A 487,587-nucleotide genomic window follows, 5' to 3' on the forward strand; every position below is an offset into this window, starting at 1 on the left:
TTGAAACAGCTTAGAAGTACTGAGAAGCAGTATATTTAGTGTTTTGAACAATTCCAGTGTTGATCTCAGGAAAGAAGTAAAAAATAAGACTAAGACGAAAAAGCTTTCTCTCAGTGAAATAAGTCAAAAATGCACCACTGTGAAATTTTCTGCAAATTCATGAAAGTTCAGCTTCATAATCTTTGAAACAGCTTAGAAGTACTGAGAAGCAGTATATTTTAGTGTTTTGAACAATTCCAGTGTTGATCTCAGTGAAAGAAGTCAAAAATAAGACTAAGACGAAAAAAGCTTTCTCTCAGTGAAATAAGTCAAAAATGCACCACTATGTAATTTTCTGCAAATTCATGAAAGTTCAGCTTCATAATCTTTGAAACAGCTTAGAAGTACTGAGAAGCAGTAATATTTTAGTGTTTTGAACAATTCCAATGTTGATCTCAGTGAAAGAAGTCAAAAATAAGACTAAGACGAAAAAAGCTTTCTCTCAGTGAAATAATCAAAAATGCACCACTGTGTAATTTTGTGCAAATTTATGAAAGTTCAGCTTCATAATCTTTGAACAGCTTAGAAGTACTGAGAAGCAGTATATTTTAGTGTTTTGAACAATTCCAATGTTGATCTCAGTGAAAGAAGTCAAAATAAGACTAAGACGAAAAAAGTTTTCTCTCAGTGAATAAGTCAAAAATGCACCACTGTGTAATTTCTGAAAATTCATGAAAGTTCAGCTTCATAATCTTTGAAACAACTAGAAGTACTTAGAAGCAGTATATTTTAGTGTTTTGAACAATTCCAGTGTTGATCTCAGTGAAAGAAGTCGAAAATAAGACTAAGACGAAAAAAGATTTCTCTCAGTGAAATAAGTCAAAAATGCACCACTGTGTAATTTTGCAAATTATGAAAGTTCAGCTTCATAATCTTTGAAAACAGCTTAGAAGTACTGAGAAGCAGTATATTTTAGTGTTTTGAACAATTCCAGTGTGATCTCAGTGAAAGAAGTCAAAAATAAGACTAAGACGAAAAAAGCTTTCTCTCAGTGAAATAAGTCAAAAATGCACCACTGTGTAATTTTGTGCAAATTCATGAAAGTTCAGCTTCATAATCTTTGAAACAGCTTAGAAGTACTGAGAAGCAGTATATTTTAGTGTTTTGAACAATTCCAGTGTTGATCTCAGTGAAAGAAGTCAAAAAGTAAGACTAAGACGAAAAAAGCTTTCTCTCAGTGAAATAAGTCAAAAATGCACCACTGTGAAATTTTCTGCAAATTCATGAAAGTTCAGCTTCATAATCTTTTGAAACAGCTTAGAAGTACTGAGAAGCAGTATATTTTTAGTGTTTTGAACAATTCCAGTGTTGATCTCAGTGAAAGAAGTAAAAAATAAGACTAAGACGAAAAAAGCTTTCTCTCAGTGAAATAAGTCAAAAATGCACCACTGTGAAATTTTCTGCAAATTCATGAAAGTTCAGCTTCATAATCTTTGAAACAGCTTAGAAGTACTGAGAAGCAGTATATTTTAGTGTTTTGAACAATTCCAGTGTTGATCTCAGTGAAAGAAGTAAAAATAAGACTAAGACGAAAAAATCTTTCTCTCAGTGAAATAAGTCAAAAATGCACCACTGTGAAATTTTCTGCAAATTCATGAAAGTTCAGCTTCATAATCTTTGAAACAGCTTAGAAGTACTGAGAAGCAGTATATTTTAGTGTTTTGAACAATTCCAGTGTTGATCTCAGTGAAAGAAGTCAAAAATAAGACTAAGACGAAAAAAGCTTTCTCTCAGTGAAATAAGTCAAAAATGCACCACTGTGTAATTTCTGCAAATTCATGAAAGTTCAGCTTCATAATCTTTGAAACAGCTTAGAAGTACTGAGAAGCAGTATATTTTAGTGTTTTGAACAATGCAAGTGTTGATCTCAGTGAAAGAAGTCAAAAATAAGACTAAGACGAAAAAAGCTTTCTCTCAGTGAAATAAGTCAAAAATGCACCACTGTGAAATTTTCTGCAAATTCATGAAAGTTCAGCTTCATAATCTTTGAAACAGCTTAGAAGTACTGAGAAGCAGTATATTTTAGTGTTTTGAACAATTCCAGTGTTGATCTCAGTGAAAGAAGTCAAAAAGTAAGACTAAGACGAAAAAAGCTTTCTCTCAGTGAAATAAGTCAAAATGCACCACTGTGTAATTTTCTGCAAATCATGAAAGTTCAGCTTCATAATCTTTGAAACAGCTTAGAAGTACTGAGAAGCAGTATATTTTAGTGTTTTGAACAATGCAAGTGTTGATCTCAGTGAAAGAAGTCAAAAATAAGACTAAGACGAAAAAAGCTTTCTCTCAGTGAAATAAGTCAAAAATGCACCACTGTGAAATTTTCTGCAAATTCATGAAAGTTCAGCTTCATAATCTTTGAAAACAGCTTAGAAGTACTGAGAAGCAGTATATTTTAGTGTTTTGAACAATTCCAGTGTTGATCTCAGTGAAAGAAGGTCAAAAATAAGACTAAGACGAAAAAAGCTTTCTCTCAGTGAAATAAGTCAAAAATGCACCACTGTGTAATTTTCTGCAAATTCATGAAAGTTCAGCTTCATAATCTTTGAAACAGCTTAGAAGTACTGAGAAGCAGTATATTTTAGTGTTTTGAACAATTCCAGTGTTGATCTCAGTGAAAGAAGTCAAAAATAAGACTAAGACGAAAAAAGCTTTCTCTCAGTGAAATAAGTCAAAAATGCACACTGTGTAATTTTCTGCAAATTTATGAAAGTTCAGCTTCATAATCTTTGAAACAGCTTAGAAGTACTGAGAAGCAGTATATTTAGTGTTTTGAACAATTCCAGTGTTGATCTCAGTGAAAAAAAAGTCAAAAAGTAAGACTAAGACGAAAAAAAGCTTTCTCTCAGTGAAATAAGTCAAAAATGCACCACTGTGAAATTTTCTGCAAATTCATGAAAGTTCAGCTTCATAATCTTTGAAACAGCTTAGAAGTACTGAGAAGCAGTATATTTTAGTGTTTTGAACAATTCCAGTGTTGATCTCAGTGAAAAAAGTCAAAAATAAGACTAAGACGAAAAAAGCTTCTCTCAGTGAAATAAGTCAAAAATGCACCACTGTGAAATTTTCTGCAAATTCATGAAAGTTCAGCTTCATAATCTTTGAAACAGCTTAGAAGTACTGAGAAGCAGTATATTTTAGTGTTTGAACAATTCCAGTGTTGATCTCAGTGAAAGAGGTCAAAAATAAGACTAAGACGAAAAAAGCTTTCTCTCAGTGAAATAAGTCAAAAATGCACACACAGTGTAATTTTCTGCAAATTCATGAAAGTTCAGCTTCATAATCTTTGAAACAGCTTAGAAGTACTGAGAAGCAGTATATTTTAGTGTTTTGAACAATTCCAGTGTTGATCTCAGTGAAAGAAGTCAAAAATAAGACTAAGACGAAAAAAGCTTTCTCTCAGTGAAATAAGTCAAAAATGCACCACTGTGAAATTTTCTGCAAATTCATGAAAGTTCAGCTTCATAATCTTTGAAACAGCTTAGAAGTACTGAGAAGCAGTATATTTTAGTGTTTTGAACAATTCCAGTGTTGATCTCAATGAAAAAAGTCAAAAAGTAAGACTAAGACGAAAAAAGCTTCTCTCAGTGAAATAAGTCAAAAATGCACCACTGTTAATTTTCTGCAAATCATGAAAGTTCAGCTTCATAATCTTTGAAACAGCTTAGAAGTACTGAGAAGCAGTATATTTTAGTGTTTTGAACAATTCCAGTGTTGATCTCAGTGAAAGAAGTCAAAAATAAGACTAAGACGAAAAAAGCTTTCTCTCAGTGAAATAAGTCAAAAATGCACCACTGTGTAATTTTCTGCAAATTCATGAAAGTTCAGCTTCATAATCTTTGAAACAGCTTAGAAGTACTGAGAAGCAGTATATTTTAGTGTTTTGAACAATTCCAGTGTTGATCTCAGTGAAAGAAGTCAAAAATAAGACTAAGACGAAAAAAGCTTTCTCTCAGTGAAATAAGTCAAAAATGCACCACTGTGAAATTTTCTGCAAATTCATGAAAGTTCAGCTTCATAATCTTTGAAACAGCTTAGAAGTACTGAGAAGCAGTATATTTTAGTGTTTTGAACAATTCCAGTGTTGATCTCAGTGAAAAAAAGTCAAAAAGTAAGACTAAGACGAAAAAAGCTTTCTCTCAGTGAAATAAGTCAAAAATGCACCACTGTGTAATTTTCTGCAAATTCATGAAAGTTCAGCTTCATAATCTTTGAAACAGCTTAGAAGTACTGAGAAGCAGTATATTTTAGTGTTTTGAACAATTCCAGTGTTGATCTCAGTGAAAGAAGTCAAAAATAAGACTAAGACGAAAAAAGCTTTCTCTCAGTGAAATAAGTCAAAAATGCACCACTGTGTAATTTTCTGCAAATTCATGAAAGTTCAGCTTCATAATCTTTGAAACAGCTTAGAAGTACTGAGAAGCAGTATATTTTAGTGTTTTGAACAATTCCAGTGTTGATCTCAGTGAAAGAAGTCAAAAATAAGACTAAGACGAAAAAAGCTTTCTCTCAGTGAAATAAGTCAAAAATGCACCACTGTGTAATTTTCTGCAAATTCATGAAAGTTCAGCTTCATAATCTTTGAAACAGCTTAGAAGTACTGAGAAGCAGTATATTTTAGTGTTTTGAACAATTCCAGTGTTGATCTCAGTGAAAGAAGTCAAAAATAAGACTAAGACGAAAAAAGCTTTCTCTCAGTGAAATAAGTCAAAAATGCACCACTGTGTAATTTTCTGCAAATTCATGAAAGTTCAGCTTCATAATCTTTGAAACAGCTTAGAAGTACTGAGAAGCAGTATATTTTAGTGTTTTGAACAATTCCAGTGTTGATCTCAGTGAAAGAGTCAAAAATAAGACTAAGACGAAAAAAGCTTTCTCTCAGTGAAATAAGTCAAAAATGCACCACTGTGTAATTTTCTGCAAATTCATGAAAGTTCAGCTTCATAATCTTTGAAACAGCTTAGAAGTACTGAGAAGCAGTATATTTTAGTGTTTTGAACAATTCCAGTGTTGATCTCAGTGAAAGAAGTCAAAAATAAGACTAAGACGAAAAAAGCTTTCTCTCAGTGAAATAAGTCAAAAATGCACCACTGTGAAATTTTCTGCAAATTCATGAAAGTTCAGCTTCATAATCTTTGAAACAGCTTAGAAGTACTGAGAAGCAGTATATTTTAGTGTTTTGAACAATTCCAGTGTTGATCTCAGTGAAAGAAGTCAAAAATAAGACTAAGACGAAAAAAGCTTTCTCTCAGTGAAATAAGTCAAAATGCACCACTGTGAAATTTTCTGCAAATTCATGAAAGTTCAGCTTCATAATCTTTGAAACAGCTTAGAAGTACTGAGAAGCAGTAAATTTTAGTGTTTTGAATAATTCCAATGTTGATCTCAGTGAAAGAAGTCAAAAATAAGACTAAGACGAAAAAGCTTTTCTCAGTGAAATAAGTCAAAAATGCACCACTGTGTAATTTTCTGCAAATTCATGAAAGTTCAGCTTCATAATCTTTGAAACAACTTAGAAGTACTGAGAAGCAGTATATTTTAGTGTTTTGAACAATTCCAGTGTTGATCTCAGTGAAAGAAGTCAAAAATAAGACTAAGACGAAAAAAGCTTTTCTCAGTGAAATAAGTCAAAAATGCACCACTGTGTAATTTTCTGAAATTCATGAAAGTTCAGATTCATAATCTTTGAAACAGCTTAGAAGTACTGAGAAGCAGTATATTTTAGTGTTTTGAACAATTCCAGTGTTGATCTCAGTGAAAGAAGTCAAAATAAGAGTAAGACGAAAAAAGCTTTCTTGCAGTGAAATAAGTCAAAAATGCACCACAGTGTAATTTTCTGCAAATTCATGAAAGTTCAGCTTCATAATCTTTGAAACAGCTTAGAAGTACTGAGAAGCAGTATATTTTAGTGTTTTGAACAATTCCAGTGTTGATCTCAGTGAAAGAAGTCAAAAATAAGACTAAGACGAAAAAAGCTTCTCTCAGTGAAATAAGTCAAAATGCACCACTGTGTAATTTTCTGCAAATTCATGAAAGTTCAGCTTCATAATCTTTGAAACAGCTTAGAAGTACTGAGAAGCAGTATATTTTAGTGTTTTGAACAATGCAAGTGTTGATCTCAGTGAAAGAAGTCAAAATAAGACTAAGACGAAAAAAGCTTTCTCTCAGTGAAATAAGTCAAAATGCACCACTGTGAAATTTTCTGCAAATTCATGAAAGTTCAGCTTCATAATCTTTGAAACAGCTTAGAAGTACTGAGAAGCAGTATATTTTAGTGTTTTGAACAATTCCAGTGTTGATCTCAGTGAAAGAAGTCAAAAAGTAAGACTAAGACGAAAAAAGCTTTCTCTCAGTGAAATAAGTCAAAAATGCACCACTGTGTAATTTTCTGCAAATTCATGAAAGTTCAGCTTCATAATCTTTGAAACAGCTTAGAAGTACTGAGAAGCAGTATATTTTAGTGTTTTGAACAATGCAGTGTTGATCTCAGTGAAAGAAGTCAAAAATAAGACTAAGACGAAAAAAGCTTTCTCTCAGTGAAATAAGTCAAAAATGCACCACTGTGAAATTTTCTGCAAATTCATGAAAGTTCAGCTTCATAATCTTTGAAACAGCTTAGAAGTACTGAGAAGCAGTATATTTTAGTGTTTTGAACAATTCCAGTGTTGATCTCAGTGAAAGAGTCAAAAATAAGACTAAGACGAAAAAAGCTTTCTCAGTGAAATAAGTCAAAAATGCACCACAGTGTAATTTTCTGCAAATTCATGAAAGTTCAGCTTCATAATCTTTGAAACAGCTTAGAAGTACTGAGAAGCAGTATATTTTAGTGTTTTGAACAATTCCAGTGTTGATCTCAGTGAAAGAAGTCAAAAATAAGACTAAGACGAAAAAAGCTTTCTCTCAGTGAAATAAGTCAAAAATGCACCACTGTGAAATTTTCTGCAAATTCATGAAAGTTCAGCTTCATAATCTTTGAAACAGCTTAGAAGTACTGAGAAGCAGTATATTTTAGTGTTTTGAACAATTCCAGTGTTGATCTCAGTGAAAAAAGTCAAAAGTAAGACTAAGACGAAAAAGCTTTCTCTCAGTGAAATAAGTCAAAAATGCACCACTGTGAAATTTTCTGCAAATCATGAAAGTTCAGCTTCATAATCTTTGAAACAGCTTAGAAGTACTGAGAAGCAGTATATTTTAGTGTTTTGAACAATTCCAGTGTTGATCTCAGTGAAAGAGTCAAAAATAAGACTAAGACGAAAAAAGCTTTCTCTCAGTGAAATAAGTCAAAAATGCACCACAGTGTAATTTTCTGCAAATTCATGAAAGTTCAGCTTCATAATCTTTGAAACAGCTTAGAAGTACTGAGAAGCAGTATATTTTAGTGTTTTGAACAATTCCAGTGTTGATCTCAGTGAAAGAAGTCAAAAATAAGACTAAGACGAAAAAAGCTTTCTCTCAGTGAAATAAGTCAAAAATGCACCACTGTGAAATTTTCTGCAAATTCATGAAAGTTCAGCTTCATAATCTTTGAAACAGCTTAGAAGTATGAGAAGCAGTATATTTTAGTGTTTTGAACAATTCCAGTGTTGATCTCATGAAAAAGTCAAAAAGTAAGACTAAGACGAAAAAAGCTTTCTCTCAGTGAAATAAGTCAAAAATGCACCACTGTTAATTTTCTGCAAATTCATGAAAGTTCAGCTTCATAATCTTGAAACAGCTTAGAAGTACTGAGAAGCAGTATATTTTAGTGTTTTGAACAATTCCAGTGTTGATCTCAGTGAAAGAAGTCAAAATAAGACTAAGACGAAAAAAGCTTTCTCTCAGTGAAATAAGTCAAAAATGCACCACTGTGTAATTTTCTGCAAATTCATGAAAGTTCAGCTTCATAATCTTTGAAACAGCTTAGAAGTACTGAGAAGCAGTATATTTTAGTGTTTGAACAATTCCAGTGTTGATCTCAGTGAAAGAAGTCAAAAATAAGACTAAGACGAAAAAAGCTTTCTCTCAGTGAAATAAGTCAAAAATGCACCACTGTGAAATTTTCTGCAAATTCATGAAAGTTCAGCTTCATAATCTTTGAAACAGCTTAGAAGTACTGAGAAGCAGTATATTTTAGTGTTTTGAACAATTCCAGTGTTGATCTCAGTGAAAGAAGTCAAAAAGTAAGACTAAGACGAAAAAAGCTTTCTCTCAGTGAAATAAGTCAAAAATGCACCACTGTGTAATTTTCTGCAAATTCATGAAAGTTCAGCTTCATAATCTTTGAAACAGCTTAGAAGTACTGAGAAGCAGTATATTTTAGTGTTTTGAACAATTCCAGTGTTGATCTCAGTGAAAGAGGTCAAAAATAAGACTAAGACGAAAAAAGCTTTCTCTCAGTGAAATAAGTCAAAAATGCACCACTGTGTAATTTTCTGCAAATTCATGAAAGTTCAGCTTCATAATCTTTGAAACAGCTTAGAAGTACTGAGAAGCAGTATATTTTAGTGTTTGAACAATTCCAGTGTTGATCTCAGTGAAGAAGTCAAAAAGTAAGACTAAGACGAAAAAAGCTTTCTCTCAGTGAAATAAGTCAAAAATGCACCACTGTGTAATTTTCTGCAAATTCATGAAAGTTCAGCTTCATAATCTTTGAAACAGCTTAGAAGTACTGAGAAGCAGTATATTTTAGTGTTTTGAACAATGCAAGTGTTGATCTCAGTGAAAGAAGTCAAAAATAAGACTAAGACGAAAAAAGCTTTCTCTCAGTGAAATAAGTCAAAAATGCACCACTGTAATTTTCTGCAAATTCATGAAAGTTCAGCTTCATAATCTTTGAAACAGCTTAGAAGTACTGAGAAGCAGTATATTTTAGTGTTTTGAACAATTCCAGTGTTGATCTCAGTGAAAGAGGTCAAAAATAAGACTAAGACGAAAAAAGCTTTCTCTCAGTGAAATAAGTCAAAAATGCACCACTGTGTAATTTTCTGCAAATTCATGAAAGTTCAGCTTCATAATCTTTGAAACAGCTTAGAAGTACTGAGAAGCAGTATATTTTAGTGTTTTGAACAATTCCAGTGTTGATCTCAGTGAAAGAAGTCAAAAATAAGACTAAGACGAAAAAAGCTTTCTCTCAGTGAAATAAGTCAAAAATGCACCACTGTGAAATTTTCTGCAAATTCATGAAAGTTCAGCTTCATAATCTTTGAAACAGCTTAGAAGTACTGAGAAGCAGTATATTTTAGTGTTTTGAACAATTCCAGTGTTGATCTCAGTGAAAGAAGTCAAAAATAAGACTAAGACGAAAAAAGCTTTCTCTCAGTGAAATAAGTCAAAAATGCACCACTGTGAAATTTTCTGCAAATTCATGAAAGTTCAGCTTCATAATCTTTGAAACAGCTTAGAAGTACTGAGAAGCAGTAAATTTTAGTGTTTTGAATAATTCCAATGTTGATCTCAGTGAAAGAAGTCAAAAATAAGACTAAGACGAAAAAAGCTTTTCTCAGTGAAATAAGTCAAAATGCACCACTGTGTAATTTTCTGCAAATTCATGAAAGTTCAGCTTCATAATCTTTGAAACAACTTAGAAGTACTGAGAAGCAGTATATTTTAGTGTTTTGAACAATTCCAGTGTTGATCTCAGTGAAAGAAGTCAAAAATAAGACTAAGACGAAAAAAGCTTTTCTCAGTGAAATAAGTCAAAAATGCACCACTGTGTAATTTTCTGCAAATTCATGAAAGTTCAGCTTCATAATCTTTGAAACAGCTTAGAAGTACTGAGAAGCAGTATATTTTAGTGTTTTGAACAATTCCAGTGTTGATCTCAGTGAAAGAAGTCAAAAATAAGAGTAAGACGAAAAAAGCTTTCTGCAGTGAAATAAGTCAAAAATGCACCACAGTGTAATTTTCTGCAAATTCATGAAAGTTCAGCTTCATAATCTTTGAAACAGCTTAGAAGTACTGAGAAGCAGTATATTTTAGTGTTTTGAACAATTCCAGTGTTGATCTCAGTGAAAGAAGTCAAAAATAAGACTAAGACGAAAAAAGCTTTCTCTCAGTGAAATAAGTCAAAAATGCACCACTGGTAATTTCTGCAAATTCATGAAAGTTCAGCTTCATAATCTTTGAAACAGCTTAGAAGTACTGAGAAGCAGTATATTTAAGTGTTTTGAACAATTCCAGTGTTGATCTCAGTGAAAGAAGTCAAAAAGTAAGACTAAGACGAAAAAAGCTTTCTCTCAGTGAAATAAGTCAAAAATGCACCACTGTGAAATTTTCTGCAAATTCATGAAAGTTCAGCTTCATAATCTTTGAAACAGCTTAGAAGTACTGAGAAGCAGTATATTTTAGTGTTTTGAACAATTCCAGTGTTCATCTCAGTGAAAGAAGTCAAAAATAAGACTAAGACGAAAAAAGCTTTCTCTCAGTGAAATAAGTCAAAAATGCACCACTGTGTAATTTTCTGCAAATTATGAAAGTTCAGCTTCATAATCTTTGAAACAGCTTAGAAGTACTGAGAAGCAGTATATTTTAGTGTTTTGAACAATTCCAGTGTTGATCTCAGTGAAAGAAGTCAAAAATAAGACTAAGACGAAAAAACTTTCTCTCAGTGAAATAAGTCAAAATGCACCACTGTGTAATTTTCTGCAAATTCATGAAAGTTCAGCTTCATAATCTTTGAAACAGCTTAGAAGTACTGAGAAGCAGTATATTTTAGTGTTTTGAACAATTCCAGTGTTGATCTCAGTGAAAGAAGTCAAAAATAAGACTAAGAAGAAAAAAGCTTTCTCTCAGTGAAATAAGTCAAAAATGAACCACTGTGTAATTTTCTGCAAATTTATGAAAGTTCAGCTTCATAATCTTTGAAACAGCTTAGAAGTACTGAGAAGCAGTATATTTTAGTGTTTTGAACAATTCCAGTGTTGATATCAGTGAAAGAAGTCAAAAAGTAAGACTAAGACGAAAAAAGCTTTCTCTCAGTGAAATAAGTCAAAAATGCACCACTGTGAAATTTTCTGCAAATTCATGAAAGTTCAGCTTCATAATCTTTGAAACAGCTTGAAGTACTGAGAAGCAGTATATTTAGTGTTTTGAACAATTCCAGTGTTGATCTCAGTGAAAGAAGTCAAAAAGTAAGACTAAGACGAAAAAGCTTTCTCTCAGTGAAATAAGTCAAAAATGCACCACTGTGAAATTTTCTGCAAATTCATGAAAGTTCAGCTTCATAATCTTTGAAACAGCTTAGAAGTACTGAGAAGCAGTATATTTTAGTGTTTTGAACAATTCCAGTGTTGATCTCAGTGAAAGAAGTCAAAAATAAGACTAAGACGAAAAAAGCTTTCTCTCAGTGAAATAAGTCAAAAATGCACCACTGTGTAATTTTCTGCAAATTCATGAAAGTTCAGCTTCATAATCTTTGAAACAACTTAGAAGTACTGAGAAGCAGTATATTTTAGTGTTTTGAACAATTCCAGTGTTGATCTCAGTGAAAGAAGTCAAAAATAAGACTAAGACGAAAAAGCTTTCTCTCAGTGAAATAAGTCAAAAATGCACCACTGTGTAATTTTCTGCAAATTCATGAGTTCAGCTTCATAATCTTTGAAACAGCTTAGAAGTACTGAGAAGCAGTATATTTTAGTGTTTTGAACAATTCCAGTGTTGATCTCAGTGAAAGAAGTCAAAAAGTAAGACTAAGACGAAAAAAGCTTTCTCTCAGTGAAATAAGTCAAAAATGCACCACTGTGAAATTTTCTGCAAATTCATGAAAGTTCAGCTTCATAATCTTTGAAACAGCTTAGAAGTACTGAGAAGCAGTATTTTAGTGTTTTGAACAATTCCAGTGTTGATCTCAGTGAAAGAAGTCAAAAATAAGACTAAGACGAAAAAACCTTTCTCTCAGTGAAATAAGTCAAAAATGCACCACTGTGTAAATTTTCTGCAAATTCATGAAAGTTCAGCTTCATAATCTTTGAAACAGCTTTGAAGTACTGAGAAGCAGTATATTTAGTGTTTTGAACAATTCCAGTGTTGATCTCAGTGAAAGAAGTCAAAAAGTAAGACTAAGACGAAAAAAGCTTTCTCTCAGTGAAATAAGTCAAAAATGCACCACTGTGAATTTTGTGCAAATTTATGAAAGTTCAGCTTCATAATCTTTGAAACAGCTTAGAAGTACTGAGAAGCAGTATATTTTAGTGTTTTGAACAATTCCATGTTGATCTCAGTGAAAGAAGTCAAAATAAGACTAAGACGAAAAAAACCTTTCTCTCAGTGAAATAAGTCAAAAATGCACCACTGTGTAATTTTCTGCAAATTCATGAAAGTTCAGCTTCATAATCTTTGAAACAGCTTTGAAGTACTGAGAAGCAGTATATTTGAGTGTTTTGAACAATTCCAGTGATCTCAGTGAAAGAAGTCAAAAAGTAAGACTAAGACGAAAAAAGCTTTCTCTCAGTGAAATAAGTCAAAAATGCACCACTGTGTAATTTTGTGCAAATTTATGAAAGTTCAGCTTCATAATCTTTGAAACAGCTTAGAAGTACTGAGAAGCAGTATATTTTAGTGTTTTGAACATTCCAATGTTGATCTCAGTGAAAGAAGTCAAAAATAAGACTAAGACGAAAAAAGCTTTCTCTCAGTGAAATAAGTCAAAAATGCACCACTGTGTAATTTTCTGAAAATTCATGAAAGTTCAGCTTCATAATCTTTGAAACAACTTAGAAGTACTGAGAAGCAGTATATTTAGTGTTTTGAACAATTCCAGTGTTGATCTCAGTGAAAGAAGTCAAAAATAAGACTAAGACGAAAAAAGCTTTCTCTCAGTGAAATAAGTCAAAATGCACCACTGTGTAATTTTCTGCAAATTCATGAAAGTTCAGCTTCATAATCTTTGAAACAGCTTAGAAGTACTGAGAAGCAGTATATTTAGTGTTTTGAAAAATTCCAGTGTTGATCTCAGTGAAAGAAGTCAAAAAGTAAGACTAAGACGAAAAAAGCTTTCTCTCAGTGAAATAAGTCAAAAATGCACCACTGTGTAATTTTGTGCAAATTTATGAAAGTTCAGCTTCATAATCTTTGAAAACAGCTTAGAAGTACTGAGAAGCAGTATATTTTAGTGTTTTGAACAATTCCAATGTTGATCTCAGTGAAAGAAGTCAAAAATAAGACTAAGACGAAAAAAGCTTTCTCAGTGAAATAAGTCAAAAATGCACCACTGTGTAATTTTGTGCAAATTTATGAAAGTTCAGCTTCATAATCTTTGAAACAGCTTAGAAGTACTGAGAAGCAGTATATTTTAGTGTTTTGAACAATTCCAATGTTGATCTCAGTGAAAGAAGTCAAAAATAAGACTAAGACGAAAAAAGCTTTCTCTCAGTGAAATAAGTCAAAAATGCACCACTGTGTAATTTTCTGCAAATTCATGAAAGTTCAGCTTCATAATCTTTGAAACAACTTAGAAGTACTGAGAAGCAGTATATTTTAGTGTTTTGAACAATTCCAGTGTTGATCTCAGTGAAAGAAGTCAAAAAGTAAGACTAAGACGAAAAAAGCTTTCTCTCAGTGAAATAAGTCAAAAATGCACCACTGTGTAATTTTCTGCAAATTTATGAAAGTTCAGCTTCATAATCTTTGAAACAGCTTAGAAGTACTGAGAAGCAGTATATTTTAGTGTTTTGAACAATTCCAATGTTGATCTCAGTGAAAGAAGTCAAAAATAAGACTAAGACGAAAAAAGCTTTCTCTCAGTGAAATAAGTCAAAAATGCACCACTGTGTAATTTTCTGCAAATTCATGAAAGTTCAGCTTCATAATCTTTGAAACACTTAGAAGTACTGAGAAGCAGTATATTTTAGTGTTTTGAACAATTCCAGTGTTGATCTCAGTGAAAGAAGTCAAAAATAAGACTAAGACGAAAAAAGCTTTCTCTCAGTGAAATAAGTCAAAAATGCACCACTGTGTAATTTTCTGCAAATTCATGACAGTTCAGCTTCATAATCTTTGAAACAGCTTAGAAGTACTGAGAAGCAGTATATTTTAGTGTTTTGAACAATTCCAGTGTTGATCTCAGTGAAAGAAGTCAAAAAGTAAGACTAAGACGAAAAAAGCTTTCTCTCAGTGAAATAAGTCAAAAATGCACCACTGTGTAATTTTCTGCAAATTCATGAAAGTTCAGCTTCATAATCTTTGAAACAGCTTAGAAGTACTGAGAAGCAGTATATTTTAGTGTTTTGAACAATTCCAGTGTTGATCTCAGTGAAAGAAGTCAAAATAAGACTAAGACGAAAAAAGCTTTCTCTCAGTGAAATAAGTCAAAAATGCACCACTGTGTAATTTTCTGCAAATTCATGAAAGTTCAGCTTCATAATCTTTGAAACAGCTTAGAAGTACTGAGAAGCAGTATATATTTAGTGTTTTGAACAATTCCAGTGTTGATCTCAGTGAAAGAAGTCAAAAATAAGACTAAGACGAAAAAACCTTTCTCTCAGTGAAATAAGTCAAAAATGCACCACTGTGTAATTTTCTGCAAATTCATGAAAGTTCAGCTTCATAATCTTTGAAACAGCTTTGAAGTACTGAGAAGCAGTATATTTTAGTTTTGAACAATTCCAGTGTTGATCTCAGTGAAAGAAGTCAAAAATAAGACTAAGACGAAAAAAGCTTTCTCTCAGTGAAATAAGTCAAAAATGCACCACTGTGTAATTTTGTGCAAATTTATGAAAGTTCAGCTTCATAATCTTTGAAACAGCTTAGAAGTACTGAGAAGCAGTATATTTTAGTGTTTTGAACAATTCCAATGTTGATCTCAGTGAAAGAAGTCAAAAATAAGACTAAGACGAAAAAACCTTTCTCTCAGTGAAATAAGTCAAAAATGCACCACTGTGTAATTTTCTGCAAATTCATGAAAGTTCAGCTTCATAATCTTTGAAACAGCTTTGAAGTACTGAGAAGCAGTATATTTGAGTGTTTTGAACAATTCCAGTGTTGATCTCAGTGAAAGAAGTCAAAAATAAGACTAAGACGAAAAAAGCTTTCTCTCAGTGAAATAAGTCAAAAATGCACCACTGTGTAATTTTGTGCAAATTTATGAAAGTTCAGCTTCATAATCTTTGAAACAGCTTAGAAGTACTGAGAAGCAGATATTTTAGTGTTTTGAACAATTCCAATGTTGATCTCAGTGAAAGAAGTCAAAAATAAGACTAAGACGAAAAAAGCTTTCTCTCAGTGAAATAAGTCAAAAATGCACCACTGTGTAATTTTCTGAAATTCATGAAAGTTCAGCTTCATAATCTTTGAAACAACTTAGAAGTACTGAGAAGCAGTATATTTAGTGTTTTGAACAATTCCAGTGTTGATCTCAGTGAAAGAAGTCAAAAATAAGACTAAGACGAAAAAAACCTTTCTCTCAGTGAAATAAGTCAAAAATGCACCACTGTGTAATTTTCTGCAAATTCATGAAAGTTCAGCTTCATAATCTTTGAAACAGCTTAGAAGTACTGAGAAGCAGTATATTTAGTGTTTTGAAAAATTCCAGTGTTGATCTCAGTGAAAGAAGTCAAAAAGTAAGACTAAGACGAAAAAAGCTTTCTCTCAGTGAAATAAGTCAAAAATGCACCACTGTGTAATTTTGTGCAAATTTATGAAAGTTCAGCTTCATAATCTTTGAAACAGCTTAGAAGTACTGAGAAGCAGTATATTTTAGTGTTTTGAACAATTCCAATGTTGATCTCAGTGAAAGAAGTCAAAAATAAGACTAAGACGAAAAAGCTTTCTCTCAGTGAAATAAGTCAAAAATGCACCACTGTGTAATTTTGTGCAAATTTATGAAAGTTCAGCTTCATAATCTTTGAAACAGCTTAGAAGTACTGAGAAGCAGTATATTTAGTGTTTTGAACAATTCCAATGTTGATCTCAGTGAAAGAAGTCAAAATAAGACTAAGACGAAAAAAGCTTTTCTCAGTGAAATAAGTCAAAAATGCACCACTGTGAAATTTTCTGAAAATTCATGAAAGTTCAGCTTCATAATCTTTGAAACAACTTAGAAGTACTGAGAAGCAGTATATTTTAGTGTTTTGAACAATTCCAGTGTTGATCTCAGTGAAAGAAGTCAAAAAGTAAGACTAAGACGAAAAAAGCTTTCTCTCAGTGAAATAAGTCAAAAATGCACCACTGTGTAATTTTGTGCAAATTTATGAAAGTTCAGCTTCATAATCTTTGAAACAGCTTAGAAGTACTGAGAAGCAGTATATTTTAGTGTTTTGAACAATTCCAATGTTGATCTCAGTGAAAGAAGTCAAAATAAGACTAAGACGAAAAAAGCTTTCTCTCAGTGAAATAAGTCAAAAATGCACCCACTGTGTAATTTTCTGAAAATTCATGAAAGTTCAGCTTCATAATCTTTGAAAAACTTAGAAGTACTGAGAAGCAGTATATTTTAGTGTTTTGAACAATTCCAGTATTGATCTCAGTGAAAGAAGTCGAAAATATGACTAAGACGAAAAAAGCTTTCTCTCAGTGAAATAAGTCAAAAATGCACCACTGTGTAATTTTCTGCAAATTCATGAAAGTTCAGCTTCATAATCTTTGAAACAGCTTAGAAGTACTTAGAAGCAGTATTTTTAGTGTTTGAACAATTCCAGTGTTGATCTCAGTGAAAGAAGTAAAAAATAAGACTAAGACGAAAAAAGCTTTCTCTCAGTGAAATAAGTCAAAATGCACCACTGTGAAATTTCTGCAAATTCATGAAAGTTCAGCTTCATAATCTTTGAAACAGCTTAGAAGTACTGAGAAGCAGTATATTTTAGTGTTTTGAACAATTCCAGTGTTGATCTCAGTGAAAGAAGTCAAAAATAAGACTAAGACGAAAAAAGCTTTCTCTCAGTGAAATAAGTCAAAAATGCACCACAGTGTAATTTTCTGCAAATTCATGAAAGTTCAGCTTCATAATCTTTGAAACAGCTTAGAAGTACTGAGAAGCAGTATATTTTAGTGTTTTGAACAATTCCAGTGTTGATCTCAGTGAAAGAAGTCAAAAATAAGACTAAGACGAAAAAAGCTTTCTCTCAGTGAAATAAGTCAAAATGCACCACTGTGTAATTTTCTGCAAATTCATGAAAGTTCAGCTTCATAATCTTTGAAACAGCTTAGAAGTACTGAGAAGCAGTATATTTTAGTGTTTTTGAACAATTCCAGTGTTGATCTCAGTGAAAGAAGTCAAAAAGTAAGACTAAGACGAAAAAAGCTTTCTCTCAGTGAAATAAGTCAAAAATGCACCACTGTGAAATTTTCTGCAAATTCATGAAAGTTCAGCTTCATAATCTTTGAAACAGCTTAGAAGTACTGAGAAGCAGTATATTTTAGTGTTTTGAACAATTCCAGTGTTCATCTCAGTGAAAGAAGTCAAAAATAAGACTAAGACGAAAAAGCTTTCTCTCAGTGAAATAAGTCAAAAATGCACCACTGTGTAATTTTCTGCAAATTTATGAAAGTTCAGCTTCATAATCTTTGAAACAGCTTAGAAGTACTGAGAAGCAGTATATTTTAGTGTTTTGAACAATTCCAGTGTTGATCTCATTGAAAGAAGTCAAAAAATAAGACTAGACGAAAAAAACTTTCTCTCAGTGAAATAAGTCAAAAATGCACCACTGTGTAATTTTCTGCAAATTCATGAAAGTTCAGCTTCATAATCTTTGAAACAGCTTTGAAGTACTGAGAAGCAGTATATTTGAGTGTTTTGAACAATTCCAGTGTTGATCTCAGTGAAAGAAGTCAAAAATAAGACTAAGACGAAAAAAGCTTTCTCTCAGTGAAATAAGTCAAAAATGCACCACTGTGTAATTTTCTGCAAATTCATGAAAGTTCAGCTTCATAATCTTTGAAACAGCTTAGAAGTACTGAGAAGCAGTATATTTTAGTGTTTTTGAACAATTCCAGTGTTGATCTCAGTGAAAGAAGTCAAAAAGTAAGACTAAGACGAAAAAAGCTTTCTCTCAGTGAAATAAGTCAAAAATGCACCACTGTGAAATTTTCTGCAAATTCATGAAAGTTCAGCTTCATAATCTTTGAAACAGCTTAGAAGTACTGAGAAGCAGTATATTTTAGTGTTTTGAACAATTCCAGTGTTCATCTCAGTGAAAGAAGTCAAAAATAAGACTAAGACGAAAAAAGCTTTCTCTCAGTGAAATAAGTCAAAAATGCACCACTGTGTAATTTTCTGCAAATTTATGAAAGTTCAGCTTCATAATCTTTGAAACAGCTTAGAAGTACTGAGAAGCAGTATATTTTAGTGTTTTGAACAATTCCAGTGTTGATCTCATTGAAAGAAGTCAAAAAATAAGACTAAGACGAAAAAAACTTTCTCTCAGTGAAATAAGTCAAAAATGCACCACTGTGTAATTTTGTGCAAATTTATGAAAGTTCAGCTTCATAATCTTTGAAACAGCTTAGAAGTACTGAGAAGCAGTATATTTGAGTGTTTTGAACAATTCCAGTGTTGATCTCAGTGAAAGAAGTCAAAAAGTAAGACTAAGACGAAAAAAGCTTTCTCTCAGTGAAATAAGTCAAAAATGCACCACTGTGTAATTTGTGCAAATTTATGAAAGTTCAGCTTCATAATCTTTGGAAACAGCTTAGAAGTTCTGAGAACAGTATATTTTAGTGTTTTGAACAATTCCAGTGTTGATCTCAGTGAAAGAAGTCAAAAATAAGACTAAGACGAAAAAGCTTTTCTCAGTGAAATAAGTCAAAAATGCACCACTGTGTAATTTTCTGAAAATTCATGAAAGTTCAGCTTCATAATCTTTGAAACAGCTTAGAAGTACTGAGAAGCAGTATATTTTAGTGTTTTGAACAATTCCAGTGTTGATCTCAGTGAAAGAAGTCAAAAATAAGACTAAGACGAAAAAAGCTTTCTCTCAGTGAAATAAGTCAAAATGCACACTGTGAAATTTCTGCAAATTCATGAAAGTTCAGCTTCATAATCTTTGAAACAGCTTTGAAGTACTGAGAAGCAGTATATTTTAGTGTTTTGAACAATTCCAGTGTTGATCTCAGTGAAAGAAGTCAAAAGTAAGACTAAGACGAAAAAAGCTTTCTCTCACTGAAATAAGTCAAAAATGCACCACTGTGTAATTTTCTGAAAATTTATGAAAGTTCAGTTCTAATCTTTGAAACAGCTTAGAAGTACTGAGAAGCAGTATATTTTAGTGTTTTGAACAATTCCAGTGTTGATCTCAGTGAAAGAAGTCGAAAATAAGACTAAGACGATAAAAGCTTTCTCTCAGTGAAATAAGTCAAAAATGCACCACTGTGTAATTTTCTGCAAATTCATGAAAGTTCAGCTTCATAATCTTTGAAACAGCTTAGAAGTACTGAGAAGCAGTATATTTGAGTGTTTTGAACAATTCCAGTGTTGATCTCAGTGAAAGAAGTCAAAAAGTAAGACTAAGACGAAAAAGCTTTCTCTCAGTGAAATAAGTCAAAAATGCACCACTGTGTAATTTTGTGCAAATTTATGAAAGTTCAGCTTCATAATCTTTGAAACAGCTTAGAAGTTCTGAGAAGCAGTAAATTTTAGTGTTTTGAACAATTCCAATGTTGATCTCAGTGAAAGAAGTCAAAAATAAGACTAAGACGAAAAAAGCTTTTCTCAGTGAAATAAGTCAAAAATGCACCACTGTAATTTTCTGAAAAATTCATGAAAGTTCAGCTTCATAATCTTTGAAACAGCTTAGAAGTACTGAGAAGCAGTATATTTTAGTGTTTTTGAACAATTCCAGTGTTGATCTCAGTGAAAGAAGTCAAAAATAAGACTAAGACGAAAAAAGCTTTTCTCAGTGAAATAAGTCAAAATGCACCACTGTGAAATTTTCTGAAAATTCATGAAAGTTCAGCTTCATAATCTTTGAACAGCTTAGAAGTACTGAGAAGCAGTATATTTTAGTGTTTTGAACAATTCCAGTGTTGATCTCAGTGAAAGAAGTCAAAAATAAGAGTAAGACGAAAAAAGCTTTCTCTCAGTGAAATAAGTCAAAATGCACCACAGTGTAATTTTCTGCAAATTCATGAAAGTTCAGCTTCATAATCTTTTGAAACAGCTTAGAAGTACTGAGAAGCAGTATATTTAGTGTTTTGAACAATTCCAGTGTTGATCTCAGTGAAAGAAGTCAAAAATAAGACTAAGACGAAAAAAGCTTTCTCTCAGTGAAATAAGTCAAAAATGCACCACTGTGTAATTTTCTGCAAATTCATGAAAGTTCAGCTTCATAATCTTTGAAACAGCTTAGAAGTATTTAGAAGCAGTATATTTTAGTGTTTTTGAACAATTCCAGTGTTGATCTCAGTGAAAGAAGTCAAAAAGTAAGACTAAGACGAAAAAAGCTTTCTCTCAGTGAAATAAGTCAAAAATGCACCACTGTGAAATTTTCTGCAAATTCATGAAAGTTCAGCTTCATAATCTTTGAAACAGCTTAGAAGTACTGAGAAGCAGTATATTTTAGTGTTTTGAACAATTCCAGTGTTCATCTCAGTGAAAGAAGTCAAAAATAAGACTAAGACGAAAAAAGCTTCTCTCAGTGAAAATAAGTCAAAAATGCACCACTGTGTAATTTTTCTGCAAATTTATGAAAGTTCAGCTTCATAATCTTTGAAACAGCTTAGAAGTACTGAGAGCAGTATATTTTAGTGTTTTGAACAATTCCAGTGTTGATCTCAGTGAAAGAAGTCAAAAATAAGACTAAGACGAAAAAAGCTTTTCTCAGTGAAATAAGTCAAAAATGCACCACTGTGTAATTTTCTGAAAATTCATGAAAGTTCAGCTTCATAATCTTTGAAACAGCTTAGAAGTACTGGAAGCAGTATATTTTAGTGTTTTGAACAATTCCAGTGTTGATCTCAGTGAAAGAAGTCAAAAATAAGAGTAAGACGAAAAAAGCTTTCTCAGTGAAATAAGTCAAAAATGCACCACGTGTAATTTTCTGCAAATTCATGAAAGTTCAGCTTCATAATCTTTGAAACAGCTTAGAAGTACTGAGAAGCAGTATATTTTAGTGTTTTGAACAATTCCAGTGTTGATCTCAGTGAAAGAAGTCAAAAATAAGACTAAGACGAAAAAAGCTTTCTCTCAGTGAATAAGTCAAAAATGCACCACTGTGTAATTTTCTGCAAATTCATGAAAGTTCAGCTTCATAATCTTTGAAACAGCTTAGAAGTATTTAGAAGCAGTATATTTTAGTGTTTTTGAACAATTCCAGTGTTGATCTCAGTGAAAGAAGTCAAAAAGTAAGACTAAGACGAAAAAAGCTTTCTCTCAGTGAAATAAGTCAAAATGCACACTGTGAAATTTTCTGCAAATTCATGAAAGTTCAGCTTCATAATCTTTGAAACAGCTTAGAAGTACTGAGAAGCAGTATATTTTAGTGTTTTGAACAATTCCAGTGTTCATCTCAGTGAAAGAAGTCAAAAATAAGACTAAGACGAAAAAGCTTTCTCTCAGTGAAATAAGTCAAAATGCACCACTGTGTAATTTTCTGCAAATTTATGAAAGTTCAGCTTCATAATCTTTGAAACAGCTTAGAAGTACTGAGAAGCAGTATATTTTAGTGTTTTTGAACAATTCCAGTGTTGATCTCATTGAAAGAAGTCAAAAATAAGACTAAGACGAAAAAAACTTTCTCTCAGTGAAATAAGTCAAAAATGCACCACTGTGTAATTTTCTGCAAATTCATGAAAGTTCAGCTTCATAATCTTTGAAACAGCTTGAAGTACTGAGAAGCAGTATATTTTAGTGTTTTGAACAATTCCAGTGTTGATCTCAGTGAAAGAAGTCAAAAATAAGACTAAGAAGAAAAAAAGCTTTCTCTCAGTGAAATAAGTCAAAAATGCACCACTGTGTAATTTTCTGCAAATTCATGAAAGTTCAGCTTCATAATCTTTGAAACAGCTTAGAAGTACTGAGAAGCAGTATATTTTAGTGTTTTGAACAATTCCAGTGTTGATATCAGTGAAAGAAGTCAAAAAGTAAGACTAAGACGAAAAAAGCTTTCTCTCAGTGAAAATAAGTCAAAAATGCACCACTGTGAATTTTCTGCAAATTCATGAAAGTTCAGCTTCATAATCTTTGAAACAGCTTTGAAGTACTGAGAAGCAGTATATTTTAGTGTTTTGAACAATTCCAGTGTTGATCTCAGTGAAAGAAGTCAAAAGTAAGACTAAGACGAAAAAAAAGCTTCTCTCAGTGAAATAAGTCAAAAATGCCACCACTGTGAAATTTTCTGCAAATTCATGAAAGTTCAGCTTCATAATCTTTGAAACAGCTTAGAAGTACTGAGAAGCAGTATATTTTAGTGTTTTGAACAATTCCAGTGTTGATCTCAGTGAAAGAAGTCAAAAATAAGACTAAGACGAAAAAAGCTTTCTCTCAGTGAAATAAGTCAAAAATGCACCACTGTGAATTTTCTGCAAATTCATGAAAGTTCAGCTTCATAATTTTGAAACAGCTTTGAAGTACTGAGAAGCAGTATATTTTAGTGTTTTGAACAATTCCAGTGTTGATCTCAGTGAAAGAAGTCAAAAAGTAAGACTAAGACGAAAAAAGCTTTCTCTCACTGAAATAAGTCAAAAATGCACCACTGTGTAATTTTCTGAAAATTTATGAAAGTTCGCAGCTTCATAATCTTTGAAACAGCTTAGAAGTACTGAGAAGCAGTATATTTTAGTGTTTTGAACAATTCCAGTGTTGATCTCAGTGAAAGAAGTCGAAAATAAGACTAAGACGAAAAAGCTTCTCTCAGTGAAATAAGTCAAAATGCACCACTGTGTAATTTTCTGCAAATTCATGAAAGTTCAGCTTCATAATCTTTGAAACAGCTTAGAAGTACTGAGAAGCAGTATATTTGAGTGTTTTGAACAATTCCAGTGTTGATCTCAGTGAAAGAAGTCAAAAAGTAAGACTAAGACGAAAAAAGCTTTCTCTCAGTGAAATAAGTCAAAAAATGCACCACTGTGTAATTTTGTGCAAATTTATGAAAGTTCAGCTTCATAATCTTTGAAACAGCTTAGAAGTTCTGAGAAGCAGTAAATTTTAGTGTTTTGAACAATTCCAATGTTGATCTCAGTGAAAGAAGTCAAAAATAAGACTAAGACGAAAAAAGCTTTTCTCAGTGAAATAAGTCAAAAATGCACCACTGTGTAATTTTCTGAAAATTCATGAAAGTTCAGCTTCATAATCTTTGAAACAGCTTAGAAGTACTGAGAAGCAGTATATTTTAGTGTTTTGAACAATTCCAGTGTTGATCTCAGTGAAAGAAGTCAAAAATAAGACTAAGACGAAAAAAGCTTTTCTCAGTGAAATAAGTCAAAAATGCACCACTGTGTAATTTTCTGAAAATTCATGAAAGTTCAGCTTCATAATCTTTGAAACAGCTTAGAAGTACTGAGAAGCAGTATATTTTAGTGTTTTGAACAATTCCAGTGTTGATCTCAGTGAAAGAAGTCAAAAATAAGAGTAAGACGAAAAAAGCTTTCTCTCAGTGAAATAAGTCAAAAATGCACCACAGTGTAATTTTCTGCAAATTCATGAAAGTTCAGCTTCATAATCTTTGAAACAGCTTAGAAGTACTGAGAAGCAGTATATTTTAGTGTTTTGAACAATTCCAGTGTTGATCTCAGTGAAAGAAGTCAAAAATAAGACTAAGACGAAAAAAGCTTTCTCTCAGTGAAATAAGTCAAAAATGCACCACTGTGTAATTTTCTGCAAATTCATGAAAGTTCAGCTTCATAATCTTTGAAACAGCTTAGAAGTACTGAGAAGCAGTATATTTTAGTGTTTTTGAACAATTCCAGTGTTGATCTCAGTGAAAGAAGTCAAAAAGTAAGACTAAGACGAAAAAAGCTTTCTCTCAGTGAAATAAGTCAAAAATGCACCACTGTGAAATTTTCTGCAAATTCATGAAAGTTCAGCTTCATAATCTTTGAAACAGCTTAGAAGTACTGAGAAGCAGTATATTTTAGTGTTTTGAACAATTCCAGTGTTCATCTCAGTGAAAGAAGTCAAAAATAAGACTAAGACGAAAAAAGCTTTCTCGCAGTGAAATAAGTCAAAAATGCACCACTGTGTGTTTTCTGCAAATTTATGAAAGTTCAGCTTCATAATCTTTGAAACAGCTTAGAGTACTGAGAAGCAGTATATTTTAGTGTTTTGAACAATTCCAGTGTTGATCTCATTGAAAGAAGTCAAAAAATAAGACTAAGACGAAAAAAACTTTCTCTCAGTGAAATAAGTCAAAAATGCACCACTGTGTAATTTTCTGCAAATTCATGAAAGTTCAGCTTCATAATCTTTGAAACAGCTTAGAAGTACTGAGAAGCAGTATATTTTAGTGTTTTGAACAATTCCAGTGTTGATCTCAGTGAAAGAAGTCAAAAATAAGACTAAGAAGAAAAAAGCTTTCTCTCAGTGAAATAAGTCAAAAATGCACCACTGTGTAATTTTCTGCAAATTCATGAAAGTTCAGCTTCATAATCTTTGAAACAGCTTAGAAGTACTGAGAAGCAGTATATTTTAGTGTTTTGAACAATTCCAGTGTTGATATCAGTGAAAGAAGTCAAAAAGTAAGACTAAGACGAAAAAAGCTTTCTCTCAGTGAAATAAGTCAAAAATGCACCACTGTGAAATTTTCTGCAAATTCATGAAAGTTCAGCTTCATAATCTTTGAAACAGCTTTGAAGTACTGAGAAGCAGTATATTTGAGTGTTTTGAACAATTCCAGTGTTGATCTCAGTGAAAGAAGTCAAAAAGTAAGACTAAGACGAAAAAAGCTTTCTCTCAGTGAAATAAGTCAAAAATGCACCACTGTGTAATTTTGTGCAAATTTATGAAAGTTCAGCTTCATAATCTTTGAAACAGCTTAGAAGTACTGAGAAGCAGTATATTTTAGTGTTTTGAACAATTCCAATGTTGATCTCAGTGAAAGAAGTCAAAATAAGACTAAGACGAAAAAAAGCTTTCTCTCAGTGAAATAAGTCAAAAATGCACCACTGTGTAATTTTCTGAAATTCATGAAAGTTCAGCTTCATAATCTTTGAAACAACTTAGAAGTACTGAGAAGCAGTATATTTTAGTGTTTTGAACAATTCCAGTGTTGATCTCAGTGAAAGAAGTCAAAAATAAGACTAAGACGAAAAAAGCTTTCTCTCAGTGAAATAAGTCAAAAATGCACCACTGTGTAATTTTCTGCAAATTCATGAAGTTCAGCTTCATAATCTTTGAAACAGCTTTGAAGTACTGAGAAGCAGTATATTTGAGTGTTTTGAACAATTCCAGTGTTGATCTCAGTGAAAGAAGTCAAAAAGTAAGACTAAGACGAAAAAAGCTTTCTCTCAATGAAATAAGTCAAAAATGCACCACTGTGTAATTTGTGCAAATTTATTAAAGTTCAGCTTCATAATCTTTGAAACAGCTTAGAAGTGAGAAGCAGTATATTTTAGTGTTTTTGAACAATTCCAATGTTGATCTCAGTGAAAGAAGTCAAAAATAAGACTAAGACGAAAAAAGCTTTCTCTCAGTGAAATAAGTCAAAAATGCACCACTGTGTAATTTTGTGCAAATTTATGAAAGTTCAGCTTCATAATCTTTGAAACAGCTTAGAAGTACTGAGAAGCAGTATATTTTAGTGTTTTGAACAATTCCAATGTTGATCTCAGTGAAAGAAGTCAAAAATAAGACTAAGACGAAAAAAGCTTTTCTCAGTGAAATAAGTCAAAAATGCACCACTGTGTAATTTTCTGAAAATTCATGAAAGTTCAGCTTCATAATCTTTGAAACAACTTAGAAGTACTGAGAAGCAGTATATTTTAGTGTTTTGAACAATTCCAGTGTTGATCTCAGTGAAAGAAGTCGAAAATAAGACTAAGACGAAAAAGCTTTCTCTCAGTGAAATAAGTCAAAAATGCACCACTGTGTAATTTTGTGCAAATTTATGAAAGTTCAGCTTCATAATCTTTGAAACAGCTTAGAAGTACTGAGAAGCAGTATATTTGAGTGTTTTGAACAATTCCAGTGTTGATCTCAGTGAAAGAAGTCAAAAAGTAAGACTAAGACGAAAAAAGCTTTTCTCAGTGAAATAAGTCAAAAATGCATCACTGTGTAATTTTGTGCAAATTTATGAAAGTTCAGCTTTATAATCTTTGAAACAGCTTAGAAGTACTGAGAAGCAGTATATTTTAGTGTTTTGAACAATTCCAATGTTGATCTCAGTGAAAGAAGTCAAAAATAAGACTAAGACGAAAAAAGCTTTCTCTCAGTGAAATAAGTCAAAAATGCACCACTGTGTAATTTTCTGCAAATTCATGAAAGTTCAGCTTCATAATCTTTGAAACAGCTTGAAGTACTGAGAAGCAGTATATTTTAGTGTTTGAACAATTCCAGTGTTGATCTCAGTGAAAGAAGTAAAAAATAAGACTAAGACGAAAAAAGCTTTCTCTCAGTGAAATAAGTCAAAAATGCACCACTGTGAAATTTTCTGCAAATTCATGAAAGTTCAGCTTCATAATCTTTGAAACAACTTAGAAGTACTGAGAAGCAGTATATTTTAGTGTTTTGAACAATTCCAGTGTTGATCTCAGTGAAAGAAGTCAAAAATAAGACTAAGACGAAAAAAGCTTTCTCTCAGTGAAATAAGTCAAAAATGCACCACTGTGTAATTTTGTGCAAATTCATGAAAGTTCAGCTTCATAATCTTTGAAACAGCTTAGAAGTACTGAGAAGCAGTATATTTTAGTGTTTTGAACAATTCCAGTGTTGATCTCAGTGAAAGAAGTCAAAAAGTAAGACTAAGACGAAAAAAGCTTTCTCTCAGTGAAAAAGTCAAAAATGCACCACTGTGAAATTTTCTGCAAATTCATGAAAGTTCAGCTTCATAATCTTTGAAACAGCTTAGAAGTACTGAGAAGCAGTATATTTTAGTGTTTTGAACAATTCCAGTGTTGATCTCAGTGAAAGAAGTCAAAAATAAGAGTAAGACGAAAAAGCTTTCTCTCAGTGAAATAAGTCAAAAATGCACCACAGTGTAATTTTCTGCAAATTCATGAAAGTTCAGCTTCATAATCTTTGAAACAGCTTAGAAGTACTGAGAAGCAGTATATTTTAGTGTTTTGAACAATTCCAGTGTTGATCTCAGTGAAAGAAGTCAAAAAGTAAGACTAAGACGAAAAAAGCTTTCTCTCGGTGAAATAAGTCAAAAATGCACCACTGTGAAATTTTCTGCAAATTCATGAAAGTTCAGCTTCATAATCTTTGAAACAGCTTAGAAGTACTGAGAAGCAGTATATTTTAGTGTTTTGAACAATTCCAGTGTTCATCTCAGTGAAAGAAGTCAAAAATAAGAGTAAGACGAAAAAAGCTTTCTCTCAGTGAAATAAGTCAAAAATGCACCACAGTGTAATTTTCTGCAAATTCATGAAAGTTCAGCTTCATAATCTTTGAAACAGCTTAGAAGTACTGAGAAGCAGTATATTTTAGTGTTTTGAACAATTCCAGTGTTGATCTCAGTGAAAGAAGTCAAAAAGTAAGACTAAGACGAAAAAAACTTTCTCTCAGTGAAATAAGTCAAAAATGCACCACTGTGAAATTTTCTGCAAATTCATGAAAGTTCAGCTTCATCTTTGAAACAGCTTAGAAGTACTGAGAAGCAGTATATTTAGTGTTTAGAACAATTCCAGTGTTGATCTCAGTGAAAGAAGTCAAAAATAAGACTAAGACGAAAAAAGCTTTCTCTCAGTGAAATAAGTCAAAAATGCACCACTGTGTAATTTTCTGCAAATTCATGAAAGTTCAGCTTCATAATCTTTGAAACAGCTTAGAAGTACTGAGAAGCAGTATATTTTAGTGTTTTGAACAATTCCAGTTGTTCAGTGAAAGAAGTCAAAAAAGTAAGGAGACGAAAAAAGCTTCTCTCAGTGAAATAAGTCAAAATGCACCACTGTGAAATTTTCTGCAAATTCATGAAAGTTCAGCTTCATAATCTTTGAAACAGCTTAGAAGTACTGAGAAGCAGTATATTTTAGTGTTTTGAACAATTCCAGTGTTGATCTCAGTGAAAGAAGTCAAAAATAAGACTAAGACGAAAAAAGCTTTCTCGCAGTGAAATAAGTCAAAAATGCACCACTGTGTAATTTTCTGCAAATTCATGAAAGTTCAGCTTCATAATCTTTGAAACAGCTTAGAAGTACTGAGAAGCAGTATATTTTAGTGTTTTGAACAATTCCAGTGTTGATCTCAGTGAAAGAAGTCAAAAATAAGACTAAGACGAAAAAAGCTTTCTCAGTGAAATGAGTCAAAAATGCACCAATGTGTAATTTTCTGCAAATTCATGAAAGTTCAGCTTCATAATCTTTGAAACAGCTTAGAAGTACTGAGAAGCAGTATATTTTAGTGTTTTGAACTATTCCAGTGTTGATATCAGTGAAAGAAGTCAAAAAGTAAGACTAAGACGAAAAAGCTTTCTCTCAGTGAAATAAGTCAAAAATGCACCACAGTGTAATTTTCTGGAAATTCATGAAAGTTCAGCTTCATAATCTTTGAAACAGCTTAGAAGTACTGAGAAGCAGTATATTTTAGTGTTTTGAACAATTCCAGTGTTGATCTCAGTGAAAGAAGTCAAAAAGTAAGACTAAGACGAAAAAAGCTTTCTCTCAGTGAAATAAGTCAAAAATGCACCACTGTGTAATTTTCTGCAAATTCATGAAAATTCAGCTTCATAATCTTTTAAACAGCTTAGAAGTACTGAGAAGCAGTATATTTTAGTGTTTTGAACAATTCCAGTGTTGATCTCAGTGAAAGAAGTCAAAAAGTAAGACTAAGACGAAAAAAGCTTTCTCTCAGTGAAAATCAGTCAAAAATGCACCACTGTGTAATTTTCTGCAAATTCATGAAAGTTCAGCTTCATAATCTTTGAAACAGCTTAGAAGTACTGAGAAGCAGTATATTTTAGTGTTTTGAACAATTCCAATGTTGATCTCAGTGAAAGAAGTCAAAAATAAGACTAAGACGAAAAAAGCTTTCTCTCAGTGAAATAAGTCAAAAATGCACCACTGTGAAATTTTCTGCAAATTCATGAAAGTTCAGCTTCATAATCTTTGAAACAGCTTTGAAGTACTGAGAAGCAGTATATTTGAGTGTTTTGAACAATTCCAGTGTTGATCTCAGTGAAAGAAGTCAAAAGTAAGACTAAGACGAAAAAGCTTTCTCTCAGTGAAATAAGTCAAAAATGCGCCACTGTGTAATTTTCTGAAAATTCATGACAGTTCAGCTTCATAATCTTTGAAACAGCTTAGAAGTACTGAGAAGCAGTATATTTTAGTGTTTTGAACAATTCCAGTGTTGATCTCAGTGAAAGAAGTCAAAAAGTAAGACTAAGACGAAAAAAGCTTTTCTCAGTGAAATAAGTCAAAAATGCACCACTGTGTAATTTTCTGCAAATTCATGAAAGTTCAGCTTCATAATCTTTGAAACAGCTTAGAAGTACTGAGAAGCAGTATATTTAGTGTTTTGAACAATTCCAGTGTTGATCTCAGTGAAAGAAGTCAAAAAGTAAGACTAAGACGAAAAAAAAGCTTTCTCTCAGTGAAATAAGTCAAAATAGCACCACTGTGAAATTTTCTGCAAATTCAGGAAAGTTCAGCTTCATAATCTTTGAAACAGCTTAGAAGTACTGAGAAGCAGTATATTTTAGTGTTTTGAACAATGCAAGTGTTGATCTCAGTGAAAGAAGTCAAAAAGTAAGACTAAGACGAAAAAAGCTTTCTCTCAGTGAAATAAGTCAAAAATGCACCACTGTGTAATTTTGTGCAAATTATTAAAGTTCAGCTTCATAATCTTTGAAACAGCTTAGAAGTACTGAGAAGCAGTATATTTAGTGTTTTGAACAATTCCAATGTTGATCTCAGTGAAAGAAGTCAAAATAAGACTAAGACGAAAAAAGCTTCTCTCAGTGAAATAAGTCAAAAATGCACCACTGTGTAATTTTGTGCAAATTTATGAAAGTTCAGCTTCATAATCTTTGAAACAGCTTAGAAGTACTGAGAAGCAGTATATTTTAGTGTTTTGAACAATTCCAATGTTGATCTCAGTGAAAGAAGTCAAAAATAACTAAGACGAAAAAAGCTTTTCTCAGTGAAATAAGTCAAAAATGCACCACTGTGTAATTTTCTGAAAATTCATGAAAGTTCAGCTTCATAATCTTTGAAACAACTTAGAAGTACTGAGAAGCAGTATATTTTAGTGTTTTGAACAATTCCAGTGTTGATCTCAGTGAAAGAAGTCGAAAATAAGACTAAGACGAAAAAAGCTTTCTCTCAGTGAAATAAGTCAAAAATGCACCACTGTGTAATTTTGTGCAAATTTATGAAAGTTCAGCTTCATAATCTTTGAAACAGCTTAGAAGTACTGAGAAGCAGTATATTAGTGTTTTGAACATTCCAGTGTTGATCTCAGTGAAAGAAGTCAAAAAGTAAGACTAAGACGAAAAAAGCTTTCTCTCAGTGAAATAAGTCAAAAATGCACACTGTGTAATTTGTGCAAATTTATGAAAGTTCAGCTTTATAATCTTTGAAACAGCTTAGAAGTACTGAGAAGCAGTATATTTTAGTGTTTTGAACAATTCCAATGTTGATCTCAGTGAAAGAAGTCAAAAATAAGACTAAGACGAAAAAAGCTTTCTCTCAGTGAAATAAGTCAAAAATGCCCACTGTGTAATTTTCTGCAAATTCATGAAAGTTCAGCTTCATAATCTTTGAAACAGCTTTGAAGTACTGAGAAGCAGTATATTTAGTGTTGAACAATTCCAGTGTTGATCTCAGTGAAAGAAGTAAAAAATAAGACTAAGACGAAAAAAGCTTTCTCTCAGTGAAATAAGTCAAAAATGCACCACTGTGAAATTTTCTGCAAATTCATGAAAGTTCAGCTTCATAATCTTTGAAACAACTTAGAAGTACTGAGAAGCAGTATATTTTAGTGTTTTGAACAATTCCAGTGTTGATCTCAGTGAAAGAAGTCAAAAATAAGACTAAGACGAAAAAAGCTTTCTCTCAGTGAAATAAGTCAAAAATGCACCACTGTGTAATTTTGTGCAAATTCATGAAAGTTCAGCTTCATAATCTTTGAAACAGCTTAGAAGTACTGAGAAGCAGTATATTTTAGTGTTTTGAACAATTCCAGTGTTGATCTCAGTGAAGAAGTCAAAAAGTAAGACTAAGACGAAAAAAGCTTTCTCTCAGTGAAATAAGTCAAAAATGCACCACTGTGAAATTTTCTGCAAATTCATGAAAGTTCAGCTTCATAATCTTTGAAACAGCTTAGAAGTACTGAGAAGCAGTATATTTTAGTGTTTTGAACAATTCCAGTGTTGATCTCAGTGAAAGAAGTCAAAAATAAGAGTAAGACGAAAAAAGCTTTCTCTCAGTGAAATAAGTCAAAATGCACCACAGTGTAATTTTCTGCAAATTCATGAAAGTTCAGCTTCATAATCTTTGAAACAGCTTAGAAGTACTGAGAAGCAGTATATTTTAGTGTTTTGAACAATTCCAGTGTTGATCTCAGTGAAAGAAGTCAAAAAGTAAGACTAAGACGAAAAAAGCTTTCTCTCAGTGAAATAAGTCAAAAATGCACCACTGTGTAATTTTCTGCAAATTCATGAAAGTTCAGCTTCATAATCTTTGAAACAGCTTAGAAGTACTGAGAAGCAGTATATTTTAGTGTTTTGAACAATTCCAATGTTGATCTCAGTGAAAGAAGTCAAAAATAAGACTAAGACGAAAAAAAGCTTCTCTCAGTGAAATAAGTCAAAAATGCACCACTGTGAAATTTTCTGCAAATTCATGAAAGTTCAGCTTCATAATCTTTGAAACAGCTTAGAAGTACTGAGAAGCAGTATATTTTGAGTGTTTTGAACAATTCCAGTGTTGATCTCAGTGAAAGAAGTCAAAAAGTAAGACTAAGACGAAAAAAGCTTTCTCTCAGTGAAATAAGTCAAAATGCACCACTGTGTAATTTTCTGCAAATTCATGACAGTTCAGCTTCATAATCTTTGAAACAACTTAGAAGTACTGAGAAGCAGTATATTTTAGTGTTTTGAACAATTCCAGTATTGATCTCAGTGAAAGAAGTCAAAATAAGACTAAGACGAAAAAAGCTTTCTCTCAGTGAAATAAGTCAAAAATGCACCACTGTGTAATTTTCTGCAAATTCATGAAAGTCCAGCTTTATAATCTTTGAAACAGCATAGAAGTACTGACAAGGTTTATTTATGTGAAATAAGTCAAAAATGCACCACTGTGTAATTTTCAGCAAAATCTTGAAAGTTCAGCTTTATAATCTTCGAAACAGCATAAAAATACTGAGAAGCAGTATATTTTGTTGGATTGAAAATTTCCTGCGTTTCATGAACATAAAACGAAAAAAGCTTTATCTCATTAAAATAAATCAAAATGCACCAATGTGCAATTTTCAGCAAAATATTCAAATTCATTGCAAATTAAACAGACAAATTTTCTGTTTATTTCTTTGAAAAAGTACTCATCTTCCCACCGTGCTTGAAATCTCCTACACTGACTTGCTGTTTTGCGTTTCCTTGGTGTTGCCGTTCCTGGTGACTCACGGTATAAGTTTTACTTCGCTTTATTTCATTTCTGTGGCTGGCTCCATCTCGTTTCGAAACTTATAAGTGGAACAGCGTCTAGCTGAAGCTTTTTGTGCGGGCCATATTCAATAAAATTTTCAGAATTTGCTGTGGGGCAATAAAAACTGGTAGTTTGGAGACCCCTGCACTGTCTAAAGTTCTTGACGATTTTGGGCTAAAAAACAAATATGACGTAGGTCTAATTAAATAAATAATTAAATTAATTAAATTGGTTTGCTTTTGGATTTGAAGAAAAATTATGGTGACAGCTCCATTATCTATAATGCTCTAACTAATGCTGACTTGATGCTGTTTGTTTATGGCTCTGCATCATGTGATCCTGTTATCATGTTGCATGCTTAATCCTGCCAAATATCTCAAGGTTAAATCATCAAAAATGTCTCCTGTTAAATCCTCCCAAATGTCTCATGTTTAATCCTCCCAAATGTCCAATAATAAATCCTCCCAAATGTCTTATGTTAAATACTCCTCGCCGATCCTTTGGGGACATTTTGATTCATTTAATTGTATGATGTTTGGCTTTATGCTGCAGTTCTAATTATTGGTTCAGTATTTTCTCTGATGTTTATTTCGTGACCCCCAATGCTCTGGACCAAATCTTCCTTTAACACTTGAGGTAACTTCTATTTACAGCCATTCACATCCAGCCCAGATCCCATCAGTAGCGGCTTTTACCCACCTGGTAGTAACATTAAGGAGAAGCAGAGCCAACAGTACAAGATGGCAGCGGGTAGTACCAGGTGGTACCGGAGCTTTGAGTTGTGTTGCGACTCGTGGTGACAGTTGGTATCTTTAATCTTTATTAAGGACAGTGCACATTAATGAACAATCAACACTACTGTATAGACTGCAAATGAGCCAGATTATAGCATAATTGCTAATTTCCATCTGTAGTCCTAGACAAGGAGACCCAAACAACAAAAAGACATTCTAAACATACAATCAAGAATTTAACAAACATTAACAAACATTCACAAAAAAACACAGTAAAAATTTAGTTAAAATGATGACATGTCTGGGAAGTTTTAATAAACAGTTTCAGGTGTTTTTTAAAAACGCTATAGGTGGAACACTCTCTGATCCTAGCCGGCACACTGTTCCAGAAGTGACTCCCTCTGACTGACAGAACCGTTTGCCCAAATGTTGTTTTTCTGTAAGGGATCTCCAGGTCTCCTCTGGAAGACCTGGAGACCTCGCTCAGCTCTCTGCTTAAAATATATAGCAAGCGGAGGTGGAGTGAGTCCATGAAGAACTTTGTAGCTAAGGCAACTGTTTTTAAAATTAATAAAGTTTTCAAAGTTAAGCATATTATATTTTTCCAAAATATGACACTGATGATAAGACAGAGGCTTTAGATCAAGAATTTTTATTGATTTTTTGAATAACATTTCTATAGGTTTTAATGATGTATCTCCAGTGAGTGACCAAGTTGTGATGCAGTAATCTATGTGTGAAAATGCCATTGAGTGCAGGAACATTTTTGCGGAGTTAATTGTCATTGATGGTTTGATTTGTTTAAAGTTATTCAGATTAAATTTTATTTTATTTACTGTGAGTTTAATGTGTTTTTTAAAGGACAGTGTTGGATCCAGTGTGACCCCGAGGTACTTGAACTCCTGCACAAGGTTTGAACCCTGCACAAGAGGTTTCTCTGTTCCCCCCAGGAACAAACTGGACCGCTCCAGTTTTATGGGGTTTTTTGTGAACATCATTGAAACAGTTTTCTTTTTGTTCAATAATAAAGATGACTGTAAAAGCCTATGTGTATATTCTCCAAAGTTGATGTCAAAGTTGATGAAGCTTCCTGGGTGCTTTTAGTAGATGTAAAGATAACTGCATCATCAGCATACATTTGGAAATGGACACTAGGTATCATCACTGACCCAGGTGAAGCTTTCCACTCCAAGATGCATGGTTCTAAAACAGTCCACAAGTTTAAAACTCTAACTATTCACTGTAATAAAAGTGATGTCTTGTCTACCTTAAAATCCTGTCTGGTTCTTTTCCTGTCTTTTCTGGTTAAAATACAGTTAAAATCCCCCACAATTATCAATGTTTTTCCAGCATGTGGGCCTGCAGTTCCTCTAAAAAGTCATACTTGTGAAACACGTGCTTGTCGCTAAAACCATAAATATTTAAGAGGTTAAAATCCTGTCCGTTAAAATTCAGATTTGCTAAAAGTGCTCGTTCCTCTCTCACCATTGTGCTGCCCTTCACCAAGATGTGAGGATTGTTTATTTACTAAAAAAGTCAAAGTGTTGTGTTTCAGAAGTTCCAGTTCTCAGCGAGAGAAGTGAAAATGGGCCATAGATAAATTTATAGCACTATATTCATTTTTCAGCGTTGAAACAGCATAGAAATGTTGAGAAGCAGTAATTCTTGTAGTTTGAAACTGGAACACAGTCAAAGTCTTGTGATTCAGAAGTTCCAAGAATGGGTGTTAAAAAAGCTTTATCTCAGTGAAAAATTTACACTATGTAAATTTTTAGCACTATATTCATATTTCAGCCTTATTATTTTTCAAACAGCATAGAAATGCTGACAAGCAGTAGTTCCGGTTGTCAAAATCTCGTGTTTCAGAAGTTTTCAGCAGTCGGCGACCTTCTTATCCTTAAGTTCTGTGCACTCTGGCGTAGAATCTATTAAACTAACATGTGAAGTGTTCTTCATAGTAGCAGTATAGGGATTCGAGCCATGATAAAGAGAAATCTTCACTGTCTGCTGGAAAGAGGTCACGGAACAGTATGCAGTTCATCGCTGCTCTTTCCCAAAATGTGGTGTTTTCCCCATTTATGGGTGTATCTTGTATCAAATCATCACATTCTTTTAAGGTCATCTTAAGAGAGTTGTAATTCTCCAGTTTTAAACTGAAGTTATTCTTAGCATATTGCATATACTCAAAGTCTACTGTTGCCTCAAACGTGTTCAATTTTTACTCAATTCTTCTTCGTTCTCCATTTCCAGGGAATAAAAATAACAAAATGAATGAAAAATTTTTTGAGCAAAGGCAGTTACGATATATCTGCAATTAAGACACATACAAACCGAATAATTTTTATGACCTTAAAGTACTATGCTTTTCAAAAGTATGTATCAGTTACACAAAACTACTTTATTAATATTATAATTTACATAAGAGGGTCTTTACTTGTTCCATGGGGAGGTTTTTACTTGATATAGAGGCGATTGTTTGTCAAACCAAACATCCAATAAAAAGTTCCATCAGCCACTATAAGGCACTGGGGTCAAGATTCTTCACGCAGGCAAAAGAAGTTTAATGTCCAAATTTGTTGACTGTCTTGGTTGCTTTTATTTTCCTTTTCAACAAGCAATTACAGCATTCAAACTTTCCTTTGTTCTCCTGCCACCTCTCTTGCATAAAAACCATAGGCCCCAAACCCAAATGCCAGCTGCTCCTTTACTAGGCCCCTACATTTATAGAAAGTGGACTGATCCACATTACTTCCTGTCTGACTCAAAAAGAATAAATACAAAAAATAAATAAATAAATAAAAACGCTTTATCTCAGTGAGATAAATGAAAAATACACAAATGGTAATTTTTCAGCAAAATATTCAACTTTCAGCTTTATAATCTTTGAAACGGCAATAGTTTCTGTAATTTGAAGCACTAACAAAGTCTGTTTCCTTTGTTTTATTAAAAGAAAAAAGACTGTCAGACCAAAAACGCTTTATCTACGTGAGAAAAGTGAAAAATGCACAAATGTGATCGTTTTGGAGCAAAATATTCAATGTTGAGAAATGTTGAGAAGCAGTAGTTTTTTGTGATTTGAAGCATGAACAAAGTCTAATTCCTGTGTTTTGTAAAAAATGACTGTCAGACCAAAGACCCTTTATGTCAGTGAGTAGTGGCGTATCTACGCCTGTATTAGGGGTGCTTAGAACCCCTAAAGCTGTACCTCAGCACCCTTCAATAGAATTACCATCCCTCCGTAAAAATAATTGTCCGATAGACACGCCTACCACACATAGCAACACTAAATGTAACAATAATGACCAAAATAAAACAGGAACTACTAAGGTCCAGCTAAATTGTCGTGGCTGGAGCTAATGGACCCCAAAACGCTCCAGACCGACGCTGCGTCACGGTTGCCTGGAGACTAACACTGAGGAGCCCCGCGAGCTTCTGTCAACCCACATCTTTTTAAATTACCAGCCGATTCTCCACCGTCCTGTGAAGTACACAATTCAGTTACTGAGGTCCTGTAGAAGGCCACGGGAAAAACAGCATGTTCCCAACTAACTGTCTGGGGAAGTTCAGCAACCCTGGGAAACTTACTTCAGTAGACACATCTTGTTTCATTAGTTTGTACACCTTTTCCAGCTGCACAGAAAAATACCTTGACTGTGATACAAAAAACATTACATTTATATGACACATAAAGGAACATAATTTAATATGAATAAAACCTCTTCACAGTCCTTAGAAGCAAAAACTGGCAAAAATCCAGACATGAGGAGGAAGACGCACATTCCAGGCTGAACAATGTCATGTTTTATTACTTAATGCACCGTGTTCTGTCCGGGTCGTTACTTGCATTGAGCAAGGGAGGATCCTGGGAGGATTTTATTGATTGACAATAATGTCCGGGTTTTTGTCATTTTTTGGGAGACCAATGTGCATCCTTAAAATGACGGGAGCGATGCTTGGAGTACGGACGCTTTTCTCCTCCAGGAGCCAGTGGTTCAGAGCATGAACCAGAAAACAAATTTCATATCTTCCCCGGTCACCACTAATGCAAGGCGTTACATACCTGGTAGACGTTTCTGTGTGTGATGAACGAAGATGTTAAATCCCGACGCTATTATTGCTGAACACAAAGATATCAATATCTGGGCAAGGTCAGAGTTCATCTGACTGTAGATAGACCAAAAGCTGGAGTATAGACATTTTTTATAAGCATATTTGTGAAGATGCCTCTTTATTATTAACTTTAATATAATTTCAGATTTTTGTCCAACTTTTCTTCAGGTTAACTTAAAAAGTGAGCTATTATTGTTACAGGTTAATTTTCTTAACTACAGAAATGTCACTGCTAGAAAAACTCAAATTTAAAAAATTGGACTGATATTGATACGCTGTTATGTTAGATTTACCGATGTTTGTTTTATCCGATCACGCAAATAATTGTAAGAATAATCAATAATTACTCGATTACTAAAATGTTTGTTTACAACAGCCCTAGAAAGAATCACTTTTCTCATCTGGTAGGTCAGGAATCTGCAACCTGAATCTCTGGAGACACAAGTGGCTCTTTCACTGACTTAATATATGTATATATCATCATATATTGCTATGCTGTTGGTGTATTTCATTTTTAAGTGTTCCCTGTAGAACACACTGACTGCAGTATCCCCTGTGGTAAATCTAGTCTACAACCAGCGTCTAAAGAAAACAGTAAAGACCATTATATAGATTATTTTAACCAGCTATAAGGGCCAGACTTGTATCATCAGCACCTTTATTCAGATGTCAACTTGTAATGCACAATATTATGCTTAGCGATTTTTTGCAATGGGCAATGCAGTAGTTAATTTAGAATTATGTTTATAATATTTATGAATAGAAATTGTATACAGCATTGGCTTTATTTATTTGAATATTATTTTGTTGTTCAGTAAAAAATGTTGCAAGTGTGTAAAATATTTGGATAAATAATGGGTTAGTCTGATCCTGGTCCTTAGCCTTAATTACTCTTGTTGCTCTGTTTTCAAGTTTGATTAGTGACTGTTGTGTTGTTTTGTAATTACTTTTCCAAACCTCTCTGTAGCCACTAAAGAACAGTACAGAATGTTAGGGTCAGGCTGTTTCTTTGCGAAGAAATAGGTGTATTGTACTGAAACTCTGACAAACCTACTTCCTGAACTGTGAACTGAAATAGTAAAACCCCGACTCATAATGTTTACTTTTCCATAGATGGACAAACATTCTTGTTTAAAGAAAAGACCAACAGCTGCATAATGTTTAGACACAAATAATGTTAATGCAAATTCTAAGCATAATTTTCAAATAAAGTTCAGTTAACTAGTCCTTAACCTGACCTTCTTCTACCTTTATATTAAACTGGTTTGGGGTTTATTAATCCTATGAATTTAATAAAATGTTCTTCAAATAAAATGCATAGTTTTGAGCAGATTTTTGTCCAACTAATAAGTTGGACGAAACTATTTAATTTCTTATGTGAGTGTATGTAAATAAGCAGTGAGAAGCAGTAGTTTTTGTGGTTTTAAACATGAACAAAGTCTAATTCCTGTGTTTTATGAAAAAATGACTGTCAGAGACCAAAAACGCTTTATGTCAGTGAGAGAAGTGAAAAATGCACAAATATGAATTTTTCAGCAATACGTCTTTCTAATCTTAAAGTCCTTGTAACAATCAGCATTCTACTAATACATTATTTCTTGTCGAATCCCTCATCTAAAATAACCAAATCATCCTTACACAGTGGAAATATTTCAAAGGAGTTATTAAATTTATACTTATCTTGTTATTGTTCCTATCTTCAGTTATTAACCTGTTGGATACAAGGAGCCTTGTTCCTGTATGAGTCTCTCAGAAACTAACCATTCTACTTACACTGTTTTTGTCCAAGTAGTAAGAATCAATTCCATCTTTTCTCTCTTTAATATTTGTGCAGCTCTCATACATTTTATGTTTAAGGACGACTTGTATTAATACAAGAATGTACGTTTACTGTTTGATCTGGTTCTGGTCTGCTTTGCATCCCCAGAACCAGAACCAAGAGAGGAGAAGCAGTTTTCAGCATCTATGCACCAAAAATTTGGAACAAACTTTCAGAAAACTGTAAAACAGCAGAAACCCTGATTTCCTTTAAATCTCAACTAAAAACACACCTGTTTAGAATTGTACTTGAAATGTGATATGTAACAATGTATTGTTTATTCTATGTTGCATGACTTTGTGTTTTTGTGTTTATGATGTAAAGCACTTTGAAATGCCTTGCTGCTGAAATGTGCTATATAAATAAAATTTGATTGGTTGATTGAAAAGAAAGTCAACACTTCACCTGAGGTACCTTCACACTCCTGGACAAAGGTTTAGTTTTCAGCGAGCTTATTTCAATATAATGGTTGTTTAAAACACCTTGTATTATTTCTCTAAACTTTTCTTTTTCTTGCAGCCTGTAATACAAGCAAGCACCATGAACATCAAACATGATCCAACTCCATGTCAAATGATGTGAGGCAAACTATTTGACAAGAGTTAATGTTAAGACAGGTGGGAAGAAACCAGTCATATGACCACTAATATTTACCTGAAAAAAAAAATCTGACTACAAACACTTTGATGGGCTTGATTACATTATCATCTGTTTCCTCTGTCTTTCATACTTCTACTTCATACGGCTTGAGTGAATGTGTAGCAATGTGTCCATGCATGTGCACTTGTGTTCCTATAATACAAACGTGACCTCACATGAACACCCAACGTGTTGTGATAAGGCATTATGTGGCAAAAAGAACATCAAACAACAGAAAACTGTTTTAAGGCCAAACAACAGAACAGAATATCTCAGCAGAACTCAAACTGAGGTTCTGAAAAGAAGGAAGATTCCAAAACTTCTCATGGAAAGTTTCCATTGTTTTTCAGCCTTAACTTCACAATCAGGGCCGGCCCAAGCCTCATGGGGCCATGAGCAAAATTTGGTTTTGGGGCCCACTATTTCTACAATGTGGGTCAGCTGGAAGCAGCAGTTAGAATATTAGATCATTCGCACACCTGCTATAAACTTACTGCATCTCCGATGGTGCTGTTTACATTATATTCTATGCATGTATAATATAGGATACATTTATCGGCCAGTCAATTTCTTGGTGCTGATTTTCTTGTTTTGGGGGGATAAGTGATCGGCTGATAGTTATACGTGAAGCCCATCTTATCCGCTGATCTTATTTTCTTCGGCAAAGGTTTAAAAATCTGCTCTACAATGAGAGGTTTGACTGACAGACAGGTCTGAACATTCACAGTGAACAGTATTCACCGCACTGTTGCCAACTCAGCGACTTTCTTGCTATATTTAGACGCATTTCAGACAAAAAGATTGATATCGACCAAAATCAAAATTGGCTGGTCAGGATTTTTAAAGATTGGTAAGTGGGAATCGCCCAGAAAACAGCAATCGGAGCAGCCGTATACGCATATTCATGACATTCTATGATTAAATTAATTTCTCTTCAGCATAACTGACCTGGTGTAAAAATTTTATTTACACCATGTGAGTTTTTCTCTCGAGGATGTGGACCGGTACTAGTACTGGATTGATTCTGAGCCTTCAAATGACTTTAACAGAAGTTTAACATAACTTAGAAGTTGATGTAAAAATATTGTTTGTTTTAGCCACATAAATGATTAGCAGCAAACATATCACCAACTACATCTTAGAGCTGTAGTTGCAGCTACATTAATGCAGTTGCCATGTAAGCCTGATGTAAAACATCTTGCTAGACAATGTCAAACATTGAGAAGTTTTAGTTGTTGCTATTAAATGTTATCAAACCCTGTTTTGAAGCCAAAAAACCCCAGAAATATAGAGTTAGACTAACTTTATTGTCATTGTTCTAAGAAGCATAAGTAAAATTGGAAATAAAATATCATTGCTTGGTCACCGGAGCACACAGAAACACAAGTGTGCCTATAATTACAAAATAAACAATTAGTAATGTATTGCTAAATATATATAACTTAATATTTTCAAGCAGTCTTGGATAGTTTTAGGGATGGGATTGTTGAGCAGTCTGATGGCCAGTGGAAGACAACTATTTCTCAGTCTGGCCGTTTTGCTGCCAGATGCCAAACGGATGAACATACCATAGAAGGGATGAGTGAGAGCTTTTCGTATGAGCCAAGCAGGAGAATAAACTAATTTCAGGTTAAAACTCAGCTTCACTAAGATGCTAGCAAAAATGTTTGGCTGTTGAACTGAACCGTTCAAGGTCACTATCAAGTTAATTTTCTCTTAAAGATCTTTTTTTTTATAAACAATACATAACAAAGACATATTAAAACATACCTTAATCTTGGCTTTTTTCAATTCTTCCTCTGTCCTCCCTTCCTGAATGATAAGTCCTTTTTTGAGACATTGTTTTGCTAACTGTTAAGAATTAAAGAGAGGAGATCTTGATTTTGCTCGTTAATTCTCCTCTGATCCCGGACTCTTGAGCCTCAATATAAGCAGGGAGAAAGAGCAATCATACGACATCAGACTTCAGATATCTAGAGCTTTATCCAGAGAAAATCAATGCATGGAGAATGTTACAATAAGCCTCTCACCCAGATTATCAAAAAGTCCAAGACGTGACAAAACAGAAATAACTGCACGAGTTGAAAGAAAGAAAGCACCGAAAATGCATTTTCCGGGAATCGCGGACTCGGGCAGAAAGCAATTCGAATTCTCTGTTGCAAACGAAAACTTTTATAAGACTGTGCCTTTCTCTGAATTTAAATATATGCATTAGGAGGTGTGTTTTTCCTTTGTGGGGGCTGTGTTAATGTTAATTTTATTATCTCGCGCTAAAGAGCCCCAAAGGCAGATATATGGATTGTCAAACTGGGTCTTTGGCGTACCAGGTGTCTCCTGCAAACCCTCCCTCGGCGAAAATTTACGACCTGTGCCTGTTTTGGTTTTCTGCCTCAGTGATTGAACTAGAACGTCTTTGTGTTTTACTGAAACAAAATCTAATGCTAAAAACTAACTATAAGTTTGGATCTAAAACTAACTAATTCAAAACATGCTGTTTAATGCCCAAAGAAATATATTAGTACGTTTGATTATATTTTGTAATGGACTTCTATATATTTTTTTATGTTTGCCTGAACTCCTGAACTCTGAGTAAAGAATTTATTATCCTGATAGCTAATACGCTCCCTGTCTGGAAAACCCTCCTTAAGGAGTATAAGATTTGTCTTCTGATTAGAAATTTATGTATGTTTCAGAGAATCACCAGCTGCCCCAGCCTGGATCTTTATCTAAGTTTGTCTTAACGTAAAGGTTAGCCTGTGTACGATTGTGCTAATTTAAATTTGTATTTCAACATAACTTATCTTACGTATTTTTTTCTGCCACCCCATTTTTAGCTCCCTTTTGTTACTATTACAATTCAAATTTAAAAGGAAAAAAAAAAACACGGCTTAGCACGTTCTTGAAGGGACGTTTCCCAAGCTATCTGTATGGGAGGGGAGAGCAGTTAATCAGTGCTGTTCCTGTTATTGATCATTTCATAGACAAACAACTGTTAAGGACATAAAATGCTAACTGAAAAAAACAATTTCCCACATTGTTTCTGCGCCCCTGTGCGTTGCATACAATGCCCACCCACTTTTTACGCCACTGCCCACCGCGGTCACGAGAGGGTCCCCCAAGAGAATTACATTTTTCTTTTTGTCCATAAATTATTTCTACACACATCATCAACCATATATTGTGAAAAAAATCACTTCATGATGAAATTATGTTTTTTGTTAATATAATGACATTGAAATCGTTACGATAAAAAAAGAAAATCAGCTCCACTGAGAGGCTCTGTTCACAATCCTTTCTGCTCATTTGAAAATCGGAAATAGTAAAGTTTATAAAGTTTATGAATTTTTGGTGAATGTTTATAAAGCACTGAAAGTAGGATGCAAGGATGAAACAAAAGAAGAGTGAAAGAGGAGCACAAAGAATGGGATGAACGAAGAACAGTCATAAAGGAGTAAGAAATGGAAGAACAGACAAAAATCAGATGTCAGAACAAATGACTGTTCATTTGTATGAGCTTAGACAAATATTTTTTCCATATTCTCTTTTGCCATACGTCTGGAAAATGGTAAACTAAAATTTCAGACTGTGCTGGAACCCTGGGTTAATGTCACAACTGAGCGCTTATGGCAAACCAAATGGTTCTGAGCTAGTGAATGGACATTCTACATTTACAGCTGGAGTTTTACAGAGCGACTACTCTGTAGACATAAAGGCTCTCAGCTCGACTTCTATATTTCTTCTTTAAGCAAAGACAGCTGCATAGCGAGCTGGGTTGATACTTTGGAAAGAACACATTCAAAAATACATTTATGAAGACTTCATGAATGAAAGAAAACCATGAATTTCAACACACAAACATCAACAAACAGTGTGGGGGAGCTGGAGGTGTGGTAGAGATGAACATGGGCGTGTATTCTTTTTCCCCCTTCTTATTCTGCATGTTTACAGGTATTCTGTTTACACAGACAAAGGAAAGCCATCTCTGAACAATCAACAACAGCAGATTGTTGACTTGACATGACTAGTCAAGTCATGTCAAGGTAGGGCAGGTAGACTTAAACCCAAACAACTAGTATTGTTTGGGTTTAGCAGCAAACAATACTGATGCATCAGAATTGTGCGATAGCAAATGTGACGTAGTAGTATGTCTCGTGGTTGGTGGAAGCACTGATGGTTTTTTTGTCCTCCAGTAAATGGACTGTGACATGGGAAGCTGGCAGTTCCACTTGACTGTACTGTACTGTTGTACATGGTGGGGTAATGGGATGCTTTTATAATGAAAACAGACATCAAACTGATCCATACTGCTCAGTGGAGATGAGGTAATATAGGCGGAACGATCTGATCTCAATGATTTAAACAGAATACCTGTAAACAATAGATCATTCAACTGTTTATCTAAGTGTTGTATGAACAGCTTATGAATAGCTAGTATGAACATGCCATTTCTGAGACTTGACATGTTTAACATAACAGCACTGCACTTTGATGCGAGTCCTGCTCTAACTTGATATTAGCACACAGTGACAGTCAGAACATCTTATATCTTACCCAAACTCTGGTGAAGTGCTGGTAGAAGGTAGTGAGCCATAACTATCTTATGTGCATTAGATAACTCTCTTGCTGTTTTCATTTATTATCAATCCAGGTTACTTGGTTCTGATAGCAGGATTTCTACTGTCTTCACACATCATAGAAATGAGCACTATGAAACTTATATTTGTATCAGTCTATTATTTACAATGAACATGTTGATTATTTACACAGGGTACTGAGGTGGGAAGAAGCACACCACCTCTTCCAGGGTGAAAAGAACATGTAAATCAATACCAGTCCAATTAACTAGTAAAAAAGCAAAGTTAAAAACCACCTGGCAGGTTTGGTGTACTCTATATTATTGATATTTAGGCTATTACTCTGACGTTTTAAAAGTGTGCAATGAATTCTCAATCTAATAAACGATATTTTTGAGACTAACTGTTACCTTTAGTTTCAGATACCAATTCATTAAGTTAGTACTGTAGCATTATAAAAGCTACAGTACGTAACTTTTAGAAATGTCTTATAAACACTTGTTAAAAGTTTCACAATGTGTGAGACAGATAATCTGTGAAAAAAGGTCAGAACTCCTCTGCCTGTTCCCTGTGGTCCTAGTGTCATCTATAAATAAACAGTTTGGTCTGAAAGAACCAATCAGAGCCAGGAGGAGGGTCTTAGTGCTGAGAATCAGTCTTTTATGTACGTACATAATGTAGGAGCAGTGAAGTGTCAGAGGAGACCAATTATTTTTAACAGATTATCCGTCTTCATTAGCGTTTTATATATATATTTATATATAGTTTATAAAAGTTATATACTGCAGCTTTGAGGAGCTACTGTAGAGAAGATGTTACCTGCTCATAATTCATAATCTCTCCACAGAACACGATTCAAACGATCCCTTTAAGGTCTTGACTCTGTCACCTAATCAGTGACAGAAACCTGCTTTAGCCACCCATAGTGCTTTAAAAAACTGATCAGTGTGATAATGACTATTATGCTGCGCTGGTGTCTGCTCTGACACAGTTCCCTGAGAACCCTGAACTCACTCTATGATCACAGCTAAGGCAAAAATGCGGGGACAATAATTTGTCATACTGAAGGATAAAAAATATAAACAAATCAAACCAAAATACACATTTTACATATATCATTATACATATGGTGCAGCATTACAAGGAGATGATCTTAAAAAGCCAATATTTACAAATAGTTAAGATGATCTTGGCAAAGCTTGGAAGCTAAATGTCAGGCTTATTCTCCAATACCTGCCTGTGTACTTGACTCTACAAAAAACAGTGTGCTGGTGATTAAAAGGAAAAGTGTTTCTCTATGTACACTATGTCCAGTGACAGACATGTTTGGTTGTACTGGCAGATTCTTCTGCAAATACGAAACATGATCCACAGTGAATTCTTCCAGCTGCTTCACATGGACATGCTTATATAGTACATTTACTTCAAAAGTACACATTGCACTAACAAAACATCTACCTTTTACTGACCTGAAGCTAGTTCTTTTTTTAAATATACATACACACATTCTAAATTATCAGTTTACTTATTTTGGCTTTAAGCAATAAACCACTCCAACGTGCAGAGCTTAATTTCCAGAGTGGGTCTTTCATTCCCCAGACAAACTCCGATCATTAACGGTTTTCTTCTGTTTCTACTTTTTCTTCCAAGTCCTTTTTCTGGGCCCACATCATACACATATATATTTAACATAATAAAAAATAAGTTACTGTGCCTCCAAAAAAAGTGCATTGTACCCTTGAAAAATATTAATCTTTTTAAGATATTCTCATTTTTCTTTACGTTTTCTGCCAAGTGGATGGATTCCCGTTGATGGATTTGAGATGGCGGTAAGTTTCCACGTTATTCAGATGCTCTGATGTACAGTCACCACTGATGGGGAGCGCCGGGAGCTCAGGGAGGGGAAGCGGGTACAAGAGGAGCAGGAAGAGTGGGCGGAGGGGGTAGTAAGCGAGATGTACTGCTATGCAATAACCATGGGAACATCATCGGAGAAACCACTGATCATTGGAGCATCTTCATCATCATCACCTAAGCAAAAGAAAAGAGAATACTTCAGATATAATTTATGTATCCACTCATGGTGGCCTCATGTTGGCCACCATGTTATGTCAGTTCTGGTTTGTTCTTTTTGCAGACTTAAGTTCACCATTTCTTTTTTGTTTTTTTTTCCTTTTTTCTTTTTTTACAACAGAGCAGATCATTGGCATAACCAAAGTTCAAATAATCTATGAACTATGACCCCAAATCCTAAATGTTTTGAAATATGGAGTGAAAACAGCCTCAAAACGCATGTGTGTGTGTCATAAAGTGTGATGTGGAGTGGTGAGGCAGACACTGGAGACCCATGTAGAATGAATTAAATTATTTAATTGTGACAAAACCAGAACAGTCCAAAACCGAGGCAGCACTGCTGAACAGAATCCAGGACTCGCACAGGTAGCTCAAGGAACACGAATGGACAAAGAGGTGCGTAGACACAACGACCAACGACATAAGACCCGACGTGGAACAAAGGAAACAGAAGGGATTAAATACACAGAGGGTAATCACGAAGACGAGACACACCTGGGAGTAATTAAGGGGAAGACAGGACAATGAGGAGACTCAGGGACACAAAAAACTCAAAAGAAACACAGAAAAACAAAGAACATGACAATGTGTGTGTAATATTGGATTTATAATCCATGCAAGCATCTTTGTGTGTAACTTTGGATAGTTGTATGTGTGACATATGATTTGTAAACCATAAAAAGTAACTTTGTGTGTAACTCCGTATACTTGTAAATATGTGGTCAAGTGAATACATAAATGTTCAAAAAAATTACAAATACAAAATAAAAGTACACACACAAACAATTACAATTTCCACAAACAAATTTTTAAACTTCAATCTCACAAATCTGACAAAAACGTTCTCCTAGGCCTACAAATGTGTAACACAAGTTGCCTGTTAAACACAGACAAAACTGCATTTACGCACAGATCAAGTTAGAAGTGCACAAGAATTTTTGAGACTTATTTTCTGCTTCCAACAGCCTCAGATTTGTGCATAGTGCCATTTTACAGCACAATCAATTTACTATGTTACCTTCAGTTACAAAAAAAATGCTATATTTATCAAATATTACCGAACAGAAATTTATCTTCCTAAATTAACTTCTTAAAATTGGAGTTAAAATTTTAAGAAAGTTTAACAAAATTCCAAAGACCCAGAAGATTTTAAACTTTTCTTCCTCTATAAAAACTTTTTTTAAGAGGAGAGACTCCTTTTTAATCAGTGTATGAACGATCACACAACTTTCACACTAAAAATTGGTAGAGACAAATTTTGAAAAGTGCAGCACACAGAAAAAAGTGTCATGTACACATTTCTTTTATAGACCTTAATATGAAGGTCTATAAAAGGTCCTTTTTTGTAGTAAAATCAGTATTTATAATAATAACATATATATTTTTTAAAAGTTGTTTTCAGGTCAAAAGACACCTCAGAAAAAAGAAAAACAACAAATTTTACAGAAAAATATAAATAGAAAAAAAGGAATTATGAAATACAGTTAAATTCAATTCAAAAGCAAATAGAAATGCTTGTTTTAGCAGCAGAGAATTCAGCTGGGACTTAAAGACAGACAGTCACTACATTTATTAGGCTGCCTGTCTAATAAATGTGCAACTATACATACAAGTTTCACATTTACAGAATGGAGATGCTTTCTATTCACAAAGCCTGCATGGCTCAGCTGAAGGATGTTTTACTGACCCATCAGTAGCTCCAGCTGCACCAGTGCCATTAATGCACAGCTCCTTCTTTGAGGCAGTAATTAACCACCAACATGTGCCAACTGACCCATATGATCTCTGAACACATGCTCCCTATACAAATCCTTCTATTGGCAATTTTCTCCATCAAAGCCAAAGCATTCCACAATTACATAAGCACGCTTTGGCGCAAAGCGTGCCTTGAGAGCACAGGCCAACGCATTACATCGTTATCTGACAAAAACTGAGAAAATATACTATTTGCATTTGAGTGAGGTTTTCTCAACCTTTTATTTTGTGTGTGTGTTATGTTATTGACGATGATAAATGTGATTCAGTTTTATTGTTTAGGTTTAAACAGTAAAAAAATTTAAATTTAAAAACAGATTTTTATGCTTCTTGGTCTAAATAATATGAAACGTAGTCAGATTTCAGTGACTTAGGTGAGTTCAGTGCTTTGTAGTTTGTTATTGTCCACAAACATTTTCACTAAAAAGTGAAAATGAAATTGTCATTTAATTTCTGAAATGACAATACATAATGTATTGCCATACAATACAATATTTGTATTTGTTATGTATTTGCCGTGGACCGGTAACGGTCCGTGGACCAATCGGTACCAGGTGTTTGTTAATTGCTGCTGGCTAGTATGAAGCAGTTGAGCTGGAGCAGAGAGAGGGATGCTCTGTGAGGCAGAAGCTCGGAAACTAAATTTCAGAGGAGGAGCTTCGTCCTTCAAGGGGGAACTAGGACCACCCACAAGCTTTGCACAGCTGAATGTTTCAATTCAGTTAAATTCAATTCAAAAATTATTAATCCCAAAGAGAAATTAAATGTTGTAGTAGCTCATCCAGATTCTTTAAAGAGCCATTGAAAATGCCGATGGGTGTCGGCAGGGAAAATCTCCTAAATTGGTCTGTACCACAACGAACCTAAAGAAGCCTCTGACTTGAAGATGAGCTGCCTGCCCAAGATATTCTCGTAAAGAGGATGGTCAAGGTTGTCCATAATTTTCTTGATTTCATGAAGAATCCTTCTTTGCATTATCATCTCCAGAGGTCTTATAGTTGTTCCCTGAACAGAACCAGTCTTCTTCATCAGGCTGTTGCACCATTTTAAGTCCCTGGCTCTGATGCTGCTGCCTCAGCAGATGACGGATGAAGAGATGACGCTCTCAACGGCAGACTTATAAAAGATCTGCAGCATCTTGGTGCAAACCTTGAAGGATCTTAGCTTCCTCAGTAAGTACAGTCTGTTCTGTCCCTTCTGAAATCTACAATCATCTCTGTTATTTTGTGCACATTTAAGAGGAGATGATTGTTCCTACAGCATGACACAAACCACCAGATCTCTGTACTCAGATTCTTATTCATCTCTGATACAGAATCATCTGAGTATTTCTGTAGATCACAGAAGTCAGACTTGTGCTGGAAGTCTGAAGTGTACTTAGTGAAAAGGAATGGAGATAGAACAGTGGCCTGTGGTCCTTCTGTGTTGCTGATGCGATGAGGCCAAAGTCTCTTGTTCTCATCTAGAAGAATGTAATTTGATAATGTGAAATTTGGAGCTCGTATGCGTAGATGCACTGAGAAATCAAAGAACATGATTCTCACAGTGCTGCCTGCTTTCTCCAGATGACAGTGGGTTTGTTAAAGGAAGTGTATGACAGAATTATCAACTCCAACTCCACAGCAATAAGCGAACTGGAGGGGGTCTTGATACATCCTTATTCAGGTGGGCCAACAGGAGTCTGTCCAGGACCATCATGACATTGGATGTCTGGGCAACAGGTCTATAAATGACAAATGGGTGAGTTTTCCTCTGTACCAGAAACACAACAGTGTTTTCCACTGCTGTGTCTTGTTGAAGAAATGTTACTGAATCCTAGAGCTTTCAGGACTCTGGGTCTGACACCATCCAGACCTACAGCCTTATTCCAGTATAGTCTCCCCAACTTCACCTGACTTCTCTATTCATTTATTTTTTTCCCCAAAGACTTTTTGCGGCGCTTGTGGCTTGTATTTTTGACATTAAGAGGGCGAGGAAAGGGGGGAAGACATGCGGCAAAGGTTACCGGGACCGGGAGTCAAACCCGCGATGTCCGCATCGAGGACTAAGGCCTCCAAATGTGGGGCGTACTAACCCCTTCTAAATACAGCAAAGTGAGAGGCAGAGGTAAAAAGAGCGACAGCATCACCTGATTTGATTGAAGTCAAGAGTCCATGACTGAGCTGGAAGATAGGACATATGAGATTTGACAGGAGAGCTGAGGGTCAGTGGAAGGTGGGACGTTTGTGTGGCTGGAGACAGGAGATTATGATGATGAGGTTGTTCCTGAGCTGAATCTGTTGAATCTGTTGAGCTCATTTGCTCTGTCCAGACTTCCATTGATCTGATCCTCCTTTTGCTTGAAGCATGTAATCTTCTTCATCCCTGACCACACATCTGTGATATTGTTCCTCTGAAGTTTGTTCTCCAGCTTCTTCCTGTACTTCTCCTTGCTGTCTCTAATCTTGACTTTTAACTGCATCTGTATACTTCCCAATAACTCCTTCTTTTGCTTGTTTAAAGGCTCTTTGTTCTTGTTTAAAATTCCCATCAGGCCCTGGTTATCCAGGGTTGCCATGGATATTAAAAGGATTTCTCAAACAAACATGAAAGAATCAACGCAACACTGCAGGTATGTTTTTTTTTATGAAGGAATAACATCATCCAATGATAGAAAGCTCAAAAAAGTTGTTTATTCATCATTATACCCTTTAGAAACCACCTTTTTCTTCCACTCTACATTTGGTGCTATTATGTTAGACTTAGACTCGTACTTTATTGATCCCTTGGGAAGACTCCATCAGGAAATTGAAGATTTACCACATAAACATAAATGTTGATTTACCACATAAACTTCCCCCAAAATGTACCAAACTTGATTTAACTTGCTATGTGTAAAAGTCTTTACAGTTACCTAATTCATCCCCAGAAGAAAAGATGGCAGAACCCAGGCGGGAGTTGTAGTGGGAGTTGGCAAAGGCAGTGAAGTGGTGCTGCAGCCGGCGGTGTCGTATGTAGAGTGCCACTAGGCCGCTGCCCACAACCACCACGAGCAGAAAGAGGACGGGAACAACCACTGATGCCATATCTCTGGAATGGTTCTCACTGTAGGATTCATCACTGTTCCCTGAACAGGTGGGAAAAACAACATCAAGAGAAGAAAATTATGATTTCTCTTTCTAATGCATGGGATGTTTGACATTATTAAAAGTAGCATACAAATTGAATATTTATCACATGGCTTGCGCTCCTCATTAAACCAAGCGTCATCAATCTGTGCTAAACATCACAGATCCAGAACCTCCCTGGAGGTTCTGGAGGATCATCAGTACCTGTCTGTTGGTTGTAAAGGAGGAGTGCAGGTTCTCCACACAGCTGGCCACCCAGCAGGCACCTGGCCTGCACAGAGAATGTGTAGTTGTGCCCCACCAGAAGACTGTTGATGCGGAAGTAAGTCTCTGTGGTGTTTCCCAGATAAACTGTCTGGTTGGTCACACTGTCAAACACATGGACCTCATATCCCTGTGGACAACAGCAGTAGAATCTGTCAGTAAATAAATCACACTGACTTACAAACTTCTAGTGGTAGAACTTCTGTTTTTTTTTTCTTTAAGATTTTATTGGCTTGTGTGGTCTTTATTTCATAGTGGTCAGACAGAAAGGTAGGTAATGAGAGAGGGAAAGGTCATGTGGCAAAGGTTGTGAGATGCGAGACTCGAAGCTGTGACAGCCGTGTGGGGGACTAAGGCCTCTGTATGTGGTTTGTGTGCTACCCGTGTGCCACCGCAGAAGGTCTGAACCTGTCTTCTGTCTTATCCCTTCTGTCCTAGTTCACATACACAGATTTTTATGCCAGTTTTTGTACTGATCTTCCCCTTCCAACAATTTTGAGAACATTGAGATTATTGAGGTGCTTCCTATCATATTGTTAAGAGATCTTCTTCCTGCCGTGTGCGGAATATTAACACATCTCGTCTGCTAAAGAATGCTCACATTTAAAATCAGGGATATTCAACATGTTGGATCATCTTGTCCCAATATTACAGCGTGTGTGGTGTTCCCCGAAGACAAACGGCAACTCAGCCTGTTGAATGTGATGTTTAGTCATTCAGAAAGGAAAGTGAAGGAAACACAACGAGGACAAAATATCTGGCATGGCAACCAGAAGGTTTACATTGGATACATGTTTGTATTGGGTTTTTTCTCTGTTAAATATAGTTCAAGAGCTATCACTTGTTGGCCATGTTTATGTACTCTTAACTCACGTTTGGCAAGTTATCCAAGATTTTGAAAATAGAAAGTGTTCACACTACTGACTGGATTATGTTTCCCAACTGAAAGACTGGGGCTTACTGAACAACTGGATCTCCTGATTGATCACAGACTATAGGATTTATAAAGCATCTTACTAATGTGAAGGAACATACACACAAGTAAGTGGCAGTAATAAAAGATGGTCTCAATTCTAAAGGGTTATATATTTGTGCCACTCCCAAATACTATATAACGAAAAATATAGTTTGGATAGCGGTGACTATATTGCTTGTCATACTCTTGTTGAGAGAATAGAGCATTTATTTAACATACAGAGGTTGTTTGTATGGTTCATACAACTTTAAATGGCAGCTGTAAACCTATCTTAATAGACAACAATATAATGTTACAGTTGGATCACGCAAATAAGCCTGAGCATATTTTGGTTTAGGAAGTGGTGAGGTGGCGGTAGCCCTTATGAAGCAATGCAGCAGTCAGTAATTTCTCACCCTGCTCTCATTGAAGCCCTTCTCTCGGACTGCAAGGCTCTTCCAGAAGAGGAACACATGGTCATTTTCTGTCAGAATTTTAAAGGCTTCTGGAGCAGGCAAAGGAACTGAAAAGGAGGGAAATAATAAATCAAATCACTTTGGTGCTCTTTGAGCAAAACTACAGTTAAAATCATATAAAGTCATCATAGACTTGAATGACACTGACTACCAACCTTCTGGTTCATTCTGGTGCAAACTTTTCTTTTTCTTTCAATTTTTTAATTAAGGAACAGCATGAAGAATGTACACCTCCAGGTCTTGCAGCCCATTATACATTTTGGATGTTAATAACAGAGGTTGATTGATATGATTTTTGAAAGATATTTAAGATACCAACAAATTAGTTTTTTCTAAATAGTGCCAGATTTGTAGCTGGCACTATTTGGCATACTGGCATTTTGCTGTGTAGGAGGAGTCACACATCTCTAACAATGGATATATTTGTGCTGGCTTGTGTTCACTCATGTGTGGGAAAAAAAGCTAGAGGAAACTCTGAGCACTTTTTTTTGGAAGAAAGTGCAGTTGATTAAACTCCATCCCTTAAGGAGTGGCTTTGACAGACCTGTGTTGAGGGTGAAGCTGGCCTCCTTGGTCATGTTACGAAGGCGGACGGAGACGCTGTACCTTCCTCCCGATTCCAGGCCTCTTAGCAGGTACTCCACCGTGTTGTTCTGGGTGGTCAGCTTGTAGTCCCTCTCCCCTTTCCGGATTACATCTTTCACGTGAATCACGTATGTCTTAGAGGATGGACACACAAACAGAGCAGGTGAGCACACCGGCTAGATCACAAGTATTCAGACTAAACAGGGTATTCTTACACAGCTGGGTGGTTGCCATGGTAATGATTTTTTTTTTCAAACATGGATGAAAGAATCAAAGCAATACTCCAGGTTATGTTTTTGATGAGGGGTTAACATTATAATGTGATGTATAGCTCAAACAATGGATTTTACATGACACTGCCCCTTTAAAGCACAGCCTCCTACCAGGGGGGCATCTGGCGTGTCGTATGGTGGCTGCCATTTCAGCGTGGCCTGTGTCTTGTCCACACGCACACAATGGAGGTTCCGTGGAGGCAGCCTCTCGTCAGGGATCATTTTCACCACAGCATAGTCAGAGGGAGGACCCAGGAAGGGAGCGACAACCCGAGCCTGAATCAATATCATATCAATATCAATCATTGGTGTAAGATCATGTCTGAACTGAAACTACACACCATATTGTCTGCTTTATCAGTAAGGATACTAAAATATTCTGCTGCCCTTGCATCACCACCATGTGTGGAAAGAACTTTTCACTCTGGAACTACAGCAGAAACTTATACAACAGAACAGAGGTCTTTAACATGAGGGACGCAGAAGGAACTGTAGAGAATGTTGTGAAATTTCTGACTTTTTCTTTTAACTTCAGTGTTAGTTCCTTAAATACACATTAGCATGAAACAATGTGTTATAGACTGATAAATCCAAGAAATTGGCTAACATTATGGTGGTGGCAGAATTATGCTATGGGGATTATTTATTTCTTCAGATGAAAGTATGGTTGTTTGTCAAGGTGGACAAAATCAAGATCTTGTTCAAATGCAAAATATTCCAATTCCTTCAATGGTGGAAGAGAACTGACATTGAGGAGGAATTGGATTTTCAGAGTCCCAGAGTAAAATGAAAGTTACCACTGTAGCTATGGTCCCATTAACTCCACTTGAGGCAGTGCTTTGAGCACTGAATAATCATTAATCACAGCAAAGTCACCTGACCTGCCGGTGATCAATGTGACTCTATACAGTCACATGACACCCAGCACTCAATTCCTAAACCTTCTCGTGAGATTCAAGGACATGCCCCTTGTAGAATAGCACCTCACACCTGCTGTCAGTGGACAAACCTGCAAGGCATGAGCCCTTGCGATAAATCTATAACCCAGTGTGCAGGCTACGGCTCAGAAAGGGCCTGAAGTTTCCGTGAGCCCGCGTAGCAAACAAAAAGGCCATTTGTCTTTTGGAAACACAGTGGAATTCATATATAAACACGCCTTAAGAGCACGAACAGGGCACAGATGTTCAGAGGTGCCCCTGGTGTCAAACCGGGCTGGTGGCTGGGTACACCCTGCCACCAGTGACACTTTAGGAATAACTGCCATGTCAAGCCACAATGTAACACCAGAGCCCTCAGGGTTCCACCCGCAGCAGGACTCGAGTATCAACAGAGCCTGCAATTCGCCTACATGCTTTGGAGAATTCATTGACAAAAGGAACGCCGACTTCAGCCTTTTGACATCAGCCTTTTGAGGTCTGAAGATGCAAAAACCTCGAACATGTGGGACCGAAGAGTCTAAAGCACCAGAGAAAGATCCCACACCACAGAGCAGTCGGGTGGGTATGCCAAGTACCTCTTAAGAACAGCACAATGTCCTTATTTTGCCAGCCAAGCAACCATTCAATCAAACATGCCAATTGGAAATATAATCCTCATATACTTCCAAGGAGGATGGAGACTGTCACTGATCCATTAATGCCTGTGGGAAGGTCAGTATGCCAGAAACTGAACACTGCACTGGATTCTGCCCTTTATCATGTCACCAGGTTGCAAAGACCGCCCATTTTTTAGCATAAACAGTTTGTGCATAGATGATGCCCATCACTGCAAAAACTGAAATCTTAGTAAGATTAAATATCTTAAATTAAGGAGATATATGCTTGTTTTCTTTCTGACAAGATCATTTTTTACCAAGAGGTTTTCATGTTAGAATATTTTCTTATTTTAAGTGTTTTTGTACTTATGTCAGTAAGATATAAAAGCTTGACATTAAAAAAATACTACCTATTATGAGTAAATATATACTAGAAACTAGAATATTAATATTGTTGGGAGTATAAGTTTGGTCATATTAATTTTAGAAACAGTTAACCTTTGTGCATATGAAATATTAGATGTAACATGAATATTTTGAGTTATTTTGAGTTAGGTAGACTTAGATAAAGATCCAAACTAAAACAACTGCTGAATCATTAAGGAGGGCCTTCAGACAGGGGGTCTGCAGGCAGAGGGGGTCTGCCTACATCAAATTCTTTGGTGTTTGTTTAGGAGTTCAGTAAAACACTAAAACCTTTAGAAAACAATTCTTCTAGAAGTATAATCAAATGTATTAAGATATTTCTTTTAAGTATTAACAGCATGTTCTGAACTAGTTAGTGTCTAACCATACTAATTTGCATGCATCTTAGATCACTAAAATAGAACAGGATTAGAAAACTAAAAGTTTTAGAAGTAAAATATTTCAGGTATTCTAAGAGTTTTTTCTAAAAGAAGATAATCCTGCAATTTTTAGATCCAAACTCATAGCTATTATCTGACACCAGATTTCTGTGTCAGTGTGTTTATAACAGGAATCAGTTTCGTGATGAATCGCTGAGGCAGAAAACCACCAGGTCTCTAGCTGACGCATAAATTTTGGTCTGGAATGTTTAAAGGAGGAGACTGGTACGGGAAGACCCTGTTTGAGAACGACCTTTGTTCTCTCTGTATATTTGCTTTTGGGTTTGAACAGGTCTCAAAGAAAGTAATAAAATTAACTTTGAACAGCCCTACAAGGGGAGGACACACCTTCAAATGCATATATTTAAATTAAGGGAATACACCTCCTTATATAATGTCTGTTTTACAGCAGAAGAATTGAATTGCTTTGTTTGCAGCAGTGAGAGTAATTCCCAAGAATGCATTCTTGTGTCTCTCCAATTGTTTTCCTTTCCAACTCGTTGCAGGTAATTGTATGTTTTGTTATGTGTTTGGACTTCTTGATAATCTGGGTGTAATGCGGATGTGACATTCTGTATGCATTAAATTCTCTGGATAAAACTCTGAAGTTTGATGTTGAATGGTTGTTCTCTGTGATTTCCGCTGTGCGTGGGGAGTCCCTAGATCCGGGAGACTAGAGGAAAATTAACGAGCCAAGTAAATTTATTCCTCTAAGTTCAACAATATTTACAAAGAAAATTTCAAGTCTACCTCCGACCCTGCCAGGTCACACCCCAGCCCATGGGGTGTGACAAACTTCTGTCGATATGGGAGGGAACCAAGCAGAACCCCTGTCAAAAACAATCTCGTCCTCCACTGGGACAAAGACCAAAGACATTGAGGGTCAACCCAAAGTCTCCTGAGACAATAAGCATTCTGTGTGGGGTCCAGATCTAAGCATTTCAACCTCATGAGAAGGGGGTTGAAATGCTTAGATCTGGCACAAAGGCACTAAGCTGGCATACTCATTTTTTTCCTTACTTAAAGGAGTACCCTCTTCAGGGAAATGACTGGCCCTCTTCCTGACCTGTCTGTGCTTTGATTGGCAGAGGCCTCCAGCGATTTGGATCCTGTGGGGAAGCTGCTGGTGAAAGCCATGGTGATGAGTGTGAAGAAGCTGCTTGTAAATTCTGAAATTGGATTTGTGCAAAAAAGGAAGTGTACTGTCCCATCAGCAACCCAAACTCTTAACCCAATGTATAGCATTACATCACCATGCTCCGCCTTCTCATTCTCTTACACTTTGTACTCATCATCTGTCACTAACAGAGTGTGTCTGGGTTTGTACTGAAGAGGAACAGTTTCATTTGCAGAGTTTGTTGTTGTCCTTTGACACACAGAATTGAGACATCAACACGAGACCAGAGCTATATTGACGAGTGGCACATGCTGCGACAATCAAGAATAACCTCTTCCAAGATAAAGGAAAATGTTAATGTGAGAGGTCACAGTAATGCTCAATCTCTTGTGGAGTGAATAATCAGGGATACCAAAGAAACTGCCGAAATGCGGAAAGGTTCTGACATGGAGTTTCAGACAGCAAAAAATACGTCCACTGTTATTTTGTGAATTATTCACCTTGTGGGCTAGTACTTCACCCCACGGTTAGTTAGATGCCTCTTCTGATGGCTTTGTTTACAACCCCAGGGAAACATCATCATTTGGCTAGCTTGAAATAAAATGCCCAAAGGTAAAAAATTATGTTGACTGCAAGTACTTGCGGATATCAGATGGCGTTTTCAAATGAAAGAAAACTCATGCTTACTATTGGCAAGTACAAGGCCAGCTTCTTGTTACTGGTCTTATGTAGTGTGACTTCTTTGTTTGGGCACAGGAGGAATTCAAAGGTTACTGCACAATATGGAGTCATTCCGACCACATCCTTCATTGTGCAGTGACATTTGTATTTGGAGAACATCTCACTTTGGAGGAGAGGAGAAGCAGCAGTTTGGCATTTGAGCTATTACTTGAATATCAAGAAAACCTTTGAAGTCATCAGGGAGCTGAGTTTGGATGTCCTCTGTATCAATTCAGATACACAGGAAACCCAAAAGAGGGTACAAATAATTGGTCCATGAACAAATAATGCAGATTACAGTAGAAGTTGTATTCTACTGTAAGCTGCATTACAGAACAGTGAATATTAAACTGGTTTTGTCCAGGGACATCTGGATTAGGAACAACTCATCAGTGGGTTGGAAGGAATGCCTCTGATAAAAGAAAAACCAAACCCAGACATATATTTAAAGTATATCAAAGATCCATATTCATTAAAAACAAAAGAAAAGTAAACAGTAGAAAAAGAGAAAACATGTGAACACATAACCAAGAACAGAATAATTAGCTTACCACTATTTTCCTTTTGTTAAATTCTTCCTACTCATTTTCACTTATTTCACCCTAATCCATATTTCAGTTTAATGAAATATATTACGGGCGCAATTGGTAGCACTGTTGCCTTGCAGCAAGAAGGTTGTGGGTTCAATTCCCGACCTAAAGGCTGAAGAAGTTGATCCGGAGTGAAGTGAAGGCTGCAAACTTTGCTGTGCGGCATTAACTTGAATTTGAACATTTACAAGGCATCGTCCCATCCATAACCCATTAATGGGTTATGGATGGGAATAGTGTTCATGGTATTACTTGCTTTTCAAATATGATTTTGTCTTTCCTTGCTGTCTTGGTCACTCAAAGCGGAAGCATTCATTTATGCGGATGTGTCATGCATCTGCATTTAAGAACTGTGACCTGTGCTGTAGTAAATAAAAGAGAGAAATTCAAATACCTGCTGGGAGTGGATATACTTCCTGAAGGTGAAGATGTCACAGATTTCAAAAGAAACTAAAAACGGGAGACTGCAGATAATATAGGAAATAGTGCCCCCTTCCTTAACGAAGTGCCATGGTCCTATTTGCAAATATAGTGTTAGTCTCCTAAGTGGTCTGTCTCCACCCCTTTCTATTTGCTGCAGCGTTGTGTACTTGGACTCTGGCAGTCAGTCAGGCTTAAATAGAGCTAAATAGAGAATGGCGCAGCCAAAACCTAGAATTAAAATTCTACATAAAATCAGAGCCAAATTAGATTGTGTATGAAAGACCTCATCACAAACGAATAGATTTGAGAACATTGGCATGGCAGAACCAAGAATCTTGAATTAAATGTTTGAAAAACCTTTTAGTTTAAAGATGACCACATTTCTGCTACAGCTCCATTGCACATTTGTTATGTTCCTAGCAGATTTGTTCCTTTTTTAGATGGTCTAAAATTTTTAAAAATAATTTTGACTCATCTTTACATGTTACTCACTTTAACAGTGTTGATACTTGTGAACCAAGTAGACAAAAAAAGTAAAAAAAAAATAAAAAATCGGGAAAGGCATTTCTGTAATTAATGGTCGATCCTGGTTGGATCAATTAGAGGAAACAGTTATAGAATCAATAATTATTTATGGAAAACATTCAGAAATCAAATTACAAAATAATTATTGCCTTGCTCCATCTGCTCTGGCTTTCTTAACAGCTTGAATTATATGAGGCACAGATTTTACAAATGAAAAAAAAATCTTCATCAAATGAAAGAACTCTTCATGTTGTTATGCAACATTCTTGTATAGCAGCTTAAAGATCAGCCTTTGTTTTAATTTGCAGCATGAATGTCTAGTTTGATTCAGATGATCTACTGGTCATGTGGCTGGGTCCGTCTCTTTCCTGAAGTAAAACTACAAGCCTCTGTCGAGGGGATAAATGCGTTATCATCCAAGAAGATAACTTCTTCATCAGCAACCCTATGTCACAAACATTAACTAGCTAATATGGCTGGACAATAAATCAATAACAACCACGACAATATCACAATAGACACGTGATTAGTATCAATCGATAATCTGTTTTATAGAATATTTACTGTACTCCAATCCAGAACCGCACAGAAACCTAAACAAGAAGGCAGGGGAAAGACTTTAGCTGCTCAACCTCTCATAGTGAGCTAAGCCAGGTTAAATGGCACCAACTCACTCACTCTGTAATTATCTTGCAAGGACCTATTGAATAACTTAAGCAGCAGCAGTTTAAAGTTTAGCCACTGTGCCTACGGTAATTGCTTAAAAATAAAAAAGAACAGCACTGAGTGAAAACTGGCAAAGACAGAAAAGGCCATGACACAAGTTTGGCAGAATTTTAGATATTTAAAACTAATTAATAATTATCAATATCCACTGATATGACATGTTTTATATCAGTGGATATCGATAATTATTGATTAGTTGTTTGTTTTAAATATCTGAAATGAATGAGATTTGCCATATCAACCAGCTCTACTAACATTTCTTGGATTTTCTTTGTTGATCTACTATCTTGTAGAAGTTTTCCCAATCCTTTCAATTGCTTCAGCTAACAGCTCTCTAGTTGGAACTATATTTATTGTCAATTACAATCAGCTCACTAAGTCATCTGAACACTTCCTTTGCAGAACTTTACATGTGCAGGTATATATTTTAGAACAAAAATGACAGATTTTTCTCTATTTAGTATTTAAAAAATCTCAGTACTTCACTCTAGCTGGTAAATGAATAAAGGTAAAATAAAAGGATAAAAAAACTAGTGAACACTAGATTCTCACCAGGATTGTTAAACAAAGTTTAAATTAATCCTTCAGTCTGACACTCCTGGCCACCTAGCCTCAACCACCACCTTGCAGCACTATGTGACAGTGATTCCATTTGTTTCTGAATTAGGGAGGCTCAACACAGAATAAACAACATATGTGCTCGATTTCCTTTTGGATGAGCCTTCCATTATCTAACATATGTCACAGACCTTTCAGGAAAAACAAATTTGATTATGCAGCAAGTGTGAAAACTGGGTATCGACTAAAATATGTAATTTACTCCAGACTTCAGAGAGTCAATACATCTGGATATGTTTTATGACATGACTGTTAATATCTTTTATCAGTAGGGCTTAATATTGTGGATTACCCATAATTCAAAATGTAATACAAATTGAAAGAAAAACAAGGGGTTCAGCAATCCTGAATACTTTTTTTATCAAGTAAGATTCGAGAAGGATTTTTATAAAGAGTTTCCAGGACCGACTCACCAGGAAGAGATACTGCTCATCACTATCAACAGTCACTGAGAGGGTGATGGATGTGCTTTGGACCTGATGAGGACTGCGGTACAGATCCAGGAAAGAGGTTGCATAAAACACACCATAAACCTGCACACACAAAGAAATAAGACATAGTTGTTCCTTCATGTTACTGAGGTGATCTAATAGTACTAGTTTGGATCAAAAACATTTCCAACTATAGTTTCCAAGTATGTTTTTAAAAATGAAATTGTGATAAACCAAGTATTCTCTTTAGGATAGTGACTCAATGTGGGATAGAAATGCATACTTGTCAGTTTTTTTCTTCTTCTTACCTGCATGACCTGAGTATTGAATTATAGACTGTGGCTTCAGGCTTAAGATGTAGTAATGAACACTTTGGATTTACTACAGTTGGTTTGGTTAAAGAAGGACAGGGAGAAAGACAGAAAAAGAAAGATTGATAGTCAGAGTGAGATATATAGTGAGATAGGAATAGAGACAGAGATAAATATAGAGTGATAGAGATAGACAGTGAAAGAAGTTGTCAGAGAAATAGATGAGTGAGAGACAGAAAAAGAGACAGACACACAGTGTACCAGTAGAGCAGAGTCAATGCTGATGCTGCATTCCACCGCTGTCTGGTTAAGAGCCTTGGCTTTGAGGAGAGGGCGCTCTGGCTGGGTGCCACGGGTCTGGTAGTGTGACAAAGCGGTGGGGCTGTCTCCTATACTGGTGTGAGCCCACACAGCCACCTCATACACCGTCCCCGCTGTCAGGTTTGTGGCTGCCAGCACAACAGACTGTTTCAGACATACTGTACTGGCAACATTTATTGACACTCCTGCTAAAAATGTTTGATATTTATTTGTTATTGGAGTAGTATCACATCACACCATAAACTGGAGTTGAATCACAACAGTTCTGTGTAAGAAATGTAAGAAATGGGACAGCTCTTTTCCTGTAATATTCCATAAGGTTGGAGAATATAGACTGAGACATCTTTGACCAAATGGTTTATTCATTTTGCTATGGGGACTGACACAGCCATGGAAGATGGTTAATTTTTGTCAGGAAAACTTCTCTAAATTAGCCACATTTTTAACAAAGTCGAAGGACATCTAGAGGAGAAACCAGCCCCAGAGAAACATGGATACACCGCTGTACTTGACAGTAGGCAGTGTTTCTCCATTCACTTTTTGTTTCATATCAACCCACTTCACATGTTTTGTGCAATAAAGTCTCTCTTTATTGATCCAACACTCCCGATGAAGTCCCTGTCAAGTTCAGCAAAGTCCACCTGCTTATGTTCGTGGTGTTATTAGGCCAAGTCCTGGGATGCTAACCAAACCATTGGTTGGATTCTAATGGTTGCTATGGAGACCTGATGACTGCAGGACGCCACTCTTTGCTGCATTTCAAAAACAGTTTGATTTTGAAACTTTTTCCTTTACACCCGGTGAGTTTACCTAAGAGGGAGATATCACCCATCAGGCAAGCGGTTCAGGAATATACGGACTACAACAAACAGACTGAGAAACAGTTTTTTCTCCACAGCCGTCAGAGCCATTACTCCCTGCCGCCTCCTCCCACACATATCATAACCTCACATATACCCCCACCCCCACACAGCCATATTGTTCAGCACTTTGCACTGTCACATCATCTACACTTTACCATAATTGGACCTGCTGCTTCTTCTTTGGTGTGGTTGAGTGCCTTTAGTTAATTTTAGTTATATATATTATTATTATTGTGTGTTTGTTTATTTTATATTGTATATATTTGACTTTTTGCACGGGAGTTGCAATAGAAATTTCGTTGAATCCTGTTCAATGACAATAAATACTATCTATTTATCTATTAAATGTGGCTCCAACCTCAAGTTGTCATGATTCTAAAAATGATGCTGATATATAGAAAAATATGTGACACTAATTTTGATATTGTGGCAACATTTTTAAAAACCAGACTATTCTTTATAGTAGTTAAAAGCATACAAAATTAATAATTGTTTGCATTTATAATGTGTCATATCATAAATCTTATGATATGACAATATTTTAAGGAGTTTTACTGACCTTTGTAAGTTGCTCTGAAACATCAGTGTAGTATTATTATTGTAACGTTAGCACAGCTAGTGTATGGCCTTTTTTGACATTCCCTCTTTTCCTGTCCATCTGCCTTACAGGGAAAGTAACTCTGAACAACGCTGTTTAGCTGTAAAGAGCATAGATCACTCTATGCCAGTAGTGGGCAGTTACCTACCTCCAATTTTTAACTCTTGGTTTCAGTAGAGCATTCTTAAATTTACATTTTAAAATATTCTTGAATACAATGATTGAGGCCTACTCACTTTAACTAAAGTAGCTAATGTTATAATGCATATGTGTTATAATAACAGCAGTATTGACAGTGTGCAACAGAAGTATCTACTGCTGGTCTTCTAGCAGTGGCACTACAATAGCAGCTGCTGGAAGTTTCAAAGTACATCTACAAAAACTAATACTTTTAAAATCAATCATTGTATTTGCAGATAAATGTATTTAATTATTCATTAAATAAATGTATTGGCAAATATAATGATTTATTTTAAGCATATGTCTTTGCAATAAAAATTTTACTTATCTGAAGGCTGTTTTGTACCAGACATGTTAATTTTCTTCACCACAAAAAAGAAAGACAGCACAGAGGAAGATTACCTTTAAACTCTCGCTGGGTAATGTTGTACATGTGGCTCTCTTTCACATGAGAGTCAAACTGCCAGTACAGGATTACAATGTAGTATTTGGTCTGGAAAAGAAAAACACACAAGGTTCATAAAACAATGTACCCAGAACTCAGTTCGTTTGTTCAAAACCTGAAGGTGATAAAGAGAAGTGCTTACTTCAGACTGGGAGCTGAGGCTGAATGACATGGAGTCAGAAGAGATATTGGTAGCTTTAACTACAGGAGGAGGCAGAGCTGCAGCAGACAAAGCATGCATCAGATATGCTCCACTATCAGTCAGATTCTGCTGATGTGTGAGTTAGCATTGGGTTGTGGTCTACACACAGACCTGAGAAGGATTATATGGAGTCATAAATGGGACAAGGAGGCAGCTTTTATTGGAACTAAATACACCACAATCAGAATATTACATCACAAACTGTACTTCTGTTGATTTTTATTTAACTTTGAAAACGAAGGACAACAACAATATTACCAAGCAGCTTTGAATGAGCACAGCTGTAGGTACAATGCTGTGAGAAAGTATTTGCTCCCACAGAGTTTGCTTATTTTATTGGCATCTGGCAAAACAAAATCCTGAGTAAATACAAAAAGCAGTTTTTGAATGAAAATTAACCTGATCTTATGTAAAAACATATTAACACCCATTGTTTAATCTAGAATTAGCTAGTAGTAACCATATTGCTTTGTTCAGTTTTTTATTACTAAAAGATCCACAAACGCACTAATTGCAGAGGTCATTTTTGCTTAGCGCTTTTGTTCTGTGGGCTGCCACCTTGTCGTGGTGAAGGGGTTTGAGGGTGATCCTATGAGCTATGTTGTGAGGGGTATTATGCCCCTGGTAGGGTCAACCAAGGCAGACAGATCTTAGGTGAGGAATGAGGAGCACAAAGACCCCCTGTGACCAGCAATTGACAATTTAGTGTTCCTTCGCCCAAATGTGGGTCAACAGGGTCCCTTCCTGGAGCCAGACTTGGAAATGGGGCATGTAGGCGAGCACCTGTTGGCCAGCCTTTTACCCATGGAGCCCAGCCTGAAGAGCAGACACCAATCTTAAAAAGATTGGTCTTCTGTACTGCTCCACCAAGCAGTACAGAACCAACACTGTTTATAGTGTATAGTGGGGATGGTGTGCTGCTGACCTCGACTTGGGACGTTGTGAGCTGGTGTGTTTCGAAGACTTCCTCAATCGGCAATAACATGCCGTGCAGTATGGAAGCTGAGCCTATTGCAGTTTTCTGCCCAATCACCAATCTTTTAAAAAGCCTAACGTATCAATTCAGATATGTTGGGAATTGGTGACTTAACAGTTTTTTGGAAAAAATGGCTTTTCTCCATAGGGTGTCTGGGTTCTCCCTTAGAGATAGCATATAAGCTCAATAATCCAGGAGGGACTCAGAACAGAGCCGCTGCTCCTTCATTTGAGGTGGCTCGGGCATCTAGTTAGGGCACCTTCCTGGTGAGGTGCTCCAGGCACGTCCCAACACGAGGAAGCACCAGCTCCCCAGAGGAGCTGGAACAAATGGCTGGGGAGAGGGAAGCCTCCCGAGCTGTCTTAGGCTGCTAGCCCTGCAAGCCGACCTCACATAAGTGGGAGAAGATGGATGGATTGCTTTTGCGAAAGTTAAAAACAGATCAATTCTAAATCGCTGGACTGTTTTGTACTCTTTCAGCTGAATGAGATCTGTGTTGAAGTTTTGGTTACTGACTGTTAAAAAGTCTTTAAGTAGTTAAATATTTATTTAACTACTTAAAGTTAAATTAATCTTTAACTTTTGGTATCCAAGCAAATGGGGGTTGCTTGGATACCACCCCCCATTTCACGTCTCATCTTAATATGTAAGATAGTGAATTTGTGCAGAACTCAATGAGAAAAGACTGTCTTCATTTTAATCTGATTGCATTTAAAACATCTGGATTAGATATCCGGTCGTTGAATGGTGCAACAATCAGAATCCAGTAAAAGTTTAATGAAACCAAAAGCTCCAGTGTACCTGGTAAAATGTTTGTAACATCTGGGCCAGTAGATGGCAGTGTTACACAACTCTAAGAACTGAGTTTGCCTGATCCTGTCAGAGAATATCAGCATACCTTTCTGGGGAGTGATGGATTTAATCTCAGTCCAGTTTCCAACACCTCGATTGGTCACTGCAGCCACCTGGAAACATTTGGAAATTCATAAACAATGAAAGAATAATGTCAACGCTATTGCATAGCCAAATCAGTTGCTCACCCTGAATCTGTACAGTATGTCAGGCTGCAGCTCTTTCACCTCAGTGATGTTCTTGGTGGATTTTTGTGATGTCCAATCAAGTCCCTTGTCGTCATTGTAATCAACCTGTCAACATGGAGGTGCACATTTAGGGCTCTTGGATTGCACCCACACATAGGCGTAATCTTGTAATTTTCCTGTTTTGGAAAGATTTGGAAGATTGGTGGTGGAAGGGGAATTCCTAACAACTAATTTTCCAAAATACATTTTTTGCCTCTAATGTTTATAGTGCTTAGAATAAAAAATGATCACTAATTTCAGTAGAATGGAATTTTGTGTCTTGCACTGTGAAAATACAATGCTGGTGTTTGGATGCGACTCCAACAAAAACGATGGCTGTTGAGGACCTTGCTTTTCTCTGTGGCACTCCATTTATTTTGAAACTCAAAACTTGGATCTTATAATAATATCAAAATCATCCAGTGGACCTTGATCATTTCTGTCCAAGCATCTCAACATTTTGAACATTCAAACATTACAAGTTTAGATTTGTGGCTAATTTCTGGATATGAGTCCAACCAATTGTGTAGAAAAAATAATCAAACTTTTAAAGTCAGATTTCCTAAGACTTTTAAGAATCTGAATTGAAAATTTAGATTTCGAAGGACAAATAACTTGTAAAATATTTAGACTTAAACCAGTAACTTGTCTCATAAGAAATAAATGAATAATTAGTTCATACAAATTGTAAAACTTACTTAATCCATTAATTATATTTAGAATCCATTGAAATGCATTTTTTGAACTAACGGGAAGTTTTATTCTAAACAGGAAATTGAACTGAGATGTTTTGTTTTAAATTGGTTGGCTCAGCAGCTTTTTCTGTTTAATTCCGTTGTTGTTTTTTTTCTCTGAATGGTCCTCTGCGGTGTCTGAAAAATAAGCTGCTTAATTTTTGAAGCTTCTGTCTCTACATAACCTGTCTCTTTCAAGAAAGAAACTGATGGTAGAACTCATGCATTAAAAAAATACCAAAATCCATAGCCAACAGGACTATCAAAACTCTGAGTCTGAAGATGAAGCCCAAAAACTATTTTGTGCTTAGTTTCCTTGTTTAGTTCTGCTATACCGGCTTCATTTAATAAAGTAACTGGGACTTACTAAAAGGGTCTTTTGAGACAAAGCTGAGGTTGATTTCTGATTGCAGCTTCCAATTCAGAAAATGGCTAAAGGACAACTCCACCAAATTTTTCACTATCTCCGACAACTTTAATCTACTCTAGTTAAAAAAAAATACCACACATAGACTGGACTGGATTACTCTCAACTAACAACAGAAAATTTTAAACCATTTTTGTGAATTGTGAAACTTTTATCTCACGTGTGCAACTTCAATAAAGGGAGGAACTGCTCCAATTGCAAAACTAAAACAACTAGACTCTAATCCTGGACTAGATTATTCTCAACTACTAGCATAAAAAAAAACAAATTTGGGATTCATGAAACCTTGAAATAAAAACTTGAAAAGTGAGATTTTGGCCATTCACATTATTATTCACATTCATTCTATGCAGTTATTTTATGAGAAAACCCAACAAGTAGCATGCAGACATTGGCATGCTCCATTCAGTCTTTTGTTATGAATGGATTCATAGTGAACATAATTTGAATTTTTCTGTCAAAGCCTTATAGAAAGCAAGCATGGAGCGACAACAGAAACCAAACACTTCCTTTAACTGGACTACTTTCTGTGTAAAAGAAAGTAAAACGGTAATACCAGAGTGAAGAAAACATTAGGGTTTTGGAAGCAATATCCCAGTTGATACCACCTGCATGAACATATCTATTCTACTCTCCTGGTGTGTTTATTAACACAATTTAGCAGTAAGCCTAATTCCAATAGAATGAATGCTTGAGTCAGGATGCAGGTTCTTTACTTTCGCTTTATTCTGGTGTCCCAAGTACCTGTACAACATGGAGTAAACTGTAACATAAACAGCTGCTTTCATTATGAGTGGAAGATAGTTAAAACAAAGATCACATTCTTAACAACTAAGATATTGAATAAAATCTACTCTTGAATAATAAATGAAAACTTTTTGGCGGTTCCATCCTTGATGACTTTGACCTCAAGCCTGCGGACCTTGCCATTGTTGCCTGGGAAAGTGTCAGTCACGAGAGCCATGGGCCAATCATTGCGACATGTACAATCATCCTTCAGCAAAACAACGTCACCCTTTTAACGTTGGGACTTGACTCTTCCCATTTGTCTTTCAGTTATGTAACCTGTGTTATGGACCTTTCCCAAACACACCACCCATTAACACCCATCTGAGGTCAAGCTTTTGTGCAGAAGGAGCATTGCCTGGACTATTGATCTGCTGTCTCACTTTGTGAACCCAGAAAATGTCCCTACCAAGCAGGTGAATAATCTGCGCATCGTTGTCCAATGGCGGAATTTCACTGACTCCTTAGGTGCAGATGATTGAAAGCAGCCTCTGGCATTGGTATTTCATCACGATTGACCGGAAAATTATCACATTCGATCAGTCTTGGGAATGGAAAACTAGTTCTGTCATTCCCTGCCTCACTTTGGAAGCCTTTTGTTCTCCTGTCAGACGTTGACACTAAGTCAGCACACATCTTCAGTGTGTAGGGATATGAGTCTGCTTTAATTTTAAATAAGTTGAAAAACTGACCTGGTCAGAGATTTGTTGCTCTGGTCATAAATCATAGCATATATGTTGATAGCTTTTTGTGGTTGCTCTACTGAGTAAACCTTCACTAGACAGATTTTTTAACAGGATTTTGAAGTGAAGGGGTCGCCACAAACTTCAGTGCACATAGGATTTACGACTGGTGCTGGCCTAGTGTCCTCTTTTTCAGGCTCCCCATCATCATCTATCACAAGACTTGCAGTCTTGCTGGACCAGTGGGTTGGACCAGTGGGGAGGACCAGGGTGAAGACTCTCGATAATGTCACATTCATCACATGTTAGTGTGACTGCAGTCAAGAGTGAGATGAAAACAGATTTGTTGATCCTTCATGTAAGCCTTGTATTCTTCTATGGTTTTTAGCCTGAAGCCAGGACACTTCTTTAACTTGTGAGATTTTTTATGGATGGGGCAATATTTGGCCACATCACCTTTTAGTGGTACTTTGTCTTGTATAACTCAAGACCTGTGCACTGAAACTGGGGTTCTGAAATTAATGTGACGTGAGATTGGATTTTCTGTCACAGAACTGCTTCCAGAAAGGGCAAAGCTGGGATCGTTTCTTGTTTTGGCTTGGTAGTAGGCTTTTCCAACTACAGTGTTCATTGTTCTCTAAATCTGCTGCTTACAAAACTTCAGCTTGGGCAATAGCAGCTGCAGCTTTCTTTTCAAGATTAAAAGCTTCAAGGTTGGCTTCTAGTCTAACTTTGTCAGCTTTAATGCTGATCATTTTTGTGGGCGAATGAAACACGTGCACAAGCTGCTGTGGCTTTGGCACGTGATGCTGCAGCACTGACCAGTGACGTACTTGAGTGTCAGTGAGGTACTTGAGTATTTTGAACTGGAACCAGCACTTTTACTGCTTCTAATCAACACTCCATCTTGAAAACGCTTCATGTCTTTTGATCGAGCTCCTTCGAAGTGTGCTTCCTCCATATCTGTTAATATAACTGCTTTAATGCTGTTCAGCAAACTGCACACCATCTTTTGCTATTCTGAGTTCCTTGTGGGTTAGGGCGCCTCATTGTATATGAACACAATTTAGCAATAAGCCTAACTCCTATAGAATGAGCGCTTGAGTCAGGATGCAGGTTCTTTACTTCCATTTTATTCTGGTGACCCAAGTACTCATATGACAGAGCAAACTGTCACATAAATAAAATAGCTGCATTTATTATGAGTATAAAAGAATTAAAACAAAGAACACATTCTTATTGAATAAAATCTACTCTTGAATATTAAATGCAAACTTACAGATGGTGACGTCAATGGCATTAACAAAAGGCTGACTGTGACAGATTCACCTGCTCAAGTGTGAGTGAGTGAAAAAAAAAACTAACAAAATGGCTAACTTCCTGTCCCACACCTACCTTGATCTTCATAATAAAAGCTTTATTACTCTAACACAAAAATTAAAACTACAAACCTATTTTACAATAAATTAAAGGGCAGAACAGTATCAGAGATAAAAAGAACGCAATTCTAAATCTTCCTACACTGAAGATAAAAAGAGAAAGTAAAACTAACAGTCAATGGCTATAAGATCAAAATAACATATGTTTCAGAGAAATTCAGTTCTCATGTGGACCAGATGCATAAAAAATGGTAAAGCGCTCATTATTGTAGTTTCACAAATCCCACACATGGTTTAAATACTCTATAAGGTGAGAATAATCCTGCCCAGGTTTGAAAAGTCTATAGCAGGGGTGCTCAAACTTTTTGAGACCAAGATCTACTTTTTCTCTCACCAGCCGGCTGAGATCTATCTCATGACATGAAGACATACAAATTATAAATGCAACATTATTGACTAATTTTCTAAGCAAATATAAATCAGTTATGTCAGAAACGATAAAGTGATAGAAAACCTAATGCAGTTTCTTCCTCAGTGAGATTCTGACACTGGGAGCAGGTTACTGGTTTCTCAGTCAGAAGCTGGTTGCAAACCTGAGACCAGCAGGTGTCAGTCAGTTATGGTATATCTGAAATTTGGTTTGATGACGTCAATATGCGAAACTACAGACTGATAGGAGGAACCAAAGAGCTTTGCAAAGGTAAAGGCAAATCTTCTGAGTTTGGGATATAATTTATAATTAATGTAATTTGACACAATTATTGTGGTAGAAGCCATTTGTTTGTTAAAACTTAATCAAATAGCTATATTTGTCCTATTTGATGTTGGTTGTGACGTTTACTGCAAACGAACGAGGTAATTAGTCCAAGTTTGTCGTTTATTGAACGTTCAGAAACTCCAGCGGCTGTGATGAACCACAGCGAAGGAAAACAAAGTAAAATTACCCGAACAACTCAGAACCACTCGCACCGTTTCACTCTCTCTCTCTTTATTGTTAAGCACACCCGTTGCTGTGGCAACCGCCTGTGCCCCGCAAGCCGAGCAAAGATTACGTTAAAAACGTTCAGTCCGTTACGATATCAGGTTTCAGGCTTTATTATTTTTTAATGAAGCTACAAACGTTTTGGATCTTAGTGAATATTTTGAAAAGTCTGTCAGAAGAGGAAGTGCTGCTCTCAGCGTCCTGCAGAGATCGACTCAAAACCTGCCCGCGATCGACCGGTAGATCGCGATCAACGTTTTGGGCACCCCTGGTCTATAGGAAGTGAAAAATTAGGTGTAATGTCATTTAGCTGCAAAGGAAAACCAATTTCAGCTTTGTTCTTTTGACACATAACACATAAAATGATTTTTATATAAAAAGAATAACTTAACTGTGCATAAAATGCTATTGATTATCATCTTCAATAATTTCAAAATTAAAAAAAAAAAAGAAGAAGAAAACTGGACAAATCAAAACAGTGTGATTGAGAACCACTTACAATGTACTCTCTGATAAGACCGTGCCTGTTGTCAGGGGGGCTCCAGGAAACCTTTACTGTACCATCCTCATTACTGTCACAAGTTAGCTGGAGATTTCTGGGCGGGTCAGGAACTGCCCCACATTAACACACAAACACACATACAGCCATTGGTAGACAAAAAAGTGTTGGACATTCACAGTGAAATTGGCAGGTGACTGGAATTGACACATTTTTAAGTTAAATGATGGACTGGCTAGTCAGAAACGTAATTTCCTAATCACTGAATACATAACAAGATGCCACCAGGTTCTACCACTCTTTGGTAGAACTGCTGTTAGTGACAGAGACTCAAAGTCAGCTACTTTAAGTGAAATTATTATGCAAGATAATACTAAGATGAAAATTTCAAACTCTTCCAATGATTTCTAAGTGGGAGAACTTGCAAAGTTGCAAGGTGTTCAAATACTTATTTTCCTCACTGTATTCTGCAGGTGCCTCATTGTATATGAACTCTGTTTTCATCACGTATGTCAGGGTGTATATGAATATTTGTACCACTTGCTAGAAAAGTTACCCCTTTGAAGCCCATTTTTTGGCACAATATGTGTTGTTTTGGACAACGTTTGACATATTGATATGTGACTTAACCATTAAGCATATGATATAATGATGACAAAAGCTTCATACAAACGTGTTTTAATACTGTCAATCACTGTATTCAGCTGTTTGTGAGGCTGGCAGCCCTACTCTTATTTATCCATCTTTTACATTTTTTCAGACTCCAGTTTGGAAAAGCGAAAAAATCTATGTTCTGCCCTCCAAATGCTCTGGGTAAAGCGTGCCTTGTGCATGTTCCTCATTGATAACTCTTAACCATTTTTTAAAAATTATTTCCCACCAAATCACTATGACCCCAGCATATTTAATAGCAAGCAGTCAGCAAATCAGTAGCTAGAGTGCAGCTCATGACAGATCCAAAAACTTTGTTCCCCAGGTAAGGGGCATTTATGTCGGAACAGGTGCTATCACATCATTTGAACATGTATGTGCACCTGACATTCGAAGTGCAAAAAAGAGGTGAAGAAATACCCCAATGGCCCCTCCACTTAAAAATGATTCTGCTGCCGTTGCCTGTGGCCCTTAGTGAATTGACTAAAATTGTTAAAAAGTTTAAATCTTCTTCATGCCATATGGACACCATGCCCAGTGATTTCTTTATAAATATCTTTGACTGTATTAGTCCATGTATTGTTAAAATTGTAAATGCTTCTGTAACGTTTTCCTACTACTCTGAAACAGCTATAGTCCATTCGTTCACTGAAAAGAGTAACCTGGATTCAAACGTGTTCTCTAACTTCAGACCTATTTCTAAATTACCATTTATGGCTGAAGTTTTGAGAAAGTTGCTTAAGTCCAACTGCAGACTTATCCTGACCTTGTCAAAACTGGTGAAAAATTTCAGTCTGATTTAAAATTGTAGTACAGCATTGAAACTGCCCTTTTAAAAGTTTTCAATGATTTTTAAATTGGTTCCCGTACTTTTCCACTGACAAAACTTACAGCATGTGTTCCAGGCGGTGATCCTGATTAAATTCATAACTGATTTTCCGTACTGAGCAGCTCTCTGAAAGCAGACGGCATGTCAGTGGGCCACAACTTAACCTTAATGTTTGCAGTTTTCAGTGAAGTATATCACAAGCCAAACACTGAATGCGGTTAGCTGTCAAATAGTTTCTGTGCCATACTTGGCTCAGTTCTGCTAGTTCCACTCCTAAAGTAGGTACCAAAAACAGTCAACCAAAGTTGCACTACATTTGTCAATGGAAAACAAATCTCGCCATGGCAGACTAGGACCAAATCAGTTAGAGGCAGTGTAGAGGAAAAGCACAGATACAGGAGTTTTTGCAACTCTAGGACAGTATTCCTCCTCGGTTTGGCGCACCCTTCATTGGCTCCCTGTCGTCTTTTGGATAAAGTTTAAGGTTTTATTGATTGTTGTTCAGTGTCTAAACTCTATGGATTCTTCTTAATTAAGAAGCCCTATTCTTATCCTTCACTCCACCCAGAGCGAAGGATAAATAAAACTGACTATTACTTAGTGTCTCTCCCTAAAGCCAGGCCAAAAACTAGAGGGGACAGAGCCTTCTCTGTGGAGCAGTCTACTTCCCTGTTAATATATAACTGACCTCTCAGTCAATAGGTCAGTTTAAGTCCAGACTGATAACATATCTATTCTCTCTGGCCTTCAACACCAGTTAGAGAGAAAATATATGCAGTTGAAATTAAGTATTGTTTTGGTTTTTATTCATGTTATTAGTTTTGCGTTTGTTCTGAACAATGATAGCTCAAAATCCTAAGGAGGAGTTTATCAAAATTTGATATAAGTTGAAATGGCCAAAATTTACGCTTTGACCCAAAATGCCGACCTCCCTGTACTTTTTAGGTGTACCTTCAAGAGACATTTTTTCTTGATTTGGGGAGCTCTATCTAAGTACCAAATTTAAGATTTCTATGACCTACAGTTATCCTATCTCAGGCATTAATAAACCTAACTAAAACATGTCAGTTTAAGTCACAACAAAAATTTTGTTGTGACTTTACATTTGGCTCCAGAGAAGTCTGGGGTCCACTGGAGAGCAGTTTTTTCTCGCCCACTTGCGATTCCACTAAAATTGAAACCTTTTTTTTGGGGAACTAACTAAAAATGTTTTTCAGTTAGTATTTGTGAAGTTTCACTCAAAACGTCATTTTGAGTGAAGTTTGGTGAGTTTTTGAATATGTCGAAGCCTCGAAAAAGCTGTATTTTTTTGTGGAAAAATAATAATAAGAAGAAACCCTGCAGTTACAACAGGCCTTTGCGGCGCTTCGCTGCTCAGGCCTAATTACAAAAGAAATTAGTAATGCACAGTGATTTGGATAAGTAACTTTAATCTGATTATTGGATTTGAAATAGTAATGCACTACATTACTCGTTACTGAAAAAAGTGGTTTGATTAACACGTTACTAATATCACTGTTTGTGAAGCACTTTGGTCAGCTGAGGCTGCTGTAAATATGCTACGTAAATAAACTTTGACTTGACTTAAAATTAAGGCAGGTCATGAAAAACTCACATCCCTCCGGTGTCCTGATGGTGATGGCCTCATTGGTCTTGTGCAGCTTGTTTAAGCACTGAGTGAGAACCTTCACCTGGTAGGTGGTGTCTGGTTTCAGCACAGTCAGTTTATAGCTGGTTTTATTGCTGTGGGTGTCCATATTGGTCCACTCCTGCGTTCCCACCAGCCTGAACACAAAATTAGACATCTGATTGGGGCTAAGCTCAATAGCACAGACGTCAGATGGTAACGGTCCACCAAGCTCACCTGTAGTGTACAAGGAAGTAGCAGGAGTTTGAGGGGAGGTTCTTGGGACGGGACCAGATCAGAGTGATGGCTCCAGAGAAGTCTGGGGTCCACTGGAGATTCTGAACTTTGTAGACAAGTGTGTCCACTGGGATATCAAAGGAAGAAACTGGAATTGTGTAATCCACAAATGCAACCAGAAGGAGGCAGCACTAGACTATTTAAGGCATTTAAAATCACCCCCATTCCTACCAAATTCTCCAGAATAGCCGGCTTATGATAGCTTTGGATTTTTTATTACCGTATATCTTTTTTAAAATTTTGTTGTGACTTTACATTTGTCTAATGCAGTTAGTTGTAATTATTTCTTAGAATGTGTTGGAAAGTTTTTATTAGTTATTATTTGTGAAATATTTTTTCAAATTAGTTTTGGTTAATTTTTAAGTGCAGAATTCAAAAGGTGAAAGCATTGCATTGTTATCATGTATACATCAATCAGAATAATCAACAGAAGAAACCATTTTCAAAAAAATGTATTTAATTTTTATTGAACGAGTGACTCTGGTGTTTTCTCCCAACCTTTGCTGTTATTTTACGGACTTACTCCTGCCAGCAGGAGTATGGCGTACTCTGCTAGTGTCTGGAATAAAATGTCAAATAAAAGATTCATTTGACACCAGTTCAAAAGGCTAATAAATAGATTCATGAACACAAAAATGGACATTATACATAACTTCAGCATGTTTTAGTTAGGTTTATTAATACACAATATACTTCTAGCTGGTTATTTGTGTCAGCCAACAAAACTGTTTTCTCTATTTCAGTTTTTGTTATTTTGTTAGTTCCAGGGAACAATAAGAACCTTGCAGGATAAAAAAAACTGAAAACCTACTGGTGCAGTTTTCTTCGTCGCTGTGGTCCGAACAGTCCAGGTAGCCGTCACAGCGCTCGCTATCCAACACGCAAAGCTCACCGTCAGAACAGCGAGTCCCGTTGGTGCAGAGCAGAGACTGCCATGTGGCTAAACACAAACAGAGCTTCCACATTAGACTCTTGTTGGTACACTACCTGCCTCTGATAATTCAAACAAATGGTAAATGGTATATGAACTGAACTTATGATGCGCTTTTTCAATCATTTGGACCACTCAACGCTCTTTACAAAAGAGCCACATTCAGTATTCTCATTCACAAACACAACAACATGTTTCATAACAGAAGGGATTTGTGGGGCAAAATCTTGTCTCAGGTGTGGTGTTAAAGGGATGCTGAAGACCACATAATAATAAAAAACAACATACATCTTTAAATATCTAGATGAGTGAAGAAGTAAGATGAGTCATTATGGCATGAGGAATCTCCAGCTGAATAAAATCAGAGCTGACAATATGAAACTCAGTGTTTTTACAGCTGAGCTTAACAAGGATAAAGAAGACAGAAAAACAGGAACTTTTAATTATGCAACTGTTATACTAACAATAGAGTTCCTTCACGTTTTTCATTTCAAAATATCACACCTTTCAGAATCAAATGCCTAAATTCTTTCTGCAATTTTTATAACAGTGTGGACATTTGAGGAACAAATACTCACCTTGAGCGACTTCAATAGTTATCACTATTCCAATGTGATTCTTGTAAGAAAAAAGCTCTGTATATAGTTGTTTGGAAAAAGGAAATAAATTGTTTCATTTTGTGCCCTATAGATAAAAACAGATTTATGAAAAGAGTATGCAAGTTTTGTGCATGTGTGCTGTGCTGTTTTCAAACTATGCACCTATTTACAGATAAAACGAAAAACATATACATTAATAACACTTTAATAGAGCAAGTAAACTGCTGCATTCTTAAATATAACTTTGACCTGCCAAATGAATATGAGTATAGTTTTCGTGAACAAAATTTCCTTAATAGAATGTAGATTTAAAGTGTCAGATTCTGGAGCACAAAATATCCTCATCTTATTCCAGATGTTAGTAGTGGAGCTGCGCCGACTGCCGAGTCTCTCCTGTTATGCTAGTCTCTCTACCGTTCACATAGGCGTAGGCACAAACGTAAGCAATAGTCCATCTTTTCTCATTGCCTCCATCACTGGCTGAAATGCCTTCAAAGATATGTTGTTTTTCACAGCTTTCCATATGCTATACCTATATGTTCAGGAAGAAAACTGAAGGATGATTCCTCTTGGACTGTTTTCAATCTCTTTAATGGGCTGTTTGAGGACTTTAAAAGTGACCCCTCTGAAAAATATACAGTGGAGGGAAGTCTTCATCATTTAGGTCATCGTCCATCTCGGTGTAGTCGAATTCAGAAATTGTGAAGTTATTGAAGATGGTAGCCGGCGGGTTTCCGCTGGTTTTAGAAAATCTTTTTTTGTCTTGAAAAAACATTTTTGCTATCATAAAGGATTTTCTCCCTGTTTAAAAGAATATTGAAACTTGTGTAGAATTCTGAGGGTTGAAAAGAAGTATCTGGTCAAGCCACCTTCTTGGTTGTATTTTTGATAGAAGCCGTGACAGAATTCAGGGTCTGCATCCTTCGAAGCACCCATTCTACATAGGACGGCTCCCTCGAAGGCTGTGAATAAAAGACTGCACCTTAGTGTAACACATGTTGCTTAGCAACTGTGGTGGCGAAGAAAAAAAAACCCAAGCCCACAGTTTGTTTTTGTATTACTCCTGATTTATGTATATGTATAAATCATACATATGATTTATGTATGATCTTCTGTATTGCCGATTCCAATACAGATTATCCATGAGGCTGATCTCTGCCGATCACCGATATTTGCCTATCGCCTGGAATGCCTGTTAATTTTTCAGTTTAGGTATAAATGATACTATGCTACCTGGCAAAATGGAAAAATTATACCACAGGGTTTGATGTTGCACACTTGCGCAGTGTGAAGAAAAGAGCAGATCAGCTGCACATGCAGGCTGCAAAGTGAGATGAAACATGATTGGTTTTGATGATTGGCAATAAGAGACAGTGATTGGCAATCATCGATCATACACGTTTTCACAGAAATCGGCCGACTATGACCGGTGGCTGATTGATAGGCACATCTCCAATAAAATTTTTCTATTTTGTTTCTAACATGTTCAATGAATAGTGCAGTTTTACAAAGAATAAATATAAGCAAATGATTGATTTACAAATGTAATACTCTCACCGAGGATTTAAATAAAGCTACTATGTTTGAACTATAATAAGTCAAACCAATTTGTTCAGTAATAAATTAAATGCCTTAGTTAACCGAACATTTTACAACCAAATATTATCTGACTGATTGATGTTTAATGCAGTGGGAGCAGACATCTCCAAAAATGTTGGAGTAATATTACGATTAGGTTATGTACTGATGAACCATGAGATATCCAAGGCTTACAATGCTACATTCTTGCCTAAAACCTATGTAGAAAATCATATTTTGTCGATTAAAGTGTAATATAGTAAAATAATTTGCCGCTTTTCACTGCCACTGCCTGAATGCCTGGTTTGCCTGCACCAGACTCATCCTTCAAATCTGGGGAGGATGCATTTGTCGCCTCATCATGATGTAACTGGCCAACAAATTTGACCTTTGAAGGATACTGCCTCTGAATTTGGACACGGCTAAAAAATATCGACTGACAATAAAAGCAAAATTGTACACAGATAAACACTAGGTGGTGCTAGAGTACCTGCCCCCTTTTTCCATCTGTAATGTTTTAATTTATATTTTTCTTAACTGTGAATAGAGTGATGCAAAGGTAGCATTTCTGGATTCATTCAAATGTACTGTGTATTATGGATATCTCTTATTACACCTGATTATTTTATGTACGTTGATTTATCATTGCTATACTTTGTTCTGTTGTTGCCAATTTAATTTTTGCCCTTCAAACTGAAGCTGGCAAAAAAGTCGAAAATCAAACATTCCGTTTTCTTTCTTTTCTACTTTTTCAGATCTGGAAAGTGGTCAAAGAAAATTCCTGCATATCTCAGAATACATAGCAACCCTGTGACAAACCGTAAAATGTCTATAGAAGTATTTCCGTGCCTGCATGTGGTTCACAGGAACTTACGGCAGTTGGCTTCGTCGGAGCTGTCCTCACAATGTGGGTGTCCGTCACAGCGCAGCCACTCATGGATGCAGTGGGGAGGACGGTGACATTGGAACTGATGCTGAGTGCAACGTCCAGGGGATAACGGAAGGGCCGGGGCCATGGAGCTATTAGTTGCTGTCAGAGGAATAAGAAGCAGATAATGTTCCACATTACATGTTTGTATACAAAGGGAGCACAACCAGGACTCAACCACATAATTCAGGGGCCCCAGTCGCTTGGCAACACTTTAACAATCTATGAAGCTTCTTTGACATAAATGTGTCGCTAATTAAAACACACACACACACACACAAAAAACACTATTTGTTTTTGCTTCCTGTTTGGCTGTCTTCTCCCATGCTTTCAAGGCAAAAAAGAAAAGTTAAATGGGGACAGATTTCTTGTTGCTCAGGAACCGAGAAGTCAGAGTTTAAGCAGAAGTTTGCTTTTTAGAATAAGCTCACTTTTTTCTAACATCAACCATCTGTCCAACATTTGTACCTTTACTGCGCTTTAACCGAAAGTTTAAACCTTTACAAACACTTTGGTAACAGACTCCAACAGTCCAGCAGAGCCTAATGTTTTCTCCAGCAAGTTTCTTTTCATTGGAATTTTACTGTCCAAATCAGCTTACATAATACTGGTGAGATATTGTGTGGCACTTATTAAAAAGTGGAAGAGCTGCTAAAGCCACATGAATTAAATTTCTCATTTGTCTTTCTATATACAATAGAAACGAGGGCAGTGCAGTGGATTTCACTCATTATGTCGGGCCAGTCTAAAGTTTGTATGAAGCCTTGAGTAGAATTGGATGTATGGGCCCTCTTGCTGCTATGAACATCAGCACTACTATCAGTGTTTCACCATGGATTTAGAGAATAATGGGGGAGGGTAAGTAGTTTCATTGGAAAATCTAAAAATAAATCAGGAATAATTGTAGTTTACTGAGATATGTTTGTGAACATAACTCAAACTCACAGCATCAGACTGTATAGTAACAAAACAATCTAACTATTGCCCAGTTCACACTACAGTACACAATTTTAGAATTGTTGGCCGATCGTTGGCTGATTCTCAAAACGTGAGAGACCACACATTAGCCGATTAAAAATTGTAGTCACAACGGGTTCCATCGTAGAGTGTGAGGTTTCGTTCAAGGACATTCCAATTCCAGGTATGAAATCCCTTAAAATTCTGTGCAACCACACCTGAAAAAAACACGGAAGACGTAACCTTAGTTTGTGGACTTATTTTAACCCAAAAAAGACGTAACCAAAAATCAAAGCTTTAATTAATGTTTTAACTTTTTGATACGCAAAGGATTTATGTAGACAGACAGTATGGAGATGAGTTTTATTTTTTTTGGTTTTGTTGTTTAATTAACCGTTACCATTTACTTATAAGTTTATATTTCTTTGCTGTGTTGATGTTGTAGAATATATGCATATACTGGGCAATGTTTCAGGAAACTGGATGATTGAAACATCAGAGTAGCTTAAACTAGAAGAAAGCATTTCCTGCATATTTATTTTTTAGAAAACCAGATGACAAGTGTCCTTTTTTTTTCTGATCGTGAAAGGTTAACATATTCCAGCTCTTTTAATTGAAACCCACAAGGGAAGTTAATTGTAATTTTTTGCAGCACTCTGTGCTTGTCAGTTTTCTACACTTATATCTTTTTTCTGTATTTGCTCCTGTATTTAGACTACAAATAAATTAACACAGCATAACATTTTTTTGTATTTTTCCTCTGTTTTGTTATTACTACAGAATTAAATCAAATGCGCCATTTCAACCAAAAGTTAGAATGCGCTTCTAAACCAGATGTACTCTGCGCAATAATTTTATAATTTTTCTATTGTTTATGTTTTTAAAAACTATCCAATAGCATGCCCATCCGAACAAGGTTTACTTAGGGTTTTATGCAATCTAATTACCGCTAAAGCACATTTCATTCATTGTAGCATTGAAATTCAGAAGTCACCACCGTAAAGTAAGCTTTTGACTCTTCGGAGGACCTGCCAGTACAAAATAATGTTTCAACATCTTGCATTGATTGGCTACCTGTCACATTCAACATGCTGCCTTCTCACTCCCAGTCAGGGAAACACCACAAACACTGCAATAAATGAGCCAAGACGATCAAACATTTTGAATATCCCCAATTTTAGATCAAAATCGGGCTACCGACCTGACCCGATCAGTCGTAACACACTACACACTACATGATGATCGGTTACCATTGTCGCAAGCGACAATCTTAGAATCAGAATGTTCTAAGACTGTTGTAAGGGCAAAATTGAGGCAAAAAATCGTGTAGTGTGAACTGGGCTTATGAAGATTGTTCTTTCAACTTTTACAAAGTAAACTTACCAGCTCTTTAACAGAACTGCTATTCTGAATGAATAAAAGTTAAATTTCAACATCTGTGGTTTGTGTTATTTGTTAGCATTTATGGAGTTCTGAAGGCCTGATGGCTAGCAGCTGGCTTGGTATCAGAGGTGCAAGTAATTGATATTTATTTTAATTGTACTTTTGTTTATTTGTTGTTTTTAAGACTATGATTGTGGTTTTAAATAGCATCTCACTGACAATGTCTTCCTGCAACATTTACAATAACCCAGTAATATTTTTAAATTTCATATCAACATCTTTTTATAAACAATCATGGTGGACCTCTGGTGGGCTGCCTTGGTGCCCCGACCACGGGACTTGGCAAATTTTCTGGGGGAAACCCTGGTGACAGATCGAACAAATATGTAAAAAACATATCAGTTTTATTAGTAAAGTTACAAACTAGAACTGAAAATATTTTAACTTATATTTCTAACTTTGAGAAATACTTAGCAATAAAAGTTTTTGTGTACACCTTTGAAAATCACATAGGAGGTTTTATAATTTTTTAATTTTATAATAATGGCTGAAAATTAGATTAGATTTTAGGGTAAAGGAGTTATGACTAAAATGTGTACTAGATTTTTTATTTTTTTTTCTAATGGCTATTCCAGCTTTCCGAGGTCCTGTTAATGCCCTTCGGTGATCCCACTCTGATCTAAAAGACGTCCTGAACTGAAACAGACCTGTGGGACATCCAAGCTCATCACTGCCATCAGGACAGTCGGCGTAGCCATCGCAGACCCAGGTGTTGATGATGCAGGCTCCGGAGCCACACTGAAAGAGGTTAGGCGCACATGTGACGGGACCAAATGTGACAGCATGAGGAGGAATGCCTCCTGATGGTGAGAAATCAAAGAAAATCAGTGAATAAGCAATGGAAAACTCATAGGTATTCAAGTTTTACACTCTTCTTTAGCTGGTTGTACCTGTACATTGTGGCTCATCTGACCCATCTCCACAGTCATTCTCGCCATCACATTTCCACCAGGTAGGGATGCAGCGCCCGTTTTCGCATTCAAACTGGAAGTATCTGGAGCAGCCTGGCACCTCAGGAGTGTGAGCTAGAACGTTGAGAGTTAGTGTAGGTGCTGGTTTGGTGCGGGCCGATTATTTTAAAATCTGGATCTGACTGGATCGAAAGTGATCTGCAGTGCAGTGATCTTCTCACCACAGTTGGCTTCATCAGAATAATCCCCACAGTCATCCATGCCATCACATTTCCATTCGAGGCTCACACACACTCCGTTGGCGCACTGGAACGTGTAGGCATCACACACTTTGCCAAACTCAGATGGTGTAGCTGCTAAAATACAACACATGTGCAAATGTTATGAAATCTGTAAGGAAGGAAACAGAAATATTATATTTTTCTCATCTTTTGTTGAGGAGGCAAAAAACAAAAGAATTAAGAAAGAGGTGCAACTACTAAGACAGAATCAGCAGGTTTCACCAACTTAAATTTAAGATGTTCAAAGATAATTTTAACATGATTATGAATAAAATGTAAGACGACTATAAAAAAATAAAAATTCCCTTCTCACCCACCGCGGGTGGTTCTTATCCTCAGAGCTAGGGTGTTCTACCAGAGGCCTGGGAGCTTGAGGGTCCTGCAGTATCTTGGCTGTGCCAAAGACTGCACATTTCTGGACTGAGATGTCTGATGTTGTTCCTGGGATCTGTTGTAGCCATTGATCCAGTTTGGGGGTGACTGCCCCGAGGGCCCCGATGACCACAGACACCACTGTGGTCTTCACCATCCAGGCCCTCTCCAGTTCCTCCCTGAGGCCCTGGTATTTCTCCAGTTTCTTGTGCTCCTTTTTCCTGATGTTGCAATCACTTGGTATTGCTACATCTACCACAACGGCTTTCCTCTGTTGTTTATCCACTACGACAATGTCTGGTTGGTTCGCCCTTACCATTCTGTCTGTCTGGATCTGGAAGTCCCACAGGATCTTAGCTCTGGCGCTCTCCACCACCTTTGGGGGTGTTTCCCACTTTGATCTCGGGGTTTCCAGTCCATATTCTGCACAGATGTTTCTGTACACTATGCCTGCCACTTGGTTATGTCGTTCCATGTACGCTTTCCCTGCCAGTATCTTGCACCCTGCTGTTATGTGCTGGACTGTCTCAGGGGTCTCCTTGCACAACCTACACCTTGGGTCTTGTCTGGTGTGGTAGATCTGGGCCTCTATTGCTCTGGTGTTTAGGGCCTGTTCCTGGGCAGCCAGGATGAGGGCCTCTGTGCTGTCCTTGAGTCCAGCTTTTTCCAGCCATTGGTAGGATTTACTGATATCAGCCACTTGGGTTATTTGCTGGTGGTACATCCCATGTAGGGGCTTGTCCTCCCATGATTGTATCTCTGGCACCTCAACCTCCGTTCCCTGTTGTCTGAGACATTCACTGAGCACATTGTCTGTTGAGGCTTTTGTTGTTTCATCCTGGACAGTGGTTCTCACACTCACTAGTCCTCTGCCTCCTTCCTTGCGGCTTGTGTACAGTCTCAGGGTGCTGGATTTGGGATGGAACCCTCCATGCATTGTTAGTAGTTTTCTGGTCTTAATATCTGTGGCTTTGTCGACTGGATAGTTCAATAGATAATGTAAAGTAAACTTACAAGTTCTTTAACAGAACTGCTATTCTGAATGAATAAATGTTAAATTTCAACATCTGTGGTTTGTGTTATTTGTTAGCATTTATGGAGTTCTGAAGGCCTGATGGCTTTAAGTAGCAGCTGGCTTGGTATCAGAGGTGCAAGTAATTGATATTTATTTTAATTGTACTTTTGTTTATTTGTTGTTTTTAAGACTATGATTGTGGTTTTAAATAGCATCTCACTGACAATGTCTTCCTGCAACATTTACAATAACCCAGTAATATTTTTAAATTTCATATCAACATCTTTTTATAAACAATCATGGTGGACCTGGTGAACACCGCCGCGAGAGGGCGAGGTTTGAATCCAGTCTGGGTCCTTAGGCAAGACCCTTCAAGCTACTGCCAACCTCATACCATGAGAGATACTAAGATGTGTAACATGCCGGCTCGGGCGTCGCCCGGCCAAACAAGGTCTGCGTCAGGTGTTGGGGAACCAGAGCGCCTTGATGACAAATGGGTTACTGGAACAAGACGGAAATGGGCGAGAGGTGAAAACGTGGACCTGTTGGAATGCTACTACTCAAGTAACCCTAATCAGAGAGGTTACATGCAAAGACTGGGGAAGGAATGGTTACTTCGACATCCCCAGTCAACACTAAGCGCTAAACAACTAGTAGCTCAGTGTTCCAATATCCGCAAACGGCAACTGCTATCACAACTTGAGATTGACGAGATACAACACAAATGCTACGGCAAAAAGGAGGAACCTGGATGTCAGAACTGTGGGGACTTTACTACAAGTTCCCACCCAGTGAGGGGATACACGGCCCCAATGACAACCAGACCTCCTTGGCGCCAATTACAACGGCTGAGTGAAATGTGAATGCAGCATTGAGAACGATCCCTATATATATATACGTATCTTAGTATCTCTCATGGTATGAGGTAGGCAGTAGCTTGAAGGGTCTTGCCTAAAGACCCAGACTGGATTCGAACTCCGCCCTGAAAGACTGATGACTTATGTATTGAGCTATTCAGTCAGCTGGACTCAAGGACAGCACAGAGGCCCTCATATACCACACCAGACAAGACCCAAGATGTAGGTTGTGCAAGGAGGCCCCTGAGACAGTCCAGTACATAACAGCAGGGTGCAAGATACTAGCAGGGAAAGCGTACATGGAACGACATAACCAAGTGACAGGCATAGTGTACAGAAACATCTGTGCAGAATATGGACTGGAAACCCTGAGATCAAAATGGGGAACACCTACAAAGGTGGTGGAGAATCTTGTGGGACTTCCAGATCCAGACAGACAAAACGGTAAGGCCGAACAAACCAGACATTGTTGTAGTGGATAAACAACAGAGGAAAGTACAGTCAATGTTCTAGCTGTTTTCTATAAATTCCATTAAAGCTTTGTGAAGTCTGAAGCGTAAATGAAATTGGCATGATACCTAAAGTGAAGAAAAATGCTCTCAGAGGACAACCCTGACCCTGGATAAAGAGAAGGGACTGGTCTTTCCTATCTTGGTGGAAAAATAGCATGGCTATCTCTGGAATAATTGATGTTTCTCCATAGCATCTCACGTAATGTTCTGTATTTTTGTTGCCATCACATGAAAGGTCAGCTTGCTTTGCATTTCCACAGTCACAAACCCGGTAGTGTTCCTGTCTTTTAGACTTTTTGACAGGTGAACGGTCTGAACATGAATCACTAACAACACATTTACAGTCTGTTCCTCACCACATCCAGCATATGCATCCTCCTCATCAGAGCCGTCCTCACAGTGTTTAATACCGTCACACACCAGAGACTGAAACAGGCACTGGGCACGGTTCTTGCAAACAAACTCCATGTACCGAGTACAAAGGGGATCTGTGGGGGAAATACATGGAACATTTAGGTCTGTAGGGATGAGCTTCCATCTTACTCCATGGTTCTTTCCTAAGTGATCAAGTATCTATTTATTAACCGTTTACATTAGCCTAATTTGTGTAAAGCTGTTTGGTTAGTGAAAGTGGGCAGGAACAGCTATCTGTCACATTGTTTCTGTCATACGTCAGACTATGACAGAAATACTCACCACAGTTGAGCTCATCAGCACCGTCGGGGCAGTCATGGTTCCCGTTGCAGTGAGCTTTGGCTGGCAGGCAGGTGTCATTGGAGCACAAGAAACCTTTACACTGGGTTCCCTCTAATGACAACACAATTGAAATGTATTACTCATTATTTCAAAAACAGAACACTCTCCTTTGAAGACAGTTGGGAAAACATATCAATCACTGAACAGAGTGAAAGTTGACTTCACAGCCACATTTGCAGCCTGAATGACCCTCATCTTTTAAGAGTCATAAACAGCATACTTTGGAGCATGTCTGATATAGGGGAGCATTGTGTGAAATTTGAGCGGTCGTGTGCGTCAGACGGGATCATTCCAAGTCTTGCTGACTTTTGATCTACTGGAAAAATGTTCCCTGATTTCAAAACTTCGAGTGAAGTGGCATCTTTAAAACCAGTTTCCAGTGTGGCAGCAGATCCACATCAAAACACTGGGACATTTGATTATACACAAACATGTGCACAATTCAAGTCCATAAGGAACAGGAGGAAGGATGAGTACAGGGTTTCCCCCAGTGTATCATAAGCCTGGTGACCCGCTATGCTTTACTAGCCCCCGGCTAGGCCAAGTGTTGCTTTTTTTTGTCATTAAAAATTTTTTTAATTAATAATTATTTTAAGTTAAAGCCAGATTGCAAGCGTCTCTGTATCTCTGAGCGTTTCATTGGAGGAGCAAATTTATTCCTAGAGTATAAGGAAAAAATTTGCAAGTGGGGTATAAGTTTATTCACCACTCAACAGCGCAGCGGCTTTGCCTTCGGAATTCACAGCAAATACTGCGTGTCAACATAAGTCTTGTACACACTAGTTGTTTTTTTTTTTTTTTGTTAACAGATACAATATTATTGTAGTGTGTTGATAAGCAGTTGTTTACAAAATAAGCCTGCAGCCTTCTCTGCAGTATGTGAATCTGTTCGCTACAACCCATAGATACCGTGGGTTGTAACTGCAACTATAAGTTGCATTTTTTTTTTTCATAGTTTGGCCGGGGGTACAACTTATACTTATACTTAATCCAGACTGTAGTTGCTGTATGCTATCTAGTTGCATTTTATTCAAGCTGCAGTAAAATAACTTTTATAAAAAATATGTTTTCTCCACATCTGTTAAAGCTGTCACCATGTTGTGCCAGTTTGTTATGATGCAGATAGTGTGTAAAAACAATTAATCTTCTCCACCTCCTCACTGAACTACTATTAGTAGCTAAAGTAATACAACATTCCGGCCAAAACAACCAATTAGAAAAAAAAAACACAGAAATATAAAGTTGTTATACCAAACAGGTGATGAGAGTACAGTGTTTATCAGGAAGGTAGGTCAAACCAAGGGCAAAGGACCCAAACAGTTTCCATAGGCAACAGGCATCAGCTTTACTCCTTGGAGTACATGTGCTGGATCAGGTCACACACACGGCTGCTGTAGCCAAGCTCATTGTCATACCATATCATTGTCATACCATGAAACAATGATATGCCACATGAGATTGTGCTTGAGAGTAGTGAAATTCTCCTGTCACTGATTGGTTGTTTCCAGATAGCACTGGGAGAAGGCAGAGGAAATAGATTTTTCACATATTGTCTCTCATGCTGTATTGTCACAATATAATGGCAGTTTTAACAAATATGTAAAAAGTTTTTTTTGAAAAGTTACATAGTGTAGGCTTAATTTCAATTAGAAATGACTTGTTAGAGATGCTGGTGACTAACTCATCAGTTGTTAACTGGTAAAAGGTACAGGGACAAGTTAAATATATGAAAAACTTGGTATTTTTTTCTTCATTAATTAAATGCTAGTGAAATAGAGGCAAACAATAGTCTTTAGCTTAGCTAACTATGATGAGATAAAGACTCAGCATAGTTAGCTGAGTGGTTGACAATCTCACAGTCTACCCACCTCTCAAGAGAAAAACTGGGTTACAAATTGACACTCTTGTATAATTTTCTAAAATTTTTTTGGGTAGCAAAATAACCACCACAGTCGTTCTTGTCTTCCACTGACTGCAGCTGGACACCGTGAAGTCACCGTGAAGCTGCTAAACAGGAATGAACCATTTCATGTCGATCCAGACGAGGGTTCAATGTAAATATGGATGTGTGCTTTTTGGTCTGGGAGTAGTAGCAGTTACTTTTTACTGATAAAAACAATTTTAGAAAACACAATATGATTAATTTTATAATTGACAGGGCCCCATTTTATTTAATTTCTATGACAAAAACATTGTGAAGGGCCCCGTGTTGGACAGGGGCCCTTGGAACTGTACTAACTTTCCCCCCTGTTACGACTGGCGTCGTAATTATGCAAATTTGAGTGTGCAGGTGCCCGTCTCCGACTGGTTCCCGGAAGACGACGGAGGCGCCCTATTGGTGGCTACCCGGAGGTGATGGATATAAAGGCTGAAGGCGTGCACTTCCTGGCATCCATCCTCAGCTCATCTCGACCGGCCGCACTCTCTGTTTGCTTGCTTGTTTGTAAAATCATGTAAAGTGCTGGAGTTCGTAGGAGTGAGCTGCCGTTTATGTTTACATTAGTTTTCTCCTGTTTTATTAGTTAGGGAGGTAAGTTTTTGTTGTTTGGTTTCTTTATTTTTCGATTAGGTAAGCTGGTCAACATTTAGATAGTTCCTTTTGTTTGTTGTTTTTGGCATTTAGCTCACTCTGAAGACATATGCTCCTCTAGCTGTAATATTTCAGTCTACAAAAACATACATCTTTTTACAATAAAAAAACGTTATAAAATGTTTAACTTTGTGTGTTATGACCTGGACCCCTAGACCGGTCGTAATACCCCATATATGGCACCCCTGCTGAAGAGATGCAATGAAAAGTGGCTATTGGCCTCCCCACAGAGCAGTCTCAACTCACCACAATGCTGAGGATCTTCATCCGAGTTGTCCTGACAGTCATCATCTCCATCACACTTCCAACGCAGTGGTATACAGTGACCTGTGTGACACTGGAAGCTGCTCGGTTCACACGTATGGTGACCCACTAGGAACAAACAAAAAAATAGAAGCAAATGCAGAAAGAAGTAAGTTAAACAAATTTGTCACAGGTGATATCCTGAAAGGGAAGACTCCTCTGTTAGACACAGGATGGATTATGGTTTCATGTCTATGAAATTTGCTAAATACAACTTTATAAACATTCTACATTTTGAATTACTTGTACAGTAGTTACTGTATATTCCATTAGTTTGTTCTCATTTGCCAACCTGTGCAGTTGGCTTCATCTGACCAGTCTCTGCAGTCATTGTCCCCGTCGCAGCGCCATACCTCACGGATGCAAACGCCTTGCGCACATCTGAACTCTCCAGGGCCGCACTGGTGAGACTCTGAAGAGTTGATTAAAAATTAGTGCATGAATGAGGAAAGTGAGCCTTTCTTATGCTACATAGCATAAGTGTTCATTTGATTTCCCTCAAAGCTAAAAAGTTGTAAGCCCCTCCATCATACCTTTTTAGACAGTTTGTGTTAACATTAGTGAAGGCTCAGTTCACTGTTCACTTTAACTCTTCTGCCACGGAGTTAAAGATACACTTGTGTGAAGACGTGATGACACACCCTGCTTGGCCATCACTTGCTGCAGTGGTTCACGTGACATTGCTTGGCCAATCAGCGCTGCTGGGAATTTAGTGAGTACAGTAATCAACGGCTGTCGTAGTTGTATGTCATGTGGTTTATTTCTCAATATTTTTTTACATGTCGAGCAAAAAAAGACGAATATGTACAATAGGGGTGCTCAATACGTCGATCGGGATCGACCAGCCAATCGTGGGAAGGTTTTGAGTCAATCTCAGCAGTAGGTGCAAACTGAACGCCGCAACGTTTGTAGCTTCATTAAAGAATCAACAAAACGTGTTAAAATTAATGATAAGTAATTATTGTTTCAGATTCATTAACAAATAGAGGGACTCAAAGACAGACTGACTAGCAGAGCAGGAGTTTAAATTAGCTAATCAACCACCGCTGTGTTCATGAGAGGCTTATTAATAATCGATAAATAAAGATCAAGCCTGGAAACCTGATATTGTAAAGGACTGAACATTATGTCTTAATGTAATCTTTGCTCAGCTTGCGGCATAAAGGCAGTTGCCATGGCAATGGGTGTGATTAAACGATAAAGAGAGACGGAGAATAAAAACGTGCGAGTGGTTTTGAGTTGATCACCTGTTCGGGTTGTTTCATCTTTGTTGAACTTTGCTGTGGTTCATCACAGCCATTGTAGTTTCTCAACATTCAATAAATGACAAACTTGGACTAATTACCTCGTTCGTTTGCAGTCATAACAAACATCAAATAGGACAAATATATTTTATTAAGTTTTAACAAACAAATGGCTTCTACCAAGATAATTATGTGACATTAAATTAATTATATCTCAGATTCAGAAGATTTGCCTTTACCTTTACAGAGCTCTTTGGTTCCTCCTATCAGTCTGTAGTGTCTCATATTGACGTCATCACACCAAATTTCAGATCTACCATAACTGACTGACAGCTGCTGGCCTCAGGTTTGCAACCAGCTTCTGACTGAAAAACTAGTAACCTCCTGCCAGTGTCAGAATCTCACTGAAGAAGAAACCGCAATAGCTTTTCTATCACTTTATCATTTCTGATACAACTGATGTATATTTGTATAGAAAATGAGTCAATAGGGTTTAATTTGCAATTTTTATGTCTTCATGTCATGAGGTAGATCTCAGCGGGCTGGTGAGAGAAAAAGTAGATCTTGGTCTCAAAAAGTTTGAGAACCCCTGATGTACAACATGGATTCACATGTATCACGGAACGGGATGGGAGTCAGCGTCCCATCTGCATGATATGCAATACCAAGTTGAACAACTCAAGTCTCGCACCGGCAAAACTAAGAGAACACTTCTTGAAGCTGCATGGAGATGGGGAAAAGTAAAAAAGTATGTTGTGGATTCAAAACGACAAAAACCAAATAAAATTTCAAATAAAACAAAAAAAAAAAATTATTTAAAACTGTTAAATTCTTTAAAAATTCTAAATGTATTTTTAATTAGTAAAATTGCAAAAAATATATATATATAAATATTTTTGGAGGCTGAAATTCTTTTATGGGGCCAAAATATTTTTTGGGGGGGCAGAATAAAGTAATACCATAATTTGTTGTGAGTTCATGCATGACTCATTTTGTGCATCAGTAAGAAAAGCATATGTCTATGTCTTGAATTTGGGAAAAAAAATAATTTTATTTATTACTAAAGAAGGGTTCAGTGAATGCGCATATGAAACTGGTGGGTTCGGTACCTCAAAAAAAGTTAAGAACCACTGATTTAGACCTAATATTATTTTGCAGTTTTATGATCTGCTACAGATGATAGAGAAAAGGTTCTTGTAATGACTAATGTATTTTCAAAGTTTACAAGCATGAAAATTAGTGTGCTCGTACTGTTGCAGAGGCACAGTACGAGCACATACTGCACTATGTTTACTTGGCGCATCCGGAATCTAACATTTGGAAACATTGCGGGATCATTCTGAAAAATGTCTGACCAACCATTTCTATGCAGCTTGCATGTTTTAACATGAGATTTTATGCTTCTTAAGAGAGATCAAAGCCTTTGAATTTAAACACCGTATAAATATGGTGAGAGGAAACTTATCTGTGTTAATGCCTGATTTTGCGACAGAATAATGTGCTGTGTCCATGATGAAATGTAAACTGGCAGTAGTTACTAGAATGACTACTGCCAGTTTGAGTTGACTTTGGGGGCTCAACATTTTGGGCCCCCAAGTCAAATTTATTCAGATTTTTGAGTATTTTGAGAGTAATTTGGCTAATCATTTCTGTAGATGTTGAGAATTATGAAGTTTATATTGCTGAAGTTGTAACTTCTGATGTTCAACCTCTTTCTGGCCAAGAATTTACACAGAAAATTGACACAACCAGCACTCCGGAATCTAGGAGGTCAGCTCAAAAAACTGCAGGACAGCATTCCACCCCTTATTGGCTGGCCTGTTCTTTGCAGAAGAAATAATGGCCTGTTCTTGGATAACAGTTTATTTAGGTACATCGTTGGGTTGCCGATGCATAATGATGGGGAAGAATGTAACAGGTGGCACCACAAAGTGTCATCTACCCTCTTTATAGCCCGAGCTTCAATAAAAGGGAAGGTGGAAGGGTGGTGGCAACAGTATCAATTTCCTGGGTGTGTGACCAGGTGTTTGTTGTGCCCACGTGTTCCATTGTTTGCTGGCTGTGGTAGTTTTGGAGAAAAACTGTTTTAAATCAATCCTTTTGATAATGCATTATGTGTTGAGGTGATGTTTTTATACAGGGCCACACTGTTAGTGATGTTCCGGTGGTAGCATTACCTGACTGTGTGGTTATGTAATGCTGCAGATAGGCTTTATACATTTGTCTTTTTAATCAGATTGAATTGTATGTTTTTGTTTTTACAGTGTTGATTTGTACTTGGTAGGTCTACACCAGATCCTTCAAGTTTGACTTACAGTGCTGGTTTATGCGATGCAGGTATGCAGTGTTTTTAATTTGTTTCAGATTGATGTGATTAAAGTGATTTCATAAGCATTTAGTAATTTTTGCATTTTTGTTTATACAGTTCTATCCTTGCTTCCTGCTGTCCTTTAGAGTTTGATTTTCTTTTTGTTAGGCCGGCCAGCCTTATGGATTGTTTGTATTCCCTTAGTATTTGAGGGTGGGCTAACAACTTTCCATTTATCTTGTGTTTGTATGTCTTGATTCTCATCTTTGGGTCACTACCCTGAATACACACATTACATGTCGCTGTTCATCCTAAATATCTGAGCCATGATCCTGTTTGAGACCTGTGACCTTCTGTTTGGATCATATGTAATCATTCTTCAGTGAATCAAGTGCATCATAAGTTTGCAGTGAATAATTGTAGTGTTTTATGCGGGCTTGTCCGCCTCAAGTGGTGTTTGAATTTGGGTCAAATGTTTTCGGACTGGCAACGAATGGATGAAGTTAATGGGAAATCTCCTGAACATTAGTGATTCCTGAGGCTTACCAATTTCTCTTTGTAATCCAGAGGTTGTGATTGAGTCTTTGTTCATGAGGTTTTATGCTAAGGATTTTAGCTCATTTCTGTAGGTGTTCAGGAGCACCATCCTTCAAAGATAACATTCGAAGGCTGACTCTGTGACAGCAATGTAATAAGGATATTTAAATTCAAAGGCTCTATCAAGAATGGCTGACAAATGTGTCCTTCTTTTTCCCGTGTATCCTTCACAGTTCACCCAATTTCAAGACTTTCACACACTCAGGTGTACGTGGACTTTGCATACACTGTCCAAAGATTGTTGGGATTTCATTGTGAGAGCCTACATTTCTCATAGTAAATTCCTTCATTCCCCACAACCCAAATGGACACGAGCACGTTTGATAAGCTAGTTTGGTGCTTAGCCCTTTTTCTTATCCACCAGGGAAGCCACTGCCCATATGTTAGGGTAGCACAGACTGCCACTCTCTGTGGCATAGACCACAACAACTTGATTGTTATAGGCTAATGCATGTCCTTGCACTGACTCTCAAACTTATCAACTCGGTGTCACATATAAAACTGATGTGAACAACATTTCCCATCAAGCAGTTTACTGTGCAGCACAGTACACAAACGCAGTTGTAAAAATGTACCTTTGTACGAACATGTATACGCAGTTTGTTTCATGTATACGCAGACCTCCATGGAGTCAAGTATGTGGGAACCTTTAAGAATCATTGTAGGTTGAACAAAATAATTTTGTTATGATAAGGGAGGACAAAGAGAGAGAGAGTGGAAAAAAAGTTTTATATATATATGTATATTAAAATATTGCGGTACATAAACTAAAAGCAGTTGAGTCGTTAGGTTTATAACATAATTTTTGCTAAAAAATGACATATAATCAGGAGTGCAGGTGTTTAAGTTAGCTAATCAACCACTGCTAGTGTTCAGGGAATCACTCTGTTATTATCGCAAAACGAAAATTCAAAAACATAAATCTGCAACAGACAAAATGCTCTGGAGTTTTTACATACTTTTTTGTGTGGGAAATGTTTTTGTGCATTTTTTAGTGTTAATTAATGTAATGTAATCTTTGCTCTGCGCTGTTGTATATTGGTTACCATAGCAACGAGGCTGCACGTGACTTTTAACTGAGAAACATATACATTTCTCTCCTGGGAAAATTGCATAATTTGTTAGCAGAACGATTCAATAATAAGACCAATCATCAAATAGAATTAAATATTTCATAAAGCTTAAAGAACCAAAGTTTGTTAAATTACAATTAAGTAAAATTGTATTATTGGTCAATATGAAAGAGAAATTTGCTTTGTTCTCTCTTGTATCTTTACAGAACTGACAGAAACCAAACTATTCATAGATTTATATGCAGAGAGAATATATATTTTCACATCTAAACATCAGCATCTCAGCTATAAGCCACATTTTATAGAATCCAGTCATATCGATGGTCACTTTTCTCACAAACTGCCCCAACTAGACCCAAAAAGTTTTTGCGTCTTTAATATTAACTATATTTAAGACACATCTCATCTGCTATGTGTAAGTCAGCACGGCAAAGCTTTTGCCAACCAACTGACGGAAAGGTGTAGAGTCAGAATCACGTAATTGAAAAATATAAAGTTTGCACTGACAAAGATTCATTACGTTTACACACAAGTTACTTATTTGCTTTTGAAATGTTTAATGACAATTTGATTGTTATAGAATATCATGTTGATGTTTTTACCACTTGATAAAATCAGACAATAAAAGGCAACTATGTGATAATTCATCACAAAAAATATTACTGAATTGTGAAACTGTTTAACTGTTGGCAAGCATTCAACAAATACAGGTTGATTCCATAAATTAGAATATGACTGAAAAGTTCCTTTGTCAGCAGTTCCATCATCAAGTGAAAGACATTATATAGATTAATTAGATTACATATATTTTAACATATTTATATTTCATACTATATTGTAAATCTGCTAAATGTTTATTTTCAAAGGTATTATTAATCTGATAAGCCTGATCAAGATGTACATCCTAATTTATTGACTAAGATTGTATGGCATTCACATGTAAGTTTTGGCCTTAGCACTAGAAAAAAAAGTGTTTTTTCCAGTAATTGTTGGAGCATCTGTGTCCACCTCCCGCTCCTCCTCATCCCCACCCACTTGCAACACAAAGTTACCCCCTTTTACCACAGTGGTCCTCATCACTGTTGTCACCACAATCGTCTTCGTGGTCACACTTAAAGGCCAGTGGGATGCACGAGCCCGAGGCTATGCAGCGAAACTGGTTGGATGGATCACAAGTTGTAGTGGCTGCAAGCAGAGATGAGTATGGGAGAAAAGTGAAATTCTTTCCTAATCTGGCTTCTTTTCTTGTTTTCTTTTTTCTTGTTAAGCAGGTGGAAACTCACGACACTCCTCCTCATCGCTCATGTCTCCGCAGTCATTGTCGCTGTCACATTTCCAGATACTGCTGATGCAGCGTCCGTTAGCACAGCGGTACTGATTGGGCAAGCAGCTGTGCTCTGATGGGAGGACAGGAAGAATGACAAGCAAGTTGCAAATTACTCTCTAAGTAATTTAGAGAGTAATTTGAACTCTCTCCAGGACAGAGAAGATTATGACCTGGTAATGCTCACCGGTTTTGGTACAGGTGTTGTTTTGGAGCTGGTAACCAGGGGGACACTGGCATTGCAGCTCTCCATTGGGTATGGTCAGGGTCGGTGCACCCTCCGGACAAACACAAGTGTGTTTGTGGCTAGGCTGTGGGAGACACAGCAAACTGCATGGCTGGTAGGTACAGGCATTGTGCCCTGATAAGGAAGAGAGAACAACCAGATGATCATAATAAGTCCAGATTCATAACCAGAACAGGGAACTCAGCTCCATAATAATGGTTATGAATGCTCCTCACCCCTGTTCTTCCCCTTATAGAAAATCTTGAGGTCCATGACTCCAGTTAATCTGCCAACAATCAGCTCGTTTTTCTGAGATCCAACTTTTGGAGCTTTGAAGATTCCCATTCTTGACCAGTCGTCCCAGTACAGATCATTCTGAAATTACCATTCAATGTAAACACTGAAGCATTCAGATTTAGCACAAGTAAATGACCAAAACAAAGATGAAAGGTAACTTGTTTGAAGGTAGTAAATACCAGAGGTGGAGACTTAAGTCTGTGACATAGACCTTCCTTGTAAAGGCAAATACTTCAATTCACAGATGCCCCGTTTCCAATCAGTAGTACACCATGAGTCGATGCATTGTTTTATGGTCCAGTGTTTTCAAGAGAATGTTTTCACCAGGCTACTGCCTAACATTGCGTCATCGTACTAGTGCGATGGCAAACGTGACACACTGCTATGTCTCATGCTTGTTGCGAGCAGCAATGATTTTCTGTAGACTGTGTTGTGACACCAATAGCTCCACCCTAACTGTATTGTACCATTGTCTTATGGAAATACAATTGAAGGGGTCCAGGAATGGTGAGGTACTAGTTGGTTATATGAGACACTTTTACAATGGAAACAGACAAAATGGCATCATGGCAAACTAAGCAACACCATAAAGCTTAGTGGAAAAAAGGCATTATACTGGGTCTTGAAAAACTCCTTACTCAACTGAGAGTTGAGGGAAGAGACATAAATCTCATAAAAAATCTTTACCTCATGCCAGTAAGGGTGAAACTAAGCTAGTTCAACTAAACACATGGTTCTACAGTGGCATAAGTTCAACTGGTGGCACTATTAGTGATACTTCATGAAAATGTTGGAATGGATTATGTACAATGTAAATATGAAGAAGTTTAAATTGTGTACAGTTGAGAAGTTCCAACTGGCAAAAAGAGGAGTTTTTAAAGCACATTCAATTCAGCTTTATCAAAATCTTCTTCAAAATAGAGAAAACTCTAATTATGAAGTGAATAGAAGAGTGAATCAGGAACAAGGTATGGTGGCTGCTTAAACTGGATTCCATTTACACAAGATTTGAAAGTTAGATCTGGAGGATTTGTAACTTAGCCATTACAGCACTCCAAAATGGAAACCTAACAGAATTTCCTAATTATCTAGTTATTTGCTATTAGCAATATAAGCCAAGAGCAAAGTATTTCTGAGCAATTTGTACAATCAATCACACTGAAATGTTCACTTATCATAAACAGGTGTTTGTCTCCTCATGAATACATAAACATTTACATTGTAGTGGAGTAATTATAGCTTATTAATATAAAAAATAAATAAAGTTAAAGTTTTTTTAAAGATCAAAATGTGTGTCATGTATTAGTTTAGACATAGCCAATAGCCATTTTGTGTTACACAGACCAGGCATGTGATGTGTGAAAGTGGATTTCTGTCAGAAACTTGAGACTTGACTTGAACTTGTCAGTTTAAAGCTTAAGACCTGAACGGGGAACCATACTTTACCTTGAAGACAGCAATGGCGTACGGATGGGGCAGTCCTTCCATCAGAATGCTCCTCTGTCTCCCGGTGAAGTCTGCCCTTTCGATGCGGTCGCTGAATGCCTCGGTCCAGTACAACCACCGATCGTCTGCGGTGATCCCATTGGGCCAGCGGACTCCTTCTGCCACAATGCAGGACACATTGCTTCCATCCATGTAGCCCCGGTAGACGCCGGCTGCTCGGTCTCCCCAGTCGGTCCAGAACATCATACTGGTGAAGATTCAAATAAGTTCTGGTATTTCGCCATATGAGGCGAAGACTTAGTTATCGTATTTTCCAGACAATAAGTTGCATGGTGCAGCAATGATGTGTTTAACCATTTATGAGTTTCCTGATACTTTTACCTGTAATGCTCTGTATTCCAGGCAATGCTACTGTCGAGCAGTACTGACCCTCATCAGCACTACTCCAAACCTAATTACATTATGTATCTTTACCTTTCTGCAGGCAGCAGGACCAGAGCTCGCGGGTGTTCCAGGACGGAGGAGTTAAGCAAAGTGTGACGCAGGTCTCCGTCAGGATTAGAAACCTTCAGAAACAAGGAGGAACTTTTCACTGGAGCTCTGTTTGTTTTGAAGGATTAAGTTTAAACATTTAAACAAATACTGTTAATGAGAGTATAGATTTTGTCAAAAATTAAGGTTAAAGTAAAACTCTGTAGAAACAATCATAGCGCAAAATACTGGGAGGTCATAACCCTAAGATTTCAACTCATGTTTTGTGCTTTGCAGCCAAGTGTCTTCATGTTTTTTTTGTTTGAAAAGCATAAAATTAACATAACAAGCATAGAATTGATCCCAGTTTACTGGCTTCTATTTGTCCACCTGCTTCTAGGTTTGGATCCTAAGAGTGTCCGGACCAAAGGCCCAGATTGTGTTCAGATCTATGATGTACACAGTTTTGGCTTTTAAGTTTTTAGACACCACGTGTTTGGATATAACAGACAGACAATGTTAAAATTGCTGATGATACAAAAGACATGGAAGAGTGGAATTTAACTCTGTAGACCAAAGAACCTCCAACAGACGCAGAAATATTCATGACAGAATGTTTTAGCTCAGCAATAATAAGACACTGCTTGCACTAGGACAGTTTGTAGACAAGATTTCCTGGACAACGACAGTACTGTGTTACAAAAGAAAAGTATGAAAACTATAAAAGAGATAAGGTAAAGTTACCTGCTAAAGTTGACAAGACAAAGTGTAATATAGAAACTTAAGTAGTACCTGCTAACATCCCACTGCTACTGAGTAAAACCTCATTAAAAAGGACAAGGACCGTTTTGGACATGCAAAGGGACAGTGCAGTGATGATCAACCAGCCAGTCAAATTGGACTTTACTAGTTCAGGTCATTACTGTGTGAACATTGTGGGAAGTGAAAATAGAAATTTTACTCATTCTGATAAGCTATTAGAAGCAACTGAGGAAGAAATACTGACTACAACAGACAAAATGAACACAAGTGAAAAGATGTTCTGGAGAAACTTCATAAGCAGTTTGAACACACATCTGCTGACAAAATACAGAGACTTTTAATTAATTCTGTCAACAAGCACACAGTTTGAAGGCTTAATTGCCTCATCAACGATTTGTAGAATGCCTGAGTTTATCCTAAGTGTATCTGGGATTCTTTCTGATGTCTGGCCCTATAATGGCTCAGCACTGAAGAGGTGGATTTATTTAAATAAGACAGTTCTGTCAAACATATGCAACACTTAACCTACAGAACATAATATGAACGAAAACTAAGCATGAATTTCAGTTGAATTTGGGTTCAGATAGATCAAGTAGAAATTGAAAAGAACCGGATGAAACAACAATGAAGTGATAAGACCTTATTTTCTGATGTAAGATCAAAGTGGTCCCAAATACAAAACCTTTCGTTTGCCTGGAGGATTGTTATGCCGAGAAATGCATGCCTGCCGAGAATTGCATCCCCTGTCGCGGGAGCGCGCATCCCCTGTCGCGGGAGCGCGCATCGCTCTAAACTCTCGCATATTGATGAGTAAACGGGCTGAAATACCGACCGAAGAGGAAACTTTTAAAGAAATTCGTAACATTATCACGTTTATTAATCATCTAAGCGCTAAAATTGTGGGCTTTATTTTGCAAATTAATTGAAATAAACACTGATTTTATTTCACGTTTGAGCCATATTTGTCGAACGTTCTTCAGTGTCCGATGAACAAGTTCTCCGCAGCTGCTTTGAAATTCCAAGATTTTTCTTTTAACACCATAATAGCTTAAAACTTTACAAAACCGAGGCCCAATTACGTAGAACATTTTATATCACGCTTAGCTGTCTAGTGTATTAATGTAGGGGAGATGCATTTTAATTTCTGAGCCTGCTAATATTTGCATCCCCTGTCTATTGTCCTGTTCATATGAAACTTATAGTGGTAACTCAGGGAACAAGTGTCATTATGTAGAAAAAATATAATTTCCAAGTTAGCAGGGGATGCAATTTTTGGCAACATGAATTTCTAGCTTGCCAAAATTTGCATCCCCCCTGTTTTCATCAAATATTGTTGAAATGACATTAAATTAATACCAGTAGTTCATGGAACTACTCTGGTCATGTAGAAAAACGTATTTCAGTCTTAACTCTTTTTTTCTCCAAATTAGCAGGGGATGCAATTTTTGGCAACATGGATTTCTAGCATGCCAAAATTTGCATCCCCCCTGTTTTCATCAAATATGATCCAATTGAGGTGAAACTCATACCAGCAGTTCTTACAACTACTCTGGTCATATAGGACAAGTTATTTCACTCTTAACTCTTTATTTCTCAGAGTTAGCAGGGGTGCAACTTTTGGCAATATGGATTTCTAGCTTGCCAAAATTTGCATCCCCCCTGTTTTCATGAAATATTTTCGAAATGATATTAAATTAATACCAGTAGTTCATAGAACTACTCTGGTGATGTAGAAAAAGTTATGCTGGAAATATATATATATATATATATATATATATATATATATATATATATATATATATATATATAGAAAAGACGGAAAAGACGGTTAGAGGCTAAAATCAAGGTAACAAGGAGGGAAGTGAGCCAACTGTCAGAGCTCCACAAGGGTGCAATGAAAAGACCAGTACCCAGAAAGTACAGGCAGATGCCCATACCTGAAGCACTCGAGACTGCCAAACAGAGGCTCCAAGCCTTGTCCAGCCGCCTAAAGAGATACACAAGGGAGAATGAATCCAGAAGGATTAACCGGCTCTTCTCCACTCAACCAGCTAAGGTGTACTCTCAATGGCAGGGTAACAATAACAACAGAGCAGACCCACCAAGGCTGGAGACGGAACAATACTGGAAAGGCATATGGGAAAGGGAGGCGTCCCACAACAGCAATGCACAGTGGCTGATCTCTCTACGAGAGGACCACAGCAACCTCCCTGAGCAAGCCCCGGTAACCATCACTGTGACAGATGTCCAAGAAAGAGTCTCAGGTATGAAAAACTGGACAGCACCAGGGCCTGACATGATCCATGCCTACTGGCTAAAGAAACTCACTGCTCTCCATGAGCGAATGGCAGCCCAAATGAACCAGCTGCTACAAAGTGGGACTCACCCTGAATGGTTAACTGAAGGGCGGACAATCCTAATCCAGAAGGATCCATCAAAGGGTCCAGTCCCACCCAACTACCGACCAATAACCTGCCTCTCCACAACCTGGAAGCTCATGTCAGGCATCATAGCGGCCAAGATAAGCAAAACATGGATAAAACACATGAGCACGGCACAGAAGGGTATCGGTGTAAATAGCAGAGGAGCCAAACACCAACTCCTCGTAGACCGCACAGTTGCCCGAGACTGCAAAACCGACACACCAACCTGTGCATGGCTTGGATCGATTACAAGAAAGCCTATGACTCAATGCCGCATACTTGGATCATTGAATGCTTAGAGATGTATAACATCAACAGGACTCTGAGAGCCTTCATTGCTCGATGAGGCTGTGGAAAACCACCCTTGAAGCCAACTGCAAACCACTTGCACAAGTGTCCATCAAATGTGGCATATACCAAGGAGATGCTCTGTCCCCGCTACTGTTCTGCATAGGTCTGAACCCCTCAGCCAAGTTATCAACAAGACTGGCTACGGATACAGACTCAAAAATGGGGCCAATATCAGTCACCTACTCTACATGGATGACATCAAGCTGTACGCCAAGTGAGCGAGACATCGACTCACTGATCCACACCACCAGGATCTACAGCACTGACATTGGGATGTCATTCGGACTAGAGAAATGTGGTCGGCTGGTCAAAGAGGGGGAAGGTCATCCACACAGAAGGGGTCTCACTCCCAGAAGGAACAATAGCAGACATAGAGGACAGTTACAAGTACCTAGGTATACCACAAGCAAATGGCAACCTCGATGAGGTCACAAGGAAAGGAGCCACAGCTAAATACCTCCAACGAAAGGCAAGTCCTGAGAAGCCAGCTCAATGGCAAGAACAAAATCCGTGCGATAAACAGCTATGCCTTGCCAGTAATCAGATACCCTGCTGGAATAATTAGCTGGCCAAAGGAGGAGATAAAAGCCACAGATATTAAGACCAGAAAGCTACTAACAATGCATGGAGGGTTCCATCCCAAATCCAGCACCCTGAGACTGTACACGAGCCGCAAGGAAGGAGGCAGAGGACTAGTGAGTGTGAGAACCACTGTCCAGGACGAAACAACTAAGATCCATAAATACATCAGGGACAAAGCCTCAACAGACAATGTGCTCAGTGAATGTCTCAGACAACAGGGAACGGAGGTTGAGGTGCCAGAGATACCATCATGGGAGGACAAGCCCCTACATGGGATGTACCACCAGCAAATAACCCAAGTGGCTGATATCAGTAAATCCTACCAATGGCTGGAAAAAGCTGGACTCAAGGACAGCACAGAGGCCCTCATCCTGGCAGCCCAGGAACAGGCCCTAAACACCAGAGCAATAGAGGCCCAGATCTACCACACCAGACAAGACCCAAGGTGTAGGTTGTGCAAGGAGGCCCCTGAGACAGTCCAGCACATCACAGCAGGGTGCAAGATACTGGCAGGGAAAGCGTACATGGAGCGACATAACCAAGTGGCAGGCATAGTGTACAGAAACATCTGTGCAGAATATGGACTGGAAACCCCAAGATCAAAGTGGGAAACACCCCCAAAGGTGGTGGAGAACGCCAGAGCTAAGATCCTGTGGACTTCCAGATCCAGACAGACAAAATGGTAATTGCGAACCAACCAGACATTGTCGTAGTGGATAAACATCAGAGGAAAGCCGTTGTGGTAGATGTAGCAATACCAAGTGATTGCAACATCAGGAAAAAGGAGCACGAGAAACTAGAGAAATACCAGGGCCTCAGGGAGGAACTGGAGAGGGCCTGGAAGGTGAAGACCACAGTGGTGCCTGTGGTCATCGGGGCCCTCGGGGCAGTAACCCCCAAACTGGAGCAGTGGCTACAACAGATCCCAGGAACAACATCAGACATCTCAGTCCAGAAAATGTGCAGTCCTTGGCACAGCCAAGATACTGCGCAGAACCCTCAAGCTCCCAGGCCTCTGGTAGAGGACCCGAGCTCAGAGGATAAGAACCACCCGCGGTGGGTGAGAAGGGAATTTTTTTATTTTTTTTTTTATATATATATATTTATATATATATATAATATATATATATAATATATATATATATATATATATTTTTTTTTTTTTTCTTTTCTGAATGTTAAGGAGTCAGGGATGTATTTTCTATTAAACTTTAATTTCTCCTTTATACTTGGCTCTTGCCTGTGTCTCATCAGGAGTCACTGGACTGTTCCCTGCCTTTGCCCTGTGATGGCAGCATAATCTAAATAACTTTTTTTCTTGTACTTTATATGTATTTTTAAGTAAAATATCTCAATCTCAAGTATTAAAACAATTTAGCCTATTAGATTTTTTTTTACACAATGTCTATGCTATCTATAGCAGAGTTGACATAATATTTTTTTCCTGAAAAAAATATAAAAGTATGTGGCTAAAGTTTCACAATTATGGCTTGCAATAAAAATATCAAAAAATTAAAAGGATATTTAATTCCAAATGCACATTAAATTATGAAATTGTAAATATGTTTATAAATATACCCCTGTAAAGGAATCTTTATGGGGATATATTGATTTATACCATCAATGTCGATATAAAAAGAATTTGTCAGAGTAAATTGTATCAATTATAAACATTGTGCATTTTATTCAGAAAACCCCTAAAACACTAAATCACATCAAAAAGTTAGAAACCTTGTCTTTGGTGCTTTCTTTGATTCCCAGATATAGTGTGTGTAAAAGAACGTGTCAATAACAGGAATTAACATAAAATACTTTGTCGAAAGGCACTTTGTGAAGTTAGGTCCATTCACTTGTATTTGCTTACTGGCAGAAAGGCCACATTCAATATGGCGGACGCCGTGGCATATCAGAGCAACGGGCCAACCCTCTCAACAATACGTCTATGTATTCATCTCTGAGATGGCAGCATAATCTCCCATCGTAGAGGGTTAGATGTTGTTCTCATCTAACCCACTGCCACTGTTAATCAAACTATGCATTGGAGACATCATTCCTTCCTAGAAGAAGCTAGCAAGATCTTGTTGAACGCTACAGAACATCATGCAGTCTTCATATTTGCAGGTCAATCTCTTCCATCAGTGCTTTTCTTCCATGTGAGATTTTTCTTAGAACAGACCTACAGCTAACTGACTGTCAGATACATCAACATACTGCTGATTAGATTTATAGAAGCTTTTGTCTTGATCATGAGAACGGACTAAAAATCAAGTAAAATTATCATTTAGTGCCAGGATAAAAATATTGTTGTATACAGCTGTCAACCCTGTATATTGAATCTTTCATATTTCATCACTACGTAAAATAATATGAAAAAGAACAGTCATTGGTAATTATGAGAAAATTAAGCTGCTGCCCACGACTAAATCTTAGGACACTCAGGTGCTAAAAATATTTTCTATTAAGAAGGAAATGATATTTGAGCTGAATGTATTTAAATTTGTCTCTGATACCTCAATCTTCTGGGCTCCTGCATCAACCCAGTACAGGAGCCTGCTGATGGGGTCAAAGGTCACAGCCTCCACATTCTGCAGATCTTTCCTCACAATGACCTCCTGACCTGTGCTGCCATTCAAACACAGACGCTGCAGAAGAAGCAGAATGTTGAAACCGTAAAGGCCGAGCTGATGCAGTTATTTCAGGAAAGAGTAAAATGAATTAACTTTTCCAGAGCAACTTAGATAAAAGACGCATAAGGTCCAGCTCATACCTGGATGGTGTCCAGCGAAATGTCTGCCCAGTACAGGCAGTTCCTGTCATAGTCAAAGTCCAGTGCCACGGCTTCCCTAAGGCCAACCAGAGGCAGGGGCTGGTCGGCGCCAGTGGCCAGGTCATAGCGGTGGATGGAGTTCCTCACGGCATACAGGATGAACTCATTACTCTCTGTGAAACACAGCACACACTGATTCAGGTTCGGGCATTCCTTACATAAAGGCAACCAAAGACTTGTTGCAATAACCTCCAACAGGACAGGGCAGCATCTCTCCATCCAGCCTGGCCTCAACGTCTCCCCCACTGCAGCTGTCTCCCGGTACCTTCCTGTAGCTGCAGCAGAAATACAACTGTTTCTGCTCAGCAGGAGGGCAGATGATCCTCCCACTAACACACCAGTAGGAATCAGTGAAAAGATTACCCATGTTCTTCTGATGATGAGCACAAAAATAGTAATTCAGAACTTAAATTAAACTGGAGCAGTGTTAGAGCAGAAATACTTCCTACGAGTTGTTTTTGAGGGAAAAGATTTCTGGCGCCAGAAAGGTCGATCTGACCTGACTTTTATCTGGAAAGTACAAAATGTTGGAACAAAACTCAGGTTGGAAAGTAAGCTGTTTAGATAGATAAGAACAAAAATTATTATTAATTGACTTGTTTTGCAGTTCTGAGATGGAGCAGATGTTCAGATGAGAGGTCAGTAAGAAATTCGTGAAAACCCCAACACACACTCAATCAATGGGCAGCCAGAATCTTGACGCAAACCTGACGTCATTGGAAGCTATAAAAATGTCTGTAGGCAAAGAACGGTTGAGATTTTTTGGAGATTTTGGGCACTTTTGATTTTGAGACTTTGAGATTTGAGAAACAATGTTTTGTAATGATGCATCCGTGGTAGAAGAATAAATAAATCTCCCGACCCGTCGTGGCTGGCAGTAAGAACTCGTCTCTGTGGTTTGTTATGTTTATCTATATATTTGAGAGTTTTGCGCCTCACAATTCTCCAATAGCAGTACTGCTGAAATCAACAAAGTCTTTTAAATCCTTTCAGTTTACATTTTGTCACAATATAACCACAGACTTCAAGGCTTCACATTAGAATTTCATGTGAGAACCAGACATAGTGAATAGTTGAAAAGCAAAAAAAAGCTGATATCAGGATCTCATTAACTTTGACTAGGCCATTCTAACACAAGAATAGACTCTGATCTAAACTATTGTGTTATAGCTCTGGTTGGATGTTCAGGGTGGTCATCCATTCTCCCATCAACTCTGACCAACTTCCATGTTCCTGATGAAGAAAAACATTCCCACAGTATGATGCTGCCACCACCATGTGTTCAGAGTGATATTGTATTATGTTTCCAACCAAACAAGTTTGTGTATGAAGGCTAAAAAATTTTCAATTTCAGTTGCACTTGACCACCTACCTCCACACGTTTGCTGCACTGCTGATGGCTTCTGCAGATAGAGCTTTAAAAGACTGCTTGTTCTCTAACAAACTTCCATGGCACAGAATAGCTGCATGTAGACTAACCTACACAAGATATTAATCAGAACTTCTGAAAGGAATAGGGCTGAAACGCTTCCTCAAATGACTCGAGTACCTCGATTATTAAAATTCCTTGAGGAAAATTTACCTTTTTCGAAGCTTCGTTAATTTATTTTTTATTTATGAGTTGTTGATGAAAGCTAAGGGTTAGCAGCATAATGTCCAATTTTCAAGTTAGGCCCACGGAGATTTTACTGATGGATGATAATGCCTGGGTTTTGATCGTTTTTGGGGAACAATAAGCATCCTTAAAATGATTGTCACGATGCCTGGAGTACGGCAGCCTTTCTTCTCCAGGAGCTGCTGTTAAGAGCGAATGGCGGGAAGAGCGCTGCAGGGGTATTTATACAGGTGGGCGGAAAGACAAATTAGCTAAGTAGTTGATGGTTATAGTGTAAGTGTAGCTTTACCAGCAAACGGACACAAAAAATTTCATATATCCCGGTCTGAACAAACAGGTGGCGGAAATCACTGTGGCAGTACCAGGGACGATTCAAGAATTTGACCTTTAGTAGTGCTTAGCCCCCAGGAGGGCTAAGACATTTGAGAAGATATTCGCTTGTGCGTTTTCCAAATCTAACTGCTTATTTCCATACATTTACAAACAAAATTAAGAGACATGTCAGTAACTCAGAATAAAAGAACAATGTTCATTTTACGCAAACTTATAATTGTAAAATCAGACAACCTTAATTTTTTCCAGAGGTGTATGTACTCAGTTTGAAACAGAATCTCAAGACTACGTAATACCTGCCAACATCTCCTAACATTAATGAAAGATATGCAGCTGTGAAGTGACACAGTCCTTATTTGAACGTTATATGGCTGTTGGCATTTTTCTTTGTCTACTTGTCCATCTATGGAAGAGTAGACATTATGAGTCAGGGTTTTTCAATTTCAGTTCACAGTTCATGACATGGGTCTATCATTGTTCTATCATTGTTTCAGCTTTTTCCAGCCATTGGTAGAATTTACTGATATCAGCCACTTCGGTTATTTGCTGGTGGTACATCCCATGTAGGGGCTTGTCCTCTCATGATGGTATCTCTGGCACCTCAACCTGTGGTGGGGCAGGGGGTTAGCACGCCCCACATTTGGAGGCCTTAGTCCTCGACACAGACTGCGGTTGAAATGTGGTTAAAGCATGACAAAATGTGGAAAAGAAGGTTGGAATAATTTTGTAGCTGTTACTTCTGTTTTCCAATTTTAAAATCTGACATGAACACTTCATGAGAACATGCATGGGGCTAAAGTCTTATAGCAATTTATTACTACAAATTAAAACAAGACAAGATGCAGAGTTTACCCTTTGCTGTGGTGGTAGCTGGTACCAATGGGACAAGGAACTGGAGGAGCATAGAGGTCTCCTAGGAACTCCGGGTCAGGTACACACACTTGAAGAGACAAGTCATCACTCAGCTTAAAGCCATAGTCACTGGAAGGAGAGAGGGTGGAGAGAAGCACACTTAGATTAACTTCTGCACTCTACAAGTAGTGCTGTTAGAAAGCAGTAGTGCTGCAAAAGCAGCTGGAACACAATCTAATCATCTGTATTACCAGAGAGCAGAACAGGCTTCTCAGAAGAAGAAGCAGATTTTCTTTTATTGTCATTGTGCAAGAAAGCACAGCATTTAAAAAACAGAAACTTTTGAAGGGAGTGACAATAAATAAATAAGTATATTTACTTCTACTTAAATATACTTATTATATATCTAAGTATAAATATATAAAAAGTATATATTATTATATAATATATATATTAGAAACATATATATATGTTTCTAATAAGTAAATAAAAGAATGATGTTCAGGGTTTGGGATTAATTTGTTATGTTCAGGGCAATACCTTTTTGGTAGAAACAGCTTTTCACTCTGTTCATTCTTGTCTATATTGCCCTGAAGTCACTGCCTCAGAGTAATAGTTGGAAGAGATGGTGACCAAGGTGTGAAGGTCCCTCACCATTCATAGTCCTGGCGGGTGCAGGAACAGTTGGAGATGGTAACAGGCCTGTCAAAGTCTTCCCCATTGAAGCACGTGGCATGAGGCGCTCTTCTCTTGAAGGTCACCTCCCTGCCCAGCAGACACTCGTTACCATGCTCGTCTGATGGAGACCAGTGCTTGTAATCGGCCTCAGAACACGGAACACCTGGACAACAGAGGAGTACTTTGACTCCTGACTTCACATCATTAATGCTATCCGCATATAGAAATTTTGAAGCAAATAGAGCAAGATGGAAATAAAATCTTTCTTCAGCTTTGTTCCCTTGTTTTAAAAAAAATCTTTTGCTCTCATCCACAGAGTTATTATCACACCTTTTGATTTTTTAAAGTAAGAAATAAAAAAGGAAGACAGGCATTCATATTCAAGTTTTACATTTCATCAGCTTAAACTTAAGACCTCTTCAGACATATATAAATTGGTATTTCCAAAAGTATTCGCTCACCTGCCCTGACTAACATATGAATTTAAGTGACATCCCATCCATCAAGTTCAATATGACACTGGTACACCCTTTGCAGCTATAACACCTTCTGGGAAGCTGTCCACAAGGTTTAGGAATATTTATGGGGATTTTTGACCATTCTTCCAGAAGCACATTTGTTAGGTCACATCCTGATGTTGGACAAAACCTGGCTCAGTCTCCACTCTAATTCATCCCGAAGACATTTTTTCAGGTTGATGTCAGGACTTGTGCAGGCCAGTCAAGTTCATTCACACCAGACTCTGCCATTCATGTCTTTATGAACCTTCCTTTGAGCACTAGTCATGTTGGAAGACTGTGTGTTCCTACACATCTCCAAATTAGAGCCATGTACCCCTCTTTCCCATGTACCCCCTCTTTGTATGGATGTCTTCTCATGAGCGATATGCATCGTAGCTTAGTGCTTCTTAGTATGTCTCTCTAAAGCATCTGAATCTTATAGCACAGAAACCAAGTAGCACCTTATGGGTTGGCGACAGAAATGACAAAAGCAACTGGAAGTAAATTTTCACTTACCCATGAAAGATGCAAAGAAACCAGCCAGACAGAGCATATTAGCAGCGAATTAGCTGAATAATCTGAAGAAACCACTGACTGTAGACTGCTGCTGTATGACTGTCATCACATGCTCAATATTAAGCAGCAGTCAATATTCCACAGTAACATGCCCTGGATGATATCATCAGTGGTTAGCAGTTCTGCTAATTCCCCTATTTTTGCTGCTCCTTTTTAACTCTTTTCCAGAGAAAAGAGTTAAAAAGAGTTTTTAACTCTTTTCTCTGGAAAAGATGCTTTGAATGTCCGCCTCCTCTCTCTGCTCCGTTGAGATGCTGCCTTGTTTCCATGGTTATGCATTGTTACAACTCTTTGAAACTAAAAAAGTAAGATAAAAAATTCTGTGCTGAGGGAATAATTATCCAGAAATTTAACTCCTCCCCCAAAAATATGAACAAAAGTCAATAAAATGAATGAATCACATTTAACAGAGATACTCCAACATGCTGCCAGCATGAGTGGAAAAGTTATGGACATGTAGACAATTCAGAAGAAAGAAAAACAGTAAATTCCTCATGTAAAAAATCCTTATGCAGCTCATACTCCTGCTATATGGATGTTTTACAACTGCAACAAAACTGAAAACTGTGGCCAGATTTGATGTGAAAACTTAGGCCAGTGGTGCTCAAGCTCAGTCCTCGATAGCTACCATCCTGCAACTTTTAGCTTCATCTGTACTTCATCTGTACTTCAAAAGACCGGGGTCAGATGGCTGAATCCCTCACCAGCAGTCTTCAAATAAGACAAAATTGGTGTCAAACATTTGTGCTTGTTTGTGCAGCAAAATTTTTTGTTTGTGCCACTATCATTTTCAAGATATAAAGAAATGTTTTTAGAGGTCATCAAAGGTCAACCAGACCCCCCACCTTCTTCGAATCAGACGAAATAGGTGTCAATCAACTCAGCCGTGTTTGTGCTGGTTTGTGCAGCAAGAATTTTCATTTGTGCTGCTTTTTCTTTGAATATATTCATTATAGTTTAAACTTTTTGCTAGTTTTGCTTTGAACATATTACTGAAACCTTAAAGCAGAGAAGCTTCACTTATTCAGTCATAACCAACTCATGATCACAATTGTTTCCAAATGGCTTTTATTTATGTTGATTATCTGCCTTAACAATTCATAGCACAGAAAGGCTGACAGAAAGCATATGTTCTGTTCTTATTTTTTTGTATTTCAAAAGTACAGTTTGTCTAATAGCAAATGAGATGCTAAGATACAGGTCACCGAGATTGTTTTGGGAGGTGATGTACCAACCTATTCATTTTAGATGAGACGTAATTTGAATTGAATTTCGTCCATGTTAAAATTAAATTATTTCTGTTCATTTGTTAGCAACTTATATGGCAATTTAAATGAAATTGAGAGTTTCAGCATGAACAGCTGTTCATTGACCTTTGATTACCTCTTGACACTTTTCTTTTAATATCTTTAAAATGATAGCTGCACAAACGAACAATTTTGCTGCAAAAACCAGCACAAACGCAGCCGAGTTGATTGACACCTATTTTATCTGATTCGAAGAAGGTGGGGGGGCTGGTTGACCTTTGATGACCTCTAAAAACATTTCTTTATATCTTTCAAATGATAGCAGCACAAATGAAAATTTTTGCTGCACAAACCAGGACAAACGCAGCACAAACATTTGACACCATTTTTGTCTGTTTTGAAGAAGGTGGGCTTGACCTGCCTTCACTCAGGTCAAGGCAACCAGTCATTCATTTGATTCAGGTGTTTTGGACCAGGGACGCATCTGAAAGTTGCAGGATGGTACCTCTCATGGACTGGACTTGAATACCACTGCCTTAAGCTGTCACAGTTTTCATCTGAGACTCAGAAAATCCATGTTTCCAGAACATGTTTTCCTTCTCACTCTCCAACCTACCCAGGACATTGGAGGTGTTGACCTGCAGGATGAGCCAGCTGTGCTTCTGCTCAGCATACGAGCCAAAGATGGTGAAGATGGTGCTTTTCTCCCCTGGTTCTGTCAGCAGCTGGTACACATATACCTCCTTGTCTGAGAACTTAAATTCAATCCACGTCTCACCTTCGTTGGTGCTGAACCTGCAAGCACATTACATCTGAATAGATTCTCTCCACTGTGAGAGGGTAGAAGATGTCAAAATGAAATGTTAAATAAAAGAATCAATTATTTATAGACAAACTGAATTGTAGCTAGCTAGCAAACTAGTAAGGGTATGTTAGCAGTGAGTTATTGATAGTTTGGAATGGTTCACAAATGAAACCTTCCAAGCTTTCCAAGTCGCTATTTGCATTGTTTCCCACTTCTCAGTCTAACTTACTTCAGATGTTTGGTGGGGCCTCCCTGTATGATGGCCATCAGGATACCACCATGGTCCCCCCAAGTGTAAAAGTGAGGGCCTGCCAGAGCCTGAAAGGAATGAAAAGTGACCTATGTATAAATATACACATTATATGCACAGCTCATTGTGCTGGGCAGCACAATGACCCCAGATTGTATGGGATAGAAGAAGAGTGTGGTTGGCATTTACTCTAAATTTCAGGAGTTCGTGCTGGTAATAATTTTTGCTTTGCAGAGTCCAAGAATCTTGAACAAAGTGAATACAACCCCAGATTTGGGCTGAAACAATTAATCGAATTGTGATGAATTGATTATTAACCCTCATGCGGTCTTAATGCAACAGAAAGGTACGTAAGAAGAAAGACATACTTCTTTAGAACAAATCTACAAAATATAAAATTGCATCTTCCTGTGTCTTACATCTGAACATGTAGTGACTGGCAGCAGTCACTACATGACTGCTGCCAGTCACTACATGTTGGCATTTTGGATCATTTCAGCATATTTGGCATATTTATTGCCAGATATGCTACCTGTGTCTCAGCTGTGTTGTTCCTGATATTATTATTCCTCATATTATTTTGTACTGACCTCTTTCCACCGGGCTCCAGCACTGCTTGATATGTACACATTGGGCTTGTTGGCTAGATTCCTGCCAATAGATCCTGCAGCCAGACAACAAAAAAGGTTTCACACAGTGACAAACCCACACAGAGTCATAGGCACAGTCTCTGGGAATTTCCCCCCAAACATTTCGGGTTCTTCATTACTTCTGGTTTCAATTTGGCAGATGGGAAATCATATGTTGTACTTTTAGCAGATTGAAAAAGAAAAATGATTAATCAATGAAGCAATAATTAACAGAAGACAAAAAGTAATAAAAGTAGGGATCCACAATAAATCAGTACTGATCAGAATCAGAATATATTAATCCTCTCTTAACATATCAGCATCGGTTTGATGAATAAAACTGAACCAATATTTAAACCAAATATTTATTTTCATCTTGTGCAGGAGTGAGGAGGGGATGTGTGGGTGGGGCTGGGGATTTGGGGGGCTAAGTCATGTGACAGCGGTAGTGAGCAAAGGACTGTGGGGAGTTTCACTGGAACAGAGAAACAGTGGTGAAGTCAGTGTAGTTTGGAAGTTTTTTCAAGGTGTCAAAAGAATGAATTATATAATATACTTCAATGACAATTACCGATATATAAATAGGTGAATTTCAGTTATCTGCCATAACAGCAATATTTATATCGGTAATTGAAATTTGCCCATGTTTCCACATTAGTTCATCCCCAGTGCTTTTTCCTGGACCTATTACACCTGGACCTATTACACCTGAGATATTACCTATTACAATCTCAGATATTGAATGGATGAACTAAAAAAAGGTTAGTTAAGGTATTCAGTTTGATTTCCAATTTACCCCAAACTGCTCTTGGTCTTAATGGCCACTAATGCCAGTCGATGAATATTCCACTGTCCTGTCCAACACGACATAAGTCCTGTTGAAATATTTTTTCTAGAAGGTGCTAAATGGGGGGAATGTATTCCTAATTTGTCATTTTGCTCAGCTGAATGGTTGCCAGGGGAGATTAAAGGATTTCTTATGTTTCTGATGAGGGATTAACATGATGTAAAGCTAAAACAAAGTCAATTTTACATATTACTGCCCCTTTAATTATTACGTTTCTTCATATGAAAATGTGGGCCAACTTCTGCTGTGGTGTTCCTGTAAGTCTCCATTTATTGGCTGACTTATTGGCACCGACTTTCATAACTTTGGGGGATTGGTGATCGACAGATACCTTCATTTGAAGACAATCTTATCCCGTGATCCCATCTAGTTCAGCAGAGGTTTAAAAATTAGCCACTGTCCTGCTCTGTGTAGTGAGAGAGGGATGACATACAAACCTGCCCCTCAGGTCAGAATGTATTTTATAAAGTGAAAGATTTCCTAAGTACATAGAAAAGGTGTTTTATGTATCTGAACCCCCAGCAAAGGTAGTCTTGGAAACTCTGGAGAGATCCACAGATCAAGTGTGCTCTGTAAATCTGGCTTTTATGGATGAGGCTATATAAATCATAGTTGAAAAAAAAAAAAACGGATTATCAAACTTGATGTTTGCAAAAAGCCATGTAGGAGACAGAAAACATGTGGAAGAAGCAGCCTGGGTGATTGGGAGTGTAGCAGGATTTTCTAATGTCTGTAATGCTCTGGCACTCCCACCTGTGGCCATGATAAGACCTGGAGCCGACTCTTTGGATAGAATGGACATCCTCCTCAACTGGATGTTAAACAGCTGGCTCCAGCGCTGGGCCAAGTGGAGAGAGCAACCTTTACTGAGCTGAGGGAGGAGAAACTGAGGGAAGTCAGACAGAATGAGGAAACAGGAGGACTCTATGCAGAAAGTAGGTGTTTTTCTATATTCTTTTCGGAGGAGAATATAGAACAACAACTGCAATACTGCAAGACAGACTAATGCAGTATTTTCAGATTTTACTGCTTGCTTTTTTAGCTTTTAAGGCAGGGGCCTGTGTTCTGCAACTTTTAGATGTCTCCTTGGTCCAACACACCTGAATCCAACAGCTGAATCACTTCCTAAATGCAGTCAAGTTCTCCAGAGTTCTGCTAATGAACTCATTATTTGACTCCTGTGTTGAAGTAGAGATACATCTGAAAGTTGCAGGTGACCAGCCCTCGAGGACCAAGAGTGTCCACCCCTGTTTTAAGGGAACACATAGAAAATCCAGTATTTTTTAATGAATATTTTTGCATACTTTGAGTGCTTATGAGTTAAATAAATGTAAATATATTTTCTCTCTGTGCTCTATAAATATCTTTATATTCTTTTTGGGTTATATTTTTCAGTCGGTTCATTTTTCTCGATTTGCTAAAATGTTTTTTGTTTTTTTCTAAGACGTCACCAAATTTGCTATTGAACTGCTAGACAAGGTTATTACTTCTGGGTAATCATTTTTGTCAATTTGCCACGTGTTTCTTTGCACCAATTTTGTAGTAAAACTTCAGCTGTCCCAAATTTGGAAGTAATGATGTCAAAATGTTCTTTTGGTACGTGTATTAACACACACAGGTCCTTACGTTGCCTCCAGCCTCTTTGAGGTGTCTGGATAAATTACTTTTATTTATCCAGACAATGTATGTAGCTAAGCGGAAAAAGTCAGTCTGCACTGAGTACTCAAGGATGAGTGCTTCAGCAACCTCTGTCAGTATCAAAGTGGATTTTTCCAGACTTTGTGTGATTGAGGGTCAGTTCCTTTTCCTTTCTAACACCAGGTACACTGCAGTCGTAAGCTGCTAAAAACACTAAAATGACAGCAAAGCTTATTTTAGACATACATTTTTTGTGTTGATAATAATGTTGTGGCCATTGATTCATGTAACAAGGTGCCCTTTTGCTGCTTAATTTTACAGTGAGGATGAAAAGTTGAGGCAGAGTCAGGTGGAAACACCAGTGGTTTATTCTTCTCACAGCATCAAGAACAATTTCACAGGTGAAACTGAGCCTTAAATAGTCCCAGTTGTGATGGACCAAACCAACTTTAATTCACAGGGCAATCTCAATTCACCAATCTCTACTTAAATAAATTACCTTTAACTAAATACAAACATTTCCACTTAATTTTAATAAATGTTTTATGTTTTATCATTACACCATAATGAAACACCACAAACCCATAAATAATCCGCCCTCCCCCACTTCCACCACCACTTTTCAATATCCTCTCCTAGAGTCTATAAATGGTGTCTGGACTCCCAGGAAGTATTTGTCCAAATACCCTGGAGAGGACACAGAAAAGATAGGTGAGTCACTTCATATTAGCACTCCACACTTACCCACCAGTAGCTACTTGCTCTGAGTAAGAATCATCCTCCCTTCACAGGCAACCACCTCACTTCTCAATGACTTTAACGAGGACGTGTTATGTATTTTTAGGAACATGTAATTTTATAGCAGTCTTGTAACCATATTTAGTTATGAAAATTCTGTATATGACCTAAAACATTTTAGTTTTTAATGTAATACCTTGAAATTGGGTTTTTCTGCTCTTTCTGAAACTCCACCTTCAAGTAGTCTTCACAACAAGGCTCCTCTATTAACGTTTTTACCGGCATTGCTCTGAAAAGTAGGTCTTATAAGGACCACAGCAGATGTGCAGTTCTACCAGGTGTTTGCTAATTGCTTCTGGCTCGTCTGCCTGTGTTGTTTCTCAAACAACACAGGTATGTTATTGATGAGCGAACATTGTGACATGATATAAAAATTTAAGTCAATTGTACATAATACTGCCACTTAAAATAATTAGGAAACTGTTCTTAATAATAATAATGTGGAGTTTTTTTTTTTTTTCAAGGGACAAAAAACAAGCTCCAGGTGCTTCCCATACCTGGCAGTCCACTGTTCCTCCCAGGCTGTCGGCAGCAGGTGCCTGCAGCAGCTCCCACGTCCCCCCCTTGTCAAATGTGATGACCGAGCGCATGTTGTCCTCACTGACCGAGCCGTTGATGAGCGTGGCAATGAAAACGCCCCGGAGTCCCTCCACCCGATGCAGGTCTGCAAACGGTTCGTTGGCAAAGTACCTGAAAGTCAGCCGAGCAACAGGAAGCTAGCTTAAAGAAATGGTCAATCAGAGGCATTGTTAAATTAACATGCATAAATTCAGCTGACAAATATCTGAAATGGCCTGCTCCAACAACACAGTACATATAGCACTGATTTGGTTAGCAGAGGAAAGGCTGTCAGAGACATTAAATGAATCATCAGGAAGGATCACACCTGAACCAACGCTGGCTATTCCTCTCAATGAAGTTAAGAGAAGACAGCAAATCATCAATAAATGTGAGCAGGCTGAGACTTCACATCAAATAACAGTTTTAGTGTTTCTATTGGATAAGGAAGCACATGCTCTCCGTGTTTGGACGGCCTTTGTTTTGTCACCGTTACCAAGCATCTGCTTGCAGAGTTGGAGGCTGTCCTCAGAGTCCCACAGGTTACTATAGTAACGACATTACTACTGGTACAATACGGTTGCTGTTGGATAGCACAGCAAGGTCACAATGGGTTCTGTTTAATGTTACTATATAAAATACTAGCAATGTATGTGTTTCACTGTTATCCAATGACACAAATGATTTCATCAAGTTTTACCCACTTTGTTGTAAATGACAACCTTTGACCAACAGCTGCACAAATGGAATGACTTTTTTTTTTCAGGCTTTTTTCTGCAACTGTAGCCACATAAGTTTAATGTTTTATGTCATGAGAAATATGGCACGTAACATGAAAATAGGTTTTCTGGAAAATTTAATTTGAGCTTTCCAGTACCAAATTGAGAAACACTACCCCACAAAGTATTCATACCCCTTAGGGAATCAGGAAATAGAACTTGATTCTGAAATAGAAGAAAAAAATTGGGCAACACTTTTTTTGATGGGTTGTGAATAAGACTGTCATGACTCTGTCATAACCATGACATAACACCTGTCATGAATATTAGTAAGTTTTTATGAATATTTATGACTGTTGTCATAAAGTGTCATTAGGTAAATCATGACACTTTAAATACAAAGTTGAGATTATTCAAAATGTCTTTGTTATGACAACTAGACATTAACCAAGAAATCATGGACATAAATTTGTTCTAAAAGTCAAATGTAATGACCGAGCACATGTTGTTCTCACTGACCGAGCTGTTGATGAGCATGGCGATGAAAACGCTGATTAAAATTTAGTTTTAATAACATAAAGCTACATAATTTTTAAAGTTTAACTATTTTCACATATCTGACTGAATGCAAAGACTGAGTTGGGAGGGCATGGCCAGCAGCAGGTCTTTGCATAATCCTGACATTGTGCTAAAATAGCGGATTCCTAAATGAACTCAAAACAGGAAGAGCTGACCTGATGAAATCTCAAAATCTGAGAATAATTTTCTGTATTAAGAGTAATGAATATGTTTTGTATAGGCCACTGACCTATTCCAGGTTGAATCTATCCAGGCATAATCTTGGATTTAAAATGCTAAAAACAGTTATCATCAAGCAATCCTATTTACAGACTACTTTAAGTTGAAAGTGTATTATCAATGTGAAATTCTGAAAATGTTTAATCAAATCAGACAAATTTTACTTAATAAACAATTTGAGTCACCTGTCAATAAAGGTGACTAAATCTGAGAGTGTGTGTGCATGCGTGCGTGGGCGAGTGTGTTTGTGTGTTTGCAGTACCGAATAAGTGTGTTGCTGCCTGAGCCCCCAGGACTGTAGTAGAGCACATTCTCAAGTGACAGAGAGAAGGACAGCCCCTGTGTGTCTGAGATGTACAGGTGTGTGGCATTGTTTGTGTGGTTCACACAAACAAACACCTGGTCCTCCGATGCATCCGCAATGTAGTACTCCTGTTAGATTGGCGAGGGAAGCAGCAGATCACTTAGAGTTTATAGAGTCACGTCTCACACACATGCATGGCCTAAAGCACAGTGAACATCACTGACTAGCACACCAACACAGTGATGTTTAAACTGAACTTGATCTATACCTGCAACAATTGTCCCACAGTTGCATCTCTGTCTGATTTTTTAGAAATAGGAACGACCCTGTTTATTTTAAAACTCACTGTGATTGGATGCCGGGTCATGAACTGGGCAGCTTTCATCGGCTGGCGGTTGTAGGAGACCCAGAGCTGAACAGATGATGGGTTATGACTGCCCAGCAATCTCTGGGAAGGTCAAAGAGAAAGGAGATGGAAACGTTCATTGAACTTCTCCTCCATATAGGGTCCTATATCAGGAACTTTCAACTAAATCACCCAACACAAATTCAAAACTCTTCCTTACAATAAAAAAAAGAGAGTACAACATCTAAAACCAAGTCATCTACTGATATTTTAGAAACTGCATTTTGTCTATAAAAATCTGATATATGGTGGTGTTATGGCAAAAGAAACGTAAATTTTTGTAAGTACCATGACTTATTTATTAAGTCATGGTACTTAGTAAATAAGTACCATTTACTAATCTGCTGGATTTTGGCTTCCATTTTCAAACCACCAAGTATGCTCCAATATGAAAATTTTGGGCTGGAATTTCGTTCCACAACCAGAAAAAGGAGCCTTATTTAATGACGGTACAGACATATCCTCATGCATGACATAGTAAATTTCAAGTTGGCAATGAATTATGTTTTATTCCATTCTTTATTGGCAACAACATCTATATTGTTATGTGGCTGCCATCCTTAACAAACACATTACAAATGAGAATGTTTTTCAAGAGAAGTGTTTGTATTTCTGGCATTACCATTGCCGTGTCATGCAGTGAGAGGAAGAAAGTTACCTTAACAATATATGACACAGGAATAAATCATTCTTATCATCACTTTTAGCGTTATCACAACAGTGCCATGAAATATTGGAATAAATCTTTAAGTTCATATCACCCATTCCCAGTATTGGCAGATGTCTTGTCAGTTTGGTATCGATCTGATAATTAAAAATGTGCAAATGATAATAGCACATTTTGGGAATGTGACAGGGATAGCGATGCAGCAAAGGTTTATGGGAATATTAACTGAAGCAGAGAGGCATTGTCAGTGGCGTAATAGGTATATATAAAATATATATATATATATATATATATATATATATATATATATATATATATATATATATATATATATATATATATATATATATACACATTTATGTTTTTTTCTCAGAAAGCAACATATCAGGTTCTGCTCTAAAATAATTTAAGAGCAGCTGAGAAAACTGACATATACATGCTTATTCCACTGAAAGCCATTTCACAGACTTTCAGCAGAAACGTGAAAGAAAATACCTTATTACAGGACTCTACATTTTTTGTGGCTAAAATACATGAGATACACATGACAGTGTTTCAGATAATATGGAAATACCAAAGTTGTCCAAGCTAAAGCCATGTAGAAGTGAATCTCCTGTCTACAGTAAGCATGACAAAAACAATCAGTATCTCTCACAGCTCCTGAAACACAGCTGACAGTAGTATTTGGTAAGATTAAAACATTGGATGTTCTCCACATATTATTTTCTCAAGATCACCAGATGCTTGTGTATGTTTGTTATACTGGATTCCATCTAAAAAGGCATGTATCTGAAGGACAACTTATCTCAAGAAAATCACGGGGAAAAACAATATGCGGAAAATGTCCACTCTCGGTCCACTCTCGGTTTTTATATTTCTCAATTTTAGCACTTGGAATTTTTTTTCTAGCAGTTTTTCTGACAGTCTTTGATGTAAAAGACCTTTTTAAATGACTTCTCAGATTGCCTGACGGTTAATGGAAACATGATGGAGGCCTGTCAGAGTTTTGTGGATGGGACACTAGGCTCCTCCCACTTACCCGTGTGGTTGTAGCAAACATGTACTTGTCTCTCAGCTGGAAGCTGTCCACCTGCTCCAGGATCACTTTCCGGTTCTCTTCGCTCTGGAAGAAATCGGTGCTGCTTAGTACAGTGGAAACACCTTGTGGCTCGTGTCTCTGGACCAGTACCATGGTGGAGGGGTCGTAGGGCTCCACACCCCTGAGACGGGGAGGAGAACACGGAGGATTGAGAGAGACAAGGGACAGAACAGGGGGAGGAAGGAGATAAGAAAATAATTCAAATCAGCTTTTCTGTTCTCCAAACTAAACTTTTCTGAAATGTTTTTTTCTTTTGAAAGCCTGAAATTTTTATTGATTTATTTATTTCTGTTGAGCAAAGGTTTGAATATTTCTCATTTCCTTTCCCCTTCATAATAACTGAGGGGGATCTTACCAGTGTTATGATTACGATGGAAATCTCAGCAACATATATACACAAAATTAAATCTGACAGACTGGACTGCACATAAAAAACATTATTATGTCGCATTTAGAATAGAATAGAATTTATTGTTTGCACAGATACTTCATAGAGAGATTTTCAGTCGACGTCATGTTGCCTCATCATCTACTCTGAAGTGCATGTTGGATTCAGAACGCAGCCAAGAGTACATGATTCTAACTATCCATCCATCCATCCATCCATTTTCTAATCACCCTTCTCCCTAACGGGGTCGGGAGTTGCTGGTGCCTATCTCCAGCTGCATTCCGGGCAAGAGGCGGGGTACACCCCGGACAGGTCGCCAGTCTGTCGCAGGGCATTATTCTAACTATTTAAACTATTTATATTCAGGCTAATAAAACAATTTACAACTCACCAGAAACGCAGGTCACCTCTTTTCACCCCTCGCCACCCTCACAAGCAGCTCTGCGGTGTCCACAGTAGTCAGAGGTTTGATTTATAGCACATCGTCTTTGCATTTTTAATTTCTGAAGGCTCAGTTTTAACACCAGCCTTGATGGATGCAACTACATCCACATTTTCCCTCTAATTGTGACCACAGTACGCAGAAATTACTGTATTTTATTTGCCCTATTACGTTGCTCTTATTGCTCAACATGTATGTTTTGTCTTATGTAGAGGGACTTGGCATATCTCATTGAGAGCTGATAACTTTACTATAAACAAATTGCTTTAATATTGCTAGTAACCAATGTCTGAGACGATTGGGCCATGTTTTTCATTTATAGACTCATCTGCATTTAATACTTAAGGGCCATTAAAACGCATCTCATTCAATAATGTCAATTTGGTAGAATAACTTATTTTATCACTGTGATAAACAGTTGTAGTATGCTGACAAGTCAAGTTGCATGTGTATCTGCAACTTGATTTGTTGTATATAAAAGCCAAGTTGCAACAAATAATCCAAAATAATAATCCCTCTTAGAACAAGCACTTTGGAATTCTTGAGTGTTTCTCCAATTCAAGAACAACAAAAGTTTAAAAGTAGAGTAGACATAGCTTAAATTTCACTATAGAAATAGTCATTAATATTGCACTTTAAAACTATCTATTTGCAGTTGAAGTACTGAACACATTTTAGGTAGTAGCAATATTTATTGATTCAGTCCAAATGTATTTCATTCCAAAAGGTAAATTAAATGTCATAATTTATAACTTCAGAGTTATAGATGGTGATGCCTGACCTGGAAGAATTTCCTCCAGCAGTTAAGTCTTACAACCAATCTGAAGAGACCTCTGACCCACACAACTGTCCCATATTTACTGGAAGCTGTTTTTGTTGTTGTTGTTGTTTTTTTCTTTTTTACCTCAGTGGCCAACTTTCTGTTTCCATCTAGCTAAGAGAGTGAGTCGAGTAATGCTGTTGTTTAATGCATGTAAACTGAGCAAAATGATGACTAATACCAATATATCACGTTACGTTCATTAACAAGGACAAGCTACTAGTATTGTTATCTACAGTAAGTGCAAAAGTGGGTAGTACTGGTTACATTTACTTGAGTATCATTTTTTTTCAGGGGGATGGTACTTATAAGAGCAGTTTTACTGCACTGTACTTTTTTTTTTACTAAAGGAATATTATTATTGCTACTCTTGAGTAGATTGATTTTACATTTTAAAAACTAGACTTCAGAAATAGGAAACAACAGATTCTTAGATTTCTGCAACATATGAGCTAATGTTTATGCAAATTTGGGTATAATTACTGAACTTTTTATACATGTCACTGTTTACATGCTTATTGTTTATTTTGTACTAATAAACGATTATTTTATTTGAAATGTTACATAAAGGTTTGTTTATGTATTTATATTCAAGTAAAAGCTAGTTTAATCCTAAAACCTAGCCCCCCTTCTAAAATAAACCAATATGCTCACTGCTACATTCCTCCAGAATCAAGTTTGTTCCACAGCAACATGTCCTGAATGACATGTTATTGTCATTCAGGGTTAGGGTTAGGGTTAAAATTGTTGTTAGCAGCTTATAACAGCTGCTGCTGTTGTTAGCAGCTCAGCTAAGCCACCTCATTTGCTTTTGCTGCCCCTCTATAAACCTCTCTATTACAAAGTCAGAGATATGATTGTTGTCCAATTTAAATAATGGATGAGATACTTTCATTGTCCTCATTCTCTCTGCATCCATGAAACCTTTTCACCACCTTTGAATTTTGGGGTTCAGGTATAATGTGAGCTTTTGAGATACTCATCAGTTACTCCTAGTCAGGCCTATCACAATAATAAATTTTGATAGACAACAAACTGTCCCAAAATTATTTCCATTAAAACAAAAATATTGTTTTAAGGCCATTTTCAAGTAAAATATAGATAATGGCATAATAGTGTAAGTTCACTCTCTAAAAGACTAATAAACATAAATTTAGATAAGAAGACTAACCACAGTAACTGGAAGATACTTTAAATAAAATTACCCTTCAAAACATGTTAATCATCGGAATTATTGAGCTCATTCTAATTTGCCTTGTGATTATTTGATTAATTAATTAGTGCAACAGGATTATTCCCAATTGTAAAAAAATAATATATATATATATTTTTTTTTTTTTGCCATGTTTACTCGTCATTAATAAAGTAAGGAGAAAGATTATTCCAGCGGCACTTCATCAAAAGCCAGAAGGAATAATTGTTCAAACATGCAACATCTTTTCATTTTCAGAATTAATCAGGTAAAAGAAAATCAGATTCTAGTGATTGACCTGGTAGACCCATCCCCATCTTCTCATGCCTTTCTTTCATATCAAAACACAGCAGCAAGACAGAATCTGCACAAAATTGTCAGCAAAGACAGAATAATAGGTTTGAGCAGATTGGCTGGAGCACAAATTATCCTGTATACCACCACATCCAAGCCCTTGTTTCTGGAAGGTGGTTCCAGATTCTTGTTTCATTTTAATTTTGTGTCATCTCCAATTTTAAGAGTGTACAAGGTCAGAATCTGGTCCTGCTCCTGTGAGGCTGCTCTGTTTCTCTGATGTTGTTCTGGACTGAAGTGGTCACACTGTCAGACACAAATTAAGCAATGTTGATATCCTTGTGGCTAGGAGCTCCCAGCTGCTGGTTTAAAACGGTGGCAGCCATGCCTAAATATTCCTTTATTTGCTATGCTTGTTTTGTTTTCTTTTCCAAACAGTTAGGATGCTTTAATATTTCAGATGTGTTAAATTAGAAACTAAATTCTGTCCTATAACACTGCTAAACCACACCAAGAGTCTGGACCTCAAATTCTTTTTTTGTATATTTGTTGACATTTACAGTCTAGAAAATTTTCTGAAGAAAAAAGTTAATTTGCCATTTTCTAACCAGGAACACAAGGCTGTATGTGGAGTTTTTTGTAGCCACCAGCATGCTACAGCCGCTCGGCTCGCATGAATGAAGGTGGTTTGTTGCATCCTATCAGCAGCTTTCCAAAGCAGGCTGTTTTCCTCTGCAGCTTGGAGAGATGAACAGAAGGACCAGTGTGTCGCCTGGGCTCTGCCTCTCTGGCCTCCTTTCAAAGCTCCCATTTCAACTTGCTGACGATGTCTGGACTCTATCTGCTCCTTCCTCTGGACTAATCCCTGGGTGAACACTCAGAATGTCCTCCCCTCTTTTGGTTGTTTTTATGTTCACCTGAGTCAACTGCATTTTAATGGCTTCCTGGCAGATTTTCGAGAATCCCAAAGCAATATTTTTAGAAGGCATCAGCAAAAAGAAATTTTATTAAAGTCACACTGAACAGCAATTACATGACGTTGATCGACAACGCCAAGACTCTTCTGGCTCTGATTTTGGCGCATTTCTTCAGATAACCGTAATATCTCACGGAGGAGATAGAGGAGATTGATCTTTTCATAGATTATCTGTCTCTTAACAAACTGCCATGACATCATGATAGTTTGAATAAATATGCAAAAAAACATATTTATACTGAAACTGGGTCTCCAGTAAAATGGAGTACACCATAAAAGTATTGTGACTGCGTTGAGAACAACACTCTTTGTTGTGGACAACACTACAGAGGAAAACGAACAAAAGTTTGCTATTAAGCAGAAGAACAACTTTTGAAAAGTTATTCATATTTTCTATGATATGCCAAAACATTCAAGGTTTTTGAAAAACTCAGATGATGCACATTTTCAAGAAAGGTATAACATGAGAACTAATTTTTTTTATTATTATTATTGCTGGATGCATCAAACTGAACATTTGGGCCAATATTGATAGCCGATATAAATATTGGATGTTAAAATTGGTCCATCTTTATATATCAGACCAATATCAATGTTACTGTAGATAAACCTTGCATCCCTATCTGCTCCCCATGCTAACCATGTTAGCAGCAAATTAAACTGAACTCCTTTGTTGTCATTGTACAGTAAAGAGTTCCAACTCCCTATATTAAAACTGATATGGAAAAGAAACAGAAGAAACATTTAAGAAAAATTTAAGCCTTTCATCATCTACGTCAGCAACATGGTCCCCACGGGCACTCGGTCGCACGAGAAGACCTTGTCAGTTGCTCACGGAGCAACTGAAAATAGTCATTGTCATTAGGGCGTAAAATTCGTCTTGATTAAAGCAGAACTCACAAATACACTCAAGGGGAATCTTGTCACAGGAAATTCGATAAAATGTGTTACATAATTTAATTTGATAAACATAAATATCCAACCTCTCAATAATTTATAGATTTTTAGCAACAACGATTTATTTACAAAATCACAAAATTAAGAATTAATCAGTTATCCTGATATATAGATGAGTAACCAAAAAAACCCTCAAAAATAATTATAGGTCAGATTTAAATCACTCGGTTTGAGTCAGCAACCAAATTTAAATAATTCATTGTTCAAATATTTCTGTTCCTTTTTTAATGACAATTTTTTGGTAAAACAGTCCCATATCCTTGATAATCAAAACATCTTGGAAGCGTCTCTCCTTTTAATCCAAAGTTTCAATCCAAAATTAAAAAATTCAAAACGTTAAACCCCCCCAAAAAAAGATGAGAAAAAAGAGTGGTACCACCGAAAAAACCCTCAAAGAAAAGCAAAGTCTAGATCTCACTGTGAGCGTCTTTCTTTCCCCTGGGCGTCGTCCTCCTCGCACTGGTGGCGTCTTCTTGGACCGGGCAGTGTTTCCTGGGTGCAAACTCCAACCCAATCGTAGTGCAACATCTGCGGCGCTGGGGCGATCTTTGATCGTAGTTTTAAGTCTTTTCTTAGAATTTTTACTTGTTTTAAACTTCAATCGAATCAAAAAACCCGCTGCACAGATCTGATGCGCGACTTCCTTGCTGATTGCACCGCTGCACACCGACGCACATGCCCCTTTTCAGTCAATAAATTTTACACCCACCTGAATCGAACATGTTTATTTACCCAAATCAGTTTTTAACAGTGGAAATTTCAAATAATTTTAACAATAAAATCACAACTGTTCTACAAGACAGTTTGCTACTTTTACTATTTAAAATATGTATTCAAAAAAAACAAACATAGTGGTTAGTTTACTGCTAAAGAAAATCCATCTCTCTTTGGGCTGTCACCTTATCATAGTGGAGGGGTTTGAGTGTCCCAATGATTGTAGGAGGTATACTGTCTGGAGCTTTTCTGTCCCCGATAGGGTCACTCAAGGCATACAGGTCCTAGGTGAGGGACCAGACAAAGCGCAGCTTGAAGACCCCTCTGATGGATGAAAACTTTCGATTTGGTGCTCCCTCACCCAGACATGGGTCACCGGGACCCCACCCTGGAGCCAGGCTTGGAGGGGGGCATGATGGCAAGCGCCTGGTGGCTGGGCTTTTACCCATGGAGCCTGGCTGGGCTTATCCCGAAGAGGAGACATGGGGCGCCCCTCCAATGGGCCCTCCATCTGTGAGAGGGGCCAAAAGGCCCCACCCTGACAGTTTATGTTGGTTGTTTTTTGTTCATGAACTTTTTTTGGGGGGTGTCTTGAAGCCGCCCTTGAGGGGGGGTTATTGTGAGGATTTGAGTTTTCTTTGTTTTTATTTTAGGTTTCTGTGTCTATTGAGTCTCCGTGTTGTCCTGTCTACCCCTTGATAGTTTCCAGCCACGTCTCATTCCCTGATTACCCTCTGTGTGTTTAATTCCACCCGTGTTCCTCATCGGGTCCTTGTCTAATCTATTGTGTCAAGCTGTTGTCGTGAAAAAACAAACTATTTCCAAGCACTATTCAGATAAAATCACTCAGTCAGGTTTATTCATGAACTGTGCACAACTTAGAGAGCTCATAAGACAATCAGTAATGAAGTAAGTCTGGATGCAAAGCTCTGCCAGGCAGAGACTACACATAAGTTATATACAAAGTTAAATGATCCAAAGCATGGGAAACAGTCGTGGTTCCCATGCAGCTCTGCGAAACAACTTCCAACCTTGTACATGTAACCCAAATAACATTATTGTGGTGGGACCATACAAGAACTAATACAAAACATTATTAGTTCTTATAATAACTAATAATAAGGTAACAACTAGCAGATCTGACCTTATTAAATTTTTTCCACCACACTGTCCTGCTGTCTGTCGCAGCAGATGTTTGTCCTGTTACCAGTTGCTACCAGCATTGAGCATTAGCCTTCCGCTCATTCTGTACTGCCTGGATTTTGGATTTGTATTCATATCATCATTAAAAACATCATTCTTTCACTCCAACCTGGGTCCTCAGCATCATCCTCACCACCTTTTCACTGCACTTCATGACAAAATTGGCAGATTTCCATTGAGAAAATGTATTTTCAAAAAGTAAAATTTCACGAGTATACAGTCAATGGTAATGCAGCTACTGTCACATGACCAAACTAATAACACATGACCAACCCTTTCTCCTCTGCCTCCAAAAGCAAATGGCGACAAGATGGAAATAAATATTTGTTGTTAATATTAGCCCATTTTGATTTATGGGGACGAATTACAATGTTGTACCAATATGTCAATATCAATTTATAAAGCACATAAAAACAACCACTGTTGACCCAAGTGCTGTACAATTCAATGAAATAAATCAAGAAAACAAAAATAGGAACATGACAAATACATATAAAATTAAGGTTAAAAGAAAATACAAATATAATCCTTAACTGTAATAAAAGAAACTAAATCCATGTTTAAATCAAAACAGCTTTAAAACAACGTCACAGGGCAAAGATTTAAAGTCTCAACAGTCTTGGCAGTACGTACAATTTGTGTTCCTAAAGTTTAGGAGCACAAATTGCAAAAGTCTAACCACCTCTTAATTTCAACCTACAGTAAATCTCAGAACATCTAAGAGAAACTGGCTATTTGACTCAAACACTCTTTCTGCAGAGTATATGTTTAGATCACAGAGATATGATGAGCCAATCCTTTTGGGATTTAAAAATTAAGCAATGAACTAAATCCTACAAATAAACAGGCTTTTTACCTGGCAAAAGACAGTTGTGCATCCCCGATAAATTTAGTGGATTACATGATAAAATTCACATAATTGGTGGTGAAACTGAAAATACAAAGACGTGAGCTTGATTGTAATGCACAATCAACCCCGTCATCTGAATAATCAGGAGCAGAATGGCAACTTGGTGTCATCTTTTACATTGTTCAACGTAGCAAACTAATTGTCCTCATTTATCCCTCTTCAACTCTTTCAGCCATGAGAGCATGACATATAATGCTGGTACTGACATAACTATCAAGATGTTGTTACATTCCATTGATATTTTCTGGGTGAAAGAATCTCCTCTCTCTTGTTTTCACTGTAAATCCAGAGAACATACCACAGAGCCCAGAAAACTCCTCCCATTCACATTATGTTCACCCTCCTCAACATGAACAGAGACAGCTGTTGTCTTACCAAAAGTAGGTCTTCACGTGTTCCTGGATCAACACCCACGTCTCCCCAAAGTCGTCTGACTTCCACAGCTATGGAGGTGAAGGTGGGTGAGTGAGGCAGGGAAGGAGTAGAAGCAGAAAGAGGGGGATGGTGAATTAAAAAAATGTAGGTCAGACTCATGGCTATGCTCCAGCTCACACATATGACAAGGAGAACACTGGAAATGCTTGTGGTGTGCATAAGACTGACAAGATACTGTCATAAACAAGACATAACACTTGTCATGAACATGATTAAGTCTTCATGAATATTTATGACTATTGTCATAAAGGGTCATTGGGAAATTATGGCACATTTAATGCAAAATTATTCAAAATGTTTTTGTTGTGACAATTTCACATTAATCAAAAAAATTAAGAACTGTCATTAATTTAATATACAAATTTGTTGTAAAACTAATCGATTAAAAAAAATTATCTGACTTCATGTGGTAATATTATATTGGTCTGCCATTATGTTTAGTCTTAAATTTCTTAATTTAATTGATCCTAAAGTTTTACAACAAGATGTCTACAAAGCACTTATGAACTTGGCTCTGAACGAGACAACTCTGACGGGTTCGGAACAAACAAAATTGGTGTCAAAGGTTTGGGCAGCGAAAATGTTCCATTTGTGCACAGTTGTGAAGAAATTAATAAAAACGTCTCCAGAGGTCAATAAAAATTAATGTTGGAACTGTCACTTAAAAATACTAAGCGCTGAACTATGAACATAGATTCATTTTTATAGTTGAATGTATTCAACTATGAATATCAAATGTTTGCATTTCAAACATTATTTAAGACTGTTTTAAGTTGTACAAAATAGATTTTCTCCCTCCAATTTTAATCTAGCAGATTAAACGCTAATATGTTAGTCAAAGTTATCTTTTATGTGCATTATTTATGAACTTGGCTGACATAATATGGTGCTTTCATTCTTTGCTTTGCCAATTTTACCCACATCAAGACCCATTTTAATGAAGACATGCTACAAGTGTAGAGGATGCTAATGAGGACCAGTCACCCAAAAAAAGTCCCTGTTTGACCAAAGAGAAAGAAGCAGATGAAATATTCCCCAAGAAAATTAGGTAAGTCACTTTGTGCTACTATTTTCTCCAGGTGAAGGGAGGTGGGAGGAGACAGGTAAGTGGAGAAGGGGAAGCGAGAATCAGCTTCCATCAGCTGAATTAACAAGTTACGTTTTAGACAACTAATTGTTGTCAAATGTAAAACTGGTGTTGAATCTATTTATTTATTAATAAACTTCTTGCAAACATCCATAAGCAGCAGTGTAAAGCCCTGACTGAATGAATAGCCTTATCATTATAAGAGTTGCATGCGGTCAAGGGAGGCATCATGGAAAAATAATACATAATGATAAAATAATTTCTATTTCTATAATTGCTATTTTCACCCTGTGGTTTTTACTATGCAGTGGTCACCAAACCCCGGGCCCACAGTTCAAGCCCACTCTGCATGACATGCAGCCACCGGCTCGCAATGGGGGAATGAAACTTTCAAACTGCTTCTCCACTTAGAGACTGTGAGCACCCTGTGCATATGCAACACACCTCGGGTGTTATTGTCTAATCACTCCCAGATGGGACCATCTTGTTGCAGAAAACATGCTCAGAGCTACTATTAATTTGCTGTTGTCGAGAGTTACATTTTTCATAAAAATAAAATGTTTGTTTTGTGCCGCATCACTTAATTGATGCGGCACAATTGTTTTGAAGACGTAAACGTTACGATAGCGATGAGAAAGCATTAGGGCAGTGGTCGAGACGAGTCGAGAGGAATACTGGCTTGTGAGTTTAAGTCTTCTTCCCCCTGTAAATTAGCCAGACTGAGCAGCCGACAGCCAACTAGTTTGACAGGGCACATCTGTTATCGGTCGCTCCTTCTCTTTATTACTACTTGCATCTGTTATCGAACCAGGTTGGTTTTCGTAATTCGGGCGAGTCCCAAGGATGTTGTTTTATATTTGGGCTAAAGCAACCTATAAAACATTTTCTACTTTTTCTTCCCCAGAATCAAACATCATAGCTATTTTACTACCATCAAAGAACTTTGAGGCGACTCATTTATTGAATGTCCACAACATCTTTTAGATTTTCTATCTGTTAAGTTTGTCATTAGTAAAGCAATTTTGCAAGGGTCAGTACAGTTTAATTCAGTAGCAAAAATAATCAAATAAGTAAAATCAATTATCTAGCCTATCTTTCCCGAACGCTGATACTAAGAACTAAAATGGGAACCTTTGAGAGAGACTGACAAAGTATGGTGTTTTTAACCCCAGAACTGGCTTGATGATGAGGAAGGTGTTGCACCAGGAGAAGGAGGTTGATTGACGAAGGCAGGGATCTCTGTTGGTCTGATGAGTTTCATCTCTGCATGAATGGTGAGGTCCCACAGGACTTGGGTCTTTATCGTTACCTTAGTCTTTGTCTTTATCTTCATCTTTGCCTTGGTCTTTGCCTTTACCTTCATCTTTGTCTTTGATGTCTGAACCCAGCTGATGAGAGAAGTGCGATTTGAAGCCACATGTTACGGGGCTGACGTTTTGGTCCCCATGTGCAGGACAGTCTTCAGCTCTGTGGCCCCGGCTCTTCTTCAGCTACAGAGTTCTTCGTCCATCTCGATCTTGGCTCGAAGCTGCTTGGAGGATCCAACCAAAGATTCCTCTTTTGCACTCACCTTTTATAGGTTTATCCACCCTTTTGGTGCATTTGCATTGGCTAACACTGTTGCTTTACTTGTTTCAATGGCTGACTGCTTGGACAGATGATCTCATATTCATCACTGTCTTAGAGACATTATGTCCTAATGTCTGTGCTAATATCTCAAGATTGCTCAATTTTCCTCCCATGTCTTTTCTTTGAAACGTCTAAGTTGTTCAATAATCGATCTCCAAATAAGGCATTGGTCATCTCTGCTCTCCCGTTACTTCCCCTTTTATCCCTAAATTTTCACTTACTATTGTTACGGCCCAAGGCTATTCCTTTGGGGTTTAGCACCCTTGCTCCAGATATCCTCATTGGTGCTGATTGGAAGTGGAGGCAGCTGGCCAGTGTCTCCATGAATGACATCAGATCAGCATAAAATGCACCACCTTTTTCTCATCAGCCCAGCCCTTTTCTTTCTGTCTGTCCACTTCTCCTCTTTTTTCCCTTTCCTCTCCAACCAGCTATAATTTTTGTTAAATAAATCCTATTTTAAGTTATCCCATGCGTTGCTTCCTTTAATTTGTTATGGTATTAGAGCCAGACCATAACAAATTGGAGGCTCATCCAAATTTATGTTATAGTTTGGCATGACAGTTTTCTTTTTTGTTAGTAAGTTTTGTTTATTAATTTAATTGGGAAGTTAGTGTGGGAATCTTGTGTTTAGTCTGAGAGAAATCTTTTTTTTCTCTTCTTTTTCTGGTTTGGGGTAAGTGGTTTGCTTTCATTTCATCTGACGACTAATGGTAAGTGTGATTGTTGACTGGTTTGTGCAATTAGGTATGACTGATCTGAACTGATTCTCCTTTAGGCCTCAGCGTGTCTCCCCTTTGGGAGTCATGTGCTCAAAAAACAGTAGTGTGAGATCATATGGTTAGAGCAATTGTCTTGGGGGCACAGCCGTAGTGTTGAGAAAGTTGCCAGCTTTCTGGTCGCTTTTTTCACTCTACTGGTATTTAGTGCATAAGTACCCACCGTCCCTGATCTCTGAAGACTAGGGTTGAGCTAGTTAGTGTCTGATAGGCAGTTAGAGGGGAGGTTCAGGTTGGTTGTTTTGTGTTGCACAGATTGTCAGCAATTTACTTTAAATTTTGAAAAACTGTTTTCTGATTAAGAACTTAATTATGTCTGTTGAAGATTTTAATAAAAATCCATCAGCAGGATTTCTGGATTTGTGTTCAAGAGAACAATTAGTAAAAATTGCTGAGCACTATAAAATAAGTGTTGGTGATAAACGGTTGAAAGAGAATGTTAAAGCAATTTTAAGGGAAAACTTAATTGAAATGGGTGTTTTGTCTTTTTCTTCAATGCCTGAAGATTTGGATTCAGAGGTTGTAAAGCCTAAACTTTTGGATTTTGAACAACAAAAAGAGATGTTAAGATTAAGAATGCAACTGGAGAAGGAAAAGGAGTTGGCTTTGGAGAATTTACGACAGCAAGCAGATTTGGATAAGGTTCTTGCTTTGGAAAAACTAAGACAGGAAACTGAATTGGCAAAAATAAATTTGGAAAGTGAGAAATTACATCTGATGAAAGAAGGCAAATTGTCTGTGGAATCTTGTGTTATGGACTCAAAATGTAAGGCCTCTGACATTTTAAGTGAGTTGCGTTTGGTGCCTAGGTTTAGTGAAAAAGATGTTGAAACCTTTTTCACTTGTTTGAAAGAGTTGCAGAGACAAGAGACTGGTCTGATTCAGACCGCATAGTTTTGCTTCAGTGTGTTTTGGTTGGTCGTGCTCAGGAAGCTTTTGCTATGTTGAGCTTAAATGATGGCCAGAATTATGCCAAGGTTAAAGCTGCAATACTGAAAGCGTATGAATTGGTCCCTGAAGCATACAGGCAGAAGTTTAGAAACTGGAAAAAAGGTGACAAAACTTATGGAGAGTTTGCAAGGGATCTGGAGATTCATTTCAATCGTTGGTGCACTTCCTCTGAGGTTAAAACACTTGGTGACCTCTGTAATTTAATGGTTCTTGAACAATTTAAGAACTCTGTTTCTCAAGGCATTGCAATGTACATTAATCAACAGAGGGTAAAAACTGTATCAGAAGCTGCAGTGTTGGCAGATGATTTTGTCTTGACACATAAAGATACTGGTGGAGAACACACAGATGGGATGAGTGCTCCAAACTGGCGTTCAACACGTTCTGGAGGGTTTTTTTCAGACCGCAGTATCCGTGAGCCGGACAAAATTTGTAATTATTGTCACAGAAAGGGTCATTGGAAGAAAGACTGTGCTTTGTTGAAATCTAGAAATAAAAATGGAAATCAGGTTAAACCAGCAGCACTTGCTGCATCAGTTTTAAATGTTTCTAACAAAATGACTGAAGTGCCATTTGCCGGAAAACCTGATTTGAGTTCTTATAAACCATTTCTTATGGAAGAAGAAGTTTCTTTAATTGGAAGTGACGTCAGGGTACCAGTTACCATTTTAAGAGATACTGGTGCATATGATTCATTCATTCTGGCATCAGTGTTGTCTTTTTCAGATGAGTCTGACACTGGATTATCAATACCTGTGTTGGGTATGGGCATGTCTGTGTTTTGTGTTCCAGTACATAAGCTTATGCTTCATTCGAAGTTGTTTGAAGGAGAAGTAAGGATGGGTGTCAGACCTGCGCTACCTGTGGTTGGTGTCACAGTTATATTGGGGAACCATATAGCTGGAGGGAAAGTCTGGCCTGATAAACCAGAATCTCCAGTTATTGTTTCAGTACCTTTGGTCAGCAGTGGTCCTGACGAAAATGAAAAATCACACCCAGAAGTTTTCCAAGCATGTGCTGTGACACGAGCAATGAAAGCATCCAGTGATGATCATCAGGATGAAAACTTTGGAAAAGATACACAGACATCCTCTTTTTGTTGGTCTAATATTCCTTTGTCTATTTCACAGAGTGATTTGGGACAGGAGCAAAGATCTGACCCCACAATACAGCATTTGTTTCAGTCTGCATTACCTGCTGAGGAGATGCAGAACCATGCTCATGGCTACTTTGTTGAGAACGAGGTACTGTTAAGGAAGTGGATGCCATGTGGTGACGATGTTATTGGGCAGCCAGTTTATCAGGTTGTGGTGCCTTTGAAATTGCGTGACTTGGTTTTGCAGGTATCCCATGATAAGTCCGGACACATGGGAGTTAGAAAAACCTATGACCGCATTTTGAGAAGTTTTTTTTGGCCGCGGCTGAAAAAAGATATTGCTTCATATATTAAAACTTGTCACACCTGTCAGTTGACTGGTAAACCCAATCAAGTCATAAACCGGGCACCACTGTATCCTATTCCGACTATTGGTAAACCATTTGAGCACTTAATAATTGATTGTGTGGGTCCTCTTCCACCTTCATGTTTGGGTGCTAAGTATCTTTTGACAGTTATGTGCCAAAGTACCAGGTATCCAGCAGCCTATCCATTGCACACACTTACTGCAAAGTCTGTGGTGCGAGCGCTTGGGCAATTTATTGGTATTTTTGGAATACCTAAAGTCATTCAGAGTGACCAAGGATCTAATTTCTCCTCTCATTTGTTTGCACAGGTTTTGAAGCAGCTACACATTCAGCATAATCAATCTACAGCATATCACGCACAGAGCCAAGGAGCACTGGAGCGCTTTCATCAGACATTAAAATCTTTACTCCGTGCTTACTGTGTTCAGATGAAGGCTGATTGGGAGGATGGTCTGCCTTGGTTATTACTTGCAGCAAGAGAAGTAACGCAAGAAAGTACGGGCTTTAGCCCTAATGAATTAGTATTTGGTCATACTGTGCGTGGTCCATTAACAGTTTTGCGAGATGAGTGGAAAGATGCTGAACCACCACAAAACTTGTTGCATTATGTTAATGGGTTTAAGCAGAGACTCTTTACTGCAACGCAGATGGCAAATAAGAACCTATCATCTGCACAGGAAAAAATGAAGTGCTTGTATGATAAGAAAGCTGAACATCGTGTTTTTCTTTCAGGTGATCAAGTTCTGGCTTTACTTCCTGTTGTGACTTCACCATTTCAGGCCAAGTTTTCTGGCCCACACACAGTTTTGAAACAGCTTTCCGACCAAAACTATCTCATTGCAACTCCAGAAAGACGGAAGAAACAGCAGACGGTTCATGTAAACCTCTTAAAACCATACCATGTTCGTGGTAAGACTGTATTGGTGGATGATATTCACCCTGTGTGCATCAGTGAAACGCTGACATCTGCTGGAGGTGAATGGAATGGCGATGGGTTGCCTGTTCCAGATTCAGCCATGCTAACTGGTCGACTTATAAATTCTGAAGTACTGAAGAACTTGGACACGATGCTGAATTATTTACCAGAGACTCAATGCTTTGAGTTGATTCGGTTGATAAAATCTTACTCTGATTTATTTGCAGATATTCCATCCTGCACACATCTGATTGAACATGATATTGAGGTGGGTGATGCACAACCTATAAAACAGTGGTTTTACAGGGTTAGCCCTGAGAAACGCAAATATCTTGATGCTGAGATTGACTACATGTTAAAAAACGGGATCGCTCAAGCATCATGTTCAAGCTGGTCTTCACCTTGCTTGCTAGTTCCAAAATCAGACAAAGCATACAGGTTTGTTCTGATTTCAGAAAAGTCAATAGCATAACCAAAAACTGATTCATACCCGCTACCTCGTATGGATGACTGTATTGACCAGATTGGTAATGCTAAGTTCATTACTAAAATAGACCTGTTAAAAGGTTATTGGCAAGTCCCTTTAACAAAAAGGGCACAGGAAATCGCTGCCTTTATTACACCTACTGGTTTGTACTCGTACAATGTTATGCCTTGTTTGAAGAATGCGCCGGCAACTTTTCAGCGCTTGATGAATAAAGTTGTTGGAGGTTTAGAAGGTTGTTCTGTGTATTTGGATGACATTGTTGTCTATTCTCATAGTTGGTCTTCTCACCTGGAACAACTCACAACTTTGTTTGACCGTTTGGTGGAGGCACGTCTCACAGTGAATCTAGCCAAATGTGAGTTTGCTCGAGCAACTGTCATTTATCTTGGTCATCAAGTGGGTCAAGGTAAAGTATGTCCAGTTAAAGCAAAAGTAGAAGCGATTGAAAACTATCCACCACCAACTACTAAAAAGGAACTCATGAAATTCCTGGGTTTAGTTGGGTATTATAGAGCCTTCTGCAGAAACTTTTCAAAGGTGGTTGCACCTCTGACAGATCTTTTGAAAATTAATGTGAAATACAGCTGGTCCTCTGTCTGTCAGCAGGCTTTTGAAGATGTGAAGAGGATGCTATGTGATTCTCCTGTTTTGTTGGCTCCAGATAATAATAAGCCTTTTAAACTACAGGTTGATGCCAGTCATGTTGGTGCAGGGGGAGTCCTTTTGCAAATGGATGACTTTTTGATTGAGAGACCTGTGAGTTTCTTCTCTAGGAAGTTTAATAGACATCAACTGAATTATTCAGTCATAGAAAAAGAGACCCTTGCTCTTATTTGGTCATTACAACATTTTGAGGTTTATGTGGGCTCAGGTCCTTTAACTGTCTTTACAGATCACAATCCTCTGACCTTTTTGAACTCTTTTCGATGCCCAAATCAGAGACTTGTGAGATGGTCGTTGTTTCTGCAGTCATTTTCTTTAGATATTCGTCATATCAAGGGAAAGGATAATGTCATCGCAGATGCTTTGTCAAGAGCGCAAAGTCAGTAACTTTTTTTTCCCCTTTTACCTGTCTGAGTCACTTCATGGTACCAGTTGTCGACTTGGACATGGGATATAAAAGGATCTGGATTTTGTTTTCTGTTTCATCTCAGATTGTCTGAGATATCGTGAGTGTATTTAAACTTGTTTTTCTATTTTTTTTCAGATGTTGATACATAGGTTGCCCAGGGTTCTGGTGGGGACCCTGTTTTGAAGAGGGGGGGTGTTACGGCCCAAGGCTATTCCTTTGGGGTTTAGCACCCTTGCTCCAGATATCCTCATTGGTGCTGATTGGAAGTGGAGGCAGCTGGCCAGTGTCTCCATGAATGACATCAGATCAGCATAAAATGCACCACCTTTTTCTCATCAGCCCAGCCCTTTTCTTTCTGTCTGTCCACTTCTCCTCTTTTTTCCCTTTCCTCTCCAACCAGCTATAATTTTTGTTAAATAAATCCTATTTTAAGTTATCCCATGCGTTGCTTCCTTTAATTTGTTATGGTATTAGAGCCAGACCATAACACTATCTACCTCCAACACATCATCTGTGATCTTTAATTGCAGTTCCACGTTTTACACCATTTCAAGTTCAACGTCAAAATCACATTCATATATATATATATATATATATATATATATATATATATATATATATATATATAAAATATATATAAAAAAATAATGTACACAGGACAGCATTTACACAGAAAGTCAATTCAGAAATCAGCCCACACCTGAAGAGCAAGAAGAGGCTCTACCTGTTTTTTGGGATGGGAGCCATCGTATCCCAGTAGCAGGTTGGAGAGTCTTGGATGAAGCAGCAGGTCAGTGGGTCTGAATGGGACGGAGAAGCCTTGCACCGTCTTACAGAAGTCAAATGTGCTCCACAAGTAGTTGTTGGTGGAGTCCACAAACAGATACTAAGGAGGAGTGAGGACAGAGCATTATATTTTAATCTGCAATATAGTTTACAATGACAAAAGTCCCCAAAAAACCTGGGTGAGAGGGAGAACCATCATATACTAACAGTTCAAATGATCACACAGAACCACTGTACAAGCATAAAGTAGAAATTCTGTTAAATTCAACAATGCTTTCTTTACGCCAAAAGGAAATGAAATGTCATTAGTCATGTCATTCAAGCATCTTCAAAGAGTCATTATGGATAATCTCCAAAGGAAGTCAGTTTTGCAACTGATCTTAAGAAGAAGAATGTTGCTGTATGACAATCATAGCTATCATCACATGCTAACAGCTCAATATCCAGGCACCAGAAATGATATTCTACAGTAACATGTCCTGGATGACACACACAGTGATCCAGGACACTGTGTCCTAGCAGCACTGCTCATCCACCTAATTTTTTGTTTTTGCTGTTCCTCTTTAAATCTCTGGCTGTCCTGGTAGAAAGTCAGACTGTGTGATGACGTTGATGTGTTCCATTTGGATAGAGTCAGTTTCCTGGTACATACTGTCGTGAAACAGGTTCACGCAGAAAACAGATCATAAAAGGCCTGAGAGACTGGTGTAATTGTGTATGTTGATTTACTGTTCATTATAAATATATGTATTATATTGATGTATTAATGATCATAAAGTGAGTAAGTTCTGAAACTTGATTATTTATCAATCAATCAATCAATCAAATTTTATTTGTATAGCACATTTCAGCAAGGCATTTCAAAGTGCTTTACATCATAAACACAAGAACACAAAGTCATGCAACATATAATAGACAATACATTGTTACATATTACATTTCAAAAACAATTCTAAACAGGTGTGTTTTTAATTGCGATTTAAAAGAGGTTAGGGTTTCCGCTGTTTTACAGTTGTCTGGAAGTTTGTTCCAAAGTTTTGGTGCATAGATGCTGAAAGCTGTTTCTCCTCTCTTGGTTCTGGTTCTGGGGATGCAAAGCAGACCAGAAGCAGAAGACCTGAGAGGTCTGGAAGGTTGATACAACAACAGCAGATCTTTGATGTATTGTGGTGCTAAACCGTTCATTGATTTATAAACTAACAACAGTATTTTAAAATCTATTCTTTGAGCTACAGGGAGCCAGTGGAGGGACTTTAAAACTGCTGTTATGTCTCTATCTTCCTGGTTCTAGTGAGAACGCGAGCAGCAGCATTCTGGATCAGTTGCAGCTGTTTGATTGATTTGTTGGACAGACCTGTGAAGACGCTGTTACAATAATCAGTGCGATTAAAGATAAACGCATGGATGAGTTTCTCTAGATCTGGCTGAGACATTAGTCCTCTAATCCTGGAGATGTTCTTCAGGTGATAGAAGGTTGACTTTGTAATCGTCTTTATGTGGCTCGCAAGGCTCAAGTCCGAGTCCATCACTACTCCCAGGTTTCGGGCCTGATCACTAGTTTTTAGTTGTAATAACTGAAGCTGAGCATTGACTCTAGATCGTTCCTCTTTAGGTCCAAAAATAATGACTTCAGTTTTGTTTTTGTTCAGTTGGAGAAAGTTTTGGCACATCCACACATTTATCTGTTCTAAACATTTATTCAGTGATTGGATGGTTCAGAGTCACCTGGTGACATCATAATGTAGAGCTGTGTGTCATCCGCATAGTTGTGGTAGCTAATATTATTTCCTGTTATGACCTGAGCTAGTGGGAGAATATAAACATTGAATAAGAGGGGTCCTAGGATTGAACCTTGGGGTGCCCCACATGTGACCTTTGACCTCTTTGATAAGAAGTTTTCAATTGAAACAAAGAAATCCCTGTTCTTTATGTGAGATTCAAACCAGTCGAGAACCGAACCGGAGAGTCCGACCCAACTTTCAAGTCGATTCAATAATATGTCGTGATCGACAGTGTCAAAAGCTGCACTGAGGTCCAACAGAACCAGCACTGTGGTTCTGCTACAGTCCGTATTTATATGGATATTGTTGAATACTTTTACGAGGGCAGTCTCCGTGCTGTGGTGAGCACGAAAACCAGACTGGAAAGTGTCAAAGCAGTTGGTCATCATGAGGAAACTATTTAATTGTTTACACACAGTTTTTTCAATAACTTTGCTGATGAATGGGAGGTTTGAGATTGGCCTGTAATTCTGCAATAGTGATTTGTCCAGGTTGTTCTTTTTTAACAGTGGTTTGATGACTGCTGTTTTCAAGGCCTGGGGGAAAACACCTGATGTAAGCGATGAGTTTACGATTTGGATCAGATCAGTAGCAATAACAGGCAGGACTTTCTTAAAGAAATGTGTGGGAAGGACGTCCAGACAGCAGGAGCTTGAACTTAATTGACTTATAATTTCTTCTAGAGTTTTATAATCAAGTAGTTGAAAGTGGGTCATTTTTTTCTGTATTTGTTTTGTTTTGGTACAGCAATGGTTCTGGCTTTGAAGTTGATATGCAGATTAATCCTCTGATTTTTTGAATTTTCTCTGAAAAGAAGCTGGAAAACTTGTTACAGGCAGCATTAGATTGGAGTTCAGGTGGTAACGTCACAGGAGGGTTTGTGAGTCTGTCAACTGTTGCAAATAAAGTTCGAGCATTGTTGATGTTTTTGTTTATGACATCTGCAAAGAAAGCCTCCCTTGCATGTTTTAGTGTTAAGTGATAGTTACGTAGACTTTCTTTATAGATGTCATTATGAACGTGAAGTTGAGTTTTACGCCATTTTCGTTCTGCTCTGCGACAGAGTTGTCTTGCAGATCGAACTATTTGTGCTTTTCTCCATGGAGATTTTTTCGTATCAGACACAACCTTTACTTTAATTGGAGCAATGGAATCAATGATATATAAAACTATAGACTGAAAATCATCTACCAACTGATCTACATCATTACAGCTTAAGGGTGAGGAAGAAGAGTAGTTCTATAACTTTTGACAACTATTGTCATCTTGTTTAATTTTGTCAACTTATAATATGGAATGTATATAGCTGTAAGAACAAGAAAAATGCAATGATGAAAAACTGTCACGATTTATTGTTAAAACTAAATAAAAACTAAGTAAAAAAAAAAAAACAGAAAAGCAAGAAATCCCATTTACATAAATATTAACTGCCGTGGTCATGAAGGGAAAAAAAATCATAATCTTTGAGATGTTTCTATAACTAAAATGGAGTTCAGTTGTGTCCACAGTTCAATCAGTTGATTGGGCTTGATTTGAGAAGGTACACACCTGTTTCTATGATGTCCCACAGCTGACAGCAGGTCAGAGGTCAAACACCAAAAATGAGATCGAAGAAAAGGTCTGTAGATAGGATTATATTAAGTCAGAAATCTGTGGAAGGATCCAAAATTACCAGGTGGAGATCCAGGAAGGGCTGAGCCAGATTCCAGACTTGAACCTAATTGATCTACTCTGGAGAGATCTATATATGACTCACAGATGTCTCCGTCCAACCTAATGGAGAAGAACTGCAGAGAAGAGTGGCCATAACTCCCTAAAGACAGATGAGCTAAACTAGAGACTATAACTGTTACCATTGGTCGATCAACAAAGTATTAGGGTAACAAGGTAAATACTTAAATAAATGTGATTTCTTAGTTTTCTATTTGAAACAAGAACATTTCCACAAAGTGATACTGGAGAATCCTAATTTTGAAAAACATTTTGAGGAAAGAGGATAATTTTATACAATTTCAAATAAGGAATGAATATAAAATGGAGGGAGAGAGTGAATACTTCCCAGATGCACTTGTATTTGAGCTTTTGAAATACTAATCAGTTTCCCCTAGTTCTAACACAATACCTTGTTACCAGAGTCATTCATCATAGCAGCTGTTAGAAAGTAGAAAATTAGGAGCACAGCAGCCAGAACCAAAGGGATCACTGACCAAACATCTAATGCCTCATCGAAATGCTTAGAATGTATCAATACAATTCAGAAGTTCCCCCTCAGGAAGAGCAAAATCAATCAATATTCAATCTAAACTAATGGATAGCAAACTGTGCATGACTAAGCCAAAAGTAAACAGATTAATGCAAGTTGCTTTTAGTTTTTCAGTTTTTTTCTATTAATACAGTTGGTCTTTCAAGGTTGCACATTAAGTCATATGAAGTTAGATTTTTGTAGATTTTTAAATTCTTAAAAAAAAAAAAGATGGATGAGTTATTTTATTCATGGTTCCTAAAGTACCATGAATGTTATACAAGATAACTGGCCATACTGATGACACATAATGCACTTTGAACTGCTTTGTTGCTGAAAAAGTGCAGAAAAAACACAGCAAGAAAACTTTTTCACACACAGACACACATGTGCACCCATGGCAACTCTTATGCACATGAAATGCTGGATGACATGCAGCAGTGACGCAGCTGCTTCCAAGTTTGTTGTGAATATATCAGCCACAGCAGAAGATTAGCGACTCACCCTGCGGTTGTCTGCAGGGCTGTGGTAGAACTGAGAGATGACCTGCTTACTGCCGTTCTTGGCCTTCACTTCGGAGAGCTGGAAGTTGGCCGACACAGGTATGAAAGTTGTCCCATAGTTGTACGAAACGTAGACCTGAAGAGGAACACGGGGATCAGGATTTTAAGGCCCATTCCAAAGCCTCACTGTGTGCAACTTTAGAACAATGATTCTCTTTTTCTGCAGTTACTGCTAGTGTTGTACAGCAGGTTTGGCTAATGACCATTTTATCTATTGTTCCTTTAACACTGGCTTACGTTAGCAGCTCCGGTCTACTCGACCCAGCCTGGCTCAGCTCTACTTTTAAGTAATCCCGTTTTCACAGACCTGGTATTCTATCGGCGATACCCATCAACGCCTGCAAGAGTGGGGAGTGGCTGTCTGCTGTATAGAATCAGTGGGTGCACTCACTACTACACCCGTAGTGCAGCTGGGAGTGCACCCACTGATCAGATGTGACCGATTGGTTTTTCTAGCTAGTCCATGGGCCAGACCATTTTTTTGTCCATTTCAGATTGGCAAAGTCTATCGATATAGTTAATATTTTAGTATGATAGCAATTCTGCTCAATTTCCACAACAAATCACAGCTTGAGAACACAGCTATGACCAGAGATTTTATCTACGTTGCACTTGCGCATTTATCTCCAAAACACAGTGGTTGCCAAGGGGATTAATGCGTTCGACCTAATGAACTGGGTCATTTGCAAAGGTGGTGCACCGATATTAAAAGTCTCCGCTTGCATTGAGACAGGATGAACAATAAATCACTTACCCTGTGCAGACCTGTAAATAAAAACTGCAAAAACAACTAAATTGTAAAAAAATTTCAAACAAAATCAAAACTTGACCAGCATGCAGAGAAAAATAACATCTTTATTCAAAAGAAAAGACTGGGAATTCTGAGATCGAAAGATACCCCACAAAGTTAAAAAAACCCGCTGATGAATATTTTGATCAATCCAAGAGTCAGGGTGAGGAGGCGCCATGTCAGGAAGATGATGGAAGCTAAAGGTTCTTGAGAGCAAACAGGTCATGATGCTAAGCCAAGTGATTTTCCCTCTATCTGTACAAAGGTTCAATACAGGGTGGGCCATAAGTTTCCATAAATAGGAGAATGTAAAATGTATATTTCTTTTCTATTTCAGATACCCAAGAAGATATGTTTGACAAAAGAGCAGAGATTTCAAATTATACTGATGGCTGGATCGGGAAGCAGTCGCATGGTTGCACAGAACTTTAACAGAAAACATGGAGCAAACATCACACATGACACTGTGGCAAAACTTATTTACTGACTTTCAGAGTTTTATTGAGCTGCAGCAAGCTAATTCTGTTCATTTAGGTGGTGTTTTGAACAGTAAAACAGTCTACGTTGATATAATTGACCATGTGTCTTCACAGGTGGAAAAGGAACTCCTGAGTAAGATCATAGAAAATCACGGTGTTAGCTGATGAGTCTACCAGTGTAGGGCACAAATCGACATTGATTGTATTTTTCAAAAACAGCATTGATGGAAAGATTGAACCCATTGCTTTGGATTTGATTGAGCTACAGAGCCTGTCTGCAGTTTATATCAAATAACAAATTATGAAATGGTTGTTCCAGAATAACTTCACCACTGAATTGCTGCAGGAAGTTTTCATTGGATTTTGCACTGATTGGGCAAGTGAGATGGTGGGTGTTGAGAAGTTGCTCCAAGATGATTTTCCACAAATTGTTCTATGGCACAATCTTAATAACAGGTTGGAGCTTGCTGTGGACCAAGCATTAGAAGCAACAGGGAGAACAATGAACAGTATAAAGCACGACTTTAGATTTCCAGACCTTCATGACAGCCTGTACTCATTGTATAGCCCAGGGATGGGCACTCCTGGTCCTCGAGGGCCGGTGTCCTGCAACTCTTGGATATCTTCCTGATGAAACACACCTGAATCCAAAAGTTGAATCACCTCCTAAATGCAGTCAAGCTCTGCAGAGTCCTGCTAATGACCTCATTATTTGACTCAGGTGTATTGAAGTAGAGATGCATCTAAAAGTTGCAGGAGACTGGAACTTATGTGGGAACTAAGTGAATGTGGGACCTAAGTGAATGTGCTCACAGTTTGCGCATGACACTCAGAAGTATAGGAAGAGTTGTCAGTGTCTGCTGGGTTGCTTCTTCATACAGTGTGGGATTTTATCCAGCATTGGCACATTTCCGTGAGCCATCAAAGGATAAGACAAGGTACAGCAGAGAGAGGGCTAATTTCCAAGGTCTGCTGCCTAAGCTGTGTGCTGTAAATTTTCTAAAAAGTCTTCCTCTGATGACAGGTGTCCTGACTGATCTAAAGAACTTGTCAGAGCTTCTTCAGAACAGGAAGACCACTCCCAAAGGCCCATGAGATCATGACAATGTATGTCAAACGCATTGAAAGTTTTAGTTCATACCCAGGACAACATGTAGTTGAAGTAATCCAGGCAAAGGAAGAGATTAAATTCAAAGGAGTACAGTTGAAAGATGGCAGGTCTCCCATCATTGACTCTGCACAGTTTGTTCAAATTCAGGTATGATACCTTTTCTTTTCATTAGATCTTTTATCACTTAAAATGAGTCCACAAACTATCACAATTGTCCCTACATCGTCATCTGTGTTTCATTAGTCTAAATTCACATCTGATATGTTGAGGGTTTTACGGGATTTTCTTTTGGAACAGGGATGTTCATGAGTGAAATCGGTATGTGGTGTGTTGCTCTTCCTGTGTGGCTGGACACACAAAACGATCGAACCTGTTGTACTTTTATCGGCTAGTGTGTGGTCACAAAGGTTTGGAAAATCGGCCGACATGCCGTGTGATTCACATGGCACAATTGAATCACTTAGGACTCACAAGCTCTGCTCCTCTTGTCTCGACCATTGCCTTAACGCTCTCTGACTCTGGTCGCTATCATAACGTTTACATCTTCAAAATAAGCTACAGATGCGACACAAAAACAAACATTTTATTTTTATGAAAATTTTAACTCTCGACAACGACAAATTAATGGGAGCCCTGAGCATGTTTCTCTGTAACGAGACGGTCCCATCTCTGAGTGATGAGACAACTAACACCCGAGGTGTGTGCTTATGCACAGTGTGCTCATGGTCTCTAAGTGGAGAAGCAGTTTGAAGGTTTCTTTCCCTCATTAGTGAGCTGGTCGCCGCAAATTGAGCAGAGCGGGCTTGAAATGTGGGAATCACCTACCCGGATGAATCCATTCTTATGTCTCTTCTCTGGGCCTTTTGCCCTTTACAAACAAACTTTCCAAAGACATTTGATCTGTTTCTTACTCATTTTGCTGCTTATGGGATCAATGTTGGCACGCAAGACGTGACCAAGAGAATCCGGTTAAAGGATTTTTAAAATAAAACAGAAATATTTAATTATTTCTTGTGCAGCCCAGTACCAGTCCGTGCCGGGGGGACAACTGCTGTAGATCAGTGGTCACCAACCCTGGTCCACAAGGCCCAGTGCCCTACATATTTTAGGTGTTCCCCTGCTGCTCCCCTGCTGTTAAAATAACAGGTGATTAAGTAACTTCTGTAGCAATTACAGGAATGCAAAGGAAGTAATGGAATCATATGAATCTGGACTCACCAAAAACATCTAGGACAGCGGTCCCTGAGGACCAGGGTTGGGGACCACTGCTGTAGATGATGCTGAGCTTAAGTGTAACTTTACAGCAAGAACTGGAAAAATACATTTACCACTATTACAATAAATTGGTGGCGGAGCACATTGTGGCAGAGCAGCTGTCATTTGTGTTTTATATATGACAAAGGAGTCTAACTGGGGGGTATACTTGTTGCCTCCCATTTAGGTACCTGTACTTTGGGATTCACCTCGGTGAACGAGAGGGTAGCCTTACTCTGCCTAAGGGTGGAGAACAGGTTCTGACTGTTAACAACAGTTCAGGTTATCCACCTTTTTGGAGTTCTTGAAGGGGGTGCTGGAGAGTGCCCATCCTAGGGATTCTCTTGTTATGCTGGGGGACTTAAACGCTCACGTGGGCAATGTCAGTGATACCTGGAGGGATGTGGTCGGGAGGGATTCCCCCCAGATCTAAACCCGAGTGATGTTCTATTCTTGGACTTCTGTGCTTCTCATATCAAATAACAAATTATGAAATGGTTGTTCCAGAATAACTTCACCACTGAATTGCTGCAGGAAGTTTTCATTGGATTTTGCACTGATTGGGCAAGTGAGATGGTGTTCATTATCCATAATGAACACCATGTTCATAAGGGTCCATATGTGCACTTAGCACCAGAACTAGGCCACAGTTCTATGATCAACTTTGTTGTAATTTCACCGGATCTGTGGTTACATATCTTGAAAAGAGGTGTGTAACTGTCCAATCACCAATATATGGTGGTGAGATGGCTCTATTAATTGGGAAGGATGCTGGTCAATTGCTGGATGTGGAGAATGACTGATCCTATCCTGACCATATTCCATGTCTCCATTGTTGAGGCGACTTATTGGAGCTGTAGTCGCAAGGTCCGTGCCTGTCATGCAACCCTTAAACCCAATGGACACCTTCGGTAAGGGACCCTGTCAGGCTGAAACAGTACAGCACCAACACTCTTTATAGTGGGGATGGTGTGCTATTGACCTCAACTAAGGATGTTTTGTGCTGGTGGGCAGAATACTTTGAAGACCTCTTCAATCATACCAACATGCCTTCCACTGAGGAAGCAGAGCATGGTGACTCTGGGTTGGGCTCTCCAATTTTAAGGTTGCCGAGGTGGTTGAGAAGCTCCTCAGTGGCAAGGCCCCTGGGGGTGGATGAGATTGACATGACGTGACACTGCAATATTGTGTGAACATTGGGGGCAGTTCCCCTGGATTGGTAAACCAGGGTGGTCTTTCTATTCAAAAAGGAGACTGCAGAGTGTGCTCAACTAATGAGGGGTCTTAAGCTCTTCCCTGGCAAGGTCTATTCAGGGGTTCTGGAGAAGAGGGTCCATCAGAGAGTCAAACCTCAGATTTAGGAAAAGTAGTATGGTTTTCATTCTGGTTGTGGAACACTTACTCCACAGCCTCATCAGGGTCCCAAAGGGAGCGTGGGAGTTCAACCATGTCTGTCCAAAGCCACATTGAGATTAATTGTCCCCACGACTGTATTTTTTAAAATCAGGGGTGCCCAAAACATTGATCGCGATCTACCGGTCGATCGCGGGCAGGTTTTGAGTCGATCTCTGCAGGACGCTGAGAGCAACACTTCCTCTTCTGACAGACTTTTGAAAATATTCACTAAGATCCAAAACGTTTGTAGCTTCATTAAAAATAATAAAGCCTGAAACCTAATATCGTAACGGACTGAACGTTTTTAACGTAATCTTTGCTCGGCTTGCGGGGCGCAGGCGGTTGCCACGGTAACGGGTGTGCTTAACGATAAAGAGAGAGAGAGAGTGAAACGGTGCGAGTGGTTCTGAGTTGTTCGGGTAATTCTACCTTTGTTTATCTTCGCTGTGGTTCATCACAGCTACTGGAGTTTCTGAACGTTCAATAAACGACAAACTTGGACTAATTACCTCGTTCGTTTGCAGTAAACATCACAACCAACATCAAATAGGACACATATATTTGATTAACAAACATATATTTAACAAACAAATGACTTCTACCACAATAATTGTGTCAAATTACATTAATTATATCCCAAATTCAGAAGATTTGCCTGTACCTTTGCAGAGCTCTTTGGTTCCTCCTATCAGTCTGCAGTTTCGCATATTGACGTCATCAAACCAAATTTCGGATATACCATAACTGACTGACACCTGCTGGCCTCAAGTTTGCAACCAGCTTCTGACTGAGAAACCAGTAACCTGCTCCCAGTGTCAGAATCTCACTGAGGAAGAAACTGCATTAGGTTTTTCCTCACTTTATCATTTCTGATATAACTGATGTATATTTGCATAGAAAATTAGTCAATAGGGTTTCATTTATAATTTGTATGTCTTCATGTCATGAGGTAGATCTCAGCCGGCTGGTGAGAGAAAAAGTAGATCTTGGTCTCAAAAAGTTTGAGCACCCCTGTTTTAAATGAAAGATCTTGGTCTGTTAAGTAGATTTTTTTAGGGGTAAGCAAAAATGAAGTCAGAAAATGCCATCCAGCAGAGGTTGAATGCATGGAAGCTGAAATAGTACTGTGCTGTATGAGTACTTACAGAACTGGTTTTGGGCCCAGTGGCTGCAGTGCTATCTCGGGCTAGGGCTACAATGACGTTGCTTTTTTCACCAGCCCAGTGTACCACCATCTGATTATGAGAGTCATTCAAGTTGGCCTGCAAGACACAAATAAGAAATAAAAACAAGAATCAGATATGAATTTAAGAAACTCTAATATATTTAAATTTGTGTGTTACTGTATGAACTAAAAACAATTTTACTGATGTAAATCATGATGTGTGGACCATTAAAAGGGGGTCCTAATTACCTAAGCCAGAGGTAACCCAAAATGTTGAAAGAGCCATATTGGACCAAAAGAACAAAAAAGAATCTGTCTGGAGCCGCAAAAAAGCCTTATGTTTATATTAGCCTATTATCAAAATGACTAAGTGTATACATAAAGTGTCATTCTAAATTTATACTGCCAAAAATCACTAATTGATTTATAAAAACAACCACTTTCTTACTAAATATATGTAACAAAGTGCATCCTTCAAGGAATGACGCACCATGTGACTATTCTGTTGTACGATGTGTTCTTACATGTTTAATGTGACTTCTGTTTGCGGACATCACTGGATATCTTCTCAACATTGAGCATGTAAGATGTAACTTTAATCTTGACGCAACAGCTAATGTAGCATGCCTTCCCTGGAAATGTCTTTCCACATTACCATGGTTTTCAGACTACAAGCCGTTACTTTTTCCCCTGCTCTTTAGAGGGGAATATATAAACAAAATTTTATTACTTCACTGTTCTACTTAGTGGTGCTTTTCTGACTTTTACACATTGTTTTCACACATCAGCGTCATAGCATTAACACAGTTGGTATCTGATATTTTTTGGCATATAATGTTTTTCTGTCCATCTGGATATCAGCAAAGTACTTCTGAACAATATGTTTGTGTTTACCTTGTACACGACCCTAAGGACCGTTGTATACACTTTTTTCTGAATTTACTCGCCACCATATCAGAGCTTAATATTGCCAGTTCTGATAGATTCTCCAGAATCTATTCAGGAATTCTGGAGAAGAGGCAGCAGTTTAATATATGTTTCAGGAGGGGTTTGGGCAGTTATAATGGGGGGGCATTATAACTTTATTATAACTTCCCCCCAACTGCCTCTTGCAAAGACAATAGATCAGTGGAGTAGTTAATACTGGATATGAAGATTGGCCCAAATTTTTAAAATTGGTGGAGTCCTAGTTATTTATTTTTGTGAACAAAAAAAAAACAGTACTAAAATATAACAGGTGGAAGTAGAAAGTTTGAACTTTTTTTGTGTTTGTAATTTCATACTACAGCAGGCTGACTTGCAACAAACCCAGCTCACTTAAAAAGGAAAACTGATCTGTCGTTTTCCATGTCATGAACATCTGAGAGGCGTACGTCTAATTTTCCCTGCATGTCTGTTTCCATGTAAATAGGAAGTACTGCAATGACAAGCCATAACACCAACCCCTCCTGTATGCACCTTCCATCAGGCAGATGGGTCTGAAATTAAGAAACTCAGACAAGAAATACAAATACTCATACAAACAAATGGGCTATTTCATCCTTCTTGTCTCTGCTTGGCTATCTCATCAGAATTATCTTTTATTAATATTTTATTGATGACTCCAAGAGGGGGCAGATCCCTAAAAGAACTTCAGTTTTCTTCCAATGCCTTTCTGCCACTCCAGAAATAACACACAGCTTTTTTGCCACAGGTTTTTTGTTGCCTGATGCGACCCGCTTTCCACCTTCTTCTGAAATAATTCTATTGTTACAAAGGAAGCCACAGCTTCTTATTTGCGGATCTAACACCAGTGATCCTGCCATGATCTTACAGAGAGAAAAAATAAATCTAATAAAGGCAAATACGCTAATATCTTTTTCTGCAGCAGCCTGAAAAAAAATCTATAAATCCAATGCAGTAACTAGAAATATCAATTTCTTGTCCACGGAATGGGTGGACAACAAAGAGGCATGGTAAGTAAATGATAATTTATCAATGTGGTTTTGCCCTTTTGTGATGCTCTAGTCACAGCAATGCAAACATTCTGGGGACCAAACCGTTACCTGCACACAAAGGCCCCACTCCACTGACACACACTGCCTCATTAGAATGCCTGGGTAAAAGCCAGGGCCGTCTCTCAAGCCAAGGTCCTGCAGCAATAAATTTCTGCATTTTATATCGGGTGGACTGGGAGAGGGAGGCAGTCTCTGCAGCCTGGCACGACTGAACTGGAATCAGACTGGCTGTGAAGACAAAAGGCTTTTTCACAAGTTGCAGCAAACTATTGGGAGCAAACTATTAGGGTCAATTAACCGATGATCAGAGAGCTCTGGTGGTAGAGCAAAAACTCTGGAGGGTGTTACAGTTGAATATGGGGTAGGATGATAACGAGAAGCTATTTTATATAATTGTAGCCTACAGTTAGTTTATTATGCAACACAGCATCTTGATTTCATGGGTAAGAAGCTGCTGCACAGCCTTTGTGGATCAGCTAGCGAGCCTTCTCCAAACTCGGCTGACTTGTACCTGACCCTTCCTCATGCGATCATCAGCGGATTACAGGAATGATTTTGGGCAATTCCTGCTCTGGGTTTGAGAACCACACATTAGAGCCAGCAGCCGGGCTGTTCTTCAGATTCTGAGCCAATAGACCTCCACTTTACAACATTCCTGTGGCCAGTTTGAAACCCAGATGCGTACTGCACCATGTTTTGCAGATTCCTCCAACACTTACAGCAGCACACAAGTTCACCAAGAGCTGAGAATGTGTCTGTTGTGGACAGCCTCTGAAGCAGGATGCTAGGCACTTTAAGCTTTACTCTAGAACGCAGCCAGGTTCAGCCAGAGGTTTAATGACTGAAGAATAGGGCTGCCATGATTCCTTGAATGATTAGAGTACTTCAATTACTAAAATTCCTAGAAATGAATTACCTGCCTTGAAACTTTGTTAAATTATGTTTTATTATTTAGCACACAATGTTTCATCCTGGTGATTATTTGTGTTGCATAACGCTCTCACTTGTACCTATGAGTTGTTGAGACATGCTATGAGCAAGCAGCATAACATCCAATTTTCAAGTTCAGTCCGGGTGAACTTCATTGAAGATGATCATGTCTGGGTTTTTTGGGAGACCAATAGGCATCCTTAAATGACTGGTGCGATGGATGGGTTATAACAACCTTTCTCCTCCAGGAGCTACTGCCTTGTGGCTTGTTCAGAGCAAATACAGTGGATGTATTTACCCACCCTTAAAAAAAAATCCCACAAAAACAACACGTGGTTCACAGAACTTTTTCATGTGAATGATGTTTAAAGAATGTGAATCACATGTGAAAGCACATGTATTTGTCATTTTGGAACGTTTTATGGTAAAATCACATGTGATTCATTCATTTACACATGTGAATCACGTGATTCATTCATTTATACATGTGAATCGCATGTGATTCATTCATTTATACATGTGAATCGCATGTGATTCATTCATTTATACATGTAAATTGCATGTGATTCATTCATTTATACATGTGAATCACGTGATTCATTCATTTATACATGTGAATCACATGTGAATGTAACGCTGTGAAAGTGTTACATTATTATCAAATATTTCTATTAACACACATATAAGTGTATACTTATATCACATGTGATCCCATGAAAATCACAGGATTTTCATGGATTTTTTTGTAAGGGCAGGTGAGCAGATAGACTGAACAGATAGACTGTGATGCTACGCTACTGGAAAATAAAATTTCATACCATCCCGGTCACAAAAAATATGTGGCACAGCACATCGTAGAAGTACATAGCTGGCAGAAGTGTTTCTGTTTGTGATGAAGAAGCAAAATTTTGTCGTTAACATGGGCATAAAAGATATAAATGGCTGGGCAAAGTGCACTGTAAAAAAGAAAACTACAAACTGTTATAAAATTCTTGTTCAAACATAAAATTTAAAAAAGAATACAATAAATTTAAGTCAATATATAACAATTTTGGCTGAACCAAATGCAGCTTCTCCACATAGATAAGTATATATATATATATATATATATATATATATATATGAATATAAAAATATAAAACTTGTTGTTCATATATTTATTTATTTTTATTGAATTATTGATCTATTTTTTTTTGTGTTGAAATTTTTTTAATCTGGGACCTGAGTACAAATTTTATAACACAAACCCAAGCAGGCATGACAATAAAAAATCCCTGAATCATTATCAATGAGAAAATATATATATTGAACCAATGGGCTCTTTGAACGTCTACTTCCATGTTCCGGAATAAGCAGCTTGGTCGCTTTCGGTTTATTGAAATTGCATTTTACGCTAGGTGCTTGCAGGGCTTGCCTAAGGTAACAATCAGTGATGTACATCAATCAGAACCTCCAACAAGTAAGCTGGAGAAAGGTTTTCAGGTTCCATTTGTTACAGAAAGACATTGCCAGTGAAATGCTATCTAAACTCAAAACTAGCCTTAAAAACAACAAATATACTATTAAAATGAATATTAATTATTTGCTCTTCTGTTTAATCCAAATTAAGTCACTCACATATAAATTAAATTATAAATTATTATTATATTATTATTATTAATTATTATTATTATTATACATTATAAATTAATCAGGCCCCTATAACTTCAGGAACCCCAAAATGTTAATATTTTAACACAGACCACATTTATATAAATGTAACACTTATTTATTGAGATTATGAATTCTACTAAATTTGATTTAATGGCTTCAGCAATCATAAATTTAAATATTTTTAATTGTTTCACATTTAAATTTAAGATTATAAGGAGCTGGCAAGTTTACTTTGTAAAAGTCCAAAGAACAATATGAGTTAGATTGCTCTGTTACAACATCTACACTCGATGCCATGAGTTTAATCTTTGACTTTGAGATGTGTTTGTTCACAAATACAAATCAGTAAACTGTAATTATAATTTATTGCTTTTTAGATTGGCCAATTAAACTACTCCCCCTCTCTGAGACTTCACTAAATCTAACACAGAAGCTGTTAAAGATGCTGATGTTTTTAGGAGCAAGACTGGCCCTTAAGTCAATATCTACTCAAGGCCTCATAAAATCTTGGATTGACCCTGCATTATGAGTTAAATCTGCTGCACTGCTTGCAGAAATGTGCAACAAACGGGAGTTTTAATTCAATGCTGCTAATGTGGCTTTAGTCACTCTTCATGGAGTTTTTAAATTCACAGAAACTGTCGTGGTTGCCCCACTTTAAGGGACAAGTTTATCAGATATTCACGCCGCACACATTAACTCTGGCTACTTAAGTATAAAAAGCATTTGATATGGTTAAATGCATTGTGTAACTGTAAATACTAAAAATAATAGTAAAATAATATAAAAGCAAGCGTGATGCATGACTAAGAGGATAGCATCACGCTTGCAACCGGGCTGCACCTGCATGATGAGTGATTAGCGCTTCTACTAAATGCTTCATTGTTAAATTAAACAGCTGAAAGTAGAGATCTGTAGTTCCACAACTAGATGAAGGGAAATTTTAGAGAATGAGACAGGTAACTTTTTCCATATTCTAATGCATATATTGCCTCTGAATTCTCTTGTACTCCAGAACTTGCAGGGACCCTCCAAATGGCAGCACCACCCTGAATCAGTTTAGCTGAGTTTTCTAAAACACAGCCCTCTTTCTCCAAGTCTTCCTGAACTTGCATGCTGCTGTGGTACTGCACTCGTTCCCTTAAAGTGTTTTCTTGCTCAACAGCTGTGTAATTCTGGAAGATGAAGAGCGTTCACCAGTCACACCCAGGATGTCAGACTAATGGATGGCTTTTATTGAATGACAAAGAAAAGCTAGCACCTCTGAGGACTTGCGCCATTCCTAATCAGTGATGCAAACTCACAGCGGACCCCTTCAGCAAACAGAGGCCTCCTTTACTCTGACCAAGGCAGGATGAGATCACTTCCTCATTCTGATTCAGCTCTTATTGAAGTATCAATTATTCCAAGCTCTTGTTTAATGCATACCTGTACAGCATTCTGCAAAGTCATTTTCCTTCCAGTATTTTCGGTGCTGGATGACAGTAAAATCCTTGCAGTGCTGTATTTTCTTGAGCACCCAGGAAAACAAACCAACAGTTAGTTAGCCAAGAGTCCATACCTGTAAACACCACAATAGTCTCTTTATTGTGGAAACACCATGCTTCCCTCTCCAGCTAATAACAGGAACATGCAGACAGACACATTGATGTTTGCAAATTTGTAAGTGGGTTCTAGAAAGATCTGAATTTACTTTCTTACTCTGAACAGGCTGCCATTTGCAGGCTGCTGGTTTGTCTATGTTCATTGAACTGTGCAACATTGTAAACACCTCCTCAGCACTACCCTGAGCAAGATTAAACAGCACAAAAACAAATTTATCACATTTAAGTTGGACTAATGCGAGCTTATGGTGAAGACTGGTGAGAAATGTCCATGTCTGTTAGCTAAGCAGAAACGCCAAGAAGAAACCCTGCAGGTTTTCAAAACAAATTAAATTTATACCTCAATCTGAATTAATACTGAAAATCGTCCTCAGGCTGAATTCCCTGGACTGTCCTGGAGTATTTTTATTCGACAAACTACACAGGACTTTAGTGGTTATGTCACTTGGCTTTGGATGTTTTTTTTTTTTGTTTGTTTGTTTGTTGTTTTTTTTTTTTGTTTTTTTTTTTTGTTTTTTGTCATATGCTTTTGGTTTTGTGAAATCTTATTTGTGTCGACAAATATTGAGATGATCCATGGAGCTCAAATTACCCCAGCCTCACCGGATTGCATCGTGGGTTGCTTTACCTGGCCGTAAACCTTTGGCATGGCCGACTTGCCAGCGCTCCGTCGGCTCCGATGCTCCCCCTGGGCGTCTGAATCGGACGCAACTTGAGCAGTCAGAGGCAGCGCTGGAACCGCGGTGCTTCTTCCATCTCGCGCGAATAAACCCAGATTCGCTTCAACGGTGAAAAAGCCTCTGTTCTGCGGAAGGGTGTAGTGTCGCTCCTGGTGAAGATGGAGGGCCGGCGGGGTTCCCTCGGAAAGTGCCAGGATCGAGAAGCATATGGAATACCAGAGAGAAGACAGCATCTTGTCCGCCTGCGTTTTCGCCATGTTTATGTATGTTTGACTCCTGTATAAGGGGAGATCGAAAGAGCTCCTTCTACTGGCAAGTGATGCCAATGATGCTGCGTTCAAGGGCTGTGGGAATTATGAACATCTACAACTCACGTTCACAAAGGCTGTTATTAAGAGCCTGCGTTTCCATGAAACGAAACTAATCGAACGAATGTGAAATAAACAAATAATTCACACAAAATCACAGTGTCCACAAACACCAGTCCAACGGTAATGTTGGAGTGCTCAGACTGCTCCACTTTAAAAAGTACATTTGAAGTCTCTAAATGGGAAAAAATACACAGTAGTTAACCTCCTGCCCCCAAATGCCAAGAGTTAAGTCCAGCTTTTTAAACTGCCTGGAAATTCCTTTTATAAGTGAGGTAGAAACAAAACTTTATAGATATGAAAAGGTATTCATACCTATTGGATCTTTCATATTTTACCCGTACAAATTATAGATGTATTATTTTTGTATGAAAAAACTTAAACAATGCACAGTGTTCTGTTCCAAAGTAGTATTTCATTATCTAGTAATATCTAGTAATTACATAAAATGATCATTTCTACAAATTTCTAATACAGCATTTTACTGGCGATGTCTTCCCACAACATATAATTTACATCTTCTGTCAACTTAACATCTTTTAGGCTTAGCAATTTTCGGGGGGAAAACCTTGATCATAACACATAATTTGACTTGTAGCTCACCTGTACCTATGCTATGAGACAGTACACTGCCAAAATAGATACCCAGATATCATTACATCAGGTGTGAGAGACCAGAAATCCCTATATTTAACTATTTTAAATGACATGCTTAAAAGACAACTATTCTGATTTTAATCTCAGAATTCAGAGATTAAAGTCAGAATTCTTTTTTTTTCAGTGCCACTAATCATCTTCCGTATTTATAAGCATCTTTTTTTCTCAAAAAGTTACTTAAGTAAACTTGACCTGCTGTAAGGTGCCCTTTGTTTTCTTTTGCGGGAAACAAAGGGCACAGATACGGGAAGTGCGGGAACCTGTACTGTATCAAATCGATATCGGAAAAATAGAAAGTTGGTCACTCTGAGGTAAAAAAAAAAAAGAGAACGATTGACTCTGTGGGCGAGCAATGCCCCCCAATGCCCGCCCATACAGTTGCATATGAATTCAGGCATTAATGGGTTAAATTTCAAAAGCCACAGAAAAGTTGCGCAGTTATTTGGCCCGATGTTTTCGTGAATCCACCACGGTTAACGCACGCTATTGTTTTGTGGACCTCTAAAATTAATTAGAAAATAACGTCCAGTTCGGCTGTGTTTGAAAACGCAATAATATATGAATATATTTAATTATTCAACAGATCCTTTGCACTTGTAAGTGAGCTTGTGAGTAGTCACCTGTAAACAATCATTGTTACATTTTTTTATGCAGTTTATTAGCAACAGGCTGGCGACTAGCTTGTTTTGCTAATATTTATTTTTCCTCCTCAGGATAATGTTAGCTTGTATTTAGCAATAAAGGTCGAGAAATAGAAATTAGAATTGCTGATAAATTACAAGCAAGTGTGAGAATAAAGTTGTTTAATACAAATCAACTTTATAACTTTTGACATGTGTAATAAGCAGCTTCTGGTTGTCCTCATACAGATAATTTATTAACACATGCAGTAGTATTTGTGGAGGTATAATGATTGTCACAAATTTATGCTGTAAAAGTGAATGCAAATAATATTTTATATTTATCTTTAAACATTGATAATGGACAAGCTACCAGCAAAACCACTAATATTCCACAACTAGTTGAATATTCCAACAATATAAACTGATAGATACATTTATTTAGCACTTTTTATACTGAACCTTACAATGTTTGTGTTTAGCTGAATTGAACTCATGCTAACGTGACCTTATACTTGTAATAATAGCCACTGACTTGCTAAATGTCTTGTTTACAGTGTAATGAAAGACATGGCAACAATGGCAGGAAAACTGATGCCACCAGCAGTAGCCAAGCAGACGCTGAGCAGCAACAAAGGGACAAACCAAACAACTTCCCAAGAGGTTAGAACATCAGAAATTACTTCATGCACACATTCAACTGTTTACTCAGCTGCAGGAATCTTCTCACAGCCATGTACTCATTGTATCAAATAAGAAGCAATTTTCCATGTTACTGATCTTGAGAAGACATTATGGCCATAAAAAAATGTTTATTTTTTCTTTTATGAAATGCTTTTTATATTAATATTATGGCTACATAGTGGCGCAGTTGGTAGCACTGTTGCCTTGCAGCAAGAAGGTCCTGAGTTCGATTGCCGGCCCAGGGTCTTTCTGCACGGAATGTGCATGTGTGGGTTCTCTCCGGGTACTTCAGCTTCCTCCCTGAGTCCAAAAACATGACTGTCAGGTTAATTGGTCTTTCCAAATTCTCCCTAGGTGTGTGTGTGTGCATGGTTGTTGCCCTGCGACAGGCTGGCGACCTTTACAGGATGTAACCTGCCTCTCTCCCGGAACGCAGCTGGAGATAGGTACCAGAAACTCCCGACCCCATTAGGGACAAGGGCGAACAGATTATGGATGGATGGATATTAATATTATTTAATATTTTCCTAAACTAGTTTGTGACAGTGTTACACAACATTGCATTCCACAGATTTGTCACGCTTTCAGTGTTAATGTTAAAAAACTTTACACAATAAGAAATGTATGTGAAAAATAGAAATGAAACAATCAGATTGTTATTAAATGATTAATTAAATCATCATCAACTAATTTAGTAATCAATTAACTGGAGACTCAACAAAATACCATTTACTGAACAAAGATCACACCCACAGTAGTAATTAAGCATAAACTACAAAAATTAAATACACTTGACCTTTAAGATAAAAACCTTCTTTGTTTACAAATCTGTTGTATCCAGAACTCTTCCATTGGCATAATTTTAGCTTCACCCCATTAAAATTACTCAAAATAAATGTTCATATTTTTCTATCCAGTTATTAATTGGTTAATACAAAAAATAGTCAGCACTTAGCTCTACACTGTGTTTGATCCTAAGTCAAGCAGAAAGGGTTGAGCTTTCTCATGTTGATGTTAGAAATATTTATCCGCTGGTGCATCCTTTGCAAGTGTTCAGTAAAGCATTCCATTTAAGACAATAAAATGTATTCTTTCTTATTTAAAATGAATTGAATTTTTAGATTAATATAATTTTTTTAAATATAATTCTAATATTCTAGTAAATTGACATATTTTTTGGAATGATAAATATTATTGAAGTGTTTTTTAATATATTTTTTTATTTGGAGGAAAGGGGACATTACAACAGGAATTCAAACTACTTATGTCACAAAATTACTATTTATTATTACATATTACACAACCTTTCCATCACAGACAGAAAAGGAGATACAAATACAAAAGAAATAATGAGTGAACAGCTGGAAAGGCATATAATTCACGTCCTAAGTTGTTTTTGTTTGTTTGTTTGTTTGAGCTTTTTTACATAACTGAACAGGACAAAATATGTACAGACCAAGTATAAAGATAATAAAATAAAATAAAAGAGAAAAAAGGGGGGAGGGGTAATAAAAGAAGTGTATGGGAGGAAGGGTGGGAGGCATCACTCAATTTAACAACTTATTTAAGTGGTTCAGTTGAAGAATTCCAATTTCTTTGTCTGAATAAAGGGTTTACTCATCGTTAATAATCGATAGAATAATCAATTCCTAAAATTGATTAGGAATTAATAGGGCTCCAACTTAATAGTTGGAGCCCTATTAAGTTGTCTTTCATGACAGAGAGTTTCTCATGAAAGAGTACATTTCATACAGGGACAAGCAGGTATGGATAAAATAAGCATATTTATGCAACTTTTTACATCTTTGCAATTTTGTTACATCTATAAAGTTCATTGACCTTTACGTGACAAACCAGCAGAAATAACTTTTTGAAATGATAGGAAAAGGATACAAGGTTTTCAAAAGTTGTTACAAATAAAAATTGTGTCTTAAAAAATATGTGGCAGGGTCACATATTTAGGTCCCATATTTATATTTAGGTCCCTTGAATCAGCTCTGTGATAAACACTGTACCTTGCAAGGGTGTATTTTCAGTGGATGCCGATTGGATAGCATACCCAAAGAGGTGCGGCTTGCAATTTACCAGCATTCACTTGAGTGTTATGCAATATCTGAATGCCTTTGAGCAGGGGTCCTTAATATGTCGGTCACGATAGACCGGTCGATCTCTGGAAGGTTTTTATTTGATTTTTTGCAGTAAGAGACAAAGTGAACACTGCCAGGAGGCTTATGAAGCGCTTATCAAAATATTCACTAAGATCCGAAACATTTGGAACTTTATTAAAGGTAAGAAGAAGAACTCTACAAAACATGTTCAAATTAATAATCCAACAAAAATAATAATCACAGTAATTATTATTCCAACATGGTGTTGCACAATATTGTGCGTTTTGGTTCCATTAAAAACAGGTGACCTACAGACCGAATCTCTGACATCACTAGCAGAGGAGGAGTTTAAAATATCTACTCAACCACTGCTGTGTTGAGGAGAGTGCTAACAGCTAATCGCAAAATAAACATCAACTCTGAAAACAAAATATTGTAGCGAACTGAATATTATGTTTTTAACGTAATCTCCAAGTACAGACTAAGGAAGAAAAAAAATTGTGGTTTTGAGTTGCTCACTTGTTCAAGTTATTTTACGTTTGTTTACCGTTGCTATGGGACATTATAGCATTATGTTCAATAAATGACAAAATTGGACTAATTACCTTGTTTGCGAATGTCATTCACAAAAAATGTCAAATAGGACATTTAATGTAGTATTTAGCAAACAAATGGCTCCTATCACAACAATTATGTGAAATTAAATTTTTTGTCGTACATAAAAATTTTGCCTTGAATCCAGAGTTTGAGAGGAGCTTTATTGACTACGTATGAGACTTCCTCCAAAATGAGAAGCTTTTACAACTTGCATAGCTTGTTGCTGCTGACAATGAGGAACTAACATTCATAATTGACACTGAAATAAAATCCAGTCCAAAATCTAGCTTGAAGTGACACCTCTTTTACCTGTTGGAAAAAAAATATCCCAACTTCAGAAGATGGGCTTTTATCTTTACAGTTTTCTATGGTTCCTCCTATTCATCTGCTGTCTCACATTTAAATCATAAAACTAAATTTCAGATGTACCATAACTTATTGATGCCTGCTATCCTAAAGTTTGCAACAAGTTTCTGCGGTAAGAAACTAGCCATCTCCTTCTAGTATCAGAAAACTATGAGGAAGAAACTGCATTAGATTTTATACCACTTCAGTATGTGTATTGTATATTTGGGTATAAAATAAGTCAATAGAGTTTCATTTACAATTTTGATAACTTTGTGTCTTGTGGTAGCTCGCTGCTGGCTGGTGAAAGAAAAAGTAGATCTTGGTCTCAAAATGTTTGGGTACCCCTGTCTTAGGGGTTACATGCATAGGCGACATACTCTGGTGTCACTCGGTTTAAACAAGGCATGTAACGAGGTAGAAAATGGTGTGCGGTGGTGACGGGGGGAGAGAGAATTTTATTTTGAGGTATTCGATTAAAAAGGTCTGTTGTATGTGAATACAATGCATACATTTACTATTTTTTGTAATACATTTTCAAAACCATGTATCACTTTACCTTGGATATCCCATTTTGAGAAATCTGTTTTTAACATGTGTTCATGTTTGACAGATGATACAGTGATACAGTAGATTAAGAGGAACAAAACTGCCATGACAAGCTTTAAGTATTCTTTTTTTTTTTCCTTGCTGCAGATGGATTGTCCACATTTATATCGGGACAAATCTCCACCAAAGAAGAAAAAAGCTCATTCTGAAGCATCTACTCTGAAGTCAGCCGGTTCATTTGATGCCACAGCTGCAGGTATGTCTTTCTCACAAGTAGTAGAAAGCTGCTGTGTAAAACAAACAGGATGTCCAGGACTAACCTTAGATCATTTACAGCTGGTGAAAAACATATATAAAAGATATAATAGTTCCTTTTTACTACTAGAAGGGAAAGATTACTATTATCTGACATTTTGTTTCTTGCTCCAGGTGCAGGACGAGAGATCAGCATGCTGCTTACAAACTTTACTGACCTTTTACGGTAATCCTGAAGTTATTCCAGTTTTTAATTATGTTACTCTGACTTGGAGCTTGAGGGTTGTGATAGCTTGTTTTGGATGTCTGGTGATTAGCCTATGACCACATAGGTGTTACAGAGTGTTACAGTTAACCACCCCAATGAAATTGTTTACATCACACTTTCTCAACACAGTTTTTGACCACAAGCACTGCTACAGTTTTAACTGTCAGATACAATTCTGCAAAAAATATCAATACCAGTGAAGAAATTGCAAATATTCAAACTGCATTCTGGAGATCATAACCAGTGAGCTTCAAATGCAGAAGGAAAAAAACTAGAAAAGACAGTGCAAATAGAATAGTAGGCAAATGACTGAAAACCGCATTTTAACTGAGATTGTTCATCTGCTTAGAGGTGTGCTACATCATCTTGCTTACAATAACACTGGTGGACTTTTTGACACTGGTGAAAAAAAATAATATAGCAATATCATATGAAAGAAGAAAAAACTGAGCCTGACCTGCTTCTATAGTTGTTTGCCAGCTGCAATTATAACAAATAAGAAGCTGGTAAAGCTGGTCCACACTCTAAACTGGACCGAATCTCATAGAATTAGCTGATATCGGCAATAAGAGAAAGATGTAGTGTTTTGGCCACTGCAGCTCTCATACCCGCCATTACTTGATTACTTGGAGCTCAGCTCTGCTTCTGCTCATCTCTCCTATTCACATAGAAAGAACAAACCGGTCAGTCACCTATGGCAAAAAGACTTTCTGAAATACCAAAGTCTTCCTAAAAAGTAAATAACTCAAAGTTCCGGGTATATGAAGAAACATTTTCTGTCCATTTTGCCATTTTTGGATGGCAGGTACAAGTTTACGATGATTACTCCAGAACATAGAAGAAGCTAGCTAGATGGAGAATATCAGTTTCCTAAATCAAGAACAAATCAGTAGAACCAAGAGTGCTTATTGCTCTGTGTCCCGAATCAGATATTATTTTAGGGAAAAAATTAACCAAACTTTCCTCACTGTTGGTAAAGCAAAGCAAGCAGTGCAGTGGTAGGAAGTGCAGGAGAAATGGATCTTGGGGTGGAGGTGGTTGTCAACTGCAATTATGCGGGAATATGAAAGCTAAAACTTTAATTATTAATTAATTGAATTAATAACTTCAATCCAATTGAAATTATTACTTCAATGGAGATGTCTGTGGCAGATGGAAGAAATAAAAATAAGAACCAGATCATTAGGATGTGAGCACAAGCTTTTACTGTGTGCAGGATTTTTTTTATTTTATATAACATGTATTTTGGTGTTGAGCATTTTTAGAAGTAAGATTATTTTTCATATTGAAATAAGATTCTTACCTTTGTACATAATGTAGGTGTTCTATAAAAAACATAAGGGGAAATACTTTTTAACATCTTCTAAAACTCATGTTCAGTTGAACTGCAAGTTTGTTTTATTTGGGTATTTTTTTAGTTACACTTGGTAACTGATTTCAAACTGCTTTGTGTTGGCCATGATTAGTTAACATTTATACTTGCTCTATTTTATATTTTCTTTGATGCACTAAACATATTATATGATTTTATTTACAAAAATATTTCTTATTCTAATGTTAGTTTATAAGTTGAACTCAAAAAAGCAACTGTTTTGAAATTCCATATTTGTTTGGCCAAATTATAAAAACAAATGAAAAAGCTGAAAATGTGAAATATTGTCTCTGAGGTTGTCATGGAAGCTTAAGAAAAATATATTGTGATATTTTTTTGAAATATTGATCATCCCTACATCAGCTGATTAAAAGTTTAAGAGTGACTCATAACCTTAAAAAACCTGGATCTGCTTATAAATCTAGACTGCATGAAATTTTTTTAGCCATTCATTCACTCATGTCCCTGTCATGACAAAGACAAAAGGCTTTCTTTACCAGCTGGGTAGCTGGTAAGGGGCTACCCGTACCAGCAAGACCTCTTGCAGCGCTCCTTTGCTACAGTTGAAAGCACTAACCTTTTCCTTAGGGTTTGGGATAAAAAAAAACAAAACATTTTGCCTGTGCTGAGGTAGATTATTCATCTGGCTGTCAGTGAAGATCGTGACAGATCTTCATCTCAAATGCTTTACTGATGCAGTCCAATAACAATAAAACTGGATGTGCTCTACATGATTTTACTCCTCAATGACAGTCTGCATCTGTTTCTGGTTGTGGTTAATCTGCCAGGTGAGTCGGCACCAAATGAGATGGAGTGAAGAGTGTGAGTGTGTGAGGGAAATCGACCCAATCTCTATCACAGTCAAACACCTGCAGTCATGTAGTCTAAACTGATCATCAGCCTAGCTTCTCAATAGAGGCTGGGACCTGGCAACGCCTATATTGCAACTTTAAAATGAAAACTCTTTGTGTCTGCATAACAAACGCATGACTGCACTGGATTTCGTGCTATGAAAAAAAAGAGATTACATGTTTAAAGTCAACATTGAGTCATTCCTAACCCCATCAAACAATGTCATATACAGTCAGCATAATCTAAGTTTACAGTCTAATATATTCTATTACCTGCACTCATTGGTGTGTATTCCTTCAAGCTGTTGCCCTTAAAACTGTTTGAGTTTGATGCTCTTTGTCAGCTTTCATTGTTCTGAAAGGATCCAGTAGTCTGTAATGCTTCAGCAGATCCAGGTTTTTAGTGTGTAATCGCCAGTCGTTCAGGTTTCTTTAAACTGATTGTTTAAATAAACCTTATAAAACATCAGGATGTGTAACTTTTTCCCTGATTTAAGAGGATGATCATATTTTTACAGTCAGTCTGGTTTGTTCCAGTGAGAGAGCAGCAGCAGACACGACACAGATGAAGGAGCTGGAGGGCATTCTGACAGAAGCGCGAAACCTGGAGTCATACCTGAAAGAGAAGAAGTGCAACCTGAGGCAAACTTTGGCTCTAATTTCTAATAAACTGCAGAGTTAAATCTGGTGTTTTCAGCTGGTGATTACCAGTTAAGTATAATATAAGGCAGGTGTGTTTGTTTTATTTCGCCGGTCACCCTGCTTGTGGTCTAAATGTGACATGTCTGCAGTTCAATAGGAAATGTGTTAAAAGACCTACGTTTTAATTAAATCTAGACTTAGAATATAAAAATATAGAAACATATTTTTCTTCTTTGTGAAAAAAAAATGACAGAGAATTCTTTTACAAAATTATTTTATCTTTCTGCTGAAATAAAATGTTAAATGAATTCAAAATTTCTCCACTTATTTCAGCTCCGGTTACACTACAAAGAGTCACAGCATTTATTTAAGTATACTTTTCATTACACATGCCCTGTTGTACAATAGCATACACACACTCTCACACTATCAGGGTGCATCGTGCTTAAAGCTTTCATAGTATCAACATTCGTAAACTTTTTTTTGTCATATAAGCAAAACATTAGCATTCAACACATGAACAGAAATCCTTGAAGGGTTTCAGTCTATCATTAAATGTTTAGTGAAGGTATTTGTAATGTATGATTAGACAAGAACATTAAAGAAGGCAGGTAGACTGCCTTCTTTAATGGCAGTCTACCTGCCATTAAAGAGGTAGGTAGACTGCCTCTTTAATGTTCCATGGACATTTTAATGAATGTCCATGGAACATTCAGTAGAATGTTCCATGGAAGCCATATGGGATGTTGACTGGCAGCACAGCCCTTCCCAGCTCCTTGAATGTCTTTGCATCCAAAACCAGAAGGAAAGTACTCTTGTCCTGAAAATAGGTAAATGCAAAACAATTATGATCCATCTAAATGGACAGTAGTATGTGTTTTCCAGCTTCCATAATTTTATATTAAATAAAAAAAATTCCCTTCTCACCCATTGCGGGTGGTTCTTATCATCTGAGCTCGGGTCCTCTACCAGATGCATGGGAGATTGAGGGTCCTGTGCAGTATCTTGGCTGTGCCAAGGTCTGCACATTTCTCCAACCAGACATTGTCGTAGTGGATAAACAACAGAGGAAAGCCGTTGTGGTAGATGTAGCAATACCAAGTGATTGCAACATCAGGAAAAAGGAGCACGAGAAACTGGAGAAATACCAGGGCCTCCGGGAGGAACTGGAGAGGGCCTGGAAAGTGAAGACCACAGTGGTGGTCATTGGGGCCCTCGGGGCAGTCACCCCCAAACTGGAGCAGTGGCTACAACAGATCCCAGGAACAACATCAGACATCTCAGTCCAGAAATGTGCAGTCCTTGGCACAGCCAAGATACTGCAGACCCTCAAGCTCCCAGGCCTCTGGTAGAGGACCCGAGCTCAGAGGATAAGAACCACCCGCGGTGGGTGAGAAGGGAATTTTTTATATATGTGTGTGGGTGTGTTTGTGTTGTGTGTGTGTGAATAACATAACTCAAAAAGGTCAATTTCACATTTAACATTTCTCCTCATATCATGAAATACTGTGAGGAACTTCACAGTTAAAATATACCTGACCTTGTTTGCAGTGATGATTACAGACTGGATGATACCGTCATCCTCCTCTGAAGGCAGCACAAATCATCAAGTAAAGACTTTACAGAGGTGTAGAAATAGGCTTCTATGAGTCTCAGTAAGCAGAAACATTTTCAGCTGAGCACACACATAAGCTAACTGGCAAAAATGTAAAATAAGCTGTGAGAAAACCAGTCACATGGTAACATTAAAAGGCATATTTTAAATGCTGCAAATTCTAGCATACCAAAAATAAAAGTAAAAGGTAAGAAAAAAGTAGTTTTTTGGTAGAATGATGAATGTAGTAGAGTAGTTAAAGGTTTATTTATGAATTGGGATTATTTCCAGATAAGATTTTTAGTTCAGAAAAAACATTATTTTTCTATAATATTTAAAATATTAAAATTTAACTACCAAAAATCTTACTGAATATAAAAGGAAAAGAGCAATAACTAAGGATTCCTGTTCATTTAGGTATATAGGAGGAAATTAAGAAAAATGAGCAAAAATAAGTCTTGAAATCAGATATTATTAACTTAAGTATTCCTTTAGGCAAAAGTGAGGGGAAATCTATCATATATATATATAAGTGCGTATGGATGTAAGTGCGTGTGGATGTAAATTTGCAAATTCATGCATACCATTGAGGTATATATTATTAAATTCCCTCTGAGATCATTGATGACCACACTCCAGTCTGGTAGGTGGCGGTAAATGCACCTTAAGTTGGTTGCCATCGGCAATAAAAAACAAAATGAGAAGGAGTACTTTCAGGGAGACCATGAAGAATCTGGATATCTGCTGACGGCAGTCGTTCAGAACACAGTAAGCTCGGTCCTGTTCGTAGTGAGTACGTAATCGTAAATTCTTAATTGTTCTGTGTAGAGACTGCTCCCTGCGCTATAACCGCATATTGAATTGCTCTCAACATGCAAAAACGTAGAATGCAGAACAGACAGTAGACGAAGTGAAGTTATGTGAAACATACTGTATAGGTAAAGCATTTCCTTTAGTCCAGAACAGTTTTCTTTTCTGATCAAAGGTTTCAGAAGATGTGAATATTTCAGTCCAGCTGTCTTGCAGACAGAATTTAATTATTTCTGTAAATTCCAGACGGGATTAGAACTAACAGTTTGGGAAATATGTGTAAACAAGGTATTGTTTACACATTTGAAGTATGGGCACTCATCCCGGAGGAGATGAAAAGACTTCATGGTGATAGTTGGTGATTTCAGTTCTAATTTGAGGTACAAAAGCTAAAAAAAAATTAAACACATTTCTTTAACTGTTTATAATATGAAGGCTACAGGTTATTTTTCTCTTTGTTCAGAATAATTATTATGTTTTCATCACCCTGATCCAAACTAATGAGTAGTTTACCTTATCTGTAGCAGTCTCCTGTTAAGGCAGAAGAAATGGCGCCTTTAGCTGGGACAGAGCTGATCCACACACCCGTGCAGCTCTATCGACACCTGCTGCGATGCTGCAGGCAGTTACCATCGGCAGCCATGCAGCAGCATTACCGGCACGCCATACGACAGGTAAGCCTTTCATATGTTCTGATTGGCTGGAGGATCATGTTGTCTTAAGCAAGTTGTCCCTTTGATAAAGCATCACTAGCTGTGTCATCAAACATAAAATTGCAGAAGTTGAAATTAAGAAAACTCAATAGAAACATGCAAATTAAAAAAGAAAAAAAAACTCAAGTTTTTGTAATACAAACGTTTTGGGCTGGAATGGGGTTGTTTTTTGCACAGTATCAAATGGAAGCCATCAAAGTGAGACACAGAAGTCTCCTTTGATGGTTAATTATTATGAATGTGTCTGATGTTCAAGTATTTGAAACACTCCTCCAAGTTACAAAGTGGGAGTGACAGAATCCTTCCCATCCATCTTCTGTACAACCTTGTGTACAGAAGATGGATGGGACAAGGAACACCACTGGTCCCTTGTCTCCTGGGTGCTTTTGCCTATCTCCCACGAGACATTTCAACAGACAGGTTGCCAGTCTGTTGCAGGGCAACACAGAGACAGACAGGACAAACAACCACACACACACACACACACACACACACACACACACACACACACACACACACACACACACACACACACACACACACACACACACACACTCGCCTAAGGAGAATTTAGAGACCAATTAACCTGACATATTTTTGGACTGTGGACAGGACAGGGTAACACATGCACAGGGAGAACATGTACACACCATGCAGAAACACTCTGGGTCGGGAATCGAACCCAGGATCTTCTTGCTGCAAGGCAACAGTGCTACCAACCCGCCATTGTGCAGCCCCTGACAGAATCTAAAACAGCAATTAAGAAGCCCTCCTGTTTTCCGTTCATTACCTGTATTTGCAGTACACCTGACTGAGAACTCAATCAGACAAACTTCACAATGGTCAAAACCAGAGAGCTGTAAAAAGACATCAGGATGAAGCAGCAGATCTGCACAAGGCTGGGATGGGCTACTGGAGAATAGACAAACAGCTCAATGTTTTGCATGTGTTTTTTGCACAGTATCAAATGGAAGCCATCAAAGTGAGATTTGCAACTACTGGTGCAATTCTAAGAAAATGGAAGAAGTTAAATATGGCGGTTATTCTCCCTCAATCTGGGCTTCCTTGCAGTTCCTTGTGGGGAATTAATGACCACGAGGAAAGTGAGACATCAGCTCAGAATACACAGCAACAGTATCAGGTGGTCTTTGCCAACATCCTCCTTCCCTCAGTGAAGGTGTTGAAGATGGGTCATGGCTGAGTCTTCCAGCATGAGAACAACCTGAAGCACACAGCCAGGATAACCAATGAGTGAGTATAGACAGTAAGAAGCATTTCAAGATCTTGTAGTGGCCTTGCCTGTCTCCAGGCCTGAACTCTATAGAAAATCCATGGAGAGAACTGAAGACCACTGTTGCCCAGCGACAGCCTCAAAACCTGAAAGATGTGGGGAAGATCTGTATGGAAGAGTGGTCCAAAATCCCTGCTACAGTGTGTGCAAACCTCATCAAGAACTACAGGAAAATTCTGATATTTGTAATTACAAGCAAAGGTTTATGTTGTTTGAGGGTTTTTTTTGTTTGTTTTTAGATATATCAAATACATGCAATAAAATGCACATTAATTACTTAAAAATCATAAAATATGATTTTCTGGATTTTTGTTTTAGATTCTATCACTCACATTTGAACAGTACCTATGATTAAAATGATACTTTAACATGCTTTGCAAGTGGGAGAACTTGTATCAAATACTAGTTTCCTCCACTGAAACGGTTTACATCCATCCCTACCATGTTTTTAAAGATGCAATGCATGCACAAGCTTATTCACATGTGATCTTCATTTCATCTATTTAATAGAAACATCACAATTGTAAAATTGTCAACATTACCTCAGTATAGACAAAGATTTTTGTATATGTGTAATGGAAACACAATTAATGAGATGCTCCATATTATTCATTTATACTAACCGATTTGCTCACCTTAGTTTAAGAACTTTAAGCAATCCTCTCAAGCAGCAATGTTTCATGTTAAAATCAACATTTATCATCTACATAAAACCCAAGAAGTTGGGGATTAAATCTTTCTCTAGATTTATAAACAGTGTCTTTCAAACCAACACAAATATAATCCTCTGCTGCTTATTTCTAGGGCTACAACAGCCACTCAGACGAAGACGATCCAAAGAGGATACAACTGATCATCCAGAGGGCCATCCAGGATGCAGAATGGATTTTAGATAAAGTGAGAGTGGCAAGCTGAAAATTCAGTTTTTATTACATCCATGGTCATCATTTTAAATTCATATTTATTTACAGTATACCAAGAAGAAGTAGCCTCCATCAGCCACAAGGACATCATGTGCTGTAAAGAATTTTTTTCCAATAAATTATTTCAATTCAAGAAGTTTACTGTTCATTATTTCAAAGCTAAATGCTGCTGTGCGGCTTTTGGTGTTCCAGGTCTTCTGGTTTCAACATGAACAATTTTCTTCTTAGACACATGTGACATGACAACCAGAAACTTCAATGGACTGAATGTAACTGGCCAATACAAAACAGCACAGTTCTGTAGTGGAATTGAAGGTTTGGTGGCTGCCAATTAACTAGTGAGAGCAGTCAGCTGCACCAGATTAAAGGGACCCCAGATCTACCACATTGCATATTTTAATTTGTGAAAGATTTTAGAATGTTGTATAATACTATCTCACTATAATTCATTAAAGTTTGTAGTAGTAACATGATGCAATATAGTGGAGATGTGTATGCAGATGTGTACATGACATTTAAAACTGATGTTACTATAGAAACACAGCAGAAAAAAACAGACTTCTTCCTTTCTGACTGAATTCAATTTGACCAATTCACAAGAAATCTCCAAGAACTTTACAGAAGAAACAATTTATACACAAACATGGTATTTCAGTCATAGATAAACATTCACTTAAAGTCCAATTCCATCCTAGGTTTTACACAAAATATTCCAAGTTTAGTTTATTATTCCAACTGAAGTCTACCATCTAAGGAAGCCTCGTGCTTCATGATCCTGACTGCAGCAATCGTTCCTGGACACGCTTGTAATAACAGTGGATGGGAAATCTGTAACAGGAAGAAACCTTCAGCAGAACCAGAGCAGCCATCTGCAAAAACTGACAGGGGCTTTGACAAGACAAAGCATGCACACAATTACAGAAAAACTGATCCAGGAGTGCCTTCAACGACATTCCCAATGCTTCCTGTACAGTGAAAATGCCACCTGGTTTATATGAAAAACAACATGGTCAACTGTAGGAGTTTCAAAATTCTTTATTTATGTATTCTGAATATGATATGGGATGGATATAAAACATTACAGACTCATCTGCAACATTTTAGCAGAAAACAACATTTCAAGTAAAACCGTCAGGATGGTTGATGAAGATTGCAACTATGACACAGACATGACTGGCTGTTTCACTAGAATGATGGAATGAATCCTGATCTGCTTGTATTAAATTCAATTTATTTACAAATGCATACAAATACAACACAGTCGATAGAAAAGGTAATAAAACTAGATGTACATAGCAATCTTTCAGTATAAATAATGTTCATTATAAATATTTTTTTTGCATATAAATAGCTCCATCTTCCTTAAAGTGATCATGGATGCCAATCCAGTTGGTGTGAACTAAATGTTCCGAAGGCATTCTAGGACTCCACTTATGGAAATTCTAGGTTTGCTGCAGATGTTTCAGTCAGCTGCTGTCTGTCTCACACACAGCCATATCTGAGATAAGTGTTGTTAACCGGTGACGTGTGTGTGTGTGTGTGCGTTTCTTTTTAAAGCTGGAGTTCATTGGCAGTTTCTGAAAAGAGGTTGCAGCAGAAGGAAACTGGACTGCTACAGGCACTCTGGAAACAGGCTGCGGTGTTGCTGAGTCATGTCATCACTTCTGCAGAATAAACTGGTCAATGAACTCGTTCTGCTCAGATTCTACTTTGGACAGGGCTTCATACTCAATACGGTACCTGAAATAAGAACATGACTCACTCACAAAAAAAACAAAACAGAATGAAATCGAACAGCATCAGCCTGTTCTTAGTTTAGTCAATGCTATTTTTCATAATACTTTATTTTTGCTTTCTTGTCTCATAAATGCTTAGATCATTAAACTATTATACAAGTACAATCTAATAACGTTAGACAAAAATAACCTAATTCAATGTAGAAAGCAGTTTTATATGATTATCCTTGTTAAATTATGAAGAACAGTTTTTAAGAATCCTAGCTCCAATATTTCTTGCCACACACAAACCTGATTACTGCTCTACTTGAAGAAACATAAAATCTCCTTAAAAAGAAGCTTATAAAGTTTACGACTGTTAGACTTGAGCAGTCCACAGTGAGAAATATCCACAAATGTAGAAAACGTGGAATGTGGAACTGGAGCTTTTGGAGAAAGGGTTGGTTAACCAAGAATACTTCAGAAAGATATGAGAAACTCATCCAAGAGCTCACAAAAGAAGGCAGAGCTACATCTACAGAAGAACAGCACTCATTGACCGCAGTTCAGGTCAGAGTTCATGATTCAACAGCATGAAGTAGACCAGACAAATGCAACTCCCATAAATCTGGCATTTATGGGAGACTTTGAGGACTAAAACAAAACAAAACAAAACATGAATATGTGGCTCACATTTCCGAAAAATATCCGTATTGGAGTTCAGGGGAAATAACTTTTTCATAGAGGTGAAGCTTTGAAAAAGTTCACCTGTATGAACAACACAGTCGATAGAAAAGATAATAGGCTGCTGTATTAAAAATCTGTATTTTCTATTTACTCTACTTACCTTTGCTTAACATTAAAAGTTGTTTTATTCATGTGTAATAAGAAAGCAAAACCAGAATAACGTCTTTTTAAAAACAAAGCCTTTTCCACAATAGTGGAAATTGCCTTAAAACCATCCTTAGGACTGAGAAACCGTATTTAAGTTTCACTTTGAACATTGTCTTGAAACGCCCATCACTTCTTCCTCTTACCTTTCCAGCTGCATTTTCTTTTCTGCTATTAGAGCCTGAAGCTGCTGCTGCTGTGCCTCTCGTTGCTTTGCCACAGATTTCAACAGGTTTCTGGCTCCAATTGCCTGAAAAATAGAAAATTAGGATAAAAAATTATATTTTATCTAAATTCTCATCGTCAAATCGAAACATTCAGTCAATTATACCTGATATAGTTCCTTACAAAAGTATTCACTCCTTTTGAAGTATTTCACAGTTTGTCTCATTGAAACAATTTCTGAGTTTTGCATGGTTGGGTGAAGCCATTTATTGTCTTACAGTGTTTACTCTTTTTAAATCATAATGACAACAAAAAATACTTGTGTGCATGTTCTGAGGTCAAAATCACCAAGTAAACTTTTATGAACTGATGAGATGAAACTGAAAACTCTTGACAGGCCAGACAGATGGGCTTGTGGCTGGATCATTAAAGGGCACAGAGCTCCACTTCACATTAGATGCCAGCAAGGTGGATGCAGAGTACTAGTTTGGGCTAACAATTTTAAATATGAGCTAGTTGGACCTTTACTAGTTGAAGATGGACTCAAAATCAACTCCCAAAGCTTCTGCTAGTTTTTAGAAGACACTTTCTTCAAGCAGTGAAAAGGGAAAAAGTCTGCATCTTTCAAGAAGACCATAATTTTTATACAGGACAATGCTCCAACAAACATCAAAGTACTCCATTTATGTGGCTAGCCAGTAAAGGCCTTAATGATGAAAGAATAATGCAGTGGTCCCCTTTCTCATCAGACCTAAACCCCATTGAGAACTTGTGGGCCCTTTTTAAACGGGAGATTTAGATTAAGGAAAACAGTTCACATCTCAAAATAGTGCCTGGGAGGCTGTAATCATCAACAGATCAAGAAACTGGCAGACTTCATAAATGTTATTGAACTGTTATTGAAAAGAAGGAGGCTACATTGGTCACCGATTTATTTATTTTTTTTTTAATTTTCACTATAGCGGATGATAAACAAGTGAGATGGGAAAGTTTCAAGTTTTATTTCAGTTGCATGATAATTCTGTACACTAATAGTTGCACAATAATTGTGCACACATAGATGTGTTCCTAAAAAAGTCAAAATCTCACTTTTATTTTTTTAAATATTCAGGTTTGAGACACTATTAACATTTTGGATTGATGGGGAATACTGTAGAATAAAATTAATCCTCAAAACTACTTGCATAATAATTGTGCACACTGTATATGTACTCTGGAGGATTTCTTTGGCCAATTTTTAGAGAATATGAAAGATAAAAACAATTTTCTCTCAAGATTAGTGGTTGAGTGAAACTATTTATTGTCAAACATCTATGTTTACTCTTTTTAAATTACACAACAAAAACTACCCAAATGGCACTAATCAAAAGTAGAGGTGTGCCAATGAATCGGCACACCGATCATAATCGGCCGATTTCTGTGAAAAGGTATATGATTGGTGATCGCCAATCACTGTCTCTTGTTGCCAATTACCAAAACCGATCACATTTATCTCACTTTGCAACCTGTCTGTGCTGCTATCTCCTCTTTCATACTGCGCAAGCGCACAGAAACAAATCCTGTCCTGTGGAACTACAACGCTCTGAGAATGAATGGGGACGTTTGTGTGTTGCAGTGGAAAATTACCTTGGGGTGAACTATGTCAAAATGCATCTTTCTATGTCTGCCTCACCCTCATTTTTTCCGTTTCTGCTTCTTTTGCCAGTTCATCGACCATCTCAATTAGACCACCGACAATCTTCTGAAACTGTCCAATTTCTGCACAGACACATGTTTGGACACCCATTATGTGTCACATAATGTCCTTTATGTTGGAAAGAGAGAAACATGAATGGAATCAACACAGACTTTAAATCTGAGAAAAAAAGGATCACATGCTTACTGTCCACAAACTCTTTGCACTCCTCCTTTAACTCCGAAGTCTTCTGGCTGACATCAGGCTCAAGCACTCGCAGCTTGTTGAGCTCATCAAAATAGAAGCCAGCCTCGGCTAAGGGGTCCTTTGCCATGGCTGCAGAACCTGCCGCAAGACAAAACCTGAATGAGGAATGAACTGTTTGAATAGAGAATAAACAGAAATTCTCTATTCTCTATAAAACAGAAATGGCATTGCTTTTTAGCCTTTACATCGTTTTAGATGGGGTCTTGTGTAGTAACTACACCCTGAATTGGCTACTGGAGAAATTAAAACCGCACTGCTTTATTTTCAAACACAAATTAAACATTTCTCCCAGATAAGGTGGTTCACAATTGTCCCAGCCAGGGAATGCTCAATTTACATCAATGACTCTCCTAATAATGTTTAACTAATTTCAAATTGCATTCGTGTGCCACCATTCGCTTAAACTGATACAGAAATATTTTCATATTTGGAACCAAATGCTTCCAATCAAGCCTTCACAGTTCTCCATTCCCTCTTTGCTAGAACTTCTTAGCTAGTACGCGAGCTAGCTAGATTAAGCTAACCGTGTCCAGTTGGGACAGAACTCGAAGCAAATTACTTTACTTATTAAACCAGATTTTAGTTCATTCGGTAGTTAAACTAAATTAGTTTCTAGCTACCAGCATATTGGACGTAATTCTACGTATTTTAGCTGTTGTACCTTTATTGCTTCGGGCGACTGGTTTTCCTATGTTGTGATGTGGCAAGACAACTAGTCCAGAAGATAAGCTCCTCCTCCTGCCGCTGCCCAGGAAACCAAACACTTGGCAGTAGTGAAAGCCAATAATAACTAGCTGAAGCTAGGATACTTAAGTCCCACCCCTTCTCATCATGGCTGCAGCGAGATCCTTTTTTTTTTAGAACCTTAAAAAGTTTAAATGAAAGGACGTTTTTCTTTAAAATGTGCCCCTTTAAATACATTTCTTTAATTTAAGATGTATTTTCTTGTACCAATGCTGCCACTCTATACAATAAAAGCTTTAAGTAAGCGCTCCTTTAACATCTGTCTTACAGCTTGTGTTGTTTTTTTTGTTTTTTTAATTAATATTATTAAGGCATCAGTATACAAAGACTCGCAGAGGTACAAGGAACATTGCAATATAGGTAAAGAAGAAACAAAACAAGGGGCTAAAACTAAAGACAAAAAAAAAACAAACAGTAAGGCAAATTATTAGAAACAGAGCAAGATTTAAAACAAAACAAAAGTAGAGATACTGTCAGTTACTTTTTTTGCATACACAGATTTCGAATGTTTCAGGGAGATGTAATACAGTTGAAACTGATTAAGAAAAAAAATACAGCAATGTATATGATATCTAACAAGCCAGAAAACAATATTTACCAAGGTCATCAACATAGTACAATATGTGGGTGATGTTTATCTCAGGGATAGCTTCAATTTTAAGGCACAACCAGTTTTTAATGTCTCTCCATAGTTTAAAAGAAAAAGGACAGGATAAATAGAGATTATTCAGGAATTATTCACAAAAGGCTCAACATATTAAATCAAATTTAAATCGTTTGTGCAAAAATTCAACCATTGGGTAAATATTGTGAGAGATTTTGAAATGAGTTTCTTTCACCTTGGGTGAAACCGGCCATTTAACATACTTGGAAAACCTCTTCTCAGTTAAAGACAAATTAGTTGTTACCAAGATATTATTGTTGTAATCATTAAATAATTTAGATTTGAAGGCAGTCACAAGCATACCATTATTACACTTTTTATCAGTCACAATATATTCTCCAATTTTCAATTTAGGTAAAGATGAAGTAACACTTGAAAATCTTCAGGTGTTTTGGATGAGATGGATCAAAGCTACAAGAATAGCTTTGCATACTTTTACATATTCATTACAAGAACAGTTCAGATTAAATTTGTGGGTAAAATCTCTATGATTTAACAAAACACCATTACGTAATCCATTAAGTCAGTTACAAATAGAATACCTTTCTCATACCGATCAGTTTTAAAAATAGATTTTCTATTTATCGCAGCGAGATCCTTCTCGGTGAAATGGGCAGAAGTAAATGTACTTCCTGTTACTTCACAAAGTTAAGGACAATAAACTGATTAAGAAAAAAATCAAACTAATTAGGCTGCTGTTCTGGAAGACAGATAGTACATATTCTGGCAGCTGTGCTACCACGCCATGTGTCATGTTTTGTCCAGGTATAAATAGATTTACTTTAATATTTCTGATAAGAAGTCTGGCTTCCAAGCCAAACAAAGGTGGGTCATAAGAAGTGATTCTTTAATATTTTGGTGGAGATTTTCATAAAAGTTGTTCCTTTACAGTGTCACCACCTGTTGGTTCAGTTCATTAGTTTTATACATTTTATCCATCCATCCATCCATCCATCCATCCATCCATCCATCCATCCATCCATCCATCCATCCATCCATCCATCCATCCATCCATCCATCCATCCATCCATCCATCCATCCATCCATCCATCCATCCATCCATCCATCCATCCATCCATCCATCCATCCATCCATCCATCCATCCATCCATCCATTTTCTGTTCACCTTTGTCCCTAATGGGGTCAGGAGGTGCTGGTGCCTATCTCCAGCTATCTTTCAAGGGGGGCACACCCTGGACAGGTCGCCAGTCTGTCGCATTATTTATTTTATTAGTTTATTGAGCTTTCACTGTTCTGCAAAGCACCAAATTCCTCCAGACGTAATATGTTTCACATACTGTTTCAGCTACACAGTAAATGGTTTATTATTATGATTATGATAATGATGATGATTATAATATATAGCAAATATCATATTATTATATAAATGTATTTGGATTCATGGACATGTAAATACAGCATAAACATATTTGAATAGTTAGCTGAATGACCACGGAGAACCAACACAAGACAGAGAACTCTCATTTTGCAAAGCAGAAGTCAAGAACATGAGAAGAATGTATGAATAATGGAACATTATTAAAGCACAGCATGAATTTCCAGTTTTCTTCTGAAACGTTTTGCTGTTCCTGAAAACAACCAAAACAACACAGAAACAGCCAAAGAGAGTAACCTTGAGTATTTTAGGTTGACCAGCTCATGTTTAACCTAAAATGTTAAACATGAGCTGTTTAACATGACAGCTCATGTTAAACTGTCATGAGCAGTTTAACAATTGCATACTTAAAAATGATACGTTTATAAAACAACTTTGCTGTTCTATTTAATAGGATTCCCAAAACTCCAGTCCAGTAGGTGGACTTTTTTTCTTTGTTTAATTTAAGACCCACGCTTTTCCGAACCACTGTGTTAATGGAAACACGCTCTCCACTGCTAAAAGATCGTTAAGAAAAATATTAAAATCCTCCATGTATAAAAGACATTGAAGTTCTTCTACCCTGGAACTTCAATGTCCATAATAATAACAGAAGAAGTCGGCATTGCAGATTAACAAGTTAAAGATTGGGCATACTAGTTTAAATAGTGGTTTAAAAATAAATAGGGAAACATCCATTAGGTGAATGTTGTTATTGCAAGGAAACAGAAGGAGCAGAACATGTGTTGATTTATTGTAGAAAATATATAAAAGAGAAGAAAGAATTGGAAAGGGTAATGAGTTCAGTAAATATAGCTTATTGGGGAAGCAGCAATCATGATAAATTCAAGCACTTATTAAATATTTAAAAGATACAAAATTAGCAGAGAGTATTTAGTTTGTATGTGTGAGTGAGTGTATAAATATGCACATAATAAAGTAATTTTAAGATTTGAACATAAGAAAAATTAATTTCTGAATTGCATCTCCGTCCAGTTGATGGCGGTAATACACAAAGTTTGTAAACTGCCAGAAAACGCTATAGAAGAAGAAGTTGGCATTACATTTCCAGAATCTTTGCCTATTTAAACCTGAAAACAGTAAAAACAATCCAAAGTGGACGGAAAGTACCAGAAGACTGTATGTTTAAGGTAAGTTGTTATTCGCTGCTGAACGGGCTGGCGACTCACCACGTTTTCCTTTAAGAAATTATTTGAGTAATTTCTTAACTTTTGTTCATAAAAAAAAGTATATGCGGAACATAGGAGAACCATGGTTGTTCTTATTGTAGCTTCTGTCTTTTCGGGGTGTGTGCTCAGTACCAACATTTCCAGGAATTTATTTTATTCCTATTGCGGGGATGTGAGTTTTGGTGCAATTGTAGTTTAGCTAGCCTTCAACATAAGAAGCTAAAGGTAGCAAAACGCTGAGAGAAGTACGGGCAGAAAGGAGGGGCAAAACATTTAGTTCCAGTGAATTCATTACAGTGACACAACTGGCAGCAGTTTTAGACAAAGGAATTGCAGTTCCGGTGTTGTGGATTAACTTGTTGAGTCAAACCTATGCATCGCAGATGTTTCTAAATTGTAGGTGGCTGCGACCATGCCTGTTGAAAAACGCTACCTGTGTAATGAAACCATTCGCAAAACATTGGTACAAATGTAATTTGACTTGTTTATGTTTAATGTTACACATGTCAAGATTATATTTCAGAGAACTCTCATTGTCTACATTCAGTGCCCTTCGAAAACGGTGCATTTGAGCATAACCAGATCAACAGCAGGACTGAGCTCAAATAGTGGTACTTGTCTCCAGATTAATGAGCACAATCCCATTCTTATTCAAGTTCACCAGAATAAATTAATTTCAACTCATGAATAGCTGCACTGTAAACCTAAGTGGGAAGTTTCTGCTTTTTGTAACAGCACTGATCAGGAAAAAAAAACTTAGAATTTGTTCCCAAGTACAAGTAATGAGAGCTGCTTTTCATAACACTTGTCGCCTATGGTTTGTTTTCGGCTAAGATCCTGTAATACAACTACTCTGTTTCTGTACCCTTTTTTAGCGACACTGTACAAAACATGTACTGGTTAGTGTCATCATACTTAAGAAAATAAAATCACATAACTGGTAGTGTTGTGGTGTTTTCGTGTCCTAATAGAGGGGAACAAAAAGTAATGTCCGTAAGTTGTACCTCAATGAAATTTCATTTAAATTATATAAAGTTAACAACCAATACTGTAGTTGGTGGTGCTATCTGGTGATGAACTATAACAAACTGAAATGTCCCAATGGGTATTTATAATGGATAAATCAGGAATCCCTTAGCTTAGCAGTCAAAATTTGTACTATCACCCAGCATTTTTACAGTAATGAGGATTATTGTATGTCTTTCAATATTATGTTGACTGACATGTTTTACAAACTTGTCAATAAATGTAAACAGTTCTTATATCCAAGTTAATTCCTTGCTGATCTAGTGGGAGACACATTATTTCGCTTGCACCTTAGGAAGACCTCTAGCACCTTCAAACTAACTATTATCTCGGGGCTGCAGATGCAAAGCTGTGCAACTTTGTAATTTGACTATATTCTTAAAGTTAAAATTTGCCTGGCAAAATTGTTAACAATATTACCTCCAAAATGTTGGCAGCAAGAGAATATAAGTTTTTTTCAGACAATAAAAAACAAAACTGGTCCAAAAAGTGAGTTAGACGAAAATGCTAACTGAACTCATACCAGCGTTCGCTGAGTTCTGAATTACAAGAGTGCCGTTTTACCCACCAGATAAAATCTCCAGATAGAAGTCTGATATTCTTAGCTGTCATTGATTCTCATTTAACTGACACCTCGAGCTTTCAGAAGCAGACTGAGATTAACTGGGGATGTTTTCAGAGTCTCAGTTTGAGTGAAGATTTTAACCCATTTCTGATGTAAAAGTATATGAGAATTGTTTTTTCAGCTCTCTTATGTTTGAGTATTAGGGTCACTTGATGAAAAGAATAGACATTTAGTGAAATCACGAGAGAAAATATTCATCCACATTAAGAAAGAATGACACCGTCACATAGATCTGTGGTAGCCATGTCTTTTGTAAATGGGATAGAAAATAAACTATAACATATCACAAAAACAGTATTTAAAAAATATTTTTCACTGTTACGTCAGCGAATATCTAATTGAAATATTATACAGTATGAGGGAGGAATGAAAAATAACATAACCATTATTATCTTTTGATACGTTTTGTTTTAAATCCCATGGCTCTTCAGCATTTATGTCCGCTTTCAGGGATTAATCTTTGCTTTGAGATCTGTTTAGACATCCTGAGATCTATTTCGATCTTCCTTTGACGAGCTTCAGCTTCTGAAACAACACATAAAGTCAGCAAGAGTGCTGTGTGATTTACAAACTTTGGTGGTTTTGCAGATTATTCAAACCAAGGATGTCCTCAAGGGCCACTGTCTTGCAGTTTTTAGATGTGCCACAGGTACAAAATACTCGAATGAAATGGCTTAATTACCTATTTCTTTTGTAGATAAGTTCCCCCGAGACTTGCAAATGATAAAATTATTCTATTTAGGTGAGGTGCAGCAGAGGCACATCTAAAAGTTTCAGTTCAGTGACCCTCCAGGACTGGAACTTAACACCTGTGATCTAAATGGTAATACAGCGAACCCTCTCGATAACGCGGTTCACCTTTTTTTTGTGTGTTCTGCATCTTGATAGGCTAAACAGTCTCTGCGCTTCTTCTCTAAACACCATCACTTGTCAATAACGTTACGGTATTTAAATATACGTAATACAGCTTGGCAAATTTTGGAAAATATTTTTGCCCAGAAGAAAAAAAGAGCAACAACTACCGATAACCATGTTCTTCTCTCGAAAAAACATACCTCTACCACAGGCTTCAGAAGAAAAAGACTGCAGAGCGGAGTCAGGCTGCAGCGTCACAGTGAAATATGTAAGTCACAATTTGTCCTACTTTCCTTTGTATTTATGATTTGAAATGATTATTTTACTGTAGTTATTTGTAAGAAAGCGTTATATTCGTTAAAAAATAATGCTTGTGTCTGAAAACAAGTTTTCTTCTTTGGTTTGAATGTAGAGTATTTATAATAATTATGTATAATAATTATGAAAACTAAAGGTAACTACTTCATGGATTTCACCGATTACGGGTTCCTTTTGGAACACAACCCCCGTGAAAAACAAGGGTTCACTGCATACAATATTTGACCAACAAAAATCTTTGTAATTAGTTATTCTTGGGATCTTAATGGTTGTCTTATGGAATTGGATAGTATTTTGCGGAGATTTGTAGTTCTCTAAGTTTATTGCAATATTTATTTCCTGGTTTGGTAAAGGGGTCATAAAAATCTACTCCCACAGAAACATCTGCCTCTGCCAGCTGCCACCTCAAGTTAAGTTAGCCACCACCAACCAGTCAATCCTCAACACCAGCCCATTCGGTCATGTCTATGCATTTGCAGTTAATAGTAGTCACTCCAGTGTTATCAGCTTAGCAACGTTCTTGCTTCATTCAGCAACATTTCAGACATTTTATAGATCAGCAATAGGTGTACCCTTACTTAAGTTATTATATATTGTAATCTTCTTGAAGAGGGCAGGCAGTCTCGTTGGTCCTGATCCCCACGTCCCCCCGGATAATGGTGCAGGCACAGTGAGTGTAGGCGACAGGTGGAAGTGGGTAATACCTGGGCTCGTTTTGCTGGATGATTAATTGTTCCAGGAACCACTGCGATAAATGGTAATATTGTTGCTTTGGTTTTGTTTCCAGGTGATATTTTTGAGAATGGAATATCTATGCAAGTTTGCTCTCTCAGATACCAATAAAAGTTAATTTTGTAAAGAATTTAACACTGGAACTGGAAGATATTTTAAGTATACAAAATAAAGCACAACTAAAAACTAATAAAACAAAAAAAACTACACAAAAAAAGATTGCTTGCAACCAAAACTATGAATAAAATGGATTACTTGGTCTCTGAACAACATTGCCCTTAAAAACATTAATCAGAATGGAAATTATGGAGCGCATTTTAATTTGACATGCAATTAATTAATTGCTTATTGCAACAGGCTTAGCGATAACACTGAATGCTGTTCTTCAAAACACCTGAACGAAAAGCACATACTCTCCCATATCTTGCCACCAACTGGCAGGAAAAAAACATCCCAAAAAAGTCACCATAAAATCTAAGTATAACCTCACTGTGTCTAAACAGTATGATCACAAAAACAAACAGGACACTCAAAAACTGTCAGTGTCCCAGGATAAATATTGAACAACAGTCCTCCCCATAGAGATTTGGTAAAGAAAATGTAAACAAAATATAATAATATTGGTAGCAAAACATAATAAAATTGATCTATGAATAAGCGCATAAAAATCCAACATAAGTAAAGCATGCAGGTGATTAAATAGAATGAATAAGTGTAATAAAATAGCTGAAGACAATCTGAGTAAAATTGCCCCCACCTCCTTCAAATCAGACAAAATTGGTGTCAAACGTTTATGCTACATTTGTGCAGCAAAAATTTTCATTTGTGCTGCTATCATTTTAAAGATATAAAATGTTCCTATATGTCATCAAAGGTGCTAGTCCGGTCAGCCATTTCCATCTCAGTTTCATGATAGACAGTCATCATCAACACTTACTTTCACTAGTTCAAATCAGTGCACAAACTAGCATTGATTTGCTAATTTGTGCATAGTTTGGGCACCAACATATTCTATTTACACGTGAAGGCCATTTATCTCGGCCAAAATCTGCTCCTTAGTGACTTGGTTAGCTGGTGTTAGCTATGATGGGCTAGCAACAGTCACCTCAGCTTCGTTAAAGGCATGTGTGTGCTGGCTGGATCTTTTTTTGCCCGTCAATAGGGAAGAAAATAGAGAATTACTTGTCACGCTTCGATTTTAGCATCTCTGACAGTTGACAGACAAATTGTAGGTATCAAACGTTGAAAGTCGTAAAATTAATTCAGGACGTGGAGCAGAGAAAAATCCTGAGCGTCCAAATTAGGACGCCAAAAGGACCGCAAGGTGACCACCGTCCTTGCGGGTGGAATAAATGAGGCTGGGCATGCTTTCTGCCTGCAGCAGAAACATACATTTCTGAATGAAGCACAACTCAGTATTGTCAATAAGTTGGGATTTCCATCGTCACTGTGCTCTTATTTTTGTTAGGAATGGTCTGAAGCCATGAGAGGTTGAGACAGCCTCGTCAAAAGCTGTCACCACGGCGGGGGACCTACGAATCTCCGTGTGCAAGGTGGTCATCTACCTCCAGAGGAACATGTCCGGGGAACGCTGCCTACCGCAGAATCATAGCCAGGATGATCCCTCCTCTCCACATCCCCTTGTGTTTTGTCCCAAGACCAAAACCTGTAGTTACCGAGGAGCAGTGACTCTGGGCAACAAGTATGTCCGACTCAATGTTGGAGGGATACTCTTTTTCACCCCGCTGCAGGTCCTCACCAGCCAGAACTCACTGCTGGGAGCCATGTTCGGTGGAAAGACGGAAGTCTTCACTGATAAGGAAGGTAAGAGACCGGATGGTTGACCTACCGCAGCACATTGAGAAACCGTTTTGTTAGCAGAATCTGTTGTTTTTGTTCAGGTTGGGTCCTGATTGACCGGAGTGGAAAACACTTCAACAGTATTCTGAATTATCTGCGTGACGGTACCGTCACCTTACCCAAAGGTCGTCAGGCTGTTCAGGAGCTCCTGGCTGAGGCAAAGTACTACCTCATCCAGGGCCTTGTAGAGCTCTGTCAAAATACTCTGCAGGTCAGTTCAGATTTTTCATGATCTTTGACTGTCTGCTCAATTTAACCTACTGTCAGCAAATCAATCAACAACATTGGTAAGGAACAAGTCTTCATCATCTGCATGTCTATTATCATATAACTATTATCATATAACTGTACACGTTGGCATTAGAAAAATAAATACACCAATTTTGAAAAAGGAAAAAAAAACTAAAATTTTTGAATAAAATTTTTACGCTGGGATGAGATGGTTTTTGGGCAGTGGAGGAGAAAGCACTCAAACATTGTACTTAAGTAAAAGTACAAATACACAGGCAAAAATGTACTCTAGTAAAAGTAAAAGTATCACATAAATATTTTTACTTGAGTAAAAGTCAAAGATGGAAAAATTCCGATATTGCGACCCCTGGTTAGAAGTAAGATATAATCTCACCATTAAATGGTTAGTTAGCTGTTCAAAGATGCCAATGGGATTAACTCCCATAAATCCAATGTTTTTGAACATTTACTTGTGGAATATTTGCAATAAAGAAGTCGGCATTACATTTCCAGAATTTTTACAAATTTAAACCTGAAAACCGTAAAAATAATCCAAAGTGGACAGAAAGTACCAGAAGACTGTATGTTTAAGGTAAACTGTTATTCACTGCTGAACGGGCTGGCGACTCACCACGTTTTTCTTTAAGAAATTATTCTAGTAATTTCTTAACTTTTGTTCATATAAAACTATATGGGGAACACAGCAGAACCATGGTTGGTCCTATTGTAGCTTCTGTAGCAAAACGGACGGAAAGGAGGGGCACACAACTGGCAGCAGTTTTAGACAAAGGCATTGCAGTTCCGGTGTTGTGGATTAACTGGTGGCTAAATTAACTAGTTGAAACCTATGCACCGCAGATGTTTCTAAATTGTAGGTGACTGCGACCATGCCTGTTGAAAAATGCTACCTGTGTAATGAAACCGTTCGCAATACATTGGTACAAATGTCATTTGACTTGTATATGTTTAATGTTACACACATAAAGATTATATTTCAAAACAATTGTCTACATTCAGTGCCCTTTTTTAGCGACACTCTACATTGCAGTACAGTGTCGCTGTACAGGTTAGTGTCATCATACTTAAGAAAATAAAAATCACATAACAGGTAGTGTTGCTTGTGGTGTTTTCGTGTCCAAATAGAGGGGAACAATAAGTTGCTAGTTAATTCCTTTCTCATCTAGTGGTAGCCACATCATTTCACTTGCACCTTAGGAAGACCTCTAGCACCTTCAAACTAACTATTATCTGGAGATGCAAAGCTGTGCAACTTTGTAATTTGACTATATTCTTAAAGTTAAAATTTGCCTGGCAAACTTGTTAACAATATTACCTCCAAAATGTTGGCAACAAGAGAATATAATTTTTTTAGAAAATAAAAAACTGGTCCAAAAAGTGAGTTAGATGAAAATACTAACTGAACTCATACCAGCGTTCGCTGAGTTCTGAATTACAAGAGTGCTGTTTTACCCACCAGATGAAATCCCCAGATAGAAGTCTGATATTCTTAGCTGTCATTGATTCTCATTTAACTGACACCTCGAGCTTTCAGAAGCAGACTGAGATTAACTGGGGATGTTTTCAGAGTCTCAGTTTGAGTGAAGATTTTAACTCATTTCTGATGTAAAAGTATATGAGAATTGTTTTTTCAGCTCTCTTATGTTTGAGTATTAGGGTCACTTGATGAAAAGAATAGACGTTTTGTGAAATCAAGAGAAAAAATAGACATCAACAATAAGAGAATGACACCGTCACATAGATCTGTGGTAGCCATGTCTTTTGTTAAAGGGATAGAAAATAAACTGTAACATATCACAAAAACAGTATTTAAAAAAGATTTTTCACTGTTGCATCAGCAAATATCTAATTGAAAAATCTTTGGAATATTTGTAATAAACTCACAGTCAAGCATTAGGGCATTAATCTTCACCGTGGAATTGTGAAACACTGGAAGGACTGATAAGTATAATTGGGTCTTGGCGATTGTCTTGATCATCTTTGAAATGATAGGCCTGTCGCCATAAATCAATTGATTGCAAGGATAAATTAAAACTATCCACCTCATTTTAATTATCGGCTTTATTGTTTCTCCTGGCCTTTTTCTCTTTCTGTTGATTGCACTGAATAAAAAAAAGGCTCAACTCCGGTGCTCTCCACTGACCCTCCCCTCCTCATTTCCTTAGTGTAATTTCCAGTACACACCACACAATCAGTTGTTGGCCGATTGTCAGCCCATTTTCAAAATTTGAGAGACCACACATTAGCCGACAGAAATCCTGGGTGTAACGGTTCGATCAGTTTCGATCCTGTTGTGTGGTGTCTAACAATGGGCACAAAATAATGGCTACAAATCCAGTTAACTAATTTTAAACCAGACATTAATCAATGCTTTACTACAATCTATCTGCAATGCATGTGGCTAGTGTCAGCGTAAAGTATTGGCTGAATGAAAATTAGTATAACCTATTTACTGTATGTCACGATAGCAAAGAACAGGTATAAAGCTCCTCCCCTTGTCTATATTTTTATATTTCTATATTTTTTGCACAAAATGTTGAATAAACATCAATGTTGTTTCCACATATCATCTCCAATGTCCGCTGGATTTAGGGTTGCCCTGTGTCAGTTGTTTTGAATTCCCCTCTGTGATTCCCCCTCAGAAAGCCTGAAGGGAATCTGCACTTTCTGATTGGCTACCTGTCACATTCAACAGGCTGCGTTAAGGCTCCCAGTCAGGAAAAACCCCTGATTTAGATCAGAGGGGCCACAACAATCTACCAATACACCACACATTAAAGGATGATCGTTATGAAATTGCAAGCAACCTCCAACGTTCTAAGATTGTCGGAAAATTGGGGTAAAAAAAATTGTGTTTTGTGAACTATTACATCAAGAAGTGGGATGTGCCTGTCTTCTCTATTTAAAGCTAATGATTAATGAAGGGCGATATAGTGTACAGACTTCATAATCTGCACTCTTTTGGTTGAATGCAATATTTATTTTCACTTTGGCTTTATGTTGTTTAGATTTTATTCAAGTACATTTTTTGTTCATGGAGACTGAGAATCCATTTCATTTTTATTTTTTGGATGTTTTGTTTATTTAATTGTCAGTTCCAGCATTGAGTGTTCTTTTGAAAATAAACTATATCTATCTTTGGCAGAAAATCGCATGCATTATTACATCATTTCCATTAAATTAGTGTAAAAAGGTCTTGAAACAATATTGTCATTTATCACAATAATTTTTGAGACAATTTTCAGCAAATTTCAGCAAAATTTGTTATCGCGACAGGCCTAAGTTCACATCTCAATGCACCTCAAATAAATTTCATTAATGACGATGATATGAACAGTTCCAAATAGCAGCCAGCTTGACCAAGAGCCTTCAGGTGGATACATGTACATTAACCACGGTGATTTAGGATTTTATTTGTATGCGTCAGTTGAGTTTGAGCAAACACGGAGATTGAAAAAAAAAGGCTTCTGCAGAAGAGAATTACAGTTTTACTGATAATTACTATCATGAGCAGTATGTATATGTCGTTATGATCCTTGTCTGGTGAGAATGAGCTGTGGCTCATCAATAAAATCGGTTTCCAAAAAACAGGAGCTGTCTATTTCTGTTTGACAGGGTAATAAAGAGCAACCTATGTGTATCATACCTGTGATTACTTCCTGTAAAGAAGAGGAAGAGCTCGTCCAGTCATCCTCAAAGGTAAGCACTTGGCCATGATCAACTTTTTCTGATTGAAATTAAGTTAACATTTGAAGGAAATGTTCTTCTGTCTTAAACCAGTAAATGGCCCAAAATAATTCAAGATTCACTGATCTGATGTTAATATCTGTATTATTCCCAAATTTTGAAAAATATTCTAGATCAGGTATCTGTAACAATGTTCCTGATCCAAAAGGACAGATTTTCTCAGTCTAATTACAGGCTTTGTGGTCTGAGCAACATCATGGTTTATGTTCTACTCCTTATTGCTCTGACCGAATTAATTAAAGTTATGTTGTTTTTCCATGTTAGACCATGGATAAACATGGTCAAACATGTGAAGCTATTGTCTTAAAATGTGCTGTAATAGTGGAGAATTATAAAATAAATTTGTACATTTGTTTGTATTTTTTAAAAAAACATTTCAAGTCACTTCAGCATTGTTTTTTTTTTGTATCTGATTGTATTGAACGATATTAACCTCAGATATCTATAATGAAAGCGAAAAAAGGAAAACTGTATATTCTAAAAATAATATTTATATGTATATATTTATTTACATTATCATTTCCAGTTAATCATGCTTACTTGATTATAAAACATTTAAGAATGTACATTCAGATGATGTTGGTTTAAGATGACCTTGAAGTTGAGAGATTGAGAAATTGAAGCAGAAATAATAACCCATGGCTTTTCCTGCCTCTGTTAGCCTATAGTGAAGCTGTTGTACAACAGAAGCAACAACAAATACTCCTATACCAGGTGAGAACACTTTCTGACATAGATGAGTTCTTGTAGAACAGCCAGTATACTCACCATTAATATGGGTTTGCTTCTATCTCCTTAGCAACTCGGATGATAACCTGCTGAAGAACATCGAGCTGTTTGACAGGCTGTCCCTCAGCTTCAACAGCCGTGTCCTCTTCTTTAAAGACGTGATCGGACATGAGATCTGCTGCTGGTCCTTCTATGGTCAGGGTCGCAAGCTGGCGGAGGTCTGCTGCACCTCCATTGTCTATGCCACAGAGAAGAAGCAGACCAAGGTGAATGTTAAGGATAGCTGGGAATTGGGGGTCTTAAGAGTTTACACTTTATCTTATATGTTGAAAATAGGATATTTCAGTAGAAGAAAACAATGGGTTTTTTTTCTTTTTTTTTAAGGGATACCTGGCAATGATAAGCAGCAGCGTAAAACAAAACAGTTACAAACATTACATATAAATGACATCCACAAAAACTACCCATGCACTAAACCTAAAAAAATTTTTTAACACTTCAGACAAGTAGTTCTTAACCTGGGTTTGATGGAACCCCAGGGGTTCAATGAGTCGATCTCAGGGGTTCGGCAGAGCCTCTGTCGCGGAGGTAAAAACAACTTGTGTAAAGTTGTGATGACACGCCCCGCTAGGCCATCACTTGCTTCAGTGGATCACGTGACATTGCTTGGCCAATCAGTGCTGCGGGGAATTTAGTGCGCGCAGCATGCAACGGCTGTTGTAGTTGTACGTAGTGTGGTTTCTTTCTCAATATTTTAATCCATATTAAACATGTTGAGTGAAAATAGAAAGTGATCGGACGAATATGTACAACATGGATTCACTTGTATCGTTGAACGGGATGGGAGTCAGCGTCCCATCTGCATAATATGCAATGCTAAGATGAGCAACTCTAGTCTCGCACTGGCAAAACTAAGGGAACACTTCTTGAAGCTGCATGGAGATGGGGAAAAGTAAAAAAGCATTTTGTGGATTCAAAATGACAACAAACAAATTAAATTTCAAATAAAAAAAAAAAATATTAAAAAATGTAGAATTCTTTTAAAAATCCAAATTTATGTTTAATTAGTAAAATAGCAAAAAATATATTTTCGGGGGCTGAAATTTTTTTATGGGGCCAAAATATTTTTTGGGGCGCAGAATAAAGTAATACTGTAATTTTTTGTGAGTTTATGGACTGTGTTGGTTTTGTTCTTTGAGCCAGGTGATGTTTCTGCATGACTCATTTTGTGCACCAATTAAAAAAAAGCATGTCTTGAATTTGGGAAAAAAAAAATTATTAATTACTAAAGAAGGGTTTAGTGAGTGCACATATGAAACTGGTGGGTTCAGTACCTCAAAAAACGTTAAGAACCACTGCTTTAGACTCAGTTAGTCTGTAATTAATTTTTTTCTGTTTCCATTTTAAGTTTTATACCAAAAACATATTATGATATATATTATCTCCACCCATCACAATAGATTTTGTGATATGAATTTTATGCCATATAAAATTTGGAAATATAAACAGGTCTTATCACAGAAAGTAAGCATTAACATAAGATTTTATCATATCAGCTAACTGCTCTAGTCTCCAGGAGTAACACATGAGGTTATTAAAGACTAGAGCTGTATGTGTCGAGATGGAAACAAAAGCTAAAGTTATACAGGGGCTTTTCTAATTGAGACATCCTGTCTGCCAGGTACAAAGTCCAGCAGGGATTGAGAAATTGAAGCGGTGTCAATTTTTCTTGACATTTAGTGTCAAGAAAAAGTACATCAGCTGTCATGTCATTTTGGGTCAAGTGTGACAGTGTAAATACTGACAGAACAAGTTTGATGTTATCTTATCACTGTTAGTTATTGATTAAGATTTGGGACAAAAACATCTAGGTTGGGAGCTTCCTAGTTGTATTTTAAATCATGCTGGGTAAACAGTTGTAAAAATGTACAATTAAAGTTCTACGGGGTGTTGAGTAAGTTCTACATTGTCTGTGAAAGGTGGAGTTCCCTGAAGCTCGCATCTATGAGGAGACTCTGAACACTTTACTTTATGAGACCTTGCCACTGCCAGACAACTCCCTGCTGGAGGCCACCCGGCGAAGCTACAATAACTGTGGTTCTCTAAGCGAGGAAGAGGACGGGCATGGGGGGACGGAACTACGCGAGCGCGTCCGCAGAATCCACATTAAGCGATACAGCACGTATGATGACCGCCCACTGGGACACTGAGACTCAAAACCACTGTGCTGCTACTTTTATTCAAGCAGGTTGTGAGCTGCATGTAACCTCATGTCAACTTCTGCACTTTGTCCTTCATTATCAAAAACTACATAAATTACTCATAATTCCTGACTATGTCTTTTATTTCATTTAAAGGATGAAAAATCTCAATATTTTGTATTATTGCACCCATTCCATTACATCAGCAGGAAATATCTTTTAAATGTATTTTTTTTTTAAACACAGTAACGAAATCAGTTGCGGTTTCTGGTATGAGCAACATACAGGCCACTGCTCTGAGGACCTGAAAGTCAAAGCCCCCATTTCCCTCCCCACCCATCAGCAACTTAATTGAAGGGGGAACACAAAAAGGCAGTTTGAAAACAGACTACGACCGCCTCTGAACATAAACATGTCCCAGTTGATCTAGAACTGGTCCTGTGCCTTTAATACACTGTAATGCTGCTCAAGATACTGCCTTATACTAGTTATAAATATTAAAACGCTTTCATCTCACAAAGTGTCTCATTTCTCTACATTTACCACTAAAAAGTCCTTATTCAACTTTATAAGGACCTGGGGTCTCATGCATGTGAGGCATGCCCACATGCGTCTTACGCACAAGACGGCATGTATAAAAATTAACGTCAAAAATACGCACACTTTTTTTGAATTGTTAAGCACTTGAAAGCTTTCCCTGAAACAAAAACATTTGCTGCTTTCCCTGACATGGAACATTGAAAAGGAATATTATAAATACTTACACTGCTACAAACAAGGACGTTGCCATGGTTATTGCTTCACAAGGAGGCAGACTTCCGGGTATTTATACTAATTTACCTATGTATGGAGGCGACAGGGCGGAACAACAGCTGTGCTCTATTTCCTGCATATTTGGATGTATAAACGAAAGTTGCGCAGCCATGTACATGCGCACGACTTTATACATCCAGATTTTTTCTAAATTTTTCCGTACGCCAAGTTTTAGTGTGAAAACTGTGCACTCTTTTATACATGACGCCCAAGAAATGTAATCCTGTATGATATGTAGCTTCTGGTGAAGAATTAAAATGGTGAATTGTTGTGTGAGCTCCCAGAAGTCATAGCCTTCTGTTGGATTGATGAAGTACTAAAATATTTCATTGATTAATTCTGCAGCTTCCACCATAGATATCTTAGTGATTGAGCTGAGTGTTTACATACTTCCTTATTCTGCTTATTTATTACCTTTTTGGCTATTCTCACCATTTTGAAGACAGATGGGCCTTATATGTCTCTTACAAATATAAAAATTAAGATCTAAGCCATTTTTATGCCAAAGTTGTTCTCAGGTGATATCAGGTTTTTGTGGATCCTTCCCAGTCATCCATGATTTTATTGACCTTATCTTGTTTGCTTATATGCAGCAAACAAGAAGTAAGGCATCCAGAAAGTCCCCACAAAGTTGGAGTATCAAATTATCCAAATTGTTGTGGTATGTTGAAGCATGAAACTCCTTTCACCCCGAAGTGCTTAAGTGGAAGGCAACTGAACTTGTGTTGCTTTTTGAAGAGTTGTCCCACTGTCTTTAAATCTAACAACGCTGGTGTCAAATGTTTGTGCGCAAAATATTTGTTTGTGCCATTTTCATTTTAAAGATATTGTTTGCAGAAGTCATAAAAGGTCAAACCGCTCACCCCCCAATCAGACAAAATTTGTGTCACTTTTATGGCTATGGTTGTACACCAAAGGTTTTTGGTTTCCTACTTTTGCTTTGAAGATATTTAATGGAAGATTAACGGTCAAACCCCCAGCCCTCATATTGTCCAAATCGAACAAAATTGGTGTTAAACATTGGTGCTGAGTTGTACAGCAAAGATTTTTGTTGGTACCACTGTTATTTTAAAGATGAAAATATTTCCATAGGTTATCAGAGGCCATTTACATTTTAGTAACATTTTCTAAACAAAAGCAGCACAAATGTAGTAGAGTTGATTTACACTATTTTTTTTTTATAAATATTGAGGGCTGGTTGAAACTCTTAACAACCCCTGGACACTTTATTAATACAGTGAGTACAGAAAGTATTCAGAGCCCTTTAAATTGTTCACTTTTTGTTCCTTTGCAGCCATTTAATACAACAAAAAAGTTCATTTTATTTCTTCTGTATGAACTCAACATTCCATCTTGACAGAAAAATAACAGAATTATTTGCAAAGTTATTAAAAAAACCCCTGAAATATCAAAGTCATACATATTCAGACCTTTTGCTCAGTATTGAATAAAGTAATGTACAAAAACTTTTGATCGAGTACAGCCATGAATATTCCTGAGAATGATGCAACAACTTTTTCACACCTGGATTTGGCAATACTCTGTCATTCTTTGTAGATCTGTCAGGTTGGATGGTGGTGGAGCCATTTTCAGGTCTCTCCAGAGATGTTCAATTGTGTTTAGGTCAGGGCTCTGGCTGGGCCAGTGAGGAATGGTTTCATAGTTGTTCTTTGTTAATTTAGCTGTGTACTTCAGGTCATTGACTTGTGGGAAGGTGAATCTTTGGCCCATTTGAGGTCCTGAGCTCTCTGGAGGAGGTTTTCTTCCAGGATCTCTCTGCACTCATCTTTGCTTCAATTGCAACCAGTTGTCCTATCCCTGCAGGTGAAAAGCACCAACATAGCATGATGCTGCCACCACCGTATTTCACTGCTGGGATTGTAGTGGGCAGGTGATGAGCACTACATTGGTGGTTTTCTCCATTCATTAACACCAAAAAGTTCAGTCTTCATCTCATCAGACCAGATAATCTTATTTGTCTGATGAATTAACCTCTCTTGTCAGATCTATGTTTTTTCTTTAAATTGACTAATAGGTTGCACGTGCAAAATCAACCCACACGGAGGCAGCAGCTGCAGGTTTGGTGACTCAGAGGAGATTTTTCTCCATCACGCATATGTGATGTCACTTATTTTGCAGCAGGCCATCTTCAGTGCAGACCCCAGATCAGTTCAACGTTTTGCTGGACAACAATGCTATGCTATTAAAGCATTTTAATTGGCTCCATTTTCTTGTATTTTGCATGTCACTGCGTGAAAAACTCTATTATTCCCCCCAGCTTTTTTTTTTATCTGTTTACAGCAGCGCAGTAAACAAACAACCTTATTGTTTAACTGAAACAAACGTAACATTTCAACGCCTTTCACGGCAGACGCCGATGAGGAAGAAGTGACGGAGGAAAGGAAGGAGGAAGAAGCAGCTAAAAATAACTCGGAGGTTCTACAGGTTGCTGCGTTGGATGCTTAGTGGCTGCGGGATAGAGATTGGGGCGGAGCGAAACGCTGGGAGGTTATCTCATTTTCCCCCTTTCTCTTCCTCCATTGATCAGTTTGGCGAAGAAGGTGGATCCTCTGACGTCAAAGTCAAGCAGCTCGGATGAGTCAGAGTCCAGCTGAGCGAGGAAAGAAGGAAACGGGTAATAAAAAAGGAATAAGGTTCTGGACGGGCAGGGCAAAGCGAACCAGAGGGGAGAGTCGGGTTGACTGAGCTGTTGAACGCACCGCTGACTGACGGAGATGGAGGGTTGTGCGGAGGAAGAACACAAGGAGAAATTATTATGGAACGTCAAACGGGAGGTAGGCGCTGCTTTACGGCCTTAAAACACATTCTGACATTCATAATCTATATTATTATTCGCTTTACTAACGCCTTAATTAATCCGAAATCTTAGAGTTGGTGCATCAATTCTTAATTTATTTCTTAAATACTCAGCATTTTCATGTAGTTTTCTACATGAAGACTACTCATAATGTTTAAGTTATTAAACCTAAGAAAATCGAGCATAGCTGTAAGCAGTCCATTTTGTTTGGATTTATTGAATATTTCATAATATCCTCAAAATATTTTAGGGAAATGTAAATAAAACCCTCACTTTTATTATACTGCATCTAAATAACATGGACTTACGACAGCAAAGAGATGAATGTCGACAATGCAAGTTTTCTAAAACAGGTGGATTTAGTTAAATTTTTACTCACCTGCATCGCTCTCGTTTTTGAGACAAAATCTTCCTAAATTCCTATTCTAACCATTTTTTTTCAAGATTGTCCTAAAATTATCTTGCAGCTTTCTTCATGTTTAAAGAAAGATATGACAGATATGTTCATTTCCTATCTCACATTGTCACCTAACAAATCATATTTTTGCTTCCTGGCCTGCTGGTGTTTATTACTTCTTGCAATAAACCTAAATGTGCCAACAAATAATGAGGGGTTGATCCAACATTACACTCAAATTCACCACAATAGGTAGTAATAAACCTGTAAGCGGTACTGTGAGATAGCAATATAATATAAAGCGGCAGTCCAAACGTGGGCTCAGAGAAGACCCACCACATCATCTTCCTGCAGACATTTGGTATCTAAAATACATTGATCAAACAAATCAGATTAAAAATTTACAATAATCTTTCCTGTATGAAAAGTAATAAGGACAATTCAGACAACCTGCTTAATGACCTCTTCAAAAAGTTCAGCCTAACATATAGTAAATGTCCAGCATATTGATCTGGTGAATGCTGTAGGCTGTAAACCACACCCCCTTGGTTCTGCGACTCCAGCTGCATGTCTAGAAAGCACATAGAGCCCTTCATATTCATGGATAAACTAATATGATACAAAAGGACAAAGTGATTCATAATGGGCCATGCAAGTTTATTGTGAAACTATAATCTAAAAAAAGAATTTCTGTTGCGCTGAGAAAATAACTCTAGAGGGTAATCAACCTCGTTCTTCTACCTTGATTTACCTTCACCCACCATTGGCTGCTCTGAAACTTCAAAATTCTCATCCTCAAACATCACTTTGTCACTCGGAGAACAACACTGGTGTAGAAGCTGTTTCTGAGTAATGACAACTTAATGGATGCTGTTGTAAGTATTGGTAACAGCTGTAGCTGGGGAAAAAGGGCCCATAGCATGCTGCTTCATTCAGCTTTAGAAAAAGAGAGATTGAGAGAGAAACTATCTGGTTGGGATTTTTTTGTCCTCAATAACAATCCAAGTTATCTAATAGACCTGACCTGTATGAATACTTACAAACCCCCACACATGAGGAATTCTGTTTCTTTGGAGAACATCACATTAAGGTTGTGATTTAGAACTCACCTCATTAGTTCCTGTTGCGCAGCTCTATGTGAACTGCAGAAATAACTTGTGGTTGCGCTTTAAGAGGTGCCTGTTGAGGGAGTGGTGGGAATGATTTATCTTTGGGAACAAATAATTATGTGTGGTGATTACGTCTCAAAACGTTGTCCAGAGAGTGGCTCTGGTTGGCCAGTGTGTTAGTGGTTAACCAGTCAGCGCTAGCTGACCTCTCATCATCCAGGTTCAGTCCGGTGAGGACCTTTGCACTCTCCTCGTAGTTACGCATCTACTTGTTTTATATTATTTTATTATTATTTTTAGTATTATTTTATCCTTGGGGGGCCTTCTGGAGCATCTGACTTAATTTGGATTAAACAATGCAAATAATTGATATTCTTTTTAATTGTATTTTTTTATTTCTTGCTTTTAAGACTAGTTGTAGGTTTTAATACAATTTCACTGGAGATGTCTTTCCATATCATATAATTCCCCAGTAATATTTTTACATTTTCTGACTACTTAACATCTTTTAATACAAAAATACGGTGGACCGCCTCAAAGCCTGGACCACTGGGCTTAGCAAGTTTTCTGGGGGAAATCCTGTCTAGCTCATTTTAATTTATTGTGTGATTCATTGATTTATTTTTTTAGCACGACAGGCCGAGTGGGTGCACCAGGTGAGAAAGGATCTTGGATGGAACAGGTGTGACTCGGTTTTAATTGAAAGTTTGTTTGGCTTTCTCACAAGCATCCTTCACACACACAGCTTTCCTTTTGGGCTGTTTAGGTTGAAAGTTACTCTCTAATGTTGGGAGTGTTGTTCTGATCTTACTCCCCCTGAGAAGTTCTGCTGGACTGACTCCTGTTATGGAACATGGAGTTGATCTGAAAGCTAATAGACTACAAAAAAATTTATAATTTTTTGTTTTCACCCCTCTAGTTTAGTTTCTCTTTATCAAGGTGTTTTAGATGTAGTATTTTATTTCAGTCACTGGGTGGCTTCACATTCATATTTGGTACAACTTGTTTATAGATCTGAGCATTGAGTGGTGCAGCTTTGGTTTATTACTCCTTTCTCCTGTGTACGTCCATTGAATGTAAGTTGTAATGAATGTAATGTTGTTGGTTTATTTCAGTTTTATAAATGCCTAAGATAAATGCCTTTGTCGTTATGGTCGTTTGGTGTAGTTAACCTGTATTATTGAGAGCTAAAGTTAGCCGTTTAGTATTAAACTCGATTAATTAGATGCAGATGTTACCATTGCAGTCAAAAGGCCTTATTTCTCTTGTATGTTTTATCGTGTGATGCTTATCGTGTGAGGCTATATTAGCAGGGTTGATTATTATTTATGTGTAATTATTATTGACATTCTCATAGATATTAACCAGTTGCTAGTTTATAGTAATCTTCAACCACGTTCATTCACTTTGTGGACAAGTTTCTACTGGCAAGTTCTCATAATTTGTATTTGTTTTTTCAGAGAACCACACATACACGCGCACACACACACACACACACACACACGTGCCTTTTTATGTATGGAGGAACATAAAAAAGAAATCAAGTCAAGCTCAATTCTGGAGCCGGATATCCTCTAATTTCCACAAGTCACCTTAACATATATATCAACTGTCCTAACCCGGACTGATTGTTTATCCATAACCAGTCGAACCAGCTTCAGTCTTCATTACATAGATGGTCTTTATTTCGAAGGATCCTCTTCGAAGTCTGCACTGCTCTCTCCGCAAGACCATTTCCTTGTGGATGGTGAGAGCTGAATGCGATGTGTTTAAAATCAATCTCACTTGCCAGCAGCTGAAATTTTGCACTGGAAAACTGGGGTCCATTTCATCTGGAATGGACCCCAGATGGCAGGTGTAAAACCCCAGAAATCGTGAGTAAGAATTCAATATGATGAGATAGCTGTTCTTATGTTCACAGATGTCAACACCAATTCTTTTCAATGCTCAATCAGACAAATGAGTGAAAATCTCTGGTTCCCTGTTGTATTCATCTTTGTTCAGACATTGCATCACAGCTTTATTGAGAAACCAGGCTACCAACCAGATGAATTTGCTCTCCCTCTACATTTAATAGAGAGATCCTGCACCCTCTTATGACCAAGCCATCAGCTTCTGAAAGTACATTTTTCACTTTCATGTGTGCTCTGATCTTCAACAGCACCTCTCCACTGTATTCTGGCCACCCATTTCTGAAATGTCTGGTGACAGTCTGAAGCTCTCCATCAGCTGCTGTGGCCATTTTAAGACTGTCCATTATGCATGGTGATGCACAAATGCCTTGGGTTACGACAGCCACATTAAGTAATTTCTGTGATCTCTTGTTTTATTCAGCCCATTCTCCACCTCCACTCTCCTGGCTCTCCAGGCACCCATCCTTCACTGACCTCTACCACCACTGTCAGGGCCCGGGGGATGACATTCCTAATCAGTATCGGGAAGGCTCATCTGAGCTTATTGCAATTTACAGCTCGATGTCTTCAGCCGGGGCCCAAGCACCAAAGAACATGAATGCATGTCAATAAACCCTTTTAATCACTGTCTCTCCATCTGAATCTCTCCAGATTGAATTACCAGCACTTCATCTGGGAGGGGTCTGAATGCACAGTGCCTCACAAATTCCTCCTGGTTCACATCTGCAGATAAATCTGCGCTAGTTCATCAGTCAGTTGGATCCGTCTGATCCAAGCCGATCAATTGAACTCTGCAAGTTTTTTTTACCCTGTGTGCTTCTACAAGGATCTTTTTGCGCGGTTTCACTTCCATAAAAACGGACAGATGCTACATCTGTCATGCTCCTGAGCGCTCTCCTAATGGGCACGGGAATGTAATGTCTAGTAGGTCCATTTGTTAAAACCACAGGATGCTTTAAGTTTAATTTTTAGCAGTGGCGGAGCTGCATCCGCGTTAGTTCCGCAGCACACTACACATTTTACAGTCTAATTAACTTTCTGCATCCTTATTTATTTCCTTAAAATAAACTTCAGATTCCTGTGTTTAGACTCTAAATGGACTAGCTCAACATTGCATTCTCTTTAGTTTTCTTTGAGCTTCCCAACCAGACACTCCAAAGCGTATTGTCAATAAATCTTCAACACTGTCAGCTCCCGGTCAGAAAGACGCATTTTGTTCAGTGTCCATGAAATGATATTCAGAAAGGATTTTTTTTATTGATTGATTTTAGTTGCCTCTACGATTAAATTTTTGTGTAAAGTCTGTAATGTCTGCCCATGTACACCAGTCAAGGGTGTTAATTTTAACCTGTTAAATGACAGATTGGCTTCAATTTTTCTGTATTTTAAAAAAAATAACCATTTAAAATGCAGAAAATATTCTGTTAACTCTGTCACAGCTGCATGGTACTAATAATTGATAAATAAAGATCAAGCCTGGAAACCTGATATTGTAACGGACTGAATGTTTTTAATGTAATCTTTGCTCGGCGCAGGCAGTTGCCACGACAACGGATGTGCTTAATGATAAAGAGAGACAGAGTAAAAAGGTGCGAATGGTTGTGAGTTGATCACCTGATCAGGTTGTTTCCCCTTGGTTGCCCTTTGCTGTGGTTCATCACAGCCACTGTAGTTTCTGAACGTTCAATAAACAACAAACTTGGACTAATTACCTTGTTTGTTTGCAGTCATAACAAATATCAAATAGGACAAATATATTTAAGTTTTAACAAGCAATTGGCTTCTAGCATGATAATTATGTGAAATTAAATTAATTATATCCCAGATTCAGAAAATTTGCCTTTACCTTTGCAGAGCTCTTTGGTTCTTCCTATCAGTCTGTAGTTTCTCATATTGACCTCATCAAACCAAATTTCAGATCTATCATAACTGACTGACATCTGCTGGTCTCAGGTTTGCAACCAGCTTCTGACTGAGAAACCAGTAACCTCCTGCCAGTGTCAGAATCTCACTGAGGAAGAAACTGCATCAGTCTCTAACCCCAAGTTTGATTAGACACTTTATCATTTCTGATATAACTTATTGAAAATAAGTCAATAGGTTTAATTTACCATTTTATGTCTTCGTGTAGATGAAGTAGATCTCAGCCGGCTGGTGAAAGGAAAAAGTAGATCTTGGTCTCAAAACGTTTGAGCACCCCTGATCTAAACTGTTTCTTTGTGTCACCAAACTTTCTGTTGAGCTCTGTACATACACTTTGGCAATGACCAGAAATACAAAACTTAGTGCAATTTCTGTGAGGTTTCAGATCAAAACATAAAAGCTTGCTTGTTTTAGATCAGTCACAAAAAAGAGAAGCTTTGAAATATAGTCCAAAAGCTCCAAATCGAGTTGTAGAAACATCGCAAGGACAATCAGAGGAAACGGCTTAAGGTTTGATCTTCATTATAAAGGCTGTGAATAGTTATGTAAACCTGATTTCGTAGCTTTCTGTTTTCAATAAATTTGTAAAAAATCCAAAAACATTTTGTCCACAGGATGCTTTTACACCATTGTCACAATGGTGTATTTCTGTTTAAAATTTGGAGAAAAAGGATTCATTTAATGCAGTTTGGAATATGACTTACATAATAAACTGTGGATGAAGAGATATACTGTAAATATTTTTCAGACTTAATTTCCATTAAGTCAGAGAAATTATTTTCCTCAGTGATATTGTTACATACTCCTAGCTTCGTGACTTTCAGGCCAGGTCAGTATGTTAAACTACATTGAAGTGAAAGCCAAATACTTTTGGGCTCTCAGGTTAAACGTTCTTCTACCTTAGTCGTTTTTTTTTTTTCACACAGGATTTGACACTTTTCAAGTGATGTCAGTAAATATATGAATATCTATTTTTCCAGGTTTTAAAAGTTGCTGCAGGTCAAAAAGCTAACTTTATCTGCAGTCACTGCAACTTTAAAACATCCCTTTTCCTGTAATAAAATACAACTTTTTTATCTCTGGAATGATTTGAGAAAATAATGGTTGCTAGCTTTAATGCAGTTCCTGAGATGATTAAAAACAAGGTGCAACTTGACACATATTAACAAAGATATTAAAAACATTACTATGTTTTAACAAAACATTGATTTTTAGCAACTAAAACAGCTTTTAAAGACAAACTTCATCTCAAGATGACACTTTAAAAAATACAGATGTGAGTGAAAAGACGCGGATTATCAGCTGAACAATTTCCGTGAGGATGGATTCTGTGCACATCGATCGACAAAAACAGTGTGTCTGTGGTGGCACAGTTTGTTGGTGTGTAATAGACAGAATGGATCAGGAGAGGAACTGCAGACTCGTCAGAACCTAAAGAAACAGAAATCAGCGTCTCTTCATCCTCAATCGTCTCCTGAGGCTGATATGGTACAGAACATTTTGCTATGATTGATTCAGTTTCAATTTTAGTTTATTTAAGTTTGATTATTATTATTATTGCTGAGGATGTTGCGTTTGGATATTTAATAAATTATAGCATTAACCAAAATAAGTGGCCAGCTAAAGAACAAATCATACTAATAGATTAACACTAAATACATACATACTTTCTACATTACATTACTTTCCGTGTGTTTTATTCACCAATGTTAATATATTTTATGTATAGTTGTTCGGTGTTGATTTAATGTATTACTTCATTAATATTGTTTTATGCTGTTTACCAGTTTAGATAACCTGACTTCCTATCAATGAAGAAAAAAAAACCCATACGAAGCAAAAATGCATCAGACCCAGACTAGCAGGCCTGGGGCGGTTCTAGATGAAGGCCAAGAGGGGTTCTGAAGAAATTACACTCAATAAATGTCTTTTTAAAATATTTAGTGGTTGATATTTTTTAAAATATTGACAATTTTTTAAATATCAACCTTCACAATTATATTTCAACAATAAATAAAAAATTATAGTGCTGCACTTTTAGCTGCTGTATTGTGATAGGATCACACTTTCCATATGCTAGATCAGGGCTCTGCAACCTGAATCTCTGGAGACACAAGTGGCTCTTTGGCTCACATATTAAATGATGAAATATTGTTCTGTTTGTGTTTAATTCTTTTTTTATCCAACCTTCCATCCATTATCTGTTCAACCTTGTTCTTATTGGGGTTAGGAGTTGCTGGTGCCTATCTCCAGCTGCGTTCCGGGCGAGAGGCGGGGTACACCCTGGACAGGTTGCCAGTCTGTTGCAGATTCTTTTTTTTAGTGTCTCCATAAAAAGCACTGACAGTTAAAATGGTATTTAACTGTCGTATTGTAGATTTCGATGGTGGACCCAAATGCAAAGAGGCAGAGATGGCGAGTGCATTTTATTATTTAATGGAAAAAATTATGAAAAAAATAAAATTAAGAAAACATGGGAAACATAGAGAGCCAGAGCGAACAAAAACAGGAACAAAAAGATAGCAAAGTTTTGATGGAAGATTTTTGAAGTTTTGATTGTTTATAGTACTGTATCATGCTGTCAGTTTACTTTCATATATAGAATTAAATATTTTAGGTTAAGCCATTTTTAATACTGGAATAGTCACATGTCATATATTATATTATATTATATTATATTATATTATATTATATTATATTATATATGCATGAGAATGGCAGTACAATAATGATGCTGAAGAAAAGTGAAGAAGCTCTGTTGAGGTCTTCATTTAGTTTATTGAAATATGTATTAACCAATTTTATTTTCAAATAAACTAAACTAATTTATTATGAGAAAAGCAGGCTAGGGAAGACAAAGGAGAGCCAGGTGGAGTTTCAGGATGTGAAGGTTTAAATATTATATTCATTCTAATAGAACCAGAAAGGAGAACAGGTGAGGACTGATGTCAGGTTGATTTCTTTCAACATTTCAATATTTTTTTCATTATTTCAGACTACAATGGTATAATGTTAGGAGACTTGAAAAGAAAAAAATAAACCTCAGGGTTTATTTAAAAGTAAACCTGCTCAAGGTTTACTTTTAAATCTTGAGGAGAGGTTTAAAAATAAGAGTGAACATTTTTGGTATCAGAAACAGGTTACACAGTAAGTAGAACTGAGATGTTTAATATATTGTACATTTGAAAATGAAGTTGTTTACATTCTCATTGTGTATGATAAAAACATACTTTTTTATATTTAGTTAATTCACAATCTGATACTGTACATTATTGTAGTGTCTGTTGTAAATACATAATGTCCTTGCATCCTGGTGCAAGGACACCAAGATGCAGGGAGTCAGAGTGAGGCAGAGATAATAACACATATCAGTAGATATTTTAGTTAAATGTTTGTGGCTGAAAAGGACAGGATAAAAAAACATTTAGGCTATTTGCCTCAGTGTTTTTAATGGCTCATGTTTGGTAAGTTGCTTAATGCAGGGCTTGCTAGTTATGAGGTAAATGATAAAGTGAGTGGTCAGTCCTGGAATGACAGTCCTTATGCTATGTGGATAGATAGCTTCAATCTGATTATTGGATTGTAAATAGTAACATGTTAGAATACTTGTTACTGAAACAAAGGTCGAGATTAGAGTAACACGTTACTGATGTGTTGATGGCACAATTGTTTTTTACATTCCTGCTCAAGCTATTTACTGATCTGTTAAGAGTTTTGATATGCATCTCCCCCAATGACACTCGTTCCTATGCCCTTGCTAAAGGATAACAAGACCTAATAAACATAAATAAACTAGAGTAATAGGAAATAACTAGAGACAAGAAATCAATTAGAATCACATAGAAGAACTGAACTAAAATAAAACAGAAACACGCCTGACCTAAGCAAAGAAAGGAATAATTTAGGATCCTAACATCATCCACTTATTCCCCTTTTCCACTGGCTCTACTTCAGCAGCCCAGTGTTCTATCAGTGCTACCTCTTCAGATTTTCCTATCGTAGCACGAATACATAGCTAAGTCTATTTGTCAGTGCTACGTGTCCAAAACTGCTACCATCATGTTTACAAACAGAAAACTATAGCAAGTTATGATAATGTTAAATATCATCTTATAACATTATTTGAGTGACGAAACTGAAGTGGAAACTGAGGAGTTATGCTCTGCATAGAATTAGTACAATTTATATACATGTACATAAATATACATGGTTAATGTCATAATCCAAAACCACAAAAAGATCACTTCCTTCATCTGACTATCCTACCCGATTAAAATGAAAAGCTCTAGATGTATGCATTAATCCTTTTATTAGAATATCCTGCCTATTTTAAATGCAGAGGTGTTTGTGAGAATAAAACCGCATCAGATAGGAGAAACAATTTTTTATTGGAATTAAATTAAACACAGACAAATACAGATCACCACAAGTCTTTTTTGCATATTAATACATTGTATGCACTTGATAGGATACGTTTAATATACACTAATATTACACTACTATTACACAGCTTCAATCTCACATAGTATCGCTACCAAGATACTTTATTTAGCACGGTTTAATAAAGACAGAGTACAATTAAACTAAAATTTTAAAACGCATGGGAACAAAATAGCTCAGAAAATGTCTTTTGTCCTGATTAACCGCCAGACAATGACTTGTTTAAAGTAGTAATGACACTGCAGACAGCAAACTAAAGCCATTTATAAATGCTGCCCATCATGTAAACTAAAAACATGAAGTAGTAACGCAGCTTAATGAAAACCAGGTATAAAATAATTTAAACAAACCTACCTTAATCTTTGATGAAATAAAACACATGAAAAGAAACTTCCACAGGAAGGATGTATTTATAAGAAATCTGCTAAGTAAGCGGTATGTGAAAGCATTAGTGTGTGCATGCGCATTACCACAAGGTAGGATGGATTCATGGGTAGCAAAGATAAACAGAATACCGGTTGTTCTGCTACAATGCATTCTGTGCTAAAATGTTTATCTGTGCTACCCATAAATAATCTGATAGTCAGACTTTTTTGATCCCCTTTTCAGTTCTTAGCCATTTCCTCACCTGCTTCTTTTCCCAGTCGCATCCACTCACCTGTCATTTGTCTGGTTCCTTTGATGTTTCCACCTTTCCTCAGTATATTTAAAGTCTTTGGTTCTCATTGTTCTCCAGTGATTGAAAATAATATCAGCAATTTATAAAATTGTAAAAATTATGTTTATGAGGAACATATCTAATTATGCAGTTTTTTTAACACAGTGCACCACCACAATTTTAATTTTCTTTCCTGAGCGAATACAGTTTTGTTTTACAGAGTTTGACACTTCTGTGAGCATTGAACTTCAATCCAGTAGTTGCCACCATTAGCATGTGTGAATGGGTAAATGACTGAATGTAGTATGTAATGCGCTTTGGGGTCCCTTGACTTGATAAAGTGCTATACAACTTATACAGGCCATCATTATTCAGCATTTTGCCTTCAGGTGATTGCTAGTTACAAAAATATTTGTAGATTCTCAGAGTTTATGCTGGTGCAGCATTCTGTGTAGCCTCCAATAACGAAAACAAGCTTGTTAAAAAATACTGTCAAGCATCATACCTCTTATGGATACGCATAATCCAGATAGTTAGGGTAGCTGTGGTTTCTATAGATGGAGAATGAAGTCTTTTGAGATGGTTTCTTAACAAGAAAGTGCTGACAGCACAGAAACACTAACACTGAGAAGGTTATTTCGATGTCAACTTTGGGTTTTTTCATTAAAATTCTTCTTTCAGATATTAATTCATCAGATGCAATTATTGAAAATGACTAATTTACAACTAATATTGTAAATAACTGTTGCAGTCCGACCAGTAAGACACAAGGACAAATGCACATATAAAAAAAATATATTTTCTATTTATGTTTCCCAAAAAATCTTAACAAAAGGCTTTCAACAACAAATCTAAAAAATATAGCAAAAATGAGCCCAAAAGAAATCAACTAAGGCATACCTAACTCAGTCTAACAAACCAAAATTGACCTCACAAAATGAACACACAATAAATTTATACAAAAAGGCTTGCCTACACAAACGACGAGGGGTGGAGAAGAGACAAAGGCAAATAATGCATAACCAGAAATAACAAATTCAAACTAAAACATTTTGACTTTAACACAACTATAAAAACAAAATAACCTAACACCAAAATGTTTTAGCAATTGTTCCATTAGTGGAGAGAGGAAGAATCTTCAACATCAAGTTCCCTGCTTCCAGCAGCCTGATGGGTTTGTTCCACTTTCTGGTTTGCCTTACAACCAATCATCTTCTCCCAGCCAGTCCTTCAAACTCAGCAAAACAAAGCAGTTAATGATCTGAATAGACATAAGGTTTGCACCCAAATGAGTAAATAACCTAATGCAATAATCATCACCAAAGAAAAAGTAAAATTATAAATATATTGTGTGGAGACATTTAAATAAATACTAACATTGTGGAAAGATGGAGGAACCTCCACAATATGACAGTTTGACATGTCATACCTTTCACTTTGACCTTTCGGTCTGTATCAAACTAATTTATTAGTGTCTTTATACTAGTGTCATTTACTTCTTTCACTACCTTCTGCTTTGGTCACTTTTTTCCTTTTGGAAATATATTCAGATTATCTTGATCCTGAAAATGGTTAATGTTTCTAATAGTAAGCAATACTTCCTACCTGTTTTGAGGTGACCAGCTCTGTTTTCTTTGTGCAGGTGAAACAAATAATGGAAGAGGCTGTAACTAAGAAATTTGTGCATGAAGACAGCAGCCACATCATCGCTCTGTGCAGTAAGTACACACCTATATTTAACTGTGGTCTGTTTCTCTCTCTCTCTGTCTCTGTCACACACACACACACACGCACGCACGCACGCACGCACGCACACACACACACATACACTTGTTGAACTCTTCTGCAGGTGACTTGGCACCGCTTCTCTCCATCAAGGACGTGGCTTTACGTCACTGAGACTGTGCCGTTGCATCAATGGAAACTTAGTAATGACAGAAGATCTAATGGAAACTGATGTCAGAGACAAACCAGGCTTAGAGTATGTATGTGTGTGTGCATGAGTGTATTTGTATGTAGAGATTCTCTCTTGACCAGATGGTGGAGCTTGCAGTAGCATGTGGATAAAATTAATCAGGTGAACGTTACACAGCAGAAGTGTTTTGAGCTCAAGTTATTATTCTCCTGGAATGTCTAATAAATACTTATAAATGGTTAAAAATAAATATGAATTATCTTGTATTAATTTTGTTTCTGAGTCACCTTGTTGTTCTACAGCCTGAGAACATAGTGCAATCTGTTCTGAATATATTTCAGTTTGGAGCAAATAGCATACAGTATGCTTGTTGTCTTTCAGGAGTCTGTCTTGAAAGATATAGTTACAGTTGATGCATTGAATAGTTGATGGGTTCAACAGAGCACAAAAGCCTGGGGCATGCACCAATCACATGCCAAGGTACCTATGCACCTTGGCCCCCTTCAGAGATGCAGCAGAGACGCTTTAGTAAGGTAAGAGTCAAGTTTAAAAGCCACAATGCTTGCTTTTCTTGTGTAAGCTCAATGTGGTATATAACCTATTGTCGTGCTTTTAGAGGTACGTGTTGATCATGCAGTGAGAATGACATATCTATCTGAACAAAGCATTATGTATATTTCAAAACAGATAGATTTTTTTTTCTGGCAAATTATAGAACCCCAGGGGTCTCTGCTGCTCTTCTCTGGGAATAACTCAAAGCTTTTATCAAGGGAGAAATAATCTCCTATGTTCATTATGAGAAAAAATAAAGGAATGTGAAATTGCTTAGACTTAGGCAGCACATCTCACAGCTTGATAGTATGTATGCAACCTTTGGTTCCGTGTATATTTATAAAGAACACTTATTATTGCAGTCTGAATTTGATAAACTCATGACTCACCATTCTATGAAAAACCAAACTCTGAGTGATCCTGCGTGGTGTCAATATCTTTTTAAGGCAGGGGTTTGATCATCTGAATGTTTTCTTTTTCTTTTTGGTTGTGTCAGTTCCATGTTGAGTAATGGATGTATTTAAAGAGTTACACATAGGTTTAATTTGGAAACAGTCCCTCAGGATGTCGTCTCTGAGTAATGAGGTTTGCATGTCACTGAAAGACAAACTACAAACAGTTTTATGCCTTCCTGAGTGAAATGAGAAGTCGTTTAACTATGGGTTGACCATGCGCCAAATGTCAACCATATGTCTGTATCTGGGCCCACTGTCGGAGCGCTTCAGAAGAAAGACGTTGATCCCTACTCTCACTGCCATCCGTTCTGTTCATACAGCTGTCCAAAACTGCATCGAAATCTGCTCCTAGCACCAAATGAAAACTACAAGATCAAACATAGATTTAGTTACATAGTAAAAGTCAACATCATAAGTGTTTGGGGAATAAGCGAATATGAATGCTAGGTTTTGTCCCATCCATGCGAATCTTAGCAGTAGCTATCTGGCCAGCATCATCTGGCAAAAAGCCAATAGAACAAAATTTTAGTTTGCGTTTACATAAAAGCATTTCCTCTTTATATTCTTGTTGCTGCAGAAGAAGTTGCAATGATAAATTTTATTGGTTAATTGACCCGTATCTTTGTGCACTAAAAGTAATTCCTGAATCATAGCAACATCCATATCTCTCTTGCAGAGAAACTCTAATACAATGGTTCTTCCGCGAGGCATGTTAAGACCCCTGGCATTGGTTGAGATCAGATTAAGACCGTCATGTTTTGAAAAATATGATTTAAAAAAAAATTCATTAACCCAGCAGTAAGAAAGAAAAAAAACTAAGAAAAAAATCCAAAAACAAAGGGAACAAAGGAATGTGAAGAGGTGAAGAACTGTCAAACCTTCCTGAAGAATCCACATCTGGATAAGTAACTCAAGAAACTGAAAGCCTATAGGAGCCTAGGTGCAGCAACAGCACCACCAACTGCAAAACTACATAAATCAAAACCCAACATAGCCATATTCTTGAATATTTAGACATCTGAACTACAATCCAATTAAATACCTTCAGCAGTTAGAATTATAAGACAATGTATGCATCTAACATCAGTTAAACATATTCAAAATGATAGTTGTGGACATGAACTGTGACATAAAATGGCAAAGTTCATGCCACTCAGAGTGAGAAATCCCATGAACATTCAGCTAATTGTTTGTCAAAAAGGGGAGATGGACAATAGACATAAAATCATCTTGTCTCACTCACGTCAGTACTTAACATGAAGCAGTCAGAGGTTTTTGATGCATTTCAAAGCCTTGTATGGATCTTCAAATTGGCGTTGTAAATGAGAGTACAGCAGGACAACCAATGTTAAACAGGATCCCAGTCAAGTGAAGCAGCCACTCCAGAAATGAGTGTCACTGTTCCTGTGTAACCCTTGAAAGATCTTGGCAGAAACTTATCATGTGGCTCTGCCAGCAAACATCCCCCAACTCTCTCGCCAGCCTTCTGACGTGTTCTTTCTGCTGCAACCTCAGAAAGCAATGAAAGGCCTTGGCGGAGTTCTTGGTTTAGTTAGGAGCAGTAATCAATGAGTGTGACCGTTGTATTTGTTATGTGGTGATCGGACGAACCACAAGACATCAAGTCTGGGTTTGGAGGTGGTCTCCGTTTATTTAACCTGACAATCGAGAGATATTAGCGTAAGCACATAACATGTGCTTCAGTTCTCCAGCCTGATCTATACAAAATAATGTTAGTATGCTGTGCACATCATGCTCATAACAAAACCTAGCATTTAGTATCATCAAATGTTATAAATGCGTAATAACAACTCAAGTGAAACTATTCAAACACTGGGTGCTATTAAGTGTGGTGGAAGGTGATGAGGCAGACATGGTAGACCCAGGTAAATGAGAAAATTATGACGGTTTAATAACAAAAAATCCAAAACTCAATCCAAAATAGTTCAACAGCCAGGCAACACGGCTGAGCGGAAGCTGGTAACAACTGGTGATACCAACGAACAAATGATACTGACAAATGACTCTGAATAGACAAGTACCCGACGAGGAGCAAAGAACACAGGTGGGGTTAAATACACAGAGGCTAATCACAGAACGAGAAACACCTGGGAACAGTCAAGGGGAGACAGGACAACAAGGAGACTCAGACACAAAAAATACTCAAAATAAACATACAGAAAACTCAAATCACGACACGGGGCAACGTTTCCCCCAGTGTATTATAAGCCTTGCGGCCCACCAGGCTTTACTATGCCCTGAGCCAGGCTAAGCATTTCTTGTTTTTAATTTTAGGAAAATTATTAAATGGGGGGGGGGGGGGGGGGGGGGGGGGGGGGGTTGGAATCTGTTTTTCTCAGAATTTCACTTGCTGAGCAGATTTATTTCTAAAAGATAGGTTTAGAATTTATGCATTTAAAGCCAAAAGAGCGGACCAATCACATATCTGGACCCTCTGCGCGTTGCCTCTCGCACTGCCCATGCTTTAATTCTTAAGCTTTCACTCAAACTGTACACAAGTTAACCTGTATGGATATTTACAATTATGTCAAAAAGGAATTATGTTTCTTTGGAGAACTCTATATGAAGGAAAGAGATTACAGTGAACCACGTTATTCAGGTGTAATACTTCTTCAGTATATTGCCTATTTAAGAAAGATTCAAGTTTATGTTTTTTAGTGAAACAAGATGAATGAGAAACCAGAATAACACAACCATAAGAAAACTGATTATATTGGATTTTTCAGCTAGTGAGTACACCCATGATCCCGTAAAATGAACAGTGACTCAGAAAATGTAATCTAAATGTTAAATACAGTTTAATATCCAAACAATTTTGATATTTCATGCATTTGTCTCCAGAATAGACAATAACTTATTCATCTCTGTCAAAGCAGTACAGGTGCCCCATACACTGACCTGGACAGATGTTGGGATGAGAATTTAAAACGTCAGAGACAATTTTAAAACTAATATTTCATTGTTTTATCCTGACACCAGGTCTCTTACCTCTCAGGGTGAGAGCCTACAGCTGAATTGTGGACATGAACTGTGACATAAAATGGCAAAGTCCATGCCACTCATTCCACCAAATGCACAGTTCCAAGATGATTGACCTCTGTTTATCCCCAATAGTGCCCAGAATTAAATTAATATGTTTGTATTCCAGAAAATAACAATTTACTGGAATAAATTACTACCATCATGATATTATGACGGTAGTAATGAGTATGTGTTCAACTAAATGTTTCTGTGTCTTAGAACTCAGAAATTAAGGTTCATAAAGTTGATTTAAGAATAAACGAGTGCTTGTTTTGTTTTGCTTGTATTGTTTTAAGTTCTGATTGCTCATTGATCTTTAATCGTGAGTTTTAACGTAACACTGCAATTTAAAACAAATAATTATTTCATTACATGACCTCACCTAGTTAAAGAGTACACTTTCTCTTAAATTAATTGAAAATGTGTGCTAGAATTTTTTTATTAAGTAATAAAATAATTGAATTATTTCATTTAGTTAAATTTAAATTTTTGTTTCAAATTGCATGAACTAAATTTCTGATGTGGTAATGAAGTTTATTAAACATCACAATAAATTCTGCTCAAAAACTTTTAGTGTGTTCAGGACATTATCCTCAAGCTTTCCAGGCTGTCAATTGTATTAAAATGGACATTTGCTTAAATAACGCATGTGAGTCATATCAATGTAACACACTTTCATTTCACTCACAGTGTAACAGAATCCAAAAACATGCTGCTAAGCACACTAGGAAATAGTTCCCACTCCTGTCTTTTTCTTCAAAGAAAACACAATAGTCAGTCTCACATTTGAAAAAATTACTCAGATGTCTCCAAAGATCTAGGTGTGTTTTATGTAATCTAACAGATAGCAGACCTCTAGTTTAACATTCTGATGTCGGGCCCAGTTGGGAGCAGTAACCAATGATTGTGACCAGTGGACCATCAGAACATGGACGACATGCCATACTTGATGGAACCATGAATTTGGCTTTCTACCAGAAAACTGGGAATGAAAATATTGGCCATCATTTCGGGACCTTCACCCCAAATGTGCTAATCACCAAGAAAACGATTTGAAGCACCCCAGTGCAGGTATTCATGGCTGAAAAACCCACATGGTTTTAGAGTGGCCTAGTCAAAAGTTCAGATCCTATGTACATGCTGTGACATAACCTTAAACATTCTACCAAACCTGTCCACTATGGTAGAATGAAAAAAATGCTCGTCTATCAATCAATCAAATCAATCAAATTTTATTTGTATAGCACATTTCAGCAGCAAGGCATTTCAAAGTGCTTTACATCATAAACACAAAAACACAAAGTCATGCAACATATAACAGACAATACATTGTTACATATTACATTTCAAATACAATTCTAAACAGGTGTGTTTTTAGTTGAGATTTAAAGGAAGTCAGGGTTTCCGCTGTTTTACAGTTTTCTGAAAGTTTGTTCCAAATTTTTGGTGCATAGATGCTGAAAGCTGTTTCTCCTCTCTTAGTTCTGGTTCTGGGGATGCAAAGCAGAACTCGAACCAGAAGACCTGAGAGGTCTGGAAGGTTGATACAACAGCAGATCTTCAATGTATTGTGGTGCTAAACCGTTCAGTGATTTGTAAACTAACAACAGTATTTTAAAATCTATTCTTTGAGCTACAGGGAGCCAGTGGAGGGACTTTAAAACTGCTGTTATGTCTCTATCTTCCTGGTTTTAGTGAGAACAGGAGCAGCAGCGTTCTGGATAAGCTGCAGCTGTTTGATTGATTTGTTGAACAGGCCTGTGAAGACGCTGTTACAATAATCAGTGCGATTAAAGATAAACGCATGGATGAGTTTCTCTCAATCTGGCTGAGACATTAGTCCTCTAATCCTGGAGATGTCCTTTAGGCGATAGAAGGCCGACTTTGTAATCGTCTTTATGTGGCTGGCCTGATCGCTAGTTTTTAGTTGTAATAACTGAAGCTGAGCATTGACTCTAGATCGTTCCTCTTTAGGTCCAAAAATAATGATTTCAGCTTTGTTTCTGTTCAGCTGGAGAAAGTTTTGGCACATCCACACATGCATCTGTTCTAAGCATTTATTCAGTGATTGGATGGGCTCAGAGTCACCTAGTGACATTGTAAGGCAGTTAGAACAAGCAGGTTTGGATCACCCTTTTTCCTCCATAAATGCAGAAACTGGGTTTGCGTATTTGCTTAGAATAACTTTGCGTTATATAAGAATTATTTTGATGATCTCAAAGATTTAAATGTATCAAAAAGCAGCCATGATAGAAACTTGTTTTGCGGTAAATACTTTTCCACAGCACTTTAGTCCTGCTGTAAAACCTCACAAACCAGCTCTCCTGTGGCTCTACTAGTGTAATACAGGCAAATGAATAGCCTTTAGAGCCTCAAGGCTTTACAGAAAGATGAAAAGGTAAAAGGTCATTTGATAATAATAAGCAGTGACGTCAGAGCAGAAATGAGTCATTTGATCTCATCTCTACTCAGTGTCAAATGCCAGCAAATTTAATCCATTTTTTCACTGGTTAAATCTAGTGATATTTTAAGATGATGAGAAGATTTTAATTTTCTTGTATGGGCTTTTATTTCAGGTATGTATAGAGTTTTTTGTTGTCTTATTTTTTGAGGGTAGAGCAAACTTTGCAGACAGAAGACTTTCAGGAAGAAGAAATTTCAAAGGATTTGTATTAAAGAGCCCTGAAAAAACAGAGCTGATCTGAGACATGAATTGCAAAAACAAGCTACAAAGCAGTAGTGATCGTAATCCACCATCACTCTGTCTGAAATTAAGGTCTGACATTTTCAGCATCCGATTACAACATAAGATGACCTTATTTATATTGGCAGTTTTCAGACTAAATGAGCTTCTCTTTACTTTAACTAAAATTTGTTTGCATTAAACTGCATCTAAAAAAAAATTATAACTTGAAGACATTAAGTCCTTCTATTACTCTTTCCATAAATTAAAAGTGAATAATGGCTCTTTGAGGAAGTAAAAGCTGAGTCAAAAAGTTGAATAGTTCAGGAACTTTGGGCAGTATTAACCTTGACCCACCCCCAGTAAAAACTGAAGCAGACAACATTAAACGTAGTACTGATTCATATTTGTGCTGTCTTTTATTTACAACTGCGATTTTCCCATTTTTGTGCTCAGTGACATGACTGTAGTGATATAAACTGCATTTTATGTATTCTAAATTTCCCAATCATGTTTATGAACGATAAAGATAGAAATGCTGGAACAATTTTAATATTTTAAGCACTTTACAAACATGTTGAACTTTTTTTCAGGATTTGTGAGAAAATCTTTTAAAAAAAAGGGAAAAAAATAGATGAATGGAGAGAAATAGAAGAAAAGGTACAGATTTTGAAGAGAAGAAAGAAAGTCTGCTGTTTCTCCCTAGATAGACAGACAGACAGATCGATAGAGTCAATCAGCTACAAAATGATGTACTCCATGCCACGCTGCATTGCTGCAGTAATCTTGGCAAAAGAAGCCCCAACTAAATACTGAATGCTGTACAATGCTCATACTTTTCATGTTCATATTTGGCCAACATTTCTAAAAATAATTTTTCTTTGTATTGGTCTTAAAATTCTAATGAATGTAACATACAAGTTTCACTTTTTGAATGGAATTACTGATTTAAATAAATTTTTTGATCAGCGAATATATGAATACTGGTATTCATATATATTATGCCACTCAGCAGCACAGAATTGTGGGACTGTGTGTTGCAACACGTTGAAGTAGCTTTCATTGAAGTGTTTTTTTTTTCAAACGTTAATTTCTGCTTTTTTATTTGGAGGAAAATAGCTTTGTTTGAACAGTTGTACTTTCTTGTTTTGGATTCTGTGTGGTCGGACTGATTTTTGCTATATATTTTGTATTCCTGCAACTTTGTTATGACGCTTAACCATAGCAGTAGGGTGGTTTACAACAGGGAGCAGCTGATCAACATTGGAAAAGCTGAAATAATACCACAGTTGAAAATTCTGCAGGAGTTGAAAGTGAGGCACTGTGGATGCAAAGTAGGAGCAAAAAGGAGCGAGAAAAGGAGGGAATTCAAGCCATATGGCACGTTAACAAGATGGAAGAATTTCGAGCCCAAAAAGGACTCAGCAGGAGTGTAAGGAATGCAGCTGTATATGCACTATAAATGTAGGCTGATTAATATGCCAAACTGCAAACAAAATGTAATTTGGAAACATTTTTAGAAAATAGAATAAGTTGTACCTGAAAATATGGTGGTAGATTTAAAGGATTTTTGATTTGGTTGTTTTACAGTATTTTCAGAACATTTTCTGGGTTTGTGGTGCATGAGGCTGAATGCTGCTTTTGTTTGGTTCTAGGGAAGAAGAGCTGATCAGAACCAGAAGACCAAATGGACCAGAAGGATGATATAATACAGATGTTTAATGGGTTGAGGTGCTAGACTGTTCAGAGATTCATAAATTAACATAGCGTTTTAGGTCTGTTCTCTAAACTATGATGAGAGGACTTTCAAACTGTGGTGATATGCTGCATCTCCCTGGTTTTCAGTAAGACACTACTGCAGATATCAGTATGACTAAAGATAAATGCCTGGATAAGTTTCTCGAGATCCTGAAGTGTTTTATACTGAGGGCAATGAGACAAAGTTTGGATCACTCTCAGGTCATCTGAATGGCATGGGATAGAGGACGCCCATGAAGTTCGGATTGCTGTGCAGATGCAAAAGCTGACTGTCAAGAGGGCAGAGGTTGACACGGGAGACTGGGAAATATGCGGACAAGGGACAGTCTGCTGGCTGCGATGAGGCCATGGAATTAAAGAGCCAGCAAGCGGCTTCAGACAATGATCAGAACCACTGGTCAGCCCCAGAACACCGGCGCGTTGACGGGAGTGCCCTGTGCCTTCTGAGAAAGTGTGGGGATGAGGGGGCAGATGACTTCATCTTGGGGAGGGCGCTGCTTAGGTGTGTGTCTTTTTTTTTTTTATCCCTCGACATGTCGGCTGCCTCAGTGGCTTGTATTTCTGATCTGCTCATCTGAGACCATCAGAGCCATCTTATAATCAGTGACTGGTATTGTGGTTGGTCTTGAGTGCTGCATCTGCCATATGTTTCTGGGACGTTGTTGCTCTGCTAGCATTATGGCTGCAGCTGAAGGTTGTTGAGGCGTGCGGCTTCCCCTGGTTCTCACCTGCTGATCTGCTCTATCCCTGGATAGGCTACATGTCTCCTGGGTATTGTTGCGAGTATAAGTTTGGTTATATTAATTTTAGAAACAGTTAACCTTTGTGCATATGAAATATTAGATGTATCATGAATATTTTGAGTAGATTTTAAGTTTGACAGATTTTGATAAAGATTCAAACTAAAACAACTGCTGAACTTACATAAATTACTAAGAGGGCCATCAGAAAAGGAGAGTGTTGTACTAGCGGATACGTCAGAGGTCGAAGGGGGTCAACCTGTCACAAAATGGGTAAAATTCTTTAATGTTTGTTTAGGAGTTCAGTAAAACACTAAAACCTTTAGAAAACAATTCTTGTAGAAGTATAGCCAAATGAATTAAGATATTTCTTTTAAGTATTAACAGCATGTTCTGAACTAGTTAGTGTCTAACCATACTAATTTGCATGCATCTTAGATTACTAAAATAGAACAGGATTAGAAAACTAAAAGTTTTATAAGTAAAATATTTCAGGTATTCTAAGAGTTTTTTCTAAAAGAAGATAATCCTGCAATTTTTAGATCCAAACTCACAGTTATCATCTGACACCAGATTTCTGTGTCAGTGTGTTTATAACAGGAATCAGTTTCGTGATGAATCGCTGAGGCAGAAAACCACCAGGTCTCTAGCTGATGCATACATTTTGGTCTGGAATGTTTAAAGGAGAAAACTGGTACGGGAAGACCCTGTTTGAGAATGACCGTTGGGCTGCTTGACTGGATCTGTTGCAAATTGGGCAGGTTGTTGAGTGGGCAAGGCATGCCTTCTGTGACCCTGATAAAAGGAATGTGAAACTGGACAAGGACAGTTGATTTTTTTTTCTGTAGAACTATTTTAAAGGAAATTGTTAATGAAATATTGCATATAATTCAGTTTGTGTTCAGTTTCATTTCATACATAACTTTTCACAGAATCCCCTACTGGTCACATAACGTTTAAAAGAAAAACTGCCAGATAGACTTGTGTGGTAGCTAATGTGTTCTTGTTTGTGCTGGCACACAACTTTGAAACTGTTGAATTAGGCATGAGCTAATGAAATTAGTCCAATTAAAATGATGAGAGCTCAGTTTTATGTTCCAACATTAAGGACACTTATTCCAGTAAAAGTCAACACAAACTTTTCTCTTTTTGTCTCAGTTCCAAAGGAAATAATTAAGATACTACAGCACACAGATTTATAGTTAATTTTATTACCAAAAAACATTTCTCTCTTTGTTGTGAGTTTTACCCCAAGTAATGTGCTAATTTGTGGGATATTAAATTTAAATTTAATGGGTAAAAGGTTTTTAAGTATCCAAGGATCTAATTGAAATAAATCTGATTAAAATCAAATTCCAAAATTTGATGCAACAGTAAGTCAATATACTATAATTATAAGATAAAGTATACTGTTTGGTCTATCAAGCTGCAGGATAAAACAATTTACCAGGTTTTATCCTGGTAAATGGTGAATAATCTCCCACCACCTGACTAATATTGTGCAATGTATGAACATTTAAGACAAAATAATAAAAAAACTTTTGCAAAATTATGTTCATATTTGGCCAATATTTCTAAAAATCATTTTTCTTTGTATTTGTCTTAAAAAATTATATAGTGTTAACCTCTTTGAGCTTAAATCAGTAAATCAGTCTCCAGCCAAGTTGTTCTAGAGGTTAAATAGATATTATTAGACAGATAATATCTGTCTTAGTATGTTACATTCCAATGAATGTAACATAAAGTTTCACTTTTTGAATGGAATTACTGATTTAAATAATTTTTTTTGTGATATTTAAATTTTTTGACCAGCGAATATATGAATACTGGTATTCATATATATTATGCCACTCAGCAGCACAGAATTGCTCAAATGAGCAGAAGTTCTCTGCTCATTTGAGGCATATCAAACCAAGAACACAGGTTTGATATGCTTCATATTCTGAGGCATATGATGTTGACATCATATGCTTCAGCATCTGTGGGAGGAAGTATTGTATTGTGAAATGTCTTAGAAAGCCAGAATGTTCACATTGTTTCCCTTTTTGTCTACGAAATGAAACAACTCAATAAATAATGCCTGTTTTTCTCCGAGAGTTGGAAATAGATTCATTCATTTGACATTGTTTTTGAAGTATTTATGAAGTACTCATAAAATGAATGTATTTGTTTGTACTTCTAGAAAATCCGGAAAGCTGACATTATGATGTATAGTTAGCACAGAGCTTAATCCATGAATAGCAGTATTACATCCTGATCCATTTGCAGCCTCTGGCATCATATCTCTAACATCATGAACACCGCAGTGTGGCAGCAGTTCCAGCTGGATAAGAAGCATCCTGATCAGAATGCTGATGTTTTATGTGCTTCATCTTTCTTGTAAAGTTGCATTCCCTGCTGTGCACACTGGAACATCAGCCACATGGGGTTCAAGAGCTTAATCATCTCCAGATCTCTTTGACACTCACCATGATTAGTTCCCCTCTCCATCCATTATGAGCACATCTGTCTTCTCATGCAGAAGCCATTGATTCTCTGTAATGTGACAGTGATATATGATGGGGGTTAAGAGCTGTAACTTTCTGCTGTCGTAGCACCTCTGGAAACCAGTGGCTCTTCACGTTGAATGAAGCTGTATTTGACAGATGTTGAAGCATTGAGGCAAATTTTAAACCTCTTCACTTCATTCAGTTTAACTTGCAGCACTCAAACACAGCCATGGCTTAAAGTTGAATTAAGCTCCAGTTTGTGTTCCTGACCAGCAGGAGAGCTGTCTGATCTCATTATTCACAACTTGAGTGCTAACAGGCTTGAGTTCAATAAAGGCAAAAAAAAAAAAAAAAAAAAGCTCGGCTAAAGAAAGGATTCTTTTTCTTTCTAATAGGCAGCATTGCAGGGCTCAAAATTGAAAAAGCACACGTACAACACTGCACAACAAAATAGCAATAATCTATATTAATAAAAAAATTAATAGGATCCTACTATAACATTGCCATCATGTGGGGACAATGCTAAGTAAATGTAGTATATTTTTCTCAACAGGTATCCTGTTTCTGTTTCTGCTGCTGACAGTTCTGGAGGGCTATGTTGATCTGAGACTGTGTTAAACATACCATAAGCGAGAAGGTTATGAAGTAAGAAAATAATCAAATTTGCTGCCATTTTACTAAGACAGATATTATCTGTCTAATAATATCTATTTAACCTCTAGAACAACTTGGCTGCACTGATTTACTGATTTAAGCTCAAAGAGGTTAACGCTATATAATTTTTTGATGTTAGCACCTCTGAGATTTAGAATTGTAAGATTGGGACATCAAGGCAAAGAAAATTCAGTAGCTGCTGGTAAGGGCCTCCAGACATTCAGGGAAACCCTAGAAAAGGTTTAATTGTAACACAGACCATAGATCTAACCCTGTGTCATCATTTATAGAGATAAACAATGTTATTCAATTTTATTTAATGCATTCAGCTGAGAAAAAAAATTACATTTAGGATTTATTTAGGAAATTTACTTTGTAAAAGTTTAAAGAATCAGCTTGATAGTTTCATTGTTGTGTTACCATGGCTACAATATGGGGTAATCTTTGTGTTTGAATTGGATTTGTTCATCGCAGCAAATAACCAATAATCAGTGATTGATTTTAATCTCGACCAATAAACCTGGTCTCCCTCTCACTAACTTCACTTTATCTATTTTTAAACATGTTAGTGATGCTGAGGTTCTTAGTAGGAATGGTTTTAGGGGGCAGGGGGCTAGGTGTTGTAGTTTTTTAGCTATAGTAAGTTAACCAACTTCAGCTTTGTCCAAGCAGCAGGGCCTAACATACAGTTCTCTTAAAGTATGACAAATCTATGGTCGGCATAAAATTAAATAATCGCAAATATATAATTTAATAAAAACATCTCCTAAATGATGGAGGAATTGGCTGTAGGAGTTTGCCCTGCAATCTGTGGTTCGCCAGTTCAATCCCTGGTCTAACTTTGAGATTTCATTTTGATGTATAAAAGGTATTATTAAAAAATAAAAGAAACCAAAATATCACACTCGCATTCTATTCTTTGCGAAAATTCCTTTTGCAGTGTGGTTTTACAGTTTTACATTATAAAAATCAGCTAAATTAGTACAGTTAAGATAATTAGCTGCTGGCAATATAACAATATTTTTATATGAATTTCACAATTACTTAGATTTTTACAATAGATTTCTGTGTTTTCTACATGTCATGTCATCAAAATCACTTGAAATATATGTTTATTTAATTATAGTTATTAGATGTATTTTCTACGGTGATAAAGTGCTTTTTATATTACCGTCAGTAACTGTAGGTATATAAAAATAATTTACAGCAAATTTACAGAATTTCTTTTCATTATTGACTTACGGTAATTCCATGTATTTTCTACGGTAATATAATGTTTTGGATATTTCAGTCAATAACTGTTGGTATTTTACCAGTTTTTTTTTTTTTTTTTTTTTACATTGTTGAGTCATTGCAAAAACACTGCAACACAAAAGGCTAAAAAGTTTCTCTGTGGATGCAGAAAAATGTACCAAACTCTATGAACACAGGGCGTGGTGTGTTCATAGAGCCTGGTGGGCCTGGTGGGCCTGTGTTCAGGGCCTGGTGGTTCAGAATAGAGACATTTTTTTTATTCACCAATTAATGGAGCTAAGGCGTAAATTCAAGCTGGGAGACAGAACACAGCTGATCTACAAACAAGCTGATCCACTTCAATCACGTCACACCCCGCTGCGGCCAATCAGGATCGGCGCCCTTGCGCGTTCCAGCCAATCAACGTCAAGCCGGTTCATTCAAGAAGTCGAGCCTCCGGGGATCTGCCTGCTCATCAGCTGTGCTTCGCCCACCTCCTCCCCATCTCCACCTTCAGCCCGATGACCATTCTTCAGGCGCCCTACGCGCTCCTCCATCCAAGGCTCCGCTCCATCACCAGTTTTCGGACCGGGGGGTAAGACTAGTGAGCTTCGCCGGACTCAGCATCTTCCCCCGGCGATCTACGCTCGTCTTCCGCCGGTTCGAGCGCCAAAGATTTGTTCATTAAAATCTCCTAACTGCTTATTTTTCTCTGTGTGAGTTGATCCAGATTGAAATGTATGTACAACAAATATTGCAGACTAACAAAATGTAAAATGGGTTATTGATCTAAAAAATAAATATCTAGAGAATAGAACAAATGACAGCAACACAAATAAAATAACCAAACAAGGAGGAATATAATAAAATAGATACATTCAAAACAAAGACAAAACACGTAATTGGGGTCACAACAAAAATAATAATTTTTTTTAACATGTGGATTAGAATATATTTCTTTCTGTTAATTATGGCAATTTTCTAATCTGAATTTTTTTTTTCTGTTCTGTGACATTGTTTGATTAACCTCGAATCAGATATTTTGGGAAGAAGTGGAAAAGGGAGGGAGGAAAAGAAAGAACGTAAACAAACAAACTACAATAAATAGATAGTAACTTCATAAATGTGATTTTATTTGGCTCTACCATTTCCCCTGTCCTCCCCTGGTCTTTGCTTCTGCGGTGGGACTAATTCATCGACAAGGAAATGGCATCTAGAAATACGGAGTATGTTTTATTCAAATATTCAAATTGATTTCTATGTATTGCTGATTGTTGTTCAGCAATAGGTAGATAGATATCTGTTGTGTGAGAAGATCATTGTGAGGTTGTAATTTTTTAAAGTTAAGCAGTATTGTTTTCTTGGTGATAGTCAAGCTGGATTGGGTTTGTTTGGAGTTTATGTTCATTTCGTTTGGAGTTTATGTTCAGTTCAACTAGATTACCCAGTAAGCAAAGGGGATACTTCGATGTTGTGGCCAGAGAGACCTTGGGTTTGTAACTGTAGCTTGACAGTTTAACCTTTAGTGGTGAAGGATTCAGTCAATTCTTCAATCTGTATTACTACTCTCAAATTTCCTGCAGCCTGGCGTCTGTCAGTAAAGAAACAGTTACAATTAATAAACATGATTTTAAAAAACTGAGAAGAGGAGGAACACAGAGAGAGGGGGTGATGAACAGATGAAGAGAGAAACACTGTGCGAGAGTGTGGAGGATGAGGTAGAAAGACTAGGTGTGAATCACGAGGTGATAATGTTTGAATATAACACATAATAGAGAGATATTAAAGAGATATATTTATTTCCCCTATGAAAACAAAAAATACTTGTTAGAAATGGATTAATATACACTGATAAAAAATATTCTGCCCTGTCTACTTAAATAGATGCCTTGTTTATTTATTTCTATCTAGAAAGACTGTTGTTTGTTTATAATGCTTACTTATTTTGTTACATGAAAAAGAAAATTCAAGTAAAGCAAACTTAATTTTCTCAAGTAGATTAAGCAAACAGTAACTTTACTACTAATGTGGTAAATGAAATTTGCAAGCACACAGTAAAATCTAATTGTTTACAGGGCTCTCAGAACCATGAGCTAGCACCTGCTAGTTAGCAGCTTTAGCTAGTGCACAAGGACTGTTAAAACTGTGGTGAGTTCAGGACACCACAGTTTCCTGAGCCACCCTCAACTACAGGATCAGAGTTAAAAAAAAATCTTGCTGCAGATGCAGGAACAAGCAGAAATGCAACCCTGCTGTTTAACACAATAACAAAATGAAACCCTCTCTAGATTATTCTCAACTAACTAAAAACATAATATTTAACTCCAAGTGTGTGATTTGTGAAATTTCAATAAAAGTTAATTTCACCATTTTTATGGTTTGGATAAGACTAGAACTGCTTTTTATTGAAGTTTCACAAATTAGGTGAAGGTTTCACATGTGGTTTTAAATATTCTGGTATTAGTTGAGAGTAATCTAGTCCAGGTTTGAAGTGTCTAGGTGTTACTGTTCTGAAACACCAAATGAAACACAGTAAAGATAACAATATTGTTTTTTGTTGTGTGGATGAACTTAAAAAGACAGGCTCTTTAGTAGTAATAAAATTACTACTTAAATGTTATCTTTGATTTTACATATCCAGTTATATTAAATTCATTTCAGCACAGAATAATTTTTATCAATGTGTAATGTATTTTATATGTGTATTTTATATTTTATATTTTGTTATTTTCTATAAATGAGTGTTGCAGAAGTTGAATAAATGTTGTGTAAGTGTTGCACGGCTGCATTCTGGTCAACTGGCCTCCAATCACTTGCTCTCTGCTCCCAAAACCCTTATTTCCACTCTAACTCATCCCTGTCATTATTTCATTTCACTACATAGATAGTTGGAAAAAGTAAGGCTTTAAAAGCAGTGCTTGCATTATATAAAGAATTGTCGAATGTTTCTATGCACACTTCTTACATGAATCTTAAAGGAGCAGTTTTAGGTTGTATCAAATTTTGCACTTTAACGTTCAAATATCCCAGGCTGAACAGAACATATTTGTATTAAAGGTTGATTTAATACAACAACATGGTTCATAGAGTTCCAACATGGACGCATGTTGGAACCAACCAGTTCCAACATGCGTCCATTGTAGCATGAGCCTGCATCTGAGGTCTTAGTCACAGAAGAAACAGCATCTTTCACTGTGAAAAGCTTTCATGATTCTCCTTAAGGAGCCAAGGTTGCAACTCGTAAGATGTAGAAGAGCCAGGCCGAACCAGTTCTATTATGGTGGAAGTGCTGCACAGACACTCTGCAGCATATTCAATGGCAAAAAAAAAAAAAAAAAAAAAACACATGCAGAGAGTGGTTGCTATGCCAACCCACCTCACCATGATCATCTCTGCTTGCTCCCTTCGTCCATCCACTTCTCTGGGATGGAGGATTTGATTCCCTTTCATTCCACACAGAAGCAGAAAGAAGGATAAGAAGTGAAAAATGCTAGAGTCATTTCCTGTTTCTACTCATCCTGTGCTTTTTCATCCCATAGCCAATCCACGCCTGTTTGAAGCAGTGCTTGTCCTTCTCTGTAATCATTCATGTTTTCTGTTCTTTCTTGCTTTCACTGATGTCAGGTGGCAAAAATCAGATATTTTAAGCCAGCACCACCCAGGCTTTCATAGTTCGATGTGCATTTTCATTCATTTCTTGGCTTCCTATGTAGAAAATAAATGACACTCCAGCTTCCCACCTTCTTTGCTGTCATCTTACTTGATAAATTGCAGATAGTTGTGGATGGAAGTTGCTACTAATCATTTTCCCAGAGATATATTTTATGAGTCAGGGAAGATAGCAGCAGCAAAAATAAATTACAGCAGCACAAGGTGTGAATGGGGGGAGTTGCTAAATTTCAGCAAATTATCTAAATTTGTTGAAAGATCTTCATTGAGCTGTGACAGACTGGTGACCTGTCCAGGGTGTACCCCGCCTCACCTCCCGACCCCGTTAGGGAGAAGGGTGCTCAGAAAATGGATGGGTGGATGGATGGATCTTCATTCAGATATACTGGCACAGTTAGAGGAATGACAAAAAAAAAAAATCTTACATTTATATGAAAGTAGCCTGGAGCAGCTCTTATTTGTTTATCATTGATCAATGATAAATAAACTGTTTGTCTTCCTTAAAATGGAAATAGTTTGGGATCTGCATCGCTGATGAATGCTGTGCTTGCCAAGCCTCTGAGGTGGTCAGGAATGTTAGTTGCTTATAATAAACTGAACAAACCTCTGTAAGATGTTTCTTGACGGCTGGTGGCTGGTGTTTGCAAAGCAGAAAATCCAGGAGCATTTGATTTCCTTGTGTGCTCCAGGATGCCTGGAAATAAGTATCACTATGGGTGTTATCTTCTGCAGTAGTGTTAAGACAATTTCCACATAGCATATTAAAGCATAATGCTCTATGTATAATTTTTCTTAAATTTCCATTAATACTCTGTAGATGTGTTTGTACTTCGAAGACCTCCTCAATTCCACCAACATGCCTACTATCGAGGAAGCTGAGCCTGGGTCGGGCTCTCCAATCTCTGGGGACGAGGTCATCGAGGTGGTTCTTTGGGAGTATGGGATACCAGTCCCTATGATATGGGCTGTCAGGTCCCTGTATGACCGGTGTCAGAGTCTAGTCCGCATTGCCAGCAGTAAGTCGGGCTTGTTTCTGGTGAGAATTCAACTCCAGCAGGGCTGCCCTTTGTCACCAATTCTGGTCATTACATTTATGGACAGCCAAAGTGTTGAGGAGATCTGTTTTGATGGCCTTTGGTGGCAACTCTTCTTTGTGCGGATAATGTGGTCCTGTTGGCTTCATCAGCCCGGGATGAGAATCAGTGCCTCCAAATTCAAGGCCATGGTCTTGAGACGGAAAAAGTAGAGTGCCTTTTCTGGGTCGGGGGTTGCGGTGGGGGTGTCCTGCCCCAAGTGGAGGAGTTTAAGTATGTCAGGAACTTGTTTGCGAATAGGGTAAGAAGGGAGCGTTAGATAAATAGGCAGATTGGCACAGTGTCTGCAGTGAAGCGGGTGCTGTACCAGTCTGTTGTGGTGAAGAGAGAGCTGAGTCAAAAAGTGAAGCATTCAATTTACCAGTCGACCTAAATCGACTGGTAAATTGTACCAGTCCCACCCTCATCTATGGTCATAAGCTTTGGGTCATGACTGAAAGAACGAGATCGCGCATACAAGGCCGGAATGGGTTTTCTCAGCAGGGTGTCTGGGCTCTCTCTTAGAGATTGGGTGAGAAGATTGGTCATCTGGGAGGGACTCAGAGTAGAGCTACTGCTTCTTCACATCAAGAGGAGCCAGTTGAGGTGGCTTGGGCATCTGGTCAGGATGCCTCCTGGACTCCTCCCTAGTGAGGTGTTCTGAGCACTTCCCACCGGGAGGAGGCCCCGGGGAAAACCCATGTCATGCTGGAGAGGCTATGTTTCTCGGCTGGCCTGGGAACGCCTTGGAATAACCCTGGAAAAGCTGGTAAAAGTGGCTGGAGAGATGGACGTCTGGGCCTCCATTCTGAAGTTGCTAACGCCACGACCCGACCCTGGATTACCGGAAGAAGATGAATGGATGGATGTCTTTCACGTTAATGATCAAGTGATGAAGTATTGTAATCTTGAATGACATTATATTTTTTCTTTACTTTTATTGAAGGGTTTGTACTTACAAGGGTTTGTACATTGGGCTATTGCCCCTTGCTGCACAGTTCTTATAATTTTTTTCTTATTTGTATTTAGTACTGCAAAATAAACTGAAGAAACTAAACTAAAAGTTATATTTGAGGTTTGAACCCTTAAAAAAGGTAAAATCATTTTTGGAAGAACTGAAATATTTATGAATTTCAGCTCTTTACCTTACAATGAGCCAGTGAACAAGTTTACACAAAATCAATAGGCTGACACCTCTAGTCGATGGCAGCATACTGCTGAAGATTTCAATCAGTTGCTGTCAATTCACAAACTCTTATTGTGTGATAACAGTCTTTTACATGCCATGTGATTACCATAATTCAACACAATCATCTTATAATACAATCATCTTATAATACATTTCTTCAAGCATAACTCCTTTTAATACTCATTAGTTTTAAGGATCATTACAGAATCATATTATAATACTTTCAATCTATGATTCATCATTCAGCTGTTTTATGTAATCATCCATATTCAAAATAAAGTCATCAATTATCAAAATCAGAATTTACTCACTTTATAATCATTAACACATCAACCATAATACGCATCTTTTATAATCATCAATGAATTAATTTATTAATTATTTCAAAATTATTTCAGTCTCTCTGGCTTTTAGGATGTGTTTTCTGCGTGAACCTGGAAAGATCTCACCTCCTCGTACCAGTTTTCACGACAACTCATAAAGCCAGATATGTATAAAGCTCCTTGTCAGGTTTAACACCTATTAGACAAATTAAAGAAACACAGGAAAGACAAGAGAGTTAGATTCTTTCTTACTCACGAGGAGAACAGACAGAGATGTGCTTTCAGTTACAATCTCATACTGCTCTGAAACCACATTTGCCTGCTCCTCTCTTTTTTATTGTTTTTAGGATCCCTAGTCACAAAGAATGCTGTAATTCTAAAGGGAGGGGAAAACACTTCATCACATAGCTACAGCGCCAATGACAATCAATAACTAAAATACAAGGTATCTTGCACTAGATAATCTCGTTCCAGACACAGGGTTAAACAGAGCAAGTTGTACATCTTCATGGTGATGTTTTTATAGCAATCTATTGTCACTGCTTTTCTTCAATGAGGCCTTCTGAGGAAGGAGTCAGAGTAATTCAACAATACAGAAATATTCTTAATTCTAAAATTAAATTAAACAATAAAAGCATATAAGAAAAGATACATTATCAAGATATATTAGAGTAACAAATATTTGATTAATAACATCACAATTTATCCAACTCTATTCAATCTATTCAAGCATCTTTTGCCTGTTGTGAAGGTTTATCTGAATGTCCCCTAAAGATAGAATTATATCTTTCCAAAGTAACTAGAAAACAGGAATGCACAATGATTTTGACTAATCTCAGTTTAAGATGATAATGTTTTAAATTTTGAAAGAAAATTGCACAGTCAAAATTTTTAAAAGCATTATCTGTCCTCATTCAGCTGCTCTAAGCCTAAATCAACTGGTTACATGAGTCAGAGATTGGACCCTTTATTAGGCAAAATCAGAGCTGTTATTACTTTCAGACAAGTCTTTAAGTAACATACACTGGGTCAAATAAGTATCTTGTGCACCCCAGATGGTTTTTTCAAGCTTCCTCTTTTTCAAAGAATCAAGATGTCTGTAATATTTTTTACACTGCAAATGTGAGAAACAGAACCTAAAATTAAAATGCAGAAAATTGCATAGTTTGATTTTGAAATAATTAGACAATTTGTGTTGAATACGTACATTTATTTTTCACATCAGAAAAGACCCTTATTATGAGTGAGGATATGAAATTGAAGAAAACGAGGACTTTACCGTTATACTTTCATGTATCATTGGGTCCGATTAAAGCAAAATTCCAAAGAATTTTTTTGTTGACTCCCTAACATTTGAACACTCTATAGAACAAGAACTCAGCTGATGCTGCTGTTGCCTATTCCCAGGAAGGTGTTTCCCCACTGGCCAAGGTTTTTGTCCTCCACTGTTTCATCTGCAATAGTTAAGATTCCAGAGTTGTGGCAGTACAATCTGGAGCTATAATTCTTGCATACAGAGGCCCAGTTCCATCTCTGTGGAACAACATCAAGTATTTTCATGTTGTAGCATCTTTGGATTCATTTTCCACTGATAATGGGAGTACTGTGCTAACAGTCCTTGCTGGTTGGTAGCTGATGCAATACCTATTTAGTGCAAAAAATAGTAGTCACTTTTTTTTATTTATACAGTGAAATTTTCTGGACTTTTTTAGTTTTTCACACTTTGATAGGGGTTTATGGTAGAAATTTCAGAGCTCTCTTTGTTGTTAGAGGGGAAAATGTGAAAAACTAGTTGTGAACTGCATACCTTTTTTGCCCACTGTTTGTTCTTTTTTCATAGATTTACATATTTCACTGATGCACAAGAATTTGTAGTAAGATTCTTCACCAAAAGACAAAGATAATGCAGCAAGCTGTTTTTTTTGTACATGTTGATGGATGTAAGGAACATTTCACCTTTAGGGTGTCGACCAACGAAACATCCACCATTAGATTATCCACCACCAGATACTGCTGCTGTCAACATAGTGATAAATGGTTTTACATGTAAATGCTTACATAGCTACACAACTCAACAAATTCAGATTACATACACTCTGTAGAGACACAGACATTCCTCTGGCTGTCAGCTGTCAATGCCCACAGTTGCAACATTATTACAGTCATCAATCACAGCTCAAACATTGATTTACATGGAGAATATTATGATGTTGCCGTAACTGTCATGTTTTTTCAGTAAGAATAGATTATGTATCACTCTCTTACTGTACAAACAGATTCATGTGTCATCTGTCTAGAAACAGCAGCTTTAACCTGCAAAGGTTTTGGATAATGACATTGTTTTGTTTATGTTTTGGTTTTAGACACAATAGTACAATCATCCTGCACCAGCATTGTTGTGTTATGGTGGCATTAACCAACAAATAAATACACAACATACAAGGCTCTTTAAGATTTTTTTTTTAAATCAACTTGTAAAAAGTACTTGATACACATTTGTTGCAAATGTGTATCAACAAGCAGCTCACCCTGGAACTCTCTGGGATTTAAGATGAAACAAAAGTCACACACTTTGGATCTGACTTTATTATCAAACAGCCTTAAGTCAGAACTGACTGTTAAAGCTCAACAGTGGCCAGCTTTAAGCTGAAATACCCATTGACTTTACGTCCAAGGATTTAGCAACACGCCCAAGCCATGACACATTCTGTGGAAATTCCACTAAAAAACACTTCAGCAGAAACTTAGACTGCAAAACAGGAACTTACACTGCAGAACTTACATTAATTTGAAAGTAAATAGATTTATTAAATTTAATTTCAAATTAAATAGAATTTTAATTTGAAATTAAACCACCTTCACAGCTGTCTTGAAGATGCAAGTTGGGAAGTGCCTATCTTCAGTGGTCAAAGGGCGAGAGGTGGGGTCGCCCTGAACAGGTCTGAAATACAGAATAAATCACTAAATTTCAACTACACAAACTTAAAGGAAATTATATATCAATTAAGCTTCTCTGTGTATTGATATCCTACCCACATTTTCCCTTAAGAAAGTTCTGTATCTAATCTGATTCGAATAGTAAGCTTATCCCTCTCATCAAGTCTTTTTGTCAGTTATCAAACCACTGATAAAACACAACAAATCAGTACTACGAAATTACAGGCTGATCTCCAATCTTCCATTCACCAGCAAAATCATTGTAAAAGCGTTGAAACAGTTAAATATCCTGAGACTACTCTTTCCTTCATTTCTTCTGGTCCAGGTTTGTGTCCAGGTCTTTTTTTAAAAAAATAATTTTATTGATGTATGTTTGAAAAGCAATGTCTGACTTTCATTTGTTCATTTTCATAGCATTTTTATACATCCATCCATCCATCTTCTGCCGCTTATCCGAGGTCGGGGGTAGCAGCCTAAGAAGGGAGGTCCAGACTTCCCTCTCCCCAGCCACTTCCTCCAGCTCCTCCGGGGGAATCCCGAGGCATTCCCAGGTCAGCAGAGAGACGTAGTCCCTCCAGCATGTCCTGGGTGGAGGCAGTTCAGTGCCATTCCCTTCTGCTTCACTGTCTTCCTCCCCAGAGTCTGACTCTGAATCTGTATCACCCTCATCTCTCTCTGGAACTTAATTGGAAATGCATAAACAGACACAATAAAAAAATGCAAAAAGCATCATGCTAACCTTTAGAATTAGGCTTATTGGATTTTAATACTTAATAACTCTCTGTCACAGCCTCTAACCCGCTGGTGATACACTTGGGCCTGGAGTCTCCTGGCTGGATTCTCCAGGTTGGTCACTGCTGCAGGGTTCTGTCTGGTCCTGGTCACTGCTGCAGGGTTCTGTCTGGTCCTGGTCTCTGCTGCAGGGTTCTGTCTGGTCCTGGTCACTGCTGCAGGGTTCTGTCTGGTCCTGGTCACTGCTGCAGGGTTCTGTCTGGTCCTGGTCACTGCTGCAGGGTTCTGTCTGGTCCTGGTCACTGCTGCAGGGTTCTGTCTGGTCCTGGTCACTGCTGCAGGGTTCTGTCTGGTCCTGGTCACTGCTGCAGGGTTCTGTCTGGTCCTGGTCACTGCTGTTTGGTTCTGTCTGGTCCTGGTCTCTGCTGCAGGGTTCTGTCTGGTCCTGGTCACTGCTGCAGGGTTCTGTCTGGTCCTGATCTGGCCCTGGTTTTTGCCTCTTTAAGAAGAACTGGGAGATCTTCCCTTCTCTCTTCATTTGGGCTCTACACAAAATAAGACAGCCTGGTATTTAGACTCCATGACTGTTTGGCAGAGACAACATTATTTTAACTATTATTTAAACTATAGTTTTTAGTTTTCTGTAGCTAGCTAAAATACTAAATTAAAAATACATTAATTAATATAACTAGTTAGGTTATAATTCAAAGCTTTCATATGACATAGCCTACTTACATTTCAGTCATTATAAAACTTAATGGTTTTCTTACCACACACATTTCAAGCAAGAGCTGGGAGATATAAAACATTACAGGGCAGCATGTCACTAAAACATATGTTAAAAGAATCTGTCTAAAACACGATCTATCAGCACTAGCATGGCTAATGTAATAAACGAGGCACTACGCAGCGGTACACAACCATTTTTTTTCTTTTTAGAAATGTATGACAAGTGCCGCCTCTCATTAGGAAGGTAACAGCGGTTACTGCTGAGCGGTAAAATGTCGTAAATACCTGCAAAACTCCTCCACAGTGTAACTCTAAAAGCGCGGATGTGTTTTGGATCAAGCAGGACCCACATGTCAGTTTAACCCAGTGCTTCTCAAATAGTGGGGCGGGCCCCCTTCGGGGGGCGCGGTGCGATACCTGGGGGGGGCGTGTGATCCTGGGGAACAGGCTTTTTTTTTGGCCGAACTAGTATAAAGTGTAATTGCGCACAGTAGGCGGCAGTGGCGCTCTCATTGTTACTTCTGTCACGTTTGCGACAGTGCAACATTTTACGACTTACAAGACAACAGGTTTGCCTTGGTTAGCAGTGTTAAGTCAACAAAAAGCTCCGACTGCGTTCTGTCTATGGCCTCCGTTATTCAACAACCCCCAACATGAAAAAGTTTTTAACAGGGATGAAAAGAAAAGCGGAGAGAGACAAAGATAATGAGACAACAGAAAGTCAACCGAAAGCTAAGAAGAGGAAATACGACGAAGCGTATTTAGCGCTTGGCTTCACTGTGACTACAGTTGGAGAAGAGGAAAGACCGGTGTGTTTGCTGTGTCTAAAAATGCTCGCAGCGGACAGCATGAAGCCAAATAAATTAGCGCGTCACTTAAATACGTTACATCCCAATCACGCCGATAAGCCGCTAGAGTTTTTTCAGCGAAAAAAATGTTAATAAGGAAAAAATGTTATGCTGAGATGGATAGTCACGGTGGGGAATGGGGGGCGCGAATAGTTTTCTTCTTGCTAAGGGGGGCGTAACGGAAAATAATTGAGAAGCACTGGTTTAACCAATGAACAGCGTCGGGCATCGGGCTGCCTTCAGGGACAGTCGGAAACTACAGTTTTCCTGGCGAATCTTTGCCGATCTCATAAGTATTATATTTTAAAATGACCATTTCCAGTGGGGTGGCACTAGGGGTGGCCAGGGCTCTGTTGGGGGTGGCAAGTGCCACCCCGGCCACCCCTCTGGCTCCGCCACTGCTTTTACTCATGGAGCCCGGCCGGGCTCCATGGGCCGAAGAGGAAACATGGGTCCCTCTTCCAATGGGCTCACCGCCTATGGGAAGGGCCACAGGGGTCGGGTGCAGTGTGTGATGGGTGGTGGCCGAGGGAGGGGGTCCTGGCGGTCCGATCCTCGGTTACAGAAGCTGGCTCTTGGGACGTGGAATGTCACCTCTCTGGTGGGGAAGGAGCAGGAGCTGGTGTGTGAGGTTCTGGCTAGAAATAGTCGGTCTCACCTCGACGCATGGCTCCGGTTCTGGAACCAGCCTCGTTGAGAGGGGCTGGATGTACTTCTACTCTGGAGTTGCCCTCGGTGAGAGGCGTCGAGCAGGGGTGGGCATATTTTTTGCTCCCCATCTCGGCGCCTGTACATTGGGGTTTACCCCGGTGAACGAGAGGGTAGCCTCCCTCCGCCTACGGGTGGGGGGACGGGTTCTGACTGTCGTTTGTGCTTACGGGGCGAACGACAGTTCAGCCTACCCACCCTTTTTGGAGTCCTTAGAGGGGGTACTGGAGAGTGCCTCTCCTCGGGACTCCCTCGTTCTACTGGGGGACGTCAACGCAATGACAGTGAGACCTGGAGGGGCGTGGTTGGGAGGAACGCTCCCTCTGATCTGAACTCGAGTGGTGTTCTGTTGTTGGACTTTTGTGCTCGTCACGGATTGTCCATAACGAACACCATGTTCAGGCATAAGGGTGTCCATATGTGCACTTGGCACCAGGACACCCTAGGCCGCAGTTCGATGATCGATTTTGTCATCGTTTCGTCGAATCTGCGGCCGTATGTCTTGGACACTCGGGTGAAGAGAAGTGTGGAGTTGTCCACTGACCTCTACCTTGTGGTGAGTTGGCTCCGGTGGTGGGGGAGGATGCCGGTCAGATAGAGAGAGAGACAGAGAGAGAGATTAGTAGAATCAGAGGAGTAGAGTATAACTACTTCCATGGGAGAGCTGCTTACATCCTGCTCCATTCTGGCGTTTCCTTAGAAACAACCGAGCCCTAATGTTTCATCTAACCCTCTTCAACTCACATTTTACAGTGCTAATCACTTATTCCCATCTGAAAGCTAATATAAGACTACACACACACATAACCATGCATATATGTCATTCTTTCTTCACAATGACTTTGCATTGATTTCCATTCATTTTTCATTCATTTCTATAGTCTAATTTTGACGCTTACACTTAACCTAAAAAGAACCAATCGATGCCTAACACTAATCTTGATCCGTAACCTACACACATTTCTTCATGTTGGCTTTGAACCCAATAAGGAGCAGTGGGTCCTCCTAACATAGCTTTTGTTGGAAAAATGGCCCCTACAGGAAGGAAAGTGCTGCTACACTAAAACTGACAAAAGTTTTAGTGTATAATGGAGAACATAGTGATGGACATTAATTCCTTTTGCTACCTTTTATTCATGCACTGCTAGTCTGTCCTTTCAAAATGACCCATAAAGAGGCCCAGTATAATGCTTTTCAGAAAGCGCTGATTTGACCATTACTTATGACTGCTCATCTCATTGAGAGATAGTCTAAGTCATGGCTTTATGATTTACGGTAGAGAAAAAAGAATGCCCACTCAGAGTATTTGTTAATATTTAAAGTATATGACCAAAATTACATTTCCTATGAAATTCCCTGTTAAAGAACAAGGTATGGTAAGGGCAGACAATACATGATCAGAAAAAAGATAAACAATGACAAATAAATTGAGCAAATTTCAGGGCGAACTGCTGGGCTTTAGTGAACAAAAGACATTGGACAGATGTGGATTCATCCAGACTGATTCTTTGAAGAACACAATTTGACACAGGAAGGATTCCTGCTTCAAAAGATTTGAGCCACTATATGATTCATGAGCAATGACAGATGCTAATGTAAATTGCAACAGATTCTCTAATATAGATCCAGCAGTGACGTAGCAGGTCATGACAATATATCCTTATTTTCTATCCTCTTTTTATTGTCTTCTAACACTTTAACACCTTTAGCATTGTGGGCATGTCTTTTTCTATCCAGTTAATCATCTACTGTCCAACTGGATAAATATATAAAAATAACGTATTTACCAGTATATATTTTATATTTATACACTGTAAGCTTTGTTAAACTTGGAATTATATGACATTGATTGTTGTAGTCCAGACAGTCCTTTGTTATTTGAATGTCGCTCATATTGATGTTGGAAGGATGATATATTTGTAATATGTTGTGCAGCCTTTATTGATACCCTTGAGAAAACAAAACAAGCTCTCATACCTTGAAAAATGAGTATTCTACATAGCAATACTTATATGAAATGTCAAAGTTGGTTTGTTAAAATGGTTACATTTCACACATTTCAAATTTCACAGCCAAACAACTTGAAAAATAGCACACAACCTCTATGCTATATCATGGATGTTATATCAGGTGAATGTTACTCTTACCCTGCCCAGCTTGTTTAGGAGGATGAGTCCAGTGCCGATCATTAAAACCTTTAACAGTGATGGTCTGGAGCTTTAATGTGTGTGTTAAGGCAATGTCAGGAGGAAAAGATATTAGCAGTGACCTTGATATATTCTTATAAATATTGATGTATATGTGGAGATATATGTGCATTTATTTGAAATATTATTTCCTTGAAGATCAACAAATGGCAAGTATTGTTAATATTTTCAACAGGCCTATTTATTTATTTCATTTTCTTCTGGAATAAATGTGTATCACTGAAATGAGCATGTAGGCAGTTCTTTTCGTGTTTGCTTGATAAAACACTAGTTACATCTACACTAAAAGACTTATTATGGCTGAGCATTAAGCCCATTACAGAACAAGGACACCTAACGGATGGATCACCACTAAACGTTTTCTACATGAGTCAGTAACTCTCAGAGCTGTTTTTATGGCACACATATTACTCTAAATTCTTGGTGATCTGGAGAAATTTATTGTAATGCCACTCCGTCAGTTGAGACTTGAACTTGAAATGTTCAAGTCTCCATTACAACCCTCCCTGTTGTAATGAAGCTTCCATCTCATTTAGTTTATTTTGCTAAATTATTATATTTAGCTAAATATTATTGCTGAGGGGCACAAGAAGGCTTTCTGACATACAGATTAAAATAAATAAAAAACAATTGAAAAAAAAAAAAGAACTAAAATGGCACAAGGGGCCATCAAGGACAAAAGGGCAGAGGCTTAAGCCAAAAACGGTGGACCTCAAAAGATGCCTCACCTTCACATAAGGGATGTTTACCGTTTATTTTGGGACAAATTGTGACAAACCCATTGAATTGATTGACAGGTGCCATCATATCAATTGAACAAGTGTGTGTGCCTGACATTCAAAGTGCATAACAGAGGTGACAAACAGCCCATGGCCCCTCCACCTCAAAAATGAATCAGGTGCCGCTGGTGCCCATCGGTTGGAACTCAACATTATGATCCTACAAATTAGCATCAATGATAAAGTAAGCTGCAATGCACTCAGTAGCATGTGGAGAGTCACAAGCATGTTGAGTAACATGAACTTCTGACATTCAGTATGTTGAAATTAGTGTACAAGTTATGAGCCAAATTGCTTGTATTAGCTATGTATATAGCTTATATATATATATATATATATATATATATATATATATATATTATATATATATATATATATATATATATATATATATATATATATATATATATATATATATATATAAGGTTAAAATACAAATAAATATTTTAAAACTGTTTGCTTATTCATTAATCTGTTGGCATACTTTGTCAATGTGTCAACAGAGTTGCCTCTGTGGTTATTTTCAAAATCAGAAGCACACATTTAGAACCCAACAATTGTAAAAAAAAACCAAAAAAAAAAACCGATGCATCTCATCTAACCCTTCTTTGTGGAATTCACAGGAAAAATTAAAATTCTGTTGAACATATCACATTTTTTGTTTTGTTGCCTGCGTTTTCTAGCATACTTCCTGTTCATGTCTGCAGCTGCCATTGAGGCCTGTCTGAGTCATCTCCTGAAGAGACGTGCAGCCGGCTTTCTAAGAAGTGACAAGATAGCCGCCCTATTCACTAAGGTTGGCAAAGTGTACGACACAGCTGGCGAGATCTGTCGGAAAGTCCAGGAGCAGCTCCAGCAGCAGGCTGATCTCACCAGGTTGGTCCCACAGATGCCCTTCCAATCTTTTCCTCATTCTTGTATTTATACCAACACAGCAGTGATAGGTTATTCACTAAACTAGATTTAAGAGTCATTTATAGTTTTACATTATCATTGTGTATTAAAGTTGTAAACAGACTGTATTTCACCAAGATGTATTCCTTAGACTTAGACTTAGACTTCCTTTATTGACATTGTACAAAAAAACACAAGGTGAATCTTGGCAACAAAATGTCGTTACTTGGCTACCAGTGTAACAGAGCTAAAACCTTGTACTACACAAGAAATACATAATAGCTAAATAAATATATAAGAGCTAAGAATAAAGTGCCATAGAATCCACAAGTTCAGTGTTGTAAACAAAACTAAACTAAAATGCGTGTATTGACCATGTCCATGGGGGGGGGTGGTTTGGTGTGTGTGTGTGTGTGTGTGTGTGTGTGTGTGTGTGTGTGTGTGTGTGTGTGTGTGTGTGTGTGTGTGTGTGTGTGTGAGTGTGTGTGTTAGTGTTATGTGGCGTTAAGCAGTCTGATGGCCCGGGGAAGAAACTGTTCAGTAGTCTGGTTGTTCTGCACAAGATGCTGCGGAACCTTCTGCCAGACGCCAGGGGAGAAAACAGTCCATGGTTGGGGTGGGTGGGGTCGGAGAGGATCTGGTGAGCGCGGGATAGGTAGCACCTCCCTGCGATGTCCTTGATGCAGGGGAGCAGAGCCCCCGTGATCTTCTCCCCTGTCCTCACCACCCTCTGTAGAGACTTCCAGTCAGAGGCCCTGCAGTTCCCAGACCAGATGGAGATGTAGCTGGTCAGTTGGCTCTCGATGGTCCCTCTGTAGAAGGTCTGAAGGATGGGGGGCAGAAGGGATGCTCTCTGCATCCGACGCAGGAAGTGCATGCGCTGCTGGCCCTTTTTCACCAATGAGGAGATGTGGGGAGACCAGCTGAGGTTTTCGTTGATGTGCACCCCCAGGAACTTGGTGCTGCTGACGACCTCCACTGCTGAGTCGTTGATGAGGAGTGGTGTGTGGGTGGGTCTGGATTTCCTGAAGTCTACGATGATCTCCTTGGTCTTGTTGACATTCAGGATCAGGTTGTTTCCTCTGCACCAGTCCACCAGATGCCGCACCTCCTCCCTATAGGCCGTCTCGTTGTTGTCCCGGATGAGGCCCACCACTGTGGTGTTGTCCGCGTACTTCAGGATGTGGTTGGATCTGAAGTGTGGACGGCAGTTGTGGGTCATCAGGGTGAACAGCAGGGGGCTCAGAACACAGCCCTGAGGGATGCCGATGTTCAGGGTGATGACATTGGAGGTGTTGTTCTTCATTCTGACAGTCTGGGTTCTGTCAGTGAGGAAGTCCAGCAGCCAGTTGCAGAGGGGGGTGTTAATTCCTAAGGGGCCCAGTTTGTCCACCAGGTCTTAGGGGATGATCGTGTTGAATGCTGAGCTGAAGTCCAGGAACAGCATCCGCATGTGGGTGTTCTTCTCCTCCAGATGCTCCAGGCTCAGGTGGAGAGCAGTGGAGACTGCATCCTCAGCACTGCGCTTGGACTGGTATGCAAACTAGAAAGGGTCATGTGATGGGGGGAGCGTGGAGATACACCAATGATCAGTGTGCAACTGGTATTTAGTTGCCTGCCTTCCCCATTGGCACATCAACTTGTATCAGGAGGAAGCTAGAATTGCACCCAGATTTTTTTAGTTAGTTTTAATAGTTTTGCCACTTAGCTGCCGTTTGGCAGGTAAACTACACCTGACACAACAGCCAATAGTTCATTTAGTCCTGCTCTTTCTGATTCGCCACCTTCAGGAAGTCATCACTCCTCTACTAACCCTTTAACAACATTTTTACCAGCGTTTCACTGAGACGTAACTCATATAATGAGCTCAGCATATGTGCCATTCCACCAGGTGTGTGCTAACTGCTTCTGGCTAGTGTGAAGGAGCTGAACGGGGATGTCATGGTGGAAGGGTACACTGTGAAACAGAAGCTTGCAAACTTAGAAATTGCAGCTCTCATTTACGTCTCAATAATATGTCTCAAAGTTGGGCACAGCTGAATGGTTGTCATGGAGATTAAAGGATTTTTTTTCCAAACATGTACGAAAGCCTCAAAACAACACTCCAGGTATGTTTTCGATGAGGGAAAACTCAAAAGAGTTGATTTTACATAATCCTAACCCCTAAAAGACATGTTTTACATTTTTCAGTAATTTTAGATTTAAGTGTAACAGCTTCCCCTTTATGCCCATCCCATCATACACACAGAGGAGGCCAGTTGGTTGAATTTTCTGTAATAACTGTAATAAATGGTCAACACAAATTAGTACAGTGAGCTCCACTACTGGTCCATCAGCTCTCCGCATACACAGTAGAGCGCTGAACAGACTGCGTGGAATTTACGGTTTAGCTTTCTATTTATAGGCAACCAGTAGGGGGCGCCAAAAACCATTCATCACATGGTAATTACAAAACATATTTTAGCAAGAATTTCATCTTAATACCCGTTACATAAGCATAAAAGCATTTTGAGAGAACTGAAAATGATTAACATAAAAGAAATCTAGACCAAGGAGCTACTGTGGAGGTTCCATAGAGCTGCACGAGACTTAAACTGGCAAAGCCAGGAGAGTAGTCATGGTAACTCTGGAAGAGCTCAGGATATCTATTAACCATACACTTCACAATGTGTATGGCTCTAGATAGTGAAAGTCCAGCACTGAGTCCAAATGTGAAACCATGGCAGAATTTTAAAACTTTTGTTTAGATGAGCAAACACATGTCACACTTTTCAAATTTTCATACATCAAAAAGTATACATCATGAATACACATGACAAGGTTCTACATTACTGTGATTTATAATTACATGTTCCATTTTAATGCCAGTTTTATTAATTATTTTCTGGGCATGCTTTGTGCAGCATTTGGTGCTCTCTGTGTAACTGACGCTAATTCACCTGACAGCTGAATGGACGGTGTCTTTAAAGGTGTAAAGTTTGTGTAAACTCTGAGAAAAGTCTGGGGACTGCGCCCAGGCTTTCATGTCCATGAGAGGTGTGTATAATTGTGTCTTGCTGTGTATATGTGCTGAAAACAAAGATGATCTGCAGGCACTTAGCTACCGGGTGAGCTGTGTAGAACCCCATTAATTGTCCATTAGCTTGTGCCACATGGCTTCCACAGCTCTCTAGGGCTGCAAAGAGATGGATGACAGAAAGCATTGGGCATCATAATCAGCCCACGGCTGTGGCTTCAGCTCTGGCTCTCCAGCTCTCCAGCTAATACGTCAAAGGAGAAAAGTACAAGACGAATATGGATGAGGAGTTTAGTTTGAGATGCTTGTGATGAATCAGCGGTGTTAAGTCGCAGCTGGTTGGCCTTGACTTCTCCAGACAGACTGCACATGACATGAAAGCCTATAAATGTGTGGAGATCTGCTTTCCACAACTCACATGCTTCATCCAGATTCCTTGCTTTCAAACACACACAGACACACACACATGCTGAGTCATGTTAACTTACATCTTCCTGTCATACTACCTCAGGGCCCTATCTCCCTTTTGCCCTGGTTTCCATGGTAACATGATCTGCTCCATTGGGATCACAAAAAGATGAATTAAAAAAGTAAAGCAAAAAACAAAGGGCTTGGTGGGAAAACGAGCAAAGAAGGGACTGGTAATCTTAGCAGAACAGGAAGAGATGGTCTGCTGGGTTTAATCTGTTTAGGATAGGGTTTGGTGCTAAGAGGGGTAAACAGGCTGAAATGAAGTTTCTAATTGCTTAAATCTGACAGAAGGCCTTTACCTTAAGTTGAAAGGTAAATAATAACTGAAGTTATTCTTTTTTGACCAAAAGACAAAGAGTCAGCATGCAGATGGGTGCCGTGATGGACTCAGATAGGAAGTGTCAGAGACACATGAAGACAATTACAATGCTACCTTGATCCTTCTTTTAAAAAGAGGGATTTGTGGAGACATAGCAAGAGAAAAACAGAGAAAAAGAAGGATGAAGTTCAAACAATCTGTTCTATCACTTCTATTGGGTAAATGAGAAATATGGAAAATAAAATGGATGAACTTCAAGCACTGATGGATTTAAACATTTCCCAGCATGGTAACACATGATGACATAGGGAGTCTGAGATTGGAAGAGAAGAAATAATGGAGGTGTCTGTCAGTAAAACTTGTTTTTTTTTTTTCAGAACATACAAAGGAATATCACTCTGCAGCAGCCATATTGAAATATTAGCTATAAGCTGAGGTCCATATTAGAATAGGATTATTATCATCAGGGTTATTTAACAAACCCTGATGACAGATACAACACCCCGACCAATTTCTGCTAAATGGCTTGTATTTGTATAGTGTTTCATTGAGTCAAGAGGACCCCAAAGCACTTCACACATTCAATCATCATACATTCATATACACTTTTAGACACTGATGGCGCCAAGCTACTGGACAGTAGCCTCAGCTGCCCTGAGCCAGTCTGACAGAGGAGAGGTTGTCATGCACTGGTGCCAGCAAACCCTCTGAATGCCCAGCAGGCAAGGTGGGTGAAGTGTCTTGCCCAAGGACAGAATGAAAAAGGTTTATCAAACAAGGATCAAACCGGCAGCACACTGAATGGCCACCAACACCCACGTGTTAATGATAACTTCTAGAGAATTTTACCATGGCTCACTTTCTGCCACACTTCCAATGTTTCAACTATTTGTCATCTGCTGCATCAGAGAAAATGTTAGAAACATCAACTACAAGACTTCTACTTGGCTAAGAACATTATAATCTTTTTTCCTTTGCTTGAGCGAAAGCTTGGAGAGTGAGCTCCAACAAAACAGAAATGAGGATGAAGAGACTATTGTTGGTCCACTAACACATTTCAGCAAGATGTTGCATATGTTGTTTTATCGCTACTACCTGCTGGGGTAGTAGTGAACAAACTAATAAAGAAGGATGTCTGTTCTGGTGACAGCCCTGGAACCTAGAATAGTTTTTTTTTGAGTGAGAAATGTTTCAAATATAATGAACATAATGAACATTATGAACAACCCCTAATTTGAGTGGAGGATGAGCCCATGTCTTCATGGAATGCTCAGTGGATTCAACATGACTAATATCAAATAGTATGGTAAAGATGGTAGATTATGAGAGACCTTGTTTGTGCAACTATTAGAACTATTCTGACATGTTCAAAAATAGAAATATTTTTACACATTTGTCAGGTTTGCAACAATGTGAATGTACAAAAACATTAAATAAAAAACAGATTTTTGCACAAATGCAGACATTTTTGGCCAATGTTTTTTAAGACAGAAGATTTGATAAGATTTTTTACAAAAATAATCTCATCATATAATCTATATAAACAAATTGAATTTAATTAAAGACTAAATGTGAAGCATTTTAAAAATAATTTTAAATAGAAGTCATCATGCAATAACCTTTAAATCTAATTCTATCAAATTTTTATTTTGCTACAATCTAGAAATTATCTTGAGACAATGATTCCCTGGTGGAAATCATGTCTGCAGAATAGCTCACCACAGATACAACGTTTCTAGTTCTTTTATTTTCTTTATGTTATTTCTGAGCTGGATTTTGTTATGCTAGTTTGTAGCAAGAGCTTTCTTTCTCCTCCAGCTAAAACTTGAATAAATGTTAGTGTATGAACAAGGATGTGCTCTCATTCCTTTTCATCTACACAGAAAAGTCCACCGTAGATTATTCACACACTACAGGAGTCCCTCTTTTTAACATTCTTACATCTTCCTCCTCACATCCTCTGAAGTGCTCTGCGCACACACACACACACACACACACACACACACACACACACACACACACACACACACACACACACACACACACACACACACACACACACACACACACACACACATTTTTTTGTTAGGGGACTGTAAAAATCGTGACTTAGCTGAAACCCCACTTGCATTCGAGCATGCGCACACATGCAAGTGCACGCACGCCCACAAGCACACACACACGCCTACATGCCCACACGCACACACACACAGTTTCTAACATCGTGACTGCATCAGCTGAACCCCTTGGCACAGACACATAAACACAGGCTCATTAGCTTGTCAAAGTTGGTGTGTGTAAGTGGCTGCGTCTGGTTCCTGTTGGAGCAGGGTAGATCAAACTCAGTCTGTATCTAAGTTTTCATCTCTCCACACGACAAAGATCATCTGCCTGCAAATTCATAACTACCTCCAGCCAGCTGATATCAGCATGACATGAACCATTTTGTCTGACATGGGACATGTACTAAATAATTAATGGTAGTTAAATGTTGATGACTTTTGATGAATTCAAAAGTCATCACACATTTAGGAGGCAATTCTCTGCCTCCTAATGGTCTTTAGTTGTCTTGGTATTGAAACCTCAACATACTTCAGCTTGCACAAGGAGTAGTTCTTCTTTAGATACTTGGTCTCAAGGAGAATGAATATCTCAAGGAGAACGAGCCTGGCTAGATATAATTGCAAGGATGAGGCCTGCAGGCCTTGAGTTTGACACATATGCTTTAATGTATTTTTTCAAACTAATTTTTGAAGAATTTGACATTATATTTTAGATACATTTCTGTCTTATTTCCAGTCAGAAATAAACTTTCTGGTTGAGTGAAAATCCTTTAACATCTAAATATGTGTGAGGTAACGAATATTTTATGTATCAAATCCCATCAAGAAATCTACTATGAGATGATAAGCATGGAAGGATGCTTTTATCATGTCTCCTCATAAGAAATTAGTTATTTGTTTTAGCGTCATATCAATTAATAAAGCTTTATAGTCACTAAAACAGAAATAGTGATGCTGGAGCCTAGTGGAAACCAGCCTGTGTTCGACGCTGTCGCTTTGTCCACAGGATTTGAGTTATCAGCTGGTTCCAGGAGGCGTGCCTCTATTGAGGTTTGAAATTTTACCTTAAAGATAGCTTGTATTCAGCATAGTCAACAATTGTGATTCTCCACAGTGAATAATGTGCTCCAGGAATCTTCACTCAGTCTAAATACTAGTTTAAATAGCTATAATGCATTGTCTTTATGTGTGAGTGTGTGTGGATGGCTGTTGGCTGTGGATGTCTCAGTGAAGAATTGCTGCCCTGCCTCTGTGAGTACTCTGCCTCACATCTGTTGACCACTGGAAACAAGTCGTCATGTGATCAAGTCCAATTAAGTTTATTTGTATAGCATGTTTCAGTGCCAAGCAGTTCAAAGTGCTTTACATAGGAAAAACGACATACAGTAACCAATAATGAAAAATGCAATAAACTTTACATTGTTGAAAGCCACCATCTAAATCATAAAACAAATGTACATCAATATGTTGATTAACATTCAATTAATTTTAAATTAAAAGCAGGTGGGTTTTAACTTTGATTTAAAAGAACTCAGAGTTTCAGCTGGTTTGCAGTTTTCTGTAAGTTTGATACAGATTCGAGGAATATAAAAACTGAATGCTGCTTTCCATGTTTGGTTCTGATTTTGTTGATGCAGAGCAGACCAGAACCAGATGATCAGACAGTTCTGGAAGATTGATACCACACCAGATCTGTAATGTATTTTGATACTGAGCTGTTAAGTATTTTGAAATCAAAATACTTAACTTATGTTGAGCTACAGGAAGCCAGTGGAAGGAATGGGTGCATTCAATCTTCCTGGTTTTACTGAGAGTGAGAGCAGGTGTAGAAGTCGTGGATGGATGGCTGATCCAGCCAGTCTCCAGGCCGGTTGTTAACTGCTGTGCTCTGTGCCCTACAGGAGAGCCCAGAGCGTTGGTCATGAACCTCTGAGAAGACAAGGCTCCTCCACCACCAGCCGCCCCCCTCAACCTCTCTCTGCCCAGGCCATCAAACACATCTGGGTCCGTACGGCTCTCTTTGAGAAGGTTTTGGATAAGATAGTCCAGCACATTGTGGACTACTCCAGGTGATTCTTATGTATTAAATTGTTTTTTTCCCCTTACTTGCACTGCACTGACCCAACTGTTTCCTCCTGTTTTGTTGTTGCTGAAAACCGAGCAGTCCACTGCATAATGTGCGATTCTCAGAGTTAAGTCATGGGTTGCTTTATTCTGCTTTCTGTCAGGCTAACATCAACAGTGTGCTGGATGAGCTGGGCATACTGTTCCATACTCTGATCAGAGTCTCAGACCTGAAGACTGTGAAGTCAGACATAACAATGTGATCACATATTAACTAAAAAAGCTTAGCCACAATTCTTTGCCCTGATGTTTAATTCTTGATACTCCTGTTGAGAAGATGTAAACTTCACATAGCAGCAAATACAGTTCATCTCATCTGGCATGACGCCCACACTAAATGTCAGCTTCTGTGTTGCTCCCTCTGAAATAAAGAGCAACTGGAAGATGATTGTTACAGGTTGTGACCTCCCAAAAAAGACCTGCCTTGGTGAAGCTGCATTGAACAGGGTGAAGCAAGATAAAATGAGTGTGTTTTATGTAGCTGACAATATAGGGAAAATTTTAATTAAAATTTAAGTATGTGCTTGATTAAAAGACACCTCAAGTGTTTGGATGTGGAGGGAAATGAGCAGAAATTGTTTGCTATAATATTAGTACACAGCAAATTTGGAAGTGTTAATTTAACTCCTAGAGAGTTGAATTCAACATTTTGAAAGTGTCTATATTGGTCTTGACTGTGTTAAAATAACACTTTTAAAAGTTTTATTTGTGATAGAGTTGAATCAACACTCCCAGTAGTTGAAATTGAACACACATCGGTGTTGATTTACTTAACACTAGTTTTTAGTGTCAAAAGTTAACGCTATGAATGTGTTGATTCTACACAGAATAGTGTTAAATATAGATCAACACAGAAATCTGAATTAAGGACTGTAATAATCCAAGTCCTTAATTGAAAGAACATAAAACAAAACCTCTCATTGACTCAGATTGCATTTAAATGATCGTCATAATAAAGAGTGTCTAATCTGCCAGGCAAAATAAAAGAAGAGATATTTATCGCCTCAAGTGTCATGCAAAATTCCATCAATGTTGAAAACTATAGGTTGGATTAATGTATAGAAGTTGTAGAGGAATTCATGGTTCTTTCCACTGAAGTGTACCTTGAAAGTTCATCGAAAGCTGCCATGAATGCTCTTGTGTGCCATGGATGGTCAGAGATGGTTTTGTGATCACCGATGACCACTCTCCCCATCATGCCGTCTAAAGCCAAAAACCTCAAGAAAATGACTCTGCAGCTAAATAATGCTAACTCAAATGGCCTTCAATGAGATACTATCTCGAAATAATGAGATACTATCTCATCATAATGAGATAATATCTCGAAATAATGACACTCGTTAAGTCAGTTATGTAATGCCCAAAAGACCAAACACATGATATATGTCAAGGCTTTTATTTTGAAATTGTAATTAAACTTAATTTCATCAAGTTTAATTCAAATTAATTACCACTAATCCTGTGGTTGTAACAATGGTTGGTTAAAATTAGTTATAAAATGCCCAAACACAAGGAGTTCTGAAGTCCAGCTCATTCCTGAGTTCTGCCATAGTTAAAACTACAGTGATGCTCTGGCCTGATGTGTTTTGTTGCTATAGTAATGGATCTTCTGCTAGCTGTTAGTCAGACAGGGGGAGGCAGAATTCTTTGTCTATTTTGAGTGTAAATGACTCCCAAACAGAGTTGTTTAAATTTAAATCTCTGGAATAACTCCAACTGTTTAGGAAAACTAACATTATTAGACTAAACAAGTGTTGAATTAACACTGTCTTTTTAACATACAACACCAACAATGGAAATATAACACTTTCGATTTTACTGTGTAGATATCTAGCTACACAGCTTAGATTTGTAAGATTGATAACTTGACCTTTAACAGGGCTTCATTTGAAAACAGAACAGTAGTTCATTACAAAGCTGTATGAGTAGTATTGACACAACAAACTTTGACGATTTCCATTCAGTTTTCAACTCAGAACTGTAGGTTGGAAACATAAATCATGACTACAAAAACCATTAACAAAAATTTATCTCTTAAAGCTGACACCTTAAAGATACATACATATTTGTACTTTTATTCAAATTTCTAAATGCTTGTGAAACATTGGTAAATTAAAATACTGTACAAAGTCAGTAATTATTCCGAATTTATTAGTTAATGTCGGTACAGAATAATTTCTGTGGCAAATTACTTTAGTTGTCACTCTGAGCCATAGCAATAACAGAATATGCATTTTGATTAATTATTATTATTTTACTTGTTCACAATACTCTGATATATTGACGTAAACTAGCAGCAAATGAAAACATGGCTGAACTACAAGGATTTAACATTTATTCATGCAAACATTAATAGTGCAACACTAAATGAATGAACTCAAAAAATCTACAACACTTTACAGGATAGCTCAGATGTACATAGATTAACCCAAACAAACAAACCAGTATGTCAGTCCATAAGTGAAAAGTCTTTCCACGTTATACTCAAGCACAACGAACACCTGGTGGTGAGAAAGGAACTTCAGCAGGAACTTCCTTGTCATCAACATCAGCCACCAGAGCAGATGCAACTCCATAAGACTCCATTTTATCCTAAAATATAGCTTAGGATGCAACCAAAGACATAAAAGTGAGAATAAATACATTCACCAGCTCCTTTTACAAATTGTTTGTAATTATTAGTGTAATCCCCAAGTATAACATATCTTTTGAAAATTCCTGAAGATTCCTCTCTAAGGTTATCAAGAAGACCAGCCAGGGGTGCTCCTCTTTTTGTATTCATGTGGTTTTTGTCCTTAAAGGGTATTTCAAAAATACATAACAATGGGAATTATAATGCAAACAGTAAAAGTATTTTTAAGTACCTATTCCTGATACAGTTGGTCCATCTTTACATCAACTCCTCCTGTTTTCTTCTTTATGTAAAATTTAATCAGCTGAGGAGGATATACATCCGTGTTGACTGGTAATCCAGTAAAATTAGCAGTAGAGCTGATAAAAAAGATAACATGAAAAAAAAAAACATTGCATCATATGTTGATGAATAGGAGGGTGTAGTTAGTGGCTCTTACAATAAAAATTCTAAAGTTGAATAGCAAAAGTTTAAAAAATATGATAAAGATTATACTTTATAATAGGTTGAGCTGTTTTTCAACCTAATTTGAAAAACAACTCATTTTCAAATTAGGTTGAACAACTATGACTAAACATTAATTTAACACTGTTGATTCATTCTAGTTTTGCTGGATTCAGGGACATGGAGAATGTCAAAGTGCTCTGCAGGGCTATTTTTTGCCCTGCAGACCACAAGCCTGTTTATGTAGATATTACATCAAGCATATTTTAGATAAAATACATGTTTTTGTGAAATACTTTTTTAGCCTTGCCTTTTTCCCATCTGAATGCTATATTCATAAACATTTCGAGCCTGTTAGTTTTCTACATTTGCTCATACTTATGTAAAAGCAAAGTTTCTAAAGTCTCCTGCAGTTCCACGGATCATTTATGTACCTTTATAGGACATCTTCACACACAAAAAACACATGTTAACGTTAGTCCTTTCATTTCATTTTATCTCTGCAGTAAATACTATGAAAAGGAAGCTCTAATGCATGACCCAGTCTTTGGGCCCATCTTAGCAGCCTTGCTTGGTAAGTAACTAATGCCTGAAATACACAAATATTTTCCAAAACCACCAGATGAGAGATTGTTTGTGAAAAATATGAGTAACTCCAGATACAAAAAGACAGCAGTGTCTGATTATGGATGGCAGTGGAAACCCAGAGCAACTTAAACACACACATGCTGTTTGTAATGTAAAATACCTCAATTTATTAATTATATTCTCATCCTAATTTTCTCTTTTTCACTTCAATGACTTTTAAATAATAATTTGAAAGTTTAACATACACAGTGCAAAATAATTTGTACTTCAGGTAGCTCTGAAGTACAAATCACATCAACAAATTACTAACCACAACTACAGAATGAAATACACAACAATGAAAAACAGAACAAATTAAAAAACACAAAAAATATGATCCACACTTCAGGGCTACCTCAGACCTGAAAATGCAAAAAGCTAAACATGAAGTTTTAAGCATCCACACTAGAATATTTATGTGTGCAGTTATTTATGGGGTTTGTGAAGTCACACAGAAAAAAAATGGGGGTTTATATTTCAGTCATATTTTCACTATGCAATTTATACATTTATAAATATAGTTCCAAACTAGTTCATAAGCTAAATATTTATTTTCAAACTGAATATTTTGTTCCAAATTAAATATTTAGTTTGTTAAATGAATAACAAAAGCACCAAAAGCAGCAGGCGAGTGACATGGTGGCGTTTCATTTAAAGATTTAATGAAGGAACACAACAAAGAAACAAACTTACAGAAATATGAGTCCATGAAAACAAAATCCAAAAATAAAGCCAATCTAAAGACACAGGAAGAGACAAGCATATTAATGAGCAGGGTAACAAGGCAGACTGGTGAGTTGTGACTGAGATAAAGGACTTAATTACTTAATTGCAACTAATAAAGAAAGGTATACATAAATCAGACATGTAAGAATAACTAAGAAATAAACATAACTAGAAACACTACAGAGAGCTTAATATAAGGAACAACTAGAAGGATTAAATAAAAATAATCTAACTACAATTACTAAAGAAAGCTAGACATAGACTAAGGCATACAAGAATAACAAAACCTAAGGTAACTAAAGAATAATGATAAATAATACGCAAAAGCAAAACTAAACCAAACCCAAAAATCCAGAGTCCTGACAAAATAATTATTTTCCAAAATATACATTTAATATCCAAAATATACATTTAATATCCAAAATATACATTTAATATCCAAACTAAACATTTCACTTTCAAACTAGATATTTTTTCCAAACAAAATACAATACTTAACTTAATTATCTTTATTACCATGTAACTTTACAAACTGCACCCCGTACTTGTTCTTGTGCGCAAGATAGTTATGCAACTACTATAAATGAGAAATGAATATTTCCCGATCACCCCACCCATATTTTGGAAAGTTTAAACTGAACAAATTTCTGTTAAGTGTGTTTTCTGCTTTTATTCTGTATCTGCAGTGGGGCCGTGTGCCCTGGAATACACTAAGCTGAAAACTTCAGATCATTTCTGGACAGACCCATCAGCGAATGAGCTGGTTCAGCGTCACCGTATCCATGGGGCCCACCGCAGCCTAGATGTGTCATCCGGCCGTCGACCGGCTCTGGGCGTGAGTCTGGAGGATGATTTAGATCAAATCTCAGGATGTTTGTTGTTAGAGAGACATCCTGTTGTAAACTAAAGGGTGAACATCCTTTTTCAGATACGTAAGAGGCAGTCCAGTGGGAGCATGTCAGAAGACAGGTTTGCTGCATCTGCAAGAGAGTATGTGGAGTCTCTTCATCAGAACTCCAGAACCCACCTCCTATATGGCAAAAACAACGTCCTGGTGCAACCGGTAGACTCTACCACTCCGTGACCAACTCTTGTATATGCTGACCACATTTATTAGCACTTCTGATTTGTAAAAACAAATAAGTAGGAAACAAGTCAACTTTCTTTTAGGAAAATATATGAAATGTAAGTACGCCCAACAATTGACAGTTAATATCCTTTTTGGAAGTATGTACCTTTAATTCAGTTGTGCAGTTATTTCATTTCATTCTATTACAGTCTTTGATGTGCCACTGTGCACTCCCATTTACCTATCAATTTAACATTGGTACAAAAAATTTTTTCCACTGAGGGACAAATAAAGCAAATAGAATAAAATAAATAAAAATAGCTCATTTATATTAAAGTAAATTGTGTTTCAAAACAAACTTTGAAAATATGTTTCACCTATTGAGCTGTTTCAGTTCAATATGTAAGGGATCTGCTCTATGCAGATGTATTTAGCCCTGTACAGTTTCTGTGCTTTTGGTAGTTTGTTGGTAATACTTTATTTGTATGCATAAGACTGATGTGGCACTTTTAATCAACTTTAATTGCAACTTTTAAAGCAATTTGCAAAATGACGCATCATGACAACAGTCATAAACATTCATAAAGACGCTTTCATGTTCATGTCAGGTGAGCAAATTTGCTTTTTTGAGCCTTGCATCATGTTATGACAGTATTCCCTGATCAAAAACATACCTGAAGTGTTGCCTTGATTCTGTATGAATGTCCATGAGAAATCCTTTAATCTCCAAGGCAACACTTTGAGATTACATCTTAAGGCACAAGTCCTTAAGGTGCCTTCAGAGCACGAGTCCTCCTCAAACCTGCAGTTTCCAGGCTTCTGTCTCACAGAGCGCAACTTTCCCACTCAGTTCCTTCAGACTAAATAGCAGCAATTAGCAAACACCTGGTGGAATTGAACTCATTATAGGAGCTACTTCTCAGTGAAACACTGGTAAAAATGTTGTTACAGGATTAATAGAAGAGTCATACTGTGATGACTTCCTGAAGACGCCTCAGAAAGAGCAGGAGTTTTTAGAGGCCCAATTTCAATAAGTCAAACTTTTTTAAAGTCATATTTAACACATACAGCATTTTTTTTAACAACTGAAGTTAATTAACATAGTTACTTAATTGTGCTTTTAAATGTCAATATGTGGAAAATATACAATACTGCTGTTTAAAAACTAACATTTTATTTCCTCAGTTTATGTTTGCCTGATGTAAAAATTAATAGGATTTAAATTTGAAGAAAAATTAAAAACAGGAGGAACTTTTAATGGGGCGACCAATTTACAGCACTCTGTGAAAAAACAAAACTTTTGACAAAGCACCTCAGTATACCCCCTGAAACTTTGAACTTTGATCTCAACACTTAAGTTCTCCTTCTTCCATCTGAAATGGTAGAAAAAGGACATGGAGGTGTTACGGGGTTATTTGTCACTCCATCAAGCTGGGGATAACCTCACGCTAAAGTGGACACCTAACCAGCTCATCAATGGTACGCTGGGGGACTGCGACCTGGAGAAAAGGTTGGGGCAAACTCAGAAATCACAGCTCTTAGGAAAGAAAAGCATTTAGTGATATGTTGTAACTGATGTGAGCTAAAACGACTGCCTCTGAACCTGAAAACATTTTTTTCACTTTCAGTATTTATTGGGACTATGCACTCACAGTTCCTCTGCGCCAGATTGTTTGCATCCACTGTCACCAACGGCGTGAGTACACACATTGTCAGTTATTTTTGAATTGAGAAAATAGTGTTTTAAACGCTGTCGTCTGATTGGACTATTAAGCTCTTAAGTTGCAAATTGCTGATGCTTTAAAATCTGGCTTTTATATTTTGTGAATGTTTATTTGCCTCTCTTGCAAAAACAGAAAAACTGTGCTCCACAACCCATTCTATAGTTCATCCCATGCTTTTTTCTGTGTGAACTTTTTATTTCCATGATGCAGCTGATTGTGGTGGAACGCTGGTACTCGTCAGTCAGGATGGGATCCAGAGACCGCCACTGCACTTTCCCCCTGGCGGCCATCTCCTGGCCTTCCTCTCCTGTCTGGAAACTGGACTTCTTCCACGAGGTCAATTGGAACCTCCCCTCTGGTCCCAGAAAGGGAAGGTAACAACAATTATAAAAAAGTCATTTCAGATAATTTATATAGCGCGAGTTCACAACAAATGTTGTCTCAAAGGACTTTACAAAAACAATCAGATAACAGCAGATATTGAAATCTGCTTGTGTCATGAAAGGAAAACATACATTTCAATTTATCCTAACTATCAAACAGTACAGTAATTCTCCAAAATAGTATTAAAAGGATCTATCTAAGGAAACCCAGCAAATTGCATGGAGTCACTGACTTTATTTCAATACTTCTTACCAAGCATTCATGTAGTGACAATGGAAAGGAAAAACTCCCTTTTATCAGGAAGAAATCTCCAGCAGAAGGTTGGAAGTAGACCATCTGACACAACCAACTAGTGGTTTGAGACAACACTCAAACCAACACTTTATTCTTGTGCAGAGACACAAGAATAAACAGGTGAACTGATGAAGGATCATTTTGATGTCCATTAAAGTAAAAAGTTTATAGCAAGAGAGGGAGAATGATTAGTTATATCAGCTGATGTCCTCTTCCAGGAAAGAATTACAACCAATCAGAACACCAGACCTGGTGTAGCTTCTATGGAGAGAAAAATAACTGAAAGAAACAAAAAGTTAATAGCTGAAATAACAGCAAATAGTTAAATTGGAGAGAAATAGGGGAAGGAAGTGAGAAAAAGTGATCAGTTTTTCCTCTAGTAGCCTAAGCCTATACCAGCATAACTATAGAAATAGATCAGGATAAACTAAGCCAGCAACTATAAGCTTTATCAAAAATTAGCATTTTAAGTATAGTTCTAAAAGTAGACTGCCTCTTAAACTGGAAGCTGGTTCCACAGGAGAGGAGCCTGAGAACTAACCTTAGTCTGGGATTTGGCAGTGGAAGAATAAAATTCAGTAACTGCATAAATTTTCTAGCCTATTCCAAACCATCTGGCTTGCAGTGAGCCAGCTGGTTAAAGTCTCTTAAGTCTGACATTTAAATTTGCTTGTGTCTTGAAGGGAAAAGTGTTCCCTAAGTTGCGGAAGAGGAGCAGCGCAGCACACCTCATGGAGCAGGACAGGAACGGCGAGGAGCAGACAGCTGCTGACTACGTCTTTCGCATCGTCTACCCAGGATACCGATATGATGCTAGTGAGTAACCACTTCACACCATCTTATCTGTCAAACATTACCAGGGCAGATGTGATCATGAAGTAAAATCGTTCTTTCTGCTGCTAACACTTATCTCTGTTTGAGGTGTATGGCTTGCTACTGCAAAGTCAGGTCGTTTCTTTCCGAGGCTTGTAGGGCAACCCTTTTCTAATTCCATTCTCTGTTGTTTCGCTGGTGCAAGCAGTCACTATAAACTACCACCACACCACGGGCAGCCGCGCACCGTCGTTGGATGACGATGAGGAAGAGGAAGATAGACTCCATGCTATGATCTCAATGATCTGCTCGCGGAACCTCACAGACCCTAATGTCCTGAAAGGTTTTTATCACCTTAACACACCACCAATCCTGCTGCCCCATCCCCATCCCTTAGACCTCACTCCAGCTTCAGACTCCTCCCTTCCCACCTCCCTCTTCCTCTGCCCACCTTTCAGTGTCCTCTTCCGCCCTCCCTCCTTCCCCTACCTAACCTCCCACCCCCACAGCTTTTCCTGCCTGTCTGTGTGCTGCCTGAAGCTGAGCCCAACAGTGAGGAGAAGGCTCGGTCCGACCAAACTATCAGGGACACGGGGAAGTAGAAATGTGGTCCAAAACTCTATTTGACCTGCTACTACCAAATTTAGCTGAGCCTATTTTCTCTTGTAGAACTTTTAATTAATTAAAATTAAGATTTTCTGACAAAGATGGCAGACAGTATGTTAATGATTTCTGTATAAGTCAACATTTTAAACTATTTGATTTATCATTAGATTTAAGGAACCTCCATGATTAGCTGGTTGTTATTATTATGTAAGACTGCAACTAGGATCACTCTATATAATTGGTTCATGGTTACCTGTTCATCAACAGGTAACCATGAACTGGTTACCTGTTTATGAACTGGTTACCACGAACAGGTAACCAGTTCATGACTTTGGAAACAATCATGGAAACAAACACACACACACCCAAACACACACACATGCACGCAAGGGTGTGCACGCACACACCTAGGAGCAGTTAGGAGCAGTAAACATGAAAATGGACAGTGGAAAGAAGTCAGAGTACCTAGAAAGAATTGACTCATGTAAAGGAAGAATGTGCAACACCATGTCCAAACATGGTGTTGCAATAAACACTCCATGGTGTTTATTGTCACACCATGGAGTCTGCAAACTCATCAGCACATAAAGCTCTCAGGTGTCAAGCACAGTGATGGACAGATGTTGATCTGTCCTTGTTTTGCAGCAACAGGGGCTTATTAACTTGTAATCAGATGAAACTCACTGTCTACTCCTTTAATGTGAAACATGAAGTAATCTGTTTGACAGATAAAGTTTGTTGTTGTGCAAGCTAGAGAATCATGAGATGTGTTTCTTTTCCTAACAGCTGTGAGAACAGTGAGGGAAACCTTTTGTTCCTGTTTGTTTCCGAGACAAGATTCACTCCATGTTCTCTGTAATTTGGTCCGTTTCACAGCTTTCTTTAGCATTGGGGTTTTGTGAAATACATCTTTTTCAATACAGCTTAAAGACCACTTCATCCCAGCCCAACAACTTTCTATCAAAAAAACATGCGGGGTTTCATTTATTTATTTTTTAGAACTTGACAAGTTTTTATGTTTTTTTTTCATGATATCAATTTTGTGCAATTTTATTTATAATGGAAACCTAGATAATGTGAGAATTGAGCATCAATATAATTGAGATTCAGATTGCACATGTTAAAGGAGCCTAAAACATTTACACCTGAGGTTCACTGTTCCTGATACGCCAACAAAACAGGTATACTCTTCAGTCAACAACAGATTACCTCTGTTTTATTATATTTGTTTTGAGGCAAGCTGTTAAAAGCATAACAGCTTCAGAGCACCACTTCCTCTCTGTTTAATACTGTCTTTAAACAATGCCATCCAGATGGCAGGCTGGACTTATGTAGATTTGTGGAACATTTCAAACAGGCTTTGTTAGAAGAGAGACCACCACACATAGGGGAGAGACCACCACACATAGGGGAGAGACCACCACACATTGGGGCTGCACATATATCCCCCATGCTTCCATCTGTTCAGACATGCTGAGTTCTCCTGTTCCTAGGGTTTTGGACAAGTTACTTATTGCTAGATATGCCTTTCACAATTTTGATGAGAAAGTTCTTTGCACATGACTTGCCACTCACCACTGTTGGGATTGTACAGATGTTGCCAGGTAGTGCTATTTATTGATTGATTTATTTTTTGAGTAATTCCTTTTAGTTCATTAAATTGTTTCTTTTCTCAGCAGCTATGTGCTTGGCATTTCTTGCATGGAAATGTGCACCCAAATCATTTTGTTAATTGTTTATTAGAGTAATTACTTTGATGGCACAGAGGGGAGCGTGTATTGTGTAGACTTGTGATGACAGTGCCCCCCTCCCCTAGCCTCTTCTGTTTTTGTCTCTGGAGTCTGCTGATCTCCTTGCTTGTCTCTCCTTTGTCTGTGTTGTCGTCTGCTGCGATGCTGTTCACTGTAATTCTTCACTGATCCCTCTAACCCCTGGCACCCCTCCCTCCTGCCCCTGCCTCCACCTCCTCCATCCCCTCTAGTCCGGTCCTGTGGGGTTCCGCAGTAGTGCAGACATGGAGTGGTTGTGTGAGCGGGGTTGCAGTACTGAGCCAGTCGTAGATCATGTCTAGCTTTAAAGTAGAGGAGAGAGGTCAGATGTTGATCTCTCTCAAATATTTTTTTTTATGTTTACTTTTCTTTCTTTATTTACCTGTTTATTTTTGGCGGGGAGGAGGGAGTTATTGAACAACCAAAGCACATCTTCATATTTATGACAGGTCACCAGCTCCAACCTGAAGAATTAAGGTGAAGAGCATTAAATTGATGTTGACGTTTTCCTGATTTTTTTTTCTCCAGTTTTGTCTCTCCAGTCTTTGTGTGCCTGTTAGTGCCATTTGCTCCTGAGCAGAGTTCCTCTGGTGTGTCTTGTCTTTTCTCTGGCTTAGTGCATCCTGCATGTTCTAACTGTGAGACTTATCCTCACTGTTCGCTCCCTCACTCCCTCTCCTGCTCTCCTAGAGCTCTACGGTCCCCCACCCCTCCACCACCAACACCCTCACCCCCTCTCTGAGTGACTGCATGGAATCTGAGCATCCACGCCCTCACCTGTCTCTCCCACAGCAACATTCCTGCTTCCCATCCTTTCACTTTTAGTTTCCTCTCTACACCACGTTAATCCATCTTCTCATCTCTCCCTATTGTAATTATCCAAAATACATTGACAGATGTATTTGTGGTTGAGCTGAGGGACGTAGGTCATAATGTAGAAGGCATGAATCCAGAGCCAGAGTGAAGTGGATGCAGGAAACCCAAGCCAGCACTGAGATGTCTGTCGTTCTTCTCCCCTTGTAGACCACGGGGAGATGATGGAGATGCAAGGTTTTGGTGGGAGTCCGTCGTCGTGGCAACAGACTGAAGTAACTGCTCAAGAGTTCCTGTGCCAGTCCTGCTCAACAGCTGGTAGCAACTCGTCATTTGACTACACAGCTGGTTGCACCTGCCTGCATCAGCCATTGGACATTCACACGTATGCACCCAAATTAAAAGTGTTTGGACTTCCAGTTTTATCACCATATCTTTTTGAATTATTGTAATAACAATACTATTATGATGAAATAGCCATTATTTATTTTGTATGGCACAGCAGTCATAAAGCCACTAACACAAATGTTGTTCTAGAAAATGATTTCTATTTGAAACAAGTTGCTGTTTGCTTTAAAAAAAAACTGTTTTTATCACTGAACTGCACACAGCTTCATTTAATCATGTTTTCAAATTTACTGATAGTTACTGATGTTCTCATGGAACAAACAACAGGGAAACTAGTAAAAATATTATTTCCAATCATACTGTCGGTTTTGTTTTTCTTACATACCATCAATAGCTTAAATATTTTGAATAAACGATGAATCAGAATTCTTGTCATAAGAACTTTTTCACCATGAAGTGGCCATATGATAAATTACCACTTCAACCCTTTCTTTCTGTGTTGCTTGCAGCATTTCAGGACTTTAAATAATGCACCATGAAGCCAAATGTATTGCATCTCCATCTAAATCATTAGACTCAGCTGGTCCAGCTACTTCCCAGGGCACATGCATAAAAAAAACTAGAACCCAGTGAGGTTTCCAATTTTTGGCACAGTCACATCTGATGAGAGAATCTTTGTAACTTTTTGAACAAAGTGAGAGGAGTAACAAGGACCTGATTTCTGTCCACCAGTATTCCACTGAAGATGCTCTGTCAGAACATGAAGCGGCAGATCGTCTCCAGAGCCTTCTATGGATGTAAGTTCACCATCTTCTTCTCTCATTTGTTTTGCTCACTCATTCTTTAAGACTGCTTTTTCTCTGAGAGGATTTTGTAAAATACCTTTATTCTAATTTTACATACAGAATTTTGTTTTCATTTGTTGTGAAAACAGATATGTTTTCTTTTTCATTTTTCTTCTTACACAACAAATTAATTTAATTCTGTCCTTTGCTCTTTGTGTAATACAGTTGTCTATATAAAACACAATGGACTATTGCCTTGTGCAAGAAGAAATTCTATCTCTAACTGGCTTGATACAACACTCAATTTGTTTGCGTTGGCATAATCTCTCACTGACTCTGTGTTGAGACTTCTGCATAGCTGACTTCCAGGCTGCTGCACAGTTGATTTTAAAAGCCAATTAAATAAAGCTTGTAGTTGTGCAGGTGCAACTTGTCAAAGTAATAACTTTAGAGAGCGTAATAAAGTTTGTACTTAAATAAGCTGAATGTTTAAACTCTTCCAAAATCAACATGAGAGAGGGCCCTCTAAAGTTTGATGTCATATGACCTCTATATGTCTTAATGTAAAAGGTTTAGTTTTTACACTTTAGTTTACTTGCTACACCAATTTTAACTGAGTCTGATTTGTCTTCAAAGCTGCACCGTGTATGTAACTTTTATGAAAACGTTCTATATTTATCAAAACGGTCACTATATTGTGACAGTTTGTTATGAAACAAAGATCCTCCACCTCTTCCAAGAGCTACAATTGCACTCTGAAAAAATGCACCGCTCAGTCAGAAGCAACCAATCAGTGCTGAGAGTCTCAGTGCTGTCAGTCAACCTTGAGTATGCACTGCTAAATGTGCTAATTTTGTAAAAACAGCTCACCATTACTGAAAAACTTTTTATCAATTGTGCTAGCTAGCAAGGCTAGGTGTTAAATGTTCATTAGAATTTAAAGTTTACTGACTTTTGAGAATGTGTTCTTGCATCATCATGAGATTACCACTGTATCACTTAAAAATTGTCTCAACACCACAATATTATTGCAATAACTTCTGGGACAATTTATCATCCAGTAAATTTGATCGTGACAGCCCTAGTCTCAACTCATTTTTTAACATGTCATATTGAAGTTGGTACACTGTAAAACATTTGAGCCGCAAATTTGTGTCTACTATTTTCTCTATAAGTCAAATAAAGTTTGAATTTTTAATTTTGAACTTAAATGTGAGTTTGTGAAAGATAAACTTACAGCAATAATTTGTGTTAACTCTGTTAATTTTTTCAAGTATCCAAGAGTTGAATAAACTGGAGTTTTAAGGTTAAGCACTTTTAAAAAAAAACTGAAAAGAAGAAAAAGACAGGCATGGGAACTACTTTCCTATGTACTTCACGACATGTTTTTGTATCTTGTGAGGCTCCATAGATGCTACAGATGTTTAATAAAATTCACATAAAAAATTTTGCTCATGCAATTTGAAACAAGAATTTCAAATATTCTAAAGTAAAATAAGTAGTCATTTTAACTTAGTAATAGAGAAATGTGTGCTCTATAACACAGGGCAGTTTTTTCTTCCATTGAGAAATAATTATTGGGTTTAAATTGCAACATTAAGTTAAGACTCACAATTCAAGATTAATGACCTTAAAAAACAATGTTTAAACAACATGCCTCTTGTTGCTAAATCAACTTCATGAACTTTAATTTCTGAGTTAAAACCAATAGAGTTTTCTTGTTGACTTAAACTGCATTTTTAAGGTAACAGGTGGACTTTCATTTTCAATTTAAACCATGTTTTACAGTGTAACTATTAGTGCGGTGAGTTTAGTTATCAGGAGAAAGATGTATTTTTGAGTTTCCAGGTCACCTCTAATGGAACATAATCTGATTCCAATTGGCAATTGAGTTCTTGGTGCATTTTCAAATGATAAAGCATCTTTTTATTTATTTATTTATTTTTTTACAGTTTCATTTTTAGACTTTTCTTTCCATCCATAACTTTGGACCAAATTTAACATGTACTTTTCCTGAAATGTCTGCCTCCTAACCTCAGCTGGTGCATTTGTGCACGTGTCTCACTTGTCCATCAGGGCTTGCATACTGTCGACACCTTTCCACGGTGCGGACACACCTGTCAGCTATGGTCACCCACAACATTGTACCCCCAGACAGGCCAGGTGAGGCATCCGGAGGTCTCAGCAAAGAGGTGTGGAGCAAGTACCAGAAAGACTGCAAGGTAGGTCCAGATAGTGAGCCTGCAAAGCACAGTAGAACTACAGCATCATTACAGGAATGTAAATCTGTCCCAGTCACTAGATTCCAACATCTCTGCACCTCTCACATTCACATGATGGTGAATTTGAAATGTTGATGTTTCAAATTCACCATGTTGGGTCAGTGAGTATTAGATGAGTTTTGTAGCTCATATTCATGGTAATAAAGAGACACCTTTACAGAAATAATGGTGTCTCAAGGACATTTTGGTGACCTGTACCAACAATGTTCGCCCTGGCACCAGCAGCCCTCATCAGGGGTAAGAGTGGATGGATGGATAAAATCTGTACTCTAAATGAAACTATTTTTCTTTAACATTCTTCATATTTCATATTTGATAGTTTTTTTTTGATAATATTTCTTAAACAGTTTTGTCAGAATTTTCAGCAGCACACTTTTCAAATTCTTTTGCAACACAAATGGAGCACCACAACTGTATCCACCAGTTTAAACAAACAAACAAACACAGCTGAGCTCAGTTGTGTTTGTCACAACTATTAAGGCAGCAACTGTAATCTTTCATCAGCTTCAACAAAGTCATCATTATTCAATTTATATCTCCATCCTTTATCTTCAGCACTCATCTGAGTCTTTTTCTGTGCGGGTCCCCATCGCTCTTCCTCGCCTCTATTATTGATCCGCTACTGTCTTTCATGTAGGTTTTTTCTTCCTGTTGTCTTGAGATGATTGTTGATTTCAGAAAAAATAGGATCGGATCAAACACTTTTTTCATCATGGGAGAAGAAGTGGAGGTGAATGAAAAAAATAAATACCTCCATTTCATCTGGAAAACAGACTGGACTGGAGACACAAAAGTGAAGCTTCTATGAAAAAGGACATAGCAGACTGTACTTCTGGAGGAAGCTAAGGTCCTTCAAGCTTTGCAGCAAGATGCTGCAGATCATCTATAAGTCTGTTGTCGAAAGCGTCTGAACAGCCTGATAGAGATGGCTGGTTCTGTTCTGGAGACAACTGTGGAACCTCGGGTATGACAATGCAAAGAAGGATTCTTCATAAAATCAAGAAAATTATGGACAATACTGACCATCCTCTTCATGAGGCTGTCTTAGGAAAGCAGAGTATCTTCATCAAGTTCAGTGCAGAACATCTGCTAACTTCACCATCTTCAATAACTCTTTGAAGAATCTAAATTAATAAGTTACAAGACCAATTAATTTTCCTGTGGGATTAATAAAGTATTTTATAATTTGAATTGAATTTGAATTTCTTCTCTTATCCAGATTTGTTATCCTTCCTATGTGTATCTGCAGAACTACAAGGAGCTTGAGCTCCTCAGACTGGTTTACTATGGAGGAGTCCAGCATGAGATCAGGAAGGAGGTGTGGCCCTTTCTGCTGGGACACTACAAGTTCGGGATGAGCAAAAACGACATGAGCCAGGTACAGCAACACTGACACACACTCCTATCTCCCAGCTCAAGTTTGCAAGTTGCTTCTAAGTTCTCTGTGTTTTTATTTCCTCATGGAGAATGATGCGAAGATCAGCGAGCGCTACCAGCAGGTAATGCGGGAGTGGAAAGCCTGTGAGGTCATCGTCAAGCAGAGAGAGAAAGAGATGCAGTCTGCCATCTTTGCCAAGCTGTCATCGGGCAGCAGCATAGATAGCCACGTCCTGAGGCTCGCTCACAGAGACTCCACACTCAGTAATGAGGTGAACAGGCAGCTGCATCTAAAAAGCACTCAATGGGAAAGCTTAGCTCCACTTTTATGAAATGAAATCGGTTTGAATCTGGACTACAAATCATTTTATTGCCACCCAGTGTGTGAATGAACCTCATATAGACAGGAGTATTATGTAAAATTGACTTTTTTGAGCTTTACATAATGTTATAATGTAATTCCCTCACCAAAAAAATACCTGGAGTGTTGCATTGATTCTTTCATGCATATTTGAGGAATCCTTTAATCTCCATGGCAGCCATTCAGCTGTGAACAATGCCTGGGTGGTTTTAGCCCCACCTTTGAGACACAACTCTTCCTCAGAGCTGTTTCCAAGCTTACACCTCACAGAGCAGCTCTCTCCCACAACAGCAACACTCAGCTCTTCCAGACTGTCCAACAGCAATTAGAAAAATACCTGGTGGAATTACACATCATAATAGCAGCTAGTTCCTAATGAAATGCTGGCAAAAACGTTCTTCAGTTGATTTGAGGATGAGGATCTATTGAATACTGCAAGGCTGGTGGATATAGTACACTCGTCACTGAATGTCAATCAGGACATAAAATGAATTTGGATTTCCTTTTCTTAATCACACAGAGCAGTGGTACAGCCATGTGGAGGATGATGATGGGAATGTGTGGCCTAAAGTGCAACAAAAAGAAGCCCATATTAATTTACAGAGCAAATACTTATATAACACAAAGTGCAGCAGTGACACCTGCTGGCTACAAGCTTCACATGCTTACTAACTACTACCCACGCACCCAAGCACATTGAAGAACTTAAAGGTCATGATAAACAGGACTATCAAAAGCAAGAATGGTTACTAATAAGAACACCTGAAAACATCAGTAAAATAAGCGAAATACTTCACAGCAATTAGACAGCAGATGCTCATGGGTGGAAAGCTAAATCATGTGCAGTATCCCAATAACAACAGACGAATACATATCAGTGTCACCACCAAACACAAGCTGAAACTACCAATGAAATTACTCTAATACAACGAACAAATAAAGTATTACTTACAATAAGTCAGTAACGCACAACAACAATAGAAACCGTAGGCACCAGCTGCACGCCTCTTCACTTGTGTGGATGTGTTACGCTGCACTCTGCACTCTGCAGCTGCAAAAGGTGGAGAGAAAACTCACCATTAGGTTGGCACAGCTTCTCCTCTCAGCTCAAAACTAACAGTGCCCCCCACAGTTTGCTATACTATGTATAAAACTCCAATGACAGTCTGAACTTTTATAAGAGGTTTAATAGAGGAGACATGTTGTGACGGCAACATGGCTTCAACAGTTGGGTTGATATGAATCTAACCCAGCTGATAGATTGATATTTCCTGTTTTTTTATTTCCTCATGTAGAATGATGCGAAGATCACTGCTGGCTTTTTCTTTGTTTGGCTGTCCTATAGCCTCAATAAAAACTCAATACTGACTCTATGGAAACTAATGCCACTGTTTATGTTGAAAAATGTCACACTTCCTTTTGTCATCTCTGTGTTCATAACATTGATTCTACATTAATTAACAACACCATTTTTGTTACTCAGACAGGTCCTGTTCTGGATTTAAGGGTATATAAGAAAACACTTGTTGCCCCCTAACTACACTGTAAAAGTCAACCTGTTGCTTTGCAAATGCAATTTAAGTCCAATTTAAGTCCATCCATCCATCCATCCATCCATCCATCCATCCATCCATCCATCCATCCATCCATCCATCCATCCATGGATGCATCCATCCATGCATCCATCCATCCATCCATCCATCCATGCATCCATCCATCCATCCATCCATCCATCCATCCATCCATCCATCCATCCATCCATCCATCCATCCATCCATCCATCCATCCATCCATCCATCCATCCATCCATCCATCCATCCATCCATTTTCTAACACTCTTGTCCCTCTTTAGGAGGGGTGCTGGTGTCTATCTCCAGCTAACATTCCGGGCAAGAGACGGGGTACTCCTTGGACAGGTTGCCAGTCTGTCGCAGGGCAACACAGAGACAGGATAAACCACCATGCACACACACTCATTCCTAGGGAGAATTTGGAGAGACCACTTTACCAAACAGTTATGTTTTTGGACTGTGGGTGGAAGCCGGAGTACCCGGAGAGAACCCATGCATGCACAGGGAGAACATGCAAACTCCGTACAGAGAGATACCGGGCCAGGAACTGAACCCAGGACCTCCTTGCAGCAAGGCAAAAGTGGTGCAATTTAAGTCAAGAAAATTGATTTGGTTTTAACACAAAAATTAAAGTTCATGAAGTTGATTCAATAACAACAGTCAAGTTGTTTTTTAAGTCCATTTATGTTGTACTGAGTTTTAACTTTATACTGCAATTTAAACCAAATAATTATTTCACAATATGTAGGAAAATATTTCCCTCACCAAGTTAAGGAGCACACATTTCTCTATTATCTTTACTCACAATATCAAGTTAAAATAACTAGTAATTTTACTTTAGAAAAATTTAAATTCTTGTTAAAAATAGCACAAACCTTCTAAGCTCATAATGAGTTTTATTAAACATCACAATGAATTCTGCTGAGAAACATTTACTGTGATCAGGACATTATGCTAAATCTTTGCAAACTGTCAATTGCACTAAAATGAACATTTGACTGGATAACAGCCAAGAGTCAAATAAATGTAACACATTTCCATCTCACTCATACAAAAACATGCTACTCGAGGTTTGACAAAATTAATAAAAAAGATAACACAACTTACTACTGTAATTTTATTGTTCACAAACTCCACACATTTAGGTTCAAAATTCAAAGTTCGTTAACCACAAATTGCGGTTAATATTGATTAATTTATATCTGTAACATAACAATAATACATTTTTTATCGATTTTATTTTTTAATTAGAGTAATCATTTTAAATTTGTATTTTTGGTTTAACTACATGACATAAGCCTTTATATTAAAAAGGTTTTTCACTATGTGGTGACAGTAAAATAAGAGACAGTAACATAACAGTTACAAGAAATCATTTGATTATCTGCAGACCTCTGAACAACTACATGTTTACAAATGGCTATGCAAAAGTCAATGAAAAAAAATCAAGCTCCTCTATTTCTTCCCTGTGGTCCTGCTGCCATTTGCACAAATACACAGCTCAGACAGAAACAACAAATCAAAGACAGAAGGGTCTTAACTCTGTAAATCACCCTTGTGTACAGGGTGCTCACATCTCCCATTTTTCTCTATGCCATGCTACAGCTGGTTCAGAAAAAGAGCCTGTCCTGAATGCCAAGACTGTTTAGCACAGTTATAGCTTTCCTGTTACTGTGAGTTGTTTCTCCGCCATTAGTGCATTGAACAGCGTGTACAGAAGTATTATTGACAGTGGAAAGACCCTCGTCCTGGCTCTGATTGGTGTATTCTGACTAAGTGGTGTATTTCTGCTAGCATGACCAGTGAGGCACAGGAGCTCGATTTTTCCACACACAATCTGTTTCATACACACAATCTAGTTGTCATGGTAACAGATATGACATATGTAAAAAAAAAAAAAATACATTTACATATTACAGCTTAAAGTGTTGCAAAACATCAGAAAGAGAAGAAATCTGAAAGGTGGCTAATACTTTAACATTACTGTGCATATTCAGAAATATAAGAAATTTGTTGCTTTTCCAGGAAAACACCCTGGGTTTGACAGACTAACGATGGTTCTGAATTCAAGCACCAAAAGCGATACAGTAACATTTAACCCAGCTGATGTATTTGTATTTCTTGTACGTCCTACTGTTTTCATCAAATAACGCTCTCTGACCTCTCCTCCATTCTCAGGTATTTATGTCTGTGGATGAGCCAGATGCAGGGAGTCAGGAGACCCCTAGTGGCGAGGACAGCACTCCTGTCATGACCACCCTGGCCCCACCTGCTGCTGTGCCCCCAGAGGAGCGTCCTCTGGTAGAGTTTGACTCCCCCGACTCAGGTCTCCCTTCCTCCAGGAACTACTCTGTGACTTCTGCTCACTCTCAGATCCTGTCCAGCATAGACGATGGTCAGAGCACTGAGGAGGAAAGTGGGGGTAGGGAGGAAGGCAGGACTCCAGTAGGGGGGCGTCAGGACTCTTTTACTGAGGACAGGCTCTGCAGTCAGCTGGACAAACTGGTGATAAGTGGAGCTGCCACTGAGGCCATCTCATCTTCGCTTTCCTCTTATACAGTGAGTAGCCTTGTAGCCTTTTCTGTTTGTTTAATCTGACTGTGGAAAAAGAACAAAACTGAACTAGAATGTGTTTATTTAATATGTTTATCTCAATTCCACTTTAATTTTATTCTGCTTGTCTTTAAATACACCAAAACAATGACTTATTAGGGATATTGTAAACAGAAAAAAGGAATACAATTCTGCCAAAAAAACTCTAGTAAATTTTCTAGGAAAGAATCTTTTCAAGCTTTTGAAATTTTCTGGGAAATTTTAAACTCTGAAATGCCTGAGAAAATGTATTAGAGTCATCTAAAAATTTCTGAATTTTTTGGTGGAAATTTCCTACCTTTTTTTCTATGTACACCAATCAGGATTTTATGGCTGATTTTTCTGTTTTCTGTAAAGTTCTGACTGATTCCAGCCAGTCACAATTACGTTTTCACAACTAGAGTATCAGAGCCTAAATACAGCATTTAAAATGATTTCGAGCCTTCCTTGGTTCACATGTATGAGCAAGGAGTCGCTATACTGTCTACCCACCACCCACACTGAACACTAGAATTTGATGTTTTGTAGATATGGTACATTCACTGGTCAGAAAAAGTTGAGATCTTCAGCTTCCCCAATCGCCGGTCTCAGATCAGCTCCAATCACGTCTCAGTTAAGCATAAGAAAGACTCCCAGTGATGTTGACTGTATTGTTTCTCCGTTCAGATCGAGCTTCTGGACATAGTCGCCCTCAACCTCCACAGGATAGACAAAGATGTGCAGCGCTGTGACCGCAACTATTATTACTTTACCACAGCCAACCTAGAGAAACTACGCAACATTATGTGCAGGTAGAGACAGCAGTACTGCTTTCTGTGCTTCTAACAACATGCATTTTCATTCAGTGGAAAAAAAATTCCAGCTGAAAGTACAAAATCCAGCAAACATTCTTAAGATATTTGCATGAAATAAACTACTTTCACAGCTAAGAGGCAATTAGTTTCAATTTTCTGATTTTCTTGGAGTTTAAAGTGGGGTTCTGTAATCTTTGCAATCTAAAGAACTATTTTTGCCTTCAGTCCAAATAAAGATTATTTGGAGCTGCAACCTTTTGAAAAAGGGACAACCTATATGTTTTTCATCGTAGGGTAAAGGTTGCTTGTCATTTTTAAAGAACTAGAATTTATTTCTATTCTAGATTTTAAAATAAAGAAAAATTGAATACCTTTGGAAAAACAGGAAATGAAAACATTTTTCTCTATAAGATGTTGACATCTGTTGAAAGTGACGTAAGCAAAACAAAACCAACAACAATAAAAACAAAACAGAAATACATTGTTTCCAGCCTAATGACCAAAACATATTAGTGTCATTCTGTTGTGGAAATGCAATTCACACATTTAATAAAAACTGAAAATGTGCTAAAACTTGCATTTTAAAAAAAAAAATATCTGTATTTGAAAGCATTGGTTGGTTTGTTTAGTCTGTTATTAAGAGCCATTGTTAAAGATCTGCAGGTTGTAGACCCCTGGTTTAAAATGCAAGAGTTGAAATAAAGGAGCAGGAACGTAAGCCTCTTTTAATGTGTGGTGAAAAACTATTCTAGCCACTTGAACTTCAACCACAAACATCAGAGTATTTCATTTGGGTTTAAACCAATGTATTTGATTTCAACGCAGCTGAGTCAATATGTGGTAGAACTTTATTTTTCCACATTTACAGCTGCTTGGAAGCATAAAGGGCAGAGAATCCATCCATATGACCAAGTATTATCAACGTTCAACACTTAACAGATATTGCATCCAATCAGTTCTTTGTGATTAATATATTTAATTGACTGCAATGGCAATAAGCAATTTGTGCAGGTCTACTCAGCAAAATGCTTCCACCATCATATCATATCCCTAAAAGATTTGGACATCTGAATACAAAAAAAAGTTCCTCCTTGCAGTTGTTTTTGTGAGAATATTTTGGTAATGAAAATATGTTTTCAGATGTTTTGGGATTTGCAAAGTTGCATAAAAATGTAATATTAAATATAAAATACAGAAATGATCAACTCTATTAAAAGTGTCACTGACACGATTAAACCATATACATGATTTAAAATGATTAACGACTCTGCTTTAATTCCATGTACATACAAGCTTTTAATAATACATATTTCTCAAGCAATATTATAAATGCAGTGTTGCTGTTTCCTTCTGTAGTGACAGGTCAAAGGGCAGTGGCATTTTGTGACGTAATGAGCTCCTGTATGTGTGTGGGTGTGTGTGTCTGCCCGTGTGTGTGTGTTTGCCTACAGCTATGTGTGGGAGCATCTAGAGATGGGCTATGTGCAGGGCATGTGTGACCTGCTGGCACCGCTCATGGTCATCCTGGACGACGGTGAGAAGACGCTCTCTGTACTGTAGTTGCTGTCAGTGTAAACAGATCAGACTGATGTGATGTAACTCAGCTGTTACTGATGATGACATGTTTTTTATTTCCTCTTTCATTTGAATTTATACATCTGGACTGATGGTGTGTTTTGCACCTGCGCAGGCTGTAGTACCCTGTTGTCCTGTGTGTGTTTCAGAGAGCCTGGCATACAGCTGCTTCACTCAGCTGATGAAGAGGATGAGTCAGAACTTCCCTAATGGTGGAGCCATGGACACACACTTTGCCAACATGAGGTCGCTGATCCAGGTGACAAGAACTGTGATTGCGTGTGTATTCACCAGTGATGACAGTAACTTGTTAGTATCCAATGCCTTTTTTCAGTAGCAAGTAATTGAATGCAATGTCATTTCCAGACCAGTAATCATATTATGACAGGTCATCAGTTCCAACCTGAAGAATTAAGGTGAAGAGCATTAAGAGAGTTACTTACTATTCTTGTCATTTTACTTTACTGTTATTTGCATCTTGGGGAGAATTGTCTCATGTGTAATACTAGGCTGATTTGGAATTCTGAAAATAAATGTCCCTAGAGTGGACATGTCATACTCTTACATTTTTCCTTTTCACATGTAAATCATTCAGTTATGGTCTATATAAAGAAGAATTGCAATGCTTCCTGGCTATTGTAGGTCTTTATCCCTGTTCTGAGGCGTTTTAGAACAACTTGTTTTGCTGCCTTTTTCTTTTTTTCATGTGAATGAAACATTTCGTGGCCCGTCCCCATTCCAGGGTACAGAGCATTTCACTCCATTCTGTCCCACCATTTTTGTAGTTTGATAGCAGAGAGAAACGTCTTATTCCTAAGTTTATTAAAATGTCAATAGAAGTCTTGTTCATCCAACCTTACATGTTAGAGCCATAATCTCCAAGACACTCAAGACACTCAAAATACACAAAAATGTATTTTATGGCTAAAAAAGTGGATTTTGCATCATATGTCCTTCCACATCTATTTTGAGAATCTCATAAAAAGATTTAGTCAAAAAGGCCATATCAGAATTCCTGCATTTCACAAAACCGAAATGCTCTTTTTCACACGTCATGTGATCAACAACCAGATGTTACTCCTGACAGAAAAGACAATGACAACAACATAAAGTAGGAGGTGATGATTTGGGATGATTTTTTTTATGATTTATTGCAAGACCAAACTTATTCACATGTGATTCTGATTGCATTTCTTATTTAATGAAAATGCCACAGTTGTGAAATATACATCGGCAGAATATCACAAAGTTGCACATTTGAATTCAGCTTTTTTTCAGTGACCAGTAATCTATCATGTTGTTACTTCCAATCCAGTCATCAGATTAAAGTCACTTATTCAAGTCACTGTGCTATTTTTGTCATTTTATTTAGTAGAAAGCTTTCTTTCTTGAGTCTTGGGGAGTTAGGTCTCATGTTTAATACCAGGCAGTGACAGAAACATAAACAATGGAGGATGGAGGGAATTGTGTTTTTTAACTAGAAATAAAAGTCTTTATTGAGTTTGTGTCAGCTAAAGATGACAATATTAAGGTTTTGTTGTTCCCCCTGTGCTGGTGACAAAGTGCTTAAACTCGGACAAAATAGGGAGCAGACAGAAAAACAAGTTGTTTTCTACGAAGACCTCTAGGGGACATGGGAAAGTTTTTTTCTTTTGCGTTCCCTCACAATACTATACTGATCAGTTGTGCTGCATAATTGAACACTGTAAGCCTTTCTTACAGTGACTGCCATACTTTCTGCTTCAATATAAGGTTATGTGAGGTGTTTCCAAGAATGTTAATGCCTCTTTGTGAAATATCTGAAATTTTCTATATTTTTATTTAGGATAGAAGGGCACCACAAACCTATGACATACACAGAAATATTCCGTAAGTAGAAAATAAATAAAAATTCATCCTAATTTGGATTATTTCTGAGTTATTATTGTGGCGTAATCAGTCATCTGACAGTTTTGATTGTCTCTGTTGTGCTGGTTGTCTGAATGGTTTGAAGAGCCTTTTTCATGTTTAGTTCCATCTCAATCTTAACAGACAATAAACAGGCAGTGAGTAAATTGATTTTTAATCAGTTTTTAGCACCAAAGACAGTGTGCTGCGTTCATATCAATATGTACTTATTTGATTCATATGGCTCTTAATGACCCTCCATAACAATGTGTTTATTATTAACTCTTTGGTGCAAAACACTGATTGAAAATCGACTTATTTACTGCTTGTTTAAGATGGAACGGCATTGAAAAACAGCACTTAAACTATTCAGACTACAAACACAACAGAGACACTATCAAAACTATCAGATGACTTATTACCAGTGATAATAACTCAGAAATAATCCAAATTAGGATGTATTTTTATTTTCTACTTACAGAACATTTATATAATAGGTTTTTGATGCCTTTTCATCCTAAAGGAAAATATATAAAACTTCAGATATTTCACAAAGAGGTATTAACATTCATGAAAAAACCTCACATAACCTTATATTAAAGCAGAAAGTACAGTGGCCACCATAAGAAAGGCTTACAGAAAAGAAATCCACAAAGAAAACAAGGAACCCTGGAACACAACAGCTCTGTAGTTTTCTGTAGACATGGGTGGATTGATCAAAATTTTTTATAAAGTATTTGATCAACACTATCATGGTGAAATTGATGCAATAGTTACATATTTCATCCTGAAATTTTATTTTATAGTTTTTCTATAGTTTTGTTTTGATTTGTCAAATTATAATTTTCTGCACTTTGTTTAGGAAAAAATACACACAAATTTGTTTAGTTTTTCAGTTGTTTCAGTTTATCAAATCAAATTGTGTTTATACAGCACATTTAAGCAACATTTAAACACAAAAATACAAAGTCATAGTCTAACATTTGAAACATTCAAATGCTGTTAATTGTTTCAAAAGATACTCTAAACAGGGGGATTTTTAGTCTACATTTAAAGGCATTCAGTATTTCAGCTGTTTTGCAGTTTTCTTGAAGTTTATTCCACATTTGTGGTGTATAGAAGCTGAATATTGCTTTTCCTCGTTTGGTTGTGGTTCGGGGGTTGCCGAGCAGACCAGAACCAGTTGACCTCAGAGTCATCTGGTTCTGGAACAACAGCAGATCTTTAATGTATTGCGGTGCTAAGCTGTTCTGTGATTTATAAACTAATAACAGTACAGTCACAGTCTCATGTCATTAAAGAATTTTAAGACTTAGACCAAATTCTGTCTTAGATTTTAATTAAAAAATAAGTCAAAGGAAGCCAAAAAAACATCTAGAGGTCAGAAGAAGTTGCATTATTTGCTATTTACATAATAAAACGTCTCAATATTTACCATTCTATCCATACTTAGTTTTTAATCTGCACAAAAATAAGCTGGAAGAGAGCAGCTCTAAATCCTGCCCTCTGGGAAGGACTTCGGGGCAATAAAGTCAAGAACAGACTGAAAAACAGTTTCTTCACAAGAACTGCTGATGCTATGAACATAGCTAATCCATCTAAAACCTGATTATATTTATTTGTTTGTTTAATTCATTAATTAACTAAGTAATTAATTAAGTAATTCATTTATTTATTCTTAACATCCCAGTTGTTCTGTGTTTCTTCAAGAGTTGCTATTTTGTCAATTTCATTGTGCTTTATTCATGTACAATGACACTAAAAGGAATTTTGATTCTGAAGATAAATGTGGGTAACCATGGCAACCAGTGAGTGAATAAGTGCTGATCAGGATCATGCAGTCAAATGCATGTGCATCCGCTGTGTTTACAAACAATTAATCTCTCAACATGAATATAATCTTTTCTTCTTGCCCTGAGGAGATGATAATCTTCTAACATTCTAAACTGTCTAACTTCAAATTTATTTTTATGTTGAGATGGCGGGGGCAGTTGCCGGTAGCTTTTGAATGTAACTAATAAAATCACTTGTAGTCAAACTTTATTAGTTTGATTACTTTAAAAATCAAGTATTCAAGTTACTCTTTCAGGGTAACTTTGGTGTTCCCATGGGATCCAGTGTGTAAACTCTGCTGTCCTTCCTGCTGTCAGATCCTGGACTCTGAGCTGTTTGAGCTGATGCAGCAGAATGGAGACTACACACACTTCTACTTCTGCTACCGCTGGTTCCTGCTGGACTTCAAACGAGGTAAAGCCTCCACCTCACTGCCTGCTTTAGCTCACTGAGGTGGACTCTTCTCCCGAACAGCTGATACCAGATGATTACACAGGCTGTATGAAGAGACTGTATGAAGAGTCTGACAAGGGAGTGCTATGTTTGAAGAGTCCCTCAAAATAAACCCTCCCATTGTTTTAGTTTTTATTTTAATTACATCAGATGTTGTGAATTAATTGATCAAAAGCAGAATACGTTTTATGACTATGTATTTTATAACTGACAGGATGAAAAAAGGCCTCTACTTTTATCCAGTGCAGATAAACATCTGTGGTATGCATATGTCATCATTAGGAGGAAAATTTAGACTTAAATTACATACAGAACAGTATATACAGTGTTATACAGTGTATACAGAAAGTATGCACTGTAAGTGTATGCTTTCACTCTTTGTTTCATTGCAGCCATTTGCTAAAATCAAAAAACTTCACATTATTTTATGAATGTACACTTAACATCCCATTTTGACAGAAAAAAAACAGAAATGTTGAATTTTTTTTTTGCAAATTTACTAAAAAAGAAAAACTGAAATATCACATACATACATCAAGTACCTAAACTCTTTTCTCAGTATTGAGAGGAAACACCTTTACTTTTTGTATTTCAGTGGATAACCCAAGATGGACACAGAGCTCCTTGCATGTAAATGTCTCTCAATGGTAAATGCAAATGAACTGTGACTATAAAAATATAAAAGTAAGACTATAAAAGTTGGTTTGCGGTCTAAGAGAGAAATTTGATTTGAAAGGTAAGGTATGTACGTTTTGGGAAAAAATATACATATATTACCTTCTAAACTCTTCTGGATCACTGGTAATTTAATGTATTTTTCTTTGGGCTGCGTATTTTGGCTTCATTGAAGCCAAAAGTAACTGTAGTTAGTCAATCAGAAAAAATAAAAAGCTCTTAAGAAAAACAACTGAAGGATTGAATTTGCCCAATTGTCCAACCTATATGCATGCGTGTGTGTGTGTGTCTGTGCGTGTGTACGTGTATATGTGTGTGTGTGTGCACAGAGCTTCTGTATGAGGATGTTTTTGCAGTATGGGAGGTCATCTGGGTGGCTCCCAGGATCTCATCTCGCCACTTTGTCCTCTTCCTGGCCCTGGCGCTGGTTACGGTGTACCGTGAGATCATCATAGACAACAACATGGACTTCACTGACATCATCAAGTTCTTTAACGGTACATGTTATTCACATTTCTATAATTAGGGAATGTTTTTTTTATTTTATTTCTGTCAATATTACTATAGAGTACTACGCTCTTTGGACAAAGTCAAAAACCTCATGTAAAGACTACAGTGTAGACATAAAACAACAAACTCCAGTCCTGAGAAATATGCAACTGAATTTGTTAATTGAAAAAATTTATGAAGTGTGCATGTCTATTTGAGCATTAAGTTTACAATAAGTGTCAATAAAAAACTGTGAACAGAAAAGATGTACAGATACCAGCATGGATGTAAACACGTATTGATAACAGTTGTTGGGATAACCAGAAAAAGATTAAGAAGCAGCAGTCTACTACTACAGAGTCAGAGAAGGTGATAAGTTCATAAGTTCTGGAGCTTAATAAGTTAATTCCTTATAGAACCGTGTTTTGCTGTAATGTGGTGTGTTTCACTACTATGCCTATAGGTATAAAGACTAAAATAATTCCTAACCATTACCGATACTTTGCAAAACCATATAATCTCAGTTGGGTTGGATGGAGAGCCCTTTAAAAGTCTCGCCATAGAATTTCAGTAGGATTCATGTAGTTGAATCTAAACCTTTCTAGTGAAACTATGTCTGTATTTTTAGAGTCATTATGTATACACTGCTATATGTGCAGATAGTGAGAAAAACAATTTACAATTACAGAGAAACTGTTGATCAGTCATCATTGGTGGCCATGCTAACTAGTGTTAGCATTCGCAACAGTCTCTGCTAGCTGCAGCAAAGCAGTGAACAAAGGGGAGAGGCGGTGAGCAGTGCCACATGAAGTGATTGACAGCACTAAGACCTGGCTCTGATTGCTTGTCTCAAATTAGCAGTGGGAGGAGGTGAAGGAGCTCGATTGGTTTTCACAGATTATGTTTTGCATACCATAATGAGATAGTGACAGTTTCAACAAATATCTAAAGAATAATCTTTAAAAAGTTACATACTGCAGATTTCAGGCTAACAGTTGCAATTTATTTTCTAAACAGGTTGAATATAAATACCCAACACACTTTTCTGATATTTTAAATCCTAACAATTTGGGAAAACCATATATCATTTTTCCTCATAATTTCTGACTTCGCTATGCTGGTCCCTCACATAAATTACGTTGGAATTTCTGGTTGTTGCATGACAACATGATAAAATTGTTTTTGGAAGTGAGTACAGTAAGGATGTTGTCAGAACTGCTGTTGCTTGAACCAGCTGCACAGGATGTTTACATGTGTCTTCTTTGGCAGAGATGGCTGAACGTCACGATGTGCAGCTTATCTTGCGGATGGCACGTGAACTGGTGCACAAAGTCCAGTCTCTGATGGACAACAAATAACTCTACAAGGGATAACTGGGAGGACTGGGAATGAGTGTGCAGCCTGGTGTTAGAGACAGTTTCCTACCCTCCAGACATCCATATGGGGGTCCTATAGGGGTCCAAATGAAAATCCCAAAGGAGATCCTGTTGGAAGTCCCAATGAAAGTCCCTGTGGAGGTCCAAGGGGGAGCTGCAGTGGGGGTGCCAGTAAAGGTTCCAGTGGGGGTCCAGTGGAAGATGGGGAGCGTCACATGACTGCTTGGTTCTTGCGTTCTGTTTACATGTTCCTTCACCTGGAATGCACATGGTGTCTGTTCAGACATTTGGATTTGTCTGCATGCTAGTGAGTTAAATCACACTGTGAACGCATTCTTCAGCCCTCCAGTCTTACAGTGTGTGTGCATGAGAACACACACATCGTTCTGGCTCTTCTCCCAGAGTCCCCTTCTTTTACTGACTCTGGACCTCCCCATTTGGGAAGCCAGCAAGGAAAATTGAAGCTCCGTCCGTTTGCCTAACATGTTCCTCAGTGCAGCGCCACAGGAGGCCACAAGAGAATAGGATTTACACACAACATTATTGGAGGAGCAGAAGACTTTGCCACGAAGATGCTTTCATCAGTGACCAAATGAACTGTGCCAACTACCTTTTCTCGAGTGCTTTCTACAAGCATGTGTGTTTTTAGCCGTTTGCCACCTTTTTAACGTTTCTTTCATTGTGACCACAAATGTTGCCTTTTATTGACAGCCCAAGGTACTTAGATGCACTTTTCTCCTAGAGTATCCTTAGTGGTGGTAATGAAGGCTGCATCCAACTTGCCGGAGGCACGAAGCGGCAGTGGATGAATTGCAGCCAGTTTTCCTAAACATGGCGTTATGTGTTTGAAGCATGTGTGGAACAAACCAGAACAGCACAACCGTAAAGGGAAAAGCACACAGACTTCATTTCTCTGGTGGATTGCTAAAAGGGGTTGGGGATGAGATAGGATGAACATAATGATACAATTTCCACAACTGACAGGATGAGTTCAGCGGTCTTTGGTCGAGAGGTGTGGTCCGCCCTGGACAGGTTGTCTCAGCATTGAAGGATAACATAGACACAGAGAGCAAACACACATCCATCCCAAAGGGCAACATAGAGAGAACAGTTAATTAAACACTATTTTTTTGGACTGTGGAAGGAAGTCGGATAAAACCCATGTGTTCACATGGAGGACATGCAGACTCCACACAGAAAGACCCCAGGCTGTGTTTTCCCCTGCTCCACATGCAGCTCCTTGATCAGAACACAATTTTAATTATTTTATGATTCAACCAGTCTGTCATAAGCTGCCATTCCATTACAAATTTACACAAAACTTTTGTCAATACTCACTAATATAAAAAACAACACAATTGTGCAATTGCTGTTTCAGTTAAATAAGCACAATTAAAATTTCACTTGAATAAGTTTGTTCACTCAGGAAGTCGTTAAAAAAACATGCTGTGCCACCATTCTCCAACTTTCTGTATTCATCTTTATGGATTGCACCAGTGACAACATGTAATGTCTACTTCGCACATGACTTTCTGAGTTCAGGTAATCTTGTTTCCTCCCATAATCCCCTAAACATCCGAGGTAGATTACTGGGCGACTACTCTGCTCTCCAGGGTGAGGGAGTGTGTGGTTGTTCCTGAACTGGCTCTGTGATGGTCCTGCTACCTGTTCAGGTTGATCCCGCCTCTCACCCGGTCACTGCTGGGTCAGGCTTCAGCCCTGCTCCAATAACCATGTTTACATGGATATGCAAAAAAAATATTTAAACTACACCAGCTGTTTTAAGGCACAAACAATGCAGCTATTTATTGTAGCATCACTTCTAAATTCTGGACTTTCCATTTTTTGTCCAAATTTGTTGCTGCTTTCAAAGGACAACAGTCACTCAGTGTCAGAAATATCTGGAGGAAATTAGTATTTTTTTTTTTTTACTTTAATGAAGCGTAACAACAGCGGTTGAAAGGAAGGGGAACTCTATACTTTTAAGTTTTAAAGTGGGAAGAATAGTGCTGTGATCTGAAGACACCATGCTGCTATTAAACTTGCTGCATCAACAATCCTGTCTGGAAAAAGTGGCTGCAATTGTTCAGTTGGAATTTGATAACCAGCCTTTATAAAAAAAAAAGCCCCAAAAAATAAATAAAAATAACATAAAAAAAAAAATACAGTTTGATTCAGTCCTTAAAATTCCAGAGAAGGTGTAATTTCCTCTGCGTCTGGTGGCTCAGTGTTGTAGGAGGCTAGTTTGTGCACATTTTTTTCTGGCTCTGGAGTAAACCAGAGGGCCTTTTTGATACGGTTTCTTCTCCGCACCATTAGTGTCACCCTTCTCAACATGTCCAACATGGCTGCATTTTTCTGGTCATTCAGCATGGACCTCCACCTGTGATTCAAGTGCCAAGAGTCTTCCCCAAACCCTGAAATGTACTGTAGTCACCTGGCTCTCTGATATTAGTCTGATCCCAAGAACGGGTGGTGGTGTGGATGTACCTTGCCACAGCGCCTGTTCCCTTTTCCTCATGGAGACGGAGGTTCAGGTTGGGGGAGGGTGGAAACGGGCGTCTGTGGCAGAACTTCTTCCATTCAGGACATTCTGTACCAAAGCCTTGAAACAGCCCCCTCTGTGGCATGATGACAATGTGCAATTTCATACTGCATCTTGAAGACTGACTGTTTACTATGTGTGTAAAATATTTTTGGAAATAGCGTTCTTGAATTCTTAACTACTGTGCAATTTATGTTGTTTGGGAATCCCATCAAAGTCTATATTGCTTGTACATACATATGAACCAAAAGCCCAATTATTTGTATTCAAACTGAACATATATAAATAAATATATAAATCTATAACTTATTTTCAGATCTATTTTTCTGTTGGTTCTAACAGCACTAATCGGAGGTGTGTATTGTGCAGAAATGCAGAATGTGTGCAGACTGTGTTATACATTGACTGTTAAGTGTTCTCTCTCAATGTTGTGCACTCACTTTAAGATTTATAACTATTTAGAGAACTAACAATGACTGCATTACCAAATATATATTGGTCAGGATGTATCATTTGCCTTGAATGTAATGTGTTATTAAACAAGAGATGGTTCATTAGTTTGCTGTTCTTTTATTTCAATAAAGCCTGAAACAATGCTGCAGTAACGGAAACGGAACAAAACTGGTGTTTTCAGGAATGTGAACTAACTGCATTAAATATGTTCTGATTGATTTATTCATAAGACAGATACATATTTTCAGCAAAGCTGTTCACAAAAAGAAGGGTGTTGGCGCAGCTTACATAATATTGCAAAAAGTAAGAATGCAACTAATATTCAAACAAAAAAGCAGACTGCATGAGTTGTATGTATGGATGCATTTGATTGCAGAGTTGGCTTATCTTGGATAAACTGGCAATGATTTAATATGAAAGTTTTAAAAACAGACAATAAGCCAACTCTGGGTTTTCTCTTGTCTGCTCCATTCCATTCTTCCAAACACAAGCTATGTTTCCAGCAACCTTTTTTTTTTTTTGCAGATTGTGGATATTTAACAATAAAAAAGTTTATATGACTTCTTCAATTTTAGTGGGGCTTCTATAGGATACCCAAGGTGAGACTCGTCTGCAGCAGTTATTGCACCTCTTTGTCAGAGGCAACTCCAAAATAATTCTTTTAAAAAAGCATTTAAAATCCTAAACTTTTCAACAATGACAAAATATTTTATGAATCTCAAGCTGGCAGTTTTTTCTTGTCTAATTAAAACTTGTTTTAACAAATATGTAGAAAAAAAACCCCTAAAAAAAAAAAAATTAAAATTGCAGTTTTAGCCCGAGTACTTAATACTCAGGATTAATATTCAAGATTAAGTACTCAGGCTAAAGCTGCAATTTAAATTTTACTATAATTTTTAAGGATTTTTTTCTACATATGTGTTAGAACTGTCTATGTCCTGACAGTATAAAAAAGATCTGAAAAAAGAAGTCAAGCTCCTCCACTTCCTTCCAGCAGAGCACTAATTTGTGAAATATACAATGACAGAAAGGCACAAAACAAGAGATGAGAGATTACTTGATGGCAGGAAGAAATGGAAGAGGTTGTCTGTATCCCATCTCACAATGATAATGGCTAATCTGAGCCTGCTCAATATGTTGAGTTTTATCAGAGGCAAAGCCCACACTTCTATGGTGGAACACTTTGGTTTAAGTATGATATATAGAGTGCTTACCCTGACTCTTCTAGAAAGAGTTGAGCTTGTAAATGCTGCTGCCAAGTGAGAGTTCACAGCCAGCATTAATAGGCTGGGAGTGTGCAACCTGTGGCCCAAGACTGGCTCTTACATAATAAAAAAGGAAATTATTATGCTCATGCCTGCAACAAGAAATGGTCAATCTAGGGTTTTTTAAATTCTTATGCAATATCTGCATAGAATATATGCAACAGATTTTTAAACTAAGCTTCAAACTAAGCAACCGATCTTTCCTTATTTTCAATATTTATAGAAAAGACTCATCTCATTTTACAAAAAAGTTTTCTCTTTTGTACCAGAGGGTTGATTTTATTTTAAAATACAATAGGTGAATTAGTTTTTCTTTGCTTTCATAATAAAATATTTTATGCCTTACAATTTAGAAAATTGTGTTTTGTGGCTACGTGAGTTTTATTTTGTAACAGCAGGGCCAAAAGTGGCTCTTTAAATGGAAAGGTTGCTCTCTTTGACCGGCTATGTAAGCTCACTATAAAAATATGAACAAACCCAAAGGAGTAGGCTATGTGAATCAAACTAAAGGTATGGGGGCAAAATCTAGCCTCCATAAGTTTCTCTGTGGCCAAATAAATGTCACTGTCAAGAGAACAGTTTTGTGCTTAAATGGTATTTTATCATATCACATATTTTCTTGCATATTGTTATATTACATCCAAGTGAAAAGATTGATGACATCCTCAATATAAAAAAAATGCAAACACTTTAAAAAAAAAAAAGCATTTATCACTTCCGATACATTAAAATAAACAGTACCCATGGCATTGCACAATAAAAAGTCACTGAAACAAAAATGAAACATTAAAATAAGTATTGCAGCTTCTGAAAGCTAATCCCCCCATTCATATATACTGATTTGATTTTAGATCACTGCAGTTTCTTACAACAGAATCACAGTTTTTTCTCTAAACATCCAGAGGTCGTTCCTACAAACTTAATGAGTGTGATGTGACAGAAAATAACAATCAGCAGACATTCCACGGTGCTGAGAAGCGGCACATCTTTTCATGTTAAGGTACAACATTGAAGGCCAAAGGTCCTCCTGAAGCAGAGGAGGGAGAGCCGCCCACAGGAAGAGGAACCAGAGGAAAGCGCTTGTCCAAAGTCCAGCGCAGATGGAGAGGCGGCTTTTAGCCTGGATCCACCCAGTTCTGGACAGAAACACAGGAACAGAGTGAGCTGGACAGTTTGGTAAAACTCTAATTTACTCCACCAATAAAAATTGGAGCAACACAGACCCAGAGCTGTAGGAGTCTTTCTGTGTATGTAAAATGCAGAGGGTGACTCAGATTATTTTTACTGTCTTCCCAGCAGAGGGCGTTGCTGAGAGGAGTTCAGTGAAATCTCCAAGTTTCCTGCATTCAAGCAAGCAGGTGTTCAGAGTTGTCCTCTGATTAAATATTGGCCTGGGACTTGCGCTAGTCTGGAGAAGCTGAGTGGGGCCAGGTTGCTCTGTGAGGCAGAAGCTTGGTTGGAGGCTGAAGCTCCAAGAGAAGCTATGTGAAAATAGGAGGTACTTTCTGAGAGCAAGTGTTTATGTCCAGTGGTTGCCATGGAGATTAAAGGATTTCTCAAACATGCAAGAAAGAATCAAAGCAACACTCCAGTTTTTATGATGAAACAATAGCATAATACTAGGTTTATTTCATGCAATACTGCCCCTGTAGAACTGCAGTATGTAGCTTATACAAGACCTTTTTACATATTTGTTGAGAAAGAAATTTTTGAGAAAAAGATGGAACTCCTCACAGTACTAACTAGAAACAACCAATCAGGAGTTGTGCAATCTAGTATTGCACTGGGCCAGTGCAACACTAGATTTTGATTCTGTCAATCAAAATCTAGGGTTGCACTCATCCTTTCTCTTCTGCTTCTCCTTGCACTCTGCTAAGCTGCAGCTAGCACAGTCTGTAGTGAATGGTAATGTTGCATGACCACTGATAAACAGTTTTTGCTTACGTTTCAATGTTTCTTACTGTTGTAAGAAATATTGAGAACACCATTGAAATGTAAGCGGTATTGATTGACATGTCAGATAATTTTTCAGAGATGAAAATATTACACAGTCATAACAAAGACAGTTTTAAGAACTTTTTCTTAAAACTGTCTTTTCTTTAATGAGAAGCTGCCAGCAGTAGGAGCATCCTGTGGATGGGAACTCTCAGAACACAACTCTTGGAAGTCATCAGTTTCAGAGAATCATGAAAGCTGATCAGCCAATCAGAGAGAGACTTTGGAAAACATGAAGCATGTTGCACAATAAGATGAATCTGCTGTTCTTGTGCAGGGCAACACAGAGACGGATAAGACAAACAGCCATACAATTTGGAGAGACCAATTGAACTGATGGTCATGTTTTAGAACCTTTGCACAGGAAGACCATGCAAACAGGGCTGGGAATTAAACTCAGGACCTTCTTACTGCAAGGCAACAGTGCTACCAACTGTGCCACTGTGCAGCCCTTTTTAACCATATTCTTGAAATTAAGTCACAGGTGCAAAATGCAAACAGACCATCGTCAATAAAACTCTCTTGACTGTGTCAAGAGATACAGCCATCTATTTAGTAAAAAGACACATTTTCATTTCAGAAGTAAAACACATTCATTGCTGCTTGTGGTTATGACAAGGCACATATTACTTCAAAATATTTTTTTATGAATATACAAATAAGCAATAAAACTAAACTCCTTGAGCTCTAGGCTATGATGTCATCAGTATAAGACAACATATTCTTAAGGATATTTTTCAAATAACTTTGAAGTAAAGAAGTTACAGTGTGTTAAAAGTCAGATCTGTGTGTTTGCAAACATTGCAGCATCTTTCATCATTAGGATCATGTTGGCAGATGTGAAACTGTACCTATGTGCTGTGGTCCAGCTGTTCCTTAGCTTCTAACTGGGGTTGGGTCTCTCTGCAGACTTCTGCATCTGTGTAGAAGAACAAAGAGCTGCTCAGCTTTGAGCGACAGCCCAGCTCTCAGTAGGGGAGATGCAACCAGCAGCATGATGCAACCACATTCAAATAGTTGAGTTGCAAACAAACAAGCAAAAAAGGCAGTTTGAAACAAAACACCATCATCAAACCACTAGCAGGGGTTAGACAAGTTCTAAAACCAAAATATAACAAGAGGTAATTAAACCCTAAGCTTAACACAGAGTAGAAGTCATGGAGTTTACACCACAAATGAGCAATAGGCCACAATAGATGGTGACAGAGTGGAGAGCTGAATAACTGGAAGCAGATGGAAGCATTAAAACTGATCTTCCACACAGCCACATGATCTAATTAAAATTAGGCTCTAACAATAAAATAATAGATGAATCTGTGACAAGAAACAACAACGACAACAAAAGAGACAAATAGCTCAGCAACAGGCAGAAGTGTTACTGTACCTGTGATTGCTCTTTTAGGAAATCTGGGAGCTGAAATTCACCTTTATAGACCTGAAAAAACAAAGGGCTGGCTTTAGAACTTCAAAGGACAATCAACTCTGAATTGGACTAGTAATGAGACTCCACAGAAAACAGTGACATATTGAGTGGGTTGTCTATCCTTTGCTAACTTCCACAATGACTCAGGAGCAAAAAGAGGCTTAAAAGAAGCAAGGAATCTGGGCTCGATGTGGCAGAGACAGTCCACATTTCACAGGACGTCCCTATGTCTTCCTGGAGATGAAAATCTTGTTTCCTCCCTTTCCACAACAAACAAGAGCCAAGATTTTCTTCACACACCATAATAATGGATGAACACAGGAAGTGACCAGTTGTCGATTGGATGAACAGAAGCTGGTGAGTAAAAGAGAACCTGAAGGCTGGAACTGAAAGGCAAGTAATGTTTTAGAGAAGTCATGTCAGATTAAGAGACAGTTCAACTTGTAGAAATCTACCTCCAGATTTCTAGAAGCTACAGCACTAAATGCAGCATCTTATACTGCTGCTTTAAATTACTTCTGAAACAGTTTGGAGACAACATGGCACACCATTTCCCATTTATCAAAAAATAATTTAAAAAAATGACAGAAATGACATAACCAAAATGAAAAGCACTTTGTCTTGTTAACAAGTTGTATGACAAAGGTTATCCAGCACTGTCATGTCCTCAAATCAGGATATGACCAAATTCAATTAAAAAAAAATCTATAAATGTTCTTATAGATTTATGAAGCTACCTGAAGTAACTCAAACATCAAAAACATTGTTAATGTTTGAATTTTCTCAACACAGGAGTAGCTCCCTTACACACATGCTGGCCTTTACTAGTTCTAGCACATCTTTCTGAAGCCTAATTTCTAACAGAAAAAGCAATGAAAATGATTAAAACAAACTGCACTTGATAATACAAGGAAAAAGCACTATCATGGAACAGGTTTAGTGTGCGTGTGTAGGTGTGTGTGTGTAGGTGTGTGTGTGCGCATGAGAGCTCTGTAGCCCTCACTGTTCAGAGCAGTCTGGCCTGCAGATGAAAAATGGTCCCCAGGGGGAAAAAAACAAAACTGAAACTTGTTCACATTTCTCCTCCTCCTTGAACCTTGATAATCAGATTTTGTTCCTCTTCTGGGCACTTCCAGGCCAAGGCCCAAGCCAACAACACAGTACACAGGAGGATTAACCACTGATTTAGTTTTGTCAGGAAGGTTTCATCAGCGACTCTCAGGAGGCGGCATAATGACTGAATCCTCAATCCTGCGTGTAGTCCCATTTTCAATAATTATTGTATGCCTCAATGTTCACTTTCTACTGTTGGTGCAACACACACACACACACACACACACACACACACACACACACACACACACACACACACACACACACACACACACACACACACACAAATGACAGACATCTTCTGGTGAACCAGGTCTAATGAAGCACTGGATCAGTTTGGGTTCAGAAGAATTCTCCAGAACCAAAGATGCAGATCAAAGGCCTGCTGTTACATCTGCTGCATGGGATCATGTAACATAAAACCAGGTTTCCTCTTTCCTGCAGGCTCTGACCTCCAGATCCATTACTTCTGAAAGATGCACTATAAATGGTTCTGAAAGAGGGATATTAACCAGGTGATAATATGTGGTTTCTTGTATTGATGAGCAGAAAACAAGCTGATTTTCAGACTGCATAGGCTGACTCAGTCCCCACCCTGCAGACAAATGTTGCTTTGTCTTTTTTCCCCTCATCTTGCCACTGGTGAAGAACCACAGCAACTTTGCTCTCCTGATGGAAGGGCAGCACAATCCAGCCCCTTCCTCTTAGTTTGGACCTCAACTCAAAAATGGAAACATTTTGTGTGCTTTACTGTTAAAAATAAAATGGAATATTTTGACTTATTATTTTTATTCTTTTAGCACTGACTGGTTCGTTCAGATTTTTCTTGTTTTGAACAAAAACGAAATCAGTAACAAAACTGAACCCCAACAGTAGGTTAGGGATGCACCGATCTACTTTTTTTTACTTTCGAACTTGACTTCTGATCACAGCCAATACTGATACGTTCTGATGAAACATTTATTTTTTAAACACAGACCCATTTCTATCAATTAAATTTTGCTGTTGCATTTTCTGATTAAATTATTTTAAATTAAATAAAAATAACAATAGTAGTTGATGTATGCAGAGCATCATAAGCAAGTAATAAAAAAACAAAAACAAAGAACAGCTCTAACTAACTGAGAATTAAGTCCTACCTTTCATGGCATAAAATCATTCAACAGAACTGAATGGCACCTGAATGTCACATCGCTACTCTCAACAGGTATGAGTTAGAAATATACTTTTTTTTATTTTTTTTTATTTATTTGTCCAACAAGGCTGTGTCGTTAGCTGACCGGGGAACAGCTTGGAATTTTCTCAAATAACTAGAAGAAAATAATAAATACAACATGTCAGGCAATGTTTAGTGAACATGGTGCTCAGTGCCTCGTCACTGTCATATTGCACTCAGCACAGCTGCAGCAGTGCAGACCCAGATCATACAGACCCTGAACTTCTGCAACCTACTCAGAAAGACTGAATAACATTCCTGCAGATATGAGTTCCTACAGCCATATAAGTAGTCCTGGCATTGTTTTTTGGGGGGGTCATACCAGTTATTTTTCTAAAGCCTTAACAGGGAATCGCACCAACACTCTATTTTGTTGATTTCTCAATAACTTTGATTATGTGTGCCAGACATAAATGACCCCAAGACAAAAAACAAGCAAACAAAAATACTAAATAAATAAAAAAAATTGTCTTGGTTAATGTTGTCTTCACAAATACATTTTAAACAATGTCAACTTTGTAGTAAAATTGTCATTTATCGAATTACAATTAATTACAGCAGTCAAAAATTCATGACAGCAGTTAAGATTCATAACAAGTGGTATGTTTATGACAGTGTCATGTCAGTGTTATGCACACACCTTCAAATAAAATGTTACAGAGCATTATAGTACTGTCTAGAAAAATAGGTAATCTTATATCATTTTAATTAATATAAATAAATATGTTACACTTTGTTTATGTACATTTCAAGAATAATCAGCGAATGGACAAATGAGCCAAAGGTATGAATTGTGCTTCCAGAACAGATTGCACAGTGACAGGCACATTGTCCCTGATACCCGATTTAGAATTTTTTTCAATATTGGAACAATACAGATTCTAACATCAGATTTGTGCATCTTTATGGTCAGCCTGAACAATACTGGTGCTATCTGGTTGAAAAATGTGTTGCAAAAATATTCATTACTTTTATTACATTATGTCACTTTGAAATTCAAAACTCATTTTACAGTTGCAGGTCTTTGGGGTCAAGGTGAAACTGGCCATTTTTCCGTAGAGGCATTTGCCATGCATTAATGGCACAATGTTCTGTTCTGCGTTTTATTCAGAGGTACATGAGTAAATAAGAGTGATAATAAATGCTGTACAAACATTTCTGTTTTTATTTGTAAATATTTTTTTAAAAGTCTGATTTTTCAGGCTTTGTTTTAAATGTCTTTAAAGTGTTCAATGACATTCATATAAATATAGACTGTGGAAGAACCACAGTGCTGGTTCTGTTGGACCTCAGTGCAGAATGTGACTCTGTTGACCGACATATTACTGAAAGGACTGGAGAGCCAACTCTCCAGTCCTTTCAGTAATATGCCGGACTCTCCGGACTAAGGACTCAACTGGTTCGACTCTTGCAGAAAGAACACAGATTTCTTTGTGTCAATAGATAACATCTAATCGAAGTAGACAGTACCCCAATGTTCAATCCTCGGACCTCTCTTATTTAATAACAATATGCTTCCACTGGCTGAGGCTATAACAGGAAACAAACTACCATAAATATGCGAATAATATACAGCTCTACATTATGATGTCATCAAGAGACTCTGAACCCATTAATCCACTGAACAGATGCTTAGAACATGCTTAGTCCTTAGTCTTCAACGCAGCCGTCACAGGTTCGATTCCTGGCCTGGTGGTTGCTGCAAGACTTCCCCCTTCTCTCATTACCCACTTTCCTGCCAATTCACTACCAAATAAAGGCCACTAGAGACAATGAAACTTTCAACAGAAAGTGAATGAATGGGGTTGATACAAGGCACACAGGGCAGACTGCAAAGTACAAGATACAGGAGATTGTTTTTTTTTTTAATCAGCAACAATATACAGTGATTGGCAAATACCAGCCACACCTTTTCATGAAGATTGGCCAATAACTATCAGTGGCTGATCGATCAGCACGCAACTAATTGTGATATCTGTTTTGTAACGTCTTGATTCAGACCAGTCTCAGAAGTGTGCACTGCAGCCAGAAAGGTGGGGGGAAATAAGCATTCATGCATAGAATGTTTCTTCTTTATTACTGTACTATTTAAAAAAGAATTCAGTGCAAGTCTCCATCTGAACTAAATGAGGAAGACTTGGTCATTTAATCTCTCAATAAAATGTCCTCATTTATCCTTCTTCTTCCCATCATCATATGGATGGTTGATAAAGAGGAAACGTTTGAGGTGTGAGAATCAAAGCATACTAGGCTGGCAGAGAAATGACTGATCAATATTGGAACATTACTTAGTGCTCAGGTCCAGCTGTGAAAGCCAAACACAATCTGCTGGATGAAGAACTGCAGAGATATTTTTGTATCATTCCTCCACGCCTTTCAACTTATCTCATTATTACCTCTGTGGAGTAGCTGGGAATTTATTGATCCCAATATCCATTTCTCACTAGGGATCAGAACAACTCCAAAGTCACTTAGAGCTATTGATTGTGGTTTCCAAAGTCAAGTGTGATGATTTTCAAGTAGATCAAAGTCTGAAGGAACTCTGCTAACCAATAGCTTTTTTTGTACAAAGCTGATAATAAATGCCTTTATTACCCTGCTGAGGGTTGTCCAGGGTTCCACAACCAGGACGAAAACTACACTGGTCTTTCTGAATCCGAGGTTTGACTATCCGACAGACTCTCCTCTACCAGGGAGGTATAAGAGTGTGAGCCCTCCTATTGCTCACCATGTATATGTTTTTCTTATTGAGAGGGACTCGACATATTTCATTGAGAACTGATAATTTCACTTTAAACAAATTGCTTTATTATTGCAAACTAATACGTGAGACGTGTGAGCCATTTTCTCATTATTTATTGACTTACTGCATTTAACACTTATGGGTCATTAAGACGCATCTCATTCACTAATATTAATTTGGTAGAATAACTTATTTTACACAGTGATAAACAGTTGTAGTACGCTGACAACATGCTAGCTAATGTTAATACAGCAAGACCAGTGTGGGTAGCCATGGTAACCAGTGAGCATTGAAAGGCCAGCCCGGCTCTTTCTGCAGCCAGGCTGCATGTGCATCCGCTGTGTTGACAGACAATCTCTCTCTTCACAAAGCACCCCAGACCTAGAATTATTGTCATGGATTGCTTTTTGACAAAAAAAAAGTGCTGTATGCCAAGTTAAAAAAGCAAACCCCAAAAAACCTAAATTTCTTTAGCCTTCTCCAGATTGTTTGTTTGCTCATGTGCTTGTCATGTAATACCTATTGTCAAATTAAGAGCAACTCGAACTTTAAGCAGCTCAAATCAAAAACCTGCACATTGACATAGGAGAATAGAAAATGACACTCATGGACTGCAAATGTACACAGCATAAATCTAGCAAACAGACTTCAACATGCACATGCTGTCAACATGCCACACAAACAGAACTGAGTGTAGCACAGAGCAGAGGCAGACCAAGCACACACACATAATTACAGCATGTAAAAAATGTAAACAAGACCACAGACACATTAAAGAAGAATTAACACGCAAGACTGTGAAACCGAGGAGGGAACTGGAGCAGCACTCTCACATATGGTAGCCTGGACAGAAATGTGGCCAGTGCAGCAGCACGGCTTTAAAGGAGCAACACCACACTAGAAAAAATTAGCTCATTTCACAATAGAGACAATATAATTTTACACATGAACACAATGCTACTATTGATCAACAACAGCCGCTAAAAAATGAGGTCAGTTCTGGGTTGTGATAAATTAGTTATGCACACACATCATGTGACTCTATTAATATGTATATTTGACATAAAATTTGATTTTAAAAAATTGTAAATATGTAAAATCATTCTGGATTCCCTCTTAGAGCTTTGAAATTTATAGTCCTGCTCCCAATTATTGGCACCCATGAAGTGTAAGTACGTATCACGGAATATTTAACAGAAGGAAATTCATCAAGTGAAACATTTTACTACAAATAGGTTGTGTTTGATCCAAAACACCAATGATAAAGAACTTTTAAAAAGATAAATATTATGAGGAAAACATAATGTTTACCATGTCAAGAGTATTGGTACCCTTTGCTGCAAATCAGTATGAAAACCCTCACCTGTTCCAAATCACAAATAAGGATCACCTATGATGAGCTGCCTCCACCAATGTGACATGATGAATTAACCAATGATTGATCATGTTGATATTTTAAAAGCCACCCTCTTCATGTGCGACGATGGTAAATACAAAGGAGCTGTCTGAGGACACCACAAAAGCTATTATTTGCAAAAACAAGAGGGTATAAAAGGCATAAAGCCATCGCCAAAGCCATTGGTATTCCTGTTTCAACAGTGCATAATGGTATTAAGAAGTTTTCCAGGCATGGAACTGTCAAGAACCTCCATGGACAAGAGGGATGAGAAAAATTGTTGACAAAAGTTTTTGATTGTTTGTTGCGAATGGTGGAAAAACACCACATCAACATCTAAACACCTGAAGACCAACCTGGAACAGTCTGGTGCAATTGTTTTAACAAGTACCATACAATTACGGGCAGAGGCCAAGGAAGATCGAAAGAAAATCTGAACAAATCTCCAGTTTTCTGGAACAATGTTTTATGGACAGATGAAACAAAAGTGGAACATTTTAATAATTTACACAAACGGTATGCTTCCAGGCAGCGCAATGAAGCCTTTAAGGAAATGAACACCACACCAACAATCAAGCATGGTGGAGGATCCATATCGCTCTGGTTCTGCTTTGCAGCATCTTACAAGTTACTGTAATTCATCAGTGAAACAAAACTGCTGGGACAGTGCCGGCACATCTGCTTGTATAAACCTCACCTGGGTTTGGGCTGTTGATGCTAGCAGGTGCAGCTTGTTGCTAGCCTCAACACTATTGATGCTAACCTCTTGTGACCAGAGGCTTGTAATGACTACTTCCTCAACCGATCAGCAGCACCCTTAATGCTCCTGGTCAGATCTGCTTCAACCTTCTGGGTTCTGAATTAAAATAGCATATTGCTTTTTATTGTCAGGAACGGCTTTGTGATGATGGAAGAAGTACTTTATTTAATTTCTTGTAACTTAAAAAGTGAAGCCGCAAGTAGTAGTGTTTATTTTAATGCCATTATTCTCATTACTGTCTGTCGATGTCAATCACAACATTGGGGCTGGATATTAGCACCCACCACTTTCCAAATGCAGGTACATTTGTGAAGTTGCCAGTACAATCACAGTGGCAGCTTTGGAGTTTAAACAAGAAGACAACAATTAAGTTTTACGGGAGGCGTCACTAAATTCTATAAATGTCATTATTAACAAAAAAGAGACAACATTTTCCTTTATTTCCTGAACTATTTTCTCTTTTCTTTTCATACTTATCCAGATCTGGAAAATTCTGTAATGTTCAGAACTTTTCCATTTGGTGGGAAGCTTTACTGTATCACTTGATAAAATCAAAACAAAGGTTTTTCATGAATTAACCAGCTGTAACTTAAACTGATGATCCAAGTTTTTAACTGCTCCTGTTTTAGAGAAAAACTAAAACAAAACACCTTTTCTACAATAAACAAAGCCTGTGTTGGGCAAAATCTAGGTTTTCTATAAAACAAAATAAAGAAAAAATGGAAGCTACATGAAATTTTAATTTAACTTGAACCTAAAGTTGTAGATAGATTTACATTGGAGCCAACCAAGAGAAAAGGCAATCAGAGCATCTCTTCTCCCCATATCAAAGTGGAGGGGTTGTTAGAGCTTTTTCCATTTTTTGTGGTTAGATATTTTCTCTAAAATGTAATCTAAACAAACCAAAGATTCCTCCTGTTTCTTTAAATTCTACATAATTTCTATCTAAGTCACCACTGGGAAAAAATCTATTAAGTTCAGTGTTTCTTTAATTTCAACAAATGGAAAAGCAGTCAAAACTCCAGTAAGAGTCATTATTCCTCATCAGGATGACTCTACCATAATGGAAAAATGTATCTAAAGACCACAGACTTCAAAACCACCACTTTAAGGGTATGCAACTGTAAACTCAGATGTAAGGATTCCTCTTCAGAACAAAAAATAAAGAATAGGCCACTGTTATGTGATATAAAGTCCTTCCCCCACAGTTAATACTCTGCTGTGGCTTATTAAGCTCTGCTGAGAGTGCAGAATCTGGCCCTTAGATGTTTTATTCCTCTCATGATGTAAAACAGTTTGTTTCAATAGGCCAGTGAGAGATTGTGCTGCTGTAAGGGAGTAAGAAATTGCTGAGCAGGAACATCCTTGCTGAATCAAAATGTTCTGCAAGAAAGATTTTTTAAAAAGTACAACTTTTTTTTCATAGTGGTATGTTAATTGTTTTTGTAAAAATTGTCAAACCACTTTAATCAAACCTTATAACATGATATCAAAAAGCAAAACATTATGATGTGATCTAAAGAAATTAATAAACTGGGTCAGGATTAGAGAAAGTCAACGACATGTTGCAGTCATTTCTGTCGTTGCGGTGCCAGTTAGGCCGGTCCCATGGAGGGACCAGCATAACACAATGACTCAACATCAGTAGTGGGAAAATCCCAGGTTTTGTTTACACCTGTGGCCAGATCTGTTCAGAAACATTCAGCATTTTTGGATGTCGACTAGGGAAAAGTTCCACAGTTAGACAACAATGTTTAGAATCCACTGTAGTTCTCATGCCAAGCCACAATATGGCACTGTGAGTTTAACATGTTGTAGCAATTCTTATTGCCTCATGGGTCTGATCAGTGTCTGCAACAGTGGTCTTCCATCATCGATAAACAAAATACTCATGAAATGCATATATTTTCTGTATCAGAAGTTCTGTTAAACCAAACAAATTAATAAAGCTGCTACTATTTTTAAAAATTATTATTGTTATCTGCCTGCACATGTGTTGAATAAACCCTACAGCCATGCGTTCTGCACATGTGCACTTTCACTCTTGTAGAGTACTTCCAGAGACGTTTCACTCTGAAACCTAGTTTCCACAGTGCTAGGTCAGAGACTCTAATCACTGAAGTGGTGTAAGCAACTGGATTGTGACTAAAATGTTATGGTTTTACTAAAAATCAGCCCTGTGTGATTGGTGGATCTAAATCACTGCAGGTGATCAACTAAGGCCACAAGTTGCCTTAGTTAATGTGAGTGTTCAATATTTATCAATCAGAAAGACAACGTAGATTCCATGGAAGAGTTCCTAGGCAAAAACCACAGCTGAACATAAAGGCAAGCAAAAGATTTAAAAAAAAAAAAAAAAAAAAAACATCAAAATGATCTCCGAGACTTGGGAAAATATTTTGTGGATTGATGAGGCACCTTGACAGAAAGTGTGTATCCTGTTCAGTTTGCTGTAAAACTAATATTGCATTTGAGGAAAAACAGCATCCTATCTACATTTTGATGATTTGGGATTGCTGTTGTGCCTTAGCACCTGGATAACATGTAATGGATGGAATCATATCTTCTGATCACTAGGAGGAAACTCTGTGTTTGCATCAAATTATTTCATTTACACAGCAGGGCAATAATCTAAACCAGGGGTGTCAAACTCCAGTCCTCGAGGGCCACTGTCCTGCAGTTTTTCGATGTGCCACAGGTAGAAAACACAGCAATGAAATGGCTAAATTACCTCCTCCTTGTGTAGATCAGTTCTCCAGAGCCTTGCTTATCACCTAATTATTCTATTCAGGTGTGGTGCAGCAGAAGCATATCTAAAAGTTGCATCTGGCCCTCGAGGGCTGGATGTTGACACCCCTAATCTAAACCATAAGGCAAGTTCATTTCTGAATGGCAGTGTTATTACCAGCTCATATAATAAAATCATAAGTAGAAAGAAATTTTTTGCGGACATCTGTTCTTAAATACTAAAAAACACTTTACCCATTTTAAAGTGTGAAAACTGAAACTGCCACTATAACTAGTGTTTTTTTAAATCCCCTGATGTGAGTGCTTAAGGTCAAGAATTTCCCTTGTTTAGCTTATTCATTTATTTCTCTGAAATAACATAAAGGAGAGTAGAGTAATGGAACAACATGACCATGGGCTGGCTTTGTAGCTGTAAATAATGAAACCGGTTCACACAGTACACACTCTAGCAGCATCCCTGAACTCAACAAGATAAAAGTTCCAGAGCTGGCTGAACAGAGATAAACACAGACTTCAAGGTTCACACACTGGGCACCGGCTTTTATTGAGGTAATATCTTTGAGAACTAAGACATCTTGTCTGTCACGTTTGCTGGAAAAAACAAGTATTTAATGTGGAACATAAAAGGCTCCTTGGGTACACAGACAGGACTTTTCAGGACTAAATCCAGATATCTGGAGACAGTTCTGGAGTCCCTGCCTAGGAGAAAAGAAAATCCGCCAAAAATGTTTGGACAGTGCTTCAGTGGGGGAGAGGTAAAACTATGAAAAACAGACACTGGAAAGACACTGCATGTGCGAGTGTGTGCAGCACACAAAGAGCTGTAAAAGTGTCTTAAAGAACACAGTCCTTCATTTTCCATATTTCCATGCTCTGCAGTAGCTCTAATCCTGCACCTTTTTACTAGTAAGACTTTACTGGCTGGTGTTACACTCAATGGAAAGAGCAAACTGTTTTCTTAAAGCTGCAGTATGTCATTTTCATAAACACTATGTTTTTTTTTATACATATTTGTTACAACTGTCAATGTCAAAACATAGCTCAGTCAGAAACCACCAATCACAACCAGAAGAGGATCTTAGCACTGTCAACCAATCCCTCTCATCTCGACTTCACTACAACTAATTCCCCACACTGGAGCCTATGGTAAATGCTAAGGCTAGTTAGCATGGTACTGGCTAACATCAGGAGGTTCAGTTCTTCTATTTACAATACGATAAGTTGCTTCTTCACCATTAGCTTAATGAGCAGCACATACATGAGCCTGACTGACAGCATAAAGACCCTACCTCTGGCTGTGACTGGATGTGTCTGACCAATCGGTGTATGTCTGCAGGTAGTAGTAGGAAAGGCAGAGGAGCTTTATTTTTTTTATTTTTTTTTTTGTTTTGTTTTTACAGATCATCAAGTCATAGTGATATTATGAGGGCAAATTTAGTTTCTGTCAAGTTTAGAAATCAACTGGATGTTTTTTGTCATCTTCCTCTTCCCCACAGAAAGACAGAGGTTACTACAAGGAGGACAAGAAGATTCTTTGAGACATCGAGATGTTTTACAACACCACTATGGAGGAGATGCCTATGAATGTGGCCAACCTGATTTGAGCCCTGAGATCTTTTTTCTCAGGGCTCAAATCAGAACTGAGTTCTGTTCACTCAGTTCTGCTCTGGGTGAACAGAACTCTTACTTAGTGCAAAGGAGTTCTGTTCACTCAGAGGAATATTCTCTTGAAATAGAAGGCTGACAGTTTTTGTTTTTTTTAAAGCCAACGTTACTGTTTCAGGAAAAAGAAATGCCTAATCGAGTTGGGTAATACACAGCATGAGTCATAAACCAAACAGCAGCTTTCATTTCCATTTCATTTTACCCTGCTTTACAGCTAAAAGACCGTCTAACCAGCTTCAAAGAAGACATGTGGTTCACCAGCCCAGCTGAGGTATTTCTGAACACCATTTTAAATTGCAACTAACCCTGCTCTGAAAGCTAAACCCGCCACTGTTAAATGTTAAAAAATTGCAGCAAAGTGAGCAGAGCCAAGAGACACAACAAAGTTTGGGAATGAGTAGAAGGAGTGAATGGGTCTGTGATCAGGATGAAAAAAGCACAGTACTTTTTTGCTGTATTTATTGATTTTCAGACTCGAATGGCTTTTTTCAAAACTACTGATAAATCTAACAATTATTATTCTGTGCAGATATAAACCTTTATGGTGATGGCTTGGTTGGCAGCTTGGTTGCAGGCAGCCTATCTGTCTGTCCTCGAGAGCAGCGAGAGCGGCCATTGGCTGACTGCTTCCTCAACACTACAGTCAGTCTGACACAGTCATCAGTTCACCACCATACTTTTCCAATAGTCAGATCACAGTAGACTCATTCCACTCTGTGTCCACATTGCAAATAAATCACATATTTCTAAAGATGAATAACACCATCAATCAATGCTCACCAGTTGCCATGGCAATGCTCATAACTCCAACTCCTGATCTCCAGGCAGGGAATAGGAGGGGAAGGAGCGCTGTGCTTTTATCTCAAATCGCTGGTTTGTGACAAAGTTGTACCACACCATATTGCTAGGAAAATTCAATCGTTTGAATAAAGGGTCAATAGTGAGATGGTTTTAGGCAAACTAATTGGACAAAACTTAAGGGTCAAAATTTGCACAGAAACATAAATATAGAACCCTCATTTATCTATTTAGACAGTTTATTTTAGATTTTTTTTATCAATGCTTTCTTTGGGTTGTCATATTTCAGAGAGTTGTCAGCCTTCCCAGTGGCTACCATCTTGTTTCAAACCTTGTACATTCTTCCGAATTTAAATTCAGGTCAACTTCCAGAATAGATGACTGAAATAAAAATGAGTTTTTGAAAATAATTTTCTGTCATTTTTTATTTATTTTTAAGAAAGGAAAATAATTGTTAAAAATCTAAGTAAATCTGGTTAGCAGATTTGGTATGAAAAACATATTATGAGGCTATATCACACAGCCATAGGTGGTATGCTCAATGTAATATATAATTACCACTCCTAATATATAATTCCCACTCCTAATACAATGGTCACTCATTGCAGAAAGGCTAAGAAATTAAATTTAATACCTTTTCTTATACATAAATTCAAAAGACAACATTTGGATAAACAGGTAGTTTTAAAAACCTGAGAATACAACTTGTCTACAAAATTCTTATTGCTGCTTTGCTAAATGGTACCTTAAAAATATTGTGTAAGACTTAATTTTAGTAAGCTTTCTTCATACAAAATACCAATTGACAGTAAAATATTCTCAAAGCAACAGCTTAGCACTCACCCTCCTGGTGTTGTCCAATACTCTGGGGTCCGGCTGCCCGTAGTTTGGAGGGTTGGCGTGCGGGTCATAACCCAGTCTGGAAAGCATGGGAGCGATGACCGCCATGTCCCTCACCACATCAGGTGGGATCTTTCCCACCCATTTTGACAAGGCTTCCACATTTACTGGCTTAATGACTTGGTCTGTGGACCTCTCCACCCTAAAACAAAAAAAAAAATACAAATGCTGATTATAGTTGAGAATCACAGACTTTAATCTGAGGTTATCTGGCAGTAAATATGTACTTTGTAGTAAAAGTAACATGTTTTATCTATTTTTTATTTTTTTTACTTTGTAGCAGCAACAAAGAAACTCCTAGACTGGACACAAACAGATTTAGTACCACTGAACATCAAAAATTTAAAACTCAGAAAAGGCAAAAGACAGATCCAGCAGAGGAAAAGCTTTGAAAATATTCAATGTAGTGAAAAAACATGGCTTTACTCTTATCTCCAGCTTTTAAAACAAATACATGCTGAGGTCCAAATCTACAAGTCTAGAGTTATAAGATAATGCTTGTATGGAGGTTTAAGTTCAAGTTTATTTCACACATTAAAGCTTCAGAACAAGAAGTTCTGAAGCTTTACATCATAAAAACACTAAACTACAAAGTCATGGAACAATACATAGTCAACAATTACAACATTACATTTTGTCAAGTGCCATTATTACACATAACAATGTTGAATAAAGTTTTATTAATGATGTTTCAATAGAAACTTTAAACAGGCAGGCTGTTAGTCTAGATTTAAAGGCACTCTGTGTTTTCTGGAAGTTTATTCCAGATTTTTGGTGCATAATAGCTGAATGCCACTTCTCCATGTCTGGTTCTGGTTCTGGGGATTCAAAGCAGACCAGAACCAGAAGACCTGAGAGGTCTGGAAGGTTGATACAACAGCAGCAGATCTTTAATGTATTGTGGTGCTAAACCGTTCAGTGGTTTATAAACTAACAACAATATTTTAAAGTCTCTTCTCTGAGTTCCAGGGAGCCTAAGAAAGGACTTTAGTTCTCCATCTATCTGGTTTAAGTGAGAACGCGAGCAGCGAAGTTCTGGATCAGCTGCAGCTGTCAGATTTTTTAGGCAGACCTGTGAAGACGCTATTGCAGGAATGTGCAATATATATCTGTCTTATCATCAAAGTCATATTTTGAAAAAATATAATATGCTTAACTTTGAAAACTTTATTAATTTTAAAAACAGTTGCCTTATTTACAAGTTGCCACTTGCTATATATTTTAAGCAAAGAGCCGAGCGAGGTCTTGGCACCAGGGCGTCTTCCAGAGGAGACCTGGAGATCCCTTACAGAAAAACATTTGGGCAAACGGTTCTGTCAGTCAGAGGGAGTCACTTCTGGAACAGTGTGCCGGCTAGGATCAGAGAGTGTTCCACCTATAGCGTTTTTAAAAAACACCTGAAACTGTTTATTAAAACTTCCCAGACATGTCATCATTCTAACTAACTTTTTACTGTGTATTTTGTGAATGTTTGTTAATTCTTGATTGTATGTTTAGAATGTCTTTTTGTTGTTTGGGTCTCCTTGTCTAGGACTACAGATGGAAAGTAGCAATTATGCTATAATCTGGCTCATTTACAGTCTATACAGTAGTGTTGATTGTTCATTAATGTGCACTGTCCTTAATAAAGATTAAAGATATTATATATAGTAAAAACAATAGGAATTTGGCTTACGATGGAGATCTGCAGTCTGCTGGCTAAACATGATAGTGCTTGTTGATGACTTAACCAATTGGCTTCAATGAAGAGCAAGCGGGAAGTAACATGGCCAACCGCAAAAGAGCTAGTCAAAAAGATAGGTAGAAAAACATTAATTGTCTCGACCTAGTTCAGGCTTAACTAGGTCTGTGCTGGTTAAACCAGAACTCCGGACCATGGCAGATATCAGTCAGTAGTAGTGACAGTCACTATAAGTAATACATATCACAGTCAGACAGCAGGGAATCAAGGGTTAAATCCGCACATGTGATTGGTGAAACCCCTGCTGGGATGCCACACAGGGTAAAGCTCACTGGGTCCAAAGGATCCTGTTTCTAACGCCACCCACCGAGTTAGCAGGATGCTCAGGAGGAGCATGGCAAATGTCAGTTGGACAGAACTGCTTCAGTTCATTTAACAAATGAACTCTCACTTTGACCAGCCATTTTTAGTGTTTATCTTCATGTTAGTGATGGGATTTGGCTCCTTCGTCAAACACAAAAACACAAATAACATTGTACCACCACAATGTGCTCCGCCACCCATTTATTTTGACTGGGATGGTGGTAAATTCATTTTGTGGTTCATCTGTAAAGTTTCTGACGACAAGCATCAACTATAGCACAGCAGCCTGCTGTGTTCAGTCTATCTGCTTACCAGTGTAAATATATGTGCAACACTCCTCGTTTGCTTTGAACTGGCCACCAGACCAGACCAGACATTATCATCACTCAATAAAATCCCCTCAGAAAAATTGGATTGTTACAGCTAGTCATTTAATTTTACATAATTGTCGCTGTTAAAATTAGCTAAACAAATCATGGCTTCTATACCTTATTAAATATTTCATCCTATTTGATGATTGTTATGAATACCACCATGTTCTAGAAACGAGGCAAACCATTCTGTTTTTGTCGTTTAATGACGGTTTAAATATTAGTCGCTACAGTGAGCCTCAGCACAGGAAAAATTAACTAAGAAACCGAACCGGTGTAAAAACTTTAAACCACGTATATTCTACTTTTCCTAATCACTCTGGGTCAACTATTGCCATGACAACTGACAGCATTTCTGCTAACCCAAAGAGCAGGGAGTAATATACTGACCTGCGCTACAGTTAGCTTCCTACTTTTGGAGTGGTTTCCAGTCTGTTTGCATTCGAACTGAGACTGAGGTTTTTAGGTGGATCAGGGTTCGCTCTTTTGGTCTGCATTAAAATTCAATTGCACATTCACAGTGTTCCTGTACTTCTGTAAATCCAAACAGTTATTGATCCCTCATACGTTGAAACTAGTTATATCAAGTTGCTCTCCTCCCCTCTGCTCCTGTGTTTCCTGGTTGGCTCTATACTTCAATACAACAATTCACTTTCCTCTAATTCATTTACTTTGCAATTGAATCTTTACACTGTATGGGTTATAGTCTCCTGCATGATTAATAGAGGGAGTTGGTTTTGTCATCTCAGGAGAATGGTGTAGATGCATTCTGAAAGGTGGGATATGATCCAAACATCCACTCTCCAATAAATGGAGAGAGAATCACTTTAGGTAAGTTCATAAAAGCCCAAGAGGCTCCTGAGCAGAGCTTATCCATGCTGTTAGTTGCAGGCATCCTTCCATGCAGAGTAGCAAAACGTTTGTAACACTCAGAGAACACTCCAAAATGGAATCATGCAAATCATTCAAACTGCCTTGAAAATGTAGAAAACATCTTTGTCACTGCAGGGTTTTGTATCTGTTAGCTAGAGAAGGTAACTGTAAGGAAACAAAACTGCTCAAAAGAAGAGGTTGCGCAGTGATCAACAATGTCTTTACGATCAGAATATTTTTGCCAGATAATTGCAGTTTACCAATTTGTATTTGTGAACAAACAGAGCTCAAACTCAAAGACTAAACTCAGAGCTTCAGATTATACCATAATGTTTTGTGATGGTAACAAAACAATAACTATTAAGACCGTTCTTTGTGGTAAACTTGCCAGCTCCTTAAAATCTTACACTTCTTAAAGTGTTAGATTAAAGAATTTAAAATATTGTCATTTATGTATGCTGAAACCATTAAATCAAATTTAGCCGCATTGTTAATATCAATAAATAAATGTTACATTTATGTATCTGTGGTCTGTATTAAAATACTGGCATTTACTGGGTCCCTCAAAGCCTGGGGGACCTATGGAGGCACCGACTTAATTTGGATTAAACAGAAGTGCAAATAATTAGGGCCTGCCCATTGCAATGCATAAGGAGAGCTAAGGTAAACTTGCCAGCTCCTTAAAATCGTAAGTTAGTCACTTGGGAAGCAGTGCGAGTGTGGGAACCAGTCTGATTTTGACCCCAAATAAATTTTGAAATCGCAGTCACGCCCACAAATATCGCCCCATTGGTATCAAACTCGGTCATGAGATCGATACGTATGCCTGCTCCGGTAAAATGTTTTCAAAATTTTCCTAGGGCTTACGGTTTTCTGTCAAGGTGCTTCAGAGCGAAATCATGCGCCAGGGTAACTGATGCTCTCCACTGTTCATTTTCATACTTTTGTGGAAAATTTCAGACCTCAGCGCATACCATTTTTCTCTCATCACTGCAATTACTATGAATGAGCTATAGATATGCATTGCAGGACTATCGGAGATGACAAATAGCCCTCTCATATGCTTCAAACGCTTTTCTGATACGTATCACGGTTCCTGAATGGGAAGGAGTTGTTCGGACTGCTTTTTCCATTATTCTATCTTTGTGAGACTAGGTGTCTCACAAAGATAGAATTATTTCTCCACCTTTCTGTCTCACACGACAGCTGGCAGAGGATCCATTACCATAGCAACGGAACACAGTAGGGCCATCTGACTAAGACTACAAAAATATATCACTGTAGTTTTTACTATGGCAGAACTCTGAGGAAGGAGTTGCCCAACATTAACCTGTTACATCAGGTTATTGCTTTTTTGAGCATTCAATAACTGATTTAACCCAATCAATGTTAATCATGGTATTAGTGTGGACATTTGAAATGAAGCTTACTGAAAATTTCAAAATAAAAGCCTTAAGATTCGTCTGTGGCTAATGCAGCGCCATAGGTGCTGTAATGATTTTAGCTTGCATTGTCTTTTGCTCCAAGATTAACTTTCGCACAAACATTAGCATTTCACTGCCCCCACTCAATAAGATTATCCTGCATTATCTTTTTCTCCCAGGTTAGGGCTCTGCCGTGTGCAGTAAGGCAGAGCATTAGCATTAGCCTTTTACCTTAAATGAGGTATTAGCTATTTCTCTGGCTTATTACCCATGTTTGGTATAATGAATGGAGTAAGTCAATTACAGAGAACATGCCAGTGATGCTCCACATGCTACTGACAGTATTCATGCTAACATTAGCATTGTGGCTCATTTTAGCTTATACACTTATTTTAACATACTGAATGGTGCAAATCCATTTTAGTGAACATTCTTGTGATTCTTCACATGATACTTTGTCAATTTTTCAGCCAAGGTTAGCATTTAGCATCTGAATGCTGGGTCCAAACCGACGGGCACACTTTGGCAGGCCCCGGTTAAATTTCTTCCGGAATTTTCTAGTTTATATTCATTTTTATTGTATTGTTTGATTTGGTGTTTTTAAGATTAGTTGTGGGTTTAGGTAGCATTTCACTGGCAATATTTTTCCGTAACATAATTACTCTAATATTTTTACATTTCCTGTCCACTTAACATCTTTTAGTAAAAACTGGACTGCCTCGACTACTGGGCTTAGAAAGATTTCTGGGGGAAACCTTGGCAATACAATATTTAACTCTAAGGCTTCTCAACAGCCTAAATTATACATAAAATCAGATAAATCTCACAACATTGCCTATATCAAATATTTTAAGTCAAAATAAACAATCCCGTGTTACTAAATCAAAACTGCCTGAGAGCATGGCGAGGTGTTTTGTGCTGGTTCTAATTGGTTGTTTCTGACTGAGCAGTGTAATTCTGCAGAATACCGGGAGTAGGCAGAGAAGCTTGATCACAGATCATCTGTCTCACGTTAGGACAGCAAACATTTTAATACATACAGTATGTTAAAACTTTATTTTTTTAAGATTTGTGCTGCAGCTCTAAGCAGCACGTGTTTGATGTGAGAAAACAATCGCAGGTGGAGCGCAAATCCCACTATGTCTGTAAAATATTATTCCTCTGTAGCGCGTAGCAGCGATTGAACAAAAAGAGCAGAACCCAGCGTCTTCCACCGCTAGCACGATGACTTCAATAATTTTCCAGGCAATTATGCACTGCTTTACCTAATGTCTAACTGCCCAGGATGCCTTTTTTATTTGCAGTGAGCCTCTATGATGCACTATACTCCTTCAAATGCTTGGTTTTTAAAGACTAATTTTATTTGACTCGTAGTGTTGATGCAATTGACGTGCTTCACCCTTGAAGCATATCTTTTTCTGTCGCAAGACGCAAATTTTCCCATTTACTCTCAGAGTGTTAAAGTTCCACACGACACTGCTTAGATTTGCTGCTGCGCCTGCGAAGTGTGAATTAAAGCGCGAGGTATACTGCAAACTGGCTGTTGCAGGGTGTAAAATATGAGATGCAGGTGATCAGTTTTTATGATCAGCAACAAGAGACAGTGATCAGCGATCACCGTTCATACACTTTTTCAAGAAAATCAGCTGATTATGATCGGTAGTCGATCAATTGGCACACCAACACTATCAACAGTCTGCATAACCTGCCTCGAAGCTGTTTCAGTTTTTGTCACTGTGACTTAACTGCTTAAAAATAACAACAGGTAGCGAAAACTCAAACTGGCTCTATTTTACCCTACGTGGTTCGACATTACCATGTGGTTCTCTTCTTGCCTCTACCCTACCCAGCTTGACCCAACTGTACTCCACTCTAACCACCCCTTTAAATGCATTTGATTATTATCCTTTTAAAATTTGACCCTCATACTTATAATTATGATGGGATTGTTTTTGAGCCAGTCGGTCAAAATGACAGACAATAACAATCTAGTGCAACCTCTGAGGCAGAGATAGTCAACACTGTAACTAAGCACAAAATTCAAATAGAGAATATTAACACTCTTTTCTTGGCTTTGGAAAAGAAAAAAAAAGAAAGAAAAGAAAATGATGCCAGTTTTTCTCATGTTGATGCTTTTAATCGCCTTCAGTGTGTGAATTATTTATTGCTGGCCTCCATTGACGCAGCATTGTGTTCTGCAGTAACCATAGCTGATAAGGGATAAATAAGAGAATCAAACAAAGACATTAAGATCCCAAAGATGGTGGAGTTAAAGATTGAAATGCTGCCTCTTCAGGGGATAGTAATGGAGCAGGATTCTCAGCTAGACAGGTTGTCCATTAAATCAAGGCTTGGTAATTGCTGTTAATGCTGAGGCAAGGTCCCACAGTGGGGCCAGGCTTCACACTGAGAGAGATCTTCATCTGGATAGAGACCCAAAACATACAGAGCAGGAGCACTGGTGATTGTAGGGTGTAAAGAAGCTGGACAACTCACATAACTTCACCGGTGAAAAAGACACAGCAGCACCTGCACATTCTGAGACGAATGAGAAGGGCTTCCCTCCACCTCCCATCTTCTCCACCTTCTACAGAGGAACCATGTAGAGCCTGCTGACCAGCAGTATCTCCATCTGGTCTGGGAGCTGCAAGGCCACAGACTGGAAGTCTCTGCGAAGAGTGGCGAAGACAGCGGAGAGGATCATTGGGTCCCCACTCCCACCTATCCATACCATTGCACACAGATGCTGCTTAGCCAGAGCAACTTAGGTACTCTCTTACTCCATCAATCCTCTCCATGGTCTGTTTATCCAGTTGGCATCTGGCAGAAAATTCCGTAGTTTTAAAACCATTTCCCTTTTGCAACACCTATATCACAGCATTCATACAAAAACTGTGTCTTGGTCCTTCTATTATTAAAACACTGTGTGCTTTTTAATAACTTATTTGCAATAATTAAATTTAGTTAGGACATCTACTGATCTGAAATATAAAAGCAGAATGAAAACATATTGTGAGTAGGCCTGTCACAATAATTCAATTAATTACATGATAAATTAAAATAAGTTCAAGAATTTGAATAATTTATCTTTTTCCTCTTTTCTCTCTTTCTACCAAAAAACAGATGACAAAAGTCTTCAGTCATGTGCATTGGTATCTTTTGTTGAAGAACAATTTTGTTCATAATTTATTTTATATGTTGTTTTTGTGAGTAAGACAGTTGAATCCCAGCTGGGCTTCTCTTTATGAGGGTTCTCTTCTTCCCACACAAAATACTTGAAAAATTCAAATTTGAGCACATATTGATATTCAATAGAAACATTGCAGTTACGCCCAATTACCAATATTTACCCATACTGCACTACCCTTTTCTACTTCAGGTGAACTCCCTACAATTCTTTGCTGCATCACAATCACTTGACTAAACAAAAATCACATGCCCGACATTGTCCCCCCTCTCCTCCTAAATCCAACAGCAACAAGATGGAAATAAGTATCGGTTGCTACCATCAGGCCAGTTTTATTTATCAGATTGATACTGGAATGTTAAGAAATGACTAACATCAGTTGATGTTACTGTACAGCCAATGCTGTACATCCCCAGCCTGAAAATTATGCATGTTAAGTTAACGTTTCTCTGCTTTATACAATCCTTAGGTTGTACTCTATATCTTGTCCCTTGGTGAGAAGAAAATAATTTTATTGTACTCTTAAATTTATGTTTTGCCAGCATTCAGACAACAGAAATAGTTGAGGACATTGCAAGGCAGCCTCTCCATTCTGATCTTCCGCCCTCCGGTTTAAGTCCCAGTTGATCAATATTTGATGGGAATCAATTTGTGGAGAGAAGACTGGTGTACTAAATGGCCACGGAAAATCCATTATTCTTTCTGCCCTGACAGATATTTTATTCTATTTTTTTGCTGTTTAGTCCTTATCTTTTCCTTTCACTGAAAGTCTTGATATGCTATGGTTGGTTTCACAAATAAGCTGAAATAGTTTGTGTTCAGTGAAACCATTGCAAGTTGTGTCCTGGAAACATCCAGGACATAAAGAAGATGCAAAAGGAGAGCCTTTCAAAAACCTACTTGTAGGCAAATCTGTCTAAGCTTAACCTCCTGGCAGCCACATTTGTGGAAATCACATTTTGGGTTGTCTAGTCCACAAATTTTTTGTCTAGTCCGCAAATTTTTGCTCTACGTTGGGCCTCGTGTCCACATGAGAGGTTGTTACAGTGGTAGTGGCACATTAGGTTAGAGTCAATATGGTTGATAGCATACCCCAAAGTTCACATTAGGCCTGTCACTATAACAAATTTTCCTGAGCGACTGTCTCAAAAAATTTTGCGATAAAAGCTAATATTGTTTGAAGACCTTTTTACACTGATTTAATGGAAATGATGTAATAATGCATGAGATTTCCTGCCAAAGATACACTTTATTTTCAAAATAACACTTAACACTGGAACTGATAAACAAAACAAATAAAGCCAAAAACAAAAATAAAATGGATTCTCAGTCTCCATTAACAAAAAATGTACTTGAATAAAAACTAAACATAAAAACAAAGTAGAAATGTATTGCACTTAAGTAATCATTAGATTTAAATAGAGAAGATGGGCACATCCAACTACCTGATGCAACAGTTCACACTACACAATATTTTGCCCCGATTTTCCCCTTACAACAATCTTACAACATTGGGTGTTCAAAGATTGTCGCTTGCGATTTTGTAACCAATCATCCTATAGTGTGTGGTGTGTTCTGGTGGATCATCGTGGCCGCTCCGATCAAAATCAGAATTTTCTCCAACTGGGAGCATTAACCCAGCCTATTGAATGTGACAAGTAGCCAATCAGAAAGCACAGATTCCCCTCTGTGCTTTCTGAGGGTAAATTATGCCCATGTGTCAAATATGGCAAACTTGAACAAATTTGAGTTCAATTTGCAAGCCCAGTTCACGCTACACAATTTTTTACCCTGATTTTGCTCTTTCGACGATCTTATAACGTTCTGAGTTCTATGATTGTCTCTTGTGACAATCGTAACCGGTCAGCCTGTAGTGTGTGGTGTGTTACGACTGATCAGGTCCAGTCGGTGGAACGTCTGGACTGATTTGATCTAAAATTGGGGATATTCAACATGTTTGATCGTCTTGGCTCATTTAGCGCAGTGTTTGTGCTGTTCCCCGGACTTAGAGCGAGAAGGCAGTCTGTTAAATGTGACAGGTAGCCAATCAGAAAGTGCTATGCTATGACATAAGCATGGTGGGAATCCCAAGAACAGCTGGCCTGGCGCAACTGAGAGTCTGCTGGACTTCTGACCTGGAAGAACGCAAATGTTTATTTAACATCTCATCTAGAGTACCACAACAGAAATCACATAGAAGGAAGCTGGAGCGAAATTGCGACGGCAATTGATGAACCCGGTAACTCTTCTGCCACTCTGAATGTTACAATGAAATAAATGTGCTTTAGAGGTAATTAGATCTCATAAAACCATAAGTAAAGGTTTATCCTTATTCGAAGCAGCATGCTATTGCATTGTTAAAAAAAAAAAAAACAGAAAAATTATAAAATTGCTGCACCGAACACATCTGGTTTAGAAGCGTATTCTGACCTTTGGTTGAAATGATGCATTTGATTTCATTCTGTAGTAATCACACAACAGAGGAAAAATGCTGAAAATGTTATGCTGTGTTAATCTATTTGTAGTCAATACAGGAGCAAATAGAGAAAAAAAATATAAGTACAGAAAACTGACAAGCGCAGAATATTGCGCGGCTTCAGGAGGGATGCCAGAAAATTTACAATTAACTCCCCATACAGGTCCAATTAAGGGAGCGCTTCAACGTCCTTGTCCATGTTTGTTCACTCTAAGTTCAGGTGTGATAGCGCAGAATTTTAAGGGATTTTGTATCTAGAATTGTAATGTCTTCGAGTGAAACCTCACTCTACGAAATAATCCGTTATACCTATGATTTTAAATCAGCTACTATGTGGTTTCTCACGTTTTGAGAATCGGCCACAATTCTAAAATTGTGTCACGTGAACTGGGCTTTACAGGCAGGTTTAAATTCTTGCAAAGCCATTCACACTTGGACTATAAATTAAATGTTTAAAGTTTTACAATATAATCAGAAAGTGAAATTAACTGCTTAAAAAAGCAGCAATGTCATTTACTTCAGGCGTTTTTAATTTTTTAGGGACATGTGTCTTCCCGCATGTACTACTACAAAGGGTAGTACTTTGAATTAGCCATATTGCTCAAATAGGCAAAACTACTATGTATCATTGTATTTTTGAACTCAGAATTTTTTTTTACTGTGAACAGACACTAAAGAAAAAGTTTTGGATTTTATAACTCAATTGTGACACTGTGGTCTCTGTCACTGTTGTTTTTTAAAACGAATGTCACCATATGTGAACATTTTTCTCAGAAACTAAATCCTGCAAAAGGAACATTCTTGATTTTTGCAATGTTCCATTCTGCCCAAATATCAAAAAGGAATTAATAATGCATGCCATGCAAGTGCTTGGGTCCTATTGTTTTCACTGAAACATGACCACTGCAGGTTATGTCCTATTGACTGGAAACATCCAGGACATAAAGGCGATGTGAAAGAAGAGCCTTTCAAAAACCTACTTGCAGGCAAAACTGCCTATTCTTAAAGTACTGTGGGCGCAGAGCATTAAAGAGCCATTATACTACGTCAAGCGCAAGTGCCACAACACATCCTCATTGCATTCAATTGATTATTACAAACATGTTCATTTATCATCAGTACATGTGTATCCTCTCTGTAGCCCAGAACAAATAGTCGGGCACTTTATTTGAGTGTCCGACTAGGGCATCTCACGCGGAGTGAGATGCCCTCTCTGAATCATCATAAAATTCTGATTTTATTCTCGTATCACTACAACTTTACTCCCATCTGTGCTACCCATCAATCTGTCCTACCTTGTGGTAATGCGCATGTGTACATCGATGAAACATCACATATTATATCTTTGCAAAAAGTTACCTTCTGCAGCTTTAAGGTGTGAAATAAAAATTTTACTATTGTGCACACTGTAAAGGAGTAAATGAGACGAGCCACAATTCATAACATTCATAGAAAAAAATACAATGAATGCTGATTTAGTAAAATTCTCTATTGGAACCATATCTGATCTCTGAAAAACAAACTTGACAGCTTGAGCAATTGTGTTAACCATATGCATGAGATTAATGTTCTGCACTTTGAGGAACTGTATATTTAGCAACTTTAGGCAATAGGAAGCTGGTTTCAGCAGATAATGAACATTAAATGACTTATAGTCAAGAAGCTTCCAGGTAAGTAGTGCTGCCTAGATCATTAGACCGAAATAGTTTGACTAGACAGATAGACATTTTTACTGAAGTAGTGGTATTGAGGAAAATATTCTTGAGTTGTTCATTTGTGACAGGAAATCGCCTCCTTTTTCTGTTCAGCGAATGAAGAGATGAATTCTAATGAAATGAACCATCTAGCTCCATCTATCACCAAGACCACTTCCCACAAGCAGCCAAAAAGAGAGATCTACAAAACCACTGAAGTCAGACAGAATATTTAATTTTTCCTCAAATTTTCAGGAAAATCTAACACTGTCTTAACAGCCAAGATATTTAATTCACAGTTAAATAAAACAATAGTTCATAATAATTAGCTCAACAAATTATGCATGTGTATAATTGTTTTTACGAGATAAGAAACAGATTTACTCAGAAGTTGCAGTTATTGGCAGAGTCACTCAGAGGGAAAAGCGATGAATGGGTGCAGCAGATTTTTAATAAAAACCATGTCTGTTTTCATCTGCACAGTATAAAAATGCAAACCAAATGTCTCTGAAGGATATGTGTGATTTTTCTAGTGCTTCATTGCAGGAAAAGGGTGTTTCTGGAAGGGTTTGGGTGGAAAAGAAGCAAGATTGAACCCCTTTCAGTGTGTCAACAATTTCCAGAGTGTGAAGCCAACCTGAGAGGAGATCCTGCCTATAGAACAGCAATGCTTACAAAAAAACATATGTTTCAGGTAAGTAATGACTAGGCATCTCTCAAGAGGACGGCTCACTTCCAATTTAAATCAAATGATGGAAGTTCAGGTGGGTCTCGGAAAACACACACATGTAAGGTAACTGCTACTATGGACTTCTGGATGAGCATAGCCTTTATTTAAAGATAAAGGCTTTTTTATACATATATTGGGTATTATTTTAATATTTTTACAGTTTTTACTTAATTAGTGATTGATTTATGATGTTCTTCTAGCAAATGGCGTTTGTTTGAGGCAGTTTAGTCCGGTTAATTAATCAATTGTTCATTTCCGGATTAATTTTAAACTTCTTTCATTTGTTCGTAAATGTTTTTATGGTCTTGCCCAGCAGTAAGTCTGACATACTCCAGGTGCATGTTCCCTCACACTCCATCACACTAGCAAATCACTTCCTGCTGGTGGTTCCAAAATTGTTTGAAAGGTGACCAAGCATTTTCAGGCATTGCCCCTAAACTGGAACAATCTGCATTTGAAAATCAGATAGGCCTGCTCACTTTAAGTTTTGAAATCTTTTCCTAAAATCACATTTTTTTCTCCTTGGTTTTTGACTCAGCTTGAGATGTTGGTTTTAATGTTTTAATTATTGTTGTTTTTATGTTGTTGTTTTTGTCTGTTTTTGCTGTGCAGCACTTTGGCCAATGGGGCTGATTTAGATGACTTTATAAATAAAGTATTAAATTAGTTCATGATTATTTTAGTAACTGACTCATCTAGATTAGTTAAAAGTGAAAGCTGGTGTAGCCACAGTAGATGGCTTCCAGAGCTGCATTCCTAACAGATCACCTAATAAAATGTCCACAGAGAAAAAGTGAAGAGAAATGAGTCATGGTATGATGTAATTAAATGACAATTCAGTGGCTAGAGCCAAAAGATGAAATTTGTAAAAGAGCAATTGCTGCTAACCTGTCTACCTCGATTTTAAACCGCTGCCACCACCAAGAAACCAACAGCCTTCGCTGTACTTCATTTCTTCAAAACTATAAACATTTAATATGGCATTAGAGGTGGCATTAGACTAAACTAAAAGCTGGCTGGTAGAACTTACCTGGAAAGGGAAACTCCCCCTACTTTTCCGATAAGCTCTTCATGATGAAGGACAGCATCATTCCAAGGAACTTCTAGGAACTTCAATAAGGTCTGCATCCATTTCTCAGGATGGAGGACCAACTGTTCATAGTGCATAGGTAGACACTTGTCCACTGCCTCCAAGCACTGAGTGTACATAGTTTCTATCGCTCTATTCCACTTGGTCAGGCAGTCACGATAGCTGCCAAGGTCAAATCCTGCAATAGTCACTTTCCGTGAGATCATGGAGTGAACTGATGCCCTCCCATCACGAATCATGAGCACAAACTTGGCACGTGGGAAAATCTTGGCCAGGTAGGACAGCGACTTCAGTGCAAACGGGTCCTTATTGCAGAGGAAGTTTGCCGGCTCGCCGTGTTTGACAATGATTTCCAGTAGGAAGGCCTGCATGGCAGCATCCAGCACCTCATCTGTTACACCAGCCTCATCCAGGCGCATCTTCTCCCGTCCTGAACGGCTCCACATCTGTTTCATGGCCAGGATGCGGGGAATGACGCGCGTCTCCTCTCCACAGCGCACCTCAGGGTGGGCATCTAACATTGCTCTCATCAGTGTGGTACCGCTTCTGGGCACACCCCCTATAAAAATCAGTGGCATGTCTTTGTTGTAGACAAACGGTGTGCTGAGATTCTGGCCTGTCCGTAAAGTGGTCCGCATGCTGCCTCCCAGTGCGGACAGAGGCAGGACTCCTCCTGGATGGCTGCGCTCTTCAGAGCGATGGTGACACTCCATCGCATGCCGGCCAAGGTAAAAGACAGTGACCGAGCTGATGACCAGGCAGGCCACCAGCAGGTTCTGTTTCAGCTTGCCGATCATGTCGTTACTCTCCAACACAGTGGAGTGGTTTCAACTTGGGGAAGGAAGAGGGTGACTTAGGAAAAGGGCAGAGGAAAAACAACTGCAGGGTAGCTAAGTTTTCCACCCTTTATGGCCGTCTGCTTGGAAGCCAGCATGGATGAAGATCCTCGGTCCACAGCAGGTGGTGAGTCCCCAGCTCCATGAGGCCTGTGGTGTAGCACAACATAAAAACCACTATTAGTTTGGAGTTCATAGTCAAAGAATTAAAATGCTAACAAGGAACTAAAAATACTGAGACGTAAGATATTGACTGGAATCAGCTGATTTGAAGCCTAATTGGCTCTGACCGGTGATTGACATTTGAGCAGTACCAGGTCACACAAACAACAAATGCAGTATGTGGAAATTGTTCCTGCAGAAAAAAATATTCACCTTGGTTGGTTTTACCATTTGACCCCGTGACCTCGTGCATGGTCCCAGCAGGGTCATACTGACATCATGTGTACTTTTATGAATTGTTTCTTTGTATATGGTTTCAGGAAGATGGGACTCCCATGTAGCTTCTACATTGTCCAACCATGAAATTTCTGACTGCTGCATTAAGACTGCTGGATGGTTTTAGTCCAGCATGATTGCCAAGCTAAGAAGTTCACCCCAATCAAACTGATAGGTATCTGTGTAGGCATGTCAGAATAAACAATAAATCAATTGTATGATAAATTAAAAGAAACTCAATCGATTTCATTTGCTTGATTTATTGTTTTTCTCTTTTTTTCCTCTACTTTTGCCACAAATTGAATGATAAAAGTGTTCAATCTGGTAATTTTGTGTACAGAGATTTTATAATTTATTTCATTTATTTTCTTTATTTTAACATTTATCTGGGATAAATGTTCAATAGAACATTTAAACAGAATGTGTTCTCACTTTGCATCAATTCTGATGCAAAGTGTCTAGTAATTTAATAATATTAAATTACTTGAAAATGTTCTCAAAACAACAATGTTATTGTTTAACGCAATACGTTCTAGGACAATTAATCATCCAGCAAAATTTGTTATTGTGACAGGCCTACATATGTAGTAATGATAGCAGCATTAAATATGCCAATTGCCACATCTCTGTAATAACCTGGTCTTTGTTGCAATTTGGAAAATACTTGCGTTACATGAACTGCTCCTAGGTTGTAATGTCACAAATTTATTGATCCCCTCAACAGGAAAGCTAAAAATGGTTCCTGATGGGAAAACAATAAATTTAGGGCAAAAACCAGAGAACAGAAATCTCAATAAATTTCTGATTTAAAATGAAGTCATATCATACCGGAGAAAAAAAACAATCATTTAAAAACCTAATATTGTCAAATGACAAAAGGTTAGTTAGTATAAAGAATTATACGATGAATGATAAAGCAAACAGTTACTTGGAATAGATTCTCTGCTTGCACATTTATTATATCTGATATGTCTCTTTTAATAATCATAATCTTGTTGAGCATGCCAACCTTTTTCTATGGAAACAAAACAATGTGCTTCCACAGAGCACACACAGCCAGTGGACTACACATTGCAGTGTACATGTTGAAACTAACTTCCCCACAGAATTTATATCTTGTGTTGTGGCACAGTCAGGATTGATGGGTAAAAGGAATACACATACAAAATAAGATTCCAGCTTATGGAAACCACTACTATAAGTCAAAATCTCCCTGGGGAATGTTGGGCAAGACACTTTTTGGTATTCGCTATGACAAGAAAACGCCTTCAAGTTCAGTCCTTTTCCATTTTACTGTAACTGACCTGGATGGTGTTAAGCAAACTTATTTTGTTTACTTGAGAATCCTAAAACACCTTATGTAAGTGCAGCAGCTGGCTCATCAACAACTTGAAGTGTTTTCCCGCCTGATACGCTTTGTTCAACTGAAAACCAAAACATGATTTTGGCTTCCAATTGAAGCCAAAATTGGTCAGCATCACAGTTCACTTACACATTCACATCTCCCAAAAGGTCCTGGATTTTATAGGAACACAAACTAGAGTTCGACTGAACATAACAATACTTATTTGTAGTTCCAGAATAAAATAATCAATTCTGATGCAAAGTGTCTAGGTTTAGCCTTGAGATATAAATTTTGATCCAGGAAACCAATTAATGAAGTATTGACCTACACCAGTGCTTCTCAATTATTTTCCGTTACGCCCCCCAAGCAAGAAGAAAACTATTCGTGCCCCCTACTCCCCACCGTGACTATCCATCTCTGCATAACATTTTTTCCTTATTAACATTAAAGAAAAAAATAAAGATATATGGTCAAACTTACAAAGAATAACTTTATTAAATCGTGTTTTAAGTCTGCAACAGAAAAGATTTTAAGTGCGTCAATGCCTGAAATTAAAAATAAATAAATCCTTGTTTAAACTGTAAACATGTTTGACCAACTAATTGCACCATTGCAAAATTAAATCAAATCAATAAATAATGTTTAATAATTATAATAACTAATAAACTACAAAAACTAAAAAAATAATAACTAATTTATATTCAGTTCAGCAACATTAACTCAGGAGCACAATATATAAAACACTTGAACTTACAAAACAAAAATGAATTAAACAATTTGTGCTGATTTTTTCTGTCTTTTTTTGATCAAAATGAGGAGGAAGTCAGGTTTAATGGCTACAATGAGCACGTTTTGATGTGCAGTTTTTCAAAGCGAGGTTCAAAGCATGATAGTGCAACTCTCAGCTCCTGCTCAATGTTTAGCTGGGACCTGTACTTGGTCTTCAGTGCAGCAACAGCAGAGAAGCCAATCTCACAAAGGTAAGATGTTGCAAAAGGAAGCAGAATGCTTATAGCTTTCTCCCCTAAGAGTGGATACTGCCTCTCTACACTCAGCCAGAATGCACTGAGTATCTGTGATGTGAACCTCAGTTTCAATGTGGAGTCAGACGTCATGTCAATGAACTGCTCCTCTTCTGCAGAGCTGAAACCAGTTGGAGTTGGTGCACTGAAAGGGTCTCTCACCCAGTCATACTGGGAACTGTTTTCAGGGAAGTACTTTTTAAAGAATCCCATCAGTGAAGAAATATGCTGCTTAATGTGTGGAATCACTGAGATAGCATCATAGTCATTAGTGTCCACAAATTCATGCAGGTTTTCAAATGAATCTGTGTTTCCTTCATCAAGTTGCCTGCCCCACATTGCAAGCTTTTGGGTGAAAGAGCTAAGGGAGACCTGAGGGAGGTGTTTATCTTTCCCTTGAAGCTGTAAATGCAGTTCATTTAGCTTTCCAAATATGTCACTCAGGTAGGCCAGTTTACCCCGGAAGTTCTCATCACAAAATTTTTCTGCCACTTCATACTTGTGCTCCTGCTCCAAAAACACTCTTATTTGCTCTCTGAGCTCAAAAACTCGGGACACGACTTTTCCTCGTGACAACCACCTTGCTTCACTGTGATAGAGCACAGCTTGATGTTCAGCTCCAATCAAGATGGCAGAGAAGACTCTTGTTTTTAGTGGTCTGGTCTTTATAAAATTGACTACACCTATGATGTCAGTCATAACCTCACTTAATTCAGGGAAAAGTTGCCTGGATGCAAGTGCTTCTCTGTGTATAATACAGTGTGTCCACTCAGCATGAGATGAGGCTGTCTTGATGAGTGCCCTAAGTCCTTTTCTCTTCCCTGCCATGGTTTGTGCACCATCACTGCAAACACCAATGCAGTTCTCCCACTTTAGCCCATTCTCAGTCAAAAAGGAGTCCAGGAGTTTGAATAGCTCTTCAGCTGTGGCTCTGTCTCTGACATATTTACAAAAAAGTAGATCCTCACACAGGGAGTTTGCTTATGTATGTCAAAACATACATAAGCAATAAACAGACAGTCTTTGTTGCTGTCAGTTGCTTCATCAAATTGGGGGTTGTTGAATAACGGAGGCCATAGACAGAACGCAGTCGGAGCTTTTTGTTGACTTAACACTGCTAACCAAAGCAAACCTGTTGTCTTGTAAGTCGTAAAATGTTGCACTGTCGCAAACGTGACAGAAGTAACAATGAGAGCGCCACAGCCGCCTACTGTGCGCAATTACACTTTCCCCAGGATCACACGCGCACCCCCAGGTATCGCACCGGGCCCGCCCCGCTATTTGAGAAACACTGACCTACACTGTGATTTTTAATTAGGACTTCAGACTCTGACCTGAAAGATCAACATGACCTTCTTCCTCACATGCAAGCAATATCTTGCTTGATAACCAGAAATAAACGTTTAGCTGAAAAAAATCCACTGAACTCTATCCCATAATATATTCTACCACTAAACCATAAAAATTAATCTGATAATGAAGTACACTGAAACAACGCTGTATCCCATAAAATGAAATATGCCAATATGTCTTGCAGCGTGTCAGAACCTGTGCCACCAGGCTGCGAGGCACCAGTTATCACTTTACCATCTGCTTCCTCTCTTAACACTGTGCTATCAACTTCTTCTTGGAGGGTGCAACATGCCTAATGACCCATTTGACTGCTGTTTTCAAGCAACAGTTTTCTGTAAACATCTACTTATATTGCTAGAAAGTGGTTCACAAAAACAACATCACAGCTGTCATTGACCTCTGTGTGAGAAGGAGCTGCTCCAACTCTAAGCTGCAGTTGAAGTATTCCTGTAATGCAGTGACATTAGAAGAGTACAGATTATTGGAGAATAATTCTGACAGAGCACCATCTGATGTGTAACTCATTCTGTTTTCCTGTTGTTGGGCTTTGTCTTTTCAAGCCACCCACATATTCTCACATATCTTTCCTTGGTGTCTCTGTGTTAAAGTAAAAAGACAACCACCATATCTAGCAGACAGCCTACACCTCTAAGTCAGAACAAGCATAAAACGCTGCTGCTGCGATATCACATCTATTGAAACTTACCTGTTCAAGCTTTAAAGTTTTAAATGCTTTCTGGGTAATTTCCAATGTACTTGATATTTTTAATGAAGAGCTCCTTGAAAAGGCAAGTGGAGAAGAACAGATAAAAGAAGCTACATAGAAACTCAAGTAAGATGCACAGAACATGATAGGAAGGGAAGTCATGCTGCAGAGCATAAAACTTACCATGCAGAGCAAGGTGAGAAAGATGGTGACAGATTAACTTTTAAAAAATGGCATCCACTCAGTGTGAAACATTAAAATGCCTTGGCTGATAAACTGGTGGTGATTTAGAAAGAGAGCATTATATTCTACCTCACACCGGTGCTGAAATGTGTTACTGTTAAATTAATTAATCGAACCTCTTCTCTGCTGCTCCCCATATCCATCTCATGACATTTTCCTATTGATCTGTTGGGGGAAAGGGAAGTGGATGCTTCTCTCCCAGGAGCAGCCGGAGAAGTGAAGCCATTATAAAGCACACACTGTAATGAGAAGGACTTCTCGCCTCTCACCTTGATATATTTGTGGAAGGGTATGAAAAAAAATCTAGCTGAAAACCAAGATATCATCTCTTCTGAATGACACATATTAAACAATAACAGCAATAAAATGTCCTCAAAAAATGTTCCATTGTACAGTAGATGAAGAAGAAAACAATTCTACATGTAAAAAGTCACAAATTGACATGATGTTCTGATGTGTAATAGGCTAATGTCTCCAACTATTATATATATATATATATGTAATATATATATATATATATATATATATATATATATATATATATATCCACCACCTTTGTGGTGTTTCCCACTTTGATCTCTGGGTTTCCAGTCCATATTCTGCACAGATGTTTCTGTACACTATGCCTGCCACTTGGTTATGTCGTTCCATGTACGCTTTCCCTGCTGTTATGTGCTGGACTGTCTCAGGGGCCTCCTTGCACAACCTACACCTTGGGTCTTGTCGGGTGTGGTAGATCTGGGCCTCTATTGCTCTGGTGTTTAGCGCCAGTTCCTGGGCAGCCAGGATGAGGGCCTCTGTGCTGTCCTTGAGTCCAGCTTTTTCCAGCCATTGGTAGGATTTACTGATATCAGCCACTTCGGTTATTTGTTGGTGGTACATCCCATGTACCACCAGTTGCCATTTCCTTGTGGTATACCTTGGTATTTGTAACTGTCCTCTATGTCTGCTATTGTTCCTTGTGGGAGTGAGACTCCTTCTGTGCGGATGACCTTCCCCCTCTTTGTGACCAGCCGACCACACTTCTCTAGTCCGAATGACATCCCAATGTCAGTGCTGTAGATCCTGGTGGTGTGTCTCGCTCACTCTTGGCGTACAGCTTGATGTCATCCATGTAGAGAAGGTGACTGATGTTAGCCCCATTTTTGAGTCGGTATCCGTAACCAGTCTTGTTGATAATTTGGCTGAGGGGGTTCAGGCCTATGCAGAACAGTAGCGGGGATAGAGCATCTCCTTGGTATATGCCACATTTGTTGGACACTTGTGCAAGTGGTTTGCAGTTGGCTTTAAGGGTGGTTTTTCACAGCCTCATTGAGTTTGCAATGGAGGCTCAAAGAGTCCTGTTGATGTTATACATCTCTAAGCATTCAATGATCCAAGTATGCGGTATTGAGTCATAGGCTTTCTTGTAATCAATCCAAGCCATGCACAGGTTGGTGTGTCGGGTTTTGCAGTCTCTGGCAACTGTGCGGTCTATGAGGAGTTGGTGTTTGGCTCCTCTGCTATTTACACCGATACCCTTCTGTACCGTGCTCATGTCTTTATCCATGTGTTTGCTTATCTTGGCTGCTATAATGCAGCCAAGATAAGCAAACACACTGCCTGTCCACAACCTGAGCTTCCAGGTTGTGGACAGGCAGGTTATTGGTCGGTAGTTGGGTGGGACTGGACCCTTTGATGGGTCCTTCAGGATTAGTATTGTCCGCCCTTCAGTTTATCATTCAGCGTGAGTCCTACTTTGTAGCAACTGGTTCATTTGGGCTGCCAGACGCTCATGGAGAGCAGTGAGTTTTTTAGCCAGTAGGCATGGATCATGTCAGGCCATGGTGCTGTCCAGTTTTTCATACCTGAGACTCTTTCTTACATATTAGGTGATTGAAAGACAAAGAATCTGGACTAACTAAATAAACTTGCAGGAATAATTTATTTATTTTATTTCCCTTATTTAGAAAGTTAAAACCACATTGAGATTAATCTGCAAAACACAACCAGGTTACACAAACATAAATAATAAAAACTGATTTTATAGAAAGAGAAGCCATCATGCCATCTGCTATAATTGTCCACTGTGTTCTTTCACTTCTTATCAAACAAGGAACAACTGCAGCATCAGTCTGCCAGAATGAATTCAGTAAGACACTGAAGAGTTTTAATTAACTCTGAGAATAGTAAGACTGAAACGTAATCTGGACATATTTTGGATATATATTTGGTAAAGTGTGGAAGAAATTGTACAAAGAATTTATCACATAAATAGGCATTTGTGTCATTTACATTACCCAGAGCATCACAAAGGGGTTTCGTTAATAGTAACAACACAGTAGGTGGTGGTTAGTGTAATTTTTTCTTTAGTGTTGTCTTAAGACAGTGCAGATCCTCAAAACCAGAAAAAAAAAAACACAAAATATGATAAGCTAAAGTGGTTATAGATGGCTTCCTCTGGTATTATATTACACCAGTTCCATTGAAATAAAAGTTCTACCGATCTTGTGTACTGGTACACAAGATCCATTAACTGGACTGTTTCAAGCTCCATTTTTAAGTCAAGCTTCTCAGATGATGTGGTATGATGAGACACAGAGCTACAATGAGTTGAACATCTATTGAAACTGCAGACGATAGAGAAGCAAAAATATCTTGTGATGTTAAAACATTATGTATTGTGCTGTTAAACTAGAAAAGTGGAAAGAAAATCTGAACTTCACAATGGCTACATATTCTCACACAACAGATATCAATAAAACAACAGTCACTAGCAGATAAAAAGCGATTTGAATACTTCAATAAAACATACCCTGTATTTTTATATGCGATTTCATTGCCAGTGAATTGGTGCCACTGCAGAAGCAAAGACAAGGGGAAGAGGCACCTCTTATTCTGCACCTCAAAATAACTGCCGCTTCCTATTAGGGCTGTTGTAAACGAATATTTCAGTAATCATTTACTAAAACGATTAACGTAAGTTTCACTTACGTTAATCATCTAATACGCAGCCACGGTGTTGGGTCTATCTGATCACCTGAATAAATATACCTTCAGCACTCGGCCCCGCCATTCGTTCTGAACCGCCACCAGGTAGCAGCTCGAGGAGAAAAGCTGACGTACTCTAGGCATTGTGCCAGTCATTTTAAGGATGCTTATTGGTCCCGAAGAGCGACAAACAAGCAGGCATCACCAGTCAATAAAATCCTCCCAGTTCGGACTTGAAAACTGGACGTTTTCAAGTTCGGACTTGAAAACGAACTTGAAACTGGATGTTATGCTGCTAATAGTTAACTTTCGTCAACAAATCAGGCTTAGTGAGAGCGCTGTGCAATGCAAGTAATAATCCAGCCGGAACACGGTGGGCTAAAAACATAATTTAACAAATTATTTGAGGCAGATAAATTTTCTCAAGAAATTTTAATAATCGAGGTACTCGAAATATTTGTGGAATTGTTTCAGCCCTACTTCCTATTACCATTAATGTGGCTCGTACCGCTGCGTGCCCCCTCACAATATAGTTATCAAAACATGTGGCTCGATCCCATGAGGGTCGAGACAACTTTTGTTGGCATTTTGAGTAACCATGGCGACAAAATTAGCAAAAAAACGAGCCAAATTGAAATTAAAACAAAATTCTAACTGACCCTAATTTGTCTCAAGACTCAAAATAGACGGAATTTTGTCTGCCACTCTGTGACTCACTCGCATGATAGTTGGCACAGAGCAGAGCTGTCCTTTAGAAATACAATGATGACAGAATGTGAGAACTGCAGAGATGGTGGAACACTCAGTTACTACAGAGGGCAGAGCTGACATGTAGAAATATAGAAATAGCACCTTAAGGGAACACTAGAAAACTTAATATTGACAAGATGGCAAAACAGCAAAGGGAGTAAGTACCACATGACTCGAGGAACTTGATACCCCTTAACTGACAACTACATTTGACTGTCGAAATGAGAGCATCACATACCTTCCAAAATAAAAGCCTTCACATTTCTCACAGCAGATAAGATAGTGGAAAAGATGGGACATGAAGCTTACTGAAAATTTCAAAATAAAAGCCTGAATAGTCCTCTCAGGTTAGAGGACTATTACAACCTGAGAGAATAGTCTCAGGTTAGTGCCTTTACCTACTATTAGTAGGTAAAGGCTATTAGTGCACTAATAGTGCACTAATATTAGTTTTTACCTAATATTAGGTAAAGGTACTAATAGCCTTTACCTAATATTGGCCTTTACCAAAAAATAAGCATTTTAGCTATTTCTTTCTTCAAGGTTAGTGTACTGCCTTGCGCAATATTCCTCCACAAGAGTGAGAAATGGAGTGGATTTCTGACCCCCTAAAAAGTTTTTAACTCACCCATACGCCTTCAAATAACCATGATACCAGTATAACCCTTCACCCCTGTCCTAATGTAAAAGGTGAGCAACATTGTGTTCAATGACAATCTTGTTAGCATCATTCCAGGATATCTTTAAGAATTTCTCTGTTACAATTACACGGAAAAAGTAATAACATGTTTATTATTGACAGAAATCCAAACAATCTTTATAAAATGATAATAATAACGATAATAATAATAATAATCAACCTCCTTCCTGGACTGGAGACAGTCCGAACAGTTTTACCTTAACTTGTTTTTAAATTGAAGATATCTGTTTGCCACAACCCTCCTGACCGATCTTCTCCTAAGTGAAATAAAAGCTGCAATATGTAACTTTCATCCTTCCTCCCCCTTGATCTGTGCTATGCTCCAGAAAACATATTTTTGAATGAAGTCATATGCTGCAGTTTGAATGAAATGCAACTACATAATATTTTTTTTAAGACAGGAAGAGCACAGTGTTTGTATCTGGTTTTCCCTTTCACTAAATGGTTCATCACTAGAATCTGAATATTTCCTCCAACTTCATTGCACCGCACATGGACAGCATAGATAAATAGACACATCCTTCATAACACAGTCATGAAGTTAGCCTCCATTCATCACTGACCCAACTTGTTATTGGCTGAAAAGATCCTGACTAGGCAAAGTAAGGTGACCGAAAAGTACAAGACAGAGGACTATTTGTATCAGTCAGTTCCATCATGAACAGAGCTTGCATAATTGACCCATCCCACAAGTATGTTCAGTAAATGCCTCATGTAGTTATAAATGATAAGTATTAGGGATGCTCGTTTCAAGGCTTTACTTGATCGACAATCATGATCATATACTTTTTCACAGAAATCGGCCAATTATGATAGGTGGACAAACAATTAGCACATAACTAATATATATAGCAAATATGATGTTGCGGTATAGGCCACAACAGCAAAATTAAAAGCGGATATTAAAATGTTCATATTTTCATTTACCTTCATTTACCTTAACTTGCTTTTAAATTTAAGATATCTGTTTGCCACAAACAGATATCTTAAATGTATCGCTATAATGCATCCATTAGAACGATAACCAAACAGAAGGGTGGAAATCTGCAGTAACTTCCTAATTTGATTTCGATGCAGACGGTTATGATCAGTTATAAATTATGGCTCGATAATAAATCAATAACAATAGATATTGCAACATACACATAACAAACATCAATAGATAATACAGCTGATAGAATATGAATATTCAGCTGAATATTCACTGAACTCCAATCCAGAAGTGCTCAGCACTCTGGGAGATGTAGGCAGAAGAAAGGTTTTAGCTGTTCGGCCTCTGACAGCGAGCTGCGTAAAGCCCAGCTCACACTAAACGATTTTAGAGTTGTTGGCCGATTCTCAAAACGTGAGAGACCTCCACTAGTTGATTTAAAATCCTAGGTATGACGGGTTTGATCGTAGAGTGTGAGGTTTCACTTAAGTCCAGATATGAAATCCCTTAAAATTCTATACACCTGAATTTCGAGTAAACAAATATGGACGACGATGATGAAGCGGTAACTTTAGTATGTGGACTTATTTTAACACAAAAAGGACGTAACCAAAAATCAAAGCTTTGGATTAAGAACTGGAGACATCACGAGCAAGAACTGTATTTGTTGCACCACAATTTACAAGTTTTTTTTTTCTCACAACAAAAACTGTTTTTAATTTTCAAATTTTTGTCGGTTTTCTCGTTTAATTAATCGTTATCATTTACTTATAATTTTATATTTTTTGCCGTGTTGACGTTGTTGTAAAATATATCAATATACTGGATCTTGTTTCAGAAAAGTCAATGAATGAAAAACTTGAGTAGCTTAAATTAGAAGAAAGCAATTCCTGCATATAAATATTCGTTTTTAGAACATCAGATGGCAGTTATCCTTTTTTTCCCTGACAGTGAAATGTTAACATATTCCAGCTCCTTTAATTGTAACCCGCATGGGGAGTTAATCGTAAATTTTCTGGCATCGCTCCTGAAGCCGCACAATATTTTTGCAGCACTCTGCACTCGTCAGTTTTCTCTACCTATATCTATTTCTCTATTTGCTCCTGCATTGACTACAAATAGATTAACACAGCATAACAATTTCTGTATTTTCCCTCTGTTGTGTTATTACTAAAGAATGAAATCAAATGCGCCATTTCAACCAAAGGTTAGAATGCGCTTCTGAACCAGATGTACTCTGTGCAATAATTTTATAATTTGTCGTTTTTAAAAAACAAAAACAATGCAATAGCATGCTGCTCCGAATAAAAATAAAGCTTTACGAGATCTAATTACCTCTAAAGCACATTTCTTTCATCCTAGCACTAACGAGTAGCAGAAGAGTTACCGTCGCAATTTCGCTCCAGATTCTTTTTTGTCATTTCTGTTGTGGTACTCTTTAGACAAAATGTTAAATAAACATTTGCGTTCTTTCCACATTTCGATCACACAATCTTCCAGGTCAGATGACTGAGTTGAGCCATGCCAGCTGTTCTCGGGATTCTCACCGTGCTTACGTCACAGCGCTTTCTGATTGGCTACTTGTCACATTCACCAGGCTGCCTTTTCGCTCCCAGTGAGAGCGAGAAGACACTGCAGTAAACGAGCCAAGACGATCAAACATGTTGAATATCCCCAATTTTAGATCAAAGTGGTCCAGACGTTCTACCGACTAGACCCGATCAGTCGTAACACACCACACACTACAGGCTGATTGGTTACGATTGTCGCAAGCAAGAACTCAGAACGTTCTAAGATTGTCTTAGGGTTGTTAATCTAGTGTGTCTGCTAGTGTTGTGTTGCACTGTTAAAGCTGATTATTTTAGACAGGAAGACATGCACTAATGAGAAAAAAAAAGGTAAATATAAATGGTAATCATATCTACAGGAGTGATGAAACAGCGGTCAGAACCCATCAGGAAAGTACTCTTTTTCACACTTTTTCAAAGAGTTGAAAACTGCCATGTGAGTAGTGAGTTAAAAACTCTTTTAAAAAGTGTTGGACAGTCAGCTTGGTAACACTGAAGTTCAAGGTCTAGACATTTTTCTGATCCTAATCTGCTTCAGTGCTACAAGCCGCTTTGCAAAACATGTCTGTTCAAGCACGTCACTGCTGCTTGCAGCCACTCAGAAATATGTAGAGCAATCTGAGGAGACCTGTTTTATTTGTCTGGTCTCTTGGGGTGTGCTATATTGTCTTGTTTATGGTGATACCAATGGATTTTTTGACATCGGTGTAAAAATTAATATTGAAATAATAAATGATAACGTCATTTAGTGTACAGTAAAAAGCTACTCCTTTCTTAATGGTGCAACAAAAAAGGAAACGAGTCACTCAAGAATTAAAAAAGAAAAAAGAAAACAAAAAAGAAAACACTTAAAAGTTTCCCTGTGGCTCAGCAAGAGACACTTTAGGCCCACATCATGGTCTAAACCAATCACAGATGGTGAAGGGAGGGATGACCACTCTTTGATTCCTATCCATGTATTCCTGTCCATATAGGATGATAATCAATTGAGGATAACTGAACAGGAAGACATGAGCACCTCCTCTCTTTGATAAAAGTAATGACTGCCTGTGGCAGATGTATTCATCATCCAACTGAATATGTCAGTGAGTTAAGTTTCTGTTGTGATGATACATTACAAACACATGTTTGGTACTATTACACTTACGATGCACCATTCATAAATTCTGTAGATGACTTTGGAGGCATTCACTGATTGCAATAAAATATTGGAAGTTTCCAATTTGGAGATAATCAAGTAAAGACAGTCAAGGATAAAACTGATCACCAAGCAATGACTAAATAGTCTACTAAAATGGTCTGTATAAAAAAATCATAGAGATTACACATTAAGGAAACCGAGAAGAAGAAATACCAGCATGTGAACCTCTCCTCATGCAGCTGCTGACCACATCTTGTAAACAAACGGTGGTTCATTAATCAAAGGTTTTGCAGTGAGAAGCCATGCAGGACATCAGGTGGTCCTGCATGGCTTCCTAGAACGCAAGCACTACTTTGAAGGGCTTCATAAATATGCATCCTGCTCTGCAGCTTGGTTGAAGGGGCATGTATCTGCTTCATTGAAACTAAGAACTGTGATGTGGCTGTGGGTGGTTTTCAGACACGGAAACAAAATTTTAAATAAGCTGCTGGGGCTCCACAGCTGTGAAAGTCAAAGCAGCTAGAAGTGAGAAATATTGTATTGTACCTTAGTCCTTCTCTTTCATATCCAGACCACCTGCATGCAGCAGATGTGCTCCTGTGGCTGCTCCTGACTAATTAATACTATTTTGTCAGCCCTCTGGTTTTTCTGTCATGTATTATTTTTATGACGTTTTGGATATAAAATATCACTAATGCTCATTTAGTTTTGTGTTTGGTTGATACCTTGTGTATATTCTTCATGTCAACAGACAGCTCCTACATCTCATACACAATGGATACTTAGCATAAATATGATTATAGTGATTGCCTCAAGCAGATGGTTCAGAATGAAGTCCTAACAGATACCATTATTTATTTATGTCATTTGACAGCTCATAACCAAACTCAGTTTGCCACTTATCAGGATACAGGTCATCAATAAAGGAGCTTAGTTGGACAAAGGTATAATATAGGTCCAATGGGTTTTGATCCAGTAGTTAATTCAGCAAGGATATTAAACTACTGCAACATTTCTATGTATGTATGTTGGAAATAATAAGCTATTGCTAATTAAATCTTTTAATAAACTAAAATGGTTAACACTACTTAAAGCAGTGTGAGGTTGAGGACCCTGGTTCTCAAGTCACACTGATTTTAATTGATGACTGGTTAACAGGCTTTTGCTGAATTGCAGCCATCTGAATGCAGGTCAGTGGACCTTGAGGACCAGGGTACACAGACCTGCATGAAACACTGGTCTACAGGATAGGTAACTTAAAATTCAGAAAATGTCTTTATTCCTGTTATACCCCGAGAATTAAAAACCTTTACTTCCCCGCTACTTCCTCGTGAGAACAGCATAACTGTCATCTTTTAAAGTATGATTCTGTCAACAGCTCAATATGTGCGTGTATCAACAGGGGTAATTTTCCAGCCTGTTCCCCTGAACATGCCGACCTCCCCCCGCCTCCAGCAATTATGTAACCTCAGTTTACCAGTCAGTATTTGTGAGTGTAAAATAATATATAACGGCTGTATAAACCCCCGGTCTAAAATGTGACTTTAATACTACTAGCTCCTCGGCTTAGGGAAATGAGCGATGAGGGAGAGGGTCGCAATTGCGGCACGGCGCGAAAAAAAACCTACCTAACGCTGCGGATACGGCGCAAGAGAGCCAGGTTAGCCAGCGAGAAAACTTCCAAGGACTCCAGCGTTTAGCGTCCAGGTTGTCCTGTCTCCTTTCTGGGCATTTTCAGCGCACACAAGCCGTGTACACCTCCCGACAGCCAGGACGTTGCTCTGGTGTTGGGCTGCAACACAGCTATAAACCAACCATACTGCTACAAGCACAGAGCTCGATTCCTACTGAAAGGAGAGCTATGATAAGTCAAGAATTCACGCGACGCTATGTGTCAGAGCTGCTGATTGGCCGATAGATGAGTGTGGGCAGAACAATAGCTGATTGAAGAGCACAGTTATATTTTCTCAACGGCTGCCATTGACAGGGGCGCCGCCAGGAATCTTTGGCCCCAGGACAAAAAACTAAATTCCCCCCCCAGCTTGCAGCTGCCTAGCTTTCTTAAGACCAAGTCTGATACGAGCATAATATTTACTGATAGTGAATTTTACACGAAACAGTCCACATGCTGTATGCAAATATGTTGCTATTTTTTAATTAGTTTAGATCAGCGGTTCTTAACCTTTTTTGAGGTACTTTTTTGAGGTTTCATATGCGCATTCACTGAACCCATTTTTAGTGATGAACAAAATATGATTTTTTTTCAAAATTCAAGACATGGGTATATGCTTTTTTTTTACTGGTCCACAAAATGAGTCATGCCTGAACATCACCTTGCTCAAGGAACTAAACCAACACAGAACATGAACTCACAACAAATTACGGTATTACTTTATTCTGGCCCCCCAAAAATATTTTGGCCCCATAAAAGAATTTCAGCATATATATGTATATATATATGTATATATATATATATGTATATATATATATATATATATATATATATATATATATATATATATATATATATATATATATATATATACATATATATATATATAGCTGACTGGATAGCTCAATACATAAGGCATCAGTATATCACCCGAGAGGGCAGGGTTCGAATCCAGTCTGGGTCCTTAGGCAAGACCCTTCAAGCTACTACCTACCTCATACCATGAGAGATACTAAGTTGCATAACATGCCGGCTCAGACGTCGCCCGGCCAAACAAGGTCTGCGTCAGGTGTTGGGGAACCAGAGCACCTTGATGACAAATGGGCTACTGGAACAAGACGGAAATGGGCGAGAGATGAAAATGTGGATCTGTTGGAATGCTACTACTCAAGTAACCCTAGTGAGAGAGGTTACATGCAAAGACTGGGGAAGGAATGGTTACTTCGACATCCCCAGTCAACACTAAGCGCTAAACAACTAGTAGCTCAGTGTTCCAACATCCGCAAACGGCAACTGCTATCACAACTTGAGATTGACGAGATACAACACAAATGCTACGGCAAAAGGGAGGAACCCGGATGTCAGGACTGTGGGGACTTAACTACAAGTCCACCCAGTGAGGGGATACACGGCCCAATGAGCGAAACAGAGCTGAACGAGACAGCTGCTGACCTGAGAGAGAGAATCATGACCCGAATGACAACCAGGCCTCCCCGGCGCCAATTACAACGGCTGAGTGAAGTACCATCTGAAAGTCTCATTGAGAATGTGAATGCAGCATTGAGAACGATCCCTACCAACACCATAACAGAAACCAATGAGCTGATCTACAACTCAGCATCAGTGATCCTTGAGATAAGAGCAACCATGAGACCCAATACCCACCATGGAAAAGACGGTTAGAGGCTAAAATCAAGGTAACAAGGAGGGAAGTGAGCCAACTGTCAGAGCTCCACAAGGGTGCAATGAAAAGACCAGTACCCAGAAAGTACAGGCAGATACCTGAAGCACTCGAGACTGCCAAACAGAGGCTCCAAGCCTTGTCCAGCCGCCTAAAGAGATACACAAGGGAGAATGAATCCAGAAGGATTAACCGGCTCTTCTCCACTCAACCAGCTAAGGTGTACTCTCAATGGCAGAGTAACAATAACAACAAGGCTGGAGACGGAACAATACTGGAAAGGCATATGGGAAAGGGAGGCGTCCCACAACAGCAATGCACAGTGGCTGATCTCTCTACGAGAGGACCACAGCAACCTCCCTGAGCAAGCCCCGGTAACCATCACTGTGACAGATGTCCAAGAAAGAGTCTCAGGTATGAAAAACTGGACAGCACCAGGGCCTGACATGATCCATGCCTACTGGCTAAAGAAACTCACTGCTCTCCATGAGCGAATGGCAGCCCAAATGAACCAGCTGCTACAAAGTGGGACTCACCCTGAATGGTTAACTGAAGGGCGGACAATCCTAATCCAGAAGGATCCATCAAAGGGTCCAGTCCCACCCAACTACCGACCAATAACCTGCCTCTCCACAACCTGGAAGCTCATGTCAGGCATCATAGCGGCCAAGATAAGCAAACACATGGATAAACACATGAGCACGGCACAGAAGGGTATCGGTGTAAATAGCAGAGGAGCCAAACACCAACTCCTCGTAGACCGCACAGTTGCCCGAGACTGCAAAACCCGACACACCACCTGTGCATGGCTTGGATTGATTACAAGAAAGCCTATGACTCAATGCCGCATACTTGGATCATTGAATGCTTAGAGATGTATAACATCAACAGGACTCTGAGAGCCTTCATTGCAAACTCGATGAGGCTGTGGAAAACCACCCTTGAAGCCAACTGCAAACCACTTGCACAAGTGTCCATCAAATGTGGCATACCAAGGAGATGCTCTGTCCCGCTACTGTTCTGCATAGGCCTGAACCCCCTCAGCCAAGTTATCAACAAGACTGGCTACGGATACAGACTCAAAAATGGGGGCAATATCAGTCACCTACTCTACATGGATGACATCAAGCTGTACGCCAAGTGTGAGCGAGACATCGACTCACTGATCCACACCACCACCACATTGGGATGTCATTCGGACTAGAGAAATGTGGTCGGCTGGTCACAAAGAGGGGGAAGGTCATCCACACAGAAGGGGTCTCACTCCCAGAAGGAACAATAGCAGACATAGAGGACAGTTACAAGTACCTAGGTATACCACAAGCAAATGGCAACCTCGATGAGGTCACAAGGAAAGGAGCCACAGCTAAATACCTCCAACGAATAAGGCAAGTCCTGAGAAGCCAGCTCAATGGCAAGAACAAAATCCGTGCGATAAACAGCTATGCCTTGCCAGTAATCAGATACCCTGCTGGAATAATTAGCTGGCCAAAGGAGGAAATAAAAGCCACAGATATTAAGACCAGAAAGCTACTAACAATGCATGGAGGGTTCCATCCCAAATCCAGCACCCTGAGACTGTACACGAGCCGCAAGGAAGGAGGCAGAGGACTAGTGAGTGTGAGAACCACTGTCCAGGACGAAACAACTAAGATCCATAAATACATCAGGGACAAAGCCTCAACAGACAATGTGCTCAGTGAATGTCTCAGACAACAGGGAACGGAGGTTGAGGTGCCAGAGATACCATCATGGGAGGACAAACCCCTACATGGGATGTACCACCAGCAAATAACCCAAGTGGCTGATATCAGTAAATCCTACCAATGGCTGGAAAAAGCTGGACTCAAGGACAGCACAGAGGCCCTCATCCTGGCAGCCCAGGAACAGGCCCTAAACACCAGAGCAATAGAGGCCCAGATCTACCACACCAGACAAGACCCAAGGTGTAGGTTGTGCAAGGAGGCCCCTGAGACAGTCCAGCACATCACAGCAGGGTGCAAGATACTGGCAGGGAAAGCGTACATGGAGCGACATAACCAAGTGGCAGGCATAGTGTACAGAAACATCTGTGCAGAATATGGACTGGAAACCCCAAGATCAAAGTGGGAAACACCCCAAAGGTGGTGGAGAACGCCAGAGCTAAGATCCTGTGGGACTTCCAGATCCAGACAGACAAAATGGTAATGGCGAACCAACCAGACATTGTCGTAGTGGATAAACATCAGAGGAAAGCCGTTGTGGTAGATGTAGCAATACCAAGTGATTGCAACATCAGGAAAAAGGAGCACGAGAAACTAGAGAAATACCAGGGCCTCAGGGAAGAACTGGAGAGGGCCTGGAAGGTGAAGACCACAGTGGTGCCTGTGGTCATCGGGGCCCTCGGGGCAGTAACCCCCAAACTGGAGCAGTGGCTACAACAGATCCCAGGAACAACATCAGACATCTCAGTCCAGAAATGTGCAGTCCTTGGCACAGCCAAGATACTGCAGACCCTCAAGCTCCCAGGCCTCTGGTAGAGGACCCAAGCTCAGAGGATAAGAACCACCTGCGGTGGGTGAGAAGGGAATTTTTTATATATATATATATATATATATATATATATATATATATATATATATAGCTATTTTACTAATTAAAAATACATTTGGATTTTTCAAAAAGAATTTAACATTTTTAAAGAACTAAATTTTTTAAAATTTGAAATTTAATTAGTTTTTTGTTGTTTTGAATCCACAAAATACTTTTTTACTTTTCCCATATCCATGCAGCTTCAAGAAGTGTTCCCTTAGTTTTGCCAGTGCGAGACTTGAGTTGCTCATCTTAGCATTGCATATCATGCAGATGGGACACTGACCCATCCCGTTCTGTGATACACGTGAATCCATGTAGTACATATTTGTGTACATGGACAAATGTAGACAAATGTGTCTACATTTGTTTTTTTACCTGACATGTTTAGTATGGATTAAAATATTGAGAAAGAAACAACACTACGTACAACTATGACACCCATTGACTACTGCACGTATTAAATTCCCCGCAGCACTGATTGGCCAAGCAATGTCATGCGATTGAACCCAGGTTTAGAACCACTGGTCTAGAACAACTTGGCTGCAGACTGATTTATAGATCAAAAAAGCTCAAAAGGGTTAACTTCATATAATTTTTTATGTTAGCACCTCTGAGATCTAGAATTGTGATTGGGATATCAAGGCATAGAAAACTCAGTAGCTGCTGGTAGGGGCCTCCAGAACTGAGAGTGATTATTAGACTGAGGGCAGCCAGACTAGTTTATTTTGCTAAATTATTATATTTAGCTAAACATCATTGCTGAGGGGCACAAGCAGGCCTTCTGAAATACAAATAAAAAAAAAAAAAAAATGAAAAAAAAAAAAAACACAACAAAAACTAATGCATCCTTGATGCACTAGGGACATCAAGGATCAAAGGGGCAGGGGCTCAAGCCCTCTTTGTTCCCCCTCTGCACGCACCATTGTCTCAATCTCAATACACTCTGGTCTTGGTCTTGCATGGTCTCCTGTTAGGTAGTTTTGACTACTACCCAATCTCTTACATATATGTTACAGTCACCTTTTGATATAATTATAGCTCCCTCACATAACAAAGATCCAAAATAGTCTCACAGAAAAATTTTATATGCTAGTTAATTTAAAACACCTGCAATAGTCCCTGGTCTCTCAGTGTGGGTCAATAAGCTGCACGATCATGGGAAAGACTGCTGAACTTCTGGCCAGATGTCCAGAAGACAGTCACTACCACAGTCCACATTTACGGGAAGCCACACAAAGGCTTTGCTGAAAAAATTGCTTGCAACAGAGAGCTGAATCCAAGTGAATTTGTAGAGTGGAAGAAAAAAGTGTGATAGAAAAAAAATGCACCAAAAAATGCATCTGAACATTATGAACAGAAACCATGGTAACTACAATTCTAAATTATATTGCTATTCTTTTTAAGGAGACAACTGCCATCTTGGACTTTAAGGTCATAGTTGGTGAAGAACTGCTAACAAAATTCTTACTTCAGTGAAAATTCCACTTTAATTTTTTGATTTTAGAGTAAATCAAATTCCCATTAAAACACTGGTGGACTCAAAGTGTAATTGGAGACAGTAGACACAGTTCCTCCTTCCATCAATTCTCAACTAAACCCCCTTATTATGGGGAACAGCTATCTACAGCAGTTAATGGACAAGAGAAGGAGTACTCCCTGGACAGGCTGTCAGACTATCACATGGCAACACAGGGACACACAGAACAAACAACCCTCAGACATATCTAGGTACAAATTAGAAATTTGGATACTTTAGGAAAGAGTCAATACATGCAGAGAGAACATGCAAATTCCCAGAAAGACCAATGGCCAGGATTCAAATCCTGGCCGTTTCTTCTGTAAAGCAAGTTTTGTCATCTTTGCCATTGTGCAGCCCATCCATCCACTATACTCACTTAATCCAGGTTAGAGTGAATTTATTATTTATGAGTTGTTTTATCCTATTTTCAGGTTTTGCTTGTTGATATTTTAAGTAAATGTAAAAAATGTGAAAATATAGTTAAATATATAAATGAGTGAAAATCTGGAAATAGTCAAAGAGGAAAATCAATTAATTATGTGTGTATGTTGACAAGCCGCAATGTGCGTCATGTGAAATAATGGGATTTCTTATATTTCTTTAAATATTTAATCACATATTGATTTTTCCTGAGCAAATATATGGACATTCGATAGATATGTGACACCTCCCCAGCTCAGTGTTATAATGTTGATTTCAAAAGCTGCAAACACTCTGTGTAACTGCTGTTGGTTCAACTACTTGTGTTACCCCTGAGAGTCGTTCACACCTAATGCACTGTTCAGAAATGTAATCTCCTCAAATTTATGTGGCAGATAATTTGTGATCCTCAACTAAAGTTCCTCACACTTAGCAAGGCATAACTGAAGTGAAGGGCTAAAGATGGAAGCTAAACTTCACAATGGTTTCCCTAAGGACATTTACCCAGGGGTCTATGGAGTATGGGACCGGATGAGGAGATGAGAAAATGGGAGGAAGTGTTGGCCATCTAACAATGCCAGACTCCTCTGGGGAGAGGTGCAAAGGTCAAGGTGATGAGGTCAAAAATTACTAATGGAAACAAGTACAAAAACCAGAAGTCTTAACCCAAAATAAGTGAATTTTGAAAAATAGGGACAAAACAATGCGATAACTTTTTACATTTCTTTGAATGATTTCTGACGTTATTGTACAGTTTGATAAGTAGGGTAAATTGGAATGTAGGAATGACATTTGTTGTGAATTGGGACTATATAAATAAACCGAAATGACAAAAATTGAGTCCATGAACCAACTTCAGAAGTCGGATCCCCCATGACTTTCATGAATCGAAGCGCTGGCTGATCGATATGCCTCTTGGGTGGGATTTTAACTGTTTGTTTCAGATCATCACTGTGTGTTAGGATTTTAGTTGGTGTGGGTGTTCTTGTAATAGACGATCTTCGTGGGAGCGCATCTGAAGCGCACCTGAAGCGGATCTCCTACAATGGGCGGCAGGATTCTTAAGGAGCAGTGGCGCAACCAGTCATCGCTCGATGGTCCCACTTGTTGGTCAGAGTCAAACCTCAAGTCTTGTTAAGTCTCAGGTCCACAGAAGATCTAGTAAGCTTTGTGTGTTCTCCCACAGATTGGAGACGTCTCGATGGATCCTGCCAGGAATTGCATCTGCCCTACTGCCAAGCTGACTACGGATCGACCGGAAACATCTGCCTGCTGCCTCGGCCCCTAAAACCTCGCCGGACCTCCACACCAACACTTCCTACCACCTCCCTCAGCAACTCTCCTTCCCCGACGACCCGTAAGCCTTCTCGTTCCCTCCTCTGCCACGATCCCGCCGTCCTTTTCCTTTCTAAACCTCTCCCCTCTCCGAGCAGCACCCGAGCCGACCCTCTGTTTTCCAGCTCAGAGGACAACCCGGACTCACCACCCATACAGAACTGTAAAATAAATCTTTTTGAACTTTAATCCTCATGGCTTGTTGTTTGAGGCCTGCATGTGGGTAAAAAAACTAAAATCCAACATGACACTGTGGGGAGAAATAATCCAGGTTCTCTCTTACTGGCTGCATTTATCTTTTCTGAAAGTGGTGAAATACCATCTTTGCTAACGTTGCTTAGTGCAGGCAGGAAGTAGGAGAGTTTTTAGGCAGAGAATATACCTGTAAAGATGAGACTACTACTGCAAAACCAACTTAAATGCAATGAACTGTAATTCCTATTTAGATCTGCTGAACTTGAATATCTTGTTAAAAATAGTTTGAAATCCAGGGTGGCCATTTTATGATCCAATTAATTTTAGCACGCCAAAATTTGATGTCTGCAGGCAGACAGGGTATAACTATAGTGTTGAAAACAATCTAGTTCAGTCTAATTCTTGGGTATCCTAACCTCTGTAATATGTTTTTTCATGAGCTTGAATGCTTACATGAATTTTGGTCAGAGTTATCAACCTTTTTATTTGCTATTTCAGATTTGATATTTGTCACTTAATTAGAGTTAAGGTACAAACTCTCCAAAAAGAGTTAAATGGAGAGTTTAACTCTTTCTGGTGTGGACCCTCACTTTAAAAATGTTTAAATCAAGTCTGACAGAATTCATCTGGGCCTGCTGGATTTGCTGTGTATTTTTCCAACAGTTAGTGTGTGTGCTGACCACATGACTGCCATAAGAGAAGACTTTTGTCTGGTGCAATGGACTATCCAGGGTGACCCCACCTCTCGCCCATTGACAAATGGATATAAGCTGGTGCTTATCTCCAGCTGACCCTAAAGGTATAAGGGTGTAAAAAATGGATGGATGGATGGATCTCTTTCCTGTCAATTCACTATCAACTAAAGGCCACTAGAGCCAATAAAACCTTTAATCCCCAAATTCACTTTAAAAAACATTCAATGCTACATGAATCTACAAAAACCCCAACACAAGTTGCAGTTTGAATCTACTTGTACTTCAAAACAGGAACAACATCAAACAACACTGACAGTAATATCCAATAAAGGTCAAAAGATATGGTAATCTGCCATGTTTTCTTTCCCACATTTCAGAAAACTGCTTGCCATAGGGACTATAATAATCCAAGTACTTAATTGGAAGAACATAAAACAAATCCTCTCATTGACTCAGTATGCATTTAAATGTTTGTCATAATAAAGAGTGTCTAATCTGCCAGGGAAAATAAAAGGAGGAATATTCATCACCTCAAGTGTCATGCAAAAGTCCCATCAATGTTAAAAATTGTAGGTTGGATTTATGTACAGACGTTGTAGAGGAATTTGTGGTACTGAAGGTGAAGTGTCGTTTGAAAGTTCAACGAAAGCTGCCATGGATGCTCTTGTGTGCCATGGATGACCAGGGATGATCTTGGGATCACTGATGGTGAAGTGTCTTTGGTGCTGCTCTTGTTTTCACCAACATACAGGAGGAAGGGTTGTCCTGGTTCCACACCAATGAGGAAGGCTCCAACACTGGCTCCCATCTTTGACAAAATGCTAAGAATAATAATAATTGTTAATTATATATAGCAAAGAGCAAACTTTTACACAAGAAGTAGGATCATTAGAATAACCACATAACTGCACATATCTGACAACATGGTCCACACCTCGACGTCAGCTGTTTTGGCATTCATCCAGTGGCCTTTAGGTGCAGGAACAAAAAGCAAATGTTTTCAGTGTCAAAATCAAATTTCTTTCATGCTCGATGCTAGAACAGAAAATAATGTGCTGTCTGATGTTGAAATCATCACAGTTTTGTGCTTCTTTCAAAGTGGGGTGATGAAGTCCCTCTTTGAGTACTGAAATAAGAAATTTCTTTGATTTTCCTACAGATTACTGCATCAGCTTCCAAAGCTCTGGATTCAGAAAGGATTTTGGTTGTAGTGACATTAAAAAGCAGTGAGAGGGTTTGGCTAAATGTGACAATGTTATTAATACGGAGTCCAGAAGAGAAGCAGCAATTCCCTCCAAGGAGACTGTGATGTAAAATCTTATAAAACTGTGTTGAATCACAATTATTTACCATAAGTGAAACACTAAAACTGCCAAATATTGAGCATTAGGAATGATCTATACTTATATATTGTTCAGTTTTAGCTATTTTTGTCAAATTGATCTAAAAATAATGTTTTCTTGTGTGTTGCATCATCTGTCTTTTGAACTGCAGGCTGGAAGTTCTCAGGAACTGAAGTAATCACCTGTTGTGGTTTCAACAATGCAATGCAATTTCAGTTCCCCAGCACAGGAAATCCTATTTCTTTCTCTCTTTTTTGGTAAAAGTTCTTACAACATTAGCTGCTACAACGTTTTACTAAGAATGAAATGGCGACTAAGTCCTGTACAATTCTTTGCTAGATGGACAGCTTTATTCAACATCTAATGAAGTTTATCCAAGTCTTTACTTTTTGCATTTGTCCGTATCATCTGACAATATTCCAGCTAGGAGATAAAACTTCTTACTACAGTGACAGGCAGGAAGACAAAAGAAAAACAAGGTGACAGGCAGAAATCCAGCAAAGGACATACAGCAGCATCTAATCAAAAAGTAAATAATGTTAACAATTTTAATTAAAAGCTTGTACAAAGAGAACGGCACTAACTTGATTAAAAGCAGTTCTTTGTACTAGAGTTTGCTTTGTACAGAGGGTCTGGGCTCTTGGCTGCTGAGAAACCATTGCTTTATTGAGGCAAGATTGTGTTGAGGTTTTAAATTTTACCCAACTGCTAACATTTTGCGAGTGATGTATGTAAAGGCTCAATTCAAAGGTATGAAGCTCATTAGAAATCCCTTGCACAGTAAGCAACCGTCCTTCTCTGAAAATAAAGAAGTGCTGATCCGAACGAGGCGACTGTTAGTTACTTTAATATTTGGAAGTGTGACCAACATGAAATGAACAGCTTCATTTATCACCATGACCAAATGACGACTCAATTTGACATTTTGAAAGAAAAAATTACTCAGTGGAAACACACCAATTTCATTTTTCCATAAATGGTTTTCTCAGTAGCAGGTTGTTTTTGTAGGCTGTATCAAAATTATTTATTTTGTAAAACTGCAATGGAAACACTTTTTTTTTCACATCACACAAGTCACATGATCAACACCCTGATGACAGGTGCAAACCACAAAGAAAAACATAACAGGAAGTGGTAAAAGGTTCCTGGTGTAACATTTTTTTAATAACGACTAAACAAACGTATTCATGTGATTTTAATTGCTTTTCTTATTTAAAGGAAACACTGCAATTGTCAAATTGTGCTTGTTCGACATTAGCGGAATATTGGCAAAGTTTTGTCCACATTTGTAACTGGAGCACAACTGCTGTTGATGTCTGAATTCTGGACTCCGGAGATCTGCTTCATCCATGTCTTCTCCATGCTTTGTCTGCATGGAGAACATCTACCCAGAGTCCTGTCCCTCTCTCCACTGCTCTTCCGTCAGCCCTTCGTGTAACCGCTCCCTGGGTTTCTGCCTGTTCTTCTGCTCTACCCACCTGTCTGTCCGCATTATGATGCGTCACTGCTTCCCAACTCTGGTATGAAGGAAAGCTCATTGGTTCACCAAACACTGAACTTCTGTCAATCTCGGCTCTGTGTATGGATCCTGCTTACCCCTGGAACTCTCATCATCTTTACATGAGTAAGACCATGGATGTTTGAATTTTATTTCTCCCAAAATGATAATAAGTTAAAAAACTTCATTTTGTGTTTACTATTGTGTTTGAACAATATTTAAATTAGCTTGATGTTCCAAATCACTTAAGTGTGACAAACATGCCATAAAGTAGGAAATGAACCTTGGAGATGTTTATCATTTCAGATAGAAACCTACTTAAGGTTACTTTACAGTAACACTTAAAATTACATATGCAACCTTATAAAACACAAAAAGCCCTGCTTAATGAGAAATTGCTATTTACTATACTCCTACATTAGCAGAGCACTCATACAAGAAACCTCATTGAAACTCACAACACAGTGGTCAAGGCAAGACTAGTTTCCATCACAACAGAGACCTAAAGTGGAAAAGTAGAAAACTACTCATTCAGAGTTGATGTTTCAACCTCCAGGCCCTCCAAATGGGCTGGATCGCTAAGCCTCGTACTGCATGCTCTGCACTTACAATATTCTGCTTTATTAAACCAAGGCAATATTAAAAAGCAATAAAACTTCCCTCATCAGATGATCAGATGATGAGGGAAACACGTCAGTCCTTGGCGTGTTTCAGCCAAAACACGCCAAGGACTGAATAACCAGAAATGCAAGCTAAGCTTTTATTATATTCTGTTTATTTTGCCAGTATTTTACTAATCATTAAGCAAATGTTGCAATAAAATAAATTTATAAAAGACAATGCCACCTCTCAATGGTGTTTTATACACATTTTATTGTTTAGGGGAGGGATGGGGTAATATGTAAAATGTATTCTTTTTTAATCTTTTTACCATTTTACAATATTATTCCCTCATCAAAAATATAATAACATATGAATTGCTACTTTGATTCTTTCATGCATGTTTGAGAAATCCTTGGAGCCATTATAGTGCTTGACTGGCCAGCCAACTTGAGAATCTACAAGTTTATTATCAAGCGGAAAATGAGGGGCACCAGACTCAACAACAAAGAAGACCTGACAGTAAGTGTCAAGGAAATCTGGGTTTCCATAGCTGCCAGGCATTGCCACAGGCTGATTGCTTCAATGCCTCGTCGCATCAAGGCAGTGATTACAACAAAGGAATTCCCACTGACATAATGTTTTTAAAGTACCATATTTCGATTAATTTTTTTTCTGCAAATCTGAGAAGTAGTTTGGGCTGATTTCTCCAAAGTATTCAAACTTTTTGAATTTCAGTTTTACAAAAATATTGAAATTTTTGTAAAACTGTCAGCATGTGCCTGGAAAATACATAATGTTGCCCTTTTAAGCACTTTCTGATTTTTGGTTTATGAAAACTTGCTATATATAAGGTTTACTTGCTTACATCTGCTTCTTCACTGCAAATGTTATTTTCTTTTTGGAAAAATTCAAGTTGGGTTAAAGTTTTTTAACTGTGGACACACCTAAAAGGAGCACATAATGTTTTTTGATGATTGGAAGGAAGACTCCCAAATGGTCCCCCTAACTGGTGAGTGATTTGGTGAGTCCAAATTGTCCCATAATAAAACGGCTTCATCTCATACTCAAAAAAATTGGAACCAAGAACACAAATTACTTTGAATTGTAGTTATGAGATGTAGTTATGAGATGGTGAAGGGCATCTGTAACCAAAACTTACTTCCATCGTTCCTGAAGAAGAAACATGTTTGGGCAAAAGCGCATTTTTCTTTGTTTTCCCATACAAATAAATTATTTTCCATAATTCCTTTAAATTTATGATTCACAACAAAATAACATCCATGTTTGAATGGTAGGCGCACAGTTTATATAAGTAATTTGCTACGGCAAAACTAATTCATGTTAATAAAAAATCTGACTCTTAATAAAAAATAATTCTTTATATCAACCAGAGTGTTAGCAGCTATACAGCTCACTGAATCACCTTCACCTTCTAACAGATAACATCAGAGTTGAATTAACAGATTAATGCGATATAAGGAATCAATGAAGCTTTACTCTGCTAATGTTCTTTCAGCATTAGATTAGCCATGTAACCAACTGATCAGTCATGTGTCAAGCATAAAGCATTAAGCTTATATCATACTCCCTCTTATTGTCCTGAGTTATCACTGCAGCAGATTTAAAACAGACATCAATTACTTAACTGTGAACCTGCATAAATACAAACTCATCAACTGCCATTTTTGATCAATATTTGATCCCAGTAATGGTAATTTGGTTTAATTTCTTCTTTTCATGTGGAATTTATGGATTTATTTTGATGAGAACTGTGCAAGTTGTTAAAGTAATGTTTGGCTGTTGATAGGAGCTTTTAGGAAGAGGCAAGTTATTAATAGCCAAACAGATGTCTACTCCAGCTTACAATTAGCGTATGAGTCAAGAAATTAAATTCTTAAAAGCTTTTTTTTTTCATCTAAAATCTGTGAAAGTCACTTTGCTCCAATCCTTTTGCATCAAATAAGCAAAGGACTGAACTAGGCGTGATACATTTACAGTTTAATTGGCCTTGACACTTTATTATATTTTCTTCCCACTTCACCAAAGCCCCAGGGAGCTCAGGCCCCCGCTGGTGCCTCAATGGTGAAACTTGAGCTCAATCAAGACAATAGACTGTTCCAATAAGGACCTTCTGATTGTACCATGTCAGAGATTTTGCCTCCAAGTAAACATTAAGAGTGGAAGAGATGACCTCAGAAAGTCCAATATGTCGCCCTTACATGATCATTAACTTTGACAGGGCCACCAGTAATCACGTCCTTCTTTGATGGCATAGTAACTGATAACAGAGCCAATGGAAGCTAGAGCTGAGGGAGGGTTTGGACATTTTCTCCAGTTTTCTGATATTAATGACTGATTCTATATCAGCATACCATTGATTCATAATAATAGATCTAACTGCAAGCCATAATAGATATTAAGGCTATTCATAGGTCTGTGCTAAGCTTCATTATACAGCCACAGTAATGCTGGGACATTTTTTTTATTCGTTCCATGATCTCAGACCTTGTTTAGACTTATTAGGTTATTTTTTGTGAAGCAATTGTTACTAAAATTTATCTTACTTCTTGCAGAAAAATCTCACATCAATGGGAAAGGTTGTAGTAACAAGAGGCTTTGTTTAGCTTATTTTAGCCATTTAAACATCAAATTAATGCAGTCACTAACTTAAGTTTTATTACAAACCAAGTGACAGTTAAGCTAGGGATAGAACCCTCATTAGCCAGAGAGAATATAGCAACAACAATAGTGTTAAGGTTTAGATCAAAAATTTTAAAAAGTGTGTGATCTCTGGTTTATAGTCAAAGCAACTAGACTCAATTTGAATCCAGAGACATAAAAATAACAGTTCTTCCACATATCCCTGTCCTGTCAACAGTTTTTAATAACATCTGTGTTTATTTTAATTGAGTGCTCCAAGCCTGAGGAAATTTGCATCAAGTTATGCTGCAAAATATGTATGAAAAAAAATTGTTCTAATTTTTTAGAACAAAACAATTTTCTTGTTCAGTATCTTGAAGAGATTAAATTTCTGTACTCTATTGTGCAGCAATAGAGTTCACATTAGAGTGCAAATTTCTTTCTGCCTTCCATTCATATAACTATTACTCCTCCAGCTTTTTTATTTTATTTTATATAAATGTCTGCCAGTATCATGATTATCCTATTGTTCCTGCCAAACCTTAAGGATTTTATTTTGAATAATAGATTTCCCCTCACTTTTGCTGAAATACTTAAGTTAATAATATCTGATTTCAGGGCCTATTTAGCTGATATATCGACTTCTTAATTTCCTTCTACACTTACATGAACAGGAATCCAGACAAATTGAACAAAACATTTCTTATTATGTAGTTGAACTAATAACTAGGGCAGGTGTAGCAAGCCCAGTATTTCCTTCTTAAATGACTGCATGTCGATTACATTGCTGAGTTCTGTCAATTAGAGAGTTTTCTTTTGTGTATTGTATTGTTTGTTTTTTTCTTTAAAGTAACCTTTTGAGTGGTCTTATATTACAAGGTTTATTTTGTAGACCATTTAATTATGTAGAGGAGTTTATAAATTAGATTAATGATCTTAGTCTTGTTTCTGTTTTGACATCATTGTGGTTTAATCCAATCCAATGCATGTGTGTTGCCAATTGACTATGAGAACAATGAGTTCTCAGATGCTCAAGATGATTGTCAGAGGCAAAAATAAAATGTAAAAATCTTTATCAGAAGAATCTGGAACCAGTGGCTGATGCTATTTTTGGTGCACCTTTCTGACCTTTGACCACACTACTTCACCAGATGTTGACTCCTGTGTTACTCGATGAAGATCAGTATTCAACAGGCCAGTTGTTGAATGTTTAGGGCTGCAGGGAGGTAAAGGTAAAGTGTATCGCCTGATCTGGCGGGGAGAATGCAGTGTAGATCTGCTTCCTACTCCTCATTCTAAGTGGGCAAACGTAGAATGAGTCACTCTAAAACTTTCTTCTTCTACTACACTCCAATTTGTATTATTTCTAGCTATTTCAACAATTAACCTTAGTTATTTTTCTCTCTCCACAGAAGCTAAATCTGGTCTGGCATTCTGCTACCAACAACAAAACATTCAGTAAATTAATATATCCCAATCACTTCAAGATGGCATAATGACAACATAATCAATCAACTTGTTTGTCAGTGGCCAAAATGTTATGACAAACTAGTTATAAATCTATGTCTAAATTTAAATTAACAATCTTAAATTTATACATAGTTTATATATATTTATACACAACCACAACACACAAGTTTTCCTCGTGTGTTGTGGTTGTGGTGTGGGAGAAATGCAGTTACCAATTGGCGAAGAACAAACTGCCCACATCTTGAACATGCTGGCTCAGCTGGTTCTCTACTTTCCAATTAGGCCTGTAGAAGCGGAAACAAAAGCCAATCTGCAAGTGGCTGGTGACAGGGAGTTAAATGTTACATGGAAACAAGATGGCTCCTTTCAGGATGTACATTCTTCCATTGCCCTGCAGGGAGCAGAGGACATGAATCTAATGCACAAGATCCAATACATTCAAATATTACGTAACAATAGCATGCAGACAAGTGCAGCCATAATTCAGTGCTTTGTAAATGGTTTGGTTTTCCTGCAAAGTACAGGCTGTTCTATGGAGAAAAGACACTAACAAAGCGTTGTCTACATAAATTCTATGTGTTTTTCCCAAGAATGTGATACAGTAGGAGAGGCAGCAAATATATCTGTTTTCGATTTTGGATTTACTCCTGAGACAGTGGAAGTGGGGTCAGTCCTCTGGAGGAAGATTTTAGCTCTCTACTCATCTAAAGCTTAGCTGAACAACTGCACAGAAAAGAAAGCAGCAAGGGAACACAAACAGAGCCAGGCTTTGCCAGCTGTCATGATTATGACTTTGGCAGGAAGCATGTAAGGAGAGAGGACAGAAGACGACAGCATGATTCAGAACAGAGAGTGGGGAAGGATGAGTAAGAAATCAACAGCTGAGGAATGGAGAAAAATAAAGGGTTAATAAAGTTTGCGACCTTGTTGTGTGAATCACTATTAGTGAGTGTGCAACAAAAGAAAATTATGAACAGCTTGAGATTAATAGATTTACCCATATTGTAATTAATGACTTCAAACAAATAAGATGAATAATCAGTTGCTGCTGTTGTCATGAAAACAAAAAGGAACCCGGATATTCAAAATAGCTACTCAAATATACTAATTACTCTTTTAAAACAATGAGATCACTTTAAGTTGTGTCCACCTGTGAAACAAATTGAAAGTTTGAACTTGGATCAAGTTACAAAACCATCTAAAACAATATTTATTGGAATAAAAGATTTTATCTGGAAATTTGGTTTGGCATCTATCTAGTTTATCATCATAATTTTCCTCAATCAAGATTTAATTTCAAACCTACTCAGTTCAATTCATTGTTCTTCATTTTAGGATGCTACATTAAAAAAGTAATTTGAATCCTTCAGATAGATTCTAAGTCAATTATATCCCAAACTGATCCTCAAACATTGGAGCTCATTATATTAATTTGTTAAACAGTTTTTGGTAACACTATATTTGAAGGGGTGTGCATAAGACTGACATGACACTGCAAGTTTTAATGCAACTTATCATGCAACTTTGTATTAAAAGTGTTTTTATTCACCGAAAGACATTTCATAACAGTCATGAGCATTAATGAAGACTTCTTCATATTAATGAAGATTTTATGTTATTTTTATGACAGTCTCATGTCAGTCTTCTGTACACCCATTTAAATAAAGTGTTATCCAGTTTTCTATCTAAATGAACGCAGCAAATTGCATAGATCCACTGACTTTTAAAATTCACTCCTCCTGGACGAGCAGGAAGCAATACTAGACAGCCGCTTTCATTGTGTAATTGGCTTTACAGAAATCCATGTAACAACAGCGTAGAGGGAAACACTCCCCTTTAACAGGAAGAAACCTCCAGTGGAATAGAATGGGACTCAGTGTAGCTTCTATTAAGAGAAAAAAAGCAGATATGACGTTGAATCAAAAAAGCAAGTAAAGTGAAATTGGCAAGTAGTATGAGTGTGTAGCAGAGTGAGGAAAGTGGTCAGTATGCCCTCCAGCAGTCTAAGCCTGTAGCAGCATAACTATAGAGATAGCTCAGCCAGACCTAAGCTACTTTATCAACTATGAACTTTAATTTTTAAATCTGGTCTTAAAAGAATGCCAAGTGTCTAAAGCAAAGAGGAGAGGAACCTCAGAACTAAAGGATGTGCCTCTTATTCTACTGCTAAAACATCTAGGAACCAGCAGTGAAGCTGCAGTCTCAGAGTGAATTATGGGCTTTATATGCAAGAATGCTGATGTAAGTTTTGCAGGATACCTGCAAAAGTTAGATACTTGTATCCCAACCTGCTTGTGGAGAATTACTTTTCTCTAATATGCATTTCATGTTTTTCTTGTTTATAGTCACAGAAATTCAGTGTATGGGTCTTTATGTGTGTATATGCGTGTGTGTGTGGGTGTGCTCTGTGAGGTTGAGACTTGGAAGCTTAGAAACTACAGCTGTTTGCTCTTGTTGACTGCTGAACCTGATTGTGTTTCCAATTCTGACACTGGTTCATTAAACTGAATTGCAATAGCTTACTACTCTAACAGCAGTGAGGTTTAAGCATAGGTGTAAGTTCCTGAAGGACTGGTGTGGACATGTCCCCAACAATATTTCCTGCACCTTTTTTTCTTCATGTGCCTGCATCCATGTGTGGACAGAAACTCGGCAGCAGCTGCACACTTTTTTAATGCATTAACAACTAATTAATGCTTTTTAAAATTTCCTTGTAAAATGTAAACGGCAAGTCAATCTAGTAGATTGGACATCATGTGATTTACTGTGCCTAGCAGTGCGCTACATGCTTTGCATTGATTCAGGAATATCGGTAGTCGGGGGGAAATGACAGAATCAAGCAAAGAATCTGAAAAAAGGGACGCAGTGTAAGTAAACTGAAAAAGCATACAAAAGTCAGAAACTGTAAAAAGAATCTGAAGCTTTTCAAGAGAAATGTGACATCAGAGCAGCTGTTGGGGACAAGAAAGATTCCCCTCATGCAAAGTCCAGGATGTTCTGTTTACTCTGCCCTATGAGCTGATCAATAGCTTACCAAGAACTCCTGACGAACACAGCCAAAGTCAGTCAATGCAGGTTGTAAATGCCCGATAGCCTTGAAAGCTAGTAAACAACACTGAACTTTAAATTCAATCCATATGTTCATCAACCATGGCACATTTGGAGAGAGAATGGTCTAACACGCATATAAATACACAAAAGGTAATAAAAATGTGCTAAATGGATCATGACAAATGTCTGCTTAACGTCATGTTTTTTTATTGCAGAAAATTTCTGTCAATAGTATTTAAAGAGGTTTATACACCAACAAACCAGAAACGCCAAAATGATACTCAATAAAGCCAAAAAGATTACACAGCAAGATAAAAAGCACCACATTTAATTTATTAATTAAAACTGAATGTAAAGACAATGTAGAAAAATGGAATGATGTGACCCACCCTATCAACTCTGAGCAGATTGAAAGCATCACTGCACTATGATGCAACTGCAATGTCTGATTGCCCATCACACTGTGTCCAGTATGACTGGCAGAAGTAGCTTTCCCCTAGGCAGAGCATTCTGCATGCACCCTGGAAAGTACCGTTTTGGTCTCGTCTGATAAGAACACATTTTACTACCCTTCCTGTTATGTGAATTATTTTAAATAAGACTTGTATTTCATCATCTCACTACTTTTCTATGTGTATCTGTATAATCAATGCATGTTCTTTCAACAGATTTTTCTCTACATTTCCTTCAAAGTTACAATGTTTTGGAAAGCTTCTGTTGATCAGCCATAACAAATGGATCAAGGCAACTGGCATTATCGCTAACATACATACTGAACATAGGATACATTTTAACCAAACAAATCTCAGCTAAATACCCAACATCTTTTCTCTATCTTCAGATGATGGACTGAACAGAGCTCTGTAAGATGCTTTAGATCCTAAACTTCTCCACAGCTTTCTCTCTGGCCTGTCTGCTGTGTTGCTTGGTATTTATGATGCTGTCTTCACTATATGTTCTCATTTTTTGTACAGTATTTGTAAAAAATATTGTACAACTTTCTGTCAGTCTTTCGCATGAAAATCCCACTGAAATAGTGATGATGTAACCAAATTTGAAAATGCTCCAGGAGTAAGAAGACCTGTCCTATCTAGTAATTCATGTTGAAGCTTCAGATGTAAAAAACACACACACACACACACACACACACACACACACACACACACACACACACACACACACACACACACACACACACACACACACACACACACACAAAAGAACAGGTCTGCCTTGTAGTTGTTCTAACAGCTGTCTGGAGAGAATGACTACACAATACAAATATGAGCAGATGCCATTTGATTGCCCGGCACACTGATAGTACCATCATATCCCAATAAATCAGCTGATGATATCCCTACAGCTTTCATCAGAAATAAGGTTATAGTGTTTGTTGATGATGTCAAAACCCACAAAGAGTTCAGTTGATAACACAAACTGGATGTGGGTTCAACTGGGTTCAGTAGGCTTCAGTAGCTTGTCAACTATCAAGCAATTTTCCCTTGGGGATGAATCAGGTATATTCTATTTCCATCTGAGTGTACATATTAACTTTTTTTCCTGCCATTAAACTTTTCATGGTTGGCCCTGTATATTAGTGAAGTTTTTTGGCTTCAAAACGTGTTTGATAACGTTGACATTAATAATTAAAACTTCTCAGTGTTTGACATTGTCTAGCAAAATGTTTTTACATTAGGCTACATGGATACTGTATTAATATATCAAGGAGCTGCAGTTGTTGTTTGCTGCATTTTTACATCAACTTATAAGTTATGAAACTTAAATTAGCATGAAAAACATTTGAAATTCATACATTGTGTCACAGATTCCCAGTTGAATTTAGGACTGGACTTTAATCGTTCAACCACTGCATCACATCAACAGGCTCTTATTTAAATTATTTGCAGCTCTGACTGTATGTTTAGGGCTCTTCTCAGCTCTGACTCATCTCTTTGTTCCAGATACAGAAAACTATGCTGCCACCACCATCTGTCACATAATGTCTAAATGACATTATGTGACAGATAATGTGACATGGAAGTTTTCAATTATTCACTTCCATGGTTAGAATTGTTATTACAGGAAATGCATGGAGCATTAAAAAAGTGATTCATAACTGAATTTAAGCTTCCTTCAAAGAAATGTAATTTCCTGACCTGATAGTAGCCTCCTCCTCCTCCTCCTCCTCCTCCTCCTCCTCCTCCTCCTCCTCCTCCTCCTCCTCCTCCTCCTCCTCCTCCTCCTCCTCCTCCTCCTCCTCCTCCTCTTCCTCCTTTTCCTTCTCCTCCCCCTCTTCCTCCTCCTCCTCCTCCTCCCCCTCCTCCTCCTCCTCCTCCTCCTCCTGCTGCTGCTGCTGCCTTGGCTGGGATCCTACGATGCAGAGACCAGGGAATGCTGCTCTCTGCTGTTCTTTATTTATCTCTGTAAATGATGAGCTTGCATAGGATGCCTGACATCACACCATGCCTCAAGGTCAGGGTGGAGTCAGTGGCTAGGGTTGCCATGGCGATGGAGAGGCATGAAAAGCAGGCTTTGTTTGCAGGCCACATGTGCCTGTGAATCATCTGAAGGCCTAGATATAGAGCTGCTCTTTTTCTGAAGCACTCTGATGAATTTTTGGTTGCATCTTCACTACGTCATGAGGTTCACAGGAAAAACAGATGAAAACAGCACAAGGACCTGTACACAAAATGTTAACACGTTAACACTGATGAGTTAGGCATGTTCTCACCTTTACGGCTAAAATTACGGATCTTCTTTCCCTAAAGCATCTCAATGAGTGTCCTGATCACAGCGATTAGAGCTGCATGAAGCTGTAGCATGAAGCAAGCCTGACTATCTGTGTAAATCCACATGCTGCATTTAGAACTGAGGACAGTATTCTGATTCTCACTTTTTCTTTTGAGATCCACAAGTTAGGTTTTGAGATGTGACGTGAACTAGATTTTAGATTAGGAACAGAATAGTAATGGTTAGTGTTAGGGTTAAGCATAAATCTGGTTACCTCAATAAGTGGATATCAGCACAAAGAAATACAAGTAAGGTGTGTTTGTGGCCTTTTTGTGGAAGGAATATTATTCAGCAAATACTACATTGTGAGGATTCTTTATTATTTTCTTTATTATTTTGTATAACTTTTTAAACAATTTTGTTAGTTAAAATAATTAATTATTACTATTAAAAATGTTTTGACCACAGTTTCATTTTTTTGGATTGAGATAAGTTTTATTTTGTTTGAAACAAAAAATATATTGCAAATCCAAAAGTTTTGACCACAATTAAATTTTTTTTATTTGACAAACAAATTTAACCCAATGTAATTGCTTCTTCACAGACCAAATGAGAACTCAAAGGAAGACTTAACAACAAATTTAGACAACACTAAATTTTCTTTAACATAAGTAATGTTAAAGAAAATTTTGGTTTCCAAAATTGGTTTCTAACCTGGCATGTGCTTCAATAATCCATAAAGAATTCAATGAATAAGAAAGAAAACTACTACAGTCAAGACCAGGGTCACTTTGTTGGCATTAAAGATATTTTAAAAGCGACAAAAATGGACACATTTTTACCATTGAAATGTCTGACATTTCTCTTACATACCAGGAGTTCCAAGAGGTGGAAAACCTGAAAGATAAAACAATCCTCCACCTCCTATGCTGAACCTTCAGCATCATCATCAAGTCTTCTGTACGTGTGAAGTGAGTTGAGTCTGTGAACGTTGATATGGTGCAGAGAGCTTACTCTCATTCTCAGTTCTTAATTTGCACATATCAGGAAATAATCCAACCCTCACTTTTATGCATGAGTTGAAGACATTTGACACAAAACAAATTTTACACAGGATTTTGTGATTTATACTAAAAAATGAACTAAAGGCAAGCGCTTATTATTAGACAGTAAAGAATAAGGAGCAGTTGTGCTGCTCTGCAAAATGATCAATTCATTATTGATTATTTTAAGTGTTGCCACTTCTAGAAAAGCCCAAGATTTTGCTATTTGTGGCTCCAGAGCATTAGAGATGTGTTAGTCCAACAGCAAAGAGGAAGGGCATCAGTGAATGCTGCTGCCTATTCATCTTGGCTGTTTTATAAGTCTGATGTCCATGAGTTAAGATCTGAAATATTTAGCAAGCTAAATGCTAACATTCATGACACAAAAACTGGAAATATACTGATTAGCTGTCTTTTGCCAACTTCATTGCTTCATATGTGGATTAAAAAAAAGAAGAAAATAAACAAGAAAACAAAACAAAGCCTTCCCTATAAAGAATGGTTTGTTGGAAAGGATGGAGAAATCCTCCATGACTGATGGAAGAGCTGTCTTCACTTACACAGTTCAATGATTCCATCTAGTGAAAACAAAAGGAAGTGTAAATTCCAAAAATGTAGCATTCTACTGCAGACACAAACTACTGTGCATCTAGATTTTAAATATTAAGCGTCACTGACTGGTTTATTAGTTTGGTGATTTCTGAAAGCATTTAGTTGCACTGGATATTATCTCAGGGTGTTGGATGAAAAGGGGCTGGGAACAAATTCATACCACACTTTTCAGAATTTCATTTGCAAAAATGTTCACCTCACAATTACATCCAGATTTGTGTTGGTTTGTCACATACAATTTTAATAAAATACACTGATGTCCATGATGATTGTGACAAAGATATGGAAAAGTTCAAGCAGTATGAATATTTTTTCTAGGTGCTGTAGAAAAAATATTAGTGTCATGTCAAATTACATTAAACATTGTCAACTCAGGACGATGTATGGTCAGCTCAAATCTTTTATTTGAAAACAAAAACAAATACGCATTTAGAATATATTTCCTTCAGAAAATAACCATTTACAAAAGTAATGACTGAGCTAGGGTTATTTAGTTGCTGAGCAAAATCCTCTGACACAAAATTGAGAAGCAGGGGAGGGGGAATTAGATTAAACAATTATGTACATTAATCTCTGAAACATCTCAACTCCAAACTGGTCTCAATTTAAAATCACTGCAGCATTTCTTAAATCTTTGGGAAGAGTTTTTGAAGGGAAGCGGTTCTGTAGCTCTGCTAGTTGTAGAAGCCTCTCCAGTACCAGCAGGTGCAATTAAGGCCGGCGGCTATAAGCAGGATGACCAACAGAGTGATGAGCAGGCCGATGCCCAAGATGGTGGCCACAACGGCCCAGATGAGTGTCCTCTTGGACGTGTCGATCAGAGGAGACCTGAGGGCCATGCGGACCCTCCGCGCTCGCCGGCGGTCCTGGGGAGGATAGCGTGCCAAATTTACCCTCTCCATCTTCAGCGAGCGAATCAGACATGCTCTCTGGTGACTCAGTTGGTCGAAGGTGTGTTTGCCATGGTAACGACCCATGCCACTCTGACCTGGAGAGGGGTCCAGAACACAAGTAGAGTTAGGACTCAGCAACAGAATCAAACTCATCTTTCAAATCTCTCAATTTCACATCCAAGATCGAACCTAACAGTGTGCATCTCAGTGGTAAGCTGAGTTTCCTGCATCCTCCTGAGTTCCCCAAACACCTTCTATTTCCTTTTTTTAATAAATCACCTCAAACTGCTTTCCCTGTGTGTCAGTCTGCATGTGGGTCGGTTAAATCCAAAACATATTGATCGATCGATGTATCGACCGACGGATGGAAAAGGAGTGACTCACAGAAAAGGAGAGATAAAAAGACTTCTACTGTCCTTTTCCTTCTTTATTTCTATTTTTCCTAATCTAATTCAGAAAACCATAGCTGGAGCCCTCCAAGCTAAACTACCTTGTGTCGTTATGTAAATGATGTACTATTACACTATAGGAGCAATTCTCTACAAAGAGCTTTCTGAAGACATTCTTTAATTTGACTCAACAAAACTGTCATGCTTCTCACCAACGCCTCCAAATGGGAGCGAGCTGACTGTGTAGTGCATCATGACATCATTAACTGTCACTCCTCCACTGGTGGTCTCCTCAATCATCCGTTTTATTGCCTTGGTCAGACGGGAGGAAGCACAAGAGTCACATAGAGAAAGGTCCAAAAGTTTAAAAGTTGTTTTCTGTTTTGTGAGCCCCACTTTCTGATCAGAACAGAAGATATAGAGAGCCAAGGGTTTCTCCCTTTCATTGATAAAGTTGATGGCATTGTCCATGTCGCTCACTGTGACTATTGGCAGGAGAGGGCCAAAGATCTCCTCCTGCATCAGCCTGGAGTGGGGGGGCACATCCTTCAGCACCGTTGGGGCTGTCAAAGGGAGAATACTGTTAATAAAACTGGAATGAAAACAGAAAGATGTGAACAGTGATTTAAAATGCCTCTCCTTACCAATGTAGCACTGTGAGGAATCACTCTGACCCCCCACAACAGGAGTGTATCCCTCCATCAGACTCATGATTCTCCTGAAATGCTTCTGGTTGATGATTCGGCCATAATCAGGCGAGCATTTCGGATCAGCACCATAGAATTCCTGTGAAAGTAAAAACAAAGGGTTTCAATAAAGCTTCATACTGTCCAGTTTAATGTCAAACTAACAGAAGGTCAAAGCTGATGTGCTACCAGCAAAGTCTCTCGGATGAATTCAACCACCTGGCCCTGGATGCAGGGCTCACACAGAATATAGTCTGGAGCGATACAAGTCTGGCCACAGTTCACAAACTTCCCCCAAGTGACACGCCTGCAAACAGAATAGTCATTACTGGGAGAATCTTTGAAATGCTTTAGAAAGCTATGAAAGAACACATAATGATGCCAGCTGAAGGTTCAAGTCAATACCAGCTTGAAAATGCTGATGGAGCAATACTATGCAAAATACACTCGATCTATACATCTGTTGGGATCTTGGGCTGCTTGAGTTTATTTGGGGTTTTGTTATTTGTGATCCTTCACAAATAACTTAGTTCTGCCTTGTTTCTATTTTTACATCAGTTCCTTCTTAGTGATTGTAGTTATGTTTATTTCTTGTGTCTTCTCTCCTTATCTTTGTTGCTCTAGTTTTCATTATGTTTCTTTGTCTAGCTATTTTTGTTAGATTTATCCCTAGTCCCTCTCTCTCTCTCTCTCTCTCCTCAGTCAGCATTCTGATCTCTCCAACACTTGCTGCAACCTGTTAGCTCATTAGCCTGGCTCTTTTGTTCAGCATTCAGCCTCTCTTTCCAACACTCCACCATGGCTCCTCTATTAACCCTTTAACAATGTTTGCAGATGTGCAGTTCCACCAACTGCTGGCTAGTCTGAAGGAGTTGAATGGGGAAGTCACAGTGGGGACTGTCCTGTGAGGCAGAAGCTTGGAACTGCAGCTCAGAGGAGAAGTTGCGTCTATAATGGGGATAAGTCCACCCAGGTGTTTTTCACAGCTGCAAATTAAAGGATTTCTCAAACATGCATGAAAGAGTCAAAACAAAACTACAGCTATGTTTTTGATGAGAGACTAACACTAAAGCTCCAAAGAGTGGATTTTACATGATCGCCTTTTAAAAGTTGCAACCTAAAGATGGAAAAACCATCTGACTCTCTGCCATGTGTTATTAGTCCAAAATCTCCAGGAAGGTTTGTAATTTTTCTACATCAGTTCAGCAGTCAGCCTTGTCTGTCTGTTGGTGAATACAGTGTTACCGGCAGGCCGTCCTGACATCACAGTCCTTGTCGATGTAGCAGGGGCTCTTCCCGCCCAGCTCCAGAGTCACAGGGGTGAGGTGGTGCGCTGCAGCCTCCATCACCAGTTTCCCTGCTGTGCTGCTGCCCGTGTAGAAGATGTGATCAAACCTGAGCCTCAGCAGCTGCTGGGTCTCTGACACACCACCTGTCATTACTGGATACAGATCCTGGAGGTAAACAAAATATTTTCTGGTCACTGAGTGCTCAACACTGTACTCCTTGAGGGAAATAAAGAAAAATCATGTTCATGAATCAGGACTCGGCTCTTCAGCTCTTTGGAGGGAGTAAAAACTTTCCATCAGACAGAGACAAATTAATCTCCGTGATAAGCTGTGCTATGTGGAGACTTAACAGCCTTTTCATCCAGCATTATATTATCAACACCAGCAGTGGGTGTTCAGACCTTGTCCAGATAGCGAGGCAGTAGTGCATGCAGCAGGAGGGATGAGGACTCGCTCAACTCGGATGGTTTCACCACAGCTGCATTGCCTGTGAATGGGATGAAATCACAGAGTGACGCAAAGCAGGAATAGTAGGAGGATGAGAATGCTGGCAGGGGGGTGAGGGAGGGGGAGGGGTATCAAGTGAAGTTTGTACAACTGTTGCAGGGTTCTTACAAGGGCTCATTCTACATAAACTCTTTCACATTTCATATTATTTGAGACAAAAAAAACCCTAATTGGATTAATTTTTAAAAAAGATTTTATTATCAACACAATCTTGCATGTCCTTGTAAGGGTGAAGGAAAATGGTATATAGTTTTTAAACTTTTTTAAAAATTAAAACGTCAAAAGTTGTGGTATACATTTGGATTCAAACCCCCTTTACTCCAATACCACTAATTAAAATCCAGGCTGCCCAATCAGTTTCTCAAGGCTCTGTAGTAAATAGAGTACACATGTGTATAACATAATATTAGCATAAATTCAGCTGCTCTACATGTAAAATTCATTACACACTATAGAACAAATATCATCATAAAAACAAAGGCACACAGCGGACAGGTGTGGGAAAAATTCTGGAGAAATTTAAAGCAGGGTCAGGTTCTAAAATAAAATAAGATGTAAAAGTCTCACAGAGCTCTGATCAATCCATCATCTGAAGGTGGAGACAGGAACATGTGGAAGAAGGAGTTCAGGCCAGATGAAACTAAAACATCAACTACTGCAAATGCTCAACAGTGTCTGGCTGAAAACCAATATTACAAATCACCTCTTTAAAGCTGCGTTATGTAACTTTTATAAACAACATGTTTTTACATATTTATTAAATCATATTTGTCTCCACATTGTGGCAGTATAACATGAGACAGCTAATCTGAATGAAATATAGCACCTCTACATTCTCCTTGTGGTCCTACTGCCATCTGCAGAAATGCATTGCTCAGTCAGAAACAACCAGTAAGAGCCAGGAGAAGGGTGGAGGAACTGTTATGCTACAGCTAGTTACCTACACAGAAACCAGAGATGGACGCACAGGCTAGTAAGCATGAACAGTTTTTCAGTAATAGTAAGTTGTTTTTCCACCATTAGCACTTTGAGCAGCCTGAACACAAGCCTGAAGGTCATCAGTAAGACCCTCCTCCTGACTCTGATTGGTTGCTTCTGATCAAATGGTTTATTTCTGCAGATTTTTTGTCTCATACCATATTGTCATGACAAAGTGGCAGTTTTAATAAATGTGTAAAAAATATATTGTTTATAAGAGTAGTAACATAGTGGGAGCAATTTAGGCCTGCTTTCTTCAGCTGGTACAGGAAGCTAACCTGAGTTGATGGGGGTGGGGCATCAACTCATCCAGTGCTGGAAGAAAACATGTCAGTAGCAGCAGAAGACCTGAAACCCTAAACATACATCCACACTTTGCATTGAGTTTTTAGCAGCCAAAATCCGAAGCAGAAAGTAAAAGAGCTCCTACCTGCTGCGATAGCTCCAACCAGTGGAATAAGAGTTAGAGCCCAGGGGTAGTTCCAGGCCCCAATGATGAGAACCACTCCAAGGGGCTCTGGCTGAATGTAGACCTCGTCCGATATAGTAAAGAGGTTCTTCTCTACAGGACGAGGAGCAGCCCACTGTGCAAGCTTCTCTATGGCCAGTTTGATCTCATTCTCAATGCTGATCAGCTCCAGGAGAGGCGTGTCATATTGGCTCTGTGGAAAACCCAGGAGGCATGGAATCAAACCCAGCTATACACCACTCTTCTGGAGCACCAAACATTTATATTTGGTGCTCCAGTGACTGTGTGTCCCCTTACCCTGTTGATGTCTTGTTTGAGAGCAGTGGAAATCTCAGTCTCCTTCTCCATGATCATCCTCTGCAGAGCATGAAGCTGCTGGAGTCTGAACTCTAGAGGTCGAGCCCTGCCACTGATGAAGGCCTCCTTGGCCCGCTGTAACAGCTGCCTTTCCATCCAGTCACCTGCTCAACAACAAGGCCCAGACCGTGAGCCTCCAGCAGTGTTTACACCCTGGGCAGGTTAGAACCGACAATCAACAATCTCCTGGCTGCAAGGAAGCAGTGCTTGCCACTGTGCTCTCCCTTAAAATGCAAATATATTAGTTTAGCACCACTTAATGAAAGTATGAATCAAAGTTCTTGTTGAGTAAATTAAACCAAATAAAATAGCTTCAAAAGATTTGCTTAAAACATCAGCCTTATATAAAATATACACAATGAAGCACAAGTGCTAAAATGTACTTCGTGAGAAAGCTGCTGGAAGAAATGAATGAAAAAGAAGATAGAGCTCATGTTTTAATTCAGTTCATTTTGTTCTGATGACATCTTGATCTCTAACACTGCCTCTTCATGGTTATACTATCTTAAAAATTAAAGTAATTATTTAGTATAGTTGGATTGATTTCATAAGCTTTATTGAACACTAAATGGTGTAAATTCAAATGGATTTTTCAAGAAAAACATCTTAGTAGTCATAATGTTTTTGTCATTATCTTAGTTGCGTTAATAAATTAAGCTACATGTAGAAATGCGTCTTAACCACCAGTTGCCTGTTTATAGATCCAGGTTTGTTACTCTTAGTGTCATTTCCATCCGTTGGGTTGAAAACTGAACTCAGGATTCTAGATCAAACCAGTAACTCAGCCTGTACAATCCAGGCTTTCAGTGCAGTGAATCCCACATTTCTGTAGAAAAATATTCTTTCAGACTCCCGATAAGCATCATTATGACATTTCTCAATAAAACAGTTTAGGCCTGCATTAAATTGAGTCTGCGTCATCTCACTAACGTAGACCAACTAAGGCCATTTGCTTTGCATCTCAGTTCTAAAATATTGATGCGTCTGAGACCAAACTGACTGCGGAAGCCGGTCCATGAAGCGCGTCTACATACCGAACTCACCGCAGTCGGACCGGAGCTTGATCTGGTCGGATACGAGCTGAATGTTCCCGTCGCGCTGCGGGTTTTCTGCTCTCCAGCTGACCTGTGTGCGCCGTTTGGCACTGGCGCAGCTCTGGGGTCAGAGTCTGCGCCACTCCCCCTCCCTCCCACCGTTTTATTCAGCAATTACATGATAGGGGATCTGCTTTCTGGCTTCTAGTTTTACAGCCTTCATTTAGCAGTTCAGAGATTACTGTCATCTTTGTAGCAGCTGATCAGTGAAGGCAGCCAGCCATAAAAACCAAAAACCTTGGAGTGGAACATAAGGACACAGATGTCAGCTTGGATGGAAGGAATAACGGTACAGAAAGAAAACAGGGAAAAAAATTTACTTTATTTTTTTAATGAACAGAAAATGTGAGGAATACCCAGAACTAAAAAGAGATTTTGATGAACTTTAATGGATTACCATGGTAACATGTTGCTGGATAATATGGTGACATATTGTCCAGCAATATGGACAATATTGTGGTCACAAATGTGAGCATAAAATTGTAGCAGATTTCATATAATTGATTTACACAAAACAGATCTGAAATGATTACTTCAATCATGTGTCCTTTACTTTAGTACAAATATGAAATGCTTGGACCAGTACAGTGATGGACCTGACTGGATTCCAGCTGCAGATGACCTGCATCGACTGCTCAGCTTCAGCACAGGAACCGCTACAGGCAACAAGACACAAAAAACAGAAACATGGCTGAGCTGCTGCGCATGAGCACAACAAACATGGACGTCAACAACAGTGGAGCTGACCAGAACAAAGGAGACCTTCAACCAGGGGCAGTGAGGCATGTTGGGTAATTAAAAGGAGGGTAGATGTGTGGGCAGGTTTTCTGGACAAAAACACATTGTCTCTCAGAGACAAAGCCATTGCTGTATGAGGGGACAGCATGTACTCGTCAGATTAACATGGAAAATGATTTGATAATATTTATGAAGTTGCAAACAGAATTTACTTTGTGTAAAACTAGCTGCTTTACTACTGATAATCCTAAACAGAATTATTGCTTTGGAAACCAGGCTCCAATAAATAACTCTCCTGTGATACCAGCTGGCACTGATTAGCTGACACAATAGAAAAACTTTGTTAATTATCAACAATACATTATTGAAGAACAGATAACATTCAGGTATTTTATGCAAAAAATCACTACTGACATCTAATGGTTGTTCAGCAATAAGACGCTTTTGAGGTGATAAGCTTACATAATCCACATCTGACAGAAATATCATTGTTTATCCAACTCTAACGGGCATCCATCCATTATCATTGTGGGGTTGGAAGGGGAGCTGGTGCCTATATCCAGGGATCAACAGGCGAGAGGAAGGGTCACCCTGGACAGGTCACCAGTCCATCACAGGGCAACACAGAGACAGACAAGACAAACAAACATGCACACACACAACTAAGGACAATTTGAGAGTCATGTTTTTAAGCTGTGGGAGAAAGCCGGAGTATCTGAAGAGAACCCACATGCACAGGGAGAACACCCCCAACTCTAACACCTAAAATGAAAACCATTATTTGTCATGTTTATAGGTTTAAAAAGGTCAGTTGATCTCTGGCCAATTTCCCTCCATCTTTAATCTGCTTGAAATACACCATTAAATATAATCAAACAAGACAAAATATTGTAATTGTAAAAGACAAAATATTATCAAATCTAACCAGAGTATATATTAGTCTGATAATTAATATAAAAATATTAAAAATAGAATGAAAATTATCAAGCTAATTGAATTTATGAGTAATTGATTCATTGCTAATTGCGAAAAACATGACAGTTTTTCTTTACCTGAACCACAAAGGCTGCAAGGCAAGTCAGCATAGCCAGCATAGCCATGTTACGCAGCTTCTGCACATTAAACTGTGAAAGTAGAAAGCGACGGGCCCAGCCCAGCTTCTTGGTGCTGTGGGGGGGTATCGCATGCTGTTCAGCCCCTCCCTTTTGAGTTGTTTGATCATGCAACTGCGAAGATTGCTGAGCTGGTCGAAGGTGTGGCGGCCTCGGTACCGGCCCATACCGCTATGCCCTGACAAACAGAACATTGGAAGTCAGAGTGAAAACCTTGTGATGAATGGTGACCAGCAGGACAGACAGCCTACACTCACCAACTCCTCCAAACGGCAGAGCGCTGTCCAGGAAGTGGACGATGCAGTCATTGGCCACCAGGGCTCCACTAGACGTCTCAGCTAGCACTTTTTCGATCAGCTATTTAAAAAATATTCCTTTAGCATTAAGAAGAGGAAAACATCTGCCAGCAGGCCAAGCATTTACCTTGGCATTGTGGGAAAACACATAGAGAACTAACGGCTTCTCTCTCTCATTGATGAAATGGATTGCCTCATCCACACTCTGCACTGTGACGATGGGCAGTAGTGGTCCAAAGATCTCCTCCTGCATCACTCTGGAGTCACCTGTTACATTTTTCAACACTGTGGGACCTGAAAAAAAAAACAAAATGAAGTAAAATATTTAGGAAACATAGTATGCATACAACAGCGTGGGAAAATATAACATCCTTTCTGTTTATGGTCTCCTTAGATTGCCAAGTTCTTAAACTCAAAACACATTGAAACCGTGTTCAGCAGGATGCATCGAGACAAAACACGTCTGGGCTGAAAGTCCCATTCTGAACTCTTTACAGTCTGGTTAAATTCTAAATCCTTTTCATAGGATAACACAATCCTAAAAATTGCAAACATAACAATCGATTCAAATTACTTGTCAATTAATAATTTATTAAATTAAAATTAGTTCGTCATTAACTAATAAAGTCTGCTTAAGACCTTCTTTTAGTGTAGTAGTCCAGAAGAGGGCGCCACTGGTCATCATTAGGAAGCTAGTTTCTACAGAAATACCGTGAAATGCTTTTGTCATGTTAAAACCACACTCTTCAGTTCAAACTATTACTTTCACACTACTCAACATTTATTCTCTGTACATTTGAATTTTTACTCCTAAATTAATTTGCAGACTAATTTGTTTGAATTGATGTGTAGGTTAGCAGGAAATATAAGAACATGTGGCGCACAGCACAGCAATTGTTTGATTTATGCATATACCTAAATCTTTAAATGTGAGATAAAAAGATCTGAGAATATTTTTAACTTGCCAAGGCCAATTACACTCTGAAACACATCAAAACTGGCTAACATGAAGCCTTGAACATGGCCTTCTTTAAAGGAATGATCTCATTCTCATGGTGAACTATGCTTGAAATGTTATGTTTGCGCTACTACAGTAAATACAGATGCTCCAGAGTTCCAGGAATGTCTGATGCAGAGAACAAATCTCTTCCCTATGTAGCCCTGGGATTCATCAGCATCTCCACCAAACGCAATGGCGCACCCCTCCAGGAGACCCATGATCCTCTTAAAATGGCGCTGGTTAATGATGCGGCCATAGTCATCACTGGTCTTTGGGCTGTCAGCGTAAAACTCCTGCAGTGATCCAGAGATGAAAGGTTGGAAGCATTAAGATACAATAAAACATCTTTAACATTTTTGTTATAAATAGAAAATCAAATGCAATAAGAACAGGTAATGGGGCATAAAAATCATGGTTTGGTACTTTAATGTTCAAGGTTTAAGGTAGTGAAGCTCACAGCATGAAAGGAGACATTTAGTGAGGCATTTTTGCCTTGTCTTAAGGCAAAGAAAATGGGCAATTCTTTTTGAATGAGTCATACATGAGATCCTTGAAGTTATTTGAAGAAACCACAAAGAAATTGCTGTTAAAGCCTAAGGCTCTGATTGTCAAAGATTACAAATAAGGAGCGCTAAATTTCTTTTGTAAAAGGTGAATGTGTTTCATACAAGCCAATAAGGGAACTCTGAGACAATGAATTCCCTGGGTTTATTCTCAATAGTCATTTGGCTACATGATGGTTGTTTGTTCTCTGATGGTTGTTAATATTCATTTCTGTTCGTTTATTAACATGACACAATATTAAAGTTTAATCATGGTGTTTTTTGTTTTGTTTTTATTACATAAATATTGTCAGCAGACTAGCTGCACTATTATGTCCCTCGTTGGCCCGCACAATAAGTGAAACATGAAGCAAACATATAATTTGTGCCAATAAATTATAATAACAATCAATGGCTTGTTATAAACTGGAAGCAATGTAAGCCCCTTCATGACACACAACATTTTCATATATATGGAAACTTCTTATACTTTTATTCTTTGCAATCCATACTTCTTTATTATTTGTTTTTTTTTTTTTTTTGGAAAGGCCAATGAGCTGACATTTGTTGTGAATTGGTGCTATAGAAGTAAACTGAATTGAATTGATTTATTTTGAACCAAACTAATGTGAAATATTTGGTACGTTTTGATTGTGGTTTCCAAGCAGTGTGTGTGCGTGTGTGCATGCGTGTGCATGAGTGTGTTTGTGTGTATGTGAATTCCATTCCATTCTTCAAGCCACACTAACCTTAACACAACTCCTGATCTCTTCCACTACTCTGTTTTGTACAGAAGGTTCACACAGAATAAAATCTGGAGCAATGCACGTCTGACCACAGTTTACAAGCTTTGCCCAAGTGATGCGACTGTGTTGGAAGAAAGAACAGAAACGGTTCATTGTGTTAGATGGCTCGGTGGAGCCATTGTGACATTTTGTTCTATATTTTTTGTCAGACACAGACCGGCAAGCGATCTTGATGTCACAGTCTATGTCGATGTAGCAGGGGCTCTTTCCACCCAGCTCCAGGGTCAGAGGGGTAAGGTGGCGCGCTGCAGCCTCCATCACCAGTTTACCTACAGCTGTACTGCCTGTGTAGAAAATGTGATCAAACCTCTGCTGCAGTAGCTGCTGGGTCTCTGGCACACCACCTTCCACCACTTGGTACAAATCCTACACATAATGTTTCCAGTTATACACAATTTAATGTCAATGCAAACACTCAGAAAAACGAAGCAACAAGTTAACCTTATCCAAGTACAGGGGAAGAAGTTGCTTGATGACTGCAGAGGAGTTGGAGCTGATCTCAGATGGTTTTACTATTGCTGCATTACCTGGAAATGATAAACAAATTCATCCTGGAGCAGACAGACATGATGAAAAACTCTGAGAGAAAATCAGGAGTTACCAGCTGCAAATAAATCTCATCTGATCAGTGTTGTGATTAAATGAGTTCACATTTCTGTTTACATGGACAAGCTGCTACGCATAGAAGTGGTTACACAAACAGTACATCAGTGGTATTCATATATCTGAACCTATTTTAGCCTAAATGCTTGCTTTTTCCCTTCACTTTAAACTATCTGAATATTTTTTGACACTTTTGGCCAAACAAAAACCTTTAAGTGGCAATATATATGCAAGTTTAAAGATGAGCACTCAACAATACTCATTGCAAAAAAAACTAGAGAGCATGCTAGAAATGTAGGTCTACAGACTGACCTAGCCAGACTGGCATAAAGTCTGCCATGTATGCTAAAGCATAAACTCTGTATGCCATGCAATAAAATCTGTGGCTGAATCAGTTTTTCTTTCAGTCGCTTAGATTGTTGTATTATGTCACTCATGATTTCTTAAAAAGTGATTAGGCTCATCAATAATGCAGCTGCCTAGCCCTGATTGACATAGTAACATTCCAATTCTCATAAACACTGTCTATATCAATGTCTTTTAAGGATTCACTTTACTGAATTGTAAGCTACATCTGATCAATAGAGGACTGAAAACCATTCAGCTACCTGCTGCAATAGCTCCAACTAGTGGCAGCAGGGTGAGAGACCAGGGATAGTTCCAGGGTCCGATGATGAGAACCACCCCAAGGGGCTCTGGCCTGACATAAACCTCATCTGACAGAGTGAAGAGGTTCTTCTCCACATGTCGGGGAGCTGCCCACTCTGCAAGCCTCGTCAATGAGAGCTGAAGTTCGGCCTCCACAACCAGCAGTTCATACAGCTCAGACGCACAGCCACTCTGTAAAACAAAGGTAATGAAAAAAATTCTATTCTGATTCCTTGAGTTTACTTCAGTCAATCATGCACTCATGCAAACTGATCTCCCTCCATCTCTGGACAATTTCCACCTTAAACTTCATCACTCACACTGTGTCTGTCCTTAAAAGGTAAAAAGTCACCACTGGGCTCTTCAGAATATCATTCCAGACAATCAGAAGACATTAAATGTCTGCCAGCAATGGGGTCATACAACTCCATTCAAGAGCAGCTTTTGGAGTGTAAAGAAGGAAATTGACAACTGTACAAAACAAGGTGGAAACATTTTCTCACCATTAGAACTGAATAAATCAAACTGATCACAGAATAACAAAATAAATGTGTTATAAATGAGTTGCCAACCTTTCCAAGATCGTTTTGCAGAGCATCTTTAATGTCTTCCTGCCTCTCCTTTATGAAGCTCTGCAGCCTCTTCAGCTGCTTCAATCTGAACTCCAGAGGTTTGCTTCTGCCAGTCTGGAAGGAGCGCCTGGCCCGCTCTACAACCAGCTCTTCCTGAGACATCTGGGAGGAACATTACAGAAGGATTATACTGGGTCACAAAAAAATATTTTTTGGAGGTTGTCAATATTTTTTCAACTGATTTAATACTATTTTTGCAACACTGAATCCAAAACTGACATCCATTTTCCCCAATCAGGTCAGGTTTTTATTCTAATTTGATTTTGAGAAATCCAATCTTCTGTCAAAATTGATTATGTTTTTGTGACATTTCTGTAAATGTTTCTCGACCAAAAAAGGTTATAGAAGAAAACCTTCTAACAGTTTATAATTAAATGCTACAAACTTTGATATCTGTTAATTGAATCATAAAGGCTGATGAGTGTAATTACATGTAAATTGAACATTACGTTTTCATTGTGCAAAATTCTTCATCTCTTTTCTGTTCTGATGGAATCTCTCCTCCTGTTCATCACTCTGATCCTAGATTATCAGGAAACCGATCCACAGGTGAGAACAAGTCATACATTTTGATGCACACGTTTCATCCAAAGTTCAGAAAGTTGACCTGCTTGGGCAAAGCCAAAGTGATGTAGCACATGGAAATGATCCTAAAGCAGTTGAAAATCCCCAGACTTTTTTTCCCCCATCCATCCATTCATCCACTAGCAGCAACTAGCGTCACCTTTTTACATCAATAAAAACTGATTTTTTTAATTTGTATTTTTGCCCATATAAGAAAGATTTCCACATGAATTATTAAATATATATTGTTCAAAAAAATCCCAACTTTATAATGAATTTGTATGTTTTTGTCAATATAATCATATAGCAATCATTACAAAAAATAAAAATAAAATAAAAAAAACCTGTTCCACTTAGCGGGTCCCCTAGCGGCCCCGGGGCCTTAAGCGGCCGCTTATTTTGCTAATACCTGTGCTACCCATTAATCCATCCCACCTTGTGGTGATGCGTAGGCTATACGCACATCGATGCTACGTCACTCAGCAGACGTCTCATCAATACATCCTATCAGTGGAAGTTTCCTTTCCTCTTTTATTTCGTCGAATATTAAGAAAAGCTTATTATTTTATTTATTCCTGGCTTTACAGCCCTGTCCTTATAGGCTACTTTAAAATATTTCAGTTTAACACTTTTGTTTTTATTAAACCGTACTAAATCGAGCATGTTGGTAGTGTAACACTATAATGTCAGATAAATCTGTGTTACCAGAAATTTGGAGGTCGTGGGTGGAGAAAGAGCAGGACAACGAACGGGAATAGCTTAGAGGTCCAGACTTTTATTCAACCACCTTGCCAGAACCCAAAACAAACCCCACAGAACCTCCGGAGGAGGGGCAAGAAGAAAAACAACAACATAGTAACTCCTCTTAAAGGCGCAGCACAACTCCTTAACATCTTTAGTAAACAACTGATCTTCTATAGAACCATATTACATGAAACGTACAAATAAATCATCTTACAGTAGCAATATTCTTTTAGATTGCAGCTCTGTTTAATTTCATTTAAATAAAAACCAGTTTCCCCTGTCTGGTGCTGTTTTATTCATACAAACACCTCTGTAAAAATACTTTTTTAAACGTGGAAAACTAATAAAAGGATTAGTGCATGCGTCTCTAGCTTTTCATTTTCAGCGGGTGGGATATTCTGATGGAGGAAGTGATCTATAAATTGTTCCAATGCTATGCTAACTAGCATAACTCCTAAACTTCCACTTCAGTCGCGTTACTCAAATAATAATTCAACGTGTTTAAAATGAACACGAGCCGCTACAGTTTTCGGTTTGTAAACATGACGGTAGCAGCTTTGGATGCGCGCGACGGTAGGACAATCTGTCGGGCGGGTCTGTGGAGAACGGCTGGCCGAAATAACGTTCAAGAATCGGGCCAACATTGACGCACTCTAAACCCTGAAAAACACATTTGTTCACGAAACACCTGTTAATAACTATACAGAATAAAGTTCATTTTAGTAGTAACTAGTCTGAAAACAAGCTACCTTCAATAAATTCCTCTGCTTCTCCCACCAAGCAACAGTTTGATCAAACTTCTGTTCCAAACATGCCGACAGCTGAGGCCAGGAATTGGTCCTTTAAAATGTCAAACAGAGAAGGAGCCAATCAGTGGATGTCATTTTTCTACATATTGCTTTCCTCAGCAACCATAGGAGAAACTGTCTTCAGGCCAGTGTTCTTCCACAAGTAGCATTCCTATTGATCATCCTTGTCACTGTGGTGGTGCAAAAAATAGATGTAAAGCTATAATCCTTAAGGGCGCCATGTTAAAGAGGCGCCAAAGAAAAGACTTATTTCTGCACAGAGTCCCCCCACCCCCAAACAAAGGTACTCCACTTTACAACCATACAAAAACATGCTTGTTCCATTTGAAACGTGACATCATCTGATGACAGAGTTAAATAATGGCAAAGGGATCCAGCTCGGCTCTTATGGGATGTTGGGTTTTTTTTAAACATCAAAACTAACTGCAATGGTTCTATTCATTATGAGAGGAAGATTACATTAAGTTTCAGCAGAGAGACTAAAGTCATTTTCAGAAAGTGTAAATTTGAGGTTTCGAAAGCATTTACCTTCAGAAAGGTTTAGAAATAATTTAATGATACATAACACATAAGCCAATCATCATGCCACAGTTAACAGTCCACTTATTATGAAGCTTATCACTTCTCTAAATGCCCACATCTTCCTCGTGAAATGCTCAGCATTAGTAGGTATATGTACCTCAATTAAAATCTGAAACATATCCATAAGCTTTCTTTTGCATAAAAAAAATGAAAAAATTTTCCAAGCTTATAAAAAAAAATTAACACACATTTTGATTTCTTTTAATTACAAAGACTGTATTTGAGTTCCATCAAGAACAAAGGGAGACTGCTTTGAATCAAACAAGCAGAATGTTAACATTTCACTTTGCAAAACTGGTGCTCAGACAGAATCTAATAACAGTTGTGACTGACTTCAATAGACATTCAGTTCAAGCTGGAGAGGTGCAAAACAACAGGGTAGATACATTCAACATTCTAGAGGTTCTACAGGGTCAGATACAGACTTGGTACCCATGCTTCATCTAAAATGCTCAATGTTTTAATACAGTCCAAAACTATACAAAGATTGTGGGGGGGTTTTCTCCCCACCTAATCAGTTCCCTTTAGTTTGTGTGCAGTAAAAGGCTTCATGTTGATCAGAGCTCATGGGAGGGAATAACTCAAACAGGGATATGTTTAGATAAAGAACAGTACATCTGGAATATAGGCCCTGAAACTCCTCAGTTTTTCTTTTTACACAAACATGTTCACACCTGTACAGAGGAGTCAGCCTGTGTCTGCTTTCAGGAGAAGAAGGCACCTCCTGTTCTATCTAGATACTACTGACCTTAATGCACACCTGGCAGCTCTCACATACAGTACATACAGTGTTTGGAACGCAGCACATGACTTCAGAGGGAGACAGGAGGACGCATGAGAAAACTCTGAATCCAGAGTGGGAGGAAATGACAGATGGGTCGCGTTCTAAATGAGCGCTAAAGAATGTGATCTCAACAACACAGTCCTGGTAGAAAGATTGGAGCTGCCATGAGTTTTGTTGCAATCTTTGGCACGCGCCAGGTGTGCCAAAGATTGTTCTTCTTATCAAACCCTTGGCAAACACAAATACAAGCAATAGAAATTCGTCTATCTACATATAAAGATTTGTGCTCTTTGACTGACAGGCAGCAGCCTTTGCTGCCCTCAGGAGGATCTCACACACACGGCCCCCTCGAAAAGGGAATCCTGACATGCAGCTCATTCAGATATATACAAGTTTGCAAACAAGTTTAGTTTTATTAAAAATGAGCTACAGTTCTGATAAGACAAAAAGCTGCATTTAATTAGTTTTTTTCTTCTTGAGGAAAATGAATCTTATTGTTGGAACTTGTGAAATAATGCAACAGATCAGCTTCACTTCAGCAGGGTTTGTAGTAGACAGCGCACTGGCTGCAGGAGAACGATATGCATCCACTCAACACATTTGGATGCTCATGTGAGAAGACCCAGTCCCTCCTAACTGAACCCCACCTTGACTACACCTTACTGTCAGCTACATGATCAACAAGTCAGAACAAGCTTTCAAAATATTGCTCTGTTATTAACAGAAAAAAGGTCAGAGGCCTTAAAATGGCTGCAAATTGCAGCCCACTGATCCAATTGAATGCATGTGCGAGGACTTATTGATCATGCAAGAGGGTGATTAAAAGAGTGATGAGAAAAGCGTCCACCCTGTCTTCACATTATTCTTCCCATTGTCCCCTCCTCATGTTCCTTAATAAAGTGCAAGAGTTTAAAACACAAAGTTAAAATGAAGTGATTACAAATCTACAGGATCCTTTGCTCTCAAGGCTGTCTGGTTCATGTAACAGCAGCTCAGGTTTTTTTTTTCTTTTTGTCCATTAAGATGGTTTTCCTTCAACTGCAATACTTGAGGTTTTCTTGAATGGCAGAGAAGTCTGTTCAATTCCAAATAAACGCACTAAAACTGAAACAAGAGTGAATGATCACCAATTCAAACTCGCATATAGTTTCTCCAACCAGGGTTCAAGTCCGTTTAGAGTCCACAGCAGTCTCCCTGTCTGGTAAAAACCAATGATATCCAGGATTTCTATGGTAACCTGATGTGATGCCCTCATCATAACATTAAAAAACACCTTTAAAAGAATGTTAAAAAAAAAAAAAAAAAAAAAAACGGTCCACATCTGGTTTTACCATTTTCTTCGTGATTTGTTGTCATCTTTGGTTGGAATAATGTGCATCACTCAGCTCAGTCTGCGACACAGTCAGTACAACAAACTGATGACGAACAGCCACAAAAATCCTCTCCAAAACAAAGAATGAACAAATGAAAAGTGCTTGAGCTGCTACAGGAAGGAACATGAAGCTGGGAGAGTGTTCCAGTTCCAGAGTGTCTTTAGGGCGTGGTCCCGCTATGGGGGTCAGGCGGCACCTGCTACTCAAACAGTGTCACCGTACAGTAGCACAAAGAGGAGATCCTGCGTTCCACACTGGCTTTATCTGCAACACACACAGACACCTGTTAGTAACCAGATTAAAAACAATTGAACTTAACCTGCCAAACTTAAAATATTATTACTGGCCTGCACAACTTAAATCCTGTTTTTCTCAGATACAGAATAGTACAAACACTCAGTGGCTTAAACTAGAGGAAAGCATGTGTTCAGTGCCACTGCAAACATTACCCTTCTGAGATGCTCCTGTAAAAGAAGTGACAATTCTGACAAAAAAAAAATCAACACACACACACAAAATCTGGTACAAACAGGTTTTAAGTTATTGAAACAGTCATTCCTTTTATTAAATATAGGATTTCTGAAAACCTTTTTACCAAACAAGTCACACTCTGGGTTGAGATACTGGTCTAATTATGGACTATCTCATATTCATCAATTAATTGAAGACAAATATTCCAAAACTTTTGAGCAGATGAAAACTGAATTTGGTGTCCTAAGACAGATTTCTATAGATATTTACAACTTAGAAGCTTTGTGAGGACACATAACTGGTCTAAATTTCAATAGGTTTTAATGGACATACACAGGGGAAAGAAAAACCATAAATTAATTTTTTGTCCATGAATAAAAAGCAGAAATGGGAGACTGAACTGCAGGAGCCTATAACAGGGGACACATGGGAAGAAATATGTCCTGGAGGACAATAAGCCACAAATTGTAATACTTGGAGAAAATTCAAATGGAAAGTAATCGTCTGGTTTTTCAGAATGCCAGCAATATCTAGTAAAATGAGCCCAATACAACCCAGTTAATGCTGGGGCAACTGGGACACAGAACACAAACCATACTCGTATCTTCTGGTCTTATCCTAAACTAAGTGTATTCTGGGAAATCTCAAACTCGCAAGGTAATTTTCAGAAGAGATGCTCCAAAAAAGATCCTAGTGGCAGTGTTAATATCTGCTAATTCTATTGCTCACAGCAGCATTGAAATGCATAACCATCAGATGGCTGAAACCAGGACCTCCTACATATAACATGGATCCAAAGAGTCTGGAACATTTGGAGGAAATTACAAACTCTTTAAGGCTTCAAAAAAACAGTTCTGAGTATAAGGTGGAGCCTAATCATGTCCTTATTAGTGCAGTGACATACTTAGGAACTTCTTTGTTGTGTTTACATTTGTCATTATTATTCCTGACTCATTTCTTTTTGTCACATCTATCCATCTATCTGAGGGACAAAAGAATGCAATTGTGGAAAAGTGCCACCATTAAACATAAATAAAAACGTATCCATGTAATGAACAAGGTCTGTCGTTGCTTCCTCACATTTCAGCACGTTCTCAGTGTCGGCGGGGTCCTGCAGGATCTTGGAGAGGCCATCCAGCAGCATGGCAGCCTTGCTGTAGCGGTACGCTATGTCCTCTGTTTGTTTAAACATCTCATCCAGAGCTGCAGACTGAACCTGATGCACACATCATGGAACCATTAGGCTGCACCTGCATGCTCAGTACATGTGACAATTCAGATTATGGAGTCATGCGAGTGTGTGGAACTCACGATCTCCACGGCGTGGTTGTAGATTAGCTTCTCTGCAGTGACGCTGTTGATCTCATCCACAAAGCGCTGCTTGTCAGAGAAAAAGTGGTTGAGTTTGTCGGTGAGGTGTCGACAGAAGGCGATGCAGCTTTTGTAGCGCTCATTCAAACTCTTGATCACTGACAAAAGGAGGAAAAGAGCTTTAGTTTGTGCATCCTTTGATGCTATAAAGTAAGAGGAAAACAGATGTGGTGCTAATGATAAGTTTAACTCTCTAAAAGGAATAAAATTACATTATTAGAGATGAGGAGGGAAATGCCCACACCTTGTTTGACAGCAGTTGAGGGATTCAGCTTGGCAGATTTAATCTGAGCTTTTGCCAGATGGAGAGAGGAAGCAAGGAGCTGAGCTGCCTTCATGTATAGCACCAACTGCTCTACCTGCCTGCAGGGGGCAGCACAGTCGCACTATGAAACAAAAGAACTTGTGCCTTTTTGGTTTTTTACCCCAGGGACTTACCCCCATTCTTTACTGAGCTGGCTGATCTGGTCCACAACCACACTGTCCTGAGGGGGGTACAAGGGGGCAGCAGACATGCCGAGCTCTGCCCCTCCAGCTCGGAGCGCCGCCATCTCCAGAATGCAGTCGGTGAAGGAAAGCATCATCCGAAGGTGAATCAGGGTGTCTGTGTGCTCCCGCTGAGCCAAGAAAACAACATGATGCTTTAACCCAGCAGTCGAGGACCAACTCCAACGCTACCACACAAGTTGGTCCATCGGTTTACATATTTTTTTGTTAAAAAGTTTTAGGGCTAAAATAATGAATCAGATTAATCTCAAATAATCTATGAAATGATCCAATAATCTAATTCAATAACTGATTAATCACTAACTGGAGAATACAGACACCTAAAAAGGCTAAAACAAGAGCACTCAAATCAATAATTAGACTATACAAAAATACATACACTTTGCATTTAAAATAGAAAAAAAATGTCTATGAAAATATGCTTTATCCAGTTTTAGCTTTACCTTGTTCAAAATAATAGGAACAATCTATTAGATTCCATCTGATATCCAATTATCAATCAGTTAATCCAATAAAATGACCACCTCAGCTTTACTATGTACTGATGCCAAGTCAAGCAGAAACAGCTGAGCTTTTCACATGTTGATTTTAAAATAATTTTTAGCTATAAATGATCAAGCGTTCACCAAAGGAATGCTGTTATTGCATTTTGAGCAAGAAAAGTTTTTCTTTTTTTTCTTATTCAAAAAAAAAGGGTTTTCTTTTGAGCAAAAAACTGCCCAAACTGAGTAACACTCAATTCTCGTTGAAGACTTGTTAAACATATTTTATAGTTTTAAAAATTTTGAGTAGCTAAAGTACAATCTGCAGAATGTGTCGATTCTTTTTATCCGATTAACTCAGAATAATCGATTGCTAAAATAATCATTAGTTTCAGCCCTTAACATTCTAACTTTAAATACATTTTGATTCTGCAAACGGCATACGTCAACAGAAGCAAAAATCTAGCATTGTGTCACAATCCCCATCCCCTCACCTCCATCAGGGTCTCCTCAGGCAGCTCTGGGGCTTCAAAAGTGATGAACCCCTCCATGCTGGGGGGAGACGTCCCATAGGGAATGTAGCGCAGGCTGCCGGGGCCTCCGTCTGCTCCTGGAACACCTTGCCCAATACCTAGATTCCCTGGGGGAGAGGAACCCATGGCCATTCCTGGGGGAGATCCCACACACACCCGACCGCTGGTGGAGCACAAGGAGCCTGCCGAACTGCTGGAGCCCACTGAGAACACAGTAAGAACTGGGATCATTAACATGCAGAACACTGGGAGCAAGTGATTGCAGCTCAGCAGAGTGGGGAGTGGACTTGCAGGGGTCTCACCAGAGGTGGTGCGAGGTCTGGCGCCCAGGTGGCTGCAGGTCGGAGGCGTGCTGCTGCTGGGCGGTGAGCCCACGGTGAAGAGGACAGTACGGGGACTGGGTGATCCTCCTTGAGCCATGCTGGGGGCTACATAGACAGAAAACGAGTTCATTCACTGGCAAACAATGATGGCACCACCGAGCAAATATTCAAATCCACCCATGATGCTTATTTTTATACAATATTATCTCGGAGGTACCCAGAGAACAGCTGCATTTATACTGAGGTGCCATAGCTCTTTCCAGCCAACTTTCATGCAAATTTTAAGCAAACTTTTGAAATGATAAAGAAAAAAAGAAAGGGAGAATGTGAATGAGGCAGTTTTCCAGCTGTTGGTTTGGTGTGAGTTAAGCAGGCAACGCAGAGTGTGATTTTATCAAATATTGACACTACACACCTGGGATTAAGTAGAGGCAGAGGTTGAACAATAGAAGGAACCAAACATCTCAGAAAAATGGAGAGTTCTCTCTCTGAGCTGGAGGTTTGGACTTAAAATCTTTTCAGAGTTTTGTGGCTCTAGTAGGCCACAGAGGCACCAGTGGAGGGAGCATTCCACCACTCCCATCCCAACCTGGAGTCCCTCTCAATCAATCAATCAAATTTTATTTGTGTAGCACATTTCAGCTACAAGGCATTTCAAAGTGCTTTTCATCATAAACACAAAACACAAAGGCATGCAATTTAGAATAAAATACCAAGGTTTTTTTTTTTTTTCTTTTCTTTTTGTCACGGAATTTAAGCGCCTGTTACCGCCGGACTCCGCCATCCGTTCAAACACGGGTATTTGCCGGGCCCCGTTGCCCACAACAGGAAAAGGTCTCAACCTTTTGACACGAAATTTAAGCGCCTGTTACCGCCGGACTCCGCCGTCCGTTTAACCACGGGTATTCGCCGGGCCCTGTTGCTCACAACAGGCAACTCTAGGCAAAAGTCCTTCCCTCTGAAAGTTTCAAAGTCCAAATCTCCACCACAAGACAAGGACAATGGTCATTATCAGATTTGAAATCTGTATGAACTGTTTGCTTTCAGGTAAAATGAAAGGTAAGTAGTGGGGAGAGGATGCTTTGCCTGTGTACCTGTGTCCATGGGTCGCTCTGTGTTCAGGCTGTCAGTGCTGCCCTGGTAGGCCTGTCCGCCCAGAGTGATCCTGATTGGTTGATCAGACAGTCGACCTGTACTAACAGACCTATGAGGAAACATTTGACATACTGATGTAATAACATGAAACAGTGGCTGTAAAGATTGTACAAGAGGCTATTCATGTCTGCTAGAATGATGTCAGTCTAGATAAATAACAAATTGGAACAAATCAACATATAGATTCAAGAGCTTCTGTATGCCATCATGTTAGTCTGCACTAACAGAAGAACAGTTTGTGCAGTAAATCTAGGGGTCATCTACCTGCCGAAGGTTCTGCTGGCCTCTGGGGCCGCCGCCCGCCCTGTCAGGTATGGGCTGCAGTGGTGGCTGCACACGTCCCGACAGTCAGCCAGCGTCCTGCTAGGAAGCGGACTGTCTGCCAGCGCCATCAGGTTACAGGATGCCTGCGTTTTGGGGATCTTGAATGGTGCAGAGATTGTCTGAACACAAAATGGGGAAAAACTAATTTATTAAGTAATTTTGTTCATGGATCAAAAAAACAAAGCTTAGAAAATCAATGTTTTTTAAAAATAGTTTACAGAAAGACTTCATATTTACCCAACACTATGTATGAATGACCTCGTTCTGTATGTACAGTACAAACTGCCAAATGGGGCTGCACTGATAAATCAGCCCAGATTTCCTTAATTTAGCAAGTAAATATCAGCAGATATGTACAGGTGAAGCTGATGTTATCCAGCTGGTAACTGCTCTCACCTTGGTGGGGGAACCAATGATGGTAGGCAATGGGGACTTTTGAAGCCAGTCAGACGTGCGTGGCGAAGACCCCAACAATTTGGTGGGGGAAGAGCCAAGATTTGCAGGGCGACAAAACTGGGGGGAATGACTGCAAGAAGATGAGGAGCAGGAGGAAGGCTGCACGGGGTCAGACAGCTGCTTATGGAGCTTCTGCCTGGTCTGGTAGAAGTCTGTCAGCGTCGGGGCGCTTTGGAGTCGGGCTCCTAGGAGCTGAGAGGATGGAACCGGAGAACCTGCAAAAGGTAGAAAGACCAGGTGAGATATATATGGCTAAGGGAGAAATCAATTCAGGGCATTTTCACATATATGCTTCATTTACTCTGGTCCCAATCAGTTGAGTTTTTAAAGTGAAACTCATGTCTAAATTAAGTCTTTTGCTGATAAATTGTCTAATTATCTGAGGCTCTATTTTTACGTTTCTGTGCAAATTTTGAAATTTTTGTGCAATTCTTTTAGTTCTGCCTTAAAACCATTTCACTACTGGTTTTTTCGGTCAAACAGTTCTCAGGCAGTTGAATTTTCTACAGGTTGCAGCGGTACAGTTTGGTACAACTTCATCACTTTGAAAAAAAGCACACTGCCTCCCCTGACCTGCTTTGCCCTGTGGCGAGGTAGGAGTTAAAGTAGAAAGCGCTGCCATGGCACCTAGTGAGCTTTGATTGCAAGTGTTATTCAGCTTTACAGTGATTGATCTGCACTGTTTCTATCTAGTCAGCTGCAGGAACACATAACAGGTCAGTCGGTCATGACTCTCCAAACACAGAGAGTAAGAAGTTTGTTAAGAGTCTAGCACTGGAGACAATGTGATGAAAAACAAGTCACCGTGACGACTGATAGGAACAACTATACTATTCGTATGTTGTGTATAGCCAGACCAAAATCTCTGACTGATGTGAAAATAATTCCATTTCAACTGCAGGATTTTAAACTGTGGTTGGAAGGTGTGAATATCTAATGTGTCAGAGTGCAGGAACAAACACTGACCTCCCGAAGAGCTGCGGCTGCGAGGCTCCTGGTTCTGCAGGTGGCAGCAGCAGTGGCCTAGCTGCTCAGGAATGGTACCCACTGCAAATACACACAGTAGCAGAATACTTGGACTTCCTATGTGCCTGTCTTTACGCCCACATGACCAGAGTCAGGACCTACCTAGAGGTGATGGGGAGTAAGGTCGAGAGCTGCCAGTAGAGAGGCGTCGGCTCGCCGTCTGAGGGGTGTCCGCTGAACTGGGAGAACCCGACCCCACCTTTGGAAAGCCCATAGGACTCGTGTTGGAGCGCCTTACTGTTCCCGACCTGGAGAACCCAAACAAACATCCAGCAATAAGAGAATAAATCAACTTCCAGAGTTACTTAAAAAGTATGAGGCTTTTGCTTCATCTTTGGTAGCTTTCAAAAGGATTTACATCCATGTATTATTGATGTCTTAATCAAAGATCTATATCAAATGAGCTTTATCATAGCATAAGCTAGAGACAAAAGCAGGTCACAAGAAAATGTGTAAATTTCTTCTTTCCCAAACTAAAGTCAGCACTACTCTCTGTAACAAACAAATCTAGAAGTACTGAGTACTGTTCTAAAATATTTTTTTTTTTTTTAGATTTATTTAGTTGACCAATTGAAAAAGTAACTTCTATCATCAGATGTTTATCCACAGGCAGGGTAATAATGCTGTACTTGCTGCCTTTTAGACACAGAATTCATTAGTATTCTGAATCAGAGATCATCTTCTGCTGTTCAGTATCTGAAAAGTCCTAAATTCAGAACTGTTTACAATTCATTACTCCATAAATTTTCTGCACCAACAATGTAATAAAAGTATACCTTAAAAATGCTAAGAGATTTTGCTAAATTTGTCTTTTAAACTAATAATCAGCTGCTAAAGCTATGGATGCAAAATATATCGGCTCTAACATCAGAATCAGATTGATAAATACAACTGGGCAGGTATTAAGAACCGATATTTATTTCCATCTTGTTGCCATTTGTTTCTGGATGGGAAGAGAAGGAGAGTGGTCATGTGGTGTGTGTTTGATGTGACAGCAATGCAGAAAAGGATTGGAGGAATCTAACTGAAAAAGAGAAGCAATGGTGAAGTGAGAAATGTGCTTGTTTTTTGTGGTCAAAGTTAAGTGAAATATACCATAATATCAATAATATCAGCCCAAATTTTTATGAGTACAACTAGTTAAAACACACACACAGCTAGAGACCAGAAGCTATTCTTCTGGATCAAACCCTCATAGAAACATGAGACTCCAATCTTCAGACTGACGAACTGAAAAGATCTAATAATTAAACCAGTTACAAAATACAGTTTCACCTTCAATAAACCTTTCAGTGTTGACAGTTAAAATAATGTCATCCATTAAAAATCAGGCGCTACCCTTTAGTCATCTCTACCTGTATTTAGTCCCGTAATAATACCAGCCATGGCCCCTTCCAGCAACACTTTGGAAAGTTTGAAATGACAAGAACCCGGTGCCTGCTTATATTTCTGTGATCTGATGCAATCACAGTCAGTGTTTTCATTATCCGCTCTGAGCATGGATGTGGTTAATCCATGTTCATGTAACCCAGTCTTCCCATAGCAGGCACATCTTACCTGGGGGAGGTGTAGAGAGTGGGGCTCGGGCTGCTGGACAGGTTCTGCTTGATCCGCTGGTAGTTCCGTACCTGGGTGGGAACAGGAATAGGCGTTGTCTCTGCCCGCGGCGACAGCATGGTAGTCTGTCCTGGGGTGGGCTGAGGCTGCCTGGGTAGGGACAGCGGAGAAGACACTGAAACCAGACATTCAGCACTAGGTTGCTGATTCCACATAGGAATTGCATTCTCAGGGCCATCCATAAGAGAAGTCAGTCAGAAACCAACAGCTGGTGAGAGACGAGCCAAGTCTGCTGAACTCTGGTTCTACTGCTCACAACTCTTTGTTTGAGCGGCCTGGAAAAAGGTTGAAAAACTTCAATACTTGGAGAACAAAAACGTGGCTGGACTTCCCTGTAAACAAGACTAAACAACCAATGAGCCAAGAGCACATCCTGCTGGAGGTGGTACTAGAGGTGGGACTAGAGGCAGGGCTACTGGCACGTGTTGCAGCGGGACTCAGTGTTATCAGACATGGGAGGAGAAGTGCATAAAGGCACAGCTTTTGCATTTTTTGTAATTTCAGAGGAGGCAGAATGTTCTGAACATTTGTTATGACCAAGTGACCCGACAGAATTCTGTCTGTATGTAGAACAAGGGCCATGGTGGGAGGAGAAGGACAGACCAGAGAGAAACAGCACTGTGGAAACAGTGGGAGGGTCTTAGAGAGCCAGACATGTGAGGAGAGAACAAGTCCAGACAAAAAAAGAAAAAACACTGAGGGAGCAGCCTCCTGCTCCCCTCCTCCCCCGCTACTCACATGACGAGATCTGAGATCTAAACATCACCACATCCCATCCTCCTCCTCCTCCTTCACACTCCAATAACAATCAGATGTTTGCTAACTTTATTGATCCCAGCAAGGGCTCGCTACAGAGGGAGGGGGCTGCTGCATGCTGAAGAGAGAAGGAAATGTGTAAATCTGTTTATAGAAAGTGAAACAAGAAGAAGAAGCTGCCAGTCATCTGCCTGTTAACCAAGCAGGCCAGCAGAGGGGGATGGGATCCAACTGAGCTGCAAAACCCTGTCACTTCTCTTTGCCCTTAGGTCATCCCCCACCCCAATCCCCAATCCCAAACCATATAGGACATGAACATAAAGACTTCCACAAAAACAGGAGTACAGTGTTACTACCATCAATAAATCTTAACAGGTAACTCTGATACTTTTGGAACATTGTCTCTCAGTGTTAATAGTTAGCTAATTTATGTAACAGCTGTTGACATACAGAAATCAGGCAGTACAGAGACATGTACTGCCTGATTCCTCACATGCCATTGTTTCTGTAATGGCTGCAGTCATTACAGAAACAATGGCTGCAACAGGAGGAGAGAAACAATGGCACAGAGACAGAGACAACAAAAAGAATTCACACTTCCTGAATTTTCCACATTTTTGGCTTATTGCAGGTCAATGAGCCAAATCCAGAGTAGTATAATAAACTAGCATGATAAATATGCTAATTCCCCCCCTAAAAGACTAAAATTTTTAATTTGTACAGGACACTGAAACTAGAAGATATTTTAAATATCCAAACCAAGCAAAAACAATAAATAATAAAAAACACCTGAATCCAGAAATAAAATGGCTGACAATGTCTTTAACCAAAATTGCCCTTCAAAAATACTCAAAATGGAAATTACGCAGCTCATCTAAATTCATTATGTGATTAATAATAAATTAATCACATAATAAGCTTTTAAAAGCTTATTGCAAGGCCTTAGCTCTGCATTTATTTTCATTTCTCTAAACAATCAGGGAAATTATGTAATTTCCCTGATTGCAACCAATCGTTTTCATAAATCCCCAACAGATTCCTCAGCTGCTACGTGGAGGTCTCAGATTTCCTCTGTTTACCAATGCTTTACAGCAAAGTTTCCATCAGTGTTACAATCAAAACATTATGTAGCAGAACTGAGAAAAGCAGATGGTCTCCATCCAATCTGCTCTGCAGCCAGCAGTACCCTCCACAGAACTCCACAGAAATATTAAGAGTGGCAGTGGAGTAGCGATATGGAAACACTTCGAAAGAGCTGGAGGTGATGTTCTGGTTAGAATTAACCTAACCACGCACACAGACACACAAACTAGTCGACACTTTCCTCTGGAATGGCTTTCTTCGGGGCCCGTCGACTAGTCGTAATCACGTCACAAAACAGATTTTTCCAAGAAAACAAAAGATAAAGTAGGCAAGTTTCTCAGACAGCTCAAGTTGTATAAAAATGTAAATAATTTACCAAAGAGAAGCTGAAAATTCCAGCAAGGGCAACTGGAATAGGGGGGCCCTGCATATAGAAACTGTAGACTGTGGTAGACTGGAGTCCGACCCCCCTGCTCAGGTTGCTGGCCCCCTTTTCTGTATCTGTTTAATTGATTATTCTGAATAATTGATTCATGAGATAAAAAAAATAATCTATGAAAATTGTTAGTTGTTAAATTAAAAAAAAAATTACTTGCAACTATTAGCAAATAAAATATTTATTTTGTTAATCAAGAAGGGAATTTTTTTTTATTGGCATCCGCTAATGCATTTCTAATATTGCAAAGTAAAGCTAACATGGTTAAATGAAAAATCTACAGAATGTGTATATGCCGAATTTTAAAAAATTTAATTGATCGTCAGAATAATCGATAATTAAAATAAATGCAGTACCACTCTACACATACAAAGCTGGTAGAGATATTTTTAAAAAAATGGAATACATAATAGTGTAAACCATTTATTATTTGCCTTCCACATCAGTTATTCAGGACTCTGCATTGGTCTAAAAACCAATATACATTACCGTTTATGTTTGCAATATAGAGGTGTGAAAACGTTTACCAGGTAATGTGGATTTATTTGAAATCGCTCATGCAGAAAAAAAGAGGAGAATTTAGTTTGACCAACTGCATCTATTCTAATGAAAAGCATGTGTATCAGACTAACATCCAGACATCAAAGGTTCAGTCACTGTTTGCTGATGCAGCAGATGATCTGGGGGCTGTGTGAAGCCATTCTTATCCATGCAGTTCTCCCGTAGTTGGGTGGTTGGTTGAGTGGTGGTGTCTTTAGCACATCACCACTTTGCTTTTTGGCTTTGTGTCTGATTTGTATCTGACTCATCATGCAGATATTAACATGAGTATTCACCAAAAGCATGCATGAGACATCACAACAGGCTGAGAGGAGGCTATTTTTCTTGGCATGACGTGATTGAAAAACAAAGGCAGACTGGTTGACCCAGAAATATTACAAAAAAAACATTACATGGGTGTGAACTGAAGGTTGAAGGTAAATTAAATCTGGTGGCATTACGCCGTGTAACAAAATTACACCAAGAAATGCCTTCACGTGTGTGACGCATGAGGCAAAATATGCAACATCACAACATCCTGGTTTGTTCTTTGGCTGTTTAATAATTGCAAATTATAATTGTTCCCTGTTTTTAAAGATCTAAACATAATCCCAGGAGGATTTGAACTTCAGCATACACAATGATTTTTTTTATGTATGCTGAATGTTTCATTAATTCAGCACAAATTAAAGAAAAAAAAAGACAAACAAAAAAAAACACCCTGACATCTAAAACACATGAAAATTCAAATAATTAGAAGCCTGAAAGTAACATTAAGTGCTAAAAATATGAAATAAAATGACATTTTATTTCCAATATGAAATAAAATGACATTTTATTTCATATTAGAAATGTTCCTTTCTAATCAGGAACAACAGATTAGAAAAAGAATTTACCACCCTCATAAAAGCTTTTGGTTAAAATAAACTCTTATGCTAAAACAAATAAACATAAATCATGTGTAATGTGCTAAAGTCTCATACTCACCCTCCACACATAAAGTCACTGGATGGTCGATGACCTGCTCCTACTGGGTGGTCATCTATGGAGGAAGACAAAAACAGTTGAGTATAGAGGTCAGAAGTGTGCATCGTCTTAATGAGAAGAAAGAGGAGAACATAAACTAGTTCTTAAAATGCCACCTGACACTGCCAAAACCATGCCCCTGCTCTACCTTGGAGCACTCTTCATGGATGGACCAGTGTCAGTGTGTGAGTTACTCAGGAGGTGCTATGCAGCAGTACACTTCACTTAGGACTGCAAGATAATGAGAAGTATTGTGATGACATCATGCCTATTTTCTTCTTCCCCCTCATCATCTGTCACTCTGTGACCTTTAGCACTTTGGGCAATGTCATTAGTGTCCTGTGTGAGCATCTGCTGCCTTGAGAGTCTATTCTAAGTAAATATATGTTATATTTCCTTGTAAAATACATACAACATGTAGCAAAAATCTAACTTTCGGCCAACTAGCAACAAATCTGCATTCATCAACGATGGATGCAGAAAGCAAGCTAGCAAGGGTATCGGTATATTAACAGCTAGTTACCGGTAGCATCAATCGCCTCAAGTCATATGAAAAAGTCTACACGGGACACCAGCAAGAAAAAGAAAATAAATAAATTTTTTAAAAAATATTAAAAAAAAAAAAAACACACATACAAGAATATACAGGTTAATTTGTCCTTCCACAACAAAACGTAAGACCTGTGATTAACGCATTTATAACCAACTTATCTGATTATTATTATTTCTTTTTAATTTAACATTGTTTTAATATGCACAGACACCTTGTAAAGCATAACATGGTCCTAAACAATAATATCTAAATTTTCTGTGGAAATTAAAGTAAAACAATATCTGAGTAAAACGGGCAGTTTTGTGATGAACTACCTGCAGAAACACCACTGTTCTGTGGACTAAGACAGAATTTGGGCTTGCATGAGATTAAAAGAGTTAAATGCATCAACATCAGGGTTTACTACGTCCTAGAAAATAAAAACTACATGCATGAATTCAGATTCAATAAACAAATTTGCAACATAGATACTGATTCCTTAACTAATTCTAATGCAAGTCTGAAGATATTAGCTGCACCGAGAAATCTGGTGACAGGAATTTGCTGTCATCCTGACCGATGAAGGAACCTCAAAACTTACTTTAACCTCAAAACATCTTAAACACAAACAGTTTGAAGTATAAACTGTCTTCATTTTGGAAGTTGTTACTGAGTGAAGATGCCTCAGAATTAGCCGTTTTCTGTAAGGATGAAGTCAGAGGAAGCTGTTTAAAAAAGGAAAATTAAGGGCACGGCTGTCCGTTGTCTAGACCTGTCGCAATAAACAATTAATTAATCACACTATAAATTAAAATGAGCTCGATAATAAATAAAGGGTAATATTGCTTGTTTGTTTTTGGCCCTGTGTCTCTCTCTTTTTACTGGAGACTGGATGACAAAAAGCTTCACTCTGGTGCCTTGCGTTACTCCCTCCCCTCTCAATTCTTTGGTAATGCCAGTTTTTCTCCACTTGGGCTGAACCCAACAAACAGGACACGATAGCAACAAAAGTTTAACAATATTCCATTTTCTTGTGTCAAATCACTAGCCCACATGTGCAGGTCTGCATGAATGAGCTAGAACTTTCATATGCACAAATTATGCCGTTCGCTCTTCTGGATGAGGGCAAGCAACAGTCGCTTCACTGTGCAAGCTCCATGGAAATGAATGGAGAGGGAGCAGCGCTGTCTCCTGTGACTGTATGACCATTACCTGAGTTACTTACCAGGCTCCTGGCCTCCACACAGCGCAGCATAAAGCGGGCCAGGTTTAAAAGTCAGGGAGCGCTTAGGTTTAAACTGAATGACCGTGGTGAACCACTGGCCCTGTGGAGCTGCTATGTCGTAAAACATTAGCCACTAAACAATGCAACCAACAAATCTGCACCTAAAATGCTGGTTGGTTGGGGACCGTCCTATTGACAGTCCACAATCACTGAGATGCGTTGCCGTTTCTGATTAGGGCCACATGGGTAACGACTCAGGGTAGCATGTTGTGGATGGCTCACCTCCCCCGTCTTTCCAGTCATCAAGCGAGGATCTGAACGTGAACATTGCCTAATAAAAACTCTCCCAAACCCATAACAATTTTTTTATTTTAAAATCTCTTCCAGGTTCAGTGCTAAATGTTCTTTTTAAATTCGTTAATTGATCTCAGAGGGTGTATTTGCATTGTTATGCAATTTTTTTATGCTGCTAGTTAACAATGGTCTCAAAATGATAATATTGTTTATCGCAATAATTTCTGGGACAATTAATTCCAGAGCAAAATTTGTTATTGTGACAAGCCTACAGTTGCCCTTTGCTGCATGTCTTCTCCCTCTCTTACAACCCTCTTTGCTGTCAATTTACTGTAAAATAGAGGCGACTGGAACCTAAAAATCCTTCATGAAATAAATTAATGATATTGCATCAAGGTGTTTAATACGGCAATCGCGAATCTCTGCTTGAATGCAGTACTTATTTGCAGAAAATTCTATATGTCAATGACATTTAAACTCCTGGACAGAACTTTATAGCTTTACTGCAATTACCATTCTTGAACCTCTGGGCTTTAAGAATTACTGAAGACAAAGGGGTCAAAGTTGTTTTTTTTGTTTTGTTTTGTTTTGTTTTTTAATGTAGACTTCAGTGGACTAAAACAGCATGTGCTCCGCATAACGGAGTACTTGCTGGGACACTTACAGCTGTCAGTGGAGATGTGAGGCACCAGAACAAAATCGTCCGTGTCACAGGAGGAGTTCTTGCTGCTGGTGCTTCCTGCAGACTCCTTGGACAGCTGCAGGAAGTTGGGGGGACCAAGTGGAGGCGATGACAAACCATCCTCAACCAAAGTCTGCATATCTGGAAGAGACTGTGGAAGAACCATTAAGAGGAGGAAGAGCAGCACCTTTGAACAGCACCTTCAAAGGTGCTGTTAAAGCTTCCAGGCTGACCTATCGCTTCCATTAAATGTGTTCTGCTGACCAGACAGGTCAGCAGAACACACACAGAGACTCATTGCTCTTCATTCACCATAATGTGCCACTGTGCAAAAAAAGCCCTTGGCAGCATAGCATTTAGGACCACTGGGACACTCAAACCACTCCCCCACAGTAAGGTGGCAACCAATGGAGGCCAGTCAGTTAATCACTTAACAATAATCCCTTCTGAACAAGGATTTATTAAGTACCATAAAACTCACAGGTGGAGAGCTGTAGCGGATAGAGGGGGAGGAGCCACAGGGACTTTCTGTCACGTTGGGGACGCTGGGGACGGGTACTGGACACGCTGAGGGAAACATAGTGCCTATTATTAGCATTTACTATGCATTGTATTGCAGTAGGGTTGAAAAATTTCCCAAGTTTGTAATCTTTGTACTTACATTTTTTGATGATGGATGATGGTTCCAAGAAAGGATGGTTGAAAAATGTGTCTGCAGAGGAGGGAATTACAGATATAGGACAGAGCATAAGACTTCAACAAGTCTGAAGGCAGAGCTCAAGATGTGCAACACCTCTTTCATTAGCCACTCATTACTTAGAGAAGTGTTCAGCAAGTATTTTCAATAGTCATTTTTGTTCTTGTTATGCTATTATTAGATGAAATACTCAGAATCCATTTTTTAAAAAATCTACTTTTTAAAAGAAGAATGAATCATGTTATTTTCTTAGAATGAGACCAATGAATGGAAAATGAAAAAAGTTTTGAGTTCTGTTGCATGTTTGTGCATTGGGTTCTTTGTAATTAAATGTAGCCGTCACTTTAAGAGATTTTGCTTCTGGGTACCAGTACTATTTATTAGAGCTTCACATCCTCCACAAGCATAAACTTAATCTCTTTGCACTATTAGTGTTATTTTGTTGTAGAAATTCTATGTAGATGTGTAAAAATGTACAGCGATGAGAGCTAAAACCACCCCATTACATTTGTCGTATAAAGCATAGGTCATGTCTGTATCAGTTTTGAAAAGCCAGTGCAGTGAGGGTGAGTCACATGTGGCTTTGGAAAAGGAGGTTGAAGACTCCTGATGTAGAGAAAAGACTCACCAAAGTCTATTCTGTCTTTCTGATTCCTCTGCAGCAACCCAAGCAAAAGGTCACCAAGTTGAGGAGATGTCTCCCTGGGGATTCTGCAGAATGTCAACATTAATATCAGAGAATGATGTCTAAAAAGCACAAAGCCAGCTGTTTCCAAGTAGGCTGTGGTGGCTTCGACCAGCCAAGCATTAATGTGAATGGTCACAATTTAAGTATTTTTCTAAACAGTACTCATCTTTTTCTACACTCTGTAACACAATTTTCCAATACATAACATCTTGCATTAGGAGCTCAATTACTTATTTTGGAAGAGCCCAACTGACTCAACCCAGGATCAGAACCATAGTAAATGAAAATAATGTTTAATACCAAGCAGATAACCATCAGTACAAAGATTGTGACTTACATAGGTTGTAGATTCTTATTCTTCTCATAAAACATCCTCAAATCCTGTGGACTGTTAGCCTGAGAAAGGTGATAAAATATGTGATGTTAGAACACATTACTTGACTCACCTATCTGATTGCTATGGTTTTTGTGCATCGTATTAACCTGGAATGGTGGTTTGCCAACCAGACACTGATAGATGACCGTTCCGATGCTCCACAGGTCGGCCTTGGCATCATAGTTCTGGGACATGATGACCTCCGGGGCCTGATAGAACACATCACAACAGGAGTTACAGAGCAAGCTCCTGGCAAAGGTAAGAACTCCAAATGTTGACCCTGTATATCACTCAACAATATGAACCACATCAGTTTTTAGCTCCAAATGATTTCCACAGCTGGACACACCTCAGGTCTTGAAAAAGCCTTCATGAAAAGGCAAACGTGCATATTTGTCTGCACAAAAACGGTTCATGTGCAGAAAGCTGCATTTCATGATGAAATGTTCATTCAAAAAAAACATTCTTATATCTTAAGCCAGCTTTAATTTTATTTGAATAGAATAACATATGATGTATATGTTGGATTGCAGTTAATTTCCTCACTCTGTGAGAATCGGTAAGTGAGATTAATAATGGAATTGGAACTGCAATACTGATCAATTCCCATCCCCACTCATATACAAGTAGGTATAAAAAAATACATAGTTGTGCAGATTTTACTTTTAGAACTAAGTGTGTGAAAAAATAAAATAAATGAAACATAGTTCTGTATATAAAACAAATAAGCATTCTCTAATCAACTGACCATGTACATTGGTGAGCCACAGAGTGTGGCTGCCATCATGTTGTTCTGGAGGTATCGTGCAAAACCAAAGTCAGCTGCAGGACAGAAAACCAGAACAGAAGTGATTACCAATGTCATCACAAACAACAGCAACATTTATTCTAAAAATCTGGAATGTTTCAGGAAATTGCAAAACAGAGTGGGGAAAAAAATAATAAACTCCATATGGAACTCAGAAAGTGGAAGGTGACTCCACCAGAAACATTTTAAATGTGTTCATTCCAATCAATCTTATAGAAAAATTTTGTTCACCACCTTTGTAATTTCAAATGTGAATAAAAAAGAAGCATTGTTTTCTTATTCTATTACCAATTTTGATGCGGATGCCACTAATGCTGGACTTCTTGCGGCCCAGGTATGACAGCAGGATGTTCTGGGGTTTGAGGTCACGGTGGATGACTCCTTTGCTGTGAAGGACGCGCATGGCAGCAGCAATCTGCTGGAGGAAAACCCTCAGTGTGTCCTCTCTCAGAGTACCTTTAGCTTAAAAAAGCAAACAGAAAAAATAATTGTTACTCAAAAATAGATCCAGGATGTAAATTAGAGTACTAATTTTTCTCTCTCTCTCTCTCTCTCTCTCTCTCTCTCTCTCTCTCTCTCTCTCTCTCTCTCTCTCTCTCTCTCTCTCTCTCTCTCTCTCTCTCTCTCTCTCTCTCTCTCTCTCTCTCTCTCTCTCTCTCTCTCTCTCTCTCTCTCTCTCTCTCTCTCTCTCTCTCTCTCTCTCTCTCTCTCTCTCTCTCTCTCTCTCTCTCTCTATATAGTATATACAGATAACCTTTACACCAGTTATTTAATTCCAGAAAGAGGGAGTTTCCATACTTTGCTTGACTTTCAAAAACCTGGCCTTCAGTTTAAAACTCAGAATTATAAGGATTCAAATGCTAAACACAAAATAAAATATTCTATTTTAAAACATTTTAATGAGTAAAATTTATTTGTGCTAGTGTTGGGTTCATTCACCTGGATATTCTCATACACTGGAAAAAAGGAGAAAGACAATTCAAGATTTTTACACTCAAAAGAGCAAGAGAGCAGAGCAAGGAAGACTTCTCCATCTCAGTTTTCCAAACCCCACACTCTGAAGCACGCTCTTCCGCATTGCATTTTATTTCATTAGGGCGGTCTCTTGTTACAAGATTGGAAGCTGTTAACTAGGGGAGGAGCAAACAACAAACCCAGCTGCTAACACATTTATATATCTTTTCTATACAATGGAGTTTCCCGTCTTCCTGCATGTGTGGTCTTAAGCGCAATTGACCCTTAATCTTCCGTTCTTCCTGTCAGGACAACTCTCCAGAGTAGCTGGCCTCTCCTTCCAATTTGGCACAATTATCTCCTCCTGCAGACATTACTAAAATGTACACATTCTAGATATAAACAAACAGTTTAACAGCCCATAAAGATATTTATTAGTATATTATATAGTTTATTAATTTCATCCCATCAGCTAGCAACTAAATAAACCAGTGATTCATGAATGGGAAATAATTTTAGGCTGATAGTAGAAATACATGTTAAATTGACACAAAAAGCTTGGAAACTGCAGATCTGAGGAGGAGCTGCGTCTCGAAGGTGGGGCTAGGTCCACCTTCGAGGTGTTTTGCACAATGGCTGCCATGGAGATTAAAGGATTTCTCAAATGTGTGAAAAAAAAAACCAAAGCAAAATTCCAGGTATGTTTTGATGAGGGAGAAGCATTATAACATGATAGAAAGCTAAAAAAAAAAAAGAAAAAAAGTGGCTTTAACATAATACTGCCCCTTCAATAGTTGTTGCTTATTTATGAGGGACCAATGTGACCCAGGAAGTGGACAGAGAGAATGACTTCTTTCCACCACCTCAATTATACACAAACTGCAGATCTGAGGAGGAGTTGCGTCTTGAAGGTGGGGCTAGCCATCTCGCACAGGGATCCCCACCACACCCAACTACATGTGAAAAAGCTACTGCAGTCATATGCCTTTCCCTCCAATGCAGCTTTATTAACTTTGATCCATGATAATCTGTGTGCATGTCACACAGATTAGCGAGAGCCTTACCTTGCAGATAGTCAGCAAGATCACCTCCATTGCAGTACTGTGAAGACAACAAACACCATCAGATTCAACATAGTTCAGCTGAATGGTGCATTATGTCATCATGACAACATACAGTTAGTGTTTGAGGGTGTGTCTCTGCTCATGTTCAAGTCCTAGCTCTGATAACAGCACGATCATCAATTAATGCACAGGATGTCCGGAGCCTTATCACTGCTGTCAACCATTTACCCTTATTTAAGAAGAGGAACACTATGGGCTGATAAGACGTTAAAAGCTGACCTTCTGAGAGAAAAGAGAAATGCTCAGAAGCTGCTTGTTGCTTTCTGCCTTCTTAAGAGACTTATGGGCTAATTATTTCCACCCTTGAAACACAACTCTGGCTATTGGACCTTAGTTATGATTGGATTAATTAATTTTGCACTCATATAAATGATACATTCAGTTTTTTGTTTTCAAATCAATCAAGACATTTTTTCACATGTAAACACTGCTGTGAATGAACTGTAAAGGGGAGACAGCAGCAGGAGTCTGGATCAGCAACACAAGATTGGTCCTCCAGCATCAATTTTAAAAATGTATTAGTCATCTCCATCTGATGATCTGTTCTAGTGACAACTGAATGATTGCCATGGAAATTAAAGGATTTCTGAAACATGCATGAAAGAATCAAAATAATACTCCAGGATATGTTTTGATGAGGGAATAGCATTATAACATTATGGAAAGCTCAAAAAAGTGGATTTAACATAATACTGCCCCTTTAATAGTTGTTGCCAATGTGACTCAGGAAGTGGACAGAGAGGAAGACTTACACAAGCAAGCTAGAGGACAAATAATTTTCAGAGTCTGACTCAAGTTTCTAAACTTACCTCCATGACCAGGAACACAGAGCTGGGAGTTTCCTGGAAGAGAGGAGGCAGAATCAGTAATCCTGAAGCAGCTGTCTGCTTCACCACTGCAACAGGAAAACATCCACTTTAAAGTATACTTCTTTGTGTCACCATAAATACATTTTTATTGATTGTTACTTCTCAACTTCTACATGGTTTGTCCAATACAAATGTTAACCATGGTGAACAATACAGAGTGAAATGAGAGTGTGGTGGTGGAAGTCTACTACAAGCCATAATGTGTTTTTACTTAAGTACTAGTATGAAACATTTCTCTATAGAAACTTCCTGGTTTAATGAGTCAGCTTAATAAACAACTGAAATAAATGTTAAGCATTTTTCAAAATGACTATCTGTAGTTTCTGCCACAAATATTGAATATCAATTCCCCCTTTAATTTTTTTGAATTCTTTATTTTCTAATGAATTTTCATTTATTGAAAAGATTAATAAATGTGACCAGATTTCAGACAGAAATGAGCTCAGACAGCAATATAGACTCTGACCTTCTGACCACTACAGATTGCTCCCATTATCAAGTTTCTGTGTCCAAAGGCAACACGAATATGAAACATTTAGCCAAAGCAGTGATAAATTATGTAAATTTTTCACATACACTGTCAAAGGCTAAAGCGCTTGGGTGTAAATTGAAATGCTGTTATCCACAAAGGAGGCTTTCTACAGCACTCTTGATCGTTTTGTTAGAGCAAAACAGAGAATGATGGAATGGAGCAATTACATCCAAGCACGTTTAATATTTGAAACTTAATTTTAAAAAAATTTAAAAAAGACACTTAATGTCTCCATTTATCATTCTTGCAAAGCGGAGTAGAGTAAATTATGAGTATCACTTGCACATATATTGAACAGAAATTAAGAATTTTGAATCAAATCATAGACACCAAAAATTTACATAAAGAATAAAAAAACTAAAAGATTCCCACCCCTAGAATTCATCACCTTTTGAGAGTTCCAAACTTAAACAAAATAATTTTTCCTTCCAAGATTTGCAGCTGGCCGAGCACAAGGTTGATAAGTGTATTATCACCTTTGAATGAGTCCCAATACAGCAGCATAAAATAGCAGGCTGCTGATACAGCACTGTCATGCTGCAGATTTAGTCAGAAGCCAAGCTTGTGTGCAAGGTTCTCATGTCTTGATCCATTCAACCCTCAACATAGACCAACTCAATCCTCCAGTTTCTCCATCTGCAGGTAGTCGGACAAGGAGGGGGTTGGGGCTACTGTATGCATCCAAGTGTGCTAGAGGGAGGTTGCATAATGATTTATTGTGCAACACAGTTTAAAGAGAACAGAACTGGGAACAGGTGTAAGTTGTGTGTGGGGCCTGGCATCAACCTCATCACTGGATGGGACAAGGGTAATCGATAAGACTCAGAAACACACTCTGTTACATCCAATGGTTCATTCATATAATAATCTTTAATGACTGTTATTCAAAAACAACCTCCTTGATGCATGGAAAACTGCTCCTGCAGAAAACGGAGGCCATTAACTGTCACGAAGATGAGAGAAGCTTCAGTTTTCAGCTCGCTGTAAACAAGGCAGGTGGAGGAGGCTGCACACAGCCCAGGCTTTGTTTGTACAGTTAGAGGAAGTAGCAGCTAACTGTTATGAAAGAAATGGCTGTTCAGATCATATTTATGGCCCAGTGTGTTCTGGCAGCACACTGTCTTGGATAAAATTGGAGGGTTTTGACTGCAGATGGTGGTCTACCAACCAAAGGCTAGGCTCCAAAACAACCCTTTCTAGATCAAAATCCTCCAAAACAACCCTGCTATAAATAGCCATCTCTGTCATCAGAACATGCTGACAGTCATATAACAGTTTCCCAAACAGCTAAAAGTAACAAACTGCTGTGGAGAAATTAAGGCAGCAGAAAAGACAAGAAAAAAAGTCAGCACAAACACAAACAAAAATCATACTGCCAAGAGTCTGAAAACCAGCATTTATTTGGCTGTTGGGTCGTTGCGTCACATTCTAACAGCAGCAGCTGACAGTTGTGTAACACTATGTGGAATAGGAAAAAAACAAGAACCAGGAGTGTGTGCAAGAGAACATGTTTGTGTGTAACAGCAGTTCGTAGCAACTAGGCGAGCAATGTCACGCAAACGCAAGCCTGTCCATTCAGGAAAGCAGCAACACACAACAGTGACCGAGTCAGAACGAGCAGAAAAACACGACTCGGGAGGGTGAAAGGCCAGGAACAGTTGGAGCTAAAGAACAGTAGATGTGTATCATCCCGCGGCCCAGGCTGGTGTGTATCATGCGTGTTACCTCCTGCTCCTGTGGTGAAGCAACATAACATAAGTGGCACATGTTACATTGCAGGTGACTGGGAGTGTGTTCACGTGTCTCAGTTAGCAGTGAAAGCGTTTCAGTTCCACCCACTCAAATGTCTGGAAAGCAAACTGCTAAAGGAAGGTAGGCTTTCTAGGAAACTCCAACTGGCTCCCCATTTGACTAAGCAGATCCAGATATATCCAGATATATCTGGATATATCTGGAAAGAGGGCTATGCCCCCTTTCCTTCTCACTTCCCCTCAATCAAGATGGAATGTCTCAAGAAATTAGGACATGAACATGGGCCCCTCCAAAGACAAAGCCACACTGTCGGATTGGGCCTGGAGCCTAAACAAACCTCTCATGATACAGCTCCAACGTTTGCTACCACAGAACTCAACAAAGAATGCTGTCTGTATCTGCTGCACTGTTTTTGCCCAATTATATCCCATGAGTCACATGTGGGGTGAAGCAACACTTTCACACACAACCTAGACATACAAAGACATGCGGTTGTACTCTTCAGTGGTAAGACAATGCAATGGCAGCCAGTTTTGCAGATGGTTGAGATATAATTAGGATAAACAGCAAGTAAAAAGAATATTACAAAAAATGGTTATCACCATACTTTAAATGACTGGATGGATATAACATTTAATATATATATTAATATATATATTTAATATATACCACCTACCTTAGCTGGCCATGAGAGTTTGAGCAACTAAAGCCTTTTCTCTGCTAACATCCCCCAGAATGCTGTGCCGTTCTAGATCAGAGTTCAGTGAAACTATCAACATTCTATCAGATGTATTTTCTACTGATATTGATCACGTGTCTATTGTGATATATATTATTAATTTTTTTGGCCAGTTACACTAGAGCTAGACACACACCTTTGTTTTGGTTGTATTTTCCTTGAATGCCCTGCACTGTAGTCAATTTCCTGTTTTTGGAACGGTCTTCGGTTTGCTTGGAGTTCACATATGAATTCAAACTGAACCAGAGTTCACTTTAACCAAACAGAGACAGAGGTTTGTGGGCTAGCCAGAGTTACACTTTTTTGGTCAGCATCAGAGTTTGATTGTGCATCCACATCTCCCCAAATGAAACAGACTTTCCAGACAAACTACAGTTTGATTAAAAGTGGAGGACACAGGGCTAGTGCACCCTGAAATTAAAGATGCATCAATCAGAAGTTTTTTGGCTGAATTTTAAACCTTTATGTTTTTTAAACTCTGACCAGTAGATTTTACTTATAATGATCAAGATTTCTCAACAATTCTAAACAACAAGATACTAGCAGTGTGCCAATCGATAGACCACCGAGTATAATCAGCCGATTTCTCTGAAAAAAGTGTATGATCGGTGATTGCCAATCCCCAAAATCACTTGTATCTCACTTCGCAACTGATTCCCTCTTTCGTCACACTGCGCAAGAACGCAGCAGCAAATGCTAAGCAATGTGGTGTGGAACTTTAACCCTCAGAGTGAGTGGTCAAATTTGTATGTTGCGGAAAAACACCTCCACAACACCCGGACATGCCATGTCAAAATGCATCAACACAATGAATCTAACATGGCATTTGAAAAACAAACACGTAACAGGGTATGGCTATATCAAGGCTCAATGCAGGAAAAAAAAAAAAAAGAAATCTGAACAGCCAGACAGCAGTTAAAGCGTTACCAACATTCACCCTGATGAGTATTGTCAAGTTTTGTTTTGTTTTCTTGTACAATTCCCCACTTGAAAGGGCTAGTCCCACAATAAAGTTTCAACTAGATTTCACTCTATGAAGAGCCTTAATTTTAGTTATTCCATCTTTATTTATGCATGGATGGTTATTGTTGCCATTTAAGTGAAAAACCTAGAAAGAAACAGAAATCCATTACATACTCTATTACATAACAGGTCTGCAATCAGCCAATACTTGCATGTGAAGCTGATCTTATTGACATCGGCAAGGGTCTAAAAATCAATTACTGTCCTCTTTTGCTTTGCCATGACAGTCTACCAATAAAGACATGGCTGCACAATATCTGTTAATAGTCACCCCACTTTTGCCAACTCAGCAACTTTCTTGCTATATTTATCAACTTTACAGAGAAGGAAAAAAAAAATCATGAAAATCAGAATTGGCAAGCCAGATATTTAAATATTGGTATTTGGCCAGAAACAAAAACTACACAGTTTGGATCAGAATAAATACAATAAAAACAGGCCACTGTTTAACAATGTCTTTATAAAGACATTGGTGTTTTTAGCGGTTGTAGGATTTATAAATGTCTTTATAAAGACATTGTTAAACATTGAAGTTCTTGATCTAAAATGCTTAACAAATTTTAGATCAAACTGCCATCTGAGAAATTCAGATTCAAGTACATTCAGATGAAATGTCCTCCCTCATTCTGCATAGCAAGCTCTCCAGTCTTTTTACAGCAGAGCATTTATGTGTGTTAATCTGTGTGAGGCAGGTGAGATGCTTAAGCATACTATGACTGCTTGATAGGAAGTAAATCCTTCCAACTGCTGAAGCCAAAGTTATCTCACCAAACCCCAGCCCAGCCAAGTAGATGAATGGAATATAGACGATAGGTTACAAGCACAAACAATTATACCCAAAATATTTAGAGCTCAACTTTATCAAGATTCCTGTTAAACACTCCACTAGAGATGTGAAATATATGATGTTTGAGTTATATTTCTCTCTTAGCAACCATTTTCCATGGTTTTCTTGTAATCTGTAATCCTACATACCAGCAACCCCACATCTCGCTTTCAATATATTTTTACAGTAGCTGCTTCTGTTGCCACATAACTAAGCAGGCCCAGATGGGTCCAAAACACTCATAGATCAAACCAAAACATCTCTGCATCACATGACTGAGTCACAATGTTAGAACCAAGGTCCAATACTGATTTTGACATTTACTTTCCATCGTTTATCTTCTTGTTTGAAGAAACATTTTTCATAGGTCAAAAGGCTAAATGATAATATTTTAAAATTCCAAAAGTTTTATGAAGCCAAATTGACATTTGACTTGTACACCCAAACCTCAGAAAAGAACCCACTACATGACTTTATGTTTATGACCACAAGCAGGACAAAAACACCTTCACCACAGTGTGACTGCATGTTATGGTACAGTTTAAACAGACTGGCTTACATATGAAGCTGATCCTTCTCGGTTGCTAAACCGAGAAGCGCAGCACCTCCAATCAAGGTGTAAACACAAAAAAGTAGAGTGGTGCTATAGCCTAAAACAATACTAATATTTAAAAGAATAATAATAACAACAGCAGATCTGTTCCAGCATCTGTCACAAGTCGAGTGCTGTGAGCACACCATGCAACCCTGATGAGGCCTTTTCCACCAGGAATACAACTGGTAGCTCTGGTTGGAAATGTGCATGACTTATGAAAAGTTGAATGCTTTATAGACCAGATGGAATAAAGTTGTCATTTCATTCTATCAAGAACTTCAAATCAAAATTACAAGCATTACCTTTCAAAGCCTACTTACTAACAGAGGCTGGGTTTCAAATAGGCACATTGCAATCTGGCTCTGGATGAAGTTGTGACATCAGCAGAGCTGATATAAATATAGATAGATGGGCTGATGACCAGAATGCCAGCAGCAGTGGCAATGTAAACACAGGCACAACACAAGTGCTCAAACCTTTGACAGTCTTTGCCAAAGGAGCACAAATATGTAGGAGAAAGAGATTCTGTTTAAGCAGAGATATTTTACAGCAGGTAAAAGTCACTTCAAATTTCAGAACATTCTGAAAGACAGGAATTACTACAAGGGATACTTGAAGTATGGAGCTGTGTTTATCTGGACACATTGAACTCCAATTAAAATAGTCAAAAGATTTCTTAGAGAAACTTCTCCCTCAAACATGCTATGTGTAATATAATCAATGTGATCTCATGTTTTCTTATGATGTAGATTGTAGAGTCTACAGAATCATCTAGAATTACCAGGTCACACGGAAATCAGTCAAACTTCAATTGGTGCATCTCTAAATAAGACAAAACAACAACTATGAATCAGGAAATCGAAGATCATTACTGATACCGGTCAATTTAAAATGGACACAACATTCAGACACATCCAAGTCCACACTGCTTTTTTCACGTACCTGAACGTCATAAAGCGCCACAATATTTTCATGTTGCAGTTCCTGAGTAAAAAAAAAAAAGAGAACATCATGATATATAAATGGCAGCATTAATATGCTATAGATAATATAAGCTAGTGCAATGAATAGCTCCACCAAGCCTGAGACGACACACTCAGGTTTCAGATCATTCTTTCTGTGAGTGCGAAGCATTGAATCATTCTGCTCACCTTCAGGATTTTGATCTCCTTGCCAAGCAGGATCTGGGACTTTGAGAGGTTCTTCTTATTGATGCTCTTAATGGCCACCTCCCACTCCATTTTCTTTACAGCACAGAGGAGAAAACAGGTTAGAGTAAGTTATCATGATGCGTTTGTAACATCTGACACAGTTGATCCATCCCCAAATAACATATTTCTGTCTTCAGTTTCAGTCATCCTGCCTTCAGATCAATGACCAAACACCATTATAAAATGCCTGTTATTGCTCTACTTCCTGGTTGCTGCATTTGTCTGATTTTAGAAGTTCTCAATAACCTCATTAAAGCATGGTCTATTTTTGTCCATTTGCACCATAATGTTTTAAACCGGTCCATCACATATGATGTGTACAAGGGGAAGAAAAGCTGTGTCACATGGTTCACAGAGCCTTGTTGGTATGACTGTAATGCGATGCACTGAATGGTGAGGCAACAACAGAACCAGCACCAGCCTACTTACTCTAGAAAAGAGCTAGCCCAACCCTCAACCCCAAAATAAGATCTGAGACAAACTTTAAAACTAAAGATTCCATATATATATATATATTTATTAGTTAAACAGAACACACAAAGTTATTATGGCCTGCAGCGTTATTCTTTAAAAACAGAAGCCAGCTCTCAATTTCTAAAATAGCAATGATGTCTTATGAATCACAGCTGACTGTAGTCTGAGCAACAGTGGAATTAGCATCGAGAAGCGGTTGGGAGACACAGCAGAGAACAGGGACAAGCAACAGGAGAAAACTATGGAGTCACAATCTGCAGGATGTTTATTATGCCTCCTGTTTGACATGTTCGCTTCACAGTTGGACAAACATAACCTTGCATCTCATTAGTCTTGCTTTGGGACTCAGTTAAGTGGCTCTGCAGAGCTACTTTATAGATTTCTATTTAGTGAACGAAAGTGCATTTTACATGAGCTGGAGTGAACAATGTGCTTCTATTTGCTCTTTATGGGTTTGTTTGTTCTACTCGGAACAAACAAACCCATGAGCCCAGATTTCCTCATAGCATGGTCAGATTTAAGGATATAATTAAATTTCTCTACCATTATTTTATAATCTAATAGGTTTCTGATCTCCAGCATGAATGAACACTGTGCAGCTGTTATATAAGGAAGGCTTGTATTCTTAAATAGACAGCCACTCCTACCTCAGGACGTCAGCGAGTCATTGACTGTTGCCTGACTCATCCGTTTCATGAATGAATCAAATAACATTATTAATTGTTTACAAGATGCACAATGTGAATAAAATACATTGAGGACCAACAAGAGTGACTGCTATCATTTCAAAGCGCCTATAGGTTCCGATATTTGGCTAAAATGTTAAATAAATCAGCATCCTGAGGAGGCGGCAGCCCACATACTGCTGCAGAGCTGCGCTCTCCACTCACTGACCCACATTTTATTATTGGACTGGTGCTCGTCCTCTCTATGCGGGAATATTTAGAGTCGCACAATTTGAATCGATCCATTTCATTACCTTTCTGTGTCTTCCCTTGAACACCACTGCGAACGCTCCATGTCCAACCAGGTCCTTCCTGCTGTACTCAAAATCTCCCACAGTCTCCATCGTGAGAGGGGAAGGAGATCAGCTCAGATGCCTCAAAACTCTGATGTCCTCTTCAGAGGGGGACAGATCCGCTCCGAGCTGATGCTGCTTTAGTTTCAGTTATTTCATGGCAGGTTCCTCTGATGTTCCCATAAGGTAAAAACAGGAGCTGGAGCCCGGAGATGATGCATTCAAGTGCCCTGCGAGAAGGCTGGAACGTTTGTAATATCACTACCGATCAGTCGGCGTTGATTAAGGGTAGCATCAATCCTTAGCTTAACTGTGTCAGCCCCAGCTGTCTGCTTGTCTGTGACCCAGTTGAACGATTGCTCTGTGCCCGGTCACCTGACTTGTCCTGGTGGATCGTCTACATGATGGGAAGCCGAAGAGACATGACTTTGCGAAGCCTGGATCAGCTGCAGCTGCAGAACACTGCGTTAGCCTGACCGTGACATAACCCTGCGGCTACCCAAGCGTCATGGCTGCATACCACGGCAGCTCTGCGCAAACATGCTAACAATAACATGAGCTCAATGGGTCACCGCTTTGCTAAAATACAGGCAAATTATAGAGAACATTAGCTAACTAACATTAGCAGCAGGTTTGCGTTCAACAATTAACCCAAACATCCTAAAAATGTCAACACTGAGCTCCTGTTCATCCACACAAGGCAGACCAAATTACTGGTCATCTCCCACAAGTCGTACAGGTCCAGAAGACGTCCCTCGATGCTGATAAACACTGCCGTTTTCCCAGCCGAGCGCCCGTTTCTTCCTTGGGGAAACTTCGAACGTCACTATTTATCTTCGTCGACTACTTTAAATTAACTACCAGCTACTGACACATGCAATTACATGTTTTAATGCCAATTACAAGACACTAAACCGATATAAACTGTAACGCTCCAGTATATTACAAGGACGGCCACAGTATTACCACCTGCCACTGAGTTCAACAATACCCATAAATAGTGCCATGCTCTGCTTTTATACGCTACCGCCGCCGCACAAACTGACGGCATGTCCTTCCGCTACAAGAACTAATCCGTTACACGAATAAGCTTAAGCTCGGCAAAAAGATGTGCAGTCTCTATCTTTATGTTATAACGTTTTTTCTGCTGTTCATGTGGAACAACCTACATGTTTTGGCTCCTCTACCAAACATGTGTGGTGAAACAGTACACAACTAAGGTCCAGGACAACCAAGTAATTTTTGGATGTAGATATATTATCAGATAAAAGTGATAGGGTCAAAAATGAGAAGCATGGGCAATATTTATAATCTCACTGAAATGAGACAGTCTCTGCAGTGATGCAACATAGCACACTTTGTAAAACTGAAATGTCTCTTTAAACAATGGGGAGAACATTAAGATTTGACCCCCTCCAGTGGCTGGAATTGGAACCGGTGCATCGGATACATCCCGGACAGGTCGACAGTCCATCACAGGGCAATTAAAAAACAAAAACAAGACTGAATGATCTGACGTGGAGGCAGAGAGAGAAAACTGGAAGTATGTCTCAGGGACAGCATGACTGTGATAATCCAGCACAGAACATCGTGTGATTAACAACCAACTGATATAGAGAGCCATCTGGTGAAGCACTTAGCAGTAACACAATAGGATTTAACATGCATGTATGTTGGAGATGGACAAATAGAGGTTTACTTCCCACTGAAAGGAATGGGTTAACTGAGGCTCAATCAAAGAGAAGTCTAAAAAAATCACACATTCTTCTGCCCTTTTTTAAATAACCAATTATGTTTGTGTTCATCTGATTGTTGCTTTTTACCTCTTAGACAGTGTGCACTTTCATATGTGCAGTGAGCTGAAAGGAGGAAAAACTCTTTTCCAGACCTCAAAACATTTTATCATCTGCTCTTAGTTTTTATACTTACAGAACGTTCTGCTGAGAAATGAGACAATGCTATGCAATATCTGTGTTTTGTATCAGTAGTTGCATAGTTTTTGTCATAAGGTATGCAACATGAGTAACTCTTCACCCAGACAGTTGCAGCTGCCAGTTAAAACATTGTCAGTGTTATTATTTAATAGTGTCCTTAATACTTCAACTTTTTACACAAAAGTAATAAAGCTTAAATTCATCATTAAAACTATTCTCAGCTCAGTCTCAAAGTTTTGTGGTCCCTAATTGTTCTGACGGCTCCAAAAACTGAAATGATTGTATTTTTTTGATACTTTGAGGATCAGATCAGAGGCAGAGCCCACAGTAAAGAGCTCACACAGCTGCAGATTCTCAGCCTTGCTGAACATTCATGGCCCTGGAGTGTTTCAGTATGTTGACACCTTACAGTAACAAACTGTAATGTCCATTATGGGGTTTTATCTGACAATAGTATTGTTTATGTGTGAAAAGGGAGGAAAATTGTTTTTAAATGTTTTGGACCAAGTCTTAATAGGGCTCTAAGCAGATTTTCATTTGGGGTCACAGATACCAACCTGTTAACACCAGATTTATCGTTCCTGAGCTACAATATGTGTGTAACATACCTCCTATCAGTATCATTTGTGATGAACTTAAATCACACCAGTGTAATTATGATTATTGATTTTAATCTTACAGGAGCAACAATCAAACAAATATTTGAGTTGAATAATATCAATAATCCTTTTTATTATCTAGATAATCAAAAGATTAATTGACAAAAACTTAGTCAAATGGTTGAGCTAAAAACTCACAACAAGCAAAACAAACTAATTTAACATTCATCAAGCAGATTCTTCTCAAGTGACACTTCAAAACATGTTTCACAAGAGCTCTTTTATAAATGCATCTTAAAGAGTACATTCCCAGATGGAGGACGATTGCTTCTGAAATCAAGGTAAATTACAAAGTTTTGTGTTGAATTCAGTTTTTCTTCTTGGCTTTGCCTGATGTGCTGCCAGGTTTGGAGGAGGGGTTGTATTTGGAGGAGAACATCATTGTGAGCAGCAGCAGCACAGGGACCAGCAGGTACGGCGCGTATATGGAGACCAGCAGCCAGCGCTCCCAGTTAGTCTGGGGGCCAGGGTGAGGTTTGACAGGGAACTGATGGAAAAGGATGTGGGCTAGGATGGGAATCAGCGTGGTGGCAACATGCGTGGCATACACAGTGGCAGGAGTCCGGATCCACTTACAGCCACCTGGAAGATGAGAGGGATGAGGAGAAGATTCATCTGGCTGCAGAATTTCACTGACATTTAAACCACTAAGGATATAAAAACACGGACATGATACACAGTGCAAAAGTCATATTTGCAAGTTTACATCCTGACTTCTTTTTCTCACTTTCTTTTTCACTGATTATGTAAATAGAAAGTGCACTCTGACCACATCATTAGGCCATTAAACATAATCTGATCTTTACCAGGTGTTAAAACTCAGCAATTTAAACATCAAATCAACAACAAAACATTATGCTTTACTGAGATTCAAAAGGAAACAGAATGGAAGCAAAGAAATCATTTTTATCAAGGTTTCACATGGTTGTGGAGGAACCTCTCTTCCACACAGAGCTTCTTTAGTTCAAGCTTGATTATTCCCACCTATCTGCAGTTGTTCTTGGGGGCTTTTTTTCCAGTTCAAGAGCACATGATGCCTAGATTTCACATTTAACTTTAGACATCTTTGATTGGTGACTGCGTCTTGTGGCAGCAAATCAAGCCCAAACTCCTCCACCACCCTGCTTTAGTTAGTTTAAGATGCTTTCTGTTATGTTTTGTCAGGTTTTTCACATAAGTCCAATTTTATTGGTTTATTTTAGCAGTTTCTATAAGAATTTTATCTTTCAGTGAATTTATTTGGACATCCACTTCTGGGAAAATTACCAGTGAACCTTGAAACATTTCAAATTTCCTAAAGACTAACAGATATGGTTCCTCTTAAATCCCAGGTCATGTGGTCAATATTTCACACACTGTTTCTGTTTTTGTTTACAAGTAATGATTTATGATTATTGTTGTTCACCATAAAGCTTCATATTTTCGCTTTACATCATCTTTTACCCTGTCATCCCCCGGTGACCTCCTGCAATGTACTGAGCCTGAAGTCTGTGTTAGGCTCAGTGCATTCCCTTACTGCTGAGTTTGTTATTATTAATTGTAATTTTGTGTAACTCTGTATCCTTCCTGTCACTTTTTTGCTGAATGTTCCTAAGGGACAATAAAGGTATTTCTAACCTAAGCTGGCTTCAGTCGGTTTAATCAATCTTGTGGTCTGTGGTCCCTCAGCAAGTTCAGTTATTAGGCATGTGGTCCACTGATACACTCATACAACTACTAATGAAACTAATCATTTATATGGATGGTGTGACCTTTCAACCATGAGAACAGTCTGTTAGTGAGGTCTTTCTAGTCTTTTAAAGTTATGTAGTGTCCACAGCTTAACTTTAAAGACCTGGAACTGACTAGGTTTTTTTCCCTTTCCAAATCCTAACGCAGAGATGTAAATCAGAAGCAGTAGCCTCACCTTGTTTTCATTTTCTGTTTGTTTAAGCAGTTGGTTTCACGCATTGTTTTTTAAGTTTACTAACCTTTCAGAAAAGCATAAGCTGCAATGGGGAAAAATGGCATTTGGAGAAAAGCCTCGCAGAAAATGAACGACTTGAACCACTCAGGAGGATCCAGCACCATGGGGTCTTTGAACTCCTCTGCATACCACCTCAGAAGATTCTTCAGCTGGTGGGAAAGACTGGGTGAATCATCTCCGAGCAAACAGATGAACAAGACGCTGTGGTCTCAACTTACCGGCTGGGGGTAAACATGTTCAGGCAGCAGAGCTTGTAAGTCAATAAACAACGTAATAGGAATGTGGGAGGCAAAATAAAAGAAAAAGATTATTTCTAACACACGAACAGCCATTATGTGTGAATGGGCGCTATGGACAGACTGGAACCAGGGTCCAAAATCCGCAATGGCGCTGTGGCGTAAAAACGCATGTTCCATGACTCCATCCTATTGGCTCACAGGGAGAGCGGGCGTTCCTGAACGCACCATTCCTTCCTGTCACCAGAATGAAACCACAACTGTGGAGGAATTTTCCTGCCATAATGCGAGAGCTCACATTTTCAATCTGAAAGCAGTATTTTGTGTCTTTTGTTCTCAAAACTTGCAGTGCTTTGCTCATATTTTCAGTTTGAAAGCAGGACTTCATCTCTTTCGTCTCAAGAGTAGTAAGGCTTAAACAAAACTTCTGATCTCTCAGATATCCACTGTCCTTTCTCAAACCTTTCTCCTCGCGCTCAAAACTTGTCTCTGTCGGATCAAATCTCTGCTCGCTTGCCAATTCTTCTCCGCTTTATGGGAACAAAAAAGTACCAACCCTGCGACAGACTGGCAACCTGTCCAAGTTTACCCCGCCTCTCGCCCAAAATGTCCTCTGGAGGAAGACACCGACCCGCCACCCCGCTCAGGACAAGGATGTAAAGAAAATGGATGGATTAATGGATGTCTAGCAACCTCTTATTCAATAGAATTGAAGTGTTATACTGGGTATGTTTGTTTCTTTTTAGTGGGTGTGCCTGTGTGGCTACTTTCTGTTTTAGCAACCTGCGCCGCCCACTGGAAGCAGGGAGAAACTTCAATGAAATGATGGAAGAAAACTGTTCGCCCACACGGGGGCTTCAGGGACCGCTCGTAAATAGTAATGCAAAAATCGCGATGTATTTCTGTCAAGAATGTAAAATTCCCCCAAAATTAGACGTCCCCCTTTTATGCTGCTAAAGAGTTCAATAAGAAAAAATTGAGATACATGTTTAATGAAAAAACGACAGGTATAATACATGTTTTAAAAAGTAACATAAGACCCAGTTAAATAAGATCCAACAGAATGATGCCAAACTAAAATCTCTTTTTTCCACTCCTCTGTCAAACCTCAAATGCTTATGTACAAAGAAACACACATACAGCATAATAAGCGAATAGTTCCTGATTTAAATTATTTGTATTAACACAGCTTTGATAAATATCTAAACGTGATGTTCTTCTTTAAAGACGATGCTCCCTCGCAGATTGTTATCTTCATTATATTCTGTCCGATCTTTAGCCAAGTTCTGCGAACTCTCCACATCCACATAATCCTGCAACAAAGACAATAATTAGGTTGGTCAGAAAATTCACATCCTATGAATTTATATTTGTGGCTATAAAACTAAAATGTGGAATAAACTTTACATTTGCTCTTTCAAAGCGTCAACAATCTTTCCAGGAAAAACAACAACAAAAAATTACTGGAGGCAGATTTGAGAAAAGTTTCCTCACAATAATTCTTTTAGACACTGAATTGGTAAAGCAGATGATTTATATGTTCTGTTGTTGTTTTCATGTTAAATTCACAAGCAAAGCTTTTACCTGCAAAAAATAAAATAAATAAAAAATAAACTTCCATCATTTGCTTGTGAAACTTCATCTGTAAAAGTGGTGACCTTCTGGTGAGCCAAGCCACAACAATCAGTATGAGACCAAGTCAAGGGTTTTAGCCAGTCTGACACTTTGGCTTGAAAGGGCACCAAATTTTGCAGGTAACATTTTTACTGATATATTTAAAGTAAAAAAATTACATAATTGTAAAAGGACAAAAATTTAGTGTTACAATTTTATTGTGCAGAAAAACTGATTCAAATTAGACCATATTTCTTCAATAATTTTAAATGTTAACTTATGACCTAAATTTTATTCCACTAGAAAACCTTAAATTTCATCTCCACAACATGAACAAAAATGCTCACTGCGTCATCCTCTATGATGTTCTCCAGCATGGAGACGATGTCCTTGAAGGCGGGCCTCTGGGTGTAGGGCTCCTGCCAGCAGTCACGCATGATGTGAAGCCTGCAACATGCAAACTGTTTCTCTTTCATGCACATGTCCGCTGTCAGTGTCTGTGTTCATGTTTTGGAAAATGTGTGATTTCAATACCACTGTAAATTGTTCAAAAGACTTTTCTTCATTGTCAATACAGATGCACAGACACAAATTTTACACTGTGAAATCTCATATGTAATATACGTTTAAAATTGATCAAATCATTTAATGCAATATCATACAATGTTATTTTTAAAGTGGCTACAAAATAACAAAACAAAACAAAATTTATTTATGACAATTAAATAGATCCTAAAGTCAGATGTATCAGTTACATCTGACTGTAAACAAACAAGCCAATGAGTCAAATATAGTTTCTTTTGTATAATGATACACTTTGAATACCTTTTCTTAACTTAATTTTCAGATAACTAAATTATGTCATCAGGTTTTGATTATCAATGAAGAGGGCTGTTCTTCTATTTTGACTGATATTAACTTCAGCTGGACTCTTTCCCAGCTTCTCCCGGAGCAATGATGTACAGTACTGAAGGAGGTGACTCTTTTGTGCCAAAGCTAAATGCAGTAACACTAGATTTATTGTGCAACTCCTCCCTCTGTATGATAATCTAAAACAATGTGAACTGTTTCCACAAAAAAAGAAAAGAAAATCATTCACTGCAAAACCTTTAGCCATCATTATGATTCATACATTTGTCACTCTGTTTAGTTTTGAAGCTTAGAGACAAAAATCAACATGTATTATCAGACATGACATGAGTTTTCTGTAGTGAGCTTTTGCTTACATTTCTGGTCTGCATCCTTCAGGGTTTGTGTTTTTATGACCCATGCAGATGTGGAACACCACTTCCTCTGATGTCTCCAGGTTGGGGTATGGTAATGTACCTGAGATTTGAGATTACGTAGAAAACACAGTTTAAAGGTGATATGCTGTTTGCTTCACTAGATCTATCATATTTGCTCATATAATATTCTTTATTGTTAGACATCACTTTGACGTTTTATGTTATAACCTCAGAACAAATCCTGTTTACATTTTGAAGAATGGAGCCTCATGACAGAACAATAACACCTGCTTATAAGCTGAAACAAAAGAATGAAAACAGAATCTATGGTAAGATATACTCCATATGTTTGGAGAGTGCACATCCCAGATATAGAACTGCACATTTATTACATTACTTAAAATAGAAGACGATGAAGGGAATTCAAAAGAGGAAGAACAAGCTTAGCATAAACTATCAGCTGTATTTATTTGCAGTATAATCATCTCTTACCAGCTTACTTTCTCCATGACTGCTACTGTAAGTAACATTTGGACATCTGCAATCTCCAGTTTAACCACCTGAGGTCAGCACTTGCTGCATACTGTTCCTTAAACTCAAAACTAAAATGCAGTATAATTTGGTCCCTTGATTTGTGATGATCTTTTTATGTAGCTAAAGAAAAACAGTTCTTTGGTTGTAACATGTTGATGGAATTTCCTGACTGCAAGAATTCAGATGTTTTCAGAATACTGTACAGTACGGTGGTGCAGTTAATAGCTGTTTACAGTAAGCAATTTGAATCCTGGTGCTGCTCTAACTGAAGTGGGTCATCCATCCATTAGTCTATACACATCCTCCAGGTTTGTTTTACCTCCCATTATAATATATTCCATGTTCCTACCACCACCTACCAAACGTCTGCATCTCCCACAGCACAATGCCAAACGCCCATACATCTCCTTTGAAGCTGTAGTAGTTGTTCTTGAAGTACTCAGGGGGGTACCAGCGCAGCGGCACGCGGGGCTGCACAAAACACACAGCGGAAAAAGGCAACACACACTCAGAGGATGAAAAAAGCTGTTTCCTCTCTAACACCAAACCTCATACAGCAGATTAACTAAAATCAGAAGGAGAAATGAAACTGCAGAGTTTTCAGCATACATTTAGGTCAATGAGCTTGTCTGTTTTTTTGTTTGTTTGTTTGTTGTAGGTTGAAGCCCTATGTCTGTAAATGGGCCGTTTCCTGCTCTAAACAATGTCACTACCCCCACAAACACACACAACTAAGAATTTGATCTTCCATTTCAGACACACACCTGGGAGGCAGTGTGGTCAGTGTGGAGAGCTACGTGCTAGATGACAGGCCACCAGTGTGTGTGGTGTGAACACACACTGTATTAAGAGAATACTTCACAAGTCCGCAGGCAGCAGGTTTATTTCACTGTCAGAAAGTGAAGAAGCTTAGTCATGAAACAAAGAGAATCAGAATCAAACAGCAAGGTGAGATAAAATATTGCTAAAACACCAAAATGAAAAGTGCTGAGACAATTTGTTACAAAATCCCACAAAAGAATACTTTTTAATGACATTGTGAATGAACTGAACAGTAAACCATGCTTAACTTAGGCTAATTTTTTTTTCACACCAAATCTGATTTTAATCTTCTTTTGTTCTTGCTTTCTGTGGTGACATTCTGAAGTGAACTATGGAAACCCATGAACAAAATCCATATTTTTCAAAGATTTAATTTTTCAAAACAGAAAATTTAATCAATTGATAAAATTGATTTGTTGCTCAGAACTTAACTCATCTCACAAAATAACATATCAGGTTTTCCCATGAGGTCACAATGTTTTCTGTGAATTTAACTAACAAGAGATCATTTTTAAATGTTGCCAGAGTGAAACCCAAAAGAACCCAACTGCATCTACAAATTAAAGGCAAAGTGGTCTAAATTGTACAGTGGAAAACAGAAAGTCCCCTGACGTGTTACCACACCTGCTGCCGTGTTTTTCATGCAATGGTGAGCATGTGGCAAATTAGGTTGGTAGTTGAACAAAAAAGGTAAGAATGATGCAAGACAAGCTAAAATAATGCTCTGATGAGGTCATTATAAATAAATACACACATAGCAGCTCGTATTTTGGACAAGTGGTATTTGCCCAAAATACTAGACAACAGTACTGAACAAGCCCAGCCTACAAACAATGTCTGTGTGTGTGTGGTGTGTGTGTAGATGGATGTGTGCTCGTGTTTGTGTGTGTATTTCTTACTTGTGGACTCCTCCAACGGGTGCTGCGGCGGCTCGCCATGCGGCTCAGGTCCCGGGCCAGACCAAACTCTGCTAATTTCACCTCCCAAGGAAACTTATTGACCATGATATTCCTCAGAGCTAAGTCACAGTGAACGATCTGCACAGAGGACCAACAGGTGTGTCAAAAAAATATATATTCAAGCTCACATTCTTGCATGCAAGAATATGAATAATAGAGTCAAAAAGTCATCATCTGAAAGAGGTAGCAAAAGATTATTCTAAAGAAAAGATAAAAATAAAATAAAATTACAGCAATTTAAGCTTTCATAGGAAATAAAATGGCAAAATATGTTAATAGTGAAACTATTTTTACCTAAAATCTACATGGACTGAAAGTCGAGTTGAAATTTTGTAATATATGGATTCAATGAGACAAATGTTCCAACATTATATGAAATAAATTGAGAACATGCAGTAGTGTGTGAGAGGATTACCATTTTGGAGCGCAGGTGCTGCATTGCCAGGGCGATGTGGTAGGAAGCAATGGTGAGGAGGCTCTGCAGCTCTGGGTCTGCACTGAGGTGGACCCTGTTGGTCTGCAGGAAGGTCCTCAGAGTCCCATAACTAACATACTCCATGATCAGAATGGAGGGCTCTGCACACAGGAAGGTTCACTCAAACACCTCCAGAGCTGGAATGTTTAAATATTCAAAAGAACTGATCCTGTAATATTCACTTAAAGGATCTGCCCTGTTTGATCTAGCACCAGCTTATGAATATGAGCATCCCAGAAGGCTTTGGAACCCTGAAAAGCCACTACAGCTACATTTCATGGAATAACTGGAATATTTGTTCTGATGGGGCTCATTTGTTGGAATAAAAGTAAATCTTTAAAACATACTCTTTATTAAGTTTATATACCAAAATGCTTTGTTTTCCATTGTTGTTAACAGAAAATCATTATAATTAAAAGAAAGTCTTGAGAACAAAAATTTGTTTCAGAAATAAATTACATTTGAAATAATATTTTAATTTAGATGCACCTGTATTTGTTTGTGATTACTTCTGAGTATTTTAAACTCTGTATTTGAAGGAAAAACTGTCATCATTCTTTCATTCAACAAGTACAAATAATTATGCAATAATAATGAATCGGAGATTACGTCGAACATTACAATGTTAGTCCGATTCACTGTTAGACTGAGAACAAATGGTCTTGTATCTTTTTCTACAGTGTATATGAGCATGTTTTAACTTACGTTCACTTGTGTTCCAGTCCAGGAGCTGGAGGATGTTTTTATGGTGAACCAGTTTCCTCATGATGCAAATCTCCATGTCCACATGTTTGGGACGCACACCTTGGAGGGACGAAAACAAAACAAGATGAAACTAAATTATGACCATCAACATATTTCAGATTAAATCTTTCAACCAAACACTTTAATAATGAAAACATTAAAAACAATAAATAAAAAATACTAAAACAGAGCAAAACTAATCTGTACTGTTTATTGTGTTAATACAAATAAATCAGGTTTCAGTGATTATGTTGACAGAATAATAAATTAATATTAAATCCCCTTTGTTACTCTGGTGATCATTACAGTAAATGGACCTTCTTTGCTGATCTTGCAGGTGAACATGCTGTGACCTTTACACGTCCCTCTGCTCATCCTGGCCTGGTAGAAAACTCCCTCCTTCCCTGATTTGATGAGCTGCAGCAGAGTCAGGTCTGACTTAGTGAAACGAGGTTCCTGCAATGAAACACTCAGGGTGAAGTCATCCACAGAGGAAGAAGAACATGCAAACTCCATGCAGAAAGGACTGGGATTTGAACCCAGGACCTTTTTGCTGCAAGGCAAAACTACCACCAACTGTGCAGGCCACACTGACACTTAAATATTCATTTTCTTCTAGACCCAGCTGGTACCTGCTGCAGGCCTTTCCACAGCCTCTTGGAAGATAACCGGACTGTGGTTATCCGTAAAGGAGTTTCTGGAGGAAGCTGCTCGTCATTCTCCACTGACTGGACTGTGGGTGTCACAACGGGGGTCTCGATCTGAGGCAAATGTCTCAGAATAAACTTGCTGCCCTGTTGCATTCGGACGGTTCGAACCAAGGCGCGGTACCTGCAGAAAAAAATTTTCATAAAGCAACATTGTGCGAAACTGAAAAGGGCTATTTAAAGCAAAAAACTCCTTGTCTGCCTCTTTTTGTCAGAGAACATCAAATGAGTATTTAAAGCATCATTTCATATTTACCTTTAAACTGGATTCTGTTGAGAACCAATAACAGGTAAATATCTAACTGGCAGAATATTTCTGGCAAGAGAAACCAGAAATATTCAGGACATCAGTTCACATTCTGAACGGCTCAGTGTTGACGGGTTTGTGGGTTCTAATATTTAGGTAAAATTTTAACATGTTAAATCATTAAAATTAAAGTTAGTCTTGCCCCATCTTTGGAAGTAATAAATTGAAAATTAATAGGTACAGTTAATTGTTTATTTCTATTTATGGATTTCTATCACTTTTAGCCTTGAACTGCAGAGATATTTGCAACCCTTGTGATGCTTTTTGGCCCCTCACTGCACACATTTGGCAACATTTGGTTCATTTGGTTTTTAAGCTTAATTATGTGTGATAAATTTCAGTCTTCAAAGAATGGAAGACATTCTTTGAAAATTATTTTTCTCTTATTTATCAAATGTTTTACTGTGACTTTATTTTCATTCTAAGGATCCCAAACATCTGGTGGCTTTTACAGGAAAGCAACCTTTGGTACGTCTATTTATTAAACTTGGCTAAATACAAGATATATTTAGTTCCTATTGTGAGCATGGAGATAAACTTTTTTAGAAAAAGAGAATAGAAAATAATCTCACCTCCAGAAGATTTGAACCTGTATGACTTTCTTTAAAAAAGGCAAAAGTGTTTGACCTTTTTTATGTGTTGCATCTACATGCAACACATATATTCAATTCAATAATTTTTATTATTAAATTATTGAATGTTTAGTCTACTGCGGAGCAGGAGAAATTCAAAGAAACTTAAATATTTACTTGAAAATAGTTTTTGTGAGAACTTTCAACATCGGGATTTTGGCCTGACTTAAAAAGCCATGGGAGCATAGAGAATTAGTATAAGTCTAATCATACCACATGCTTTCTATAGTACTATGAAGAGATACACATTTATACACATGAATTGCACATGAAAGGATGTTTGTCATCTAAACTAGCAAGGAGGTTTTAAATAGAAATCATAAGTGCTGTGATGAATTTCCGAGCAAATTTGTGCTGCAGACACAAATCAGGATGTGTTTGACCCTGAAGACTGAACTTAAAGTGAGGTTTCTAAAAACTCAATTTGAAATATATTTGTTCATTTGAAATTTAGCATGAGCAAATCGTACAAAAAAATTCTTACTTTGTTAGAAAAACGGCACCCAGCACAGTGAACAGCAGCAGGATAAAGCAGAGAACTCCAAGAATGACGTAGAACGCTGCAGAAAGACGGAGGTTCACTTTGCAAATGTCTGGATAATTTTGCTGGATATTAATCTGAGTTGTGAAAGCCTGACAGCTCACCTAGACACATATCAAAGGCAACATTCACCATGCTCTGCGTTATCTACCCCAGGAGCCCAAAGTGGAGGAGTGTGAACAGAAGAACATCACTTTGGTCCGGAAATGGGATGAAAACCTTCAGACAGATGTTGAGGAAAAACAGTTTTGTTTAAAACTTGGCTACAAAGCAAGGAGACGCAGGAAAGATGTTCGCTGAATATCCAGCCACCTTACCTCTGAAGACAAGAACCGTAGAGAATCGAAGGATCCAAACCCACTGTAATTCCTTACTGTTCTGAGCAACTTATTAACACGTCAATCTTGTCAGTTTAGTGTGATCCTCTGTCACGTTACCAGCCGGAGCTCAGCTCGCATGTGAACCACAACACAGGCAGAGGAAGTGAACAGAAGCAGCAGGTGGCTTGAGATGCAAACTCCCTCAGACACAGCGCTGATGCTCAGCATGGAGGCAGACCGCAGCGCTTGCACAGGTGGGCCAAACTGAAGCAGTGGGATGAAGACCCTCAGTTCGAACAACAGCAACAAGTGCAAAAATATTCTTTGCAAGATGTGGCTGAAGGGTCAAGAGATGCTTTTTTTTCCCTTCAAAACTGGAACTAGACATTTTTTGTAAAGTATTTATTGTAAGACTTTCAGCATGGACTTGTAGCAGAGAAGAAAGTCATCAGATAAATAATATTACAACTTAAGGTTATGCAGTTTGTTTTAAATTCAAATGCTGTCAATAGCTACTAATGATGTCCTAAAAATGTTCAGCTCGTGATCAAAATGTGCCTAATGTTCTAACAAAATGAGTAAAGTTAGCCCATAAATTTCCAGCATTTAAAAGCTGCTACATGTACCCCAGGCTATTTATATATTCTGACAGATAACTTTATCTGTCAGTCTGGGTCAGATGAGAGGCGGACCGGAAAACATTTAAAATAGTGTGCAGGGTTACAGCTTGCATGTGTCAGTAGCACCTTTTAATTCGGGGAAGCGGCTGCAGAGACCCTGCATGTGTGGTTTTCCTCCCTGAGCTGCAACAGAAGCTTGCTGTGACAGCCTGAACACACACCATCACAGTGACAGGCACAGATCAAACCCAGTCCAGCACAGGCAGGATGTGGCCTGGGTCTACCAGTTTTGGTCAAACAGCAAGAAAAACTCTGAAGTTAAGCCTGTGCTCACATGCGACATGTTGGATGTTTTCATTTCAATGTGGAAGATAATCATTCCGACAGTTCATTAAAATGGTAAACTGTCAGAATGTTAAAAAAGTTAAATGAAAAAATTCTCTAAAGTGAACTGTTCAGTTCTGTTAAACTTTTATTTGAAGACTCCGAGGTGATCAGTTTTAGGGAGGCCTCTTTCTGATGGCGTTTTTAAATTTTCTGGATTCCTGTTTTACTAGTATCAGGTATGTATTTTCCAGGCACAGAGGGCCATTTTTTAGCACAATCATGTTACCTGTTATAGAAATGCTGTGCATATCAAACATGGTTTAAAAGAAACTTGACTTTATGATTTGTCATCTTAAAATGGCTCCTGCTCTTTTTGACATGAGGAGCTTCAGGCTCCTCATGTCAAAAGCTGGGAGTCTAAAGCTTCTAAGGTTTCCTTAACAAGTCTCACCTTGGAAAAGGTAAATTGATAATTAACTTTACAAAATTTAATTAAATGATTGGTAAGGAAGTAAAATATGAGAAAGTTGTTTTTACCACTTCTCTCTCCCAGGAGGTTTGCAAAGGAAAAACATTATAACTATTCTTGTTCTGCTTTTTTTTTTGTAATGAGCTTATATGTGACAATAGAAGTTTGGATTTTACCATTCATTCCTTATGTTTTCTTCAAAAAGGATTTTGCCATAATCGTGACTTGTCTGCCCACAATGCTTTCACCGTGTCATGGATGTAATGCAAATGAGGCCAAAAGGCTAATGCAAAAACTGAACAAAGTTAATACAAATATTACTATGGTTTTTACTATGTAAAGCTCAGCAAATGTTTCCAGAGTATTCCTTTGTGATTGTGGTTCTGTTTCCTGTTATTAAATGCTGTCTTGATTGACAGTCCTGGTGTCACAAGTGAACTGCTGAGACTGTAAAAACAAAGCACCAGCATCTCAGCCTATTCTGCAGAGAAATATGCAAGCATTTTCAAAATGTTCCTTTTTCTTTGATTAGTAGCCCACATCACTACCCCTCCACCACTGTGCTCAGCAGCAGCTCCAAGGTGTTTTTGATGGTACCTTGTTTTTCTCCTACAGATGTGCTCAGCATCATTCCCTTAAAAATGGTAAAACTGCCAAACTATTTCAACAACTTTGAACAATAAAAACAATATTTTTAATGAATGTAATTTCATTTGCAGTTTAATTTGTTGCTTGGTTATTTTGTTACAGATCAACAGTATCACTCCATATACAACTACAAGTACAATAGTTTGTACAGATCATATTCAAATACACAATTTTCATTGGCTTATTTACAAAACACTTTATGTACATGTTTTAATGTCAGTGCAATGTCACTTTCTTTCAACAAACACCTTACAAAAATGCGTCTTTTTTATTCTTAAATTAACAAGTCAGCTTTCAAGCTGCAAGTACAGAAGTTAAATAAAAAGAGGCTACAAACAGACAGCTCAGTAGTAGATCGCTCCGCCTGCCAACATGCTGAAGTTATGTGCAGGGTGAGGGGTGGGGCAGGGGGCATCAGCCCTGTGGTTTAACTGGGTCTGTTTGTCCAGCCTCAGCTAACAGATTGGTTCCATTGGGCAGATTTTTAGATTTCTGAAAATTGTGCTAAAATTAGCCCCTATTTTTAACAACAGTTTGAGCTGCAGGTGGCCTGAGGGCACATTTATGGACAGAAAACAACAAAATCAAAAACTGACATGTACTGGGCATATAACTGAATGCAACACTAGAAAATGGGTTCTTGACTGATCTGATCCTTACTGCAATTTTCCCTTTAAGTCATTTCAAACACATAAAACTGAACGTCATAAATAGCTCAGCTAAAAGGCAGAAAGGTGGAGAAATAAAACAGCGTTCAGAGCAAACATAAATAGCACTCATCTGCATACTTTCATTCATTCAACAGTCTTTGCAAAGGAAAAGAAGACTTCATTCTAACACATATTCTCCAGAACAATGTCTTCTCCTTGGAGACAGCAGCTAAAAAGGAAGCAAACATTTGGTGTGTGTGCGCGTGTGTGTTATGGGGGAGCCGGAGGACATTTCAGCTGCAGAGGTTTCCTACTACTAATGATCAACTTAAAACAGATCCAGCTTTAAGTGAAAGAAACATGTTTGCCTTTGCGCTTGCATTCAGCTGAATTGACAGAAACTTTTGACCAAGCTGCTCACTTAAGGAATGCAGTGTAGCTTTATCTTTTCAATTCATGCTGGGAGTTAATGGTGCAAACAAATCTCATTTTGAGGCCGTTGGAACTTGTTTTAGCTGAATGTGTGCTGAGATGTCATGTTATGAACTCAAAACCTTTGGTGCTACTGCACATATTTAATTTGTACAGTAATCATGAGTCATCTGATGTCAGACTTTACCATCAGCCCACATCAGCAGGTTGTCTGAAAAAATCTGTAAAGGGGCTTACAAATCTGACACCAGATCAGCACAAGATCATAAGTAACCAGCTGATCTTATGAAAAACCTGTTTGACTTTGGAGCCGAATCAGGTGGAAATCACTTCCGCTCACATTTACTTTGAACCAGTGGCAGGCTGAAGATGGTTCAGATATTAATTATAACTAGAAATCTCCTGAAGTGGGGTTCAGGTGTGAGGTCATGAGCAGTCAATATCCTACTTTCAGTAGAGCCAAAGCGAGGCTAAAACAGACTTTTATTTTTTGAACGGAAATCTCAAAATAAGCATCATGAGTTATGTTAACACTATTTTACAAATCTTTCAGTGCAGTCATGTTTGCATTAAATTCTTATTTACACAGAAATCTGTCCCTGTTTGCAGGTAAATTGGGCCATAATGGCCTTCAAATGTGAAACATATACTGGTACATTTACCTCTTTCTGCTTTGCTGCACATGTTCCACCTGCTCCTGTGATTAACCAACTAACTTTCCAACCAACTAAAATTCTCACTAGAAATACGTCCATAGCAAGTATGACTGGTTTAAAGATTTATGAACCAATGTGTACATTAAGTTCAGGAAATTCTTTGAGACTGCAGTAGTTTTAAGAGTCTCTGAACAAAATCTCACTTCAAAAAGTGGGTACTATCCCTTTAAATTGACATCACTTGAATAATTACAATTCGAAGGCTCAGCTGCATCAATCAAGTTTTTTTAGGTTATTGATTAAATATCAGAATAATAAAACCACTAATAAAATTCTTGATGATAGTACAGTTAACATTTGTTCTCCCTAAATATTCCAGGTTTGTTTCCAAGGTTGCAAAGATTTAATCATCAGAAAGATGTGTAAAGTGACAGAAGGGAACTGCAGCAGGGGTAAGGTGCAAAGAGAAGTTTGCTTCCTGTGGGCGTGGCTTCAGCTAGATATCCAGGTCTGATCTAAAAAGATCCGCCTCAACAGAAAGCCTTTCTATATACAAAAATAAAACATGTCTTATAAAACGCCACCTCCCCAGAATCCAGGGACAAAGTCATGAACATATACTGGACATATTTATGCTTCTGTTTTTTTTTATCATGGCACCTCTCCAGAATAAATGGAGGTTTCCAGGTGAGCTCCTGGAGTTGTGGCTTTACACACATCTACACCAGTCATTTGGCAGCCGTGGGGTTCAGGTTCAGAGCGCTGCATTTCCTCTATTTTTGTGTGTGTGGAAACTCTGAAATGCAAGTACCTCGTCTCCTACAGCGGAAGGAACAACATATTTCTCATTAACACTGTTTCATACATTTAGGCTACAGCTGCTGCACAGACTGCATGATGGGAAGTGATGAGGTAGCATATGATATTAATCCTAGTGACACATTACCCTAATAAAACAGCTATAAAAGCATCTCACAGTATCAAATAGTCTAGATAAGAAGTTTCAAATCCATAATGGCCTGGGCATCACATATGATACCAGCATGTATGTACTGAACTTTAACTATTCTCCAATGGCATTCCAGACCCAGAAAACAGAGACGCTGTTCTTCCTCTGATGACAACCTCAGGCGGAAATGCTTTCTCTCCTCCCGTCATCACAGGTGACCAATGTACAGTGAGAAAGTAACATCACTTCATGACTCGGCCACATCGGCATACATTCAGAGATCTGTGAGGTTCAGCTGAATGTTACAGGTTTGCTATGGCAAAATACACATAAAGGAGGATTGTTATATTTTTTATTTTTTTTGTTTTCATTGGGCTTTCACTTGTACCACATTAGTGCTTTGGGGAAGAAGGGGAGGAGAAGGTGTGACTAATCTAGATTTGGGTTGGTTAGAAGTGCTGCGATGCCTCCATGCAGGCGGACAGAGGCGTGGCTCCGAGCCGTTAGCAGTCTGGGAGGATCCAAACAGCTGGCGCTTCCTGCCCAGAACCAGAGCGGAGCGCAGGTGTAGTGTAGTGACTGGAAGGCGGCGCGCTCACTGAAGGACACAGTACTTCTTGTAGTCAGACTCAAAGTCTTCGTCCATGCTACTGGTGTCTGCCATCTTTTTGCCGTCGATCTTTGGCAGGAACTGGGAGTAGTCGACTCCCTGCTGCTCGTAGAACAGGATGTAGGCCGAGTCGGTGTCAATCTCCTCAGAGTGAACTTCCTGTTGAAACGACAGATCCACCATGTGAAACGCCAGAAAGAGGGAGGAAAACCTAGAAAAGGCTTCTTAAGATAAAACATGAGGATATATTTACAGCACCTCATAAAAGCATACAACACCTTTAAATAGCTCACATTTAGTCCATGACTATAAACTTTAATATAATTTATTGTGACTTTATGATAGATAAAATAAGTCCATATTGCAGAGGGTTGTTGTTCTGTTAGGATGTGAACCTCTGGGATTCTCTCCCATCTGACCAGGTTCCCTGACCGTCCTGGAAATAACCAACAAAAAAACAACCCGCAGCACAATGCTGCCACTGCCATGTTCTATAGTTCTAGTGGTGGGTCATTAACATTTATAATTCAGGGATGTCTTTGGTTGCAACATAGAAAACTTTAAGATGCTGTAGAGTAAAGTGTAAAACATGCATTAAACTGAAGGCCCGGGGGCCAAATGTGGCCAGCCACAGTTTCTTTCGTGGCCCTCTAGACTCTAGAAAACCACATAAAAACATGTTACATTTTGCAGATCAAATCAAAGAGACAGACCATCATTTGTGTTTTAATGGGTTTAATCAATAAATTCAGCCACAACTGGTCATGATCTTGATGTGGCCAAAAATGAAAATTAATTTAACACTCCGGGTGTAAAAATGCTAACGAGAAAATGCGTCTTGTTTTTCTTAACTGGCAGAAAAATAAACTTCATAGTGTTCTGTTTATTTTAAAAGTGTCTGTCAGAAGAGACACCCACACAGGGTTAGCAGGAAAACACACATGATTTCAGTTAATTCTCTGGTGATTCACTCAGACCAAAAGGTCATGCAGGATCACTTCTAAAACCCTGAAGTTTGTGTTTGTGTGTGTTTGATTACCTTGCAGCTACTGTCATTGTAACAGTACCACTTGTCATTGGGGTTTTTGGCATATGTCACATAGTGGCCCCCTCCCATGATTCCTGAATGACACTGAGAGGATAAAAATAGACATATTCAGAAGTTTAATTACCAACAGCGTAAACTCATTATTAGAGTGAATATGAGGATGGTACTGACTGATATTGCATAGAGGTTGTAGAGGGGATCCAGACACATGTCCCTGTGATGAAGCAAAGAACTATCAGGATCCACGTTGCTCTCTATGCTGCAGTCTGACCCCATTCCGTTGCTATCTCCATTCATCAAGATTACGTCACAGTGGCTGCTGGACGCCTCTGTGCCGCAGGATGACTCTGATGCCGCCTGATCGCTGGAGCCCATAGGCCCTGGTCCTGCCGCTATCGCCACCCTCTCCTCTGTGTCCGCCTGCGGCGCACCGTCCTGGGATTCGGCTTCAGAGGACGCAGCTCCGTCTAAGTTCTCCTTGCTGCTGGAGAGCCGGTGCTTGCTGCCAAGCTGCGGCAGCCGCAGCCGGGCTGACCTGCGACCAGCAGGCTTTGGACTACCGGAGGGGCTGCTGTTCCGACTGAGAGATGGTGTTGATCTTCTGCTGGAGGCTGGAGAGGCTGTCATAAAACAAAACCAGGTAAATGTTAATCCATCTAATTCCATCTCCACCTGACTGAACCCCCAAAAATATTCACTGGATGTTGGAATTTGGAAGGGAAAGACATTCAGTTCCTGCTCTGCTATTAGTGTTACATTCTGGAAAAAGGATTTTCCCATTTCTCAGATTTCTTCTGCTTTTGACATTTTGTCACAAAAACATGTTTCAGATCAAACTACTTAAAGTATCAGAAAGATGTCTAAAGTAAATACAAAAATCATTTTTCAAGTTAAGACTTCACTCATTAAAGCTTCAGTAGGCAACTTATAATAAAATGCATATCTTTTACATATTTGTTAAAACTGTCACTATGTGTTGACAGTATGGACCTTACCAAGCTCTGCCCACAACTGACCTAGAAATTCCTACGTGGCTGCAAGTCTCACAAACAAAGCCTCGCGGCGCTTTGTTTCTATGTAAACATGGGGTCTTCCACTTGGACTGATAGAGTATTTCTGAGTCAATTATTGCATCATTTCTGCCGGATTTTCACCAAATATCAGCTACAACAATTGAACAGAAGAACTAACAAGTTCATGTCATCATTTGTGGATGACATCAAGGTGTTTGAGCCGCGATGCTTCCAACATTATGCAAAATACTTTATAGCATCATTATAGCTGTGGACAAGATCACTGATGCCTAATGTTCTTGCAAGGCTGGGTAAGTCGGGCATTCATCAACTTACTAACTTTCCAACCAACTAAAAGTCTTACTAGAAACACATCCATAGCAAGTATGACTGGTTTAAAGATTTATGAACCTATGTTTACATTAAGTGCAGGAAATTGTTTTAGATTGTGGTAGTTTTAAGACAGCCTCTGAACAAAACCTCACTTCAAAAAGTGGGTACTATCCCTTTAATTTAACCTTGTAACTGCTCAGTTATATTTGGGAAATTTCTAATCCTCCTGATTTCACTCATGTTGCTCTCAAAGCCATATGAGCACTAGAGCTCCCTCTGCTGGTCACCCATTTTCTGAGGAATCAGAAACTTGTGAACAAATGTTGACAAATTTCCTTATGCTTTACTGTGTAACAGCAGTGAACTAACATCAAGCTTGGTGCTATTATCTTAGTGGCTCATCAAGCAGGAAGTCAGTGGAAGTACCTTTGGGCAGGTTGCAGAAGCCAGCCGGAGCAGAGATGGAGGACAGGTTGTCTTCCCTGACCCTCAGGAGGTCCTCACTCTCGCTGCGTGAGTGCAGAGAGCGATGCTCCAGATCTCTGGGAGCCAGGAAGGCGCTGGGGTCAAAACTCTCTCGAGGGAATTTAACAATCTTCTGAGACTTTATCCAGCGACCGTTGACAAATTGGAAGCGCTTCAGGTGGACAATCTGGAGAAAATACACGTGGCAGAGATTTAAACATCTCACATACAGTCATCATTGTAAGCCCATGAGGAAGCCAGCTCCGGGGTTCATGGTTTACAGACCAGGATGGGAGGGAGCCTCCACAAGTCCAACTTCTTAGTGGCCAGCCGGTGGGTCTTGCACTTTGAGCAGTAGTAGAGCTCATCCTCCCCCAGCTCCTCTTCGCTGGTGAATGCCTTCAGACAGCTGTCCAAGCTGATGGGCTCAGCCTGGGCTCGTCGAGACTGCTCCACACTGCAGTGCTCCTCCACAATCTGCAGGGAGACACAGAGACGGTTGCTGCTCTGCTCTGCTCTGCTCTGCCCGCCTTCACTTACAAACACATTATTTTGATTATATTCAGTCACTTTACTGAATTTGTGAGACATTTCGCCAACTTGTCACTTAAACAAGACATTTTGCCTACATGTGAAAAAAATCTGCCAGTAAAACTGGTATTTAAAAGAAAAATATCTTTATTAATGAGTTATTGACTTAAAACAAGCTCTTAAAGCTTACTGAAAAGTTACTGTAAGTTGGGTTTGTCTTATTTTAAGTGTATTAATATGTGCACTAGAAACTAGGCAAAAAAATATTTGGTAGGATTTTGTGAATTTGCTGTTCTTACTTTTCAATTTGAATGATTCAAAAACATTCTTGGTATTTATAGTAATTTATTTCTAATAATCATTTTGATTATAACAATAGGGGAGTGGCTCAAGACACGTGCACAGTTCAATCATATTAATGTTTCATAGTTAAAAGGCAGAGTGTAGCCAATGGTTAAGACAGATCGTAAAATACATTTCGTACTCAAACTCTCAAATGCTGATGAATTGAAAAAAAGAAAAGTGAAGCAGAGTGTCAGGATTTCTCAGTGGTGATGTAAAGACTCACCACCTGTTAGTGCAAACTCCTGATGCGACCGTTGACATCAGGAGTTGTCAACTCCATACCTGAGGTATGGAGTTATTTACCTCCATAACTCAAGTATGGAGGTAAATAACTTTTTCCAAAAAATTCCAGCTGATTTGGATAGTTTTATTTTCCCTTAATGAACAAAATCATCATTTGATAACTAGTCTTAGTATTTTCTCAGATTATCTTTATCCAATTTTAGAAATTTGGTTACTGTCACAAAGCAAAGATAGAAGGAATGTGTAGAGAGGCAAATAGCACTGCAAATCTCAAAGATTTCTTTTTTTCGTTCGGCTAATGTAGACATTCCTCCCCACAGTGGTGTGTTTGTTGTGTGCTGCTCTCAGTCTGAGGCTGTGGTATGTATGTTACCCTCTCCTGGGAGGTCTGGTAGCGAAGGTGCAGAGCGGTGGGATCCCAGTCCACAGCTATATAAGCATTCCCTACAGATGCTCTGTCCTCTGTACACTCTATGGTGCAGCCTCGACAGAACCTGGAACAAAACAAATGGAATATTTCATTAACTTGAATGTTGCATTAAACAATTTTCTTATAAATTTTATGTGATGTGAGAGCATGAATCTGATGTGTTTCTTCTTAAGTTGTGAGTGGATCCTACCTGTACCAGGGACACCAAGCACACGAGTTGCCGTCCTTCCCCACCACCCGCAGAGTGAAGGGGTACTGGTACCCCATGCTGTCATCACTGCAGGTCAGGAAAAGGAAAGATCAACGATATGATGCATTTGTGATGAACAGAAGCTTGTCAGGCATTCAACAGCAGACAGCCCTGCTCTTGACAGACCTTCAGCCTCCAAACAATCACAATCACCCAACTAGACCCGGCTGTCAGTGGTGCAACCTCCTCCTGGCTCTGATTGGTTGTTTCTATCTGGGTGCATTTCTGCAGATGGCAATCAGACCACTGGGAGGAGGTGAAGGAGCTCAATATTTTAAAAGATTGTGTCTCATACCATTCAGTCATTATGTAGTAACAGATTTAACAACTATGTGAAAAAAGCAAACATATTTTTAAAAAGAAGAACAAAATTTATTTTTTTCTCCACTTTCAAATATAAAATTAAAACTCAGTGCTGAAGAACATTTACTGTTCATATTAGTTTTTCTATGGATTTCAACCGACACGAACAATAATGTGATTTATTATGAGTCGGAATAACTTTTTAATGTATGAATATAAGAAGAGAAAAAGACTTCTGATCAATTGCTACGTTTTACGGTCAACCATATTCATCATGTTCATCAACTAACAAGACGAAGATGTTTGTGAGAATTACCAGTCCTGAGCATGGTTGCTGGCCTCCTGGGGGGGCAGTGGGCTGGCCAGTCGGGACACTTGGATCCAGACTGCGTCATACAGGTCCTTCTTACTGGTGTGGACAGTGCAGGGGACGATGAGCGGCATCCCAAACAGGCTGGGCCGGTTCTTCTGAGATGACAGGAAGTACAACTCTGTCCGCATCTGAAAAGGGGAAACAAACATGGACGTGTAACCAGCATTGACACATCGGCCATTTTCAAATGTCACTTAGCAACACATGCTTAGTGAATTCTCATCTAACATTGTCGCAATACAAAATTAATCAGCAAGTTAATTGCATAATACATTAAAATGAGCTTGATCGTTTCATTGTGATGACCAATATTTTTATAGGTCAATTTTGTTTACATAGACATCATAACTCATTTTATTTATGGTTTCAGTTCTGTGTGGTGCTTATTTTCGTTTTCATAATTTTTGGTTGTGGTCTTATTTTGGATATTTAAAATGTCTTTTGGTCCCAGTATTAAGTGTTCTTTACAAATTAAACTTTATTCATATTTGAGAGGGAGAACTTGTGTGATTACGCAAATATATTGATAATTCAGGTAATTGTCAATATATTACCTGAAAATGGACTCAAAACCACAACATTATCTTTTTTCTGCAATCAGGAAAAAGATAATGGGACAATTTTTGGCCTATTCTTACCATCTTTCTGTGCATGGCGATGATGTATCCAATGAAAGGGCTGTCCTGCATGGGGCTCATATGTCCGTTGGCAACCCCATTGACCAGAGGCGTCTCTGGGCTGCTGGGTATCAGTGTGCCAGGCCCACCGTTAGCGATTAGGTGCCTGGTAGCAGCTGAGCCTTTGGTTGTTGGAGAGATGTCTGGTCGAAAAAGGCAAAAGATGATGAAAATAGAAAATGCAGAGACAGTAGTAGAGGACCATGCAGACCTCCAATAAGGAGAATAACCTGTGAGTGGGGGTGAGCTCAGAGATGTTGGCGAACCCGGCACCGGGACCTCAAACGCACAGAGGAAGCCATTGACAGAGAGACGCACCTTCTGGTTGTCCTGAGGGAAGTTCTGAACATGGACAGCTTACATGTTAGCCCGCAGAACTCCAGAGAGTACAAGCTGTGTTAGAATCACCAGCACCATGGGACTACCTTGATGTTGGAAGCATGGACCTCAGCCAGGAGGATCTGCTCCGGCTTCAGGATGCACAGCTCACTCAGCAACTTCTTCAGCCCCGTGTATTTCTCATCCATGTTCAGCCTCAGTCCGTACCGCACCGGCGTGGAGCCGTCCAGTTTAATAACTGCACAGACAACACTGCACTTTATCCTTGATCTTTTCCCGACACACCATGTTTGTTCTCACTGGTGTACTAACCAGTGATCTCCAGGTGCATGGAGCTGTCCATGGGCAGAGGAAGGGACAGGAAGTTGAAGGGGTCGAAGCGAGCGCTGATGTGGCCACAGGTTTTACACTTGACCTGGGACTTGAGCTGACCGTGGAACAGATCCACCACGATGGAGCGGTTCCTGCGAAGGTGGTTCTCCCAGGCCTGCAGAGATGAATGTAAACACACACCGAGGACAACAGCACCACCGTTAGAACAGCAGCAGGTCCTTAAGCAATGCAGTACATCATGAGCCATGATGAGAGCCATGATGAGAACTAGAGGCTGTGACTTGGATACGGGTCGGTCAGAAAAGAGGAAAGCAGTGGGCCTCCCCTGGTTCGGAAAGGAATTTTCTGATCCGTTTGAAGAGATTAGATATTGTAGATGGGAAATTTTTATGGATTAGGATTGAAACTGAATCTAAGAGAAGTATCAAAACATCTGCAGTGAGGTGGACTCTGCTACTATCTTTATCCATCATAACTAGAAACAACAACAAAAAGAAAATAACTTTTAAATCTGCTTTGAAAGCTGGCTCTAATGTGAGATCCAGTGCTTCACTCTCAGAGTGAAACAAATGTAACAAAAATCCCATAAAGTAGAACCAGAGTTGATTGACAAACACTCTGCTGCCTCCTGGTGGCTGTCACTTTCCTCTTCCAGATAATACAGGGAATCCAGCTGCACTGAGAAATGATTGTACCTTTCCAGATTAGTATTAAAAATTGGGCATATGGATGAATGTTTTTGTGATGACTTATCCAATATTGTCGGAAACATATGTTTATTTAGTAACTGTGCACGAACATGCATGTGTGTGTGTGTATTATGGTAGCAGGGAGGAAGACAGGAGAGCCAATCAGCAGCGCTCTGACCTCAGAAGCCACCTCCCAGTCTGGCCGCCCATCGCTGTCCTTCAGCTCCACATATGGCTTCTCATGGACCCGGTTCAGGTCTTCATGGAGGCCATCCAGGAGGAACGCCAGCAGCTCCTGGGAGTCCTGCTGCTGGAAGCCGTTGAAGCGAGGGGCATACTTTGCTATCGTCCACTAGGGAGAAAATAGTTCGGTTCGTTTCATTCTTTTAAAGCTTGGACGCATCGACAGAAATGTGGAGCATCCTGAACCCTTTGGGTTTGCAGGACAGACTGGATGGAAGCTTCACCCTGAGTTTGAGAGGAGCAATACTCTTCTGGGTCCCACTCCACAGCTCCAGCACCAAGTCTCCATAACACTTGGCCATGTGACCCCTCATCCCGATGGGATTGATCCTGAAGAGAAACGGATGAAAGGATGAGCAGGACAGAAACACTCTGGAGCGCACCGATGTCATGCAGACCACTCAGCACCTGTTGAGTTCATACAGATGTCTCCCCGACAGAAAGTAGTCCGACAGAGGCTTGGTGTTGCTCACACACTGAATGCTGGAGTTCATAAAACACGTGTTGCCAAGGTTACTGAGACCAGTTGCTCCTTTCTCAGTAGGAACTAGGCAGTGGAAAACAAGACAAGAAATCAATCAAGGTTCAATTTACAGAATTAAATTTACAATTACTATTTTTAAAGCTTAATGCAAAAACCTGTTCTAAACATACATCAACCAGAGAGGAACTTTGCCACTCAGTTAAGCTGCACTTTTTAGCCTTTAAACCACAGGTGTCAAACTTCAGAGCTCAAGAATCTTCTGTTTACACTTCGGAAAGATCCATATGTGCATCTTGTAAACTTATCACTTTGATTTGAGAAGACTTCTGGCATGTTCTGTGGCAAATGTCTGATTTTATAATTTGAGCGGGGAGTCTGACTTATAATGTCATAGAATATCTTAATCTTAATATGAGAAATGTATCCCTTTAGTCATTGAAAAATGTGCATTTTTTCTTGCAATCTTTTTACAGTTTACATCAGAAAATATTGTCATTTCTTTTCTCGTAAACAAGTAAAATTATCCTCAAAGTTTTGTTAACATTATTGTTCTTATTTTGTGTGCCACAGGCAGAATAATCCATATAGCTGCTGAAAACAATAAATCAAAGAGAGCAGCGTTACAATAACATTCATGTTTTTGAGTTTATGAAATGTGCAGGACAAAGAGAACTGCTGCACATCAAACAGCAGGACATCAGAGGTGATGCAACACAGGCCTGCTGCTGCGTAAGAAACCACAAGATGATGTGGAGAAAAAACTAAAAGTCACAGAGGAACTCCTGCTGGAGCTGCTAGAGGATGTCTGATGGTTAAAGAGTTTTAGATACTAAAAATGATTTCTGCTACAGGACTGGGAGCATGAGAGACCACAGCTGGAGCAATAAGGCGATGATAAAGGAGGAAGAGGAAGAGGAGGAAGGGTCACATGGGTGTAGTTTCTATCCGGTTCTTCATGATCTATCCTCTCTTCTCTTTTAACAAAATCTAATAATGAGAGCATCAGTGAGTGTTTTCCACTCACTGATGGATTGACATCTCTGAAACAAAACCATCAACTAAATGTCTCAGTTGATGGTTTGGGCCATCAGAGTTAAGCTCACTGAGTCAGATGTTCAGGTTCTTCATGGTACCTGATATCATCCTGAGTGAGCTGCCCATGAAGAATAAAACATTGGTTCTTAAGTCTTCCACTGAGCCCAGCAGCAGGGAATGTGAAGTGGGAGAACACAGGGAACCCCAGCGTACCTTTGTGTCTGTCCATTTTGCTGCTGTTGGCGATGAAGGACATTTCCTCAGGCCAGCTCATGTCTTTGTTCCTGACTGAGGATGAACAAACAGAGATGGCAAGTCTTCTCATCATCCAACATCAAGTTCTCAGTATGTAGCAGCTGCAGTTTAGTGACTAAGAAGCAACAAGAGGAACATTGGGGAGAGTTTCTCATACCCTCAATAACTAGCTGCTGCTCATCCTGGATCTTCAGACTCTCCAGAGTGTGGTCTTCATCATCAAGCAGGGTCAGGTAGTTCTGGAGGACAAACACTGGTTTTATTCAAACGTACTGAACAATGACCTCCATCCTAGTTAAGCATGCTGCATCTTTACAGATGCATGGGGGGAACAGCCAGACTGTTCAGATGTTCATGATGCCACTTTACAGAGGCTTTCATTATTTAATGTTTTGATCATAAGAGGTCACAACAAATCAATACAATTTCAAAGGCTTCTTCAAAAACTCCTGAACTGACTATTAATGCACTTTCATGGGCACCAGATAGAGGCAGGCAGTGAGATGCAGCTGGGGTGGGTGAGGTGTTAAAGCTCGCTCATCATCAGCTATCAGAGAAAGTGGTGATTGCAGATCTCCCTGGATATCATCCACTAAGAACATTAAGCCCAACCTATTTCTGCCTTGTTGCTACTCACTGCCAGTCAGCTGGCTGGAAAAAAAGCTCCAACACTTTCTGTTATTTTTCAGAAAGATGAATCATAAAAAACAGTAGTCATGCTGTGGAAACTAAAAGTCTCCTCTTCACTCACAGGGACATGAAGCATCAGAGCAGGTTGTTAAGATCTTGAATTTCTTTAAATTTACTTATCATAGCACAATAACAGTAACATTACAGAGTTAATAAAGAAAAGTAATTTAAAATGGTATAGACTCCAGCACAACATCTCATTATATTTGCCTTTGGCATTGAACTTTGAAATAATCTCAGGCTGATCTCTGAACACAGAACATGAGGTTTTTGAGTGATTTCTGCTCACCTCACTGTTGTAGAGCCAGAGTCTCATGTCCTCCTCCTTGATGCGGAGCCGCTGTGACAGGTACAGGTGGATGTCCTTGATGGTGGCCATGCGGCTGAAGCAGCCTGTGTACGCCAGCATCCTCTTCAGAGGAGCGTTAGGAGACGGCACATTTCCTGCATGATACAAACCACTATTTGGACCCAAACACCAGACAAATCCTGATGATCAGACCAGACCAGGACCAGAGCTTCCATCCAGCATACAAGCTCACAGATGCAACCAACAGAAGCCATCAGCTGATTGAGGATTAGTTGTAAGAAAGCAGCAAGAAAAATCAATCAGAGCAGGCATGATTGGTCAAATAATCAGTAAACTAACCTGGTGGATTCACAACTCAAACACAGATAGATCATTATTAGTCTTATTATTCAACTGGTGGCGAATGAACAAATATGAAGAGATTTTCTAGTTTGATTCCCACCCACACAGCTTTGCTTTCCCACCATGGCACAATAAATAGCAGCCTGTATATGTTCCTCCTGCATCCCAAGAGGGGCCATTAGGGCCGGATCAGGCTCTCAGGCCCAGGTCGGAACCACAGCAGGACTCAAACTCCAAACAGAATTTGATCACATGATTTGGAGGAGCGCGCTCACACACGCAGCGCTGATGTCAGCCTGAGCATCCAAACCTGATTAGGCTTGAAATGACTTTCTAGAAGTCCAGGAAAGCTCTGATGTTCATCAGCAGAGAAATGACACGGAAAGGTGAGGACACTGCCTCACTTTCCTTTTGACCTCAGTTTATGCAACAAATGTTGTAAAACAAGAGGAAGAGGCTAAGATTTTTAGGCAGAACGCTGACAATGCAGACTAGGAATAAACTGAGGAGGATTTTAAATACAGATAGCAGAAGTCGAGTATTTCTACCTCTTCTGTCACTGCTAAAAGGGAGGACAGCAGGAAAAGTTACATTTTGTTACAAAACAGTGATTATTGATGTTGTAGAGATCATCATCATGGCTTGAAATCCAATCCTTCGCAAAAGTATTCATACCCCTAAACCTTTCTTGTTTTCTCAAGTTGCAACAGCACATTTTAGTGTATTTAACATCAGATTTATGTAATAAACCAACACAAAGTATAACATAATCATAAACTGGAAGAAAAGGGTAGATTGTTTTCTTTTGTACTCCGATACCACTAAATAAAATCCCGTGCAACCAATATAATCCGGCTGAGGGGCCACTTTGCCAAGATGAGCAGGTAAAACTGTGAGCTGCAGCAAAAGGTGGTTCTACAAACTATTAACTTAATAAAAGGCCCATCATGATTTAGTCATCCATAAAAAAATAAACCAGCTGAAACCAAGGTATTCTTTTTCTTCCAATTTATGTTTTTACACAATTTGTGTTGCTTTATTACATCAACTTCCAAATAAAACATTGTGGTTTGAGGTTGTAAAGTGACAAAACATTGAATATGAAAACATTTGCAAGGCACTGTATTATACTTTGAAACAGCAGTCTGTAGTCATAGTTTAATTAGTTGCTAAACCGCTCCCAGATTTCTTTCTCACACTATTATGCCATCTCTGCAAAGCTGTGAAGATTGGAAAAGTCAATTATTAAACTTTCCTAATGATTAGTCTTTGCTGGGCCACGGGTTCATCCAGAGTTCTGCCCAGCTTGGATCAGTCCACACAGGAGAAATTAACCGTGGGAGATGTGGGATTGCTCAGGGAAACATTTATCGACGGCTTGCTCTGGTCTTGCTGCAGGCTTACGTTACCTCTTGGTGGTGGCAAATACGGAGGGAACATTCGCAGGCTGGTCATACCCATATTGACCCAGATGTTGGACTGAGGGGAGCGTGTGGCGGGCTGCTGGCGGAGGAACAGGAGGTAGCGGGGGAACAGCTCCAGCTCTGCTTGACCAGTCTTGCTTTCCAGGATAACCTGCAGGAGTGAAGCAGAAAGTTATGTTAGCTAGAAATGAAGCTGCTGTTCCTGGGTTCCTGGGTGTTCCATAAAGGAACATGCTGAGACATTTTGGTTTTGTAGAGCATTTATTCTAAGGAGACTAGCTTCCTATAAATCAGCTTCATCAAATTCAACATGTCTACAGTCCAGCACAGAGAAAAGGTCTGACAGGTTAAAGATGTACATTAAGATAACATTACATGTACTTGTTGATCAAAAGGAATAATGATATGGAAAGAAAAGAAATATCTTAATAATGAAATTCAGATTTTTAAAAAAAATTTCAGCAAAGAAAAGGGATAGAAACATGTTTATGTCTTATGTATATTTTCGCCACATGTGAAAATGTTTTTTTACTTGTTTTAGTTTCACAAAACTATTTTGTTTTAATTTGTTGGGTTTTGTTGGAAGTGAATCTGGACTACAGTCATAAGTTCAGTGCCACGCTCTGTTTTTCCAGCTATCCAGCTTGAAGGGCCATTATTCTCCTTTGCCTCACCCTGCTCCGTTCACTCACCGGTCGTGGCAGGCTCAGGTTGGCACCGTACCAGTGGTAGAGGGCCCGCCACACAGGCTCTGGCACCATCTCAAAGTCTCTACCAGGCACCAGCTGCAAAGAGCGCTTCAGTCTGCCACCCTCCATAGTTAACGTAGGGGCCTTCGGGGATAGAGCACAGCAGATACGTAAGCAGGGAGGGAAAAAGCCCAGAAAAGACGCTGTTCTGTCGCTTTGAATTACACATAACATCCAGAGACAAAATCCTAATGCTGTGGAAAAGCTGGCAGCCTTCTATTATTATAGTAAACCACTTAGATAAAAACTAAATGGAAACACTATCTGGTTCCAGACCACAAAAAAATAAATAAAGAAAGAAGTGGGTTTGAAGTGAGAACCTCTGCTACTAAACTAATATCATGATGCAAAGTGGAACCAGTATTTAACAGTTTCTTTCCTATTTACTCACCAAAGTGAAGCCATTCTCATTCTACAGCCTGTATGACTGCAGTTCAGTGTAAAGCAGGGGGACTTCATCATTCTGGAGTTCACGCTAAAGCAGAGTGGCTTCTATTCTCAGATGTCAAACATATCCACTAACAAGCAGATGAAAGAAAATACCCTGAACAAAACAACTTGGTTCTGTCTAATTTCCTAAACACAGCAGAGCAGGATGGACAGTGGCGGATTTTTAATGTGGACAATTTGTGTTTATTGGAGAAGCATACGTCTGTAAAATGATCAAATGTAGAAAAATGTAAGAGTTATAAATATTTCTGCAAAATGCTGTGTGTGAAAGGAAGTCCTGCTACGCGACTCTGACGACCCAAAACCCATGAACACATTCTATGGTTATACGATATATCAGCACTAACATCAGTATTGATGTTGGTCATTTTTTTAACATATTGGTGTCGATCTGATAAATAAAACTGGGCCCATATTAACAACCAATATTTACTTTTACTTTCATCCGATTGCCGTTTGTATCTAATTGGTCGCAACAATGGTAAAAAATATATAATATTGCTCATCGGCAATAACTGCAATATTAATATATACCCATTCTGCTTAGAGGGGTGGACTACTCCTTCAACTGATACAGGTTGGAAGATTTTTTTGAATAAAGAATTAATGCTTTAAATTTTTTTGGATTGGGACTTTATATGGATGACCCTTTAAGAACTATTCTGAAAAATCCACAGAGCAGGAGAACAGTTCCAATGAATTCCACCGGTCAACAGGATGAGTGGGTACAGGACGTAGGAAAAGCCCTCCTTGCCTTTATGGGGTCGGTGGTGACCAGAGACTGGTTGTCGATGGCTCCAGGCCTCTGTGCTGTCAGCTGGGAGGGCAGGTGGCCATTGGCTCCAGAAAAACACTGATTGTTGTTTTCTGAAATGTTGTGCTGACGGGCGAAGCAGCTCTCTGCTGCAGAGGGAGCCAGCTGAGGACTCAGTGCTGTTGGGAAGAGGAAATCAACATCCACAGCAAACAGTCAGAAAATAGCAAAACTGTCAAATGACAGAGGAGGCCTAAATAAATGCAGTAACATCATACTATGAGGAATTAAGTCTCTAATAATTTCATATGCTTTTTCACCAGGACGTCTTATGGATGGAAACTTGTTCAATCTGGTAGCTGAAGCCTTCATATGTTTCATGACTAAACCAAGATTTCTGACCTGAGTTGAAATCTGCAGCACCATCAGTTTAAATTGAAGTAATTCAGCGAAACCCTTTTCTGTCAGACTATGTGAACCTATTGACTGAAAAATGGTTTTTATACCCAGATCATCAAATAACAGCATCAAACAAAACTGGTCTTCAATGGTGATTTCATATATTACAACCAATATGAAAATTGAACTATTCAAAATTTTTTATGTTATTTAATCAACCACAACACAGTCTGCACAGTATATTTTGAATATACTGTTCTGTGACTAGAGATTGTTCGATATGTTATTTCATGTTTTATTCATTCCACTGTCTTGTGGTGCTGTGTGAAGAGTACAGAGGTCATAGTGAATCTGAATTAGCTCAAACCAACTAACACACTCCTCATGACATAAAGTTACTTTCTCAATATTCACAATTCATCTGGATCTATTTTTATCTATTTTAACATTTAAATATTTTATCTTTAAACATTTAAATTCTTTTGTCATTTTATCATTAGCTTAATGATAGTAAGCTAGTTGTAGTTATCTGTATTCATTCTATGTATGTGTAACATCTTGCTGCTCAGACAGCATCAGTGCTTTTTGCACCTTCTTCTGTTATCATTTTAAAATCTGAGCTGCATCAGGTAGACACCAATTGACGCTGAACTATTTGTCTTATTTCCTTGATGATCAAAACATATTCCGTTTTAAAGATCGGGTGGGGTTGCAAATTGGTAACTGTGATCCAAATGACTAGTTTTATTAATAATTACCTTAAGCAGTTATTGTAGTTATTCATATGGAGGCTGGACTTCTATTGCTGTACAACAAATCTAAGACATGCTGGTCTGGATTGAGAGTAACTGACATGTAAGAATTGACATGTTTATCTCCCTCAGCAACATAATATGATTATTCAGATGTGGAGGTATGTAAATTCACGGGATTGAACTAAATTTAAAAACTCTCACTTACTTGTTTTCACATGAATTAACAAACAGAAAAATCAGTAATGGACTCTTATCTACTGAGGACTGTTTCAAGAAGACTGACCAGTTTCTGTTGCTTCTGAGGCACTGGACACAGCATCAGGAGACTTTTCCTCTGAGGGACTGAAGGGGCCGAAGGTCCCCAGACCCCCGGGCCTGTCAGGGTTTACGGGATCCACGGTGGCCATGGCTGTCAGGGGCCTGAGTGAGCTCAGAATGGACGGCTGCTCCACAACGATGCCTTTATGCTCCTGAACAGGAAGACAACAGCAGGGACTGTCCTGTCAGTGTTTGAAGTGGCTAGAAGTTAACAGTGGTTTCCATGACAACTCCAGCTAAAGAACTTGCTTTGGCTAAATGACTGGGACAATTCAGACTTAGAGAGACTTAGACTTGACTTTATTGATCCCTTGGGAAGACTCCCTCAGGAAATTATAGATAAATAAAAAACACACACAGCCTCTTCTGTGTTGAAGAGGCAACATAAAAAGTTAAAAAAGAGCTAAAAAAAAAAAGGGAGGGTGTTGGTTCTCACAGTTTGGCTCAGATGAGATGGAGTCTGACATACTGACACTTCCCACACCTCAACAGAACTGCTGATGTTTCATCATATTTTCTGCCTTTCTAATGTTTAACAAACATTTTCAGCAATAAAATGCTCAAATCAGTGCATGAAAATCAACAGACTGACGAATGATGCACATCAGGAAATATTACCATTTAGAGAAAACAGAAAAATACTATGAATGCTTTATGAGCGATCAATCATTTTCATCTATTAACTGAATTTTCTGGGTATGAAGATTTCATTTTTGGAAAATCAGAACGTTTTTAGGGCTTCTGTAGCCGACTCAGAGCTTTCCATCATGTTTTACAAGCAACTTGTATTTGGCTGGACTTTGAATTCAGGGAAACTCAGGACAAATAAAAAAGTAAAAAAAAAAATAAAGTTTTTGAAAATATCTTTTTGTAATTTATAACTCAGAGAAAGGGAGAAAAATAATGTATTAAAATTGCAAGTCAAATTTGGTGTGAATGCCAGATGAGTGTAATTTGTTTTTACTTTTAAGCCTTTTAAAAAAAAAAAAAGTTCATTCCTTCGATGGGTGGACACCATTTTTAATAACTCTACAATATTTTTATGTTATAATTTTCTCCTTACTGTACAGTATTTTCTTAACTTTGCTTTGTATACAGTTGGATACATTTTTACTTTTGTGTGATCCTACATCCCTCGATCCTGCACAGTTACACCTGAACTTCCCACTGTGGGACGATAAAGAATATTTTAAATCTACTCTAGTTTATGGTTTTGGATTACATGTAGCATGCTTTTTACTTGTTATGTAAATATGCAGAGAAGCCACAAATTATAATGTTGTAACATGAAAACAGAATAGGTTGATTATCAGCTTTTGACAGGTAATTAGCACAGGTTTTTTTTTAATCAGTGAATGCATCAGTGAATGTCATCTTACATGATGACGTCAGAACATGTCATCATGTCTGCTCATTCAGAATGTGAGAGAGGCAAAATGTGTTCCTGCTGTTGCTTGAAAATCAGAGTCCATCTCCAGAACATACTGCTGGTTACACTGGTCACTGGATCTCTGAAGTGATAAAAAGGTGTCACCATGGTGACAGTATCCTTTACGATTTGGAGAACATAAAGCGTATCTCGGTTTAAATAACAGGATTGGGAATGAAGTTTGAAAAGAGCCATTTTCCATCCTCCCTTTAGATCATTTTATGGTCATCTGGATGTGAAAAAAAATAATAATCAAGCAACTTTTTAAGATTATTCAGGAACAATTAACCATTTTCACCAACTGCTGTGATTCTGTTATGTTATTTACAAACAGCAGGAAGATGTTTTATCTTTATAATAGTGACATGACTTCACCTGGTATGAAGCTAAATATTGGGGAGAATGTACTCCTTGATTAACAGAATAAATATTTAATGTTGACAATGCTTTGTATGAAATGAACATTATTACTTTATGCACAATGGTGCTTTGTTTCTTCTACTTTACTCACATATTTAACATAGTCCTTCCACTGCTGCCACCACAGCATGGAGATCAGGAACCAGCTTTGGCCCTGCTGCAGCCCATGTCTGCTCTCCCTCTCTAACCACCCCCTGCATACAGACAGACACACACACAGAACAAGAAACTGTCATCAGATATAAACACATACCCTCTCGAAACAGAAAAAGAAAAATCAGCTTAAGAGGTGGATTACCTGATGATCTGCCCTTCCTCTTCAGGAGTGGCAGGTCTGAGGCCCAGCACTATGTGGCAAACCTGGGATAAGTCAAACACATTGACATGATTATGAATGAATGCTGTTGCGGTTCCAGCAGCTGTATTGTGCCACAGCAGCATGCCGGGGTACCAACCTGGAAGAGCAGGTTCAGGAACTCGTTGGCCAAAGCGCTCTTCACGCTCCAGATCTGGTAGTCTTCAAGGGTCAAGTGACCCAACTGTGAGGAGCCAAACGACACACAGGTCAGCATACTGCACTGTCTGAATACTGCAGACAGTATGGACTCTCCCAAGAAGTTCATCATATGCTACTAATTTATGTTTTGTAAAGTACACTAATGACAGTATTAACGTCAACCTGGCATAAACCCACAAGCTCCTGTTTAACGTCAAACTAATGTCTATAGACAGTGCAGACTGTCTATAGATAGTTTGCACTATCTACAGAGTGGATCTACTACTATCTACAGAGTGGATCTACTACTATCTTCAGAGTGGATCTACTACTATCTACAGAGTGGATAGTAGTTAGTATGTACTGTGCATAATATGCATACTGTCTGTATGCATACTGTCTGAAGACAGTATGGACTGTCTGCATTCACTGTAACACCTCACAAAACTTTTTAGACTTCACTCCATCTGGTTACTATGTGTGTGACGTGCTGGTCTGATTTCAGGTATGATGCCACTTATTTGTCCCTCCAGGAAGTCGCAATGTTCTGATCGCAGCTATTAATACAAATGCACTTATTTTGCATAGACTTGCAATTTTTGCCAGTCATTACAACTTTTCCACAAATGACTACCGAAATCAAATTAACGTTTTCTGTGTTTCCTTCTTTACGGACCAATTACTGCAACGTGACGCAATAGTCGAGTTAGCCTCCTTCTTGTTTCACATTATCTCTCGAAACCTAAGTCTGCAAAATGAAAGCATATGTGATGTTAAACAGTGAGATTTTATTTTTGTAAAAACCGTTCTGAGGTGTTGTGTAGGATTTGCTTATAGTGTGTATACAGGCGACTTGTCCTGGTTGAGGGGAGGCGTATCCCTCCGCTTGCCCGTCAGCCGCTGTAAATAGACCCCAGCACCCTCATATCCCCACAAGGATAAGTGTGTTGGATAATGGAAGTATCAAATCCTAAATTTGATCTGACAATTTAATGTTTAGTTTATGAAATTGTCATCAGTCTGTTTGCTTTACTACTTATTTAAATGTGTTCTTTAATTTCACATTGAAACAGATAGTATCTTGGGAACTAGGCTTTTGGAAATGCGTGTGAAGAAGAGCACCTGGGTGTCTTACCTTGGTCGTGTCATGCATCTTCACAATTTCCTCCACTATGTCTGAGACGCTGCTGGTCAGCTCCTGCAACAGCATCAACATGTCAGTGGGAGACAAGAGAAACCAGAACTAAGCTGAGCTCTCAAATCTGTTGGGGAACATTCTGCAGGCTGAAGTGGAATTATTTTCATTCAGTTCATGTGTAGGGTTCCCACATATTTTCCATTTCCAAACATTCACAAGACTTGAAGTGCTAGACTTTTTTCTGCACCTTTTCTAAAAATGTGAACATTTGGTTATAAAAAAAATCTATCTGACCACATCAACAGTAGTTAGGATTTAATAGTTTTATGTTCCACAAATCATAAAACAAAATGCTGAAGTTGGCATGGGACTGTTTGGTAAAGTATATGACTTTCTAATATTGAATGAAAATCTGTAACACTTGTTTACTAAGGTCAGGATTGTCCTACCTTCAATATAGATTCCTTAAAGCTCACTTTCTGATCTCATTTTTGACATGTTTAAACATGTCAAATTAAGTTTCAATTATTTTATTTGGGATTTAGACCAGAATCACAAGTCAAGTTCAAAACCCTGACTGAATGAGTGCACATGTGTCCTTCACTTTTAAAAAACAATATACTGAAGAGGCAACACAAATAAAAGATGCTATGTTTGAACTTTGAATCTATACTTCATTTTTCAGATGTTTACATTTTTTTCTATGACAGAACAGAATAAAGTATAAAGTCTATCAGCTTTTACACTCTTTTTTCTTAACTTGTCTATTTGGTAACAACATATTCTCATTTTATTTCCATATGTTTCAAGATCATTTGGGAATCCTGAATGCGCTGATCTGCTGCATTTCAACTGAAACAAAAGATTTAATTTTGTTCTTTCTTCTTAAACTCACTTCATGTGTTTTTGAGCTTAAAAACACAAATGAGAAAATCAGACGACTTCAAGGCAGGAAGCACCAGACTACAACACATTTATTACTAAGCCAAAGTTGTTGGGCTGTTTTGCACTGAATCATGTGTTTATAGCAGGAAATGAATGCTCTCTGAGCCTGCAGGTGAACTCACAGGGATTGTGTCTGTGCGATTGTCCTTCCACACCTCCAGCAAGGCAACAACCATCTCATGGAGCTCATCTCGAGACAGAATCCCGTCACGGTCCACATCAAACACTTTGAAGCAAACTGAAGAAGGAAATAAAACTAATTAAGTTTATGATGTAGCTAATATCTTAATATACCTTTTTCTACATCCAATCGATCAAAAAGTTGATTTGAGGCTACATAATAGAGCGACACAGGAGAAAGCCCTCTTATGACAGGAAGCCTGTTATTATGAAAGCCCTCAAGGAGGGTTCATTTATCTATAAGCAGTTAGAACCACAGCATGGCTTACATTTCTGCCTTTCAGCAACAGGCCCCCTACAGCACGCTGAGAGTCCACAAGAGATCTCTTTGAAGTCTATGTGATTGTCCCGATTTTCATCGAAGGCGTGAAACAGACCTGAAACACAGCATGAAGAACAGAAATTATGTTTGGATGCAGTATTAAAGAGCAAACAGTGCAGGAGGAGGAGCAGGGGCTGGAGAGACCATTCTGGGCTAATTGCATGTGAGCTCATTGAGATTCAGAGTTTGTAAACCAAAGATCACAAATGATTCCAAAGTAAAAGCAGAGACTCCTGTGGAAAGAAAGCCACACGTCCATGTCACGTTCCATCAACCATCGAATCACTCGATTGGTTGATTGGTAAGGTCTTCAGGTTTCCAAACACTGAAACCTGAAGACCTTACCAATGATTTCACAAAGTTTGATTTAAAATTCCAAAGAGTTCAACAAGCAGGGATCAAACCTCGACACCAATTAAGGACAGTACAAGTTATCAAACTGCCCGTGTCAGTTCAGGCTTGATGTGTTTGCATGTTTGACATGGATTTCTAAGATTCCCCAGATTGGTTCCAATTTCCACACAGACTCATATTTCCAGAATTCTTAAACCAGTTTTTAAAGTATAGGACAGGCTCAATGTGGATTTACTGCAGGTATGTATATAGACGAGGTCTATGGGTGTGACCGACGACAGCAGGGCAGGTGGGTGGGTATTGTGTGATGGACAGTCGGGTGGGTAGGGTTAGTGATGTACATTGTGTTGGTAAGTGGGTGGGGCTTGACCGACATGTCAGTGGGTGGGTGTTGTCTGGTGGGATAGATGTACTGCAGGGGCAAGATGACAGATTTAGGGTGGCTGAATGAGGAGGGTTTGGGCGTGATGGATGCAAAGACCAAGACCACTGCTTAGATGCAGATGTTTCCATATCCATTTTCATGCTTAACAATACTTTATAATCTTTTTTAAAGATTGCATGTTTCTATCAAATATGTTTTCATAGCATGGAGACCTATATCAGAGAAGATAGGACCTACCTTCACTCAGAGAGGAATGGATAGGAGGAGACACCAGCAGGACGAAGGTTTCCAAATCAAAGCGGCCAGTTCTGGACTGGGCTTTGAGCAGCCAGTAGCGCTTCTCCAAGTCTATTATGTCCGACTCCTCCACTGCAGGACAAGATCAAACACAAATCAAGGATCACAATTCTAAATGTACACTTCAGGACAATGTGGATAATAACTCCAGCTCCAAACATCAAAGAGTTTCTCAATGTCTTCCAAAGGAATGGTGACTGATTGAGCTTAAAACAATATACTCAGCCTTAGCCTAACAAAATGAAACCTACGACAGGTAAATGTAGAAACTGTGTGTGAACATTTAACCATATATTAGATGGTGCTTTGTATGCTCCTACTGACATCAAAAGAAAAAGTGTAGTTAAACTAAAGCAGTTCCAGTTTTATCCATGTGGAGGAAAACACAGTTTGTCCTGCAACAATATGTGCTTCTAAAAGCAGAGAGCTCATTTTATTAGTGTTTTAAAAAAAACATCTAATAAGGCTGTATTATCAGTAGAAAGGGAACAAAGGTCAAACACATTTGAAATCAAACTGTTACTGACAGTGATTTATCTGTAATACCTGCATTGTTGCTGAAATGTGCTCTTCAAATAAACTTGAAAATCCTTTTTCTTTTACCTGCTGACATATCCACTCTTCACAATGTGATAAACAAGAACCAAAATCCTAAAACACACAAAAGGGGTGACTAAACGGTGTAAAAAGTTCTGTGTATATCTGAGCACACTGAGCACTTTTCTTAAAGCAAGAGAAGTACAGAGTCCACAAAACTCATCTACTGGGATGAACTTTAAGATGGCTCCAGAGATGAGAAAATAATTTCCAGAATTCAGAGACTTTTTCTTGCCAAAAGAGGAATTTAGAATTCAACTGCTTCTTAGGTTTTATTCCACAAACAGTTATATGTACTTGGGTTTGGGTTAGACCAAACAAGTCAGGTGGTTCTGCAATCATTTACAACTTAGGAGTGTAATAAATATATGATTCTGTGTCACTTTTATGCACTACACACTCACTGCTGCATGCTTACATAACCTTAACATATAAAAATGGTGACAGTCACACAAAATCAAAACTGATTAAGGCAGACCAACACCTTAGAGAGGGAGCAGAATCTTTGCTCTGCAATCATTGCTTCACTTGGAGTCAACCCTAAGGTGAGCTGAGTGGGGCCCAGCGCTAGATGGTGAATGTCACTCTGTATCTGTTTCGTTTGTATGACTTTTCAGCATTAAATCTTGTTTTATACTTAAATCTAATTTTTTAAGGTAACGGCTGAGGGTTTTTGGTCTGGTCCTGGTACGAGTAAATTGGGATGAATGTTACACGATCAAAGAATCCTTCCTCTAAAAGAAACTGTACAGGAACTTTCTTTCCTGCTGGTGCAATAAAAGTGGCTAGAACAGGAACTGGAACATAAATTGTGTTTACTAATCAAGCGTAACTTTATGACCACCAGCCTATTTGTGTGTGGTTTTGTTTTTCATTCAAAAGCTACCCTGATCTACCCTGATTATGCCACAGAATCCACTCCCTGACGTTGTGTTGCAGTAACTGGCATCAAGCCATACTTCACCTATCAGGATTATTACATATGAGCGTTTGAGTTGTGGTTGAGAATATAGTTTTTTATTTAATTGATTTTCTACCGAACTGTCAGAATTGCTGCAATAGCTGGATTTTTAAAACTGCTTGACAGAAAACTGTATTTACATTGAATTGTTTTGTTTGTGACGTCAAGCTGATCATGTCCACACTCAGGTCGCTATACAAAAAGGCATAGCGTGACTGCTGCTCTCTGTGCAGCACCAGTTGTGTGGTGACTACTCTGATGAAGAGGAATGTGTGTCATTTCCCACATTAGAATTGTGTGAAATGAAGGAATTTCTCATGAGAAATCAAGGCATTTTGTATACTTGACTATGAAGTCTCAACAGACCAAGATCTACTTTTTCCTCTCCCCAGTAGGATGAGATCTACCTCATGACACAAAGCCATAAAAATTGTAAATTAAACCCTATTGACTCATTTCTATACGGATATACATCAGTTATATCAGAAATGATAAAGTGATAGAAAACCTTATGCGGTTTCTTCCTCAGTGAGATTCTGACACTGGCAGGAGGTTACTGGTTTCTCAGTCAGAAGCTGGTTGCAAACCTGAGACCAGCAGCTGTCAGTCAGTTATGGTAGATCTGAAATTTGGTTTGATGACGTCAATATGAGAAACTACAGACTGATAGGAGGAACCAAAGAGCTCTGCAAAGGTAAAGGCAAATCTTCTGAATCTGGGATATAATTAACTTAATTATATCTCAGATATAATTAAATTATAAGCCTCAAACATGCCATTAGATGTTTGAGGCTTGCCAAACATCTAATGGCATCTGATGTTTGTTATGACTGCAAATGTTTACTGCAAACGAACGAGTTAATTAGTCCAAGTTTGTCATTCATTGAAAGTTCAGAAACTACAGTGGCTGTGATGAACCACAGCAAAGGGCAACAAAGGTAAACAACCTGAACAGGTGATCAACTCAGAACCACTCGCACCTTTTTATTCTCCGTCTCTTTTCATTGTTAAGCACACCCGTTGCCGTGGCAACTGCCTGCGCCCCACAAGTCGGGCAAAGATTACATTAAAAACATTCAGTCCGTTACAATATCAGGTTTCCAGGCTTGATCTTTATTTATCCATTATTAATAAGCCTCTCATGAACACAGCAGTGGTTGATTAGCTAATTTAAACTCCTGCTCTGCTAGTCAGTCTGTCTTTGAGTCGCCTTTTCATTTATTAATGGATCTGGAATGCACCTTAACAATAATTACTAAGAATATTAATTTTAACACGTTTTGTTGATTTCATTATTATTACTCTTTAATGAAGAGTAATAATAAATGTTTAGGATCTTGGTGAATATTCTTATAAGCCTGTCAGAAGAGGAAGTGCTGGTCTCAGAGTCCTGGTGGCCTTTAGTTTGTCACCTGCTGCTGAGACCGACTCAAAACCTTCCTGCAATTGACCAGTCAATCACGATTGACATATTGAGCACCCCTGGTGTACAGTATGACTCAGCATGTGGGAGCAGTATCATGTGTTGCAACCACACAGCATATCGGTTTAAAAATGAATATGAAAAACATTTTTTTTAATAGAACTTATCTATTGCAGCTTTAAAGGATATAATCATTAAACTGTATGGGAGTGAAGTAGACAGAGAGGGAATACTCTGACTGTTCAGATAAAGAGAGCATTGTATGAAGCTCTGCCAGGCTCGATGGACTAGTCTCTCCCTGTCAACATGCTAATCCTTAGATTAAGCAAATAGGATTCAGCAGCTAGACAGATACAGTAGCTGTTGGCATACATGACAGGTGTCAAAATACATGTAGACATGCAATCAAATTACAGTCAGTTCCTGGCAGAACAAACTGACAATAAAATCAACCTTGTTAAAAACAAGGTTGATTGTTAAAAACAAGGTTGATTTTAGGTTGCAGCTTTTAACTGCTGGTCAAAGTTTCAATGAGGATGGCAGAATGAAGCACGACAGTAGAGAGCAGACAGTTCCCTGTGCCTGTGGTACCGATTCTGAGTCCTGGAGGTAAACATCAGGACAGTTGGGCCAGTACATGCTGGGAAATGCTTTCAGCATTCCTGTTTACTGTAGCAGTTCCAGCTGGTTGACTGAAAGAAACTAAGGGGAGCAAAATCAATGATTTACAGTAGAATGTTCAGAGAGCTATATTGAGCTAACACAGACAAATGGATGAAAGACTGATAAATTATTGAGGGTTATGGACTGAGGCAGGGAGAAGACACATCCCAGTCTCAAAGCTCAGTTAAATGCTGCAGCCACAGCAAAAACAAAACATTAGATCCTCCTTGAAGATAATAATAAAACAAGCAAAAAGCAGAAAGACCTTCTGTGGTCTACAGAGTTTGGACTAAAAGGATGGATGTATAAAACCTCAGTGTCAGTGAGGGGGAAGGTAAGACATCAGTGTTTTTCCTAACATGATAGCCTTTTTCGGCTGGAAGACGGGAATCATAACATCACTTTTGGATTGTTATTCTGAAACATCTAATGGCAAATCAATAAAACTCCTCATCCTTCCAAAGGAGTTGCCCTGCATGTCTTCCCCTGTCCTTCCTGTCCTTACAGTCACCAGCATAGTATAGCATAATCCTGACCATTAAATCTGTCACAATATTCAGATTTTCAGAAGTTCTGCAAAAAAACATCACACTTTAAAGATGCAGATTAGCAGTTTACCTTACCGCTGCTTTAGCATCACTAACGATAGCACTCTTCAGTGTGGAGGCTGTCACTGAGGCTTGCCATTTTCAATGTAAGGGAGATGTATAAAGCATTTTAAATAAAAACAGTTTCTATGACAAATGGAGAGGTCAAAGAGGGCAGGAATTTGGTACATGACAGGAAGGCTCAATGGAGTACCATCAACATTGTTCCATTTCATCACTTAAATGGGACTTTTTATACTGCACTGAACATGAGCTATACCAAAATGTTCATTACTCTTTGCATTCAATTATTTTTTGGCAGGTTATTTCCAAATTATGAGATTTCACAACCAGGTTCTAGGCAGCAGAGGCATTTGTACGGTACATTCAGCTGTAAAACCAGCTGAATGTCTTCCAATAATGAAGAGTAAGGAGTTTGGCTTTCCTGGGATTGTTAACTTAATAATCGGGAGTTTTTTTAAATGGCTCAAGTGTCTGGATGTTTATTTTTACTGCTCTAGAAGTAATAGAGTCCCAAATGGACATACAAAAATGCACAAAAAGACAATTTTGCATCATAAGACATTTAAAACTCTTTACCGCCGTCTGTCGTGGAATATGATGTACACGGAAATGTTGGCAGCTTTTGGAAAATCTCATTTTCTGGAATCTACACAAGGAGAAAGTTGTTTTGGTAAAACTAGGCATGCTGATGGCACTAATCACGAACAGAGACTGTAACTCCAAATCACTTTGTCTTTGGTTTAAACTAATGAGTTCCTGATTTACATTAACTGTTCTCTCTGCAACTAATTTGATTAAATAATTAATTATAACTCATGGGACCAAAGTCAGAGAACATATTTTTAATCTTGTTCTTCAAAATTCTTCCAAAACTTGTATCCACTGATCAAAGTTTTACAAAGATGGAGATTAGAAATTGACTAAAAACTCAATCAATGCATCTCTATGCAGAATCAGCCTATCTATGTTGGCAGGTGCTGACGTATCTATAACACATTAGCAACTGACCCAAGGATTTGAACTCGTGTTACCCTCAACACTCAAAAGACACACTGAGCATCAGAGCAACAATTCCATCAATTATGACAATATACTGAGGAAGCAGATTGTAAGAAGCTTCTGCAGTAGCTGTGTAACTGAAGAAAGGTCAAACTTAGAATGCAAGAGTAAGATTCTTCTCATCTAAGAACAAAAGGTCACATAAATCTCAAAAACATAACTGACTCCAGTTCGACGTATGAGATGGTTCTAGACATAAAAGCCATTTAACTGACAACAGAAAAAAGGTTTCCAACAGAAAGAAGAAACCCTGAAGGTCTGATTACCCACCTATGGGTGCAACTCTCTCAGAGTGGCAGCAGAGATACCATACCATTATCCAGAGAACATCCTTGGACAGGTGTTGCCACTGCCTGTATGTAGCAAAATTAACTCAACGCAAAAAAAAAAAAAAAACAGAAACTAGACCATCCTGTTGGGAATGCAGAGACTCCCAACACCTTGACTATACCGTGACAGTAGGCTTGCAGAAGATGACTCCAACTGGTAAGCTCAGTCATGAGTCAAGCTTTACCACCTTGTTCTGGAAAGAGTCATGTACCACACTTGTGTCACTCACTCTCTCTCCGACTCTAACATACGTACACACACACTCACATGCAGAGACGCAAAGTTAAGAGGATAAGATGGGAGCAGGCAGATTAAAGGCAAAGTCCAGGTTACCTGGTCAAGATAGGCTCTTTCCAGGGCTCTGCTCCTAATTGGTGAAATTAAGCTTCACTATATTTACTTGGCCTTTAACCTGCAACCTCAAGAATCAATTTCATGAAATGCTTTTATGCAAGGTCGTCAATACCTCAGAAAAACTGAATAAGTTTTGAAAAGCTTAAGACATAAATTCCTGGAATAATGACAGAAAACTCCTCATGTCTAAACACAAGTACAGTACCTTGCAGAAGACCTCATCTATTTTCACTTTCTGTCATGTTACAGTTGGCAGCACTTTTGCATTGCAATAAGAGAATTTATGCCCTTACAATCTGAAAAAGTGTACTTATTTTAAGTCTTTTTGTAAGTCTTTACCAGAAGTGTCTATCAGTCTGGAGGGACCTATGCAGTACATACAACTACAGCAAGGATTTCATCTGAGCACTGAGGCATTTCATCAATTCACAACACCAACAACCTCTACAACTGAGACAGAACTGGGATGAAGATGTGCTGAAGGGGAACCAACAGCAACACATCACAGGAATAACAAAGATTTTAACTTGGATTCACTGCATCAGAAATAGCAGCATTGAGTTCATCTCCGTCTCTTGTTATGTTCATGAAGAGAGACATGAGGAATCCGATTGAGTCCTGATTAATCTTTATGTTTGTGTATGGTGGGTATGTAAATGTGTAACTAACCACGTTTCCGTCGAGTGTAAAACTTTGTTAATATTCCGCTAATGTCGAATAAACACAATTTCACCATTGCTGTGTTTCCATTAAATAAGAAATACAATTAAAATCACACATGAATAAGTTTGTTCACACAATAAATCATTTAAAAACCATGCCACGACATCATCCTTCAACTACTTCCTATCTTCTTCTTCATGGTTTGTGCTGGTAGTTGATCATGTGATCCGTGTGATGCAAAAACAGTGTTTTCATTGCAGTTTTGCAATATATATAAATTTTGATACAGCCAAAAAATCACCTCATAATAATTTGGTGTGGGTCCTCTGCAATTTATTTTTGAAATGTCAAATAGAGCAAGTATATAGTCAAGAAGACTTAAACGGACTCACAGTGTGTGACGCCAGCGAGGGTCTGGTAGAAGGTGGGCGTGTCACTGTCATCTGTCAGCGTGACACACACTCCTCCAGAGAGAAGCCATCGAGACAGAGTGAAGGCCTCCTTGTTCTGCAGCAGCCAGTTCCTGAAGCGCTCATAGTTGACCTTGTCACTCTGCAGAAAATCACCAGTAAGGAGCAATTACTATGTGTTCCCAAAGAGCCAAGTCATCTGGCTGTAATGGGGTGTATTTAATTTCCCTGCAGGAAACGATGTCAGCTGAGTTATTGCCTCCCGGTGGGATGTTAATTCAACTGAGAGTAATTTTAAGAAATGAGGATTTCCTAGCAGACATGGACAACCTCTGCTATATCAATTCCAACAAGCCTTTTTTTTCTCTTTTCCCTTTTATTTAGTGGGAGTGCAGGAAAAAACGCTAGCCTGTCAGATCATTAAACAAACTATGTTAAATTTAACAAGAATGCAGAGTGAAACGATATCTTGCAGCATCTCATTACCTAAATTATCATTCTAGATGATATTATCAAAAAAAATGTAACTGTTCAATATTTCCACCTTTATGTTGGTTCATTCCCCATGTCTTTGTTTTCCATCATTTTGATTTCCCACCCCATCCTAAGAGTCTAAACATCTCATCCAGGTTTAGGCGTCAAGGGCAAAACTATCCCAAGTCCAAGCCCATGGACCAATACTTTAAAATATTAGTCTGCAGTGTTGATGCATGTCACTCAAAATACAATAACCTGACACATTATCCCTGGGCAATATTGGAAACATTAATATTCTGATGCAGGCTGCTTGGCATGTCATCCTCATGCCGAGTATGGTACAAAGCTGGGGAGAATTTGACAATATCTTACATTAATATGAGCAAAGTTTCTTTAAAAGGTGCCAAGATGGTCACCGAACAGAGCTCTACTAATGGACAACTTTGGGTCAGCAGTGGGTTCCATCTTTTTTCCTCATTAAAGATTTATGAAAAAATTAGCAGCCTGATTTGCACGCTTGTCAGTTTATGCAGTCAACTGCACAGCAACCTATGACAAATTTCACAATGAAATCAACTAAATAAAGGCAATATGAGGCTACCAACTATTTTTTGACAATCTTTACAGGAAAGCATAGGTTGTTTTGACGTCTGTCATGGCGGAGTGGGAGCTTTTGAAGCGTGTGATGTCACATGCAAATGATGGTAGCTATTGTGGTAGGAGTTCATCCTGCAATCGGTGGGGTTGCCAAATTGATTCCGACTCTATGGCAGCTGTAGCTACTGTCCAGCAGCTTACCATCGTCAGCTTGTGAATGTGTGAATTACTGAATGTAATGTGAAGCACTATGGAGTCCTCTAGACTTGATAAAGTACAAGTTTTGTAGTATTTTACAATTTACAATAGTGGAGTTAAACGATGTACAGTATGTCGTTCAGAAAACAGAATTCCCAGCAAAGCAGTGTCCAATAACCTTACATTTCTAATTAGTGTGAGGAGAGTAAACTATGGAAATCGTACATTTTGTGTATTAAACATCATTTTTCTGAGTGGTATTTCAGGTGTGAATGCTCAACAAGCGTCAACTGACTGTTCAGACACTACAACTGGAGAAGTCTGTGCTGTGTTTACATACCTCTGCGAAGCACCTCTTCAGGGAGGACGGGACTTCTCCATCAAGGGCCTGCAGAACTGCCTCGATATCTTCCCTGGCAGCATATCCACTGAGATCACTGGCAAACAGGCTGAAGAGGTCTGAAAACACACACACGCACAGTGTCACAGAGAATTCATCTTTATCACAGGAAGGCAGGCCTCTTGTTCAAAGAACCAGTGATGATGATAAAAACTAGAATGACACTGTGACGTCCTGAGAGATGCTGCATTGTTATGATTAAACATCAGTTAAAATAATTGGGAGAGGATTTCAGCATTCAGTTGTTTAAAATAAATAAGGCTCTTCCTTTTAGCTGTGAATCAATCATTTCTTCACCCATTTTGAGGCTGAGTCACCAGCAGAGCCCCTACTGCATCCTTCAACAGCCAGACCATCACTGTTCAGGTGCAGGAGGCAGTGACCTCCTGGAAAGATGCTGGAGCTGATGGTGTGACAGGGAGGAGGGAGCTGAGGGCACTGTGAGGGTTTTTACCAGTCCCTCACCCAGTACTCCACCAGAGAAGTGAGCTGTTGGCATTGTTCTATGGCTCAACAAGGTGCCGTGTTGAGCCATGGTACCTTGCCACAGGAAGTGAGCTTTCTCACTTCCTGCGGCACAAAGGAAGCAGCTCCAGAGGGTCATAAACACCACCCGGACACTGATTAACTGGCCTCTTCCACATCTGGAGGAGATCTACAGGACCTGCAGCATCATCAAGGACCCCTCACACCCAGACCACCACCTCTTCAAACTCCTGCCCTCAGGGAGGGGCTTCAGGGCCATGAAGTTAAGAACACACAGAGTAAAAAACTGTTTTTATCCAAGCTGTGTACTGAGGACAGGTAATTCATCTAAAACATGATCATTTTTTTATTAATACGCCAGATGTTTTCCGGTGTTTCTACTATATTTTTATATGAATTGAGATATATTTATTTTTTATCATTTTATTTATTTATTTGATGTGCCTTTGAGAGTCGCTATTTTTGTTTTCTGTGTTTTCTTTCTTGTACAATGACAATAAAAGGATTTCTGATTGGGAAACATTTAATATTCTGTGGTTGCTCAGTTTTCATCCAAACCTATATCCTGCTGAAGCTCTCAATGCAACTTTATCTGGCTAACTATTTGAGCAACAGTACACAGATGCACAATATGCAGAACTGATGAGCAGAAAACTGATTATACAAAGATACACTGTGAACAATTATTACTCAAGTTGTAATGGTGAGGAAGAGGGCACTTCATTATTCTTTCATCTTTAAGGCCTTTACTGGGTAGCCACATTGTGGAGTACTGTGAAGCTCGATAGAGCATTGTCCTGCATAAAAATTATGTTGATATGGTCAAAACTAAAACTTGCTTTATAACTGTGGACACAGTTCAGCTCCAGTATCTGCAAACTTTTTATGAAACATGCACTTCCAGCTAAAGCAAAATGTCTGAATGTTTTGAGTATTGAGAGATGTTGGATCTATATTTGACATAAATAAAGTAAGGCTTTATCATCAGCTTTACTATAGCCTAGGCTTTCATAATAAAGCATTTTGGAGAATGCAACCTTCAGAAGTGGAACAGCTGAAGTGTTGGATAGGAAAGGAATTTTATTGACCGTTTCCCAAGAAAATCTGAGACATGGTCAGAAATCTCTCAAACATTTCAAAATGAAACATGAATACAGACTTCCTAGCTCAAGTGAAAGTACTTACACTTAGCCTTCTCCTCATCACGCCCTCTGGTCAGCAGCACTAGCCCCACTATCAGGTTGTTAAAGTGCAGCCCTTTAGAGGAGCCTCCAAACGAGCTGTAGATCACCTGAAACAGACAGAAACACAAAGGCTGAAGATATTCAGAAATAATACATGGAAAACAGTGCTGCTGATAACACAAAAATGTTTTATTTAGTCAAAAGTTAAAAAGGAATAACCATGTTCAAATATGTAAACTTCTTCCTTCATGTCCTGCTCTGCATCCAGAAAGCCTTTTCATCTCCTCTGGAATGTGGAGTCAAAATTCAAGATTTATCTGAGATGTTGAGATGCTAATCAGCTGCTCCTAATTGTAAAAACAAAACACTGTTGCCACGGTTACACATCTTAACTGAAAGTAAAACAGTGCAAAACTCATTCCAGTTGAAAACTCTCCAACACCAGATAAATTACTGCCCAACCATGCAATGCCTCAACCAAACACATTATAAGCAAAAGTCTAAAAACATGAGCAAATCAGCTCCAACATAACAGAAGCTCCAACATGAGTGGCAAAATTCTAGATCTGAAACTGATTATTTTTCATAGTAATAATGAGTAACTTGTTCTTAGAAATAACATGTAGTTTATATTTGGACAAAGACAGGAAACAATGGAGAAAGTCCCTCGTACTGATGAGCACAAAACCTGATGAGCTTAATGAAAATCTGAGACACTTTGCCTATTAACAATGTGCAAGTTTAACAGAGTTTGTTTAAATGTTTCCCTTTTTCTGGTTGTGGGTTTTGGCCTCTTCTATTTTCCTATGGATTTGTTCCAGGTACAGATATGCAAAAAAAAAAAAAAAAAAAAAAAAAAAGAAGCATAGTAATAAGCATCTGGACCATTATACTAATGATGTTTTCACAATTTATAGATTTGGTTTGATTGGGAGCCAAAATGGCAACATTTGTCACATTTTCAGCAGCTGCAGTTCTTTTTCACAAATCAACCAATCACTTTGAAAAGCTTGTTATCCCTCCTCACGTGTGGTAACGCTGCACCAAGAACCACTAAAGGAAACAACATAAAAACCACTGAACAAGATACTAAGCACAACTTTACTCTTCATGAAATGTAAATCAATCAATCAAATTTTATTTGTATAGCACATTTCAGCTACAAGGCATTTCAAAGTGCTAAAAAACATGGAGTGGTGTCGGATGGACCATTTCTCCACTCATGCAGATTTATTTATCTGTTGAAAATGTATAAACTAATTGCTTTACATTATAAAATTCATGAAACAAAATCATGTTTTAAAGATGAAAGCAGGGAGAAGAAATACTACCAGTCACCAGCTTTAAAAACAGTTTACATAAAGATTTTAACTATGTATTACAACAGGACATGGTGACACAGAAAACTGTTTCCTTACTGAGATCCCAAACGGTGCAGCCGCTGCAAAGCATGATAACTGAGGATTGTACTTGTGGAGGGGACTGTGCAGTCAGTGAGCTATTGGAGCATGTCCTTGTCAGTAGGTCACACACTGTAGGAGCCGAACTTGTGGTTTGAAAAAAAGGAAGTCAATGTGTGTCACACTTTCCTAACTTTTAAATCCACCATCACTTTTTCCCCTCTGCTGCCTTCTGATGGTTCTACTGAATATAAAAGTACTAAATAGACAGACTACATGGTAAACACATGTAGTGATGACTCATGTTATGTCACAACCAGCAAGGAAGGATTTACCTGACATTTTCCCTCTGAACCCAGAAGATGAATAATTGCAGTAGAGGTAATGAATCATTCTGAGTACATAACGTACACTGACATGAATTCACAGCAACCTGCTGAGCTCACAGTGAAACAACTGAAACCAGTCTGTGTCCTCTGTGACGAAACAACCTTGTTCAAGTTTGTAATGCATAGTAAAATGAGATTAGAGGGGAATCCCACCAACTCTACAAACCGTCTGTTCGTCATGGAAAGTACGGGTTGGAGCATATTAAGTCCAAAATACCAGCAGTGACTACAGACAAGCTCATTTTTTTATATCATTGTATCAGGATGACATGTCGTGATGCTAACTGTTCATACTCAACAAGCAGACATCACATCTGTATGACTGTGCATTCAAACACTGACTGACACAGTATAAGGCAATACCATGCTACATTATAACATGCCGAGTCAAACAGGGGTTTATTACATATAACATTCAAGGAAGTTTAGGTTTATGGTGTAAATTGAATAGATCAATAGAAAACAAAGTTCAAGTGTTAGTATTGACTGCAGGTAAAATCTAAAGTCTGATCTATCCTTGTTATGTCAGTGACGCCTACATGTGAAAATACTTTCATTTCCGTAACTCGCCACAGAATACCCACAGTATCTATGGAAACCCCTAGGCACACAGCTAATAACACTAATTACCCTTCACAAACATCTGCAATTTCTTTTTAATGGCAACGTCACAAATTATGTCACTGTCTAATAAGATTTTACTTCTTAAATATATTTTATAAAATAACTATTTCATACTTCTTTTATGATTTTTTTTTATGTATCTATTTTTTTTACTTGCTAAAGTAGAAGTAGCTGCTACAGAACAGGGAAATCTCTGATTGAATTACTCGATTACTAAAATAGTCATTTACAGTAGTTCTCGACATCACAGTTTTGCAGCCTCAAGAACAACAGTCCCACAGATGATGCTTCCATATGCATTGTCTTCTCATCGCTGCATATGGGCAGATAGCATATAAACACCTGCAGCTACCATACAATCAAAGGAGAATAAAAGTCAATGCCCCCCACTGCATGAAGGAGACAATTATGCAAAATGCTTTTTTTCAGTTGTGTAAAAGGGGTGAAGTTTGTGGATCTGATGATACTTCACATATTTCAAAGGGGAACTCTGGATAAATCTTCAATTGATTAAGGACTAACTTTCTGACTGATCACACTCTTTTCCTAGAACTGTAAAGATATGGAACATCTGCAGGCATGTTTGAAGACACCAGCTGAAACCTTGCTTTTGGAGAGATGTCACTGAACTCAACTGTCATGGTGACACAGAGGCAGCAGCAGCACAAAGAGGGAAGGAGGGGAGGAGGGGAAAGTTGAAGTACTGAAACACTGTGTGAGAGGAGGATGACTAACACCAGCCATACTTAAACGCACTGAAGACGCTGAATGAGAGCTGACTGTACGCTCCTGAAGGGAACCGTGTTGTACTACTATTATCTAAAACTACTAGGTCACCATTATGCAGCTCTGATTGCACCTGCTTCTGATCGGTTCCCTATGAAAAGAGTTCACAATAATAAACAGGTGTGACAGAAGGAGGTTGGATCACAGCAGGCCGCACCAAACACACGTCACACACCTGAACCCAACCTGATGTACATCTACAGCAGTTACATCTATGGCAGGTGTTCAGTAAAAGGAGGAGCTCTCTCATTTGCTCCCTGAAAATATCTATAAAAAGTTCTGTTGTTTTTGGAATGAGAAACTCTTATATAATGACTCAAGGGAAGACATGATAAGGCTGTGTGACAGTTTATCAGGTTTTAACATGTTTCCACTGGTACCATAGACCATTCTAACTAACTTCTGCTATGAGCTCCAAGCCTTTGGGTTGAAAGGCCTTCATGCCATCACCCTAACCTTCTCCGTCAGATATGAGTCAGGACTTTCAGCCACTTCAAGAACCTTCATGTAGAACCTTAAAGCAAAATTGAACAGTGTTTTTAAGCTAACAAAACATGAAAGAAAATCATAAAATACGGTTGTTAAATAAAATATACAAAATTTTAAACTCAGAAAATTGAAAAAAAAAAAAAAAAAAGACACTGAGCTGTTTTTGGCATTTTCCATGACACTCCTCCTCAATCTGTGAACATTGTGCTGCCAGAGACTACCAATATTCAGCGTATTAATGGTGAATATGAGTGCAACATGGTTCAGTGTGTTGCAATTTATGGTTTGAAGTGGCCAGAAAGTATTTCTGGAGTTTAATGTTTTAGCTACCCTAAAGATAAAAAATAGCGTCAGATTTGAATAAGTACACACAGTTGGGGAAATTACTATGATCTTCCAAACAGAAAGGGTTTCCCCCCTACCTGAATGTCACAGGGTTTTTTATACAGTAGTAACAGTGAAAGCAAAGGCAGGTTTATAGCTGATGAGTTGAACTGGGCACAGAGCTGGGTACTCTCAGTCTGCACCCCTGCACATTTCCTTTTTGTAAATCTCTATATTTGTGTGTTCAAGTATTGTCAACAATATCTTTCAATAAGATAATTTTACTTAGTCATATTTTACATCTCCAGTCAACTTTTAACATATTTTAAAACAAAATCACAAGGGGCTGCTGGATAACTGTCCCAATCATCAGGCTTAGAAAGCCTTCTGGGGGAAACCCTGAAAGAGTTTGTTTTTACCACTCCAAAAAAAACAAAAGCATCACTTATTTGGACCCCACTCCTCACTTCTACTAACTTTTCATTTCAGCTACATAACATAAATTGTGACATTACTGTGGCTTACCTCTGCAACCTTCGGGGGAACCCCATCTCCCAGCACTTCTCTGTAGAAACACTGTTGGGTCATGTAACATGACAGACCGCTGGTTCTCTTGAAGGCATCCTTCAGCCGCTTCAGTTCCACATCAGTAACTGCAGTCACAAAGAGAAGGACACAATTAAGACTCAGGGTGATCCAACTCTGTGTGGTGTTGCAGACTTGTTTAGTCCAGTAATGTATCATAATAATGACTTTGATCTTTGTCATAATGCAGCCTTGATCAAATATGTTGTAGGGAGAAATTTCATGAGCTAAAGTGATCAAGATCTCTGTCTGTCTCTCAGAAGAACATGAGCCTATCCTTCAAAAACGAAAAAGATGCTTTTTTTTCTTTTAGCAGGATTCCATAGGACTGGGATCTGGTGGAAGCTGTTTCAGTACAGTGGATTTTGATATGTCCAACAAAGCAACTTAGGGTTATTTGAGCTTTGTGACATGATGCATTATCCTGCAGGAATTGTCCATCTATATTTGAATATAATGTAATACTACAGTGGAGAGATTACCCTAACAATACTCAGGTAGGTTGTCCCAGTTTAGCAACACCCAATTGGAGCCAAGCATCCCATAATGCCTTCTCCTAGGCTTAATTGCCTTCATTTATGCTTATTTGTATGGAGGATTAACTAGTAGGTTCTCCTACAGCCTTACTGTTGTAATGAACAGAGAAGACTAACAATCTCCTCAAACAAAATTAAACCTCACAAAAAGCATCAGTAATGGTCAAATTTGCATGAATAAAATCCACTTTTATTTAAATGCATCAGCTACATTCAGCTCAATCTTACATTCTGACACGTCTTATTACCTCAAACAGCTCTGCTTTCTGATTGGCCCCATGTGCTTCATTAAATCATCCTCCAAATAATCAGATTTCATTAATGGAACTGCACAGACAACAACCAGTTCTTAAAGATACCTAATGTGCATTAGGCACATTGGGTATCACATTAGAAACTATACGGTAGATTCTAACTGTATATGGGAAATATTATAAACAGTTCCTCTGGAACCAGTTGATGAAAAGAAATTATATTTAGTTCAGTACATTATGAATGTTTATGAAAAAATGAGAAGGCAAAATACATAAATATACGAAGTTCTTTAATGCAATTAAGCCTGAAAACAACCATCACTGTGGACTTTCTTGATGCTTCAGTTTTACCTCTTTGTAATATTCAGTGACATTGATATTTAGTGTAGCAAACAAATCCCAAAGCTGCTGAGCTCCAAAACCCTTAAAGCTGAACAGAAATGCCCCTGAACAGAAGACACCCCTCAAGCCCCCCCCCCACACACACACACACACACACACACACATGCACACGCATATACAGCTAGAGTATAACCCAGAGATTCCTGAAAACAGTAAGTGACCCAATAAGCAGCTGTTCTTGGTGCAGGATGCAGCTAAGCTGCTCCTGGTCCTCCATTAGCCCTGAGTAGGCAGCAGAAGCCACTCAGCTTCAGGGTAGAACTGATTAGGAGCAAAGTGCTGAATCACAGGCTTTAGGAACACAGCAGGCATAATCAAACCAGATCTGTACTTCTCAGCACAACAGAAGAGGAAAACACCTTTGTGTCTTATGTAAGCCAGCAGCTCAAAGTATTCCATGCTGAATAATACTATGCTAACTCAAGCCATGTAAACATGATTTCAATCAGCAGCACATTGACAGACAGCACAATTTTCAACATAAGATAATGATATTGTGAAGCTATTAATTATTTAACAGTAACAAGTTTCAAAATTTAGTGTAGTGACAACCGAAGTACAGCTGCATTCTAGTGAGACACAACATTTCTGCAATAATGTTTTCTGGATGTTTAACCAAAGTAGTTAAACCTAAACAGCATTTCAGAACAAACTGCTATTGACTATCAATATCCATTACTACATGCGACACCTGGTTGGAAGAGTCACTACATCTCCCATGATATTTATGTTGATGACACAGAAGTTTATATTTCTGTCACTAAATAACCATAGTTACCTGCAGTCACTGAGGAAGTATGGCCACAATATCAGTAAGCTGAAGGGCCAGAGTTTCCTCAAGTTTATTGCAGATAAAAGAGAAGTTGTTCTTTTGGCTTTTCTGAACAGAAGGTGAAAGATCAGAACTCAACCAGGCTTACTTCTACTAAAAACCACAGACCCCACCAGGAAGCGAGGCATTGTGGTGCTAAGATTAACTACCGGTAATTTTCATCAGTCTGTGGATGCATATGTGAAGTGATCAGAGCAGCAGTGAAAATGTGTAATTTTATGGATTAAATCCAGCAGTCTCACAAATATCAACAGCAGTTTTCACAAGGTTAGATTATTGCAATAGTTTGTTTAATGGTTAGTTTAAAGTCCATCTGGAAAGTATTCACAATCCAAGTCTATCACTGCCTACCTGACCTCTGACCTGACTTCTTGTTGCTAACCTTCACTAATATGTACTCTGTGCTCAGGTCCATCTGTGATATTGAGGTTGATGAGAATAATTCTCTCTTGTTTACAGTCAGATGCAAAGCAGTTCCTGCGGTTATCACCATAGTCTTTTGAATAGAGGTCAGGTATCCTGGCACAGTGACAACAATAGTCGCTTGCCAACCACTAATAACTCTTGAAGTCTCCTTCTCAAGACGAAGACTTCACATCCAGCTGTCTGATATGAGACACCCAGTTCATATAGTGACAGTGCTAGCAGTGTTGCTCACCATAGCAGGCAGGACAGGTAATCTAACCGATTTAACAAATTTTTCCAAATTGATACTGAATTGGAAAAATTAATCACAATGCATGGATAAATCAATATTTTGACTGACACAATGTTGAAATGAAGCTCCCTTGATATAGGGTAAGTTATAGATACAGTTTTTAGTTTGTATTTCTCCACAGTAGAAGTTCTGGCTCAGAAATGCACAACTATCAAAGTTAACATCACTACAAGTGCCCTGTTTCCATTCACCTTCCTCAAAGTATGCACACTTTCACAGCAGGTTGTGTGTGTCAGGCCCACCGACTAAATCGTCACAGCAACAGAGCAGCAGCAGACACAGGCTCCTGCTGCTACTCCATCTTTGTTTTTCTATTAAACAAGCATGGTTGCTTCCAGTGAGGCTGCAGACACTTGCAGGGGCATCAAGGTATCAAGAACACATTGCAAAAAGCTGAGCTGTGTGACCTTTAAGTCCTGCGGAACTGTCAACAGGCAGAAACATAAATGCTGTGCTGTTCCTGGAAAGCTCATTTCATCTGGGGCCATTAACCTGAAGGATTTGGAAGGAGACATTTTACTTTTTATTTAATCCACTAATTTTCACTCCATTCTGTAGATCTTCAGAATGTTCTACTAATGGCCTATATTTAAGATCAGCTGTGCTTCCTGCTGTTCTTTAAATCCTTCATTTAGAACAATCACAACTAGACAACAAGTCTGGTTATGGCTGTTCTAACAACTGGACTTGTTAAACTAACAGTTTAATTAGTTTAATTAAACTGTTAATTAGTTTAATTAAACTGTTTGTATCCTGTCCCAGGACACTGTAAACTGTTAGTTTAAGTAGTTTGATTGGAGCTTGAGCGTCTCCAGCTGGTAACAGAACAATGGTTCTTGGCAGTGGAGACCGATACTGATCGGGCTCAGCCTACATGAAGCTGCTGAGCTCTAACAAAATATGTGTCTTTTAACAAGTAATTTGATAAAAGCATTTGATGACTAAACAATCTGTATGTCATGATCTATTTATGATTTATTAAAACAGTTGGGAGGGTCTGTAAGCTTAAAAAGAAGAAGAGCCATCCTGTTCTAAATAAAATAAATCGATTTTTATTGTATGAAGTATAAAAACCAACTTGTTAACTCGGTACTCGGTATTGGTGAGTACCTAAACTGAACTTGGCCTGGAAGAAACTTGCATAGATAAGTTGCATGTTATTGATTAAATGTGGAAATTTTTCGCATGCAGACAAGCCTGGAGGGCAAAAAGATTATTCTTTTACTTGTCATTCATAGCTGTGCTGCCATTGTGGAACAATTTTGTTAACAAAATGAGATGTGGAGATGTATGTATTATTAATTTGTTATGTGCACCACAACAAAAAGAAAAATGACGCAGAAAAGCTCAAAATCACTGCTATTTCTTCTTTTTCTGACTGTACACTACTCACAGATTCATTGCCATAGCAACAAAATGACAACAACGTCACTAATGTATCAGGATTCAACATAAAAAAAAACATGCAAACATTTTGCACACAAAGAACAGAACATTCAGTCCATTGCAGAATCATGTTTTCAGGTTTGATGTTTTTACTACAATTATTAATAAGTGATCACTGTGGTTGATTAGCTAATTTAAACACCTGCTCCACTAATAATCTGTCAGCGACACTGTGTAGGTTATGTGTAACTGCCCTAGAAACCCATCCATTTCCACATCACACCTACATGTTAATGTTAAAGCAGAAGAAGCACACTTTGGATTTTAGCAGAGACATTTCATGACTAATCTTCAAAGCCCTCCTTGCTTTCACAGCAGCATGTGTAAAATCAAAACTAAATTTGCCCCTCCTTGCTGTTTTTTTATTAATCACAATTTTTCCTGACCTTGCTATCAGTTCTACCACTGATAACAAGGTCAGGAAAAATGACTTTTCATACCTCAAACTCATTTTGCATTATTCCGACAAAATCATTACCTGTAAATGAGAACAGTAGTAATGGGAATTGGTCTTTCATACAGTTTGTTTAAACTAAGATAATAGGAGCAAATTAAACAGACATAATTGGCCTACCTACTCTGAGATGTCATGATCACCATGTTTTTTTTTTCAAATGAAATATGATCAATTAATGAACAAACTCAGAACTAAATTAGAAATGAACTAAAAACAAACACAATTTTGAACTAACGCTTGCTAAAGCTTAACCGGCCCAACACCACCCTTTGCCTAAAACCACTGTAAGCTAAATTTAGTTAAGAAAAAATTTATGTACACATGATGGAAATAGGCCTGTCATTATGACAATTATTCATGTAACCACAGTTGTCTGAGATTATGGTGATAAAGTCAGTGTAACCACAAGTCATCGTGTTTAATAAGCTGTTAAAGACAGAAGAAAAACAAAAATGTTCTCCTTTTCACATCATTTCAAAACATCTGACCAGGAGGGCTGACTGATCAGTTCAACCCAGTCTGCTGAAGTCCTATCTGTGGCATTTTGGTTTAACATAGAACATGCAGAAAGACACCAGGTCTCAACCCCAAGACCTTCTTGCTGCAAGGCAAAGGTGTTACCACAGTGGACAAAAGTTCTAAATTCATAAATAAATACAAAAGACTATAACAGTGGGACTGATCATGCAAGTTATTCATTAAACTTACTGTATAAAATTTTGATGACAAAGTTTACAAATCCTTGCTGCACAACGAGCACAGGGCAGTAAAAGCCCTCAGTTTACCTGGAGTTGGCCTCGCCGTACATTTCGAAGCCTCAGTATCACATTTCAGGGGTTATAAATAGAATAAAATGGTCTTGTAAGGACATCACCCACCCAGTTTAATCTATGTGGTGGTGGCTTACTATAGCCTGCGAGAATAGCAGGCAGTCTTTGGCTAAAATGATTGAGCAAAGAGATCAGGAAGCTAGTTAACAGTCTTATCGAGGTAAACAGAATATTCCAGCTATCTGCTCAAACAGAACTGCATGTGCTGCAAGCCGACTGACTATTTGGAGTAAAATCAACTTGGCCTTACTAGCTCAAGTTTTTTTTTTTCAGTTCTACTATTCTTATTTTGGTTCGTATAATTTTGCTCGCGCCATTCTGAGAAATATTTATGCCATATGTTGAACCGTTCTATTCTAAATTTAAGAGTAAATGCATGAAATATAGTAATACATCCCTTACTCTGATACATTTTATCTGATAACTATCGTTTTATACTATAACTATAAAATAAAAAATATTTCACCTTAAAATAACTCAAGATTGTTAAAAAAATATAATCTATGGTGTCATTTCAATTATGCACCCTTATAGATGGTATTATACTGTGAAAATCATGCGATTCCATCAGAATCACGTCAGTTTTCCATTACCTGGAATATTCTGACTCCAGTAGCCAGTTTGAAAATATACCACCTGATATAACAATTTGCCTTGCAAATCAAAACAATCCACACAGCTGCCTGCCCAAGTTCCCTGGCAAAACCTCTACTGAAAGTATGTGCAGCAACAGCAGGCGAATCCACATCCCCGACCCAAAGAGCACAAGGTAAAATTGCAAAGCAGAGGTTTATCAAGTAGGCTAATAAAAGCTCACTGACATTTCTCACAGAATGTAACAGTAATGCTACGTCACCCATGATTATCTACCACCAAGGATCGAATGTTACGTCAAAGTGTTACTGGAAAAACTGTAATCTAGATTCAAACACACATTGGCTTCGTTCTCCTTGATCATCGTTGGACTTTTTTAACCAGAATGACTGAGATTCACATCTGCATACTCCAACACATGTAGAATTAAAATTAATAAGGATGCGTTCTACATGTTGCAACAGATCAAAACCCCATTACCTAAACAAGATCATAGCAATAAGCTAACAAGTTGAGTCAACACCTCTAACAGTGACATACGGTTCTGTCTTCTTAACATAATTAACTGTTATCATGTTTACAGTCAGCAGCTGCTGCTGAAAGGAAGGAAGGTTTTCTTCTCCATGAGGCTCTTCAGAGCAGGTTCTTTTAACCATTAACTGGTTGTTACCTGACATGGAGATATGTACTGTAGCTTCCTGGTTCTGCTACAAGTCAGTAAATGTCGACTTTCTGTCAGCTCCTCTTCACGCTTTCATTTCTTTAATCATGACACCTTAAATGACATCAGATTATGATCTTTTATTGATTAACTAGAGAGAAAACAGAGCAGACTGACTTACTCAGAAGACTTGACTTAACTTTTTTTTTAAATTATAACAATAATTGTTAAAATAAATAAATATAAAAACAATCAAACTGTATTCTTTTTGCATCTCTAAATGCCAGAGGTCTCCTTTGTTATTTTAATAAAAAAATAACCAAATTTATATAAGTCGCTATGCTTTCCAGAAACTATTTTACAAGCTGCAGAAACAATGTTGAAGTCAAATATTTTAAATCATAATTACACAAACAACAAATTACTGACTAGCAGAACTGACATTCTAAAATGCTGGGTTGGACCTGTCATCAAGCTCACATTCACACATTGCAGAGTCATTCTCGCTTTATTCATGCTAGTTAAAAGCAATAGTGTGCATAAATAATAACAGGCATGTAGTCAAAGCTACAGTTGTTTAGAAATAAGTTTCAATAATCAATCCCAATGCTATGCTAATTAGTCATGTGCTCATTATGTTTGACAGATATGTACATGGAGTACAACAGTGACCGTCTTGCAACACTTTGTATCTTGTTAATGAGATTAGTAACTAGCTCCAGCTCAGGCAGCATACACTGTTTACTGCATGCTGATTATGTGATGGTGCTTTTAAAAGAATTTATCTAAAACCCATCAGAACATTGAGACGTCCATTTCTCTTAAAGGACAAATATGCCTTCAAATCAAACTTCTCCCTGCTGCTTTCCTTGACTGTAGCCTGCATATGGACAAGGTGAGGTCAGTTTGGTGTTCCACAAACTAAACTCTCTTTTTTTTTTTTACATTAAACACATATGCAAAAATCATTTCAGCAAAGCTTTGTGTGTTTTTTTGGCTCTTTCTCTAGAGAGCTATTTTAAATAGGTTTAAAATAGGTTAGATTTAAAATAACCAGCACAATCATAAATGTCACTGTAGGACACATGCTGACATACTGGAAGGGGTTCAAAGTTTGCCCCAGAATACTTGCTACGCCTGGTTGTAGGGACACTAGGGAACTCATTCTAATGTTAACATATTTAGTTTTTCTTTGGGATCAATAAAGTATTTTTGATTTTTTTTTTTTAATTCAGCTGCTCACTGTGTTTTTTGAGTTTAAAGTTGACACAAAATTTGAAAATATAACTAGGTAATTATGTGTTATTGTAAGATATTAACAATACCTAAACACCAACCATAAAGTCTTCAAAAAAGGTAAACATAAAAAAAAAAATTAAAATTATATACTTTTTAATATATTTATTAAAAAGTATAAACTTGTGACTTCATGCACTGAAGTTGATAGTGTGTAGCCTATCATTACATAATTGTGATCAACTCAGAGCAGTGATCTTTGAATACTCTCTTAGTTACATGTGCAGCCTTGACCTTTAAACTTCTTTTCCAAATGAACTTTGTCACGTATGTAAGACTAGCATATTACTAATCAAATAGGAAAGTTTCTTCCCTATCGGAGTGAATGTTTTATCACCCTGTTACCTAATACTCTGGGAAAAGGAAGTGGACTTTCACCACTGACACATTGCGCATGCATTGTTTTCAACTACTGCAGTGACAAGTTACACTACAGTAGGAGGCATACTGTACTCTGATTGGCAATTTAAAACTAATTTATACATAGAATTACCTGTTACATGAACAAAGAAGAGACCAAAACACTCAAAGAAAGATGGACCATCATTCTGACTCCTTCTGAAAACCTTTTTCCCTAAGGGTCTCTCGGGAAAACCCGTCAACAAAGTCAGCAATCGGCTCTGCAGTAACCAACTTGAATCAATTAGGTCTAGATAATCTTGGAAAGTCAACATTTTCAAAAAGATTCTTGATAAACAAACCACTGCTATGCCTACAGAGTGCACCTTTGAGATAACTGAACCAGCCATTGCTGCAGCCAAGCCTGCTGTGTGAATTAGGAATGCTCCCATGTGACTGGTCAGATAAGGCTGGGCTGGGTGGCTGGACCCTTCCACAGGGTGGCTGATATTTTATTTTGAATGTTTGATGAACAACATGAGTCTTCCTGTGTGCAGTTGTAGATGATATGCAGAGCAGAAATAACTGAGATGAAGGCATCCCTAAGCAAGAACACAAGATTATTGGAAAGGTGGAGGTAAATTCAGCTCAGTTCAGCTCACAGAAGGTGTAAACTATAAGATCAATCCCAGAACTCCCTTTCTCCCGAGGTTTACAGGGTGGATATTCAAATATAGGACACAGTTCTGAACACATAAATGCAGCAATGATACTTCTGCATGGACTCCATACAGTAGCAAGGTTCTAACATTAAACAAGACATTTTGACATGTTTTATATCAACGTGGACCAAGAGAAATTGCATAATATTTAAGAACAAAAAGTGATGTATGGTTTTCAAAACTGTTTACAAACAAAAACCTGAAACATGTGATATAATGGCAAAATAATTGTATTTTAATTCAATTCCCTTAAACAAAATCCAGTACAAAAACTGCCTCAAGAAGTTCTCTAATCTGTTATCCAGTATTGTCCAAATTAAGCTGAAAACAAATGTGGTTCAGAGGAAGAGTGGGCACCACATATATTGAGGACATTAGTCCTCACTGCAACTATCTGAGGTTCAATCCTCATCTTTAAGAAGCTCTGTAACATGTCTCTCCCTCTCCCTTCTTTGTCCACCTGTCTGCAACTAGCGCCACCAAAAAAACTAATTAAATATGGAAATATACATTTCATATACACAATATATAGCCCAATGTGCATTGCAATTTCAATGTGTCCCTTGCTGCAGAATGCCTAAATGGAATATTTGGAGAAATAACCTTTCAAGTGCCATGCATTCAACCTCTCTACAAGAAATATTTAGCCAGTGTTTTTATGCCCGTTTTCTACAAGAAATATCTAAATGTGATTTTTGCTTGTTTAATACGCCAACATACCCTAACCCCAAACTGAAAAGACATCAAACGTATAAGCTCTAAAACGGCTAACACATGTGTCTATAGCCAGCTTCAAATGCTACATACGGAGGCCAAAACAGTCTGAAAGTGTTCCCCACTCTTGCAACGTAGCTGTATGTCTGTCAGCTAACTGCTTTCACATTAAACATACAGGCTAGCGGTAGTAAAGAGGTTAACGTATCCCAGCAGGGACTAAATCAGTGAGACAACCCTGTTCCTTCAGAGCTACACGTCCCTCTCTTGAAGCTCACACTGGCTGTCAACCCAGCCCTCTTCCTTAGCTCAGCTCCTACTGTACAAACAAGGCTTTTCTTCTAATGGAAACAACGCCACGCCAAACACTGTCCAACAACCAACCAATTAACTTGACCTTGTTTATATGTAAACACACACGCTGCAAAAGACACCCCATGCCCACTGCGCTATCGGAAACAACAATACATCTATTCAGGATGAAGAAAGGTCTAGCAAATAGAATTTCAGTGAAATTTATTCGTAAGCGGTCTGTTTAAACCCTTTCAACTGTAGCATAACGTACAGCATTTCGTGGGCAGAATACTGCGGAAAACACAGCTTTAGCTACTGATAAACACATCATATGAGAAAAATCTAATAAGGTATATATAATTGATTCAAGCCGAATAGGATACCATAACCAAGCAGTTAGAATAAAAGCTACGAGTTTACCTTTGTCCAGCTCCAAAACAGTAAATCAAAGCAGTCATCTTAAGATGATAAATTTTACCGGGTGGCCTGGTGTCTCTCTATTAAAGCTGTTAGCCTGAGCGCAGGCAGCTAAGCTAGCTCAGCTAAGGTGGAATTGGGTCCTGCCTTTTCGGCTTACCTCTCTTGACAGCTTCGTCATACGACAGGAATCCTATCCTCGACTCTTTAGCCCCCATGCTCCCCTCGTTTCATTGCGATCTGAGAAAAGCAGCGTTTACAACCCGAGCGGCTCAGACAGTAACTGTTGATGCCTTTTCTGTTTATTGTGAAACGGGTCCCAGGCGGTGTGTCTATATGGTGAACCGCTGAATGTTTTCAGCGACGCCTCTGTGCTGTGTCACATGATCTCACGCTACAGGTCAGTTGATCAACGCCTGTAAACAGGAACGAAATGATAGACACAGACTTTAGTTTGGCCTCGCTGGACCCAAAAAGTAATTTTATTTCTGATTCTCATTTGGACAAAACAGAGTTTTTACTCGGTGTGAACAATAACTGAGCTGTTCCCGAGAATGTTTTCGAATAACTGTGAACAAACTATATATAACCTCAAGAGTAGTGAGAGTAGCTCCACCTAGTGGCTCGTTTGTCACATTCTCTTCACAACACAGCGACATCCAGAGGCCATTGTATGTACTACAATTTGAACTGCAATGTTGCTGAAAATGTGCTATAAAATGACCTTTGCCTTACCTTTACTATATGTAAAATGGAAGCATGGGTTATTTCAGGGGTCGCCACAGCGGGTCATCTGCCTCCCTCTCATCCAATCCTTCAAACTCTCCACCAAGTCTAATCAAGTTTATTTGTGTAGCACAGGGATGGTTAACCAGTTCAGCATTAAGAGCCAAATAAAGTTTATAATCACCGTAAAGAGCCACACAACAATTTCAAGATTAGTTTTATACCACATTTGCTAGCTGAAACAGCTTTTTTCTTAGTCCCTAATGCTTTATTGGGACACCTGACAGTGTTCTTTTTTTTTTTTTTACAAATGCCTTGAGATTTGGTTTGTACGGTTATAGTTACTTAAAAGTTAAGTTCACAGGTCTGCTGCACCATAATAAACATTAATTTAAACTCTCAGAGGAGTCTCTGTTTCTTTCTGATTTTTCTCACTTTTGTTCTGTTTTAAGAAGAATCGCTCCATATCTGAAATCCAAGAACCTCCCCCTTCTTCGCGTCACACAATGATGAACATTGATTGTGTTCATGTGATCCAAATATTTATGTTACAATGTTTGTAGTTGTGTGAAACTGAGTCTTAACTGAGTCAAAACGGCATATTTGATCAACGGTTAATAACAATAGTTATTTAAAGCTTTTTTAAAAATCTGTCAGAAATGCAAATACTACATTGTGTAGTAAAATGTTTTTACATCAGGCTACATGGCTACAGCATTGATATATCAATGAACTACATGAAGCTGTAGTCGGTGATATGTTGTTTGCTGCTGAGCATATATCATTCTAAAACAAGCATTTTTTTTATATCAACTTATAAGTTATATGGAACTTCTTCAAATAAAATCATTTGAAGGCTCAGAATTAGCCCGGTACCGGTCCACATCTTCAGGTGAGAAACACTGCTGGGTTTCTCACCTGACATAAATTATACTTTGTTATTGTAATTTCACCTAAGAGAAATTTGTTTAATCAAAGAATGTCATGAATATGTTTGTATGTTCCATTTTAATTAGGGCTGCAGCGATTGAGGTGGCCGATTGCAATTATTGATCTTTCAAAAGCCTGACTTGCCGATTTTTATATTGGATACCAATTTTTTTTGTCTGAAATGTTGATAAATGTAGCAAGAAAGGAAAGTCAGTGAGTTTTAACAGTGGGTTTACTACTGTTAACTTCAAACATGCAGACATGAACAGAGGTTGATATTTTATACCTTATCAGCCGATCATGAATCACCCAAAATTGAGGAAATCGGCACTGATAAATTTATATATCAGTGCCGATATATAAATAACCAGAGCTGTCAGAAAGCTCTGTCAGAAATGCAGAACTTTCTGACAGAGCTTACAGCTCTGTCAGAAATGCAATACGTTTATTGCAGGTGTGTGATGCAATGAGCTGACTGTTGACTGGAGCAAGTCAACTTTCTTTGCAGAAACTGAGGGCCCCAAAACCAAATTTCACTTAGGGTCCAGAGGAGGCCCTGAGCTTGGAAATGGCACAAAGTGCACTGATGTAAAATAATACAGCCAATAGAAACAAAGAGACTTCTTGAAGAAAGCTGCTGCCACATTTATCAGATTTTATTCCTAAATGATTCAGCTTCCATCTACCACCTAAAGCAGGGGTGCTCAAGTCCAGTCCTCGAGAGCTACCATCCTGCAACTATCAGATGCATCCCTGTTCCAACACACCTGAATCAAATGAATGACTCGTTACCAGGCCTGTTCATAGCTGAGCCTGGTCTACTGGAGTAAGGCTGCAACTAAAAGTTGCAGGACGGTAGCTCTCGAGGACTGGACTTGAGCACCCCTGACCTAAAGTCTCTCCTCCTAGACTGACAACGACAGCAGACTTGTGGCACTGCTGTTCACATCCTGCACTGCACCTTACGATACTTGTCAGTGCTGCCTTCAATGACTGTGGGAAATTTGTTTACACCTAGTAACTCATTTACTTTCTGGACTTATGCCCTTTGCAGCTTCACTGTTCCACACATCTTCCTCTAATCCACACAAGCAATGTGACTTGCCTCTACTAACTGTCACACCTCTTTCTCCAGAGTGTACATCAATTTCTCTAGACTCTATTCCAACTTCTTCCTGTTTTCACTCAACATCATATAGCACTATAATAACCACATAGTCCCAGGGGAACTCAGGCTGTTCTCATTCGTTAACTGTACATCTCTTCTGCAGAAAAGGAACATGAAATTCCATTCACTCAGTCCTTTCTGTGCAGTAAATTTACTGAAAGAGATAAAGAGTGTGAAGACAGAGGATACACAGCTAGGGTCCCAAGAACAGTGACCTCAGGGTCCTCAGTAGTGGTCACTGAGTAAAAGCGGACTTGTGCCTCATATTTCTTGTTCAAGAAGACAGAAGGTCAATGATTACTAATTAGAAGTTCCCAGAGAGCCTGATAAACCTAAAGGGGCAGTATTATGTAAAGTCTACTTTTTAAAATATCTTTTTGAATAAGAATTTCCTAATCAAAAACATTCCTGAAGTGTTGACCTGATTCTTTCATTCATGTTTGAAAAATAAAAAAATAATTTAATCTCCATGGCTACAATTCAGCAGCTCAAAACACCTGGTTGGACTGAGTTCCACCTTCGAGAGGCAACTCCTCCTTCAGGCCGCAGTTTCCAAGCTTCAGAGTTCAGCGTCACTGAGCAGCCCTCTCCTGAGATGCCCTCATTCAGCTCCTTCAAACTAGCCAGAAGCAGTTAGCAACCACATTGCAGAACTGACACATCCAAGCTCATTATAAGAGCTACTTCTCTGTGAAATGCTAGTAAAAACATGCTATAAAATGAAACTGTGTGCCTGGAAAATACATAATACTGCCCCTTCAAATAATAATGAAAAAAAAAATGCTTGAGTGACATTAAGAGATTTTTACAGGATAACAATTACGAAACTAGTGACTTCATTAAAAGTAATTCCTTCATTTCATTTTTGTTTTTGCAAGATAATCTACATTTTCACTTATTCAACTGTTCACAGTTCTACAAATAAAAATATTTGCAGAGAAATTCTGAATGAATAAAAGAAAAAAAAAAGTTTTGTGGCCAATAATATACATTTTTAATGTTGGGGGGTTTTTTTGCATCCAAGAGTGAAGCAGTAACAGAAGAACAGCAAAAATATCCTTTCATTGCATTTGGTATCCACCACCTGATCCAAAGAGCAGGTGAGACTACTGGGCTGGGGGCAGATGAGGAAAGGGCTGTAGAGGTCACAACTTCACTTTGCCTTCATCTACCATGTAGCACTGCAACAACACTACTCCCTTTATTCCTCAGTGTTCACAAGTAGAGAAAACCCACTGCATGAGAAGCAAGAGGTCTTGTGAGCAATTCAAAGGTTCTACAATATCTGATGAGAATTAAAGAAAAGGAGCATAAGGATTGATTTGTTCCAATTGAAATATAAGGACGGTCCACATTTTTTACCCATCTGTTGCACAGTGTTCATGCAGCTTCTTAAGCCCTCGGAGACGTGTTAAAACTTAAGCATCACAAGTGAAATGGTCTTACAGGTGGAATGCTTGGAAAAAGATGTGCAACAAGATATTGGAGGCAAAGGTTAAGACTTTTTTCATTCATTAATAAATGATAATAATAATTAAAAAAAAAACACCAACACTACAGTGTTAACTCAAGGCATTTTTTTTACTCATGTTGTAGATATGGTCTAAACTTGTTGGCCTGGCCTTCATTGTACATGCCATCAGTCATTTCCCTACACAGCTACAGAGGTCTTCAACTATAACTTTGCTCTGATAGCATCAACTCAGCCAGTTTCAGGATCAACTGAATCTAAAATTAAGGTGGAACACAAAGGGTTTCCATGAACTGCAAATATAGATGCCAGAACTTCCAAAATAGTTTTCAAATTGTTACATTGTACCTTTAAGTCACGGAAATGATGCATGACAATGTTTCACAAAGCAATGAACTTTTTCCTGTCAAAGTGTCAATATTTAAGAGGGAACAAATACTTTCACTGATTGTAAGTTGAGCAATAAATGAAGCAGTTTTTTATGATGCCATTACACAGTTTAACCACCAGAGGGCAACAACATGGTGCAAAAGAAAAAGTTGGGTATAATTTTTGGCACAATTTTGTACAGGTCAATGCAAGCAGTTCACATCTAGTTCACAGCCAACATGTTCTCCTGTACAGTACAGTACTAATGACAGGACTAAAATTAAAAACATGAACATATTCCACTATTATAAAAACAACTCGGGTCTGGTGACGGGTTATATTTTGTAATTTGACTACAACCATTTTCAATTGCTTTTATAAATATTATACTCCATATTATTTTGAGCCTGTTCTGTATCTGATAATGACACCAGTAGTTCTGCAGGCCAGATGAGATTCTGGTTTGACGGTGGCTTGGTTAGTTTGAAAGAACAAAGCGTGTGCATATTGCTGCAATGAGATGCACAACAAATTGGGAGTGATAGAAAGCCCAATGGACAAGCTGACAGGCTGCCAACAATCACACACACATGCACATCTTTGCTCCCCATGGTTGTCCCCTTAAAGGTAGAATAGTTTATGAAGCACTTTTAAGTATGGTTCCCCCAACAGTCTGTTAACTATGAGCTGGTAATCTTCAGTGGAGCATTTGGGCACCCAGATTTTGTTTGTGAACACACCTGCTCTCTCAGTCACACACATGCACACATATTTTGCACATGAAATAGGTTCCTCTTCTCACTTCCTTGCATGTCCTTTGTTAACATAGGTGTGTTTTAGAGTTCATGACTGGGTAACAAAGCATAAACAAATGGCTACATAATCATACACTTTAGCATACAAATTGTTGATATTTTAATGAAGCCATGTCATACTGAGCTGAGGAAGAAAAACAACTGAAAAAAGAGACATGTGAAGCCTGTTGCATGTGTAACAACATACCCGCTGGTTTTAACACATTCCACTGTTGGTTTTCTCACGCCAACAAGCACTTCAAAGCAGGAGTTTATTGATGTCCACTCCAATAAAATAAAAGTTACAAGAAGCCTTCAACTTAAAAGTACAATGTGTTGTATTAGTTAACTGGATGAGTGTGAAAAATAGCCAACTGTTTCCATCTGTGACGACAGAAGATGTGATTAGAGTAAGTACTTCTTGCAGGATTCACATACTGCCAGGTACACACTCCAAGAAACATGGTTTTGTGTCAGAGAACTCCATGCCCCTCCAACTTAACCCCCCCTCCCAAAAAAAGTCCTCTGGTTCTCAGCATGAGAAGATAAAGGCGAGTGAGAGAGGAGCATCGGATGTGTGAAGGTTTCCTCCTCCTTCTGGAGAAATGCAGCATGATGTTCTGCGTCTGTGAACAAATGAGCTTTAATTGTCGTGTCTTTTTGCTTTTTGAATGACTACATGTGTGTCTGTGCGAGTACTGGCAGCTGCAGAGACAATCAAGTCAACCAACCAGCCGGTGATGGTCACATTTACTCTACTTGACTATTTCACAGTGAGCAACAGAAGCATCACATGGGGGCTCTTGTTTGTGGTCTCACCAGACTAAAGCCTGGTTTATTTTTTCTTCTCCATTTTGGAATAAGTTTGGTGGGGGAGGGGGCAGAAGAAAGTCAGCCAAGACATGGGCGGTGGGGGCCAAGACTCTGAGCCTGTAGGAATGCCTGGACCACCTCTTGGGTCTGCTGGGGGGTCGTGTTGACGTCCTCCAGAGCATCTGCTACAGCAAACTGTCGGTCCCTCAGTCGGTTCCAGTTGGACAGTACATTGTGGTATTCAAACACTTTCTCATAGTTTCCTACAGAGTTGTAGAGTTTGATCAGGCCTCTGTAGTCATACTCCAGCCCACTGTAGCCTTCGCCAAACAACTTCTTCCCTGTGAAGAAGCACATGAAATAGGTTTTATGGTAGATAAGTAGGCAGTGATATAGCTTTTAATACGGAACCTGTAAAAACAGGAACAAGGAGGCTATGACAAGAAATGGACTGACGCAGGCAGATGGGATGATAAACTGGAAGGATAGATAGATCTATAGTCATAGATTAAAGGCTTTTTCAAACATGTATGAAGGAATCAAAGAAACACCCTAGGTATGTTTTTAATGTGAGAATGATATAAACGAGATGGAGCTCAAACAAGGCAATTTTCCATAACACTGCCCCTTTAAATGATAAGGTTTCCAAACTGCATCTGTCCACCTGAGTCACTAACAAGAGCCAGTGAATTTAGCCTAGATACTGCCTTGTCATGTAATAAATGTAACTTTAAAACCAGATCTTCAATTTCACAAAAATGTTTAGTAAATTCAAAATTGAAGCATTGATCAATCCTAACAAAGACGAGGTTGTCCATCTGAAACCATATTTTCATGGTACTGACCGATAGCAATAGAGCGCAGGTAGAGCCTCTCTGCGTCATCGTACTGGTTCATGTCGTAGTTGTAGAGGGAAGCCAGGTGGCCCACAGACAGCGCCACCTCGTAGTCCTCGTGGCCCAGGAGCTGCTCCTTGATCTGGATGGCTTTGATGTGCATCTCTTCTGCCTCCTGATGGCACATTTACACAAAAAACAGGCCCAGTTGATATGTAAGGAACAAAATATATTTCTTGGGTTTATCCATCCAGTATAACAAGAGCTGCAGAGGGAAATAGGGTCCTCGCCACAGTCAGGGTTTATAAACAGGACAGAGGTCTAACAGGTAACCTGCCAGAATCTTGAAGCTCCTTCTCCAATACACAATTACACCATACTTAAGAGCAAACAGCGTTTTATGAAAATTTTCTTAGATGCTTAAGTTAAAATTCTATTTTAACTTAAGCAAGTGAAGTTAAAGTGAAGTTAAGCCTGTTGTAGTAATCATGCAATAATTCACAATAAATTAAATAAAACTTGATCATTTACATTCTAATGATTTATATTTTTGTAGGGGTAATTTTGTTCATAAGCCAATTCATTTATGGTTTCAGTGGTGTGTTGTTTTTATTTCATTTTTATTTAGTGTCTTTGTGTTTTATTTTGGATATCTAAAATATCTTCCACTTCTAGTATGCTGTACAAGGTTAAATTTTATTGATCTTTGAGAGGGAAAACTTGCATCATTGTTCCATTATCAATATATTACTTGAAAATTATCTCAAAAACAACAATTCCATCATTTATTGCAAAAATTTTGGGACAATTTATTATCTAGCAAAATTTGTCATCATGACAGGCCTACATGATGACATATATATATTGTCATCATGTATATATTGTCAGAAACAATATATACAACAACATGGCACAGAGTGCAGGACAGACAGTCAGCAAATAACAACAGACCACATCACCGGTGCTGAGTTTCAGTCTGCCTGTCATGGACCATGCTGTACTGCAAAATACTGCCAGCTTTATTGGAATCACTGTGATGGCAAGGATTCACCTTAGCTACAATAAACCCAACTAACAGCTGTTTCAGTAATGCTAGCTATGCTAACCATTACTAAAAGATGCTTAAGCAACTTACAGTATGAAAGCAATCATTTTGTCTTGTTTATTTTATAGACAATTCTTTTAATAATTGCAGTCTCAGAAATGTTGTAAGACAACGTCTCCACTTAAAGGAAATGACTGATCACAGCAAAAAATCATCTGAATGACATTTAGGGAAGATTGAAATGGTCCAAATCAATACTAGGCAGGTCAAAGCTTTACACCAACTGAAATTGGCTTTAAGATTTGTGATTGGTGCATCACTCACCAGAGCACCATGTGAAACAACATAATGTTTGACTAGTGTTGTAGTCAGGCTGATCTCCTCATCATAGCATATCACTCCAGCACAGCAAACTTATAAGAACTTTTGAGAGGAGTTATATGTTCAACAAAGGTTATCAGTCTAAATCCAGGTTAATCACAGACCATGTCCACAACCTACCTTAAACTTCCTCATGGACTGGTAGAGCCGTCCAAGGTTGCCATAGTGTTTGGCTGTCTGAACATTAAACTCCCCAAAAGCCTTCTTTGCCAGCTGTAGTGAAGACAGGTGAAGGTCATGAGCTTCCTGCAGGAGGCGCTCTTCTGTTTCTTTATTGTGGCAGTCGATGGCAATTTCTTCCAGAATTAGAGCTGTTGGAAACATCAAATGAAGTGTTAATGTCTGAAGTGGCAAAAACCTCTTTCTCCACAAACAGAGTAGTGCTGCTTGGATAAAACTAATAAGGGTGGAGGAGCAGGGGGGCCCAGGTTCAGGCCTGTAGAGTGGATTCTTGCAACATTTATGTGCATCTCTTCTTCAACACCTGAATTATGTGAACTGCTCGTTACAAACCTCTGCACAGCTAAAGACAGCCATTTTATTCAGGGGTTGCAGGACTTCATATTTTTTAACGATGACTAAAACTTGATAAAAGTGACCTGTAACGGCATTGCCATACTTTTGGCTCTGAATTTCAGTTTCGAGCCGACCTCACTGGGATGGATCCTAAATGGATTGCTAAATGATCAGCAACCCGCCAGGGGGGGAGCACCGCCGCCCGATCCTTTAGCTCTTGCTAAATGATCAGCATTTAAGCTACCTCCATGGTAGCCTATAGGTCGGAGCGGTGCTGACCCGCGAGGGCTGCCCACCGGCACTTGCGACTTTTTTTTTTCCCTTTCTTTTTAATATTTTTCCTTTTTTTTTTTTTAACAGTAGATGCCTTCATTGCACAGTAATCCCAAAATGTGGGGGACAAAAAGAAAGGGTGGTCAAGGGAACCAAAGATGGGGAGTCAAACTCCAGACTACTACAGTCTGCAGTCTCTATATGCGGGGTGCCTGCACTTACCACAGCCCACGCAACACCCCATTCCGGCAGCCTTTGCTAGAGTTTGCAAAACCCAATTGGAGAATTATTTACATTTTGATACAATTCGAACTCTCTCAAATTCGAATTGTATAAAATTCAAATTTTATCTTCTGTCATCTTCTTGGAAAAATCTGTTTTATCAAGGGATTACAACAATGCACATAAAAAGTCATTGCAGAGTAAAGAATTAACTAGTTGACTAATTGGTGCAACCCCTACTTTTGTTACAGCAGAGATGCGTCTAAAAGCAGCAGGACAGCGGCTGTATGAGTTCTGGACCTGACATGTCTCTCACACAGTAGGCAGCAGCCCAGCTGATCCAACAAAACTCGTCTTACCTTTGACTCTCTTGGAAGATGCCAGCAGAAGATGGTCCTCTGGCAAGATATGAGTTATAATGTCTATGGCACGTTCCGCATGGAAACTGGGGGAAAAACAAATGTGTCACACGACTCAGATGCTAGAAAGTGCTTAAATTGAGATAAACACTTCCAAGAATAGGACATGTAAAAACAAGAAGTTGTTTACAGGCTGTCAAGAAGCAGCTGTGAGTCAGAGGGACAGAGGTCATAGCGGAGCGGAGTCCAGAGCCCAACAGGGACACCTTCCTCTGCTCCATGATCTGTCCTCTACACTATGAAACCAGTTACAAACCTGTTGAGTGAATCCAGGTTTACTGACTTTGGATATATTTTTATGTGAAACTAGTTAAATTAGAATAAATGGAGAAATGACAATGACGGAGTTATAGGAAGCCAAGCAAAAATATACTGCAAATTTGTCTGCTATTCAATATTACAACTAGCTCCAAAGCAATTAATTTATTTTATATAATCTTAATAATTTCATCATTTCCCTCTCAATAAACAGTTAATCCAGTTTTATGGAGTGTTTTCACACCTGATAGTCCAGTAGAATTGGCTTGATTAGTGATTAAAACTGCAACATTTGTCCATTTTCTGCAGTTTGGTCTGGCAGTTGTCTTCCAGACCAAACTGCATGAAACCAACCAAACCATTTGAAAAGCCTGTTCACCTCCATACCTGTGGTGGCACTGCACCAACAACTGAAGAAAATTACATGCAAATATCTGAAACAATGAGTGGAACTTCCTCTTCAAAATATAAACAAAAATAGAGTGGCATTCACATTAGTATTCACACACTTTGGGTGTGAATGCCCCCTAAGTGCTTAGACCATTTCCAAAAGCAGTAGAGCACTAAATGGAAGTATGAAAACATGCAAAATATTAATTTTATAATAATAATAATTAATTTTATTTTTAATGCCCATTATATCTCAAATTGAAATCTCAAAAGTCACATTTATACGTAGATGATAGAAATCTACTGGATTGTAGCTACAGTTGCCCTAGGTCAGTCTGACAGGGGCCAGGCCGCAATTTTGCAGCATCAAACATCCTGACCAACACCAGCAGGGAAGACTGTTGACGTGTCTAACCCAGGGACACAAACGGCAAAGGCGGGCAGACCAGGAATCAAACTGGCAATCCACCGATTGCAGGGTGAACTTCTACTGCCGTTGCCAACATAAATTTTGCATAACAAGTCTTTAAAAGTGCATTTTGCAATGTTAGTTTTAGTTTTAAAAATAATAAAAAAAAAAAAAACTAAAACAATAATTAGGTTTTTCTTCATTTTGCAAATCGATAGTCAAAAACCAAAATATTTTAAGTGGAAGTGACTTAAACTAATAACATTTTAGGGCACAATTAATTTTGATTACATGGACTTGGGGAAAGAAATAATGACAGAGCCTTGGGCTATGTCAGATTTAAATTTATCAAATAAAAGGTTCAAATTTAACCTAAATTTCACCAGGAATCATAAAATGTAATTCCCAGATATCTAATACCTGACCTATGAGAACTAAAGTCTCCAGCCTCAGAGGCAGTGCTTCAGATTTTGACCAGTTAACTTTATATCCCTATACACTGGAAACAAGCTAACAGTTCTTAAAAGGGCAGGAACGGTGTTCAGGTCGTGAAACCAAGACCAGGGAATCATCCACATAAAGCATCAGCTTAAGAGTCGCGTTATTGATTCAGACACATGAAATCCGGGTCGCTGCTTATTTTTGCTGCTTTTCGGTTTGGTTCCAAGGTCAGAGCAGAAAGCATTGGGCAGCCGAACTCGTTCTTGATTTTGGTTCTTTGATGAGTTGTTAATGTGATCAAAGTATACATTCAATCTCACATGTTATAAATCTATACAACTTTTTGTCCACTTTCTCCTTATACTGTCTATTAATGCCAGTGGCCTGAATCTGTATGACATTTTCAAACTACCCTTATTAAAGTCAGAGTAAGAGCACAGACTCTGAAAACGTGACTCATCATTTTCTGGTTTGTCTAAAGCAGGGATGTCAAAGTCAAATACACCAAGGGCCAAAAACCAAATTTGCTACAAGCCGAGGGCCGGACTGGTTCACCGTTTATTAAAACATATTGAAATGATTTCACATAGCCTATTAAACCAAGACCTAACACAGTGTATATTATTTAATAATTAAATTAATAAAGCAATATTTTCTTATGGATCTATCAGTAATTTCAAGTGAAACCATTTTTCAACAGGCAAATAGACAAAAACAAACTTCCTTCAAAGAAAAATTGCATGTTCTGTACATTAAAAGAATAAAGCAATATCTTGTTATGACTGTCAGTAATCTCAAGGGAAAACATTTTCAACAGGCAAACAGCAAAAAATTTTATTGTTTTGAAAAACTAAATATGTTTCTTAATATCAAGGTAAATATATAAATTGAAATGCATGCATTATAAACTGCATTATTATGCATGCTCTATGACGTTCATATTCTTGTCTTTGTGTGTTTCTGAGAAGTTTGATAGAGCCTTAGAATGTATTCTTTCATTGCAGCCAAACTTTCTCCACACAGAAGACACACAGGCAGTGATGGCATAGTCAATTTGAAAAAGTAACTTGAATCAGATTACCAATTACTCCTTGAAAAAGTAACTTAGATTACTGATTACTTGATTTGGAAAGTAACCAAGGTACATTAAAAGTAACTATTTTATTTACTTTCACCAGCTGCTGACAACAACAATGCTCCACCACTTGTAAAAATCACATTGATCTTTGCCAATACTTAATAGCAAGTTATTTTATAATGATTACATCAACAATGTGTCTCCACTTATTTGGTTGAACAGAAGGGGAGATTGTTTAATGCTTACAACAGTACACACAAAAAAAACTTTAGTAATTTATGCATTTATGCAAAACTATAAATGGGATTTTAGACGCCCCCAGCAACAAAACATGCATCTTCCTCCGTTGTTTATGTTTCTGTCGCTGTTGATACTGTCGCATAGACTCTTCCCAAACCGAGAAGTAAAATTTAATTACAAAAGAAAATTGTAACGCAAAGTGATATTGATAAGTAATTGTCGTCTGACTACAGGATTTGAAATAGCAACACGTTTGAATACTCGTTACTGAAAAAAGTGGTCCGACGTCCCATGAACATGAACACTGTTGACCTGCGGGCCGGTTTTAATAGTAATTAAATATCATCCAGGGGGCCACAGATAATTAACCCACGGGCCTTGACTTTGACATATGTGGTCTAAAGGAAGCATGTGCAGAACAAAATAAAATGGCATGGAAATTCTTACTATTTATTGTACTCACAGAGCATTGTCGAATTTTCCAGAACTATATTGGTGAACATATGAGGAGTAAGCCAAGTCTTCATGGGCTGAGGCAACATGGATGTTCTTCCCCCCGAACACAGACTGTCGGATATCCAGTGCGGTCTACAACAAGTGCATGCAAAAGGTTCGCTTAGACAAAGTCAGTCAACAGAGAAAAATTGGCAGCCAGGAACACTGAACATCATGCTCACCTGGTAAATAGCAACCGATTGGCATATGTTGTCCACATTTAACAAGTAAAAGCCATAATCTAGCAGTGTGTCAGAGTACTTGGGATGCTTGTGTCCAAAATGTTCTCTGGGAGGTAGAACACAGAGCATCACAATGCATGAAAAAACTCGAGTTTTACTCATCTGCACTTGCTTGTTAAACACAGCAGGTTACCTTGCTAGAAACACTGCATGTTTGATCAGCTGCTCTGCTTTCCTGAACTCCCTCTTCACCACACAAGCCTGGAGCAGAGAGATGAAACAAAAAGTATTCTCAAGTAACATCATGGTAATGGCATAATAATGCAACTTTGACATTCTCAAAGGTCAGACTTTCAATTCTAATGAACATTTAATACTGAAACTGGAAGACATTTTAAATGTCCAACAAAGATAAAAAAAACAACAGAAACAACATAGTGAATTCTAAAATATCTGAAAACAAAATTGTTCTTAAAAAATAGCTGATTGAATGCTATCCACCAAACTAAAGACTTTTATCACCCAGTTCATGGTAGAAAAAGAGAACGTCAATAACTCACGGAAATTATTGCGCTTGTTTTAATTAATCATGCAATTAACCAATTTATTGCTTATTGAGATAGGCCTATTCAGGTCTAGACTTTGATTGGGCCATTCCAGTGTAAAAATATGCTTTGATCTAAACCAGTGTTTCTCACACTTTTTCAAGCCAAGGACCTCTTAACCCATTTAACAGGCACAGATCATTTAACCTGAAATTGCCCTGTGATAACATCTTAATATATAATACAACCTGAAATGAAAACCATGACAAAGCTCTGAACAGGGTTTACTTGTTTATTTTACCATCACATAAAGCAGGATGTGATGGTAAAATAAACATCTGTCAGTCCAAGTGGAGTTACATCAACAGCCAATTTCACATCTCAGTATTGAAAAAAAAACTTGTATCCTGAATCAAACTTGCCAGAATTATTAATCAAGACACAAAATAACGTTATTTGGATGTGTTTACCATCCAGAAACACTCAGAACTGACCCACACCGTTACGTTCAGGATTCTTACAATTGTAAATTTTTTTTACTTTTACAGCAATTTCTGAAGGATAGTAAAATTGCAGGATTTTGATTTGTTTTCTAGCAAAATTATACCACTTGGAGATAGTGTTTCAACTGCCATCACATTACCATTTGAAGAGTTATAACTGAAAAAACAGCAGACTTGATGCACTGACAGCAATAAACAATCTATTTATTGTGAATATAATTTGCCAACATAGATGTCTTCAAATACACACATACCTGTCAAATTTTGGATTGGAGAATATGGGAAATGTCTCTGTCCGGTGCTACTGTCAGAGGAGGGGGCGGTAAAACTAACGTAAGAGCAGTGGGGGAAGGAGGAGATATTTATAGCAAAATATTAATATGGGAGCAGGGTGGGAAAGGGGTGCAAGTTCCTGCAGTTTCCTTTATGAATACACCATCCATCCTATGATGGAACTGGACCCGGTTCATCATTATGATGGGACAGAGAGAAATTCTGTTCCCTGAGTTCAGGTACAGAACCTGCTTTCTGATCCGGAGCCCCGCTCACTGTCTACCGGCTTTCTGAGCTAACTTAGTGCACATTCATGTGGATACGTTTGAAGCACCGGATATACAGCATGACTAAACACAGCAGACAAGTGAAAGATAAGCTGCATCACTTATGTAAACCAAAGTTGCTACCACAACTTCAAATGTCGAACAGTTGGAAGTCTCCATCTGAGATCCTGGTCTTGCAGGTTTTTAGTTGGATATTTCATGATTGATGTAGCCAAAATAAATTTCAAAATAAGCATATCTACTGTCAGCGTTTTTTCGTCGCTTATTTTTTCCCGTTGTTATTTTTAAATCTTGAACACATACATACGGAGTGTGGAGGAACAGTCTGTGCTTGTTAATACAGAATGAGTGAAATGAATTAATGGGCCCACTTTATAAATGATGTGTTTTAAATTTTAAGACTTTGAGTAGAATATTAAGTCTTTTCAAATAAACAGCTTCAAGTCAAATCAAGTCCCAAGTCAATGGTGTGAAAGTCAAAGTCAAGTCTGAGTCTTTGAGCATTTTTTCAAGTCAAGTCTCAAGTCTTGATTTTAATGACTCGAGTCCAAGTCATGTGACTCGAGTCCCCACCTCTGAAAATTAGTATTGGTATACTGACAAAATGTATAGACGTTGGAGTACAGAAGTACAATGACCTACTGCATGGAACTGTATTTGTCAGGCAAACTGAGGTTTACCTTGGATGCTTGTCGGAGAACATCTACGACTACTTTGACAGGCAGCCCTGGAGTAATTTCCTTCATAGCTTCTATACACCACCTGTATGCCTAGGAAATAACCAAGAAATTTAAAAATGAGTTAGAACTTTCAGCACAAACACAGACAGTACCATAAGCTGTCAAACATTTTTACCTCATCGTAGTGGCTTTTGGCGAAGAGTAAGGCACAGAGCTCGCCATATAGAGCCGCCTTGTTGGCCTGGTGGCCATGTTTGGCTAGTTTATCCATGTAAGACTGAGCAAGCTTGAACGTCTCCTCCCCAAGGTGGTACTTGCAGTTGCCGTTGCGGACATGAAGCAACCTTAAACAAGAGCAGGAAGCTTCAACAACAATCAAGTCTTTCTAGTTCTGTCTTTATTAGCTGTTGTGTAGCCCATAAAGGGATATGTATGGTAAAGACTGGTGAGCGTGTCAATAGCCCTTCTTGATTTTAATTGATTTTTAAAGTATTTTGTTTCATACGATTTCTGCTGTTGAATTACTATATAGTATTTTAACCCATTTAATAGTTACTTCCACAACCCAACCTTTTCAGTATGTCAAAACCCTTTTTCGTGCCCAATGAAAGAAGAGTTGAATCATTAGCGTTCTTTTTGAGCCAAACAATATTCAGTACCCTTCTAATATTGACAAACCCATTCTCACACTTATTTAGTATGTCTGACAGTATTATTTCCAACCATTTTGCCAATAGTTTGCAGATAATTTTGAAATCAACGTTGAGTAAATTGACAGGTTTCAGGTTATCACACCTATTAGAGGGTTTACCCGGCTCTGGCAGTAGAATGATTAGAGCCTGATTCGGGGAGGGAAGCAGGATGCCTTGTCCAAATGACTATAAACATGTCAAGAAGAGGTAAATTATTTTATCCTTTATCTTGTATGTATGATAGAATAGCCTGAGATCACTGTGGTATCATTCAGTTTAGGATTTCCGGTAAGCAAGCATCAAGTCATTCCACCAATTCCCTGTGCCAATTCCTCTTTATTTCTATTTTTAAACCAACTCTACCATCATCTGAGATAACAGGGATATGCCGTTCATTCACAAACTTATTTAATTCCATTTGGTCAAAATTTCCTTGGTTGTCACATAATTTCTGCTTGTAATCTTTAAAAAAACATTAATATCTCTGGGATCTTGTTGCTTCAAGCTGTTTGATATCTCGAGGTAAAGGTTTTCCAGTTTTATTCCCTTGTTCATAAAAAGATTGTTTTATTTAGTCTCAAACTAAATAAAACAGCTCTGAAACAGCTGTTTTATTTAGTTGCTATGTATTAAATAGCTGTTTCAGAGCTGTTAGGAGCAGCAGTTTTTTCAACTGCCATTTCTTGTAAAACCCTTTGCCGAGTGGTCTTTATTTTATTTTCTACATTCAGCCAATTAATTTAGGCATTTTTTTGATTTATTACTTGTATAGTTAATAATATGTCCTCTAATAAACACTTTAAAGGTATCCCATCTAATCCATGCTATTGTTTGATTAGTATACAACTGAAATAACAATGTACAGTATTTCCTCCAGTTTACTACTTTGGGACTTTGGATTCTTCTCTCCGTCTGCAGCCATTGAAGCTGAGCAGGGGTTAGCATTAGCTTTCTGCATTCCACCTCTAAGATGCTAATCTGTTAGCATATGCTGTTTTGCTTTCTGACTTTTGCTGCTTTAGGCATTATTCCACACTCTCTAGCAATTTAATTTGTTTTGAAAGGAAGGGATTTTGGAAAAAATTGTTGACAAGAATAGTAGAGTGGTGGAACCACATCCTCTCACAAAATCGGATGTCTGACACTATCCAAAGGTCTTTAGTTTTGATCATGCGTTTGGTTTACCAGGCTTATAAGAAAATTACACTAAAATGGGTCACAACAAGCCATCTGTCCATTTCACAAGGCATTTGTGGGATTTCTGCAGCTTTTCCTCTTCCCTATAGACACTTTCACAACCTTTTCCTGAAAAGGATTTGTTGCCATCTTTCCAGGTAGGGCTTCATTCTTGATTCCAGCTGTGTTTACAACAATAGTTGTAAACATGTAATCTCATAGTAGCCATTTCTTTCCACTGCACTGACTCTTTATGTATTACAGGATGCATGGAAGTTTACTAACCAATTAAACATACCTGACAGAAAAACACAGGAAATATTTACTATTTACTATGATTGAAGAAAAGTCATTTTTGCAATAATTTTCCAATTTGGGGTCAGTGAACTACAAGCGACAACAACCCATAATAAGAAACCAACAAAGCATTCGGGATGAGAGGTGGAACATTCTCAAGAAATGAAGTAATCCATATCCATCTATGAAAGCACTCAGGATCTTCTGACAAAGGGAGCTGTCACAGAGACATGCTAGATGACATCAATAGTCAGCAACAGGAAATAGAGACATCCAAATGTCCGAAATTGTTCTTGTCTCACAATGTAAATAAAAATTACAGATAACTGTAAGGGAAACTCGTTTAAAACAACTGTAAATGAACAAGCTCTCAGGCTGTTGTGGGACTCACCTGACGCAACATTCCACAGCTCTGTAACAGTGGAGCACCTCACTGTGGAGCGTGCACAGCTGTAGGCATGACAGAAATACTTTCTCTGCATCGCCATACCAGCCAGCATCTGACAAAAAACCACCTGCAAACAAAGAGGAAACATTACATCCAATCATTCTGCACAATCATTCTAAACATTCTTGTTTCATTCATCCATCCTTCAGATTAGTAGCAGTGGCATAGGACATGTGATGTACACAAACTCCCAGGATCTAACCGCCATGTTCCATCCAACCCCTCTCAGTATGTCAGTGTGGAAACTTTACCCAGCACAAAGCCGAACTGGATGGCCTTCTCTTTGACATGGGCATCAGACTCTGCAATGTATGAGCAACGACGGCTGAATGAGTTTGCTAGAACTGAAGCCACTTTCACTCCGTGGTCCATGAGGGCCTGGAAGCAGTGGTGCAGGAGGTGTCTGCCACAGGGACAAAAAGGAAGGTTAGCACCTCTCTCCAGGCACCAATCAGGGCATCCATCCCTGAAAAGTCGTCCAAAGCTTACAACATTTGTTTTTCTGTAGTGGAACACTGATTCTTGCTGGAATATATTCTTCATATAAGCAGCACCATACAGTATTTTACAATGTACAGCTAACTGAAAATTATAATTAACAGAAGTAAAGGTTTTATAGCATCCATCTGTGTGTAATGAATCCATATTGTGATCTGAGTCTCCTCTTCAAGGACAAAATCTATGCCTGAGTCACAGTAGACGTAACCAGGAGAGTGATGACAGGATGGAGGAAGTGAAGGGTTGATGGTGAGGCTCTCACCGTTTGTCTGAGGCTCGGAGCACTTTAGCGAACACCTCCAGCTCACAGAACTCTCCTCCCAGCTGGCAGAGTCTTCCCTGCTGGTACAGCTGAAACAGAAACATGGGGATGCATAGTGCATTATGATCACAAATTCACATGAACTTGGGGTGAATCTGATAAGATATATGTGGGGAACAACATGGTGGACACTAGGCTACAGCACATCATGAGCACGGTCTCTGGTTTTAATGTTTCTTCGGACAATGCTGTCTGCTATTCATGAGTTGAAACAATACAGAGTTTGCTGATGTCTCGTCTGTCATCAGAATGCAGTGAGGTGTAACTAGTTGAATGCTCAATAGTGAAGCCTTCACAGTGCATCAGCAGCCACTGGGTGAGCTCACACACACAGTTGATCTGGCTTCTGCTTTAAAGTTAAGAGATATGACTTTGTAAATTAAAAAGCAGTTTTCTCAAAATTCTCAATGATAATATAAATGTTATGGTGGTCCATCTGTAAAATCCCTTTGGCAATTTATACTGCCATTTCATACATACATTGAGTCTTTGAAACAGATCCTGTTGTTATAGCTGAATTTCTTAAGACCTTTTCTATTTCTATTCTATTACTGCTCTATTGAGAGCTCCTCAAGAGGCAGTTTTAGCTTCACCTGGTTCAGATTCTGTTACACAGTATGTAAAAAATGTCCTACTAAGCACCTTTTGCTCTCTAAATATTAATCGGTTAATCAAAAAAAAGAGATCAACAGATAATCTCCTACACTGTATTGATTTATTTATTTTATTCAAGTTAAGCAGAAAGAGCTGAGCTTTTCACATGTTGATGTTAGCATTTATTTAGCTGCAGTTGCATTGTTTGCTATATATGACCAAGTGTCCACTATTATTTTATAAAAATGTGTTCAGAAATATAACTATTTGTCTCCTAAAAATCCCCAATAAGTCTATATTAGCACCTGCTTATAGTAATTTTTATCAGAGCTATAACATCACATTATATCCTTACAGTTAGCAAAATACAGAAAGTCCTGTAACTAGTCTGTCATCAAAGATGATCCGAATCACTAACAGCAGGAGTAAAACATCCAGTGACAGATGCCTTGATGTTGTACAAAAAATGACAAACTAAAAAGACACAAAATGGCTAAATTAATGTTGCATTTGTTGCCATCTTTCCAGGTAGGGCTCCATTCTTGATTCCAGCTGTGTTTACAACAATTGTTGTAAACATGGAATCTCATAGTAGCCATTTCTTTCCACTGCACTGACTCTTTATGCATTACAGGCTGCAACCTTGTTTGCATCTGGCGGACCGACATATTAATAATCCAGTACATTACTTTTAGTTTCCATGAAAATGCTGGTGTGTTGATCCTGCTTTTTATTGGTTTGGCAACATCTTCTATTAGAATTGAAATCTGAAGTTGTAAAATTGATACTGTCACATTCTTAACCACCAGCAGCACAATAAACGCAGGCCTTACGTTTCCACATTACAGTGCTGCTGTGTTCTTTGATAAATATGCATATTTATCCGACTGACCTCCAAATAGCCCATCTAAACTGTTATCAACACTTTGCTATTTGTTACTGACCTGAAGTCACAGAACTGTGATCTGATTTTGTTCATGACGAGATCAAGCACAATTTAATGAGTACAGCTTCACTTTACTATCATCAGCAAATTTAGAGGTTTTATGAAATATCACTGATTGCTAATGTCACTTTTTTGTGGACGAGTTGGTTGCAATCTGTCAACACTTGTCCTGTAATGAGACATTTAAAGTAAAACATATACCAAAACTTCAGAGAATAATTGTGTATTTGTGGAATTTGCCATTTTTATGACAAATGAAAACAATGAACTAAGAATAAAGTATAAACTAAAAGAAATTTACCCAAATCTATAAACCCCCAGTTCTACAACCACCCCAGGTTTAACACAAGAGCCTTACCCTTAGTCTAGTGAGGCCTAGTACTTGGGACCCAAGAAAAGAAAGAGGCTGGTCCATGGAAAAGTTTTCTCCAATTGAAAAGACCTATTTTCATGCAGGACCTCTTATCTAAAGTTGAGGACCATCTGCTAAGACAGGGTATGTTAAAAAAAAAACCTGGGGTCAGTCTGGGTCAGTTTGAACCCTTTCGATGTTAACTAGGTACATACTAATGCAGAACATCAGTCTCCAGTGTTGGTCCGTTTCCCACAGACTGCTGAGACTTTGATTTCTGAAGCACATCTTGTATAAAAACGTAACATAGCAACACTGTTTACACGTCATTGTTATATAAATCAGTAATAATCTTAAATAATTTAATTACTAACATTTGTCCAAGTAGAGGGAGAACTAGGTCTTAAAATAACAGTCAACACGTGGATATATAAACCGCACTGTTTAACATATAATGTCATGTTAGGAGTTAGTTTATTCATTCAGGCTAAGCTTGTCCCCCTTTTAGCCATTTTTCACTGGATATGTTAATCTTAGTCTTTTGTACTGGGCTATGGTTAGCAACAGCAGCAGCTGCTCGTAGAAACCCAGTCCTGCTTGTGAGACACACCTGAGCGCCTTCTCAGCTACATCTCACCTTATAGTAGACATCGAACTGGATATTTTCCGGTAGCGAGCGTATGTCCCTTCTTGAACGACTGTAGTTGTCCACCACAGCCGAGATAGCGGTGTTGTACAATGTTTCTGGGATCCATTCGAGCTCCGCCGCAGCCATGTTGTTTCTCCAAAAAGCCCAGCAGCTACAGCCCTCCCCAACTCTCTCTCGTACATTCGCTACCTTACTGCGACCAAAGCCCTTTCTCCGTAAGTCCTCATATAACGTTCTCTATGTAGGGAGGCTAGAATCAGTCGTGATATCGACAGGTTATTGTTGTAGCTTCAACTTCGCTGTGCAAATTCCCTTCATCTCCGATGTTTATTCGTCAACCCTTCAGCAGTTCCGTGCCCCCTTCCAGACGCAGGCATTTTCAGCCGCTGACGCAATGACGTAATAGTGCAGTCGATGAAAACGGTGAGCTCACTCCTTAACGGTCAGCCGGAAAACGACCCGAGGAGAAGTGATTTTGAGCGTAGAGGAAGCGTGGAAGGAAGACAGCAGAAACGGACTAAACTGTCACATATTTGTTTGTTTTTCACTTATATGGTTATAAGAAAAATCATATACAATGTACACGGCTTTTCTGGCCAGGGGAGTAAATTTGACAGTGCCGTTGTAAACCAGAGAATACAAGGCAGCGCAATCTCAGATAGACCTTTAATAAGATGAATATAAGATAAAACAAACCTACAGCTGGTTAAACACGGCCTGTAATATATGCTGTGCTGTTCAGCAGATTCAATTATTTGATTAAATAACTCTAAACATTTTTGTTCTGGGTACCAAAAGTCATTCGAGTCATAACTGGCATACTCTGCTATAAAATGGATCGTAAACTCCGCCTACATGGTACTCCGGCTCCCTCGTCGGCGGGTAAATGGTGCATACCCATTCTATTTAACTCAGAGATTGAAGGGACTGTATTTGTTTGGGGGGTTTTTTTGTTGTTGTTCTTGTTGTTGTTTTTTTTTTTTTTTTTTTTTTTTTACACATATTATATTATTAAATAGGAAGAAGATCAAATAATTGTAAACCCCAAATAATATGTTTTTGGAACCTTTACTAAAAGGTTCCAATACTTAAATTTTCTTTTAAGTATCCTAGAACTTAAAATATGACAATATCCTCCATTTTGGTTTTGAAAAAAAAAAGTTCTTAAAAAAGTTAACATCTTGGCTAACTTTTTTTGCATTCTTACACCTGCTCCAAGATACTGAAAAATACTCTGATCCTCTCCAGTTTGCACTTGGGATGAAAGAATTGCACCAGAGAACCAATTTGATGTTTGTTCATGGCTGCGTTCTTGGGTAGCATCATGAATAACCAATCTAACACATGGAGAATGACATGGGTCCTTGACTGTTGGTGCAACAACAAAAAAAAAGCTTATTGCATGTCTTAGTTTTTTTCTCTGGACAAATCATTTTGTAAATGTCCTCAACAACACAGCAGGGAAAGTAGAAGTAATTTCCAGCAGTCTTCCACAGTTTATTCTTGAATGTCTTTTAGAAATTCAGTCAGTCCTTGATAATTTTCTCAGAAATAAGTGTTTCTTTACTACTTTGTCCAAAGGTCTTTTGTGGACTCATTGGAAATGATGGTCCACATCTTGGCCTGTGACAACCTGAAATCTTCTTCACTGTAACTGAACCACATTCAGATGTTGTTGGTTACCTGAAAAACTGTTCTTCACATCTAAGATCATTTTGGTGCTAAAGAATGTTACTTTAGCACTCCTAACTCAAGAACAAAATTACTGTAAGCACAACTGCTCTTATTTTGAGTCTGCTGTTTGTTGAAAGTATGGAACCTTTGAGGGGATTAGTCAAGATAGTTCCTTGAGAAATCCCTATTTCAATTTTGATAAAGGAAGATTTATTATGATTGATGACAGCACATTGTTCATGATCTTTTACATGTCACTGAAACCAAGATAGTGAAAACTTAATTGATGAGAGCTTTGAAATCAGTAAACTATGGCCTGTTTTAAGTTGTGGGAGATTGCACCAGCAGTTTGTTTATTTCTCGATGGTTTTCAGCATATGTGTTTGAACTGACTGAAACTGTGATGTTCAGTCTTTAACCAATGACAGAAAAAAGTTAGCTTATCATTTTTCTGATAAGCACAAATATTGTAAAATATGTCAATGCAAGCTGAACCTTTTAAAACCCTCATAAGACCGGAATTATTTAAAAGCCAAATGGAATATGTTTTTGTAAAAACAAACACCGGGTAATAATTAAGATCAGTGACCCATTCATTTTTTATTTCAACTCAAGAGTCCATTGTGAAGCATTATTCAGGGTTTTTGACTGAAAAAGCAGTTTTAAAGGCAAAATCTGCAACAGGAAATATGGCAAACCCCATTTAAAACAGCATGATTGTAGTAAGCAGTAACAATAGTCAAAGTTTGTTAGTTTTTCACCAGGTAAAACATTAAGAACAATTTTGTATTTACAATGTTAGCCTGAAACTACTATACTTACATTTACACATATATAATAAGCAATGTAATTATTCTGCAAAAAATGACAAGACTACTTAATAACGCTCTTTAATATGTGATTAAAAGCAGGAAATAAAAACAAAGTGTCGAGATGCAGTGTATTTTGATTTTAGAAAATGACGCTCATTTCAATAAGAAAACAGAAAGACATAAATGTAAACTTATTTCTAGGGACTTTCAACTTAATAAGTTGGGAGGAAGGAGGACTGTGTCATCAGGGGGATTCTTGTTGTAGTAAGTGATTTAAATAATGAGAAAGATCTAGGTTGGGTGCTATACAACTAGCACCCAACTAGATGTCGCAAGTCTATAATGAAGGCTAAATACCTGACAGTTCAACGACAGAGGTGTGTTTTATTAGATGAATTAGAAATAGATCGAATGGCAGAATGACATATTGCATAGTTTAATTTATTTGCAAGTTATAAATTATGTCACCATAATCGAGCATGGATAATTCATATTTCAATAATGTCTCTTTTAGTCAAGGTTTTTGTACAGAAATCCACTTTTTGCTTTGACAGACAGTAATAGTTGGTGTCATCAGCATATAAATGTATGCTTTACAAACAGCTTGTGGAATATCATTTATCTGCAGTGGGTATGGAAAGAATTCAGACACCTTTAAAATTTTTGCTTTTATTGTAGCCATTTGGTAAAATCAAAAAAGTTTATATTATTTCTCATGAATGTACTCTCAGCAGAAAAAACTCCAGAAATGTTGAATTTTTTGCAACTTTATTAAAAAAATAAAAATAGTCCTGTCTTCAAATCCTTTGCTCAGTATTGAGTAGAAGCACCTTTTGGGAATTATGTAACAGGTTTGTCACACCTGGATTTGGGGATCCTCTGCCATTCTTCCTTGCAGATCCTCTCCAGTTCCATCAGGTTGGATGGTGGATGTTGGTGGAGCCATTTTCAGGTCTTATGTTGTTGGAAGGTGAACCTTCAGCCCATTTGAGGTCCTGAGCACTGGAAGAGGTTTTCTGACACAATCTCTCTGTACTCATCTTTGCTTCAGTTGTCATCCTGTCCATGGTTCTGAAAATATACCCATAGGACGATGCTGCCACCACCATGTTTCACTGTTGGGATTGCAGTGGGCAGGTTTTCTCCACTCATACTGCTTAAAATGAACACCAAAAAGTTTAATCTTTGTCTAATCAGAGCACAGAATCTTATTTCTTAGTCTGTGAGTCTTTCATGTGTATTTTGGTAAACTCTATGCAGGCTTTCATACGTCTGGCACTGAGGAGAGGATTCCATCCAGCCACTCCACCATAAAGCCCTGACTGGTGGAGGGCTGCAGTGATAATTGA

General features: G+C 38.2%; 12 protein-coding genes, 2 long non-coding RNA genes and 1 pseudogene across 34 annotated transcripts; 4 read left to right on the forward strand and 11 right to left on the reverse strand.

The window, feature by feature from the left end:
• Positions 1-41,945: 41,945 nt before the first annotated feature.
• Positions 41,946-156,138, reverse strand: sorl1 (sortilin-related receptor, L(DLR class) A repeats containing). Of its 4 annotated transcripts, XM_055045326.1 has the most exons (49): positions 155,818-156,135; positions 148,986-149,102; positions 142,753-142,887; positions 138,164-138,325; positions 128,995-129,062; positions 120,814-120,844; positions 120,664-120,747; positions 118,898-118,999; positions 118,510-118,679; positions 116,670-116,862; positions 114,490-114,622; positions 112,851-112,924; positions 112,240-112,328; positions 111,822-112,000; positions 108,859-109,045; positions 108,205-108,333; positions 105,594-105,679; positions 105,345-105,517; positions 105,088-105,219; positions 98,463-98,554; positions 97,989-98,235; positions 96,482-96,620; positions 96,207-96,380; positions 95,979-96,092; positions 95,758-95,880; positions 89,766-89,885; positions 89,417-89,542; positions 86,521-86,631; positions 86,181-86,312; positions 83,009-83,143; positions 82,767-82,901; positions 82,524-82,676; positions 79,423-79,578; positions 76,252-76,380; positions 75,381-75,507; positions 75,132-75,301; positions 72,037-72,149; positions 66,508-66,612; positions 66,366-66,432; positions 64,432-64,508; positions 64,247-64,337; positions 62,144-62,331; positions 61,554-61,673; positions 54,154-54,318; positions 53,730-53,904; positions 53,126-53,232; positions 51,695-51,884; positions 51,277-51,489; positions 41,946-46,586 (listed from the first exon to the last, which is right to left on the reverse strand). In XM_055045326.1, exons 1-49 carry the CDS (start codon positions 156,124-156,126, stop codon positions 46,519-46,521), a joined length of 6,615 nt encoding a protein of 2,204 aa, XP_054901301.1. In that variant the 5' UTR covers positions 156,127-156,135; the 3' UTR covers positions 41,946-46,518. The 4 variants fall into 4 exon arrangements, with proteins under 4 accessions (XP_054901301.1, XP_054901302.1, XP_054901300.1 ...); XM_055045327.1 differs by having other exon boundaries at positions 83,009-83,140; positions 114,490-114,607; positions 120,664-120,844; positions 155,818-156,138; XM_055045325.1 differs by having other exon boundaries at positions 114,490-114,607; positions 120,664-120,844.
• Positions 156,139-165,584: 9,446 nt separating this feature from the next.
• On the reverse strand, positions 165,585-168,215 carry LOC129369958 (uncharacterized). Its single transcript, XR_008607004.1, has 3 exons — positions 168,103-168,215; positions 166,726-166,772; positions 165,585-166,005 (listed from the first exon to the last, which is right to left on the reverse strand). It is a non-coding gene; the product is annotated as an uncharacterized LOC129369958 (long non-coding RNA).
• lyrm9 (LYR motif containing 9) lies at positions 168,138-170,652 on the forward strand. The gene is made up of 3 exons (XM_055045651.1): positions 168,138-168,263; positions 170,398-170,490; positions 170,565-170,652. The coding sequence occupies exons 1-3, from the start codon at positions 168,138-168,140 to the stop codon at positions 170,580-170,582; spliced, it is 237 nt and encodes a 78-aa protein (XP_054901626.1). The 3' UTR covers positions 170,583-170,652.
• On the reverse strand, positions 169,458-175,985 carry ift20 (intraflagellar transport 20 homolog (Chlamydomonas)). Of its 3 annotated transcripts, none has more exons than XM_055045650.1 (5): positions 175,891-175,985; positions 175,170-175,307; positions 174,960-175,045; positions 173,269-173,372; positions 169,458-169,524 (listed from the first exon to the last, which is right to left on the reverse strand). In XM_055045650.1, the coding sequence occupies exons 2-5, from the start codon at positions 175,294-175,296 to the stop codon at positions 169,494-169,496; spliced, it is 348 nt and encodes a 115-aa protein (XP_054901625.1). In that variant the 5' UTR covers positions 175,297-175,307; positions 175,891-175,985; the 3' UTR covers positions 169,458-169,493. The 3 variants fall into 3 exon arrangements, with proteins under 3 accessions (XP_054901625.1, XP_054901622.1, XP_054901623.1); XM_055045647.1 differs by lacking the exon at positions 169,458-169,524 and adding an exon at positions 171,536-172,256; XM_055045648.1 differs by lacking the exon at positions 169,458-169,524 and adding an exon at positions 171,536-172,256 and having other exon boundaries at positions 175,170-175,324.
• A 3,073-nt stretch (positions 175,986-179,058) lies between these two features.
• Positions 179,059-191,676, forward strand: tnfaip1 (tumor necrosis factor, alpha-induced protein 1 (endothelial)). The gene is made up of 8 exons (XM_055045576.1): positions 179,059-179,163; positions 181,920-181,976; positions 184,227-184,582; positions 184,660-184,829; positions 188,483-188,566; positions 189,276-189,328; positions 189,414-189,609; positions 191,323-191,676. Exons 3-8 carry the CDS (start codon positions 184,336-184,338, stop codon positions 191,551-191,553), a joined length of 981 nt encoding a protein of 326 aa, XP_054901551.1. The 5' UTR covers positions 179,059-179,163; positions 181,920-181,976; positions 184,227-184,335; the 3' UTR covers positions 191,554-191,676.
• Positions 191,677-194,681: 3,005 nt separating this feature from the next.
• On the forward strand, positions 194,682-278,615 carry sgsm2 (small G protein signaling modulator 2). Of its 4 annotated transcripts, XM_055045315.1 has the most exons (25): positions 194,682-195,152; positions 207,258-207,333; positions 237,038-237,206; positions 244,995-245,162; positions 248,800-248,867; positions 250,333-250,481; positions 250,575-250,709; positions 252,101-252,225; positions 252,344-252,411; positions 252,650-252,813; positions 253,801-253,933; positions 254,136-254,273; positions 257,329-257,503; positions 258,199-258,263; positions 260,328-260,473; positions 261,783-261,911; positions 262,000-262,182; positions 266,021-266,143; positions 266,216-266,401; positions 267,101-267,225; positions 268,680-268,762; positions 268,953-269,062; positions 272,841-272,937; positions 273,981-274,148; positions 275,410-278,615. In XM_055045315.1, the coding sequence occupies exons 1-25, from the start codon at positions 195,093-195,095 to the stop codon at positions 275,496-275,498; spliced, it is 3,132 nt and encodes a 1,043-aa protein (XP_054901290.1). In that variant the 5' UTR covers positions 194,682-195,092; the 3' UTR covers positions 275,499-278,615. The 4 variants fall into 4 exon arrangements, with proteins under 4 accessions (XP_054901290.1, XP_054901288.1, XP_054901289.1 ...); XM_055045313.1 differs by having other exon boundaries at positions 194,683-195,152; positions 266,021-266,401; XM_055045314.1 differs by having other exon boundaries at positions 194,683-195,152; positions 254,139-254,273; positions 266,021-266,401.
• On the forward strand, positions 230,237-230,872 carry LOC129369742 (uncharacterized). The gene is made up of 3 exons (XR_008606976.1): positions 230,237-230,329; positions 230,580-230,652; positions 230,742-230,872. It is a non-coding gene; the product is annotated as an uncharacterized LOC129369742 (long non-coding RNA).
• Positions 278,616-278,997: 382 nt separating the features above from the next.
• Positions 278,998-326,280, reverse strand: tpst1 (tyrosylprotein sulfotransferase 1). 2 transcript variants are annotated; one of them, XM_055045317.1, is made up of 6 exons: positions 326,057-326,279; positions 310,366-311,411; positions 296,480-296,678; positions 283,159-283,209; positions 282,626-282,693; positions 278,998-280,915 (listed from the first exon to the last, which is right to left on the reverse strand). In XM_055045317.1, the coding sequence occupies exons 2-5, from the start codon at positions 311,220-311,222 to the stop codon at positions 282,658-282,660; spliced, it is 1,143 nt and encodes a 380-aa protein (XP_054901292.1). In that variant the 5' UTR covers positions 311,223-311,411; positions 326,057-326,279; the 3' UTR covers positions 278,998-280,915; positions 282,626-282,657. The 2 variants fall into 2 exon arrangements, with proteins under 2 accessions (XP_054901292.1, XP_054901293.1); XM_055045318.1 differs by lacking the exon at positions 283,159-283,209 and having other exon boundaries at positions 326,057-326,280.
• Positions 326,281-349,891: 23,611 nt separating this feature from the next.
• Positions 349,892-356,405, reverse strand: LOC129369842 (aldehyde dehydrogenase family 3 member A2-like). Of its 3 annotated transcripts, XM_055045490.1 has the most exons (10): positions 356,112-356,405; positions 355,018-355,181; positions 354,682-354,913; positions 353,168-353,253; positions 352,723-352,931; positions 351,667-351,784; positions 351,436-351,577; positions 351,188-351,354; positions 351,004-351,103; positions 349,892-350,497 (listed from the first exon to the last, which is right to left on the reverse strand). In XM_055045490.1, the coding sequence occupies exons 2-10, from the start codon at positions 355,171-355,173 to the stop codon at positions 350,184-350,186; spliced, it is 1,524 nt and encodes a 507-aa protein (XP_054901465.1). In that variant the 5' UTR covers positions 355,174-355,181; positions 356,112-356,405; the 3' UTR covers positions 349,892-350,183. The 3 variants fall into 3 exon arrangements, with proteins under 3 accessions (XP_054901465.1, XP_054901463.1, XP_054901462.1); XM_055045488.1 differs by having other exon boundaries at positions 351,188-351,577; positions 356,121-356,405; XM_055045487.1 differs by having other exon boundaries at positions 351,188-351,577.
• Positions 356,406-356,534: 129 nt separating this feature from the next.
• Positions 356,535-365,091, reverse strand: LOC129369843 (aldehyde dehydrogenase family 3 member A2-like; annotated as a pseudogene).
• Positions 365,092-365,200: 109 nt separating this feature from the next.
• On the reverse strand, positions 365,201-396,903 carry ulk2 (unc-51 like autophagy activating kinase 2). 2 transcript variants are annotated; one of them, XM_055045486.1, is made up of 27 exons: positions 395,891-396,903; positions 394,378-394,470; positions 394,169-394,210; positions 387,700-387,732; positions 386,831-386,867; positions 385,101-385,274; positions 384,753-384,826; positions 384,112-384,213; positions 383,966-384,024; positions 383,569-383,651; positions 382,905-382,955; positions 382,725-382,810; positions 382,226-382,394; positions 379,472-379,526; positions 375,610-375,759; positions 374,155-374,300; positions 373,993-374,073; positions 372,967-373,241; positions 372,511-372,689; positions 372,186-372,295; positions 371,071-371,196; positions 370,730-370,971; positions 369,685-369,863; positions 369,491-369,609; positions 369,187-369,344; positions 368,956-369,091; positions 365,201-367,668 (listed from the first exon to the last, which is right to left on the reverse strand). In XM_055045486.1, exons 1-27 carry the CDS (start codon positions 395,978-395,980, stop codon positions 367,604-367,606), a joined length of 3,114 nt encoding a protein of 1,037 aa, XP_054901461.1. In that variant the 5' UTR covers positions 395,981-396,903; the 3' UTR covers positions 365,201-367,603. The 2 variants fall into 2 exon arrangements, with proteins under 2 accessions (XP_054901461.1, XP_054901460.1); XM_055045485.1 differs by having other exon boundaries at positions 382,713-382,810.
• Positions 396,904-398,575: 1,672 nt separating this feature from the next.
• Positions 398,576-401,015, reverse strand: tmem97 (transmembrane protein 97). The gene is made up of 3 exons (XM_055045491.1): positions 400,707-401,015; positions 400,493-400,637; positions 398,576-399,104 (listed from the first exon to the last, which is right to left on the reverse strand). The coding sequence occupies exons 1-3, from the start codon at positions 400,902-400,904 to the stop codon at positions 398,830-398,832; spliced, it is 618 nt and encodes a 205-aa protein (XP_054901466.1). The 5' UTR covers positions 400,905-401,015; the 3' UTR covers positions 398,576-398,829.
• Positions 401,016-401,717: 702 nt separating this feature from the next.
• On the reverse strand, positions 401,718-409,837 carry si:ch211-167j9.5 (tyrosine kinase receptor Cad96Ca). 4 transcript variants are annotated; one of them, XM_055045492.1, is made up of 12 exons: positions 409,603-409,834; positions 409,390-409,504; positions 409,229-409,304; positions 407,731-407,929; positions 407,416-407,554; positions 407,060-407,158; positions 406,295-406,455; positions 405,820-405,957; positions 404,458-404,569; positions 403,565-403,664; positions 402,686-402,785; positions 401,718-402,037 (listed from the first exon to the last, which is right to left on the reverse strand). In XM_055045492.1, exons 2-12 carry the CDS (start codon positions 409,418-409,420, stop codon positions 401,927-401,929), a joined length of 1,266 nt encoding a protein of 421 aa, XP_054901467.1. In that variant the 5' UTR covers positions 409,421-409,504; positions 409,603-409,834; the 3' UTR covers positions 401,718-401,926. The 4 variants fall into 4 exon arrangements, with proteins under 4 accessions (XP_054901467.1, XP_054901469.1, XP_054901468.1 ...); XM_055045494.1 differs by having other exon boundaries at positions 409,418-409,504; positions 409,603-409,832; XM_055045493.1 differs by having other exon boundaries at positions 401,937-402,037; positions 402,686-402,799; positions 409,603-409,837.
• Positions 409,838-411,692: 1,855 nt separating this feature from the next.
• On the reverse strand, positions 411,693-462,389 carry usp32 (ubiquitin specific peptidase 32). Of its 6 annotated transcripts, none has more exons than XM_055045501.1 (34): positions 462,195-462,389; positions 451,463-451,590; positions 446,927-447,032; positions 445,196-445,314; positions 443,566-443,725; positions 436,453-436,584; positions 435,424-435,531; positions 435,097-435,212; positions 434,027-434,089; positions 432,851-432,934; positions 432,694-432,755; positions 432,487-432,589; positions 430,512-430,698; positions 429,075-429,253; positions 427,814-427,954; positions 427,155-427,272; positions 425,335-425,489; positions 424,513-424,594; positions 424,314-424,388; positions 422,990-423,128; positions 422,806-422,911; positions 422,517-422,690; positions 421,629-421,803; positions 421,403-421,554; positions 421,208-421,319; positions 420,939-421,120; positions 420,244-420,428; positions 419,565-419,651; positions 419,318-419,438; positions 418,111-418,302; positions 417,787-418,012; positions 416,186-416,634; positions 416,006-416,098; positions 411,693-415,125 (listed from the first exon to the last, which is right to left on the reverse strand). In XM_055045501.1, exons 1-34 carry the CDS (start codon positions 462,250-462,252, stop codon positions 414,952-414,954), a joined length of 4,743 nt encoding a protein of 1,580 aa, XP_054901476.1. In that variant the 5' UTR covers positions 462,253-462,389; the 3' UTR covers positions 411,693-414,951. The 6 variants fall into 6 exon arrangements, with proteins under 6 accessions (XP_054901476.1, XP_054901474.1, XP_054901473.1 ...); XM_055045499.1 differs by having other exon boundaries at positions 427,107-427,272; XM_055045498.1 differs by having other exon boundaries at positions 420,939-421,319.
• A 4,031-nt stretch (positions 462,390-466,420) lies between these two features.
• On the reverse strand, positions 466,421-484,129 carry appbp2 (amyloid beta precursor protein (cytoplasmic tail) binding protein 2). The gene is made up of 13 exons (XM_055045596.1): positions 483,741-484,129; positions 481,152-481,240; positions 480,643-480,794; positions 480,335-480,458; positions 477,954-478,122; positions 477,779-477,868; positions 475,684-475,751; positions 475,491-475,596; positions 475,277-475,401; positions 471,938-472,023; positions 470,688-470,878; positions 469,151-469,316; positions 466,421-468,646 (listed from the first exon to the last, which is right to left on the reverse strand). The coding sequence occupies exons 1-13, from the start codon at positions 483,876-483,878 to the stop codon at positions 468,384-468,386; spliced, it is 1,767 nt and encodes a 588-aa protein (XP_054901571.1). The 5' UTR covers positions 483,879-484,129; the 3' UTR covers positions 466,421-468,383.
• Between the last annotated feature and the right edge of the window lie 3,458 nt (positions 484,130-487,587).

The sequence above is a fragment of the Poeciliopsis prolifica genome, unplaced genomic scaffold, assembly GCF_027474105.1.
Source record: "Poeciliopsis prolifica strain line A6 unplaced genomic scaffold, Auburn_PproV2 SCAFFOLD022, whole genome shotgun sequence".
Classification (NCBI taxonomy): domain Eukaryota; kingdom Metazoa; phylum Chordata; class Actinopteri; order Cyprinodontiformes; family Poeciliidae; genus Poeciliopsis; species Poeciliopsis prolifica.

Excerpts from the sequence above, each read along its gene's own strand:
- tpst1 (XM_055045317.1), bottom strand. The coding sequence starts at position 311,222 with ATGATCGGCAAGCTGAAACAGAACCTGCTGGTGGCCTGCCTGGTCATC. Across the intron at positions 296,679-310,365 it reads GGGGGAGTTTCCCTTTCCAG|GGTGGAGAGGTCCACAGACC; the intron begins GTAAGTTCTACC and ends TTTTTGTTTTAG. Across the intron at positions 282,694-283,158 it reads TCCTAAAAGAGCAATCACAG|ATGCAGAAGTCTGCAGAGAG; the intron begins GTACAGTAACAC and ends TCTTCTACACAG.
- usp32 (XM_055045496.1), bottom strand. The coding sequence starts at position 462,252 with ATGGGGGCTAAAGAGTCGAGGATAGGATTCCTGTCGTATGACGAAGCT. Across the intron at positions 432,756-432,850 it reads TCCTGAACCTGCTCTTCCAG|GTTTGCCACATAGTGCTGGG; the intron begins GTTGGTACCCCG and ends GACTTATCCCAG. Across the intron at positions 421,320-421,402 it reads TCCATGCTTCCAACATCAAG|AACTTCCCTCAGGACAACCA; the intron begins GTAGTCCCATGG and ends GTCCATGTTCAG.
- si:ch211-167j9.5 (XM_055045492.1), bottom strand. The coding sequence starts at position 409,420 with ATGGTGAATGTTGCCTTTGATATGTGTCTAG. Across the intron at positions 407,159-407,415 it reads CTGCAAGATCAGCAAAGAAG|GTGTGCGTCCCAAACATGTG; the intron begins GTCCATTTACTG and ends CGTCCCTCCAAG. Across the intron at positions 406,456-407,059 it reads GGACTGGAACACAAGTGAAC|AGCCCTCCATTCTGATCATG; the intron begins GTAAGTTAAAAC and ends TCCTGTGTGCAG.
- LOC129369842 (XM_055045488.1), bottom strand. The coding sequence starts at position 355,173 with ATGGAAAGGCAGCTGTTACAGCGGGCCAAGGAGGCCTTCATCAGTGGC. Across the intron at positions 351,578-351,666 it reads TCATCCGAGAGACTTTGCTG|GAATTCTATGGTGCTGATCC; the intron begins GTAGCACATCAG and ends TTACTTTCACAG. Across the intron at positions 351,104-351,187 it reads TCTTCTGTTCTGATCAGAAA|GCAATAAAACGGATGATTGA; the intron begins GTGGGGCTCACA and ends CGTCTGACCAAG.
- ift20 (XM_055045647.1), bottom strand. The coding sequence starts at position 175,296 with ATGGCAAAGGACCCCTTAGCCGAGGCTGGCTTCTATTTTGATGAGCTC. Across the intron at positions 175,046-175,169 it reads GTGCAAAGAGTTTGTGGACA|AAATTGGACAGTTTCAGAAG; the intron begins GTAAGCATGTGA and ends GTGTCTGTGCAG. Across the intron at positions 172,257-173,268 it reads AAGAAAATGCAGCTGGAAAG|GTACCGTATTGAGTATGAAG; the intron begins GTAAGAGGAAGA and ends TTCTTATTTCAG.
- appbp2 (XM_055045596.1), bottom strand. The coding sequence starts at position 483,878 with ATGGCTGCGGCGGAGCTCGAATGGATCCCAGAAACATTGTACAACACC. Across the intron at positions 478,123-480,334 it reads GCTGTGGAATGTTGCGTCAG|GTTGCTTCATGTCCGCAACG; the intron begins GTGAGTCCCACA and ends CTCTTGTTTAAG. Across the intron at positions 475,752-477,778 it reads TTCTCCGACAAGCATCCAAG|GCTTGTGTGGTGAAGAGGGA; the intron begins GTAAACCTCAGT and ends TCTCTGCTCCAG.
- ulk2 (XM_055045485.1), bottom strand. The coding sequence starts at position 395,980 with ATGGAGACTGTGGGAGATTTTGAGTACAGCAGGAAGGACCTGGTTGGA. Across the intron at positions 369,864-370,729 it reads CTGAGGAGACCCTGATGGAG|CGGGAGCACACAGACACCCT; the intron begins GTGAGGGGATGG and ends TTCTTGGCTCAG. Across the intron at positions 367,669-368,955 it reads CACTGAGAACGTGCTGAAAT|ATAAAGCCAGTGTGGAACGC; the intron begins GTGAGGAAGCAA and ends TGTGTGTTGCAG.
- tnfaip1 (XM_055045576.1), top strand. The coding sequence starts at position 184,336 with ATGTCCGGGGAACGCTGCCTACCGCAGAATCATAGCCAGGATGATCCC. Across the intron at positions 184,830-188,482 it reads TCTGTCAAAATACTCTGCAG|GGTAATAAAGAGCAACCTAT; the intron begins GTCAGTTCAGAT and ends TCTGTTTGACAG. Across the intron at positions 188,567-189,275 it reads TCGTCCAGTCATCCTCAAAG|CCTATAGTGAAGCTGTTGTA; the intron begins GTAAGCACTTGG and ends TGCCTCTGTTAG.
- sgsm2 (XM_055045313.1), top strand. The coding sequence starts at position 195,093 with ATGGAGGGTTGTGCGGAGGAAGAACACAAGGAGAAATTATTATGGAAC. Across the intron at positions 257,504-258,198 it reads CAGCCATTGGACATTCACAC|TATTCCACTGAAGATGCTCT; the intron begins GTATGCACCCAA and ends TCTGTCCACCAG. Across the intron at positions 269,063-272,840 it reads ACATGAGGTCGCTGATCCAG|ATCCTGGACTCTGAGCTGTT; the intron begins GTGACAAGAACT and ends TCCTGCTGTCAG.
- lyrm9 (XM_055045651.1), top strand. The coding sequence starts at position 168,138 with ATGGCGCCTTTAGCTGGGACAGAGCTGATCCACACACCCGTGCAGCTC. Across the intron at positions 168,264-170,397 it reads ACCGGCACGCCATACGACAG|GGCTACAACAGCCACTCAGA; the intron begins GTAAGCCTTTCA and ends GCTTATTTCTAG.
- sorl1 (XM_055045324.1), bottom strand. The coding sequence starts at position 156,126 with ATGGCGAAAACGCAGGCGGACAAGATGCTGTCTTCTCTCTGGTATTCC. Across the intron at positions 138,326-142,752 it reads GCCCTGCAGACAACCGCAGG|TATCTGTTTGTGGACTCCAC; the intron begins GTGAGTCGCTAA and ends ACTCCTCCTTAG. Across the intron at positions 82,677-82,766 it reads AGATGAGCCACAATGTACAG|GAGGCATTCCTCCTCATGCT; the intron begins GTACAACCAGCT and ends TCTCACCATCAG.
- tmem97 (XM_055045491.1), bottom strand. The coding sequence starts at position 400,904 with ATGGAACATGCGTTTTTACGCCACAGCGCCATTGCGGATTTTGGACCC. Across the intron at positions 400,638-400,706 it reads AACATGTTTACCCCCAGCCG|CTGAAGAATCTTCTGAGGTG; the intron begins GTAAGTTGAGAC and ends CTTTCCCACCAG. Across the intron at positions 399,105-400,492 it reads AGCTTATGCTTTTCTGAAAG|GTGGCTGTAAGTGGATCCGG; the intron begins GTTAGTAAACTT and ends CTCATCTTCCAG.